Consider the following 551,704-nt stretch of genomic DNA (forward strand, 5'->3'; position numbering starts at 1 on the left):
CAAGAAAGATATTAGGTCATAACATGTAGTTACCCACAGAAAGCATCATACAATCCAATCTGGGACGATCTAATGCTTCTTTCAAAAGATGCTTTTTGCATCTTTTCAGTTTGAAAGTTTTAAAATAACTTTATTCCTCTCAGTTATTTAAACTTTTTCCACACTTTCCACCTGACATTCTCTTGTGACACATTTTATCCCTATATCATTCTCTGACTAAATGCTGGCTGAAATACCTTTTTTCCCCTCCTGATGAATGACTTAAATCTATTACTAAATAAAAGCTTAATTCCACTTTTAGTAGGCTATCTCCTGCACCTGCTTCCTCTTTCTTGAAGAGCACAAGCCAGAACACTGTACACTCAGGTGTGACAAGTATACAATCTAAGAAAAGAGGATTGTGGACAACTCAGGAGAAAATGATGAATTCATCCCCTTTTGGTGGAAAGGGACATCCCAAAATGAGAGCAACTCTGTCAACAATTGTAGTTCTGTAGCAATTTGAACCAGACCCATGTACACCTGCAAAAATAATTTCTGCGGCAGCCACTGGAGGGGTAATAAAGATTTTTTTTTTAATCCAGTCATTGGTAGAATGAATGGATATTGTCAAAAGAATCCCTTTCCTGTATTAAAAATAAGCATGTCTTGCTTCAGCTTCTGCAAGACACAAATGCCCCAATCATTTCCCCTTCCTTTCTGGAACTCAGAACAGGCTTTTAAGGGCAAAACAAAGTAGTTCAAATTCTAGTGAGACCTGTGGAATGCAGCTCACAGTGAGTACTATACGGAGGGTCTTCAGGCAACCAGGAATTTTCTCTGGAAAGTGAAAAACAACTCTCATCTGAAGAAATAAATTTAAATAAGCTGAAGGTGAAAATGTTGGAGTTTGAAATGGGCTTTGTTAATGGTCTACAGGGACAGAAGCTGTGAGAGAGGAACTGCTGTCCATCACAGATGTTAAGGGAGTCTCCTGTTATTTTGCCTTGTGGTGTGGAGTTTGTGGCTCAACCAGTTTCAAACCCAAGGAAATGTCTCTATTCCCTTCATCAAATAGGACTACTTATGTTTGGGAGAACATTTGCAGGCCCCAGATGCAAATGGTGGGGCTGTCTGCAGTGGAAGTGCATGCGACCAGGCAGAGGTACAGTTTACTGTAGCATGTGCTTTCCACACAGCAATGATGGATGTTTCTTGGGCACAAAGGACCCACAGACAGAAGGGAATGTGTGTGGCTTTAGTGTCTCCACTATATGAGCTAAAACCTTGAGGCTCAATGCCCTCTCTAAGATCTTTGGAGATCAGGTTTGTGGTCTTGTCCAAGGTTTCTATTGCAGAAGAGGTGTAACTGGTCCTGAAGAAAGCTTGCACTTGTATGTACATGGTGGTTTGCCTCTGACCATCGTACAGATTGTCCTGATAGAATTGGCTTTCACATGTCTGTGTATCCTACAAGGAAGAAAGGAGATGGCACTGTTTGGGATCCAACATCATCAGTCTCAAGTCTTCAAACATTCTCATGTGCTTGCAGCATGGAAAGCTGGCATGTTAACACTCTTAACTTAATAAGCCCCAAAATAGCAAGATAGTGGGTGATTAGTGCAAATATATAAAAGGCTGCTACTTTATCAAAGATGCTTTGGAATAGAAGAGGTTTTCCTGGGAAGAAAGTTTTCTTGAGCATCAAATTCAAGTTATTCCTTGTTGTACTGTTTTGAGCTCTGTAAATTAAGAGTGGGTTTGCCTTTTGCTCAAACAACCCTCAGCTGCGTGTTTGCCCTCCATGCCCACCCTCTCCTCTAGTGTCCAAAACAGCATCTGCCACCCGATGAGCCTGCTTTAGACACCCAGCCTTTGGTTCATTTCTAATCAGCTGCAGGGATGAGGGAACCCTGTGTTTGGCAGTGCTTGTTTCAATTCTGTTTGATTTTGCTTAGCTCTCATAAAGTTGATCCCGAAGGGCCCTGTCCATTGCATCAGCTTGCTGCTTGCTTTCAGCTTCCATGCCTTTGCTTGCTTGCAGGCAGTCACCCAAGAGCAAAGTCAAACAAACTAGGCTACCAGGAGGCCAGCCAGAGGCTGTTCTTGCAAAAGAAATTTCACCCATCTTACCCAGAAAAGGGTGGGGAAAGAGACAAATTCTCTATTAAACTGCTGGCCAAGGGACATCCTGAATAGTCCTGTCTCCCTTTTGAAACAAATATAAATAATTTATTTTTGTTATGGGGGTGGAGGGACCTGTTATGGACACAAAAATGTTACTGCTTGTAGTTTCAATCTAAACTTCAGCTGCCAGCATTTCAGGGCTATGTAACAGCCAAAACAGAGGGAAAATAAATAAATAAAATAAATAACCACAAATTTAACAGTAAAGCTGCAAATCTGAAACATTCTTAAGTTAAAGAAAGCCAAATGTAAAGGAGTAAAGGGAGTTATGGTCAAGCTATGTTTTCTATTTTTTTGGATTGTTTGGGGATTTTTTGAGGGTTTTTTTGTGCTACTGTTATACATGATCACAGTCTTCACTTAATGAAATAAGGCACACTATCTCATTTGTATTTCTTTAACTTGTGGAGTCTGCTCCTTTTCCAGTCTGGGTAGATATTAACAAGGGGAGAAATGGGAGAAGATGCTGTCTACCTGCATCAGTACAGTGCCACAATGTTCTCCAGGAGCTGATGCCAGCAAGCCCCACTCAGCTCTTGGCACACAAAGCAGTAGCACAGTGCACGCTAAGAGCAGGGAGGGGATTGGAGCAGGCTCCTTGCGTGTTGAAGCTGCTTGAGAATTTAGTTGCCAAACACTGGCAAATTTTCTATTAAGCCTGTGTGATTTTTTTAACTTTACAACTTGACCATATTTATATGTATTTTTGTTTTTCACATTGATGGTATAAGTGCCATCTGTGAGACCACAGCAGTCCTTCTGTCAAATTTTACATTCCTATTCTAAGCAAAGGCGTTACAGTTTTTCAATGGATCTGTTGTTTATTTCTTTTTTCACTTGGACAAAAAGATGTCTTCAATTTTCCTTGGGAGTGGAACTGTTTTAGCTGAAACTTCAAATAAAATAATTCTGAAGCAGTATCATGGAAAACTTCAGGTTAAGCCATTTCAGTGTGATAGTTTTAAAAGCAATGATAAAACAGAGACCTTTCTTCAATTAAAAAAATGTTAAATTCTATCTTTTATCACCTATGTTTACAGAACATGGGGTGATGAGGCTTTTTAGGGAACCCCATGCAAACATTCTCTCTGTGGGAATAACACCAATTTCACCACAAATCCTGCCACTGATTGGTATGCAGGGTAAAGATCTCTAGAGCCCTCAACTTCTTCAGGGGTATTGAGTACATTTAAATACAGACAACCTTGCCTGATGCCAAGTGCAGGAAGGACTAAGGTCTATATTCATCCCTCAGTTGCCAGGTGACACCAAAGGATGAGATCACTCAGGTGCTCTCTACTGACCTCAACTGTGGCTGGGTGACCTTCGTCAAGCCCTGTGAAGGCACTGAGCCTGAGCAATCCCTGTCAGCAACCCACAGCTCTACACAGTCCTGCCATCTCTGCTTGGAAATTTCACTTGGCTTTGCTTCCTCAGAAACTTTATAAGCTCCACAGAGACTGTAACTCCAATGGCTCAAGTCAGCAAACCCACGCTGTTCATCCATCCCCAAACACATTGCTCATTTTGAGAAAGAAAATGGAATTAAGAGCTTCCTTTAATATATGAACATACTTTTTAAAAAGCAAAAATAAGGAAACAAGCATTGGAGGCAAACCGAAAATATTTTTTGAGTTTTATTGCCTCTGCTTGAATCAAACCATTTAGACTAATATTACTCTTTCCAATGTATTTATGAGTATGTTCCTGCCATGGCCCATTTATGACACAGGAAGTGTGTGAGGCACATGTGCCTCAGGGCCCATTGCCTGTGGGGTCTCTGCTGTTTGGCCCAAAGAACAGGCTAATAGCCATATTTTCTTTGTCTTGATTCTTATGGAAGCAGGAATTGGATTTGAGGTGAAACATCTGGCTTGTTTTGGGTAAAAGTTATTTATCTCTCCTTTCCCATTGGCTTTTGATTTTTTTTTTCCTTTAATTTCCTAAACTGTTGCCCGTTTTTAGAGTAAGGGCCTTATTTGAAGGCACTTGGATTTTTCTATCTGCTTCAACAAGACCTTGGACCAGGCTCGAGATACCAATACAGATTTCTTTCCACACTCCTTTGTAACTGTTCTTTAGTGATCCCTAGTGAAAATGCCTTGTGCATTTCCTGAAGGGTTTGTTATAGCCCTTCCTACTGCATGTGAACATGTGCTTCCTTCATCAGTCTTCCATTCATGCCAGCAGCATCCTAGATAATATACAAACATTTTTGGGAGTTTGTATGGGTCATTTCCCCAGGAGAAATGGAGATCGTGGTGGACTGAGGGAGAAGGACTGTGATGCTGATTTTAATGCCTTGCAGCACTGCCAGGGACATGTCAGTTGTATACAGAAATAAAAAGGAGCCTGCATTCTATTAAAGTCTCTACCAGATCATTAAGAGCTCAAAATATGCAAGAAATTGTGTCTTCCAAACCTGCATGTGATCTACTGCTTGAACAAGTTTCCCAAGGATCTGCTCATGGCCCAAGTTACCAGGACAGCAGCATTACAGACTGAACTCCTTCCTTCCTAAACAGCAGGCTTTGGACAGAAATTTCACATTTAATACCAGCTCTACTGGCTGACAGTCTCTGGCATGCAATCTCCCTACAAACCTAGGGCTGAAGAAATTTTTCTTTTCCTTCAAACAATGGCATCCTCTACATATTAGCAAAAAATAAATCTTGCCTGTCTGGTATTCAGAATGACTGTCTACATCCAGTATTTCTACTGGAAGACACTGATTCTACTTAAACACTAACCTCTAGCCAAATTTTATTTAAATTTTACTTGGCATTCAGTCAATAGTAAGGTGGATGGACACACTCTTAGGCATGTATTGCTCTGACCATACAAGGATTCCTTTCTTTGGGGGAGGAAGGAGCGCCAGAAAGCCTTGAAATATAGGTATTTCACTGGATGTATTTGAAACCCAGTGTTGCTGAGCCCATTTTGCATCTTGCTCAAGTTTCCCATCAGCCATGTGTACACACACTCTAACAACTCACATATTGTGGCAGCTTTGAGAATGGCTCAGCTGCAGGGCCTTTCACTTCTGCCCACCTGCCCTCCCTTCTTTATTTATGAACCTGCAAAGCTGTCAATGTTATTTTAAAAAATCTTGCTACATGACTTTGTTTACACTTGTTCTCTCACTGTCTCAGAATTGAGCTTAGGGTATAACCCTGCATTTATAAACTTATTTTGCTTTTGCTTTATCAGTGCACATTTTCATTTCTCTAATCTTACCCATTAGCCATATCCTCCTTGTCTCCTTCCCCTGAACACCCAAGTGAAGTGCCAATATGGTTTCTGGTTTCTCCCTACCTTCAAGGTAAGGACAATTTAGCCTAAATTAGTAGAACTAACAATCAAAATCAGACTTGGTTTCTAAATCACTTGTTAAAATTCTATTCCAGGAGGCTTTGCTCTCTGTGCTGGTTGTCTCATGGTCTCTTTCTACCTACAAAGAGTAGCTCTGAAGCCTTGAACCCCAGCCCCAGCTCCAGCTTTTAGCCTTTTTCCTGTATTCCACTCCCTCCTGCCGAGCCAGTAGATACTTCTCTGATGTTATAAATCCATGTAGGGTCTCCACTCATCTGAACATGAAGCCTCCTTTCTTGTTCCTCTCTATGTAGTTAAGGAACAATTTCCTATCTGTGCTAGCTTTATTCAGGGATGTAGCTTACATGACTTCTCTGGAAGTTTAAAGAACCAGAACAATCCTTTGTGACCTGTAAAGATTTACTCCTATAACAGACATATTCCTGAAAGCTGCACTGGTACAAATAGCCAGGAATACCTGCAGGTTTTGCCACTGTTCTCCATTGCCAGGCTACCAATGTACAAAGAAAATAAAATTATTATGCATTTCAAAGTGAATCAATATAGTGGGAGTAAATGTTTGAAGAATATTCTGTCCCTTTTTCCTTGCCTGCCAGCATAACTGAAGCCTGGAGGAAATTTCTAAAGCACGTGGAAATCTAGAAATCAGGTCTATGTGGAAAGATCAGTTACATTTTCACATAAGCCTTTGGTTTATTCACTAATTTCTTTGTTCAGACTGTAGGATTTCCCTGTCTTTCTTGGTTTTGACCCAGGTGTACCAGATGGCAATAATTGAACCCTGGGTTTTGGATCGCACATTTTTGTAGAAGGAGCAATCAGCAGAAAGCAATGGCTGGAGCTGCCTTGCCAGCCACTGTGATAGGAAAGCCTTTTCTCTGCACAATGCTATTTGATTTCCTAGAATAAGGCACTGAGGTAGGGCATCCTCAGGAGGGCTCATGATCATCTGGTTTTAGGAAAATAGCAATTTCCATCTTATTTCTCCCAATTAAGACATTTATTTTTAAATAACTTCCCTCTTTCTTAGCTTTGAGTCCATCTGGTTTTGTTTCCTATGTTCAGAGGATCTTATAGGAGGAAGTGGGTGGTCATCCAGCTAGAAATAACACCATGCTGTCACACCATCTGACTGTTTTCTGAGATCCTCCCAAGCATATTGCCCAAAAGTGACCTCCAGACTACTTATGTGCTAGTGGGGATTAAATGTTCAGACAAAACGTGTGAGCAACAGATGAAGCTGTATTGTAAGAAGCTGTTCTCCAAGGACATTCCTCCACTTGTCTCTTGAACAAGATCTGAAACAACATCTGGACTAGGATTTTTGTCACATGACTTTAAACACGCTGACATTTGACTTCAGTTAATCAGTGACACATTCTGATAGCTCCTACAGGCTAAGGATTTTATTTATATTTCAGATTGTATTTATTGTCCATTAATAAAGTACTGCATAATAACTCAAACCACATTTATTGAGGCTGTTGCAATTATGTAACAGGCTATTATGCTTCTAATACGTAGCTGGAACCACTCAATTACATATGAATTAAAGAAGTTTTCTAGTTTACAAAGAAGCCAGGAGTTGTTAGCATGGATTTGTTGTTGGTAACCAGAACAAACTCATGCTCTGGAAATTATATTTTTCCTAGGTGACAGCTGCCCACAATTTTGGTTTGCCTTCTCCTTCTTGACTCGCACAGATCACCTGAAAAAGGAAAATGAGGGAAGGTAGAGAGTAGAGGCTGGGACAGGAGGCTCAAGAGACTGGCCCAAGATAACACAGCAGGAGGTCTGAGGTGGATCAGGTGTGAACAGGGATCTCCTGAAGTCATACTCTCATTTCATATTGCCCGGTAGTGAAGGTGGAAATCCTGCCCCTGCTGCTATTCCACCCCCCAGGAGGATCTCTTAACTGCCTGGAAAGTGCCTCCCTGTGGTGAGGGAGTCTGTTTTTTCCACCTTAATGTGGAAAGGGAACATTTATGAAATCTCAGTTTCATGGGGTGAAAAATTGCTTCTCTCTCTACTCTAGAGCAGATTGATAAAAGACTCATGATAGCAATTGAATGCTGAGGGAGAGGGGGATGGTGATCTGTGCAGCTGTGCATAATACTTATTATTTTTACAAGTCACTGGAGGTATTTGGTAGGGTCAATACGGTAAGAAATCTGGACCTGAGAGTGAAACACAGTGTCTGTCAGAGGAGCCAGATTTTAATTGGAAACTAAATTTCATTTTGGAGGAAGAGGAAAATACCACACTTCTAATGAGATCCAGGGCACTCCAAAGAGCAGCCTGCAAGGAATATTTAAATAAAAAAGTTCTGTTTACAAAGACCTTTTTTAAATGACTCCTTGATACTGTAGGTAGATAAATGCGCTTGAGCTCATTCCTCACAAATAAGAAACCACATATAAAATATGCTGATGACTTAAAGTAAGATTTTGAGAGTTGTTTTAACTTTAACCAAGAAAAGCTGATTATTATTTCTCAAACTGCTCAAAGAAGCTAAGGTTTTCTTTTCTTAAATATTCAGAAGGGATTTTTTTATATGAAAGTGGAGAGCAAGGGCCAAATTAATTGTACATGAAAAAACTGAATTTTCATGAGATGCTTTCTATTAAGAGACTAATTGAGGGGATGATTTTCTGTTTGGATTTCTTTTTTAAGTTTAGATTTCTGCACATTGAAATAATTCAGGCTGTTCAAAACATAGAACAAGTGTTGGTACTAATAAATGAACTCTTAGAAGTGGTAGCGAGGATTTCATTTAGTTATTTTGCTCAAACCAGGTGAAAATGTGAGCTCAGGTTTTGATCCTTAAATAGTCATTTGATGAGGACAGAGATTTTGTGCATTGTGCATTGCAACAGCCAGAGGATGAGAGCCTAGGAAAAAAGGATGGTGGGTTCCTGCCCCTTCCAGCATGCAAGACCCTTGGTACAACCTGGGAAAAGGAGAAGGATACAGTGATCCTAAGAGGAACAAAGCCAGAGTTCACTATCTAAATGACAAAAAGAGGCAGAGATGAGATTTTGCTTTTCTATTCCACCATGGGATGAGGATGACATTCCTTCATTTTTCCCCCTGTATTATTACTAACCTGTGGCCTCAGCTGATTTGCTCAATAGCAGAGCCTTGAAGTCAGAGATCTCAGAAGAGAAAAGATGGTATGTGAAAGGATTGCAGGCGCCCCTGTGGTGTCCTCATGTGGTAATTAAAACTAAGTCAGGGCTAAGGAGATTAGTAACCAAGTCCAAGAGGAAAAATTGGGTGAGGAAGAGTTAAAAATGTCTCTTTCTTTCTCTTGTGTGAAAGTGCAAGGCTGATAAAATAAACAAATCTGTTGAAATCAAGCATTTCAAGCCAGAGACTGGTCATTCCAAACTCTACAGGGAATAGGGGCAATACCTGTCTCCATACTACACATCAAATCACACTTGGCTGTTTTTCAACTGGACTGCCCCTGAGTCCAATTTGAGTGGGTAATCACTATGTGAAGGAGCATGGCACAACCCCAAACCCCCTGAACTAACAGGTCCACAGGAACTTCTTTTGCAGCTGGGTTGACTTCGTCTGCACTCTAGGTGTGGGGGCAGAAGGTCAAATAGTGGAGAGGAGAGGAGAAAAGAGAAAAAGAAATGATACATGAAGAAACTATATTTTTGCCTTCCCTCCAGCATGTATCAGTGGATAATGAAATTTTTCAACTGATTAGATGCCCCATTGGTTGGAAAATTTGGAAGCAATCATGCAATTATATCGCAAAACCTCAGAGTCATGTACATTCAGCCAAGTAGAGAAACCAACTATTAGCAAAAATAGAGAGAGAGAGAAGAAAAGAAAAAAGACTATTTATATTGCAATACTGGTCCTAAAAAATGGAAAAGAAAACACAATGGAAAATTTTCTGCAAACAATTAAAGGAGGGGGAGAAGGCTCAGGATGGGTCTGGTGTTTCAGGATAAATATAGAATTTATAACATAGTAAGAGCTGTTTTTAGTGGGCCTTAATTGAAACTACATTGCTTGCCCCTCAACTGCTGCAAACCGGTGCTGCAGTCCGTGAGAAAAAGAGGGACTGGGTGACTTTCCTAGTAAGGGACTGATGCATCTCACCAGAGAAAACAATGATTGGCAATGCTCGTTGCAAGCACTTGGGACACTTTTCTAAACAGGGGCATGGACTTGTGCTCTGCTCCACGCCACAATGTCTCTGCTTGTGACAGGCACTGTTCAGCCCCCATCCAGGAGCCATCTGACATACAGAGTTTTGCTAAATGAAGTCAATTGCCTGAACTAATGCATTTTTATTTTTCTTTTACTAAGAGGGTATCTTGCTCCTCTTGCGCACACCACCTAGACAAGGACTTAAAACCACAATGTTTTCATTGGTAGGAAGATGGAGTAATTTGAGGGGTGAAATCTGACCCCACGGAAGTCTCAATAACATTGTTTTGGTCTTGGGGATTAGAAACTGACTTCAGCATTTGCAGCCTCTGTCAAGAGCCTCCTTCCTTTCCAGCTGCCCACCCTCCCTCCACGGTCTCTGGGGCTGACTTTGCAGTGAAGGCTGAGGTGACATCTACAAGGGAACTGTGCACCAGTGCTGGAATGGTGTGAGTGGCAAATGATCAGAGCAAGATCAGCAGCAACTGAAGAAGGGGCAGGTGTCTCCAGCATGTTCTGTAGCAAACTGAGGACCACATCAACTTCTGAGAGTCCAGGGTCCTGGCTGAACTTATTATCCAATGATGGACCCAGTCACTGATTAATACCTGGGATCTGGAATCTGGTCCAAGTCCCCCTTTTTAGTCTTCTTTTTCCCCTTTGAATGGACTTCAAATCAATTTTAAATCCTTTTCCACTGAGGGACAAAAAGGAAGAGATAGGCCATGATGAGTGGTAGAGGAATTAAAAGAATTATTAGCATATTGTTGGCACATACCAATGGGGGGAAATGGTTGAGGTGACCCAAACCATAAATTAAACCTGAACTAGCTACTTATCTGACTGCTTTACCTTGTCCCCATCCTAAATGTGGCAACTGGTTTCTTCCCACAGAGGGATTTCATCCCATACTCCCTGCTGGGATTGGAAAGGCTCCACTAGGTTTGATGTCTTGGTACTATTCTATTAATGGGAGAAAAGTGTCCCTTCCCCTTGGCATTACAGATATGTGACATTCATGAAAAAACTAGAAGTGTTTTTATTATTTAATACTATTCTTTTCCAAGATAAAAAGAAAATATTTGGCAATTCCATGCTTGCTGGTGCTGTGGTTTGATCTGCTTCCCCAGAAAAGTGGGAGCTGTTCTTTGGATTCTGCAAAGCCTCCTGGGGTGAGGGGAAATTGGTGGCTCTTTGGGAGCTTCCTGGAATGTGAAATGCTATTTAGCACTGGCTTTATGTCCTCAGAGGCTTGGGAACTCCCGTGTCTCAAAGGCCTAGTCAATGCCGGGGAAGGATGGACAATTAGATGGGTTTAAAAGGGGAATTCATTAGAAGCATATTCAGATCAGAAACTGCAAGAGAACAGTTACATTCTTTGCCTTATTCTTTACATGAATGTTGAGAGCCAGTGGAAAAAACAGACCATCTCAGGGCTGGATCCAGGCCTAGCAGAGTCAGGGTTATGTTTTTGTTTTGTTTTCCACCAAAAACTCAATATCCCTGTTTTCTTTTCTTCTCTTGCAGGGAAAGAAATTGAACTCAACAAAGAGCTCTTCACCCACCAGCTCTTACTGTCCCACTGAGTCTTTTACAAAGTCTAGGTGCCAGCAGGAAGAGGGCTTTTTTTACAAGAATTTTTTGCCTGGTCTCTGAATGGTTGTACATCAAATCTGTCCCACAACATGGGAAATGAATGCAGATCTCTAATCTGCTCACATTGAAGAAAAAAAGACCCTACCCTAGGCAATCAGTTTGTAGCAGAACAAGGCTCATGGTGGGAAGAGTTGAGAGAAATCTCAGGTGCAAGGTGTAGGGATGGTTGTAGCCATCAAGAGTGAACAAGGCTTGAAGGGAGATCAAAATGACAGTGCTTTTCCCATAAGTCAGGTTGAACGACCTGACATTTTCCTCTGCAACTCTATGAGGCTGATTTTAAAATAACCTGTTGAAAAAGAAAGGAAGAATATATTTATTTGAGGCTTTCACCCACATGTACTTCTTTAGTAAATAGTGGACATCTGTCTTGAATCTGTCCAATTTATGATAAAAGCACCAACAACAATGCTTCCTGGTTTGAGAAAAAGTAATGGGTTTTTGTACACAAAAATCCATCTCTTTTTTCAGAAAGGAGAAGAATGTTTATATTCTCTCCACTTTTTTCAGGTGGATGATCTCTGGTGTTTCCTCTAGGCTGATCATTGCCTTTGTCCCCACTAAGACACGAAGCACCAACTTGAGCCAGATCCTTTCTGGGGACCTCATGAGAATCACTGAATTGTGTTCTCTCTTTACATCATGAACTGAGAATAAACTTTGGCCTCCATTTCCTAGGTCTAGAAGTTTCACCCCTGTGCAGAGAACTGCATGACATCTTAAATACATTGTAGTCTTGGTTATTGCCTTTTCATCCAAAAGAATCCTCCTGTCTTTTAATCTGGATAGTTTTTTGGAGTTTTTTCTTTTCCTGTTCTTCTCAGTACAGTGAGTACTCACAGTATCCCAACAGCAGCTGTGAAGGGGAACCCTTGCACAGTCCTTTAAGGCCAGATGAAGGTGTGTAAAATAATTGATTGCGGGTCAGTGCCCCTGTTCAACTGCTTCACCACTTTGTCCTCAGTGCCTTCTAAACTGTGATTGTTTTCCTACCCAAAACCCAGACTAGTAAAATGAGAGGCCTGGGAGAGAACTAGAGAACTTTATTATCTTACCAATTTCTCAATAATTTAATTCTGTTTGCATGATTTAAATTCTTAATTGGAGCTGAAGGCAGATCAGCTCCTGCACCTCCAAAAGTCCTTTAATTCCCCTTGTAGAAAATGAGGAACCCATAGGTAGACCATCTACTGTCATGAAATTTATGTCCATTGCTGCATTTCTGAAGGTCTCCTCCCTCTCCAGAAAGCTGATCTGAAATCAAGGTTATTTCACATAAAATGAAATCTGCAGGTGAGCTCCTATTAAGCAAAATGGGAATCAATTTCCAAGGCTGTTTGAACTCTCTGGAGCCTTTTTGGTGATCAAGGGGGTCACTTTTGCCATATGGAAATGGATCTGTTGAGGGGAAAGTAAAACAATGCTTGCAAAAGAGAGCAAAAGCCCAACACCACTGCACACACAGAATGTTCTTCTTTATATATAAAAAATTTAGTCATGAAACCAGTTTGAACTGACAATTTTGCATGAGAAGCCAGTGCCACTAATCACTTGCAGCATAAAACTAAAAAAAAATTGTAGACGAGTCCATACTCTGTTCCGTTACAGAGTTTGGTGGTTCTTTTGTCCACTTACAATGCTTTTTTTGGGATCACTTCAGCACAATTAAGAACACTTCCTTTGACCTATGCAATTTATATCAAATTTTTTTTGGTTATAAAACCAAAATGAGCACAATTCCACTTTTAAGACTTAATCCTTCAAGTACCCATGTACAAATCCTCAGTAAAGGTTTTGGCTTTACTGCTAAAGCCTTTATAACCCACAGAGGAGAGCCTGCACATAAAAACCCATGAAAATTAATGAACATGGACTTGCAGCAGTGAGAAATTTGGAATTCCTGTTCCTTGGGAACTTCCAGCGTGTCAAAACTTATTATTCTAAGCTGAAGCAAGTACTTTCAACATAATAAATTTGCACAAAACAAAAAAGGAATTTATTATAATTTCTGTAAAGAATTGCCAATACTTCAATTATTCTTGAATAGAAACTATAATGGAGAACTACCTATATTGAAATGTTTCCCTTTATTTGTTAGATTTGACACACATGCTCCATTTGCTTGAAATTCAATTAATACTGGACTTCACATCTTGTGAGGGTCTCTACTTTGTAGTTAAAAGGCCAGAATCCCCAAGCTTCCCTACAGACAAAACTTTTCTGTCCAGATCACATTTCTCATGCAGCACTAGAGTCACATGAGCACCAAACACAGCACACAATTCCAGCCAAGCCAAGTCCATGTTATTTCTTGCAAGGCGAGTCCTCCAAAGGACTATGGGTCCACAGTAGAGAGAACAAAGTTGCCAATTAAAACTTCCACAAGGCAATGCTCAAATAATGAAACTAAGCTGAATGCCATGGTGAACCAAGACTAAAAAATCTACTAATTATTTTGTAGAAATAAAAGGAAAAATTCTTTTATGAACCTGAGTTGTGTTTCATTTGGATTGCAACACTTCACTTTACATCATTCCCACTGTGATTTTTAAAATTCTTCACTTTGGAAAATCAATCTGCTGTTGGTAGATACCTCCTCCTCTCCAACAAGGACGATCCAGAGCTTGGTGAATCAACATAGCCAGGAACAAAGAAGCCAGAGGAAGTTAGGTGATATAGCCAAATGCCACCAGTAAAAGTAGGTAGGGCTGTTAGTCATCTAGAATGGCTTCTCTTTCTCATCCTCTCCCTGCGAGCCCTATGTCTTTTCTGCTGACAGATAACTGCTAAATGTTGTGTTACTCCACAGTACATTAGCAGGAGTTCCACTGATGTAAGGGGATGATTCTCTCATATAAAGAGAGAGGACACTGAAACCAAAGACATTTCTGAGAAAGAACTGCTCTTCCCAGTGTACTTGCTCTGTTACAGAGCAAGAGATTGCAGTTGCAGTAGACACATGTTCCTATTTCAGCCAGAATTTGGGCTTCCTGTTGCAGTTCAATGATCGTCTTGGGGCCAGGTCCCCAGTGGGTATACAACAAAGTAGTTCCTGCTGCTTAAACAGTTTGAAATGAGAAAGAGACCCCTCTCCTTTGGTATTCATTGCACTTGTTCCTGTTATACATTATACCCGCAGTGCATTCAGCATTGCCCTAAACACCACCCGTAAGGCTCCCTGTCCTAATCCAGCCCACAAAGTCAAGAGCTTGGGAATTGAATAAAAGCCGACTGTGAAAATGCATTTTGTAAGTCACAGGAAAGAAAAAAAAAGAGCACATAGAACACATTTCAGTTTTCATTGGTGCTTCTGGCAACCTTCTTCCCCTACACATCATCATCGAAGAGACAAAACCCAGGCTCCCCGTTGAGTACACAAGAAAGGGAGACTTCCCTTGTGCTTCGCTGTGCTGCAAGCTGTAAATTTCTAAAGAGCTCTGCTATAATCTTTTACAGCCTGCAATCCCACCCTTCAGCTTAATGAAATGGAATGGTACAAATGCTCTCTGGACATTTCACTGCTGACAGTTACCCAAGGTTTGTTTCAGCTGTTACAATATGGCTATTTTATTGTCTTTTTTTTTTTCTCTTGTACAATTTCATGACTAACTATGTGTAAAATGGAAGGAATTTGACTATCCTTTCTTCATCCAGTTGGACACAAACTGGACTGCTTCCTTTAACTCACTTTTCAGCTGGCAGGGCTTGCTTTCTGTTTTCTTTTAAATGTCAGAAAAGGTTAAATAGGCTCTTCAAATCTGCAATAGATTTGGAAGATCTCTGGGGGTAAAACCTTCACAAGAGAAACAGTTTATATTAGTTCAAACAACAAACTCTAGTTTTGAACCTGGAAGGCAAGTAAAACAAACCCCATGCACATCTAACATTAAAAAATCACAGGATTTGTTTTTGCCCAATATCATAATATAATGAAATATTTTGAATGGTTTTTATCTATTTAACTGTCTTGTTGTTTAGGCTTTTTTACTGTTGTTGTTATTTTATTTGATTTGATTTATATTACACTTACATTTTACAGTTGGAAATACTCATGCAGATCGGGGAGCTGGACATGCGAAAGTAACTCCCACCATTTTCCTGTGTTTGCCTCGTATCCTGCTTGGCCACAGGGATTACAAAGGGGTCAAGGTCCTAGCTAGCCTGCCTCATCTCTTCCTCACTTGAAACAGAAAACAAACACAAACACTGGGTCTAAAAACTTGAAGGAAAGTTGGCAAGGACTTCAGCTTTCACAACTCGCTGAAAAATTCAGCATTCCTCATACCACTGAAACACTACCACCCCAGCTCAGCATTTGCCTGGCAGATACAATCTTTACCTCAGGTAAAGGGCAAGGACAGAAGACAGTAAAATGGTGCCTGGATCCATTGAGCTGTCTTTCAGACATAACATCTCAAGATACTTTAATTTTGAGGTAAGATGGGACAGAAAAACAATATGCAGAGATTTTGAAGAGTGGCATTGTGTGTTGGGTGAGGCTTTATGCTTTCTACATCCAAACACAGTCCACACTAAAGGACAGATACACTTATATTAAATTCCTGCTGATTCAAAAATAGCTTGTCTTCTACTGCCAGCTACATGCAAGGACCTTAAAAATTCAGGCTGACCATTGTTTTAAGATTCTTTGGATGCATCTTGTCTTGCTTCTTACTGCCAATATTGTTCATGAGGAAAGAGAGAGAATTTGGCCAGTAAGTAAAAGTTCTTGCGCAGAACAACAAGTCTGGATTTGTAGCACATGCCCTGGGGTACTTGGAGTCAGAGACTCAGAACATGACAAGCATCTCGTGAGGAAATGCTTCCCTGATAACTGGACCAACTGCAAGTGTACCCCAAAGCCTTTGCTTCTGCTTCAGGTTTCCCACTGCAAATGGAAAAGTTCAGATGGGACATTGAAACAGGAGAATCCCTTGATGAACTGGTGAATCCCATCAGTAGCTGAGGTTACTCATAGCTGGTTGTCCCTGCCTGCTCTGTCCTCACCTTGCTATGGGGAAGCCAACCCTGTGTCCAGACTCCAGACAGGAGCTTGGGTAGAATGTGGTGGAGAGAGCACAGGCATGTCTGAGCAGAGATCACCTTACCATGGTGCTAAGCCCCTCACCTCAGCACTCTTGCCAGTGCCAGGATCTCTTCCCAGCACTCTCCTGCTTTAAGAAAAATGTGAAAAGTGTTTTAATTGGCCTCAGGCCTGCTATCACTTATGACAGCAATGATCAGAAACAGGGGCCATTAACAGCCCTAGTATTTAACTCGTACAGTCACTTACATATAGAGAGGTGCCTGTCTGTATGATTAATGTCATCTCAACATATTCCATTAACAAAAATATGAAGTTCTTTGATTTTTTCCCCACGTGACTGACAATATAAACACGTTGTCAAAAGCACTGAACAGATGGTAAGGCACTTAGGAAAGTTTGCTACCTTTAAAGAAGTCACTGGCCTTCAGCAAGCACTAAACCACCATGGGTAGTAACTGAAAGAAATCTGTCCTTCAATTCCAGAGTGAAATGGAGTGGAACACGGTCACTGCATCCTTCATCCAACAGTAACTGTGCATTCCCATGATGGTTTCTAATGGGAAGCCACCCTCTTCTCTGAAGCTGATGATCTATCAGTAGAGAATGGCACAAGGAACAGAAGATAGGCAGAGTGTGGGACAGCAGCAGGCAGGAAGCAGAGCTCCAGTACGTGTAGGAAGGAAGCTTGCCACAGTGTCAGCTTTCACCCTTGGATCACTTACCGCTGCCTTCTCCATCCTTCTTTGCAGGGAAGTATGCTCAATTTCCATTTTCTACACAGTAAGCCTTACATTCTCACCTGACAGTATCCTTGAGTCTGGCTGTCTTGGCAATCAGACTACTCTTTCTCATAATTTCCTAGAAATCATTACCAGTTTTATCCTCCCCAGTGTCTATTTTCACTTTTGGGTCTTTCAACAGCTTGAGTAATGAGTGCTGATCAACATCAACTTAACTCCCACAACATGAACTAATTATTTCTGCAGAGACCTCTAACCATGAAGACAAATCTGGAGGGGACTTTGTCTTCCCTGCTGCTACCTGAGGGAGTTTTAGATTTTGTTGTTCTCATCTTCCTATGACATGGATTGCCTTGAGCAGCCTCTTGTTCTAGCAGCTGGTACAGCTTGCAACACATCCCGGGCTAAAAGCTTTTCCCACTACTGTTTCTTACTGTGTAGGCTAAGTTATCCTCATTCCTCAGGCTTTACAATCACTTTACGAAGTCATGCATCTAGAAGTGACTTTGTTCAATTTCCTCTGAATTATTTCCCACAAATATCTTGTCATTTTCTAATTCTACTACTACAAAGTCTTTAAATACAAGGATTTTTAAAATTCTGAATAACATTTGCTTGAGAGCTTTCTAGGGCTAATACATTACTATCATTTGTTTTACTATGCATTTGTTTAAAGTAGATTCTTCATCCCCAATGGAGATATGATGACCTTTCATAAAGTAACTTGAATAATCTAGCATTTTTTCATGTACAGGCACGGTCCTGATAGCTTTCTTCCTTGGATCCTAGTAGTGATGAACTGCCTGAACCTGTTTCAACCCTTCTGTTTGCCCTCAGATGGCTATTAACTCACTAAATAAATATTGGTCAAAAAAATAGAAGTTCATTATATATAAAGTAGCCTGATTAACGAAACATGGAAGAAATATCATGAAAGCAAACCTTGGACACACTTCAGATAATAGGTTTTGTCAAATAAATTTGATGCCATTCTGTAAGGTAAGCCATTGTTCAAGTCTGACTCTAAGGCATAAGTAAAGTTAGCAGAAAAAAATTAATGTTCCCACCCACCTAAACTCTCATTGCCATCCTACACCCTGTTTTAGAGCATGGTGGCAAAGATTTATGATTTGGTATTTAACACAACTAAGAGCCAGGCATGCTCATGGATGCTAGGCTGCGGGACCTCCAAAATATAGGTATTGATGCAACACACTTCCCCATCCTGAGAAAGGAGCCATGTTTCCATTGAGGGCACAGAAATCCTTTAAAAATTTACCTAGACTTCTAAGTTAGTATGGCTTCCAAAACCAGCAATCACTATCCAGTTACTGCTTAGCAATGTTAATTAAACATTGCTCATTAGAGAGCTCATTAGAAATGTTGTATATTTGGACTACTGTCATTAGTTTTACTGAATTGCTAGGGCTCCATATTTTGATTTAAAGCAAATGATCACAGAACATTATAAAAAGCAGGAATTAATTAAAAACTGACAGACATCTCAAAATTTCAATAAAAGGAAAAGCCTGAATGACTGTATTTTTAGTGCTGCTCTTCTAGGATGAGGCTCATTGTGGATCTGCACTTTCCTCACAAATTTAGTAATGAGTACAAAATCCCTGTTGATAAAAGTTACTCTGTGAAATAATCATTGCTGGAGCAATGATCTATAATCTAAAAATTCAACTGATAAATTTAAATGAAATATTTCATTAAAATTTTCTAAGAGAATGGCAGTTCATCATACCTACAGAAAGACAGGTCCTCACCACAGATGTCTTAAGATAGAGTTTAGTAAAAAGACTGTTCATTCTGGTTATGAATACATGCTAAACAGGGCTGATGAATTCATAGGATATGTTGGAAGAGAAATAATAACCTAACAGATGACATTATTACCTCTGCAAATGACATTTATTGATGCCAGCTGGTTGCATCCTGTTCTGAATCCACGCCTGAAAAAGGATACAAAACCACAATATTTAGCATAACTGAACCACATGGTTGTTTTGTGTCTGTAGAAATCCCCTCACCATGGGAGAGTTAAAGTCAATCTGTTTAACAAATCATAAAAGCAGCCAGGGAGACAAGAGGTGACTTGATCACTCTATAATTACCTTTCCAAGGAAAAAATGGAGTTGCTAAAGACATCCTTAATTCAGCAAAGAAATGGAGAACAAGAACCAGTAGCTTGGAGTCGACTTAAAACTTGGCACATTATTTAACTGGGAAGGGATAAGAATCAGCTAATTAGAGTAATCTGCTTGTAGAAACAAAGAACATGCCTTGTTCTCTTGTTCTCATAGTCCCATGCCTTGTCTTCTCCAAAAAAGACCTGGGCATCTCTCTAGAAAGCACAATTTCACTGAGCTTTGTTAATGGATCTTATTAGGAGAGACCAGGAGAAAAACTGCACCTAGGATTAATGAACCAGTCAGATCAGATAACTACAATGGTCTGGCCTAGATTCAGATACTTTAGAACTAAGAACTGCCTGGTACTTACCAAGGCTGTGTGAGATGTTTCATAGTACAGTAACATTTCAAACACATTGTATTCATCTTCTGACTATTGCAGATAATCCTCTTGGGGAAATATGATGTAAAAGGCATTTGTTGAAAGTTTGGTTGCCACTATATTGATTGGATTACTGGTAACAGGCTGAAACAAACCTTGCAACGTTATCTAGTACAACTAATACTTATTTATATGTTCTTTTTACTTCTTTCTAGGTGAAAAAAGTCTGAAATGACACCAAGTCAGGTTCTCCTGTAACAGAATTCATGCGGCCCCTGCAACACTGGACTGCGGTAATAAATCAAGCCAAACTGAACCTTTAATGACATTAGTTTTTATCTGATGCTAGTAATGCAAATCCCTCATAGAAGATATTATTTCTTTCTCTGATTTTATTTCTTTTGGGTTGATAAAAGCCAATACCAAATAATCAGCAATTTCAGTGGCAACTATCTAGAAACTATTTATTTGCCTTCTCCTTTTCTTAGCTATATGTTAGTATGTATATACTGACAGTAACTGGAATGGAGGAATATCACATCTTGGATTTATCTCATGCAGGAAAAGCTGTAGACAGTGAATGGCCTTTTTGATACTCTTGCATTAAAATCATCATGTTTGCTTGGCCCATGTCCACAGACACCCCTCTTTTCCAATACATTAATATTTTGGAGAAGCCAGATTAGACGGACTTATCTTTACCACTGAAAATTTTCTTTGTATTCTCTAGAGTTTCTTTAACTTTCATACCAAGATACGTGCGCACACCCCATCCCTAATATCCCCAAAGTGTTATTCATGACCTACTAATTTCCAAGACATATGAGAGAAATAAAATGACTGATTTCGCTGATGTTGTTCCTTCCTAATCCATTCAGAACATTTTGAATTTAAGAGAGGAGTTGTTTTCTTGAGCAATTTAGTTTTTTCTGGTTGTTTTCCAAAAACTAGGCAATGTTGGATAATCATTCATTTTCCAAGTACACCAGTGCATGGTCAGACTGTGACCTGTCTGTCTGGAATAGTTTGCAGGATGCATTTTGCTATTTTATCCTGCAGATGTGACATTCAGACACATCTTCCATTAGCACTTGTTTATGCACTGTGATAGACAGATAAAACTAACCAGTCCAATCTCTTTATTTTAATCATCCACAGCAGTCAGATATGGACAAGTAGACTTTGGGATGTCTGGAGATAAGAATATTTCTAATACACAAAAAACCCAACTTGTGATTTCAGAAACTCTCAAAGCTTACAGCCAGTGAACCTACTTTGAAACACTGGGACCTTTTCATGAATGTCAGAGCTTGTGACTGGGAGATGGACAAGATTTGTCCACCCAGATTAAGTCTGCTGATCTCTTCCTGTACAATATGCATCCTGCCAATGTCAAAGTTGTTTGAAAATGCAGTGTATCTTATACATACTATAAGGATATTCAATGCATACATCTTCTGCTATTAACACTAGTATCTTTACCCAGCTGTTAAAATTACATTTTCTTTCAGCCAAATGTGCTAGATCTTGACATTTTCCTAAAAAGAACATATCCACTTTTTGGCCAACTTCTTGCAATTATCATTGGCTCTTTTGTTGGTACTTTAGATTGCTAGAGGAGAATGTTCCAAAGTAACAGAGTGAATTTTTTTTGCTTTATTTCTCTGGAAAGGTCAATAAGGCAAGGTAAAATCCGCACACTTGTTTTGTGAAGAAACTATGAGATTTTGGCCCTGAAAGGCATTGAACAGGACTGAAAACACCACAGAAGGCTGTAGCCTCAGGTTTGAAAAATATGAGTAGTCAGTTGTGCTAGAAAATAATTCAGTGCCATGCTTTAAAAGGTAAAATCAAAGAATTCTGTGTGCCATATAAAGTTGAAAGGAAAGCAGAATCCAAGAGGGTTGGGTGACCAGTTTTGAAACACTGTTTGAATAAGATGGATGGATTGGAGCTTGCCGTACTTGGTTTGCAGCCAGGAATAATCTTTTCAAAGCTAGAAGTGCTTTTGATCTCTGCCTACTCCTCCTCATCACTGTGAATCTCCAGGGATACAACCCTACCATGCAATACAAGGGAAAGAAAATGTGCTTCAGAAGAGGGAGAGGAAAAAGGACAAGGAAGCCAATGAAATAGTATCTGAGAACAACACCGCTGCCTGTAATGACACTGACCTGCTGGTGCCAGTGGAAGAGTTTTGTAATATTTTTCCAGGTCTGCTCTTGTTTTTGATACTAGGCTGTGGAGCTGGTTCTGTGACTCTATACCACCCTCAGCACACTTCCAGGGGTATTGGGAATGGTTCTTATGAACCTGTGGCTTGGGAGTAGACCCGAAATGTTTACAGGCCAAAAGTCCTGTCAGGCAAAATTGAGCCAAATTGACCTGACGTCAGTGGGAGTAGATGCACTGATGAGCAAGGGTCTCTGCATCACTATCCCTATGCAGCTAAGAGCTGGCTGTGTTGGAGGTCACACGCAATGTGTTGCTGCAGTGTGCAGCAAATCCAGGACATAATTTAGGAAGAAATAAAGGGGTATAATCCATCAAATGAGTACAGCAGAGGGCTCAAAGGGCACATGGTGTTGTTTATAATGGAATGCACATAGCTCAGCTGGAATGATGTTGCAACTCTAGTTTGAAAAAGTTGTCTTGTCTTTCAAGGACTATCAGACCTCTTAGTTACACAGTACCACCAAAAGCACCATGGCATTAACTTTGGCTTAGACTGTACTTGTTGAGAAGGATGTGTCCACGGAATTACTGAGGCTGCAGACCTCTCCCTGGAGGTCTCCTGTTGTATCCTGTAAACAGTAGAAAATCAGAATGTCCTGCTGGGAGCGTAACAATGCAGTCCATTTGGGATGCCTCTTTTCTACAACTCAGATGCTGCTAAGACTGAAACAGAATCACCATCTCCTGTTGGGTGGCATATCTTATGATGCATGGGAGATTTTAATAAGTTTTTTCTGTGAGTAATATAATCTCCCAGGACTGTGGATACAGGCTTGAGCCATGGAATAAATGTGGCTTTTTGGGCTTGCACTCGTCCTGAGCAACATTCTCCACTCCAAACCGCACCCTGCGCTTGCTGGCGGGAGAGTATAAACAGTCAGTTGGAAACTTCCTCTGGTTTCTTCCCACTTGACTTAGAAATCCTGGATATGGAGGTACCCAATGGCACCTCCAGCAGTGACCACCATGCAGACCATTTCTGAAAGTCATCATAGCCATGGCTCCAGAGAAGCCTGCAAACTGCCGGCTTCCCTGAAGCTGTGCCAGGGAGCCAGGCCTTCCAGGGCTGTGGGGCTGGGCAAAGCCAGGAGGGACACAGACCATACATCATGTCAGCAGAGATGGATCTCTGCCAGGTGGCTGAAGGGCTGCCCAGCCCCCCTCAGAGCCCACATTCTGATCAGTTCCTTTACAAAGTTGTTCTCTTTTGTTCACCACCCTGCCTCACGTGCATACTCACTCGTACTTCTTGGAGTGTACAAGACAAATGTGTATTGCTTGGTGTTCCCCTTGCTTGTCTTTGTATCACCCAGCCCCACAATTCCTGTCAATTCCCCTTCACCAGCTCTTTGCCAGAACATTATTAATTTTCCAGAAACAGTATCATCCCCTAGTGTTTGCCATCTTGTTGTGCACAGGAGAAAAAAAATGTAACCTTTTCTGAAAAAGAAATAAAGAAAGAAAAACAGAAAAATGGAAAGAGGGGAGCAAGGGAGGGAAAGAGAAGAAAAGGTGAAAAAAAATTTGTTTGCCCTCAAAGGCTTTTCTTTTAAAGGTTTTATGAGTTTGCTGACAATGTTAATTTACTGGCATCTCCTTCAACACCCTACCTACTCCATAGAAACTTTAGCCAACTTTTAAAGCCAAACTGAATTCTAGGGAAAACTCACAAGATGCACAGAGAAGTAAATTTCAGCTGTCAAGTGTTACACTGATTAGTGGTAGAGTAAAACAAAATCTCAAAGAACAACCTTCCCTCTCACTTCTTGTCAAAACCCACATCCTCCTGTTTTTCTCTCTCACCACCACCCTCACCTTAAAAATAAAAGCAAAAAAAGGAAAATAAAATAGCCCCCTTTCTAACCACTTAGGAGAATGAAAGCTTTGAAAGCAAAACAATTCCATAAAATGATCCAACTGCAATTCAAAAAAAAAATGGTCTCACAGAATAAGTTTGGTTATAATATTTGGAAAAACCACTGCATACGTTCCTCCCCGAGGTCTGGTAAAGGGCAGCCACAAATTGTCTGATCACAAAGAAGGAATTTCCCCCTCACTGGTTTGTGGCAAGCGTACATGAGGCTGAGAAGCTTGTCAAAGAAGACAAGCTGAGCATAGCTTCTGCCGAGTGACTGACCCCTTCTCAGTCTCCACATTAAGTAACAGTAAAAATGGAGTAAGGAGAGAGGAGGAGACACAGCCCCATACATCAGCTGTGGGGGGAGCCAGCAGAGACACAAGATGCCTAAGATCAACAGTGAGCAGGAGGGAATCCTTAAAAGATGTTTTCAGTGTATGGCTGATAGAAACAGAAAGCCCAGACATTAACATTAAGAAGTTTCTCACCCCCTGCATCTCTGAAGAACTAACTCAGCAGAAGAATTCACAATATGAGGCCCCTTTTGTGTGGTCTCAGGTGCAGAAGACATTGCATATCTTCAATCCCACTAACAATTCACTGTGTCAAGGGCAGCTCAGTAGCAAATAAGAGACCATGCGTTTCTTACTGAAATTGTTGGTGCTGTCAACATTTATTATCTTTCAGATTCATTCAGCACATGGAAAAAGGCAAAAAAAAGGAAAAAAATAAAAAAGTTGGCCACCATCCTGCCTTACAGACCTCTGTGCAACCCTAGAAGCCTTCTCCTAGACCTTATATAGGATCGACTGATAAAACAGAAATAAAATGAAGTGAAACAAAAGCTGAGGAGAAGCCTCATATGCATCGCATTTGGAATCCTCCACTGTTTTGACTGCTAAATGGGAGGTGCTGTGATTAATCTGTGATTATGTGACTCACCATAATTATGTCTTGTTGAAATTGAATTTATTGAAGCATGAATCATTCCACCCAAAGTAGAACCTAATTGCACGATTGCTGTGGCAGCCATTTAGGGTTTAGAGGAGAGGTTGCTATGTTGGGTGAAGACTTCCGCTCAATTCAGGCAATGAAAAATTCTGTCTTGTGACTTGCAAAAGGGTGAAACTTGTCTGTGAAATGAGAGGAGAAGAACCAATCCCATGAAGTTTGAAATGCTGGAAAATGATCAGCCAACCTGATGGTGAAAAGCTTCCTTAGACTGAGAAGGTACATTAAAGATCAGTTTGGGTCTGTGAGCCTGTTGTATTTGAATGTTGTATCACTCAAGCCAGAGACCTCCCACTGCTTCACTGTTATTTCTGGGCACATGCTCACCAGGACTGGCATATATTCACAATAAAACCTGTAATTTCATCAGTAAGACCAGACTAGAGAGAGATGAGCCTGGCACTCCTGCTTTGGATGACACATGCAGGAGGCTGAAGTATGTGGTGTGTCTGTGGGGTGTCTCCCAACCAGCAGCTCTGTATAACAGAAAGAAAACTGAGGTCAACTTGGATTTTTTCCCCCATTTTAAGGAAGAGATCTACATTTTCTATTCAGCTGTTTGAATTTTTGGATGGAAAAGACTTTATTTAAATGGGAATTTTTATGGGTAGACTTTTTGTTCCATTTTTTTTTTTACCAAAAAGCCACATTTAATGAAACAGTCTTTGTATTTAGTTTAGAAGGAAAAAATTTTACATTTTCTCCTCTTATGTAAAATGGACCCTTTTTCCTAACAGACTTTGGTATAATTATTTCTAGCATATATGAAGAAGTATAAACAATGACTCTCCACAGTAAGGAATTTTGTACAGTTGTTAAATTTCCTGCTCTATTTTTAAAATTCTTACTGCTGGTGTTGTTGTCTATAATACAACAGTAGCAAAGACCCACAACAGCAGTTAAGGTTGAAAGGGGGATGAAAATTGCAATTAAAACCAAAAAAAAGTTAGGAAATACTTTGCAGTGCACAATGCCCAACCACGCAGAAGAATCAGACAGGGGGAAATGGGTGAAATTTACACTTTTATTTCCCACTTAATGGCTAGGCTCTAGGAAAACGGAAACAATCCTGCCTCATATCACCCAACCTCAGTGCTCTGTGTACTATTGTTTCCCCCCAGTTATATTTAGCCAATGGGAAAGGGATGCAGGAGTCCCATCTGGTACAACAGAAGATGCCTCTTTGTCGGGATCACATCTGTTTTATGTTCACACTGAATCTTGGAAAGGAGATGTGGAGCCAGGGTATTGGCTTGTCTACTACAAATTTGTTACTTATTTCTAGCAATGCATCCTTGCAAGAAAATATCCAGTGCAAAATAGCTGGGCTTGATGGATGGGGAAAAGGAAATAAATATGACATTTTTTGAGAGATACCATATGAGTGTGCTTTTGATAGGTATTGCCTTAGCCATCAAGAAGCTCTCCCCTTCAAGAGGAGAAGCTGCATAAGATGTCAGCTTTTCTTTTCTATATCCACCTCTCCAGAGAAGGCCTTCACTGACCCTGTCAAAAAGCTTTCCAGTTTTCAGTCTGATACTAGAAACACTGGTTCTTGTGTAGGTCATCCATGATTCCTGTTTTTTTTAGAGGCTAGACTTGTTCACCTCTATGGTAGTCATTTTATTCTCAGGTTCCTGCAATCTGGTCCATAAGATTCCTTTTCATCATGTTCTTTTGTAGAGACTGCTTTTGCTTGCTCTTAGTTTTTTGGGTTTTTTTTTGGAATGGAGAGATAGAGTCACTTATTGTTGTTACATTGCCAAATACAGATTTTTCAAAATAAAAGTGAATTGCAGTAGTTGTTCTTTTTGCATGCAAAGGTGACAAGAGGAAAACTTTAGCCTAGAACTGAAGTTACACTCAAGCCTTAGTCAATAACTTTATACATCTTCTGAGGTCCATTAATTCATGGTACAAAAAAACTTTTGAAACTAATCTTGAGTATGGTGCTACACCAGTCCTGTTTCCACCTTCATGTGTCCATTTCTGGCTTGACATTGCTGAATGCCTAATGTTTAAAGGAAGGCATGTAAAAAACCTTTCTCCAGGATGACTTTTCTTCTGCAGCTTGGAAACCAGTCCCTGCAGTCCCCATGCATGGAATAGCACACAGTACCTGCAAAACGAACAGGTGAGACTTGCACAAGGGGAAGCAACAGAAATAAGTCCCCAAGGCTGGGAGAAATATATGTTCTTTGCCTTGAAGAGACCTTGATCTTCTTTTTGGTTCTCTGCATCTGCCAAGTGGAGTTAGAGCTGCAGAGAGGGATGGATGGACATGTGTATGGACACACAGCAGTATTGCAGACCACCAAGTCAAAGAGGCAAAGATGGTAATAAAACAGAACTATTAAAGTAATTCTGCTGCTTCATCCCCGAGAAAATTCGTGGATGTCTGCCCTTTTCAGAGTGAGAGGAATGGGAAAAAACAGTGACATTTCCAGATCAAGGTAGCTTCAACCATTTTGCCACAGTATTCAGTGATGGCTCTGACATCTTAGCTAAGAAACTAAGGTAGGAGTCTTGTTGTTTTAGTAGTAGTCTGTTCCTGATCCACACCAAAAGGTCTGAACACCAGCAAAGTCATCTTCTCATAGGGCATGGGGCCACTCCTGATTAAATGGACAAATGCCATCTGACCAAGAGCTGTCCGCTGTCTCCACCTCCACAAGAATCAATCCGCTGTTCGCCTAAGCAGGTTCCAGTTATTGGCATAACTTTCATCTTTTCTCTCTCTGTGTTAAAGTTTTACCTCTCCTGTGTCCAGAAATAAACTGCTGGGTTTATAGTTCTCAAGTTTCGTGCTAGGTAAATGACACCATTGGTCCCACAGAACAGTTGTCTGTTTGCTGGAATCAAATACTTACATATTTCTATCTATCTATCTATCTATCTATCTATCTATCTATCTATCTATCTATCATTCTAACTATATGTATTTCTGATAAATGTATAACCAGACATTTTGATGAGTGTTCTGCTGATTTTATTTGCTTTGCCTTCTTCTTTTTTATAATATTTTTATAATATTTTTAAAAGCAAGAAAAACTCCCTTCAGAAGACATTTACAGACAGAAACAAGAAACTTTACTTTCTCCTCAAGCCCCTACTATTATTCATCTGAAAGTTGCTACCTTCCTCCCCACTATCTCTGCAGATGTCTTCACCAAATCAAAACTTTTACTCTAGAGTGTTTTTCCTGGGAAACAGAGTTTAATGTGATCATGCTGTTTATGTGTCAGCCCGTACGACTTCCAGCTAACAGCTTTGTAACCTGACAGGCAGGAAAGAATGCCTAAAAATATTGTGACTATCATATTTCATCAAAATAAACAAGTGGAGAAAGGAGAAAGACTTCCTTACTCAAGGATCACACCTTTTATTGAACACTAGAGAATCCACATAAGTGAGAGTCTTTGGAATGAGCTTTTGTTTCTTCCTTTACTTATGGAATCACTTTGTCTGTGAGTTGTCACTGCTCCCCCTAATTACAGCCCCCTCCCCTGGGTTGTATCACTTTTTCAACAAGTGTGAAATATTGCCTTGGAACCTATCATCCCACAATTCACCTTGGGTCTGGCCTGGAGGATTGTGCAATTTCTGCGGTCTGCTCCAGTGCAAACAGGAAAGAGAACCCGAGCCCCAGTTTTTACAATGTGCAGCTTGCGTGCAGGAAGCGGACCTGCTCGGCAGCATCTCTGGGATGTTTATTGCTCTGCACTCCCGCCAGCGGGGCCGGGGCCGTGCGCTCTGCTGGCCCAGGGCTCGGGGCCGTCAGCATTCATCAGGCCTCTGGTGGCCTGTCATCCTGCTGGAGGTCAGCTGGAGCAGGCCAGGAGAGGTTCTCAGGCACTGCTTGGGGAACAGGAGAAGGTTTCTTCTTTTTCCAGAGAGGTGATGTGAACAATTGCAATGCTCCCCCAGCCCCAAAAAGAATGAGCTCCAAGTTACGAGCGAAATTTATTCACTTGTTTTCAACAGCAACCCTGTGTCAAGTGCTAGTGGCACAGTCATCTGCAGTGCAGTTGAGACCATTGATGGATCCATCTCTGCTCAAGGAATCTCCTTTCTTCACCTACCTACATTTTCTACCTAGCTCAAGTGTTCTATGTTACTTTGCTTTTGGCACCTTGTGGGAATGAAGTTTCTCTCTCCAGAACACAGATGGACAATCAGGGAGCTGGGTTGAAATCTTCAGCCCTTTCATTAAATTCATCCCACTTACATCCAGACAGGATGAAGCCCCAACTTCCATGCAGTGGTGTTTGTACAGTCATTAGTACTGCACAAATCAATCCTACAGCTCACTAGTGAGTAGCTCATGCCAGCTAAAACAGACAAGCTCTAAAAAAGCCTTTCTCCCACACTTTTTAGGTTATCCAAATCCATCAAGGAATAATTTCTTTTTCTGAATTCATTTTTATATCCATTGACATGCTTCCTTCACAGTTAAGGTTACTCAAAGGAGGAAATGGCCTAGTCCCTGTTTTTTACTGCAGACAAAGAATTTGCATTCTCTCCTCTAATCTTTCACACCATGTAAACAGATGTGTAGATGTGGCATGATATTTTGGGACTCCCTCTTCCAGCTTTCCAGACTCCGTGCCCTGTCACGAGGCTGCTGAACTGGGTCACTCCCTCTGCTAAGTCACCTTCTCCCGCTATAGCATTGGTTTTTCTACATTTGTGTTCCTGGGTGAAAAGAAGCCTCAGAGATCACAATATTAATAGCAGCACTAAGACCGGGTGTACACTAAAATTCAGGAGATTCTTAACCTTGTCTTGGTTAACTTTGTGTTTTGTGGTTTCCACCTACGTGTTCTTTTGACCCTTTAGCATTGCTGGGAGATCCACATGTGCTAGGACAGAAAACTGCCTTCTGCATGCCTTGAGCAAGCAGTCTAGTCCTGGAGAGCAGAGGGAGTCACCACACATATTCGTGAAAAGCCAGTGGTTCTATGTGCAGCTGCAGATGTGCTCCTGCATGAGGGCAAGACCTGAAGCCCAGACATCGCTGCCCCAGGGCTTTAGGCCACACAGCAAAACTGCATGTCAGCCAGACATGTGAGGCAATGAGCCCCCAAGAGGGGTTAGGAAGTGAGGACATTTGAGACATACAGACCCTCTCCTGAAATGGGCACTGCAGAAGCTGGAGGAGAACATGCAAACTCTGAAGTGTTGAGCTGCATCAATCCTGGACTCCCAGGACTGTGGATGTATTAGAGCAATTGCTAGAAAAGCAGCAAGCTCTGCTGAAGGGCAATAGAGGGGCAAGGTCTAGTATGTGACTGCAAGCTGCTTCATGCCACTGTTTCATTATTACTGAAATCATAGTGTTCACTCAAGGAATGAACTCTAGAGATCTTCTTCACTTCCCCTCCCCTGCCCCCAGTTTATGTAGTGGATGACTGAAGGAACCCGTGGGTTTCGGGCTGTAAATCCCCCCGGCTAGTTTGGGATTTAAGCCCGCACGGATCCTACACAGACGAAGTAAAGGACGAGAAGCTCTCTTTCTCCACGTGGTTCTGATGTCCTGTTTATTAGCTGGAAAGGGACACCTGCATCGTAAAGCATGCAGGTGAAAAAAAGAGGACGGATTCCAATCCCAAGGGACATTTATACCCGTGGAATGGGAGGCTGGGACGGAGGGCCTCAGCCAATGGGACACCAGTGAGGAGGGGCGAAGGGAGGGGCTACAAGGGACAGACCACCTTACCAAGGGAACAACCACCTGAGGGAAAGGGGGAAACATTCGTGTAACACAACACCCAGTGCAGCATCCAAATAACTATCTAGTGCATCACAACAGATGACCAGAAGCAGATGAACAATAGCCCTGCTTTAATAGCACAAGGTATGACTTGCTGCAGCAAAAGCCTACCTTGTACTGAGTAAGATGATTTTCCACTGGTACATGGGAATATCAAAACTTTCTGCAGAAAAATGTCATTTTAGAAATAGGGGGGAAATCTCATTGGATTTCAATTGCCTAAACTCCAGACCAAATGTGTTTTTTCTTACAAGATTTCAGAGTGCTTTATTTCTAAATCTGTGTCATGGTGTGTATCGTTATGGTACTCTGCAAAGATCAGATGCTTATCCTCCCTCGTAGGACTGCAGATTTCCTAGAAAACTACATATCCCCCAAGGCAAACAAAAGTTGGAACTTCTTTGGCATTTGATGCCTCCTGTTTGGGTAGTTTAAGGGGAGATGTAGTCAATCTGATTACTGGCTTATAGAAGATGACACAGGCTTGGACAACAATTCCCAGGAGTCAACATAATGGTTGGTGAAGCTGAAACTAAGTGCTAAAATTACCTCAGAGGAAGGGATCCTCTGCAGGCTGTCTCAGATATGAAGTGCTTCCATTATTTACATTTTAAATGTCAAAACAAGATGTTTTGACATTTGCTACTAATAAAAAACACTTTTGACATTTTCTGCAGATTAGAAATTCTGGAATTTTTTTCTTTTTTTTTTTCTTTAACCTCATGTTTGGAACCTAAAACAAATTTTCAAATGTCAGATCTTCCCTTAGGATGGAGATTCATAATTTCTTCTCAGCTCTAGTTGTGATGCTTGGAATTACCTCTGAGAGCCAAGGGACCTACAGTCCAAACAGTGAAACAGTCTGCAAGCTTAGGCAGTGGAGAATTTCCTCCCTTTGTTCTATATTTTGAAATAGTAGTCTTTCTTAATTCTATGCCTCCTTTATCTGATATAGTTTAGCCAAGTAGACGTATCCATCTAATAACTTTCTTCTTTACTATAGAGCAATCCCCTTTCTATTTAACCCTGCCTGGATCATGTGTGTAAATTTCCTAGGAAAGAGAAAAGTGCTGCAGTTGGGGCCTGTGGATGATACTTGTCTTTCTATACCTCATGCTGAGGTTCTGTACCCCCCATGGCCATTCCCTGGACAGCCAACAAAGGTCTGAATTCTTAAGATTGACAACATCTTCTCTGGATATCCTACATCCAACCCCAGTGAAAGACCGGGAGTTGACCTTACTATCTGCCCTGTCAGCAGGAAGTGCATTACACCTGGGAAAAACAGAAAAGCAATGAAAATATGCTGACTATTGTACAGTAACCAAGACATGAGAAACACACATCTTTTTCCTGCTAACATAGTCAGGTGTCAAATCCCTGTTAAACAAGGTTTGGATGTGATACTGGAGGCCCAAAGGAGCTTTTATCTTGACCAAACTTTTTGCTTTTAAATAAGAGGAGGGTAGATGAGGGGAGCAGAGCATGCTGCTGGGGCAATATAAAAAAAGAGTCTAAGAATAAAGAATGTGAAGTGTGTTCCCCTGTGGTAGCAACCAAGGCGCTGAGTTGATTGCCTTTGGACTTGGCAATGTACAGAAGGCATGTCTGAGCCTGTGATCAGACCCTTGAGGAGCTGCTCAAGTTCATTCATGTGCCTTTGCAAACAGGCCATTCCTCCAAGATACGCCACATGAAGTGCTAGTGCACATAATTAAAATGTTAGCATTGAACATGAAATTAGACAGGCCACTCACCCACAACAAAAAGCTGCTGATACTGAGGACTGCTCTGTCTGATGATGCTAACCAGTGGCAGCTGCTCTAGGATAAGTGCAAGAAACCCCATGACAAAATTTATAGGTTGTGTGAAGACTTTGGATAGTCAGAATAGCTTGTATCTTACAGTTGTGGGGTGTTTTTTATTTTTTGTTTAGAATTAACTGTTGCAATCCCTGGTGCTCAAGCTCCGACTGAACATGTCAAATCTTTGATTGACTGTATCAGTGTTCATGTTCATGAATCATGTTCCCTAGAATATATATCCTAAATAGATATCCTAAATAAATCTGGCAAGGCATATATATCCTAAAGAAAAAGTGATGAAAGGTAAAGCAGGTCTGATGGCATGCCAAAGAGTGAGTAAGGAATCATCAGAAAGGGTGAGTAAACAGAAAAATGTTGTCACCATCTTCCCTTTACAAAAGAACTGTGGCTTCAAAAAGAATCTGAAGTGATCTTGATGACTACTTGAAAATTTACTAGTGTTGGCTCCAGAGCACATTCCTCACAGGGTTTTAGCATCAAAGGATGCTTTTGGACTTCCATAGACTGTCAGAAGCTCCTGTCATAGCTTTGCCTACACAGGGGTGTGCAGCATTGTTCAATGCAATTAACTGTGGGGCTGAATATAAAGCTGATATTTAAACTAAACTGGACCCCTGGTTAGATTATCTCATTTGGTATTAATGTGGTTTCAGTCTGATTTACCTTAAGTCACTCTGGGAGTGAAGTTGATGACTTAAATCTTAGGAAAATAAGTGCATTCAAGATAGACTTTCAACGATCTTAGGGACAAATGAACTTGTCCAAGTTATTTTGAGTTAAATAATCTTCTTGGAAAAAAGCTAATTCAGATTCCTTTTTTTTTTCTTTTCTTAAATGTTCCTTTGCAAATAAATCTGTGCAGATAATGGTTTTCTCATCCTGTGAAGCTCCCTGAGACTTCAGAATTTTTTCATGTCCCACCACAGGGTAAACCCAAACTCTTTTGTAGTGGTTTTGGTTCATTTAGTTGGGATTTTTGGGGCTTTTGCTCTCTCTTCCCTTCCTCTCCCTGAAAAAACAAACAAAAACTATCTCTCTCTGGAAAAGAATCAGCTGACTAAAATAGCAGAGACTGGCTGGGGAAGGAGCCATTGCTCTCATGAAATCAACACAAGCCTAAGAAAGTCTTTCAACTTTTTATGCTTATGAATGAGACCCCAAAACATCATCCTCATAGCTGAGACCAGGTCATATACTTACTCCAAGACATATATCCCCTATATTAGCAGTTATTCTGAGCTGAAACAATCTACATTTGATTAGAAATTTTACCATCAAGCTGGGAAACCCACCTTTATTGACTGTTTGGATTTAGGATGCTTTCTTGTAAAATGATATGTGGCGAGAAAGTTGGAACAGAAAGATTTTCTATTGAAAACCCTTGCAGCCAACAGTCCTGTCTGCCTGCAAGCTGTTTTTCCCTGGTCTGTGACCTTTGTGTGCTGCTTCTGTCTACCTCATGGGCTGTGCTTACATGTTTGATTTTTATGTCCTTTCTTGTTGGACAGCCTAAACAATGCCACTCTCTGAGGGGTTTAGAAAGTACCATATCCAAGGGGGGTCTACTGTCACACTCTTCAACTGACCCAGACCTAAACGAAGAATGTAGCAAAAGTGTGAGGAAACTCAAGATAAGGAACAAAGCAATGATGAGTGAGTCTAAACAAAGATCATCTAAATCCTTAGGCTTGTTTAAGATTGTTGGGCTTAAGACTTGAATCTCATTCCTACATTGCCGATAATTTCTCCAGGACTAGTGCCCCCAAAAGCATTTGGGGAATATATTTCTGATAGCAAAATTCCTGTCAATGTCTATGAAGCCGAAAGAATTAATGCCTAGGATTTACACGAGTTTTATGCCATGAATGAAAAGAAGTAATATGGAGTCTAGTAATCAAAGTTGTTATTTTTAACTACAGTGATGAAGGAAAAGAACTTGAGAGCATTTTCATTCAAAACTGGAATCTGCAAGTAACAGCAGCAAAAAAGAATATATCCAATATAATTCTTGACAACTTATCACAAGTTGTTGATATAGCCAGGTGAATGAGGTTGTAGAAACTCCATTTCTCTTCTCAATGTGTGTAAGGAAGCAAAGATGCAAGCACATGTCTAAGAAGTGGCTTCTTAATAAGGATGACCAAGGAGAACAGCCTGCCAAAGCCACTTCACTTGCCAAAGGCAATAGCTTGAAGTCAGATGAGAACAGTCAGCAGGACAGCTCCTTGGGTTTTTGATTTTGGGTTGTTTGGATTTTTATCTAGAATAATTAGCATTACTTCAGCCTCACTGCTTTGAACTGGTGGATCTTTGTCAAAAGGATTGAGAAATAACTAATCATTACTGTGAAACTACTTTGGTGACAGAGTTACAAATGGTCCCAGTAAAGGAAATCAGTCAGAAATTTGATCATTTAATATTTCACTGGTTTTGTACAAGATAGCAATGCCATATATCCAGCAACATCTGAACAGTGTTGATCAGAGCTCTGACTTTTTATGGGGAGGAGGAGCTTGTGGAACAATGTCATTTTAACCAGGCACCTTAATGCTGTAGTCCTGATCAGGTCCCGCTCCAGATTTCTGATGGACTAACACCTGTGTGGTGTCTCTTCACATATTATCCCTTGGTAGTCCAGACAAAGTCCCTTCTCTGTCCTAAACTTCAGAAATATGGGTCAAAAAAAGACTAAGACAGTTTTGCTAGGGTGGCTTAAGCAAAAACACTGACCAATCCCTGGTGATAAGCTCACTTGGCCAAGAACTTTTCAGGGATGCAAACACATTTATGTCACATTGCACCATGTCCTCATTTGGTCATCCTCTAAATTAGCCTATGACTACATCCAGCTGTCTGTTTTTCTCTGATTTTTCACTGGAAGAGACTTTGGGTCACTGAAAATTCAACCAGAATAGAGCACCAGAGTGCCTGTACTCAGGAGGCAAACCCAAAGGCTCCCAGCACAGGCTGGGAAAGGGGCAGCTTGTTTGGATAGCTGGGACAGTTGCTTATTCAATGTATTTCCCTCTGTCCATGGTCAGTTTGCAGTGTGCTATAAGACCCTTAGTAAACTTGATGAGGAAGCAGGAATAGAAACAAGATTGAAATTCCCAAGTAGGTCAGGGAGGGTAAAATTTCAATCTTTCAATCTGCCTACTTTATTGGAAAACACATGAAGGGACAGGACAATATTCATGACATAGATTTGAAAATTAAGAAACAAATAAAAACATTAACAACATAAAGTTTGGGTGGATTTTTTTTTTCTCCTTTTTTTCTCTTTTTTTTTTTTTTTCTCCTTTTTTTCTCTTTTTTTTTCTTTTTTTTTTTCTTTTTTTTTTTTTTTAAGAACATTTGGAGCCATATTTCTAGGAAGGACAACAGTGAATTAGCCTTGCAATTCCTGGTAACAGGAGTCTGGCGACCCTTCCACATATTCTGGAGGTTATCTGAATGCTGCCAACAGGAAGGCAGCTATACATTTGTCTTGCAGCAAGGACAGAAAGAAAAATGAAGCAGGATTTTTCTTCTCCTCCCCATAAAACTTGAGCATTCATACTGAAAGTAACTGCAGACAGCCTTGGGACCTGTACAAAAGACCAGCAACTCACTGCAAGCACCATAACTTAGAGCACATTCCACACTAAAATGAGGAGAACTTAGGAAAAACAGAAAGAGAATAATAGAAAGTGCCTCATCAAGCAAATTCCCAGCACCTAGCTCAGAGAGAGGTGAAAAATAAAGGAGAGAATGGATTGAGGTTTCTGTGGCCAAATGAAGAGAAAACATAAGGGAAGAATAGGAGTGTATAAAAGTAGTTGATGTCTTCCTGTAAATCTTATAATGTTTGCTTGTCAGGAGCAGTTCTGTTCTGCACTGTTGATGTCTATAATATTCCCCCTTCTCTTGATGCTTCCTGCTAGGGATGCTCACTGAATGACCTCTTTTGTTTTTCAATGGCTTATGCTTAGGGAGGAAAGCAAACATATCTTCTTAAATTCAGTTATTGTGGTGAGAAAGGAAAAAAACAGTATTTTGAGCTTTAAGGCAAAAGTAGCATATTTAGTATCCTATTCTGGAAGTGATCCAGATGAAAACTCTCCTGAGTGTAAAATATTTATCCAGGTTTGCTTACATCTCACCTCAGGTGTTTGCCTGTTCCATATCCAACTGATCTGTGGTGTGTGATCGTGAATCTTAACTCTCTTCAACTTCAACTTGTGGAAATTGAAACCCATCATCTGAAAATCTGATACTTTCACATCAGCTGAAGCTTCCTGGAAGCACATACAGGACACAGCTTTAGGGCATCACATCCAAACTTGTCTGAATTTCTTAAAGGAAGGTCTGTTCAAGGCTGTGGAAGATTGACTGCACCTCATAAGGAGCATGTGCTTAAAGATCTCAGAGGCAGCAGTGTCCTGTTGGTGAACACTCACTTCCCCATATGCTATTGAGTTTGAAGAATAAGATTATTCCCAGATTCTGTGGAAATTCTGCTATGAATCTGGGAAGAGATTCTCAGATCCTGCCCAATCACATAACAAATTTTCTAAAATTGTGATCACAGTTTTTGTAACCGTTAACCAAAATCTGCTTCTCTCTTTGGTTTTGCTCTCCTGTGAGTGTGTATTAACCAGAACAGCTAAATGCAATAACCCCTGCTAGGGAACCCCTCTAATAATTACAGTCCTACAAAAGAGACTATCCATTCCTGCTGAATGTGCTCCCAACAGTGTTTTCCCAGCATTGTTTGGAGGTCATTTTCTTTACAAAGAAAATCACTGCAGCTTGTTTAACAGGAGAAGGAATGAGAGTTCCTTCTTGAAATCCCTTATTTACAAAAGAGCAATTAAGGATATATCCATATAGCCTACTTGTGCCCTCTCTCTTCACAAGTAAAAGTCACATTTCTATAGGACAGTTGCAATACAGGCTTTTGGACCCTGCAGTCAGACACCACACAAACAAATATGAGATCTCAGCTATCATCACCTCCAGCTAAAATTATAACTGGTGAATTATTTTCAATTTACTCAAAGGCAATGTTAGTTGGAAAGATGAAAAGTGTTTATTTTTGCTTTTTTTATTTAAGTTTTTTCAAAGAATAAATCTTCATTTGCGGGGGTGGAAATTCCTTCTAGCACTTGGTTTAGTAGACACAACAAAAAAATGCACACTTTGTCTATTTTTATTTTTTAATAATTAATGTGGTTTGATTGGTCACTTCTCAGAAATGCTTCAGCCTGTTTGATGCTGATGAAATTGTGGTGAAGTTAAAGAAAAGAAGAGGTTCAGCACTCATACAAACTGTCCAGTTTCTAAAGCATCTGGTGTTGGTATGAAAATTAAATATGGCTATCATGCACCACACATAATGGGACCCACTTTTACTGTTGTGAATCCAGATGCTATAAACCAGACACATCCTGGAAGCTGATTAAGCACCATTTGGTGAGCCTAAATCCAATGAAGAAAAGCATGATGTTGTCACAGTAGGAGCCAGGCATGACTCCTACAGTCATTTTTCAGTTTCTTTTAAAAAAGGTCTGAAGTGGGGGGTTTCACTGGGCAGAAAAAGGACATGCCATTACACAAACATGTGAAAATGCATCTTTTTGTGTCATCTGTAGCTGGAGAGTGAGTCAAGAAGTCATTGAATAGTGAAAATTTGGGAAAGGTGTATCTAGCAGCACCAGGCTGCAAGGTGGTGGGTCTGAAAAACTGGTGTCCAGATGTGAGATGTGAGCCCTGTTCCCATGGGGGTGTGATGCAGCTGTGCACCATTAGCCTTGCTGGGAATGACTGCCCAAAGCCAGGAATACTTATATTCCAGAAGCAAAGTCTGGTGGTTGAACACCTCCAGATGGATCATTTGAGTAAATTTCTTCCAGTTGAGACTTGACCTGGGCCAGGTTTTAAGCAAGTTCTTGTGTAAGCACGGTTTGCAAGCACAAATATGTGAGCTAGGGCACAGTGTGCTCTGCACATGGGTCTTTTCAGGGTAAGGTCTTTTAATTGCTGCATTTCCTTCTAGTGGGTCTGCTGCTTCCCAAGAAGCATTTGCATTTATGCTACAAACTCTCAGCTAGAGTCCTTTCCTGAGACATTGTGTTTGCTGCAGGGCCAGAGTGTCACCTCAGACAAGAAGCCAACAAGTCCTGAGTGGGTTTTAGACCAAGCACCATTGTATACCAAAAGGTTACTGATGCCATCACAGCCCACAAGGTGATTTAGTGAGCTGGAAGGCAGAAATAGGTACAATCTGCAGTGTGCCCATAAGGAAGCCATGTGGGTGAAGGGAATAATATTGTCCTGGACTCTGGTGTGGAAACAGTGCAGATATAGCCAAAACAGTGTAGGGGAAAAGCTGAAAGCTGCCCACCAGCCAATGGGCAATGAAAACCTCTCTAAGGTACCAAGATGAGTATCTGCAGTCCTTCCAGCAGCACCAAGAGAAGCTGAACCAGACCTCAATCCATCGTCTGTCTATCTTTATGAAAGCCTGAGAGAATGAGCATTTAGCATGTCATTTCATGCTGCTACTCATGATCTCAACATCTTTTTCTTGAGTTCATAATTTTCCTTAAAAGAGGGTCTATAAAAACCCGGTAATGGCAGTATCCTTTTGTCCAGTTAAGATATCTGGAAAGTCTTCTGCAGTTAAAGTAGGTAGCAAATTGCTGCAATATTCAAAGGTAATTTTTCATCAGTAATGTCTTTTTACCTCATCTGTATGCCTCATTTTTTCACCAAGCTGTAATCATATGAGACTCATTTATATTCTTCATTCTCAGGTAGATACGGCACATTTACCGTGAAAAACTTCCTGATTTTCAGAAAGTCCAGGAGTGTCCATCAGATTTCAAAAAGGTGCTTTTGGCTTGTCAGGTAAAATCTGTTTTTTCACAGCTTTCTAATTCCGTAGAGTGCTTGTTTCAGTGCAGAAGGTACAACAAAACAAAGAACCAAGCCAACAAACAAAAATAAATGTACTCCCCAACAATCTTCCCGGTGATATTCCTGGACATGAAGAACATCCAACGCTCTGGTCCTCTAGTGTCTGTCTAAAGCATCCATAGGCTCAAACACAGTTGTCAGCTTTACTCTGCTGTGGTGACAGCTCAGGGATTTCATGGGCTTCATATTTCTGGTAGCAGTTTCCTGGAGAGAAGACCTGGGCTCCTGAGAGAAATGATTGCACTGTGTGCTTGCTGTGCTGCAGAGGGTGTCTGCCTGGGGGTGATCCAGGTGTCCATCTGCACTCAGTCTCCCTGCACCACAGGCAGTTGTTTTCCCAGTTTCAGGAGTTGAAAGATCAATGTCTCCATGAAGAACACTCTGTATACCTACAAGCTAATCAACTTCTGCTTCATTTTACAGACAGGTGTTACTGACCCTTCTGCATGGCTCACACAGAGGCCCACGTGGCTCCTGCTTCCCAGACATCCAACATGAGCTGTGTGGGATGTCCAACACTGGCTTCACCTACAGTGAGCCCAGCCAGCCACCTGCCTAAGGGTAAGCCTCTCTTCTCATAATTCTCAAGGCAATGGACCCTTGCCACAAAGGCACTCAAAATATAACTTGGTGTGTGTTCATCTCTCAAGGGACAGGAAGGTAAACAACCACACTGGTTTAGCTGACAAAGAGCAGCTCTGTCACATGAATACAACACCCTTCTGCAGAACAGGAGCTTCCACACATGCATCCTTCCAGGACCACATTGGAGTTAGGCTAGTGTTATGTATCTGCTAGAAACGAAACCCATCCGTGTTCCAAAACCAGCCTGCTTTTATGCTGCCATGGTAAAAAAGGATTGTTTTCCTCCTGCAGCCTGATTCAATTTTAAACCAAATTTTTATAGCTCATATCTGTATAGGCTTCCAGTAAGACTATTCTCATCTGAGCAAAAACTGTTTTGAGGAAGTTTTACCACAAACCCTTAAATACTTTGATATGATAGTGTCCATTGCACTGACAAACTCAAGGCTAAAAATAGAGTTTACAGGCTTAAGTTTGGCATCCAAGCTGACTGAAGTATTGCAAAGCAATTTAAAGTCAGCAAAATAATGTTTAACATGTCCTGGATCCCAGATCTCCTTGGAGAATCAAGTTTAAAACAAAAACAAACAAACAAATAAACAAAAAAAAAAAACAGTAAGGAAAAAAAGCTAAACAACCACAACATCAGGTCAGATGGTAACATGCTGCTGCCAAGCCTCATCCATACAAAGTCATTGCAGATGCTTCCTGGTCAGTGACAGTCTAAACAAGCAGTGAAACACTTACAGCTGTAAGCCTGCATGCCTATCCAAAACAGCCTTCTGGAAGGGAAGGTGCATGGTTTCAGAGAACACTCTGATGAAGTTAGGATCCCGTGGCAGTATCAGAGCAAACCTGGGGTTAAGAGAAAGAGTTGGATGAGGAGATGCATGGGTCTTCCTTCAAGGGATGATGAGAGTGGTTTATTAACTCTTTGCTGGTCCTATTTGCATTGCTGCTTACAGAGTTTGTAGAGGATGCAGATCCCCTAGATAGGGGGAAAAGGAGGATTTTATTTCCTATGATTGATAGGGCCACTTCTGTCCCATTTTATTCATTTTTCTCCCAGTGCTTTGCAGCTGAGTTGTAACTAGAGACAGGGTGTGGGACAAGCATACTGGTCGTGCCAGAAGTAGTGAGAATTTCCCCTGGAGCCCAGCAGGTGTGAGGTTCTCATGCCATCCAGATAAATCCCATTGCCAGATTTGGCTTTTTGAAGGATATTTTTTTCCTATTAATCAGATCTGGCATGGATTATTTTAAAGATATTTTGCTTTTCCCTGTGACTTAGGGATATAATCTGTTCTTCAGGACTCTCATCATAATAAAGTTCTCCCTGAAAGGGAAGGTGCCAGGAGTGCACTCTATGCTCTCACCCTGAGTGTGTGATGGTCCTCACATTCCCTCAGAATTTTACAAGATCTTAAACTTCAAAAGCACACATGTAGATTGTGCTGGGAGAAAAGCACCAATTCTGAAGATGCTTTTTGACCACAGGTTTCTGCATGGTAGCTTAAAACTATCAAGATGGAGTCTTTTCCATCCAATCTGCTTTTTTCTGTCTGTGGTTTGTTGTAGTTTGTTGTAGTGGCATCATAACATCACTGGAAAGCCGCAGCAAAAATCAGGTTGATGATGTGTAGGAAACTCAGTGACTTTTTTAGAGACTGACTTTGCAGCACTGGCTACTTGCACAAGGCTTCTATTACAACACATGCTGTTTTTTGGTTGTTTATGACTTCGCCAAAGCTGAATGTTTGGGTTCAGGTTTTCCATGCTGGATGTATCCCTTCAAGCTGAATTGCTTTTTGTTGTTCCTCTTCCACCCTCCAAACACTTTTCTCATCTAAGTTGACCTGACAAACATCTAAAAGAAGAAAAGCCACAGAGTCCCCATTTCTCAGGCAATACTGAGGAGAGCAATACTGAGTAGAGTTTGTCAATAAGCATTGCTACACAGAAGGAATTAAACCACTTGGAAAATGCCAGGAAGTTCTTGGAGAAGCGAAGAAGAACAATCAGGTTTCCCTAGTCTATGAAGTGTGTCCTAAATCTCAAGCTTTTTATCTCCTTATCCCTTGCTTGTAGGACTTGTAGGATTTAAAGGTTAGGACAACATGGGTGTCAGAAGAGTCAGAAACTCTGAGTCAATTGGGTTAGGGGATCTTTGTTCTACAGAGAGCTTCCCCTGCAGGACTTGTGTTGGAAGTGTCTTGTAATTTGTATTTCTGTACACTGATCCTGTTCTCATGTGCTGCCCCACAGTCATCTGTGGTATCCCCTCTCCATGTGGGACCTACAGAAACCCTTTTGTGGTAAAACTGAGGCTTCAGCAACCTGCACATCTAGATGGAGGGCTTTGAGAATGGCTAACCAACTGCTGGAATGAGGTGCCAAAATTTTGGGTGTTTCAGAAGAGAACTCTCCAAAATGTGAGGAAAATGTTGGCCATTGAAAGTGTTTCAGGTGAGAATGCTGAATAAAGCTGTCTGTTTTCTTTCCTAAATACATGTGATTTGGCTTAGGTAAGAAATCTGTAATGACCCACCACCCTTTGAAACCAAAGCAGAGGTTTCTTTAGAGGTTGATTCAGAGCAGAAGACTGATTTCTTGTGGTCTACATCACCAATCTCCCCACTGCATCTGACAGACAAAGGCAACTAGATGTCTGTACATGGCTAGCTGTATTCTGGGACATTAATGCTCTGCATAGATTAAGTAGGTCTGTTCTAACACACTTCCCACCAAACTATACTCTTCAGGAGGCTGTAGTACCTTTCTTCTTGCTGCTCTCAGAAGTGATTGTAATTTATACCTAGATAAAGGGTAGAGGCAGGAAGCCAGCTGAGTTATTTCAGTCACATTAAATCAACCCTTTTCCTATGGTCATGTCTTCATTATTATGGTCAGGAAGCTTTGACGGCTCAAGATCCACCCACAAGGATACCTGAGTCTGTACATCACTGCACAAAGTGAGGCGGCTTTGTAGGGAACAAGAGATTCCCCTAAGAAACCAGTGCAGATGATGGTCTTACATGAATTGCAGTTTCTGGCTTGTTCCTTTTGCCTGGAACACCAGGTGAGAGGGGGTGTTGGATCCATCTCCCTGGGATCTAGTGCTGATGGGGCATCAGTAGCCATAGGGAAAGCTTCAGCCTTGTTCCTGTCAGAATCACCCAGCACAAACTGAGGGAGACAGTCATGCTCCAGCCACATGATATTGAAGACTGGAAAGCTCATCGAACTGAAACTGAACTGCTTTTATACTTCCACTAATTTTCAACCAGATCAGTTCCCTGACCACATTCATCATGAGACTACAGGGATGCCTCTGCTGCTATAAGACCAGAAAAGGGAATGGGAGAAATGTGGGGTAGGTAGATTTACCCCTGAAGATTTATGCTGGCTTTGCTTGCCCTGACTCAGGGTAGTCGTCAGAGACAGACACCTCTCTGTGACATGCTCTAGCTCCAGAACAATACAGTTCTTTGAGAACACATCAATGAGCTCTTGGTTCAAAACTAAGATGATATATAAATCACAGCATTTTTTGGCTTAAAATACAATGCCTTGCAAAAAAAAAAAAAAAAAGTATATTCACTAATCCAGCCAAGAACTGTAATAAACTGTCAACATCAGTCTTGTTCACTTCATTTTGGGGTCTTGCTAGTCCTTACAGAAAGGTTCTTCAGCTGTGATGTCCAGGCTGGTGGTCCATGGAGAATTTCTGTTCTTGTGGTTCTGTTTTTTCTATCTGAATCTGATAAACCTCATTAAAAGTAGTCAGAACACTATAGGATGAAATGTCAGACTTGTCTTCATGAAATATTGTGCTCTGAATTGACCCAACACAAGCCAGCTCCATGTGGGATCTAAAGCAGTCATTTAAGTGCATTGCTGAGCCCAGCTAATAAGAGTTTTTGAGAAGTAGATTATTTTAGTTGCCACTCAGCACCTTGTGATTGCATTTCCATAGCTTTTGGACCAGTTTGGAGTGTGGGCAAAACAAGTCCTGCCTGCTTGCAAATGACTGTGTGGATCCATGTGCATGTACATCTAATCACATAAATGAATTCTCTGGGTCACATGAAAATCTGTGCCCATAGTACAGGAAGGATTTAAGAAGCTGTATAATCTTTGCCTTCCTGAAGTGCTGGGGCCACTTTGAATATAAATCTGAACATGAGAATATTTCCTGAGGGAAGGCAGGGCCTAGTTGGGGTATTTCAGAGGTATACAAGTAATATAAAACTTCTGGAAAGCCATAAAGATTTACAGACAGGATGTCCTCTGTTCCCAGGTAAAGGAAAACATGTACTTCCATAAGAAAAGGGGGAGGAAGGAGAAGAGCATAATTCTTGCTGTAAATTTCACTTTAATTAGGTCTGTGACACAGATACAGCACATGTGGCAGCTCAGCTTGGTTTTCAGAGTCCCATACCTTATTTGTTTGATTTTGGTGGGGCTTTTTCCTAAGATGCTGTTCTCTCCTGAGCCACTCATGCCCTAATCATCTGTGTGACATAATGCTTCTATGTTAATCTGTAGTTGCCATCCCACATATTTGTGCCTGCTTCCTGCACTCTGCGCCAAGCCTACCTTGGTTTTTCTGCTGCGCGGTTTCAGCCTTCACTCAGCTACACCAGTTCTTGCCAGTACAACTTGTCATCAGCTCTAAGGTCAGTTCCTCGCCGACATCCCATTCACACGTCATCAGGCAGCCATAGGCTCCCAGCTAAATCCAACCCTTTAAAAGGAAGAGCTTAGCAGTGCTATAAAAATTAGAGTTGCCTTTGTTTGTCTTCATCACCTTCCAGGTGATGCTCTATTGAGAGCAGCAGTTCCTAGTCTGAGACTTGTGCCCATCAGGAGCACGATGTGGCAAGCAGATCTAGTCCAGGAGGCAATCAGCACAGAGTGGAAAGACCACAGTGCAGCTGCTGTTGCAAGAGACATAATTTTTGTTCAGTTTTTTTGTTACAGCAGGTTATGTCCGTGCAGTGATATTTCATTTACCGCTTCTTGATTGCCTTTGGAATGTTTCCGACAGGTGCAGTTGGTTGTCAAAGAAGACCAAAGCCAATCCTCCTTGCCAAGGTTTGACTCCATCTCAGCAGAATTGATTGTTCCTCAAAGTGAGTGGTACATTTTGATTGCTTTCACACTAACCAGAGGTTGTGCCCACCCCAAGTTAATTTCTGTCTTGCAGGAGCAGGGCAGGGTGCACCAACAGGAGGCAGTGACACTGAAAAGATAAAGTGTGAGTTTGTGCCACAGGCATCAGACTCTCCAGGATATCATTTACAGGGAGTCTAAAGTCATGTTTTTTTCCTCTTTGTTCCTTCAGGAGAGTGTCTTGGTCAGAACAGACGTTCAAATAACCAGAGAGCACCAAAGGGTTCTGAGTACTTTGAGACAGCAAATGGATTGTATGTCCAGAACACTTCTCTTCATGAGGTGGAGGGAGACATTAATTTCACCAAACAGAAGAGAAATCAAGACTAGCTCATTGATACTTTGGGTACAGATTATGAGATAAAGATCTCTCAAAGTGCTAGTCTTCCATCACCCCAGGACCCACTATTCACAAGTCTCCCTCCCCTGGTCAGCAGGGGTCCAACCTTGGATAGTATATGCACGATTCTGGTGGGGTGCAAATTCCTAATCCCATCACTTCATAGGCTGAAAGAACCGCTCCAGTGGGAGTGATGGCACAGCTGCTCCTTTCTCTTCCTTCTTCCTTGAGCCCCAGGCAGCAGAGATCATGGCAGGGTCCCGAGCTCAAGCCATGAAGAATCTATTTTGCTGCTTATGGATAGTTAACTCTGGCATGGAGAGGTAACTTTTACTCCTTACAGCTCAATCAAACCTCAGATGTGGCATCAGCCCTAAAGAGGAGGCATTGCTTCTCTGGGCCAGAGATTAGAGACGTTGGCTGCATCCTGGTGTGGAGGCAGTCCCTACAGGTGACCTCCTGCCTTGCACCAGCTGGTGTAAACTCACCCAGCTCTGCACTCAGATGCTGCACAGGGTTTTGTTATGCAGACCTAAGCTGTACAGCCCTTTCCAGATGGACAAGCAGGTCTGAACTTGTGTCACATTAGCCAATCCATTGTGCTTTTGCTCACATCCCATTGACTAAGTCACTTTGACATCATGTGGAGAATGGAGAGCAAACAACCTTGTAGTTTCCAGGGTTGCTCGGGAGTGGTGCAGACCTGGAAAACTGACTTGACAACTACAGCAATTTGAGCAAAATATAAGGCCCCAGAACCTGAAGAAGATGGAACCTCGTGAATCAGACTCCTCAGTGCTCCACAGCAGGGGATGGCCTCATTGCTGGTTTACAAGCACTGCTCTCCACCATGCAAGGGGCTATTGCTTCTGTGTGTAGTTGCCTATCACTGCTGAGCTCACTGTGGGAGTGTGCCTGTAAACGTGCTGAAAAGCCAGCTTGTACTCAGAAAGCACAGGAATGCCTGCAGAATAAATAACAATGTAAATTAGACAGGATTGGAGTTCACCAGCCCCAGCAGGAGTTATCCCCTTGTCCAAACATTGAGCCAACAGCTGATGAGCTTCCTTGTGTGCTCAGCAGGGCTCCTGCCAAGCTGAAAAGATTAAGAAGGAAAACTTGCCCCAGCTGAACAAATAGCCCAAAGGTCTGCCTGAGGCTCAATAGATGATTGGGGTGGCATGGTTAGGCATTAGTTTCTGTAGCCTGAGAGACAGATGCAAGGAGTACCCCATCCAGCAGCAGCTGCCACACTAGCCTGCAGGACCTACAACAAGCCTGAAATTGTGCCCTCTGGAAAAGATCCTCACTCAACAGGTGAGAGCAAGGTTCAATTCTAATCATACAAATTCAAATACCATCCACTCTTAGTCATGCTCTTCTCTCAACCACAAGAGCAGATACCTGGGGAAACCAAACTCCTCCTACTTTCTTTGTTCCAGCCCTAGCACAGGAAAACTGCTAGTCGGTAAAAGAGACATCATGTCTTCCAGAAATGTTGACAGTCCTCCATGTTTCACCACTATTTTTGAGCCCAAGAGTCAAGTTCTTCTTGGCTTATCTCCCCTAGGATGGTTGATGGCTCAGCAGGGACTGCAAATCTATGTCTTACAGCTAGTGAAGCATGGCTCAAAAACATCTTCTAATTTACAGCCAAGCATTTATGCAAACATAAATCCAGTGTTGATCCATAGGGACCAGTGTAATCATACATTAGGAAAAACAGAACATTTTGAAACTCCAGTGACAGGTTCAACCCCACCTTCCTTAAATCACCTTCAATGATCTTGACCTCATCTTAGTTCCCAACTGAAATTAAACCTGCTGCCACACTACTTTTCCTGAGTTTCTGCTGCGCCTGAACTCATCACCAGAGACTGACAGCAGGGAAGAGGGGGGTTGGAGAACCCAGTGAATATTATCATCACAGGGGGAATTTTTAATATGTTTTCCATCATAGCCACAACCCGAATGATCCGGGAACTTTTATGATGCTATCCCTATGGCATCTCAAAGGATGGAAAATAAAACATATTTTTATTAAGCCTCTTGAAAGATATAGCCATTCATTTTTATCTGTTGGAACCCTACAGATAGGAGACTTGACAACTACTACACTTTCTGAACACAAGAAAGTTTGTGGGGTGGTCAAACTGAATGTTACTCTAATAACTGAACACCAGGACACCCCAAAACAATGTAGACGGGGTTTGGCATCTGTAGACACCCAAAAGTCAACTTTGGCATATCCTGAAGGTAAGCTGTGACTTTAAGAAAAATTTGAGTGATCATTCTCATTTTCTCTGGTAAAGGAACAAAAAAAGTGAATGTCTTTGCTTGATGACATTTGATACAAGCAGATGTGACTTTGCTCTGCCTTCCTCTGCAATTCTTCTTTCACCAGAAATTATTCACCACTCTATGCTGCTTGTGTTACTCTCTGCCTGCATTCATTCATTAGAGGTTAAAATTAGACCTTGCAATGATTCTTCTGAAATCACAGGCTCTGGAGGGACTGGTAGGTTTTTCACCAAACACATAGAAAACACAGAGTTCTCTTCATGGGAATGGTAGGTGGCAGGAACCCAGTGAAAAATACTGTTTGGTCTCTGGGAAGTCTTTTTGTACTGTCCCCAAAGGAGCCAGAGAAATACAAACTCTCAAGGGTAAGATCTTTATGTGAGAGAAAGTACTGATACAATTGATCTTTCCAGGTGATGTGATGGGAACAAGAAACAAGCAGAAGTCTAACTTCCATAAAGCATTTCATGAACCTGCATTCAGCATGTCATCTCTGAGGTGCTTCAAAACAGAGGAAGCTATGCCACAAATGTGGGGATCCCTACCTGGACTGTGGGGTGATATTAGCATTTAAAACTTGGTCTCAGATCTGTATTCCTTAGGAAGTACCTCTCTTTTGCTCCTTAATGTGTGCACAGAATGTCTACAGTAAGTCTGATTCTAATATAAGCACCCAGAATTAGAGAAGGACAATTAGATCTGTTCTCACATCCCCAGTCTCAAGAAGTTTCCATCAGAGAATCTACAACTCACGTTAGCAGTCTTGTTGATAACACTTTCCTTATGTAAAAAACAGTAAAAAACATGATCCATGGACACCAAGAGATTTACAGCTGCAGAACACAGGAGCAGGACAGTGGTTATGGAACTGAATACATAGCGCCCAAGGACAGAAGGTGATTTAAAGGGACTTATAATTATCCAGGCACTTTTCGCTGGGGATGGTTTAGATATATCACCTCTGAAACCTTCAGCAAATCACATAAATAAGGAAGCGACATAAACAAAGGTAAATCAAAAAGTGTTTTAATAATCAGATACTCTGAAAAGGCCTCTGATGTGGCAGAAAGTTGATTACAAAGTTTAAAAATGTTAACTTGGCAGAAAAAAAATTGCAGTTTTCTCCCACTGTGCAGTTATTTTTCTTTGTCCTGGCATCAGACCAAAAGCTGCATAAATCTTTGGAGGCATTTCACAGTATGTGCATGGTTTCTGGACTAGAAATGGTTCAAGTGCATCTTAGACAACAGACGTGCCCCTTGCTCCAACACGAAGGGCACTAGAAAGAAGTGTCCATGGCAGGGAGGCCTTTGGGAAGGAAGGTCACTGTGAGCAGCTCTCCATGTGAAGGTTGTTGAAGTGCTCATGCCTTGCCTGTATCTGTGGTCAGCCTGTATCACAGATAGCTGTCTAATTTGTCATTTTAATCCTTCAGCTGTGGAGATACCTCAAATTACCAGGCAGAGAATTCAGAGCTTCAATCCCCTTGCTATCTTTCCAGTGTGAAACTGACATTTCCCTTGCCTTTTCAAGCCTTCAGTCTCTCTTCTTTTGCACCACAGAACCCAAGAGCTCTTCAGCATCTTTCTCTACATCCATTCCTCCTTAAAACATGAAGGTAGAGAGTGTGTTGAACACTAAAGGTTTCAGTCTTTCCTTTAGAGTTTTCTAGACAATCAGTCAGCCTCTTCCTTTTCCTCTGGATCTCACCAGTTGCTTTGTCCCTTTTTTGAAGTGTGAGGGCCCTGTACTTCATCTCCACCTTCAACTGATGCTGAATTGGAGCTTATTGTTTTGGACACTTCGCAAGGCAATGTCCTCCTTTATATACCCATTTTTCAGTGCAACCAGAAACCCTGTTTCCCATTTTGTCTGGTCCATTTTCCACCCCCTCAATCTCATATTGAACAATGGAGAACTGCTGCTTTGCCATTTATTCCTCCATCTTGAGTACTACCCTCTTGAGCCATTGAATATCCCTTCATAAGCAGAAAATGGTATGCCTGTCTTCGTGGAAGGAAATCATATTTATTTCAGTCTGCTCCTGCAACTAGGAAAGACCTGCAAATTGCAGAGTCTCCATGTCATCAACAACAGTTGAGACAGAATATTAAAGTCCTCAAGGTTCGAGCTCAACTAATTTTTAGCCTTTTGACCATTGTAAAAGATGCTTGAATGTCATGCTCTGTTCTCCAGCTGTCTTCCCATAGACTTGAAAAATGTCGCACTTTCCCATAACTCAATATATCCTTGACTTCCATGGGCTTCAAATCAGTTCCTTCTCTTTAAGAAAATAATAATTTAAAGGATTGTCTGTGACTGTTACTGAAACACACTGGACAACTTCTCTTCTGAATAGTAAATGAATATTTAATAAGTGTCCTGATACTTCCACTATCTTATGTGCAGTCCTTATGGTCTATAGATCAAATCTAATGATTCCTGATAAATGTTTTAAGTTCCCCTGGTTGCTTACATGGCTGTAATAAAATCACCAGGCAAAGGTAGCTGGCAAGAATTGCCTGCGTTTCTGACCTCATTCCTCATGAATCTGCATACAGCTGCCTCTTACCCCCTTCAAATCCAAACCCTAGAGGCCTGAAAGATTATTGTACTCACTTGAACATGCCAAATTCCCAGTAGATTAACCCCCCTTTGCACACCACATCACAATGCTTTACCCTTGCTTTGAAGAAATCACTTCCTTAAAATGCCTCTGGTTTAAAGCAACAGATGAGTTCACCCCTGTGGCCCAGTTTTGGCCCTTGTTCTCTGCTGAGGCAGACATTTTTATACACAAGCTGATGTCTTCCAAAAGTTTAAGGGTTGCAAGAGTTTCTCCACTCCTCCTTCATTGTATACCCACACTTCATGTGCACTGTGCCCCATCAACAAATATGTGTGATCACTTGCCCATGGATCCAGGTTCTGTCTGACTCTTTCAGGTACTTCAAGACCAAAAAATTGTGGCTTTCTAACCTATTGAGCCAAAATGTTTTGTTGGTTTTTTTGGGTTTTTTTTGTTTTTGTTTTTGTTTTGGTTTTTTTTTTTTTTTTTGTTAAAACCTTTTGTGTATTTTACTCTTGTGAATTTGTCTAAATATTTTTGAGCCCAAATAAACTTTCCCCGACCACATAAAACTGCAGCATGAAGTTCCACAGCTGAATTGCAAAATGCATGGAAAAACATCCTCTCTTCCTTTCTTTGTCCTGCCACTTCGTTTCTTTTGGTTTACCCCAGTTCTTGAATGCGAAGAGACAGTGGAAAATCATTCCCTACTCATCCTTTCAAAGATATTCATACAGATTTCTACAGATTTCTACCTTTCCCTGATTGTCTTTTCTTCCTGGCCATCTCATTAGCTTCATACAGATGGACAGATTGTTCCTTTTAATTTTTTCAAATATCTACTATTCACATGAACAATTTCTATGATGGACACATTCTTCAGAAATGGGCTGAGAACCATCAGCTTTATTGTATACCATTAAATGGCCATTTCAGTCACTACTGAATGTGCTATAGTTGAACTCCCTCCTTAGACCAGTAAGTGGCTAAACACCTGTAGAATAATGTGGCAGAACTGCTAAATACCAGTTGTTTTCCATTCCCATCAGTGTGAAAATGCCTGAACTTCTCAAGTGGCCAGAGTTGAGAGTTACCATGCCTCTCTTCAGCTCAGGCACATCCCTACATCTCCTCTCTTTGCCTGTGGCAAACACACAGTGATTCATTTCAGCTCAGTCTGAAGTGTTAAATTACATTATTCTTCATTTGCCCAGGGATAAATTGACTCAGCATTTAGTCTAAGTATTTACTGTAAGGTTTGCATCCAGACAATTACCTCAGCTTAGCTGATGCTTGGTTACTTGTTAAGCCACAGTATCTTAATTACAAGACCTAAGGCTCTCACAAAACAGATTGGGATTTTGAGATAACTTCTGTTTCTATTTTGAAAAGTTGGAACAAATTCCAGGACAAAACTGTTCTAAGACAAAGTTCTGCATTACAATCTCCCATCATGTAGTCAGAAGAGTTTTGTATATACAACAGGAGTTGCAGCCATTTCTTTTCTAATCCAAACTGTCCACCAAATACAGAAATAAGATGAAAAACTACCCTTGGCATAGCTAATTGCAATTAGAGACTTTTGAAAATTCAAGCTCTCATACCCCACTTCAAACACAATTCAGCAAAGTGTTTAAGCTCTGACTTGAATGGGATGACTTAAGTGATTAGAATTAACCACGTGCTGAAGCATTTTGCTAAACCAGAAACCTGAGGAGGAGAATAATGCCTTAAAACTCTGACAGTTCTTCAGCTGAAAGAACACAGAAGACCCTTATTCTGGGTACCAGACTTATATTTCTTACACTTTTTTTTTTCCTAAAAAAAATACTCTCTTAACATGGCTCATGTTGCAGCCTTTGGACAGGGATGAGTTGAGTCTTTTTCAAGCTGCAAAATAACATCTCAAGGAAAATGTCTTCCCTTAGCAGTGAAGAGATGGCGCATGAGTCTGCAACACTGACAGCAACCCTTTAGCCCAGATATTTTTCAGTTTGGTTTAACATGCAGGTGTGTGCCCAACAAGGAATGCTAATTTTTGTGCTTCGAGTATTAGGATCAACTCTGACAGCAGCATAATCTGAGTAACTTCAGCACTTGATCAAGACTAACACAGCATAATTTAGAGTAGTTTTTGGCACATTATAGCTCTTAATACACCCTCTGTACCAAGATGCATTCCCATATGTTGCCACTGAATTTGTTAATATTCTGTACTTAATCCATAAAGATGTTGAATAGGCCTTCAATTAGTTTGAATTAGTCCCTGAAACTGGGACATGGTATTTTGGTGGGGTAACATCAGAGAATGTACTTTCTCCTCCCCAACCATTTACCATGCATAACATGAACATTCATAATTTTTATGACCTTAGAAATTCTTCTCTCACTCATTTGCCATGGTAAATGCCAGTCATTTGCCATGGTAAATGTGACTGCAATAGCAAGGAAAGAAACTGTGAAGGCTGCAGTACAAATTCAGTTCTTGTAAATATTCCAGGCATTCATGTTGGGCATCAGCTTTGGTTGAAATATGGGGATTTGGGGGGGTTTCTTTTTGCTAGATGATTACTCTGTTTGGGATAATCACGGAAGTATGGCCTTGAAAGAAATACCTTTACTCTGCTTATGGGAGAACAACCTTTCCAGTTAAGGTCCACAAGTTTAAGGGTGACATGATTAGTCCTGCTTTTGAGAGAGGAAGTGGTAATGGGAGCATTTTCTTCTCAGCCCACTTTCTTGTGCTTTTTGTGCTCTGCAACAGAGGTAAGTTGGCTTCCACAGTGCATCTATTCTAATATCTCACTGCTACAAACTGTTTTTGGTCCCATTATCAGCAATGAATTAATTCAGGTCAATAATCCACTCAAAGATCAAAAATAAGCTCCAATAGCACATTAGAGGAGCAGACCTCATGTATCCTGTGCCAAGCCTGTGTTCAGGACCACATATCTGTCAGCATGTTATCCTGACTTGTGCATCAGGCTACTGACAACCAAGGCCATAAATAAATAGATAAATTGTTCTGCTGTTAAAAAAAATGTTCCGTTTATATTTTTCTTCAATTTGTCGTTCATCTTACAGTAGATTAAGCAAGCTCTTCATTCAGTATATCAAATTCTTCTATCAATAAAGCACTTTAGACATATAGAGCTGGAAGAAACTCCTAGGCCATTCCCTACCCTAAAGTAAGACCCACTCTTCCTGTGCCCTTTCTAAGACCTCCTGCAATCTCCCCCATGGCTTCGCAAGCTAGAAACCTCATTATGCTTCAGGGACTTTTATGTGTTTCAACTGCTTTGATCCTGCGGTGACTCTGCATGGATAGAACTCCTACCTCAGACAGTGCAGTTGTGCCGTGCTGGGCTTCTGTCCTAGGTGTCAAAAGATTCCTGCTTGTCAGTCTTTGGGGCTTGCTTGTCCACCTTCTCACAGACACACATCCTCCAGAGCCATTCTCCTAAATGGGACTGACAGACACCTATGTACAAAATGCTCAAAAACCCTCAACACATAATCCCCTCTGACTGCAGGTGGGCTCCTGGCTCCTCTGGGGAGTCCAATGGTTTTGTTCTGGATGTTGCACTTCTTATTCAAATATCTTCATTTCTAGAGGAGCTAAAAATGCCTGGCTCATGCAGCCCTTGCACACGATGTCTGGCAAATGCTGCAGATGAGGATTCTCAGTCTAAGGAAAATGCAGCAATTAACACTACATTAATTAACAGAAGAAAAAGCAAGCTATTTTTGGAAGCAGGCCCTGCCCACTCAAAAGCATTCAGAAGACCCATTGTGCCCTTCTGCTAACAAAGCCTCGTTAGCCTCCCGGAACAACCAGTCCAGAAGTGGGAAAAGATTATTTAAACTGGGGCTACACACTGTGCAGATCCAGATTTTGAGAATCCATTTTCTGGCCTATGTCCCAAAATTCTGTTGGATTGGAAAAGGAAACCCTGGGATGCCAGTAGAAGCAGAAGCTAAAAAGTAGCAGGGACTGCCCTGCTTTTTATAATTCTGCTGTCATGGGATAGAAGAACCAGAGCTCCAGTATGTGCTTGGCTGAGAGATCTAAGTCTGTTTTTGGAAATCCATACTTGGCTCTTTTTGGACAGATAGTGTCTCTTTGAAGCACTAAGAAAAAGTGCTTACAGAACCTGGATTGTCTAATTTACCAGTGTAAGAAGAGGCAGGCCTTATGTCATTTTTCCAGATAAGATGACCATACCAGGGCAGCTTTTTACCTGTCTGTGGTGGGTGGAATGGTGGCCTTGTAAAGAAGCTTCCTTGAGAAAAGAGATAAATATAGGTAAACTACAGGGAAATCAATTATAGCAGAGAGAGAATGAAACTATATGCAAAAATATGCCCTCAGAAATCCTAGGTTCTTCAGTTTGGTCAGACCTGCTTATGAAGCTGATTTGGGTGGTGTTTGAATGATTTAAAGACCTCTGCATAGGCTCACCAGAGATGCAAGTCAGGAGCAACATCAGTGTAACACTCATGTGGCAGTAACACAAACCCAGATTGCTGCCATGCACGAGTCCCAGAGTGGCTGCTGTCCTCCCAGACACAGTCTGGGTATTGCTGACTCTGGGAACAGCTCTGGGGACTTGGAGAAGGAATAAATTAGTGCTCATCATTGAGAGCTGGGGAGGAATTTTCCAATGGAAGTGTTTGTTGTCGGAAAATGTGGGTTCATTGACAGCTGCACACGTGGCAAGGGTGGACTGACTTCAGTGATGCTTTTTTTTAGGACAAGAACAGTTTTCACGTCCAAGCATGGAATTTTTATTCAAAAACAGAGCCGAAAACAGCAGTTCCAGAGTGCCCATTTATCCAGTGATTGCCATGTAAATTGAGAGGTGGAAAGCATGGGTTTAAGTCCCTGTTGCATATGATTTGATTTTTGTGTCCTTGCATCTCAAGCAGGTCCCCTCACTCTGAAGGTTATTGTCTGGGGAGAAGAACATGATCCCTCTTGCTGGGGAGGGCTGTTTCTGTCTTTGTTTTGATTTGTTTGTTTGTAAAGAATACGGCATTATTTCATGCAGTAAGAGAAAAAGAAAAACAAAGTTCTTGAAATCTCAAGTGATGCCAGAACATATTTTCTACCCAGCTACTTGCCATAAATAAAACTGACATTTTATATCTTGGCCATTACAGCTAAATGACTGCCATGATTATTTTTTTCGTCTTAATAAAATAGAAGTCATGTTAACAAACGCTCGCTACCAGAAAATTTGGTCTTGTTTCAGTTGGTGAAAAATGCAACTAGTGAAAATATCAGTTTAGAAAGACACATGAGAGGCTTTTTTTTTCCCTACCAACCTTCATTTTCATTTGGGTGACTCGTCTGCAATCCAGATGGTATCTATGAGGGGGGAATGGAGACTGACACGGTTACTTTTTCTCTTTTTCTTCCAAGAACCACATTGCAAATAAATTTGGAAAGGGGACCACTTAGAGAAGACCTGATACAGGAGATACCAATATTAATTCTGTGAAGGTGATTAGCACAGTTCTATATCCATACAGTTCTTTAAATTTTTCTAAGTCCTCGACTGGACATTAAGTGGCTCACCAGCTCTCATATTTTTTTCAGCTGAAACGTTTCACTGTGCCCTTTGGCAATGGATTTTCATGCTGCAATTTTATTAAAATGTTTGCATGAGGAACTGCAAGATTAAGAAAAAAAAGGTTAAAAAGTTTATGTCTCCACCTATAACTGCCTAGTTCTGCGCATCTGGAGAGTACCTGGGGATGGGATCTTTTCCTCTCCTGGCACAGATCTGAGTTTGATCCAAAGCTTCCATTGCATTACACATTTTAACGCATTTCTCTGCATTCTCAGACAGTGATTTTTATGAGTAAATAACATTAACAAAGAATAGCTCAAAATGTTAAGCTCTTGAACTCAGAATTGGGTTGGGCAGTGAAGAGTGGAGCTCACTGTGTCAGGATGAAAATAACAGGCTTGTATCTGACAGAACCAAGTTAAATTCCTGCCATGGACTTTTTCAGTCTTTGTGATGCCTCTGGAGCTAAGACTGGGCTTTGCACATATATACAAACACACTCAATGGTATGCTGCTTTTAGTAAGACCCTTTTATTTCCTCTGAGTCCTGGACTCTGTTCATGCAGTGACTCATGAGCAAACAGCTTTGCAAAACTTATCCTTTGATTTGTAATGCTCCCTGCTGTGCCTCTGCAAAGTCTTTTATTTCTTTGCAAACTTTGCACAGAACACTTTCATAACTATAATGCCCCAAAAGCTGAAAGCAATGAGGACTGTATCCATTACACTAAGGATGCATTTGTCTTGCTATTTTCAACTTTGAAAAGTGGAAGCTTAAAAGCATTTACCATTGAAGGCAAGAACACATTCTACTACTTAGGAGCCCAAATCCTGTTAGCTTTCAGCGGAGTTCAGGTACTAATGTCAGATTCCTAAACACTGCTTTAGCAGCAGTCTGAGGTGGCTGAGCCTCTTTTTTAAATCCAAGCTCTGTAGCTATGTTTGTGCTGCCTCCTATAGAAGTCCTGGAGTTCAGAGCAAACCAAATGCCTTGAGATGGTGACACTTGCACTTAAGGTATGACCCCAAGTCCCAGCCAGCTTCATGACCTCAGAAATTCATTTACCTGAAAATTCTGAATTCAGATCAGAAGCCAGACCTGGCTTGGCTTTTTAGCTCATGCTTCTGGCAAGCAAGGGAGTCTGACAAACCCATTTTGCTCCCTGCAGACACAGGCAGGCTGAAGGGGTATGTCTTAGCTAACATCAGGTAAGAGAACCAGAAGAAGCTGCCCACAGAGGATGTGGAGTCTCCTCTGGAAATGTTCAAAACCCACCTGGATACAATCCTCTGTAATCTGCTGTAGGTGAACCAGCTTTAACAAGGGGGTTGGAGTAGACAGTCTCCAGAGGTCCCTTCCAACTTCACCCAACCTGTGATTCCGCTTGATTATGTGAAGAGGTAACCTGAGGTGCTTTCTATAATGTTCACCCATATTTTCTCCCCAACTCTCATTTCAGCATTTTCATATCTAACTCCCCCAGCTGCCCTAGATAAAATTGGTAACTGCAAACAGCACTGGCAGCAACATATTTTCTCCTATCCTCCCCAACAATGTCTGAACAGTTCACAAATGCTGAGAGATGCAGGCTTTGCAATACCTCTGTGGAGAGCAGGCTTGTGCTACCTGCTTTTATTGACAGATGGAGAGGTGAATGATGTGACTATTTAGCAGAGGTTGTCACAAAAATTTCCAGCTAAGTGACAATGAACTGGTTTATATTCCTTTGGAAGCCTCCTTCTCCTTCTTGCCTCAGAGTTGAAGGACTACTAAAATATTAACTGGACAGTGACAGCTACATGGGAAATTTTGTCTCATTCATCTTTCATTCTCTCTTACAGGACAGTTTATCATGTTGGGGACTTCAAAGGACTGCACCAGATAAGCAGAGGAGAACCACAGATTAGCTGAGACATCAACAAGCATTGGATGAGGTCAATTAAAAGCCAAATTAAACAAATGGAGCTTTCAACTTCAATCCAGACAGGAAGAAGCAGTCTGTTGCAAGGGTTGGAGATGAAAAGAATTCCGAAGCACTGATGCAGAACAGGAGCATGGGGGTGGGAAGTGTATGACTAGCCAGGGGCAACATGGCAGCGTGGGGCAGAAGTACCTTCCATCTATTGTCTTCAGACAGGACCAAAGCTCAAACTTATCTTGATCAATGATACCTGGAGGAGCTGAAAGGGAAAAGTCCTGGCCAAGTGAAGAACTGTCTTGGTGGCTACAGAAAGGAAGATGAAGGAGAGCCCCCGAGTAAGGGTCGGGGTGAGTGAGGGTGAGGACAAGCTGTGCTGCAGCAGGCAGAGCAGTAGACCAGCAGTGAGAAGAGGCAGATTTTGTGCCAAGTGGATTCTGGGTCACGTAACCCGAGCCAAGCTGCTGAGTCACCCTGCAGAGCCTTCCAAAAGTCACTTTGCCCACCTCCTGCTGCCTCAGTCAAACCCATCTGAAAACAGCGGTCAGAACAGTCAGGAACTGTGCTGTGAAAACAAGGTGCTGGATGAATATGCCAGAGGTGACCATGAAAAGATCTGAGCCCACAGCAAGACCATCTGAGACAACAGCAGAGGACCCCTGAAATGCTGGGGAAAAAAAGACTGACTTTGTCTCATAAGTTTTTCCAAGACTTTGCATTATTCTTTGCCTATCCAATTCACTCACTTGGAATACTTTCTGTTCTCCAAGGCTCTGTTTAAACTCTGGGCAATTAAAGCAAAAGCCATACTTGTAAGCAGTGGTAGATTAGAGTTTAAGCAGATCATACCCTTCCCCTAGGCTGCCTCAATGATATTTTTTCCTAACATCTCCTGGGTTTACTCCCCTGACCATTAAAAAAAATGGTACCTTTATTCAAATAACTGTTCCAAACCACTTTCCAGAGTCATTGTTTTTCCTGTTTTAGTCTTTCAGTTCCTAAATTTGCCTAATATTTGTATCCTTGCCTTCTAAAAGGATATCATCTTAATGGTCTCAAAATTACTGTCTTTTGGCTTATGCTTCGATGTGGCTCATCTGACTCCATCAACAATCTTCAAGCAGTGCAGTATAATCTCCAAGACATTATGTTCCTCAATTAACAATGGCAGATTATAGAAGCTAGAAGCCAACTAATGCTCTCTTGACAAGTGACAAGACACAGTGCGCAGTGTGTTCCCAGCAATTCTCTATTGTGCTTGGCCAAAAGGTCCTGAGTTTGAAAATAGATGTGTAATCACTTACTAAGATGTAGCAAGAAGAGAGGAGTTGATGGAGGGGCTATAGGACACAAGGATGGCAAGCAGTCATACAGCAGAGAGAGGGTTGTTGCATGGTAAGGAATGACAAGGGAAATACTGGGCACAAGTCCACAAGGAAACAGTTTTCATGACTTTTTGTCCAGGCTCATTACCCTGGCCTGGATCAGAACGTGGTTTATATGAACAACCTTTTCCTTGCAAAGCAATCTAGTTCCTGTATGACACACAGCATTTCTTTTACTCTCAACTTACTGGCATTGCAAAGACAAGATCTTGGAGGCCCCTCCAACAACTTCCCTTCAGTATCTCAGCTTATCTTCCTTTTCTTCTCAAGAATCCCAGGACAAGTCTGATGTCAAATGCTTCCCTTGAGGCTGATTTCCATCACTCCCAGAGTTATGTTCAAACACTCATATAGCCTAGTAATTAATACAAACTATCATGAGCTGACATGTACCTCTGTCTGTGTATCAGTATCCTCCATGCCTCCAGAAGATGGATGGATTTAAATATCATCTTTGAAGACAGCTGAAGAAAGTTAACTAGGGATTGACTAACACAGGAAAGCTATTTTTACCAGTCAACTGGTATCTGGTTACCTTGTTACGGGAAGCTTATGCAATGCTAGTAAATTCTTAACTAAGGAGATAGATTGGACATCAAAATTATTTCACTCTGAGAATGCCTAAAGGACTTCAAGAAGAAATACATTTGACAGAAAGAGATTTACTTGCCTTCTGGTGTTGGAGCTGCAAGGGATTTATTTTTTCCTTCAACGCTTCCTCTGGAGTTTTGTGGACTACCAATAAAAAATGGAAATTCATTATGAAATTCCTGATTCCAGGAGCAACTTATTGAAATAAACTTTCAAATCTCACCATCTTCACCAGCATTTCATGTGACCTAGTAGCACCAGCATTTTGGGGCACGCATTTTTAAAAGACTGGTGTTTCAGCATACACGTATGCAAAATAAACTTCTGCAAAGCAACAGCACGGCCAAAATGATCTGAACAGTCCTGGGCTGACCATCCAGAAAGAGAATAACTTTTCACAGATGGAAAACACTGGGCAAAGCAAGCTGCCATTAATCTTCTGCCTCTCCTCCCTAGAGAAGGAGGACAGAAGAGGAGGCACAATTCTAATTTTGTTTTACCTTTGCAACTCCACTAAGATTGTCCCTGGATCCAAGTAAGGGCAGAGTTTGGCCCATTGACTACTGAGCAGGAGTAGGGGCTGATGCAACTAGACCCATGTGCAGAGGCAGCTGGCCAGTAACACAAACTGTCTTGGGAGCCAGGGCACGATGCTGTGAAATGCTTGATCCAGCACAGCAAGATGTTTTCCTTATTTGCAAGCCCTAATATGAGAACAAGGCACACCAAGTATATATAGCTCTGGGGATCTGGATGGAGAACTTTTGTGCCCTCAAAAAAATTATAAATAAATAATTTGCTGGACAAAGGGGGACAGCACTGCCCCGCTTGGAAGGAATTGCTTTTTTGGGAAGGATCAAGGGAGGGCAAATGGCACCAAGCCACTTCTAAAAATTGATTAGGAGGGCAAAGCATATGCAGGTTTCCAAGCAATGAGTAAGCACCATGACATCAAGGAAAGGTTTTGTCAGTGGGATGAAGAATTCCCACCAGCAATGTGTCTTGGGGATGCAGAGCCAGACAAATGCAAGAAGCTCCCTGAGGAGAGACTATTGAAACATATCATATACCCTAGACGATGCAGTTCAGACTTCTCTAGAAAGATAAGGGAGATTATTTCATAGGATCACAGATAATGGCAGAACTAAGATCCATCTATTGCCATGTCCCAGTTCAGTCAGCAGCACCAGGAGAGCCCCAGAAAGGAGTGAAATGTTAGAATTTACCCTCATGGGATGAAACAAATCCAGATGCTAAATTAGGTCTTTGTCTGCTCTTTAATAATCAATATTGGCCTGCACTAGGTATCAATGAGTATCACTAGGTATCATCTCTTTCAAAACCATGACGATTCATTCCAGTTACTGTGAAAAAACTTGTATTCAACAGAAAATTCAGAGACTTTCTGTTTTCCCTTTAACCTGGCTAAATGTTCTTGCAGCTACATCCCATGGCAAAAAGTTCTTGAGTTTGCCTATATACTGCATCAAACACACACACACACACACACACACACACACACACACACACACACACGTATTTACTCTGTCCCTGGTCTGAGTTCATGTTGCCACTTAATGTCACTGAAAGGAGTCTGTTCCCAGACTCGTACACCCTTTGATCTGTGCAGACGTGGAGGCAATATCAGCGCCGTACCGTTCCATGGCAGCAGCTTTCCTGCTGGAACAGACTCACCTCCCAGTTTCTGGCCTCCAGCTGCAGGGATCAGTTCTGTTTTCCAAGGAAAGCAGCCCTGCCTGCAGCACCTCGCTCACTGTGCTCCCGTGTGGGCGTGTGGACGTAACCTGAGTCACGCCGCCAGTCAACGCCACCAGGCAGGAGGCACAGGGCTCTCGCAGCGATTATCTTATCTGCTGGGGCTGATGGGTGCTGTTCTTACAAGCGAAGTACCTAATCCTCTTTTCTCTCTCCTAAGCACTGGGCCTCCAGGTAGCCTCAGGCAATCTCAATCCATGTATTAATTATTGGTTACATTTTCTTAGAGCCGTTCTTATTTTCTTTTCCTTTTTTTTAACAGATTCAGTCACTCCTAAGTGAAATTCCATCCGTCACCCTTCCCTCATAACGGGTTCACATCTGTTTCTGTAGTCTTTCAGTATCACAACAAGCTCTGATTTTGTAACAGTAGGCAGATTTGAGGGTCTGAGGGCATTTGGGGGGGGGGGGGAGGGCTTGGCAGATTAAACTGAACAAACTGAATAAACCTTCATAATGACATCAGGCTAAAAGTCAAACTCTCAGGGAGCAAAGCTCAGCTCCTCACCCCCATCTCACCTTCATTTACAAGTGCATCCTGGGGCTTTAGATAGCCAAATGAACAAGCAAGAAATATCAGGTGTGCCCAAAAAACACTTCCCCAATTCCCTTTTGCTGTCCTACTCCCAGCAGCTTCAAAAATGAGAGATGTCAAGTGCTGGGGAAGGGTTCACAAACCTGTTAAAGGAGTACCACACTACCTTCCACAGTAGCACAGCACAGGTGCAAGTGAGAAAGCCACAGGCACATGCATTTCTTATTTTCCAAATGTAAATCATATCTTTGCAATAACCCCATGCCCAAATGTATAGCAGCTCCACCAAATGAATGTCTTCTGCTGTGCTTGCCTCTCTGCCTGCACCGTCAGCGTACAGGAATCCTCAGCTTTACACCTTCTCCTGTGTGCTTTTTATCACTTTCCAACCAACCTCAGAGAGGACACACCACTGTGCTCACTATAGTAGGGCCATTTATTCCAGATTTGGAATGGATTCTTGCCCAGTTTTCCCTCACCTGCAGATCAGGCAACCAGGGCCACCTTGGCTGTTGCCAGCTGGAGCTGGATTTCCAAGGGAAATCTTCGCCAGAAGACTTTGATCAAATCACCTTCTTTCCTCTGCTTCAAAGGTAAAGTCGGAAATCTCTGAGGCTCTTAAAAACACCTTCAGTTTGGAGAGGCAACCCCACTTCATCTCATCTACTTCATGCCTGACACTGACCAGAGCAGAGGAAGTCCTGTTTAGAAGAGGCAGGCCTTATTTCCTCCTATCATTTAGCCCTGAAAAAAGACTTCACTGAATTTGTACTGCCTCCTGCTTCTACTGCTGAAATGGCCCCAACTTTATCTCCCTCCACTGGCTACCCTCACTCTGAGTCATGGCTGTGCGGCTGTGCACATCCTGGCTGTTCACACTTCTGCAGGGAGGCAAAGGTTAAGTATGACATGAATCTGTCTATCCTCCATCTCCAGAGAACTCCTTAGTGCTATAGTGGGGAGGGACAAGGAGTGGAAATGTCAAATTTACAGCTTTTTACAGCACAAAATCCAGAATATGTTCTTAGTCATCCCCCAAGACAGGCTGTTAAAGAGCACAACCTTAACTGATGTCAGAAATTCTGCTTGAGACAGGACTTCAAGAAAGTCCCAAACACAGATAAGAGCAACACAGGTATGCACTTCCTTAAACAAAACAGAACTCAAGTAATCTCCCTTACCAGAACTTCATGTCCTTGAGTTTGCCAATTCCATGGCTCAAAACCTCTTCTGTTCTAGTTAACACTTCTCAGTTCCACTAGGATTGTGCTGGTTCTTGAGATGTCAGCCCTCAGTATGAGCCCATGTGTGCCTGTGCTTCAGGTTTTAGAGAGCAGCGCTGACACATGTTCTCAGAATATCCTGGCATTGTGTTGAAGCAACGCTAAAGAAAAACATCATCCTCCTCTTCATTTTTTTGCAGCAGGGATGTTGGGTCCCATGCTGTCTATTCTTAATCTGTAGCACCATCTTTTGAGGGCATGCTGTACTCCCAAGCAAATGCACTGAGCTATCCCCAGAGGATCCCCATGGGCCCTTGCTGGCCACAGTCAAAGCTGGCTGAAAAAAAAATTGTGACAGAAGCTGTTTTCCATTGGAAAGGGACATTTCAAGGCAAAATGTTTCTTGGGAACATGTGACGCTGAGTAAATTTGTGACTGAAAAATGTCAGGCTGCTACAGCAGCAAGAAAATCTTACTTTGTTCCAAGTTTTTCAATTTGTTCACTCACAACTTGTTTTTGTCCAGCTTACATTTATATTTGGGCATAAGGTACCATGTGTATTGATACTTTCTATTCCATATTTACATTATTACATTTGATATTTGAGAATAATGTTTTGGCATTGATAAAATGTGTCATTTTTGGTGTTTTCAAATGGAAATTTTAATGGGGGGGAACAGAGAAATGTTGTCCTTCCTCATCCATTCTCCTTCCCTGTTGTTAATGGCATCATCATCCATACGAAAACAGCTCCACTGTCTGGACCTGTTGCAGTTAATAGCAAAGAATTGCTTTTTGTCACACCTCAGCTCTGAAGGAAGGGAGTGAATGCCTGTGTGCAGTGTGTGCGTCCCTTCACTTCATCCTGGATTTCAATCAAGGCTGAAGGAAGACACAGCAATATGTGCAATGATGTGTTAGTAACCTGTGGTGATGACAGAGCTGTGCACTTAGTGACTGTTCCATCCATGCAGTGCTCTGGGGTGAAATGTTTGCACATGACACATAATGGGGAAAGTGAAGCACGGGGAGGGGACATGATCCTTCTATAGCTACTCTTCAATATCTTTGCTTTTTCCCTTCAGAACTTGATGAAAGGCCATGGAATAAAAGAGGTCTGTTCCAGGGGAGTAATTTCTCATTCCCATTTAGCTAGGCACTGGGTACTGGCTCAGCAACACTGCTCTGAGCCACCTGCAAATTGCTACTCAGGCATGTGGAATGGGTGGTCACCTGCTGAGCTGCAGGAGATGGGCAAGCCCACCAAAGCCAGAGTCTGGCGTGGTGAAAGCTCATGGATGCTGTGGTGAAGATAATAATGGCAGCATCTTCCAAAGGCTAGCCATGTCTAGGGAGAAATATAAGCAAGGGAAAAAAAGTTTCCACTTTCCCTTTATTTTTATTTCAACCCCTTTTATCTGTCTTGTTTTATAGCTTTACATTGGAAGACAGCCCATTTCCTGGTACGTACAGCAGCTTGACTGAGCATAGCTTGGCAACAGTGCCTGTTGCTTTAGGGAAGAACAGAGCATATTCTCATTGTGCATGTTTTCCCTTGGAAACATTTCATCCTGTCTATATAATTCTATATATGGCTTCCAGCCATGCCACTACAAGCTGCAAAAACACCAGCTCTTATACACTGTCAGGCCTATTTAATGGCTGGATTGAGGGCCATCAAGAAATTCCCTGTGATTCTGTAGATTGTCTTCTTTAGGCAGATTTGGGGCTTTTTTTTTTTTTGCCCTACATAGAGAAGAGAGCTATTTTGCATTTTTGGAGGAAATCCTCAAAATCCTCTTTTCTCCCTTTTTGCATGCCTTCTTTGATGCTTTTCACTATGGTAAGAAAATTAATTTCAGTGTCTCAACTAAATTTCAGTATCAGTAATTTTTGTGGTTCTCCCTGTTCCATAGAGTTTATTTCATCCATCTCAAACAAATAATGTGGAATGCCTGGGTCCCACTCCCACAATGGGACTACATGCTTCTCAAATTGAACAGGGTGTGCCTGCACTGAAGGACCAAATTCAGTCCCATTCTTCTGCAAACAAGCAAAATAGAAGTAAAAGGGGAGGAATATCCCTCAGGAAGAGGGATGAGATTCTTTGGAGTCCTATCTCAGTAAAATGAAAAAAAATAATAATACATGTTCAGTTCAGGCCTCGTTTCATGTCTGCCCTAAATTCATGTCTGTTTTGCTCTTAATAACCATGTCAATGTCAAAACAGGAAGCAAAAAGTTTGCAAACTTTCTTAGTGTTAAAGTCATAGCAGCTCTGTCATCCATGTAAGCATTGTTCAGAACAGCTGCACTTTTCTAAGCACTACTATTTCTCTAGTACTAATTTGGCCCACACCATCTGAAGTCACTTACAGAGCTGCGACCTTTTATTTTTGTTCTTTACTGCATCACACTGAGTGGCCTCAGCTCCCAGCATTAGTAATGGGAACTCCACACTGCTCCAGAGGTGATCTCTGTAGGAGCTGTCAGTGTAGGGAACAATGACTGTGTTAGGAGGAAGTTTGCTCCCAAAATGGGCAGATTCAACTCTACATCTGCCCTTCACATTGCAACCCTTACTTGACTAATGCCATCCTCAGGCATAACCTCAAGTGTCTGAGACCTCCTCCTTCTGGCCTCTTTCCTGCTGAGTGCTTCAGTTCTGAGGTTAGTCTAATTTTTTGATGTTTCTCAGTTCCTTGACTGATCTGTCTCCTCAAACAGCTTGTGCAGCCAAAGCAAGAGGAGGGAACCCCTCAAACGTTTCCTTGACGTGTTCACTGCTGTCTCACTGACAGCTCTGTGGATGCCATGCTGTCCTTTAGGATGCATCATTTAGCTGAAGAATGCCCTGGCAAGAAGGGACAATTAAAAATAACAATAGCAGCAATGGTAGCAATAGATGGGGCTAGCAACCTTTCTCTGGGTGAATATGAGATCTGCTGCTCTTCTCGCTGTTTGGGAGGTCATTACTCAGTTACATATCCAGTGATGTTTGTACGTGCCAGACTCCTCTGGTTCTCCTCATGGTTTTGCTTTAGAGTGACAGCAGTGTGCTCAAATGCTCACCAGAGGTTCTGCAGACTCTGAGTTGGAGCAGCCAAAAAATCCCAAAGTTTGAACCATGTTCATTTCACAGAGCTGTATGCATCTATGCTGCATGATTTCTCATCATTCAACTTCATGCTGTCTGCAGCCGCCAGGAGTCTCTACTTGAAATCCTCTTTACTCCGGGGCATCAGTGGTTGTTATCTCAGGGGTGACTCATTATCTGCCTAGATTGGTTACCAGAGGGTGTGAAATCTTTCTGTAGTGGAGTCATGGACTACAAAGCCAAGAAGGAGCATTTTGATGAACCTCAAATAACCTCTGAGCTGTTCATGTATTGAGCTGCAAGTGTTAGCTGGTGACTGCAAGGGTTTTGCATACAGAAATGGATACTTGCATTTTCAGTGCAAGTTTGCACTTGTCTGCCTTCCCTCACTAACACTTTCCATGTTTTCATAATAAGATGGATTCTAACCATCCTTCTGTGCCACAACAATTACGGAGTAGAAATCCTTTTCCCAAATGGTCATCAAAGACAGTGGACAATAAACATTAAAACTGTCATGAACTTTGAATGGCTCTGATTCTCAAGAGGGACAGGTTAAGCTGGTGTTTGCATGGTACAAACAAGTGAAAGACAGGGCTACTTTTACCAGGGCCCGCAGATGTGACATCCACAGGCCATCAGACACCACAGGAAAGCTGCCTTTTCATAAACTGCTTTGCTGGCACAAAGTCAATTCCAAAGCTGTAAGTCCAGATTTCCAGTAAAGAAAACACATCTAAATTCATCCAGGGACATCTGCGACAGGAAGTCATGTGCGAGTCCAGCCTCAAGGGCAAGTTGTTTTTCCTCTGTCCAAGATGAGCTACCTGAACACCTGAGGTCACCACATCAAGCCAGCTTCCCCGAATAGCACAGTCTCTCCATGGCTTGCTGCTCCCTGTCAAACCCAGCCCTTTGAGAGAATAAATGCCTGTCAGAAGACTGAAGGTGCCCTGAACTAAAAGTGTAGTCAATTCCCACACATCTGGATGCCATACTGCATGGCTGAAAATGCTTCATTTGACCATGATTCATCCCTCTTTATTTTTTCACTCTGTAAGCTTCTGTGAGTAACTCAAATCTGACACCCATGAAAAGCCTTTATTTCTTTATAATTCTGGGCAGACCACTAATTAATTGCTGTGTTTGTTCTTTAATACCTGACTAATTAGCATAAGTAAATAACATGGGTAGAACAAGATGGCATGCAGGGCTAATAAAACTGCTGCAGTGGTTTTAATTGCCAGCTTAAAACCCTGTGAAGTCTTCAATGCAAAAGGAGAAGAAGAAAATAGGCTGAGTGGCGAAATTATAAACTACATCCATAGGCTCCACTTCCAGCTTGTGGACTACTTGTAAAAGGTCTACAAATAATAATATATTTTTTAAAACCCTATATTTTCAGCCAACATGAAATCAGGAGGGCTGATGAGTCAACAAAAGTTGAAGACCAGCCTCTAAGCAAGACCTATAGCTGGGTCCAGATCCTCAGTACTGGGATCAATGTATTTCCAGGCATATTCCTATGTCTGCTGTTCATTTATTTTACTGGCTCACTATATAAAATTACAGGGTGGAAAGAGCAGGAATGTCTAGGGAAACCTTAGATGTCACTGTAACAGCCCTGCTACATTTCTAAAGCTGTGTATATACATTAACACAATATTGCTTTCAAACAGAATCATATCCTGCCTCCTAGCTTGGCTTCTTATCCCAAACTCTGGTTCAGTAAGGCAGGTACACGGTTTCTGAAATAGAATCTCATATGCCCAAACTACTTGGCCAAAGTGTAAGGCCTGTTCAGAGGTTTCTATGCAGCCCCCAGTGATGGGAAAAAGTAGTAAAAGCCCAGAAGCTACCTGGAGACATTAGAAAAAAGTGTGGGGCTTTTGATGTGTTTATTGAGAGACAGGAAAATGGAGGGGCACAGGTTTGGGTTAAACAAAAGCCTGGCCAAAAATGAGGATGATGTTTCTCACAGCAAGAGCTAGGAAGCCACATAGCTCTCCTGAGGAAGCACCATGACTGACTCATTTCAAACTAGTCTGAACAAATTAAAAGAGAAAAGAGAAGCAGGCAAGCCAGGCAACAAGATTCAAGATACAACATTGCTTCATCCAAAAAACTGTTGGCCTTTCTCATTTTGAGTTTTCTTTGATTCTGCAGAAGCTTTTAATAATTTTATGGATTTTTGCATAAAACAGCTACAGTGTCACATAAGGTCTCTATTAGCAGCTCCCCCTCTGAAGACGTGTCAGCAGTTCTGGTAGGACTGCATTCAAGGAGGTTGGGGCTGCAGGCATTTCATACACCATGGATATCCTCTATCACCACTCCTGGTGGAAGATGGGTTCAAAGATGAGCTTAGTGGATTTGCTTTTCTTTTAATGCGAGTTGCTTTTCTCTATCGAAAAGCGGTTATTGGTGTTAAGGACTGATTTTTCCACAGTTCTCTTCAGCTCAGGCTTTGCAGCTGCTGCAATTCCCAGTTTAGGTGTTGAGATACAGTTCTCTTGGCCATCATTTTAAAGGCCTCAAAAGTCTCAAAACCTTTAATGGCTGTGCAGCTTACTTTGTGAGCTAAATCCACCATTTAACATGGAAATTCCCAGGGGTGAATCTGGTACTTTCCTTACACTGGGGATTTCTGCAATTTGCAGGGTGCATTGGGGATGGTCTTGTGCTCTTCCCTCAGCGTGTTCTAGCTAGTTAGTCATTACCTGCCTACATGGATACTTGCCTGAATATGCATGGAGACCTGGCAACTACAGGAGCTGGCTACCCAAGCAATGCACAGCAGGATTTAGGTGTTTGCAGGGAGAATCTAACAGGCACACGGTCTCCACACTTATGTGTACAGACCTCATGTGAAAGTTTAACACCAGCTTTGACCCCACAATTACAGCACAGAAGAAAGGCTGTTGGAAGCAGCGGGGCAGTTACAAGGAACATTTGGTATGAATTTTCCCTTGTTTTGCAGTTAATGAATCATTCCTGAGCCTGCTTTTCTACTATTCTCATTTGAGTTTAGACTGTTGGGAAAAAAGCTCTTTAGGAGACAGAGCAGTCTCTTTTTATGTATTTGATTTGGTTGGACAGAGACAGAGAGAAGACAGACTGTGTATTAATTGACTACATTCTTATCCTGTACAAGTTTAAGCTTGCTCTCCTTGCAGTTTATCTCTATATTCATAGGCTATTGTGAAACTATAATGTTAAAGGGGTCCCAGAAATTTTTTTCCTTTGCTGTGACTCAAGCATGGCACCTTTGAATGCACCCTGCAAGTATGGCTCTTGCAACAGGGTACAGTGCACAAGGGCCTTCTGTTTACCCTTTCCTGGAAATTGTCTTCTTCAGCTCTGACCCTCAAGTGCAATGAACCTGATTCAAATAAACTCTCATGGTAAAATTTCTATCTTCTTACTGTCAGTGAAAAAAAAAAAAAAAGAAAGAAAGAATACAACAAGAACAAACACAAACACAAACACATACACACACACACACACACACACACACACACACACACACACACAAAAAAAAAAAAAAAAAAAGTCAAACATAAGACCCACCAATATTCCAAGCTAAGGTATCTGAAAAATAAATTAGGCAGTTTACCCACTTTGGTAGTGGGGTAAGGTACTGGAGTTTTTCCAAGATCTCTGCTGCTATCTCCTTCTTGGACTGTTGTGATGGGGATCCAGATAAGGAAGAGAGCTCTGTAGTCATTCTGGTAACTTCTGTGTTCTGTAGGGTTAACTCCTCTTGGGTTTAAACAACTTAAATGCTGAGCATCAAGAAGACAAGTAAAAGTGCCTTTCTGTTAACTGCATTTTTTTCTAAAGGAAAAATAGATTCACTGGTTTTTTTGTCCAAAAACCTCAGCGGAACTTAGCTGATGTATATAACTGTGTTTGAAAGCCAATTGAGGGCACAATCCCACAAACCAGGAATGGGTTAACTTTAGAGAACTATTGAGCTAGGCATCACCATTTATGCTGGCCTTCTTCTAGGAAATTCCCTGCAAGAGAAAATTAAAGGCAGAGGACAGCGTGTAGCCATAATCAAACCTTATTTATTTTGGCACTTTCTCTATCTATCCCATCTCTACCAATCTGACTTGCTCTGCTGTTTTCCTTGGCTGGACCACTATAGTAGTTATTCCTTAGATATATGTAATATTTCAACATACACAGCTAGTGCATTTGCTGCTTTGTCCATCCTTTGCGCATCAAACTTCAGGGAGTGCTTTTGAATGTGATGAATTTCCAGGTTTGGCTGGAATTCTGCCCCAGGGCTGGGTGGATACCCACAGAAGTGGTTCTTCTAGATTTTGGATGAGAGAGAAGGGCAGAGTCTTTTTTTTTCTCATCTTAGATGTTATCAATGCACACATCATCATCCCAGTAAGACCAAATTGTCTCCAGCTGAGGTAGCTAAGAACCTCCTTAATGCATGAAAAAAATGACCCCTAGGCAGAAATCTCACCAAACCAGCTGAGAATAGAATCCAGGGCATGACGGTGTTTTCCTCCCATTAATGAACGAACTTTATATTTGAGTATCTTTATTTTTTTTCCAGAAGTGATTGCCAAACCCCATAAATAAACATAGCATTCTGCACACTAAGGAACTGGATTGACGTTCAATGATATTTCATACCATGTACACTTTAATTAAGACATGATGACCTGGATTCAGTGGGTTGACACAAGGGAGAGTTAACTCTCCATTCTAACAGTTCTGCTGCCAAGGACAAATTCTCTGTTACATCGGTGTGACTCAGTTCAAACAACAAACAGTCTTGCAACTTAAAATCCCTGCAGGCCCTGGTCAAGTTTCCCCAGTTCTTGGATAACTTCCTTTCTTCTCCTTGATGTTTTTCCTTAAAGTGAGATATTCTGTTGCTTTGTCCTGATTTTCCAAGTAACGGGTGGGTCCTTATACTCCTGACAATAAAGTTGCCTTCCAAATATTTATCACATCAAATAATGTACTTTTCCATGTTATTAATCCTGGAGAATCTCCATTTTTCCATTTGGTGAATTATGTGGTCTAATATGGACAGATATTTCCAGATTTAATGTCAGATTTAATCTCAGATTTCTGAGATTTCACTTTTGTGACATGTATTGAAAAGTGTATAAGGAAAAGAAAGAGAGTTAAATCCTACTTTGTTCACTTTTTCTGCTAACATTCATGTGGTTCTGCTCAGGTCAGTGGGTGTAACTCAGAGCAGAACTGGACACACTTGAAGGAAACTGAGTGGTTTAAACTGGAGATGGATAAACCTCCAGAGGAGCCATGCATATGGTCTCCTGAGAGATAGAAATTAAGTTCTTTTGGAGTCTGTCTTGGTTGATGAGCTATTCATTGAGTTCCATCATACAGACTCGCTTAGGTTCATATTGTCATTGTGCTTCAGATGTCTTCAGCACATTATGGAATTTACTGAGTCAAACTAAAAATAAACTTAGTCAGAGCTGATCAAGTTTCTCCACTGCAACTCCATGCTATGAGGCCTGAGCTTGCCCCCGCAAATCTCCCAGTTTATCCTGGAATTTGCCCATGCCTTCCTCTGAGAGGACCAGTAAAGGACTCTGCAGTCCTCTACTGAAAATAACATAAAGTAGGGTGAAGCTCAGGGAAAGCAGGGATGAACTTTCACAGTCATCCCAGATCCTGGTACTGCAACAATCCAGGAAACCAGAATCTTTTCCCCAGATCTTCAGGCTTTATCATAAAAGTCTTTATTTGGTTTAAAAATCATAAATGCATGGAGAGAAGACAAAAACTAAATCAGAAAGACAACAGGGTCATTGCAATGTGTTCTGCTCCCAGTATTAGGCAGAAGATCCCCAGGAAACATAAGCCATTTGGTCACTTGGCTCACAACACGTCTGCCTACTTTGGTGAGAGCAAGCAGGAGCTGGTTTGCTGCAGAAGTTATTGGGGACAGTCTGTTGTCTGTAGTGGGAGCCTGGTTTCACTGACCTGGAGAGCTAAAAGGTTTTAATGCTCTTGGAATCCACCTGTGTGGCAATGCCACCACTAATAGTATAAGGATGGCACCCACATTTTGCAGCTGGCTCCATGTTTCATAAGCACTGTTAGTAGATTAGATAATTCTGTGTGCAAACCACTTTGAAAACAGGCTCGTTCATAACCTCTGGAATGGGCTGAGAGGTGGGGCTGCCCTCTCTGCTGGGATGTGTGAGGGAAGAACTCCTTCACAGCATTGCAACAGGTGAATTCCTTGCTCCCAGCCTCTTCTCATCTGCACAGATCAGGAGCTTTGAACATACTTCTATTTTGTCCTTATGTTTTAAAGATGTAAACTTTGCAGGGCCTTTTTTTTTTTTGGCAGGTTTCTTAAAAAAGGTGAATTCCTGAAGCTTCTGTAACCCTTACCTTATCTCTCGCACAGAGAGCTCTTGTACACATGCAGCTTTGCCTCTGCCAGAAAATTTTTTTCTATGGTTCCGAATATCACGGGAGCTGGCTGCTTCTGAAGGCAAAGGCTGGCTTGAAGTCCTTCCCAAAGGATAAATTTTGTGCACAATATGAAAGCTCCTGCAAGGAGCACCAGTAGCCCTGCACAGCCAGTCTTCTGCTTCACCCAGGTCCGAGGGGGTCACAACAGCTGATACCATGGAGTCTGCGGAGCTCCGGAAGCTGTGGAGGGAATAAATTCTGAGGAATGCACTTGTCTCTCTTCTCCATCGATAGCTTCAGACCACACACCAGTCTTCCATGCAGGACAGCTGTAAACACTGCCTACGATAGAGTTCTGGCAAAGGCCAGTTGTCCTCCAGTGAATCCAGATGGGTCTCAGAGGAGAACAGCTGTGTGTGAACAGGAAGGGAGAGCTTCCTCCTGCCTCTTCCAAAACCTACCACTCAACCGCTAAATAAATCAACATCAGCAGTGACTCTTCACAAGGGAGAGTGAGCCAAGCCCAGGCTGGGAGTTTACCTCAGTACATAGCAAAAGGAGAGGAGCTGTCTGCAGCAAACCAAGGCTTCCCCAATGCAAATCTTTAGGGCGTCAGCAACCCGTTTCTGCTGTGTTTTCATAAAGCTTCTTTCCTAATGCTGTTTGTGCCGCCTGAAGCAAAGACACGGCACAAATCACCACATGGAAACAAGGCACTCAGAGGGTAGAACAGGTGAAACAAAAATTACTTTAAGCTATACAACAGTAAAAATATCAAGCAGAGGATTGGAATGTTTTGGTTTGGGTAACGCAGGAGGTCTGACCTCTCCTGTCACTGTCAAGAGTGATGGGAGAAAAATCTCTCCTGCCTTTGCACAGAACATGGGGCAAGTGTATAGTGTATAAGTGGCAGAGTTTTGTTGATTTTTGTTTGTTTGATTGGGGTTTTTTTTGTTGCTGTTTTTAAGAGATGTTAAACAAACAAGCAAGAAGCTATGCTTTTGGATCTACTATTCCCCAAAATAAATTTACGATTTGTCATCAAACAACATCTGAAGGGACAAAAAACCCCTGTTTTCTCTGGTATCTTCACAGAGCACTATACTGATATTTCATCACTTTAAAACAGAACTTGACGTCCTTTTTACATTAGTGTCTTGTGATCAGGCCTTCAAGCCTCATATTTAAGAATCTCCACTTCCTTTTTTGGGTGTATAATTATAGGTGCTTAGTTCTCAACATCATCATGATGAATACAGTTAAATTACATTAGGTTAAATGGAATTTGATGGGTTTACTTTGTGTTGTGTATGGCATGATATGGTTAGAATGACAGAGTCGTTTGGATTGGAAGGGACCTGACACAGCTTCTGCTCCAACTCCTATAGATTGGGCACTCATACAGTGTACCAAGCCAGAATTGTGCAGTGCACAAAGCAAGGATTAAACTAAACCAAAGAATAAATCATATTCACTAAGCTGCCTGGAGGCATCCATAGGAAAGGCTGGACGGGACAGCCTGGCCTTCTTAACACTGTGTGCAATGATCACTCTTGTTTGTCTGAAAAAGAGATCAGAACACATTTTTTTCCAATAAGATTATTTTCCTACTGAAAAGCTTCATTTAAAAGAAATGCATTTTCCTAGAAGTATGTTGGTTTGGACAGATGCTTGTTTAGAAAGAAGAGTGTGAAATGTAAAACTTTAAAGCCAAGTTCTCAAAGTCATTTCAGCATATTTGGGTTGGGGGGATTACATCTTGAAACAACATTTTACCCCTCTTTGTCTAGGCTGATTATAAGACATCATGAAGAGCTGAAAATAAAACAAACAAAAATAACCCAAAGAAATTTCTTACTTCCTGAAAGAGAACTAGTTTGCTTTGTCCAGAAGAAAGAATTTGCATAAAAGCTTTCAAATGGGTTTTTGTTTGTCCCCCACTCAGAATGCATCTTGGTGTGGGTTCACAGGGTTTAATCCTTGCTTGGAACTTGAGATGCAGAAGCTCAAGAGCCAAGGTTCCCTAACCTGTGTACCTCTCAGTCTTCATTCTAGTAGTGAGACTGCAATTTCCAGTCACAAGAGGGGTTATGATGATGCTTTTTAATCCTCCCTAAATTTTATCATGAACCAAGGTGGTCCACAGGAAAATGCTACAGCTGGTATCACACCTGGTTTTGGTTTTCCAGTCAGAAAGTCAGGTTCTCTCATATAGCTGGGTGAACTTGGACAAGATCAAGTTACAGCTGGAGCACAGGCTCTGGTTTCTAAGGAGTCCAGGTCATACAGCTCTTTGATACCCTTACTCTAGCAGCTGAATTTCACCCCTGTAGAACATATTGAGGATTTCAGCAACATACAAACTAAAAATATTTCTAGGATGTTTTTGATTTGAAAACTTCACCAAACATCAACATCTCCATCTCCCTCTAGGACAACTCAGCAAAGAAAATTTTAGCCTTTCCTCATTTGTTTAGATAAAGGGGCAATAAATAGGAAGGAAGAGGCTTGAACTTTTTTGGTTACAGGAAAGCATATTTTTCCAGTCAGTCTGAAGCTGTTCTTCCTCATGCATCCAAATAAAATTCACATTCAGGCATGGATTATGTTTGGAAAACTTCAACTGACTATGTAAAAGTTCTGAAACAGAAAAAAAATTATGAGAATTAATAAAAGAGCAGTTTAAAGTGAAAACTCCTCTGCAGCCTTCATTATAAAGCACTGCCAGATGCCTCCTCTAAAAGAATTCATACAAGGTATTGCTCATTGGCCCCTTTGAGTCTGCAAACATAAATTAGGGCTACTCACACGAGTAAAGCATTGTGGGATCAGACTCCGCTTTTGCCCAAGTGTGAGCATCTGTAAAAAAACCTTTTGGGATAAAAGACACAGAAGAACTATAAGACCCTTATGGTTGTCAAATACAATTTCCTTTACTAGCATTTTTCTCTTACATTTGGGCTCCGACCTCCATCTGTTTATGGAAATATTTAGATCCCTCTGGTGTATTTTTAGCAGATCATTTTGCTTTTGCTGCTGCAATATCATTGCATCATCATTCTTGGGTTGCTCAGCTCTAATTCCTTTGCATTTTTTCTTTTTTTTTTTTTTTAATCTTAAGCTTCAATCATTCCAGCAGACACACACACAAAGTAAATGCTATGCTGTGTTTACACTCACACAGACATACTGGCAAGTTGCACACAAAGACACACACAGACAGCATGGCTTGTTGTGAGTGTTAGTGCTGGGGCTTTTTCAATGCTATTTCTATTTGTGGATTATCTTAATAGAGACATTACGGGATGGTTGCCCTGGGAACTGAGATTTTAGGCTCTTAGAGGTAGCTCCCATAAACAGCTGAAGTCTGAAGGTACACCAGACTGTCACTGTCCTGTGAAATTTTTGCTGTCCCATTGTTCAGTCAGCCCTAAATACACATGGTCCTGACACATTATCAGAGAGAGCTCTGCATGCACATGTGTACAGGAATCACCTTCTCCCTTGACTGAATGCTTACCTTCACATGGATATGGACCTCCTTTGTCCAGGAGTTCACAGTACTCCTTCCCCCATGCCTGTTATTCTCTCTGCAAACATGTCGCAGCTTCAGATCCTTCCAAACTCAGGAGTCATTTGGGCCTTGTTGCTTACAAAGGCAGGAGAGCACCAGCCTGATGGCAGACATTAAGGAGAACACCTGCAGTCTGGAAACTCATCTGACACCCAGCAACTCATTAAATAATCCTCTTTTTCCCTCTCCATCAGATAACACTCTTGGGTTTCACAACATCATTACCTTCAGTCTGAGATGACCAGGCACAACTCAAACCCTGGAAGAAGTTTTTAGGTGGACCCTGATGAAAGTCTAGGTGAGATCCATAGGGATACAATTAGAGCTGATTTCTGCATGGATGTTTGAGAGGCACCAAGTATTATGTCTTCTGGGTGAAAAGCTACCCTTTTTTGTGATAACCTTAGGGAAGTAAATATATGACTTGTCCCTTGGATTCAATTTCATAACCCTGTATTAGGTAACAAGGTGGAAAATAGAATATTACATCACTGGGAGGCTATGTCATTCTTTGGCCTAGCTGTGTTAGTTTTAGGAGAGACAGTGATTTGTGACTCATACATAAATAGACCTGCATTCAGCAGAGGTCAGGATCCTTTTGCACACCTGAGGAGTGTCTGACTAGGCACTAATGAGTAAACCCATGAAAAGTCAAGCCATGCTCAGCATCTGCTCTTCCTAAATGCCTCAAAATTGTGTTGCCATTTGCAAAATTACAAACCACAGTGGTCTATTTATCTTTCTTAGCCTGGACAGAGAGCGTGTGATGCTTGCTCTGGACAAATCAAACAGTTGTGCCTCTCCAAATGCTTTCATCATCATCATTATTTATTATTATTTATCATCCCTGCCATGTGTTATGTTTTTTCTGTGCACAAAGAACAGGCAGATGTTTTCCATCTGCATGACTCCTTAATTTTAGATCTCAGGAAAAAAAAAAGAAAAAAAGAGAAAGAAAAAATAAATAAAGAAAAAAGAAACCATGAAGAATGAAGAAATGCACAGCGTGCCTGGGAGTGGCGCTGACCCTCATGTGGAGGTATGTGTATGCATGAGGGCTCTGCAACCACAGCCAATGGATTTTCCTTTCCTCGGGCTCTTGGCTGACTTGAATGAAAGGCTGCTGGGACTACAATGGATGTCTTCACTAGAGCACAGGTCGTAGAGCAAGCTCTACATCACGAGAAAAAAGGACCTGTTTAGGAGGTTAGTCTGACCCAAAATGTTGGGCTGAACTTGCACAGACCCAGAGCAGGGTTCAGGTCTGCCTCCCTCCACATAAACCCTTTTTTATCCCTTTGACATCTTACCTCCCTTCAATTTCTCCTCTGCCCGTAAGCTCCTGAGTCTCCAATTCCTTCTCAGCTGCTTTCCCTACCAATGCTCAGCTCTTTCTTATTACCTGAAGGCTTAGATGAGCAAAGCTTTTGACTTTCTTCTCCCCACCATGCAAGAGCCTTGTATCAAGTCCAGTGGCCCAGGACAATCCCAAGAAAGGAGGAGGTGGAGTTGCCCAGCAGTCTCACTCAGCTTTGCAACAGCTGTAGTCAACACTGGCTTTACTGGGAAACTGAAGCTTTGACACTTCTATTAAATGTACATTTTCTTGAAAAGTGTCTTCTTTCCACAGGAATTTTGACTTTTTGATGAAGACCAAGAAAGTTTTGGCATAAACATTCAGGGGTTTTGTGTCTTTTTTAAATTTAAAATTTGACACAACCAGATTCCAGAGGGAATGGGTTTATTCTGGTTTCCTTCACAGTTTTCTCAGAATCTCACTCTTCCCAGAATCACTCTTCTTTAGAAACTGCAGTGTTGATGTGAGCACATAGCTATGCCATACCACCTACCAGCAAGGGAGCAGGCAGGATACCAAACTGGGCTGATAGAAAGGTGAAAGGATTTGTACAGTACTTCAGTTTCCAGAACTATCTAGTTGTCCTAGAAAGAAATAAGGCAAAAATAATAAAACAATGATGGGAACGGGAGCTATATTAATAATAATGCTTCATAAATACACATGGCCTTTTAGAACCATATTACTAACAGACCATATCAAAGACCTTGCAAGAACAGCTCAGTGCCTCTAGGGCATTTGGAACACAGACCAAGATTTTGCCAATAGAAACTTATGTGATTCGTGAGGTGACACTTTAAATTCAGACATCTGGTGGGTTGTGGGGAACGGGGTACTGTGACTCTGGTATTAATAGCATGTTCCCTCCATTTACTAGTTCAAACAAGTTGCTGTGCTGTTGTTAACTTCAGAAAGCAACCAGGCTTGTGAAAAATTGAGCTGTTTTCTTTCTGCTTGACATATTGTCGAAGAACTGAACAGACAAAGTAACAAGTTCAGGCACTCTGAAGTGTTTTGGTTAGTGATTATTGCTATAAAGTCCCTGTTTCTTCACCCCCACCACCCTTCTTGCCAAAATGAGAAGTTGATGACAAGGTAACTTGACTCTGCCTCGCCCTTAGAAGGATAGAAAGATTCAAAAATAGCTGTAGGCTTTGGGCTACACAGAAAGCTTGCAAGAAAAATTTACTTGAATGAGTAAAATGAAAATTTGTTGCATGGAGGCTCTCAAATACATGGTTGACCTGAAAATCATGAGAAAAATTTGGCTGGGGGTAGGTGCAGTGGGGTGTCAGCGAGAGTTGAATGCTTCCTGCTCTGGGTATCTTTTTTAGCAATTAGAACTCCACCACATTGGGGTGGAATCTCTTTATAATTTTTCTCTCCAGTAAGAATTTTATGAGTATATTTCCAGCCTCAAGAAGTGAAGAAAGAAAGAAAGAAAAGCAGATTAAATAATTTTATTAATGTAGGAAAAAATGGCTATGGGGAATATGTCAGTCAAGGTGCAAGTGACAGCAGGACAAGCCAAAAGAGGTGAAGGAGAAAAAAACAGCAAAAATTTATTTCAAGAACAATTTATTTAGTGGGAATTGAAATGGGCCATCAACTATTATGTTGATTTACATATGTACAGATGTTTGGATTAATTTTCTCCCCAGAAAATTCTGGAGAAGAATTTTCTCTATTGGCTATTTGGTCTATTGGCTAATAAGCCAAGAAGAGATTTCCCTAACTTTAAGTCTATTTTGCCAACTTTCTGGGAAAGATGAGCCCACAGTCATCTCTTGGAATGCCTGCCTCATCTCTTACCCTGCCTTCCAGCCAGAGCCTGCTGGTACCATGCTCAAGGCAGCAGGGATAGCACCAACTATGCCAGTGATGTTGCCTCTGGGCAGATCCCACACACAACTGAAACACTGCAGCTCATCCCTAGCACCTTTTCACTGAAGTGAGTTGGGTCTCAATTCTGTTTTCCCTCTGCCTCACCTTCCCCAAAGAATAGAGACACATCTGCCAGGTTGATCTGATGGCGAAAACCTGTTTGTCACCTATTGCATCACAGCAATAGGTAAAAGAGCCTCTGATAGACACCCTGAAGACCTTGGTCTCTGGATGATTCCATTGCCTTGTCCAGGTGCCTGAAGGCAAGGGTGTTAGAAAAACAGGAGAAGGGTTTGTAGACTGAACTTGTTTGGGCTACTTGAGCTTGATTTCTTTGCTTTAAGATGTAGTTATACCATAATTTTACAACAGAAGACAATGGAAATAAAAACAGAATTTTGAAATAAATATACACATTCCCACTCTGGTCGTCTGTGAGAAACAGCCTCCCCACTCATCCATTTCATTATCCTCACATGCAGCTCGCTTTTAAGCTTCTTCCTGCACAGCGCCCAGCTGGACTTTTTTGATGAGGCAGCTGGTGAGCTGTGACCTCTGCAGATCCAGCAGGTCTGAAGCATTTCAAAACCAAATCATCTGCCCTACCTTGCTGCAGACCTTCAAGCCTGCCCAGAGAGATGCCCCAGTCCAAGAGCCAAAGGTTCTAAAGGTTCCAGGTGAGGTTAGGGATGAGTTAGGGGGAGGCCAGTGGCAGAGGAAGAGAGCAAAACCCTGGTCATGAGTTGAGCATGTTGAAGGCCAGATCTCTACCTTGTAGCACTGGCCTGGGCAGATGTATGGGATCGACTGGCACACCAATTTTGGGATAAGCAGGGAGCTGATCCTGGAAAGTGGAAAGTTAATATTTCAACAGGTGAGAGATCCTCTCCCAGTAAGAAAAAAATTCTTTGCATTCATTATCTCTGAAGCTCTATTCAGAATACAATCTCTCTGCACTCATTTCTCTGATTATTCCAACCAATTTAGAGAACTTTTCTCCTCTTCCCACTCACCCCCCGCTTTCTACAACCCCATCTCTTTCTTGATTTTTACTTCTTTTGGGGCTGCTACTTCTGATTGCTTGTGACTGGCTTGTGTGGAGAGGGTCAAGGGAACTTCTTTACAGCCACAGAAAAGAATCACCTTGATACTTTTCTTTTCTCCCTTCAAATTGGGAGTATCAGTCCCCACTCCCAGCCTTTCAACACGATGGCTTAACAGTGTCCATGAAGGAGAAATTTGTTTATCAGCCTTGTGGAATTTCCCCCTTCAGTTTACCTTGGAAAATGTGGGAGGCTAAGAAGGTACAATTCCTTCTATTAAGGTTTTCCAAGTAATTTCATGATGCTGTTAAACCTTTCCCCACAAATGTATAATGCCAGAGCTGTCAATCCAGATACAGCAAGTCTCTGCATGTACTTACTGCATAGACAGAGACCATATCTTTACAGGAAAATGTCTGCATAAGCAGCTTTGCATTCAGTTACTGGTGGGTAATTTAATTCTTTCCCTCCTGAGATACATTTTCTCCTCTTTCTACAGCAGTATATATGCATGTCTGCATATGTTTATACAGATAAAATTTTATATCTATCTATCTATCTATCTATCTATCTATCTATCTATCTATCTATAGCATTATACATCGCACTGGTTGAGTCACCTAAGGATAACAAGTATTGCAGGTCATTTCTTAATTCTAAGGATGGAGTCCAGGCTTTGATGTTAAAGGTCACAGGTTCATCCCTTTGAAAAGATGATGATAATATGGAATGGCACGTGAAAAAAATACTAATTTCCTAATGCAGCAAGTACGATGAAGTTATAGAACTTAAATTACTTTTCAAGTTATGCTGTTGGGGATTTTTTTGTGGTTTGTTATTTTGGTTTGGTTTTAAATTGAGAAAAGTTTTGTTTTCAATAACATAGTTTTATTGACCATTTTTTCATTTTGATAAATATAACTGACATGAACATGACTGATTTGGGGGAGAGTAGTGAGCTGGATTTGTCGTCCCCCATGTTCCCTGACAACAAATCAAAATATCCCTTAATGGCATGGTTCTGGGTTGAGTTTCAGATGGACTGAAATCCAATCCTGATCTCGCTACTATTTCTGGTGTGAAGATGTGTATGGCCTTTCATTTCTCTGTGCATCTTCTTCTCCTGCTGGCCTCAGTCTCATCCAGTCTTAGCTGATCTCCTGTTTTTATAGCAGCTATCAAGAGCAGAGTCCTAATATCACCACTCAGCAGACAAAGATACAGAGGTTCCCAACAGATGTTGGAGTCTCAGCAGGGATGAATGACAGTAGGGGCTGTTTGAGGAAGTCTGTTTTCTTTGCTCAAACCATTTTTGCCTTTAAGGGAACATTCAAGGTGTATCAAAGCTCTAAATATGAAGTTGCCCTGGTAGATATATCCAAGGCAACTAGATGTTCTTGAGTCATTATCTGATCAGAAATATATGTTCAGCCACCAGTTTACTTGGGAATAAACAAAATAAATCAGAACTACAAAGGACAGGAAACTCATTCCCATGGGAATCTCAGAATCTCTTTTACTTTGCAAAAATCTACTATTTTTTTATTTTAGGTGACATAAATGTGGATTCCTGAAGGCATTATGTTTAGAGACATAGGAATAAGAAATTTGGTTTTGAAAACAGAAAATATTTCACATGGAAGTTTCCCAAACAAATTAATTCAAACAGAGAATAAAAAACACTGCTCAGTGCCAATGAAACACCAGGTAAGATAAGAGCATCTGTCTGAATAACTGTTTTATTACCATCCACTGCTACACAGTTAAAGAAGATAAGCCCTTCTTTTCTGGTATATTATCTTCCTTTCCATTCAATGCAGAGATAGTACTGAGCCTCAATCCATGTTTGCTGAAGGAGGTGGATATGTAGGAGATTGAGGTGGCAAAGTAGAAGGAAAAAAAGGAAACTTTGTAGAGGAAACACCAAAGAAATACCATGCTTCCTGGACCACAGGCAGGGTATGCATTATTTTCCACATCTCAAATGGGGGATTGGAGTTTTTTGGTTTGTTTGAGTTTTTTTTACCAGATGTGAGAAACAGAATAAGACTAGGAGCAAAATTGCGATTTTTCAGAAAGGGATAAAAGATAGAAGTTCTTGACACAAAAAGAAGCTAGTTTGGCAGACTGACATACCTGAAGACAGGCAGACTATGCCAAAGGATGAGAAAGAAAGAAAGAAAGAAGTAAAGCCATGCAAAAGCCAGCAGCACATCATCAGAATGCAGCTAGGGATTAGTTCCCAGTGATGTGACTGCCCTCCCTCTGATGATCAGCTCTGGGTGATGTCATCTCTTTTCCCATCACACATTCTAACAAACAACACTGTGCAAAAGGAGGTTGTCCCCTTTTTTTCCTATCATGATCATCATCATTATTATTATTTTTATTTCAAAGTTAATTTTGTAATAACAGCAATTAGACTCTCCTGCCAGCCTGCCCCTGAGGGGGTGAACTCTAGTACTAGTGAAGCAAAAATTTGCTCCTAAAGAACATCATAGCAGGCATGCAATAATCACCCAGACACACACAGCCTGTCGTGTCTTATTGCTTAATTATCCATCTTACCTTCTTTCAACCCTCTTCTTATTGTACCTCGTGTGATGCCTGTTTGTTTTACATAATTTTCCCCAACTGCCTTTCCTCCCTGCCTTAAGATTATGGGACTCAAAAACATTTTTCCCTTCCATTTGGCTGTCCTGAGGTTCCTCCTGCTTGGTTACTGCTGATCATTCCCATGAGGGATTACAAGCTCAACAATCTCTGAGAGGTTTTCCCCACTTTTGATTTCTTGGGGACCAATTCAACCAGCTATAACATCATTACCTTGGTGTTTCAGCAAATGTGAATTGTGGCCTTATGGCTTTAGGCCTATTGACTAGACCTGGTTCCTAAGAAGACCCTCTCTGAAAGAAAGGGAGATGAATCCAAAGAAACTAACACACAGCAGCTGAAAGTACTGTATGAAACTGTTGCTAGGAGCTCCTCACCTGAATGTTCTGGGGTTGGCTTGACAGGGCATGTGCAAAACTGTACAAAAAGCTGCTTAATGTGTATTTTGGTGTGACTTGAATTAAAAGCTGCTCTGGTTTAAGTCACTTGCTGAGCTTTTCCAGATCTTGAAATCACAGCCAAGCATCTGAGTGGTATAAGAATGGGGCAGCTCCTGTGCCTTCTGTCTGACCACACTGAAACAAACAAACAAAAAAATCTATTCAGTTTGCATTGTTTTCCTCTCCCAATTTGAAGAGATGCTCTTTACCGAGCGAAATCTGGGCCTCCATATCACATCCTAGCAATACTCTCAAGGTAGTCTGAAAGTAGTTTAGAAACCCAAGTCTGACACTGAAGAGAGGAAGGAGCTGAGTATCTCACTGGAAAACGCCAGTGTTTGCATATCCCTGGAAAACAGGAACTGGTCTATGAAGTCACTGGAGTAAAACAATCAAAACTGATCCAATTTTTATCCATGTTCCAAACTCCCTTTGGCTCCTTGACTCTCTAATTTCTTATGCTTGTCTTCAGAACCAAACTAGGATCAGAATGGCTGGGTGCAGCTCCTGAGCAGTTCAGCTGAGACACCTATGCCCAGGAGACTGGAAGGGACTGGTCCAAGGCTGGAAGAGCAAAGGTGCCAAAGGGAGCTTGGGAATGTCACATTGCTCAGAGATACCAGTGGAAGCCTCTTAGACAGGTTTCACCATGGGTGAGGAGATTTAGATTGTATTTGACTTCTCCCTTTCTGCTTTCTTGCGCTTTTTTTTTTTTTAAGATTGATAAAACAATGAAAATGAAGAGGGCAGGAGATTCTCTTTTCCACTTATATGAATTTTTAAGAAGATTTTTACAAAATGAGAGTGAAAATAAATAGGCATTTTTATATTGATATTTTAAATTCAGGGTTAGCCATCCTTAAACACATGTAAAAATACAGAAAGGTAAATTAACTAATTTATTTTTAAATTAAGACCCATTTCCAAGGCAAATAATGGAAAACATTTATTTTCCAACCTAATGGAATGAAATGATTGGACGGGAAGGGGCTTTGGTATTATTATTGGGTCCTTTTAGCCTGTCTAAATGAACTGCTCAGGGGAAAAGGCATGAATTCATAAAACATTTTGGTACCACTAAATCAGGAGGGGATTTTTCTTTTTTTTTTTTTTTTTCTTTTCTCCTGGTACAAAAAGCCTTAGATGAAAAATATCACCTAGTTCAGTTTTGGCACAGTGGCTGTCTAGTATTCACTGGGGTTTGTACCTCAGTCATTACCCACCATGTCTGCCCACACTGAGAGCTCGGAGGGGAAGCCCATAACTCTCCTTGGCACGTCACTGCTGGCCCCCCTGAAGAGCATGTTTGCTGTCACAGGAGCAGAACCACGGGGCTGCAGAGACGGCCACCCGCACACAGCCCTTCGTGGCAGAGCCAGCGCGTGGCCAGGCACACGGCAGCTGGGTGGCCAGCCCTGGGTGGGACACCGAGTTGCTGGTGCTCACATCTGCACCCAAGGCAGCGCTTTATGAACGGGGCTGACACAACCCAGCCAAGGAACATCTCTGGTAATTCCTCCCTCCAACCTACCAACTTTATTTTTTTTCCTTAAGATATGCAAGATACGTCAAGGCACAGCTTAGGAAGGGCTTTTAAGAGATCTTTGCTGTTCAAGGCAGGCTGTGGTTTCATTATTTTTATTATTTTGGTAGAATGAGTAACAGGAATAATAGTAGCTGAGGGTTGTTTCTCTTCATTGACTCTGTGTTAGGCTTGGAAGCCATTCGACCAGGACAGTCAAAACACAGACAGGAAATAATCTATGATAATGTCCAACTGGGGTATCAATTACGGTTTTGGAGTTTCATGTTAAAGGGATATTGTCAGATCAAATTTAAACCAAAAGTTGTGGGTTGCGTTTTTCAAATACATAGATATACATATAGATATGTATATATATGAGAGGGAGAAAAGGAGACTATTGGAAACTTTTCCAATGCTCTTTTCTTTTTAAGTTAAAAAAAAAATTTCTAAAGCAAACAGTCTCCTCCCTGCCACGTGTGAGCCTTGACTGCTGTCCTCAGCCGAGGCTGGCCTTATGAGCTTGCCGGGGCTTTTTTAACATCCTCTCCTAAAAGACTCTGGTAGGTGAAGAGACTCACTCCCCAGAGACTAGAGAAAACACTGGGCTAATCTACCACGGTGGGTCCATGACAATCCCTGGAGCAGGAGGGGACACGTGACTGCACAGAAGCTTGATAAATGCATTCCTGACCAAGGAATGGTGCATCAAAGCACAGATGTTGATGGAGCCTTTCCCCAGTTCTTGAAGGATGAAAGAGATATTCCAAAATGAAAACCATGGCAGGGCTTTCAGCCTGGGGATTTCAACCCCACCTTGCTCAGCATGGTCAGCCTTTCTTTTGGCCAGGGTGGGAGAAATAGATTGCACTAATGCTGATGCTGTTCAAAACCAGCTTCTTTCTAGACATCTGCTGTTAAGTCTCTAAATATGAGATAGTAACTGCTGGTTGGTGTTACAAAAAGAATCTGGGTGGTCCCCAGAAAACCATGAAAGATTCCTCCATGTTAGCATCACATAGTTAAAAGAAATATCATACATTACCATTTTCCTTCTCCCTCTTCCTTTTGTCATCAAGAATTGGCAGAAATAAATAGAGGGAGATGTATTTGCAAATGATTTTATGAAACCCAACTCTGGCAAACATGTGAGAATAAAATCCTATGTCCAGTTCTGGAGCTGGCACTTTAAAAAGAAAACTTGGAGGAAGCTCAAAGAAGAGCTGCCAGAAAGATTTATAGCCTGGCAAACGTGCTTACCAGCGAGAGAGGAAAGGAGAGCCATTTGTGACATGGCATATGGACTAACAGGTTAATAAGTGATCAGGGGACCTATGGAGTTAAAAACCCTGATATAAAATGAATCTTTGATGTAACAGCCAGAGGCATGAGAGAATTCACAAGCTGCAACTTGGAAATCAGAAAAACCCACAGAGGAAATATGCCGTGCGTTTTTGTGCAGAAGAGTAATGCAGTGCAGGGAGAGCTGCATCCCAAGGGACAGGGTGGATTTGCCATCATTTGGAGCCGTGGGATGACATCCCTGGTCCTGGCCCAAGTGAACATAAAATATTACATCCCATGTTAAGCACAGGGCCAGATAAACTGGTGAGAGAGATGTCTTCCAGATCATGAGCCTGAAAAGTCTTCTGGGAAGTAACCATCACTGCCCTGGCGTCCTGGCTATGTGACCTCTGCAGTGCTGGAGCAAAGTTGTTTCCTGCATGTATGGAAGGAAAGGCATTTTCACATATGCGAACAGAAGGAAGGGACTGAGTCCCCAGGTGACACCTCCGTCCATGACAGGTCACAGCTGGATCTTGCCTGCAGGCCTGAAGAAGATTCATAAGCATTTGTCAGGCACAGAGGCCAAATGGGAGGCTCTGAAGAGAAAAACTACACATAAAGCCTTCCTGGTAGCTGCTAAATATGGCTAGCACAAGCTCCTTGGCTCACAAAGAAGGGACCCGAGGCATTGTTCAAGTAAGGTCCTGTGCTGGCATGGTAGAAGTCTTTGGCCTCACACAGTGACTTGCATGGAATTGGGACCCTGTTGAAGGAAATGAGAATAATTTTTCAGCTCCAGGGCATTGATATACAGAAAGTGATTAGCAGGCTCAAGGTGAAGGAGATTTTAAGCATACAGTCACACATATTAGACAGAGATTTCAAGTAGGAAAAAGCATCAAAAGGAGATTTTTCTGTTCTTTCAGTTCTCTGAGAGACTTTTCACTAGTATTTTCATTAGATCTCATTCTTATAAAGATTGTGCTACAAAAGAACAGTAGCTAGCAAAGTCTTACCTCTCACACACGTCTATCAAGATAGGGCCTACCATCCTTAGGAAGCCCTTAGTTTCAGCATGGTAGCAAAACTCACTCAGCCTTTAAGAACGTGTGAAATTCCAGGGGCATTCCAGAAAAGCTGACTGATATGGAGCCAGGTTTTGACCCCAGGATTTGACGATGCCTGAGGATAAGGGAAAGAATTCTTTATATTGGGGAAATACAAATGAAAGCAAATTTCCAGATTCAAAAAAAAGTCTGGAGTTTATTCTGAAACCTGTATATTCTTCCCTATTCTCTTATCACAGTTACTGTTAAAATCTGTGTTACTTCTGTAGGCAAGTCACCCAGCAGTGGCAAACTGGGAGGTTTTATGTAGATGATGACTGAAACCTAGAACTGGGTTCCAGGATCTGAAGGTAGGTAACTGGACCAAGACATAGAGACTGGACCCAGCTGGAGTGTAAGGGCAGATGTCATCCATCCTGTGCTCTCCTCAGTCTTAAGGGCACAACTTCCCAAAGCCACTCACTGCAGCTTTCAAATCCCTGACCTCAAGGCAAAAGACTCCTGTTCCACTGCCTGGCCCTGGAGCTTTCCTGTTCCCAGTGAGGAAGCTTTTGTTTAAGCTCCCCTCCTTTCTCTTACGCTCCCTCTCTCCTCAAGCTCTCTTAGGCAGTTCATGTTCCATGTGACTAGAAGCTGGAATGTTTAAAAAGGGAGTCTCTGATTATAATAAAACAAAAAAGGCAGAGTTTGTTTTGTTTTCCCTGAAAGAAGATCCGGTGGTTGGCTATTCTTTAGAGAGTTGCAATTTGGACAATTTGTCAGTGTGTTCAGGGCAGAGGAAAACATGTGACAATGGATTCAGGGACCATGACCATAGCTTGGGACAGTGAGGGGTACACAGCTGACTGATCCCCACAGCCCATTCTGCTTTTCTCCAGAGCCAATAAACAATCTCCAGTGATAATTAAGCAAGTATCAAAGACACAGTTTAAAGTATTTTACCATTTCTTTTTCCTTATTCTTGATCCAGGTAAAGTTCTATGTCAGAGCCCTATGCAGAGGTGCTCATGGTGTTTCACACAACCTTAAGGACCATACCCAGAAAACACCTGCTAAACTGGGACATCCCAGACTGACCAACAGAAGGTCAAATTTTAATCCTTTCCCCAGAGCCAGAGGGCCTTTAGGATTTTCTTCTCCTCCAGTTTAACAAATAAAAATCAGGCTACTAGCCTAGGTTGAGTAACCTCTGGGAGCAACTTATCCTACCTGGAATTCTCTACAGAAAACTAAACACTGCTTTCCATTGACTTGCTAAAAGAAAGGTAGCATCTAATTTTAGCGGGCTGATGTGTCAATAATCACACATTATTCTGATGTATGCAAATACATACATAGATTTATGCATTATTTGAAGAATACATCTTCTCTCAGCATCAGGACAGATGGGCTAAAGTTGTCTGAAATTTAAGTTTGATGATAAATATAATTACAGTACATTTAGGAGATTTTCTGAGACCAGGGTTGTGGCCTAAATTTCCAAAATAAGACACCTAACCTGGGGCCCTTATTTCCATATCTAGATATCAGTTTCAAAATGCTGAGAACACCTGGATCTCACAGCAGTCACACAGAAAGAAAGTGAATAGTGTTGCCCATCACCAAGAAGAGGTGAATTAAAGTAATACTTTATCATGGAGAAAAATATGAGACAATATGTCTCCTTTGCTTATGATAAGGGAAGACTCAGACAGAAGAACAAAAGAGTGACAAATTCCATTTTAATGAAAAGAATGTTTTGTTTTCATGGGACATTGGGACTCATTGCCACAGGAAGACTGGAATGCCAAGAGATGAAAATTTAAGCCATTGCCTAGTTGGGAATTTGTCAAGTAGAGAGAGAGGAAAGGGCTGAACAGACCATCCAATAACCCTCTGTTTGGGATTGCATGACCTCCCTTCTGGTGCCAGTCATGACTAGAGAGAATCTCATGTTCAAATGAATCAGGAGCACCGTGTCACACTGATTTCAGCAGGAGGGACATACAAAATGACCTGGCAGACAGACACAGGGATAAAAGATCTGAAAGAGGCTCTCAGATGCGCCTACTTTAACCAACCCGTTCTCACCACTTTTTTACTACCACCAGACCCTAAAGCTGAGATCCTGTTTCCAGAGTGCAAAGGTAATTAAAAAATGGCAGTATCTCCCACAGAAAAGCATGGGGGTGGGACAAAAACCTGGCATCAATAGAAAACTTGGCATGGATTTTCAAGGAGGTCCAGAAATGGCAGACATGCTGTCATTGAAAGTAAGAAGAGGAGGGCAGAGAAAAAATATATAGGCTTTATGGGGGATTTGGAAGATTAGAAGAATAAATAAGTAACACAATGGCTGGATATTGACTCAGAGAATACTTGAACTACATTTGACTGGCAAACAGTCCCAGTCTCTATTTGCCAACTGCTTGGAATTGTTTGAGCAATGACCTTGAAAAACATACAGCAGATTCAGACTGGGAAGCCAGAAGGCCACACCACACTGGTCTGATCCAATCCTCTGCACAACAGAGTCCCTCTAATGTCATCTAGCCTCAACTCTGATAACTTTTTAAGCCAGCAAAAGTGGCTCAGACACTTTAAGATATTAAACTGGTATAAAGAATTAAGTCCTTCTAAATCTTGAAAGCAGTTTAGCAGATCATGCTGCTTTTAAGACCCTAAATTCTTAAACCACCTTAACTCTGATGGAGGAGCTGAGAGCTTAGTACAACAGAGATGTGCCAACTTAAGAGTTTAAACTCTTAAGACACTTTTCACATTGTAAGCCAAATTCAGGATCAAGCAGTGCCCACATTCTTGGTTGGTGTCAGTTCAGATGTTTAGCATCCAAGAGTTTCACCCCACACCAGGCTGAGAGACTTGGGGCTGAGTGTTTTAACTCATCACCTGCTTTGCCAAATGACTTGACTTATCTTCCAAGAGCTTTTCTCCATATGAGTCAGTCTTAATCTATAAAGTTTATCTTTCTCTGCTGAGGGATTTTTTGCAGTACAAGAGTACATTTGGTAAGGTTCTTTAAGTTCAACTTATGCTGAAATGTTGTAATTATTAACACTAATATGAGAGCATATCCAGACCAGCTGAAAAATCCTAGAAAATGGTCCTTACCCTAATGAATTTTAAGGAAAGGTTTCTGGCAGGCCTATGTGACTGGAGCAGCAAACATACAATTAGGTTTAAAGAGTGGGGTAGTTCAGAAATTCCTCAACAAACACCAGTCCATCAAATTCACCTTTCAGCAGGAAGTTTTATGATGGGTCACAAACTACCTTTTCCCTAGACGTACAGGATTCATATATACAGCCTTGAAGGTGATTTTTGTTGGGCAGGTGTGGGGACACTCAAAAGAACATGGAACCCAATCTTTCACATAGAACTGGGCTGATTTGGGATGAGAGAAAGCTCCTGTGGTACAGAGGAATAGGACAACTCCTAAAACAGTGGCTTACTCCTAAAACAGTGGTAAAGAAAAAACTGCAATCAACCAAACACTTTATATATAGTGCACAAAAAGTCTTGTATTGCATTTCTGATGTCTCTGTGTTGTCTAGAGTGAATGGTTTAAAGAATAGGGAGAGGGACTCTCTGAAAGGGTGGTTCAGAGTAGAAGTGTACTCAGACTATATTAAATTGGGGCATGCAAAAGCATGCCCAGACAAATCTGGGCTATGTGGTTTGTAGTGAAATTTGTGTGTGCATCAGTCCTGACTGCAACTCCACTGCCACCATTTCCACAGGAAGGAAAGCAGGCATGTGGGTCAGGAGGGAGCAACAGTGTTCTCAGTGTGGACCATCAAGGAACAAGGACCCCTGTGTGTACTCCTCACACAGAGTGCCCAGAGTATCTCACACACAAGCATACACTCTGGGACTGACATCAAGAGTACCTTCAGGAAACACTTCACTGTTAAATGGTCTTTTGGCTGAAGAGCAAATGGAGACTGATTTTCTACAGGCTGGTACTGAGTCCCTCAGATGACACTTGTGGTCATGTGCAGAGTGGCTCAGCCCAAGACCATATTTTCAGCTTGTTCCTGCTGCACTGGGGTCAGTGGTGTAGAGTTGATAATCTGTCCATCCATTCCTTTCTGTCCATCACATACTTTGTAGAGCTATTTAAGAAGAAAGTTAAAGCAAGCCACATTTTAAAGCAACTTTGTTTTCTTGAGGTAACAGGTTTGCTCAGTACAAACACTATCTCTTATCTAATAGCCCTAGAAAGGCACGTAGCGTGAAGCTGATACTGTCTTCATGCTTGGCTTACTTTTGCATTTCAGCCCTGAGATATGCAGGCAACCTGCCATCAGCTGTAAAACCACAAACCCCAATCTGTGATGGGGACTGATAAGAGAAAATATATGAAAACAGACTCCTTAGAGCTTGACTTCTTTCCAGCAGACTCTGGACTGAGATCTGGCATTTGAAAGTGATTGTTCATGCATAAGAAGCAGCATATTTTTATGTTTCCTTTTTAAGGCTGCAGAAAGGTTAGAAGAAAAGAAAAGTGAGTCGGGGGGAAATCAACATAATGTTGTTAAGCTCCCATCAAGATATTAGGAAGTGCAACATCCAGTAGAACAATGGCTTTGACCTTTGAAGCCCCTGTGATCCCAGGAGCCTTCTCCCCACTTCAAAATGAGAGGAAGCATCATGTCAGCAGGTTGATGTGATTCTCAGGGACAGAAAACAGAACACAAAACTATCAGCTTCCACTCTAACAGACTTTATCAATCCATCTTTGCCTTGCTTGCTCAGTCTAAGCAGCCACTTGTTGACCCTGAACTTTGGAGTCTACAAGTTTTCTCAGACCTCCTGCTATCAAATAATACTTTGCTTGCTGATTATAGCAATCAGGTAGCCTCCCCAGATGATTTCTTGGGATGCTGTTTGTGTTCTAACATTTCAAGACCAAAAGAAAACACCTGGAGTACCTGTAGTGGACATGTGTGTAGTACTGTGGTGGACATGTGTGATGGTGTGCATGCTCCCAGGCCCAGGGCACAGCCGTACCTGCCAGCTTCCTGCCAGCTTACTGTTTGTCAAACTCTGCTCTTTCTCACCAGATTTCAGCCTGAAGACAGAGCTGAGGTAATAGAGGAATAACTCCTCTGGGTCTGTCTGAGTCTGAAAGTAGAAAGAGCAGGTACTGCTGCCCATGATGTGTGAAGTCTGCTGCCCAGAAGGAAGTCTTTGTAGCTGTTATTTACTTGCCTCCATCTCAAAACACCAGATTCCCCTGCAACTTGAGCTAAGAGGGTATTTCAACCACCTGTTTGCAGAGCAGAGCCTGAGAAACACCCCCAAGCTCTTGTGCTGCTACATCCAAGAAAAACCACCCCCACACTCCCCTCGGCCTAATAATCATTTTAAGTCCTTGCATTTCTTTCTGAGAGCAAGGCCCAGCTATGGGTGGGGAGTAGATCTTCCACCTTGTTGAACTTATGGCATTAACCTATTCCCATACTTTGCTTCTCCAAAGTTCTTGGGAGAAGCACCCAGGTGCAAAGCAATTTAAATGGATGAGGAGCCAACTAGTACACTAAAAGGCTTATCTGATTCTCTGGGGTGTCCATCTGGAGACGAGCCTTTCCCCGTCTGCATGACAACAATTACATCACCTTCTCACCCTCATCCTCCATAAACTATCTAATCCTCCATCCTTCCATCCAGACAAGGGCAGCGATTTTCTCTGGAGCAGAATGAGCTTGCCAATGGAGAGCTTTACCTTATCAGGAACACACCAGCCCCCATGTTTGGTTAAAGGACCACCACCCAAACAAAACCTCCAAGGAGAGCTCTTGCTCCCTCTCAACAGGTAAAGGAATAAATGAGATTTGTTCTGAGAAGGCTCTGAATGAACAAAAAGAATTCTGAAGATTTTGACGATTCTCTGGCAGCTGCAAGTAACTGGCACCACTCTGCGTGCCGTGGAATCTTGAATTCTTCAGTGCATTTCTTGAGACCAGTGCAGAGGACTGACATATACTCCCCATCATGTATTTCTTATAGGTGTTAAGGACATGTTCTTGACCTCCACTGCACTGAGGAGAAGCAGTTATTGGCATCATGGCCCATGTGGCTCTGTTTGGTGGGTTCTCCATCCAATGCATCCACTTGCAACAACTCCGAAGAAAGTAAAATGTAAGCAAGAGGATTCAGAGTTAAGGTGAGGGAACCAGAGTCAAAGAGAGCACCAATATACAGAGCCTAAGAGGCTTTTGTGTGAGAATGGCAGAAGCTCTCCAGTGCCAGCTGTGGACTAATCTCCAACAGGCCATGTGCTATGAAGAAGCCCAAGAAAGAGTCACAAGAAGGGAGCAAACATGTACTAACACCTTCCTAGAACACTGCCTCAGGCCCCTGATATCGCAGGCTTGTGGACTTCAAGAGCCACTTTTTTGGTCTTCCTACCAAACAACTCTTGATGGATTCAAGGACCAGTTGAGGAAATCACTGAAGAAAAATCTTTAGCCACATGGTTTTGTATTTTCCTTTTCATTCATATGATGCCCCTAGCTGTTCTACCTTTTGAATGACTCCTCTTTTATTTATGGTCCTTGACCCAAATAAGTTGCAGAAGCTCTTTTTAATTCCTTTATATAGAATTATAATCTTTATTTGAATGTGGAAGTTGCAAATAAAGACACGATCTGGACTGATTTCCTTCTGAAAAGCCCATGGTTGCTCAAACATACCTAATCACTTACCTTCATCTAGCCCATATTTTTCTTATTATAATGATCTTCTGTCTTTGACTGTAAAAGACTTTATTTTTGTATCCTGGGGTAGCTAAATGAATTTGAAATGAATATGGATTTCCTGCTGATCTCATTTAGTTTTGGTCTTCACCCTGGAACTGAAAACATCAATGCCAGGGTGTGTTAGAGGTACACTTCTGGAAAGGCAATTATCCTATAAATGCTCAGCTGTAACTTATATAATAATTATTTCTTCAACTGAAGTGCCTTTTGAAGTACTTTCCAAAAACTTACAATAGCCCTGACCCATAAACATTTTGGTGAGGCAGGGAGACCAAATTCTGCACTCCATCTGAAATCATTCTGCAAAAACCATGTCTGAAGTGAGCTGGCATTGAGTATAGCTGGATCTCTCACATTAGGTGTTTGGAAATCTGTCCTCAAAGACATATGCCCTGCAATGTTTACTTTTCGAATATTACTTGGAAATTATATGATGGATGACTGATACTTTTTTTTTTTTTTTCATCCCCTCTTGGCTGAGGGTTTCCCTGGAACTTGAGACATGTCTCTGTTGAAAAAAATCACTCAACATTTATGAAGAACAAAAGAAAGCAGAAAGTTGTTTAGTGTGCCATGTAGTTTCACCTGAACCCCAGTGGTTTCAGGGTATACACAACATACCAACCACCCTGTTCAACTTAAAAGCAGACTGCTTGCAAAACTTACACTAATTCTTCTGATGCCAGTCATTTGCATGAACAGGCTGAATAATTTCTCTCTAATACAGTTCTTAGTTGAGGGGAAAAAGGTATGGGCTAAAAACCAGCAAACTGGGAGAAGAGTAATATTTGGTGATTCAAGTAATCTTGGGAGCATCCCTTCATATTCCTGGACCCCTTCCTCTCTTTCATTGTGAAAAGCTTCTTTAAGTCAGGGAATTGTTGTGCCTTGTTCTTACAAAGCCCATGGCACTGGGGAGCCCTCAGCCATCACTGGAATCCTTTGCAGGCACTGACTTAGTTTACAAATGGTGCTAGACTGCAGCATTTGGGTGAGTGACATGGGAGAGCAGCCACTGGGGGAGGCTGGGCTGCAGCATGAAGCTGAACAGCTGGAGCACAGTAGAAGCTGGTGTTTTGGAAAAAGGCCTTTTAAAAGCCAGCATGTGCTTAGGATTCAGAAAACAGTCACTGAGGGGCAAATTCACCCTTGGCAAAACCCGAGCCTGGGGTCACATTGGAGGTAAGCGTGCTTCCCTACTATCAGAGGGATTTGCAAGCAGAAAGAATTTTAACAAGGTCTTCAGACGTGACTAAAGACCCTGTTTGTTTTAGATCAAGCTCACTCCACCCTAGAGCCCTGAGTATATCTCTTGTTCATAAAATATCACAAGCTCAGATACGTATTTGTTTTCAGGGGAGACTCCTCCCCCACATTCAGCCTGGTTCACCTGTTAAAAGCTCATGAGAAATTGTATCCACGGCATTCCCATTCCTGTAACATAGGCGTGTGGTGAAAGCCAGCAAGCTGTTCCTCCTCAGAGTGTGTGAATATGCTGTCTTTCAATCCTTCCTTCTTCTGAGGCACAATGACTCTTTTCCAGGGCCAGAACTTATGCATCTTAAAAGACAAAAAAAAAAAAAAAAAAAAGCTTTCAGAGGGTCTTTAAGAAACAAAATAATAACAATGATGATGATCATAATCATGATGATGATGATAATGGTGATGGTAATGTAATAATATTAATAAGAAGAAGAGCCCTTTAAGTCTGTGCTGTACCCCCCGCAGCTCCTTCTCTTCGAGGGAATCTTATTTCATGGGCTCAAATGAGGAGTCACAACCAATTCAATTACTCGAGAGTAATATCCTTCATAAAGAAGAACCCCTGCCGCTGTTCCTTTGGAGGGTTCCCCTTTCCTGCTCTAAGCAGCTGTGTTGGTATTTAGACATAGGATACCAGCTCAGACTCTACTTCCAGCACAACCTCTACTTATATCCTGCAGCCTTTATAAGTCCCCAGATGGTCCATAATGCTTGTGTAGCAGTTAGCCAGCCAAACAGTGCTTGCTGCTTATCTGGTGTATAACTCTCTGGAATGCGTGTGTGGGGAGAATGAGAAAAAATGCCAGATCATCTTCCCACAGAACATTTCCTTTCTTGTCCTCAGCCTCCCCTCTCTAAGCCCAGACAGAAACAAAACACCAGCGAGGGAATCGGCCACATTTGCGTTGCAATGGACTTGATCCTCGCGTCTTTTCAGAAGCAGCCTGGTCCTTTGTGGCTGTGAACCTTTGATGCCAGGGCATTTATGCTGATCTCTAAGCGTGTGACAACCCGTTTAGCTCTAGCTTAAATGACAGCACCAGATGGAAGTCAATAACAAAGTATGTCCAAAGCTAGCAATTTTCAAAATAATGGAAATTCAGATGATTCCCGCGGGAAGCAAAAGGAGGACAAGAGGGGAAAACTTATGGGGAAGGGTCCACTACACTGTTAACTTTCAGAAATGTTTGTGAGGGTCTTTTACTAGATTACCCTGCAGTCTCAGTTCTAGCTTGGCTCTTCCATCACCATATGAAGAGCCACACTGGCAGCCCCGATCATCCCTGGTTCAGTTCTCAACTTTGGCCAGCAGACGTGTCTACAGTGAGGGAAATGTTTTGGGCAATTAATAAATCAGGGATACTTTCAGTGAGTATGAAAATTTCTGAAGGTGTCTCCAGGGCTAGTTTACTCTGCTTTCCCAGCAGAAACCTGTGTTTGCCTGTTTGTTTGTTCTGTTCCTGATTTAACATCAGTTTTGGCAAAATATGGATGGTCCCCATCCTAACACTGTGGGCAAATGAGGCACTAATTTCTCTTGCCATGTTGATCTGTTCTGATATTCAGCTACCCTGGAGCAGAGTAGAGAGGCCAGGGGAACACACGGAGACACAGATGGAGGTTTTCATTTCAGATTCACAGCTTCAGAGATTCCACACTTTAATGCAGAAAGGGAAACTTCTGTTTAGTGTGAAAAACAAATTAGTAAATGTTGCTGTTGTTGCTCAGTTTTTTGTTTTCATGAATAACTGCTGAATTCAGAAAGTGTTGGTCTTGAATGCCACTTGTGACTGGGCAAATGGCGTGAACAGATCTCATTGGCGGTGGACACCTCAGGAGAGAGAAGAGGTTGTCATAGATCCCATACTCTTTATGTTTTGTTACACCCAAAAAAGAAAAAAAAAACCCCAACACTTTTGCTCTGGGTTCCAGAAACACTGTGACATTCCCAAGTAGGAACTCTGGGCTCTAAAGAGTATGACAGCAACTAATAAAAAATACAAATGAATTAAATAGAGGACAATAGTGACAAAAGTGCAGTTTCATTTTCTCTTGGTGTGATGGTGACAATAAATGCTTTGACACTCCAGTCAGTATCCATCCCCAGCCTCATTATCAGGTATTGGACAAATAAATGGAAATATATTCAGCCATATATTTCTTTATGGGAGTTCCTAAGTTTCTTTCTGACTTTATCTTCTGTGATTAAGAACTTACACAAAAGGACTGCAAACAAAGGTAAGGTGGAAGAGAAGAGGAGTGACAGAAAGTTCATGGAAAAATTTTGATTCCTTTTTACCATCATTTTCAAAGGACTTTATGACAACATTGACATGGTCTAGAATGTGGATACACCCAGATGTAGGTCAGCAAAGATACTTAGTCATCTAACTCCCATTTCACTGAGTGCCAGAATGTTGCTGGGGCTTGCATCCAAGAGCCCAAATGATGGTCTATTGGCCACTAAACTCCCTCTGGTGTTGCTTGTTCCTCAAAAAACTGGGTTGAATGAGCATACGGAAAGAGTTAATTCAAAATATATCCTATTGTCTTCCCACGGATTGTCCCTTTTATGGTGTTTCCATCTTTTCCTGTAATTTTTTCTTAGTGCCTGCTGAGCATCTGTATATGGTCCCTTCTCTTCCACACTATGTGACCCATAACTGATGTCAGACAACTGACCTAGCCAATGAGTGTTGTCTCCCAGCAACACAACACACACCTGACAACACAAGGCCTGCACTACCTTGCAGGAGTCCTCTTGCCCACGTACTGCTGACATGCTTTGGGGGTGGCTAATTACGTCTCCCTTTCCCCTGAAATAATTGCACAGGCTCCAAGCCTCTAACGGGAAAACAGAAAGGGCTGGGAGGCAAAAAAACGTGACATTAAAATTCAGATGCCAAGTTCAGTAGCATGAATGAAAATTATCTTAACCTCTGAGGTCAGGAGGTCACCAGCTGGAAGCGGAAAATCGCCACCAGTAAATTGCTGTGGGTTGGAGTGATGAATGCTAGTTAGTACCAGTGAATTTCAGAAGAATCTCAGCTGTAGGGATACAGGGCATCTTGGAACAAGGCTGAACAATTCCTGACTGTGTTTTCTTTCTTCTTTATTCTGTCTTGTGCTTTTTCTGCTTCCACACATTTCTCAGTTGAGGCAGCAAAAGATTAAACCCTTGTGGGAAAGCCTTGTGGCACATAACGGGATGAAAACAGTGAGATTCCATAGGAATTGAGCAGTGTTTAAGAAAATTGCTTTCAGATCCTAAGGATGTCAAGAGAGAGGCAAAGTGCTTCAGTACTTGCGATTTGCAAAGCTGTCTGCAGCACATAGGTGCATCCACTGCCCTTTGTAGGCTAAAATCACTGCCACTTACATCAAACTACAGCCCAGTCCAGCAGCAGGCACCCTGTTCCATGTACATTCTGCTTGCCAGAGCCTAAGTTAGGAAGGTGCTGAGTCCATCTTTCTCTTGCAGGTGGTAACATGGGCATTTTGTCTGGGTTCCCCATTGTCTTACCATCATTCCTCCTTCCATTGCTATGAGTGTCAGCTTAGAGTCTTGCAGGGTGTAGTCACAGCTTAGCCACTCTCTAGAATAATGGCTTCTTGCTCTGTTCATAAGACATAAAGCAGTGAAGTAAAACAAACTAATAAATATCTATAGGAGTGAATAGATGTGTCCACTTTGGATAGTCCAAAATTCTAGGGTGGAGAAGATTTCAGGTTAAAAGATTGGACCACACCCGAAAATGCTCCAGTAATGATACAATTCTCTACAACACTTTATGGGACACTTGAATATAAGCCCCTACTATTAAATTTGGTTTGAGGTTTCCATAAGGGAAAGAGGCCAGCTTGCATTTCAGATGTCATTTCTGTAGGGGAAGCTGGACAAAAAGCAGAAAGTTGGCAGCAAAAAGTACCAGGCTTCTTTCTCCTTCCATCCAACCCTCTCCAACCTCTTTGGCTAATCCCCAAACCATGGCAGGAGCTGAACACTGCTTTTCATTGAGTGACATACCTGGCTCTAGAAGAACACGCCCTTGTGGAATTGGCACCCGGGCAACATTTCCATTCCCTCTGCACAACACTTTTCTTTAATGCCTTCCAAACTAAAACAAAACCAGGAGGATTTGCTACCATGTTCTGCTCATTATATTGGTTTTATGAGGGTGTGGAGTTTTCTTGCAACATGACAGGATGGATTTGTCCCTGAAACCTAAAATCCAGCAAGAAAATATAATACATGGGAAGCTTTTTGCTTTTTCTTTATCAGGCTTTTTATGGTTTTGGTTTGTTTCTTGAATAATTACCATTTCACCCCAAATCAATCCACAATCATTTAATGTGCTTTTTCAGGAACGTGTTCAGCTTTAGAGCTAGAAAAGCATTGGGGAAATCAGACATTCTGGACACACTATGTGGAAAATACAAAGGATCATTGCAAACAAGGCTACCAAAGTCTCCAAAAGTCACTGGGAAAAGTCATTCCAGTGTAGGATGGTTATACCTGTGCCATTCCAGATTTTATGGCTTGTGATTCCAGAAGTTCTGATGGACACATCTGCCCATGTGATGGACACATCGCCCCAAGTCACTAAAGCTGTTTGCTTCAGTTTTAACCCATTGCCTCTCACCCTGTCTGCACTGACAGGCAAAGCAGGTTGTTCCTTTTGTTCCTTTTTTTTTTTTTTTTTTTGCAGCTTTGTGTGTGCACAAAGACATCTATCATAGATCCCTTCATTTTCTCTTTTCTAGACTAAACAACCCTACTTCTTTCAATCTTTCTTTCTAAGTCTGATCTTCAGTCTTTCCTGTTACTTTCCAGCTGGTTTACATCTTTCCTGAAAAGCAGTAACCAAAACTGCACACATTATTGGGTCCCTACTAACGGCAATAAGAGTGGAAGAATTACTTCATACTTACAGGCAGTTGTCCCAATTATCCATCACAATATGGCGCTTGTCTCTTTCCCAACACCATGATTATGTTGGATTGTGCCCAATATCCAACCTGCTCTAGGCAATGCTCCTCCATCCTCTGGCAACTCAGACAATCATTCTGCTTAAGGGCAACATTCTGCATGTTTCTTTCTTGAAATCATCTTATTTTTCTTCTACAACCAGTCCTTATTCAATCCCCTCTGAAGGCAAAAGAAAGAATACTCCGTCCTTACACTGCAATGAGGATGTGATCCATCTGCTCTGTAAGCGTTCTCTACAAAAGATTAATTTTAGATTCCATACTCATATTGCAATATTTGCTAACTGGATGTTAGAGGAGCACTTAGAGATGCAGGTAAGAAAGCCATGCTCTTGAGCAGGATACACCACTCTGCTGTGGCATGGTACTTCATTTTGTTATCCTTTTCAAGAACTTCTGAAGCCTGATTCAACCATAGGGAGATTAAGAGTTCATAGGGACATAAATAAATTACTTTCAGATCTTATGGATGACAAGAGGGACTGAAATAGTTCCTTGAGTTATTTGAGGGAATCTCTCTAGCAAACCCATGAAATGTGCATCTCAAAGGACATACTGAGACCTCGAATTTTGAAATTAAACTCACAGTTCCACATAGGGATTCTGTTGACTTTGCCACTTCCCACGCTGTGCAAAGGGCTTTGAGATCCCTGGGTAGGAAGTCGATGTGGGAAACCAATAAGTTCTCATTCCTTCAGCTGGCTGAAGGCCTGGACTTCAGTTTAAAGGTTTTTATGGTACATATGTTTTTAAGGGGTGGGGCAAGTTATTCCAAGCTCCCACATGAGTAGAAGACAGGAATAAAAGCAAAGTAAAGCAGATGGTTTGTTTCCCTAAGCTGGCATTCCTAAAAACAGCTGTGTTTGCACAAATCTTCCATAGATACATGGATGGGGAGCAATATAGCTGGAAAAATGTCGTATCAGTACTGCCACCTTCCAGCTCCTCCATGGGTTAAAGAGTCCACCACGCTCCATTGCTCCTCCTCCTTCCCTCTCTTCCTAAAAGTCTTGTAATGTGTTTCACAGAAAGTACCTTTTCTCTTCCTTTTAGTGTAATATTAATCTTGGGGGGAAGGAAGGAGGGGTTGGGGGAAGGGACATAGTGTTTTGAGGTTCATATTCCCCTTGCAGTTAATCTCTTTAACAAACCCCTTTAACAAATGAAAGGTCTGACAGGAGGCAAAGTCTTTAAAATGAATTAAAATGCATCCAGGAGAGATTAGTAATGAAGCCACTCACCAGACAATGCCCCTTTTCTTCTCCATGTGGACTGCTAGGAAATATCCCAGATTACAGAACAAAAGGTTTTACAGTTGAAAATGCTGATCCTTGAAAGATGCACCATGTTCTCCGCTCCTCGACTCCTTGCTCTACACAAGTACATCTGCAACCAAGAGATCCAAGCATAATCTCCTCAGGGGGAGGGTCAGAGGGATTGGATTTAAGTACCATGGAGCCTGCAAACCCTCACACGCACTGAGGATAGGTCAGCAGATGGTGATAGAGGGCCCAGCAGCACATGAGAGTGTCTACCACCCTGGTGTGGTGAGACACACATCTGCTCCCACTGGAGACCAGAGTTCCAACCAGGTCCAAGGGTTAAAGCTGGACAGTATGGCACAGGAGGGGGCCAGGATGGGGTCAGCAGTGAATGCTGCACACAAGCTGCAGATGGGAATTTTGTGGGCATGGAATTATGCAAGTAAGGGAGGAACAAGAGCAGTCACCAGTGCCTTGGTGACAAGAAATAGGCAGCAGTAATGAGAAATGCAGCTGTAGGGGGAGAAACTAACTGGATTTGGAAAGCACGTTTTCCTAACTGATATAGTGGTCATTCAGTATTTCAAAGGTGGCTATATAGATCCTCTTTGCTTCAAGAAATCTGTTGTTTACTTATTCAGCTGCAACTATGCTGTTTTCATCATGGAGGGAGTGCCCAGAGACAAAGCTAAATACCATATGCGACACTGCTAACAAAGATAGGGGTATCTGGATGATCTTTTCCTCATTCTGCTGTGGGAGGCAGAGCCATGTGACCAGGTGTAGGAGTGGAGCCTGTCCTCGCCGGTGTAAATCAGGCAACCTGGGATCCACATGGGCATGTTACCATCAGCAGCAAGAGAGACAAGTCAAAACCCGGTGGGCTAAAGCTGGTCTGCAGGGCTCAAGCCTTCACAGAAACTGCTGAGAGGTCAGCAAATTAACAGGAGGTTGGAAACAACTCCTCTAGGTGAAAGGTAAAACAAGAGGTAAGTAAAACCTGGATGATTGGAGAAAGAAGTCAGATTTCAAAATCTCCTAAGCTTTAAAAAATATTATTCTCACTGTTAGGAGGTCCCTCTACCACTGCTGTGCCTCAGTTCTTTCAAATCTCTTCTGCTTTTCTTTCCAGTGGGAAAAGGATGCAGAAATTCATTTGTCCTTTCTACCCACCAAAACAAAACCATTTTCTACTTCCTAAAGTGGCAAAATAAAAATTTTGAAACACAAGAAGAAAAATATGTCTAGTCTTAAAAAGCTGAAGATCCTCAGTTTCCCAACTAGCCCACATATTTGTCTGGAAAATGGCAGCCTCTGTATCTCAGGTCAAGGCTATTGATAAAAAAAAGATTCCCTTCGGCATCTGGAAACTCAACAAAACTTCCAGGGAAATAAAAAGCTTCCAGGGAAATAATAAGCTACTCTGCTTACATGAATGAAACTCTGAGTTTTGTCAGCTGAGACTATATCCCAAAGTTTGCTGATGACAGAAAAACAATGAGGTAGTGAATTGATGAGGGACCCATTTCACTTGTGGTCTGCCGAGTTATTATATCAAAACATGTCCGGCAGAGTTTAATAGTGTCAGCATTTAATGTTCAGCATAATGTCATTCCTACAGACCAAGACAGACACTTCCCATAGGTAATTAATCTTTTACAAGCAATTTAGCCATCGTAAGCAAAAGTGGATGAAATGTATTAATGGGGGAAAAGGCTAGGGGCAAACTATGCATGGAGAAACATTTCTCTGCATTATCCCCACAAAATTACAAGTGAGTTACAGCTGATAGATTTAGGACAGTTCCTGTTGAGTAATTGTATTCCATGAGGGTTTTCAATACAATGTGATATTCATTTTCACTTTATACAGTAGAGACAATAATGGCTACAGGTGCACAGGCTGTCTTGCTGGGAGAAATAAAACTGTGATTGTTTAACATCTGACTTTTCTCACACAGTTACAGCCTTCAGTTTTGAGCTATATTTTGCACATATCTCAGACTTGGATTGTTCTTTTTTTTTTTTTTTTTTTTTTAATACTCCAAAAGCCTAGCTCTAAAAAATGCAGGCTCTAAAGACCCATTGTCAAATGAAACACATTTCCCTCGTTTGATTTGTTTTTTCCTCTCTTGCAATATCAGCTTTCACTACAGAAATGCAGACAAGCCCATGTTTGGGTAGAGAAATGAAACCGCCAGTGCACGCAGGAGGCACAGCTGCCAGCCCGGGTTCCCAAAACCCAACTCCCAAAACAGGAACTTTCGTGTGCAGTTCTGAAAACCTGGACATCCCTGTAAATGCCTCTCCATTCTGCAGGACTTTATACCATTGCTTTTTTGCTCTGGCATCTCATCACAGCTCCTCTGGGTCCTTCTGGGACATTTCTGGTCTCTCAGACAAGAATAACAACAACAAACCCAATGAGCCAAGCAGAGAGAGCCTGAACTTTCTCCTGGAGAAGACAGTGTGGCTATTCCTGGATTTTGCCTGCCAGCTGCCTCTTGTCTCAAAAATGAACTCTCCTTCCTTTTTCTCCCCAGAGACACTCCACGTTTGCTTATGACGTGCAGCTAACCACATCCACCTGCCAGGCTGACTCCACTTCCTCACGAAGGATGCAGCATCTGAGCTGGAGGTGGGATGGGAGGGAAGTCCAGCAGTGTTTAGCAAAAGCTTACTGTAGGTTTTTCTCTCAGCCAGAAAAGCTGTAGGTTCATTCTGATCAGGAAGTAATTCAGGGCTTTCTTATGTGAAAAAGGTAGATCATTTTATTATGTTTCTATCCAATATTTCATTTCAGGGAGAAAGCTGATTGCCCCTAAAATTGTTGTGGTTTCCTGCCATGAAACACTGAATTATTTCTTCCTTCATACTTTAGAAAATTAAAACACATATTTGAACACTAACCTTTTTTTTCTATTTTGCTGGGGGAAAAAATGTGTGGTAAAAATCAGGTTAAGAAGAGCTTCATTTTTTTAAACAAATAGTTGCACTGTTATGGCAAAATGTCGGGTTTTTTTTTTTTTTACTTTTTAAAGAAAAATCCCTCCCTCAAGTCCTTTGATTTAGGGAAATACTGAGTTTCAACAAATTTATCTTTTTTAAGTTAAGTGTCTCCAGGTTAACTGCCTCTGGATTTTGCTCTTTTGCACCTCTCCAGGAAGAAAATAAATCCTGTTGGTTTTGCTTCTAGGCTTGTAGGGGCCAGCAATAAAACTTTCCAAACCATCTTGGTGGCCTGGGAACATAAACCTTCCATCCACCCGCTGAGCTGAGCACCCAGAGTGCCCTTTTGACCATTTTCCTAGTATTCTTTAAACTCCTGCAACATGCTGCTCACAGCAGTCCTGCAAGAAATGACACTTGTGATGATTTCGTGTACTTTTTCTCTTCATCGCTGTGCCTTAAGGTGCAAGTTCCCATCATAGTTTTCCCTGTGGATGAAACAAAGTGTCTTTGTGATGCGTGAGAAGAGGCATCCTCACACTCCCTCCTGCACTGCAGTGAGAGTCCTGGTGTCCAGCTGCCAAGTTTCTCAGAGCTTTTAAGAATGTAACGTTGTTGGTAGCTGTGCTTCTCTCACAGATGGGAGGCAAACCAGGACTCAAAAAGTCCTGGGAATGGCAAGGACACACAGCCATGCACAAACAGAAAGAGCTGGGTAGCACAGACTTTGCTTCTTTAGGAAGCAAGGCTTAGAACAACCAGTAAAACCGTGAACCCAGAGTAAATAATCAACAGCACCTGCTCATGCCAGCATTTCTGAACCTGCTTTTAGAGCATGATGCTTGGGCCCAGCATTAGCTAAGGATTCTGTTGCTCATCTGAAACAAGTAGGCTGTTCCCCTTGTGAGCCTTAATCAACATCTGAACCCATGGACCCTGAGCACAATGTGTCACCTTCCCCACTCTTGGGAAGTGAAGTCCTCCAATGAGCTCTGCGGGGATGAACCATGGATCACAGATGTTGAACCAGGAAAAGGCACAGAAACACATTTACAGAGCTGAAATACAACTTCCAAAACCTGTATCTTTTGACATTTCAGTCAGCTCTTCCCCAAGTCTTTGGGGGGAAAGGACCTCTACTTCTTCCCTTCTTCTTCCTCCTCCTTTTGAATTTTGTTTTTCTGGACAGTTATTTATTCTGTTTTATCTTTAGTTGTTTATACTCTGTACTGTAACATTTTTACATGTTTCAGAAGTCATCTTCAAAGTTTAGTTTTTTCCTTGCTCATTGAAATCTGAGAACCTTACGCAGATCCACTGCACTGCAGGCAGAGAAAGTACTGGGTTCCTCCGGATCCTATGCATTTCTTAGTTTTAACTCATCTTTATGGTTTAATTCATCTTTTATAGAAAATAATTCTAGTGCACATTGAGAGACACAGCTGGGTGTGTGTGGCATGCATCCAGGGCAGGAAAGGCTCCTGAGCAGGTCAGGTCTGTCCACTCACACAATCTAAAAGCACAAGCCATATTGAGCAGAGCAAGCTCTGGAGCCCAAGCAAGTCATTAGTAGTCTTTCAACTCACTTTGAAGCAGGTCTCTGAGACCTAGTCTGTTTTATATGGTGGAATGTGGAAAAACAACCACTGCAGCTAATAAAAAGAAGGGGAACAAAGCAATGTTCCTGTGCGCTTGCCAGTCCCGGCTTCCCTTGCCCCTTCTGTGCCTGTAACTGGCCAGACTGCACCCCTTCCCTACTTGACTCCTGTAATTTTCTGACCAATTTAAGCATGACCTGTAACTTCCCCTTTTACATCACTCATGAATGTGAATGCCTCCTAATTTTAGTTGCACCTTATAAATCCAATGGAAGTGATTGTGTGATCGTAAAACCTTGGACTGGCTCCCAGAGGAGCTACTCCAGTTGTGAGCAATATGCCTGACACCAAAAATTAGTCCCACTGGAATTAACCCACAGGTGCACACCCTGAACACTGTACATGAGGACACACTCACATGCACACCTCCTCAAGCTGAAGCTGCACCAAAAGCTGAAGCTGCAGGTATGAACCACGGCTGCGTACATACAGCTTCCATATCACACACAGTTTTCAGCCTCGGTCCATTTCACAGCCAGCTCTCTCTAGACAAGTTCACATTTTTCAAAATAAAGAGCATTTAAAAATAGTTCTCCTGAAGGCTCCCCTGAATCAAAAAGACTAGGGCTGAGAGCTGATACGGATCAGAGGAGCAGAGGGAAAAGATGCTGCCTTTCAGCCTCATGCCTACAACACACATGGAAGCACCAGCAGTCGGTGCAGGTAGCTGGAGGCTGACGTTTATTTTGGCACCTGCCAAGGTGACTTTGTTGTTGGGATCTGGGCTTGGCCAGCAAGCTGTGCTGGTAGGACAGCATCCAGACCAATGCAATAAGCCACATTTTGAAGGAAGCCAAAAGAAAAGACAAAAAAAGACCACACACAATTCAGGGTTGGAGCCTGGGTTTTACAGGAGAATGTGTAGGGGTTTTCTTCCTTTTTCTTTTTTCTTTTTTTTTTCCTTTAAACTACTTTCCTTATTTTTATCCTTCTTGTGAAAATACTTTGGGACCTGGGAAAAGATTTGAATCATTATGAAAATGTAATTCTATCTCGCGATACAGCTGTAGTGAGCCAGGGCAGCTAGGTCTGGGGGAGTCAGCAAATCAGGCTTTCTGATTAGGAAGCAGGGAGGGCTTTGGTCAAATTTAATAAAAATAGACTTGTTATATTTGGAACACTTTATCTGAGAACATGTTGTCTCTTTAATGCTGTCTTATATCTGCTTGTCAGGCAGTGGGACACTTCCTGAGAGAAGGGCAGGCTCCCAAGAGGACTCAGAGATGTAGCTGGGAGGGATCTGTGGCTGCTGGGGGCAGAAGAAGCTGTTAAGATGATTTCAGGCTATCACAAAACTTTGTCCAGCCTGAGGGGTAAGGTTAACTTCTACACAGTATGAGTTGTCCGTATGAATCTCTCTCCCTCCAATGACACAGAGGGGGAAAATCCTTTTTCTTGTCTTGTCTGTCAGCTTAAAGCAAAGCAAAACACAGCCCATGATATTTACAGGTTAGGTTTTAGGCAACTGCCTGGTATGTCTCCTCCCTTGTGAATAACTGCTATTGATTTAATGAGCTATAATGCAGCATACAAACAGCAGAAGTCAGCCCAGATAAAACCATCAAACCACTGGGAAATCCTCAGGTCTTTGCAGTGCTGTTGTCAGCCTGTAACAATGATGGACAGGTACTCTCTGGCAGTCCAGTTCAAGAGCAAATCAAAAAAAAAGATTTGCACAGCACTTAGCAACTCTAAGTGACTTTCTATGGAAAGGAGAAACAGCCAAGGAGACAGTGAGGCAATGGACTTTTAAATTATTACAGAAAGTTATCATTTCCCTTATTTCTTTATTCAAGAGCCTTCATTTGTAGTACTTTGACAGTTATGGGCCCCCAGTATGAGAGAAATGTAGAGCAGGTGAAGAGTCAGTAGAGAGCCCCTGAGATGGCCAGAGGACATGAGCACAATGTACAAGGAAGGGCAGAGGCAGGAGGCTGGGCTTGAGGCCTCCATCAGCTTCAGAGCATAAGTGACAGGCTGGTGAGTGTCCTTTAACAGGAAGAAGGTATCTTCCCAAACCCCAAAGTCCTCACTGGATAGATTGGGTAACAGTGGAGAACTTTTAAAAAGGAGATTTTTTTTGATCTGATTCTGGCTTTGTTGTCTCCCATGGCAGACCCTCATGGAGTCTGCATCTCCTGTTGTCTCAATCTTCTGTTTAGGTAGGAGCCATCTCTCTAGACTTGCCATCCACTATGATCTCACAAACCACAGCAGGCTTCCTTTCAGCAGTTCCTCACAGAAGCTCTCCTGTGAAACCTTCTTTAATTAGGATAAAACTGATAAACAGCTGCAACATTTTCCTCAGAAAATAAAACTAAGATAAATGTGGAAAAACAAACAGTGTTTTTCATTTCGTGATAGATAATCTATTCACTGTAAGGAGCTGCTTTACAATCGCTATATTTTACAGAGTAGGTGTCCAAAATGGAAAGACTGAGAAACATAACAAATTCTTCATACAGTCACATCTGATAACTGAGGTGTCACGATGAATCTTTCAGTATTTTACTCCTCAGGGCTCCATCACTTTCAGGCACAAACCACAGAACCTCTCCTGAAGTCTGTGACTTTTTCTAATCTTCAATAGCAATTGCCTGCTGGACTCTTTATACCATGTATGAACAGACAGATACTAACAACTTTCCCTGCCTTCTCTTTCCTGTCTATTTTTACCAGGGTAGCCTGAAACATTCATTACCTGAAGGTATAAAAAAAGTTGCTGGTAAAACTGACTGTATGTATTTCCATCTGTTGTTTCTTAAATGTAGAAATTCTGTCTGTTTAGGGTTAATTGTACCTTGGCTTTACTTCCCACAGAGGATCCAAAGGAGCTTGACCTTTGGCCCTTGCACAGATTTTTTAGTGTTGTCTTATGCACATGGATTATGCAGTATGTGTGGAAAGGAAGCAGTTGACTGAACCTGGCTTTGGAAGTCATGAACTCCAGAGCATGTACTGGGATCTGAGTAGAGTCTCAGAGTTTAGCATTTCCATCTCATTTTGCAACATGAGTATCACCATTCTGATACAAAAACACCTAGAGACTTAATCTACCCTTGGGTGAAATGAATTCTCTCATAACTGTAGTTGAGCCTGAATAATTGTATGCACTGTAGACACTTGACACGGTGGGGTAGATTTAATAAACCTGAGCTACATAGACCATTCCTGTGGTTTAGCTTTGGAACCTCTCTATTGAAAACTTAGGAAATGAAGAGTTAAAAAGGAAATCCACATGTGTTTATAGCCAAATGGTCTGTAATGAATGTGTGAAATTAATTACCAAGGAAAGTCTTTGGTAAATTATGGTTTAAGCATCAAGGCCAGTCAAAAAAACCAGATTGGATTTGAAAATGAAAGTATAAAGTTCAGATGGTGAGAGTTACAGGCAGCTGATGGGCTCGTCAGAACCAGCATCCTTCTTCTCTTGAGTGACTCATGGTTTTCACCTCAGTTACCATGTGTATCCTCTCAGAAAGAGAGCAGACCACCTATGTGATGCTGAGCTTCCTCTCCACGTGCATAGATGTGCCCATACACTTATAATCAGAAAGTTGTGTGGTCTAGGATTTCAACGGGGAAATAAAAGTCGGATTCAAGATGCTGAGTTTTAAACCCAGTGGTTCCCAAAGGCTCATTGCACCAAACCTGAGAAAGTCACTTGTTTCTAGCTGCAATTAAGGAATATGAGACCTTTGGGGAACCATGTTTTTTATTGAGTAGATCTTTCTTGTTTCCTCACTTCTTTCTGAGGAGGGCAATAAATACAAAATGGCCCTATTTAGATGGTTCGTCTTTATGTTTCCATTCATTCACTGGTTTGCTTGCTTTGTCAACTGGCCCAGGCTGCAAGTGCCATTAAGAGGAGCTTATTCATGAAAGCCTGAATATAACCTCAAAACAAACTTTTAGAAGGTTTTAAGAGATGCCCAGCAGAAAACTTCTCCCCAAAGATTCGGGTGCTGATTCTTGTGAGCCAACCCCAAGTCTTTCAACTACCAACAGACATGTATCTTCATCCTGCTTGCCTGACTCTCCTGGCATCAGTCAGGGCTGCTCACCCAAAGTCCTGAGTTTCCTGTTGTTGCTGATGGCTAAAACCTTGTTCAAGTTCCAAAAGAAGTAGGGTAAGAGACATTTATTGCACTTTTGTGCTAAGGCAATCTTGTTCCCCTTCAGTGCTTTCTTCAGGCTAATTTTGAATAGCTGAGTAATAAGGAATTTTCATCCCTGTAGATTATAAGGCTTCAGACTGATGGCATCTTCTTGCCCTGGCTAAGCAATGTAGTTTTGTTATTCCAAACCGTCCTTACTCCCACTTTACATAATTTTCTTGAAACTGGTGGCCTCCAAAAATATACAGGTGGCTTCCCTGGCTGACATACATTGGTGGCTCCTGGGCATGCTGAGATTGATAGTATGTGAAAGTCATAGTGGAGGCAGAGATGGTGCCAGGCTTGTATTTGTGTTGGAAAGCACAATTGTTTCTTAGGGCACTCTTCTGCATCACGCAAAATATTAATTTCTTCAAACCTTCCAGCAATGGAAGGAAGAAAGTTTTTTCCAACTGAAAACATGAAAACTTTCCATTAAATGCCAGATTGTGTGATACAAAGCACTGATGGCCCTCTGGCCACAGCTGCTTCTGTTTAGTCATAGTGTGAGCAAAGAGACACTCAAATAACACATTTGCGCTGGAACAGCCCTTGCCGTAGCTTGCATTACTGCAGCTGGACTCACATCAAAACCCAATGCACCGTGTGGAAAGCAATTACCCACTGCAAAATGGTGGAATGAAAAGCACTCTTCAATATCCCCTTTCTTAATGGTGCTGAACCAGATCCGGGAACTCAACAAAATAGTTGAGACTCTCTCTCTCCCCCCCTCCTCCTCTTTCTTTCCCTCTTTTCCTCTGTTGTTCAAGCTGCCTTGCAAAGATCCACCAGGCACACTAAGCTGAGAGCTTTTATCATCCCTTACAGGTTCTCAACTGGCCTGGCAAGACTTGTGTAACTGCTTGTAAAACTGTGAGGATCCTGGTTAGGGGCCACATTGCACTAATTTACAGGACATAAACAGATATTGTGAGACCAGCCATGATATATGGGGAGGATTCAGCTAAGCTTCTTGCACAGACTTTGGGGCCCAGCTGGTGGCCAGACGTAACTTGGATGCATTGTTTTGAATCTGGGAAGGGATGAGCCAGGGAGCTGTGGGAGAAAAGGACTGCAGAACCCATGGCAGAAAAAAATCACTATGTGCAGCCTATTACAAGAGATGAGTGAATAAAATGTTAGAGGTCCCATTTTGCAAAACAGGTGCTTGTTTTAATTCAGCAAAACACATGCATGAGAAAACAAACCACTGGAGACCAAAATGACAGCCTTGTGATGGAAAGGAAAGAGTTTGCCGAAACAGCTTTGCATTTTCAAGTGTGTCCAATGGTGTGCCTTATTTGGGAGATGCAGCCTGTCGAGTTCAAGTGAAATTAGATCATTGATTTTCTGCTGCAGAAAGCACAGCAAGATTTCCCGGCAGTCAGGAGGGTGGTTTGTTTGGGTTGGTCGTTTATTTTTATTAGAATTCATATTTTTTGTTGCTGTTAAAATGTATGTCAGAATATAATGCCATTTGTAGTACAAGTAATTTATAGCCTCTTTTTTATTAAATCGTTCCTGTTATTTTGTTTCTCACCTATCTATGGGAAAGAACTGCACGTTTGGAATGAAACATCTCCATTCAGTAGTTTGAGGTCTTCTTTTGCAACCCTTAATACTTCTCTGTCACCTACTAACAGGCTAGAAAGTAAGTGCCTTATCAAAAGCCTACACCTCATTCTAGATGATACATGACCTCAAATAAAATGGTAGTTCCTGCCTCAGAGAGGTTGCTATTTACCCCACAATAAAAAATGCACTATGGATGAACACTAACAAAGCAGAGAGATCACAGGATTATTACCCACATGGAAAGATGTACAGGTCACCCAAATTCAGACACTGCTCCTTGCTGTCCTTCTGTGAACACACTCAGATTTCCCAGCCCGTGGCAATTGCTGGTATGCCAGGAGTGTAATGTCTTGACGTAACCTTACCTGAAAGGGCAATGCTTGTAGCACCCCAAATGGTGTGGCACACAAACCCCACAGATGCCACAGACTATGTGCCACACACTACCAGTGATAACCTGGGGTGGAAATTTGCAAAGCATACACATTTCTCCTCACCAGTTCAGCTGTGATAACCGACTGGTGAGTATGAAGAGGATCTGCTTTCTCTGGGGCACTGTGGAGGCAGTGGCTGGCAGACATCAGGAGTACCTCCCCACTGAGAAGTGTCTGTCATTTGTCAGGCAGGGCCACCACCAGTAAAGGGACACGGGAGGTGCTAAAGGCGTTTTAAATGAGTGGGACACAAAGAATACATCTGTGCCCTCAGGACGTGGATACTCAGCAGTTTTGGGGACAGGACATGGAGTAAAGCAGAGAAGCTGTGTGTCGAAAGCTGCCACTGAGAAGCCCTGCTGCAGCAAGCACACAAGGACTCGAGGAGGGGTTAGAAGGGCAGTGTGCTGGGAAAGCAGAAGGTGCTAGCGAGAAGAGCAGCGAACAAGCGCGCTAATTGCAAGAGCAGCAAGGAAAATATGACAGGGAAAGGAGTCGAGGCAAAGCCAGAGGGGCCCCAGCAGCCTGCTGCTTGGTCGGGTGCAAATGGTTTCAGCAGAGGCAGCTTGCAGCTGTAGGGAGCAGGTGCAAGGGCAGACGGATGCTGCCCTGAACCTGGGGAGAAGGCTGTAGGCAGGAAGGAAACCAGTTTTCCCAAGCTCCAAACAACAGCACATGAAAGAGGGAAAAGGAAGAGAAGCAGCGTTCAGACAGAGAAGGAACAGTTCTGTCACTCTCCACTTCAGCAGCATGATGGGCAGATGAAAGATGAATTTACTTCAGCCAGTCCTGTCAGATGCTTCTGAGCTGTGGGACTTATCAGCTGTCAGACCAGAAAAGAATAAGCTAAACAAAAAGCTTTCACAACCCTCATTCCCAAATCTGTGCGTCATAGTGTGCCACAAAAAAATGATTTCTGGCTTTTTCTTTTTCTCTGTTTTTTTCTTTTTGCCCCCTCTTCTCTGCTACTACTAAATAATTTTCCCTTTCTCTCACTGGACAGCTGGAGAGAATCCAGATGGCTGCTGTTCCTGTGGCTGCACACTGAATGCAATGAAGGGAGGCTTTTAGATGGCTTTCCAAATAGCCAAACACAATGGTGGCAAGGGGCAATCTGTGTGGGGGGAGCAGAGAGCTTTCTCTGGATGGAAATGGCAGGGGCAATGATAGTGTGGGAACTCAGGGCTTCCTGTCTCTTCATTCTTCCATTATCTACCTCAAAACCTTCCGCTTCTCTTCCCTTGTGGCACCTCTTTTGAAGGGCCAGCCTGTTCAGATTGGTGCCACCACACAAAGCACGGATGTCTCTGCACAGCAGTCTCCTTAGTGGATTCAGCTGGTGGCTCGTTCTAATTAATTGCTTTTAAGCTGGAGTCAGGAGGTAATTGCCAGTCCAGATACTCTTGACTAGCTCAGATGAATACTCAGTACTGGGCTGGAAGAGAAGGAGGTAAGAGTAGCTCTGCTGTGCCAAACCAACGCCCCACTGATGCCCCCAAATCAACAAGTAGATCCACGGAACTCCTTGAGGTCACTTCCAATTTAATTATCTGATGATCCAGTGAAATGTCTTCTCTTCTCCTAGAAGCCTAGGCAGTTTGCTGGGGAACAGGACTCACATGAATTGGTCCTTCCTTGCAAGGTTCATGTCCCAACAGATAAATCTCACACCTCTGAACCACAGAGGTGCTCATGCTTTTAAACCATTCCTGACGTTTCTCATAGTGTTTAAAAATGTGTATAGATTATTTTCTAGATTATTTATCTTTGAGTTTCCAAGATGGTCTGAGGAGCAGTGCTGGAAAAGCAGAAACAGTCTACAGCTTGAACCAATGGTGAGACTGGCTTGAGGAGAAAAACCTTATCTCATGTTCTTTATCCACCAAAGACAAGGAGATGCTTTTGGAAGATGCTTTCTTCCAGTTTATCATGTTTACATGGATTACTAAGAAACAGCTAAACTACTGCATCAGTCTACATCAGCAGTCTCAGCTGTAACACAAGAGAATATGGCAGGGCACCATATGTAAAAGAAGGATTCCAGATAAGCTGTGTTACTGTGCTTGGTTTGGGAAAACAGAAAACACCCAGGTGGTTCCTTTAGCTCTGCTGATGCCTGGTAAATTGCCATGCTTTTTATCATTTGATTATGACCACCACACTCACCCTTTGGACTTGGTTGACATTTTTCCTCCTTGTTTTCCTCTGCACTTTGGCTGTGTCTTTGCATCCTGTCCCTGGTTTGTTTCTGTCAATTCTTTAAACAGCTGCTGGGTTCTGCTCCAGAGGTGGCTGCATTCCAGCAATGGGGAATGTGACTCCTGACATATGGGAGAGCTGGTGCCGTGTGTCAGGAGCTGTGAAGCTGAGAGATGTGACACATCCAGGTCAGCTTGTCAGCGCTGTGCAGCCCCAGAAGAGGTCCCAGTTTGGACATCCATTTTATTATCTTCACGTGCTTCAGCTCAGTTTCTAGCAACAGTTTCTTGTGTTCATTTCCCGGCCTTTAATTTGAGTCACGTCCTCTGAAAGTCTCAGCAGTTGCTGTACACTGAATAGGCTTCACACATGAAATCCCATGCTGGAAATGACCCTCAGTCATCAACCCCAAGCAGCACCAGAGAACAGAGCTGCTGAGTGTGATCCTGGTGTCAAGTATCCAAGCAGCTGGGATGCTCTTTGTTTTCCCCATGCTGTGTTAGGAAGGGTCATGCTGCATTTGCCATGCTGGGTTGGGTCCTCATTTTCAAAATTTTTTCTGTACTTCTCAGGAATCTCCCTCTGGCTCCCTCAGTTATTGGCAGGCACTTCACCACATCCCTCTCGCTTCTCCCTTGCACTCAGATGGTGCCAATGCTCTCCACAAAGAAGGGTACCTTGACCCCTTCACTGCTGGCCCTTGTGTTCAGCAGGTTCAAGTGTGTCTGAAATTTCTTCTGATTTTTCCCAGGACAGAAACAGGATGTTGGCTGTGCAAGAAGACATCTCTGGGTCTGCTGTATTCCTTTTTTTCTCTGCTGTTTCACAGGCCATCTTCTGAGTTCTCATGGGTCACCAGTGGTCTGTGAGCCATCAGCTGGGAGAGTCAGAAGTTGAGAATATAATCTATGACTCAGTTGGCCACAATCCAATTTCCTTCATGCCAGTACTGATGAGTACCAGTATCATGAACTCCAAAACTCCACACCCTGCTCCCAAGCTATGGACAGTGATGCTGCTGGCACGGAGGAACATCCCACTATGGTGAGGAGGCTGAAAACATGGCAGCAGAGCTGAAGCCACTATATCTAGCAGTGGCTTTTCTTCTCCACTCTTACAGCAGGAGAACATGAGTTTGTAGAGTTCCACCTTTCCAGCTGAGAAGCATCTGCTACAGTCCTTTTCCTTTAGCCAATATACTGCCTCTGCTTTGCCTTCCTCCAAAAGATCTCTTTTCAACAGTTGCTTTCATGGGCCCTCTACTTAGCTCTTTTTCCAATCCTTTCAGGTCAGCCTCACTGATAAAGCTCATCAGTAAAGCCTCAAAGAGCCTCATCTGCTTCTCCCTAGGAGGTGCATGGCCATTTCCATGGATTAATGTCCCCACTTAACTAAAAGATCAGCCTGCAATCAGGAGGCTTAGGGTGCATTTTTGTAGCAGATTGTCATGAAAGTTGTTGCTGGCCTCAACTCAGCTGAGGAGAGAGGAGAAAGAGGGTCTTCAGCTTGGCCTACAGAACAGATCCTACTGCCATTCCCTAGGGCTGGGAACAGACTTTACTGAGATAATGCCAATGCCAGGACACATAGCAGAGAAACAAGCCTCTACAGCAGGATCAAAGCAGGGTCTAAGCTCTGTGCACCTGGACCATGTTCTAAGGTACTGAAAGATCAACAAGGATCATTTTTCTAGTCAAGAAGGATTGTGATCCCCAAGCACTGGGGTTGTAACCCACAGAAATTATGTGGGGTGATAATTCAGTTATGTAGAATCAAAGTAGAAAATCCTTCCTTCCTTCCTTCCTTCCTTCCTTCCTTCCTTCCTTCCTTCCTTCCTTCCTTCCTTCCTTCCTTCCTTCCTTCCTTCCTTCCTTCCTTCCTTCCTTCCTTCCTTCCTTCCTTCCTTCCTTCCTTCCTTCCTTCCTTCCTTCCTTCCTTCCTCAGCTATACTATTTTCCAAATGACCTACACAAAAGAAATTTTGTGCAAGGCAATTTGGATAGGTCCTATAATGCCTCAGCTTCCCGGGGTGAGAAAAGCCCTTTCCTGTTTCATAAAGGGATGGAGAAGTCTTGTCTCCATGCAAACAGCGACATGCTCAGACATGAGTATGCTGAGAATCAGAGAGAAATGTTCTGTGTCCAGACACAGCCGTGTCTAAGTGCCTTGGCACAGCATTATCTTTGGAGCTTAGGACTTTGCCACCCATCATGCAGGGGAATGAACAGAGAGGAAAGAAATAAGCAAGGAATGGAGTTTGTAGAGGTATTACATGAGAGAATAATGAGAAGGAAGAGGCTGTGCTGGTTCAATGGATGAGAGGCTCATGCAGAAATGTTCCAAGGAGTGGCTCTGGCTAGGCATGGGTTTCTTCTCCCTGCTGTAAAAGTGTACTGGGTTTTGGTGATACTAGTAGGTGCTGGATATGTAAGTGCAGAGTGCCCATATGTGATTCCCGGTTCTGTGCCTGCCTGTCATACCCTGTCTCCTGCTGCCCTATTCCAGCTAAAGGAATGAAGTGAAACTTAGGAAACATTTTCATGAAAGGAAGGCAGGAAGGCAGGAAGGCAGGCAGACAGGCAGGCAGGCAGACAGGCAGGCAGGCCGGAAGGAAGGCAGGAAGAAAGGCCGGAAGGAAGGAAGGAAATAAACTTTAAATCCTACTGTGATGTGAAAATTTAAGAGAGCAATTGGAAGTTTCTGCCATCAGGGTTTTGGGGGACTTGAATCATGTCTGGGATTGCTGCAAGGGCTGATGTTTGCATTCAAGGTCCTCATACCTTACCCTGCTCTCTCAAACACTCCAGAGCAGGGAGATTATTAACATCTCCTGAACATTTGTGTATTCAGGTACATAAGGAAACACATAACTTCAAGATGGCCACAAAGCCAAACAGAAGCATCTCTGCTACAAAAAGAGATGGGAAAAAATAAAATAAGTTGGAAGAATAAGTTGGAAGCTCTTGTGGACTAAAAGGCTGAGCACATGATTTTGCATATGCCAAAAACACAGAGTAGTGGCACCTATGTCTTAAGATCTTAAAATTTTCTTTACACTACCGGAGTGTATGTGGATGAAACAATTCCGTATCACAAACCATCAACGGAGTTGTTTGTGACACAAACATGATTAGTATTACATTATATATACAGCAGTGTTCATACAGCAAGAACAAGAGGCTGAAACTACTAAAGGAAAGGTGTAAATTGAAACTATCAGCACAACTACAAGCTGCTGATTTGTGTTCCCTGTAGCAAAGATGAAAGCATCACTGCTAAATATGCACAAACCCTTGATAGAGGTGAAGTTGGTGCTGTAGAGTGATGCACCTGTAGTGGTGTCAGTGCTAAACAGTTTTTCTCTCACCCATGAAGGAGCATGCCACTTCACACCAAAGGATCAGGAGATTAACTGTGTACTGCCATTGCAGAGTCCATAAGAAAACAATAAACTATGCACAATGCTGCTCTTGTCCTGGAGCCAAATGGCAGTAGTTTCTTTGCTTGCTAATGAAACCAATCCTACATCTAGAGGACTGCTATCTTGGGCCAGAATGCTCAAGCATGATATTAGACAACCAGAGATGTTGGGGGGCTTTTTCTTGTACTAAGCCAACAAAAGGATATATTGCATTTTATGCATTGTTTTTCCTGGCTTGTCTTTACATTGGCTTATCAAATTGTGAACTTTGCCACCTGCCAGGATGGAGATGTTTGCACAGACAGATCATCTAATTTATATTTCCTAGATTCATGGATTTTAGATCCACTGCAATAAACTATTCCAGTTTTATTAGCAGTACAGCCTTTAATCAAGAATACCATCAAAAGTAGGACAAGCGCTCATGTCCAGAACTGCAAAAGGACATTACAGAGGTCTAAACAAGGAAGATTAATAGGAGATGATTGTAGCTTGGCCCTCATAATGTAAAGCTGAAAGGAGACAGACTCATAACACAGAAAACTAAGCCCTTCACGTAATTCATCATTGAACGGTTCAAGTCTGACACCAGACACTGAGAAAACTAAAAGCTTGCAAGGACTTAATAACTGAATGGATAGATTAATGGAAAAACAATTCATCAAGGATGCCCAGTCACAGATACAGCACCTCCAAGCCACCAGATGCCAGCAGAGTTACCTATGATGTCTCTTCCCTGCCCAGGCACCCACTGTTGCTTCTGTCAGAGAGAGGGTTTGACAGCTGGGCTTTTGGGTGGATATGGCTCATTCTCTCTTGTGCAGAAACCACTGACAGGCACACTGAATTTTCAGGACCATTATGAGCCTGAGACCAGGCTTTCCATCTATGCCTACAGGCAGTGGATCTGCCAGCATACTCCAAGGTTGTACTGAATCTGGGGCTGGGGCATCATGTGTTCCATCAGATCTGGTCCCTGCTTCCCCTGGAAGTGGCTGAACAGATGTGAAGTGGGCTGATCTGGGATCATTCTCCCAGTGACTCCCAAAACCACACTTCAGTGCAATGTGGACACAGCCCTAGGGACTCGCGCTCCTCTACTTGAAGTACAAACCCTTCATATCAGTTGCTTTCTAGCCTTGGAAAAATACTTAAGGTGCTTAAGTGTGAAGCCAAGCGAGTCTTCCCCTTGGTCCCTGCCAGGAAGCACTGCAGAGGGGTGAAATTTGTTTTTCCGATTAGACTTCACGCAGCACGACCTTTGCCATCCCCAAGCCGGGTCAGGCTGATTAATGGGCTGTCGTCCCAGCACAATGAGGACCAGAAGGGTGTGAGGTTGCTAGGACATTCTCCTAACAGCTTCTGCAGAAGAACCACTCTTGAATTGCTCTGCACCATTAAGCAAAGAACCTGGGGGTCTTTAATTTATCAGGTGGGAAGTGAGGATAATTACTTTTCAAGCAGCCAATACAGCCGATATGCACTCACAGCGGAAGCAAAGCAGGGAAGTTGGGGGATTCAGACACTGTTTACATTCCGGTGAAACTGGATCTTGGAGCTGTACACCAAAATTGGGAAGGGAGTGTCGAACTGGGATGGAGAGGAGGACAGGCTGTTATATAGAGTGACTGACAGATTAATCTAATAGTCTGGACTCTGAGGCTCCACAGGTGTTCAGACCAGTGATCGGACCAGCCAAATTTGCAGACAATAAATTCAAAACCTGCATGGGGCCATTGTGACTAATTTTGCTAGGGGCAATGTCAGGTGTGTGATAGGATACAGGGACCCCCTCCCCCACAAGGACTGAAAGGATCTAGGGAATATTGAGGACATTTTGAAAAATTAATTTCTTGCTCCTTTCCAAGCTCTCTCTGGTTTTGATATCATACTTTATTGTCAGGATCTTCAGTCATTACATAAATATAAAGGGAATCAAAGCCCAGTGGGGGACAACACTTTCCCTTCTGAGCAGAGGGCTGGAATTTTTTCCTGTCACAACAGGACTGCAGTTACTGTTAATTTAACTTTCAGGGGAGAGATTGAAAGCATAAATGTTTTATGGTGGTCTCACCCAAGAAAAGCTTGTCTTACATCTTAGCCTGGGATCCAGGACCTCTCTCTGTTCTTTTCCAAAAGCGGAGCAGTGGTTTGACCAGGGACTGGTCTGTGGAACTGATGTGGGTCACCTGTACCAAACCTGGGCGATCGTTTGGGATGAGCAGGGACAGAGAGGGGTGATGGATTGCCCCCAGATAACTGAGAGTCAGGGTCAGTGAGGCTTGCTGTCATGCTCAAGAAGATAACAACTGGGAAAGAAGCAGCTGAAAAAGAGAAAAATCTAAATGTGCCTTTAATTCCCTGGGAAAACAGCTCAGGAGCTCACACTTCTAGCAAGCAGGCAGATCTTTGTAGAAAGCACAAGAGGGATGAAACAAACACAAATCTTTTATCTGAGAGGAAGAGTCACTGAAATCTTACTGTGAATGATGATGATAAGCCTAGCACACAGCCTTTCCTCATATCCGATGCAACCAGAAGACACAGAAGACATTGTTTTGAGTCTCTGTGACATCCCACCCTTGGATAAAGAAAGCTATCACTGAGCAGCATTTTCTCCCCTGCTCTGCACCATCCCACAGGAGACATGTAAATATCTTACCTCTTCCAGCCTTTAGGTGAAACCAACTCATCAGTGATATCTTCATAATATTTAACAGATGCTTGCACCTCCCCCAGGCTCAATAAATACATTCTGGGCTCATCTCCTATCCCTCTTAAAGGCACTAGTTAAAGAACAGAAGGGGAGAAAAAATAACCCCAGGTGCAGAGCAGTGCCCTGTGGAATGAGGCTTAGGTCTCAGAGCCTTCCTCACACTGAAACCCCCCACGAATGAAATATGTCTCACTTGGGGCAAGAGGTAAAGAAATCATGATCTATCAGCTGCTAAAATGCATCAGCACCAAGCAAGGAAAGGGAGAATCAGGCCCTGGGGGGACAGGCAGGGATCACTCAGCAGCACAGGCAGCAGTGCTATGGCAAAGGCATTTATGGAGACCATCAATCCTCCCGTTTCTAGGGCTGGGCGGCCCATCAGCTGGGATTCAGCAAGAGTTTCCTCCCCTGCACCACACAGAGCCGGTGCCAAGGACCTGAATTATTATGCTGAGTAGTACAGGGGAAAAGGGCTGTGTCTTCTGTAATATCCAGTGTTGGCTCACCATCAAAAACAGCGTAACAGGGTGAATGGAGCACCAAATTGGGATGTCCAAGCCTTGCAGCAGCAGGATGGCTGCAGGTGGCCGCAAGACATTTGTATCTAAAAACATTACATTTCTCTTTCCAGCTCCCTGGGAGGACAGATGGGATGGTTCTTTCTCTGGAGTTCCAACAGTGGTCCACAGGGATCAATCCCTTGAATGCCAAGGGAGCCCCTAATTTTTATATTTTCCTGGTGTGGTGAAAGGAGCTCTTGATCCATGACAAAGACTGGTCTGCAGGTGGCCCTTTCACTCATTGTCCTGTTTCCCCCATTTTCCAGGATTGCCCTGAGCCCCAAGTGTTGTATTGTATGTGCAATCTTTAGGCAGAAGATGAGGTTTTTGCTGTGTGCTCTTCCAATGCCTGGCAGCTAAAGCTGTTCCCCATGCAGAGCACAGAGGCACTGGCTACTCAGCACTAGAAATAGTAAAATACCGCAAGCACTGTGTAGTTTCAGTAAAGAAATGTAACCACACATGAGCAGGGGGAATTCAGCTTTCTGGTAGAAATAAAAGGGTAAAGCAATGCTCTTAAGACTAATGAAATTTTCCTGGCTGTCATCAGGACTGGCTGGGAAAAAAAGGGCTTTTCCTGTTGATTTTGCTATTTCCTCTAGCCAGTAATTACTTCCTTCATTTTCTTTAAGCTCTCACTCCTTGTCCTAGTAATCTCAGTGGCTGCAAGGATCCCATTCTCTATATTTATTGGATTAATTTTGACAAGGTCTGTTTAGGGACAGGAAGCGTCTCTGCACTTTTATATGGGCAAAGTCATACGGGCAAATTGTCAGTTCCCTTGGGAATTAATATGGGCAAATAGTCAATTCCTGGTACAATGGCACTCGACAGGCATCCTTAACTTCCTCAGTTTTTCTTCTTATTTAACAGTCTTATTTAACTTCCATATTTTCAGGTGATTAGAAAGACATGTCATTTGTTAGTCTGTGAATTTAACTTAACCACAAATTTACCTGCATCTGATAGAATAGGATCTGGACTTAGGACATGGAACTTCCAGGGACTGGGCACACATCAGAAACCATTATGGTACACAAAGCTTTAGAGATTCAGCTCACTAAATCACCAGTTATCTCCATATTATCTCTGGCATTTACAGATCCTCACCAGCTGTGAAGAGTGTGGCTGGGAAAGGCTGTGGATAATCTCTCTTGTCTCCTGAATGGGTTGGCCACCTGGTCAAGGTAGAAATGAGGCCTCCACAAAGGCATTGAGAATGGGCATTAACAGGACAACATGGCACTTGATAAGTCAGAGAGAAAGACTATTAAAAAAGGCATAAAATGTTTGTAGCCTAGTCAAGAGTTTTGGCTGAGCAGATGGCCTGACTGCAGCTCTGCTAAGTCAGTTGAAATGGTTTCATGGCTGTGAACAACCTAAAGGAACTGTTTTCAACACCCACCATGGTACATATGCTTAAATAACACCATTTGACCTGACAACTACACAAACAGAATCCCCTTTAGAGGACTGTCTTGTAGCACCTGTCAAAGATCCTCCTGATCCTCTAACACAAGGTCTCAGTGAAGAGATGGGGAATCTAACACCACACCCACATGCTGTCTAACCCCACAGAGAAAACACAGGCGACGTGAAATCCTTCCCAATCTGTCATCCATAACCAACCTGCCAGAAAACAGCACATATCTGTAAATACACTGTGGGAAGGAAAATGCATTGTTACTACACACAAAAACATGCTTACTTCAGGAGAGAGGACTGAAATATGTTCAAGGCTAGTCAGCAGTAAGAGGGTCTCCAAAACATGTGATTCCTAAGAACCCTCAGTCCTTCCCACTGTAAGCTTTCAGCAGAGCTTGAATCAATATTGCCACTGCAAAATCTGTTCTTCATCCATGGCACGGTGTTGAGGTGAGCCTATGCTTTGCTTTGCCTTTCTGTAGGAATGGATGTCAATCATCAGCTGCTAGGATCGCAATTTAAATCTCTGGAAGACAGCAAGGAGATTCCTGGGAGCAGTTCATTCATATGGGAGTTTTTCTGCATTTGTCACTGGACAGAGGTGGGCTTTTTGCAATAGATTGTATATTTTACAACCTTACAGTTACGTGGGCAAGCGCTGTTCCTGTCAGAGCAGCAGAATTTGACAGTCCTGCTCTGAACCTCTTTCCCTCTGGCTCCGGCAGTTTGAGCAACAAATGCTGAGATGAAGAGTTTGGTTTCTTTCCCTGTCTGGGGGTTCAGGGTCTAGCACAGTGGAGCTTTACTGATCACTAGAGCTTTTAAGTGTTATGTAAATACTGTAATACTTTATCATGTCAGTGATTGCTCTTGGGGTTGGTCTGGGTATTTTCAGGGTGGGTTGCTACTTACAGCTGTGAAGCCTAAAAAGTGTCTACAAGAAAGATATAAGTTCCCAAGTAATTAATTTAAATATAAGAAGCACTGTCAATACATGACCAGAAAACTGTTCAGATGACCAGTCTTAGGTGTCTACTCCTTTTATAAAGCATACAAATACATTGCTTAGAGAAAAGAAATAGGGGATGTGATGTCTAGGCTATCTCACAGATCTGTGAAACAAATATATTGGCTGGATGGAGACATGGCAGCAGAATAATTCTTTCCCAGAGAAGATAAAGTACTGTCACTGTGAAAAAGGGAAAGATGTGACATCCTGAGATAAGACAACTTTGCCCATATATTTGGCCTTACTGGAGTGCACCTCAAAAATTGGTGTTGTTGATCTGAAAATGCAGGACAGGCAGAGTACACCAGGGAGACAGCTCATTCATAGCAGAAGATGTTACATTATTTCTCTGCAAGCAGTAATGGGAAACATGGATGAGGGTTTAGAGTCTTTCCATGGATGAGGGTTTAGAGTCTTTCATTAGTAAATTTGCAGATGACACTAAGCTGGGAGCGTGTGTCAATCTGTTAGAGGAACGGAGGGCTTTGCAGAGGGACTTGGAACGGTTGGATGGATGGGCAGAATCTAATGGGATGAAGTTCAATAAGTCCAAATGCCAAGTCCTGCACTTTGGCCACAATAACCCCCTGCAACATTATAGGCTGGGGACGGTGTGGCTAGACAGTGCTCAGGTGGAAAGGGACCTGGGGGTGCTGGTTGACAATCAGCTGAACATGAGCCAGCAGTGTGCCCACGTGGCCAAGAAGGCCAATGGCATCCTGGCCAGTATCAGGAATAGTGTGGCCAGCAGGAGCAGGGATGTCATTCTTCCCCTGTACTCGGCACTGGTGAGGCCACACCTTGAGCGCTGTGTCCAGTTCTGGGCCCCTCAGTTTAGGAGGGACGTTGAGCTGCTTGAGCGTGTCCAGAGGAGAGCAACAAGGGTGGTGAGAGGCTTGGAACACAAGCCATATGAAGAACGACTGAGGGAGCTGGGGTTATTTAACCTGGAGAAAAGGAGACTCAGAGGTGACCTTATCACTCTCTTCAGCTTCCTGAAGAGTGGCTGTGGTGAGCTGGGGTTCGGTCTCTTTCTCCGGGCAACAACAGACAGAACAAGAGGACACAGTCTCAAGCTGTGCCAAGGGAGATACAGGCTAGAATTAAGGAGGAAGTTTTTCACAGAAAGAGTGCTCAAATACTGGAATCATCTGCCCAGGGAGGTGGTGGAGTCATCATCCCTGGATGTGTTTAAAAAAAGACTGGATGTGGCACTTGGTGCCATGATCTAGTTGAGGTGTTAGAACATGGGTTGGACTCAATGATCTTAAAGGTCTCTTCCAACCTAGAAATTTTGTGATTCTGTGAAAAGGACACCCTTAAGGATTGTTTGAAGGCATCCCTATGGAATATGCTAAGGAAGAGATGAAAGAGATAACTCAGTCCAGACCAGAGACACCTCTATCACCAAAGATATGAGACCAAGCCTGTGAGCTGAGCCTAAGAGGGTGATCTACCCTTCCTTTCTCAAGGCTCCCCAATGCGATGGGAGAAAGACATTTCCTTTTTGAGTCTCTTTGCCTGGTCTATGAATTAAGGCACTGCTCTCCAGGGATATCCATCTGGAATGCATCTGACATATTTCTCCGGTGTTGCATTTGGCTCACGGGAATTGCTGTCCTCCCAAATAAGATCAGGGGTCCATCTACCCCATCTGCCTGTCTTCGAGAACAGACAACGCCAGATGCTGGAGGTGAAGCTGGAGGAAACTCCTGTGGTCAGGAGTTATAGGATATCCTACCTAGGGAGACATTTTCCTTCAAAAATCCTATTGCTGAATGTTAGCGAATAGGCAGGAACGTGAGGTTTCTGCCTTCTCTAAGAATATGTGCCTGTGAGCAAACATAAGAAGTTGCTATTTATGGGTTACTCTCCCTCAGCTGAGCTGCTGTAAATAACTGTATATGTCGATGGCCTGCTCCTGCTGAGAGAGAAAATGTGTTACCTTAAAACTCAATGAACTCCTCGTTTAACTCTGGCTCTTCCTGAAGAAATAAACTGCAATAAAATAAAAAGAGTTTGGCTCATGTTTGATCCATCTGAACACACCCCACTGTTCCTGAATCAAGTATGCATTGAAGCAAGATCATACTGGAATAGCACAGCAAGTGAAACTGTGAGAGCTGGCTGTGTTAGGTGCAGTGCTTTCACAACAGGGCATAAATCTTCCCTGAAAGAAAGAGGACAAAGGGAAGGTAAAAAGAAGTAGAAAAACAAGGTGCTGCTCTTATTTTTTCTAAAGGATGCAGACAGAAAATGCAAGCTCAAAGTCTTGACATGATGTGCTTAGGTTCATATTTTTCTTTTACAGAGTGAAAAAAAAATAAATAAAAGCCTTACATTCCACAGCAGCAAGTCAGGACAAAGAGGAGATTGAAACCATGTCTGCAGGAGAAGAAACTGCAAAGATGCAATACAGTTACCAAGAAATAAAAGGAGCCAGTACTGTGGGGTGTGAGCTGTACCTTCAGGGCTGACTACTAGGAGACTGAATATAACCTTCCAATAAAGGCCTGGTCCACAGAGCAATGCAGGTGCCTGAACCCAGGAGTTCCCACTGACTAATTCCTCACTCTGAAAAGGAGTTTGCTGAAGATAATGTTTAGAAAAGAGAAAGAAAATGCACCTTCTGCAACTCCATGAACTTCTGCAATGGATGATGTGGAAAACACCCCATGAGATTCATCAAACTCTGTTTGACTGTTTGCATCTACAATAGTGCGTTAGATTCCTGAAATCTTGTCAGCAGCAGTGAGAACAACAGCCGAGATTTTCAGAAGGAGAGGGGTTACATCCCTGATGGATGAGAAGGGGTTAGGTCTGATACAGTGCTGTTGGACATGATGGAGGTTACCTACCTTGTGCCAGCTCTGATCAGGCAAAACGAAACACAACTCTAGCCTTTCAGGCCCCAGCAAGTGTCCTGTCCTTGGCACTGCTGGATGGAGTCAGGCTAGCTTAGCTAGCAGGTAACGAGTAGCTAAGCAGGTCATTTGGCAGACAGGATGACTGATGAATCCTGGGTTCCTATGGCTTTGCGCCTTGTGAGTCATCACCCAACCCAAGCAGGCAGTGTTAGAAAAGACTGATCTTTCCCCAGACATACGAAGTGAAAGAGATTCCCTCTTCAGCCAATTTCTCATCTTGTAATTGATTCAGTACACATGAGATGGTCAAGCATTGGAACAGGCAGTCCAGAGAAGTGGTAGAGTCATCATCCCTGAAGGCATTTAAGAGACATGTAGATGTGGTGCTTGGGTATGTGGCTTAGTGGTGAGCATGGCAGTGGATGGTTAACAGCTGGACTGAATGACATTTGAGGTCTTTTCCAACCTTAATGACTCTGTGTTATGAGGGAAGAAAGACAAACCCACACAGGGCAGTCTTGTTGCTTTAGGAACCAGGGTGAACAAGATAACAGCCCTCCCTGAAATCACTGCCTCTGAGAAGTCACCCACTCCTGGTCTGCAACCAAGACAGAGACAACTCTGCAAACCCTTGCAAGACAAACTCCTTGGTCTGCCCTTAGGGACTTACAGACTTGATGCATTTCCAGCATCTCCCAACAGCTTGTAAAATTTCAGTGTTATCCTGCCCAGTTGAGGAAGAAAACATAAGACTGAACACAACAAGGCTGTGAGCAACCTGACCTATCTTTGAAATGAGCTCTGCTTTGAAATGAGCAGAAGTTTGGATTAGACATCTCCTGAAGTCCCCTTCTACCTAAACTGTCCCTTCATAGATCAGGGCCCTCCAAGGGGACAACACCACTGGAGATGTGCCACAACATTCCTCCTGTTGGGATGCAATCAGGCAGTGATAGGATGAACATCCACGGCAATGCATGGGTTTGACTGCTGAAAGACAGCTGCCTCCAGCAAAGGTGGAAAAGGGAGTCTCCATTTGTTGGGTTTATTTAATCCTTCAAAACTTGTGCCAATCAACACAAAAGAGCTTCTCTCAGCAGGAAAGAAAAGAAAAAGAGAAAAAAATATATATTAAAAAAAAGGAAAGAAAGACAGAAAGCAAACTACCAAGCCCTCATTCAAGAGCTAACCATCCTGTCAGCCTAACACTTGAAGCTCCTGAGGACTACCTTGCACTTCATCCTTCCTCTTGCCTTTCAGATTCTGCATTTCTGTTTTCCCCCCTGTCCCATTACAACAGTCTTTGAGCCAGTCCTGGCATCTCTCTCCCTCTTGTGCAATGTTTGCCTACTACACGATCCCCTCCTCAGCAAGAAGTTTCCCCTGCTGTAATGAAAGCTGACAGCAAACAGGGACCAAGGTTCATTTTCTGCAGAAATGCACACACCTCGCAGATTCCTACATGCTTCTTGCTGTTGGCCATAATAAACTCTCCTGGCAGTCATAAGCAGAATTAATGCATATTTGAGTCCCCAGCTGGGGGGGCCGATGGCACAGCAGATAAAACAAAAACAACTATTGTATTTCCAAAACAGCACTGGGGGAGATGTCTTTTCATGTGACACCACATTGCAAGAAATCACATGGATTTTCTCTGATGTGAGGCTTCAGGGGATTCTTGTGTGAAACAGAGAGGCAATGGCTTTCTACGGCTCTGCATCTGAGTAATTTCCAGTTGTCCATGCTCTCACATGTATCATAGGCTAAATCTGGGAAAGTCTGAGTAGGATACAGGACATTCAGGATCAAGGTATTTCCAGGAGGAAATAGGTATCTGAGAACCAACCTCTGCAGGATACCACAGCAGAGAGCTTTATTGCTATGTCCAGTGCGGTCCAAGATTGCTTTATGCCTTCTGCACTCATGGCAGAGGTGACCATGAGGCAGGATCTGTGTTCCTCTGCCTTTCCCTTCTCCTTCCAGGCTGGTGAGTGAACCAAGCTCCCACAACACCTTCCTTCCCAAGAGATCCCACAAAACATGTTTGATGGCAACCCTCTCCTCCCTGCTGGATACCAACTATCTCATGCTCGTGCAACTTGGTGGGTGTTAAAACACAGTCTTTACCTTTTAGAGCAGATTAATGGAAGGGGTCAGAAGTACTTCCCCCAGCCAAAGATGCAGGAAGTCTTTGGGAAGAGCAGCATGCAGCTATCCAAGCAGGAGTTAGGTAAAGGCAACAGAAGCCCCTCCTGCAAGACTTTTCTACAGTACTTTTAGGACTGAAAGGAGACTGTGTCCCTTTGCTGTGTATTGATGTTTGCCTCTAAGGCAAACATCTGTTTCTCTTTCTCATCCACTACATGAAGATCTGACTCTGCACTACAAGGTCATATCAACACAAACTGCAGAGCTGTTGGAGCTACAGTGAGATGCTGAACGCCCATCTATATTAATTAGATGCAGAAAAACAATTAAGCTCAGAGTTCATGGAATTACCTGTTGTTCACTATCCAGATAAAGATTCAACTACTTTCCTTGCAATGTACCCTGAAAATATTTATGCAGCTTGGGATACTCAGGCCATTCACACTGCCATACAGTGTGCTACAAGACCCTTAGGAGACAGCACCTTCTCTTTTCCAAACCACTGAGCCGGTGACGCACTGACTTACAGGATAGTGCAGCAAATCTAGCACTCATCTCCAGCAGGAGAAGTAATAACTTTAAGAGAAGTAATGGCAAAATGCCACCAAATACCCAGGGTCTAAATGATTTGTGCACTAAGCAGATCAAGCAAGAGACTTTCTTTGCACTGAAGGCATTATAACAATACAGAGAGGATACATTATTTAAAAGACGGTGGTATTTCCCCAAGGGAAATGCCCCACTGTAGGAACAGTGGTGAGAGGAGGTTCTGGATGTAGCTGCTACTCTCCATTAGCTTGAACTCAGAGGTCTTTTTGAACCATACCCATCCTACAGTTCTATAAGGAGTCCACACTACTGGCTTAGGTTAGGCACTTGGTCTGTAGACAGCAGATGCCATGGCTAAGTGACTTTCCTGAGCTCAAATTGGGTGCATGCTGAATCATGGCCTGGATCTCTGCTTTTCACCTCTTTTTAAATCTATTCATCCCTCTCATCACCTGAGTTTGCCAGTTTGTCAAAGTTTCTTGAAAATGAACAAAACTTAGCATTTAAAGCCCTGTCTCTTTAAGCACCACAGCATCCCCAAAGGATGAAAGTCAGTCCCACACAAATGCTTGTACCTTGGTTAAATGGCTTGCTGAACTTCTGCTAGTTCTGTTTTCATGGCTGACTTCCAACTCTAAAAGCTGAGCTCACATAGGTCTATGTTTCTGCTCACAGTGCCAACACTTCACCTTTTCCTTTTGTTCAAAACCACTGGAAAAGGAGGACTGTTTCTTCATCGGTTATTTGAAACCTTGGTGATTGTATTTTTCATTTCACAAGAGAATGGAGGGGGTGGAGTTTAGACATTGCCTATAGCAAACTAGCAGTATTTCACTACCTCTGCGATGACAGAGTATCCGAACCTCCATAATCTGCTCATGAAAGAACACACTGACTGTGAACTTATTTCTTCCAACACCATTTGCTAGCTTTGACCCCAGACCTTCCTCCTGCTTTAGGATATTGGCTGAAATCTTGCTGTTGGGATTAATATCTCTCTCTCTAACTGAACTCTGGAAGGGAAAACAAGGTTTGACTTACAGGGAATTAAGGAAAGTTTTGCAGAGCACCCAGAAGACAATCAACAAGCCTTTTCTCTAAGCACAGCAGTGTCACTGAAATAGAGATGTATCATGTGATGACTTGCACTCAAAGGATCAGGAAGCATGAAGCACTTTTTCTGTTGGAATCAGTTTTCCCATCTCTGTATTTTACCGGTTTGTCTGGGAGCGGAGAATAGGAGGCAGAAGTGATGTGTCTGTAGCCATGGAGTGAGTCAGTTCCAGATCTAAGACTATGAATGCCCCTTCTTCTCTTAGCCTTCTGCCTCAGTCAAGGCCAAACAATGTCCTCTAGGCTGCTGACAGTGCATCAGCAGCTGAGTTCCAGTTTATTCCTATAGGCTTTTATGGCTACATTTATCATCCTGAGACAATTTAATCTCTAAGTATCATCAAGTTTAATTTTTTTTGATCTGACAAATCCAGACTGGTTTTTTTCTTTTCTTTTTAACAGTCTTTGTGGTTAATCTTTTGCCCACTGCAATGTTATTGCTCTGCAACTATAGCAAGTCAGGGAACTCAGCAGCTGACTCTGCAAATATTGTCTTTAATCATTTTTTGATGGGTTTTCATCCATAATGACAGCCAAAAAAACATGAGCAGGGATACTGTTCCATCACATGCATTACCTTAGCTTGAATAGCTGGATCGAAAAAAAAAGCTACACACGAATACACACACAGATCCTACAGCAAGGACCTAAGTGGCTGTAAGAGAAAGTCACTTTTTCACAGCAGCCTCCAACCAGGGGTCCTATGGCCAGCTGGTCAGCTGAATTCCCTTCTTTTCAATGACCCAATTTACTCCCACCACTTGTGAATCAGAGGCATCCTCCAGGATTTGGCAAGAGAAGGGGTGCAAGATTCTTGGTCCAATCCCATCTGATGAACCCTCAGTCCATTCTTCGTAAGCCCCAGTCTAGCAAAGCCCTTAAGCACATGCAAAAACCCCCTTGACTTCAGTGGAATTTCTCACTGGCTTAACGCTGAGCATACGGCTGCGTTCATAGCACCGCCTCCCACAGCACGCCAGCGTGCCCAGGACCTGGTAAGCAGCTGACACATTCCACCCAGCAGCAGTGCTCCACTCTGAAAAAGGATTCCTGCATCCAGAGACTGGGAGATCATTCAGCACAAGAAAAGCCTAACTGTTAAATATCTTTATTTATTTATTGTCTTTGTGCCCAGTCCTCAGCAATATATTGGTTTCAGAAGGGTAGGGAGAGGGAGAAAATTCCCGCTTGGTTTGCTTCTTATCAATCACTGAAACAGGCTTCTAAGAGGAGAGGGAGTGTGAGGACCTGAGTAACACATATCCAAGTTGGTCCACTACTTGCGAGGATCCTAAGGGTGTTATATGAAGGAGGGAGAAAGAGATTTAACAGCTTGAGGAAAATATACTGAGTTTAAAAAGAGCTGAGAGCGGGAAGGAAGCTGCCTGTAGGAAACTTGCCTGACAGGTGAGAAAATTCTGTCAACAGATGACAAATCATGGCCAACACTTCACGTCTCCTTGCTCCTTTCTCTTAAGAGCAGCCATGTTTTCTCCAGCTGCTTTTCTTCATGCTTTTTCCTTAAGGTCCTTTTGGCCCAAAAAAATAACTCTGGGCAGAGATGTCCTCACCTGAGAGACAGACTCACCCGTCTTTCCCCTCCCATGGCTGTGCTGGACACAGAAACACTGCACTTTGGAGGCCAGCTACAGAGATGCCTGAGGAAGCATTGCGTGGAAATTGCAAGTAGGACAGGATGGATGGGGCAGGATTCAGAACTTGGTACAGAGAAAAAGACTGAAAAGTTCTTCCAGGAACACTTTATTTAAAACATTGGTCTGTCTACAATTTAAGCTCATGTATGTTCTGTCACTTTTCCAGTTCCATTTCACCAACGCACTTAGAAGAATCACACTTGGAAGGATCTTTAGTAACCCAGACTAACAAGATTTGTTCAAATGTTTCCCATAGGAGAGAGCTGAACCTGGCCAACTTTTATTGATCTTTCACCTGTACCTGTGTCAGAGGACTTAGTAAAATACACTGACTTTGTGTTGCCTTTATTTGTTGACCTCAGTGGATTTCATTGCTACAGCTCTGCTGTCCAAGCCATGTGTGTGCTTTGGCAGAGGGTGAATAACTTCAGAAAAGTTGACATTTGCTCCATGTTTCCTTAGCAGGGTTTGGAGTTCAAGGACAATCTTTACTTTTGGAAAGCTGTGGGGAGAAAACTGTTGACTGAGATATAATGACTCAACAAACAAAAGGCTTGGGCTAGAAATGTGAGGTATACTGAATTCTTCCCCTTGCTAGAAGGGCTATGGTCACTTTGAATAGGTAAGAAAGTGGGTAAACTTGTACAGCCCATCCCCACCTTCCTTCTATTTGCTTTGCAATATTCAAGCTTTAAGTATTTAAAGAACTTTGTGTAGCAAGAGCAGTCACCAGACTTGAATTCCTCTAAGCCTTTCTGACTTCCCACTGACCAGTTCATCTAGAAATCATTTTTCCCTGTGGAGAAGCATCTGTCATTAGCCAACATTGGCAAAGTGGTGACATGAAAATGGGGGGAAACCCCATTTTGACACAGTGCATCTACACACACAGGGAACAGACACATTGAACGAAAAGAACAATACCAAGATAGGAAGCATTCCCTTAATCGCAGTTCTTCTAGACAAATAGATACAACAGATGTCTTTATGTCATGACTTAAGCATCCTTAAGCAGTTAGCACCCCTCTAGAATTGTGGCTCTTATCCATTCATCCATCCATCCATCTACCAAAAATGCCATACTTTTTTCTCATGTCCTGCATAGGTGGTTCCACTGTCCTGCATAAGGATCCACTTACTATTTTAAAAGACACTAACCAGGACTGAGCTACTGCTTGGGTAGATATCCATGGGAAATTTGTATTTCAGATCCCATCTCAGAATGCTAAATTAAGACCTTCCAGCTGAAGACTGTGGTATATAAAATTTGACAATACAAAGGAGGTGTTTGCCCTGTGTAGGTTACCGGCTACAGCTCACATGATGGACTGAAAGTTGCTGAGAGAAGGTAGGTGTGACAGTTTCTGCCATAAATGTGTGTCTGACTTGGCAAGAAAATAACTTTTTTTTTTCCCTGCAGTCAAAGGATATAAAAGAATATTTTGTCATAATCTCTGCACCAGGATGGAAATACATAGGAATAAATCCAAATGGAAATTGCCAGCTGGTCAGAGCTGACAAGGAAAATTTTGGAGGAGAAAAACGGTTGTGTTGGTTTTTCAATTCCTTATTTCTTCAAATAAAAGCAAGTTTAGAGTGTGCAATGGACTAGTGGAAGATTCAAAAGTGTAATGTTGGGCTTCATAAGAATCCCTTTCTCTGGAAGGAATATTTTTATCTGTCCCACTTACAAAATGGATTAACCAGAAGTAGCATAGTGTGCCTCCTGGTAAAAGATCTAAGACAAACATCTTTAGACTTAATGACTTAACCTTAGATTAGTCTCCCAGGAGAGAAAAAAATACCAGTCCCATTTTCTAAAACAAACCAATCATATAGCTGTGATAATTACTGATTTATCTTTTCAGTGGACAGAGGGAACAAATGAGAAGATTTATTGTTTTATTACATCTCTGTTTTGATATCTGTAATTTCCTAAACATGATACTCATGTTAAGTGTTCATCAAAGTAAATAATAATGTGTTTTGAAATCATGTAGAAAAATGGATAAATGTTCCATGACCACAGGTCTTCAGGGGATGGCAGAAAGCAGCTTGCTTTCAAGGGCTAGCTACACATATTACAAGTTCAAATGATGCACAAGAGATTTACTTGGTGACTGCGGCTTTTTGTCTTAGCAACTGGTCATGACCAAGACTTCAGTATTCTCAGAAGTGTTCAGTATGAAGGATTTATTTGTGAATTTCCTAGGCAAGCAAATTCTGTTCCACATATTATGAATATCTCCAACTGTTTTAGAATACTAACACTTTTTGGCTAGCCTGACATCAGTGTATGGGAAGCCTTATGAATTCTGCAAGTCTGTATTGTAAAAGAAAAGAAAAATAAATGAGAAGTGACTATATTTCACTCCCATTACCATCTAATTTTAAAATTCACCTTAGAAGGGAAAAGATCCTCTAGGGGCACCAGTCCTTCACCTTTGATTATAGCATGAGGCTAGAGAACAAGAAAAGATTACATCTGCTTAAAGCTCAGGATGAAGTGCTGTGAAACAAATTCCACATCCAATTTCATCCTATGCTGTACTTTAGCCGTAAATGGATTGAACTGAAGGAAAGTTTTACTTCATGGCCATCAAACATGACTGTCCCTAACTTACTTGAGATCTTTGTGGAGAACCTTTCCAAGAAAGGCTGAGCCTCCACAGCTCTCAGGGAAACCCTGAGCACCTCACCACACCAGACCCTTTGCTATTTGGTGTCCACGCTGCCAGCAGCATTGCATTTCAGTGGCATGTACTTTTCCACATGGAGAAACACAAGCAGCAGGTGCACACAAAGCTTATTTAACCTGTCTTCAAATCAGCACACAGATGCAAAACACGACGCTGATTTATTATTTACTAATTATTGTGCACATTCACATAATGGAGGAGAGAAAATACTCTCTCTCTTTGGTGACTGATTAGCCATGGGGAATGAGAAATGTAATCCAGATACTACCACCAAAGCAAGAAGAGCAAAATTCTGGAACAGATGGCCTGGAAAGTTTGTGAAATCTCCATCACTGGGGGATTTTGAGAGCAGCCCAGGCAAAGGCTACCTTCTGTTGAGCTGCCATTGTCATGGGGAAGGTCAGTGCAGTGAACTGCCTTTCAGGATCCCTCCCATCTGTTTTCTGTGGCTCCAAAAGTTTCCTGTTCTCTGAAACACTTGAGATGTATTTGCACACAAGACCCGCCGTGCCTGAGGTGTTCCAGAGGCAAGCAGCACATCAAGTAAACGCTTTCTCAACAGATTGCCTTGTCTGCATCTCTGTGCAAGCCGCTAGAAATGCTGAGGCACCCATGGGATGCTTTAATAAATACCCTGACCCAAATCAGGTTCAAAACCAGCCTATTTCTCCTGCAGAGCAAGATGACAGCACAACTGGGGACATCCTCAGCCCCAGGACTGAGCTGCCAGGTCAAGACCTCCCGGGCCAGATGCGAAAGAGCAGCTCTCCTGTTGCCCACACCACTGCTGACAGCATTTCTCTCCAGCAGCCTCCTGCCCTCCCTGCCTGGCCCCATCCATGCAGCCCCTCGGAGTTTCGAGCTCGACCCCAGGCTGCCCATGCAAGCAGGGAGGGGCATGTTCTGAAATGGCTCTTCGCCGCTGGCTCCTTCGTTCCAAGCAGAGCTCAGGTCGCAGCAGACTCATTTGTTCGCTTCTACTGAGACGGAGGGGGTGGTAGGGAGGAGATGGGACGGGACTTACCCAAACTTTTTGTTTTCAGGCAGAGCAAGAGCACCCTCTGCAGCTGATTGCTCAGAGAACAGACGGGCTGGGAACGGAGGATGATGTGATGCCTCCGGAGAAGGACTCAGACCTGTTAAGCAGAGGCGTGTGTAGGCTTCCAGATGTCCCCACTGCCAGAGGGCCTGGAGTTCAGGGGAGGGTGACAATCACTTTGGTTCATCACAGTTCTGACCTGGAAAGGCATTTGTACCAACTTCAAGGGCTGGGAGCAGCCCAGGACGAGTCTGACTGCTCAGATTCTGGACAGTTTCCAATGATAAGGAGCATCCCAAGGTGGGCTCTCCTACACCCAGAGTACCAGGAAATCACAGGGCTGTCTTGGATGTCATAAGACTTCACAGGAATGCAAAATAATGTTTCATTTGTTTATTGGACTCTGAGTGCTTTTTTTTACTAACCTGGGCCTTTCTGCCTTGTTGCAAAAGTTAGAAGTGTGCTTTCTTTCTCAGAAAGTGAAAACAAAGAACCCTGTCTTGTGAAGAACACGTGATTCTCAAAGCTGCAGCTTCATGGTAACAACCAAAAGCTATTAGACTCAGGAATGAGGAGCACAGCTATCTGTCTCCCTCTACCACTTCCCATCTTCTCTCAGGAATATAGTTTTATATCCTGCTTGCAATAAAGATTAAACTATTTTGTGTTTAGAAACAAATCAAAAGTCCCTCCTCATCTTTTATCCAACCTTAGAGACAGGAATGTCTCTGTTTCAGGTTCCCAGATCCTCTGTTAAATGTTGATTAAAGTAAATATTGTGAATTTGACAGCCAGGGCCATTCTTGATATCTTCAATAGCACAAGAATGTGAGGGAACCGATTGTGATGCAAAATCCAGATCTCTGCTATTGGCAGGTCATCAATTCATATCCTCACCATCAAATTATCCACATCCATCACACAAGAATATCCTAGCTCTGATGAGAGAGCTAAGGCTTTTTATGATCCTAGTGTAACCCTTTCTACAGCTTTTCCTAACAACAAGGGAGCATAGGGCAGTTAATAAACAGATTAGGGTCTGGTTGATTAATTAATTATGGGTTAAATACAACCAGAAAAACCTGCTTATTTGAAAGTGGGGGCCAGGGGAGAGAGTTGCATCATTTAATATTTTAGTTTAATGGTGGTGTAGATCTCTATAACACAGTACAACGGGAAAGTAGCAGAATACTTCCTTATTTGTGTTTAAAATACCTCACAGGACATGTCTCCAAGAAGCTGATGTTCATTCTCCTGATTCAAATCTTGCTATTAGAGAAGGCTGAAGGGAAAATCTCCTACAGAGCTTAAATCTCCTAGAGGGCTTAAATAATGTCTCCTTGGCAAGCATATTTATTGAAATGGCTTGCATTTTTCTGCTGAATTCCAAGAATTAAAATATTTGGGGTCACTGAGGAAAGAAGAATGGACAACAAGTAGCTTTTGACTTGGAGCAGCATTGATATGTTTCTCTAGTTTTAACAATAAAAGAGGCAAAATGGCACTTTCAAAACTCCAGTTCCTCACTATGAAAGGACCAAAGCCATTTTGACATTGTTCTCAAAGACACTCACTCAAACTCTCAACACCTCCGTGATAGCTACATGTCACTAGAGCATCAAAAAGAATCCCTGTTCCTTGCCAGCAAACACCAGCATCTCGTTGTACCTGGTGACTTGTGCAGAAGTCCCACAGATATCAACAAGCTCTTCCTTGTGAAAATGTGTATAATCTCATATCTATTTCTAGGGGGAAAGCAAACTAATGAAATAATAACCATAAAACCCATTCCTGTGGATTTTTAGAGCTAGAATTTGATCCCTTTTTTCCTTCTTATTGTAATAGACAATTACAAATAGAAAGGCTATCCCATCTCCATAGTCAAAAGAAATATAAACTAAATTTTGTTTAGAGCTGGGACCCATTTGGCTTATTTAGAGATCTGAACCACATGATAATAACTAGAAATGACATAGCTGAACCCAGGGACTCCAGCTTCCTAAATTCTGGAATCAGACCTGACTCATGATCTGTCTGGTCTCATGTCCAAAACTATGAACAACCCTTGCTCTCTCACAGCTGAAAGGATAGGTTGACTTGAAATGGACCAGATTCATTAGGTTCCACTGATTTTCCTCCTGCATATCAGCATTCTCAAATGGCTGGCATGTGTTCTGTCCCAGCTGCAGAACCTCTGCATCTGAGCATGTACTGAAAGGCCCTTATGACTCCTTTTTCACCTCGCCTCTACACACATTTTGCCTTCATGACAGGTCTTGGAAAGAGGGACTGTGCTGCCTGCAGCACAGTTGCACTTAAAAGAGACTCCTGTAGTAGTGGTGTGACACATGTGAGCATCTGCAGAATATGGCAACATCTCTAAATCCTCCTGAGGCCCCCTTCCTGGAGGTGTTCTTGCTGCTCTCCCACAGCAGTCCCCAGAAATGCAGAAATCAATCCAGGAGGAACAGAGAAGATGACCTGGGGGCAGTATCCTGCTTGTTCAGGCAAAAGCACCAGATTTTCTGAAGGGACATAATGCCTGTTACTACTGGGAGAGTCAGGAGGCCTCTACCATTTGTGTGCTACAAGAAAAGTGCCCTTTTTTTTTTTTTTCAATGCTGCAGAAAGCCTGGAGTGGTTTTGCTCAAGCCAGGTTCATCAGTGCCCTGCTCATCTCTTGCACACACACAGAGCTGCTTGTCCCTAGGTAGTTTGTTATGCAAGTTAACCCTTAAGCAAGTGCTCTCATCACAAGCCCAGGCAGGACAAAGCCTCTCATCCCAACAGGGAGCAGCCCAGACAATCCAAGCAGAGAAAAGTGCCCCTCAAACCACAGGGATCTGACTGTTCTTTTTATTTAAATTCTGTGTTCTTTCTGCATAATATATCATTCTGCATTTCAAAAGCCAAGCCCTAGCCTTTATTCTTGCAGGTAATTAGCTGGAAAAATACCAATAGGTCCCAATGTCTTTTTCAAGGCGCAAAAGGAGTTATGATATTTCTGATCCAGCTCTTTGTAACTCCTCATTAACCTTGACCACTGTAAGGGGCAAGTTCTCCTCAGTGTGTGCTTTAAATTCTTAATTTGGAGGTCATGCACTGGAGATGCTCTACCTATCCTTAGGTGGAGGAGCAGTTTCAAGGAAAGCCATAGAATCCCAATGCCTCCATCCTCCAGACAAGGTGAAACAGCAGTCCCAAATGCTCACCCACAAAATACCATCTGCAGACACCAAGCATCCTTCATCTGAGATTCAGCTCTTGCCTTCCTAAAGGCCTGAAATTATGGTGCTGCCTGTGTGGCCTCAGAGGTGGCTGCTAGGAGGACAGAAAGCAGCCTAAAATCATGGGTGGCTATGGCTGAACAGTAGCTACATGAGCTTCAGTTGCAATGAGAGGGGATTATAAACTGAAGAGAAATAGAGCTCTTCCAAAGGGAAAACATTTAATTCCACCCATCTCTAGGCTGAGCCTAATTGACAAGGATAGTTAGGAATAATTACTTTCAATTTTCAAAAGGGAGAAAAACATGGAGGTTAAGATTTTTGCCCAAGGGCACTTATATTACATAGTGTTTCAAAGAGCAGCATTTTGAGTTTGAACTCTAAAGTACTGGTTTCAAAACTGGGATTTGAAAGGGTTTTCAGGCAAGTATCTTTAGTAAACCAAAGAATATCACAGCCAAGAAAACAAGTCCAGGCTTTCTCACTCATAAAAAATAGTGCAACCTATTTGGGCCAACCAGATCTTCTCCAAGATGCCTAATGTTGGTCATAATTGAACAACTAGCATAATTTGGTCTCTACTACAGGTACAGGTGATAAAAAGTAAATAAACTCCCTGTTTTACATTTAAGTAAATCTGATAACTTTGAAGCAGTAAGTAGAGCAATTAGACGTGCATTTTGCACGCACACTTGCACATCTGTACTCTTAGAGAAGGTGGTTCCAGGCTGATGCTTGCCAACACTACTGGGCCATCAGTGTTTGAGCAGGATGCAATGTGGCTCAGATTCAGATGATATGCCTAGCTTCTATACAGGTGGTTTCTTTTATACGTGCACATCCAAACAGCAGCACTGCCAGCTCACTGCAGGCCTTGCAGTCCAAGAGCTAATGTCACTCAAGGCAAGAGACCTCTCTCTCACTCCAAAGCCAACCTACATGCTTCAAAATTTTGCCCCAATTTCCTTAATCAGACTGGTGATGCATTTGGATATGATTTCTTCACTCTGAAGTCCCTCCTGTCATGGCCACATGCTCCTCATTTTGCATGACATTTTTGCTTGCACAAACAATCCTTTGTACGTGCAAGGTCTCGTATTTGTGCTTGCCAGTCAAGCAAGCCATTGTCCTCTCAGCCTGTCTTTGTGCCTGCAAAAATTCTAGGGCAAATGCAAAGGCTGAACAGAAGAGCCTTTGGGACTACCAATTTTCTAACCAGCCAAAGCCAAATGCATTTCTAACTCACAATGACCTCAGTGCAAACATCCATCCATCCATCCATCCATCCATCCATCCATCCATCCATCCATCCATCCATCCATCCCAGCACAAAGGCTGAAGTCCTGGCCCTCTGCAAACTGATGGGAGCCCTGGCTCTGGTCTCTGAGAGATGCCCGAAATTCCCTTGTGTGTTTTTTTGTTCTGAGTCTCCCTTTAGCAGAAATGATGCTCCTCAGCTGCATATGCCCTGCCCTTGCAGCAGTGGAAGCAGCCACATGACCCGAGTAATTAAGGCACCGAGCGCTGCGAGCGGCTCACTCCCGCATTCTGTTTGGTCACAAAAGAGCAGTCATGGACCGCTTCGACCGAAAACAGACCTGAACACAGAGACTCCATTGTCCCCAGGCCAGAAGAGATGGCTGCTGGGAAGAATTTGAAAGGCATAGGTTTCAGTATATATGTTGCTTTTCCATGAAACTATATACACTTTTGCAAATTATAAGCCGTTTCCTGTCTATGTTCCAGCACTTTGGGTTCAAATTAAAATCTCCTTAAAATTGGACCAGCAGGAGGGGGAAGAAGGAGGAGGTGTTTGCTGGAGTTCTTGAGCAAATGGGAGGAATTTAAGGTCTTGTCCTCTGTAATTCCTCCCCTGTAAAGGAATGTACTTCACCAGGTTGCCACATACTGAAATAAACTTGGCAACAGTGAGAAAAGCAATGTTTTCCTTCAGGTTTTTAATGCCTTTGGCTTGGATTGCATTCTCATTGCTTCTTCCTACTGCATTCTCCTGCCTTTCCATCCAGGTGCCACTTAACACACTGGCCATTTTGCCAAAGGGACACAGCAATAAAAGAAACCATTCCACCAGGCTGTGATGTTTTCCTTCCCCTTTGCCACTGGCAACCAGCAGACCTCCAGGCACCGGCCAAGGGATAGGTAATGTTTTATATGCCCCTTACATAGGTTTGCTTGCATACCAATTACAGCCTGGCATGCCTCTGCCCCTCCCTCCCCCAAGGACTGTGAACATCTGGAAGCATTCAGTCCAAGCACAATCTGGCTCAAGTCCCAAACTGGAGGGAAAACAAACCAGGGAGCCCGGGAAGTCAGAGCGAGGTTCACTGAGGCACACCAAGGACCTGTTTCTGATGTTTCTTCTCTCTGCTGTGTGATGGGAGTGCTATGAGGGGAAGAGATGCACCTGCCTGCTGACTCCACGCTGTGCCTCTCTGGCATCACCAGGGATAGTATCATCCATGCAATGGATCTCTCTCATGGACTACTTTCATTCTGTCTCCAAGAAGGACTTTGTCCTGGTCTCAAAGTCCATATTCAAATATTTCAAGACTTGGTCTTTTCCAGCCTTCTGAAGCTGGTCTCCTGATTCCCAGGATCAGATATGCCAGTGCATCCTGTGTGCCTTGAGAGAGCACTCAGCCCCACTGCCACTTGGAAAGGCACTTCATCTCCCAGGGAAGGGCTGTTCTCTCTAACACCAGTGCTCAGTCATGGCCCATTTTCAGGCACCTCTTTCAGCCAGTGGAAACAGTTCAGTATCTGCCAGAGGAAAATTCAGGCCAAGCACTTCACACACTGACAGCATCCTGGGGCACTGGTCTGCCTTTGCTGACTTTGCTCTGGAAGGATGGGCACCACTTCCCAAACTGATGCTGCAGCAGGCAGAGAGGCCAGTGCCAGCTGGCTGAGACAGCACAAAGCTCAGCACAATCCACCCTGCTTCTGAGGTGGGTTTTCTAGGCTATGGTCAGCTCCATGCTGGCCTGGCTTGATTTTACTGTGCTCCAGGTATCTGCTTTAAAAGCTGAAACTCAAAAAAGTTAGGAAATCCAAGAGAATGGCCTGGTGTAGAAGAAAATATGGACTGGCCTTCACAATTTTTTCCTGATAGCTGTGTTCATAATGAAAGATGATGCCATGGCAGAGGCATGTATGGACCAAACATGTGCATGATTTACAGCCTAACATAAGTCCTCCATTCAGATTTTCATCCAACATTGCAGAAAGCAGGAACAGTCTTGCTAGGTGTATCCTTGGAGGAAAAGAGTAGAAAAAAATAGTGTAGAAAGTTTTGGATTATTTTCTTTGGCTTCTGTCCTGTTCCACATACACATAAAGGCAAAGAGATAAAGACAGGAAATAGGCCCTCACTATGTTGGTTTTCTACTCTAATTGAAGTAGCAGAGACCCACAAGGCATGCAGCACAACTGTGGTCTGATTCTACCTCAGCTTTCTGGATTAAGTTCATCAGCAACAGACCATTCCTTCACTTGCAGATGGCTCAGAGTAAAGTACATACCAGAGGAATAGCAGCAGAATGTATGTCCTAATCTGGAGTAGAGAGAGGGGATGGATTTTGCAGTGCCTGATGCCTACAGGTCATGCTCCCACAGGATGCTGGCCTTGCTAACTACAAGTCTTGAGCAAGATCCTTGGCTTTTCACCATGGTGAGAACAGCAATCTCTGTTTCTTTTAGTCATGAGGGTCAGGGGCAACTTTGCCAGCTCTGTCTGACCTTTGCTAATTTACCCAGTTGTCCCCTTGCACACCCTTGTTCACACCTGAATATTGTTCCTTACTCTTTTGACACACCTGGAACTTAGAAGGCAGAGAAGATGGTTGCTATCATGAATCCATCCCAGGAGAGAGCCAAAGAAATCTGGTGGGGAGAGCTTGTTATACCAAGAATAAATGGGGTAAAAAGTTCTCCACCAGGACACAGGTATCCTGGTAGACAAGGACATATCTTCATTTCAGACAACATAAATCAGAATTCAACATTGGCTTCATGCTTTATGGGGTGAATTTCATGGCAATAAATAAGTTTGTATTCAGGAATACCAAGACAAGTTCTTTTATGAGGTCAGGACAAGTAGGTACAGAACCAGCAAAAACACCATTTCCCTTCCTGCCCTCTCAGCTCACTTCAGCTCTGCTGCTAAGGTTAAACAACACTAAGAATAAAGAAATTCCTTCATTTTTTTCCAGCTTCAGCTGGAAGGCTCTCAAATCTGAACTCAGCTAAATAAGCCAATTTTTTTCAAAGCTGGATTTTATAAAGGAGAAAAACTAATACAGAGAGCACAGTCATACAGAATGCATGCTGTCACTCCTCTGTGCCATGGTGTGCCTTCTGCTGGGGGTGCAGAGTGGATATGCAGAGCTCAAAGGAGGAGCTCTCCTTCCTGCTCATACCCTTGCAATTGCCCTGGCAGGGTACGTCTGTCAGCACAGGCCTGCTCTGGCCCCACCTCCATGCTGAAGGCAAAGGAGGTTGTGGCTGCAGTGGGAAATTTCAAGTTACCCAGCCCCCAGCTGCTCTTGGGGCCAAGTTGCTGCTCTGTTCCCCCTGTTAATGATCAGCTCCTTGGATGTCTTGTGTGGGTTCCCTTGCTTTCCACCTCACCACAACCGGATGTCTCAGTCAGTTCCAAAAGAGTTAATAGATCTGCCCTGTCGCTGTGGCATTTTTCCCTCCACACAAAGCAAAGCACAAAAGCCTGTGTTGAGGGGCCTGGTATATTTGTTAGGGTGCTCATAAAAGGTACTGACAGGGCATATTTTTGCCTAATGAGGAAAAGAAAGAGAGGGAGAAAAAAAAACCCTGGGGAATCCCCATCCATTATAGTTTCATTATCTTTTCCACTCAAAGAAACAAACAAGGTAACTTTGGTACAGCATTTGGGATTTTTCTGATCAGGATGGTTAGGTGCTGTCTGAAATCAACACACCCATGGTTTCACTTTGGTTTTTTGGCAATGCTTCATATGCCAACCTCAAAGAAAATCACAGCTATTAAATGTGCAGCTGAATCTGGTCATGCCCTTCTTCCACTTTCCAAGAGTTCCAGGGTAAAGCCTGGTCTGTGCAGAGAAGGCAAAACATCTAGATGTTTCAGTAGAAGCTGAAGGTGAGAGAGATTTAAGGTCCCTGTTACAGGTCCCTGATCACACTAGAACTCCAGAGACCTAACCTTGGCCACGGCAGGACTGATTAGTGTTTTATCTGGCAGTGCAAGCTCTGTTAGTGGATGGCGAAAGGAGCATCTCCAGAGATAAGTTTATCTAGCCTTTCTTGCTTCATTCCTGAAAGGCAATGAACCCTTCTAGTCTAAAAAAGAAAATAAATCTATTCTCTATTCACTGACCCCAAGCTTTCCTATGCTAAGCATCACATGCTCTATACTCTTAATTTTATTTCAACAAACAAGCAAGCAACAAAACACCACTGGATGCATATATTGACTTTATCTTAATCCTGATTCCCCAGAGTGGCAGGACTCCTGTAATATACCTCTGTTTCCTTATGGAACAGGAACACAACTTGGACATATCAAGTTCCAACCCACAGGGAGGGTTTATGAGCCAGCCGTAAGAGCCTGAAACACGACTCCAAGATGTGTCTTTGAGAATATTGCCACTGAAAGCTCAACTGAAAATGCTTCATATAAAAACCTTAACTGGAACAGCCAAAGGAGAATGCTGGTGTCTGAGTACAGACTGAGGAATCAGCACATTCATTTAAAATTCAGATGCCAGCACTAAGACACATATGGAAACAGGCTCTATCCCTTCTAATATATATGATCATGGAGATCGGGTTCCTTGCAGGACCCAAGCCTCAGACAGACAGGAGATTTAGGCAACGGATGACCTTGAAAATGCCGCAGCATAAATCAACATGGAAATCCAGGAGGGTGGGTCTGTTTTCCCCATATGAATATTTAAAGAACACTCATTTTTTCTAAGTGATAGATGACAAGCAGGTGGCTTGAAAACTGGAAGTATTCTTGCCATTTGTTCTGGGAGATTTCTTCACAGGTTTTGCATTTACTTCTTTATCTACTTATTTATTTATTGGTGGCTTGCCATCTTATTCTCCAAGGCCAGGAGTTGGTTTTGGAAACTTTCCTGGAGAACGGCGCTCCTGCTCTGGGATTGCTTTCTAAGTCTGGTTTTGATTTTAAGCAAGCAAGATCTGATTTCCCTGCTTTGCTCCAAGCTACCTTGCAGACCACGCTCTGGACCAGACCCTCGGCACTCACTACACGGTGCTGATTTTGCTAGTGCATGAATACAGCCAGATCTGATCAGCCCAAAGGACCCAATACCTTTTCTTTGACATTATGCAGTAACAGGTGCCCAGAGAATATATTGGCCAGGCAAGTGCACAGTAATGCTTCCCTGGAGTGTTCTCCCACTCCCCAGTAAGACAGTGGCTCTGTGTTTAAAAGCCCTTTATTTGTCCAGTTAGTTTTTGAATCCATGCCAGCATTTTGCCCTTCCTAGCCTCCCGTGGCAAGGAGCTGCTTTGGTTAACTTTTGGGAGTTTACATTTTTCTCATTGCTTGTTTTGTGTTCTTCATGCTTTTTCTGCTTTTACAGATATTTATACAATCCTCTCATGGCCACCTTCCTTCCCAGCTAAAGAGTTCTAGTCTGCTTATTTCTCTTACAAAAGCTCTTCCCTGCTTCTGACCACCTCTGTCAAAGGGGCATGAGACACAGGTATGAAATCCCATCAGTCAGTCTCACCACCTGATGGGTCTGAGGAGTGGGGCAAGGCTGTTCCCACCCCTGCTGTGGCAGAGCTTGAACACACACATCTTTAGCCAGCACAAACGTGTCTACAAAGGGCATCTTTTTTTAAAACCTCTGTGGTTTTAAAACACAGATAGGAAATGGAAGTAAAGCACAAGTCATAAAGCAGAGGGCAAGATACTTTCCTTAGATAACCTGGTGACTGCAAAGTCCCTCCGCAGGATAGGTTAAAGAAACAAATGCCTAAGATATATATTATCCAGGTATTAATGGAGACATCCACCCAAAGCCATTTCCTGGACCCAAGCACGGGCTTAGAGGCAGGCAGATGAACAGCACTGGGAAAGCACTCTCCACTGGACAAAGCAGTACTGGGACAGGGCCTAAAGAGATACTGGCTGGGAGAAAAAGTTCCTGAGCCTCGGTCTACCCTGGTTTATTTCCTCCCACTCCTCATTATCATGAATAATAATGAGGTAACACGAGGAGGGGGCGTTGCTGGCAAGGCTGGTGACAGACCTAGTGAGTCTCTAAGGAGAGTGTATGCAATTATCTGTATGAAGTAAGACTGAAGCCAGAGATAACCAGTACAAATAAATGAGCAGAGATGAGATCAGGCTGATGTCATTCACCCCAGGCAAATTTTGGATCTCTCTTCAGGCGGAAGTTTCACTAACCAGCACAGTGGAAATAGGAAATTGAAAACAAGCCTCCGACCCATGAATTTCACCACTGAGTGCTAACACAACTGTCTCCCCAAAGCCAAGGAAGAGGCCAAGCGGGGGAGAAAAGATCAGGTTCCCATTTATCTCAGAACTATCTTCTAGTCCCCAGCAGTGCTTTGACATAGTTGAGTGACTTGCAATGAGTCACTTCCCTTCAGCCTCCCCTTCCAACTTTCCTCCACCTTATGTTAGATGTTGGGCTTGTGGAGGTAAGACACAAACCACTCTCCAGTGATCAAATCTAACAGTCCAGGTATTTGCCAAAATTCCAGCAATTGTGCTAGCAATTTTTTTGAAGTGTTAAGCACCAATTGACAGCAACAGAAGTCAGAGAAACTCAACAAGCTTTTAAAGAAAAGCCAGAAAAGAAAATTGAGCTACTGCTGCCTTTTTTTTTTCCCCAGTGGTAGCATATGTATAGAGAGCAGAGCTGCTGACTGGTGTCCCAGTGACTGACATGCAATCTCTTGGTGAAGCCATTGGCCATGGATACACAAGGGAGCATTCCTGTGCATCGTTTCCTTTGTTTATCTCACCAGCTGTATTTACAGATTTGCAGAATGCTCTCCACAGTTTGCAAATGACTGCTTCATACAGCTTGCTCCATCTTCAAGATTTTTATGATGTGGACCCAATCCAACGTCTAGACCAATAATGACAGCTCATATCTCAGCCAAGCCTTTTCTTAATTGTCCACAGGGCTGGCAAGGAAATATAAACATTCATAGAAACAGCGACATTACTAAAAAGACTTTGACCAGCTGGCATCTTTCCCTGCCAGTCCTGGGGCAGCATCTTACTGTATATTTCCTAGAGCTCAATCCAGTCTGGTCCTAAAATAGCTCAAACGATGGTGGTTCCCTGAAAAACAGAAAATGTAAAACGGCCAGAGATTTGCCTTCTGACTCTGTCCATTGGAGTAAAACTTCGTTACTTCTTGTGTGTGACTGGGACAGGGACTGGGGTGTGACTGGGACAGGGATTTGGGGTGTCTGTTGGGAAGGCTTCTCTCCCACCATCCTTCTTCCACATTGATGGGGCCACATCTCACATGCTGGAGCTCCAGAGCTATGGGGTGTTCTAGTGTCAGCTGCAAAGTGCCTCTGGTCTCATTTAGGATCTAAAGACTCAACCATGGTGCAAAAATATTGTCCAAACAGATGGCAACTTATATGGGAGGAAGCTGGGCTGTCCTACCATGGTATATGTCTATGCAATCCTTTCCTTAAACTGTATGCTGTTCTTCTGGACCCTCAGCATCTCCTGAAGATGGTTATGTCCTTTGTTTGCAGGACAGATTTCTGTCACTTCTTTCCCCAGCCAGCTGTCCTTCAATTTGGTGATGTTCTCATACCCACAGTTTCTCCAGCTGACTTCCAGATTTGTCTGTTCTCCCACTTTGGTTATGTACCGTTGCCAAAAGCATGTGCAAGGCCAAGTGTTGTGGTACAGGTGTGACTGTACCATCAGTCCTGACAAATCTTTCCTTACATTTCTCCAAGACTGAGATCCCTGCAAAAATTGTCATGAAACTCTGAGACCATACGGTCTTGTGCCTCTGCATTCATCTCTGTATATCCACCTATTTTTGTCTTGCAGGAGACTGTAAATTTGCTGGCTTACTCTTAATGTTGCTGTTTAAATAGCAACAGGCAAAAGGAGAGAGGAGTGGGGAAGGGAACGAGTCTGGTTCCTCAGTGTTCCCTCCACATCAATGAACATTAGTAAGACAGAAACACAAACTGCTCATCTCTCTTGCACTTACAGGGAGGACCCCAGCTCACCAGCCCAGACTTGGGTACCCCATCCCAGCAGGGTCTAAGCTTCACATGGAGTCTGACTCAAGCTATACTTTGTGGCATTAAATGACAGTTAAGTACTGAGCAGGCTTTATGAAAACTCCATGCTGAGAAGGAAGTTTCACCACAGCAACATTATCAGAGATCGCTGACTCAGCTGCTGCAACACCTCATTTTCAATTTCACAAAAGCTGCAGGATCCAGACTCCAATGCTGGGGGGCCTGGGGCTTCAGGACTTTGGTTGGGGCCTATGTCCCCTTGCAAATTACCCACTGAAGACACAAGCAAAGCTGTGGGCTGTCATGCGATATGAAGAATTCTACTGCAGATGGGTTGGGGTTTTAAAATAATATGATACCGTGCAATGAGCAGTTGGGAAATAGAGTTAGAGAGAGTGCCACTCCAAGCTCTGCCCACTGGGAGACAGCAGCAGAGCCAAGAACTAAACCCATGGCTCCCAAGACCCATACTAGTGGCTGAGCCACAGGATCATTCCTCTCCCCTTCCTGCAATTGCCCCAGCTGAGGGCCTGCAAGTTCCCTGCCATACCAGAACCCCACAGGCAGAGTAGACTTCCAAAACATCCCTGCCAGAAAGACTGAAGCAATGCTGGGCCTTGTCCCTGCAGCACAGAATGTGCTCTCACTGCCACCCAAGACAATCTCTCTGTGCCACACTTGCTGGCAGAGCCCAAGGAAGCTGCAGTTCCTTCAGCCTTCCAAGTATCAGTTTTGTTTCTCAGGTACTAGAGACTCAGGCAGTTCAGTTTCCTTCATGCTGTACAAAGATTCTTCCCACACCACTAAAAACCGCAACCATCCCATTTCATCTGCACAGTAAGAGAAGGAGCGTACCAGCCCATCAGGGTGCCAGTGTCAGAGTTCAGGAGGTGCAATGGGAAGTTTAAATGCACAGTGCCCTGGACAGGAAAGCATCCAGCTGGGCCAGTCCATCAAAAAGAACTTCCAGCAGCAGTCCCATGAGCTCTCTTTGGTTCCCAACAGCTCAGTTAAAGCACTCAGGTGCAATGGCAAGCACTCAGTCTGAGGTTGAACTCAAGTGGACATGGATTTCAAATGTACCAGTGAGCAATGTCCACTGTGCCCCAACTCATCCAGGAACCTCACAGGAGGAAAAAAAAAAAAAATAACCAAAAAAAAAAACCAGAAACAAAACAAACAAACAAACAAAAAAAAACCAACAACAAAAAAAAAACATACAGGAAGACTATTTCCAGATATTTCTGATCTCCTGACCTTGAGTTTGCAAGCAGAGCACTCTACTCATTTTTATTTGGTGTAATATCAGCAGAATTCCTTCATATCTCTATTACTCAAAGGATTGTGTCAGCTCTTCTAACCACAACATTGCACTAGGAATGCGTGTTCAGCTGGACATTCACCATAAACTCTGTCTTTTGCATAGTCACCACCTTTGGGAGAAAGCTTTTCCTTTTTTTGCCTTTCCTTTTTGTTCAGAGATAATTTGGTCAGAGATACATGCATATAGCCCTGTTAAAACCCACTTCCATATGCAACCAACTATTCAGCTGGTCATTAGCAGCAAAGGGACTGAGACAGATGGACACATCACTGCACACTTGTGGTAATGACAACATTGCCCTGGTACACAAAGGATAGGGTTTCTAATGTCCTCTGCTTCACCATTCCCTAGAAGTCTAGGTCTTCCAGATTGGAATACAGTGCTATAGGCTACTTTGGGCATTGGTACTATAGAAAGAAAATAGATGGGTGTCTAGATGGCTGAAGACTTGCCAAGCCAACAAACATAGCTGAGCAATGCCACAGCTTAAGCCAAGAATGGATAACTCCTAAATTTTTAAGAAACTCCTATATTGCCTCACAGGTGTTCAAGAACGAGATAAATGCAGCTTAATGTTGCAACTTTATCAATCTACCCTACCAGACCTAGCATAGGTCTATATTGCTCCCAAAAAAAAACCACTCCCAGGATGGTAGGCACTCCTGTGACCTGTGTACTGGGACCTCTATCCAGCTTTTGGGTTGTCTGTTAGTTAACCCTAAACAGAGAAAGTGAACATGAGAGACAGCTTCCTCTCTCATGTGACAATGCTCTTCATCTTGGATAAAAAACATCAAGGCTTCCCATTTCCATAAATCTGTTCTGTTTGCAAGGACACATTAAGCAGATTGTAAAGTGCTCTAGTGATTGATTCCACACTAAAATTCACACATTTGGAGCATGACACCAATTTGGCCCATTGGTCACATGAATTCCCAGGCCTGTGTTTGTCCTCTCCTTTTTGCTTCTTGGGTTGTTGCTTACAGAAAAACCCACATTTCCCCCATTCCTTAAAGACTGCAGAGGAAACAAAAGCAAGGACAGGAGTGTTTTTTCCCAAGCTTGAGGCAGCTCCAGTAGAATGGGTAAGTTTGTTCAAATGGGAGGAAAGAAAGAAAGAAAGATCACAATTGCTCTGGGAAAAACTTGGCATGGCTGTTCTTTGTTTGACACCAGTGTCCAGCCTACCCAGCCTAGGTAGGACTTTCCTGAAGGAATGTTTCCTTGCCTGCCTGCCCACACCATGGGCTGCATTCATAGATCATGGTTCCCCTGCTTCTGGGGACACAAGACTGAGGTTTAGCAGGTTCATTCCTCAGTGGGCCACAAACCATTTTGAGGAATGTAAATAAAATCCATTTCCACTTGTAAACTGTGGATAATATTTCTTCTCAGACCTTCTTTAGCCTAGTAGATTTGCTGTTCCTCCAAAGACAGGAGATACATAATCCCCACCACTTCTGACCTGCCCAGTCAGAGCCACAAGGTAGCTCTTTACTCACAATTTGGTAGGAAGCTTTGGCTGAAAGAAAATTTGAACTCACAGCCCTGCAGAAAAATTCTTGATTTGCTTTGGCATCTTGTTCCATCTGGAAACAGCAAATTACAAACTGGATAAAAAGAACAGTGTCCGTTCCACACTCTATATACTCTCGGAAAAATATAACCCATAGGTCTCCACCAAGTGCACCTCCATCTAAAGCAGCAGTGATGTTGACTGCGAGTAGCTCTAATTCAACCAGAGCCCTGAAGGAAATGCTATGGTAAAAGCAGCAAAGTGGGACAGTCATTCTTCGAGCTAACAGCAGGAAATTAAATTTGACACCTCTGTGGGTATAAAATGCAAATTTAAAAAACTGTACACTCAGTTTTGGAATAATGTCATTGGAACTGCAGAAGATTTTCCATCCTTTGAAGTCTTCAGAGAAAGACTGAACCCATATTCAGATCACCTACTCTAGATGCTTCATTTAGTCATTGCATAAACTGCGCACTAAAGAAAAAAAAGGCAAAAAATTCTGGTTGTCTTTTCTCCAGGGTTATAAGATCATTGGATACCTATGCAGTCAGGGAAGAGAGAAAGTCATGACATGAAGTCAGTTTCCTGGAACTGCTGGCCTGCATTTTGTTGTGGCAGCCTTTCTCCATGACAGGTTTTGGCTTTACCTCAAACCTGTGAATTCAACAAATTAATCAGCAGAGAAATTTCTGCAGGGTTTGGTTTATCTGCCACGTATCAGGATTTATCTTCATAATTGTCTTTTCCAACCTTATTACTGTGCAGGGACTACTACTGAAAAAGCCTTTGGGAAGAACCAGGGTTCTTGGATAAAGCAGAGATTTTCAACTAGATAAATGGCAATCAGCTAAAAGTTTGTTAGGGGACTTTTGGCTAGAGACTTACCTTGGGGTTTTTGTCAGCTAGGACAGAGTAAAGGAGAAACCAGAACAGTCACTTGCCCCTTCTTTGGGATAAACACATCCAACAGCTCCCTAATCTGTCCCGACTGGTGACCATCCCTCCACTCCACACATGAACACTATGACAGGAATAACCCAATTACCATTTGCATTCAGCAAAGAAAGAGTTAAGCAGGGCCAAGAGCACCTTGTAAACAGACTGAAAGTGTAACCTTTGCTTATAAATCATGAGTACAGCCCCAGAACACGGCTTTAATCCTGTAATTATATTCAGAACTCACTGTTTCAGTCAAGGAAATACTAGCACCTCTCCAAATGGCACTGGGGCTGACCTTAAATGATATGTTAGCTCCCCAAAATGGCCACAGAGCTCCAGTGCTTCCAGCATCCCATTCCTGGTCTGTGGAACAGGGAGGGGGATGCTCCCAGCTGTGTCACCCTGAGTTCTGTAGGGCTCCTGTCTGGGGCCCTGCTTCCCACCAGCAGCTCCCTGGGGGAGGAAAACTGCCCACAGACATCAGGTTGGCTTTGCCCTTGTGGCTGACAGGAGACCAGATCCTCAGCAGCTTGGGAGCAGTCTGGACCTCAGCCACAGGCAACAGGGCAGGCATTACTGGTGGAACATGGTGTGCCTTCTTGCAGCTCTCCTCCTTTTGTGGGCACAGCCTAGCCCCACCATCTCTCGGGAACAAACAGTGGCCAGGAGCAGCGTGAGGGCAAGCAGGCAGCTCCCTTTCCAATTCCAGCTCTTCTTCTGCACCAGCCTCTCCTACAAGCAGACGGAAGTTTCTCTCTGGTCACTGAATGGCAAGAGGCAACACCGCTCAGCAGACCACCCTCAAGCTGGTCCCCTGTCAGAGTCCTGCCTGTGCCACTCAGCTCTTACTCAGAGATGAAAGGCTGAGAACGTCAAGAGTTTTCCACCACAGAAGAAATGTGGGCTGGTCATCTGCCCTTGGGTAACTCTATAACAGCAACTTGTGCAGCCAAGGTATCATTTCTTCCCAAAGCATCTATAGTCTATTTTTTTGTGAGCCCCAAGATTATTTTCATCCCTATTCACCTCCTCTCCATATCTGTTTCCTGCAGAAAATGTGCACCAACATCTTCATACACATGCTTAGGAAAGCTTTTCAGGCCTGATCATAAACGTTCCTCAGATATGTTTTCCTCCAGTAATTTCAGAGTCTCTCCAGGTAGATCAGCAAGAAAAGAAAAATTATAAAAAAGGGGAATCCTAGTGGCAGTATAGCACCTGAATCCCAGCTGCTCTGCCCTGGGATATTTACTTGAGCTAAATCTTGCTGAATGTTTATCAGAGTGTTCAGTTTCCACTGGGAAATGGAGTTGCTTCTTTCTAGACCCATTAGTCTTAGGACATAACAATGTGCTGTTTCTGAGGCATCTCAACTGGACAAATGAAGCACAGATCTAGTATTTCCAAAGAGCGGCTGGCAAGATCCTACAATGAGCAGATGTTCTGCCAGCACCTCCTGAATTGCTGGAGTTCTCAAAGTTGTAAACAGGGTTATCACATTGCAGTGAACTCCAAGATCTCTCTGGATTTGATCCATTTTCCATCCCCTTCATGGGAGCGATCCAGGAGCTGGATGATTCATTAGCGGCGACTGGCCAGAGCACACAGCAGCAGCACATGTCCTGGGTTTTTATGGGAGTACTGGTGTCAGTAGCAGAGTATTGTCCTCACTGCAGAAACGCCGCTGTGAGTTTCACCTCGTAGCTGCCTCACTGCTGTTCTTACTGAATCTTCACTTGGAAGATCTTCCCTTCCCCCAAAATTTGCTTTGCTCAGCATCTCAAGGACAGGAAATACCAAAGGCAAAGCTGGACCAACAGGTCATGGTCTGTTTGTGGCACATCAAACGACAGAGTCTCAAATGTCAAATGAAAACATACACCCATAGTTTCCCTTTAAATTTTGTATCCTTCATACTGGGCAAAAAACTCAAATATTCACAACCCTCTTCCAAAAACCTACATCTGCAAGGATGATGTGGTGATCTGACCATCTGCCTAAGGTCAGATGAAATGCAGACACTACCACTGTCTTATCCAGGGTCTGTAGGTTAAGTATACATTTCATTGTTTGTACCTGTAGGGACCCCATAACAGCCTGTCAGCCCAGATGGAGAAGCAAGCTCCTTGACTCTTCTGCTCTGGCACTATTAAGGACAGTAAGCAAGGGCAGAGGGTAATACTGGTTGGTACAGTTGTGTAGAACTGGCCGTTGAAATCATACTTGGTTTTCAAACCTGCTATTGAAAACACTTCTTGCAATTGAGCCAGTTCATATCAATTTCTTGAGTCCTAACCTCCAACTCAGTGACTAGGAATTCACTCTCTTCCTCTTAGAAAGCTTGAGCATAGTAGTTCTGCAAGGATCCTGAATTTCTAAATGTGTGATAATCTTACACCTTTGCTCACAGGGAAGTAATTTCTTGCTTGAAAAGTCTCCTTCAGCTTTTACAACCCATATCCCCAAATACACTCCTATTTTCTCCCTTCTCCATTGCAAAATGTTAGCATCCAGACTAGATGTGTGCCATTCCAGCAACACGTGGCTGATAAATTTTTAGGCTTGGCTCCCTCTCTGGGGGAAGACTGCCCAAAGCTGATGTGTCCCACAGTGCTAAGGAGGGATTGCAGCTAAGAAGTATTTTTCAGAGTTAGATCCCAACTTTTACAGGCCACAAATAATCAACCTTGCCCAAAGCACCAAAGAAATCTTCCATCTTATGCACGGGATACAAGCCACTGAGTTTTACTATTTATCTGTAATTTCCTCTAAGCCCATATATTCCCAGTGACAGCAAGGCAGATCCATTCAATTTAGTATGGTGAAGGGAAGAAAAAACAACAACTTCTTTATTTGAGGGTCTTCCTCCTGTTACTGCTGGTACCACAGAATGCATTTGAGCAGGTCAAACTGACCTCCATTAGCACTCCATGCTGCTGAGATAATACCACAGCACCATAACAATTTAGATTGTCAAACTTTGGCTGCCGTGGTTAGGCAGGACCATTGTAGAACTGATTTATGTGACCAAATGGATGTGGTGGTGTTGAATTTGCCTTCAGAAATCACAGCTTTTCCAGTAGACCTCCTCTTTTGCCCTCAAGGTCGGCAGTGATATTTTAGCAGAACAGATAACTCCAGGAGGAGAGGAAGTGGACCTCACATTATGGGTTTTTTCTGCCATGCAATTTGGGGAAGGCTGAACCAAGAAAAAGGAGAGCTCAGACTCCATGCACTGACAGGAGTGGAAAATTGGCTGCAGAGCAAGAACTGACAGATAATTCTCAATGGAATTCTGTCTAAGCGGGAAGGAAGTTGCTTATGGAATACCACAAGGATTAGCACTGGGCCTGCACAGCTTTTAATTATTTATATTGCATATATTAGAGTTGGGGAGCAACTGGAGCAGAAAAAACTCCTTACCTGGCAAGCCAACTCTTCTTCCTCCAAACCAAGCTTTTGCTCTGTTTCATGCCTACTCTCCATTCTTTCTCCCTTTCAGACCTCTACTCTCCATCCTTACACAAGCTTTTTTTTCCTCTTTTTTACCTTCTTTTGCTCCAAGATTGTATGACATGATGCTATGCTCCAATATGGTCTGTAGCTATTGCAACTCCACCAGCTTGTGAACTCAAAAAGAGGCACAGTCAAGGCTGTGCTGGCATTTTGACTTTTAACCTGCTCATTGCCAATCATTAGTGATATGCACTTACTTAGACCCTTGCTGCAGTAGGTCCCTGTGCCAGGAGAGTTTCTGCCCCCAAAATCCAAGGAGCCATGAGCCAGATCTAGGCAGGAATCTCACATTGCCACTGATCTCTGTGTCCCAAGTTCTGCTCTAGTTATACATGAGATCGGCACCTGAGCAGGACAAAGTCCAGACAGGAGTTTTAGTGGCTTGTGGCCTGGACAGCCTAAAGGGCTGCACCCACCCGCTCCAGTGGGCCTGGAACTGGAAGCAGATGTGGGGTCTGCTGTATTTGATGCCCAATCCACCAACGACCAACACTTTGGATGAGTATGATATCCAGGCTAAGTGGGACCAGAGCCAGGATGCAGGTTATTTTCAGACTTGCTATGCAAGGAATTTCTGGTGCAGTGACACCTGGGAGGTGACAGAAGACAAGCTCACTTCATGCCACCATCATTGCCATAGTGTTGATTCCAAGATGTGCAGAAGGACATCACCACTTTCAAGGGGCATTTTTATTTCCAGTCCCACTGAAATGAGAGTTGGGGACCTGTTCTTTAATTAAAAGAAAGAAGTGACAGGGAACTGCCCCCCCTTGGCCCTGCAGAGGTGGGACCTGTCCTGCTTCAATGGGTCAGCTTGCTGAAAAAATCGAGACAGAACAGGAGCCACCTGCAGAGCCTGATTTCTACCATTCACTCTCTTCTTTCTCAGCTGAGGCACTATCACAATTCAGTGAGGAAACCAACACAATCTGCAGCTTCACAGGGTAAGCATGCAGTTGGGAGGAAAAGTCAGGAGCTGTGAATTTTGCAGTGAAAAGGAATCATCTGAGCACTCATTTGACTCATCTTGCATTTTTCCAGCAAAGCCTTTTTTTTTTAAGAGCTGAACTAGAACACATGGGAAGAGGATATACAGCCTCAATTTACAGGCATATGAACTGCTTTCTTCAGATAAGTCTAAAGAAATAAATGTTCAGCCTGGGAGTACCTCCATCAGCTCCTACACAGTCACACTAAGTCTGAATCTGATTCACAGAACAGAAGAAAACAAACAAAGTAACTCCAAAAAGGTCAAACAGCCAAAGAAAAGGAGAGGAGTGGAATGGGAAACCCAGTCAGTGGTTTTCCTCATGTCCTGAACTTCTCATAGGCCTGAACCCTGAACCCACAACGTAAGCACAGACATTTTTCATTACAACAAAGGTATTTCAAAGCATTGGGAACTTTGGCAGTTGAGCCTAATTCTGCCCATACAGCCCCCACCAGGAGCCAAAGGGGATCAGTTTCATTGCTAAGGTGGCTAACTAGGATCAGATGAGGACTGAGGTTTGGGGTTGCTTGTCCCTAAGCTCTACAGTCACCCATCCAGCAGCAAGGCAGGTAGAAAGTTATGGGATGCATATGGATGTTCCCTTCAGACTCACTTTTCCCAGGAAAAGCAAATTCATTGAGGCAAAAGCTTTTCTGGCCCCAGCACATTCTCATCCAATGAAATATTGGCACTTCCACTCACAGGAATGAAGATTTCCATCCCAAACCAATGTGAGATCCTTTCTCTGACAACAGCCAAAACTTAATGCCTCAGAGGAAAGCAATAAACTGCCACAGCACACCGGGCCAATTCTGTGTGGCTAAAAGAAGCAGAGGATTGGGCTATTTCCTTCCTGGCTTCCAGGATGATCTCTTTGCTGATGCCTGAGATCTCATTACTTCCCTCCTTCTCTTGCATGACTGCAAGCACATCTGCATCTGCACTTCACTGAGTTGCAAGCCACCCTGTTTCTGAAATTTCTGGCGTCTGCTCTCCATCCTGCATGCAATGCAATCCCCTGCTGCCATGATCCCCTGCACCAGCCAAACCCCTTGTGTAATCACTGAGGTGGGGAAACAAGCATGCCATGTGTCTATGAGGACACAGATTAAACAAAAATTTCCATGGCTTTGCTCTGCTTGGACAACAATCTCATCACCTCCAAGCCCACAGGAGGATTGTACAGTCATCTCAGAGGGTGATGCTCACTTTGTGCCATGCAGTCACAGGCCATAGCCAGGACTTACCTGGTTTTTGTCTGTCACCCCCTGTTACCTGGATTTCCCAAGAAACATGACTGGTGTGAGGCGTGTCTGCTCTGCCATGTGTAATTTTTAACCCAGTTGGTTTCTTTTAACTACCTTCCATAATGGGAGCTCAGGGTGATAGCTACACACTGACATTTGGGACTATGTGTCTAAAATTAAATCCTACTCTTATAAGAGAAACATGATTAGCCACCAGAGCATCTACATGAGACACCACATGCTCCTTGAAGGGCCTCAGCCATGGGACAAGTTTCAGCAGGAACTTTCTGAGAAAGTAAAATGAGCCAGATGTAAGACAGAGCTTTGCAGGCACTTTGCATACCCATTATCCTGCCCTGTCTCCTTCCAACACAGAAGGAAGAAGGATGAGGCCGAGCAGCAGTAGCACCAGAGCATACTCAAACAGCAGGAAAGAAGAGCCATGCATGGGAAGACACAACCTACCCTGCAGGGGCTCAGCCCCAGGGCTATGTAGAGCAAGGACAGAAAGCCTCCTTACAGTGAAGTCAAGCTGCAGTAGAAAAGCTTTGGCTTGGAAAGGAAAAATCTTTTGTGTGGAGGCTTAATTACACGCATGATGCGTCCTTTCTGAGGAACTCTGAAGAGGGCAAAGTGTTTCCATTGAAACAATAACAGAAAGGGAAAGTTTCCATGACCCTGTTCTCAGGATAAACAGAGGGATGGGTGGCAAGGGCTCATAGTCTATTGTTTGCCAACAACTTTGCTTTGTATTTCTGAAACCAACCAATCAAGAACCTAGAGGGCTGCCAGACTGCCTGCAAACCTCACCTTCTCATCCCTCCTATTTTATAAAGTGCCTTTTATTTTTAACATTATTCCCTAAATGAACAGGCTTATGCAATCTCACTCATTCTCCATCTGTCCCTCCCCTTAGCAGCTCTGAAACCCATAGGCCCTTTCCACTGAGTTGGCTCAAAGGGAAGAGGTCTCAAAGATAGGAAGCTACTGTCAGATATGTGAAAAGGATTTAGAGAGAGGATACAGTCTGTATTAGGGATCTGGGTGTGTCAGGGATCTCACAGGAGGGTGAGAGATGAACCCAGCCATATCAATCCCCATAGAGGAGCACCATCATTTACTACACTACATTTATGCTCTCAGGCCAGGCTGCCCAAGGGTCACAGCCCTGATCAAGGATTAGCAAGAGCTAATTATGCACCAAGCCAATACCAAACCCCACTTCCCACAGCATCTGAGGTGCTGCACCCCTCTGAGCCCAGACGCTGTTGGGCTTGGAGACGCCTCTGGACTACCCATGGGAGCACTAGAAAGCAATAAAGCTTTGCTGGAGTAAAACAGCCAACAGAACCTCACCAACAGCCACAGGCAGAATGCAAACTCAGTGCCAAAGAAGTCACAGACTGTGAGACTTCATCTTGAGCATCCCAACTGCTCTGCTGGGCTGTCTCTGTGCTCCCCATGGGGGATAGAAAAGGACCTATGCCTCCTTACAAAGAGTCTGGCAGGAGCTGGTAAATGCTTTTGGGTGGCCTCACTCTTTGAGAGAAGAGCATCTCCAGCAGAGCAGAATCAAAGGCATTACAAAGCTTCGTATGGGTGCTGTGCTCTGGGGTGTGTCTCTAGTCCAAGTCCCTAGAGAAGAAAAGTAAGGATTCTTCACTGAGTTTCTGACCTGGCCCCTAGGAAACAGTTCATAGAAATGCTCCTCACAGCCTGGTTTAATGTTCTTGTACCTCAGGGCTGTGTCTGGTGGTCTCTGTCTCTTTGATGGGGTGACAGTTCCCCTCTCTTCCCAGAAGGAAGATATGATTATGCAATGTTTTCATCATCACAGAAGGGGAAAACAAGAAGCTTCTCCATGGATCTATGGCATGGCTGGACTCAGAGCCACTCGGACAGAGGTCTTACACTGTTAGTAACAGCTTGCCAGCCCCTCCATGCCTCATTTTTCCAGCAGAGCCCTCTGAATCCTATCGCTCCTGCGGCTGCAATGCTCAGATCCCAGAAACACTGGGATTGACACCAGTAGATTTGTTGCAGCCTCCCTCATTTTGCAAGACTGTTTCAGGCACTCTTGTTTCCCTGGGGGACATTATTGATGTTCCCAAACAGAATCACCAGCAGAGACCAAGTTTCTCAGGCTGCCACCCCCTATTGCAGCAGCAAGAAACCAAATGAACAAGCCTTGGCTTCAGGGAAGGGGCTGAGACCATCAGCTCCCTCACACTGCCATGGGAGTGCAAAGCTGAGCACCCCTGCCTTTTCCTCCACACCCACCAAGGAGTGGGTGCTGTGGGCATGAAGCATCTCTGTGGTTCAGAGAGCCAACTCCCTGGCAAAGGGTATCCCCAGTCGGATGGCATCCCAATGTTTTCCCCACTCCCGCCTCTCTGCCAGCCAGACTCCATCTCCCTAGCTGTCACTTTGTCATGTGTCTTCTCATTCCCAGCTGTGCTGAGGCTCCTCCATCCACTGTCAGGCAGTGGAGCTCACCACAAATTGCTGACTCCCAGCGTCTGCAGGAACATGCCCCATCACTGGGGGGGTGGGCAAGAAGAGGTCTTTAGCTCTGTGCCAAACACACACACCCTCCAACTCTGATTTTTTTCCCTGCAAGGCTGCCACGGCTCCAAGGAAAGCTCCCTGAACCCACAGAGCAGCTACTGGCTCAGACAACACAGCTTCAGGGCCCTAAGCCCAGCCGTGGCTCTGTGCCCCAGCTCCTGCACTCATACACATTTTCCACTTCACACAGATGCTGCTCAGCTAACCAGAGGCCAGGCTGCAGGAGTCAGCAAACCTCCAAAGGCAAGGCCAGGAAGGAAGAAGACTCGGGGGCAGTCAGGTCCACTGGCCTGAGCATCCCTCTCAGCAAGGAGCAGCACTGCCTGACAAGCGCAGGAGGCACCTCTCACTATCTTCCTGATGGTGCAATTTCAACAACAAACCTCTATCTGCAGCCGCTTTACCTCCCCACTCTTGTTGCAGAGCAGTTTTCAATCACCAAGAGTATTCACACTTCCCTCTCTTCCCTGGGAGAACTTTCAGCAACCTGCTGAAACCATCAGCCCTTTCCTGGAACTTCAGGTACCTGTTGGCCTCTCTAAGATGGAGAAGACCAGTCATGAGGAACCTAAAGTACAGAATTGCCATGAAAACAGAGTGGACTCTGATGCAAGGGGAAGATTTATTTTGCTGGAGTTGCCTGAGTGAACTACTTCAAATACAGGAAAGGCTGTGAATGCCCCCCAAATCTCAATGTCATTTACCAGCATGCCTTCCCCTCCACTCCATGAGTGGAACCTGTCCAAGTTTGCAGCTGCTTGAAGGTGACTGGGTAAACATACAAAATACCACCACAAATAAAATGAATAATAAAACAACTAAGCAAATAAAATTTTGAAACATGATGTCATTTAGCCAGCACAGTCACAGTCTCAGTGTAAGCTCCACCAAAGGGCAACCAAGAATTTGGAAAGGCAAGCAGACTCAATCTCATCTGCAATTTCACAGAGCCTCTGACATTAGCAGGAAAAATGAAATCCCCAGAGAGGCAAAAGGTGAAAGCCCTGCCTTGTTTTGTCCAGTTTTTGCTGAAGCCTCTAAGAGCAGGACAGAAAAAAAACCCACCATTTTGAGTCCTGACAGCAGACTTTTTTACAAGAGAGTGTTTTTTCTTTATTGGATTGAGCACCAGCAATGGGAAACACGATTCACATTGATCTTTACCAGGAAGGCCATGGAATGAGAGATTGGCTGGCTGGAGAACTGACACAGATCAGAAAGGTGAACACAGGAACTCACATGCCTCACACTGAGATATGAAGCAGGAGAGTTCTGTTCACCTGGGATTGTTATCAGGCCATGTTTCCCAATCCCCTCCTTACACATCCTCTCCCTGCTCAGATGAGTGAGGAATTGTATGTGCAGTTACCATAACTCAGCTCTCAGAAATGAGATGAGCTACCTGTACTATCCAGGGCCTAGCCCGGTAAACAACAAGTAGGGAAGCATGAAAGCCAGGTTTCTTCCCTGTTCTCACTTGGGCAGGTAACTCACCTTGGTGCCCCCACCTAGGAAGTTCAGATAGTCTGCGGCTACATCCCCCTCCTGATGAGCAAACACAGCGAGGGGTTTGGATATTCTCTCAGCGATTCCTCATGGCTTATCACCATCAAAATGTCTGCCATGTGTCTGGGCTCTCAGACATCCTCTGCAGTATGACCACATGGTGCTGCCCAGGGGATTTAGAGGCACCATTCCAAAGCAAACGCTTGCTTGGCTTCATAACAGTATCTTTGCAAGATAAATCACACCGCTCCCTGCCTTCCCCATCCAAGAGCAGCATTTATAATCAGAGCTTTTATTTTGCAAAGCAGAGCTACACCCTGACCTCAGAGGGAAGGAGGAAGATGCTTTCTCTCTCCTGGAAGGAGGTCTGTTCCCAGTCTCAGTCTGGAATAGCATGGATAAGTTCAGCAGGGGCAGCATCCAGTGCTGAGAGGAACGATTGCTTTGACACAGCCCATTTGAGGTTTGGGGTGAAGAACAGTGGTGGGAAGGAATTAAACACCATAAAAACGTAAAAGGAGTGCTAAAGACACACACTGCCATTTAAATAGGTCGGCATGATTAAAACCTGATGTGTTGTAAGATCTTATGGGCATCTCATTAAAAACCTATTACTTAAAAAACACAGCTTAGATAGGAATGTTGTTAAAGGGCAACTTAAAATAAAACTGACCATCTGGTCCTCATTAGGCAATTGTCTATAACCACCATGTTATTATAAAATCCACTGTGTGCTCCACATCTGCTTATCTCTGCACTCCCTGCCTGCCCCTAAAAGCGCAACACCAGCTGATACTGACAGTCTGGAAGGAGCATGATCTGGGGGAGATGGAGGAGGTCTATGCTGGTGTAGGATTTCTAGGTGATAGTGATCAGCTCTTCCCACATTACAGGTCTGTCCATGTACTCCTTATTATTTTACTTATCCCCTCTTCTAGCCATCCCTGCATGGTATTTCTGTGGTAGTATCCACATTTGTTTCTGTCTCTCAGTGTAAACCCCCCAGGTTTCTATCTCACCCCACTTTCAGCTTTGGCCAGTGCCCACAGCATACATAAAGCACACTCAGTTAGTGAGTCCCATTCTACCAGGAACTCTGGGTTCTTTCACCCCAACCACAACAGCATGATCCTAGGACCCATGCCCTGTGCTGCAGCCCCACACCACAAAAGCATGGAGTGGGTCAGCATCAGAAGAGGAACATGAAAGACCAGAACCTACCTCCAGTTAATGCTAGACTGATAAGTTCAACATTTCCTGGAGGTGTTGCACTCTGACATGGTGTTTAGAGACCAAGATGGATGTCACCAGACATTCCTTGTCCCAAGGCAGCTCTGGTGGAATAACATACCAAACCTGCATGTAGAACTATCAAGACTTTTTGCCAAAAATATTACAGGAAATCCTATTTTAACACAGGAAATCCTACAAGTATGTTAATACTTTCTATGCAGAAAACAAAAATAATCAACACCAAAAAAAAATACGACTAGGCTTTGTACTTGTTAGTGGCAGAGTTTAGGATGAAGGAAGGTGTCCCCAGAGAAGTTTGTCCTCTGGACTATGTCTAGGAGCAGGGCCACATGCTGATCACCAAGTACAACAACAACCCCAGAGAAGTCAACCAATTAATCAATCCCGAGTTCATACAAAGAACTCAGGAACAATTAATAGGCAAAAGATGAGCTACAATCCACATCAGATATGCAGTACAAGTTACCTGGAACACAAGTTCAGTCTGTCCAGAAGGCAGGATCAGAAGCAAGACTTCAGCCAAGCACACTCACAACACAGGAAAGAACTAAATACCCTGGGAGAAGCTGAAATTTGGCTCCTGGGGCAGGTGAGGGTGTGGGTGGAGGTCCCAGCAGAAGTTAGGGCAATTAGTGCCTATTATTACCCTGAGGGAGCTACCAGAAGAGCTTCTGTACCAAGGGAGGCCAGAGACAGGGGTATTGTGAGTGAAGAGTGATTTCAGCAAAAGAGTAAAGCACCAAGTCTTCACTGGAACACTCACAAAGTCATTTCATCGATCTCAGCATAATCTCCAAGCCCTCCAGCTAGACCTGTAAGAGACAACCACATGCCTGACATGTCATTAATGTGCTTTGTCTGACCCTCCCCACAGAATGCAGCTAGCATGCTCCTCCATGCTGAGGAGTGGGACCACACTTCCATGGCGCAGTACATTAGTCCCTCCAGCGTACACAGGATCAAACCATTGGGGACTCCTCCTTTCATGGACCTTGGAGTCAGGAAGCAGAGACATGGCCATTTTAAATGTCTAAACAATCTTTCCAGGCTTAAGGATGGGGCTTTTTCCAAGCGGCAAGGTTCAGAGGAGCCATTTGCCAGACTCCTAGCACTTTCTACACAAAGCACAGGCAGTTCTGATCAGGAGGAACATGCAGGTAGTCCAGAGACATGGCATGTGAGTTTGGAAGCCCTAGGAAACACTAGGGCAAATCCTACCTGCAGTGGTGGAGAGGCAGGTTTCCGAGAGACCCAACACCACTGAAATGCTTTTGTCTTGCTAAAAGAGGAGGAAAGGAGAAGGATGGAAACGGACGCTTGTCAAGTAGGAAATTATTGTAGGAACAACATCCTGACTCCATGCTTTTTTGGACACACAAAACAGGTTTTGCTGGAGTTTTCATCTTGCCTCCACAGGGAAGAAGTCAGTTATTTGCAGTTTGCTCCAAGTATTCACCCTGCAACAGTGCTCTGTGTTTACCACCAAGGTACACCTCCTGTCCCCAGGCTCTGGAGAGCAGGGTCAGATGCTGTTTCAGGAACATGGGGGTGTGTGTATGTGTTTGTTTGTTTGTTTGTTTGTCATTGGGATGTTGTGAAGGCTCCTTGGTTAGTTTGTTTGTTTCTGAAATCTCCCAGGGGAAGTTTCTGGCAGAAAGCACCTCCTGAGCGAGCTTGGATCAGGGTGTGCTTTGGCTGGGAACTGAGGAGATCTGCGTATGAAGAAACAAGAGGTGAAGAGGAGATGTATGAGGCCAGAGGGCTAAGGATTTGGCTTTGCTATGTAATGTGCTCATCAGGCAGGGACAAAAACAATCATAAAATCAGAAACAAGCTTTGCCCACAACACAGCTCAAACCTCAGCAAAAGCCATTGGAAATATTTTCATTTCAATTTTCTGCCACTGTTGGGCCTCCTTGTGTGTTTTATGTGACAGGCACTACTCTGGTTCCCATTGAGATCAGTGGGAAGCAGCCTAATTTAGGCTGGAACAGTGTGAACCCCCTGCTTTAAGAGAAATTGAGAGATGTTAATGCAGCCTTACATCTCAGAGATCTCGGATGTGGTTTTCTCTTGGAGTTGCATCCAAGGCAATTAAAATTCCCTACAGGAGCACCTGTCAGCCAGCCTTACCTCTGCCACTTGTTGGACCATTCCTGCAGGGACTTTTCCCACAAAGATACCCACAGAGCTCAAAAATACTCCTGATGGGGAAATCTCCAGACTGAAGGGAGACCCAGAGGGCTGGCTCATTGCTGTCACAACAGCCAAAGAAACATGCTCTGCAGCTGCTGAGCTATCACAAAGCCATAGGAGCTGTGGTGAGCTGCAGTTTTCATGCAGGCTGGGTCTGCAAGCCACCACAGCTGACCATGTCATTGGTTTCAGAGTAGTTGGACATGTGGAAAATAGAGCTACCTTTCCTGTTCACTGTTTCCCTTGGGATGAACGAATATTGCACAGATCATGACAAAGAAATCTTTCTAACAAGATGCCAGGTCCCATCTGCTCTGGGAGAAATCACACTCCTGCATTCAAAAAATGCTGATGGAAGTAACAGATGATGTACTAATGATCCTTGGGGCTTTTAGACAGGTTTACTTAGGAAACCAGGCATGTGAGATCACATTGTCTTTTAGTCTGCCAATACATTTGTCTGGGTCCTTCCTAATAGCTTTTTAACTCACAGGTCAGTTTTAAGAAAATATAACAGAGGAGTATAAGTCTCCAAAATAGAAACTTCCTCGGAGTTTTATGAAAATGATTGACCAAGTGGAAGAAAAAAAGAGAAAAGTATAGGTCTAATAAAAACACCTACTGGTGCACGAGCTCAACTCTTTACAGGGCTTCAGAGAATCCACAGAAATGCTCACCTTAAAGCTGCATTAGAAACAAAGCTTCCTTAGTTTTCCCATTCACACAATGATTTAGGACAACTTTAGGCTTCAAGTTTTTCCAAAAATGGGTGTCCTTGCCTCCTTTATCATACTCTTTCAGGTCAGGACAGAATCACATATGCGTGTGCTCACTGGTATAGATTGTGTTCTGGATAGTGAGGAAAGACACACAGCAAGTGAATGGAAGCTGCAAACCCAAGGGATCAGCACGGTGTCAATTTCTGTAGCTGGTGCTAACACAGGAACACGAAAGCACAACTCTCCTGGTAGCACCTGGCACCACCACATGCCTGGGGAGGTACCAGAGCACTTGTGCCAAACAGAATTCTTTGCTTGTTTTTAAAATGGCCTCAATCCTCTCCCCTTCCCAACAGCCCTCTTTTCACTGGTCACATCACTGGTTTGGAGGACAGGTGTCTGCAGTTTTCACTCCAGAGGCTGATGCAAGAGGAGATCCACCAGAGTTAGCGCGTAGCTGCAGCCAGTGAGGATTAATCAGTCCCACCTGCTGTGTCTCATCACACACCCGATACTCTTCATGTGTTAATGTCTGGAATGCCACCTCTGCTACTTTATCCTGGGCTTCCTTGCCCAGCTATGTCAGGCACAAAAAGCCTTTTCCTTCCCTGATCTCCTTCTGGACATGGCACAAATAGTGGAAAGAGAGGGGAGGATGGTGAGACCCTTGTTTTCTTTTTTCCTTTTCTTTGGTTTTTTTGTGTCATCTACAGATTTCAGTGGTGAAAGATGCTCTGACAGTGTGTGCTGTCAGTGGTATAGTGTGGGGTTAGCTGTGAACAGACGGTGAGTTGTGGTCACTGTCCCTGGCCAGCTGGGAATTGCACATCTCCTATCATATTTATTGGTCACACATATTCTGTCACCTCCCCCTTTCTATTTACCCCCATTGTCCAGCTGCTGTCTCTCGTCTTTTAGATCTCTGGGACATGCAGATCCAATTAAGATGATTATAGCCATGTATGAGCCTTCAGCTGCCTCCTAACATGCATATTTGTAATAGTGTTTACATGCTCATTTCCATTCAAAGGCATTGTCAAATTTGACTTCTTATGTTGATATACATAAGCAGAAAGTCAGAGATCCACCCAAGATTCAGCAGCCCTAGGAAAATGGATTTAAGGAACTGCAAAGTACAGATTCACACAACAGGCAGTGAGGTACCCTGAGATATTCTGGGCCCATCCAGAGTCTGATGATGAATGGATCAGCCTGAAGATCCATTTCCGAAAACCCTCTGAACCTTTGTTAAAGTATTCTTACAAAATTATACATCAAAACCAGTTAAGCAAATTCCTAGAGCAACTGACAGAAAAGACTCATCTAGCCTGTTATGAAAACTATAAATAAAGTAGAAAATCTTATTGTATATTATTTCCCTTTAGAACCAAACAATTAACAAAATGGGGGACATATTATGATTGCTTCCATTTGAAAAACTGATTACACAAGTGCAATATATTCTGGATGATATCTTGTAAACCTTTTTTGTCTAATTTTTTTTTTTAATTCTAGTTTCCTTTAATAGCAGTGGTAACAGTGGCATCCCATTTTATTGCTGAAAATTCCCTAAGTAAGTTCCCTATGTTCCTGTGAATTTTGTTCCTAGAAAACCTTATGTATTTTTTTTGCTTTTCGCATGTTATAGTCTCACTGCAAAGGTAATTCAGAAGTTGTCTCAATTTTAGCTTACTTTCTCTATTCCATTTCTACAGGAAAAAAAATCCTGGACTTGAGTTTGGAGGTGCTTTGAACCTGGACAGGCTTAGCTGGCTGAGGTGTTCATAAGAGCTTTGAAGCGACGGATCTGACAAAATCACAAGGGTGCTGATAGTCCTCTCATCCATGTTTTCCCATAGTTGTTTCTGAAGGACAGACAAAATTCTTCTGAAATAAACACAAGCAATGGGAAGAAGATCAGAGAAGCTGGTAGGAATTCACCTGACAATATAGTTATGAAGAAGTTGGGGTGATGTGAGCTGCATCTTTCACTCTGCTCGACACACCACCTAAAGCTGGAAAACTTTTCCCCAAGGCAGTCAGTCTTCTGGCATACCCAGGTCCTCTCATGGCCAAGAAATGTCAAATGAACCTCTGAGGGCTGAGGTGCAAGACACTTCTATGGGAAGTCTGCAGTCAGGAGATGGTAATAGCTGTCCAAGCAGGTAATCCACCCCATAGCTTGCAAAAAAATAAACAGAGTGTGATGCTAGATCCAGGGCAATCCAGAGACATCTGGGTTAAAATATACAGAGGTGCTTATCTCTGGCTGTCTTCACATCAAGATTTCACATCACCAATATGACCCAAGGACAGGTGATGCTAAACCTCCACCACTTCAAATGCCACCTCTTGTAATACAAGCAAGAAACAAAGCAGGTGACTTTCTAACAGCCACTGGAGCACCTGAGCCTGGATGTGTCTGAGCACTCAGAAGCCATGTGAGCATCTGTAGGAAGAATCTAGCAGCAGAAAGCTCTTTAACAAAAGTGCATCAATGAAAAATGCTCAGGGGCATTGCAATCTGAAGCAAGAGTACCTAGAGGAAGAGACAAGCACTCGTCTTCCACACCACACAACCAAGTGTACAAGTCCCTCAGCCTAGACCCAGCTTACTCTTGCAAGCTCACTTTGGACATCGTGTGGGTGCAAGGAGGTCAGTCAGGCCATACACTAGTATACCCTGGAAATTCAGCTGTGTAGGAGCAGCCAGAAATTATCTGTGTCTGTGCTACCTTTGCTGTGTGCAGACAACCTGCTCACTGTATCCCTGCAGCTTCCTCTCTCCATCCTGGGAGAGGGGAGGAGAAGGGGGAGATGTTTGTTTCCCTCAGTCATGCTTTGGAAGCTGCATTGTTCCCATGCACAGCACTCCCCTCCCCCTCTGCCAGCCCCTCCCCGGGGTTGCTCCTGGTGGCCACAATGAGAGGTTAGTCAGCCTATTTCAATTAGTGGCAAACCGTGTGGCGTGACTCCAGGGCCTCCATATGTTCATAAGTATATGCAACCACACTTTCCTTGACGCATTCCTCATTCCAGGGAAAGGCCACATCTCCACAGCTTGCTGGCACAAGTCACACAGGCAACTGCAGAAGAGATGGGATAATAAACACACACTCACATATATACACATACATATACGTAGGAAAACTTGGCACCCTCCCACCCTCTCCCGTGTTGACTGCCACATGGTCCCCATCAATTTCTGTCAGAGCCAGCAAGCCAGCCAACCGCTCACAGATGCTGACAAGGCAATTTCAACAGCTGAGGGACTTCTCTGCTTTCCTCCTCCAACACGTAGGATTTTGGTCGACTTTTTTTTCTTTAAAGTCATCTGCTCCTGGGAGACATTCCCCGGCCCATGGCAACGCCATCTTCCTGGTTGCTCCTTGGCTAGAGTGCCCCTCTCGGCATCTGAGGGCCAGCAGGTTCCACTTCCCCTTGTGTGGAGATGGGGTCCGAAAGCAAAGAGGTTATAAGAATGTGCTGTCTCCACTATCTCAAGCATCCCCAGAGGAGAATGAAGACCTCCCAATCCAGTTGCTGCCATTTCCCCCAATACCGGCTGCAGGAGTGCAGATTCTGTCTACTCCTCCTCCCTAAACACAGCTGCTACCTTCAGGGGGATTAGAGGGTTAAGGACACATCTCAGTGTCCAAGAGATCCTCTTGTAAGGAGCTCATTCTTCCACGTCATTTTTTCAGGGCTTTCTGCAGGTGACTGGGAGTATGTGTCCAGAGTCAAAATCAGGCCTGAATTAATGAAGACCTCCAAAAAGATATTTGACACATTTCAGCAAGTGTGCTAATACTTACTGACACAACACACACTAGCAATGGCCCCTAGGCTTAGGTAAAGGGCAGGACCTGTGCTCAAGAGAAAGGAGCACAGAAGTGCTTGGGGGAGGAAACAGAAAGCAGTGCTGGCAGAATGAGGCTTCCAATCTCAGTGAAATCCTGGTCCCACTGAAGCCCTGGCAAAATCTCTCATGATTTCTTACTTAGGCCCTATCGTGGGGGAAGCTCAAGAACACCAGTTTGAGGTCATGTAGGCTGGCATTTTCAGTCCCATGAAAAAAGACATTTTTGTGTCCATGGCCTGAAGGTTCTCACTTATCACCTGTGCAAATCCCTCATATCTGACTAGTTTTGCCTAGCTCAGTCCTACACCAGGTCAGGAAAGGGTCTGTCTTTGAAATGTGGTTCAGCACAGGGAGAAATCCCCTGGTCAGGCACTGTCATCCACCCAGCTCTTCTCAACTCAGCTGTGGGACTGCATTTTGCAGGCAGGAACACGCTGCTTACTCAGATGCCCAGAAACATCTCTGCAGACAGTGAGACTGACAGGCAAACGGTGGGATGGGAAACAGAGGGAGAACAGGACTGCAGGGACTGCGAAATTAGGCGAACCGTTTCAGAAAGCAAAGTCCATCAAGTCTTTACAACTGGGGTGCACATGCAGCTTTGGCAAAACTATCCAGCTAGCAGAGGAGCCCTCATCTTCCTCTACCCCAGCCTCCCCCACAGCACAACTGAAACCTCTCTTCATTGCTTACTGTCAGGTCATGTAAGCCCTCGCCATGCAGTCACAGAAACCACACTGCTCAAGCAGCCCCATTTTTCAGAGCCGAATGCAGCTGAAACAAGGATATACTTGAGAAAATAATGAAGTTCAGTGGGTGGCTCAAGCCTAGATGGGGTCATGGATAGAATGAGGGCAACTGGGAGGAAGTGCTCTGACCACAAGCACACATTGCCTGTCACATCCACCAAAAGACACATCTTCTGACATGAACAGGGATGTTATTAGTTGTTCAGACCCTGAAAACCATCCAAAGTTGATGAACCTTTTCCAAACCACTATCCTGGGCACAAGATGCATCATCAGAGGATTCCCCTATTCCCATATTATGGTGCTGCTTATTTCAATTCATCATGGTATTTCTATCCCTCTCTCAGAAACCCCAGGTGCTGGTCACAAGTGATGGCAGGAGAAGGCGCAAGAAGCCCTTGGAGCTTGGAGCTGGAGACTACAAGCTTTGGGAATTGGGCTAGGCAGCCTGGTCTCACAGAGCAAAGTATCATCACCATTTCCAAGGATGCACAAAGTGAAAGATGCTAAGGTGCTGGAATGAGCCTGGAAATTGTAATGCCTTGCAACACTGCTTTGTTCAGTGCTCTGTCTGGGACTAGGTTGGGATGTAGAAACTTGACCATGGCAGGGAGGGGGAGTACAACTGGAAAAGGAACTGAAGAGTGAAAGCCATGAAAATTGTCAATGCACAGGACTTAGGGCAGCTTCCCCAAGCTCTCTGATGGACTGCCCACCACAGCTACAGCTGTCTCATCAAGTCAAAATCAGGTGTATCAACTGTGATTTGAGATGGATGAACAGGGCAGAGGAATCTGACAAGAATCTGTCTCCGAGAGTCCTGGCAAGTGACCATGGGAAGTACTGTTTCATATTGCAGCTGGCAATGAGATCTGTGCTAGAAGAAACTTATTGCTCCTACCACAGTTCAGGATTCCCAGTCCTCTTCCTGAGCACGGATTCTGCACTGCAAATTAAAGAGGAAGATCCCAGATTAACCCAAAGAGTGTTCCAAAGAAGATAAAATGATGCTACGACGTGGAACCTGTCCCCTGTGTCTCACTCCTGCCTGTGGAATGGGAAGATCATGTGGGAAGATCAGAAAAATAGCACAGAAAACTAGAGGAAGTTTTAGAGAAAAAACAATTGTTCTCAGATTCAACCCAAATGTGTAGGGAACTCTCTCTGTCTCATATTTCCAAATGACCAGTGACTTCAAGAGCTCACTGCTGCCTCAATGCCTGGGGTGAATCCCCATTGCTGCTCTGTAGTTTAACAGCAGACACATGGTCCAAGAATGCATGGATGGGGGACTTTTACTTCTATTGGTCCAAGTCTTTCTCCAGTCAGAAATACTTTCATCCTTCTGGATCACAGCTGACGGCAACAAATATCCTCCCTGCAGATGCAGGGAGGGAGGCAAAACACAAGGAATAATTTAATTTCTGAATTTTGCCAAACTGATCTGGGGCAAGTTGTCCCTACATCTACCTAGGTCAGAACTAAACCTCATCATAAGTTTGAAATCTTTCTTACTGGTCATGCCTGGGTGGCTGGAGCCGTCTGCAGAACAGGGGCATGCAGACAGTTGGAAAGACATCCAAGCAGAGCTCAGGGAGAGATCTTGAGTTTCACTCTTGGTTGAATAAAATGAGCTGATTTTGCCAGTTGTCAGGCAGCAATCACAGCACTGATGAGTGACAGAAATAACCAAGTTCTTTCTGCAGCCAAATTCCATGACACCTCCACAAAGTTGACTTACACCATCCATCACAACATCTGCTGATGTCCATGGGAAGGGGAGAGGGTGTAGCTCTCCATCCCACCCTGGGTTATTTTTACAGCTGGGAAAGGAGGTGGTGAACCTGGACAAGAGGGTCGGAGACTTTTCTAAGACAGCTCACAAAAGCTGTGAAATGAGAGCCAGAACTTAGAAGGCCCCAGATCCCCAGAGCAGCAGCTTCAAATGTGTCACTGGCAATGAACCCAGAAGGGCCATATTCCCCAGAAAGGAATTTCCCTGGTCCTGCCCAAACAGACAAATAAAATCTCCCAGCAAAGTACTTGTCACCCACTGGTGTAGAAAGTTGAAACAGATGCTTAAAACTCAGAGGCATCTCCAGCCATCCTGGAGGACACAGCTTCAGGGGGTAAAGGCAGGACACTGGGACATAGAGACCACCTCTGACATGCAAACCCTTTGCCTTTACTGACACAAGACTTCTGGAAAAGACCCAACCAAGCAAAGACGATGGATCTGTACTGATTTATATCAGATGAAGATGGGTCTCTTGAAAATCAGTTCCAGGTGAGCTGTGTGGAGCTGCCCAGAAGCTGTTTGCCAGTTTCGCTCTCTCTCCGTTCCCTGTTGCCAAAATGCATTGAAGATCCACAGGCAGCACAGAATGGTTCCCCCAGGAGGAGTCATTCCACACATGCCTTCCCAATAAGCAGAGTGGCAGTGTTTAGAAACCAAATTGGTCATCGCTGGCAATTGTAGAAACAGACAAAAATAGCAGAAAAAAAATTTCACAATTTCCTGCATATTTTTCCCGATTGTTCCACAAAAAAAATGTTGGGTTATCCAAAAGAGAAGAATGGCTTAAACAAGCAAAACATCAGTAATCACCTGCTTTGCTAAGTGTTTGTAAATAACATAAGCTGGTTTTCTTAGCCAAATGTCATTCCTTTCCACAACCATCATTCCCTTCTCCCAGTTACTCACTGTGACTAATGGAAGGAGAAAGAGATTGTTGTCCTTTTTTCTCCCCAATGGATTTTAACCAAAAAACTTTCATTTTAGTTGGAACACACTCTCCTCGCCTCCTCTTTGCCCCCCCCAGGATGGGTGACACCATCCTGTCTGCAGCACAAAATCCCTTGGCTTTGGTCACTTAAACATTCTACAAAAGTAGAAGATAGTCCCCAGTGGCAAACTGGGAGTGGTGAGACAAGACCTCTAAGTTTGTAACACTTCTCCTCAATGGCCAAGGTTCCTCAGCACATCCTCCATCAAATTCTCAGTTCTACTAATTAAGCTATCAAATTCGTGTTGGAGGGGACAATTGTTTATGTTTTGGGTTTTTTTTTTTTCAGGGCTGTAGATCTTGCCAGTAGAGTCTTTAGAATAAGAAAAGAAAAACCCTCTGAATCACTGCCCAGAAACTCAATCCCAAAAGCCTCCTCCCAACCTCTGTTTACAAAATTATAAGCTTTCTTTGTCCTAACCATTTTCCTGTTACAATAATATTCTTCATTTTCTATCTGACTTTTTTTTGGTGCATGGAAAATGTGATTTCATTGTGAAAGGATTTCTTATGAATCAATACAGCAAAGAAGTACAGAGATGTTTGCAGTAAATCACTCTCAAAGTAGAGACACATAGAAAATGAGTTACAAGAAAAAGTAGATAATCCCAAGCCATTTCCATATGGAAGGAGGTTATATTTTCCATACAGTGTATCTGGTTTTTGTGTCACAAAACATGCTGGTATTTATTTAATGTATTTTTTCTTTGTACCGTAGAGTTATGATTATATGAAATGAGTTTCCAAAAATTACAAACATTGGCCTGGTTTAGGTAACAAATGGAAGAATTGAGATACTGAGTTCAAACCAGCTAAGACTCAGCCCCTGTGGAAGTTAAGAGCCAAGTCCAGCAGCAGAATGTTCACTTCCATCCCCTGAGATTCCCTCCACTTCTGGGACAGCAATGACAAGGGGAGAGGTCCAATTTTCCAGTGCTTTGCAGTTTCTTTCACCCACTTCCCTGTGGCTAGCAGGGATGACATTTGGAGCTGGGCTGGCTTTTCCCCTTCAGTGAAATGACCTGTGTCATCACCATCTCTTCGGAGAAGGCTTGGCAGGACTGAATGCCCAGCAACTGAAGGAAGCCTCTGGATTGCTGACTTCTTGGAAGCACTGGACAGGGATCATCAGCCTGTCTGAGCCATGCATCAAACTGGGTGTGAGGTACCAAGCTATTCTCCTAAAGGAGAGACATCTGAGAGGCATTTAGAGAGGGAATCATTGTGGTTGAGGGAGGCCGAGTCACATCCTCCTAGTGGTTTGCTAATGCAGTCACCTAAAACTTAGGTAAATAAGGGAACTACATTCCCCTTCCAAAAACTCCCTGAGGTGTGAAAATCTGGTGAAAAATCATGGAACCATGGATCATCAACACTGCTGGTGTACAGCATTCTGCAAGGTCATGGAGAAACCTATGACTCTAGCAGATACAACCCCAGACATGCAACAAAACAACCACCCTCTAGAGAAACAAAAGTAAAACCAGACTCTTTAAACTGAGTCTAGCTGTGGGCAGACACTATAGGAAAGCTCCTGTGCAGACAGTTGTGGGTAAAATGTTCTGTAAAGAGGAGGAAGATCATTGTGGTGTTCACATAAACAAAGCAGTGTGGGTCTAGGCTGCCTATGGCAGTAGCCCATCTCCATCCAGGTTGGAAGGTGCTGGCCCAAGAAGTCACCTGCACTCTTGCTGGTGTTTTCTGCCTCGTTGTACCTAAATTTCTGGCTCCAACAGAGCAATGCAGCTCTGTGGTCATGTCTCAGATGTTATTTAGATGAAGTGCCAAGAAAAAGAGCTGGGTCACATGAGCCAGGTAGACAGGAGGATGAGGAGAGTAGTACCAAAGATGGTTTCAGGGAGTAGCTGATGTAGCAAAGCTCCCCTCCTCCTTCATTATCCAGTTAATGCAACATTCACAACAAATCTGTTGCTGGCTGCTCACAGTTTTGTGGAACTGAGTAAGGACTACAAATATTACATAGAGATGCTCCATAGAAGTGAGCAAAGAAGGAGCTGGATCTTCTGTTCCCCTGCTCTGAATTCCTAATCCTAATGGCACTGACAAGAGTGGGACCTAGAGCCGGTGGTTATGAGGGTTTCATGCTCAGTGAAATGTCCTGAGGGCATGACCAGGTCCTGAGTTCCTGCAGGTCACTGGGCAGTGGAGGAGCACACCCTTTTCCCTGAGGTCGGGGGCAACAGTCTTTGCATGTGCGATGGCTGGAAGCTGCCAGAGCTCTGTGTAACCAGCTGCCTTTCTTATTTTTTCCCCCCCAGGAAAAGCTGGCAGTTTGGCTATTCCAGCCCACTCCTGCCATTAAAGACCTGACATTTTTTCTAATGTGTCAAATAAATACACCGATATATAAGAGGAGCAGCACCAAGGCTGGAAATATGGCCCGGGCCGGAATAAATGCCTACAGGAGAGGAAGTGTTTGTCTCATAGACACGCACACACGCACACACAAAGCTCCGTTAGCCACGCTGTTTGCAGTCATCTTTGGGTTGCTGCTCCCTTCTCCTGCTTCCAGCGAGCCCATCGGTGGGGACCGGCCGACCTCTAGTGGTGTGAGCCCTCAGTGCTGGCAAGGAGGAGCAGGGAAGGAGCCTGAGTTCAGAGCACACCCACCTTCTGCGTGCATGGGTTCCGTCCCTGAATCATAAAAAGTTCCACAGAACTGGAGAAATAAAAAAAAAGGTGGGGGAGGATCTGGAAGACAAGAGGAAAGCAGCCACAAAAGCTCAGATTTCCAGTATCACCTTGGGACTTGTGTAACCAAACCCTTCAGCATCTCCACCACAGATGTTCCCCAAGGACTAGTGGCTCTGAGAGGACATTTAGTTAAAAGGAGGTTGAGAGAGAGAACAGAAATGTGACAGCAGGATGCTGACTTTGCAGGGGGCTTGTGAGACCAGGGGGGTTATATTTAGGGCCCCTGAGTTCACATCCCTTGCTCTGTACAATCATTTTTCTTTCCTTCATGCAGCAGTTTCTGAAGAGGGGGTGTCTCCCTAGCTCTCAGCAGTGTGAAGAGGAGGGAAGCCAGGAATGAGTACCAGAGCTCTGAGAAACCTCACAGCCAAACATTTTCACCTGTCTGGAAGATATTTAGGATCTCACTCTGAGAGGAGCTAGGGCTGGGGCTGGGGGTCCTTGGGAATGAAGGACAGCCCTTGCTTGGCTGAGGCAGAGAGCAGCCTGACGGGGCAAGGCTGAGGTTTCTCTCACGTGGAAGTGTGAGCTATAAAGACGTGTGAAACCCTATCTCCAGTGCTATCCATATCAAAGATTTCAAGGGGGCTGCTTTAAAATAGGACCTTGGCACAGGTTCCTGCTTCTCCTCACGTCTTACTAGGCGGCACTCTGCCAAAATGTCAGTTTGGCTACTCCACATGTCCCAGATATCCCAGGCATGTCCTACAAACCTTTCCGGTGCTCCCAGGGAGATCGCTGCCTCCACAAAAAGCCTCTTCTCACAGCTGTGGAGGGTCCCAGTGGCCCCTGAGCACCATTTCCCCAGCTGAGGAGCAAGAGGAGCGTCTTCCCTGAAGTGCCACAAACAAGGGCTGAGAACATACATTAAAAAGTCTCTAAAAACAGCATTTAGCAAATTGTCCACAGGGACTCATTTTTTCCCTCCCACACTGAGTGAGCACAAGGGAGGCATCTCCTAGAGACCCTGCAAATTACCACAGTAAAACCCTAGAGGGACCTGAGTGACCCACCCCACCCCCACCCCCCATATCCTGAGATCGATCCAAGCTGTTTCAAAGGGAGAATAACCATAACTATTTTCTCCCATTCCACCCAGGCTTTCCTCCTTGTTTTGCCCTTTTCAACCTAGTGCACTTGCAAAATCCAAGCCCAGAGAGGGAGCCCACAAGAGCAGAAGCCTTTCAAGATTACCCCGAGGCTAGTGGGTGAGTGTTTTCCCCCTGCTCTCCCAGCTGGAGGAACAGGCAAGATTGGTTTAACAAAGATACCCAGCAGCACTGGAAAAACTGAGATCTCAGCAAAGCCAAAGGCATTTGCTAAGCATCTCCTATTAGAAGAGTGCTCTCACACAGCTGCCCCACAGACAGCCAAGACAACGAGGTGCCTCAGCAATAAACCACTCTTCTCTCCCCCCCAGCCCTCTTGAGTGAGTGCAGTGCATCCCAGTCGAGCTGTGCTCTGCCAGGGCTGAGGTCGCTGCTGCACTCTGCTTTGATTCAACACAGTGTCCCCTCCCACATGCTGTTTTCATTAGAGCCTGGATCTTCTGGCAAGGGCACTGTGCACAGTCATGAGAAGCTGCTCACTGGTGGCTTGTTTTATCCAGTTGGAGGCTTAAAACAATGAGCTTGCAAATATTTCATTCCTCCCCCGCATCCTTGCTTGCTTCTTACTTCCTCTCTTTTCCTTCTCTCTCTCTTTTATTTCTTTTTAGAAGAGAGAGGAGAGGTACATAAGAGATAGCACTGGATCATTAGGAAGGATGAGAGAAAAGAGACCAGAAAGGTCTTTTCTTTCCTGTTGTGAATACACATGCATGTGAGCACACTTGAGTATGTTTCACACCTGCACTCTCCCAGCTGTCCAGCACCATCACAAACTGCACACGTTTGTTGCCCTGACACAGGCAGGAAAGCTCAGAGCAGGACCCCTTGTCACCACCACTAGAAAGATGCCCCATGCTAAAGCCACACAGCTGTCACAGTGTCACCAGGACAGAGGCACATTCCTCTGTGCTTTCACTTTGGCAGGCCCAGACATGGAGAGGAGGGAGCCTGGAATTCAAAAGGACAACCCCCATTTTGTGACTGAATGCTCTCTTCCCTGCCTTCAATTGTGAAACTTCTGCTGGGAACAGCTGTCATGAAGACACGTTGGTGCCCCAAGCCCCAGGTGATGCGATGTGTGAGGAAGAATTGGTTTTGACTGGAGACAAACTTCATGCCTGTTTCTGCCTGAGCTCTGTGTAAGGATGGGGCAGTTAAAGCAATGGAACAGGGCAAATTTGGGGTGGCAGCCAAGAGGCAAGACGGTGTGACTCACCCTGTGACCATCAAGGCATGAGGAGGCAGAGGACAGTTCCAAGAACATGTGGGTACAGCCAGCTAGAGGCCGTCTGTGAGGCAGTTGGAAACAGACATGAGGTAGAGCATGAGTGAGGTAGTAAATGAAGAATCACTGAGCATGTTAGAAAAAAACTCTTGCCCTGTGCTGGGGCCCAGAGGTTGTGAACAAATTGCTTCATATCTCTGCATGACTCACTTTGCTTTCTTTAGCCTGGCTGTAGCATGTTGGGACCGCCTGGACTCTTCTTTTCTCATTACTTCATGTCTGCCTAAAACTGCCAGCACAAGGGGCATCCAAGGAAGGACAGTGACATAAAATCATAGAATAATTTAGGTCGGATCCTAAGTGATCCTAAGATCCTAAAATCCTTAGATCATTGAGTCCAATCATTAACACAGAACTGTGAAGTCCACCACATAACCATGCCCTAAGTGCCATATCTACACACCTTTTAAATATCTCACTGGATGGTGACTCAACCACTATCCTGGGCTGCCTGCTCCAACACCTGACCACCGTTTTGGTGAGGAAATTTTCCACAACATCCAATCTAAACTTTCCCTGGGGCAACTAGAGGCCATTTCATCTTGTCCTGTCACTTGTAACTGGGTAGGAGACTTCTCCCCACCTGGCTATAGCCTCCTTTTAGGTAGTTGTAGAGAGCGATATGGTCCTCCCTCAGCCTCCTTTTCTCCAGGCTGAAGACCTCCAGCTCCCTCAGCTGCTCCTCGTAGGACTTGTGCTCCAGACCTTTCACCAGCTTCATTGCTCTTCTCTGGGCATGCCAGTGGACATGGTGAGCAACTAACCAGGGAGAAGAGACCTGTCTAGTGCTACTTTGACTCATCTAAGCTTTTGAATTAGGCTGCCTGCCTGATTTCCTTGGTCTGCATGGTCCTATGGGAGCCAAGGCTGCATGTACTGCTGTGGAGTGGGAAGAGTTGCTGGCAGTGAAGCCCTGCACAGGGACAGTCTTTGGGCTGCACTCATGTGAAAGGCAAGCAGGCTCTGGCAGAGGCTGTGCAAAGCACACAAGTCTGGGACCAGCAGTGCTGGTAGTGAGTGCTCTGCACCCAGCTCAAAGTGCCCTGACTGCATTTGCATCCTGCAGCCACTGGGCTGTCTCCCAGCCCTTTTATCTCAGGGATGTACAAACCCATCTGCCTCTGAGCATCTCTCCATCTCAGGACATCTCCTTCTCTCACCTGTACAAACCCAGGTGTCCTGGGTTTGTACAGGTGAGATAAGAGCAGAGCAGCAGGAGCACAATTCAGAGGTGTGCTCAAGAGAGAAGCCACAGAAGAAGCTGGCTGCAGGCGAGGAGACATCACCTCCTGCCCGGTTTTGGGCATGCAGCAGTCCAAGGCCTCCACCACTTAGAGATACATCCCTGTAGATGGAGCCAGAACCTCACAAAGCAGAAGGACAGCCCAGTCCTACCCATAACCTTTCTCCAATCGCTCTGCTCTGAAGACAGACTAGCCCGGCCCCTCTCCTCCCTCTCTCCTTCTCTTCTTCCCTCCCTCCCTCCCTCCAACACATCCAGGGTTTTGTCTTCCCTCCCTCTCCCGATCAACCATTTCTAAGCGTCACATTGTCCCTCTTTCTTCCATATTTAACCGAAATTCCTTTCTGTTGTCTTTTCCTGTCCGCCACAGCCAAGGAGAGTGGGTAATTCCTTCACCACAGGCTGCATGTTGATGCCCTTCTCTGAGCAGTAACATCCTCCTGGGATGATGATGATGCCCCCAGAGTCATTTCTGGGCTGTCTTTTCTTACCTCCTTTTCTTATGATGGACTTCTCCAGGCCCTGCTGGTTTGGATGGCAGCCCTCATTCTGGTCTGGTGCTGCTCACGCCCTGTCTGTGTGGCCATAGGAACCCCAGGCAGTTGGGCAAGGAGCCCTTTTCCATTCTATCAATTGGTCTCAGTGTGTCCATTGCAGTGGCTGAGCCTCCTAGGGAAGCAGCAACTCAGCAGCAGCATCCTGGACACCACAGAAGGGTTCGCAGCTCACAAGGGGATACTTTTGATCCCAAGGGCATAGCATGAGCACAGGTAACACCAGCCCCAGGGTGGCTTTTGCCCACATCAGGTGTGCTCCACCCTTCCTATCCTGTGGAATTTGTCTGGTTCCTGGCCTTTGCCCAGACATGATAGTCAGGAAAAGCCATACTGTATCATACTTTCTTGTTTCCCTTGAGGACGCTTCTGAAGGGTACCTTCACTGCTGAGAAGCCTGGGGAAAAATAAAAGTGAAGGGAGATGAAACCTCTCCATCCCCACCACCATGACCCTAGTTTTACTCCAGATCTGAGGGTTGCTTATAGCTCAGTCAACCAAAAATAATGGGGGGAGAGGGGAGCAAACCCACCACCACGGTTTCTCAACCCAGGGTTTCCTGACTGTCTGACAGCATACCCACCCTTTTCTCTTGAAACAGCAGGCAGAGAGGCGAGGGAAACTTTGCCCCAGGTCCCCAGAGCTGGGGCTGTAATGAGAAAAAAAACCACTGATTTAGGAACCTGAAGGTGAAGACTCAATAGACAAGGGGAGGTGCAACGGGGGCAAGGTTTCTCAGCATGAAGCTGGTGGGACCTGCATTTCCCAGTGGTCACACCAGAACCACAAGCCTGGCCTGGGTACAGCAGCAATCTGCAAAGAGAGAGACCCTGAAAAGCCTGTGCTGTCAAGAGCTGGCGAGGGGAAATGGGTGGCAGATAAGAACATGTTGAGGAAAAACACAAACCAGAAGTTCCGGAGGAATTTTGGAAAGGAAATGGGGAATTAACTGCAGAAAAGGCGGGGGGGGGGGGAATGAGAGCAGTTTATGGCTTGCAACAAATAGCCTGTGTGCGCCACCTCGCCAGGCACTCACCGCCCTCCTCCCTGCCCAGGGATACTCAGCAGTGGCCATCCCAGCCAGCCAGGAACAGCAGGAATGGGAAAGTGGCTGCTGCTGGGTCCTGGGCATTCCAGTAGGAATCAGGGAAGAAACAAAACTAAGAGAAGCTGTAAAGAAAATACCATCCCTGCAGTGTCAGAAAGGGCGAGGAGCTGCAGGTCCTGTCTTGCCTGCAGGTAGAGGAGGGACAACTGAGGCCAAGGCTGGCAGATGCCAGGTACCTCAAAGGTTCCATGGTGCAGCCTGGCTTGGAGGGCACTTGGTGGCTTGGGTGCCCACCCACAGCCCCACGGCTATTTCAGAGAAACCATTCCATCTCCGCCCCTTTCTTTTTTTACCTCTCCTGCCTTTGCCTCCAGGCACAAGCCCCACAGCACGGGGTCCCCACTCAAGCAGTCCCCGCAATCCGCCCCTCGCCCTGCAGCTATTTTAGAGAAAGGCAGGAGATATTTTTAGTGCTGCCGGCCCCCGGGAGAAACTCTGAGCCTCTGAGCCACAGCAGTGCTGGCGCCAGAGAAACTGCCGCTGCTCTGGCTGACATTTCTTGTATAATTAAACTCAATCCATTCAGGGGGCTGGGTCTTGGCCACCAACTCAGCAAGGAGGGGAAGGAGAGGAGCCAGAGAGCCAGGGGCTGAGTGCTCTGACAGATGCTGGGAAATGCTCAAAAAGCCTGGCTTGAGACTTTGGGGGAAGTTTTGCCAGGCACAAGGGAGCAGGACGGCTCTGAAAGGCATTGGGAGTGGGATTTAATGGGAGCAGAGCCCAAACTGCCACCTCGGCAAAGGCAAAGACCCCACACAAGCGTCATCCTCCCCCTGTTCCCTTGCCGGGGATGGACCCAAAAAGGTTGCCCAAAGCTGGACAGACAGCACCTAAAGGCAACCTGGGAAAAAGCAACAGGATTTGAAGAGCACCCAGTGCCTGCAGGGCAAGCCGGAGAGATCTCTGCTGGTAAACAAAAGCCCAAGCTGGAGCCGGAGCCGTGTCGGAAGTTTGGGGGCTGTCTGGTTAGCCAGCATCTGGTGAACACAAGCTGCGGCTGGAGGCTGACAAGCAGCAGCACAACCCCTCCTTCTTCCCACACCCACCGCCCGGCGTCTGTCCGGGGGCCCCAGTCTGCCATCGAGGAACAGGGGGAACGACAGCCCGGAGAAAACAGCACCCACCAGCTTTTCATATGGCTTGGGGTTTTGGAGTTTTTTTCCCCTGTGCAAAAACACCAGAGCATTTATTCCTATGCTCCATTAAATTTCAATATACATTTCCAACAATCCAAACACCAAACTAGCATTCCAAGCAACAGTATATTTTATATAACTGGTTCTTTTTTTTGTTGTTTTTACCACTTTATAAAGCAATACAATGAACTGCAAAGAATCCGACATCTGTACAATGGGAAGACAACAGCGGAGTGACATTCACACACGGATATGGTGCGACCGAAGCCATCCTTACACGCACGACAACATTATGGGCATAAAGATACAAAATATAATGTATTTTTTTTCCATCTATATAAATACACAGAAATGGGTGAGACTAAAAGTTTGAAACTGTTTGTTAACACTGATTAGCAAATAAATCTGTAACATTCCCAAAGTAACAAAGACAACAACAACAACAACAAAAAAAACCCCACGCATAACACGGCGGCACAGGATCCGCCAACAGAAACGTCATATTGCTTCCTTTTTTCTTCTTTTTTTTTTTCCTTTTTAAGGAAAAGAAAAAAAAATAGTAACCCCAAACCAACCTTGCAATTTGCAAAACAAACGAACAAAATGAAACAAGCCCCTGCGGGCTCCTTTGCTGTCTGATCATCCTGCCTGCTCCAATGGGAAGGGTTGCCTATTGTTGATGCTGTTGTCTGGGGTTTTTGGGGCAACTGGTTTCTTTACCTGCCCGACCTGCTGGGTGGGGATTTACTTTGCGCTTTGGTTCAGGCGGTTGAATTCACTGAAAAATCAATGCCCAGAGGCTGGGTTGGGTTTTTCTCCCTACCTGGTTTGTTTTCCATGTGTAATTTGACCGGGAGGCAGCCAGCAAATGTTGCATTCAGAGCAACCCCAAACTCTGCTCAAAACCATGAGCCCTGCTGTCACCATCGGTGATGAGGGGCTGGCGAAGACCATGCAATGGTACATCCCATCACCAGCTGATGACATGGATCATCTCCCAAAAGAGCTCCCAGGGGCAGAGCCAGAGGCAGCCCCATTGAATAGGAACCCCACATTTTGTGCATTGCAGGTGCCACTGAGCAGGACAGACAGCAAATTACCTCCCCAGGGAGCATTTCCCAATAGACAGCAATATCGACAGCAAAGGCAGGACGGGCTTCGCCAAAGAACAAACTGACACAAAAAGGGCACATACAATAAATTTACACACACACAAAAAAAAATAATATATATCTATCTATATATATGTGGGGAAAAGTGCGTTTTTAAGGATATCTTTGGCAAGAATATATGCAGTTCTTTGTGCAGGAAGGAAGGATGTGTGTGTTTTTGTGTGTATGTGTGTGTGTGTGTGTGTGTGTGAGCGAGAGAGAGATACCATCCGGCTGCTGACAACGGCAGTGTGATTACAACAAAACATATGCTGGGCTTAACTCGTGCAAGCTTGAATCTCAAATAGCATGACTGCACTTAAAAAAAAAAAAAAAGAAAAAAAAACCCAAAGAGTATTTTCTGTCCCTTTCATAAGGAAAAAAATATCAACACTAAGTCCCCGCCAGCCCCAGGACCTGGGCAATCCTAAATGTTGCTGATGGTGTCTCCCGGGGACAGAAAGGGTTGTTACACCTTAAAACCTTCTTTTAAAAAGGAGCTAAAGGGGAAAAAAAGTGCCTTTAAAGGGAGCTGATAAACACCCGGCTACATCATTGGAAGGTGACTAGCTGTGTGTTAAAAAATAATACAAACATCAGATGATTTTGTTAGTGTTTGAGATTTGGATACAGTCTAAATTTTCAGCTAGTGGGTTAGTGTGGAAGCCGGGAGAGTCTCAGGGCCCGAAGCAAGTGTGATGCTATTGGCAGGTATCTGCTGGGGTTGGCTTCTATGCAACATCTCTGGGGTGCTTAGATCTGCTTCATTTGTATGGGGAGAAAAAGAGAAATAGGAGTTCCAAGCACCAGTTTCCAAGGCAGCAGATTAAAATAAAATTACATTATTATAATCTCTTCTCTTAGCAGTGAGAAAACCAAGTCTGAAAAATAGAGGCTTTCAAAAATATATCTTTATATATCTATAAACACAGTGTTTTCTCTGATGGGTGAATGGCAGGGTGAGGAGATTACGGGTGAGATCGTCTCTTGTCTCGCTTGAATTTCGCAGAAGGAGGGAATCACTTTTTGGAAATGTCAAAAATTAAAAGATCTCTGCATCTGTGTGGCCAGGGAGCCGGGGAGGGGGAAAGCCCCCTCACCCAGAACCTCCTGTCCCACCACCATCTCACAACCAACTCCTCACTCCCCCTCCTTTCACACTTCGGTACATCAGTACAGCCTGTGGCCCTGGCAGCCCTGTCGGGCCGCCCACGCCGCTCACTCCCCCACACACACACACACACACACCCCACACACACGCACCGGTCACACGCAGCCACCCCGACACAGGGGCCCCCGCCTCTTCCCCCATCTGTATTTTGCCTTGCTCTGGATTTTCTTTTAACATGCAGGTGTTTCCCCAGGGCAGGGGAAGGGGGGGATATTGTGGGGGAGATATGATGCACAGAAAGCGATATGGCAAAAATAAATATTTTTGGAGCGTAAATTTAACCTTTTTTTTCCTCCTTAAAATTTCATTAGCTTACAGTATTTTGTCAGTATAACTTGTATATATATTATAGCTATCAAGGCAAGGGTGGTCCACGGGAGACAAGCTCTCCAGGGGACTGCAGTGCTATGTCTAATTTTTGTCCCCAAAAACTATCTGGGCCACTTTGCACTGAAAACTTTGCCCAAAAAAGCTCTCGGGGGAATATTTGCAGCAGAGAGCTCAGCAATGAACCCGCAGATCCAGCTGGACCATTCCCCCTGCCCTAAACCTGCACATGTGACCAAAACATCCTCTGCCCCCTCTCCAGCACCATAGGGCCAGGACCTCCACCTGCTGCAGCCCCAACATGATCGCTCCCTCTGCAGTGGCACAGAGACCCTCTGCCCCTCTCTCTACCCAACTTGCCCTCCTCATCTACCAAAGCTAAGGGAAAAGCCAACAGCACTGAAATCACTGCAAAACTATGGTGCATTTCAGGGGCACAGGCCTCGAACCAGATGGTTTAGGGGGCACACATGCGTCAGTCAGGGCGGCTCTCAGAGGACCTGTTACCTCCCCACTGAGCCAAAGTTGCCCAGCCACTGCAGGCCCCCTTTTTTTTTTTTAATTATTTTCTTCCTTCTTTTTTTTTGTTTTTTTAACGTGGCCTCCAAAACAAAAGGAGAAAAAAAGCGCCTGAGTTACTTGTAGTCGTTTGCCTTTCGTGCAACTTGAATGTCCATGCAATTTAAAAACCGCTTGCGTGTCTCCGAAGAGCTAGATAGGGGTAGCCACGGGTCTGCTGCTTTGCACAGGGAACCCACCTGTGCCAGCATCCGCTATTATTATAATCATTATTATTATTACAACTATTCCTTTCCTTTCTGTTTTGCTTTTTTTGTGTTAAGAGAATGTGACAGGCCGCAGGAGAAAACTGTCAAAGAGGACTAGTGACGGGAGGGAAAAGGGGAAGATGGGAGAGGAGGCGACTTTCTGCATCCTCCAGATTCCTGGCGAGTAAACACCTTTCCCAGGTGGTGCGTGGCAGGAACCCCCACACCTCCTCACAGGCTGGGGGGCACAAGAACCCCTGGGGAAGTGGAGAAACAGCATGACCCCCCTCTCCAGGTGAACTCACAGCATCTCACCTGTGACTGGTGCTGGGCTCTGGTTCAGCAAAGGTCAGCCCATGGCCAAGCTCCCCAGGGATTGGAAGGTTCAGGACCAATTTCCCCATGTCCCCAGCAAGTTACCAGGTCGTGAGCAGGTTTTAGGGGAAGCAGAGGGATGGGTGAGGACCATCCTCTGCAGCTGGACAAGGGAAGGTTTCTGAGAGCATCTCCTCTGGTGTCCCCATAGACCCAGTGCATGCCATTATCTCCTACAGGTCAGTTCAAACACACAGCAGATGGAGCTGCTGGGATGAAGCTTCTTCCATAGGTTTTGCCAGTTGCCTCTTTTTTTTCCAGATGGAAAACACCAGTCATGGTCCCACATTCAGTCCCAAATGGATGTCACCACTTGAGGCCATGATGCTGAAAGCTGGAAACACACCCCTCACTGCCGCCTTTGCTTTGGTCACCTTCCCTGCAATGGGACATGCATCCCGTCTGGCGTGACTTTGTGGCTCTCCTTCGTAGGTGCGTGGCTTTGGTTCCTCTACGTGTGTGTTTGGTGTGTGTTGAGTTTTTAGGGGTTTTGTTGGTGGTTTTTTGTTGTTTGCTGTTTTCCTCCAAAATTCCAACCCTTCCCCCCCCGATTCACTTCCCTCTCCCACAATGCACTTCCTCACACTCCTTCTCGGATCAGCTCCAAGTCCTTCTCCAAAATTCAAGAATCACCCGCAAGTGCCAGCTCATCTCTTCTGGCCGGAGCCAAGCATGACCCTGGAGACAAAGTTGACGATGGCTGCAGCTGGCTGGTCTGGGTCCAGCTCAGCAAAGAGGTGGCAGATGTTGTCTGTGGTGCTCCCTTGCTTCCTGGCCACAAAGCCGAAGAGCCTGCGTGGGGAGAAGGCAAGAGCCTCAATATTGCTCCTACACGGATTACCACCACCCTCTTCCAACATGGTTTTGTCCCACTTCCCCTCTTTAACATCCATCTCTCATAACACAGAGGGCTACATCCCAAACCAGCCTGCATGGAGGCCCATCTCCTCTTCCCTTTGCTGCAGTTTCTTTGAAGGCCAAGTTTCAATCATTTCTTGACCCAACCGCCCTTGCTCTGAACATCTCTGCCACCCTTCCCAAGTCCGTCCCAAAGAAGGGACCTTCCAGATGATCACAGCATTGCCTTGGTTTGGCCTCTTGAAGCCAGAGATGAGATGCATTGGCCATTGGGGCAGACCCTCTAAGAGATGAAGGCCATGCAAGGACACAGGAAGCTGAATGAGACCATCTGGTTATTTCTGTCTGTCTCTCCCCTGATGAATAAAATGTCCCTTATTTTTTTTTTAATTAGAATGTGCAAACTAAAGTTATAAATACAGGGGGAACAGAATGTGAGACAGGCCCAGGCTATGGCATTTCTAATTGGGGAGGGGAAATATCCCAGCAGCTGGACATCCTAATAAAAACCCCTTCGCTCACACAATGGCTAAAATTAGTGGGAGCTGGCCCCTGCAAATGGGCTCAGCCAACAGCTCTGTGTTCCCATGGGTCAGGACAGGAAGAAAGGGAAGAGATGACCAGTAGCTCACATGCCATCAGCATAACCCCAGCTCTGCTCCATAAGCTGGTTCCCAATGACTCCCCAACTCTCCCAATGTTGGGAGAGTTTCCAGTTTGGTCAGTTCAGCAAGAGTCATGCCTGCTCTGACCAGGAATGTGGGGCTAAAAGATGCATCCAGAGTTCCCAAGACTAGGATCTCATGCTTGGGTGAAACACTCCTGCAGTGAGGAGCTGAGCCCACCTCAAACACAGCCAGGATGCCCTGCACAGGGCATCTCCCAGCCAATGCCCAAACACAGGGAGAAGCCACCTCAACAGCAGCTGGGAGGAATGTGCTGGGAACCACAGAAAGTACTTACTTGGCTGGGCCACTGCCATCAGTTTTAGTCCACCTGCAAGGAGAAGAGAAGGTGTGAGAGATGGTCCCTCCTGCACCCCACAGAGAGACAGGGCCATGATGGGGGCCACCACATCAATGCTGGAAGGCCAGCCTGGCTTTGCACAGGCTTGGCTTTATGGAAAAATGATGCACCTCTCCCTCAGCATGAAGGTGCTTGGAGAAACCAAAAAGTCACCAGAAGAAGCTGGCACTGCACCACAGTATCCAAGGGGACCTTGCATTCCTGCTCTCTGCAAGAGCAGAGGAGAGAGGAAGCAAAGACCCTGCTCCAAGCATCCCAGGAGGCTGGAGGAGTGAAAGGGCTGGGGGTCATCTGCTCCCCCCAGGTTAGGGCACTCACTTTCGTTCCTGGGGGTCCAAGTCACAGAAGGTGACGGTATTGAGGGGGTAGTGTCTTCGGAAGAACAATCTGAAACACAAAGCGGGGAATATCAGGGCCAGGAAAGCTCCACCTCTGTCCCACCACAACCCAGCTCCATCAGCCCAGGGGACACTGCCATAGGTCTCCCATAGGATGTTCCAAGAGTCGAAGACAAAGCCCAGCCATGTCCATGACCAGGTTGATGCCATCCCAGGGACATCCTTCACCAACACACTTCCTGAATCACAGCCCTGTTGGCTTTGGGAATGAGCCAACACTGGGTTTTGGCCAGAGATGTGGCCATGGAGGCTCTTACTTCCTCTGGTTGTCCGTTAAGGTGATGCCTTGTGCGGAGACTTTGAAGTGAACAATGGTAGCTGTGGGCGTGGGGTCAGCCACCAGCGTCTCAGCAACAGCCTTCGAGATGGCCTGGGGGCCCGTCAGAGACTCCATCTCCACTGAGTTGATGAAGAGGACGTTGCAGGCTGGAAAGGGAGACAGCAGATATGAAGTCAAGCAGTATTCCAAGCCAAGTTCACCCCACAACAACCCCTCTCAACCCACCTGCACCCTGTTTGAGGAGGTCCGTGGCTGAGCTGGTGGCTGATGCAGAGTCTTTCTTTTCCTCCATGGGATCTAGAAGACATGGGATGGTTACTGGTGCTCCCTTGCTTGGAAACCTACCCCCTTTCCTGCAGGCTGTGAGGACAGATGCAATGCCTTCTGGTCCTAGCTCTTACCTCGGTCAGGAATGACCAGCTTGCAAGGCAGGGCCAAGGGCGTGATGGAGTGCTGGTACACCAGCGCTGAGAGACAGCCTGGGGAGAGAGGAAGATGGTCAGCACAGGGCTGTTGTTGCCAGACGAAGAATTGTTTGCACCTGCTGGGTTAATACAATGACCCTTTTGCAAAATCATTGGGCTATGGAACCGCACAATCCAAAGTACGATAACCATTAACCAGGAAAGGAACAAGAAACTCCAGCTTTCCCTGATTAGGTCACCATTGCTCTGGGTGGATGGAAACAGACTTTTAAGGTGGGTTTCCTCAATAACGGTCCTAATGCCACATGTGGCAATTCTTCTCACTGAAACCACCATGTAGCCCTCCACAGATGGCTCAGGGAGGGGACAGAGGTGCCAGGGCCACTTTAGGAACAAAAAATGCAACAAAGGTCTTCATGCAGATCCTCAGACAACATTAGTCATGGAATAAATGGAACAAGGGGAGTCCCTGTCCTCCACCCTCCCAGCAGCATCAGCTGTCCTACATGTGCGTGTAGAAAGCTATGTACCTATGCATACAGGCACGTTTGTGTGCTCTCATGAGTGTGCATGAGCACAGAGGCTCCAAATGCCCACAGCATTCAGTTACACAGGGACAAGAGGAAGTAACAGGCTCTCCCAGACAGTTCTGCTTTGACACTATGGCGAAGGCAAGGTTCTCCCAACCCCACATGTGGAAAGCAAGCTGGGGGCACTTACCAAAATTAGGCTCGTTGGGACATCCTTTTAGTTTCACACCTCGTGAGCTAGTCTCGATGAGGAAGTGTCTCACCAGCTCGTTGGTCAAGTCTCCTAGGAAGAGATGAGATGTTCTCACACCAGAGCCACCCTCTTCCTATTACTATGCAGTACCATTAAGGAACCAGAGCTCCAGCTGAAGAGACACTACACACAACCTCCTCAAATCTGTCCCTTTGCACATGGTCAACCCCAAGCCAAGCTGCCCCACAATGCTGGTGGGCTGGAGAGGCTGTACCCATTTTAATACACCCAAGTCCAAAATGTAGGTGCTCCTGAGCCCTCCACAGCTCAGGGCAGAGGATGCCTGGTGCTTCCCTGTGCCCTGGGAGGCAGCGATCCTGCCACATCAGCACATACCCAAGGACACGACTGGCTCAGCAGCCCCAGCTGCCCGCTCGCCCTGGCTGAACGATGGAAAGCATCTCAGCGTGGGAAGGAGAAGGGCACACAATACCTTTCTTGTTCTGCTGCATGACCGTGGGAGGCGGAGAAGCAACTTTCATGGCGAGGCCATAGGCTCCCCGGAAGGAGTGGCTGTCTCGGATGATGAAAGCCCCCGGCTCCCTGTCCTTCAGCAGGGCAATGGCTGCAGGAGAGAATGGCAGAGCTCAGAGATGCACAGTGAGAACCGACACACCCTGAAGACACCAGCAGGTGTGGGTTGGGACGGGGTGCCCCAGCTCTGTATCTCACAGCCACGCACCACAATGTTACCACGCCTCCTGCACGTCTGAGTGGGCTGACAGCACAGACTCATCTCCCCCCACCTCCACTGCCCTTGTGCTGGCATCTCCAGTTCCCACCCTGCCTATGTCTGAGCAACCAAGTACTGGAGAGCAAGCAGGAACCAAGGCCCAAATGCTGGGACCATGCCCCTGAAGGCATCCTGCTGCCTGCCTCTTTGTTCTCCCCACTCATTTTAGCCATGTTTCCAAGATACCTCTGAGCATTATTAGCTCAAGATCCAGGTGTTTTGCACCCTGAACTGCAAACATAGATCCACTGCACACTGCAGGGACTGGAACTCTTCTACCAAGAGGAAGGTTTGAAGAGCCCACATCACACAAACCTGCAGCTGAATGGGGCTTCAACTCCACATCTGCAGCAGCCTGAGCAGTCATTATTCACCTTCACTCTCAACCCAATCCATAAAGAAAATCCTTGGTAATCCCTGTGATCCCAGACACATCCCAACTCCCACCCCTGTGTCACTTACTTACCCTGCTCCCTGGAGATGTCTGGTTTGTACCAGTACTTGGAAGTATCCTGCACAAACTTGACATTGGCCCGAGTCTCGGGACTGATGTCTGCAAAAAAAGGGAAGAAAAGACAAGAAAAAAGCTAAAAGATGCTATATCTGAAACTCTACATCCAGCCAAAGCATTAATATATCCACCTCCTTTCAGATCCAGCACATTGCAGTAACCTCAGCCCAGTTCCCCATACCAGACAGGCTGATCACTACCTGGAGCTTATGGGCTGCTGGGCATCTAAAGCTAAATCCAAGCTCAAGGTGCCTCAAAGGGCTGTGTGTCAGATGAGCCCCTATGGCACACAGCCAGAGATGAAATGAGAATTATTTATTTAAAAAAAGGTGGCCAGGGGAAATAAAAACTGTTGGAGGAAAAAGGTATGTCTGGAGGTGTTAGAGAGATCCTGACTTCAGAGGACCTTCACTGTTCTCTAATGTTCAAGCTTTGGATCACACTTTATAAAAATAAATTTCTTCCCTTATCTTTGCTCTGTGAAGAAGAACTGGACAGGTCAATCTACCCTAGGCAAAGCAGCCCCAGCCGGACTGTGCCTTGCTCAGTGCCCACCAGAGGCACAGCCCCAATGGGAGCTGGTCCTCTGGCTGTGAAGCTGTCATTTACTCAGGCAACATTTACAACCACCTGCTTTCCAAAAACAACCAGGCAAACAACCAAGAGGATTGGATAGCATCTCTGCTGGAGACATGTTATCAGCCCTCAGCAATCTGGTCACCTTCAGAGAGGCAGGGGGTTCACTCCCCTCTCCAAGCTGCTTGTTAATTGTTATGGGTTTTAATTGCTCATGCTTCCCCGCTGGGAAAGGTCTTTGACCACAGGAGTCACAGGACCAGGACGAGTGCCAGAGTGCCCACAAAGGGCTGCCTGCTCAGCAGAGAAACTGGCCCAGCAGCCGGAGCCACCACTGCCCCACAGCTTTATTCCCCTGCTGCTATCAGCCCAATCTTGACGTCACCAAGGTGTCTGTAACGAGAGCCGGCAAAAGTGTACCAGGCAGGATGGCACCCGGAGCATGGCACCATTGGAAATGAGGAGGCAGCGCCACAGCGGGGTAAAGCCCTCTGGGAATGGGGCCAAGAGGTCAGTGCATCCCCACGGCAGAGAAAAATCGCCTCCAGGAGCTTTGATCTCCTCATACACATCTCTGGAAGCTGTTTATGCCAGAGATGCTAGTCAGTGTTTTTCCTGTTTGGATTTGTCAGAAAGCACAGGAAATAGCCCCAGCCACAGCGGTGCCTTTGGTTTGCGGATGGACAGGAGGGGTAAATCAGGACATGGCTGCAATCCCTTCCCTGACAGCCAGCAAGGAGGAGGAGGGGAGAGCCCTGAATAGGGCAGGGGGATGCAGGAATCTCCAAGAGCATCCCTTACCTGGCATGGAGAACTTGGAGAAGTCCGGCAGAGTGTGGGAGAAGGCGACGGCGCTCCCAGCGCTGGGGCTGGACATGCCACTGGAGAGGGGTGAGGACACCTTGCCGTTGACAGTGGCATAGTTGGGGAGGCTGTTGGAGCGGTCCCCAGCTGACATGCGCCGCTTCTCAGGCAGAGCAGGCTGCGACGTGGGGCTGCCCTGGCGGTAGGCAGCCGAGTCCGGGGAGGAGGAGTGCGGCGTGCTCGTGCCAGGGTAGTACGCTGGGGAGACCGGGAAGGACGGCGTGGAGGGAGGCTGGTAGCCAGAGGAGCTGCTCTGCCGAGACAGTGTCAGGTGCCTTTCCTCTGGGCTGGAGTAGCCATACAGGGGGCTGCCAGGGGATGCGGCTGCTGCTGCTTGGTGCCTGGACAGGCTGGGGCTCCCTGGTGGGGCCACCAGGTTGCCGTGGGCCACCACAGCATGCCTGCCCAGCCCGGGGCTGCCAGGAGCGCCGCTCATGCCGGGGTTGATGGCTCTTCGCCCGAAGCCAGGGCTGGGCGGTGTATTCGTAGCCACTGTCCGGTGCAGGCTGCGGGGGCTCCCTGGCAGGGTGTGGACTCCCACCACATTGACCTGTGGCTGTGGCCGAGCTTGGGGTTCTGCCTGGATGCCAGCTCGGCCATCAGGGTAGTCAGGGCTGCTGTATGCCGAGCCTGGGACCCCTCCTTGGACCATTGCAAATGAAGATGGAGACGAGTTTTGGTAGCTGCTGTGAGCAGAGGGCATCTGTGAGCCAACAGGCGACCGGTACAAGGGCTCAGCTGAGGCATGGGGAGGCGTAACCGTGCCATGGGGGCTGCCTTCTGACGGGTAACTGCGGAGGGAGGCCCTGAGGAGAGATGAAGAAAGGTAGAATTCAGCTTCACTGCTCATTCCTGCTGCTGACTGGTACTGGCACCTTCCTGCACGTGGTACACAGGGAAACTAAGGCACAGAGCCAGTCAGCTACTTGGTTGTTCAGAGGCAACCGTGGGATGGGTCCAGCCAGCCTCATGGAAGCAACTAGAGGCAACTTTAACTCCACCATGAATCCCAGTTCCATCTCAAAATATAACTCTCTGGGAAACAGAGCCTTTTTCCAGTTCTGCTCCTAGCAAACACCTGATTTATTCTGCTCTGACAGCCTGTGTGGTTGCAGAACACCTCATGGGCAGGGTAGGCAGGGGACAAGGACAATGGCTCCAATTTACCCCAGAGGACTAATGCTCAGTCTTACCCAGGGCTAGGGGTTTGCACAACCCATCCCTCCTCCCACTCCAGGGGCCAGGTTCCCAGTGAGAGGTTTCTGAGGTCCAGTAACCACCAAGTAACCAGCAGTGACCCAGATTTCTGTTCTCAGAGCACCAAAGTGTACAGCTGGCTGGGATACCCAAACCCTGCATGGAGAGATGTGGGTCTTTGCAAAGGCAGTTTCCATGTGGGAACAAGAACCATCTCTGGAGATGTTCAAGAAACAACTGAATATGGCACTTAGCACTCTGATTTAGTTGGCTTGGTGGTGTTCAGTCAAATGTTGGACTCTGTGATGATCTTGGATGTCTTTTCCAACCCTAATGATTCTATGACTTTGTGACTGTGATTCTAAGCCTGTGCACCAGGCAGGGTTCAGCCCTTCAGCCCCAGCCCCTCCAGTCCCTGGGACCTGCACCCACTGCCTTACCCATCCATGCTGTGAATAGGGCTGCTGGTGGACACAGGGCTGGGGGCGATGAAGGAGTTGGAGAAAGTGCCATTCCTGGTGGGCACCTCTGGGCCTCCGGGCTGGGCAGCGGGCTGGGCCGCGGGCAGTGTCCCTCCCCTGCCCGTTGTGGCCGTGCGGGCCACTGACTCAACATAGCTCCTGGGCTCTGCAGCAAGAGAGAAGCGAAAACAGATGAGCCTACAGCATGCATGGGAAAGGGGCCACACCCTTCCCTGGACCCACATTTCACACAAGCAAAGGTGCTTGAGCGACCTTCTCCAGCTGAACATTTCTCCCTATCTCTTCCACCAGGGGTTGTGCAAAAACACATCTGGCTCATTCAAGACCTTGAAGTTGCTTCAAGAATGCTGAAGACCCCAGCCAGGACCCGGGGAGGGAAGTCACCTCTCTCCCTGAGGGGACTGGAACATGGGACCATGATCCCTTTGCCTGCCACAGCCCCTTCACCCTGCTCTGAGTCAGCGTCCCTCCCACCCAGGATGCCACAGAGAACACGTCCTGCTCCCTGCTCATCCACAGCCCCTAAAAATAGAGCTGGTGACTGCCCAGCCTGCGCTGACTCACACAGGACAGATGACAATGCCCTGTGGTCCCTGCCCTCTGCGGCCCACCTCTGCCAGCCATCTCCAGCAGCAGACCCGAGGGCAACTCCAGCTATTTCCACTGCAGCATCCAACACTTTCACTCCCAGCCCAGCCTGAAACCGGAGCCCATGAGCACAACCAAGAAAAGCAATTTTCCTTTAGAGCTGCCAAGCTGTCCCGTGCCAGGAGCAGCGGGCTGGGCTGGTCATTACTAGCCATGGCAGACACCAGACCCAGTCCTCTCTCCTACCTTACCCCCTACCTTCTGTTCCACCCAGACTGGACCCCATCCCTATGACAGCCCCCACAGGCCCCGCCAAAAGCTGCAGCAGAGGAAGGGGCTGCAGCTTCAGTCCCATTCCCCTAAGCCCTGCAGCCATGTCACACCTCAGCTTGCCCTACACAAGATCCACTGGCATCAAATCCTAAGGGCCAGGCAGCCTTGCCGGTCCCTGGCTCCAGGCTGGCCCTGCCCAAAGCAGCTCTGCAGTAGTAATTAGCATTACAAACATTATTATTGTTATTATTAGTCATAACAGCTGGGCTCTGGCTCAGCCTGCTGGCAAGCTGGCCTGCTCACAGTCAGCAACGCCAATGCACAGGTCCACGTTCCGAGCTGGAGCAGAGACATGCAAGGAAAAAGACTGTCATAGGTCCCATTCCTTTCCCTGCAGCATCTCTGTGCCCCATCTGTCTGTGGAGAGGGGAGGAGGAGTCCCTCCCTTGGGCTGATGTCCCTGGCCAACAACCCTAGGAAAAATCTGAGCCAAAACCAGACGATGGACCTCTACACAGGCTGGGTACCAGCATCTAAGGCAGGACATCCTGAGTGACAGGGATGAGGCACTACCCAGGGCAGCTGCAAGAAATCCATCGCAGCTTAGGTAATTGAATTAATTTCACAGCTACTCACTTTTCCCCTTCCCAGCTCCCCAGCCCAGACTAAAATTAGCCAGACAGTACATATGAGTCAGCCTGTAAGAGGTTAAGACCATAGGGCTGTGAAAATGCCAGCCCCTCCTAAAAAGGCAGGAGCAGGGGGCTTGGGGGCTGTGCCACAGTGAGGTGTGTGGCCATGGGCACAGGTTCCAGTACATTGATTCAATACAGGACAGGAGGAAAAAAAAAAAGTTAGGAAGTTTCAGGCAGGATTTTTTTAGGCTGAAAAATCTGATCTCGTCTCCTTGTGTTCTTGGAAGGGACTCTAGAGATGGGAAAATGGGTGGGAAAATAGAGAAGCTCTGAGTCACCAAGGAGATGGGCATTTGTTTGGGAATCCCAAATCCAAGCAGGGCTGCACACTGGCCAGAAATCCCCAGCACTGCTTCTGTGTCAGGCTGTTTTAAAGCCTCCTCAGAGCTGACAGCCACATCCTGAGCTCCCACACTGCCAGAGCATCTTCCAACCCCATACACAGGGCAGCCATTCCAGCCAGGATCTGCTAGGCAGAGCACGGAGGGGCAAGGACTGCCCCTCGTGGAGCGTGGCTCCTGGAATGTGTGGCTAAGTGCAGAGGGCCCTAAGCCAGCAGTAAGCCAAAACACCAGTCCCTTCTTAGAACTGTAAATTCATGCCCAAAAATATAATTTTACAGAGGATGAAGCAGGGCAAGAGGCCCATGGTGGCCACTCAGCCTAGGCAGTCCAGGGTCCCTGGACATCCTTGCTTGGGGGTCAACCATCATGCAAGGGGACACAGATGCAGTTCAGCTTGAGCTCCTGAGGGCTTAGTGGGAAGGAGAGGAGAGGCAATGTTTGAGTCTTTGGAGGCTTAAAGCTGCACAGAAATGGTAAAGCTTGGAGGAACTTATGGGGTAAAAGCCTGGTTTTCTCCCAGCTTTGCTTCTTTTAATGTATCCAAAAAGCCATCATTGAAAAATCAGTTCTGAAAGTAGAACATTTTTTCAAACAAACACTTTCTCCACTATCACACAGTGTTCAGGTTTTGGTTGTTTGCATTTTGAGAAACTTCCAAGGAGAAATGCTGATGGCTGCTACGGCTAGAGGAAGCACCACACCCACCAAGAAGAGACACTCTTTCCCCAAAACCCATGCTGAACATACAGTTCCTCATCCCAGCTCAGAGGGCACAAAAATTCACTAAAGGAGGAAGCAAAACCACCCAACAACCGTTACCTAGCAGGCAGCACTCCAAGGAATCACAGCCACTCCCAAAGCCTCTGTCCCCACAGGAGATGTGCCATCCCAGAACCCACAGTGCCTGCACAGTCAGCACAGCCACACTTGAACTGATGTCCCAGCTCAGGCCCATCCTTGGCATCCCCAAAGTGGCACAACCCAGAGACAGGAGAGGTGGGGGGAATTTGGGCAGCTGCCTGACGGGCAGAAGATGCGCACCAGCTGCTGGTGCTGCACCACTGCCCGGCCGGCTGTGCTGGCAACACACTGCTGGCCTCTGCGCCTGCTGACCTTTTGTGCTGCACTTTGGTTTATTTTCACTCTGAATGGCAACAGCAAAGCCAAAAGGGGAGGGAAGGAGACTAAAACAGGGGCTGTTGCTCCCAGATCCCCACCAGGCTCATCCAAAGCTGGCTGAAGCGTGCCAGCATCCCCAGTGTGCCACCACTAAGGATGCAACTCACTGACAAAGAGCTCTCAGTCCCCAGGGATGACTGCCACACAGTGTGACAGACCTTCAGGTCCAACTTGGACACTGAGAAATCCTACCACGACACAAGGCATGCTGTGCCCCTCCTCTAAAGGGAGCAGCACAGGCAAGACTCAGGCTCCTACATCCCCAAGAGACAGCGCAAGGGAAGGCTGCTGGAACAGACCTGGGCCTGCTCTGAGTTACAGTCCCAGCAGTGAGGCTGCATGAGCAAGAGAGATACAGAGAAAGAAAAGCCTTTCTTACCTTCTTCAGAGTCACCGCCCGCTTCCCCTTCTAGCTCTGAGAGATGGAGGGGCAGGGGAGTGATGGGAGTGGGAAGAGGAGGGAGGGAGGTGCAAGACAGAAAGAGAAATCAGAGTTAAGCAGCTCTGCCTTGCTCAAGCAAGGGCACACAAAGCACAAAGGAGAGCCCCACACCTCCCAAGCTGGAAGTGCTCCAAACTGAAACCCGGCCTCAGACACCCCCACATGACATCAACATCCCAGAAATGATGTCCAGAACTCAGGAAGCTGGCTTCAGATGGGAAAGAGGGAACAGTACAGAAGAGAATAACCAAAGGGCTGCTCCAAGAAGTGCAGCAAGCACCAAAAAAGCATCAGCTCACCCTTGAGGGCAGAGGGATAAGGGTCTTGCAGTGTGATCTCAATCAACCCGTGGCCCCCAGGCTCAGATGGGTTTGAGGAGGTCACATTCAGCCCTGAGCTGGCTCAGGAAGGGGCCCTGGGTGCTGGGGAGCAGTAAGGTCTGGCTTGGCAGGCTACTCCAGGACACATCCCCAGGACAGCAGGGCCTTTGCACTTAAAAGACTGCTGTCCAGGATGGAAAGAGCTCTGGATATTGTTCTGGCTGACAGGCTCAGCTCCCAGAGAGCAAACTGTCTCCAGCTGTCCTAGGGAGGAGAAGGAATGTAGGGGGTGGGAGAGGGAAGAATATGGGGCTGGGCAGGAAACAGGGCCACAGGGTTATCTTCTAGCCTTCATTGCTGAAGACCCTACTGTGCAGAGCCCCCCAGAGCAGCACCAATATCCCCCAGGCCTACACAGTCCCAGAGGCCCCACCTTGTCCCAAAGGCGACAAGGACCCGCACAGACACCTGGTCCCAAAAAGGAGGTGGAAGTGCCTTCTCCAAACTAGGGACCCTTCCAGGGTATCCTCACAGATGCCCCCACAAAAAGATCTGCCTGCAGTCCCCACTCATGTCCGCACTCACCTCCCACTGGATGCAGCAGGATCTCAGCCGGGTTGTGGGGCTTCAGCCCCAGTGCTGAGAGCGGGGTCTTGGCCAGGCCAGGGGGAGAACGCACTGTTGGCACAGTGGACACAAGAATGTTAGTGGAGGGGTGGGAGGTGACGCCTCAGAAAGGCTGGAGCTGCCCATGGGTTCAGAACCCCGTAGCCCATCCCACCCAGTGGCTGCAAGGAAGGGCTGCTGAGAACATGAGATGCTGTCCTATGAAGCAACACCCTGCAGAAGGATGCTGATCCTCCTCTTCATTTGGGAGAGGACACAGGGTGGGAGGTGACTGGGAACAAGCCCCCGGCCCCATTGCAAAGCTGGCAGGATGTCCCATCAGGACAGGCCCAGACCCCATCTCCCAGCACCATCCCCATAAAGTCCCACCATAAAGACATGAAGCCCCTTTCATTTCCCCTATGTGAGCAGCCATCCCAACCCAGCTCTCCCACATCCAAACTCCTTTCTGCCAATCCCCACATCTGGCCGAGCTGGAATCCAGCTGTCCCAGAGCAGCTCATCACCCCCATAAAAGGGACAGAAGGACTGCCAAAAAACCCCTGTCCTCCAGACCAGCTCAATGGGTGGATGAGGATGTTCACACAGAGGGGTGTGGGAGTTCTGCACCCCTGTGCCCAAACATACACACCAGGAGGAGCTGTGTATGTGTGTATGGCTATGGTATGGATGGCGGTGGGGTTTCACAGGGCAGGGCAGACCGCCCCAAGCAGATTGCACCTCCTCTCCTCTCCTACCCACTGGGTTTGCCCAATCTCCCTGATGCTGTATTTTCCCATATCAGGGGAAAACTCAGGGCATCATCTCCAGCAAGAGAGACCAAAGAGCACGAGCCTCCAGCAGTGTCTGAATGTCTCTGACTGGTGGCACAGGCACAGGGCCTGTGGCGAGGCTGGGAGGCAGTGGGTGGTGGGAGGTCCAGAGGAAAGCCAGACCCTTGCCCTGAGGTCCACCCAGCAGACTGGGGCTGGAGCAGCTGAGCAGCCAAGTTCCTGGGAAACTAAGACAGCAGCATCTTCCCCAGTGGGTGTCTGATTCCCTCAAATCCAGCTGATCCTAAGGCACAATGTCAGCTCACACCTCAGCTGGCTGATGAGCAGCAGGGTCCTCACAGGGCCAGGAATTCTCCGGGGACCAACATCTCCCAACAGAGGGGAATTGCCCCCGTATCCCTCAAGACTGCTTTGGCAAAGCCTGAAAGCTGCAACTTCAAGCTTCCCATGCTTCCCTGGCTGGTGCTGGATAAGCAGCACTGTCTCGGGGCCACAACCCCAGCCAGGCTGTTCCCATCACCTCTGCAAGTGACTCATCTCCCAAAGCCACTGACCCACTGCCAAAGGAGCTGCTGCTGCCCCAGGGCCGAGCTCTCAGTCCCCAGCAACAACAGGGCCATTTCCGAGCTGCCAAGCACCCCGGCAATGCTCCCACACTCGTCTCCTTATCCCAAGAGACAGGGCTCAAATATCAGAGGATTGCAGGGAAGGAAGAGCAGCAGCACAGAAGAAAACTGTTAAGAAAACTGTTCACTGTTTTCCAAGCCCCACAGGCTGAGCTGTGGGGGACAGGTGGCTTCTCTGCAACCAGGACATGGCATCAGAAGGGGCTGTGCTCAGCCCAAGCATCCCCAACTCTAGAGCATCCCTCAGCCTTCAGCCTAAAGTAGTCTTTTAGAGGGGATGAGGGGGGCTGTCATCTTTTTAATGGGTTTCCCAGTTGACTGGCTGCTCCGTTGCACTGCTCTGGCCCGAGTCGTGCTGTGCCAACGTGTGGCTGCTCCTCAGGGCTCATTGCTCAAGCTGGTCACACAAACCCAGTCCACACAAACCCACCGCAACTGAGACAGGGTAAGTCTCAGGGTAAGAGTAAGAGAACAAGGTAAGAACAGAGACGCTGTGCTGGAGGAGCAGAGACAAGCTGCATGCAAAGAGCATGCATCCCAGCCTTCTGCCCCTCCTGCCTTTGAAATTGTGAGCAAGAAGTGATGTGGTGTGAGTCTGGCATCCTGATCTTCAGTCCCTCCTGCCTCCCTCCCACTCGCCTGCCACTGCAGTTTTGCTTCTCTTCATGCCATGGCAGTAGGAAAAATGGGGAGATGCAGAATGGGTTGGGGTCATAGCATGCCTCTCTCCTCATCCCACCCTGGGATCCCACCAAAATAACACCCCAGTGACTGGATGGTGGGAAAAAGCCAAGAAGAGGGTGCCAAGCATGGGATGCTGAAGTAAGTGGGATGCTGACAGCAGCATGGAGTGGCAACATGTGGAGGAGAAAGGAGGATGAAGAGGAGGAGTGGTTAACATGGCGGTGGGTGTCTGGAACCTGGAGCTGTTTGACCCTTGGCAAATTTCTGGCTTGCCCAGAGCCACCCACCGAGCCCCTCTGCCTCCCAAAGCCGTGGCACTTACAGGTGTTGGAGTAAGGGGTTTGTGGTGACACAGGGAAGGCTGGGGTGGGGGGAGAAATCTCACCGCCGCTGGAGGGTGGGCTGGTGGGAGAGGCACCCTCCATCTCCTCGAAGGCTTCCTTGTAGCTGTGGAGGTGAGGCTGGGGAGAGCAGGAGAAAGAGTCAGTCCCATCCCTATGATGGGCACAAACCTCTAGGACACCCTAAGGAGAGGGCAGAGGGGATAAAGGGAAGGGCTTCACCTGCTAACTACCACCCCCATCAGCACAAAAACCATCACTGATCCCCAACTCTGTGGATGCTGTGAATGCTGACCAAGCCATCCCCCTCCCTGGAGGCACATCTCCCAAGTCAGCCACCCCCCAACCCCAGCAGTCCTCTGGGACACAGCACACCTCTTTGGGCCTCCCTCCAGGGTTGGCTGCGATGGTGCTGACCACCTCAGGTGAGAGAACGGTGGGGCTGCGGGGCGAGCTGGGCTCTGGTGAGCTCTTCTCATAGTGGCTGTCGCTGGGAGTCCGCTTGCGGGCAGGGACAGCGCTCTCCTCCAGAGGCTTCTCCCGGGACTGCGCCCCTGCAGGGCAAGCACAGGGTGGCAGAGGGGTGAGGAGCTGCCAGTTGAGATGGGGACCAGCAGGACATGCTTCAGGCCTGACCTGAGAGGTTTCAGCTTCAGCACTCTCCTGCATCAAAACTCCAGACCAGCATGGGTAGCTGGAGCAGATATACCCTACAACAGTGACCCCAGACCAGGTGATAGAGCAAGACAGGGTTGTGGCTAGTGGCTGAAATGCTGCACTAGCCCTCCCAAGCACCATTAGATTTTCAGGGCCAACAACCTCCAGCAGTGGGTGCAAGGGGCAAGAGCATCCTGAGATTAGTCCAGACAGCCCATCCCTGCAGAGCAGGGAAGCAACAGGGCCTCCCGACAGCATCATAGTGGGAAATGACCAAATCAGCCGGCACAAGGACAGCTGTATTCAGCCTGCATCCCTGCACCCACAGCCAGATGTGGCTTCAACCACAGCAGTGGAAAAAGCCTGGTTTTGTGAATCCCCAAGGCAGAGGGAGCACTGGATAAAGAAGAAAGAACCCATCAGAGGAATGGTGCAGGGAACCCTAAAATAACACTGCTGCTCTGTCCCAGTGCAAAGCCTCTCTAAAAGGAGAGATCAGCATCTCCCCTCCATCTCTCCCCAAACATCTTTCCCAGATCCCAGCAGTATGAGCCACCAGTGTCCACAGGCTGGGGGGAAGAACAGAGTGACCAAGTCATCACAGGAGAATGGGTTTCTTGGGCTGTGGAGATCCCCTTGGCTGGGATAAAGCCCAGGAACACACAAGCAGGGCAGCTCAACTCTCCCAGCACCTGACAGTGCCCAAGCACACTTTCTGTCCCAGCTCGCCTGGTTAAGAGTTTAATCTGGGCTCATGGATGATGGTGCCAAGTTCAGTGCACAGCAACCCCACAGAGTACCATGGGCACAGCTCAGAGCTTTGTGGGACTCACACTCCTACCCACTAGCAGAGGTGACAACACTCTCCCCTCTACTTTTCCCACAGTCATTGAGCACTCATGCTCCCTTTGGTCAGCACATTAGGGAAGAAAAAAAGAGAAAAAAGAGAAAAAGGAAAAAAAAAAAAAAAAGGAGAAAGGCCAGCATCACGCTCCAGGAAATGCACTTTTCAAACACCAACTCCTTTCCCACGGGCTGGCGGAGGAAAACCAGCCATCAGCTGCTTCCCCTCGCTCCCAGGGGCTGCGCATGGGACCCACACCTCGCACCCGCTGACCTCCCCTCTTCACTGCTCGGCACACACTCCAGAGCTTTCCCGGCCCGGGGCAAGGGCTGGGAGGGCAGCAGGGAAGGAGGTGGCCTGGGCGCATTTCTAAATAATCAGCCCAGTGAATGGCAACAACAATAAAATCGCGGCTCGGGGGGAGAGGCGGCCAGGCTGCGAGGCGGGGGACTCGAGCCAACGGGGCCGGCTCCAGCCGCAGAGGCGGCCTGGAAAATTCCACTAAGAGCAGCTTTGAAACACAACTCCCGATCCTTTCTGCAGGTGCTCACCGGCACGGGAGATGGCCATTAAAAAGACCCATGGAGAGAACAGGGGTACCGAAAGGGTCCCTGGGAAACTGTCTTGCAGGTATGGGCAGCAGTGCATAAGGCCACCCCATATCTTTTATCCTGCTCTTCACTTAAAGGGAAGAAAAAAAAAGAAGAAACTGAAGCCCGCAGTTGTGAGCACGGGGAAAAACAAGATACTGGGGGGGAAAAAAGTAAACTCTCATATTTTCTTTTTTCCTTCCACTTAGTGCACTATGGGTTCTCCTGAACACTGCAGGAGGGAGCATCACCAGAAGGATCCCTTGGCCCATTCCAAAGTGAATGCAGGGCCCGAGCACTTCGGAGAGGCAGGAACTGGCTGCCCGAGCTGTGCACGCCTGCCTCGCTTTGCAGTTTTCATTTGAGAAGCACTGAACGCGGCAGATGGATGGAGCCTGGCTATCGGTGCACATCACACATCTGCAGCATGGGACTCCCTCCCCTGCTCCGTCCCCAGGGCTTCACGTCACCTAACCACAGGGTGCTGGATCTGGCCCATTGGGACACCCAGGAGCTCTGCAAGCCCTGGCTGCTCCACTCCCCAGACATGGAAAGCGGCCGGGGCCACAGGGAGGGGAGGGAGGAGAAGGGAAAAAAGGGACTCATTGTTCAGGAGCGGAGAGTGGGAAACTTCACAGGCCGCCCGGAGCAAAGCCTGGAGGAAACCCAGGCTCTGAGCATGGCTCCTCCGACCCCCTGGGTGATTTATGGGATGGAAACTATGCTTGAAAAACAAACTCTCCTTTCCCCAGCTTGCTTTGCCCCCTCAGCAGACATACAGCCTCCCTTAGCCACAGTACTGTCACTGGAGTCCCAAGGACACTGTGGCTGGCTGCAGGATGGCAGATTCCTGTTCACAAAGGGGGAGCACCAGCCTGCACCCCACTCCTTGACCTCTCACCCAACTCCTACGGCACTGTCACTCCTCCTGCTGCTCATTTAAGTACCTAACCTAGTACCAACCCACTGCCCTCAGACTCAGCACAGCTCTAGGGCTGGGGAAGGACAGGGAGCACAACAGCTGGGGAAGGAGGAAACAGGAGCGATGGCAAACCCAGGTAATTTTGCAGCTGGGGAGGTAGGTTTTAGGCCAAATCAGGAGGTAGCTGCTTTTAGGCCATGAGATGCTAGAACTACTGCCAGGCAAAAGCCAGGTCATATCCCCACAGTGGACAGGAGAGAACAAAGAAGCATCCCAAGGCCCTTGGGATGTGAATGGGGACACACAACATCCAGGGAAGAGAGATGCAAACTCACTTCCTGCCTGCATGAGGAACAGATGTTGTCCTGTGCTGCTCCTCACCAGAGCCCAACTCACCCCATCCTGGCACAGACTGCTCCCTACATCCTGCCGGATTACCCCAAATGGGTACAATAAAATACCTTACTCTGTGCTGAGGACTGCGAGGGTTCAAACTTCTTTGGTCCTCCTGGGGAGAAACCCAAGGTGCCAGTGGGGAGAGAAAGGTCACACAGAAAGATGGTGACTCCCCAGCCCCACTCCATCTCCCATCTTCTCCTTGCCCTGGGACAAGTGGGTGCCAAGCACCAAGCAGGTCACCAGCACACATCACCCAGGGCAGACTCACCTTCAAGGAGCAAAAGTCACACTGCATAAAATCCAGCCTCAGCAGCCCACACCCTCCAGCTGCAGGCCAAGACATGGGGATCCCTAAACTGATGTAGGAGAGACCCTCCTGGGATGACAACTGGCTATATCTGGGTTCTGTGGAGCTGCACCCCAACCCTTGCTTCCCAAGGGGGTGAGCCATGTTCAGGGCAAAGCTTGGAGGGGATACAGCAAGGGTCCAGAACTGGCCCAGCAATGAAAACCCCACCAGCAAGCAGTGCCAGGCTTGAATGAGATGCAAAACCAAGCGTGGGCAGGGGAATCTGTACCAAGAGTCAGGGGCTCCCCCACCACTGGAGAGCTCAATGGGAGCCCTGACCATCAATCTGCTGAGAAAAGGGATCAATCCTGCATGGAAATGGTCTCCTGAGTCTCCCTCCATCCCACATCCATGCAACACACAAATCACTCAGCATGCACAGGGGAGGAAGGAAGAATGAGAGGGAAGGAGCGATGAAGGGGAAGGAGAGAGAGAAGATGGGAAAAGGAAGAAGGGATGAGAGGGAGGAAGAATGCAAGAATGCAAGAGAGGGAAGGAGAAGGATGCATAGGGAAGGTTGAAGAACAAGGAAGGAGGGAAAAGGAAGGAGGTGGAATGAACGAACCGGAGAAGGACCGCTGCTGGCTCAGAGGAGGACGGGGGACTTTGGTGCTCTTGTTGAGTTCCCTGAGCTTGGCGTTGTACTCTGCCAGCATACCAGGACAGGGAGTGAAAGGAGGGTGGGAGGTCACAGAGGACAGACACAGTTCCCCACAGAGAGAGGAAGGGGCAGACAGGACAAATGTCACGAGATACAACACGGGGGGAGAGAGAAAGAAAGAAAACATTAGCTGGGGTCCAACAGATGAGTCTGGGGTCATTTGGGGTCTCAAGGAGCTGGGTCTCTGCTTGGAGGTGCTTTTCCATCAGCCAACTTGCCTGGCTCCAGGCACCACATAAACCCATATGGGAAGTCAAAGGTGGCTGGCTCCTAGTCACATATAGCCTTGTGCAACACCACAATTGCCCCATCACCATCCTCTCAGGGATGGCACCATGAAGGTCCCCTTCACCACAGAACGCTTAGGGCTGGGACAAGATGGGGTGACCCCAGATGCCTTGCTAGGAGATGAGAGGGTCTTAAAGGATGACAGGACCACCTCTTCTCTGTGGGGAGATGCTGGGCATGCCAGCGCTGCCCTGTGCCATCTCTTCCTCTCCATCATCAGTGGGGAAAAAGGAATGGGAGCATTCCCCCACCAAGAACGGAGGAGGTGTGAGATGCTCCTCATCTCTGCGCCAGGACACGCAGGCAATTTATAGCAGCAGAGAATGTAAACAAACATGTCCATGCCCCACGGTCCCCGCTGCCCGTCCCCTCCCAAGGCTGGCTTCAGGACACCTCGTTCCTGCCAGAGGTCAGGCCACCCGCCTGCGCTGTCCCCACCTCAGCACAGAAGGCCCAGCTCCAGCAGAGACAGGTGGCCACAGGCTGGGGACCATCCCCCATATGCCCCTCTCCTCCCTGGGAAACCCACTTGCTACAAGGGGATGACAGTGACCCCAGCCCAGCCCTGAGGACCTGACTCAAGGTTGGGGGGATGGATGTTTCTGGTAGACGCCATCAAAAATCCATTTCCCACACACTGCAAATACTCTTCCTCCTCTCCTTAAAACTGTCTACTTTTCCAGCCCATTTTAATTCTTCATATGGGGCGGCAGGGGAGGGCAGGCATGTGCTGCTTATAATATTAAATCCAGACATACAGCACAGTTTGGGCATCCATGTGTCCTTAAGTTTGTTTAAATTCTTTGCAAAAGCCCCATGACCCTTTGTGAATCTAATCTGGATCACAGAGGTCAGGTCCACACCGATGCAAACTTCCTCCAACAACTCTATGACCCTCCTCAATCCCATTCCTGCCACTTGCACCCCTCCTGCCCCCCACCCTGTGACTCAGTCCCCACTCCTGGGAGGTTGATGCTGTTGGATTTTTCCAGCCAAGCCTTTTCCCCCTCCCTCTAATGCCGGGCGAGTTTCTGGACTGAGCACAGAGTTGGAAGGGACGGAGCTGCCAAGCCCCAGCATCACGAGCTGGCCCACAGCCCCAAACCCTTCCCAAATGTCATTCCACAATTGAACAACTGCAGCTGAAGCAGTGGGAAGGGAGGGCACTAAGCTGCCACAGCACCATGGCACCTTCTTTCCGGGCAGCTGGGACACTCTTGTGTCCCCAAAGCCCCTAAGCTAGAGCTACAGGAGGGCAGGGGATTGGTGGATGCAGCTTGCCCTCCACAGCACAGAGCTAATGCCTTCTTCCAGCCACAGCACCAACACTCAGCAGTGCACCCAGCCAAGCACCAAACCTCTCTGGTAGGGCTGGGAAATGTCTTCCCAGCCCCTGACCACTGCCCCACAGCTAGATGCAGATTCAAACCACTCTGGGCTAAGCTGGGCAGAATTACAGCTGACAGACAAAAGCTTAGTTCCCAAAAGCCTAGTCCCCACTCCAGCAGCACCCCAGCTGCCCAAAGAGGAGGTCTGAGCACTAAACCCAGAAATTCAGGGGGGAAAGAAGAAACTGAAATCAGGGATGAGCACAGAGATATCAAACACAAGGCAAGTGAAGTTCTCTGCTGGGACACTACACCAGATCACGCTCCAGGCACAGAGAACACCATGTCCAAGTGGGGTCCAGGCAGGACAACCTCAGCCAGAGATGAAAACATTTTCCCAAACTCTCCATATTCTCCCCAAAAGAAAGATATTCCCCTGAGATCGAGTGACTGGCCCCACCAGCAGGGACAGACCAGCCCTGTTAACCTAACAGGATGGGGGGGATTTGACACCCTCAGCCACCCCTTCCCCCCTCTGGGCACTGCTGCTGCAGACAGCAAGCTGCAAAGGAGGATCCCAGCAAAGAAGAGCAGCACAGGCTGCTCCCCTGCCCTGCATGTCTCCCTGGCAGGTTGCTCAGTCCCAAGCCCAGATCTAGCACGCACAAGGAGTCTCTGCATCACTTATCCCCAGCTCTACCATGCATGCCACCCCCGTGTGCTCCAGCACCTCGGGACATGCGATCCTCCCCGTCCCCCCAAGGAACCAAAGGATCCTACCTGCCACCCTGTGGGCCACCAGGCCCTCCAGATTCAAGGGCTCTTCTGCCGACCTCGACAGGTCTTCATAGCTCTCCGGTCCCTTCAGGGGCATCTGGTTTTGTGCTGGGATGGTGGGGGAAGGTGGGGAGGAGGTGAGTTGCTGCTGAGACCCCACAGGGCTGTAGCACGAGGTGCTGAGTGGGACAGTGCCCATCTGTGCTCCGGCCGGGGCATGGCTGTAGCTCCTGGGCTCTGGCAGCGGTGCCAGCTGGTAGCTGTAGGGTGAATAGGTTTCCCGATAATCATGCACCCCATAGTCCAGCTCTCCAGGAGAATAGGCTTTGCCCCCGGGCTCAGAGACCACGGGGCTCACGGATGTGCCGAAGGACCTCGGCTGGGCCACCTGTGGAGTTGGCCGGGCGTAGAGACCAGCAATGGGCTGGGTTGAAAGGGAGGAGGGCAGGGGTCCGGCTGGCTTGTCCTGACGGGAGGTGGCAGGCACACTCTGCGACTTGTGGACAGCAGGTGCAAGGTCCAGCATGAGAACATCCAGTGCTTCAATGGACTGCTCAATCTCCCGGCGAGAGGGTGCCCGGGGGAACTCAGGCATGCTGTGGCTGTGTGGGGGCACCGTCTGCAGCGGGCTGGGCTGGGGGCTGCAGCTAGAGATGCTGGGGCTGTGGCTCTCCATGCCTCCCTCCTGCAGCCGGGAAGGTGGCCGGCTTCCTCCTTGCTGTTGCCAGGAATTCAAGCCCCTCTGCACAGCCTCCCGGCTGCTGGTACTGCGAGCCGGGGCCTGAGGCAGCGCCGGGTTCGCATCGTACTTGGCAGTGTCCACTGCCGGGAAGGACCGGGAGCGGTAGGTTCCAGGGTGGTCGTAGGCATACAGGTAGGGCTGGGAGCTGGGCAGTGGCTGAGGCTGGAGCCACCCTGGGGCGTGGGAGCCCGGTAGGCGCTGTGGGTAGCCAGCCAGGTGCTCCTGAGTGGATGCCGAGGGCCGCAAGGAAGGCAGTGTGTCACGGAGGTGGTGGCCCATCAGGGTGTTCTGGTTGTTGTAGGGGTAGCCGCCGTTGGAGAGCGGCTCGCCATCGTACAGCCCCTCCTTCAGCAGCTTCTCAGCCCCATTGCAGCTCGAGGGGCCATTGGGCAGGGAGGACAGGCTGCCCACCCGAGGTGCCTCCTGATAGCCGGTGTCACTGGCAGTGGTGGTGCCATCCAAGGAGGAGAGCGTGCCCAGGCTGCCCACACTGTGCCCATCTTGGTTGGGCAGCTCATCATCCAAGATATCCGTCTCCCGCTCGGCCACCAGTGCCGCGGCATTCCCATTGACGTGCACCTGAGCCGGCACCACGTGGCGGCCCGGCACGGTGGGCAGGCGTGCCGGCACGGGGCCGGGCATGTGGTTGTGCATGGGCGGCGCACTCTCCAAGCCAAAGCCAACAAGGAGACGATCCAGCTCCTGCTTCTCCTCAGGACTCAGCACCGCCTGGCCACTGGGTGCCCCAGTCACCCCCGGCTCATCGGTCCGGTCGGTCTTGGTGGAGGCGGTGGAGTTGCCCGAGTCGCTGCTCACTGAGAGTGTGTGCTCGACGTGGTTGGGTGCTGCCGAGAGCGGGAGCCGGGCAGCGTTGACGGCACCGGTGCTGCCGTGGAGGGAGTCTTTCTTCTTCACTTTAGCGTAGAGGCTCCCATCCAGGGGCCCTTGTGTGTGCCCAACCTCTGCAAGGGGAGAAACGAACACGAGACCCCAGATCAATTGCTGGCTCTCTGCACGGAGCTAATGGGTCCCATTAGCCGGTGATTTCGATTTCTTCCGTGTGCCAGAACACTTAACGACCAGCATCGATGTCTCCTCGGCACCCTCCACACTCCCACCGGCGCCACCGTGCAGAGACATCGCAGCCAGGTCCTCCCCAACCCCATGCCCCCACAGCCCCCCATTCGCACGCAAACGCTGCCTGCTCCACTGGGATTCACCAAATATCCCGTGCACTATTTCCAGGCATCGTTCCTGGCAATTCTCCTCCATGGTTGGCAGGGGCCGGGGCTACCCACACAGTCAGCGATCGCTGCTCCACAGGGCTCATCCAGCTGCAAAGGGCCATGTGGCACCAGGGAGACAAAAAGGGAGGGTGGAGGAGCTGCACCAAAGGCCGTAGGAGGACGGGTGGAGGCAATCAGTATGTGGCCTCATAGCTCTTTGTGTCTCCAGCTGGATGGATGTACTCAGCCCACGGGTGAAGGACAGATGACCCACAGACCCACCTTTCCTCCCCCTGCCCACTCTCCTCCCAGATAATGCATGGATCCAGCCACACAGACATCCTTGACTTTTTCTTCCCTGACTATAGACAGGCTCCCACCCTTTCTGTTCTTTCCCTTCCCTCTCTCAGGCCAGGTCAAGCTGCCCTAGAGCTTCTGCACCGACAGAAGCCACTGCCCAACCCTGAACATGCAGCATCTTCTCCGCAGGAAGGTCTTGGCACCATGATTCAAGTCCAGTGTGGACAGCTGGCTCTGCTCCACAGCCCCAAAAGGCTGGGGGGCAGCCAGGGCATGGAAGCATTATCACCAGTAATCCTGCACTCCAGTTCTGAGCCCCCCAGCTTCCATCACACCCGTCAGCACCAACACCACAACCAGCTGCACCCCTTAAACCTTTCCAAGTGGAGCAGACAGATTTTGGGGATACAGAGGGACCTTGGCCACTGACAGCAATGGGAATAGTTCCCAAGTTACATCCCCCTCCTGCCAGAGCTGCACAGCACGGACCAGGCTGCAGACTCTTGTTTTTCCAGCTCCCTGACGAGGTTTCCTGGAAGGTCCCGCGAGCAGTGTTAAACACTTTCTTTTGGAGGAAAAAATGACTCTTCCCTGGCGGGGGGCCAGGCAGCTGACTCAGGGACGGAAGACGGCCCTAACACGATAGTGTGAAATCAGAGCGGTCCTATCTGCAAGCAAAACACTTCCGAGCTGGGACAGCTTAACCAGTCCCATGCTGCCGCACCCGCACCCCGGCAGCTCCCACGCCAACAACACCCCCCACCACAAAGCACAGGAGAGTAATAACACTGAGCCCAAGTCCTACAAAGTCAGGGCCCTCTCCTTGTTGCTGATTTTCCACTTCTGAATCCTCACTGGCAGTATCTTAAGGAGGCAGTTGAGCCCCAAAGCCTCCCGTTGGCTTGAAGATGTCTCACGACCATGCAACAATGTCCTCTCTGGGCACTCGGTATGGTAAAGAGTGAGAATTTCTCCCAGAGACTCAGAGCTTCTTCATCCAGCCAGTAAAGCCAGGAGCCAGTAGCATTTGTCTCCAGAACACCTCCCATACTGGGGAAAAGGGTAAGAGAGGGAGGGAAACCCTTTCCATGGAGGGAAAAAGAGAAAAGCAGCATATCCAGGGGCAGTGTCAATGCTGGACAGGCTGAGACACTGCTTGGAGACAGAGGAAAGGCACAGCCCTCTCATCTGAAGGCAGTGATGGTGCTGGCTGGTCTCGAGAAACAGGGCAAAAGCCAGGATGGGGGCTGGGAGAACAACAGCAGAGGAATTGAAAGGAAAAGGGAATAAATAAATATAAATGTAACCACGTGGTGCCAAGGGAGAAAACATACAGGAAAGGCTTTAATTTCTCTTTGGGCTGGGTACTGCCCCACGGCTGGGAGAAATGTCTCCAAGAGTGGTGAGGATAGGGCACAATTCAGTTCACAGCAGAGACAGAAACCCCCAACTGCTACGTCCCACCCTCCCCAGAACCTCTGGTGAGGAGGGGACATAGGGGGGCTAGTGGCCACCCAACCCCTGAGAGCAGTACCAGGGTAGTAAGCAAGGAACAGCCTGTGACAGCTCAAACCATCAGCCAAGCCTTTGTCCTACGGTTGCCCTACCCCACACCTGATTGTTTATCCTGTCCTCAACCCCATGTACCTCCTGGGCTCTGATGCCATGAGACAAATACTGCTATTTGCTGCCACTCCAAACCTCCTCCACTATCCCTGGGCCACACTATCTCTCATATGACTATATGACTTTGTCACCTGAGAAGTTGAATACAAAACAAAACAAAACAAAACAAAATAAAATAAAACAAAACAAAACAAAACAAAACAAAACAAAACAAAATAAAATAAAATAAAATAAAATAAAATAAAATAAAATAAAATAAAAACTAAGGGATAATGGAACAGAACACCTTAGCCAAACCAGCACCCTCAAAGCAGCAGGCTCTCAGCACCCCATTTGCAAAGAGTCTGCAGCTTTCAGCAAGGTCAGATTTCATCTCTGAAGGTCGGAGTAGCTCCTGCCTGGCAGACTGTGCCATCCCATCGTGGGCTGGGTTTGCCCTGGGCTCAGCCCTGGACGCAGCTCTGCCATGGCTCTATCTGCTCCAGCTGTACGGAGGCAGCTGCGGGAAGCACCGAGCCCAGCCTGATCCCAGCCCTGCTGCCAGGCACGCTGCCCTAGAGGAGAAATGCTCTGTCCTCTCTCTCCAGCACCCTGTGACTACATCCAGTAAAAAAAACTGGCCCAGGACAAGTGTGACAGTACCGAGGGGGTGAGCTCACATCCCCAAAATCCCAAATCCTGTCGACGGCTCTGTTCCAGTGCAGAAGATAAGGCTGAGGCATCACCGTGTCTCCCCCCGTTGTGCCCCCAGCAGCATCCCACCTGCTGCCTCCACTCCCCACCCAGAGTTCTGGCCCCAATGCATTTCTGGAGCATCAGCCCACAGGGAAGACCCTGGGGTCCCAGGACCCTTTGCAGGATGTAGGGTGTGAGCAGAATCTCACAGGGAAGAGTTTAGCCTCCTTATCTCTGTTTTCGTCCTGTAACCAGATAGGATGGCACGGAGTAACCCCAGTCGAAGCCGTGGGTCACCACAACCGTGAATTCACCACCCAGCCCCGAGACGCCCAAAGAGAAGCAAAGTCAGGACTTACCAAAAGGGACGTGGATTAAAAGATCCGAGGCGAAGGGAAAGAGCAGGCAGCAAAATCCCTTTCCTTCACCCCTTCCAGCACCAGAGCCTTCCAGGGGCACCCGGTGTGGTGGCAGCTCCAACGGCGTCCACAGCCAGCCCCGTGTGTCCGTCCAGGACAGGAGCCGACGGCCTGGAGCTGGCTTGGACTGGCGTTTGTCCCTTTGGCTTTGCTTTCCCTCTCGCGGAGGGAGCTATTCCCTTCCAGCGCCGTGTCCCGCGGGGCCGCGAGAGGGGTACCCGGACGGCGGCGGGGCGCCGGGAGGGGTGGGATACGGGGAACCCCGGGACACGGGGAGCTGGAGGAGAGGATGGAGGAGCCGAAGGTGGGAGAGGCCGGAGATGGGATGGAGGCGAGGAGGTGCGGCTGTGCTCCCCTCCGCCCCAGACCACACAGGGACCACAGGGAGGAGCGGGAGGGAAAGGGGAGCGGCGCGGGGAGGGCGGCGGGGCCGCCCAAGCTCCAGCCCCAGCCCGAGTTAACCTCAGTGAGGTGCGGAGAGGGTGGGAGCCATGGAGGGAGGACAGCCAGACAGACAGCTTCCAGCTATGAATATTAACTACTTCCTCCACAGGCAGGGCTCCGCCGCGTTAACTGTTTCCTAGGCAGGACAGACAGCCGGACAGCTGGACAGCCTGCCCACCTCGCACCGTCCACTGAGCATCACCCCGCTGGGTGACCCCCTCATTTGAGACACCCAGCCCTGCCCAGCCCCTGTGTGCATGCGTCACACCTGTCCCCAAAGAGCAGCGACACATTCAGGGTGGGGATGTACTTCCAAACCACACATGATGCTGAAACCCAGACGGGTCTGCAAATTCAAGTGTCTTGCTGAAGACTTGAGTTTCTCCATCTGAAGTAACTACACAGCTAAAGAGGGGTGGAAACCAGCCATGGACAAGCCACCGACCCTGCCGACCCACTTTCACAATCCCCTTGCATGCCCTGCCAGCACCATGAGCATAGCACGGACATTCCAGCCCTGTTTTTGGGATGTACACACTGCCCTGCTCTGTGACAGGAGGTATAGCATGATCCTATCCACTCCAGAGCTCTCTGAGACCAAACTGTTCCACCCCAAGCAAAATCCATGCTGGAATGGTGCTCACAATTTGCTCGTCCAGGTGACAGCAAGCCCACCCCACATCCAGGCCCCTGCCTGAACCCATGCTCAGGACTCCACTTCTCAATTGATCCAATATACTCAGCAAAACGTGAGGCTCCCTCCACTCTAATCCCCCAAACCGCGTTTCCCACACCCCCATGGATGACGGCAGGGAATGAGAGCAGTGTTTCCAGCCGGCCCCCTGACTCACAGCCCTGTTTGCTCCCAGATGCTGCCACACGCCAAGCCAGCATCCTTCCAAAACCTCCAAAGTTTGCTTATTTTTTGTCCCGGCTGTCTCGGCTGCAGGAGGACACAGACAGAGCTCCCCACTCCTGCCATGGGACAACCCCAGCCCTAAGCACAGAACTGCTACAAGTTTTGATTTAAGGACAGTTTAAAGGGGGAAGAGAAGGGGCTGAGTTTCTACTGGCTGGTCTCTCTTTCCCTGCATCCCAGCCCTGCCTGGTCCCTGGTCCCAGTGGGAACAAACCCCACCCCCCACCCTACATGACAACCCCAAATACCAGGTCAGAGGACAGATCCTGCCCTGGGAATAGCCACACTCCTGCTGAAATGTCTAGCCAAGCCTGTAAATGCTCCCACATTTCACCCATGGGGAATAATCAGAAGCAAGGGGGACACTCCCTGTGAATTCCCAACCAGCCCGTGCAGATCCCTACTGCCCTCCAAAATGCCCACCTCAACACACCCTTACCATGCAGCAGATGGAGCAGAGAGCAGCAGAGAGGGGCAGAATAAGGATGGGGAAGAGAATTCCTTCAGCTTTATTCAGCTGGTGAAGGTAAGAGGAGAGCCAGTGCCCCCCCCTCCCCACCAAGCCTGGCCTAGGGACCGATCCAGCTGCCGGGGGAGAGTAGCAGCCCGCCAGCAGCTGCAGCAATGGATTTAACAGCCCTGGCCTGGACCATTCGGCTCTCCACCTCTGCACAGCCTGGCCTGCCCTCCTGGGCAGCCTCAGCCTCTCCTCAGCCTCTCCCACTAGGAAAGGTGTACCCTGTGAGATGCTGGCCCTCCTGGGGGACAAAGAGATGACAGCGACCCCATCGAGGGGCTTTCTCCTGCATGGAAAAGCGCAGGATCAGCATCCAGCTCCATTTGTGGGGCGCCAGGACCCCCTGACCTATGCCACATGTGGTTCAGGCTCTGATGTGACCTCCCCTCACTGGAAGGGTGGGATGCTCATCCCAGTCCCCACCCCAGCCAGCCCTGCCCTGCGAGTGGGGATGTGTGGGAAGACAGGGATGAGCCGCAGGGGAGCCCTATGCCAGAACCATGACTCAGGTGGGGATTTAGCAACTCTCTCGCAGATGTTGGATTTGGTCAGGCCCTGGCCACTCTCTTCCCAGCCTGGTGAAAAGACAGGGCAGGCAGTGCCAACCCAGGGTGGGTCCAAGGACCAGTGGTTACAGGGAGCTGCTGTAACCATTTCACATCTTCTTACACCACCCCGGGATGGCAGAGCTTGGGGTTCCCCCACAACAGTCACACATCCAGACCTTGAGGACAACCTGTCCACTGACTCCATGCCAGCCCCAGCACTCTGTTCTCCATCAGCACTGGTTTTCTCAGCAAAACCAAACAAGGCCATAAATTATCTCCAGACAGAGTTACAGCATCTGCAGTACCCCAAAATTTCTCTGTGGTGATCCTCCAACCAGCTGCAAGCCAAGCAGTGCCACATCTAGCTGCTGGCCTCCTCCTGCCTCTCTGGAGCCAGCCTGGGACCCCAAGGAGAGCCACCACAAAATCAGCCAAAGGATGAAGCATGCCATCACCTCCATTCAGCCTTCAAACACTCTCAGCCAATCAATGGCCATAGGAACTGCAGCAGGAACCTGCCAAGCAGCCACCACTGACCCAAAAGCCCTTCAAGGAGGAGGAAGGAGGGCAGGCAGAGCACTTGCCTTCCCCAGGCTGTGCAGACATGGCTGAGGGGCAGAAGGACAGGCTGTGGGGGCATCCCAGCATACCCCACTCTCCCTAAGGGCCACGGGGCAGCCGAGACACATGGTGGGCAGCAGAGACCCTGCCTGAGTAAAGCAGGAGGGCAAGTTTGCTGATGAGGCCAGCCTGTCCCATGGAAGTGGATCACAGGGAGCCTGTTGAATCCAGCTGTGTCCCCTCAGCCAGAGAGCAAGATGTGATGGTACAGATCCCCTCCTCATGCCCCCTGCTCTGGAAGAACTTAATCAATGGATGATCCCACTGCAAATAAGATTCCCCTTCTCTGAGTTCCCACAGAAAAGCACAGCAGAGGTGAGGGGAACACCAAGACAGGCACCACTCCCAGCCACCCGCCTGTCCCTCCAGCTCTGGGGTCCCACAGGACCATCCCACCCTGGCAGGCACCCCCCCAGCCCTTAGGGGTGCTCCATGCTGAGACAAAGCTGCTGGAGAAAGGGCATCCACCTCCAGCGAGAGCGGCTGTGGCCAGCAGAGGGGCGGCATGGGGGAACCCACCGTTTGGCAGGCGATGCCGATACCGTTTCCTGGGCTGCAGCGACCGTCTGCGGGGAGCCTTCGGCGGGTGGCAGGACGGGCAGTGGCGGGGACAAGGAGCAGCGGCGGATCCCAGCCCGGCGTGGGTCCTGGTGCCAACCTCACCCCCCTCCGCCCCCGGACGCCGCTTGCTCACGCCTGGTGGTGCCAAAAATGTGGCGTGCAATTCCCTGACCAAATAAGGCAAGAACGACCATAAACAGGGACCCCCCCTGCACAGCCAGACACCAGAGTACCCATCCTGGCTTGGGACAGGCTGGAAAAGAGGAAACCTAACGACAGAGAGGGAAAAAGATGGGAGTCCCTTGAGCCCACGCTGACTCCCACCACCACTGCTCAAAGTGCCCCATGGGACAGCTGGGAAAGACCCCTTATAGATGGGCTTCTTGCAGCTGCTCCTGCTGGCATGGGTCAGAGGGCAGCCTTCTGCCTGCAGCTTCACCCTTGCACAGTCCCAGATCATCTCCAAACTGGGGCAGTGTTTACAAATTCAAGGTGCCCTCACTCCCTATTGCCACCCTTCCCGGCACAGAGGACAGCCCAGTCGGTGCATGGAAGTACCTCCACAGTCCTGACACCTGCTAAGACCCCTAAGGGGGAATGGAGAGGAGCCCTGGGGTACTTCTGCAGCCCCAATATTCACCAAGACCCCCACGAGAGTACAGAGATGAGTCCTGGGGTACCCTGCAGCCCTGTGAGGGGCTGGGGCACAGAAACTTTGGCCCAGGGTCCAGAGGGGAACACATGCAATGAGGCACTAAGGTCTCTGCAGGCAGGAGGAGACTGCCAGGCAGTCTTGCCAGTTTGAGGCTGGACCCACAGCTCCCCAGCCTGCACATAGCCCACAGCTGAGCCTGCACATCACGAGTTGCCTGTTTATTGCCCTGTGCCAAGGCAAGTGCCCGTGCCAGCTCCTCAGAGCCACCCCAGGTCTGGTTCCATGTGACCACCATAGCACAGACACTCTCGCCACCCCAGGCACCCAGAGCCCCCACCCTCCACTGCGAGCACCGCCATCCACTGCTCCCACTCGAAGCAGCCGGTGACCTTCAGGGACATCAGGGACCGCAGCTGTCACTGCTCCAGGGACGACTCTCCAGATCTGGCCAAGAAAGCCCAGGCATCTGCATGGCCATGGGTGGCCTTGCCTCCAGGACAGGGGCCCACCACCCTTCGACATACAAGTACTGCCCATTTCTGCCAAGTGGGTGACAGCAGTCAACTTGCTGCAACAAAATGACTGCTCAAAGGGCTTATCCCGGCTCTGAGAGATGCAGCAGACCCTCGAAGGCCAGTAAAACATCCTCACCCCCTAGGGGCAACTAAGGTACATCTACATCCTGCCATGCTTGCAGCTGGGATACCTAATGGTCCTGCAGACATGGGGTTTGGATTTCCTAAAGCTCTGGGGCATAAACTAAGGCTGGACTCTGCTTGTGCAAACAGTACTTTGACAGCTAAGTACTGCAAAGAAGAGCCTAAGCTCTCTGGCACTGTGGCAGAAGTCAAAGTCCACAAGACCTTGCTCTCCCATCCCATGGCCACACTGCTCCCATCAGCAGCTCCCACTGCCCAGCAGTGTCCCCTGTCCTGGGGTAGGGGGTATTTCCATGTGGACACTTTGGCCGACCACCTTGTGAGCCCTAACCTTTCTCCAGGTGCTTGCTGGGCAGGGGTGGCTCAGCCCAGGCCCCCTCTGCACTGTCCTCACGCTGGATGTTGAAGTTCTCGTAGGAGTCCCACCGGATGAGTGGGTCAGATGTGTTGTAGTCCACAGAAACACTGGGCCCGTTCTCCAGGTGCTCCATGCCTGGAAAGAGGCACGATGGTCAGGTAGGATGACAATGGAACCAGCAAGGATGGGATGAGGGAACAGGTGGAGAGAAGTGCATGCAAGGAAAAAAGTGCAGGAGCCATAGGACAAGGCAGGAGACTCCTGTAGGAAAGGCAGTATCAAGAGATGGATGAGCACAAGATGTACATTGAGACTCACAAACAAGGTGTACAAGACTGCCTGGGGCTTTTGGGATGGCCTAGAGACCAGCACACAGACTGGCAGTGAGTGTGCATGGGTCTGGACTTTCTGAGCAAGGGAGTCCTTCATTCCCAAACATTCCTTCCATCTCTCCTGGGCCAGCAAGGGCTTCGGAGAGCAGCCTCCTGGGGAAGAGAGCGAGAAAGATAGGGCATCCATGGCTGCTCCTAGATCAGCCTTACTGCCTGGATGCCTCACCCTATCCTGGTGACAAAGGGACTGCAATGGGTCAGGTGGAGGTCACAAGGGAGGGAGCAGGGGATACAGCTGAGGAGAAGGAAAGGAGACAGCATCCACCTCTAAACCCCCATGGCACTGAGCCAGCCATACCTTGGATCTTCTCGGGGCCATAGGAGAACACAAACTCCACCTTTCCATACTCAGGGAAGCGGTCATCTGGCAGGGAGAGAGCAGAACAAAGGGACTATTTCCATCCATAGCTCCAGTAGCAGCCAGCCACCCCAAACATGCCTGCAGACCAGCTTAAGGCTGGGAGCTGCTAGGGGATATCCCTGCATGTGGCAGTGCATCTTAGCCCCCAGAACAAGCCGAGGCAGCCCCTCTGCACCAGTAACGGTTTTGGCACTGAAAGGGATGACGGTACCACCACTTCCCAAGCAGCACCACACCCTGCAGATGGAGCAGGGGTGCCCTGTTTTGGCAGGGGTGGATCTGGGATGGGTGCCCAGATGTCCCCACGATGATACCAGAGTTACAGAGGCCGGAGGATGAGGGAGTTTGGAGCAGGGAAGTGCCAGGGCAGCTACCTCTGAAGGCCTCATCCAGGTCCTCCTTGCCAAAGACGACGTCAAGATCATGCACAGCACACGTGTGGAACTGCACACGGAAAATCACATCACGGGTAGGGCTGCGAAACTTCTTGTGGTAGCACTTCAGCTGCAGAGGGAAACAGGGATGGGCAATTAGGGTAAACCTCCAGATCTGGACAAGGGGGAATATGGGGTCCTGAGGCAAGGCAACCACACCACCCCTGTCTGCTTCCTACGCCGGGAGCTGAGCTGACAATCCTTACCAAGATATCGCCCTTGAGCAGCAAGCCAGGCTCAATGGTGATGCAGATGCCAGTCTGGCTGTCTCCTTGCACATTGCTGCAGGGAGGAACAGTAGGAGGATGTGAGCTGTGGTGCAGAGACCCCCCCCAGAAAACTCCTAGTGCCACCTCAACCAGCCCTTCCACCCAAATCCAGGCAGAAAAGGTGCAAAGCGCAGAGCCTGCCCTCCCTGTGACTGAGGGGGGTCCCATCCACCACCTCAAGGGGCACCTATTCCCAGTGGAAGGAGGACGGCAAGGGGAAACTGAGGCACAGCTCAGCAAGGGTGCAAAAACTGCTGTGTGGGAGGGTTTGCCCAGGTTCCAAGTGCCAAGGCTGGACTACCAGCCATCCACCCGGCTCCCTCAGCTCAAGTGGGGCTTAGGACACAGAGGGAGAAATCTCTGGGAAGACACTTCTCCCTGCCTCAGTTTCCCTGCAGGAAGCCCTCCCCTCCTAGCGCACCGCCGACAGGCTGCCGACGGGCGGTGGCGTCAGCAGCGAGGAACAAGGGAAGAAAGGAGTAGGATTTCACAGGCAAGATAAACCTGGAGTTTATTACAGGCATCCCATAAACAGTCTATTAAAAGCTGAAAGGCAAGGCTGGGATGGCAGTAAATCTCAGCTAACGGGGACCTATGGCTGCATAGAAGTGAGATCCTGGTCCTGGGGGTTGAGATGGGAATATCCCAAAGGTGAGGTGCTCTGGTCTCTCCAGGGAGACCAGAGGCTCCCACCCAGACTGGGATGTGGCACTGGCAGAGTGTCTTGGAGGCTGGAGAAATCAACTCCTGCTTTCCTTCTGCCAGTGCCTGCTCCCAGGATCAGCATCAGAAAAAAAATGTGGGGAGATTAAAACAAGGGGAAAATCTTTTTTTGGATAAAGAAAGGATATTAGCTCAGCTGGTCAGAGCATGGTGCTAATTACACCGAGGTTGTGGGTTCAACCCCCATATGGGCCCTTTACTTAAGAGTTTGACTCAATGATCCTTGTGGGTCCCTTCCAACTAAGAATACTCTGTGATCTATGAGGACTAATCCAGGCAGGAAGAGCAGTTCTGTAAGCAGGGAGAGAAGAAATGCCTTCATCTCCCAGGGTGCCTTCATCTCCCAGATGTCCCCGTCCCTTTCCCCCCTCCCTCCGGGGACACCCAGCCCCAGGCTGCGCACAGCCCCAGGCTCCCTCTGCTGATATGCGGAGTCACTACAGCCCTCGCAGCAGAAGGGTCCAGTATGGCCCAGTACTGCCAGTTACCACCTCAAAAAAAAAAAAAAAAAAGGAAGCCCCTTTTTTTTCCCTGGCCCCCAAATGGACTAAGCACAGAGCACAAGAGCACAGGGGACTTGGGGACTTGTCCTTGATCCCCTCCATCCTCCCCCGCTTGCCATGCCCCCCATGCTGGGCAGGAGGAAAGTCCCATGGAGAGGAGATAGTTACTAGATCCCCGAGGTGTAGACGGGCTGCATGGCCTGGTAGATTTTCAGGAAGGGCCGACAACCTGGAAGACATCAAGGCGGGGAGAAAAGGCACACTGCTGTTAGCCGGCTGGGCGGAGGGGCCAGGGGAGGGATTAGTCACGGGGGAGAAATCCAAACAGGGAGGAAGCCAAAGCAAACAGCCGCTCCCTGCCCCAGCCAGCCCGCACCGACCAAGGGCAACATCTGCAATGGGCAGAAAGGATGCTGTGGATGAACTGAGAAAGGGTAAAGCCCTCACAGTTTGGGTCCTGTAGGACCTAGGACAAGTGCTGGGCTGGGGATAGGGGTGGGATGATGATCTGGGCGAGGTACCAGCACCAAATGGGGTACTGCATCCAAATCCCCAGTCTGGAGCTGTCAGAAAAACATTGTCACCCCACAGCTCAGGTTAGTGCCCAGCATTGGGAGGGCATGTCTGCCAGAAAAGGGCAGCACCCTTCTATAATGAGTGAACAGTCTCTAAGAGGAAAAGGGAAATTCAAATTGCCAAGGAAATGGTAGAAAATATCCTCCAAGGAGGACAAGCCTGGCCAGGCAGTGTGGGATGGTAGTGTGGGAAGAAGCAGGCTGGGGAAGCAGCTGGGGGCACCTACCGCCTTTCGACTCAAAGTTGGGGATGCCGTGCATGATGACGTGGTGGAGGAAGAGGGGCTTGTTGTTCATCTTGATGCTGCCAGAGAGGAGCCCACTGAAGTAATGGATGTACCTGGAGGGCAGACAGGCAGCTCAGGGGCAGAACCCACAGGGCAACATCCACCTTGAAGCCCTGCATCCAACCACCCTATGGGGAAAATCCCAGCCTGCAAAGGCATGCCAGGACCCACCTCTTCTGGGATGGCTGTCCCACCGGCACCACCTTGTCCTCATAGAAGCGCTTCATGGCAAACCTGTCCAGAGCCTGGTCAGCACTGTGGGGATGAAAGGGCAGACGTGACCAAAGGAAAGTATTGGCACCAGCACCAGCACCACTGGGATGGAGGTCACCAGTGAACCCCAGGGCCACCCCAGGACCTCGTGTCTCTCTCACCTGGCTGAGATGTTGCTGTAGTGCATGTAGGCAGCCACTACCACCCCCAGCCGGCCACGGTTCCCCTGCAGGCAGAAGGCGTGTCATGGGGGCAGCGGGGCCTGTGAGCACCCAGGCACAGACATCCACAGAGGCACACACTGATCCCTCTAAGCATACACCAGGCCACAGATGTCCCAACCCTTATTAGACACACACCAATCTACACATATGTGCTGACACCTACCCACACCCCAAACCACAAACCACCACATTCTCCACATCTCTCAGCCTCTAAGGCTGCTCAGCCCCATCCCTGCAGCCCCACAGAGCCCCAGTGCCCCATCGTTGTGCCCCAGTGACAGGTCCTGCCCACCTTGTTGTGCAGTACCACCACGTTGTGTGCCGCTGCGTTGAGCCACGTGTCCATGGCTTTGCAAATGCTGCAGATCTTCTCCAGCGCAGGGGTGTGCATGTCAGGCCATCCAAAATCCAGCACCTGAAGTGGGGAACAAACAGCCTGGGGTCACAGGCACGCCCATGTGAAGTTCCCAGCCTGCCAGTGGGCAAAGCCCAGGGCACATAGGTAGGGTAGGCATTACTGTGTTACTCTGACATGCAACCTCTCAACCCCAACCCTGCACCCCACTGCCCAGATCCCTGGCCCAGGGAGGCCACCATGGTCCCAGATCTCAGGCCCCTCACCCCAGGTTACTTGGCTCAGCTTCTGAGGACTCCCCCACTATCAGAGGGATGAGTACAATGCCTTAGGGAGGTCTCCAGGAGATTCCAAACAGCCAGTTTTGGGCTGAGAAGGGGGGGCTTGGAGGGTAATGGGAGTCAAGCTGAACTATCACAAACACAGTGTGAAGTCTCAGTACTTTTATCAGGATTTTTTCCAGCTGGATAGAATAGAAAAGGTGGCTTTTTCCCCTAGACATCTTGTAGCAGGGAGCTGGTTCTGCAGACAGGCCTGCCCTGAGGCCCTGAGACCTCCCTGCTTCTCACAGCTGTGACCCACCTTGGGGTGAAGTTTGTTGACATCACGTCTCCGCTCAGAGAGGTTGAAAAGCTTTAGGGAAGATGAAAAACAGAGTGAGAGGACATCTTCCTTGCTGCCACTTCACCCCTTCCTCACCCCAAAGCCTTCCCAAATCCTGCTATGAGAGGCTTCCCCAGACACATTATCCCGAGTAACATTTTGCCTCACGGCAACACAATGACCAAAAACTCCCAGGAGGTCTGAAAGGGACTGGTAATCGTCCATGAAGAAAAAATCTATCCAGCAAAAGGCTCTCCCTCAACAGAGCCCAGATGAGATAAGGATGCAGTATCCATCCCCTTCAAGTACCCATCCCCAGCAGCTGAGCACCCCAGCCCCTCCAGCGGCCTGAGAGGGACCTGGCTGTGCCCCTCACCACATAGTTGTTCCCATGCTTGGACTTGAGCATGTGGGCCACTTCACGGAGGTTGCTGGAGTAACTCTGCTCCTCGGCTGCGCTGGGGTAGGAGACGGCGATGATCCGCTCCGTGATGTACACCAGATCCAGCTCACAGCTGCTCTCCGTGGCTGCAGTCAGGCTCATGCTTCTGGGCAAGGAAGGGGACCACTGTCAAGACACAGCATGGGGAGGGGACACAGGGACCCTTCCCCACCCTGCAAGACAGGCTGGGACACATGGGGACACAGCTGCCTGCCGCCTGCCCCCTGCTCCCAGTCCTCTTGGGGTATCTTGGGGACACAGGCTGGGGATGGTGGGTCATAATTCCTGTGTCTTCTTCACTGGAGCATCTCCCAGGTATAGCACCTCTAGAGAAGCAGGTTTTGGTGGGAGGGAGCTTCAGGCAGAGCAGAGATAGTCATCAGAAGGGGAAACTGAGACAAGTACCTGGATGTTTTGCAGCGTGACTGCCCACTCCTGGGGGATTTTGTGGCATCCTAAAGAACCAGAGAGGAAAAGCAAGTTACTGCCATGACCCAGCCACAGCCAGCACAGGGGTCTTGTTAGACATGGGTGTGACGATGCTGCCAAGGCATCCCACCTCCACCACACTGCACTGAGCATCCTAACACCCCCAAAATATCGCTGTCTCCAAATGCCACCAAGCATCCAAATGCCACAAGCAGCTTGCCACATCCCACACGCAAAACCCAACTCTCGCAACCCCAGCACTGCTGGGACCAGCCATCATGCGCACTGCAGGGCCAGTGCCTTGCCAAAGGATCCCAGAGGACCTTTTGGGAGGATGCTGAGCAGGTGGACACAGTCTCAGGCATGTCACAAGTCCCTCTTGTCTCCGTCTGGCTGCGGACACACCTGGTGGGACAGAGCTGCTTTGGTCCTGCCTGAAGCAGGGGCAGGTTTGCTGCCCAAGCAGCACTGAGGAGCCAGCCAGGCACGACAGTTTGCTTTGGCCCCAGCTCCACCGAGCCAAACGCCTGGAGGAAATGTTTGAGCTCTTGGAGCAGGAAACTGCTATTTATGCATGTTCTCCGGCCTCGAAAATTTCATCTGCAGCCGGCTTGCTCTGTGACTTTGTGACCTCAGCCGAAAAACAAAGCAGGGTTTCCAAAAAAAGCCACTGAGGAAAAACACACTCCCACCTCATTAGTTCTAGTATCTCCAGCTAATAAGCAGAAGTCATTTAAAGACTCATCTCACGCAGGCAACACGCCTGGAAGGATCAGAAATAAGAGATGCATCCTGCAGCTGATTCCTGGGATGCCCCGTTGGTCCCCAGAGCTACAAGACTGCTGCTACTCTCCTCAGGGCTGCAGCATCCCACAACCAGCACACCAAAGGGCACAGGACGAGATGGGAGAGCAGTTTTCCTGACATCCTTCACCTGCCACCTTCTGCCCTCCCAGCACAGTCCCAGAGCTGCTCCCATGGACAGCCAGCATCATCCTCCACCAGCCTTGCATGCCCCTCTCAAGGTCAGGTCGCCCTACAGAGCAGAGCCAGGCTCAGCAACCCTGGGGTTGTCGCCTCTCCCAGCCAAAGCAGTTCCAGAAGGCAGCAGCTTTGCCTCAGTGCCCAGAGGTGCTTGAACAATAGTGACAATTCCCCTCCCACTTTTTCTTCAGGGTGTCCCAAATTGCCTGCTCACCCCAGAAAACCCGCAACATTGCTGAGGGCAAATAAGGAGTTTAAATGCAACAAAAAGAGAGGTAAAACCTTTCCTGGGAGAGCCAGGGTGTGTGGAACAAGCCTGCACCTGAATATGGGCTCATCCCTGCATCACCCACCAGTGACGAGGATGGGATCCCCACCATGGCTTGTGCAGTGCCTAAAACATTCATAACAGAGATCTCTGGGGTCCCACACCCACCAGCCAGGGAAGCCCCATCAGTCCGTGTCACCCCATCCAACTGCAGCAGCTTCCCAAAACCACAGCCTTTCCCAACAGAGAGCTGACATGGGGAAACCAGGAATCACCCCCAGCTCCCACATGGGTAAACTGAGGTACAGGAGGACAAGCAAGGTGGGGACACCAGAGTCCCTCTCCCTCCCCATACCTGGATAGCAGTGAGCCCCTTGCTAATCCATTTCCACGCCATGGCAGGTCCACTCCTGGCACCCTCCAGACCCAGGAGAGCAGGTGCCCACAGCCAGGGCCCTCCAGTGTCCCCTGCCCTGGTGAGAGCCCTTGAGCTCTGTCCTGCTCCCCGGGCTCTGCCATGCTCCCCACCCCCCAGCCGCAGCCGCGCTGCGTCTCTGCCGCCAGCCCCTGCACGAGGAAGAGTCAGCCTGCAATCAGCTGATAGGAGCCGTGCTCCTGTTATTAAACACTCCTGCCTGCCACTGGGCTGGGAGACCTTGCAAACGTCCCCTGTGGAGAGAGACTCCAGCCAAACCAGTATAACCCAGTCCAGCCCAGCACAGGACAGGCTGCTCCCAGTCCTGTTGGGTTGAAGATCCCTCTGCCAACCCCATCAAGAATGTGCCTTCCAGTCCCAAGCTAGCTTGGCATGTCCCCAGGCTGCTGGCAGCACCCAAAACCTGCAGGTCCATTCTGCCTGGAAAGGGTGAAGAAAGGCACAAGAAAGGCTTCAGAAATGTCAAGAAACTTCCCTGAAAGAAAGCAAAGCCAGCAAAGGAGGCTTCTAACTGGATTTTTCTAAGGATGCTCTTTCTCAGGTTGGAAACGTGTCTTGGACAACCAAAGGGCAAAGCCAGATCTCAGGTGAGGAAGGCTTTCATCCTCTTCCTCATGGGAACCATCATGCCTCCATCCTCGGGTCCCAGCCCCAACACTCAGGGAGGCCAGCAAGCTGGCTGCAGGCAGGGGGGAAGCTGTCCACGTTGACTTTGGCAGTGCATTTGTCTACACTGTCTTAGCAATTTCATGTCCACAGATTAAATAACAGATCCCCAGCTCCAAGACAGGAAAGTCAGCTTTGCAGCGAAAGCCTCAGCCCTCAGTATGCTGGGCTCCTCCACCGACTCTGCCACCAACCCCGGGCATCTCACGTGGCCTTTGGCATGGCCACCATCACCTTGGCTGGCTGGGAGAGAGGACCTCAGGGTCCCAGCTACATTGGGAAGCTCCAGGAGCATTCCAGCTGAGGGATTTTGGCTGCAGGGAGTGTTTGCAGCAATGGGACAGGTACGAGTGACCCCCCCCAAGAGGTCTTGAGGCAGCGATCAGCCTCAGTGACTGGTTGCACTTACCAGGACTTCTACCTGCTTGGTGATGCTCTCCCCCAGGGATGGCTGCAGACAGGAGCAAGGAGAAGGTGAGAAAAAGGCAAGTGAGAGAGAAGAGATTGAGAGACGGACACACACACAGAGCAAGGCCAAGGTCAAAAGTCCTCCCTGGCTATTTCTGGTGTTTCCGAGGAAATGCACCACAGTTCCATTCCCTTCCCTGCCTGCCAACATGTCACATCTTCCTAAAGGTTGGGAATCCCCCAAAACCCAAGTGCAAGCTGGGATACTCAGGTACCAAGGATGCTGCCATCCTGCCTCTCGGCCACCACTACTGGCACTGGACCACTGTTGCCATTGGGAAGCATTTGGCTGAACCCTGAGCTCGTCCCATGATGGGCACCTGGTGCCACCCACATCTCTGGGATTCCAGATGGATCTTCCATGGTCAGACCTCACAGCTGGGAAGTAAACAACGGGGCAAGCCCATTGCAGTCCCACGCCCAGCCTGGCAACTGGCCACCATCAGGACCAGCTCCCCAAGATAAGCCTGATCCCACAGGGCCAGTGAAGGACCCCAGTGGGAGCAGAGCCAGGGTCTGAGATGCTCAAAACAGGGGAAAATTTGGTGACATGGCACTGGAGAGAGCTCTGAAAGGAGGCTGGGGACAGGAATTAATTTCCCGGGGTGGGAGAAAGGTTCTCGACCCCAAATATAGGAAGCAGGAGACAGATACCTCTGTCTGGGAATGGTGGTTGCGGTGCCTGGGGGTGGCACAGCAAGAGGACCCAGCTGGGTGGGTCCCCAGATGGGAGTCTTGGGATCAGGAGGCTGGAGGTCACCCCCAAAACCAGGCTGCTCTACTCTTGGTAGCAGGGAGGGCCAGAGCAGACATTTCCATCCATGAGGCAGGGCAAACCCTTTCAATTTCCTTCCAAAGCCACAGTAACGGTCCCAGCTCGAAGCCAACATATTTTTGCTGTCGATAAGTGCCCAAGGAGGTTGGCAGGGGTGGGGGGTGCAGGCAGAGATTAAACCCAGAACAGATAACCACCGTGGGGCCCCAGAGCAGGCAGCATGTCCCACTCCTACCCCATGCCCTCGCTCACTTGGGCTCTTACGCTGCTCTCAGAGCTTGCAGGTGGTCATCCCCTACAGTCATAATTCAGGTGAGACCCCTGCCCAGCTATGGGCTGCCCGGCCCAGGGCCCCGTGTGAGATATTGCGGCACTGCCAGGCTGCTGAGCCTGAGATGAAACCCTGCCAGGGCCTCCTCTCCCCGGCGCCTGCCCCAGCAAGCCTTGGCACACGTCTGGAGCAAAAAGGAAGGGCTGCCGCACCAGCCCCGGGCTATGCCAGACTCCCTGCTGCCACGTGCCTGCTCTGCCTGCTGCCACGGGCATCACCAGGCTGGGGATGGGGCAGGGGAGCTGCTCTGCTGGCAAGATGCTGCCTGGTAGGCACCATTGTGTCATGCTTCCCAAACCTCTTGCTGAGTATGGCCCTGCTCCAGGTGACATCCCAGTGCCCTGGTGCCCTCAGAGCCCAGCCATGGCCTGGAGCAGAGTGGTAAAGGGCTGTGGCTGTCTGCCCAGTACCCCCACACCTGCCCTCCCCAGGACAGGGTGAACGGAGATGATGCATCCAGCTGTTCTCCTAGTGTCCAGAGAGGACAGGGTGGGAACAGCCTGCGCCGCCCTGGCCCCAGCAGATTATTAAAGGCCCCTAGGACAGACAATAGTAGAGGGTGACAATAACAACAGCTCAAATGCACGGCCTTGGGCGCCCTGAGCCAAAGGCACATCTGGTACAGCCATCTCCGGGTGTGCAAGAAACCGCCCCAACTCCGGCCAAGGAGAAAGGCCAGGGGACCCCAGAGCCCTGGATGGTCACGTCCTATCTGCCTGTCCCTCTCAGCAACCCTGCAAGCCCCTCTTCCCTGAAAGCTCCAGTAGTCCTGTGATAGCTAGGCTGCTCCAACTTTTGCTGCTCAGCTGTGGGATGTCCTTCAACCAGCAATGGTGGGGGGCACAACACCAAAATGGGGCTACCCTTACCCCAAGCTCAGGACCCATGTGGTTTCAAGGGTGGAAGATTCACATCCTGAAGCCCCAGGACAGAGAAAGCCCCATACCCAGAGCAGGATGCTCTAGCATCACCAGAGCCCTGGCTGTCACCCATGGCTCACAGTGGAGGTGTCACTTACCAGCTCATAGTTGACAGTGGGGGAGCAGGGGGTCACAGCCTGCAAGGAAGCAGAAGAGAGCCAGGATTAGTCCCTGAACACCCTGTCCAACACAGGGCACAGGAAGAGGCTGGAATGCAGCATTCACCCCCACCCATGCCACAGGGAATACAGCACCCGACCAAGCAAGTGACAGGGGCATCCATGGCCTTGCTATCCCTGGCAGAAGCATAGGCATCATCCCAAAGTCAAGGCTGGCTTCCTGGGAGTGGGAGCGGGCTCAGGGCCAGGGCAGCTGTGCCATTCATTCTTGGCCAGGGAGCCAGGACAGCCCCAGCCCCAGCCCCAGCCCGGGTGGGTATGGCGAGCACGGCACAGCACAGGGCGGGCGCCTGATGCCAAGGGCAGCTCCTGGAACAAACCCCAGCCCAGCCTCGTGAGCTCCTGCAGCCGCCAGCTGAACAGCCCCGCTTTTGTTACCTTAATTACCAGCGGCAATTACTGACAATTAACCTTGGGTTTTGTGTGCGCCCCAGTCCGTAGTCGGGAAGCAGCAGCATGCCAGGGTGGGAGAGGCAGCGCCTTGTAGGTGCTGGGGCAGCGGGCACAGGCACTCCAGCTCTGTGTTGGCCCAGAGATGCCAGCAGTAGTGGGAGGGTGTGATTCGGGGCATTTTGTTCTCTACAAATCCCACCAGGAGCAGTGACCCCCAGTAAGCCATCCCCTGCCCCATCCCAGGATGGAGCCAAGATGGCAAACACCACTCAGGGGCTGGTTCCCTGCCATGGCAGCATGGGGACCCACTGCACCTCACACTGCCTCTACTGCCCTGGGCCATAAAAAAGAAGGATTTGCCCCAAGCACCCCACTTGGAGCACCCATATCCCATCCCATCCTGGTCCCCAAAGCACGATGCCAGGCGCCTACTCCCCTCCCCGGCTGCCAGCCTATTCCCATCCCATCTCACTGTTTTCTTCAGGGGTTTCTCCTCCTCCCGCTCTCTTCCCCTGCGCATTATTATTATGATTTTATTCTAATGCAGAAACGCTTCCATAAAAGGCCCTTTTCCCTGCCCCGCGGTGCTGGCCCCACGCCAGCCTCCCTGGAATGTTCTCCGGCAGCGGCAGCGAGCCGCTGCTGCGGACCGAGCCGACGAGGGCTGTGCCGTACCGTGCCCCGCACACGGCCGTGCTCTTCCCCCGGGGATGCTCAACAAGCGCCCCTTGACTCCCGCCCAGCCCCAGCGACAGGGCCAGAAATGCACAGCTCCCCCACAATGGGGCACACTGGTCCCACAGCCAGGTAGGGTCCATGCCCAGTCCTCCTCTGCTGTCGGCATGAGGAAGTTTGCAGGCCACAAATGCACCTCTGGATGAAAAAGGGAAAAAACTGGGGTGCCTGTGGTTGTACTTCCCCTGCCCTTAAGGATTCTCTGATGTGTAATATGGGCTTGTGCTCACCCGACACCACTCTTCCCGTCCACAGGAGACAGCAACTCAGGCTGTATGGCACTCTTGCATCCCAGAAAGGCAGTTTTACAAGGACTGCAGGAATGTAAAGCTGTTTCCCTCTCCCAGGTTTGGCTCAAACATGCCCCCAGTTCAAGGAGAAGAAGGAAGACCCTGTCCCAGACAATGGACCCCTCCCTAGAGGAGTCCAGCTCCTGGCCTAGAGGTGTAGGAGCACCTCTCCTGCCCCACTGGACCGGTGAGAGTATCACTCCGTACAGCACGGCAGCGAGCCCCAGAACAGGCACCATCTCTGTCCTCAGGGATTCCTGCATCCGTCCGTGCAGGGAGGGGTGGGAAAGGCAGGGGGACCCGCACACCCCTGGTCCAGGCTTCCCTTTGCCGTGGCAGACACAGCGGCCTTTCTTCTCCCCCTCACCGGTGTTTGCATTCCTGCCGGCTGGCCCCCGCCGCCGACCCCGCCGCCCAGCAGCCCTGCCCAGGAATGCGAGGAACGAGGCGCAGCAGGGCTGCCGCCCACCCCGCCAGCCCCCCATGGTCCCCCACCCGCCCACTCGGCCCCCCAGGTCGCAGCCCCATCCCTCCCAGCAGCCACATCCCACGAGCTGCTGCCTTGAGACCCGAGTTTTGCCAAGCAAAAAAATCACTCTCCCAGTAAATGAGGCCCCATGGCCAGGAGTGATAGGAGTCTCTGATGTCTCATAAAGGGTTGGGCACACCCTGCAGCCTTCCGCTGGAAAGCGATGATGGGCTCCCTCGCTCATCACCAGCTGTCACTATACCTAGAGAAACTCGATACCCTTGACATGTCCAAGCCCAGAAACAAACACCTGGCTGGCAAACCCCTGACAGTCCCTGGCCACACCGCCATAGTGCAGAGTAGCTCAGGAGATCCCTCTTCCACCTAACCCCTGCAGCTGCAGCTCAGGGACTGACCTCTGCACCACACATCCCGACAGGACTTCAGCACCATTTCACAAGAACTGAGAGAGGCTGGAGGAATGCAGACATCCACCTCCTATCCAGGGATGAGACACCTCAGAGCCTTCTCCATGCTGCAACCACTGCTCACACCTCCCTCCCTCAGCACCTCCTTCCTCTCCCTCCTCCTCCCTCGGTAAAACAACCCTTGCACCCATGGAAGCGCCCAGAGCCACTGCCAGGTCCTGCTCCAGCGGAGCATCTCCGTGGGTTGTAGCCCCAACCTGCAAGATGCCAGCAGGGCTGGGGGAAAACAAACCTCCATGGAGGGGCCCTGTGGTTCAGGAACGGGCTGGATCAGTGCAGCACAGGGGTCTCCCCAGCTGGGCTGCTGGAGCCGGGCGAGCGCTGGCCCACAGCCCACAGCATGGCCCGTCCGGCTGCCGGTGGGTGATCCAGGCCCATCTCTGACGCATATCCCTTCCTTTGGGTGGCGGGTTTTGTTTTTCCCTTCCCCAGGAGCTCCGATAAACATTCCGGAGCCGGACGATATCCGGGCTGGTGCTGACCCTTACTATGCCAGGAGCAGAGGCAGCACCAGCCGCCCTAGCCCTCACAGAGACCCCCGCACACCAGAGATGCTTCCCATGGCCAGGCACTGAGATGCTGGCAAGCCAGCCCAGCTGGTGTGGTTGGAGCTGGAGACACGCTGTCAAGAGGGACACTGACATCCCAGACCCTCCCAAAGCAAGCCAGATTCACGGCCCCACTATTTAGAAAGAATGTGGACCCCAAGAGAGGGCATCAAGGCACCCTATTCCCTCCAGCCCTGTAAGTGGTTCCCCTGCCCAAGCCACCCTGTGGTCTGGAAATGCAGATGTCAAAGAGGAATGTGACTCAGTGGCCACATTGGCGTCCCACAGGACAATGCTTGGGCAGCATAAATGCCTGCTCAGCCCATGTGATCCCACCTCATGGGGTCCCACACCACCCCATGAGGGACCACTTCCTCCCAAACAAGTCCATCTCAGCTTTGTGCCACTTACATCCCAGCTGGGCTTTGAATCACTTCCCCACGCACCCCACAATTCTCTGCTCACCTCAAGACCCTGCCTCAAGTAAAGGGGATCCCAGGGACAGCCACAGGCCACAGCTACTTTCCCAGCCATTCCCAGAGCCTTTCCCCTGTTTACCAATCCCTCCAGCCCAGCCACGGCCACCAAGCCAGGCCGAGCCCTCTCTAAGCCACAGTGTGGGGCAAAGTGCGAGCTGCCATCAGGCACCTCACAGCAGAAGACACTTTTAGGGGACAGGTTGGCACCACTAAACTTGGGATGTTGGGGAAGGTTTTCTCCTCTCCAGCACCCCTGCTCCCCATTGCAGCTGCACCATCCTTCTTCCCTGCCAGGCATAAGGCATGGTAGTGTCTGTGCTCTGGTCACCTGCCTGCCCTGCACAGGGGTCAGGTATCCTCTGCCCACACCACGTGCTGGCTGCTCCTGCCCTCACATTTTTCACAGCTCTGGCAAAACTCCTGTTTATGCAACATGTCCCCGGCAGGAGGACGGCATGTTTCCATGCACACCCGCTCCCCCCCGCACTCCAGCTCCACCCTGCCCAGCACAGCCCCGGTCTGTGAGGCACAGGGCAGCCACACAGAACCCCAGACTCCTGGCATGGGTGTCCCTGGGAGGAGACAGCATCCCGTGCACCCCACAGCCCCTCTCTGCTCCCACCAGTATCCAGGGGTGCTGCTTTTGGGACTTCTTCCATCGGGTGGGGGTAACTGGCAGATGCGCCGAAGGGCAGGGAGCGGCTTGGCCGGCGGCTCAGGGTGAGTCAGACTGGGCTGTTGCTGGGGGCACAGAGGTCTCACCACTCCCAGCCTTCCCTCCAAGCATCCCCAGCCCACCCTGCAGCTGGGACAGGGACTGTCACTGTGCCATCCTCTCCATGCCTGGATGCCTGGATGCCAGGGCAGAGGCCTTCAAGTCTACCCTGCCCCTGCACTCTCCAAAAGATGCTGGGGGCACCAGGGGGAGTACCACAGGGCAAAGAGCCACTCAGGGATGTCTCCTGAACTGGGACAAATGCTATCTCCGGTCTCTCCCCTGGTATGTTGATGAGGAGCCGCCCTGTGGCCCATCCCCGCCAGGAAGGCGGCAGCAGGACCAGGACAGAGGTTACCCAGTACACACGGCCCTGCAAATCAGGGATGAAATGCCACAGGGGACACCAGCCATTCCACCCCACAGTGGCCATGGGGGCCACCCCTGGCACCCCATGACACCCTGGGACACACAGCGCACTGGGACGGTAACGGCTCACGGCAGCCCATGGATGGCCTGGCCAGCAGCCCTGGCACAGGGGTATGGGACAAGACAGGAAAAACAATGTACAGAGAAGCTTCAAGGGGTTGCAGTGGAGGCAGCTGCACCAAAATAGCCCTGGTTTCAACCCAAATAAGGGCAGGTCCCGGCTCCGGGGCGGTTTCAGCAATCAGCCTTAGTGCTGCCAAGTGCAGATGAGGGGAAGGGAGAGAAGGTAGCATCCCTGACCCTGTCTGGGGGGAGAAGGGTGTTTTTGGGGGTCAGGAGGGGGACAGAGATGCCTCCACATGACCAGGACAGGGACCGTCCCTACTTTGCTTGCAGGCGCTGGCTCGGCACAGGGCCGGCCACAGGCAGGGATATGCTGTGCTCCAGTGCCTAAAAAGGCAACATCTGGAGGCAGCAGGTCTGGATCCAGCCCCACGGGCCAGCACGCGCCTGCCTGGCTCTGGCCCCACAGCCCCAGCCCTGCCCTGCTCTGCCCCCAGCAACACACACGTGTGCTGCCACCCCACTGCGGGGACAGCCCTCAGCCCAGGCCCAGGGACACCCCACAACCAGCCTAAGGAAGAGCATGGGGTCACTGCCCTCCTCTGCACCAGACTTCCCCCAGAAAAAGTACCAGGATCACCCCAGCCCCTCACCAACTCCCCAGAGCCAAACCAGACATCAAGATTGGCCAGGGAGCAGCTTCTGCACCAGGGACAGGCTGGGAACAGAGTCACACCAGGACTGGCTGGGACAGACTCCGCTGCGGGGGGTTTCATCAGGACTGGTCCATGAACAGGTTCTTACACTGGATTGGTCAATACATGGGTTCTTACATGAGATTGGGCAGCATCTGGATTCTCATCTGGGGCTGGTCTGTGTGCGGATTCTCATCTGAGATCAGTAAAGGCACAGGTTCTCACACAGGATTGGCCAGCACACGGATTCTTACACGGGATTAATCACTGCCCAGATGTCCCATAGGACTGGTCAAACCCTGGCTTCTGACAGGTGACTGGCCAGAGCACTGACTCCCATGCAGGATTGGTCAGAGCACTGATTCCCACACAGGACTGGCCAGCGCAGGCATTCCCACATGGAACTGATCAACAAATGGATTCTGACATGGAGCACGGGCACTCCTGTGGGACTGGTCAGCACACCAGCCTGGCAGCAGGCTGTGCCCCACCCTGAGCCCAGGGTGGGATTCTTCCCACAGATCCACTCTGGTGGAGCTTCAGTCAAGCCCCTTTCTATGCACTCAGACCCCGCTGCACACTTTTGGCAACCTCCCAGCACCAGGGGCATCTGCCAGTGCCCATGGGTCTGGGACCCACCTCAAAGGGTGGTTCAGGTGCCAAAATAAGCCCTGGCTGCCTCGAGAGGTCTTAGCCCCCAGTACTGAGGCCAGGGGACCTACTTGTGAGAGTAGGAAAGGCCCAAAGCAGATGGAGACTGGAGTCAGTGCTGTGTCCTCACCCTGCAGGATAGAGAAGAAAACAACACTACAGGGGACCTGAAATGCTGAGCAGCACCTCCAAAACTGGTGTCTCCCCAGTCCGTAGTTTTGAGGAGATGAGGGAATAGGAGGAAGAAGTGCAGACAAAGATACACTCTGCCTACCCAGGAGCTGTGCTGTGGGACTGCTTTCTCTCTTGTGTCCCAAAACCCATCAGGGAAGCTCCAGTGCTGATCAGGGTCTGCTGGCACTGTGACTAGATGCCCTAGGGATGGGCTGCACAAGGCTAGGAACCAGATAGTGGCAAAACAAGGAGGGTCACCCAAGGCATAAGCAAATGGACCCCCCTGCAACTCGAGACCCCAAAAGGGCACGTGGGTGAGCACAGCTCCAAGGCCCAGCACCCTTTCTGGGACCAGCAGGATCACTAAGAAGAGGCTTTGTTAGAGCAGATGAGAGCTGGAGGCTCGTTTTCTACTGATACACTTTCCACGGGGGTGGCTTCAGACTCCAGACACGTTGTCTTCCAAGTGCCATCGTGCTGTAGGAGCAAGAGGTGCCTGCTTGGGTGCCCCCCAGAACGCCCAGACTCAAGTGCCAGGAGCACCCAGGGGGTGCAGCCACTGTCACCCCAGTGTTCCTGCCAGCTGGGGTCACCCACCCACCCACCGCACCAGGGCTGACGCCAGCCGAGCGGGTTCAGGCGCCCGGGAACGGAGCACTTCTCTTTTTTTCCTTGTTTTCCCCTTAAACGCAAGCGGGCTGATGCCTCCCTCGCTCGGTCGTTTCCTCTCCCAGCAGCACAGCCCAAAAACATCTGCGCTGGGACCTGCCCTGACGGAGTTAACCCTCTGCGGGCCCGGCGGCGCCGAGGGGCCGGGGATCCCTGCCCGGGGGGGGCGGCGGGGCGGGCTGGCACCCACCGGGGCTGCCTCGCCACTCATTAACCCGGAGTTTAACCATTGACGGTCCCGCCGGGGAGGGGGGGTTAACCCGTGGGCTGCCAGGGTGTCCCGGCCGCGGGGCAGCCCCCCACTGTGTCCTCCCCGCGAGGGTGACAGGAGCCCGGCATGGCCCCCCGCCTGCGGGCGGGAGCGGGGTGCCGGGGGCGGACCCCGCTTTCCCGCGCAGTCCTCGCTCCACGGGGACGTGTCCCTACGCACTTCGGGAAGGCGAAGGGGGGACGCAAGCCCCAGCGCCTGTGTGTCCCCCTCCGGAGCACCCTGAGAGTCACCGGCCCTGGCGAGGCGGGGAGAGGGGTACGGGGGGCGCGGCCCCCGGAGCCGCTCACAGGTCCCTGCCGGCAGCAAACCGGCCCTCACCCCCTGCCCACGTCCTCCTCCCTGCGAGCACCGCGTCGCCCTCTTCAAGCCCCCCCCGCACCCCGAGACCCCTTCTGGTGACAGGCAGCTGTGGACCCCCTCAACACGGGGGGGCAGCACCCCCCCTCCACGCACCACCCCATCACCGCTCGGATATCACGCGTGGCCCCCGCCCCCTGGAGAGATGACACCCCCTCCAGCACCCTCCCTCCCGGGGGGCCTGGGGACCCTGTGCCCTCACCTCCCGCCCGTACCTGGTTCATGACGCTCCCGAAATCCATCCGGGGTCTCGCCTGCCTACATCCGAGAGGGACGGCACCGCAGCCTCACCTGGCCCGGGGGGCGCGGGGGGCGGCCGGAGGGGCCGCGGGGGGCAGGCGGGAGCCCGGCGTCGCCCGGGCGGGCAGGAGCGAAGGCAGACTGCAGGCAGAGCCCCCCTCCCTCCCCGGGCCAAGCCTGGAGAAGGAAGGAAGGAAGGAGGGAGGGAGGAGGGAGGGGAGGGAAGGAGGGGGAGAGCCGAAGGGTTTCGCTCCCCAGAAACGGGACCCCGGCGATGGAGGGGCGCGGGGAGGTCCCGCCGGCTCCCCGCTCCCCTCCGCACCCCCGAGGCGGCCGGGGGCTGGGGAGCCTGGGGCGCCGGCCCCGGCCCTGGGGAGGAATGGGGTCCCGGTCGACTTTTTCCACCGCTCCTCTCCCTTCTCTCGCTTCTTCTCCCTCTTTCTTCTCCTCTTCCCTCTCCCCAGCTGCACGGCGCGCTCCAAGTCCGGCCCCGCTCCGCTCCCCTCGCCTCCCCCAAAAACGCCCTTAAAGGCAACCGGGAGCCTGACTCGAGCAGCTGGCCCTGGGGTAGGGGAGCCGGCAGGTGGGCAGACCACCCCCCCCAAAAAAAAAAAATCCCCCCCACACCTCCGCCACCTCCCCCTTCAAAGCCCCTCGCAGCCGGTGCCGAGGGGCCGCGGCGGGCGGCGGGGTGCAGCGGGGTCGGGGCCTTATCGCCCCGCGTGACGCCACCGGCGTCCCTGTGCCCTTGGCGGGGGGGTGGCAGGGACCGGTGTGTGGGGCCCTGCTTGGGGCCTGCCTGGCACCCCCTGGCACAACTTGGTGCGCCCCTGTGCCATATGCGGGACCAAGTGCCCAACTAATGGTCCTTGGTTGTCGCACACCCCCAGCGCGGGAGAGGATGTGGAGATTTATCAGCCCGCCTCTCAACTAAAAATCAAAGCCAAAATGCTGGAAAAGCCCCGTCTGTCCCTTAGCACCTAAAGTTATGCCAGTCCCAGCTTGCCTGTCCCAAACCTGGAGTGTGCCCAGCATCCCCCTGGCCTTCCTCCTGTCTCCCCTCCTCCTCCTTCCTCCTCCTCCTCCTCGGGGGGCTGCATGCCGATGGATGGAGCCCTGGTCTCCCTTGCTGCCCCTGGGGCAACCCAGCCCCAGCCCTGCTAAACAGGCAAGTGCTCAGTGCCAGGAGACCTCACAGCAAAGAGGGGAAGCCCACCAGCAGCAGCCCAGAGAGTGGCGAGCTGGCCAGGGAGGCGGTGAGCCAGGCACCCGGCCCAGTGCTGTTGACATTTTCTCACCCAACGCCTCCCCGTTCCTGTTTGCATTTCCGTCCTGAAGCCCTGGGCTCAGCCAAAAGGCTGGAACTGGCTCTGCTGGAGCGGTGCAGGACCCCAACACTCCTCCTACCTCACCACCCCTTCAAAAGGCACCAGGGAGGGCTCTGTGCTAAGGGGCTCTCCCATTGCCCACCTCCAGGTCCCCCTAAGGGACACCACCCCTGTGAGTACACTCCAGTTCAAGGAGATCTTTCCCATTCCCTCCATGCCTCAGCTTCCACAGCAACCCAACAGTGCCATGGGATGGGAGCACCAAAAGGCACTGTGGGGACCCTTCCTGCTGCCAAGGACAAAGCACCAGAGCCAAACATCTCTGGAGAGCATCTCGTCATCCCCCTCCCAAGGAAGCACCAGCCAGCCATTCTGCCCTCCCCAGCACGCAACAGCACAGGGTCAGATCCCAACAGCCACCACTCTAGGGACAAAACCCCATGGCCAGGATCCACTGACACCCCTACACAAGTTCCACCATCCCCACAGCACACAAAAACCAGGCATCCCGAAAAGATGGGAGCGCTGCAACAAGGATGGAGGGGCAAAGAACATCCTGCACCAGCAGTGCACAGCATGGACCCCAGCCCAGCTCCAGCACAGACCCCTGCACAGGCCCCAGAACCCAAACTCCTCAGGAGAAGGCCAGAGGATGGCTCCCAGGCCCTGGGAAACATCAGCAGAGGAAGAGCTGGGGCCGGATGGGAAAGTATCAGCAACTGAATGGGATGGAAATGAGTGGGTGAGCGAAGGGCACTGATAGCAAGTCCCTGTCCTGGTCCCCGGGGCAGTGACAGGAACTGTCCCCTGGGGACATGACGTGTCCCTTTCACAGGACACAGCCAGAGAAGTCCTGACAACATCCTTGAACTACAGCTGCCAAAGTAAGTCCCGGAGCCATAGGGTCAAAGTGCCAGTGGGAGCAAGTCCAGCAGTCTGCAAAGTGGCTCCAGTGACTCCCAGCCCCCCAGACAAACCACCCCTCACATGAAACAGTTCCTCTGTGACCCAAAACAAACACCCTTGAGCATCGTTACCCCAGATGTCAGTGGAAGAAAGGAGACCTGGGGACCAGGCACACAGGTGTGGTTCATCTCCAGAGATTAAAGAACACAGGAGGTAAGCCCCAGTGCAGGGTCTGTAGAGCCCCTCTTGAGCCAGACTTTTCAGCTGTTTTGGGATCACTCCCACCTCTTGGAGGGTCCTGGAAGTTCCCAGGGACCCAGCACCCTTCCCAGGGCAGGTATCAGGAGGAGTGGCCATGGGGGATGGAAACTGGTCTGGGAAGGGAGAAAACCGGTGGGAAATAAGGCAGGCCTGGACCCTGCTCCCCACCACGACAGGGCTCTGGGAAGATGCAGCCCTAGGAGCTGCCAAGGAGGGAGGCTGGTGGTCACCATTGCCTCATCTGACACCTCCCAGGCCAGTCCTGGCCAATGCTCACCACTGCAGCGAGCATGAGCAGTCTCAGCATCCCCTCTCCCCTGCCCATCCTCTCTGTGCAGCACCCCGAGGGTGCAGAGAAGGGCCCCAAGTCCTCCAAGCAGCCGAGCCGGCCCCCCACTGGAGCTGAGAGGCCGAATATTTGGGCAGTGACGTAAAGAAGGGGAAAAAGGAAAGAGGCAGGGGGAAAAAAAAAACCAAAACCCCCTCCAGGACCTGCTGCACAAATACAACCTGGCACAGCACCGGGGCAGGGCTGGGCCCCACAGCTCCCCATCCCTCCACCCCAGCTGGGCCCACGCCAGGGCCAAGGACATATTCCTGTTCTATTCCTTCCCTCCCCTGCCCCGCCCCCTTTGTTGTGGAGACATGGGGTGTTGCTAATTACCGGTGCCAAAGCACTGGGGGGATGGCTTTGAACGAGGCCATGAGGGACAGGGACCTGACGGGCAGCTCCCCTGTGACCAGTACGTCATCCCCTTCACAGCACGGGGAGGAAGCAGAGTGGCTGGGGCAGGGAGCAGGGACCGGACAGCCACAAGTCCCATAACAGGAGTCTACCACAGCTGGGACATGGATGTCCCCTCCTTGCAGCTCCCAGGAACTTGCAATACACGGCTTGGCCATATCCCCCAGCACTGCCTGGGCCCCTGGCCATGGCATGGCTGAAGGGTGGCAATCACCAGGAGTCACGCCTTCCTGGAAATGTTCAACCATGCCTTGCCTCAGTTTCCCTTCCTAGTTCTGACTTGCTTAACAAGCAGGGGGTATCCCCAGCACCAGCTGAGGGGTGGCACATTCCCTCACCCCCACCACCACACCCCGCCATGGGTCCTACAGCCGTCCAAGGGCCCGTCAACGCCGCGGGCACGGGGAGCGATTGCTCTGGCCAGGACATGCCTCGCTGCCCAGCCCTGGCCCTGCTCCAGCCCCCGGTTTAATGATGGACAAACCTGCCCCCCCCGGAGTCCCATCACAGGGGGCACTTGAAAAACAACCCAGGCCTGGCATGAGGCCAGCGGGGATGGATGGCAGTGAACTGGGAGCACATGCATGTGACCACCTGCCTGTGTGCGAGCGTGTTCGCGCACACAGATGGATGTTCTTGCACACACGTGCATTTCCCTGCAGCTCATGCGCTCGTGCATGCATCTGTGAGCACACACAGTCACACACACACACACACACGTTCACATGCACAGGCGCACACACACGTGTGTGTGGCACGGCTCCAATGCACACTTTCAGCTCCCCAGGAAGAGACACTGAGGGGACAACCCCGAGCCCCCTTGGACCCATGCTATGTGATGTGCCTCAGTTTCCCCTCTTGGCCCAGCACTCCCACTCCCCCAGCAGTGCTGGGCCCCTGTGTGGCAGGGGCGAGCAGGGCAGGCTGGAGCCTTGCCAGGCCCAGGGGCTGGCACAGGCGCCATTTCCCAGAACCAAGCACCAGCAATCGCCAGCCGATTCGGCAGCCAAACACCACAGCGTTCCCTGTCCCCCAGCCAAACCATCCATCTTGGGGCCAGCTCCCACTACGGGAAGCAGCACAGTCCCCCAACTTTTATCAGCCTCTCCAACCAGCATCATGGCAAAATCTGGCCACAGTCAGAGCGAAGGCATCCCGGGGGACACAGACACTCCTAGGATATCCATTTATTTGGGACACGCCTGCTTGGCCCCACTGCTCAGAGCATCCTCGGTCAGAGAGCAGTGTCACCACCGATCCTGGCTGTGCCACTGCCAGCACATGCCACCCATGACACAGGCTCACCCACGCCTGAGCACAGACACAGAAGTACTGCACCCCACACCATGTTCCCTGCCTCCTGCTGCCCCCACACAGGGCTGGGTGACTCAGTTTCCCCACTTTTCAAAGGAAGATACGCCCCCGCAGCTTTGGGCAGGCAGTTCTGGTGCAGGGAGGGAGGGGCAGGCTGTGTGTGTCACATACATACCAATGTCCATCCATCCAACCGTCCCTCTCGGAGAGAGGGAGGGAGGTTTGCTAAGCAAGGAAAAATCCCTGAGCAGAGGCACAGGGAGCAAGAAGGGCCTTACATGGGCATGGGAACAGTGTTCTGCTTCCCAGCTGATGAGTGCGTAGCTGCCCCTCCACAGCCACCCACGGGCACCAGGCATCCCACCAGCATCACTGCCAGCACAGGGCAATGGGTTCCACCACTGTTGCCCCACTGTCTTTCAGGCAGGATGGAAACTTGAGGGACGCAGGTCACTGCCAGGGCATGGGTCCTGCCCTCCCTGCTACAGCTCTGCCTTCTCTCTGCCTTCTCATGGAGGGGACACTCACTAGCACCCCAAAAGCTCCCAGGCATCCCCACATACACTCCAGTGTCCCCCTCCCCTTATCCCCATCACACCCATGGTACCCCCTGGCACCCCACACTGATTACCAGGAGTAGAACTCTTTACACCCCACCCACAGCTCCATCTCTCCCCCCTCCCCAATACCTGATCCAATTGAGGTTTGTAAGCTGGGGCTTTCCCCAGCTGGGCCTGGATGCAGCTGGGAGCTGGGCATGCTAGGGGGCAGAATGAAGAGGTGGAGCAAGTCCCAGGGAAGTAAATATGGGGACCAAAGAGCAGAACTGCCAGTAGCATGGTAGGGCAGACTCCAGGGCCAGGAGACATCAGAGCCAGGAGACACCAGGACCTCGGCAGCATATCCAGGGCAGGAAGAGGAAGCATACATAGCAGGGGGCAGCTGCCAGCACTTTGGGGGTGCGTTCATCTTCCCTCTCCAAAGTATCCTGGAGGTGCAGGGGTTAAATATGAGGGACTTCAGGTAAACAAGAGGCCATTTTTGCTCCATGCCAAGCCCCCTCCCCACATGCACCCTCCTTGGAGACCCTACAATAACAAGGCGGCGTGTGAGTCAGCTGGCCATTTGCCCGACCGGAGGAGCCCCTCCCTGGGCGCTGGCCCAGAGGCGCTCTGCGGAAGGCCCCTGGCCCTGGCCCCATGCACGCTCCCCCCAGCAGCAAACCCCTCGGCTAGCTGGCCCCACCGAGGGGGCTCCAGCTTCCAGCGAGCGTGGGAAGGGTGATGGAGGCTAATGAAATGCAGCCGGCCGAGAGAGCGAGCCACGGGCTGCCCATGCGCACAGCCTAGCCAGATGCTGGGAGCCTGGTATGACCCCCCTCTTGGTGTACAACCCCCTATCAGACATCAGAGAATCCCCACCGGGTTCACACCCAGACACACACACTTCCTGACACTCCCTCCTGCCTGGAAACCACTGGCAGATGCTCCCTGCCACCGTACAGCTCTCCCCACAAGGCCACCTTCTCTGGCCTCAGCCTTCCTGGCGTCTTTGGCACAGGCTGCCCGGGGTGACACAGGGTCCTGGCGTGGCCCAGAGTTGACACAGGGTCCTGGGGCTGGCACAGCTCCACTAAGCCTCCCAGTTACCTTCACCCAGCCCGTTCAAGGCCCAGGGTACCCCACGGCCCCCCCTTCCCCCAAGAGCCCAGCCAGGGCTCGGTGCCAGGGCTGCTGCCAGCGCCTGCCCTGCGCCGCCACCCATACCGTGGCACCCTGCAAAGCCCAACGTGTGCCCGGCCCCTGGCACAGCACCCCCCTTTCTTCTCCCTCCCTGCCCAGCTGGGCACAGGCAATGGGCACGGGAACAGGCATGTCCCAGCCTACGCTGTCTGCCTGGGGCATGCCAGCCTCTTCCCGCCCAGGATGCCAGCCCCAGAGATAGCTGGCATACACGCCTCCCCAGGGATTAAGAACACGAAGCCTCCCCTGCCCCGGCAGCACAGTAATGGGCACCATGCCCACCTCCAGCTCCTCGGAGAACCTGGGTTGCTGTAGGGTCCCCCTCTGCTGGTGCAGCATCTGGACAGACAAACACTGCTGGGCATCCTCAGTTCCACTGTCTCCTGCCAGCAAGATCCGCCCCTGGCTGGGCATCGGCAGAGCTGCTCAGCCTGCGTGCATGCAGCTGGCAGCGCTCGGCCGCGGCGCATGGCACCCACGTGCAGCAGCACTCACCCTGGCAAAGGGCACCCCGCTCCAGGTACTGGGGCACAGATACCTGCTGGTCTGCTCTGAGAAGGGCTGCACCCCAAAACCCAGCCTTATACACAGACAAGCACATGTTGTCAGTGACCAGACAGCAGGATGGCAATGTCAGCCTCACCCAGTGGTGACACCAGTGCCACCATGACCAACCTAGAGCCACAGCCCATTTGGATGTCCATTTAGCAGGGTCAGCTGGCATGCACCATGGCATCCTCCCTCTGAGTCCCCAGCACCTTCAGGCAGGGGTGGGGACACCTCAGAGCACTGGCCTTACCTTGGCTTGGCACTTGGTGTGGCAGGAGAGCTTGCAGCCTATGGGAAAGAGGGAGAAGAGAGGGTTATTGGAGGCAGAAGGAGGGTAGTGCCAGGTGGCAGCCTGCAGGGCAGGAAGGAGGGGCACCTGACACTGCAGGGTACAGAGCACCTTGGCATGGGCACTGGCTGCCAGGACGTGCACACACGTGCAGGGACGCCTGCACCTCGCACTGATGCGCACACATTCCAGGTGGCACCAGCACAGCACAGCAGCAGGCACACAAAATGCGGCTCTGGGGCACACACGGTGCCAACGTGCCAGTGAGTGTGTGTGAGCGCAAGCCCCAGTGCCCAGGGTGAACAGCGTGGAGGCAGACAGGTCTCATGGGGCTTCTCATGGACACTGGCATGACTGAGAGCGCTACGGGGGTGCGGCCATTGCCTGTGCTCCCTCTCTCTTTCCTGTGCACTGCTGTTGCACACTTTCACCCGTGCCCCATGGAGAGCACATGCTCACGGGCAGTGCAGGCCTCTTTGCCACTGCTGGGGATACACACTTGTGCAGGGCACCACTACGCTGCCTGAGTAGCCCCAGGGGACACAAGGGTCCCCACGTAGCATGGCCACAGCCGCACCCCCATCCCTGTTCCCCTTGGGCCCATTTCCTGCAGCACAGGAAGCCTCATTGTTCCCATTTCCTCTGTCCGCCTCTCGCACGGGGCTCAGCGACACCGCACACGTGCGAGGGCTCGCAGCCCCACCTGTGACCCACTGGGTGCCATGGGCAGCAAGCATGGCTCAGGGGTGAGCACCCACATGTGTGCACAGACCCCCACCCGTGTGCACATACATGGTGGCCGCTGCACACTCACTACACGTGCAGGAAGGTGACACACAGTCACCTACGTGTGCAACACCTCAGTGTCTCCATGGGCCACCCTGGCCTCCCAGCCACCTTCCCACCCACAAAGGCACACCACATACTCTCTCACAGCCACAGCCCTCCCTCTAACACACAGGCACACGTGTGTGTGCACAGATTGGCACAGGCACCTGTTCCCACCTTCAGATCCTCGTGCATGCAGGCATGCACACACATCCCCGATGTCCTGACCTCCCCGGCATGTCCCCGTGCACACGCGTCCCCACAGCCCCAGCTCACCTCTGCAGGTGCTGCCCTGGCGCGTGATGGCCTGCCGGCAGATCCCGCAGGCCTTCACCTTCTTGAAGCTCGTCATCTTGAAGGAGTGTGCTGGAGGGGCCTCCAGGTCCTGGGGCTGGGGGGAACACGGGGCTTCGTCAGCGGGAACAAGGTGGCACCAAGACCCAGACACTCAACTCTGACCCGTCTGTTTTCCCTGGGCACACTTCATCCTGCACCCATGTCCCCCACACCCCTTCACCTGTAGCTGTGAACTGTGCAGCAGTGGTACAGGCTGTGGGCGACAGGATACGGGGTACAGGGCAAGGGATGGGGGGTATGGAGTGGGGATGGGGGGTACGGGGGAAGGGGGGTGGGGCACGGCCTCCACCCCTTTAAATAGTCTCTGCCGCCCCCTGGCGGTGCGGGACTGTGCGTAGTGTGTGCGTGTGCACATGTACACGCTCGTGTGTTCACACATCTGTGCGTGTGCACATATGTGTGTGTGTGCACGCACAGATTGTGTGCGCAGATGTGCACGAGCGCACGCGTGTGCCCATGCTGTTTGTGCTGTGTGTGCAGTCTGTGTGCACACATGCATACACTCGTGTGTTCACGCATCTGTGCGTGTGCACATATATGTGTGTGTGTGCACGCACAGATTGTGTGCGCAGATGTGCACGAGCGCACGCGTGTGCCCATGCTGTTTGTGCTGTGTGTGCAGTCTGTGTGCACACATGCATACACTCGTGTGTTCACGCATCTGTGCGTGTGCACATATATGTGTGTGTGTGCACGCACAGATTGTGTGCGCAGATGTGCACGAGCGCACGCGTGTGCCCATGCTGTTTGTGCTGTGTGTGCCCATACCCAGGTGTGCACGCACCCGTGTGCACACATGTGCGTGTGCATGCACACATGGGTGCACGGTCGTGCCTCCCTGCGTGTCGGTACATCTCCGTGTGTCCCTGTGAATACGAGCCCATGCACAAGCATGTCTGTGAGCAGGTGTGTGGGCACAGCTGTGTGTGTCTGCACACACAGGGGGTGAAGATGCTTGAATGCACATATGTGTGTGCAAACTCTTGTGCACGTGAGCACGTGTGAATGCACACTGATAAACGTGTAGATAATGCATGCATGTATATATGGGTACACAGATATGTGCACAAAAACCTATGTGCACACCCCGAGTACGTGTGAGTGCTGCCAGTAGGGTGCCCATGCTGGGGGTGTCTCACTGTCATGCTGTGTTTTGGGGTGCATGCCAGGCAGTGTGTGCTGAGCTGTGTCTTGGAGGGGTGTAAAGAGGACACAGAGTCCCCTGAGCATGAGCAGCCATGCCCACCCTGTCTGGCACAACCCACAGCAAGAGCAAGCTGATGCCACGAGTATGACTGAGTGCAGGATGGATCCAAACTGTGCAAGCATGTGTGTGTGTGTTCATGCATGGGAGTTGAGAACAGGGAGGGGTCTTGGCACAGCTGCAGGCAGCCAGTGATCCTCCCCAACTCCCAGTTGACTGTTTTTGCAGGGGGGCAACCCTTGGCAGCACGCCAGCCCTGCCCACCCACCCACTGCCAGATGAAGACGTGAGCCCCTGTAAATCCGCCTTTTCATGCCAAGACTAATGAGATTAAGCAGAGGCCCGGTGGCCCCCCCTTGCCTTGGCGCCCCGCTCTCCTCCAGCCTGCTGCACCAGAGCCAAAAGGGATGGTGCCAAAGTGTCAGGGGGCCGGGTACCTCCCCACAAAATTCTCTGCCTCAGTTTCCCTAGTGCAAACAGAGAGGGGAGATGGGCCATGCACGTGCACTGCACAGCTATGTGTGTGTGCAAACACTCCCAGGGCTGTGAGGGTGTTGTCATGGCACTGTGTGTACATGCACACCTGCAGGCACACGTGTCCTCACCAGCCACAGCAGCAGCAGTGGCACGGGCTCATTGTTCCCATACACAGGTCCATGTGCCACCGTGCACGCACTCACACGGGTTTGTCCATATGCGTGCAAGCCCCTCTTCCCTGGGCACCTATTCCCACAGGGCCATTCACGGGTGGTCCCTTGGCAGCCCCCAAAGCTGATGCCACCCTACCGGGTGGGTGTGTACACACATACACGTGTGTGTGCTCAGACATGGCGTCACCCACCCCGCAGCCGTGGGAAAAGCTCCCCCAGGACAGGGGCTCCCACGCTGCAGTTGCTGGGTGACAGTGAGATCTAATGATGCCATGAGCTCCTTTGCATATGCAAAGCAGCATCATTGCTGCAGGGTGCCCCGGGAAGAGTCCTTGCCCCCCGCTCCCAGGGACCCCCTAGATGCCCAGGGATGCCGACACATCTCCCATGCACGTACCCCCCCACTCTGCCCTGGCCTCCATGGCTTCATTAACAGCAATTATCCTCACTAGTGAAAGAGCTGGCCCTTTGATTCCCACACCCCCAGAGTCTCTTCTGTTTGTCTCATTGCCAATACCATCACTGTGCCAGAGGGGGACCAAACCAGCACCCAGCTTTATGCCCTCCCAGCACCCTGCTGCTGGAGGGGCGCTCTGCCCACCCAGTGCCACTCTGCCAGCCAGGGAACCAGCCCATCCCACAAAACAATCCAGCCCCAGCTCCATACTGGCAGCATCCCAATTAGCCTCCCTGCCCCCAAGGCTGGCAACTGTTGGGGGGATGCAGGGGCATGGGCTGGAGGGCTTCTTGGGCACATCTCCTGGATACCCACACATGGGTACCCACCTCCAGGGACCAGCACCCACATGGTGCAGGAGCAGGGGTGCAAAGGCATCCCTAGCCATGGGGCCCCCCAACACACAGACCAAAGGAGGCTGGAAGGGGACCCAGGTGTCCTGGGCTGGAAGAGGCACCAGACAGAGATGCCAAATTAATCAAGAGCCGGGGACCTGGGTTCATTGCCCAGCACTGCAGAGAGTGCAGTGGCGGGGAGGGAGGGGGGGGAACCTGTGACACCCAGTTCCCCTGAGGCTGCAAAGCCAGGGTGGGTAGAGGGCACCAGGACACCTGGTCTTGTAGGCTCAGATCCACCCAGTTTTGCAACCCGCTGGGCCCTAAGACTCAGCTTAGCGACTGGGGAGAATGCAGAGTACCAAACGCCCATAACTAACTGGATCCCCCCAGTTTTACGAGTTGCCCTTCCCTTCAGTGGAGTAGCAGATCCTCTGCCCCAGGGAATGGTGGAGCCCCCGGCCAGTGACGCAGGCTGGGCGTCGTGGGGGATCAGCCGCCCACCCTCCCCAAGCCCACAACCCTTCCACACACAGATCCTTCTACAGCCCAGTACGTCCCGCATCCCAGCCCGTCCCCCCTCTTCGTGTACCCCCCAGCCTACTGCCCACCGCCACTTCTCTCTCGGGCTGGGTCCCGCTCCGCTCCGCTCCCCACAGTCCCCGGGCGCCTCCCGGCCCCGCTCCCGGTCCGGTCCCCCCAGCCCCACCCCGATGTCCGGCCGTCCCTAGCGGTCTCCGCGCTGTCCCGGTTCCCCCCGAGCCGGTCCTGGTACCGGTCCAGCCCCGCCAGTTCCCCCTGCTCCCAGTCAGCCCGTCCCGGTGCAAACGCCCCCGCTCCGTCCCGCTCCCCTCGCATCCAGTCCCATCCACCGCCCGCTCCCGGGACCAGCCCCGCTCCGCGACCCCGGCGCCGGGACCCCGCGGCGCTGCCGCGCTGCTCCCCCCGGTGCGGGTCGTACCCAGAGCAGGCAGGAGAGGCACAGCCCGGTCATGCTGCCCGCGGCGCGTCCCCGGCCGGCCGAGCCCCCCGGCCCCTCGCTCCGCCCGCCCGCCCCACCCCGGCCCCTCGCCGCCCCTCCGGCCGGGGGGAGGAGGGGAGCGGCAAAGCGCCCCGAGCCCGCAGCGCCCCAATCGACCTGGCCCGGAGGCGTCTGGGACACCCCCCCACCGCCAGCAGAGGGGCTGCGGGACTGTGAGGGCCCGGAGCGGGGCTGTGCGTGTCCCAGGCCCCCTCTTCCCCACTCACACACATTTGGGATCCATTTCCTCCGCTGACCGGGGGACACCCGCCACCCACGTCACCCTCATCCCTCCTCCGGCCTCCAGCGGGTCCTGCGGCGGGATGCACCCCCCCCCATCCCCAGCCGAGTCCCCTGGGTGGTCCCGGGATGGGAGACGGGGAGGGATCAGCGGACATCCATGCGCGGAGCTGGGGGGCCTCAGTGAGGGGGGACAACCTCCAGGCGGGACGGAGAGCGGCTTGGCAGCCTGCGGCCCTGACGGGAATGGATTTGGCAGGGGGGTGCTCCAGCCCCTCCTGGGGGGCTTGGCCGTGCGACACACGGTTCCCCCTCTCTCCACCAGTGCTGACTCCGGCTCCAGCCTGGAAACTTGTGCTCAGCTGGCCGTGACCATGAGGGTGTGAGTCAGGGTGCGGGACGTGCCAGGGGGAAGGACACACCGACAGGACGAGCCACGGCTGGCATGGAAATCTGGGCATGGAGAGGACGTGGGCACTGTAATGCCCCCCTCTCCATGCCTCGGTTTCCCATCTGTACTCTGCATAAAACCGCCAGCCCAGAAAGGAAGGGCAGGGTGGGATGGGGGTAGGCTGCCCTTCCCAGAGACTGGGGTTGCATCTGGCTCCTCCCAAAGTGCAGCATCCCCTCCCCAAAATAGCCCTGTCCCATTGACCTCCACCCCACCACTATGCTGTGCTCACCCAGCTCAGGGAAGTGGTACCCCTGTGGGGATGTACCAGCTGGGATGGAGGACAACACGTCCCACCTCTCCATGCCAAACAGATCCAGGGGCAGAGGGAGGCTGGGGGCACTGATCCTGCTCCCAGCACCAAACAAGCAAAGAGCCATCCCTGCCCACACCCCTCCCCATCATTACAGCCCTTATTAATCAATCTCGTTACTGCTCACAAATGAAAGCCCCGGTGGAGAGAAGTTTCCACACCCCCCTATAAATCACTTCCTCCCATTCACTGCCGTGACAATCCCAGGCTCCCCAGAAGGGCAGGGACAAGGGTCATGCGTCAGGGACAGGGTGGCCGCAGGGACACAGCCCATCACTATCATTTAAGGCTCATTTTCTCAGCAGGTGGACACACATGGGGTCACTTAGCACAGGGACTCCCGCACAGGTTCTACTGGTGTAGGCATGTACTCTCAGTGCAAGGCCAGCATCGGCAGGACTCCTTTGTGTCCTGGGGTCACCACACCCCCAAAGCCCGCACACCCACTTCCAGCAGAACTGTCCCCACACTGCTCTTGGGTGCACAGGGCACACGCACACATCACACATGTCCCCCTGTGTACATGCCGGGACACACTCATGTACACCACACACACAGCCCATGTCACACATGGCGGGCGGGTCCCATGTGCGTGGGTACCTGTCAGCACGGAAAGGACCGAGACACCCCTCTGTAACAGCTCACACCACAGAGAACCCTGCTGCTACTGCCCCCAGCATACACACGTGTTAGGGGACACACACCCCATGGCAGCTCCATTGAGACCTCCTGTGCACCCACACCCGTGTGAGCTGCAGTTCACTCCCACCTCAGCCCCACCTGCATGCCCATGAACACACATGCACAAGTAGATGTGTGCTACAGCCCCCCATGAGTCCATGTCCTCACACCCACATCAGAAACACACGGACAAAGTGGTGGACATAGGACTGCACAACCACCAACCCACACCTCACCAATGCCACCCACCCACCCACAGCCCTGCCCACCCCCCAGTTCTACTCCCATCAGTTCATGGTCCTGTGTCCCCGGCGCACTCTGGGGTCCCCAAGCAGTCAGAGGCCTCTCCTTCCTCCAGGCTGTGTCCCTGTCCTGGCATACACTGGACTGTCACCAGCCTGCAGTGACTCCCTCAGGCGCTGCCCGGCGGTGGCTTTGGCACCTGCTTTTCTGGCATGGTGCAGCTGAAGTGTCCCATGCCATCCTGCTAGGCATGGGGCAGCTTCCCAAACACGGAGGAACGAAGTGAGGGTGGCGCAGTGGGAGTCCAGCACCCTCCAACAGCTTCCCCCCCGCTCCCGTCTCAGTTTGCGCAGCCGGGGTGGCAGAGCAGAATGAGTCCCCACACCAGGTGCTGCATGGGCACGGGGATCCCCTGTGGGGCAATCCTTTGGCTCATGGATCCCACACATGCCAGGTGCTGACGGGCCCAGAGGTGCCCTACACAGAGTGACCCCACAGGGGTCTCGCACGTTGGGCACAGGGAGCCCACACTGACTGAGTACCTTATGGCCACGGTGCTTCCCAGTGCCAGGTGTTTACAGGTACAGGGATCCCCCACACTGACCACTTTATGGGCACAGGGATTTCACTTGGGGGGTGTTTTACAGGCACTGGGGTCCCCTCATGCAGGGCATCGTGTTCCCTTTGTGGGTTCTGTAAGGACACAGGGACTCCCCCTGCCTCTACCGTCTCTCTGTAAGGACACAGGGATCCCAGCAGATCCCTCAGAATGAAAGGCTGTACAGCAGATCCTCTCCAGTCAGGCACTGCAGGGGTCCTCGGGTGTGGGAAGAGAGGGTCACAGTGAGACGCTGTGGGGGGGGGGGGGGGGCAAAAGGAGGGACAAAGGACATGCCCTGCACCCTGGCATGCATATGCAGGGTTTAACCCCTAGCTGCCCGGAGCAGGCAGGGCCAGCGGCAGCCCATACCCCCAGTCCCCGCACCCCGGAGCCCCCCAGCTCCGTGTCCCCCGCAGCCCCTAACCCTAACGCCGTGCCCGGCGATGCCCGCTTACCTCCCGGCGGCGGCGGGCGCGGAGGGGCAGGAGGCAGGACACCAAGGACTTCCCCCAGCCAACCAAGGTGGCAAAGCACCAGCTCAGCCGGGTCATGGTGCCCCTGCCAGGGGCTCACCCTGCGGGGGGAGGGTGCAGGGGCCGACCCCTGCCCAGGGCACGCTCGGACGAGCGGCCGAACCCAGCCGTGCGCCGGCCGCAACAAGCTCCGGTGCCCGGGCAGTGCCCCCGAAGTGCCCAGCCCTGGGCACGGGGCCGTGCGACAATGATGTGCTGGGGGGCTGCGGTCCCACCGGGCCCCGTCCCCCCCGCCGGTTCCCCAGCGTCGCCTGCGCGCTGGCAGCCAGGCAGGGAGCACCGTGCCCGCCCCTGTCCTGCAGTGCTTGGGTGGGAGCCAGCTCCAACACGCTCCCCCTCCTCCCCCTCCTCCTTCTCCTCCTCCTCCTCCTCCTCCTCCTTCTCCTTCTCCTCCTCCCGCACACGGGGCTCGGGGCTCGGCACCTCCGGCGCTCACCCGCCTGCCCTCCGGGCACGGCATCCCCTGGGGTGGATGCCAGACCTTTACAGGGTCCCCCACTCCAGCGCCGTCAGTTTTGGGGGTGCAGGAGGTCGCACACCGCGGGTTCGATCGCAGCTCAATCCGCGACCCTCGCTCCGACCCTGCCTCAGTTTCCTTATAGTACCCCTTGCCCACCCCTAGCCCTAAGTGGCAGTGCCTACACACGGGCGGGGGGGAACTTCCCTCTCCCTCTGCCAGTCCTCCTTGTATCCCACCAAGCCTCTCCTCAGGAGCCTGAGGACACAGTCAGGGACTCCCCACACAGCGCCCTTCCAGTGGGGTCTCTCCCCAGCGCCTGCCTGACTGATGCGCCGTGCTGTGGGCACCGAATTACCATGGGGAACCTCTCCCTGCAGGACAGCTCAAACCGGACCGGGCACCTCCACCTCGCCATGGGGCTTGCACAGGGCAGGGAACAGAGTAACAGGGTGCAGCCCCCTGGGCACCACACATCCCCCATGCACCCATCGAGCTAGTGCCAAGGGGAGCGGCAGCAGCATCCCTGGATGCTGCCATGATGCCGTGCTGGTGCTGGGCAACGACCCATCCCCACGGGGCAGCTGCTGGTGCCAAGCGTGGGCAGCGGCCATGCCAGGCATGGGCACTAATTGCATTTGCCTTGGGAAGCCTCCCAACAAGTAGCAGCATCAGGGTGGGGGTGCAGGAAGTTTGGGTGGTCCCCCACACTTCACAGCTGTCCCCCACAGCTCTGTCTGGCACCTTGGGGGTGGTAGAGGGCTGGAGGGCAGAGGGGGCCAGTGAGCCTCAGGGAGGTGACATCACCACTGGCTCCATGGTCCCCCACCCCCATTTAATTAGCAGATGGCCCCCGGCTCCCCCCCCCGCCCCCCCACCCCGACGGGCAGCGCCAGGCCTGTGCGGGGCCATTAGCTTTATTGGCTGTGCTGAACCGGGGCCAGGCCTCGTTAATTGAATTGCACCCACGCCAAGGATGGGTGAGAGTCTTCTCTGCCCCCCCCCCCCCCCCCCCCCGCCCCTGGCACCACCGCCCTGGCCCTTGGCTGGGGCAGGGAGAGGGGACCCTGCTGCCAGGCTGCCGCAGTGGCGCGGCAGGCAGGGGCACGTCCCCTCTGCAGGTGTTGGGGTCTTGCCCTTGCAGTGCCTGGCACAGGGCACGTGGGTGGGTACAATGAAGGGCACACACGGTGCCCTCTCAGCCTCTGCCCACACCAGCCACATGTGTACAGCTTGCAGCCACTCACACAGCCACATAGCTGTGCTCGCACAGCCTGCACACACATGCAATCACACACGCGCCTGCACATGCACGCACACACACACACAGAGACAGACTCGATGATGCTGATGCTCCACTGCCACCCAACACCCTGCCCACACCCCTATCCAGTGTGGGGTGCTGTGCCCCATGCCCACAGTGGCACACACTGCAGGGTGGCACAGGGCAGTGGGGTGCTGAGGAGGCTGGGGTCACCCTGAGTACTGCCACTGGCTCCCCTGTGCTCCCCAGCTGCACCTACAGGCCAACACCCACCCGGGAGCCAGGAGGGTGCTGGGAGGCCCAGGCTCCCCCTCAGCATCACTTCCTACTTTCACTTTGGTGTCGAGCGAGGCCTGGCCGAGGGGACACGGGTGCTCCCGAAGACATCCAGGTGACGCAGGTAGGGGCAGCGTGCGCTACAAGGAGGGGCATGGCAGAGGATAGGACATGGGCATCGCTGTGGCCATCCACCAAGATGGTGGTGGGGAGCAGGATGGCAGTGGGTCCCCCTGCCTGGACAAGTGGGATGGGCTGGCATCACCTTTGACATTCCCCAAACAGGGGTTTTTCAGCCTCCAGTTGAGAAGGAGCCCACAGGACAGAGCTAACACAGTACAGGGGTCCAGGCGCAGTGAATGAGGTGCACTGCTGGGTTGGGGGCTCCCTAAGAAGAGGGAGCCTTGTCCAGAATGCTCTGGAAAGAGCTTACACACTGGCTCTGGGTATAGCCCCCATGTGGAGGCCGGATGACTGGGGAGGGTCGTGGTCCTTGCTGGGGGGGCTGCAGCTCCTGCAGGGGTCTCTGTACCCAGGGGCTGTTGTGCATGGGGGTGGCCTCTGAGCCAGGGTCTGTTGCTGGCTGCTTCTAGCAGAGTATGGTCCTGGACCCCCTCCACAAAAACTGCGGGCAGGTTCTCCAGAACATTCCGAATTTCCATTCTTATTGGAGAGCATCAGGGTCCCCCATGTCTGACACTGTCCTTCCTCTGCCCCTGCAAAAGCTGAGCAGGGGGATCAGCCTTGCTGAATCTTTCCCCAGAACTGGCACCCCCCAAAACAGGGAGCCGGGTGCTGGGGGTAAGCTTTAGTGCCTGATGTGATGTGGGCCGGGCAGGCTGTGGCTTCTGCAGCCCCACCGACCTCCCACACTTCCTCCTGCCCAAGGTACAAAAGGAGAAGCAGGCAGGCACAGCGTGGGCACAGGGACATGCCAGCGCACCCGCAGCACTCAGCAACCGCCTTGGGGCAGCCCACAGCTCCTGGACACAGGTAAGGAGGGGCTTCTCTTCCCAGGGGAAACTGAGGTACAGGTAGGGTGGGCAGATGCAAAGATAGCTCATCCCAGGTCTCTCAAGAGCACTGGAATGGGAGCGCAGGCAGCCCCAGACCTGTGTCCTGCTCCCTCACTGTGCTGTGGTAGAGGGCACAGGGCACTCACACGCTTGGGCACGTTTGGGCACACCTGTGCACCCACTCCTGTGAGTGCACGTGCACTCTGCTGGGACACCTCCCCACCCCCAACATACATGTGCTGCCCCACACCAGCCAGATACCAGCCACAGTGACAAGTCACAGACCTGCCACCTCCATGGGCTATTCACCTCACCCTGTCCCCGAGCTGCCACCCACCCCAAAATCACTCTGCTGCACTGTGCCCTGTGGCCCCTCACCTCATGCCTGCAGCTCACCCAATCCCCAAGCCAGCCGTGCAGGCAACATGGTGCCAGAGGGTTCTGCCTAGGGAGCTGAGCTTAGGGGGGCTGCATATCAGGGCTGGTGTGCCCCCTTGCTCAACCACCCCGAAGCCCCCGCATTGTTCATGATGTGAGGGAAGCGAGAGCAGAAGCAAAAGCAGCACTTCCCCTGCGCCAAACCCACATCCTGAATCCTGGCAAACAGGGACAGGGATAAGGACAGGGACACAACAGGGACGTGGTGGGCTCGGCCCCCAGAACTCCCCAAGAAATGGGAGCAGAGGCTGAGGATGTACAGGGGCAGGGCACATGGACAACTAAGAGGGTGCAGGATGGGACACCTTTGTCCACCCCATCTGCTCTGGCCTATGTAGTGGGGGAACATGGGCAGGGTAAGAGGTGCCTAAACCTACCCTCTCCCACCTTAACAGCAGGCAGCTCTGGGGTAGAGCTGGGGGGGCAGATGCTCTCTCTGGGACAGAGAGTTTGGAGATGCCAGGGGAGGGCCAGCCTAGAACCTCTCACTACTGCCCCTGCCTCTGCAGATCCCTGTGAACAGCCATGGCAGGGGAAGGGGAGCTCAACCGTGTCATCAAGGACCTGCAGAGTAAGTGTGCCAACCAGTCCCCTGCCAGCATGTTCCTTGCATGGCACATCTCACCCTGGCCATGCCAGATCTCTTCTTGCACCCAAGTCATGGGCAGTGGGGGGTGTCACTGCCAGGGGTGCTCCAGAGAATCCGCATGCCAACCCTGCCACTGCTGCCTGCTCCCATCCTCACTGCCAGCCCCTGGGAACCAGCAGTACCCAGGAGGTGGCCATGCTCTTTGTTCCTCCTGCTCCCCTCCTTCATCCCAAGTTCCTCTTTCTCTTTGAAGAAAAGGAGGCTTGGTGGGGGATCTTATCACTCTCTACAGCTATCTGAAATGAGGTTGTAGCCTGGAGGGACTCAGTCTCTTCTCCCCAGTTACAAGGGTTAGGACAAGAGGAAATGGCCTCAAATTGTGCCAGGAGAGGTTTAGAGTGGATATTAGGAAAAATTTCTTCATGGAAATATTTATCAGGCATTGGAACAGGCTGCCCAGGGAAGTAGTGGAGTCACCACCCATGGAGGTATTTAAAAGACGTGTAGATGTGGCATTTGGCTACGTGGTTTAATGGTGGATTTGGAAGTGCTGGGTTAATTACTGAACTTGATCTTGGAGGTCTTTTCCAGCTTAGATTCTATGATTTCATCCGCCATGAGAAATCCCCGAGGCCAGTTGTTGTGAGGCAGCTGAGGGAAGAGGGGTAGGATGGGAGAGGGTGCCATGCCAGCCCAGCCCTGCCATCCCACAGAGACCGTGGCCGAGCTGAAATGCAGCTACCAGGAGCAGAACCTGCCGGTGACAGACGGGAGCCGGGAGCTGCACAGCCTCTGTGCCCAGCTGGAGTTCCTCCTCCAGGTACTGCTGCTCCTCCATCTCTGCCGCTCCCTGCCTCCTTTCCCCTTAGGCGTAGCTGAGAGCAGAAGTGACCATGTGTTAACCATTGAGGGGATGGAATAACTCCCACCCAGCATTGTCTGGCCTGGGCATCCCCAGCCACCTGGACCAGGTTCTCCCTAGTCCACATGTGTAATTACATGTGCTGCAAAAGGGAAACTGAGGTATGGAGCCAGTGAAGAGAGGGACACCCAGACCAATCCTGCTGAGGGAGCTGGCTGGATTCCAGCCCCACAGGGGACAGGCTGGGGGGAACAGAGGATGCTCCCAAAAAAGAAAGTCCAAGCTTGTACCTCTGCCAGTTTGACCTCAAGGAGAAGAGGAGCTTCTTTGGGCAGCGCAAGGACTATTGGGACTTCTTGTGCCAAGGCCTAGCACGGTGCCGGCAGGAGCATGAAGGCATTCACTTCGTCACCTCCCTGGACAAGGTAGGCATGGGCTGGTGGGACACCCAGGGACTTGTGCACACACATGAGCTTTTGCTTGCTTGAGGGTGCACATGCACCTCTGCACAGGCACACACTCGCTTGGGCACCAAGCATTTGCCCACTGGTGCTATAAATGGTTTTGTCCCCTCTGGGATCCCCACTGCACACCAAGCCTAGCCCTGCTGACCCTCTTTCCCTGCATGGGCTGGGAGGGAGGCGTGTGGAGGTGCAGACTGGAGTGACAGGGATTGATAACCCCTCTCCCCCGCAGCTGAAGACCCCTGTGGGCAGGGGCCGAGCCTTTCTGCGATACTGCCTGGTGCACCGGCAGCTGGCAGAGTCCCTGCAGCTCTGCCTCCTCGACCCTGAGAGCCTCTGGTGAGAGCAGGAGCACAGCGAGGGGATGTTCGTGGTGGCTGGGGACATGGCCAGGGCGGGCAGTGCCCTGCAGCACCCATTCAGCAGAGGTGCTGCAGGCATGTGTACCTGTCCAGGGCATAGAGGGATGCATGAGCTTGTTTTGTGGTTGCAGCGAGTGGTACTACGCCCGTAGCCCCTTCCTGAGCCCCAAACGGCGAGCAGAGATCCTGGGCAGCCTCTATGAGCTGGACTGTGTCACCTTCCACCTGGCTCTGCACAGGAGTGACCTGGACACCGCCTGGCCCATGTTCTCCGAGTGAGCTTGGGGATACTGGGGGCACCAGGGGCATTGGCAGCACTGGGGATGTCAAGGGCATCAGAGGCACCTGAGGCTTAGCATTGCAGAGAAGCGTGTGTGCATTGCCCCACTGCGCTAGCCACCACACAGCATTCCAGGTGTGGCAGCTCTCCATATGTGGCCACAGGAGGGCACAGTAACTGGCCCCAGCATGCACACCCTGCCTGTGCCTGCAAACATGCCACATGCATGTGTACACACACGCAGAGCCATCCTGTGCCAAGCATATCCCTGCTGCAACACCGTGACACTGTGACATCTGACACACAGGGACACATGTATGTGCTTGCACACCCTTGCCCGGGGCACACTTGTGGGGGGCATCATGGATGAAGCTGTTTCAGCACACTCACACCTGTTCTGCTGCTCACACGCTCGTGTGCACGGACTGTCACAAGCACACATGCTCGGGTCGATGGGTGCCACATGTTCTGTGGGTGCTCAGGCTGGTGGCACCAACATCGCCGATCCCCTGCTCCGCTGCCCCCTAAATTCCTAAAGGCTGCTGTGCCCAGTGAGCCTAAATGGAGGGTGGTGATGCCCTGTTCACCTTGGGGGTGGCCTAGCAGACCTGAGCCCTGTGTCCCCTCTAGGCCACTGGTACGGCCCAGCCCGGTGATGAGGCGCAGCCCAGCAAAGACAGCCCTGCAGACAGACAGGATCAGCACTGTGGCGCATGGATGTTCCCATGGCATTGGCCATCCCACTGTGGCACTCCATGAGGCACCAGCCCATCCCTGCCCACCCACTTCAGCTGCCCAGCAGGCAGGGAGTGTGGAAATGGAAGATATAGAGGAAGATGTAGAGGATGGGGATGTGAAGAAGGACATGGAAGAGGAGGATGAAGAGGAAGTGGAGAAGGATGACAGTAAGGATACAAAGGAGGTGAAGGTGGAGGACGTGGAAGTGGACGTGGAAGAGAATTTGGAAGAGAAGCATGAAGAGTTGGAGGAGGATGAGAAGGAGATGAAGGATGTGGATTTAGAGGAACTGGAGGATGCACATGGCACTGGCAAAGCAGCCCAGCCCAATGGTGCTGGAAAACCTGGCAAGTTCCCACTGTCCACTGGCACAAGGCGCATGCTGGGGTCCCTGTCACTGGTGCCCAGGCAGCCGGGTGGGACAGAGGAATCCCTGCAGGCACTGGTGTTGCAGCTGAGGGCCGAGCTGGGTCAGCGTGAGGCGGCGGCACAGGCGCTGGCGGCGCAGCTGGCGCGGGCGGACCTGCGGCACCGGCGGCTGGAGGAGGGCAGCGCCCAGCGGGCCCGGCTGTGGGCACGCGAGGCCGAGGCACTGCGGGAAACCAACGCCTTCCTGCAGCGGGCACTGGAGGCAGCGGTGGCAGCAGGGGACCCGGGGGCACTGGCATGGGCGCAGGAGGAGGCACGGAGCTGGCGAGAAGTGGCAGAGGAGCGGGGTACCCGGCTGGGCAGGGTGCTGGCAGAGGCGGCGGTGCTGACCTCGCGCCTGCAGGAATGCCAGGAAGCACTGGTGGCGGCAGGACGGACAGACATGCTGAAGGATGCTGGTACCTCAAATGAGGTGGCTGCCGTAGAGGAGGTGCTGCGGCAGGCACTGGAGCTCGCCCGTGGTCCCCAGGAGCCCCCACCAGCCCCCCAGGCAGAAGGGGAGCCCGGCACAGTCGCCCGCATGGCCATGGTATGGGCAAGTGCAAGGGGATCCCGTGGTGGGGTGGGGGTTTGGGGTCCAGGATTGAGCCTCCACTCTCCCCCAGCGCTTGGCCAGCCTGGCTGCCACAGCACAGGAGGAGACCTGGCAGAGCCGGCAGCAGCTCCAGGCCCAGCGACAGGAGATGGCACGGCTGCAGGAGGAGCTCAGCAGGTTGGGACCCCTTCTTCTACCACCCATCACCCCAGAGTGGGACCTCCTATCTCCACCTGCCACATGGTTTCCCCTGGGGCCCCCAGTGATATCCTGCTTGGACACAGCCGAACAGCAGCTGGGGATTGGCAGGGGGAGGGAGGGAAGGATTTGAGGGGGGAGGACTGGAGGGACTGATAGGTGGGTGGAAGAGTACGTGGGCAGGGAGTTGGTTTGGCGTTAGTAGATAGAGGGAGGGAAGGAGTGATCAATTTAGGATGAATGGATGGAGATGGGACGGTGGATGGAGAGACACAGGGATGAATTTGGGGGGAGTAGATGGGTGGGTGGGCAAAAGGCCAGGGGTATGAATGTGGAGAAGGATGGATGAACAGTGGGAAAACAGATGGGTAGCAGTTGGCAAAGTGGCTGTGAGGATGGGGAGAGAGCTTGAGGATGGATGGACAACAGCAGAGAAAAGAAGAGAGGGAGCGAGGGAGGGAGCGAGGGAGGGAGCGAGGGAGGGAGGAACCAGCGGCGGGAGGTTTCTGCACATGCATGGAGGGACGGAGAGACGACCAGCTGAGAGACAGGGGGACCGTGTCGCCCCTGCCCCGCGCCAGGGCCCGGCAGGACGGTGAGCGCTGGGCATCGGCGCTGCAGCGGGCGCAGCGGGAGGCCCTGGAGCGGGAGGCCACGCGCGGCGCCGAGCAGGCACGGCAGCAGGAGCTCATCCGCGACATGAAGGAGCGGCTGCTGGAGCTGCTGCGGTGAGAGCCCGGGGGACTCCACGCAAGGGCAAGGGGACCCAAACCCCTTTGCCCAGAGGAGGGCACCAGAGCCCAGGCAAAGCCAGTGCTGACCTCTCCCCTCCCGCAGGGAGAAGGATGCCCTGTGGCAGAAGACAGAGGGCATTGACACCCCGATGCCCGGTCCGGTGCCCCGCGATCCAGGGTTGTGTGCCCGCTGCCACAAGGATTTCCGCCTCCTCTCCCGGCGGTACAACTGCAGGTGGGCTGTGAGGGGAATGGGGGACTGGCGCTGGCACGGTGCGGGGACGGCTCAGCTCTCACCCCCTGCTCTCTCAGCAGGCTGTGCCAGGGCAAGGTGTGCCACGCCTGCTCCGTGGACATGGGCAAGCACGGCCGATGCTGCCTGATTTGCTACCAGCAAAGGCACCCGCAGGCCACATGAGCGGGGGCAGCAGCCCCGGCACCGTGTCTGGGACACCTCCTGCTCTGGCTGCCTCCTCTTGGACTTACTGGGATGTCCAGGGCCTGTATGCAGGTCCTGCTGCCCAGCATTTTGGGTTTGACATGTGTCTTTCTTGAGGCTGGTCCACAAAGAGGAAAACTTCTCATTTCTGCTACCCCTGTGTCTTCCGTGTCATCCATCAGTCACTGCCAGATTGACACTGGGGTTGGGTGTAGGGTGGGGAACGCTGGTGTGGGGGTGTTCAAGTCCTCCTGGGGGGAAACCATCCCCAAAAAGGGTGTCCCAGCTGCAGCCAGGGTGAGCCACTGCCTGCACCATCCCACAGTGGGGAGAGTAGACAACGGCTTGGCCAACAGCTCTGGCTTCCTACCACACTGCAAGCAACCACTTGGGCAAGAGGTTTCTCAGACACAAAGGTGATGGGCTGTCCTCACTCAGCAGCCCCACTGACTCTGCTCTGCCCCAAGTCCTCAGGGTTCCCACCTGGGTGCTGGGGACCCCCATACCCCATCCCCACCCATGAGCCAGCAGATGGGTGACATCTGCTGATGGCCCCATGGTTATGGACCCCTAGGAACCTGGATCGAGGTCAGTGGAGAAGCAGTATGGGACTCCAGTGGAGAGATGCATAGGGGTGCCAGGGCAGGCATCCTGAGGCCTGGCACACAGAGTGGTAGGAGAGTCCCCAGCAGGGTCACAGTCCCCTCTTCAGCTCCTTGACCCCAGTCAAGTGTCAGCCCCAGTTGCCAAAGCCAGGGCGGAAACATCCCGGTTGTGTAAGGCACAGGTTCCCAGCCCTTTGCACAACAACGTCCTGCCACCGTGGCTGGGGTGGAGTGGGGGTGCCTGGAGTGCTCGTACCCTTCAGGCAGGGGTCACAGGGCTGGCTCAGTGTGAGGGGCTGCTCAGAGATCTTTCAGTGATTTGCTCTGCTGGGGTTGAGATTGGGGTTGGAAAGGAAATTACTTTGTCCCCAGGTGGGATACACTCCACACAGAGACTATCAAAGTGCCAGGACCTGTCTGGGAAGCTACAGGAAGCAAAATCTGGGCTTGGGTCCCCTGTGGGGATGCACAGGATGCCAAACCCTGTCCTGGAACAAGGGTTACCCACACTCTGACAGGCTCAGCAGGCAGCACTGTTTTGGCACTGTCCCCATAGAGGTGCCCTGACCCTGTCCTGCCATGTCCCTTCCTGTGGCAAAGAGGAGGCAGACATGGGCGACAAACCCACCAACTCCTTTATTGCTGGATGGTCATCGGGTAAATACGCCATCCCCACAGCAGGCTCACAGAGTCCACAGGGTCACAGGCTTTGTCCCAAAGAGAGGGGAGGGTGGACACTTGAAATCAGTCCCCTGGCAATGGGGTCCTACCACCTCGCCACCCAAGCCCCCTTCCAGTTGGGGTCCAGCATCCCGTGGTGGCCCTGCCCATCCCCATGGCATCACCACCCACATTCCAGGGGGCTGGATGAGGATGCTGAGGTGTGCGGGGCACTGGGACCTGCTGGTACCACAAGGGCTGGGTCCTAGAAGAGCTCAGAGGGTGGTGGATGTATTGCCAGAAGTGGAGGCATAGGAGGCACGGCCGTAGCGGGCAACAGCATCCTTGCTGATCAGCCCACGCTGCGCCAGGATCTTGAGGAAGCTGTTGCGAAACTTTTGACCGATGAAGGCGTAGATGATAGGGTTGATGCAGCTGTGGGCAAAGCCCAGGACCTGCGTGACAGAGAGGGCTGTGTCGATGCGGTTCCTCCTCTCACAGGTCTCGGCAATGGCCCGCGTCCTCATGAGGGTGTCGCTCACCAGTGTGATGTTGTAGGGCAGCCAGCAGACGAGGAACACCAGCACCACAGCGAAGATGACCTTCATGGCCCTCTGCTTCTGAGCATTCTTGGTCTGCAGGAGGGTGTGGATGGTGACGCCATAGCAGAAGAGCATCACCAGGAGGGGCAAGACAAAGCCGAATGTCTGCGGCAGGATCCGCAGCACTACCCGCCACTTGGCCGTGTCCTCGCCACTGATGCGCTCATAGCACACGGTGCCATTGTTGGGTGAGTGGAAAGCCTCGCGGAAGAGCAGCACGGGCAGGGAGAGCAGCGTGGAGAAGACCCAGATGCCCAAGCAGACAAACTTCACCCAGTGCCTCTTCTCAGTGGCAGCCCGTGTGGCATAGACAATGGCCAGGTAGCGGTCCACACTGATGCAGGCCAGCAGAAGGATGCCGCTGTAGAAGTTGGCTTCCTGCAGCACGGAGATGGCTTTGCACATCACAGTGCCAAAGACCCACTCGTGGGCTCGGTAGGCTGCCCAAAGCGGCAGGGTCAAAGCGAAGAGCAGGTCTGCCACGGCCAGGTTGAGCAGGTAGACGTCGGTGACGGAGCGGCTGGTGTGGATGGAGGTCACCACCAGCACCACCAGCCCGTTCCCCACCACACTGAGGATGAAGACGAGGCAGTAGATCACCACCACCAGGTACTTGTTGAGGACAGAGCTTTCAGGCCGGCACGGAGAGGATGAGATAGCAGTGTCAGGCATGGCTGTGCTGTAGTCATAGGTGTAGTTGTAAAGGTAGAAGATGTTGGAGAAATCCCCACTGTAGGACAAAGACTCCATTTTGCCTGTGGAGCACAAAATGGCATGAGCATGGGGTAGCAGTGTTGTGGACCAGGGGTGACAGCATCTTTGGGTCCTCTGGCATTTCCACTGTCCCCCAGGTCCCCTCCCAGCCAGTGGGCAGCTGTCCTTCATCACTTCACTGTGATGGAGAACACAGCATCCACACTGTGCCAGGTAATGGTCAGCAGTGCAGGTAGACACTGTTCCTCATATACTCCCTTGTAAAACACCCCCTGCATGCCTCAGTCTCCTGCATTTCACCCCAGTCATGTCCCTTTCCTGACTCCTGTGGAAGAAGAGGTTCCCCCATAGAATGATCATCTCTTCTCAGTTTTGGGGAGCTTGCCCACCAATGTAGCATCACATCCCTCCAGGAGACGTCTGGCTCCTCCAGAAACCCTGGGCTACCCAGCTTACTGTGGGTCCTTCAAAAGCCTCTCAGCTCTTTGGGCATCTCAGAGCCCCTCAGGCACTTCCAAAGTTCTTCAAGTACCCTGTATCCCTCCAGCCTCTCCACCCCCTCAAACATTGCTGCTGTGATGCCTGGAACAGAGCTGTCCCTCCTGCCACCTCAGCCAGCAGCAAGGCTGTGGTCATGGTGCCCGGGGCAGGCAGCACTCAGGAAGGTCTGAAGGTGGTTTTGTGCCCTTCTTCCACCTCCTGGTCTTGCTCCTGCGGGAGTGGTTTCAAGCCCCAGGCGGAAAGACATGTCGCACTTTGCAGGCAGCTTTGGAAATGTTACATCTCTGGTTTTCCTGTTGCTCAGCTGGGCACTGCCATGTCCCCCTGTGCTTGGCCTCAATGGGGAAATCACAGGTGGCAGTCACTTTTCCTGTCTCCTCACACATAGGAGACAGTGAGCTTGCTCTGTTCCTGCCTCCCCAACGACCACTGGCTTTCAGTCTTCTCCCAGAATGGGTCTGGACTCTTGTTTCACTCTGGTTTCACCCCTCTGTCCCATTTCTGAGCCCCCAACCCTTCCAGGGCTTGGAGGTGTCAGGACTGCTTGGGGCATTGAGCACCCCCAGTGCTGGGGGTCCCCAGCTCCAAGCTGGCCCTATTTGAACCCAAACCATCCCTGGAACCACCTTTCCCTTTTTGCCTGATGTGAATTCCTTGCTGCAGCTGGGCTGGTGCCGCTGCCCAGAAAAATCTCTCCCTGGCTCTGCTGTATCCTCTCTTGCAGTGATCCAGGATGGAAACCCGGGGATGGTGACCCCAGGGTGGTGATGTTGGGATGCTGAGGCACCAGCATCCCAGAGGACCGCATCCAGGGATGCTGTCAGTGCTGATGGGGGAATGTCCTCCCAAGTGGGGCTCCCATAGGCACGGGGCAGAGCCTGATGCCAGTGCTTCCCCTCCATCTATTTCTGGCTGCTGCTTTCTGCCTCCCCGCTCCAAAATTCTGGTGGTTCCTCTGGAAACGGGTATTCCCCGGGTATAGCACACACAGACACCCCACAGCTGGCCCAGATGAGGGGAACAAGCAACACTCCATTTCCCCTCCTGACCCTGGCAGGGCTGGGGGACAATGGGGTGGCCCTGGGGCTCCCAGTGGGGAGGAAAGAGGGGCATGCCATGGGGAAGGATCCTCCTAGCTCACTGCTGTGCAATAAAAAGGGGAGCCAGTACTTTTTCCCCACGGCACCCAAGGCTGATGTCCCTGGGGACCATGGAGGGTTTGCACCCCAGATGAGCCCTCAGCCCAGCCTTGGACACTCTCACCACCCCCTCCCTCTACCAAGCAGCCTCTTGGGCAGCTGGAGCAACCCACCCCAGCCCCAGGCTGCTCTACATGTGAAGGGGCTCAGATGGGTGCTGTGGAGCTGTCAAAGCCCAAGGAAAGCCACAATCTCCAGTGGCACACCCCATGGACTCACTGCTTGCTGCTGTCGCCGTCCCCGCAAATGTGGAGTCTTCTCCTGATCCCAAGTTGTTTCTCACTGGGAAGCACACAGGTACGGGTTTAAATCCAGATGTCACCCCCAAAGGGCTCCGGTACAAAGTGTGGCGGGATGCAGGACAGCACCAGACCCAAGGGTCTCGCCAGCCGGAGGATCCCTCACCTGCGCCTGCTGCCGTGCCACCTCCCAGTACCCCTTTCCTCCACCGCCCACTTTATACTGCCCGGGGAGGAAATGTTGCAAAATCTTCTCCCAGAATGAAGCGGAAGTGGCAGCCAACAGGACCCTTCCGTGGTCCCCCCAGATGCCTTTCCCAGTCCGAGGGGAGCCTGCAGCCCCCTGTCACCCTCCTGTCCCAGGATGTCCCAGGCCACGCTGCACTGGGGGTGCACCCAGGGGTTCAGTCATCCCTGAGATGATGCACCCCGGAGGTCTCCAGCTGGGGGTCTCCAGCATGTCCCCAGGCCCTCCGTGGATGAGGGCAGCCCCTTCAAGCACCCCTGTGTGCTGCAGCCCCCCCAGGAGAGCAGAAGGTCTCCAAGGCCATAGCCAGTGGGTGGTGGCAATGCAGGGCTCTGTGCCTCAGTTTCCCCGTTGATAGAGCAAGGGTGGTGTCAGCATTTGGGGGATGCACAGACACTGCAAGGCTGGCTTGCCCTCTGTTGGGGGGTGCTGGGGAGGAGCTCCCCACAGTAGAGTCCCATGTCCCTCCTGCCCTGGCTGTGCCTTGCCAAGCTAAGCCAAGCCATGCCCTCAATGCCACCAGACAGAGCCGTGCCCCTGTGCCAGCCCTGCAGACTTAGTGAAAGCTGTGGCTCCGGGTACCCCTATTGCTTTTAGGGAAGAACTGCACACATGGGCATTCCCCATGCACCTCCATTACTCTGGGGCACTCACAAACCCTGTGAGCACCCCCATCCTCGTAGCTTTCCATGCTTGTCCCCACAATTTTGGGGCACCTTTCTTCCCCGGGGGCACCTGGTAAGTGCCACCATCACATCCCTTGGGTATCCCCACAGACTCAAGGACATTCCTATTCTCTGGGAACACCTGCCCAGTTTTGGGCAACCCCCAGCTCCAGGGCACCATTACAGCCTCCCTAGGATACCCCCACTCCCTTGTCACCTCACATTTTTAGGACTCTGTAGATCTGAAATGATCCATTTTGCAAGATACCATTTTCCCCTGCTGGGGCACCAATTCTCACACAGCCCGCCATATACTGGGCACACCTGCTACTTCCTAGAGCATCCCTATAATCCTAAGGGCACCCCACTGTTTTGGGGACCCGCAACACTGTGAGCATTCAATTAACAGGGCTGGGGCGGGGGGGAACCTGACACTTCTGGGGACTTCCAAACCGCAGGCACACCACACATCCCTGCCTCACCCCGGCTGACGGCGATGCCCATAGCACGAGGACCCCCCAGGGCACCCCTGCACCTGTGTCCCACCGCACTCAGGTCACCCCCCGTGTCCCACAGCATTTAGGCACACCCCGTGTCCCACCGCACTCGGGCCACCCCGTGTCCCACAGCATTTAGGGACACTGCATATCCCACCGCACTCAGGTCACCCCCCGTGTCCCACCGCACTCAGAGCACCCCCGTGTCCCACCGCACTCGGGGCCACCCCGTGTCCCACAGCATTTAGGCGCACCCCGTGTCCCACCGCACTCGGGGACACCGCCCCCCCCTTCCCGCCCGCCGCGGGGCGGAGCTGTTTGTGACGTCATTCTATGTGGGCGGGGCGAAAGGCGGGGCGGGGCGGTGGCGCCGACGCCGAGCCGGAAGTGACGCGCGGGCGCGAGAGCGGAAGCGGCGGCGCAGGCTCGGGCGGGTCCCCGGTGCGCGCAGCGGGCTCGGCTCCCTCAGAGCCGCTCCCGGCACCGACATGATCCTGCTCGAGGTCAACAACCGCATCATCGAGGAGACCCTCACGCTCAAGTTCGAGGGCGCGGCCGCCGGGTAAGAACAGGGGAGCCGGGGCGGGGCGGGGACGGGTCCGCGGACCGAGGGAGGGGCGAGGGGGCGGTGGCTGGCGGGGCCCGGGCCGTGCCAGGCGCCGGGCACAGAGTAGCGTCTGGCGGGGGAGGATGGGGCTGAGAGGGGCGGAAGGTGGGGGCCGGGCAGTGGTGACAAGGCAGGATGTGGGGCCGGAGAGTGGCGGGGAGCGGCGCTGAGCCAGCGGGTACTGTGCTGCCGGGAACGGGGGAGGGCAGAGAGGGAGGGCCCGGGAACGGGGAGGGCAGAGCGGGCACGGGGTGGGGGCCTGCAGGATGCCGGGCTGGGAGAGGGGCGGTCAGGGCGCGGGAACTGAGCTGCGGGGATGGGCAGAGCCTGGGCAGAAGGAAGGCCTGGGGAATGAGGGAGCAGAGTGGGACAGGGCAGTGTCGGAGGGGACAGTGGGGCTGGATGGGGCCGTGAGTGCCACAGCAATGGACAGCCCCGGGGGAGCAGGAGGGATCTGGGAAGGGTACCGGAGATTGCCGTGCTGAGGTGGACTGGAGGACAGGGCCTGGACAAGGAGGAAGTTGGGAAGAGAGGAAGGTGGATTTGCATGGTGTTTGCTTTGGGTAAAGTGGGCTTCATCAGCATGATGCCAGCGCTGGTACCGAATGTGTAGGGGGAGGCAGTACTGAAGCCTGAGTATGGAGTCACGGCCTCAGCCTTTTGCTTTGGGGTGAAGAACAAATTCCAGCTTGCTCCCTCTTTGCTTTCTCGAGCAGAAAAGATACAGGCACACGGGTCAGCCACGGCCACTGGTGCCAGCCTGGTGGGTGTCCTGGCCTCAGGGAGCAGACTGGAGGTCTGGTTGACAGCCACATATCTGGCTGGGACAGTACAGTCCCTGGGGAGCCAGTGGGTTTTTTTACTGCGAGTATTGCACCAGCGCGGTGAAGATGCTTGTGAGGACACAGCTTAGCTCGGAAGGAAGCCCCTTAAGTAGGAATGTCCTTATCTGCAAGCGAGTGGCCTGTGGGCTCGATGCACTGCCTGCTGACTGAGACACCTTTGTACAGAGACAAAGCCTTGGGAGGCGAAGCACAGTGCTGTTATCTCTGGGGTGGAGCCTGCCCTGGCGCCTCACAAGGCAGGGCTCCGGCTGCTCCAGGAAAGGACCCCCCAGGCAGGTGCCTTTTTCTGTGTTACCTTTTTTCTCCAGCACTTTTTGAAGCTCTCAGTCGTTTGCATGCAGAGTGTTGTCAGAAGCCACTGACTCTGCTTTCCCCCCACTCTCCGTTGACTTGTTGCTTAGATTCATGTTTTGTTTTGGAGGGTTTTTTTTTTTTCCATACAATAATTATACAGGCTGCTCTGCCTTGGAGGACAGCTGAACTTCTCCCAAATTTTGGTTTGTCTAGAGCCCTGATCATTTAATGCAACAAGTTTCCCCAGAGTACAGGCACGGCACTGGGCAGAGAGAGCTCCAGGTGACCGCTGTGGTATTGCAGCCGCTTCCATTAAGAAATATGGCATCTACAGAGGTTCACAGTGAGTGTCACAACAGCTTGTCAGTCACTAGCCTGTGCCAAGGCACTCTTCCTGGTGGAGAGGGAAGAACATGCGTGTGTCCCAGTGTTGATCTGACGTGGGGGGCAGTTTGCAGCTTTAGATGCCCCCCAGAACTCCGACTCTGTGAGCAGATCTGTGCTTGCTTGCCCTGCAGCAGCCTGCAGGCCCCTGAGATTTCCATTTTGCTGCGTGGCAAAGCCACCTCGCTTGTGTGTTGGCACGTGTGCCTGACATACTGATTGTTCCTGGATCAATTAGTAGGGTGGCTGATGGTGCTCTGCTTCTGCCTTTTAGTCATCTGTGGCATGTTCTGTTCTTCAGATGGCGTTTCTAGATGAGTTTTGTGCCTTGAGTGTGTTGCTGAAGGTGAGGAAGACATTTACTTCTGAATTTTCTTCTGTGCTTGTTCTGGGGTCCCCTATGCAGGCGAGTGCAGGGAGGTTTCTCCTGGTTTCAGGTCTTCTAAGGAATGGATGTTACAAAACATTTATTGAAGTGATATTTCTTTTTCCAATGGCCACAGCTCTTGGGTTATTCCTGTGGTGCTCAGCCTGGAGGCAGGAAGGGATTTCCTGTATTTTGCTACTTTGGTGATGGTTTTCCAAGGTGTATCTTGGGGCTGAATACAGGACAGTCAGAGCAAGGTCAAACCTTGAGGAATTTGGTGACTGGGAGGAGTGAGTCTGGGCACTGGGGCAGAGTTGGGTTGACATTATTTGCTCTAACCCAGAAGTGCAGCAGATGTGATGCAGGGATTTGTCAATAGTGGTTGTCTCAGAGCCAGGTGTGCCTGGTGGCTTCAGCACCAGCCTGGAAGTGGGGCAGGGCAGGGTTCATTTCCACATCCTTTGCCAGAGACTCGTCCCGTGACATGGGCTGTGCTCCCCTCTACTGCAGTGCAGCCATAGTTTGGCAGGTTCCTGCAGAGCTTTCCGGGGCTATCAGGTGGGAGACACTCCACATTTCACCTTGTCATATAGAACTAGGTCACGTGTAGAAGATGGAATTCATTAACTGCCATTATTGTCATATATGTCAAAATCTGCTCTGCGTGGATGTCCATCAGCTGTCCCTGGAATTCCCAGTGTGAAAGGTACCTTGGCAGGACTGCAGACAGAGATCAGCACTTGAGACAGGGCCTGACCCACTTCAAGAGTATTCCCTGGACAAGGTCCTTGGGGCTTGGCAGCATCCACCTGCAAATAGGGTAATTTCAAATTTAATTTGGTTTTGTGGGCAGACCCCATGCAAATCTCACCTCCTTGGACAGCCACTGTTGAAACATGATATTTAGCTCATGGTGGTAACAGATGATGAACTTCAGTACATCTGATTTTTTTTCCTTATTTAGTTCTAGTAATTATTGTGTTTAAATCTATTGTCTTAAACTAACCACATTTTAAAATTAAAGCTGAAAGCTACCAGATTCTGTTGAAATAACTTGAGTTAGGAATTTGCTGCTGCATTGTGGGAATATCTGGTCAGTACCTGGAAATAAGTTTGTTGAAATGAGGTTGGCTCATGACCTTCTTTCATGTCAAGAGAAAGCTTCCATAAGCTTTTGGCCAATTTATTTGTACATGAGATGTTGCCTGGAAGCTGGTGTCACAGGTGGGTTTTGCCATTTCTGATAGAAGTGTCATGTGAGGAGATGAGCTCTACCAGTTGGAAAATCCCATTTCTCAGCATTGTTTTCCTTTGCTGACCTCACAGGCATTTAAAAAACCCCACAAACACTTTAAGTGTAAACATTTTGATGATTGTCTTCTGTGTCTGATGAATACTCATTCTATTTGACACTAACAGATTTGACATCCAGTTTTGTCCTGCTTTGATTTAACTAACCTCAGGGAAAGTGTGGCACAGGGCTTGGTCACAGGGTTTGGTTTTCCAGTCATACATAGCTTACCCAAAATCTTTAGTCAATTAATCATCTGTCTCAAACTGTTACTTCTTATTTACCCACTGTACAAAAGAACACAAATTTGCATAGCTGGGATACAGCATGCCTTTTCCTAGGTTAGGGGTGGAGGGAAGAGAATCTCAGATTAAATTGTTGGTTTCTTTACAGCCATTAGTAGGTACAGCTCTGCAGGGCTCCCTGACAATTAGCTGTATAGGAAATAACTGAAGCTTGGACTTCCCTGATGCAGAGTGGTTCCTGTGAGCCGGTAGGAGCTGGGCACCCACCTGCTTTATGATATATCCCACCTGCAGTCACTTGATGATTGTGTGCTGCAGAGCTGAGCCTTTCAGATGCAGAGGCTGAGCCCTGGCTGAAACCAGGCAGTGAGAACTTTGTGTTCGTGGTGTGACTTGAAGTGAGTTCATCATGTGGAGAAAGGAGTGTCTGGAGGCTGTTGATGTGCTGGGAGGGTAGAGGAGCTTTGAATCCTGCCAGGCACTACTGAGGAACTCTCTTCAGGAGTCACTGTGGTTATATGTGGCTCCAGTGCTTCAGGGATGCTCAGAGACCCCACCAAAACCAGATTGTTCCTCTGTCACCCCCTCGTTCTTGCTGACACAGACATTTTTGTGGCTTCAAGGGAAACGGGATTGGGGAAGTGACCTAGGTTAAAATTAAACAGGCAAAACTGGGTATTTTTAGCTTAGATGAGTTTCCTCATCCCATTCATTGTGTCATGGCTGCTCACCATGGTGCAGCCATGGAGCAGGGATCAGATCTCCCTCCTTCAGCAGCAGTGGCAGGTGCTGATTTAGTGTCCTCACAAGCCCAGCCTGGAGCTGTACATCTCTCCAGACACAGCCTCACCTGCTGAAACTCTCTGCCTGACTGCAGAGTGCTCGGGAAGTGCTGCTGGCAGAAGGAGCAGGTTTGGGATTTGCGGGCACAGACGGTGCTCGTGGTACACCCTGGCTGTCCATGTTGACTGAGGGTGCTGTAGGTGCTGCAGCATAGCTCCTGGGTTGTCACAGCACATTCCTGCTTCGGACACCAGGGAAGATGACTTAGCATTAACAGTGGATTGTGAACCACCTCTGTCTGAAAGTAGATAGTGCTCCGCTCTTGTGCAACAGCACAGGGAGCAGGACGGAAGAAAAGCCAGCTCTGAAAAGTGTTAGGCTTTCACAGGTGGTTCTGTCATCACTCCAGCCTCAGTTTTCATCTTGGGTTCCTAGGAGGAGCCTGCTCTGTTTTATCTTCAGAGAGTGGTTCTCACTGCAGCCACCAATGCTTGACAGCAGAGAAGAGTAGGTGTCCATCACCATACTAAAGAAACACAGTAAAAGTGTGTGCAAAATGAGGCTCTTACCCAGAGACTTGGCACAACTCTGGATCTCTCTGGTGGGGAACCACAGGCTAGCTGCCTACAGCTGAGGATGGAAGACAGCTGAGGACAAAGATCTGGCTGGAAGGGGATCTGCCAGTGCCAGCATGCTGCCGGGCCATCTGTGCTTTGTCCACTGTGAATCCCGCTGCTTTCCTACCAGCCCGCTCCTCCAGGCTATTGGGCACACAGCAAGGGAAAAGCTTGGGCATGGAGGGTCTCCTAACCAGGAGGGGAGAACTGGCATGTGTAGGGTGCTGTACACAGCTCAGTACCACCCACTGACACAGCACTTCTGCTCGTGTTCATGGTGGGTGTGCTGCCAGAGCTATGGGAGCTCCTTTATTGCATATGCTCCTGCAGCTTACGCAGAGAGGCTTTTGTTAGCTGAGCGGCGCCCAGAAGTGGAGGAAGAAGTGTTCAGAGAATTTTAGTCGTTGCTCATAATTTTTTTAATTGAGGTGACCTTTCTGTAGCGAGAGCCTGCAGTCTGTCTCTGAGTCTGTCTCACTTTATCCAAATCGTGTGTTGACTCTGGTGATCTGAAAGCTCTGCTCAGAGCTTTAAGATTTGAAATACCCCTTTTTTTCCCCCCCTCTCCTATGGGACAAGCAGTTAGAGTATCTGCATGCCTGCAGCTTTTGAAATAATGGCCATTCTCCACTACCTGGTAGTGGCCTTAATTGTGGTGTGGGAGATGCTTCAGTATGGTTGTCAGCCAGGTTCTTAAATTTTTCGTATCATACAGCTAAGAGCTTTTGCGGCCTGAGAATGAAACAAGGAAGTTCTCAGAGTCAAGTGAGGAAGTGCTGTCAGAAGAAAGATTTGCTATTGCTCTTAAGTACTCGCTGGTTTTCTCCATGGGCACCTGTGGCTCTTCATGCATGTTCTGCTGGGGTGAAAAATCTGATTTGGAGCTGGCCCTGTATTAGACAGGGCGTAGGAGCCATTTGGAGATGAATAGAAGGAACACAGGCAAGAAGACATAAAACCTGTCAGGGTCTTTTATTGTTACAAGCAGAGGGCAGATGGGATTCGGTGTGGGTTTGACTTCAGACCTGATAACTGTTATCACAAAACAGACTGCTGCTGGGAACAGCTGCCATTTTAGCGTCGGAGTTCAGGCAGGGGTTTGCAGAAAGGTCTGGTCTGCATTCAGTGTTCAGTGCAGAGAAAAGCCATCTCAGTTATTCCTGGTATGAGCTAGTTTTATTGTCCGTTCAGGGCAGAGGGTAGCAAGCAGGGGAGGTCACTGAAGGATGCCGTGGTTCAGGTAGCATTGGAGGTGAAGAGCTTGCAGGGGTCATAGCAGCTCTCTGTCCCAGGAGTGGATGAGGTGTCCTGTCTGAAATCCTCTGAGTATAGCTAGGCTTACTTTGTTTTCAGAGATCTGGATCAGGGGTAGAAGTGAACCCCAAAAGACCTTCTGGCTTCCTGGTTGGGATTTACAGTCTGGCTGGGATGGCTGTGATTTAGAGTCATTCAGCACCAAGCTGCTAAACTGCCAATTCTTGTTATGGGTGTGGAGAGCCTCCTCATGGAGGCAAGGGACACCAGAGCACGCTAGACCAGACAGTGCTCTTTGGGATCATGCCAGTAACCTGACAGTACCTGGTACCCACCCTCAGTGGTGCAGGCCCCATCCCAGGCCTGCTGGGAATCCTCTGCACTGAGCCCTCGCTGGCACGAGAGCAGGAAGGACAGAACACGGAGAGGACGCGTTGTGCCTCCATAGAGCCGTTTCCGGTGGTAGAAGATGGGGTTGCTGGAAGGTCAGGGGGAAGTGAACATGTGCGTGTGACCTGCAGCATTGTTGCTAATCCAGAAACCATGGAACGCTGGAGGTGAGCGCTCCTCTCTCTTCTGCCTGGGGTCTTCTTGAGGTGGGAACAACCATCTGGGTAGCAAAAGGAGTGTTTTTTTCTGTTGGAGAAAAATTTTGAGTAGCCAGGGTAGTTTTGATGAGGTGAGCCAGAGAAATAAATAGAAGCACTTTAAACACCGTGATTGTAAAGCTCATGAACTGTGAAAGGCTAAGGGGGCTCACTTTGCTCCCAGCCACACTTCCAGTGCTCTTCCCTGTCCTCCCCCGGGCCATGCTAGGCCTGGGTTACTTAAGTGTATGCCTGGTGAGGCAGAAAACCCACTGTGCTGTAGGTGACAGGGCCAGCGTGGCTGCGATGGGCTCTGTATGCAGCTCACGTGAGTTCTTGCTTCACTGAGGCTGTGCCAGGAAGTGGTTGAATATTCAGCACCCAAAGTTCTGCCCAGTTACCTTCTTTTCCCTTAAATACTCCCCCTCCTCACCATCCCCAAGTACCGGAACTGAGCCACTTGGGAAATCAGCGTTAAAATAACTTCTCTAAGAAATGACGTTTGCACAATAACAGGCTCAAACCCAGCTGTGTTAGCAGTGAGCTTTTGTGTGCAGAACAAAGGCTCTGTGCAGAGCCATCAACTGGCTCCTGTACATGGTCTTGCTCGGCTTCTTCAGTGATGTGATGAGTGATCTTCCTGCCATCCCCTGGGTACAGGACAACCAAATGGGGAATTATCCTTCTTCAGCAAAACCACCCCAGTACACAGACTGTCAGCCACTTCCTTGCATTCCTCAGAGGGAGGTGCTGTGTTTGGAAGGCTCTGCTGGGAGCGGGGGCTCTGGGAGGTGTCAGCTCTATGTGTGTGGGGAATGGGGTTTGAAAGGTGTAATTCTGAGAAGATGGAACAGAGGTTTAAGGATGCATCCTGTTTAATATTCCTAGCTCTCATGTGCCTGGCTGTGCTATCTTTAAAGCTTCCTACATAGGTTTCTTTTTTTATAAAAATTTATACTGCCATCCAAGCTGATTCCCACGTCTGAGTGTGGTGCTCTAAAAGAGGAACACGTCTGCATCGACTGACCGAGTGGGATCTCTGGGATTTTCTTTCATCTTTGCTCTGAGCCATCCTCAGTGAGCAGAAGTGGCTTGGACATGCTTGTGGAATTGCTCCCCTTTCCAGGAGCCCAAGCTAAATATGCAGCCAGGGATGCCTGCTGAGCCTGTCTCAGGCCCATCTGGGGAGGGGAAATAAAAGCAAGAGAAGTCACAGGTAGCTGGCACAGCTTTTAAATGAAAGGACCTGCTTTGGGTGCACTTGCTCCACTTCTTTCAGGTGTGTACTTTTTATCCTCAGCATGGTGGCACAAAAGACAGAGGCTCCCCAGCCTTCAGACAAAAAAAGGGCTGTTGCCTTTCACAGCTGATCACTTTTAAGAAGCACGAACATCTCCTCATTTTTACTTAGGTTCTCCATCTGGGGGTTAATTCCTCCCTTTCTGCTGGAGTAAGATGTTGTTAACCTGGTGAGTGTCTGGGATCGATGCAGTGGAGTGTCTTGGTCTCCCTGTATTGCCCAGCTTGAGTTTTATCACATTGTGGTCATTTCTGCCTTCCAGGAATGAGGCTGGCTGCAGAAAAGCTGATGGAAAAAAACAATGCTTGCTGCTGAGATAAAATCATTTAAATTGTTACAGAATATTGTCAGGGAAAATAGATATTGAGTCATCACTTCCCCCCACCTTCCTCAGGGTATGTACCACAGTGTAACCAGTACCCAGCAGCACATAAGTGTGTGGAAGAGCAAGTTTTGGCAAAACAGTTGAAGCTGGTCTCTGGGCAGCAGCAGCAGCATAGTTGAGACCACTGACTTTACTCTGGGGAGTTATTTCAGTATGTTGGTTCAGACAGGTGGGAATGAAGTGTTAGAAACTAGATTTCTGTTAGCAGCAGCATTATTAGCCTGTATTCGAATGTCATTTACTTCTGAAAAATAAATGGAGATACAGTGTGAAACAGCGGTAGCAGACTGGCATTTTTATCCTGTTCTCATTTTCCACGCCTGCTCTCAGCAGTGGAGATACCTTTGCATCAATTCCCTGTTGGAGAATGCCCTATTAATACTAGTCCCCTTGGAGCTGTGAAAGCAGTTATGTAGTGCCAATCCCAATGAAATGACCTTCCAGAAGCAGTTACATCTTTCATGGAGTCCTACTCTTTCACAGATCGGGAACAAATGTCAAAATAGGGTTTGTTAAGATGCAGTTTAATCTTCATAGTCACAGTGTGAGATGTGCTGTCCCTTTGGCTTGCAAAGGGTTTTTTTGCTGATCAGGGTCCCAGAGACCATTCGGGACAGTGTTAGAGCACATCCAGAGCTACAGTTTTTCTGCAGAGGCTATTGGCAAAATGTTGGGGTGTTTTGGAAAGGGGGCAGGATGAAATGAATGTGTGGAAAGTTTCCTTCTTTGACCTGCTCCTGACACTACTAACACTTTCCTAACTTGGAAAAGGGTCTTCTCTGCAAGCAAGTTATATGAATGCGTTTGCAGAACTGGTATTGATGGCAAAAGGGGCACTGTGTCAGGAAGGATTACTCAGCTCCTTCCATGAACTGGTATTGCAGAACCTTACAAAAGATCCTCAGTCCCAAAACCTGTGTCATGGCCATTCTGTACAGAGCGTGTGCTTGTGAAAACAAACTTCTTAGTAAGGGGTAGCTTTCTTAGGATTTCTAACTGGAAATCTGTGATGTCAAAATCTATGAATAAACTAGAAATAATAGAAATCTGTGCCAGCTTCAAAGTCTGTTTTATGTCATCTGGGGTAAAACTGGTGCTAATAGGAAGGGGAAGAAGTCTAAGGTCTCTTGTCAGAGGTTACTGCTAGTCGGACAGCAGGAGATAAAAGGGTTTTGAGGAAGGGCTGCCTGTGAAAAATAAGGTGTTGGAAATTAATCCTCTTTCCTTTCCAGCTTGGAGGCTGCTGTTAAGACTTCTCATTTACCTCCTTTGTTTTCTTTGCTTTTTAGAAATAAACCAGAGGCAGTAGAAGTAACATTTGCAGGTAAGCTCCGCAGCTGTCTTGACTTCTCTGAACCAAGGGCTGGCTTGAACAGTCTGCCCACACCACTGGGCAGGGGCAATGTGGAGACCCTGCAGTATCCCCAGAGTTGGCTGCCCCACTATTTCTCTGTCTGCCTTCCCTGGGACTTTCCTAGAGCATTGAGTTCACTGGTGGTAGTGCTTTGGTCTGTGCCTGCTACATAGCTCTTCTCTTTTACCTCATCCATTCTCCAGTCCTGCCCTTGGTGCTACTTGTTATGAGGTCTTTAGCACCATCTGGTTTGGCTTCTTAGGAAGCTGACTTAGGGTGACAGGCAAAATGGATTCATCACCTCAAGTTTGCTCTTCAGGAAGAGAAATGCCAAGAAAGTTCAAGTACTCATTCAGCAACTGAATTTTTGTTTCTATTATCAGGAATCTGTGTAAGCTGCAAAGCTCTGTGGGGAAGTGGAGCTTGCTAGGTAGCTGGAGGGTTGCCTTTCCCTTCCTCCTGCCCTCCCTGCCCATTCTGCAGTGAAGTGGAAGCTCTCACAGCAGGCAGCAGCTGCGCTGCCTTTGCTGGCAGAGAGGTTTTCTCCTCCAGGCTGCAGCTCTGGCCTGGTGGGCATGTCAGTCACTTTCTGTGCTGGCCATCCAGAAGGCTCCCGTCTCTACAAGTTTGTATCCTTGTGCATTGAGCACAAGTGGATTTGCCAGGGAGGCTAAATGACACTAGACTAAAGCTTTCTGTGATGGACATGTGTCAAAATTATTTCAGCCCTGTGAATGATAGCAGGTCTCCCTACATGACGTTACCATTCCTTAATTGCGGGTTTCCCTCTTGCTGTGTGTGTGAGGGCTGGAGGGAGCAAGAGGAGCAGTGTCGCTTTATGCAGTTACTAGAACTTGTGGGGAAAACCTTTCTCAGAAATAGGAGCTGGTTCCTGTTCCCTCATATTTCTTTTGCTTGCTTCTTAGACTTTGATGGAGTCCTTTACCATATTTCAAACCCCAATGGAGACAAGACAAAAGTGATGGTCAGTATTTCTCTGAAATTCTACAAGGAACTCCAGGAACACGGTGCTGATGAGGTGAGTAAGCATCTCCAGGCCTTGTGCCTATAAATACTGTGTCGATGGCAATGCCCTTGTGATGTTGGTGGATCTAACATCTGACCATTAGAGAAGCATCTGTGTTTCCATCTCGCACTGGTCAAAGGAGCAGCCCTGTACCAGCCAGGAGTCCTGCTTTGCTGAAATACAAGGGCAAGTGTGTTCACACTCTCTGGTGGAAAAGTAGTCATTGTGTATGACCCTGCAGCCTGAAAGGCAGAAGGCACTGCTAATTTCGCAAGTTCAAAGCAAAGCCTGACCATGTAGAAATAGTTTCCCTGACCGATGGGTTGAGCCCACAAGTGAAGGAAGGCACCACGACAGATCTGTGGTGCTTCTCTTCTGACTCCTAATCACACTTGAGAGCAAGTGCTGAGCTCCTGTTGTGTGTGCAGACCTTGGTTTTCAGACTGGTTCCCTTTTCACTGCTGCTGTGTGAAGTCCCAGGCTCAGTTCCTGTTGACTGGGCCCTGTGGCTGCGGAGGGCCATTTATGGTAGAAAAAAGGAGCCTCTCTGAGCTGTGGTTGGATGGCAAGGCAGGAAGTGTGACTCAGTTCCTGAGTCAGTTTTCAAATCTCCACATGGTAGCAAATGGGGTTCACCCAGGGCTTTTCAGCAGGTTTTTGCCTTTGTCTTTGGAAGAAAACAAGGAAACTTCTCCATCGTTTATTGTGAGTCTGGTGAGAAATGGGTGATTTGAACCCAAAGTGAATTCCTGCAAATTGCCATAAGACCCAACACAGTCAGAAGAGATATGCTTGAGTGCCCTGCTTTCCTGGTTCCTGAATGCAGAGCTTTGTAGGTGCAGCACTGCCTGCTACTGAAGGTACCGCTGCTGGCATGAGGAGTGTCAAGCAGCCCAAATGGTGCAGCCTTCCCAGCATGTATAGCAAGGATCAGTGCAGTGTGTGGTCCCAAGAGAATTCCTGTGGTAGGCGAGTGGCTGACAGCACTGTGCACCAGCAGCCATTGTGGTGATGAAAGGCAACTTTCTATAAACTTTTAGGGGAAAATGGGATCTGTGCAGGACTGGCTTGGAAGTACTGACTAAATAAAATCACATTTTTCAGTCTCCAGTTGTCATAATGTTGCTTTCTGTACTTTCCTGCAGACAATGTTGCTTGTTTCTGCTCTGTCTTTGGTGAAACCCCACAGTGAGGAATTCAGAGTGGGCTTCCTGCTAAGACAGGGCATCTTCCTGCACCACTGCAGGCAAGCTCTCTGCTGAGAGGAGGTTTTAGCATGCAGAGAGTCTGTGTATCCTTTCCACGTGGTAGTGGGTGTCATCCCAGGAGGGCCAGTTCTGCCCCAACACTGTTGTGTTCTTCTCTGTGAAATACTGCTTGTTCCCAGCCCCCTCATTGACACAGAGCTATGGCTCAGTTGGAAATTGCCATTGATGTAAAATTCAGCAGTAATTACATTTGAAGAAAGGTTTTTGCTGTGCTGTAGGCGGTTCTGCTTCTGGGAGGCATCCAAGCCTGCGTGGCAGTCTCCTCTCGATCCCCATCTGTTCGTGCAGTAGGCTGAGACAGTGTGTGATCACCAGGCCATGGTGTGCTCTGAACTTGCTGCCCTGTGAGGAGAGGGACCCGGCACACTTTGCACGTGCCTTTGAATGGAAGGAAAAGGAGTAGCCCTCAGGTCCGTTGTGTCAGGCTCTGCTGATTGTTCTCCTTTGAAGGTATGAGTTATAAGGCTTCTTCCCCACACAAATCTGACTAGCAAGAACTTGAAAAAGTTCCAGTTTTGAGTCCTGTCCTGCAGTATGTCCCCTGTCAGTGGAGTTCAGGGAGCCCTCCCTAGAGCAGGAACAGCCAATAGTACTAGAAGCTGATGATTTAATATTTGTCTAAGTTCTCTTAGACCAGGGGAGGCAGGTGCTGTAATTTGATACTTCTAAAAGAAGACCAAATATGGCCTAGGCTGTGCAGGAGGAAACAAGTCTTGATAGCTTGTGCGCTCAATGTTTAATTTATTTTCTAGGTATTGAAGAAAGTCTATGGAAGCTACTTGGTAAATCCTGAATCAGGTAACCCTGCAATAACATTCACACTCTCTCTCTGTGTGTGTGTGTGTGTGTGTGTGAATGCAATTCCAAAGTTACTTAAGTCACCTGAGAAATGCTCATATGAAGGCTGCTCTTGAAGAGCTTGGTATCTGAGGCTCTCTATACAATGAATAGCAATTTGAAATTGCCAATTTTAAAGGTGGCTCAGGCACATCAGGGATGAAGTAGCTTGCAGCACAAGCTGTAATTCTTTTTGCAGTCCTCCTCCGGGAAACCTCTGTTCCTCACGGTTGGGGTCTTTGTTCTTCTCAAAGATGCTTTGTAAGATACAGAAAAACCATGGTTACCTGTGACAACATCTCTTCCTACTCACTGCAAAAACTTGGGAGCAGTTCAGCCAGCACGTGTGTCTGGGAGCTTGGGAAGGAGCCCCGGGAACGTTGCCATGGCCACGTGCCGAGTTCAGGCATGGCTTTTGGCAAGTGCTTGGAGTGGGAAGAACTCACCCCTGGGGCTTTTGGGAGGATTTAAGGCAAAAGTGGAACTATAGGTGTCTCTTGAAAAAATATCTCTGCTTTCATTAAGGCCCTATGTAGATTATTAAAGCTAGTGGCTGTCCCTTCCCAGGTTACAATGTCTCTTTGCTCTACGACCTGGAGAACCTTCCTGCAGACAAGGATGCCATTGTGCACCAAGCCGGCATGTTGAAGCGCAACTGCTTTGCTTCAGTCTTTGAGAAGTATTTCAAATTCCAGGAAGAGGGCAAAGAAGGAGAAAAAAGAGCAGTCATCCACTACAGGGATGATGAGACAATGTAAGTGTTCAAACTAAACAGCACGAGGGGTTGGACAGTGGTCAGTAGTCTGCTCCTGTGCACAGCTGTAGGTTTTGGTGGAAAGTCAGGAAATCCTCCTGCTCAGTGCTTTGGGTAATAAGGGCCTGTTCTAGGCTGCCACAAGTATCCTATGAGGATAATGCTTATGCCTCGGGGCTCCTGGGATGTTACACAAGAGTCTGTGTTAGTGGCATCACTTGTGGCTGCATGCAGGAGAGGAACTGGCCACTCCCAACAGAAATGTTGCGCTCCCTGTAAATACTGTCTCAGGGGAGGGGAAATTTACAGCAGCCAGGCTTGTGAATGGCTGTTGTATCTACGTGACCTTGTCACGCAGTTGCTTCCTTGTCCAGTTAAACTTCCTAGCTCTGGTTCACAGGTGGGTTCTCTCTCTCCCACCTGCAGGTATGTTGAGGCAAAGAAGGACCGTGTCACAGTTGTGTTCAGCACGGTATTTAAGGACGACGATGATGTGGTGATCGGAAAGGTGTTTATGCAGGTATGGAAACTGAGTTACAGGGAAAGGGTCTGGTCCTCACTTCAGATGCCTGCTTGCTTGAAGCAACATTGCCAAATAAGCTGCTGAAGTGAGCACAAAGGCGGTTTAACACATGAAAATGCTTTGCTCCATGCTGGACTGGGATGGAAGAACATGCTAATAGGCATAGACAGTGAATATTTTCCTGGCTCTTGCATTGGCATCTGTATCATCAATAGTCTTGCTCATTCGGACAATCAAGCGTATTATGTGTTACAGATGAGAAACACCACAGTGAATACTTCAGTCCCCACAGTGAGGCCCAGTAATGTGGATAGCTATGGTGTAGGGATCTCCAGCTAACTGAGGACCTGAGCATGTTGAGGAAGCTGTAAAGGGAGAGGAGGGGTGAGATAATGTCATGCCATGCCTGAGGAGGAGCTGAGAATGGTCTTCACCTTGAAGTTTCATCCTGCTAATGCTCAGATGCTGCAGGAACACTCAGCAGCTCAGTGTGACAGCTCTCGAATTTCAACTTTTTAGAGTTATGGATATACTGAATTTGTGGGCTCGAACCAATCATTGCCAAGGTATGGACTGGACTCAGCTGAGTCTGGACTCAGCTACCTTTTCAATTGCTGTTTAGTTGGGAAGCATTCAGAGACTTGTAGTAAGCACTTTGCATGTCTGTGAACAACTGTATGCAGCCTGGGGAAAATGAGACATCTGTGTGCAGCTGGGGAGGCTCAATGCATGCTTGTACCTGTGTTCATCTGTGCCACTGGCCCACCTCACTCGTCTGCTTAAGCTCCTGGGGAGCCAGCCTCCTGTTTGGGCATGGCCATGGAGCAGTGCCTACAAGGTGTTCCAGGCATCTTTAACCCACCCGTTCAAGGGTGCCAGGCCGTGCTGCTGACAGGCTCATGGACAGCAAGTTACTGGCCCAGTTTCCTGGGGACCAGTGTACCTGTGTTGGGTGTCATCAGAAGGGGTCTGTTGCAATGGAAGTCTTCACAGCTCTGTTTGCTGTGTTCATTAGCTACAGACAGGACATCTGCTCTGGCTTTGAGGTTTTTCCCCCACCAAGCATATCCCTCAGCCAGGAATTCAGCTTTTAAAATGGGAAGGGAGGCATGATGTGAATAAAATGGGGTTAGTGAGGTTCCTGGGAAGATGGCAGTGCTTCAAGGCAGCAGCTGTCCTGGAGTCTCTATGTCCCGAATTCTTGGTTTTTACAACAGCAAACCCTGCCTCTGCCCAGCCACAGGAATTTCCACTCTTGAGTCACACTGGCTCTTTCCCTCCAGCTATTGCTCTTGCATAACGCAGCTGGGCATGGTGTCTGCTCATCTGGGCTCTCATGGAGAAAATGTGACCATTAACTAACCAGTGAAGCCATTTGAACCATTTCACCCTCTGGCATAAGCAGGCAGAAGTGCAAGCTAAGCATTTCATTAAGGAAACCCCAGTGATCTACTCTAAAAGAGACATGGATGCCCCTGCCTTTCCCAGGGGAAACTGCTCAGAGGAGAGGCCAAGGGTAGATGGTAATGTGTAGGTTGGGATGGAGGTCAGTGAGGCAGAGGGAAGACTGCCCTGCCTTAGGGCAGAAGAATGATCTCTGGACATTCCCAGCCCCACACAGAGATGGTCCTTACAGTTCCTGAAATGCAGACCCAGTACATTTCCCGTGAGGTGGAGGTTGTGCTGCTGGCAGAGGTGGGGGAAGGGATCTCCCTGCCTGAAGGTACTGTTTCAATGTGTAGGGAAGCATTTTGAGGAGCAGACTTCACATACAAGCTTCAAGCCCCATCTTGATACCTAGGCAGACTCCTGGTGGGAGATGGTTTCTCAAATGGCAGAACCTTTACACTAGGTGTGATGGAGACCAAGACCTTGCTGCCCTTCCTGAGAATTTCTGCTCCTTGGGGATGATGGGCACTGAGCACTTTCACTGGCCCAGCAGGAGCTGTGTTGTCTCGTGTGCTTGCTCAGACTGAGGTGTCCCTTCCACAAAACACCCATGGCAAGGGTTTGACACACTAAAAGCCACCCAAGCTGAGGGGCTGTGCTACGGTCATGTATAGATGCAGGACAGCCATGCATTTTGGGCTGGTTTTGCTGGAAAAAAAGAGTTACTTTCAGGGTGTTTGGCCTGATGAACTTAATCAATTCAGGGAAAGCTGGGCCACCTTCTGCTCATTGCCCTTTGGGAGTGAGGAAACCCCATTTGCTTTCCCAGCATGTTGCTGAGGGGTCACAGTGGGAATCACCTTCACTTTGTCTTGTTCAGGAGTTCAAGGAGGGTCGCCGGGCCAGTCACACAGCCCCACAGGTGCTCTTCAGCCACAGGGAGCCACCCTTGGAGCTGAAAGACACGGACGCAGCTGTTGGTGATAATATTGGCTACATCACTTTTGGTAAGCAGGCAGCTCTGAGGCTTGGGAATGCTTGGGGAGGAGAGAGGTTCCTGTTGCTGCATAAAAAACAGGAAGGAATTCACCTTCCCTGAGTGTTGAAGTGGGCAGTTCAGGGCTGCAAGGACTCTGGGGTTGCATTCTGTTTTGTGTGCCCCCTTTGGAGTGTCCCTTTTCTATATCAGGTCACCTCAGCTCTTCTGTGGGCAAGAAGATGTGGAAGTGGACAGTGAGCTGTTTAGTGTCTGCCTACAAAATAAGTTCAGTATTTGGGAGCAAAGGGAAGAGCGGCTTTGCTGTGATATTTTGGAAACTGGAGGTTTCTTGTGAAAGTTTTCATGCAACTGTACTTGTAGGTAGTCCAGCTGCAGGGAGATGTGCAGTGCTTGATCAGCAGAGGCAGTCAGAGAGCAGCAGCAGAGCAGTGCATTCTGCTTCTCCAGCTCTGCCTCTTTGCTCTGGGCCAAACACTGATGAGCCACTTTCCCCTGCCAGAGGTGCTGGCCAGCAGAGCCATTACTTCCCCCTAGGTAGCAGTGTTGAGGAGTCTAAACTCTGCCCTGTTGAAAGGGATAGGTCTCTTCAAGATGGTTGGGTGTATTATTAGGGTGTCTCAGGCCAGCATTGCTGTAGTTTGGAGCTCAGAGATGGAGCACAGAACACTGCAGGGAAAGATGAAGATAGCATTGCCCTCCTCCTGTGCTGGAAATGGTGCCTTGAGGCCTGGGCAGCTGTCAGCTATGGAAAGAAGAGGTCCAGGATGGCACACACTTTTGTTCTTGCTGAGACTGAATTTCCCAGTTATCTGATCTGACAGTCTCAGGTGAGATCATCACCCAGACAAAATGTTCTTTCAGCTCTTGGATCTGGGGTACCTAACAGAGCACCAGCTTATGGAAAGAGCAAGCTACCTGCTTGTATCCAAGTCTGTCTATGTTACAGGGCTGGCAAGCTGCCAGGCAAAGATCCCCAACCAATTTCAAGACCCCAGGGCAGACTGGATCTTAAAATTCGTTGAGCAGTCTGGGCACCCTGGTCTGCCTCCCAGCTTGCTCCTTCAATTAAATCTCCCAAGCACTGATACAGCATCATGTGGTTTCCTACAGTGACACTGTTTCTGGACACCTGGCCTTGCCTGTGTCCTGCAGAGTGCACAGGCAGCTGTGGGAAATGTGGAAAAGTGCTCTTAAGCCTTGTATTTAAAATCACAAGGCTACTTAATCTTGGTATATGTCAAGAGTAAAGGGCTCTTTATAGAGAGCAAGGCAGGGGTTCAGTGCAGCCACCCTGAAGTCTCCAGCGCTGATCCTGAAGGCCTTGGCAGCCTCAGGAAGCACTAATGGTCTGTGTTGGCCTCTTCTTTCAGTGTTGTTCCCCCGTCACACCAATGCTGCAGCCAGAGACAACACCATAAACCTGATCCACACATTCCGGGACTACCTGCACTATCACATCAAGTGCTCGAAGGTATGAGGGCCGGGGAACACAGGGTGGCTTTAGCCCATCTAACCTGGCTGCTGAAGGGGAGAAGCAGGGGACAGGGGTGCCCCTTGAGAACTCACTAGGGTCTGCCACTGCCCTCCCCAGTCATGCAGGGGTGGCAAATGATGCATCATCGTTGCCTTCTCCCTGTTCTTGGACACCATACTGTTTTCTTTCCATTCTAGCAGTGAAGTAGGATTTTTCCCTTTTGGATCGGTTTGTTTCCTTTCTGAGAACAGAAATCAGGGTAATTGTTCAGAGTGACCTGGCTTTGATGTGTCCTGAAATCTCAGCTATGAAGGCTCCTGACATGTGCCCATTTTGTCCTAATGAAACACAGGCCTATATTCACACGCGTATGAGGGCGAAAACGTCAGATTTCCTCAAGGTGCTCAACCGTGCCCGTCCAGACGCAGAGAAGAAAGAAATGAAAACAATCACGTGAGTAGCAACGCAGGGCATGGCTCTCTGTGCTTCTCTGCCAGCCACGAGCTCAGTCTTGCTCAGTTTGGCATACTGCAGTCCAGGGCAGGCAGGGGGTGACCCACAGCTTACTGCCTCAGATGTCCTCTGAGGAGCTGGATCTGAGGCAAAACCCTGTGCTGGCAGGTCTTTCACAAAAGGCTCATACATGGCCTTGTAAGCCCTGGTATCTCCATTTCCCCCCCCAAAGCCCATGGTGGCATTCCTGGGGGCTTTTTCCCTGCTATATTAGAGCTGCCTTGTCCATCTCCAAGGGCAGCTCCAGCTCACAGAAGGGAGGGGAGTCAGGTCCTTCCTTGAGGTTTGTGGGCACTGGACCAGGTCTTGCTGCCCAGTGTGTCTGCAGCTCCTCAGTCACTGGCGGCCCTTGGCCAGCTGATGGCGGGGCCAGGCCACCATGCTGGCTGGCTCCCTCTTGTGAACAAGCAGCCCACAGAGAAGAGGATGGAGGAGAGCAGTTGTGTGAACGTGTTTCACTCAGATTCCTTACCTTCTGCTTATCCCAGAGCCCCTTGGTGTCCTTTTTAATCCGTTTGTCCTGTCACGTCCCCTTTGCATGCTGCTTTGGGGCAGGAGGGTTCTCCCCTCTGCAAAAGTTAGCCCCTTCCCACAGCCCTGTGACTTGGCTCTGCAGCCACAGACCCTGTGAGCTCCAACCCAGCAGTGCCTGCCTGGCTTTGAGAGCTGTGCTATGTGTGCCCCAGCACAAGCCCCACACGCCCCTGGGGCTGTGCTGACCCCTCTCTCAATCCTTTCAGGGGGAAGACATTCACAACCCGTTAAGGCCGAGTCACCGAGGCTGCCGGAGGACGAAGGTTGGGGCACTTGCTACCTGATAATCGTAGCTTTTAATGTTGCACCTCTGTGGGCTCATAAGGAATTCAAGCAATCGGGGTCTGTTTGTACGACAGTTGGGGGAGTAATCTGCAGAAACGAGCTGTGCTTGCGAGGACTCGATCGTTCCAAGAAACAAAACTTTAATTCCAGTTTGATTGACTTAATTTCTTTTCTTTTTTAATTTTTTTTTTCTTTTCAAGCTGTTTCGCTTTGCAATATGTTACCGGAAATAAGTTGCAGTATTTCTTATGAGAATAATGCAATATTAACTTGTTTTCTTCTGAGTATTTGAGTTCAAAACTCCTGTATCTGAAGAAATACTGTTGGGGTTCATTAATAAAGAAGATCTTTCTATCTTAAAGGGCTGTGAGGCTTTGGCTTGTCAATGCACGTGACCTTGCCCTGGAAGGGGTGTTTAGTCACAGCCCCAAGGGAGATAATTCCTGTATTGTGGAACATTATGCCTTCTGGTGAACTTTGGGGTGCAGTACCCAGATCTGGGAAGAGCGTGTTCTGATAGAGCGTGTTCTGGACTGTACAGAGCAAGATTCTCCTTCCTTCAGCTAGCAACCTGCACCCTCCTATCCTGACCTCTTCATTCCCGCTAGCAGCGAGAGCTAGGATGGGAGCCTCTGCCACTGATCCTCAGGCCATGGTTGGATGCCAGGGAGATCCCTGAGGAGGGAGCGTAGCTCCCCAGATCCTCTTCCCCCCCCAACAAGCAGAGTAGATGTCATCCAGTTAAGTGAAATAATTTATATAATTAAAGACATCTTCATACAAAACCCCTGGCTTGGCCCCTAGATGGTGAGGGCAAAGCAGGGCAGGCTGGAAAAATTACAAAGCAGCACTGGAGAAGGGTGGTGAAACCACGTCCCTCGTCCCTCTGTACACAGGCGCAGGGCAGCGCCCGACGCCATCCCTTGACACAGTTCTAGCGATCGGGCCGCTGCACGCAGAACACTTTGGCTTGGTGGTCGCCAGAGGTGGTCACCACAATGGAGGCGTCCCTGCAGGGAGACAGAGCTCAGAGGTGGGGTGGGGGCTTCCAGTATCCCTGACCATCACCCCCAGCCCAGCTCTGAAGTGCTGCACTCCCCCTTGAGACCTTTTAAGTCTCAGCATGGACCTAGGTTTGTCCTCTACCTTGGGACCAGACTACAAGGGTACTCAAAGAAGAGGCAGCTTGTGATGTGAGCTCCTAGACTGGAGGCCCTTGCTGTCACTGCTCCCTCCAGCCAGCAGGGAAGGGGTCTAGGGGTTGCCTGCTCACTTGTTGACGGCGAAGTCGAGGATTTCAGCAGAGTGCCCTCGGTACTCGCTGATCATCTTCCCCGAGCGGGCGTCCCAGAGCCGCACAGCCCCGTCCAGGCTGCAGGTGTACACCACGGCCGAGCTCTCCTCCCACAGCAGCTGCACGATCCCTGACTGGGGCCGGGGGAGACCACAGTGGGGACCTCCAGCAAGTCTTAGCTCCCCCCACGTACCCCCCCCCCCCACCCCCTCATGGTGTCTGCCATCCCCCAAGGAGAGCCAGACCCCAGGGCCAAGCATATCCGCTTTGCAGAGACTGCGGCTGCCCTCTGGGGAAGCCCAAGGCTAAGGGAGAAGTACAAATGGGGAACTGGCCCTTGGGCTCCAAGGGAGATCTCCAAAAGGCCCAAAGCCCACCTCCCAGGCCTGGGGCAGGGGGGGAGGGCAGTACCTCATGTTGGCACTTATGCCTCAGGCTCTGTGTGGAGAGGTCATAAATAGCCAGTGTGCCGTCAAGATAGCCCACAGCAGCCAGTGGCATCCTACAGACAGGGGAAGAGGCATTATGGGGGACATAGGGAAGCAGGGATGGAAACACATAAAGGCTTCAGGTAAAAGGCAAACCCTATGCTGAAGGCTCCACTGTATTAAGAAGATGAGGGACAACCTGATGGCCGGAGCCATCAAACACCCTGCTTGGGAAACCCAACAGTACAGCAAGTCAGCAATCAGCCCATGGTTTGTGAAGATGACAATGTCCTGGCAGGAAAACAGCTGTCTGCAGAGTAGCCCAGCCAAGCAGTGGTCCAGCAGGCTAGCCCAAAATCCCAACAGTTGCAGGGAGGACTGAGCAGCTGGTGTCCCTTGGCCTCATACCAAAGGGATCTGGCATCTCCACACCCAGCTGGGGAGGATGGAGGCAAGAGAAATGCAGCAAAGTGAGCACAAGGGATGCAAATGGATCTGTATGACAAGCCCTGTAAGATGTAGCACTGAAGAGGGGCTATCCAACACTCACACATTACAGAAGCCCAGCGACTCCACTGAGTTGGACTCTGCCTCCTCGCCCTCACTGATGGGTGCCTTGGGGGTCACGCTCTCCATCTTGAACACGCACACCACCTGGGTAGAGGGAGGGTGACTATACCCCGAGGGAAGGAGACCCAGATGCACAAAGGTCCCGTTCGTACTCGATACCGAGTCTGCGCCCTCATTAGAACAAGGCTCGGCCCCAAATCCTCAGCTCCTGGGAGCAAACAAGAGGGAACTTCCTTCCAGGAGCCGGGCGGGACCACCCAGCCCGCGCTCCACCCGCAGCGCCAGGGCGCCGCCTGCCGGCTGCCGATGGCCACACGGCGGCCCTGCATGAGAGGGGTCCCCAGCGCTCCTGCCTCTGTCCCCGGCCCAGGACAGGGGACTTGGGGGGTCCCCAGCGCTCCTGCCTCTGTCCCCGGCCCAGGACAGGGGACTTGGGGGGTCCCCAGCGCTCCTGCCTCTGTCCCCGGCCCAGGACAGGGGACTTGGGGGGTCCCCAGCGCTCCTGCCTCTGCCCAACCCGCACAGACGCACCTTGCCTGTGGCAGAGTTGATCAGCTTGGCGTGACAGTCCACAGAGCCCGTCATGATCAAACTGCCATCCTGGTTGCTGGCCACACATGTCAAGGGGTCCTGATGGCCATCCTGGCCTGGGGGATGAGCAGCAGGTATGAGCTTTATGTGCCCTCCCCACAGACACCCAGTGAGCCTTGAAACACACCATCCCATCCCACAGCCTCCACCCTGCCTGCCTCTGCCAGCACCCTGGCAAGCAACAGCCACCGCTGGGGACAGAGAAACACTGTGCCAGGCTCCCTCCTGCCCTCACAGGATGCCTCCTCTCCACCCAGGCAGAGGTCAGAGCCCACTAGAAGGGGCTGTTTGCCAACTAGGGAGCAGCCCAGGTGATAAACCTCTTCCTTACCTTTCAGGACGTGCAGCGAAGTTCCCTGCTTTAGGTCCCAGATGCGCATGGTCCCGTCCTCATACCCCACCACTGCTCGCTTCCCTGGGTGAGACAGAGCCAGCAGATAGGGACAGGCACCCCCATCCCCCTGCCTCCCATTCAGCACAGACTGGGAGAAGCAGGAGGGCAGATGGCCCACACAGAGCTGGTGACATTTCACACTCCAGAGAGGCCCCACGCCTCACCATCAGGCAGGATCCTGCCACACGTGGCTGGGCATGCCGGACCCTGAAAGGTCTTGCAGTCCCCACTGGGGATCTTCCACATCCAGGTGTTGCCATCAGCGGTACCAGCCAGAAGAACATGGGCTTGAGGGTGCCACTCCATCCACTGGGCAGAGAGAGGGACAGGCAGCGTCACCAAAGTGCTGCCACCCCGCCTGCTGGCTGGGGAGCTCCCTGCAGCACCACTCACCTCCAAGTCCCCCACCTCAAAGGACCACACTTCCTCCTTGGCATCCACCCGCCACACTTTGATAAGCCCAGACATGTCACCTGTGGCCACGAACACAGAGTCGTGACTGAAGCCAGCACAGGTGACAGAGTCCTTGTGTCCTGTAAACATCAGGGGACAGAGATTGCTCAGGCCAAGCTATGGAAGATGGTCAGGAGCACAGCAACAGCTGGAGAACAATGTGTCCAGACAGACACTGCTGAGAGGGGACACAGCTGTTACTGCACCTCACCTGAGCACTCAAAGAGGAGCTCCCCATCACTCACACGCCACACAAAGGCCTTGTCATCCTCTCCGCCCGTCACTGCCAGCGTGTTGGTCTTGGGATCAAGGCTCACGCAGAAGACAGAATCTTCACAAAAGAGCAAAGAGAGGCTACGTGGCTACGGTGCGGATCCCACCTCACCTGACATTCCCAGGGGATCCAAACCCCGTGCAACACTGGGTCTGGATGGGATGTCAGCAAGCTGAACTCTCAAGACAGCCCAGTGAGAATCAATTCTTTACATGGGAGAGGAGCAGCACAGGCTTTCTGCTGAGCCTAGGGCCAGCTGCCATGATGAGAGGCCCAAAGGGCTCTTCTGCCAGAGCACAAGGCAGAAAAAAGCCCAGGGCAGCTCTGAGTCCTGATGGCTGTCCCAAGAAGGCTGGGAGATAGCAGCCTAGCAAGGCACCCTGCACCCCTGGACTCTAGGGAAAGCCAAGATGAGACCAGGCCCCGAGGGGGTCCCAGCTGCTTCTGCCCGTGCCCAGCACTCACCCGAGTGGAGCGAGAACGTGACCTCGCTGTCGTCCTGTGCCTCCATGCCGTCCTCCACCCCCTCGTCATCCTCCGAATCCCAAGCCTCGGCATCGGGCTCTTCTGCCCCCTCGTCCTCAAAGTCCACATCCTCCATCTCCTCGGCCAGGTCATCTGCAGAGGGCGAAGGTCAGGGCGCGGCTCGCGGCCTGCCCGGCTCGGCGGGACAGCGGGCATGGCGGCGGGACGGGGCAGCGGGGGATGCGCGATGCCGCCGAGTCCCAGAGCAGGGAAACCGCAGAGGAACGGGCGCGACGCGGGGAGAGGCCGCGGGCCGGGGGGATGCACCGGCCGGGCCTGGCACTGGGGCGGGGCCGCAGCGCTGCCGGTGCCCCGGCGGGAGGCCGGACCCCGCGGGCCCTGCCCGGTGCGTGGCGCAAGGCGCCCCGTCTCACCCGGCCCGGGCGGGCCCAGCTCCACCACCTCGATGATCTCCTCGTCGCCGTGCAGGTCCAGCGCCCCCGGGCCCTCCGCGGGCTCCATGCCGACCCACCCCGCCGCCGCCGCCGCCGCTTCCGCCGCGCGCCCCGCCCCGCCCCGCCCCGGCCGAGCCGCGCCCGCCGCAGCCAACCGCGGCCCGAGCCCGCGCGCGCATCCCGCCCTTTCCGCCGGCAGCGCGGCCGGCCCCGCCCTGCGCGGCGCACTCTGGGAGATGTAGTTCCCTGCGCGCAGACCCTGCGGCTCCGCCCGCCGACAGTCCCCGAGCGGCGAGACCGCAGCTCCCGGCATGCAGCGGAGCCGCCGGTGCACGCCGGCATCATGGCGGCGGCGCGAGGCGGATTGCGGGGTAACGGCGGGCGGGCGAGCGGGTGGGCAGGAGCGGGGGGCAACCCCGGGGCGGGGGGATCGGGACCGTTCCGCCGCCTCCCTCACGGCACTGCTCCGCGGCCTTCGGCACAAGAGCCCCCGCCCCGCCCCGCCGAGGAGAGGGCTTAGGGCCACGCCCCCGCCGCGCTTGGCCACGCCCCAGTTGTGTTGTCACGCCCCCGGCTGAGGCTGCGCTTTCGAGCGCCCCCTGGCGGAAGGGCAGGGCCTATGGCAGGGGCATGGGAACGGGGACGGACAGGGACAAGGGCCGGGATAAGGGCAGGGATAAGGGCAGGGACAGGGGCTTCAGACAGCCCGGCTGGGCCCCCCACACTCTACCCCATGGCTGCCCCTCCCTAATGCTTCTCTCCCCGCAGGACTGCTGGTGGCAGCCAGAGCTTCAGCCAGGGCCTGGGGGCGGCCGGAGGCGCGGGGCACGCGGCCCTTTGGGCAGAGCTGCCCCCGGCCAGCGGGACAACGGGCCAGCCAGGAGCCTGGCAGCGGGGGGCTCCCCGAGGGGGTGGAGTACATCCCCTCACGCAAGAAGGGCAAGAACCCGATGAAGCCGGTGGGGGTGGCCTGGTGAGTGGCTCAGCTGGTGGCAGAGGGTTGGCACTGGCAGGCTGCACCGCTCTGTGGGGCCCGGGGTGGAGCAGGGGTCTTGGGGTCTGTAGTGCTGAACAGGGCACTGTCCATGCAGCCCCAGCGTGGCACAGCACCCTTGTTTCCCCAGCCACTCTCTCCATCTCCTTGACTGCTGGCTGTCCTGCAGGGCCATTGGCTTGCCTTCCGGCATCATCCTCTTCCTCCTGACCAAACGGCAAGTGGACAAAAACCGCCTCGAGCAGCTCAAAATCCGCCGAGCAATGATGGAAGCCAACCAGGGCGAGTATGAGACGGAGCGATACAACAGGATGATCAAGGGGGCATAGCCAAGCTGCCCCCCATGCCCAGGCTGTCACTGCGGCACCTTGGAGGGACTGGCCACGGTGACACCAGCCACATGGAACACGTGGCAGTGGCATCTGCCCTGCCCGTCCAGAGCATGAAGTGGTTGTAGAGCTCAACAGGGGGAAATAAAGTGCAACAGCTCAGTGCCACGGTGGTTGCTCCCTCAGTGCTCAGCCCCGGGCTCTGCCTACCTCAGCAGTGGGGGCCCCAGCTGTTCTGCAGCTGGGCTTCTGCCCACAACAGCAGGGGCTACAGGCAGGGGAGAGAGGCTAGGCTTGGAGCAGTTTGACCTTGGTTTTCCCATCCCAAATCAGTGTTTGTGCTGCACCAGGCCGCAGCCCCCACTGAGTCCGCCCACAGGTTTTTTGAGGGAGTTGCCACACGAGTAAGACTGGGACTGTCTGGAAAACTGAAGTGTTTTATTTAGCAAGTGCAACTTTGCCCACATCCATGGCTGCGGGGCCTCTGCAATGGGAGCTCTGCCACGGAGGTCCCAGCTGCCCCCTGCCCACACCGGGCACAGCCACAGCTCAGGGAGGGGGCATGGCCAGAGCCACATTTAAGGCACAGAGTGAATGACACCAACTGTTCTCTCCCAAAAAATCCCAACGTGATCCCAGCAGCCGCTGCCAGCTCCCTGTGCCCAGGCAGGGCTGTGACATTCCGCTGCCAGCTCAATGCCATTGGCACAGCCTCGGTAAGTGGTGCCAAAGCTGGGCTAAACTGCCTTAACGCTGGCAGCCCGTCCCCCCCACTGCCCTCAGAGCTTGTGGGGGATGATCAAGGGAAGCCCTTTCCTTAGCAGCCTACAGGTAGGAATGCCAAAGCATTAAGAGTCACAGTAAGCAGACTATCCTGTACAGAGACCAGAGGAGGGGTGGGGGGCAGCTGGAGAGGGACAGGAGGGGTCCCAGGGCTAATCCCGGCCCACTATCTGCAGGATGAAGGTGAAGATGTAGATGATGTCAGTGTAGATGGTGAGGGCACCATAGACATACTCCTCGGGGCTCAGCGTGTTCTTCCTGTTTCCCAGCACAAGTTGGGTGTCATAGGCAAGGAACTGCAGGGACAGAGAGGGTCAGGCAAGGACCAAGGGGGAACTCTTCCCTCCCCAGTCCCTGCCCCACACCCTCTGCCCGCTCCAGCCGTCAACTCACCAGTGTGAACGCGATGGCCCCGATGGCCGCGTACAGCATGTGGAGCCAGGGCACCTGAGCGGGAAGGGAACGCAGCAGGGTGAGCCGGGCTGCTGGCAGGCAGAGGCGAGGCAGGGCACGTCCTGCCCGCACCCGGCTCCTGAGGAGCTGCTGCCGATGCTGACGCACCTCCCCCCTGCAGGCAAGCTGCCTTCCACGGCTGCTACCACACCCTGCTTCCCAGCAAAGGGACCACCCAAACCCCCTGCACGCACCAGCCCTGGGGAGAGCCGACCTGGAATACCCACGGCACCCCACTCTCCTTCCCACTCACATATTTGAAGGAGAGGACGATGGCAGTGATGATCCCGGTCACCATGACCACGATGCCCAGCACGCAGAACAGCCCCGGACACGATGTAAAATCAACCTGATGGGGGGGACACACAAATGTCACAGGAGAGCCCAGGGTGTCCCCACTGACCAGCTCCCCACACCTGGCCCACAGAGGGCAGGCCAGGGTGAAGCCCTCTCCTTGCCTTGGTCTGGAAGCAGAAGATGGTCACAACGATGGCCACAATGGCGGTGATGAGCATGGCAATCAGGACAGCTTTCGTGTTGTACATGCTACAGACAAAGAAAGTCACCTCCCGCTTCAGTATCCTCCTGCCAGAGGGGTGTTGGAGACCCTCCCCCACAGCCCCGATCCTGGACAGGAATTTTGCAGTCCCTATGCCCAAGGACTGGAGCATCCCCTGGCTCCTGGCAGCCTCTCAGCTGAGCTGGCTGCATGGTGGAGGACAGGAGAGACCCCAGATTCTGTAACCGCAGAGACCCCAGGGCATACCTGGCAATCGTGCCCGTCATCAGCCCCATGGCCAGCGTCTGTGGGAGAGAAGGGTGAGCTCAGTAGGCTGCCCACCTGCCCACATGTCCTCCTATCCCTCCCAGCACACCCAGGGGGAGCTGGGGTGCCATGGGGGCACCACCAAGACCCCTTGCCAGTCCCAGCCCACTCACAAAGATGCTCAGCAGGATAACATTCCAGGGGAAGCGCCTCCTGAAGATTGAACAGGAGAGAGGTAAGCTAGTGACAACAACCATGTCGTGTCCCCCTGGCCCCCACCACCCAGGGGCAGCCCCAGGCAGAAACTTATCTTGATGCTCTGGAGACACCCCCCATACCCACACACCCTACCCTGGGGGCCCAGAGACTCACCGGGGACCCTGGCAGCAGGCCAGCACCAGGTAGGTCACCAGGAACACCGCACTGCAAGGAGAGACAGCAGGCGTGAGCCCCACAACCCCCACCAGGATCAGCCTGGGAGGCTGTGGATGGGGGGGCACAAGCTGGGGGGGCACGAGCCGGCAGAGCCCCTACTCACTATGAGGCGTAGTAGATAGCAGCATTCCTCTGGACGAAGGAGCGGACAGGGTGGCTGTGGGACAGGAGGCACAAGTGTGAGGGAGAGGAGACAGCAGCTACTGTCCCCTCTGAATTCAAGCTCCCCTCTTTTTCAGGACAAAGGTAAGGAGGAAGCCTCTACTCACACAAAGGTGAACACAGAGATGATTCCCACTGTCACCAGGAGCTGCAGGGAGATGATGGCATAGACCTGCAAGAGGCAGGGGGGTCAGCACTTGGGCCCCCACCCTGACAGGTGTCCCTGGCCCCTCGGGACTCACCTTGCGGATGAAGGCGTGCCGGACTTTCCTATCATCCCAGTCAACTGATTGGAAGGGAGAGCCATCCCCAAGGCCGCCATCACCTGTGGGGGACACCCCTCAGCACCAGGGTCAGCCATGCAGCCCCTCACAGCACCCCTGTTTCTAGTACCCTCCCCCAAAAAAACCAAGGTGCCCCACTTACCAAACCGCACAGGCATGGTGGGCATGGCCATGCCGGGATGAGGGTAGCCCCCTGACGCTGGATACCCCCCTGGCTGCGCGTACCCCGCCCCTGCCGGGTATCCCGCAGGCTGCGGGTACCCCCCGGCATAGTGGGGGGGCTGGGGGTACCCCCCAGGGGGCGGGGGGTAGAGGGGGTTCTTGTCATCGTAGAGCGGGGGTGCGCTGGGATGTGACATGCCGGCTCCCTGCGCCTCCCACGGGCACCTGCAGGAGACAGAAGACACAGGTCAGCCTCGCCGGGCAGGACCCGTTCTTGGTGCGTGGAGCCACAGGTGCAGGCACAGAGGGGATCGTGCAGCCGCAACACCTGACAAGCTGGCCTCAATGCCAGCAGGTCAACAACAGGCGAGGGATGTCCCCTTGGCCGGGGCCACCCGCATTCCTGTGCCCTGAGTCCCCGGCACCTGCGTCAGTGGCCAGCCGCGGGCAGGGCACAGCCACGCGCTGACTCAAGCTGCGCCGAGGACGTGACCTTTCCAGGAGGGATCTGACCTCCCCGGTCTTTGAAGCCCGCCCTGAGATTGCCAGGGAGGAAGGAGCAGCACCCCTGGCTGGCTGGTCTGTGGCTCCTGATAGCACCACACTGAGGACAAAGGGCATCACCCTGCCAACTGCCTGGGATGGAAACACAGGGTCTGATCCTCATCACAGCCATGCAGATCCCACTGCCACTCCCATTTTGGGGGTGTCTGTCACCCAAAATGGTGTGATAGCTGCATGCATCACACAGGGGCTCCAGAACTCCTGAGTCCCCTTACAAGGGGATGTGACACCCACATCACCTCTACAGGAGATGGACTCTTCCTCGGGGAGAGGAGTTGGTACCCCCCCTGGGGCTGAGCTCCCCTCCTCGGCCTCACCAGGCCCCTCACAGAGCCCCCGGCAGCTGCGAGCAGGCGCCCGGGCTCCAAGCCAGCTGGGCTTGGTCCCAGCAGGAGGAGAAGAAGGAAAGCAGGATCTCCAAGGCCAGGAAAACAACAGCGCTGCCAGTAGAGAGTGCCAGGCCTTTACCCACCTCCCCCCCCCCTCAGCACTGGCACCCCAGACCCCAGGAAGGTGCCAGGACCCCCCAGGACGCTCTTGACCGCAGCGGTGATGTGATCTTGGGACCATCCCAGGGAAGGAACGGGGATCTGATCCTAACCAGGACCAGGCTAGGAGGGGACTGGGCACGTCCTCCTGTGTGACGCCAGTGCTTCCCGCAGCTGGGCTGGACAGGCAGCGACGCCGGGGGCACACCCAGGCCAGCCATGCCGGGCTGGGGAGAGCAGTTCCGTGTCTGTCCCTCCATCCCTCCTGCCATCCAACTGCGCCAGCCACGGCAGAGCTGCCACAGTCACACTGCCCTTCATCATCGTGATGACGACAGCACCAAAAATAAATAGCCGTGGCAGTGACCATGCGGACAGGAAGTTCACTTTCTCCACACTGTGGTTTCCCAGAAAGCACAGGGGACCCCCTGGTACCGCCTCATCTGTGGGGCCAGGGAAGGGCCCAAAATAGGACCTTGACTCTAGGGAAGCCTCTGTGACTGACAAGTTACAGGGGGAGCAGAGTCCCCAGGAGGGAGCCTAGGTGTCTGGGGAAAGCGAGGTGTACGTGGCCGGCACCAGACCAGCAGGGTGCAGGGTCCTACCCTGTGCCCATGACCAGCACCTTGTGACTGCTCCAGCCCCTCCTGTTTCCACCACATTGGGGTAGCCTTGGGCACAGGGAAGGAACCAGCCTGACGGGTCCCAGCAGCTGCCACACCCAGGGAAGCAGGCAGCCGAACCCTCCTAGGTCCATGGCACTGCACGGTCCCAAAACCGAGGCCACCAGTTGGATGGCAGATGGCAACCCAGGGCCAGCTCAGTGGCATGACACAGTCCCTGGGGACAGGGTGCTACTCTGCACTGGCACCGTGACTCAGCACAGATAAGGCACATATAGCAGGCACATGGGACACAACCAATCCCTTTCACAATCTCATGGGCAGCACATGGTTGTGTCCCCACCATCCACCGTGGCACTCCTGCCAGGCGGACCCCTGCCACCAGTTCCACAGGTTCCTGGGGGAAACACAACCACCTTAGGAGGGGATCATGGTTTGGGGCAGGGAACAGAGCTCCCCACGTTCAGGCTGCCTGAGAAAGCACCTCACTCTTGAAGAACTTTGAAGCTTCCACCAGTACAGCATGGGTTGGTACAACACAGCCTAGTATGGCACAGCAGAGTGGCACAGCCTGGCATGGCATGGCACAGCCTGGTACAGTACAACAGGACACAGCTGCCTCCTGCAGCACAGCACGGCTCAGTACAGCACAATCCAACAGAGCACAGCACAACTCGTCCCAGCCCGGGCCAGCTCAGGCCAGTCTGCTCAGTTCACACAAGAGGGTCAGTACTGCCCACCCAGGCGGGATGTCCCCACTGGCCCACACCGCTCACATACGACACAAGCTTACTGGGGTTCAGCATCACCTGTCCCACATCCCTGCCCCTCTGCAAGCTCTCTCCCGAGGGCATAGACATGGGACAGAGGCATCCTCCCGTGCCCCAGCCCCGGCACCCCCACACTACCCAGTGCTGGTCCCCACGCACCCCCATGGAGTCACCCCCACACTTTGCCGAGCACAAACCCGTGTCCACCCCTCCCGAGACACCCCACGGGGTCCGTGAGGACACCCATGTCCGTGAGGACACGTCCACAGCACAAGCGTCGCTGCCCTTCCACGAACCACCCCGCACCACGCCCGATTCCCTGCCACGCCATCGCGCGGGGTCCGGAAAACAGCACCAGAGCTACAGAGGGACCCCGCGCGTAGGGGTCCCGTCCCCCCGCGTCCCTCCTCGCCGGGACCCTGTCCCCCCTCCCGCCGCCGGACCTCAATCCGACGTCCCCCACACACTCCGGTGACAGGGGAGCGGGGTGTCGCAGCGCGTCCCCGCTGTTTAGCCACCGGCCGCCCACCCTCGCCCAGTCCCCGTCGGCTTCCGGGACGCTCGGGAGAGAGTTGGCACACCGGAGGGCGCAGGGTCAGGGGGGTGGGGGGAGGAAGCGGGCGGAGTGGAGTCGAGAGAACGAGAGGGACCGCCGGGGGCCGCAGGCGGGACTCGGGAACGGCGGGGGGCGCGGAGCGGGGCGGGCCGCCCTACCTGCTGCGCGCTGCTCCGCCGGGCTGCGGCCGCCGCCGGACGGGACGAGCCGGGACGGGTGGGACGGGGCGGGGGCAGCCGCCCCCACCGCGCCCCCCCGCGGCGGCTCCGCGCCCTGCAGCCGGCGCGGCCGGGACCGGCAGCGGGCGCGCTCTCCCGCCTGTTGCTCCCGGGACGGACCCCGCTGGCCCTCGCCCGCACCCCGGGACTTCCCTCCCGCCGGCTCTGACGTCACTCAGGGACCCCTTTCCTCTCGCAGTGACGTCAGCGGGGGGACACCCCTCGCGGCGGCGGGGGGGGAATCCCCTCCTCTCGGCGGTGACGCCAGCGCTGTGCCGAGCGTGTGCCCCCCCCCGCTCCCGGTGCCGCGGCGGCGGGGCCGGCAGGGGGCGCGGCGCGGCGGGCGCGTGACGCCGGTCGGCGGCATGGCCGCGGGGCCCGGCGGGGCGGCGGCGGCGGCAGCGGCCGGGGCGCGCGGGCTCGGGGCCGCCTGCCTGCGCCTCCTCCGCCGCGCCCGCCGCGCCGCCGCCGCGCTCATGGCCTTCGCCGCCCCGCTGCTGTTCCGCCTGGGGTGAGTGAGCGAGCGAGCGGCAGCGCGAGCGGGCGCCGCTGCGGGACCCCCGCGGAGAGGCAGCCGCCGCCGCCCGCCTTTGTGCTGCCGCCGGCAGGGAAGGCCCACCGCCCTCCGCTGCCTCTGCGGAGCCGCCCGGGGAGGAACCTGCGGCCGCGCCGGCACGGAGAGACCGGGCTGGGGCTCAGCCCGCTGCGGCCGGGGCAGTGGGGGCGGGCGGTGACAGCCCGGCCGCCGGGGCCGGGGATCAGCCACCGGCTCCCCCCGCGCGGTGCCGGTCACACTCCCGTGCGGGGCGTCGGGTGTCACCGCTGACCTGCCCCGGTGCCCCGGCCGTGGTCGGGCTACCTGGTGCTGGCAGGAGCCCCACCTCCCCGGTTTCGGGCTCCCACCGCTACTGCATGGATCGCTCCCGATGTGCCATCCAGGGGTGCCCTCGGGCGGGAATGGGCTTTGCAACTTGGGTCTTTACATGTCCGTCATTGCACCATTCCCCATCCCGTCCCGAATCGCTGCCGTGCAAACGGGGAGGTCCCTCCGAGCCCCGCAGCCTGGTGTCTTTTGCATCCCCACATGCACGGGGGCGTTTCTTGCCTCCCTTTTCCTCGGTCCTCTTTTCTGATTCCCTGGACCGTGGCAAGCTTGAGCATGTCCCTCCCCGCTATCTCCCCGGAGCATGAGGAGGAACATCCAGCTCCAGCCCCTCCTGGTGAGCACCCCGCAGCTATGCCCCCCCAGTCCTTGGTACTCGAAGGAGCTGGAGGATGCCTGCTCGGGGAGCCAATTTTGCCCTCCCACATCTGGGTGTGGGGTACACACACACAACACCTGTAGCCCCCCCGAATGAGAAAGTGGCCCTGTATGTGTTCCCTGTGGGAGTCACAGCCCCGGCAGTAGCCCCCTTCCCAAGTGGTCTCCTTAGTAGAACTGGGGTTTAATGCCGAGAGGTGTCTGCCCTAGGTACAGCCTGTACGCCCGCACACGCCTGGGCTACCTCTTCTACCAGCGGCAGGTGAAGAAGGCCCGGGAGCGGTACCCGCACGGCCACTCTGTGCCCCAGCCCTACTGCTTCCCGGGTGAGTCCTGGCAAGCCCCTCCCACGCCTCGGCCCTGCAGTGCCCCCCAGCACTGGCACTTTGGGCTGGGGAGGGGTTGCCATCCCGAATTGCCTGTCTCTTCCCCCCCAGGGGTGAAAATCCTGCCCATTCCCGTACTCTCCAACAACTACAGCTACCTGGTCATCGACACTGGCTCCAGCCAAGCGGCCGTCATCGACCCCTCTGACCCGCTGGCTGTACAGGTCAGACCCCCCACAACCACTCTGACCTGGTGTTTGGCTGTCTGCAGGGCAGGGGGTGGCATGTCTCTGTATTTTGGTGTTAGAGGGGAGCAAATCTGCCCCTAATAGGCAGCTCTTAGTGCCCGAGGCAAGACTGGAGCCTGACAGGGGAGCTGGGGGAGGCAGTGTTTAGGGGGAAGCTGGTACCTGGGTTTCCTGTGCCCCCTCATCTCTCTGTCCATATTTCCTCCGCAGGCTGTCATTGAAGAAGAGGGGGTGATGCTGGAAGCCATATTCTGCACACACAAACACTGGTAAGGGGCAAGAGGTGGCCCTGGAAGGGTTGGCAGCTGCTGTGAAGGCAGCCCCACCTGAGGTGACCCCCAGCCCTGCCCTATTTAGTGGGGGGAGTATGGGGGAGTACATTTAGGGTCTCTGACCTCCCTGTCTGCAGGGACCACAGCGGAGGGAACGAGGCGCTCTGCCAGAAGCACAACTCCTGCAGGGTGTATGGCAGCGCTCTCGATGCCATCCCACAGCTCACCAAGTAAGTCCTGCACCCCCTAGCACCCCTGTTTAATCTGGGGGGGCTTCATTCCCAATGACCACTGTCTGCAGCACTCACCCAGCAGTTCATCCCCCCAGTTCCATGTTGGGCAGAGACCTGGCATGCTCCTGACACCAGTGTGCGAGAAGGGTTGCCAGGGGAGGGGCGTGTTTTGAGGTGCTGGGGCTGGGGGGAGCACCCTGACGGTGCCCCCTGTTCCCGGCACAGCCCACTTGCAGACAGGGAGAAGGTGACCGTGGGCTGCCTGACCTTCGAGGCGCTGGCCACACCTGGCCACACTGTGGGCCACATGGTCTATGTGCTGGACGGAGGCCCCTTCGGCAGCCCCCCCTGCCTCTTCTCCGGGGACCTCCTCTTCCTTGCTGGCTGTGGTGAGTGCACCCAACCCCAGACGGGGTGTTGGGGGGTTATCCCATCCTGGGATGGGCTTAGGGGTACCCCCAGACCCCCCCATGACAGGCAGTCGTGTGGGGGTCCAGGCAGGCCGTTTGAGGGCTCCCCTGAGACCATGCTCGCCTCCCTGGACGTGGCCATGGGCTTGGGCGAGGACACGCTGCTTTGGCCAGGTGAGTGTCCCCAACAGCAGCGCAGAGCTGCTGGTGTCCCCCTAGTCCCGCTGCCAAGGGGGAGAGCTTGGTGTGGGTGATGCTAAGGGCTGCGTACGGGGGTCCACAGGCCACGAATACGCACTGGAGTGCCTGACCTTCGCCAGCCTCCTGGAGCTGGACAATTCCGCGCTGGAGCAGAAGCTGCAGTGGGCGGTGCAGCAGCGCCAGGAGAAGAGGAGCACGGTGAGGCGTGGGGGTCCCTGCGCGCAGCACCCACCACCCCAACCCCTCACAGGGTTCCCTTGGCAGGGATGCTGCACCCCAGCACCCTCTTGCGTGGTGGGTGCCATAGGGGCAGGGGGTGCTGGGGGCATCCCCAGCTCCCTGCCGGAGGTGCTGCCTCCAGCACGGGAGCTGAGCAGCTGCCCCCACAGTGCCCCTCCACGCTGGGGGAAGAGCAGACCTACAACCCCTTCCTGCGGACCCACCGGCCGGAGCTGCAGGAGGCACTGGGACTGTGGCAGGGCATGGGGGAGGACCCCGACGCCTTTCGTGCCCGTGTCCTCAAGGAGGTGCGGAGGCGCAAGGACCTCTACCAAGCCACCTAGATCCTCCCCACTCCCCGGGTCCCCCCTTTCCACGCGGCCTGGTGAAGGTTGGGCACAGGGGTCCCAAGACTCTGTGGTTTGTTTTGCTGTGAATCTCTCTCCTGGGGTGCAGGGTTGGGGAAGGGGGAAGAGTGGACACCCCCTTAAGAGTGGGCGCCCCATAAGTGATCCTTGCCTTTGCTCCCTCGAACTTGGGGGTCACCAGCTGTCACATAGAAGCACCTCAATCCCCTCTCGGGGGGTCTGTAGCCCCCCCACCTCACTGCTGGGGCTATAGGAATGGCACCAAGGGCTTCTCCTACAATCCCCCACCCCCGTTTTTCTGGGAGTCTCCAATTTCCCCTCCACCACCACCACCACCACCACCACTCAGCCCCCTCCCCTTAAGCCGCCAGTGTTGTGCATCTCCTTTGTGGGGGCTGGGATGGAGCCAGCAAGGGGAGGCGGGCCGGCAGTACTACCTCCAGGCAAGGGGCTCCTCTGCAGCACCCCATCCTTGACACCGGAGCCCCCCTGTACGTACACACACGCACACACACACACTGGGACGGGCCATAGGATCACACTGCTGGGGTATGGGGGGGTGCTGCTTCGCTGGGGATCGGAGCCACAATCACCCCCACGCCCCCAATAAAAGACTGGATCGATTTTACACCTGTTCGTCCCTTTCTCTCTCCGTCGGTGGGGACCCCCGGCGCTGAACCCCGCGGCGGGGCGCGGCCCCTTTAAGGGGTGGTGCCGGGCGTTGCCGGGGGGACGGAGCGGCGTCGGGGGCCCCGGCTGGGCCTGGCAGGGCGGGGGCCCGGGGGCGGCGGGGGCCCGGGGTGCCGAGGCGGGGTGGGTGTCACTGCCCCCCAGGGGCACGCGTGGGGCGGGTGGCGCGGTCCGGGGGAGCCCCGCGCCCCCTCACCCGAGGGTCCGGCAGCAGGAGCCGCCAGGCGAGGCATGGAGCCCCCTCCCGAGAGCCCAAGGGACACCCCGAGCGTGGCGGACGCTGCTGCCGAGTTCCTGAGCCTCATCGGTGCGTGCCTCCTCCAGCCTCCCTCCCCCTGGCCCTGCCGCGCCGTGCCCGCTGCAAGGTGCGGGGCACCGGGCCCGGCAGGAGGGGCCGGAGAGCGAGGGATTGAGTGAGGGATAAATGGCGAGGGGCTCGGCCCAGCCTGCGGGGGGGATGGAGACAGGGAGGGGCACTGGGCAGGGGCGACAGTCACTTCGGGAGGGAGTGACCAGAGCGACCATCTCCTCGCGGTCACCGTCCCTCTGTGCTGGGGTCACCGTCCGTCTGTGCAGGGCTGAAGGAGCTGGAGTGGTGCCTGTTCGCTGAGACGCTGGCAGTGGTGGCCGTGGGGGCCCCACCAAGGGACAAGGCAGAGGGCCAGTGGTGGATGGCAGCCCAGTGGGCACCCTACCAGCGGGAAGGTGAGCCGGTGCAGAGCTGCATCCTGGTGCAAACCAGGTTCCGAGGCAAGCGGGATGGTGTGCCTGCCTCCAGCAGCCTCAAAGGTGAGCCAGGGGTGGCTTTTGGGGGATTCCTTCCTCCCCAGGGCTGGAACATCCCTGTCCACCAGCCCCCAGGGCTGGGAATGGGGACGGTTCCAAGGGGATTGGTTGAGCATGGCTTTGCTCTGCCAGCCTATGTGACCTGGCAGCTGGAGACCCTGGAGCAGGAGGAGCAAGAGCGCCTGGAGGTGACTGATGTGGCAGTGGCATGTCCCCTTCCCTGTGTCCTACCCGCTGCCCCGGGGTGTGCCCTGCAGTGGTGCCCTCCTGGGGGCTGTGCCCCCTGCAAGGCTGCTGTGGGTAGTCTGGCATCTTTCGTCATGCTTAGACTCCAGCTCTGCCTGACCAGCCTGGGCCCCATCCCCTCCTCTGGGCGGCAGCTGGTGTGGGGAGTCTCCCACAATGCCTCTGGTGTGGCACCCCGACTGACAGCAGTGCTGGGGGTGTCACCTCACAGGAGGGGTGCCCTGGCTCTGCCCTCCACCCCGTGCCTCCCCCCCCTCCCGCAGCTCAGACCACACCCCACCGAGAAGACGACCCACATCGTGAGCCACCAGCACGGGATGACGGTCACGAAGACCCTGCAGGAGGGAGAGGTGAGGCTGAGGGCAGGGCCACATCCTGGGAGGGAGCAGCACAGCTGGCCTGCCTCGCCGGGGGTGCCCAGGCTCGGGGGCTTGCTGTCCCTGGGGATGCAGTGGCTGTCCCATGAGGCAGCCAGGTCTCTCTGCAGGCAGAGCCACAGTGCCACAGCTTCTCATACAGCCGGGCCAAGCTGCGGGCGCGGCTGCTGGAGGGTGCCAGCCTCCTGCTGCTGCGGGTGCTGGCCCGCCGGCAGACAATGCCCCCCGACCTTGTCTTCCCGGCCATCAACAGCGAGGGCGACCTGTGCACCTGCAGCTATGTGAGCCGCCAGCCAGGAGGGCTGTGGGATGGGCGGGGTCTGGCTCAGGCTGGGGACACCAGGGTGGGATGCGGGAAGTGGGAGTGGGCAGAATGTGGTTGACAGCACGGGGGGACGCGTGGGGATGGCAGCTGGGGGCAGGGGCGGCTCTGAGGCAAGGCTGACCCCTGGCCGTACCGCCCCCAGTCTGCCCTGGGCATCCAGCGGCAGGCGGTGGGCTCGGCAGAGACAGAGGTGTTTGTGATCGAGCGAGCCGTGCACGCCAGCACAGGCGCCACCGCCGTGTGGCACAGCAGCTTCCTGCCCAGCGGGTAAGGACAGGGCTCCGGCCAGAGGCACCCAGCCCTGCCAGTCTGGAGGGAGGCAGGATGGGAAGCTCAAGAGCTCTTCTTCCCCTCTCAGCCGTCTGGCTCAGCTGATGCAGATTGGCTCCCCAGTGCTGATGCTTCTACAGGATGAGTCCATCCTCAGCAAGTCAGGTACGGAGAGGGGAGGCTTGTGCCCCCCTCCCCCCAGCAAAGGCAGCCCCTCCCCGCTGTCTGGAAGCCCAGGGGGAACACTCTGCCCTGCCTTTCTGCTGCCAGGTAGGTTTGAGCCCCAGCTCCCCTTCCCCAAAGAACCCCTGGACTGGGAGGAGGACATGGAGCTCTACTCCTATTTCCTGGACAGGAAGGTAAGATGGGTGTACATGGGGACAAGGGACATGGGGCTGTGCCAGTCTCCAGCAAGGTCTCCCCTGGTGTTTCCAGGAGGCACATTGAGGGGGCAGGCTGACCAGCATCCTTCCTCACGCCTTCTTAAGTGTGGGAAAGGACCCAGGCTCCTGTCCCCCTCACTCTGGCACAGTGCCCAGGGGGGAAATGTATGTTCATGCCCACCCCACCCATCCTGTCCACCCCACTGCAGGAGGAGCTGCAACTATCCCATGCTGCCTACCTCCAGCAGCACCCCGAGGTCCGGGCACTGCTGTCTGATTTCCTCCAGGCATTGCTCCTCCAGCAGCCACATGACACCATCTCCTTTGCTGCGGAATTCTTCGCCCACCAGCGGCCCATTGGGACCCCCTTTGCCTCCACTGGGGCTGCCAGCCCCCTCCCCAGCTCCCCAGCTGGCCACCCTCCAGCTAACAGCAAATAAAGCAGCCAGCACTGCCTGTCCAGTCTTGTTTGCTTTGGGGAAACTGAGGCTCAGGGAGGGCAGGTGGAGCTGAACTGTGTGCTGAAGCCCCACCAAGCCTTCTGGGTGGGACCCTGTCCCTCTCCCAGCTGTTCCAGCCCTTGCTTGGGGGGGGGGAGGGGTACCTGGGGCATACTGTGGAGCAGGGCCGGGCTCACATCCCTGCGCCCGCCACCACCCCACGTGTTCCTGTGAGACACCCCTTGCCCATTTCCCTGTGGGACACAGCCTGGCTGGCAGAAGGGTACCCACTTTTGTTGGCACAGCTTGGCACTACAGCACTGGCACACCATCCTTGGCGTGAAGGTCCCTGCTCTGAGGGCGATGTGAGCACCCTGTGCCCCAGAGGCTGCCTGGCTGGGTGCTTCCCCCAGCAGCCAAGGCTGCATTTTGATCTCCTTATGCAACACGTGCCTGCTTCCTCCTCACTCCCACTTCTCTGGCATTTCCCCTACTCCCGTGGGGCCAGCCCTCCCTTTTCGCTCTGTGGGACACCGTCCCCTGTCCCCACAGTCACCCAAGCAGAACCTTTGGCACGTGATGGACAGTGACATGCAGACAAGCTCCCACGCTCCGGCGAGGGTGCCTCGTGTTTGCACGTGTGTGAGGCAAAGGGGAGGGAAGGGGAGGGAAGGGGCCTCCTGGCATGGGAGGAAGGGGGGAACCGAGACTGTGTGGGCTTATAAGGGTAGGGAAGGAGCACTTCCTTCTCCTATCCTCCTCCTCTCCTCCTGAGGAAGGGGAGGGATGACACAACTGCGGGGGGGATCCTTTAAAAGCTGGGCAGTGGGCACTGCACTCAGAGCTGAATTCAGGAAGCCTCAGCACTGTGGCTGGATCGGGTCCACTCATGGCATCACTGGAACCAGGTCAGCCTCACAACACTTCTTGGGTCCCCTTGTGCCTCCTTTCGTTCCCTAGACCCCCTTCTCTCCACCCTGGGTCCCCCTCGCTGTGCTCCATCTTTCAGTGGGCACCAATCCCCCCCGCCTGTCCTGGATTCCCCACCTGCCCCATCCTCTGTTCCCTCAAGCCTGGGAGTGTGATTCAACAAATTCCCAGGATGTAGGTGGGCTGCAAAGGGGGGATTAGGACCAGTACCAGCTTCTTGTCCTCACTCTATGCCCATCCAGCAGCAGGAGCTGGAGTAGGGTCCCCTCCTGTGCCTGCTGCCCAGAAATGCGCTTGGCTCTTGGCCTGATGAAGATGAGGCTCAGACCAGGGGTTTTAGGGACACCTGAGGTGGAGGTGGCATCTGATCCCTTTGGGTAGCTTTTGATAGATCCCATATAGCCATCCTCATGCCCTCCCCGGAAAACTGGTGCTTTCCCCTCATGGGGTTCGTCAGGCAGGGTCAGGTGGGACTGAAGGAAGCTGGTACCAGGGCTGCCAGCTCACCAGTGCCGTTGTCCCCCTGGCAGGCCGCCACCTCCCTTCCTCTTCCTTGTCCCCCTCAGGCCTCACCAGGTCCCTGAACAGGGGCCCCATGTCCCCACAGCAGCCTAGCACTCAGGACCAGACCCTCCTGGATGAGCTCATCAGCATCCCCAAGGGCAGTGGGGTAAGTGCTGCAAGGCTCCCTCAGGGAGGGCAGGGGAGTGGAACAGTGCTGCTGGGAGGGGGGGAGGCAAAGGGCCGCTGCCGTGGGGAATACGTGTCTTGGTCATGCCCTGGCGACCTGCCCCCAGCTGCCCAGACCCAGGTCAGGCAAGTCACAACCCTAGGATGAGTGTTCCCATGGTTAGAGTTTTCCAGATGGAGAAATTGAGACAATGGGGCGATGCTACCCAGCCACAAGGATCACCCCACTGCTCACACACCACCTCCTGGGCCACCCCTGGATGAGCCCAGTGGGGCTCCCAAAGGCTGCTTGCACCCCACCAGGCCCCCCCACCCCTCACCCCATCCTTGTCTGGTCTTGGGGCAGTGGAACAGAGAAGGGGAAGGATTAGTATTCCCTAGTCAGGAGGAGTAGCAAAAGCAGAGGACAGCCGTGGAATCCCATGGGATGCCATTAATAGTGCCTGACAGCCCTGGGACCCCCTGCAAACCACTGTCCAATGTGTCAGACGGGGCTCACTGTCCCTCCGGCACTGCTGCTAACAGGGAGAGGCTGGGGGCAGCAGTTTCCTCTCCAAAGCTGTCAGGAAAATGCCCTCCGTGCGCTGAGCACAGCCCCGCGGGCAGCACCGGCCGAAAGGGGGCTGGATGTGCAAATGGGAGACGCTGGCTTGGAACGGAGCTCCTGGCTCTGACCTGCTGCCTTGTCCCAGCCTGGGTTCAGCTTTAGGAAACTCTGGGCTTTCACCGGTCCCGGCTTCCTCATGAGCATCGCCTACTTGGACCCGGGCAACGTCGAGTCAGACCTGCAATGCGGGGCCGTGGCGGGATTCAAGGTGAGCCCGGCTCCGGGCTCAGGAAGCAGGCGGGGGTTTCGTAACTTCTCCAGCGCCAACGGCTGCCCATGGCAGCTGGCTTCCCCAGCCCGGGAGCAGGAAGGGCACGGGGGGGGCCCCGGCACAGGGTGAGGACACCCAGGGGTGCCAGGGGGGCGCCCCTCTGACTGGGCTGGGAGAGCACCTGCACCCCGGCAACCCTGCAACCCTGGTAGAACCGGGGAGCCCTGGGCGGCTGGATCCTGCCCAGCACCCAGTCCCTGCTGCCTCCCTCCCTCCTGTCCCCCAGCTGCTGTGGGTGCTGCTGTGGGCCACCGTCCTCGGGCTGCTGTGCCAGCGCCTCGCCATCCGTCTGGGCGTGGTGACCGGCAAGGACCTGGGCGAGATTTGCTACCTCTATTACCCCAAGGTGAGCAACCACGGGAGGCCACTGGGGGTGACAGTCTGGAACCCTGTGCTTGGGGTGGTGACAGTGCCAGCGGGGCCTTGCAGGGCTGCAGAGGAGCAGGAAGATGCTGTGAGCGACCTGCCTCTCTCAGGGGCTTCCCGAAGCCCCCAAAACTCCGGTGACCCCCACCTAGTGCCCACACCCCCGCAGTACAGGGACCCAGGGTGAGGCGGTAAGCAGCTGCTTCAGCGTCCCGGTCTGCCCTGGGGACACATGAGAGCGTCCCCGCGGGAGTGAGCCCAGGCGTCGGGGCAGCAACGCCAAGCCGAGACACTGGAAGGCCTGGGCGTGTTGGGACAGAAAGTGGGGGGATCAAGAGGAGGGATCACATGACACAGGAGGGGGGAGTTAGGGGTCCCATCTAAGTGTCAAAATCCTGATGGGGGGAGGGAGCAAAGAAATGCTGGCTGAATGACAGGTCCCCAAAAGGAGGGTTGGATGCATCCCTCTGCCCCACCTCCCTCAAACCCTCCTATCTAGACAGACGGGTCCTATCCTCAGCTCTCACTGGGGCAGGGAGGAGGACGGGGGGGGGGGAACAGGCTCTGATTTAGGACCCATCTTTCATCCTGAGATTGTAATGTGAAAGAAGCTGAGAGAGGTCCCCCGGGGTCCCCAGGCTGCTCTAGGTGCCTGCTACAGCCTGGAGACAGGGATTTGCACCCAGGATGCTGCACTAGCTTTCCCAGAACTAGGCACCACGGTGGGCTCAGGCACCTCATGGTGCCCCGTCCCCTCCAGGTGCCCCGTGTGCTGCTCTGGCTCATGATTGAGATCGCCATCATCGGCTCGGACATGCAGGAGGTGATCGGGACAGCCATTGCTTTCAGCCTGCTCTCAGCTGGCCGGTGAGCCTCCCCACAGGGACCCCCAGCCTCCCCCATGGCCCTGCTCCACAGAGGGCCGTGTATCTAATCCTGCCCCTGGCCATCCTGCAGCATCCCCCTCTGGGGTGGGGTCCTCATCACCATCGTGGACACCCTATTTTTCCTCTTCCTCGATAAGTATGGTGAGTGCCAGGATGAGGGCTGGGGGTACTGCCAGTGCCCACGTGGCACCAGTGTCCCCTGCTCTGTTTCACCCCATCTCTTGACCTCTCTAGGGCTCCGCAAACTGGAGGCTTTCTTCGGTCTCCTCATCACCATCATGGCCCTGACCTTTGGCTACGAGGTGAAGGGGGGAGCTGGGGACAGCCCTTTTCCTGCAAGGCTGGCAAGGGACCCCGCCACATGGTGTCCCCACTGCTACCAGCCTGTGGTGGGGGGGTGGCAGCTCACAGTGCCCCTCCTCACTGCTTCCCAGTACGTGGTGGTGAGGCCAAGGCAGGCGGAGGTGCTGAAGGGCATTTTCCTGCCCAGCTGCCCGGGCTGCGGGCAAAAGGAGCTGCTGCAGGCCATGGGCATCATCGGCGCCATCATTATGCCCCATAACATCTTCCTCCACTCCTCCTTGGTCAAGGTGAGATCAAGGAACTGCCATGGGCACTGGTGCCAGGGTGCCTCAGGATACACTTGGTGGGGACCAGATGGTCCTGGCTATGGGACAGGGGTGCTCACATGGCCCCATGACACCCATGTCACTGGCCATGCCCAGACACGGGTGATCGACCGCTCCAAGAAGGAGGCAGTGCAGGAGGCCAATATGTATTTCCTGACCGAGTCCTGCCTGGCCCTCTTTGTCTCCTTCCTCATCAACCTCTTTGTCATGGCTGTCTTCGGCGAGGCTTTCTACCACCAGCGAAACGAGGACGTGGTGAGTATCACCTCATGGCCACGGGGACGTGATGGCTGTACCCAGCTGTGGACATGAGTGGGACGGGCATCCCCTGGGGACTGCACATTCTCATTCCCCGAGAGGCGATGTGTGGGGATCCCCTGTGTCTGTGGGAGCTGCTGGGTGGCCGTCACACTCGTGCCTGCCATGCCTTACAGCACAACAAGTGCATCAACAGCAGCATCAGTCACTATGCCGGCATCTTCCCCACCAACAACAAGACAGTCTCTGTGGATATCTACCAGGGGGTGAGTGCCACCAGGCTGTGTGCAGTGAGCTTTCATTCCCATTTGGGGATATAGCACTCTCCCCATCGACCCCTGGGGCTGGAGGCGGTTATAACCCCACTGGAAATCTGGGAGGTGATGGGAATGCCTGGGGTAGGGAACACTTTAGGGTGCCCACCGGAGTGTCCCTACACAGGGTGTCATCCTGGGCTGCTATTTCGGGGCAGTGGCACTGTACATCTGGGGCATCGGGATCCTGGCAGCGGGACAGAGCTCCACAATGACCGGGACTTACGCAGGGCAGTTCGTCATGGAGGTGAGAGATAGGGCTGCCGGCCCTTGCCCCAGGGAGGGGCTGAGAGCAGGGAAATCACAGGTGGGCCCTGGGCAGAGAGGTTCCATGGGCAGCACGCTCCCCCCAGGAGTATTTGGAAGGGTTAATTGCCCATCATTCCTGCAGGGAGCTGGGGGGTGGCAGCTTGCTAGCACCAGCGTCCCTGTTCCCCAGGAGGTGGGATGGAGACAGTGCCCACCCACTGCACCCTGTGGGTGCCCCACGCAGTTTCCCTAATTAACAAGATCCTCTGTAACGAGTCGCAGCTGACACCTAGTGGGGCCCGGCAGCCCTGCAAGAGCCCGCTCGGTGCCGTGGCACAAATGAGGGGGAGATGCCCCCCATGTTCCCCCAGCCAGGGTTCCGGGGGTCGCCCTGACACGGCGCCGCAGGCACAGCGAGGTGCGGGCTCTGCCGTGTTCCAGGGCTTCCTGCAGCTCCGCTGGTCCCGCTTCACCCGGGTGCTCCTCACCCGCTCCTTTGCCATCCTGCCCACTGTCTTGGTGGCCGCTTTCAAGGATGTCAGCCACCTCACAGGCATGAATGACCTGCTCAACGTCCTGCAGAGCATCCTGGTAAGGGGGTGGGAGGGCATCGCCTCCCCAAACACCCCAGCCTGGCAGCCACAACATCCTCATCCTGCTCTCCTTTCAGCTGCCTTTCGCCGTCCTGCCTGTGCTCACCTTCACCAGCCTGCACCCGCTCATGCGGGATTTCAGCAACAGCCTGTGAGTGCTAGGGCACGGGGAGGCACAGAGGAGGCAGAGTAGGGGGCTCTGGCTGCAGACACCTTCCCTTTGGCCCATCCTGCCCCCCCAAACCACACCATGGGGCAATTAGTGTACGGACATTGGAGGGGCATGCTCATTCCCACCTGCCCAGGGCAGCCAGAGCAGAACAGACCCCATCACTATCTTTGTCATCCTCCTCCCAGTGACAATCTGGTTCCTTGGGCACCCCTGGACTCTCAGCATCCCCCTGGCACTGCCAACCTGAATTTGGAGGGTGGACAAATCCACACCTAGAGCCCCACCACAGGGTGAAATATAGCTGTGAGGTTCAGAGATGTTCCAGTTGGGGTCTGGTTCACCTACAAACTCAGTTCCCCCAGCCCTCTGTGCCCAGTGGCCCACAGGGTGGGGGCCCTGCCCTGGCACTGATGCCCACTGCCCGGCTCGCAGCCCGGGGAAGGTGCTGATGACCCTCATAACGGGGCTGGTCTGCGCCATCAACATTTACTTCGTGGTGGACTTCTTGCCAACACTGCACGGCCTGGAGTACCACATTCCCCTGAGCCTGCTACTGGCTGCCTACGTGGCTTTCGTCGCCTACCTGGTAGGGCTGGCACCGCGGGACAGGGGCGGGACAGTGTCCTTGGTGGGTGCTCATCGACCTGTCCCCTTTGCCCCTGCAGATCTGGACATGCAGCATCGCACATGGAGCCCGGTTCCTGGCCCGGGGCCACCACAGCCGGTTCAATTTCGGTCTCGCCCTCGACCCGACAGAGACACGGTGACAGATCCCATCCCTGCTTGTTATCCCCACATCCCTGCTCACCGCGGCCTCCTGGACACGGATTTGCTGCCATTCCGAGTCCGGGCATGTTTTGGCCAGACATGCACCCAGCAAGGAAAGGGTTAACAGACAGGCAGCCCTCCCCCCAGGATCTGCGAGCTCAGCGCTTCTTCCCACCCCCAACCCCCGCCAATTCCGGGGTGCTGGTCCAGGCTCGATGCGAGGGGAGTGGGATAGAGCGGGAGATTCTCCCATCCGCTGGCACAGACGCTTCAGTGAATGAGCCGCGTCGGAGACTTCCCCTGCTCATTACCGCCAGGAACCGCCGGCCCCCGGGACCGCTAATCACGGCTGGGGACCGCTAATTACCGCCGGGGACCGCTAACCACCCCCCGCCGCCGGCCCCGGGACCGGCCCCATCCCCACGGGGGGCTCCGAAACTCGGGGGGAGGGGGACGGCTGATAAACGGCGTGTTTGGAACCGGCCTCGGCCTCGCTGCTGCTGCTGCTGCGTGGCCCCGGAGCGGGGCGGGGACCCCCGGGCCCGTTCCGGGGCGGCCCTTGCCCCGCGCGGGGAGTGGCAGCGGTGCCACCGCGCGGCCGTGTGGGCGCGGGGGGCTCGGCGCCAGCCTTTCGCATTCCCGCGGGGGAGCGGGGCGGCGGGGAGCCGTGCGTGCCTTCTCCGCCCCGGATGCCCCGTTTCCCGCCCGCCGGTAGCGCCGGATGCGGACGCGGGGCCGCTCGGGGCCTGCCCGGTGCCGCTCGGCGGGCGGGGGGGTCCCGGCGCTCCGGCCCCGCCGCGGGCCGCGCTGGCGAGACGCTGCCCGGCTGTTTCAAGGCTCCCCCCTCTGCCCAGGACCCCCGGCCCGAAATCCCCCTTCCCGACCCACGCCGGCGGCTGCTGGAGGTGGAATTCTGGGGGCCGGGCACCCCCCAGCCCGTGCCCCCCACTCCGGGAAGGGACCCCCCCCCGGGAGCGGGGGCCGCGCTTGTTTATGTGAAGAATGTCCCCTTCCTTAAAAGGGCGATGGCGGACGGGGTGGGGCGGTGCCTCCCCCCGCCTGCGCGCCGGCCCGGCCTCTGCTGCTGGAAGGAGGGGCCAGAGCTGTGGGGCCCGCTGAAAGGCGGGGGCTCCCTCTTCTCCGGGGTGCAGCCGAGCCAAGCCACGGGAGGAGGAGTAGGAGACGCCCCCGGCTCGGGGTGCACCTGCCCGGGGGTACAAGCCTTTGGGGGAGGGTCACCAAGGGGTAGGGGGACATCGGGGTGGTCTTCGGTGGGCGGAAGGCTGGAGGGACCGGGGTCCGCAGGGTTATTCCTGTGGGATTTGCTGTTCTCCAGCTGGAATCTGCAACCCAGAGCACCCTCAGCCCACGGACAGCTGCCTCCACCCAACCCTTAGGAGGAAGGGTCCCCCTTCAAGACTTATCTCTGTGGTCCCTTGGCCATGGGGCTGCCCTTGGTGGGGCACAGCTCCCAGGGCACGGGCTGGATTGAAGAACAGGAGAAAGCATCCAGGACTCTAGTCTAGGAGCAGTTCGGTGGGACAGAAGGGTCCCTGAGTGCCCAATTGAGTGGAGCCTTGTGCCCGCGCCCTGCAGCCCCAACAATCCAGCTGGGCTCTGCCTACTCCTGGCCTGGGTTTGTCCCACAGCCCCAGGACAGGGACAGCGTCTCCCTGAGCTCCCCAGCTCAGCCTGCCCCCAAGCAGGCAGTGGAACTGGAAGTGGTGCTCCAACCACGGCTGCCGGCATCGGCCCGGAGACTTTTCTAATTGCATTAATTGGAGGACTAACAGGGCCTGTCTGGACTCACCGGGGAGGGAGGAGGAGGATGTAGCCAAAGGGACGAGGGTCCTGCAGGGGACAAGTGTGTGGCCTCTGCAGCTGTCCCCACAGAGAGCAGCAGCCCAGCCCAGCCCGATGCTGGGGATGAGGCAGACATCCCATCCAGCTCCACCTGGGCTAAAGGAGCACAGAGGTCAGCCCAAAACAGAGAGCAGAGGAAGCACAGCCTCTTTCTTCCTTTTCCTCCTGGTGGACCAGGAGACAGCGATGGCTGCCCGATGTGGGAGGCGGCTGCCGTACTGAGGAGGGGCAGCGAAACTGAGGCACGACCGCTGCGTGCCGTCAGAGCCGGCAGAGGGGGTGGCAGGATGCAGTGTCCCTGTTCCCAGCAGGGGCTGGTCCCTGCCACGGCTGGCCGGGGGCTCTCGGTGCCGGCATGCTCCGCGTGGAGCCCAGCGTGCGGGAACTGCAGGTGCACATCGGCTTTGGCACTGCCCGAGCTCCGCCTGCCCGCAGCATCGCGGCTCCCTGCGGGGGCACCTCCCAGTCCCGCACCCCGTTCCCCAGCGCGGTCACCTGCGGGCACGAGTCACGTCCCTACTGAGCCAGAAAAGGCGATCTCACCTCCTGAGGTTCCCAAACCGCAGGGGGGAGAGGTGGAAAGATTTCAAATGAGCTCAGATGGGAAATTTCCAACCTGCTGCACCCTCGAGGCAGCGCTGGCAGAGCGCTCAGCATCTCCTGCCCCCGAGGTGGCGAGGGTGGGGACAGGGACGGGGCCCCTCCAGGGCCGACGCTGCCTGGGCGGGCTTGGGGGGCACGGCGGTGAGAGGCTGCCCCGGCAGAGCCCCGCAGGGCTAGCGAGGGGAGGCGGCTGGGGGATGCTGCGCTTGGGGGGCTTGGGGGGCGGATTTCCTCTGAGCGACTTGTACTATCCACAAGCTCCCGTCGAGTCGCTTTTCAGAGAGCGCCTGGAAACAGCCCCGTTTCCCCGCCGAGGGCAGGAGGGAAGGAATTGTAAGGGAAAATATATGTATTGATAATAGAGACTTATTAATTGCCCAAATAATTGGGGGATTGCAGGGGAAAGAGTGATAGAAAGCCGCGGCGGTTATCGGTGCGGCCCCCAGCACCTGCTGTCCGCACGGCTAGCCGGGGCAGGCAGTGCGGGATGTGCCCCGGGGGTGATGGGGACCCCCCAGCCCCGAGCCGCTAGTCCAGGGTCTCTGCTCCTGGGGACCTCCAGCACGGCGGGACGTGTACATATGCCGGGGGCAGCTGCAGAGGGATCCCCGGGCTGCCAGCTGGATGTGGGGTGACAGCAGGTCTCATCACCCTCTCCGTGCTCTCTCAGTCGTGGCGGGGAAGTGTGGCAGAGCCCGGCGGCGTGTCGGGGACTCCTGCACGCTCACCATGGAGCAAGGGAGGTATCTTTCCCAGCCAAACCACAGAACACTCCCCGTCTCGGTCCCAATGGCGGCTCGGCGGGGACCCCCGCTCCTGCCGGGCGGCGCGGGTGCCGGGAGGAGGGAGGAGGAGGAGGAGGAGGGAGAAGGAGGAGGGCCCCCCCGCCGCCGTTGCCCTTTTAAGGGGTTCCTTGAAACCGCGCCCGGGATCCATGTTTGCAGCCCCAGCCCGGGCGGAGGAAACTCCATGTTGTAACAAAGTTTCCTCCGCGGCGCCGCTCCCGCGCCCGCCGCCCCGCGCCGCCGCCGGCCCCCGCCCCGCCTCCCCCCCCGGGGGCCGCGCCGGGGGGGGCCGCCCCCTCCCACCCCCCCTCCCCGGCGCCCATGGAGCACCAGTCCATCATCGCCCAGGTTAGCAGGGAGGAGGGGAGCGCCCCGCTTCAGGAGAAAGGTAACGCGCAGGGGCATATCGCTCCCCCTCACCCCCTTCCTGTGCGGGAGAGGGGGAGGTCCCCGGGGGGTTGGGGGCCTGCGGGGGCCGCTCCCGGAGGGTGTGATGAGCTGCGCGCCGCCTCAGCCCGCCCCCCTGCATCCCGCTGCCCAGGGCTGGGGAGATGCGCTGGGGCTGCAGCTCGGAGCCAGCGGGGCTGCCTGCAGCCGCCCGGGCGCGGGGGGCCGTGGTGCGGCCCCTTCGGAGCCCGGCGGTGCCCTGGAAGGCTCGGGGCGTTGCTCGGATTATCTGCGCTGTTTCCTCCGGAGCCGGGCGAGAGGTGCGCGCAGCGCCGGCGGGGAAACTGAGGCAGGAAGGGCGCCGAGCGCCGTGCTGCACGCCGGCGTCCCCTTCCCCGTGTCCCCTCCAATCCGCCAAGGGGGTTTGTCGGGGGCCGCCGCTCGTCTCCCTGGCCTGGGAAGCTGCCAGGGCCGGGAGGAGCAAACGCGGGAACGGGCCCCGTCCCCAGTGCGGAGCTCCTGCCCCACGGGCTCCCCACTGCGGGCTCGGGGCCCTGGCCCGCCCGAAGGGGGTACAGCCGGGGCGGGGTGCAGCCCCGGCCCCGGGACCGGTGGGGCCGCTGGAGCCGTCACGCTGCCCCTGGGGCACGGGGTGGGCAGGAGCAGCCCCTCTGCCTCAGTTTCCCCTGGCTCCGCCAATGGGGACTGCGGGAACGGCGCCTAGGGGCGGGCGCTTCGTCCTGATTGGCCTCTCGCCTCCGGTGCACTCGAGTCGGCCAATGAGACGAGGGAGTTGTCTGGAGGCGGGGAAAAGAGCGGGCGTAAGCCCCGCCTCCCCGGAGAGGCCCCGCCCCCAGGACCCCCCTCCCTCCCTGCCGAGCGGGGCTGTGCCCCCCGGGCGGCGCACCGGCACCGGCCCCGGGTCAGCCCCGCGCCCTGCTCTAGGGTCTCCGGCCACGCTGGGGGCCCGCGGGGGTCACTCGCGGAGTGCGATGTGCTGGGTGAGGGGCTGCGGGTGGCCACCAAGCGCTCGTGTCAGCGACGCTGCCCTGGCGCCGTGTCTTGGCAGGGCGGGAAGGCCGACGGGATGGGTGTCGGGGTCTGATAAGGGCACGGGGGCTCTGGGGCAGCACCCAAACGTGGCTCACCAGGCCCCCAGTGCTGTGCTGGGAGTAGCCGCGGGGTACCTCTCACCCCCCTTCTGCCCTCCCGCAGGTACCCAGACCCCTGCCAAGAAGCCTCGGAGCCGCAGCATTCTCCAGTCCCTCTTCTGCTGCCTGTGCCGCGATGAAGGGGAGCCCTGCACCGGCACCACTGGCGCGCCGCTGCTGGTGGAGGAGAACGGGGCACTGCCCAAGGTAACCCCGCACCCCCAGCCTGGAACTGGCGGGGCTGGGCTGCCATCCCCTGCGCCTCCCCTGTGCGGGCAGGGCTGGGGGGTGAGCACTCGCTTCTCCCAGTGCCCCCCTCTGGCCGCCCTGTGGATCCCCTGCTGAGCCGTGTCCCCCTGCTGCAGGCTGCTGTCAAACACCTGCTGCCCGAGATCAAGCCGCAGGACGCCAGCAAGCTCTGCGTGGTCATCGACCTGGATGAGACCCTGGTGCACAGCTCCTTCAAGGTGGGGGACACCCTGGCCCACCCCACACCTCTCCCCCACATGCTCTCCCACCTGCTCTGCCACCCTCTTCCCACAAAGTGATGCCCAGCGCCCAGCACAGCCTGGCTGGGTCAGCTGGGGTGTCCCTGTGAGGGGGCTGTGGGGCTGGCAGGGGTGCACAGTGAGCATAGAGCAGGCAGCATTTGGGCAGGGGGTGCCTGGCGTGCCCAGTGCTCATCCTGGTGTGCCCTTCCCCAGCCAGTGAACAACGCTGACTTCATCATTCCCGTGGAAATCGATGGCATCATGCACCAGGTAACAGTGGGGTCAGTGCCCGGTGGGAGGGGGGCATCATTCCACCTCCCTGAGGACCGGGAACCATCCCAGTGCTCTGCACCAAGGGGTGGTGGGAGGTACCAGGGTGCCAGCTTGGCACATTGCGGGGCAGAGGTGGGTGCCCCTCTCTTTGCAGGGCAGGGAGGTGAGGGGCGTCCTGGCATGCTGCCTTCCTGCAGTGGCCAGCCCCGGTTTCAAGTAATCCAGGATAGGCTGTGGTCTGGGCAGTCAGCCTGTTCTCGGTTACTTGGCTCTGGAGCCGGCCGGACACTTCGCCCCGGACGTTCCTGTGGGGCTGTGCCATCCCCCCGCCCGCACAGGCAGCTCCCGTGAGGCATGGCCAGGGAGCTGCTCGCTGGCTGGGTGCGGGGTCACAGGTGTCCCCCGGGGAGGGGGGACATGGGGGCGCTGGGTGAGCCGTGGCCGGTGCCAGCAGCGCGCTGCCCTCTCTCCGTGCCCGCAGGTGTACGTGCTCAAGCGGCCGCACGTGGACGAGTTCCTGCAGCGCATGGGAGAGCTCTTCGAGTGCGTGCTCTTCACTGCCAGCCTGGCCAAGGTGGGTGCCCCTCACCTGCCCTGGCATCGCCCACCCCTTCCCAGACACCCCTCCAGTGGCACAGCTCCCTTGCAGCACCAGCACTGGGCAGCCTCCCTGCCTGCCCCTCCAAGGCACTGGCCAGGGAAACTGAGGCACAGTGAGACCTGGCACCAGTGGAGAGCTGGGTGCCGTTGTCACTGTGCGGTGGGCAGGGCGGTGTGGCGTGTCATAGTGATCCCCCTCGCGTGCCTCTAGTACGCAGACCCTGTGGCTGATCTGCTGGATAAATGGGGGGCTTTCCGGGCACGACTTTTCCGGGAATCCTGTGTTTTCCATCGCGGCAACTACGTGAAGGACCTCAGCCGCCTGGGCCGTGACCTGCGCCGAATCATCATCGTGGACAACTCGCCCGCATCCTACATCTTCCACCCCGATAACGCCGTACGTACCCGCAGGGCAAGGCTGGGCGGCGTGGCGAGGTGATGCAGTGGGGGACCCTCTCTCAGCGTCGTCCCCTGTGCCACTGTGTCTCCTGCAGGTGCCGGTGGCCTCCTGGTTCGATAACATGGCAGACACAGAGCTGCTGGACCTGCTGCCCTTCTTCGAGAGGCTCAGCAAGGTGGAGGACGTGTACGCAGTGCTCAAGAAGCAGCGGACTAACAGCTAATGGCCCCCCACCCTGCGGGTGCTGCGAAGGGGCACCCCCGGGGGAGCCAGGTGCCTTATTTTGGGGGAGGGAGGGTCCCGGTGCGCCCCGCATCGTCCTCCCCAGCCCCGGTGGGTGCGGGTGCCCTCCGTGCCTGCTGGTGGTGGGTGATGTGGGTGCCCCTGCCAGGAAGCTGGGTGCTCCCCTTCCCAGAGAAGAGGGGCCATGGGTGATCCACTGCCTTGCTGTGCTGAGGACCTATTGGGGGGGTCCCATCCTCCTCCACTGTCCAGCTCCTGCCGCCTTCCCCCCCAACCTGTGTCCCCCCTCCACGAAACGGTTCTCAGGTCCTTTTCCCCTCTGTCCCCTGATTGGGGACGGGGGTTGGGCTCAGCAGCTGCTGCTTTCCACTGCCTTTGGGAGGACTGCATCCCTCCATCCAGAGTCTGCCTGCTGGGAGGCTGGCAGCCCTTGGCCCCTGTCTGCCGAGGCTACAGGACAGGTAACACCTTGTCACCCTCTGAAAACGCAGGGAGTCTTACTGGCCTCGGTGCATAGGGCTGCCACCCTGCCCTTAACTCTGCCCTGGGTGCAGCTGATCACCTCGTGGGGGGCATGTCCTTGCCTCTCTTCATGCCTGCTGCCCCCACCTAGGGGTTGTGTTTTGCAGGGGCAGCCCAGCCTCAGGGCTGAGCCCCTGGGCACCAATGCCTCCCACGTGCCTTGAGACACCGTGTCTCTGTTCCCCCTTAGCCCTGCAAAGGGTGTGCCTGGGGGGGGCTCTTTACTCGCCCCCTCCAACTTCGGTTTCTTCTCATTTTGGGGGGGAGGTGGCCTCCCCACCTCGCCAGTTACACTGTGTCACTGGGAGCCACTCTGGTCACCAGCAGAAGGGTCCCCTCCCATGGCGGGGGAGAACACCCCCCGCTCCATATCCATCTGCAGCTTCACCAGAGGCTGCTAGTCCTGGGAGAGAGGGACCCCCACACCAGCCTTAATGTGCCCCTCCCAGCCTTACCCCAGCCCCAGTCCCCCAGCCGGGAGGGGGTGGGGGACACCGCAGCCCCCCGTAGCCTCGGGTTACCCTGACCCCCGTGGGGTTGGACTTGTGCCAGGGTGTCCCCCAGCTTTGAGGGTCTGGGGGCTCTCAGGGAGGGTTTTTCTGGGGGGGGCTGAGCTCAGCCAGGCCTTTTTTAATGTCACAATACGGACAATGCCTCATATCTTTTTAGAGGGAAAAGCAACGGTTTCCCAAAAAATCATGGGTGCCTTTTTAGCGCTGTGCCAGCGCGGGGAGCGGGGCAGTATTTGGGGGGTGGGTGTGAAGGGTTTTAGCTTTCCGGTGCTGTTCAGCCGGCTCCTGCCGGCACTGCCCCGCTGGCGCTGCTGGGGGTCAGCAGGGGTCCCCCAGCCCCCCCCACGCCCTGCCCTGCGCCGGGGGCTGGTGCAGCACAGCTCCCTGGATCCCTGCCAGCCCCGGGCCTCATCCTGCCCTGCCGGGAGGGTTGAACTCAGCACTTTATATTCGACAAGTCAAAGGGCGCCAGCACAGCCGCTGCCCAGCGAGTGCTGCGGCACCCGAGGAGTACGGCCCTGCCCTGGGCACCCTTGGGAGCTCTGGGGGATGCAGAGGCAGCATGGGGGGCTGGGGAGGGCTGGGGTACCAGATCCAAGTGCCTTCATGTGATTAAAGCTGTCAAACCATCTTAGAAAGAGTAGTCCTGAGTGTGTGCGTGTGTGGGCACGGGTACGTATCACGCGTGTATCGCTAGTGGCTGTGCACAGTGAGGGGGACACAGAGCCTCTGGGATCCCCTGAGTCCCCTGGGAGGGGGGGATACTGCAGGTCAGTGCCGGGGAAGCAGCCTTGGACTGCAGGGTTGAGGTGTCACCCCTTGCCTGGTGCCGAGGGGACACCCTCACACTGGAGGACAGCCCCCCTAGGCTGCCCTGGCATCTCCATCCAAACTCCTTCACCGTCCTCCTGGGAAAAGGCCCCTGGTGCCACAGGGATGGGTATCCTGCCCCTTAACAAGGAGGGGGTAAATTTACCACATGGGCTATGCCCCCTCCCAGCTTTGAGACTTCAAATGAGTTTGCTCCAAGTAAGGTGTCAGGCCTTCCCCATACAAACTGGGGGGAACTTGTGACCCCCCTCCCCGCCATCCCAGTCGGACTGCTGCCAACATGCTGGGCTCCTGGGGGAATGTCTCTTAGCTGCCCCCCTCCCCTGTGCCCTCATTGGCCCTACGCCTCCCCTCATTAATGAAATCTCTGTCCTCCCCGATGGCTGCACTAATTATTGAGTTCATTAGTGGCCCGGCTGGGGGCCCCGGAGAGGGGGTGAGCCCTCTGGGGCCGGCGAGGGGTCCCCTACCCCTGTGCCACACTGACAGACTCTGCCCTGGGACGTGGCCACTGAGCAGAGGGTGACAGCGGCCGCCCGGGTGTTCCACCCCACCCCAAACTCTGCCCCACTGGGGGTGCTGCTCCCAGGTAAGGGTTCCACGGGGACGCTCGAGTGGGGTGCAGGAGGTAGGAGCTGGGTGGCAGGGTTTGGAGGGTTTGGGGGCCAAGGGAGTGGAGGGCAGAGCAGAGCCACCCCTGTGGCATCAGGACACCCCCTGTTTGTGGCTGACACGCCCCGTTCTGGTTCAGCCTGTCGCCATCGCTTCGGGGACCCTTGCGGGACGGGACCGGCCGGCAGGATTTGGGGCTCGCTGCAGCCCAGGCCGGGGTAGCAGGACACCCGCAGCGCTTGGGGCCAGGACTGCTGGCTCAGCAGGACAGCCAGGATAAAGCTGCGGCAATCCCACAGGGCTGGGCAAGATAGAGGAGCAGGACAGGAGGCCCGGGGACCTGCCTGCTGCTGGCACCTGCCCCTCCTGCCTTTATGGACGCCGTGGTCATTCCCTAAAACCACCATCGGGCCTGGGAGCCCCTGCAGTCCCTTCTCCTCTCTGCCAGCATCAAGGGCATCATCAGATACCAGCCCTTGGGACTGGGGTCTGGGGGTGTAGATGGGGCATAGGGCGTAGCCATGCCACCACTTCATGTCCTGTCCTGTCCCCGCAGCCCCATGTCCCATCTCTGTATGCCCTTTCCATCCCCAAGAGGACCTTGGGGCTGTGGGGACTCCCAAGGCAGGGAGGCAAAGCCAGGAGTGACCAGGGATCTGTCTTCCAGCTGGGGTGGGAAACAGCCTGGGGACAGTCCCATGGTCAGGGTGGTGATGTGCCAGTTGGGGGGTGGGACCGAGATGCCCCAGGTGCTGCATTGCTGTCACTTTATGGAACCTTTCTGGGGGGAGAAGGTACCAAAAAACCCCATTTCTGTGGTCTTGGTGCTCCATGTCTAGGAGGGTTTGGGGATTTTAGGGTCTGGGGAATGAAGAACAGTGGCCATCCCCACGGCATCAAGGCACCTCTGTTTGTGGCTGATGCCCACGTGTCCTGGTCCAGCCCATTGCTATCACTTTATGGAGCTTCTTGGTGGAGTGCAAAAGAAAAAAAGTCAGCATGGACTCAGTACCAGGGGCCAAGAGGGGAGGAGGCCTGAGGAGGGCCGAGGAACCACCCTGGGCACAGCCAGCCTGTGGGCAGGGTGCAATAGCATCTGGGGGGGAAACACCCCATGAGTAACGGGGCTCTCAGGTGCCACAAAGTCTTGGAGGGCTGTGGGGACCTTGACTCTGGGCTGTCCCTGCCCTTATATGGTGAGCAAAGGCTGGGACATGAGGGAACAAAGGTCTCCTGGGTGCTGGCACCTGAGCACTCCACCTAGGTACGCTCACCTGTGCACCCAGCTCTGCAGGGAAGGTGAGGAGTTGGGGTAGGGTGAGGGGACAGAGGGTGGGCACGGGGTGGACAGCATGTCCCATGGCCACCGTTGCTCCTGGCATCAGGTTAGCCTGGGGATGGGCTTGGGGACCCCACCTGAGCCTTATCTTGGGGCTGTGCCGTGGAAGATGCTTCCCCTGGGTCTGAGGTATGGGACGTGGGTGCTTGTGGGGCAGCACAGTGGGGCCAGGTGGGGTTTTGCAGGGCTGGGAAGCAGAGACCTCTCATCTGGGCAATGCCAGCACTCCCTGCCAGCCTCCAGCCAGGGAGCACAGGGTGGCTTTGCCTGACTCAGCCCCTCTGCCTGCTTGAGGCGAGCACTGTCAGCCTGGCAGAGATGGCTGTGGACAACCTCGGCAGCGCTGGCACCCAGCACCCCTGTGGAGCCAGGATGTGCCCTCCCTGGGGGCATGGACCGGCTGGGGGGTTTGGAAGCAGGGGGTCTGAAGCAGGCAGAGTGTGTGTGTGTGTGTGTGTGTGTGTGTGTAAGCAGTGGCCATGTCAGGCTGTTCCACTTCATACCAAGCCGTGCCAGGACAGGGCTGAGCAGGGCCAGTTCCTGCTGGTCCTGGGGAGGAACAGGCCACCGTGCAGCAGTGTCACCCAGCTGAGCTGCTGCGCTGTGGGTGCCCTGCACTGCCCTATCCCATGCTTGGAGACAGGGCAGGGCACTGGGGCATTTATGGGACCCTGCACCATCCCAACCTGGACCCTGGTACGGACTCATTAGCTGCGGTGCCAGCCAAGCTGAGGGGATGGCAGCCCCACCTGTGTGCCACATTCCTGATACCACCGTGCTGGGGGTCCCCGTGCAGCTCCATACAGGGGGGTTTACAGCTGGGCTTTCTGCAGAGCAAGCAGGGAAGCAGATGGCACAGCAGGTTGGCTGTGTCCCAGCTCTTAATGACACTGCCTGCCATTAACGAGGGTGTCGCCAATGCTGGCAGGTCCCCTTGCCGGTGGTACCTGTCACCATGGTGGAGCTCAGCGCCAAAGTCTCCAGGACACTGAACAAGACCACGCCGGGCATCCAGATATGGCGAATTGAGGTGGGAACAGGGTGCATCATTGGGGCTGCCTTGGGGGGGTCTCTGTGGGGGAAGATCCTCCCTTTGTGTCCTCAGTGCCTGGGTTTGGGGGTCTCAGTGCAGCATCCAGGGTTAAACCCAGCAGCTTCCAGCGCTGAGGGCAGTGGGGTGCATGGGGCTGGGCTGGGGGGTTTCCCCACCAGGGCTGATGTCTCCCTTCCTTCTGCAGAACATGGAGATGGTGCCAGTGCCCACCAAAAGCTACGGCAACTTCTACGAGGGGGATTGCTACGTCCTGCTGTCGGTAGGGCAGTCAGGGGTCGCATGGGGAACTGGGAGTGGGCTCTGCCCCGGGGGGGCTGGGAACAGGGAGGGATGTCTGCAGCCAGTGTGGCCTGGGGACACAGGGGCTCTTCTAGCGGGGACCGGTGTCCTGCAGACACGCAAGTCTGGGAGCAACTTCAGCTACGACATCCACTACTGGCTGGGCAAGGAGTCGAGCCAGGATGAGCAGGGGGCGGCCGCCATCTACACCACCCAGATGGATGAGCACCTGGGCTCCGTGGCCGTGCAGCACCGCGAGGTGCAGGGACACGAGAGCGAGACCTTCCGCGCCTACTTCAAGCAGGGACTCATGTATGTCGGTCACCCCTGGGCACCAGTTCCCCTGGTGGGTGATGGTGGGGAGGGGTCCTGTGGAGGCATGCCCACTGGGGGTGGGGACAGCTCTGTCTCAGGGAGGTGGGGGAGGAAGAAGGAGGATCTGGAGCTGGGCTCCATCTATCCATCACCACGTGTGTGTACCCAAACACCTCCTTGTGCACAGAGGCGGGAGGGAGAGCCCAGTGGTGTGAGGAGGGGAACCCAGGGCTGACACCTTGTCTGTCCCCTCCCAGCTATAAGAAGGGTGGGGTGGCCTCAGGCATGAAGCACGTGGAGACAAACACCTACAACGTCCAGCGACTGCTGCATGTGAAGGGCAAGAAGAATGTGGTGGCAGGAGAGGTGAGTCATGGGATGTGTGGAGTCTGGATCAGGATCGGGCCGGAGCTCCCCCCAGACACAGCCACCTCCAAGCAGGGCACACGGTGGGTGTGGGATGATGCTGCCTTGCCTTGCAACTGCTCCCCAGAAAGCCCCTCTCAGGGTAGGGAGGAGGAATGTAGGCTGGAGGCCTATATTCCTGAGTGAGAGGGGCTGCAGAGCCATGGGGATCCAGGCATTCTGCTGCTTGCCACCCACCTTTCTCAATCCCGTCCTGCTGCAGGTGGAGATGAGCTGGAAAAGCTTCAACAGAGGAGACGTGTTCCTGCTGGACCTGGGCCAGCTCATCATCCAGTGGAACGGCCCTGAGAGCAACAGAAACGAGAGGCTGAGGGTACGGCCAGGGCGTCCCAAGGTCCCCTCCTGGAGGAAGAGGGGGGTCACCAGCCACCCTCTCCCTCATCTGGGCTTATCCCTTCTCCCCTGGCTGCAGGCGATGACCCTGGCCAAGGATATCCGGGACCGGGAACGTGGGGGTCGTGCCAAGGTGGGCGTAGTGGATGGTGAGGATGAGGATGCCTCACCAGGGCTCATGAAGGTCCTTAAGCATGTGCTGGGTGAGAAGAGGGACATCCAGCCTGCCATCCCTGATAACAAAGTGGACGAGAAACTCAAATCCTCCCTCAAGCTCTACCAGTGAGTTGTTGGGGGTGGGTTATGCATGGGGCATTTTCCATGGTGTCAGAGGGAGCCAGCAGCCATCAGCTATGTCCCACAAATCCCAGCCCCATGGACAGACGCCAAGAAGGGTCAAAGCTACAGCAGGGGTGGGGTAAGTCCTTTGGGTGCCATTGGAGCAAGAGGAATCCCAGCTGCCAAGAGGATTGGTACCCGATAGAGACGCTTGTGCGAGCGTCACCTTTGGATGCTGTGGCAATGCACCGCAGTGGCCCTGTAACATCTGACACCCCTCTGTCCCTCCTTGTGGCCATGAGTGAGCTGCCTGGCAGGGCAAGCTACAAACCAGTTTGCCACCATGGCACAGCCAGACATCCCCTGGGCACCACCTGTATCATGATCTGGCTGGGGAAGGGGAGGGGAGGGAGCAGCCCCGCTAAACGCTACCACCCTCTAACGGGGATGGGGTTTTCCAACCCTGTTTCTAAAAGCCTTTTCTCATGTCTTTTTCTCCTGTCAGTGTCTCCAACACCAGTGGGAACCTGGTCATACAGGAGGTGGCAATTCGACCCCTAACTCAAGACATGCTCCTGCATGAGGTCTGTCACCCATGGGAGGCTTGGGGGTGTGCAGTTTCCTTGGCAGCTTTAATCCTTCAAAAGCTGAATTTGGTGGACTTGCCTGAAGTCTTTATTTCTATTGTTGCCCCTTCTTCAAGGACTGCTACATCCTTGATCAAGGGGGTATCAAGATCTTCGTCTGGAAGGGCAAGAATGCCAACAAGGAGGAGAAGCAGCAGGCGATGAGCAGGGCGCTGGTGGGTGCTGGATTAGGGGCTTGTTATGTGATAGCCTGACTGCTCCCTGGGGTGCCAGGCTCTCCATGGCCACGCTCTGTGTTTGGATCCCACCAGGGCTTCATCAAAGCCAAGAACTATCCAGACAGCACTAGCGTGGAAACAGAGAATGATGGGTCCGAGTCAGCCGTCTTCAGGCAGCTCTTCCAAAAATGGACCGTCCCCAATCAGAGCAGTGGGTTGGGCAAGACCCACACCGTGGGCAAAGTGGGTGAGTGTCTCCTTCCAACGTGGAAGGACTTCTTGGATTGGGATGGGCAGGCCATGGGGAGCTCCTGTGCCCTGAAGGGATTTGGCTGACCCCTCTGCCCTTCCCCACAGCCAAGGTGGAGCAGGTGAAGTTTGATGCTACCACGCTGCACGCCAAGCCCCAGATGGCTGCCCAGCAGAAGATGGTGGATGATGGATCTGGAGAAGTAGAGGTAGGGTGACCATGGAAGAATGTGGGACCCTCTCAGGTACCCCCTTTGCTATACCAGGGGATGCTGTGGGGTCCAGGGTCTGCCGAGCAGGAGGATGCACCAGCTCTGACAGCAGTATATCCCTGTCCCACCAGGTCTGGCGTGTGGAGAACAATGAGCTGGTGCCTGTAGAGAAGAAGTGGCTGGGCCATTTCTATGGCGGGGACTGCTACTTGGTGCTCTACACCTATCATGTGGGGCCCAAGGTGAACCGCATCATCTACATCTGGCAGGTGAGACCTCCAGGTCACCGTCCATGGGGGGGTGCAGGGGTGTGCCTCCCTGGACTGGGGGTGCTCTGTCCCTTGGGAACAGCATGAGAGTTGCCTCTTCTCAAGAGGGCAAGGGGGGCTGTGATGGGTGCTGAGCCCCCTCTGCCCTGCCCAGGGCCGCCAAGCCAGCGCAGATGAGCTGGCCGCCTCCGCCTACCAAGCCGTGGCCCTGGACCAGAAGTACAACAACGAGCCCGTGCAGATCCGCGTCACCATGGGCAAGGAGCCGGCCCACCTGATGGCCATCTTCAAGGGCAAGATGGTGGTGTATGCGGTGAGCACAGGGATGCTGGGGCATGCGCCGGCCAGTGAGCTTGTGGCACCGGTGGTGACATCCTGTTGCTGTCCCTCCAGGGTGGCACGTCACGGGCGGGCAGCACAGAGCCCACACCCTCCACCCGCCTCTTCCAAGTGCACGGCACCAACGAGTACAACACCAAGGCCTTCGAGGTGCCGGTCCGCGCTTCCTCCCTCAACTCCAATGATGTCTTTGTGCTCAAAACCCCCAGCTGCTGCTACCTCTGGTATGGGAAGGTGGGTACTGCTGGGCACTGGCATGGGTGCCGCCACCTCCAAGACAACTGTCCCCCCCTCCTCTTCCTCTTCTTTGGCCTGGGCCAGTGATGGAGCAGCTGTGCTTGCTTGGCAGGGCTGCAGTGGGGATGAACGTGAGATGGCCAAGACTGTGGCTGACATAATCTCTAAGATGGAGAAGCCAGTGATTGCAGAAGGACAGGAGCCACCTGAGTTCTGGCTGGCCCTGGGGGGCAAGTCCCAATATGCCAGTAACAAGAGGTACCGGTCTTGTCCCTGCCCATGCCCAGGGGTAAGATGGGCCACCAGTCCCCAAGCAGGGTGAGCTTCATTCCCATCTCGGTGACCCCTCTCAGGCTGCAGGAGGAGAACCCCTCTGTGCCCCCCCGACTCTTTGAGTGCTCCAACAAGACAGGCACCTTCTTGGCCACAGAGATCATAGACTTCACCCAGGATGACCTGGAGGAGAGTGATGTTTACCTACTAGACACCTGGGACCAGGTGAGCTGGGGTAGCAGGGGACAGACCTTTGATCCCCCAAGTTGATGTTCCTGCGGTTGGAGGACCCGCATCAGCCACAGCTGGTGGGATGGGAAGCTGGAAACCTGCCTGTACGTGGTCCCATGATGCTTTTATCTGGCCTTCTTGTTCCAGAGAATGCTGAGGATGGACTCCCAGAGTCCCTCCCCGTGGACAGAGCCCATGTGCCCCCAGCCATGGCCCCAGAGGGCTCCATCTCACCCCAGTGGTGGACACAGTAACTTTATTGCAGGTTTTCCTCTGGATCGGGAAAGGCGCCAATGAGTCAGAGAAGGAGGCGGCAGCAGTGATGGCACAGGAGTACCTGCGGAGCCACCCCAGTGGGCGTGACCTTGACACTCCCATCATTGTGGTGAAGCAGGGTTATGAGCCCCCCACCTTCACCGGCTGGTTCCTGGCCTGGGACCCTCTCAACTGGGACGTGAGTCATGGGCGGGGTTTGAAAGACCAGGGACTCCCTTTGCAGAAGGGACCAGATGTGGGTCTGGCCCCAGGAGCCTCTCCAGGGTGGGGGCAGCAGCTTGCCTGACCCCTGTGCGTGCTGAGGGGCTGAGCACTTTTGTCTCCTTCCCAGGACAAGAAATCCTACGAGACGCTGAGAGCTGAGCTGGGCGATGAGAGCAGCCTCGGGCAGCTCACCTCAGTAAGTAGCACAAGGAGAAAAGCAGCGGGGCTGGGTGGGGGCACAGAAAACCCTCCCCTCCCCGTGGCAGGTGACAGGAGGAGCTGCAAGGACAGATACTCAGAGAGCAGACACCGGGAGCCAGCCTGGTGCCTCCATCCCTGGGCCTGGCCCTGATGTGACTCTGCACCCCCCATTCAGGTGCTCACATCCAGGGAAGAGGTCTTCACTGCCACCACCACCCTTGTCCCCACCAAACTGGAGACCTTCCCCTTGGATGTGCTGGTGAACACCGCTGCTGAGGATCTGCCCCGGGGTGTGGATCCCAGCAGGAAGGAGGTAAGATGAGGCCAGGGGCTGCTGGGGGGGGAGACAGGGAAAGCCCCTCCCAGTTCTTCAGCTCAGCCTCTTTTCTCTGGCCCCAGGATCACCTCTCCGATGCAGACTTCCAGGCTGTTTTTGGCATGAGCCGCTCTGCCTTCAGCAGCCTGCCCTTGTGGAAACAACAGAAGCTCAAGAAGGACAAAGGACTCTTCTAGGGCAGGAGCCTGGGCACAGGAACAATCCCAGCTCTTTAGCAAATAAAAGGAGTTTAAAAAATAGGGCTGTGGTCTCTCCCCTCCAACCCCAAGACCCAGCCCCAGGTGTGGGGGTTATTTGGTTCAGCGCTGGCACTCAAAGAGACACAGGTCTTGACTGGGCACCAGCAGCACAGGGGAGGACCCTCAACTCCTTTTCCCTGAGGCCTCCCTTTGTCCTCGCTGTGCTCAGAGGTGATGCGCAGGCTGGGCATGCTCGGGGAGCCAGGACTCTCCCATCCAGGCACCTGCAGCTCCGGGCTAAAGGTCCAGTGTACAGCTGGAGCCACTCCCTGCCTTATCACTTGAACTGCAGTAAATACGTGTGGTACCAAAGGTAAATGAGGGGACACTGTGCCCGTGGGGACAGACACCAGCGATCACTTGTCCTTGGACCCAGGAAGGGGGGGAGGGTGTCTCCCTTCTACTCGGGCTCTACAGGGATGCTGAGAGGCACTGAGGTGTCCCCCATGGGAACATATCTCTCTCAGGGAGGCCAGGATGGGCATGTGCTGAGGGGCACTGAACACACACAGGATGTTCCCAGGCAACAGAGCAAAGTCCCAATGCAAAAGGGGAGGCGGAGGTGCAGTGCCCAGCAAGAGCCAGCAGAAATAAGATTCCAAATCAGTAGAGGGTTAATAAAGAGGTTTTAATTTCACAAAAATCTATCTACACATCATTTAAAAACGGGCAGGGGGAACCCAAGAGCAAAAACTGTAAAGAATAGAGAGGAACAGGTCTGCTAAAACACAGAGAAAAGCACTGCTCCACATCAACAGTGTAAAGAACCAGAAAGTCAGGGTGCAGGCAGAAGCCCATGGTAGGCAAGGCCGGAGTCTGGCAGCAAACCACGTGGACAGCAGCTGCCAGGGGTCCTGCACCCCTTTTTCTCTCTTTGGCGGGCAATTACAGGGATAATTAGCTCCATTAAAACAAAGCAGATGAGTTATTCCCAGCCCAACGATGTTCCCCAGCTGCCTCGTGCCAGGGTGAACTGAAGCAGGAAGTGCTGAGCTGGCAATCAGCACTTCCCTTCCTCGGATGCAGGACGGGCAGGAAGATGCACGGGCTATCTTATCTGTGCTGCACTGAGCAGGGGGAAGGCGAGGCCGAGGCCACAGGTGCTGCAGAGCTATCCGTGCTCTCCTCCCGTCAGTCCCACTCTGCTGCTCCGGCTGGGAAAACAGTCCTTGCTCTGCAAAGGCTCTTCGTGCAGCCCTGCTGGCCAGGGCTCCCCAGGGACCCGCACACAAGCTCCAGTTCAGTGACACCAAAGCTCTGGCCCTCTCAGATTAGGGGTGTAAATCAAGAGCAAATTATCGCAGTCAGACAACGAAGCGACAAAAGGAACAGAGGGATGGGAGTTCCTTGAATTTCTGTGCTGAATCACACTTGTACTAAGCTGGGTTGATTCAGAAGTGGGTAAATGTTTAACTGAGGAAGAGCTAGTACATGTTCAGGGCCCACAACTAAGCTTCACCTACCTACACCCAAGGACAGGTGTCCCACATGGAAGGGCCAACCTTACTGAACTTGCTGCTGCAACAGTGTGAGCAGTGGGAATGACCCGACTGGTGGGCAGCACATCTCTTGAGAATTACACACCTGTCATCCTCCTCCCTGCTCCTGGGCAGGGAAAAAGCTAGCTTCTGCAAGGAAGGGGCTCTGTGGACACTCCTGCCCGGGTGAAGGTGCAATTGAGCTGCCATATGCCAAACAAAAAAGCTTAAATTATATACTATATGTCTGCAAATTCTTAATGACTAGAATAACAAGCAAGAACTTTTCGTAACACAAGGAACACTGTTTTCAAGCACCAGCTTTTTCACCTTGATTCAAACAAAACTGGTTTTAAACAAAAGTTACTGCACTGAAAAATCAGGCTATGTTTGCTTTTATTATAAATTAACTGGAGTGCAGCGCCTTGTAAAAACAACCTTGCCACCCAAAAAAGCAGAGCTGACTTCTGATACTACAGGAATACCAGTTATTTACAGCACAAGCATAGGATGTGCTTGGGGAAAACAGGTTTGCCCTCTGGACAGAGCAGTCCATCACATTCGCAGGGCGATCAGTTCAAAGGACAACTCCCATGTCACCACCTTCTCCCGTCGCCCAGAACTCGACCAAAATTAGTACTGACAATAGAAAAGTATAATGCTTTGTAATAAATTAACACACACCCCCCTCGGGCTGCATCTCGCCAGATAAACACGCTGGCATGTCTGCAGCCAAGCCTTTGCTGCTGGCTCAGAGACCAGGAAGATGCCGCCGTGGCCAGGGCCCCTGGGCTGTCCCACCTGGGGACTGGGAGGGAGGTCAGTCTTCACCACACCAGGGTCCCCAAGGGCTCGGCGTGGGGAGGACACCGGCGCTGCCATTTGCTGCTGCTGCTGCTTCGCACAAGTGGGAAGAGGCCCCTGAGGGCAGTGACACACCCTGCCGGGATAAACTCCAGTGTGGAAGTGCCCGTGAAAGGTGCCTGCTGTCTCCTAAATCGATGGTTTTGTCTGCTTTGCTGCAGCCAATTTATTCCTGAGAAACTCCTAATGATAGTTTAAAAAACTCACAAACTATCTCAACGGCAAAAAAGGTGATTTTCTTCCTTTTTTCCCTTAAAGAAGTCTTTCATCTCTAAAACTCAGGCTGCAAAAATCAGAACTAGAGGCCAAAACAAGAGCAACTACTCTGCTTACAGCAACCACTTCTCTGAAATGAGTAAATGTCAGTGAAAGGAAACATCTGCCCCTGCTTAATTAGTGCAAAGGTGCTGAAAAAAAATGAATAGGCTTCTCCCCCCACTGCTGAAACAAGCTATAAAAGGAGCATCATGCTTCTAAACCAGCAGATAGCATCACTTCTTCCAAACCATGTTCTGTTAATGCTGAGCAAGGGCCTTCTGAAAGCTTTCCACATGGTTAATTTCACAGTTTGAGCACTCTTGCACTCCTCAAAGAGGAGAACGGAGACATGGCTGCAGAACAAAGCCTCTTAACCTGCGGTAACACAAGACCATGGCAAGATCAGGGCTCAACCACAGGGCAGTTCAAGTGCTAGGTGCTGCACACAGGAAGGGTAATGCCAGAACATTCTTTCCCTCCCAAAACTGTAGCTCACCTCCTGCTACTGCTCTGCTTGCTGCAGGTACTCAGCCCTCCCAGAGTCACATGGGAGCAGCCCTAAGCAACACAACTCCAGAGTGAAACACAGCACACCCAGCGAGAGACCTTGCCTCTCCAAACGGCACCGATGCAACCACCTCACGGAGAAAATGCAATCAAATAATAGAACTTGCAAAACAAAAGAAATCACATATATAATCACATCTAAATGAGGATGACAGTGAATGGTGTAAAAAAAACAACAGAGCTGCCACCAGGTATCAATACATTCCACAGCACCGACAGTTTGTCTCCTGGAACCGCACAGAAATCGCAGCGCGCTCACAAACCCATGAATGTCACAACGCATCAGCTTGAGTGATTCCAAAATGCCTGTTAGCCAGATGACTGGCAAGAGCCTGCTCAGTGATCTGGCTTTCCAGTGAATATTACTAACACAACACACGCCAGGTTACAGTCTATTGCTTAAATTGCTCTTGGAGAAAAGAAACAAAAGCGCCGAGTGATATGTAAATCTTCGCCACTCACGTCTCACAGGTGAATGGGCTTTTAAAGTCGAGTCTCTTTTTGCACTATTTTTTAAACCAGTTTATGAACAGCTGTGTAGTCTTGTGGCTTGTTACAACTCTTTAAGGCTCCATGCTGACAAAATCATTTGAGAAACATTGACAATTTCACCACAGGAGGGTCGCTCTGGATGTCAAGGTTTAAACACAAAGTTCAGGCCCAGGACTTGCACAGGTGGTTCAACAAACCGAGCGTCCCATATTTCTACCTTTTGTCTCATGTTTTGGCCCTGAGCTGTTTGTTACTCCTGCGTGGCTGGCACGAGTTCAGAATCTTCCTTGCTCCTCAGGAGGAACAAGGCGTTTTACTCTTCACAGAGGCTGACGAACCGATCTTCCTACTTCCATGCTAAGTGGCTGTGCATTTTTTTCTGTTTCTAGTAACTCATCGAAGATATCTCTAGAACAGAAGGAAAGACCAACAGTGAAAATTTTGTAGAACAACAAATTACTACATAAGATAGCCCCGAGGGAATCAGCAACTGGATTTACTCCACAAACTCAAGCATTACAAATCCTGGCAAAGAGAGATGTCTAATCTGACATCTCCAAGCAGCAGCAACAACAGAAGAGGGGGATACAAACCTTCCTCAGTTCTGTGTGCCTGAAAACATTTCTACCTACAAACCCCATTTTGGCTGCGTCCTGAGATGACCATGGCTGCAACAACACAACTATTAGCAGGGGTAAGAGCATTTACAAATATCACAGCACTTCAGGAAAAAACCCAAGCTCCATTAAGATTTCTGGTGTAACGCATGCACTGAATCCCCTTCTTAAAATACAATTTAGTGTATTTGTTAAAACACTACGTATTATTGACATACAATCCCACAGCTCTGAACTCCAAGCACTTAAATTTTGTCATTCTGGAGACATTTTTCATCCCAGCAGAGGACCAGAGGAAGAAGAGAAGCCTCCTTCCTCACAAGCAGCAGGCAATTTCTAGGAGCAACATTCCCCATGACACCTACTTGTGCATGTAGAAGAAGATGTATCCGCTTCGGTCTCTGTCACACTGAACGGTGCTCTCCAGAGTTCTAGAGACTTCCAGGTCATTGTAGGTGAACCAGGACTGCTTCTTGATATCATAGACATCACTGATATAATGACCTTAACAACAGAATCACAGAACGGTTTGGGTTGGAAGGGACCTCAAAGGTCATCCTGTTCCAAACTGCCTGCCATGGGCAGGGACACCTTCCGCTACACCAGGCTGCCCAGAGCTTTGTCCAACACTCCTGGGAATGGGGCAGCCACAGCTTCTCTGCACATCTTTCCATGCTGCACTTCAGCCAGTGAGCTGGTTAGCTAGGGACCCTGGTCCAGCCACCTATGTCAGATTTAAATGCTAAAAGACCCTTAAGATCCTGCTCCCTCAATTAGCTGGTGACAAGCACAAGCAATTCTACAGAGCCCAGCAGATGTACGCTTCCTAGGTGCCACAGTCAGGCGCCACGGTATCCCCAACCTGCTCCCCCACCAGCAAGTCATGACAGAAGATTTGCTTTGCTGGCTGAATTCTTTCCTATAAATAATTATGCTGTGGTAATTCTGTATTACAGATTTTTCAAGCTAGGTAAGAGATGAAGAATAAAATGTGGCATCTGGCATATTTTACCTGAGGATGATGTGCTTCCAATATGGCTGACAATGCTGATGAGACGATAGGAGTGAGGAAGCTCTCCTGTCTGGGGGAAAAAAAAAAGGTACAATTAAAGCTTTCAGGCATTCTCCCCCCCCCCCCCAGCTTATGGGCAAGATGAATTATACCTGAATATTAACTTTGGCTACTGTATTCAAACCTGCAAACCTGTGAAGGATTACAGAAACAGACACCCTGCTTCACAGCAAACAAGGAGTTCTTCCAGAAGTGGGAAATGTGTATTTAATCTATCGGCAAGCCAATGAGCATGCCAAGGAGCCTCTCTGACCTCAGAACAGATGCTGACATGAGCTCTACACTGCAAAGTTTTCTAAACAACCATTTCCTGAGCAACTTCCACTGATGTCAGAATTAATCCAGCAAATAAACAGAAAAGCCAAAAAGGAACACCATGCTTACTTCTGAAATATCAAAGACATACCATTGATAATGGTACACAGATTCAACAGCTAATACCGGATATGTAGCCCAAATTCTTGCCCTGCACCTGTAATGTCAGTGGACAACACCCTCTTTTCATACAGGAAACATGCTCTTTCTATTCAATGGCCTTTGACAATTTATTTTTTAATACTCTCTTGACCAGGAAATGTTACCTCTAGAATTCACTGACAATACTGTTAAAGAGAGTATCTTAGAGAAACTCAGAAGATCTCTGCAGCTGATATATATTTTTTTTTGTTTTGTTTGCTTTGGTTTGGTTTTTTTTTTTTTTGTAATTAAAATAACACAGTAATACTTATGTATATAAATTTTCTATGTTCTCACTTTAGAATATAAAATACCTTTCTAGCCTCTACACCTGCTCTGTAAAACTACCTTCAAGACTATAAAGAATAGCTATATTTCTCTGCTGGCTTTTGAAATCATGGATCACACCTCAGCATTTCTTTTCAGCTCTTCTGCTTCAGCTTCTGAATACTCCATGTCCAGAACATCCTCATTCCCAGAGTCTTCATCAGAGCCAACGCTGTCCAGGAGAGAGCTGTTAAACTCTAGATAGCAAGGAAACAATGATAACTGCATGAGAAGCTGTGGACCACACAGGAATTTACAACAGGTCGAGGTGTATCTACCCACAAAAACAGGCCTAATAAAATTTCAAGCTTCACTTTTAAGGAAAACAAGGGGACACTGGAATTTCCAAACAAAAGCTCTTGCCCTTTCCCAACTTGTCAGTGCAACAGTTAAGTATCTTGGAATTAATTTTAGCACCACCTCCCTCATACTTTTCCAAAAGGGCACCATGGCAATGACAGCTGGGTGATAAAAGAGCAGTTAACACCCAAGTGGCTCTGGAGCGCCAGTGGGCTGCAGACAGGACAGCCAGCCAAGGAAGGACAGCCAGTCTGGTCAGTGAGCTGCGAGTTCCTGCAACAAGAAGCTATGAATTACAGTTTTAACTATAAGTTGCATGAACAAAGTGCATTTTTGAATTAAAACTGGCATCAAAATGCTACTGCTGGCAGCAGGCATCTTTTCATTGTTTTCAATGGTAAGAAAGCTGCTCACCACAGGAACTTCCAGTTTGCTTGGCTGAGCAAAATGCACGCAGCTTTCTGTAAAGAGCCGGAAGGCACCACTGCTCCCTGTACATGCTGTTCCAAACTTCCTGGGGTTCTGCAGCTACCCAACTAATTTAAGATTTTATACAGTTCTCATTAGGAGAAGTAGCTATGCTTTCACCAGTTAAATTAAAGCTGTGGAGTCTCAAGTGGATGAGAAGTTGGGATTAACAGGACACTGCTCAGGAATTTTTGCTCGTCTGTTTTCAAGAGACTATCATGCCAGCTGTGATGGAGTTGTTTTGCCAAAGAGATTCTCACATTGTTTGTTCTGTTAAACCATCAGTCACTGGATTAGTTTAATCTTCTCGGGAAGTTTACAGATTACTCTCTTACTTAACTGGGAATCCTCTGCTGCTGCCTTCACACTCACTTGGGCTGTAGGGTAGACTACAGCCTAGAAACACAGCCACTTTGGTAGGCCTGTGCACGAAGCACCTGCCACAGGAATTGCTCAAGGCCACTTCACCAATGGTGCCAGGATGACTGCTGGTTCCCTGCTTATGGCACCACTGGGATCCCTCATAAGACAAATGTGACCAGCTCTGCATTCAAGATGATGTACATCTCCCTGAACAGCTGCTTCCTGATGCCTTACAAACAAGACAGCAGCAAGGAAATGCTCGTGTTGAAGCCAACCAACTGCAAATCAAGGGGATGAAAGATCTCTAGCCTTGAATTCTTCCTGGATATCAATCAAGGAAAACTCAAGAAGGATTGGTCACTTAGTCTGTCAGAACTCAGGGTGAGGGATGCCTAAGCAGCGTTCAACTTACTTCTCTTCAGAAGCTGACACAGGTTCATCCAGTAACAACTGAGGGCCTTTAAAAGGCCCTGAGCAGCTACAAGTATCTTAACACAATACTTTATTATCCCTCCCTCTCCCTCTTTGGAGTTTTCTCTCAGTTATGCTTTGCTCTGCCAGATTGTATGAAATCACTTGCATGCCAGCCTCACACAAATGTTAAATAGTGCCTGGGGAGGCCTACAGCACTGTCTGGGCTTGGAGGAGACAGAGTGCACATTTTGGGTTTCTTTCTTCACACCCAACAGCTATATCTTGCAGTGAGGTCTGTCCCCCTCCCATCCCATATCTGATAGAAACAGCACTGATTCATTTTTCCAGGCAAGGCTATGGCATTTATTAATCAGCCCTAAAATAGCAACGCAAGTAACAAATAATCCCTGTGCTCTGACCGTGGCAATCAGCATGCTGGCTTTGCTGGGAATGCAAAGTTTCAAGATCCACTGTACTTTCTCTAAATTAATATTATGCATTAATGTATATTATATGTGTTGGTTATAATATATTACACATATCTCTATATGTCTCAATAGCTAACTAAAAACTCAAGAGACTGAAGTAAGTAATTTTTCAGCTGAAGTTTTTCCTGGCATTTGCTTTCACAACCAAGAACAAGAAAAACCAACCCTGAGCGCCAAACACAACAAAGCACACACCAAAAGAACATGAATCCCAGCTGTCTTACTGACAGGCAGGAGCTGCACTCATACACACATATCAATTTTCTCTCAAAAGCAACATACTGGAAGAACTTAAATAAGTTTCACCTTGCAGACTTAATTCCGTGGCTCGTTTGAGGTCATCATCCTCTTTCTGTTCTCGTGCCTCCTAAGGGGGAGAGAACCAAACTTAGCTCATTGAGACATTTCACTGTTTAAAATTCTTGTGGTGCTCTTTTTCCATTGAAACTGTGCTGCTCTGGTTTCTACAACAAACCTGACATTGTAAATTAAAGGTTCTGTGTGAAGGAATGTTTGCAACCACCGAGAGTCCAATGTTCCCGTGCAACAGAACCTGGGACAAACCTTCATTAAGGCTTGTCAAAGCTCCTGAAGTTTGGTATGCAGCAGAGCAAGCCTCCAGTAACACCAAATGCTTTCCCTGGATCATTAATTTGAAAAGCATCTGAATGAATTTGTACCCCTGTGCTCAGGAAAGCTGTCACTTACACACAAAGCTCCTCACACTTCAGGAAATTTTAGTCTACTTCTGACCAAAGCCAGCTGAGGACACAGTCATTAAATCCTGACAGATTTGCTATTTTTAAGCCATTTGAAAGTGGAGCCAGTGGTTGTATCTAACAGGTGCAATCTACAAAGGCAGGATGCAAAAAGACATCACTAAACAACCAGGTATTAAAAATATTACCATGACCAAGCAGCAAAGAAACCTCAACTCAACAAACACGTCAAATGTTTGGATAACATCATGCCCCTATTCCTCCCACTACTCTTGAAAGCCCAGAGCTATGGCAAGCCAGTCAAAAATATTTAATGAGCTGGCTTCTTAATTTAGTGTTTGAGTGCTTTCAGCACACCTGAAAGGAGCACCCCAACTATGTATTTCAAATCAAGATAACCACAGCTACCCCATTTCCATGCCCAAATCATTAGAATAGCAGATTTTTGCTTCAGAACTGTACCAGAAACACACTCAAAGAGCAGTTTTACATTATTAGCATGAGGCCTTTTATCTCACTGTTTCTAAAGGATTTGGGAATCTTTGTTAAACTACTCAGCATTGATGAATCAAAGCTACATCTGGCATGGAACATACCAGCACCTCATAATGAGTAATGGGAGAGAAAAAAATCCAAGAGCCATGGAAACATCAGATCTCATAAGGAAAACCATGACAGCTTTGGTATTAATAGAGAGCAGACAAGGGCACCTATTTAAAGGAAGACCTGGCTAAGTGCTTGCTTGATTCTCTGCTGCTTGGCTAAACTTGTAGAAATCAGTTACAGGTCTTGCAATTCAAGTGGAATACAGATAGTTAGCACACAACTCAAGTACCCCATTTTTTCCAAGCCTAATTTAAAGGACTTGTTTTCAACTAAATTATTTGGGATCCTTTTTCCACTTTACTAACAGGGAAGCATCACATAAATGCTCAGTTCCTACATTCTTCACTAAGCATCCCCTACTCGCTAGCACCAGAAACACACCTAGGATAGACATATCTTTAGCCTGACCTGACATGGCCATTCTTAGCCTCGGCTTGGAAACCTGACTCTTTCACTGAGCCTTGACAGGACACACTGCAAGAAATTGCCAGAGAAGCTAAAGGTGGGCTGGAATCTTGATGTCAGAGAGGAAGAGTTTAGTTGAGGTTATCATTGTTTTTAATATAATGTGACAAACCAGTGCGCAAAAGTGCATGGGGAGCTCTGAGAAATCTGTGGGTCTGTGATGCACAGGTGTCAAAGCACATTCAAAACGTACCCAGATGCATCCAGTGTCATGACTCTACTGACACTGGAGCTAGAAGAAACCCAAACATTTTTTCCATCTGGTTATGTAAAAAAACCCAGAATAATTCCTTTGCAGTTGCCTGAATGCAAGCTTCTCCTTTAGCTTTCAGGTAACCAGTGCTGGGGAAGACAACTTAAGAAAGCAAACTATTTCTTACTTGCTCTTGAAGGCTTTGAGCCAGTGCCTGCTGGAGTTCTTGTTCTTCCCTCTCTCTCTCCATATCGTACTGCTGCAGCCAGTCAACCTCCCCTTGGGAGCCTTCTGGAGTTTTGTTTTCCTTATTCTCATCAAAATCTTTAGTTATCTCCGTGAAATTGGCAGGACCTGAGGAATCGCAGAGTACAGTTTATATTTGCTGTGTCTTCTGTTTGTTACCAGCTAAGTCCTCTGTTAAATCACCACGATCCTTGCAGCATAGTGACATCTATTGACAGGGAGCTCACCCACCATAGAACACCCACACAAGAGTCAAATGGAAAAAGCTCCAAAGTGCAGTCTTATACTCATTTTAACTGGTGCACAATGAACCATTTGATTAATCCCTGAACCCGTTCTCTTCTTAGCCTTTTATGTTCACTCAGAAACAGCACGTTTAACTACAGAAGCCACACAGCACTAGGTTTCTCCAGCCACTAACCTGAATTTCTCTGTAAGAAAGCATGGATTATAAAAATTTGCATTGCGTATTACACCTCGGAGTACTACAGATGAAGCCACAATAAAAGCCAAACCAAATGCAAGATAAAAAAAAAGCACAAATCTCAAGCACTGTTTAAATGTGCTATCTTTTGCTTCAGCTAAGAGCCTCAATCTTGTGAGCACTATGTACAGCTTTAAAGGTAACTTTTTAGATAACTTTTTAGTTCACCCTTGAAGTAAACACAATGGCAGAAGAGCTTTACAGAACATCTGAAATGAACAATCATTCAACTGCTGTATTCACTCCTGCAGTTGCAGGACAGTTTGATTCTTGCTTGCAACTAAGAGAGTGGAACATCTGCTCCAACAGCTATCAGGCAGCAGCATGTGAAACTTCATGGTTTTGTCCTCTGCAGACTTCAACATCTGCTGATTAGTTATTAAGAAGGATAATACAAGGCAGTCTCAGTATCTGTGAACCCTTAAACACAAGGCCAACAGCACCAGAACCATAATCCATCAGTCTAAGCCTTTCAAGATGAAAAAAGCCCCAGAATGTATTACATGAGCTTTGAAAACTTCCAGTATAAGAAGAAATACAGAACTTATATTAAACACATACTTTTTGCTTAAGTCACAAAAAAGCCTTCAAGTAATTACACTGTATTTTCCAAAGAAAACCTGGACAGAAATACGTTTATGTGGCCACACTCTATCACAACTCTATTTCACAACACCGTAATTAACATGACTGTATAAAAAGGAGGGCACAAAGAAGGCTGATCACATGCATAGTATTATTCTTACAGCCTTCCACCATCAAGGCTGTCAAGAGCTGTCCACTGAAACCAGTGTCATTTTTGGTAATAGTGGGGAGATATTCTGTTGTTAATTAACCTCCTGGCTCTCAGAGGATACGAGTGGTCTCTTCTTCCATGCTAGTGCAACTAAAAACCTGATGGAAAGCATGTAGCATACAATAGATACACCACTTATATTTCCTTCAGCTGGCTAAAGGAAGACTCAGCTTCCCCACACTGAGACCATACAGGCTTCTCCTTGTACTTAAACACGTCTCTCTGTCAGGCCACGATTCACTTGAGTCTCTTAAGCTTACAAGTCTACTCTCACATAAAAAGCTTTAGAAAAAAAATAAAGAGATATAGTTAAATTCATTAGTAACTAGTGACAAAATAGCTGCATTTATGAAAGCATTCTAGTCTTACGCCATGAGAATACTGCTACTGTGCTGCCTAGGCTACAACAGCTACAGAAATGAAAATACTTTCTGCTTATGGAAAAGTCAGTTCTAGACATGGCCAAATATTAGGAAATTGAACTGTCTGGCACAGGAACCCGTGGAAGCATGTGTTAATCAAGAGAGGAAAAAACGGAAATTAACTTTGAATCATGGAGGTGACAGACTTACAAGAAAATACATTTTCACAGTTTGATGAATTAAATACTTTTTATACATAGGGAAATTATCAAGTTTAGGTTCCTAAAACTCTGATCAAGTCACAGTTTCAGCAGTGCACTTGCACCCAGTTCCTACCACCAGCCATTACCAAGCTGATGTTATCAGTAACCTGCTTTAGCCCACTAGAGTCCAGTTAAGATGGTTACTTTGCCTTACCTGAGTCTAATACTGTTTTGGGTTTCTCCATCTCCATAGATTCCAGGCTTTCTGGCAATTCCTGAATTTCATCATCTCCAAAACCAGTGTCTGGGCTGCTTGTGGGCTTATCTTCATCATGGCTCAGAGACAGAGAAGCTTCCCTTTTGCTAATCTCTAAGACAGCTGCTAGGAGCTCATCTTCGCTCATCCCATCAAAACCAGCATTAGCCAGCTCAGGTTTATCACCCTCCATTTTACTTCTTTTTGAACCCTAGAGATGAATAGAGTCATGATTAAGTGCTTGAATAAACAGATATATAACATCAGTTTTATATTTTCGTGGAGATTTATTTTTTTTAACCCCAGGGAGTGGGAGCTTGGCACTGTCAACATTCAACATGAGATTCAATGGAGAGACAGCCTTTATAGCTACACTTACTCCACAGAAAAACATTTAAATATACACTACAACCAGTTTTTACAGGCCTTGTGGATTAACATACACAAGATAATTCTTCCCTTCTCCTTCCTTTCCTTCAAAACACGTTTTCCCTTTAGGTTCTCATGAATTCTCAAGCCCCTGGCAAGTCAAAGCTGAGATATCAGCAGGGAAACCGCAAGTTTGTTAACAAAGGATAAAGCAGCAACATGAGAGTAACTGAACTCAAATATAGGGATGGATGAACAGAAACTAAAATTGAGCTGGTATGAAGAGCAATTAAAATTAGGTGTTGTGCTGCAGATTTGTCACATGAAACCGTGATGTGAGTAGAGGGAAGAGTGCAGGAGTCACAAACCAAGTAAGAAAACAGTTTAACAGGGAAAGGGGGAATTATTCTTTCCCAAGGAGAACAGAATGATTTTCATTTGGAAGAAAGAAAAAACACCTTAGTCTTAATCTCAATTTTCCTTTTTATAGTTTATTTTCCTAAAGCTGATGCTCATCAACTCCTACACACACCGTAATTTGCAAATACTATAGTAATTTCAATCATTTTGATATTAACTGTTAATCAGGAGGTTAACCTCCATGTATGCATGTTTACACAACCACATTATTTACCATATGCTTAGAATTTCTTTTCCTATATTATGTTAAAATGGGGTAAGATAGTTTCTAATAAAATGTACTTATCCAGATCATACTGCAAACTGCATTAGGATAAATCCCAGAACTTTGTTAAAATGAACAAAATTACATTTTTACTGCTGCTTTTTACTCAAATACAGCAAGCATTTTGTATTAAAACTGCTTTATCAAACAAGATTAGTAAATGAATTAGCCAACTAAACTGCTTGTTCTAGACATGTTGCCCTCCAAGAATTAGAAGGGCCAAATTTAAACCTCTCTCCTCACAGGTACTTATGCACTGGATAAGTAAAGCAGAATACCTTTCTAAGCTTTCTGATTTCTCTCTCTGCACCTGTAGGCTACCAACATCAAAAGTGGTTTAGCTCTTCAGCAAACCCTAGTTCCAGGCTCTCTGCCAACAACTACCACTAATTCAGTGGATGGACTTTAAAGACTTGGCAGCATCTGTGCATTATTTGAATACAACTTTTCTACTAGACATTATTTGCATAGATTTTAAATAGCTCAGGCTCTAAGTCAGGCTGCTTTAAATAAGCATTTTTAAGAAGTACTTCAAATACTACTTCATCTGCAGAAGCAGAGATCAAGGAACTGCAGTTGTGCCCTGTTTAGCTGAACAACTGCTGTTTGCCCCTACCATCCAGTGCCATATACAGATGCTATTCCAGCTGTTCTCCCACACAGCAGGGACATTTTGCAAGGAGTGCCTGGCAAGGGAGGTACTTGCCAGTAAAAGTGACCACCAAGCCCTTAATGCAACCCCATCCACAGCTCTTTTGGGAATCATACCAAGAGAAATGGTGCAGCAACAGTACTGCCACTTCCAAAAACCAGGACCAGGTCTCCCAGGACAACACTGAGGTGGTCAGAGAACCTGGTTAATGGTAACACACTGTTTGTCAGGCCTGTGGTTGGGAAGTGGCCAATATCCATGGCCACAGAATAAAATAATTTATGTGGAATCATCACCACCAGTGTCTCTTTCCCACAACAGGCTGTAAAGTCTGTAATTAATTTGTTATTCAAATAAGTATGTTTTATTCCCACAATTTCTGCACTTTCAGGGCTTGTGCAGTAGAAACTACCTACTCTTCCTCAGAAACAAAACTCCAGGAACAATCAGTTAGGACAGTTTGAAATACCTTTTCTGAAAGGTCGATAAGAGGGACTTCAAAGACAAGCATAGATGTGCCATGCAGGACAGCAGACCCACGACCTTCAGCAAAGGGTTTTCTGTGTTTTCCCACAGTAATCCATTCCATCCCTACATATCCTGACCATCAGGAACTGTTCCATAATATTTAATCTAAAAATTACTGTCTGCAACTTAGTCTATTACTTCTTCTTGTATCCACCACAGGCACAGGAAACAGCTGAGAGAGAACTTCTTCCCCTTCCTTGAAGACACAAGCCTTGCTTACGCTTTTCTTTAAACTAAAGACCAAACTGAAGACCACTTGCCTGGCTCTTTCTCTCAAAATCTTCCTTTCTATACCTCTGACCATTCATGTTCCTCTCCTCTGGCCCCTCTCCAGTTAATCTATAACTCTTTTCAGTCCAGAGCCCAAAGATGGATACAGAACTCCAGCTAAAGCTCAATTCTGAGGAAAAAAGGAGGGTTACTTCACACAATGTGTATGTAGGCTATGGTTCTGTCTAGATACTTCTGCTTTCAACCTGCCTGACCTTGTGATTGTCACCTTTCATAACCTTTCTGAAGGCCCACTGTTTTCCCAGCTGTTCCTATCCCACATTTATAGTCAATCCTGATAAGATTAGCACCTTTGGCCTGTTCCTACTGAACAACCTCTCCTATTTTTATGCAGTTTCTCAGATTTGTCAAGATCATTCTTATCTGTAGTTCTGAGCTTCATTAAACTGGCAGCTCTTTCCAGCTCTGGATCTTGGAAAAATTTAATACTCAGTATCTGTCATTTATTAAATACTGGGTCAGGATCTTCCCTTGACTTGATTTTCCCATCAGATCAGAAACTGTACTATCTTCCTCTTGTTACTACTGCCATTCATCCACATTTACACCTGTCCCTTAATATCATAATCAAGGCCACAAGTCTCTGCTTGATTAAAATAACCCTACAAGCATTGTCAAAACTTTAGTGAAGCAAAAGCTTTACAGAAGCAGAGATGCAGGAAAGTTGTCCTATGCACTAGGCCCACAGCACTCTCAACAGAACAAAGTGGCACTGCAAGATAATCCTCTAAGCTGCTTCTATTCCCTTCTGGGTCATCATTTCTTCCCACACAACTCATCTACCTGCTAATACACTGGCCTGACAGGCAAAAAAAGCATCTTGGCAGCACTACCACTAATCACAAGGAAAAGCTCAAAGGCAATTTGAAATTAACTGTGCCATTACACCAGTGAACTTGGTCTCTTCACACTTCTGTGTCCGCCTACAAAGACTGTTAGCTTCAGATTCTAAAAACATTTAAAAGCCACACTTGAAAGGGGACATGGACTGGATGTGCATGACATTCTCTCAACTGAATATTTTGCTTAGCCCAACTTGTACTGGCTCTAATTTAATCAAGGGCTTTGCTGCATACTCTTATCATTGACAGCACATTATACTTCAGCCCAGGAACATTATTAGTGGAAGTTACCCAAAGGACTGACCAAACTGCTAAGCAGCTGGTATCCATAACCTGAAAACTCAAGTTCAATTGCAATGCAATTACTTCTGTTCCCAGTGGGAACCCAAGACAACTGTAGAGAGAGGTCAATTAGCAAAGCACTCCCTTCCAGCATTGCAGTGCTAATTAGGAGGAAAAAACCTCATCTGACATCAGTGTCACTCAGTTTATGCTAAAAAAAGCACACAGCAGACATGAGCACACACAGGATCTAGTACATGAAAGTTTGTGGGTTTTTCCCTTACCTTTTCTGGCTCATCTTGCAGTTGTTGCTGATCTCTACTCTGTATGTTACACAACCTTTGGCTATGGGCAACAGAGCGTTTCAATGGCTCATCATCGCTGTCAGAATCTATATAGAGTGCTGCAGAGCTCTTGGACTTGAAAGTGTATTTTCTGTAAATTAAAAACATGGCTATACAACTTCACAGCATTGTGGCATGGTACAAACATGTCTCAAATAACTGCTGAAGCAGTGCTCTCACACTGCTCAACTGGGGAACAAACTGCAACAATGGACAATTACAACTTATTAACATGGCAGTCAAGGTTTTCAGAAAAGCTTTTTTCTCTTGGGTTAACTGACATGTTTACTTGAAGCCTGCAATAGCAGCTTACAATGTTAAAAGCAACTAAGCGTGTGGCTCTTGCTTTTAAGGCGAAGGGTTCTGCACTTTATTACCTGGCAATCACAGACTGAACTCATTTGAGACACGGCCACATTAACTCATACAATTTGGCATAAATCATTTGACTTGAGTTTTTTAAGTTCGACATAGGGCTTCTCACAACATCACCCAGGTATAAAAAGTACAAAAATGCACCAATTTTTCATTTTTCCTGTTCGCTCTTCCATTAAGATAAATTCTTGCTTCTTTAGAACAGAAGACAAAGGAGTCTGGGGAAGTCACAATTTCTGTTTTATTACTGAATCTCATCTTTAAGCATCCCCCAAGGCAACCATCCAGGGAGATATCACATTTTTCACAGTATCAAAAACTGGCTGTCTCATCTTTGCAAATAAACTTAAGGAATCAACCACCTGTTCCCAAAACACTCATTGTGGCTCCACAGAGTCAGAACAAAGAGCTGGATTTCACAAGTAGAAATAATTTTGCTTCTTAAACTAGGCAACTTGCACCACTGATGTTAATTTCAGCTACCATGCAACAGCAATAAAACTCAGATATGAAAAAAGACAGTACCTGAAATAATTTACAACATAAAAACCAGAAAAGAACTAGAAAATCTAAAAATGCCTTAGAAACTACACCTCAAAACCCCAGGCCATTGGACATGGACATTCCAGAGCTATAACTCACCTACAAGGTGTGGAAGTGCTTACAGTACAGGAATTCACCATTTGGGAGGCTTTCAATGGACGGGAACTATTAAAAGAGCAAAATAATTTATTGCAGTAGTTACAGTCTTTAAAAAATAAGTGTTTACTTGTCTGCTATGCATGCAAATCCATGACCAAAAGAACAAGCAGAATACCATTATGTACTTGCTAATTGCTTAGATTTACAGTAATAACTTCATCACACTATAAATAAACAACAGTTGTTCAAAACCATGTATAATCCTTTAAACTTGATTCACTTCTTGGCGATGCACCCTCAGGGACCAGCTCACAAATTAAAGGCTCTTGGCTCCCATGTCAAGACAACTCATTCCTTTATATTTTATTCCCACCAACACTTGAGTTCCTGCTCCCAAACCACAGTCTCCTGCTGTTGTCTGGATCAGCCGGTTTTCTGGCATATCCCACATCTTAATTTCTCCTGTCTTACCTAGATTCCTCTGAACCAACTTCCTGCTTCATTTAATCTTTTCATGGGCTCCTTAAAAGTCCATACTATCACTACACATCTATCAAATAGATGGTAGCCACTGTAGAAATCTTTTCTAATCTTCCCCCTAAACCAGGGCTGCTTCTCTCCATCCTAGTTCCCCTTGCACTCCCTGGTCAATCACAATGGTTTCCACGACTGAAAAAAACTCCAGACATTGGAAAGCTATTTCCAACCTATTTTCAAGTATTGCTGCTCTGGTTAGCATAAACTGTTTGTTGTGTTTGAGATTTCTACTGTTAAAACAAACTCATGGGAAACATCCACTTACATCTCAAAACACCACTAAACATTTGGCAAAACACCTGCCACACTGCTGAACATATGCACCAGATGTGTCCTAGCTCACTGTGGATACCCTGGCTATGTCACTCAGCAGAGGCTACAAGACACCTAAGGGGTTTCTTGTTCCTTACTCTGCCACAAGCTTCCTATGTGACAACTGGCACATTTAATCTCTGTGTCTCACGTCAGGCAGCTGTAGAGAAATAACAGGCTCAGGGAAAAGGACAGAAGATTTTCAGCATGGAAAAGTGCTCAGATACTACAGTGGCACAGGAAATATGATGAAAAATGAACAACAGCACAGGAGGTGCAAGTGGAAATTAGCAGAAAAAGGTAAGATGTTTTGTCTTCTAACCAGAGTTAAAAGTGCTCTGAAGGGAAAGGTAATCTAGATTACTTTGGACTTACAGGCCTACATTTTAAAAATTACTAAAAGAAGTGTTCTTAAAAAGAATATCAAGTTATTTTCAAGGACAGTGAAGAATATTATCTTACCAAATATTCCCTAGATAATACCCAACTATCTCTTCCTACTGCTTCTATCATGCTTCCTTTCCAAACATGTTCTTATGACAGCAGCATTACAAACCAGCAGCACACATCTGAAGCTACATAATTGCAATGTTTCCTTGCCCAGACATCCTCTGGAGAAGATCTGACAAGTGTCTACCTTGTGGCATACATGATTTAACAGAGCAGGGACCAAAGCTGCACACTTACATGGCAGAATGGACGCTCCAGCCCAGTGTCAGTGGCAGCCTGGTGCTTTCCGTGCAGTGGGAAAGCAGGGTTAAGTATCTCGGAATAACCACCTGCTGCCCCACTTTATGATTGAGAGACAATGCTACATTGAAGCTGTATCGTTTCAGATGAAGAATCAGGACCCTGAGAGAAATGAGAGAAGGACAAATGTTCATCTCAAGATACAAGTCAAAGAAGACCTATTCAAAATCCAAGTAAGCCTTTTTTCCAAAGGCATTCACCTGACCAAACCAGATTATTACTTTGGGGTGGTAGGCAAATGCTGACCATCTCTTATCTGCAAGACACAGGTGTGTCCCCCGTTCATCACTCAACTTGTACAATATTAAAATTCCAGAATATATTTTCTGTATCTGCTTCCTTCACATCCCAGAAACCCCAAGAAAAGGGGAAGGGGAAAACTTAATCCTCCTTGTGTAGCGATAGGGAGGAAGAAACAAGTACTGCTGAGGGTTTCCAAAGGCTTCTTTAGAGTGAAACTGAAGAACAGCATGAAGACTGACTGCAGGTGCACCTCTTTCACACACGGACCACTGTACATGCTGTCCTGCTCATTTTCCCTTCATTTTACTCTTCAAGGGATTTTTGCTTGCACTTTTGTAACATATACTTCCAGGAAGGAGAGGAACAGGTGTCAACATTTACCTGGGAAGCCTGTTGAACTTGTGTGTGACAACAGCAGACTTTCCATTGCACTTCTCACAGGAATACTCAATTTCCTCTGCCTGTTTAAGGGTGCAGAGAAATTACTTGTGGAACAAAAGAGAAATCAAACAGATCTCAACCAAAAATACATCACATCTGTTACACAAACTCTTCAAAAGAGCAGTAACCCCTTAAAATTATAATCACCTTCAGGTTGACCGAGTAAGAGAACATTTAATAAGAGGTCAGGCAGCAGACCTTAAAATTTCACATCATATCCATTAATACAGGTGGAATTTTCCTGGTAAGTCTACTGGAGACTAGTGAATTAGCCACCATTATGACACAAAATAGCTTTCCAAAGGGAGGGGACAATCTTGTGAGGTTAATAGTTTTCTCTCCCATATACAGGATTTGTTTGGGTTTGTTTTTTTTTCCCTAACAACCTTTGGTGGAGGATAGAGCCATGACTTTTTCTCCCTCTTGTTCAAAACCTCTGCTTTGTTCCTCAAAAGGTATCCTCATCTAAACTTACCAAGGCACATGAGAGTAGAGTTGTGGACAGACATCAAAAAGGGAAGCTTCCTTTCCTGAAATTACACAACCTGCCCATCAAACATTCCTACAGCCCTTGACCTTAAGTGAAGTCAAATTACATTAAAATTTTAGGATTTTTTTTAAATTGTAAGACCTCCACCAGCTTTTAAAAGAAAAAGCATGTCAGACATTCTCTGTTGAAAGTACTGCCTACACAGAGAGAAAAAAAAAGTTTGCCTGTAGATATGACAAAATACAACACCAATTCACAGACATACAGCTCATTTTTAGCTGTCAGAAGCTTCACATTGAAGCTCTACTTACAAAAGTAAGCATCCACATATTACAGCTATTTAATTGTTTTAAATGATTGTACCTGCATGACCTTTTCCTGCCATGCTAATTACGAATTGTACACAAGCTGTTGAAGCATCCTAGCCCAGGAGAAGTAGCACTTCCTGAGTGATTATCCCAGCCTGACAGCCTCCCTTCTCTCCTCTGTATTTGTTCACACCTCAACTCTTTCATCACAAAATTGGGAAGTTTACCTATTTTACAGCAGTTAATTTCTGCACAGCATTTTACAGTATAAACTTCCATATGCTGTTAATGGACAAACATCACAAAAGTTCAATGTTATCTCACATACCTGCAAACCACTGTCACAGGAACTAATAATCAGCTGTGCAATCAGAATTTCCATACGGTGCATAACCTGCACACACTCCACAATGCACAAAAACCCCCTATAAGTACATACCCGAAAAAAGAGGTCAAGAGAATCCTGGATGGATCGGGAAGGAAGGAATTTCTTCCTTCGAGGAAGGTCAATGGAGAGGTCATTAAACTGTTCTCGTTTAGTGACGGTTTCACCACACCTAAAAAAGAAACATGCTCGTGCTAGTCTGATAAAAATAAACTTGAAACTAATGAACACTTGCGTGGTTTAAGGTAAAATGACTTCCCAGTAAACATATACTTCTTGATCATCCTATTTTTACTCATCAAAATGGAACTGTTTGGTGCTCAGGACAAAGTTGGAACTTACAATTTCTTTTTGATGATTTAGAAGTTGAAACATTTGTTTAAGGGTAAGAACAAAAATGCACAGATTGCTTTGGAGAGGCAAATGATCAGGTATAGAGGAAAGCAAAGTGACTGCTGTAGCTGAACACATCTGCTGCACAGGTCACACACAGTGAATGCCCAAACATATTGGTTGACCTCTTTTTCTGCAAGAATGTAGAGAGACGGAAGAAAATGCCATTCCCTTGAAGCCCTTAGAAAGATCAAATTAAAAACATGGCTTTTTCCTTTTTTTAAGAGGAAATATTAGTAGGCTGAAACCCCCTTTTCTCTCTATTCCCATACAATTGGTACACAAAGAGGAAAGCACAAAGGCTTTCCATGGGAAATGCAATGAAGAACTAAGTGGTATGAAACTGTTCAAAGAAGGCCTGCAGCAGCAGACAGCGTGGTGTGAAGTTTACAGCATTTCTAGACAAGAGAGCATTTTTCTAAATATGGAGCCTTGGATAAAACACACTTCTTAGTTCTGGTTACTGCAGATGAAGTCATGTGAGATGGGAACACTCCCTAGTCTTTTAAGGTAAGTGTGAAAAAGCTGTCAAGCACACTTACATTTTGCAAATGATAGAATGCTGAACCTCAAACTCTAAGTTACTGATAACGGGACATGTATAAACTTTGGTGGCTGAGAGGTCATCAGAAGCACGTCCTGGTGAGTTATCCTCATTAGGGACTGGTTCACTCTTCCAAGTTTTGTTTAACTTTTCCATGTCTTCCTTCAGCTGATCCAGACACTGGCTCAAGAACTCATGTGCATCCTAGAAACGGGGCAAATGAAATGAAATGGCTTTGCACAACTTCATTCAGTATTTTTCTCAAACACACGCAGACTGGGGAATTACGTTCAGTTCACTGCATTCAGTAATGCTGAGGCAGTTCTGCTCTAACAATCACTGCCATTCAACCAAAAGCCACTGTCAAACACAGCTGAAGCTTGACAGGTGTTCAACACAGCCCAAGCACTGGACAAACTGCACATAACTGTTTCCACACAATGATACTTACATTCTGCATGTACCCAGAAAATCTCTCTGCAGTAGCTGAAATGGCACTTTTCACCTTCTTGAGCAGCTCTTTCTTGACCTCAGGGCTGCAGACATCTTTTTTAGCAAGCAGATGGGCAAAACGTCTGCAAAAGTCGAGGCAATGAAACACTGGTTGGTTTTCCAGGACATTAGAGAAACATAATAGAACTCATGATACCTTATCTTAAGAGTTCCTAAAAGCTTCTGTCCTGTGATAAGTGGTTCAGGGGTTCTGTATGAAAATACCCCACATATAATTAACCTTTTCCATTTCAAGTATTTTGAGATCTCATTTGAAGCCATCATCAAACAGCACTCAAATGAACAAAAAAGCCCAGTCCACAATCTTTTAAGGTAAAGAGAAAAGCCTTAAAAAGCTCTAAAAATTTATTTCTCTTCTTTTACAATGAGGAAAAAACCTCATAAGCTTTTTGAAAACATTTGTACTGATAGGAAATATGATATCACAAAGTACCAAAATAAGCAACACAAAATCACTAAATTCAACTTGAATGGTCAGAATGGTTTCTATTTATGTTTTATTTTTGAACTTCTACTCATGCTCAAGCCTTACATCTTTCAGCAGTAAAAACATTTTAACAGAGAAGAAAAGCTGTAGCAAAAAGAGCCATGAGGAGTCCCTTGGTTCAAGCTAGTGCTTCTGTTAGCTTTGCTACAAAACTTTTGAAATTAACTTTACTTGTACCTCCCATCTACTGTGATTCAGTTGTCTTTTACAACTGCTTTACAGTTTCACAGGACATACACACCAAACATATTCCAAGCACGAGTTTTGGTCATACACAGGAAGGTGATAGGAAGATGACACATTCCACAACACAAAAAACCCCCAACCCAAAGACAGGGGAAACCTGTATAGTCCCCCTTGCATCCCACACCCAACAACTAACACTCAGTTAACCCCAAGAATCTGATCAATTTATTGCAGCTTGACAAGTTTCTGCTACTCTGCTGAACTCCAGGAATGGCGTGTGCTGCCCTAGCCCTCTACAGCTGCTCAGTGAAGCACGTTAGGAAACCACAGCTCAGGTGACAAGCAATCACTGATCAACCAGAAGAGCAGTCACCAGGTTAGATGATATAGCCCAACCAAGAGAGGACAAAGTAGATGCTTTGAGTATCGACTCTGACTTGTACAGGGTCACACACTCCCCACTAGGTATATGGAGCACAACCTTCAGAGGTCTTTCTATAAAAATTAGAGAAAGGACATTTCAAGAGGCACATGGAACAACCTCCGATCCCAAGTAGTGTTGAAAGAGTTCAAGATGACACACCAAAAATAGAAAATTACCTCAAAAGATATAAAAAAGGATGGAACAGAAACACAAATGGTTCTGACAATCCTGCTTCTTATTTAGTGACAGAAAAGAAATGAGGTGCACCAGAGAAAATACAATAAAAATCCCAAATGGCTAAATTTAGAGAAAGATTAAGTATGAAAAACTTGACTACTTTCCACAGCTACCAAACAAAAGGCATAAGCCCCCACATATCAGGTGAAGTTAGTGACCAGCTTAAACTCTACCTGGCAAAGTTTTTAAAAGAAACTTTTCTGCACCTAACTTATTTTGCAATTTCTTACATTTTCTTCTGAAGCATTTCACTCTGCCACTGGAAATACAGTAAAAGAATGCCTGTAACTCAATATTATAAGTTTTAAGAGCTGATTTCCTATTTCAAAAGTGAAGCTCCAAAATACAGACAGCTCTAGGATTTCTTTCATTATCTATATGGGCAAATGACCCTCTACAAGGATGCTTCAGTATTACAAAACCAGTTTCTCAGTAAAGAAGGACAAAACCACCTTTAACAGAATGTGAATTTTACCTGATAAGTGCATTGAGTGGAATTTTTTTCCATGGGATACCCTGTTTGAGCAAATCATTAGCAAAAGACTGAATTGAAAACAAGGACTGTAGAATGGCATTCATATAGCAGGTGTTTCCCAAGTTTGAAAACCTGAAAAAAAAAAAGAATACTTTGTGTCTGTCTAATGGTCAATGTGCAAACCAGAGTTAAACACAGCACTACTAACACAGGATATTCACCCCAGCCACTCCCCACATAGCATCTTACTGGAGCTGTTCCCCAGCCCTTCAGCCTAAACTGAAAACTCATGGGAGGCAGCATTTATTCAGGAAAGCACCCATGAGTTTCTACAATCAAACTTTAAAAAAAAAATGCATATATATATATATATATATATATATATATATATATATATATACACACACACACACACATAAAGACAGAGAAATGAATCATCATTAAAGGAACATTAATTACCTGAAATTACTATGTCTCTGAAACTCCCAGGACGTGAATTCAGGAATACATATCCTCCAAACTAAGAAAAGGGTTCCCTCCCTCAGTGTTCATTAATTTCAGGATTATTTTTTTAATTAAATAATTACAACAAGAATGTGCATGTTCTGATGATCAAAGTATGCATGCTAGATAAAGAATATTAAATTTACCCTTGCAATTGTTGTTGAGGATGGGTGGAAAGGGGCACTCGGGGTTTGTTCCATCCTGTGTAATCTTGATTAGATCTCATTTTTTTAACAGAAAGAGGGGCAGGCTGAGAAAGGAATCCCAGGCTTCTTTTGGCTGAAGAGGTCTGGCTGGATACAGTAGACCTAGAAACAAAAAAGCATAAGAAGGGTAAGATTTGTAACGCTCTGCCTTGAAGAGCTATAGTCCATGACACTGGCATTGCAGCCCCATGGAAGACAAGGACTGGTAAAGCCATACAAGATAACTGGAATGTATCACAGTGAAAAAGAGCTGTGAGAGAGAACACTTCTTTCCAGAAGTGTTAAATTCTTAGCTTGGTTACATTTATATATATCCACTGGTGTACACGCAGTATAACCAAGTCTTTGGTTTTATAAACATTTAATAATTCTCCACACTCTATGATGAAAGGAAGAATGATTACATAGCATGAGATCTACACTCCCAAGATATGTTTAAAATTCACATCTGGGCCAGAGTCTTTATTTTCAGTCTCTTGTTCTCATAACCTAATCACCAACTATGGATCTCAATTCCTAACATTTAAACATGGACAATGCCTCTTTTCTCCCTTGATCTTGTATCTCATCTATCTAGGGCAGAGACCATGAGTCTGACTGCACAGCACCTGACAAAGAAGAATCCCAAGCTCAGCAGGATTTAGTATTTGCTAAAATACTGTTATTAAAATATAGAATTGCATGCCACGTATCTACTTGGGGAAAATGAAGCAAGGGTTCAGCCTTAACTTGCAGAGTTTATATAGAATTTGAACCATCTAGAGTTATTCACAACAACTATAACAGACTTGAGTGATTTTACAAAGTCTTTCAAGCAGTACTGCAAGCAGTAATTAGAGTTTGTGGATGTAAGCAAGGCAGTTGAAGACACACTGAAAAACTGGACTGTGCTCCTGAAGGAAAAAAAAACCCAACAAACCCCACCATGTGATCAACACACAGGAAACTGAAGAGCTTAATTCCTGTGAAACAAGTGCTATTTACAGTTCATTCTAGTGAATCAGCCCTACCTGTCCAGGGAGGAACTGCCAGTGGAGTACTCTTTTGAAGAAGATCGACTACCATAAAAAGATGATGACTGCAGTGGTAAAACGCCTTTAAAAGAGAAGAAACGACAGGACATTTTGTTCCAGGTTACACAGCTATTTTTACAAGAAGCAATTTGTTTGAAAGTACTTAGTCAAAAGGTTTAAAAATCCTCAAATACTGGTTTCTAGAATTGGTTGGGAGACGAATAATACATATGCTTAGAAGTACTAATGTGAATATTAATGATATATAAGTAAAGGCATGATGGAGTTTCAGGTATTCAATTCAGTCTCCATCAAACTCAAAGTGCAATATGAAATATTAAAAAGTCATTATCTTCACTATGTGAAAGTTAATAAATATCTACCTCTTGTTAACAGAGACAAAACACACGTACAGAAAACTTCTGATTTCCAATGCAATGCTCTCAAAATTCAAGGTAAATATGCAGAAGTGAAAACAGCTTCTCTTCCCACAGTAAATTACTATACACTTGGGGCAAAATAGGATTATTTCATTGATATGATATCATTGTGACAGATCCTGAGACTTTAGTGCCTCAGATGGTGCCACATTAAAAAAGTGCTCTCAAGAGTCAAGACCCAACGTATTACAGTGAACCTCAGTGTAATTTAGTTTGAATAATGAATAAATGTTTGCTTCTTTTCCAGCTTGAAGTTGCTTGAGCCATGCGATTTTCAGAAATGCAGACATATGAAAGAATGCAAGATCTTGCAGGGATACACAGCCTCTAATTTTGACTCTGAAGACAAAACCAGACCTCCATTCAGAGGTAAACATTCACCTTACCAGCTCTTCCAGCAACACATTTGTGCCATCAGAGATGCACTAAAAAAAGAATGCATCCACCAACATTATTCCCCCATAAAAACAAGATCTTGAATGCATTCCTCTTTACGAGGAAAGAAGCTAAGTATTTATTCATAAAACTGAAGAACAGTGCTGCTTACTAGCTTATCTACATATTGTCAGTATTTCTGTATTGTTTGTAAAGCCTCGTCCCACAGCAGTATCCAACAGAACTTTGGTACAAACAGGACAAAAGTCCTGGCCCCAACAAGCTCCCCCTGTAAGTTCTGGGGAAGAGATAAGGAAGTAAAAGCAAACCGTAGACATCTCAACCACAGAAACCAGCCTACAGTTCACTTGGGCATTAAGAGCAAAGGGAAGTTTTAAAAATATGTAAGAAAGCAAGCCAAAAGGAGTTTACAGAAATCCCCTCCCAAGTGAAAGGGCAGCTTGGAGCAGTTTGAAGCTGCTTGTTGGAATTTTCAAGCAAGCTGGCTCATGGGCCGGCATCAGCACTGAAGAATAAAGGTCAAGGCCACACTAGAGGAGGACAAGCTTTGAAATGAAGGCAGGTTATTTGCATCTCATATAAGGCTCTGGAGGAAGCAACAAAGTTAATGGCATAGCACATTAGGAAAAAACACTTCTGCAGCAACTTGCTGAAGTTGTACCAAAAGGGCAAAATTGTACTGGTCAAGGCTAGATATCATGTGGCTTTACATTCATTTTTTTACCTGATGTCCTATTCTCCTCAGCCTGCTTCAGGTTCAGCTGTTTCTCTCTGCTACTATTCAAGTACTTCCATGCTGGATCACTCAAGGCTTTATTATTCCTATAGAGAGAAGAGTGGAAGGCAGTGCAGTTATGGAAGATATGGGATATTCCTGTTCAATATTTACAACTTGTTTTAAAACATTTCTCACCTATCACCTTTAATACTCGACCACAAACAGTAGAATTTCACTCACATATAAGTTTAACCAACTCATTTAAATAGCCCTCTGACAATTAAATCTGACTTCAAACACATGGAGCTTTTTCAAATGGCAATTCCCCTTTATCAGTTTTGTTTTGAAAAGGACCAAAGCACATAGAGTCCACATGCAGTTCTGACTGACATAATCAACAAAAGATTGATGACACAAAATTTGCATGTGCCAGTTCATGGAAATCAGCTGCTGGAGTAGTTTGTATTTCCCTTACTAACCCTGAACACATACCTCATTTCAAGCACCCGATGTATTCATAAGCTGACTGGCCTGGTCCATGTGGCTGAGAGCATTCTTTTCAGAAAAATATCCCTTTACAAATGAACAAGGAATTTAAAATCAGAAACAATTGTTACTTACGTTGAAGAATCATTCTCTTTGGGATAATCTTCACTCATTTCTGAACCAGGGGGTTGCGTTCTTTTCCTTTTTTCACTGATGACAGAGAAATTTGTGGTCATTCTTTCTGAAAAGTTAGTAAATGTCCCTCTTCCAAATGAATATAATTCCTCAATGCCTTCCATGCATTTTGGACCTATCCTCTGCAATCTCCACTTTTATAGCATACAGAGAGTCATTTGGTCTGCCCAACTCTTAAGCTGTACTAAAAGTTCTAGTGCCAGTACTGGTCAGAGGCTATAAAAGCATGTATTAACATCCTGTAAAAAGCAACGGCAAAACTAGAGGAAAACCAGTTATCCAAAACTACAGGAAAACTTACATCCACCTGTAGCTCTATAAAGAGCTGAATTTTTACAGTATCATAGTGAGAAGAAAACCCTCCTACCGATTCTCCAACAAGCCTGTCCTGTGAGGGACTGATGACGCAGGAGATGCTGCAATGTTCACCCTGTTGCTCGGTGTTCCAGCTCCAGCAGAATTCTTAATAGAGCCTCTCGGTGGGGTACCCAGCACCTTGCGGAATGTGTTCTCCTCCTTACTCTCCACAGTCACTCTTTTGGGAGGAGTCTGCAAAGCCCAAGTGGAGCGGGCCAGGGAGAGAACCCAAGAGTGAAAAAACAGGATCATCTTTAGACTAATCTATGATTTCCACCACTTTTTATTTGCTACAGCGCAGCATTCAGAAGTGGAGAGATACTACTTGTAACACATTCAGAGAGTTTAAAGACTAATTAGACATAGGTAAAATTCTGACTGAGTCATACAAGTCGTAAACATTAAACTCTGCTGCAGTAACCACTTTCCCTTCTCATTTTTCAATGCTAAGTCAGCTGAACTTCAGTTTTTAAAATCTCCTTTACAAGCTCTGACATTAAAAAAACCCAAGGTGTGATTCCTAACTATCCCCAGATCAATCCTGGGTGGTATTACAATTAAAAATAATAAAAAGCTGTACTAAAACCCACATAATTAAAACAGTGCCCTGACTGCCTTGGGCCAAATAAGCTCTATTTGTGATGCAATGCAAAGAGGTAATAATTGGTCGACTAAGGAATGTTGGTCAATTTTAGACTTGAAAACTGAACATGTCTAATCTCACCACTGTATATACAGCCTCGAGTTTTTAGAGTGAGATTGCCTTTAAGGTAACATGTAGAATTTGTTTTGGGACAATGTCAGAAATAGTCTCCCTGAGGGCAGTAATCTAAGTATATTAACAGAGATAACGAAGTAAATTAAAGCTAGTGGATACACCATGAAATCTGGGGAGAAGAACAAAAATATTTTGAAGGAAAACAACTTCTGGGGGCAAGTCCGTGAAATATACACAAAAATGTGAGCAGAATGCCACCAATTCAGTAACTTTATTCTGACATAAACCTGGATCATCTGCTTTTCAGTGTACACATTTGGCTGAAGTCTGCTAAACCCATTAAGACCTATGCTGACTAAGACATGGTCAACACACATGTAAGGTGTTTGGCATAAAACAAAGGGAGATCAGAACTATGTGAAATGCAAGTCTCAGTCACGCATTTTCCTTCTATTTCTACTTCTCTGCCTAAAAGCTCATATGTGAAGAACATGGTCTGACTTCCATAGCCAGACACTGACTTTTCTTACCCATACAAACATCTCCTCACAAACAAGATACAGTACTGCCAACCGCCCCATACCCATCTATTCCAAGCTCTCTTGATTGCAAACACTTTGGATGTTAAGCATTTACAGTGCCATTACAACATACAGTAAAGACAATGAGAGGAAGAGAGGAACAGAATAAAATTAGAGAGGAAAAATTTGAACAATTTAACAAACCTGGTTCTCTATGTAAGAGAATTGCCTGTTAGCTTCCTTCTGTGTGGTCCTGCTGCCCAGCACACCTCCAAAACTCCCAGATCCTTGTGAGGTTTTCCCAGCTGACAGAAAAAGTACACAATATTTGATCTGACTGTCATTTAACTGACTGCGATTTTTATTTGCAAAACGTTTAGCTGGAGTTGATATTGGAAAGGGCATGCCAGATTTCTTGCCAACAGACTATAATATTCTGAATGCACAGACACAAGCACGTATTTATGGATATCCCTCATACTGGTCATTTAGCCACTTGGCAGCAAACTTCCTATCCTTAAAAAGAACAAAATAAAGTAAGTAAAATTAAAAACGAAGAGACTGCATGGCGATTAACAACTTTTCAAATGCCAACACACAACGTAAACAAATCCCGTTTGTAATCTCTGATTATTGTTCAGCATGAGAAAGGTATAAAACAAAAAACGGGGTTCGAGACCAGAAAGAAGAATTTACAGAAGTGCAAAGAAAGCCAGGAACACAAGAACAAAATGTGCTGAAGATGTGTGCTGGTCTTGGCTGGAGCAGAGTTAACTTGCTCCACAGTAGTGATGATAAGGCTATGTTGTGGATTTGTCCTGGAAATAGTGCTGATAACGGAGATGTTATAGTTATTGCTGAGCTCTGCTCACACAGAGTCAAGGCCTTTTCTGCTGCTCACATCACCCCTCAGGAATCAGGGGATGCACAGAAAGCCAGGAGGGGACGGAGATGGGACAGCTGACCCCAACTGATCACAGGGATATCCCACACCATGCAGCATCGTGCTCAGTGTATAAAGCTGGGGAAGAAGTAAGGGAAGCACAGTGATGGTGTTTGTCTTCTCAAGCCACCACTACCCATGGCAGAGTCCTGCTTTCTTGGAAATGGCTGAACACCTGCTTGCCCACAGGGAGTGGTGAGTGAATTCCTCATTTGTTTTGCTTGCGTGCACAGCTCTTGCTTTACTTACTAAACTGCCTTTGTCTCTACCCACAAGTTTCCTCATTTTCACTTTCTCACTGTCTTCCCAACCCCACTGGGAAGACTGAGTAAATGCTCCGGGCTTCGCTGTTGTTTGATACAGTTAAACCATGATAAGATGGGAAAAAGAAAACACCCCTCCATAATGTTATAACATGATTTACAACAATTGCACTTACCAGTGTGAACCCTGTCTTGATGGACTGCATCCAAATACATCCGCATTTCATTTGCATCTTTAAAAGGTACCTTATCAATTGTCAGAAAGCTGGTATCCTTTAGTGTTAGCATCAGGCAGCACAGTTTTCTGCCGTTTGGTCGTAAGGTCACAGTTTTAATGTTATGGCTTAACTGAAAACAAGAAAGTGACTATAAACATAAATCCAATTTAAAAGGTCAAAATACTTACAAATTCAAATAAAATATTTCAAATAGACAGGCTAAGAGAAGCTCCCACCAAAATACTTCTCCTTGCTCCACTTCAAGGAAACATTAAACCTCATACAATTAATACTATCTGTGACCTTGGCATCTGACAGGACTGCAAGGACAGTATCACTATTGCTCAACAGGCTCTAGAGTCCTGGACAAGCTTCTGAAACTTGCTTTTCTACTGAGTGTGACATCTGTAAATGTAAAGGAAAAACAATTTTATGAAGTCCCATTTAGTAAAAACCTCCACATCAAGTGCAAAACACAATTTAAGGCGGGGAAAGTTTCAAGTATTAAACACAAATGTCTCACTTCACAATTTGCTCCCAGAGAAGAGAGATTTGAAATGACTTTAAAAATCTGCTGAGGGAGTAAGTCAGTAAGAAACATGCTTACTCTGTATGCAACATCGTAACAATTAAGTTGTGCCAAAACTTTCAGGGTTATGGTGGAGCATGAGAATAATTTTAATAAGACTTTGTGCTCCCTAACGATGCCTTTGCTATTTTGTAATATAATAATCTTACTTCTGCTTCATGCTGTCACCTACAAAAACTGTAGGGCTGTTGGGTAAAGGTTCTACCACTCATGCAGGTTGAGGGTAGCTCAAAAAGACTGAGATAGTAAAAGACACCTCATGCCCACCAACGAGATTCCTTTTTTTCCATTAACATCTCTAGCTTCCTGGAAAACCAATCTAGACACAACAGCAGCTTGTAAAAGGGGCTGGAAAACCACCTCTATCAGAAACTAAGGGTTTGTTTCAATGGGAACATTACACTTTTCAAACATCTTGTGCTCAAACCTTGTATTTTGGGTTAGTTTAGGTTTTTTTGGGGTTTTTTGGGTTTTTTGTTTGGTTTTTTTTCCCCGTGGGCTGTTGAGATTTTTTTTAAAATATAAGCTACAAATATTTTCAAATACCTAAGAATAATAGGCTCCAAATTTTTCATGCTCTCTTAAAACACTGAGTCCAATGCAAAGGGATTACAATTACTTCACCATCTCAGTTTTTAAACAACCCATTTCAACTCAAAATACTGCCAGAAGACTCCATCCATACTCTTCATGCGCCTGTTATGACCCAACCAGTGTCACAAAGTTTTGGCAGGTGTGGGGAAACAAAGTATTTCTCTTAATACTATCTAGGACAACTCAGTTAAAGCTTTGAAACATCTCTAAGACACCATCCGACAGAAGAAATTTGATGACACACCAGCCACTGCAGAAAGAAATATAATGCTGGATCCATCCAAACCTTCCATTATAGAAATCTAAAAACAGGCAGGGAAATCACTCGCAGTCCTCTCAGAGCAGCTTGTCAAAAAAACAGGGAATGCTACTTTTGAAGCAAGATCATCAGGAATTTGTCACACCTGAGGTGGCATGCCAACAGCCTGGGGATGTCTGACACAAACTACCCTCCAGCACAAGCCTCCTCCTCTTCCTCTGCTGCAGTCCCAGCTGCACGGTGGCTTATCACCTTCTCTGCTAGATCCTGCACGCAGCCCTTTCCCCAAATTTCTGTGAAAACCCTCCACTGAGCTCACAAAGAGATCTGACAAGTGCCAGAGACAGCAGCCATGAGAGGCTGGGAAGAAAACCTGCCCCTTTAGGCCATGGTTAGCTACTCTGTAGGCTCATCCTCCCCGTGGAACCTCCCTTGGAGCTGCTGTCACACCACATCACTCATCCAGGCAGAAAGGAGCGTGTGAGAACAGGCACCCAGGGAATGCACAAGGGGAAGACAAGACTGCTCTCCTCAGGTCCAACAGTGGATTAAACCAAACCTGCAGCCACAGCAGCACACACGAGAAGGCAGAGACTCTTTCCAAGTCTCCAGTAACACAGGTGGGAACAATCCATAGCTAACCATTTCCTGACAGCCTTGATTTCCAGGCAACACCAGCTACCAGACTCTGTGCTGAGACTTTTCAGCACACTAAGGCAGCAAAAACCTAACCTTTCAAAAAGAAATTCACTTTTTTTCACAGCATCTGCACACAGAAATAAATGGCTCAGAGAACAGACTGGTGAACATCACTGACGAAAATCAAGAGTGGTGTGAAAAAGCAGAGGCCAACATATAGATCAGTTGAGGCTGCTGCAAATTTGCTAAATAAGCTGGGATTTGTTTTCCTCCAACTGCTCATTTACATATTCCTAAAACATGTATGTATTTTCTTACAGAAAAAGCACTCTGCTTTTGATTTGGGGCATTTTGCAGAAAATCTAGGAAGACTGACCTGAAAACAACTACAGAATGAGAAAAATTTTGGCTGAGTATTTCAAGAGAATCTTTAACAGTGATCTGCATCTGCATTTAAAACCTAAAACTGTAACAAGTAACATTCAGCAAAGTCTGGCAATAAGCTACAGGTGTATTAACATCATTACACTTCAGCTAGGGAAACAGCTAGTATAAAATGGTCAGGATCTTCTCCTCTAGAGAACACAAATGTGCCAGTAAGAGAAAGGTTACGGGCTCCAAATATCCAAAATGTGAGCCATGATGCTCTACACTTCTGTAACTTTTCTCTGTTTTTTCGGTTCTTCCCATTCAGTGGTATCTCAATGCCAACCTTGTAGATCCTCTAACAATACGTGTAAATAATTTACTGGAGAGTTATACAAAGGGATTAGTGTTCAGGAAACCAGGAACAAGAAACACTGACAGAGGGAAGTCTGCGGGACACTTAATAGCCTTGAAGAGGACAGCTGTTCACAAGAGAGCACAATCCATGCACTGTTAAAACAAAAGCCTTAATGTCTGGCATACCTGAAACGTCGTTGGAATTCCTCCAACATTGTAGTGAACTACTAGATTCACTTTGTTGTCCTTCTCCACAATTTCAAAGCTCCCTTCTTTCCATTTTGTAATCCCCGTCTGCATGCTGCGCATCCGGACAGGTCCGTGCACCTTTAACAGAGCCATGCTTTCTCACAGAAAACAGCTAACAACAGTGACCGTGCTCCACCCTAAAAACCTGTTAAAAAGGAGAAATGTGTAACTTGGCAGGCCAAGGAAGATGGAAGCATGGCTTGAACTTTCTGCAGAAGTTTGGTAGAACCGTTTTTCACTGTTTTTAAACACAGTAAGGAAGAGCTGGACAGCAGTGAAGGAAACCTAGATTAACAAAATCTCTCCCAGTATGAACAGCAGTGCACCGACTCCTTACTGCTGAAAGGTGAGCAGATACAATTCCAGACACGAAGTCATTAAAATCCCTTAACTTCAACGGATTTAAGGAAAGGGGTGGGGGGAAAGTGCCCGAGGAAAGCCAGTATGAGATGGGAAACAAAGTTTTGGAGGAGGTCTCCAAAGAAAGAAAACGAGCTCGTTTCTGACGGCGCGGGACTCGCGGCCACCTGGCAGGGCCGGGACGGGGGTCTCCGGCTTCCCCCGCTGCTCTCCGCCCGGGAAAGCCACGGGCCCGGGGCCGAGAGCCGCAGCCCCAGCGTTGCGGAAAGCACGGCGAGGCGTTTTCCCGATAAAAGCCGGCAGGAATGAATGGAGCGGCCCCTGCGCGCAGCCCCGGAGGCGCTGCCGGGGAGGTTCCCCCAGGCATCCCGCGCTCAGGCGCCGCCGCTCCCGGCCGGGCCTGGCGGTGGTCGCGGCTCTGCCCGGGCCTGGCTCCGCTCCGCTCCCGCCGCTCACCCGTACAGGGACACGGTGAGCGCGGGAGCGCCGCCCGCCGCGGGCCGGGCCGCTCTGAGGGCAGGCGGTCGCCGCGCGGCGGGAGGGGCAGGCGGCGGGCGGGAGCGGGTAGGTTTCGGAGGCGGCGATCCCCGGTACCTGCGTTCCGGCGCGTCCCGGCGCGTCCCGCGGGGCCCGGGGCGAGGCCCGGGGGGGGGCGGGGGAAGGGGGCGGTGGCGGCGGATGGCGGGAACCGGCCGCGGCAGCGCGAGACGGCGCGCAACGCGCGCCCGCTCACGTCAGCGCGGCGGCGCCTTCCCGGCGCGCCCCGCGCGCGCCCGCTCCGCGCGCAGGCGCCGGCCCCGCCCGGCCCCGTCCCGGCGTGCCCCGCGCGGCGGGCGAGAGGCGGCGGCGCCGAGCCCATGGCGGCGGCTTGAGGCGGCGCGGCTCCGCTCCCACCCTGCCACCATGCACAGCCTGGCCACGGCCGCGGTGAGCGCGTCGCGCCGCGCACGGCGCCCGCGGGACCGCGCTGGGGATGGGGCCCCGTCGCGCGGGCCGCGCGGGGAGAGGGAGCGCGGCCGCTTGTGGCCGCTCGGGGGGAGCTTGAGGCCGCGGGGCGGCGGAGCCCCGGTGAGCTCCGTCCCCCCGGCGTCACCGGCCGGGTCCGTTTGGCAGCTGCCGCGCTCCGGCTGCTCCGTGCCGGCGCTGCGGGCTCTGCTGTGGCGCGGCTCCTCCGGGGCCTGGAGGGTTTCCCTGCCGGGCCGCCCGGCTCTGCCTCGTGTGCCTCACGCAGGGCTTCCCCTCCTGCCCCCCGCCCGCCCTGCGCCCTCCCTGCGCCTGCATGCCTCCTGAGCGAGCCGGTGTTGTAAGGGTCCTTAAAGAACCATTAGCAAAGGTGTCGGCAAAAGTAGGTTTACTACAAAAGCAGAAGCATGACAAATTTTGTTGATAAGGTTTGCTCTATTTTTTTAAAAAGCACATAGAGGACAAGCGAACAAAAGTCTAGAATTAATTAATCTACAACCAAAATAAATCCAAAAAATTATCCACAGAGTGTGTGGAGAGGGAAGAAAAGGGTAAGGATAGGAAAGAGTTGGATAAGAAGGGATAAGGAAGACTTTCCCGCTGAGGCAAAAGGTTCAGAGTAGATCTTCTGTAAGTGACCTTAAAACACTTATCTGTGACACCTCCTCTGCCCTCTGGGGGGCTGTTTTACTGCTGGCCTTGACTGCAGAGGGAAAGAGTAGATAGTGGGAAGTTCCTCGGGGCAGCAGGTGCTGCCTGTTCCTGCTTCCCTTTTGCCCCACTGCAGTGCAGGACCTGCCATAGCTGCTGCTTGCCCTCTTCCCCCTCAGGAAGCTGCCAGGATTGGATAAGGTGCCTGGCGTTCAGGCTGGCAGGAGTGGAACGGTGCCTTGGCCTGAGTGGGTTCAGAAATGGAAGCTGAGTTTGAAGGATGTGGTTATTGCTTTGTATCTGCCACGTGATTGGGTTTGTGTTCTGGTTTCCTCTCCTCCAAGTGCTCGTTCATGGCATGTGTACGACTTTCTAGTGCTGACTGAGTCCCGTGTGTACTGTGTGGGAGGTGTGTTGCAAAACCAGCAGTTAGAGCTGTTTCAGATGAGCTTAGATCAAGGGTCTGGTTGGACTACCGAGCTAATGAGCAAGTAAAGTTTTGATGAACAGGAGTTTTAGAACTTTTAAAATTTCTCCTCTTTGTTTAAATGCTTGTGACTTTAACTGGTTCTTGGAGTGCTGTCAAAGACTTCTGGTTTGAAGTACTGTTCTCCTGAGCATGGAAGGATGTGTCAGATCGGGTGAACTCTCTTAATCCGCATTTACATTTTTATAGCACTGTAATTCCTAAATGTTTGTTGAAATACATGAAGGACTCCCATTATGTGTATCCACCATTAATCATCTGTCTGTGTTCTAGTTACCTCTCCTTTTTAAAGACAATTTTCACCAAAAAATTTATTTCAGAATAGAGATCAACTATAGGACTTTAGGACTCACTTGAAGGTATATTTAATTTATGCATAGTTTATGCTAGCTGGTAGTTCTGTATTGAAATGTTTCCTACAGCAGTCAGTGAGCTTAGACTGGAGGTGACAGGGAAGGATGTTTGGCTCTGGAGATGTGTTCAGGACCTGTGGTAAATAAAGTCCCCTCTTAGTAAGGTCGGGAATTGGCTCAGGAATCCCTCTGGGCATTGTGAACACTGCTGTGATAAAGCTGTGGTGAGCTAGAGCAGTGGTCTCCATACAGAGATGCTGATGGCAGAGCTGACACTTAGGTGTCGGGCCTGAAGGCATCACAGTGCTGAGGACAGACTGAAACCAATAAATGTACCTCTGATTGGCTGTAGGGCATTGAAAGCCCTGCCAGAATCAGCTAATTCACTGCTGGGGAAGTTCAGAGTTCATTTTTGGTGTTTCTGAGCCAATGGGCTATCAAAATAGTTTAAAAAGCACATGTTATCCAGTTAGTCAATGTCTGGCTTTGGCTGACCAGGACTTTTACCAGTGTGCCTAGCAGCAACTGCTCAATTAGGAAGAGAAAGCCTTTTGCCTAAATCAATTTGTTATGTGAGTGTTAGAGATGTCTTTTCTCCAAGAAGGAGAAAAAGTGTTACAAGATTTTTCCTGATCTCATACTGTTGATAAATCTTGCTTTCCCTGTGTGCAAAAGAAAGTCTGCCTGGTGGGGTTCTGTCCTGGGGCTTGCAGGATTTCTGTGGCCCTCAGGGTTCTCCAGGATTTTGCGTCTTGGAGGGAGAAGAAGAAACAATAATGAAATAGGGAATTAGAAAAAAAAAATCTTTCCATGTAAACTAAAACAAAAGGGGCAACTCTAGAGCCTATGAAAAGCAGTTTGTTCTGGCTAAGGCAGATATTGGACATCATAAACTTAATTGTGTGGAAAATCTACTTAGAGTTCTCTGGGGATCACAAGCACATGATTGTGCTTTTAAGGGGTCGATGTATTTAGGCTTACAGGAACTGCAACTTCCAGTGAGTCTAGAAAAATAGATGGAAGCTTTAGATAACACAATTATAACAACATTATTGCTACACTGCTTGTCAACCCACCATCCCACATAAAAACAAACGAGCTCTCTTCATTCTCCCTGTCTTTTTGAGCTTCAGTGTAGAAGTTAGCATTGCAATTGCACCCACAGTTGTAGGGGCACAAGAAACTTGGCAGGATCACTAATTTGGTTTGAAATTTTGGAGAAAAAAATTCAAATTGAGTAGGTGACTGTCCTGGTTCTGGCCAGAACAGAGTTAATTTTGCATTAGATGGGAAGGAGCATAGCTGGGCCCCAGAGATTATTCTGTACCACCTCACATCATTTTTTAGAGAGGGAGGAAGGACTTGATTTGAGTTTGGGCCAGTGTGGCCCAGGAAGCAGTTGGGTAGTGTAGGGGGTGGTTCTGTGGGGTGAGCAATAACTTTTCTTTTCTTGTACCCTCTGTCACTAATATTAGTTAGTTTTCTTATCTCATTGCTGTTCCCAGTAAATTGTTGCTATCTCAACCTGTGATCTTTACCTTTTGTGCCTCCGGTTCTCCTTTCCATCTTGGAGTAGGGGGACTGGGAGGGGAAGGAGGGAGGCAGTGAGTGACAAGTGGTTTGGAGTGGTTTCAGTGGAAACACTAAATTGGAAATTACCATCCCTAAACCATGACAGTGAGAAAAAAGAGGATAGGAGGAAATATGAACAGGTAAAAAAGTATTTGAGCCCGAGAGTACAGGGACTGATAACACCACATTGGCTTATGTATGAACATTTAAGTTAAATAATACGACAGAGCTGGCTGGAGGGGAGGGAAATCCCACTGCCGGGGAAGAATCTCTTTGGATGTGACTGTGGAAATAAAATGGGTTTAAACAGAGGAGGGAAACCTTTGCAGACAGAGAAAGAAAGCTGTTGGTGTCTGCCAGAGGTTGAGAAGTCTCTCTCCATCCCTCCTGCATGCCTTCTGGGACTGCCTCTGCTGTGTGGCTTCAGGTTTCGCTTTCAGTTCCTGAGCTCCCCTGTATTCCCCTGTGTGTCTCAGTGGTGAGCAGCTTGGTGACAGCATTGCTGTCAGTGTGGTGTGGGCCCTGCTTGCATCTGTTGTGGGGAACACATGAAGAGTTTCAGTCGGGGTTAGAAAATAAAGAAATACAGTCCTGTTCCCAGCTGGGATCACCATGCACAGCGGGATGCAGAGCTGGTTGCGTGCTGGTTGGGCTGGCTCAGGAGCAGCAGGTGCCAACAGGGCTGTGCTTGGCTTCAATAATAACCACTGCAGCAGTGTTTGAAAAGGTTCTGACCTGGATTTTGGAAGTGTTCACAAAAGAGGTTTTAGTGATGTTTTTTGTCTTCCTCAGAATTTTGTATCTGAGTCACCAAACTATCTCCTTAGGAAACCTGCAGAGCATTTGTTTGCACCAAGTGCTGCTTGTGCCAGCAGAGGCAGGAGACAAAGTTTCAGTGAAAGACTTGTGCCTTGCCTTCTCCACAGAAATTATGATACAGTCCCTCTTTTCCCTCTTCTTCCTCTTTTTTTTTTTTTTCTTTTTTTTTTCTTTTTTTTTTTTTTTTTGTATTGAGAACTTGTTGATCTCAATACTGTTCTTTCCCTGATGTTTGAAGAGAGGCAGAAGCAAAATTTGAATTTCTCCTGGAATACAGATCTACCCTTCTCTGGGCTTATTTTGTACAGGAATCCAATCATCCCGAGATCTTGCACAAAGTTATTCTTGAAAAATTCCCTTTTAGCTGCATGCATGTGAACAATGTACCTGTTGGTATCAACACAAGCCACTGGTAACAGCAGCTGTTATTGGCTGTGGCCAGTGTCATGCTGATGGTCGAGCAGTGAAAATTTTTCTACTGTTCGTGTGAATATTTTTCTCATGTGCATTGGGTGAATCTCATTGGCAGCTTCCAATGTCACGGGTGGAGAGAAAAAGGTAACCTCTGCCTTACTCTGAATCTGTGGAATCTTGCACTTGGAGCATGAAATCAATGCATGCTAAATGCAGGCGGAGCACATGATGGCTGGCTGAGGTGTGTGTTGCTCCCCAGGAGCTCTGCGGGCACAGGTGGGCAGCAGCTTGGCTCTCAGTGCTGAATGAAGTCACAAAGGGACTACTTGACAGGAGAGACTGTCGTAACAAGTCAGGACAGGAAATAAAGCCTTAGAATTTCAAATAGGTGAAATACTAAGACTAATCTAAGGAAGGGATGGATCCATGTCCAGGACATCTTGACAGGGCTTTAGGTCCTGCCCTCTCAGTCAGGAGTTTCTTTTTCTGTCAGATTGTGGGAATGGTTTGGGTGAGAACTGGATAAAGTGTTTGGACTGAAGCTTTCCTGTTTCCTCCCAGCCTGTGCCAACAGCACTGGCTCAGGTTGACCGTGAAAAGATCTACCAATGGATCAATGAGCTGTCCAGCCCCGAGACACGGGAGAATGCACTGCTGGAGCTGAGCAAGAAGCGCGAGTCTGTGCCTGACCTCGCCCCCATGCTGTGGCACTCGTTTGGCACCATCGCAGCGCTTCTTCAGGTGCGTCAGGCGGTGTCTTTATTCTGTGCTGTAGCATCAACGTGTTGCAGGGCTCGTGCGTCCATCAGGTGGATCTGGGGAGGAACTGGTGGGATCCCTTATTGCCGTTGCTTGGGAGTATGATCTTCGTTGGATCATGTGGTGGGGGAGCAGATGAAGGTTTGAATGCACTCCTGTGACTCCATGACAAATTGACTCTGACCCAGCTCTGCCCTTGTCAGGGCAGCATGGTGGCTGACATGTAACTTGAAAGTAACTTGGTGAAAGCAGACTGTTATCTGCTGTCACTGCACTTCATTGCCAGGCAAGTGCTTTGGTGTAGCTTTCTGATATTTTTCTCCTTTAACTTTCCACTTTCTGTTAATTTTTAGGAAATTGTAAATATTTATCCATCAATCAACCCTCCGACTTTGACAGCCCATCAGTCTAACAGAGTATGCAATGCTTTAGCTCTATTACAGTGTGTTGCATCACACCCTGAAACAAGGTGAGTGTTTCCAAGTTGTGTGAGTTTTCTGAGGTGTTGATATTGACACCTCAGCCCATGTGTTTGACTTTAGAAGCACTTTAGCACCTTTCCTTTTTTTTTACTTGAGAGAAGTGAAACAGACAACAGAGCTGATAGATAGGCAGCTGCCTGCTGCTTTTACTTGTTTGCATGGATTATCAGGATGACAGTTTTATGGTCCCAAATGCATTGCATTCCCTGGATCATCCTGAGATCTTGTAAATTTCAGAACATTGAGTTGTGGCAGCTTCTGGGAGGTCAGCCAGAGCTAAGGGTACCTTTGTGTTGTGTGCTGTATGCAAGGATCCTTGAGCTTACAATTATTTAGGCAAGGAGCTTGGTTAGAGCACAGTATCAATAATGCCAAGGTGGTGGGTTTTATCCCCATATGGGCTATTCACTTTAAAGCTGGACTCCATGATCCTTGTGGGTTTCTTCCAACTCAGAATATTCTGAAAGAAGTCAAAAAAGAGCTCCTTAAATTTCAGTTTACATTTTTAAGACCAGCTGTTGAAAGAGTGGAATAAACAGGACTGTCTTTTCCAGGCAAGTGTGAGGCAAGGGAGCAATAGCAGAGCCATTTTTGGAGTCCTCTGCCAGTGTCTGACTTCATGTTTTCTCAGTCTGTGCCCAGCCCACGTCAGTAGGGAAAAATATAATGTTGGTTCAGCCAAAATCAGTAGCTAGAACTCAGAAGGAAACTACCCAGAGATCCACAATCTCGTGCTTCTGTTACTGCTGAGCAGCAGCATAGCTGAAGTTGGTTTTGAACTGCTGCAGCAGTGTTAAACAGCAACCCCCCCATGAGATGATATCCAAAAAAATAGGGTAGTTTTACACGACTCACCTTTGCATGTAAAGTTTGAAAATGGAAGAAGTATTTTGTATGATTGTGCAAGTGAGCTTCCCTCTGTTAGCAGAGCAATCTCCAACATTCTACCTGCAATTTTTATTTTTCCCTACTGCCAGAAGGCAGTGTGAGGACTCTTGGGGAAAGGTGTTGGTGCACATTTAAGCTCTGGTGATGCCTGAAGCTCAGCCAGTCTGTGTTTCTGAGAGGTGTTTTTCACAGGCATTGCGGCTGACAGTCCTTGCCATTGGCAACCTGCAGGATGAAATGCAGCAGTGAATGTACAAAACAGAGGCTCTGTTGGCAGGAGGAGGTAATAAAAACACCAGGGTGTGCTCAGTTCCTGGTCAGCTGAGGCAGGAATGCAGGTAATTGACAGATCAGGTGTTAGGTTTTATGCCGTGCCCAGTGCAGGATTTGCTTCGCGCCTTCCCATCAGAGAATCAAGTGTTACCCACTTTAAGGAGCAGTAGCAATGGTGTCCACCAGGAATAGTCTGAGGCTCTGTGTGGTAATGCCAGATTGTGTGCTCACTTTATTTCCCTTGTTGTTCACATTGTGTGTTCTGTCCTTCCTGCAGATCAGCTTTCCTGGCAGCTCATATTCCTCTCTTCCTGTACCCCTTCCTGCACACGGTCAGCAAGACCCGTCCCTTTGAGTACCTACGGCTCACAAGCCTCGGAGTCATTGGTGAGCAGCCAGACGAACGCTGGGGCACTGATCTCTTACTGAGTTAGAGCAGCTCATGCTGTGGGTGTAGAGACCTGCATGACCAAAGTCTCTTGTTATTGGGATTTTCCAAGCCCTGTAGCAGTAAGAGAAGGAGCTGCTCCTTTTCCATTGTGAAGGCAGACTCCTCTTCCTTTTCACTTATAAAAAACCCACTGAAGTCTAAATGCATTGCCAAAAATATGTTTCTTTGAGTACAAGTACCTGCAGACTTCTTGTACCTTCACCCTCAGCCTTCCCAGCTACTAGGCACTGGGATGGGTGGGTGCAGACTGGGCTTTCTCTGGGTTTCTGTCATTGATTGACTTGGGTGTATTTCCCCTGTCTTCCCCTTATCCTGATTTTTTTCTGCTTTCTTCTTTCTGCCCAAATAATTTTTCTTTCAAAGCATAAAGAGTCTTAAAATGGATTTCTTCCTCCCAGAGGTTTCTGTGGGTGCCATGATCCTTTTGTGTTTGTGTTACTACTGAGGGAGAGCCACAAGTGCATCCCCTTTCTGAAAAATAAACAACCCCCAAACACATTACTTTTAGCCTGCCAAAATTATTTATTCTCCAGCCATGTACTGCAACATGTCTAGGATGACACCTCTCTGCCTGGCATTCAGACTGTATGGTTTCTGGGGAGGACAGAGCATAGGCCCTCCTTGAAAGGTGTGATTTTTTTAAACAGTTCATCATTTACTGATTTTGGATTTTGTTTTTACTTCAAGGGGCCTTGGTGAAAACGGACGAGCAAGAAGTGATAAACTTCTTATTGACAACAGAAATTATCCCCCTGTGCTTACGTATTATGGAGTCTGGCAGTGAGCTCTCCAAAACGGTACCTTTTTTTTGTTTTAATAAAGACACCTTGTTGCTCATCTCTGACTGACCAGGCAGCCAGTGCCCTGCAGAGCTGGCTTCTCTGCTGTTGCAAATGCTGGGTGGAGTTTTTACCTCCTCAAAAACCAAATATACCAAGACCTGAGGCTGCCTGAGTGGCCTGCAGTAGTTGGCATCTTATGCAACCTGAATCCAGTCATCTTGTACACTCTGCTTTGTGTCCATCTCTTTTTTTTAATCAGAGATGCCAGGCATTGTGTACTGTCTGCATTCAATTTTGGCTTCTAACTTTCACTGAGTAAAGCATTTGCTGCCTGCTGGAAGGCTTTTCAACCCTGGGGCTGACTTGAAAAGAGCACCACACAAAGGCTGTCCCTTTTCAGGGTAGGTAAGTTGTTCATATGCTTTGTTTCCTGCTTTCTCCCCATTCTAGGTTGCTACGTTTATTCTTCAGAAAATCCTCCTGGATGACACAGGGCTGGCATATATCTGTCAGACTTATGAGCGGTTTTCCCACGTTGCCATGATACTGGTAAGATTATTTGTTTTTAAAGTGTTTATATCTAAAAAAAGAAAAAATTATGCTACAGCAGCCAGCCTCTTCAGCAACTACTTTACTGCTGTCTGGCTGGAGCACAGGATGAGGGAGGCAAATCTTTATTGGGCTAATTGCCTGTGGCACTGTAGCTCTGCTTCCATGTTGCCTTGGTACACTTCTGGTTTGCATGTCAAGGGAACACATATTAGTTGTGATATACTAAGTCCCCAAGACAAAAACAGGTAAACCTCTTCAGAGAATAAAAAGATTTTCCAGAGTTGTGGGTGTTTCCATTTGTAGGTGGGACGTGAATTGATTTAGTTTTATGTAAGAATGATCACACAGTTTGGATCATGGATCTATGTCCCACCCCTGTCTCTCAGAACATATTGAAAGAGCAGGACAAGTACATATCATACTTGTCTTCATAACAGTCCCACAGCTGCCAGCTACTTTCAGCTTTGGATTTCTGGGGCCACTTGTGGGGTTTCTCTGCAGTAACCCCCAGTGTTTGTCCCATCCACCCCTTGAACCCATGGAAACTTTTTGCACCCACCTTGTCTTTGGCCAAGAGGTTTCACGGGTTTCCTGTTTGCTGCCTGGAATGCCACTCTCATTTTTTCCCTTTCTGAATCTGGTTCCTACTAGCTGCTGCATGTGCTCTAATTTTTGTGTTGAAATACAAAGAGAGCAAACAAGTTCTGTCCATTCTGTGATCCCTGTAAAGGACGAGTTTGGGTACTTAAAATTTGTTCATCCAAGGAGTAATAGCCCCAGCTTGAACTTTATCTTTGAGTTTGCCAAGGGGAATACAAATCTACCCTGGAATAGTTATTGCCATGCTTTTTTGTGTGTTTGTTTGCTTTTTAAAGGGTGCTTTCAGGAAAGAAAATGTGGCAGTAAGTTAGGCACTTCACAATGCTGGTTCTGTGACTAAATGTTAATATTTTCATTAGGGATATTTACTTGTCTGTTTTTGCAAATGTAAAGAAAACATTGCCTCCTATTCACCCATAAACAGCAAAGTATGAATGATTTTGATAACATCCAATGTGATGTGATTTTTGCATTCAAGAAGAAGAAGAAGAAGATCAGCTTTGATGAAAGTACATCTGACTCAGGGGCAAAGTGAAGGAAGCAATGAGAAACTCTGAGGTAGGGGAGGGAAGGAGACCATGCCTTTTCCAGACATGAATTCTTCCTTGAACACAGAAGGATGTGGGTGTGTAAAGCTGTGTTAGCCTGTGTAGTCCCACCATCAGGTGAAGCACTGGCAAGATCAGTATTCCATAGTGCAAGAGAGAAAGATGAAAATGTTAACAGACTTTTTCATTGTCTATTTCAAAAATCAGGATAGTGTACTCCTGTCTAATGGGGGTGATGATTTGCTTCCATGTCTGCTGATAACGGAGTAAGATGTCACACAAGTATTATATGCTTTTAAAAGAGCAAGTTAGTATTTTCCATCCAGGAGCTTTCTGAGGTGCTTGTGGTTATTTATTTTGAAGAAATAATTGGTAATCCTGGGGAATTGCTAAGAACAGGAAGCTTGCAAAAGGGCAGATGAGGGAGACCTGCTAATTGCTAATGGCCAAGATATCCAAATGTGGGTGAATTTGACTAATGAGGAAAATGGTTAGTGCTATCCAATGTAGTTAACAGAAAAAAAAACAACTTGTTGGGCAGATGTGATTGACTCCTAAATACTAGCCTGCAGTCTGTTAAATTCTTCAGAGCAGGTGTGTGAAGGCATGCACACTGTTTTCTCAGCTGGGTGTGTTCAAAGGTGCAGCCATGTGCAAAGTCCTTCTTAGGGTGAGACACAGAGACTGGGCTGGGAAGATCTGTCTGTGCCTTGCTTCCCTGGAACACCTTCATGAGAAACGCAGCAGAAAGAAAAAAATACACTGCTTGGATGCATGCTAAGACCAGATAAGGATCTTTCTACATATGTGGGTGAGCTCAGTCCTATGACCTGGCTTTCCAGGGTATTGCTGTTGTCTTAAAAGGATGTTGAAATGAAGGGAATGTATATGAGAACAGGGGATTTGCAGAGCTTGGGACCACACGTCATGGTGTCATTCAGCCTGAGCTTATCAAAGTGTTTGGAATGTGTCTGTCTTCCATGAGGGGGAAATCCCAGGGTCTCTTTAATCTCACAAAGAGTTGCTAAGTAGTAGTTTTACCTAGAAGGTAAAAATTAAACAGAAATTAGATTAGCTTTCCCCGAGCTGCTGGGAGAACCCTTTCCAAGTCATGGCAAGCTGCTGTTCTCAAAGGCATCTTGGCAAGCCACACCAGGCTCGCTGAAGGGGTATCTAGATAAAAGGTAATGGGCTGTGCTGCACAGGAAGCCAGAGTAAGTGATTTAATGATCTTTCCCAATCTCTGTTGATTGTGAAGCTGTTCTTTTAAAGACTTTAACTGGTGGCACTGGCCTCTGTCAAACAGGGTAAAATGGTCCTGCAGCTCTCCAAGGAGCCCTCGGCACGGCTGTTGAAACATGTCGTCCGCTGCTACCTTCGCCTTTCCGATAACCCCAGGTAAACATTTTAGGAGTTTGGGCAAGTGCTTCTCCTGTGCCCTTGGAAGCACAGTTCTTCAGTTCTTCTCCACAGTCAAGGTTCCTGGTCTGTCAGCTTTAGTTCAGTACGGAAGATGGGTGGGGTTCTTGCTTTTTTTCTTGCTAGTCACAGGAGCTTTTATGGTGCATGGGAGAAACAGTGACTGTTGGGGGATTGTGTAAATTCCAGCTTTGCAGGTTACTACTGCTTGAGCTCATAGGTAGCTTGAACAAGATACAAAGGAGGGTCTGAGGTGGAAGATACACTGTACTCTGCCTCTTCCGCATCAAGACGCTGTTAGCAGTAGATGAAATTCAGTTGAGAGAATACAAACTGATCTTCTGCTGACCAGTAGCTCTGCCCAAAGCTGCTGTGTGTGTATTTGTTGCCTCAGTCTCTCCTAGCATCGCATCACTTTGCCGCTGGTTGTCGGGGTGCAGGGGCTGCTTGGCGGGGGTTAGTGTGAGGGGTGGGAGCTGTGCTGGCTGGCTGAGTGCCACCTGCTGCGGTGCTGCTGCTCAGTGCTTTCCTTGGCTGGCTCTAGCAGGGAGACCTCCAGGCAAGGGAATGCTGTGTCCCCAGTGGGGTTTGCTCCCCTCTTGCCCCTGTGAGTTTATTTGTTGGGCCCCGTTTCTTGTCTCTTGATGTAGGGCACGTGAAGCTCTCAGGCAGTGCCTTCCTGACCAGCTGAAGGACACCACCTTTGCCCAGGTCCTGAAGGATGACACCACCACAAAACGCTGGCTGGCTCAGCTCGTCAAGAACCTGCAGGAGGGTCAAGTCACTGACCCACGGGGCATCCCTCTTCCTCCGCAATGACTGCTGGGGGAGGTGGGTCACTGGGGAAGAAACAGCTCAGGTTTACAAAGAACCAGGAACAGGTGACCTCTTCTGCAACAAACTGGGCACGCCAGCTGGCTGCTGGCCTATCGGACCATCCCACCCAGCCAAAGGGCTGCTCTGTAGCAGTGCAGCAAGCCTCCGGGGATCCCAACACCAGCAAATGCTGATACTACAGCTTCAAAAAAAAATCAATAAAAACAGTCTGTGTAGATCCCAGTCTCTCCGGGAGGCTTGGGTGGCATCTCTTCCCCCACCTCCAGGCAGGGGGTAGTGCAGATGTCTACTCTTCCAGCAAACTCAGCCTCTGCCCAAGTGGTGCACAACAGCAGGTATGTGCACCACATCCCTCCAGTTCCTTGTCAGTTCTTGTTTACATGTCTGTTTAGATGAGTGAACTGAATAAAAGCTGATCCAGTTGTTTTATCCCCTCCTTATACTGCTACTCAGCTGCAGGTAGTCCAGGGACAGCTTTTTTCCCTGCCAGCACATCCTTGCTCCTGGCTCTGCATCTGTCTGGCACAGTGAGCTTCTCTCTTCCTTTCCTTTGGCATGGAGGAAGTGGCTGCAGCCAGGCCACTGCGGTGCTTGCCCCAAGAGGAGGGGTGGATTACTTGCAATGAACCCGTGTGTCATAAGGTTGCTTCACAGAGCTCCGGGGAAGGAGAAGACAGCAGGATTGTACCTCCTGTTCTGTAAATAGTTCACTCCCAAAGCTGACCAGCAGCCAGAGGCTGATGCGTGCTGGCCTCTCATCTAGACCTGGGAAGGCTGCTGGCTGGCTTATCACATGGAGCTCAGTGTGAGGGCACCTGCTTTGAGGTGGTGGTCAGGCCACCGACTGATCTGCTGCCTGCAGGCTCCAGGTATGCTGCCTTCTGCACCCGCTGCGGCCCGCCAGGCGCCTCTCAGCCCTGCCCCCCTCCTCCCGCTCCCCTCTGCCAGCCAGGTGCATCCATTTCAGCTTTGAAACCTGCCTTGGCATCTGCCACGGCCCCGCTGCAATTAAACGACCAGCAGCCACTTACCTGCTGCCCCTGTGCCGAGGGCTAACGCAGCCGCAGGGGGCTCTCGGAAGCAGCGGAGGAGCTCCCAGGCTCTGCGGCAGCAAAGCCTGCTCTTGGCTGCAGCAAGCCTGGGCAGCTACTTAATTTCTCCCCCCTCTTTGAGCAGTCCATTTTGCTGATCATCTGCAGTGTCGTGCCAACAGTGTCTTAAATCCCATCATTTCCCTTCCCTCCTCTCACAGCCTTGCATAACAAGGGCAGAGCACAGCCTCTTCCTTGCCCTCGGGTTCCTGTTTTGTAACCATTGCCTTTTCCCTCCTTTTCACCCTAACCTTGCCAGGGTGTGAAAATGCTTCTGTTTGGTTGATTGTTTTTTTTTTTTTTAAGAAAATCCTATTAATAAATAATAAAACCCCAGCCAGCACAGATTGGTCCTGGTCTGGTCTCTCGGGGGCAGTGGGGGCAAGCGGCGCGGTGGGGATTTATTGCAGATGGGAGGAAGGGCGGGATGTGCCGTCTTGGGGGTATGAGCGCGAAAGAGGGGCCTTTTCCAGTGGGAGCTGGCTACGTCCTTGTGGCACAGCATCTCTTCTGGGACAGGTAGTGTGGAGGGGATGCTGCCCTGTTTTGCTTTGCGGGAAGGCAGCGAGCCTGCCAGGGAGAGAGCACTTGTCTCCCTGAAGTGTCTTTGCAAGCGCTGCCGCATTTCCCCGGTGTGCAGGTCAGTCGGAGCATCGCCCACCCGAAAGTTCAGTCCCGGCCCCTCACCCTTTGCCCCCAGCTCGGCCTGCCCTAGGGCTGCCCCAGCTTGGAGCCCCACGGGTGCAAGCGGGTCTGGGGACCGACAGGCTCAACCGGAGGATAATAGTGGGGGCTCGACCCCAAACAAGGGGCGCCGCAGGGTGCTCCCAACCCTGCCGGCCCCTCCGCCGCCTTCTTTACCTGCCCCCCCGCTCCGCTCTGGGAGTGGCGTGACCTTAATCCGGAGCGACCTTGAGAGGCAGCGGCTGCGGGGCGTGCGGGGGCCGGGGGCGCCCCGCGGGGGCGGGGGGCCGGGGGCCGGGGGAGGGCTCGCTGCCCGGGCGCTGCCGAGGGGCGGGCAGCCCCGGCTCCGTGCGGCTGCTGGCGGTGGAGCACCGGCGGAGCGGAGCGGAGCGGCAACGGAGAGCGGGTACGGAGCGGGCGTCCTGCGGCGGGGAGGGGGCGACGGCGGGTACGGGACTGGGACCTCCAGGTTGTGGGACCCCCTCTCTCGGGCTGCGGTGCCCCGGAGCGGCGGCACGGTTAGGGTGGCGCGGGACGGAAGTGCCGGCGATTTTGTCTCCTTTGCCATAAGGTGTGATTTGTCCCCTGAGCTCCAAATTCCTTGGGGTTTGCCGCCCCATCCCGGAGCCCCTTGTCTGTTCCCCGCCTTGCCTCCAAGCCCTTCTGCCCCCGTCAGCTGCCGTCTGAGCAAGGCTCTAGGACAAGCGCAGTTTGTGAGCACACCGGGGCAGCGAGGTGTGGGGGTGCCTGAATGGGGCTGAGGGGGTCATCTTCCCCTTTTCTAGCACGCTCACCCTTACGGTGGCATTTTATTCTGCTTTGCACTGGAACGGCTGGGGACCGCTCGCACTCACTGGCCCTCCAGCTCTGCTGGGGCCTGTCACCTCCAGGAGAGACGCTGCGATGTCTCAGAGTGTGCTGGGGGAGCTGGGGCTGCTCTGGCAGCAGGCAGCTGCCCTGCGGGAAACTCTCGGGTTGGGTTTCTCCATACCCTGGCTCTCCTCCCGCTTGCCTCAACAACGTAATTCAGACTGGGGCAAGGGGGCCTGCGTGGGGCCAGGCTGTGAGGGGCTCGTGGCATCCCTCACACAACAGGAGAGAGCAAAACAGATGCGTCCTTGCGTCCACATGCTAGTCCTTGTGCTTCTTTGTTCTTCCTTGGGTTGGAAGGGGGCATCCCTTCTTTGCTGCACCTGTGGGGAAGGCACTGCTCCACGGTTGGGACTGAGAATGCTTGGGTTGTGCTGGGAGCCTGGAAGGGCTGGCACTGGGGGAGAAATTTAGCTCCAAACTCTCAGTGTGGTTAATGTGCCCAAGGGCTACAAGCTGCCCCTTTGCATGCTGCCACCTTGTACACATGCATGGCAGGGTGCCAAGAGGACAGAACTGTTGGTGGCACCGAGCCCATCTTTGTCCCAGTCCAGCATGTCTCCCTGCTTCTCCAGTTCTGTGCCTCTTCCTCCACCCCAGCTTCCCTAAGACGTGCCCATCTCCCTCATCTGCTACTGCACAGGGGCTGCAGAGCTGGTGAGCACCTGGAGCTATGGCCCTGTGAAGTGGCTGTGGCAGGCTGGGTGATGCTGGAAAGCAGGAGAGTGCAGGCAGAGGGGTGACTGGGGTTGTCCCCCCGGTTCCCTGAGGGCTATGGGGTGCAGGGGCTGAGAGTGCACTGTGGGGGTGGATGTGGGGCACTCCTGGAGCTGTGCTAGCCAGCATCAGGGCACCAACTCTGAAGGGCACAAGAGAAGCACCCATTTTCAAGTGCAGGCAAGTCCTCCAAGTTCTGGGCCAGTGGGTCTGTGCCCTCTGGGTTGGATGTGGGGGGATACGGGCACTGCAGCAAGTCCTTGCAGTGTGAGCCTTGCAAGAAGGACCAGCGATGGGAAAGCACAGCCCCAGCACTGGGCACACTAGTGGAAGGCATTTGGGATGGCACCCCAGCTACTCCATGTCTCCAGCAACATGTGAGGTCTCCAAGAGTAGAGATGATCCCTCTGTACCCTGGGGACAGCCAAACAGCCACATCTTGCCCCATGACTAGGGTGTCTTGCAAGAGCAGGGCCACAGCCCTGGCCAGTGCTGTTCTGCCCTGCTGAGCCACATGGAACAGGGGTGGCTGCTGTCTGTCTGACACAAGGGTCTGGCAGTCGGGCTTGGCAGCTGCCTGCACGCTGACGGCACCGGCTATTCCCAGCCCTGCATGACCAGTGCCTGTGCTGAGTCAGGGACCTAGGGCACGGCTGTCACCCCTGCACCCTGGCACAGAGCCCTTTGCTCCTAGGGACCCTGGGTCCCCTCCTGCACCCAAATCCCAGCCCACCAGCTGCAGCATCCGCTCCTCCAGGGCCCAGCTCCAGCACCTGGGTGACAGGCGCATCCAGTGATTTGTCAGCGTAATTAAAGTCTCAACAGCCTAATCAAAGCCTCATTGTCCAGTAGTATTTATAGACCCACTCACTGCCATGTGCTCCCTGTACAGCTGCGGGTGCAGTCAGTGCCTGGGGTGCTGGTATTCCCTGGGGAGAAGAAGCTGTAGGAGCTGAGGGTCATTGCTCTCTGTTCCCTTCCTTGCTATCACAGCTGTGTGTAAGGAGAGCACAGCTCTCCCTTACTTTCAAATTTGCTAGTTGGGGTTGTTTCCTAGGTGGTGGAGGTGTTCTTGGGCACTGCCAGAGCAGATTTTCCTGGTTTCAGGCGCTGCTTCTTACCTGGGAGCAGCAACCTGGGAGCAGCAGGGCTCTAGTACCCGCTGGGCTGTGGGGCGTCAGCGCTGGCAAGTTTTTCTGTTTTCCACCAACACCTTTTGAGCTCCGGCTTCCCGGTAACACAGATTAATATTTCATGAGTATGGCGGTGTGAACTCGACACTTAAGCAATGCAATGACCCAGCAGGAGACAGACACAGGTGCGCTCAGATGCGGGCAGGAGCACACGCACCCCACACACACGTGGGTATGGCTGGAGCCCACTCAGGGGGACCTGGGCACAGCATGAGGGTCTGACCTTGCTTCCCCAGCCACCTTCTCTCTTCCCTCCCCAGCAGCTGCCAGCGTGGAGAAGGCAGAGCTATGGCATCGCTGCTGTGCAACGCCCGTGAGTGCCCCAGCGGAGGATGGGTGCAGGGCAGGGCAGTGGGCCATCTGGATTTATGCCGAGGCAAATCTGGCTTCTGGGTGGAACTCACCTTGCTGCACTCAGAAGCATACCTACCCCACCATGGCCACTGGGATTTGGGCTTGGAAGCACCAAGGGTGGATGGGAAGGGGTGATGGGGAATTACCCTGCGCATCTCTTGCGGTGAAGGGAGTTTGTTTCTGGTTCATCCCTCCTCCCTCACGGATTGAGGGACCATGTGTGACCCCAGAGGCGAGAGGAAGCAGGGCGCAGTAGCGGGGCGCAGTGCCTGGATACCCTCACTCTCAGTGATGCAGCCCATGCTGCCCCCAGGCATCCAGCTCACAGACACGCTGGAGCAGATGCAGCAGGGGACTCTGATGCGCAAAGTCAAGTCCAAGAGCTGGAAGAAGCAGCGTTACTTCAAGCTGCAGGAAGACTGCATGACCATCTGGTACCAGTCCAAGAGGACAGGCAAAACTGAGTCTGCCTGTGAGTACCAGCTGCTGTGTGTGGGCCATGAGGCTAGCAGTAGGTTTCAGAGTAATCAGGGATGTGAAGGTATGGAGATTCTCGGGCCATGCTTGCTAAGGGTGCTGGAGGATTGAAGAAAGGCTCTGCATGCATGTGTGATCGTTCTCACCCACACCTCTCCACGTAACATCCTGTCCCCAGCAGGACCCGTGGGTCAAAAGGGCTGAGTAGAAATTGCAGCCGATACAAATGGAACCTATAGAATGCCAGCACAGGAGTAAGCAGACAGAGGGGCAGATGGATGACTGGCTGACTTGATAGTTCAGTGGTTAATGGATCAATAACTAGCTCAGTGGATGGATGGATGGATGGATGGATGGATGGATGGATGGATGGATGGATGGAGTGGAAGAAGGAATGACTGGAAGATGTCTGTGGGCGGTGCCCCTTGCCCTGTGGTCCTTGTCTCCTACAGACAGGCCTCCCCTCCCTCTGCCCCAGTCTCCATCAGCGATGTGGAGACGGTGCGGGAAGGGCACCAGTCGGAGGTGCTGCAGAGTGTGGCTGAGGAGTTCCCCCCTGAGCGCTGCTTCACCATTGTCTTCTACGGCCGTCGCGGCAACCTGGACCTTGTTGCTGGCTCGGCAGAGGAGGCACAGTGCTGGGTACAGGGCCTGCGTCAGCTCATCGAGGTGGCCACCACCATGGACCAAAGGGAGAAGATAGACCAATATCCTTGCTGAGAGCATCATGCTGCCCCCCACACCCAATGCTGATCATCCCCCAGGCCCTGTGTCTTCAGCCTTACCCCAGCATGTATGTAGCTGTTCTGGGTCTCACCATCTGCATCAGTTCAGGGCACAGGAAAAGGAAAAGGTTCCCTCTGATACTACCCAGCCCGTTTTCTCATAGCCAAGGTCCTTTCCCTTAACATTTGCCCTGGTTTCCCGCACATGGATTCGTGACTGGTTCCAGAAAGCTGACAAGAATAAGGATGGGCGCATGAACTTCAAGGAGGTGCAGCGTCTCCTGAAGATGATGAACGTGGACATGAACGAGGATCATGCCCTGCGGCTCTTCCAGGTAAGCACTGCACTCCAGAGAGGGACTGAAGGGGCTGGAACGAGCTGTACAACACCTTCTTGCAAAAGGATCTGGTCACTTTCATCCATCCATCCATCCATCCATCCATCCATCCATCCATCCATCCATCCATCCATCCATCCATCCATCCATTTGTTCAGCCAACTACCTATTTACCCAAACAAACACCCATTTGTTCATTTATTTGTTAAACTAACACACTCTTCTTTCCTCCCATTCATTTGTCCATCCAGCTGCTTATCTGTCTACCCAGCTAACCAGCCATCTGCTTTCTTATCCTCCCCTCCCACCCATCCACCCATCCATCCATCCATCAGCCCACCCAACCAGCCCTCCATCTGCCCATTATCCATTCCTCCATCGATCAATGCCTGCCACTGCCACTGGCGTGGGGTCTCTGTGCCCTCTCCTTGGGGTGGGAGAATCCTCCCACAGCCAGTTTGGTGGCCAAGACACCTTGTTGTGCCCCATCTGGATGCTGAGGGAGCCTCCCTTGCAAACAGGATGCTGACAAGTCAGAGTCGGGGACGCTGGAAGGGGAGGAATTTGTACTCTTCTACAAGGCTCTCACGCAGCGTGAGGAGGTGCTGAGCCTCTTCCAGGAATACTCTGAGGATGGAAAGAAGCTGACGCTGCTGGAGCTGGTGGATTTCCTGCGGGAGGAGCAGCTGGAGGATGAGGGCACAGAGGAGCTGGCCATGGGGCTCATTGACAAGTATGAACCATCGGAGACAGGTGAGAGCTGGCTCAGACATCAGCTGTGCTCTGCTTGGGGGCAAGGAGAGGTCACAGACTCAGACCCATGGCAGAAGCATTCCCAGCCCCATCCTGGTGTGAACAGAAGACTCACCAAGGTGTGATCTGGGTGCAGTTCCTCTTTATTTGGTCTGTTCCTGGACCATTTTGGTGTAGAAGGTTGACCACCCATGGTGTGCAAGCACCAGCTTTGGGATCCACTGCCCACCTTTCCCAAGTTACTGCCCTGCTGCGTCTTTCTGTGCCCCAGACTCGGGCAGCAGCTGTGGCCATCAGTTTAGGGATTCTGGGAGCCTCCAGCAGCCCTGTTTGCCCCCATTCTGCCTCTTCCATGTCCCTGGCTGTTGCTGAACCTCCCCCTGTGCCTGCAGCCCGGGCTCGCCATGTGCTGAGTGCTGATGGGTTCCTCATGTACCTCTGCTCCCTGGAGGGCTCCATCTTCAACCCCCAGCACCGGGGGCTGTGGCAGGACATGAGCCAGCCACTCTGCCACTACTTCATCTCCTCCTCCCACAACACCTACCTGATAGAGGATCAGATCCGGGGCCACAGCAGCATCGAGGGCTACATCAGGTAAAGGGACTGCTCCCTTTCAGCTGCCCTCCAACACCCTCCCGCTCCAGTGTCATGTCCTCAGCCTCTCCATAGGGTGAATCCCAGAAGCTCCTTTGCTCCTCCGCAGTCCAGCACTCCTCTGGCCATGCCCTGCATGCAGCAGCACCCCCGCCCTTGGTGGATGTCCCCATGTCTCTCAGGGGTGACACTCACGGGCAGAGGGGAGGGCAGGGAGCTGGTGCCCTGGATGAGTGCAGGGTTCCAGGGATGACAACCCCCCCCCGCCAGGGCTCTGAAACGAGGCTGCCGGTGCCTGGAGGTGGATTGCTGGGATGGGCCAAATGGGGAGCCCATGGTGTACCACGGCCACACCTTCACCTCCAAGATCCCCTTCCGGGAGGTGGTGAGCACCCTGGGGAAGTACGCCTTCAAGGTAAGGCACCCTTCCCCAGCTGCTGGTGGTCGTGGGTGCTCCTCGGTGGGTGAGGGTACATGTTAGTGGTGGGTCCCTGGAGGGGGAGTGGTGCTGAGGCTCACACACCTGGTGATGCAGCAGGACCGGTCACACTGCGGGGAGGAGGGTGGCTGTGTCACTTTCTGGGGGATGGCACTGGGGGGGTCTGACCTACAGCCTGCGCTGTGCGGTGCCAGGGGTTGGGGACTCGTGCAGACACGGACTGTTGGGGGTGCAGGGGTGAGATGGGATGTGGGGGACACTGGGGGATTGGAGGGGTATGAAGGTCTCAGAGGAGAAACAGACACAAGGGGCTCCATCCTGGCACTGATCACACCTGGATGAAGCCCTTGTGAGAGCTCAGCAGCCCCACCAAGGCTTATTTCCAGGTGTGCATGTTGCTCCTCAGACCTCGGACTACCCGGTGATCCTGTCCCTAGAGAACCATTGCAGCATGGAGCAGCAGGAGGTCCTGGCCCAGCAGCTCAAGGACATCCTGGGGGAACAGCTCCTCACCACTACCATCGATCGGCACGTTCCCACCCAGCTCCCATCCCCAGAGGTATGGACAGAGCACAGCTGTGCAGGGCATCTCTGCCCTGCCTGAGAGTGTGGTCAGGAGGTGGATCTGCTGTTTAGAAAACAGGCCAACCTGTTCCAGCACTGTCCTGCTCCACTGGAGTATTTGAGGACACTGGGGGTGGGTACTGTGTCCTCATGTTCACAGATGTGCCAAGGCTGTCCCCAGGGTTTTCTCCTCATGTCCTGCAGAATCAGACAGCGGAGCAAAACCCTCCTACCCCATCCCCTTCTGAGTGCTGAAGGGAGCTGGTCGTGCTCCAGCAGTGCAAGATCCCAGGGCACAAGGCCCATGGAGGCACTGGGTAGCTCAAGGTGCTTCTCTGTCCCCAACCCCACAGGAGCTGAAGCACAAGATCTTGCTGAAGGGCAAGAAGATTGGGCGGCTGGAGGACACCCTGGACGGGCCAGGGGATGAGGCGCCTGATGTGTCTGACGATGACAATGGGGCAGAGGCAGAGGAGGAGAGGCGGAGGGCAAAGGTAAGTGGCCCAGGCTGGGGACCAGCTGGGAGAGCGGAGCCCCTGGACACAGCTATGAGCTGTGGTGACATCTTACTGCATAGAGGAGAGACAGAGACTGCAGAGACATTACCAGGCAGGGAGGACAGCCTTTTCTGCTCCTGGCCATGCCAGCCCTCTCTTTGTTGTGGTGGAAACATATTGGAGGTCCCCTGCTTGCTCTATTTCGGGCAAGAAGACTGCTCATAGTAGAGATGCTGGCACCCACCAGCACACCCCTGGCCGCTCTTACCTGCCCTGGCTCTAGGGCCCCTGGCCTGGGTGAGTGCTGGTGGATGGTGCTCCCATCAGGAGGGACCCAACATGGCTCTGCCTTGCAGAAGGACAAGGAGACCTTGGCACAAGCATTGTCTGACTGTGTCATCTACTGCAAGAATGTGCCCTTCCGGGGCTTCCAGGAGGCCCGCAGCCATTCCCGGCCCTCTGAGATCTCCTCCCTCTCTGAAGCCAAGGCCAGGAAGCTCATCCGGGATGAAGGTGAGATGAGGGGGCAGTGCCACCAGGTGACTGGGACACAGTAGAGGGGCTGATGGCTTCCTCATGGGTAGCGCCGAAGCCTCCAGACACTAGGGGTCCCCCCCATCTGGGAGAAACGGGGTCCAGTGGGGCTGTAGTGTGGGGTATGGCTCTGGTAGGTGATGAGGTTATTGGCTTAGAAAACAAGGCAGGACACCCGGATTCCTGAGCAGGGAGAGGGATGAGATTTGGTGGGTGGGTGCATAGATAGATACATAGATGAGAGAATGGATGGATGGATGGATGGATGGATGGATGGATGGATGGATGGATGGATGGACAGTACATGTGAGTGACTGCACAGGCCAGAGAATGACCCCACAAGTGGGCCTCCTGCTCTATCCCTAGGAAATGAGTTTGTTCGCCACAATGCCTGGCAGCTGACGCGCATCTACCCCAGTGGGATGAGGACTGACTCCTCCAACTACAGTCCCCAGGAGATGTGGAACGTGGGGTGCCAGATCGGTACGGCCAGGGTGCAGCAGGGCTGTGGGCTGGGGAGATGCCGCGAGTCCTGTGCTAAATGCCACCCTCAACACGTGTGTTACTGCCAGCGACAACCCCATCTGGAGCCAGGTCGGGTTGCCAGCTCTTGCACTGCCCTGGGGGTGTTCAAGCATTATCGCCTTATTCCGCTATGCAACTCACATCTCTCTGGCTATGGGGACAGGCTGGTTTTCAGCTCAGAGCAGTGCGGTATCTCCAAGCTGTTCTGAACCCTTTTCCCTGCCACCTCCCTCCAGTGGCCTTGAACTTCCAGACAGCTGGCATGGAGATGGACCTGTGTGACGGGCTCTTCAGCCAGAACGGCTGCTGTGGCTACGTGCTCAAACCACCCTTCATGAGGGACAAGGAGACTCTCTTCAACCCCAGTGACCCTAGCAGCCGGGAAGGCCCTGGCCCCATCACCCTGACAATCCAGGTACAGGGTTGTGGAGAGACCCTGGGGAAGCTGTGACAGTGTCTTGGGGCTCTGTTGGTCCCAGACAGATGGGGACACTGTTGGGCAGTGTTCTGGAGCCAAGTAGCCTCACAAAAGACAGATTTGGCCCTGCAGGTAATCAGCGGGCAGCAGCTGCCCAAAGTGGCCAACAGCAAGGAGGGAGCCATCATTGACCCACTGGTGCGTGTGGAGATCTATGGGGTCCCCGCGGACCAGGCGCACCAGGAGACCAAGTACATCGAGAACAATGGTGAGACCCACAGCAGTACCATGGCCCCTGCTGTGCCAGGCAGCCCCTGCTGTCCTTCACTCTGTCAGCACCTGCTCTCTCCTCCCAGGGTTCAACCCCCGCTGGGATGAGACACTGCAGTTTCAGCTCCACGTGCCCGAGCTGGCCCTCGTTCGCTTTGTGGTGGAGGATTATGACAAGACTTCCAGGAATGATTTTGTGGGTCAGTTCACCCTAGCATTTGCCAACATCAAACCTGGTGAGTGGCTGCTGCCTAGTGGTTTTGGGCGCCCAGAACAGACCTGCATGTCTGGGGCTCAGCTGGGTACTAGGGAGGAGGGTGGGATTCCAGTTAGCCAGAACCTTGCTGTCCTTCCTGCAGGATATCGGCACATCCATCTCCTCTCAAAGGATGGCACCAGCATCCCACCCTCTTCGCTCTTTGTCCACATTCGCATCACTGAGCCACCTGGCCCTGAGGAGGACTGAGCTCGTAGGGTGAGCAGCACCCAGATGGAAGCCATAGAGCCAGCTCCAAGCAGCTGGGGCCACAGAGCCAACCAACTTGCCCTCTTGTTGAGCTGTTTCTGTCATCCCTGTGTCATTGTTGCTGCTGTGATTCCCTTTGCAGTAGCCTCCGAGGGCTGGGAAAAAGCACCTCTCCTTTCCAGGTTCAGGATACTGCTGCCCATGCATGAGTGTGGGCTCTATCCCAGTGCAGCTCCCTGCACCCTCCACAGGCACCCTGCCCTGGCCCACAGTCAGAGCATGACTGTAGGGAGGAGGAGAGATGGTGTGTGGCCCAGCTCTGCTGCAGGGGCTGGTCCCCTCCCAGTCAGGCAAGCAAGGCTGGAGCTGAGCAAACCCCAGGGCTGGGCACAGCTAGGAGTGGAGTTGGTCCTCACTACCCCCTAACCCTGCAGAGCCCCATCACATCCCTTGGCCCCTACAGCCTCAAATTAACCCTTATCCCATCCTTTCTCTGTAAGCAACTTAATAAATTGTTCAGTGACAAACAGGTTCGGGTCTGGGTGCAGTGGTGCTGGGGAGAGATGGGGAGCTGACCTTGGGTTTGTGCTCCTTCCCTGTGGGCACCTGGCCCACTGTTCACACAGGGGCTCCAAGCAGCACAAAGAAACGGTATTAAAAGGAACTGAGCAATTCCTTTTATACAGTTGTGTATTTTACAACCCATATACATATATGCCTGTATATACACACACATACATCTCCGCAGCAGGCCTGTGCCACCAGCGCCTTAGAGCAGATGGGATTCGGCTTCACTGAGCTGTGCCATCCTTCTCTGCAGGGCACTGTCCTTCTTGCTCCATCCTGGGGGCCCCCTTGGCCTGGCTCTCCCTCTGCACGCTGTGAAGGTGGATGGTGTGTGTGCTGGGGTCCTTTCCCACCCCTTGGCTAGGGTCAACAGCCCTGTGCTCAGGGTGATGCCGCTGGATGTGTTTGATGACCTGGAACTTCTGCTTGGCCTTGTAGGGGCAGTAGCGGCAGAAGAAGGGGTGCTCGTTGGTGTGGGTCAGGTAGTGGTGGCGCAGGCCAGCTGCCCAGCGGAAAGCCCGCCCGCAGGCGTTGCACACATAGGGCTTCTCCTCACTGTGCTTCTTCAGGTGAGTCTTGAGGAGAAAGCGCGTCTTGAAGGCCTTGCCGCACTGCTCGCAGATGAAGGAACGGGCCTCCTGGTGCCGGGTCTCCTTGTGCACCCGCAGGGCGTCCGCGCGGTTGGTGCAGTACTCGCACTCATCGCAGCGGTACGGCTTCAGGCCTGTGGCAACAGGGAAGGGGATGGCACCGAGATGGGGGCACCGTGCTCTCCAGTCCACAGGTCTCACCATCCCTGTGACAGAGCATCAGTCCCCAGGGACTTCCCCCTACATCCCATTTTGTTAGCAGGCACACCGAGATCCCCATTTCCAAGGCACTAAATAGTGCCAGGGGTCTGTGCCACCCACACTTCCCTCCCACCTGAGAGCACCACCCCCACCCAATTAGCACAGGATAATGCGCTGCCCCCTAAATGTCCTCCTCTGTCTCTAGCCGGGCCACTGGTAGAAAAGAAGCATGGAGCAGCCCCAATTCCCTCCCCAGTGCTCGACAGCTTGTGCTCAGTGGGCAGCACTCACCCGTGTGCTTTGTCATGTGGTACTTGAGCTGGTTCACCCACTTGCATTTGTAGCCGCAGTCAGGGCAGAGGTATTTCCTCTCCTCCTTGTGGATCCGCATGTGATACTGGGCAGGAGGATAGGGTCAGGATGAGACCATGTCCCCGGCCCTGGGCATGTGCAGGGCTTTGGGGTGGCAGTGAGAGGCTCAAAGACAGTTCTGACATCTCCAGCTGCATGGAGCAAGAGGGCTGTGTGCTTGCTTGGCAGGTTATGGGCAAGGGAGATCCACACCAGAGTCAGGATGAGATTTCTGTACTGCTGAGCTGCTCTGTCCCAGCCTGTGGATGGCACAGGCTTTGCTCCCCAGTTTGATATGTAAGGCAGAGTCAAATTAAAAACCCAGCCCAAAAGAGCTGAGCACATTGCACAGCCTGTCCCAGGCGGCCCCAGGAGACTCCAGCTCAGCCTGGCCATTAAAAAAGTCAATACTTCTTTTAGCAAAACCAGACTATTTCTCCCTCCATTACCCTATGCCTCCAACACCCACGCATTTCCTGTTCTAGGAAAAGCCCTTTACCATGCATCAGGATGTTAATCACCTACAGCAACGAGGGCAGGGTCACACTCTGCTTCCAAGAAAGCTAGAGGTTTCCCTGCACCCTGTCTAACTGGCACCACAGAGTATGCTGCAGCCAGCAAGCAGCCAAACCTGGCTTTGAATGGTGCAAGGCTGCACCCAGAGATGTCAGCAAGAAAAGAAGTGAACTTAGACTGCTGCGACCTTCTTGCTCCTATAAAAGTCTCTCTGGCTCTTAAACTGCAACAGCAGAGAAGAAATGTATTGTACTGACAATGACTTTTATCTGCTTGACTCCTATTTCTGTTTCAATATGAGCCACTGAACACTGAGGATGAAACCATCCCTTAGGAACTTCCCCAAATCCCTGTGGCTGGAAGCCCCTCAAGCAATGCAGATGGAGTAGGATACGTTCCCAAGCAGAGCTCTTACCTTGAGACGTGAGGGGTCAGCGCAGGCATATTTACAGAGATGGCACTTGTAGGGCTTCTCACCAGTGTGGATGCGGATGTGCCACGTGATCTTTTGCCTGTTCTTGGTGGTGTACTCACAGTCCGAGCACTTGTACACGCGGGTGCCCCCGTGGCCCTTCATGTGCTGGTCAAACACAAGCTGGTGCCGGCAGGCAAAGTCACAGAAAGGGCAATGCAGGGGTTTGTCCTGGGGGGCAGCCGGCTCGTGGCTCTCCATGTAATGCCGCACCAGCTGCTGCCGCTCCTTGGCTGCAAAGCTGCACAGCTCACAGCGGTGGCTGAAATGCTGCGTCTTGTGCTCCTCCAGTGCCTCCCGGGTGGCGAAGGTCTCCTTGCAGGTGTTGCACTCCAAGTGTGGGTGCTGCTTCTGCACGTGGCACTTCAGCGTGGCCTCACTGTGACACACGAAGTCACAGCGTGGGCAGCTGTAGGAAACCTTCTCCTCGTGCCGTCGCAGGACGTGCTGCTTGAGGGCCGTCTCAGAACTGAAGCGAGCCTCACACCGGGAGCAGCCAAAGTTGAGCTCACCGTGGTGGCAGCTGTTGACGTGGCGGGTGATGTCATTCTGCAGGTAGCTGCTGTAGTCGCAGAGCGGGCAGAAGTGGGTGGGTGTCTTCTCGTGCACGCGCAGGCGGTGGATGCGCAGCTTGGAGTTGGTGCCGAAGGTCTGGCTGCAGATGCCGCAGACGATGCGCCCCACGCCGGTGTGCAGGGACTGGTGGGCCTCCAGGCGGTAGCGTCGCGTGGTGCTGAAGTCGCAGTAGCGGCACTTGTGTGGCTTCACTCCCTCGTGCTTGATGCGGATGTGCTGCCGCAAGCACCTGGCCTGCTTGCAGGTGAACTCGCACTGGCGGCACTGCAGCTGTGGCCGCTTGCTGTAATGCTTGCGGTGCAGCCTGCGGTGCAGCCGCAAGGCTTTGGCCACCTTGGAGGTGAAGGGGCAGGAGGTGCAGCGGAACTCACCGAGGGTCACGCAGCCCCTCTTCTTGTGAGTCTTCATGGCCCGTTCCTGGTGGCAGGTGAAAGGGCAGGTGGGGCAGGAGAAACGCCTCCTCTTGGGCAGGGTGGCTTTTGGTGGGGCTGCATCCAGTGGGAGCTCACTGGTCTGGTCTTTCTCAACACTGAGTGGGTCCCCCTCAGGGAGTTCCACCCTTTGGGGTTCATCCTTTGGATGCACGATGTGCTTTTCAGCACAATGGCTCTTGAGGGCCCGCCGGGACCGGAAGGTTTCAGGGCACAGGGAGCACCAGAACTGTTCCAGGTTCCGGCAGCCATCCTCCACGTGGGAGGTGATGGTGGTGACACGGGAGCACACAAAGGAGCAGGCATTGCAGTGCAGCTTCCCTCCCTCCAGTCGGTATTTCTCTGAGGGTTTCCCAGGCTGGGAGGCACCAGCAGCTCCACCTGGCTCAGTCCCACCCCCTTGCTGGGGAGGCTCTTCTGCCACTTCTGTGCTGTCACCCAGCAGGGATTTCTCAGACGCATGACAGCCTGATGTCTGTGCCCCAGCCAAAGGAATGCCTGCTGCTTGTGTTTTATCAGGCAGCAGGTCAGCTTCCCAAGGGCTCTCAGCATGCCCAGACTCCTCTGAACCTCCCTTCTCGTTCTCTGCTGTTTCTGTACCATTATCACCAGGCTGGTCAGCAGGCTGGCACAGTTCAGGTGCCTCCTGACTGGTTGGTTTAAGGATCTTGTTGTTCTTCAGGAGAACTGGGCACTTCTTTAGGAGGTGGGTGTTGAGTCCCCTCTGCTGCTTAAAGCTGGCACCACACTCACGGCACACGAGCGGGGCCCGGCGGCCCTGGCAGCTGGCTTTGGAGTGCAGGGACATGGATTTCTCCTTCCGTGTGATGTACGAGCACTTCTCACACTTAAAGACCTGACTCTCTGACTGCACCACCAGCATCTGCACCCTGCCCTCCAGCACCAGTGTCTCTGCCTGCTCTTTGTCCTGCTTCCGCAGAGCCTTCAGCACTGACTCCGAGCCACCCCTGACATTGTCACCGGAGGTGGGCACATCCTCTGGGACAGGCAGGTGGCCCTGTTCTGGTGTCTTCGGCATGCTGAGCCAGGCCTCTGGCAGCTTGGCTTGGCTGGTGTCTCTCTCCTCAGTGTCAGCCATGACCTTATGGTGGTCTGAGCATGACCCCTCAAGGTGACCCATGTCCTCCTTTAGGGTGTCTTTTCCCTGGTTCTCTCCTGCCACTACACTGCCCTTCACCACCTTGTCTTCCTGTACATCTACCTCTTCCTCAAAGTCTGGAATATCTTCGAGTGTATTGCCACTGTCCTCCAAGCCAAGGCCATCCTGGGAGCCCAGCATCTCATAGGCGGCAGGAGGCTCCTTGCAGGACAGCATTTCCACACTCTCTGGCTGGGTCACACAGGCTTCTCCAGTCAAGTTCTCCAGGAGAGGGTCAGACGAGACATTCAGTGCCTCCAAGTGCAAGGTGCAGCTCTCTGCCATATCTTCAGAAACAGTGAGCTCAGTAGAGCCTGTGGCAGCATCTCCTTGTATGCAGTGTTCTTCCAGGGCATTGCCAGCAATAGGACAGCTCTGCTCCCCCTCGCCTCTCTCTGCCTCGCTGCTGCTCTCTGGTGGAGCAGCATCTTGCTCAAGGAGGGGCACCATGAACACTTGCTGGTAGCCCTCTTCTCCCTGGGACTCCACCTGGGGTGGCTTCTCCTTCATCCACTGCTCCTTGCCAGTGAGGGGGGAACTGGCATCCACATGCAGGGCTCCACCGACCTCATAGCCAAAGAGTGCCTCAGATGAGCTGATCTCCAGCTCCTTGCTGGCGTAATTTTCCAGCCAGTCCTTGTCACCAGGAACGTAGCCATGAATCTTGCGCTTATGGAAGAAGAGGCTGGTGTTACTGAAGGTGCAGTACGAACAGAGGGCACAGCGAAACTCCTTCTGCTTGGTGTGCTTGCAGTTCTCATGATTCAGCAGCGCCTGCTTGTACTTGGTCTGGTAGGTGCAGTACTGGCACTGGAAGATAGGTACCTGGTAGTTCTGCGAGTGCTTTGCCTGCATGTGCTTCTGCAGCTCGTACTTGCGCTTGCAGGCGAAGCCGCACACCTCGCAGATCAGACTTTTACCCTGGTGCCGCAGCTTGTGGCTGCTCAGCTGGTCAGCACGGTGACACCGGTACGAGCACTGGTTACACTGGTACCTGCAGGGACAAGCAGAATCGGTCAGGCAGCATGAGGAATTGGGGCAGGCTGAGCTTCATCAGGCACGCTGAGCTCTCCTTCCCCATTCCAGACAAACAGAGAAGGGGTATTGTTTGGTTTGTCAGATCTGGCCTTTGCCACTCAGCCATACAGCTCATCCTTTACCATACAGCTCTTACCACAGGCAATTCCTCCCTGCTGCAGCCCTTAGCATTGCTGGTGCTTTACACCCCCAGCCTGGGGACTGGAGATAGATTCCCTGAGCATTCCATACAGTGACCGTGTCAAACACACACACCCTCACATGTGCACGCCAGCAGCACTTCCAGCATCCCTGGAGGCAGGCTAGACCCAAAGGAGGTGATAATTTGGCAGTCCTGAACAGGCCTTGACCCACAAACATCAGCAGAGCAATGAACCCAAACTCAAGAGTTGCCCCCTGAGGTAATACACCTCCTTGGTGGCATAGAGACACCAAAAACAGCTTTGCCTCCACAGCACCATGCTGTAAGTTCAAACCCCAAATTTATTATGTACCAGAAAGGGCAGGGCAGGCATGAGAAAGTCTGGCACACCGTGCAGCCAGAAGCAGACCCCTGGAGCAGGATTTGGGGAGCCCTGACTGTACTGCCAGGCCAGTGGAGCAGGGGGTCGTACCGGAGATCTCCAGTGTGCTTGCGCATGTGGACGTTCAGGTAGTGCTTCCACTTGGTGATGTACCCGCACTCGGTGCACATGAAGTTCTTGTCGTTGGAGTGGGTCAGCATGTGCTTGGACAGGTAGCTCACATCCCGGCACGTGAAGTTGCAGAGCTCACACTTGTGAGGTTTCTCTCCTACATGCAACACACAAATGCCTTCAGCATGATAGCCAGACAAAGCAACATGGCAGGGAAACCAGCTCAGCAAGGAGCATGCAACAACTTCAGGTGAGTAATCCTGAGCTGGCAAAGCTGGTGGTGGGACCCAGGAACCCTGACCCAGCCCTCCCTGCCCACCCAGAGGCAGGACAAGACATCTTCCCCATCCCGGCTCAGCTTTCGGGACCCCTACAGGGGACACCCACCAGTGTGCAACAGCATGTGCCGGATAAGCACCCGCTTGTGCGCCGTGGCAAAGGCACACTCAGTGCACTTATGGATCTTCTCATTGGCGTGCATCTTGCCCACATGGTCATGAAACTCCACAGGGTTGAAAGTGGCATAGGGGCAGAAACTGCACTGGAGCTGCTCGCTGCCCGGGTGGCCCTGCTTCTTGTGCTTGCGGAAAACATGCTTGTTGGAGCAGATGAAGTCACACTGCTGGCAGTGGAAGGCATAGTGGGTTTTCCGGTGAGCCTCCATGGCCTCAGCTGTGCCGAAGAGCAGTGAGCAGGCGTGGTACTTGCACTCCACCGCCTTGATGCCATGAGCATCCTTGAGGTGACGGACAAACTCCTTACGGTCCTCTGCACAGTAGTTGCAGTCCCCGTGGAAGCAGCTCAGTCTCTTGGGTTCAGCTTTGTGAGTCTTCAAGTGTTCCTTGAGGGCCTGGCTGAGCCGAAACTTCTCCTCACAGACGGGGCAGGAGTAAACATCGGAGTAGAAGTTGGAGATGTCCTCGTGCATGCTGGCCATGTGGCGGTTGAGAGCGTTCTTCTCCACTGAGCTGTAGTGGCAGAGTGGGCAGCGATGAGCCTTCTCGCCTGTCTCCCGCATCATGTGGATTTTCAGCTTGCTTTTGCTGGTGAAGTACTTGTGGCAGTTGGGGCACTGCAGGCTGGGGTCAGGGAAGTGCAGGTGGAGGTGCTCTACCAGGTGGGTCCGCTTTTTGAAGCACCGCTTGCATTCGGGGCACATGTGGGTTTTGTAGAGGTACTCGGAGCCTTCTGCAACATTCCCTGGGGGAACAAAGGAGGGGGAGCAGTTAATAGGGAAAAGATTGAGAGCACAGGCAGATGTTCTGTCCCTGATCCAGCTGTGCCAGGATGAGGGTTTGTACACACATGCAGTCACACATGAGGGACTACTCAGAGGGACTGTCCCCACCCCAAGCCACCAGCACACTTCAGGTGAGTTCTTTCCAACTCAACACTAGCAAAGCACAGCCTGCATCAGGCCTGCCCACGTGCCCCTGGTCCCCAAAGCCAGGCAGACCTTTGCCTAAGCCTGACAGCATGCGTGAACAGGAAAAGAAGAGACATATTCGCTTGAGCAGAGGCTGGGGGAACAAGTGCACTGGTACATGCAGGAGATGCGAGGTCACCCACCAAACTGGGCCACATTTCCCTGCCAGCCCTGAGGATGTGGTGCTTGTTCACAAAGCCTGAGCAGCTCCTGGTGAGGCCCTGCATCCTACCTTTGAAGTGCTGTGCCTGTGGCCCTCCAACTTTTTTGGGAGCTGCCTTCCCATCCTCTTTGGCCTCGGCTTCGCAGAGGCTCTCGCCATCCTCCTCTGGTGACTCATCCCCACTGCTGTCTGAATCCTCTTCTCCAGCTGATGCTTTCTGTCCCTTCAAGGAGCTGTCCCCAGTACCTGCAGGCTTTGCTGGCCTGGCTTCTGTTGTGCTGGCTTTCCAGACAGGGTGGCAATCACCTGGCTCCTCCTGCCCTTCTGATGCTGCTTCAGTGGGGAAAGACAAGAGATCATCATGTTCCATGTGAGAGGAAGCCACCCTCACACACCCACACACATGCAGAAAAACCACCTGGCTAAGATGGAGGGCACAAACCGTGCTGCAGGGAGGCACAAACGCAGGGTTTCCAGCCCTCCAGCTTCACCCCCCACTCCTCCAGTTGTAACTGGGATGCACAGACACAGCCAGCCTCTGCAGCACTCACAGGCCCCAACCCCCCTCCCAGCCATACCCGATGGCAGGATGCAGCACTTGTCAAGGCTGTGGGGGTCGCTTGTTGTGGGCATCTCAGAAGGGGACTCTGTGGTGTGACCCTTCCTGTGCTGCCAGAAGAGCTTGGCATTGGCTGTGATGAAGTCGCAGTGGCCGCAGTGGAAGGGGAAGTGTGTCCGGTGGTGCTGCTCCATGGCCTGGCGGCTGGGGAAGAGCAGCGGGCAGGCCCGGCAGGCACAGGACACGGGGGACGCCCCGTGCAGGTGGCGCAAGTGACCGCGCAGCTGCTTGCGGTCCTCTGTGGTGAAGTGGCAGCCCCTCTCAGGACAGGGCAGGGCTCCCAACGGGGCACGGTGGGTCTTGAAATGCTCCTTGAGTTGGCCAGGCTGCAAAAACGCCTCCTGGCAGACGGGGCAGAGCAGGCACTCGGGAGCAGAGCCCTCCTGTGTGCTGGCTCCAGGCAGCTCTGAGCCCCTGGGATCACTCTGGCTCTCACTGGCAGAAGCCAACAGTGCCCCTGGGAGTTCCAGGTGCTCTTGCAGGGGCAGCAGCAGGCACTGGTGCTGGGACAGCAGGGAGGCCTCTGAGAAGCTCTGGCCACACTTCTCGCAGAAGTACAGCTCCACCACTTTGACCAGAACCTCTGCAGAGAGCAAGGGATGAGCGTTAGAAGGAGCTTTTTCCAGGCCCAGAGCTTGGGACTGGTGGTTCAGTTTCAGCTCTGGACAAGGAGAACATATCCCTCTTGCTACAAATTACATTTTGGGAACCACATCCCCCATAAGAAGAGACATACCACCACCCAGGTGGCCACAATAACCGGTTCTGTCCCTTTCCACCTTTGAAGCATGTAGAGATGAGAGGCTGGCTTGGCCCCATTCCTGTTAGGATGTCCAGTGCTCACAGTGGACCCACGTGGGAAACATGCTGGGGGGTAGCAGTTCAGGTGGAGATCTCTGCCTGGTCCCTAATGATAGCCTGGAGCAACCCCGTCACGCAGCATGCAGCTCCCACACTCACTCTCCCCATCCACACACCCAGCTGGTGCCAGGTCTGTGCTCAGTGGTGGCACCAGACTTATGATGCAGGGTCAGAGATCTGAGAGCACCTGGGACAGGGACCCTGGCCAGACCTCTCTAGCTCTGCTGACTGCAGCGGGGCCCATTCTGCACTCCCTGCACCCCATACCTGTGGCACTGGCCGCGTTGCTCAGTGTCACATTGCCAGCCACTGCCTCGATGAATATTTCCACATTGCTTCCTTCAGCGTGAGCCCCTTCCCCAGGCATCGATGCCTCTGCCAGCAGCAAGTCCTGGCTGGCAGCCAGCGGGGGTGTCCCAGCCAGACCAGCGCTGACCACACCAGGGCTTCCCACGGCTCCCACCTCTCCCGGTGTGGGCAGGAGCAGCTCCGAGCAGAGGGTCTCCATCTCCCTGCCGGCACCCTCTGACACAGTCACTGCTGCGCTCATTGCCCCCGGGCACTGCCTCGGCGCTGGGCTGGATGACCTCTCAATCTGAAACAGAAGAAAGTACTTCAAATGAGGGACACCTCAGAGCCCATGAGGATTTTGGGGAGCGGCCAGTATCGTGGCAGGGTATTTCAATCCTGGCTCTTTTCCGCCGTGCCCCAAGCAGGCTGCTGGCAAGTCCTCCGTCACGGGGTAGACAAGAGTGCAAGGACACCTGTACGTTCTCCCCGAGCCCAACATCCAGGGCTTGCTCGCTGGGTCCGGCCGGGCCGGCCCCGCAGCCCACCCTCAGAGCCATGCCCAGGCTCCAGGCAGCAGGCAGCCCCACGCGTGCCGCCAGGCCAGGCTCCCCCAGCCCCTCGCCTTCCACCCCGCGCTGTCCCCGGCACCCCCAGCCCCTCACCCAGGCTGTTCCCGGCCCTCCCAGCCCCTCACTCCTCAGCCCGAGCTGTCCCCGGGTGTCCTCAGCCTCTCGCCCCTTACCCGGGGCTGTCACCGAAGTCGCCTCATCCCGGGCTGTCCCCGCCGGCCCGGGCCCCCCTGCCCCGGCACATCTCGGTGGTAGCGGCGGGAGCGCCGCCCTTTGTGCCTCTCGCGCAGCCGCTCTGCCCGGCGCGGCCGGCCCCGCTCTATGGTGCGGCCGGAAGCGGCGCGGGCGGGAGCGGAAGCGGCGCGGTGCAGGTGAGCTGCGGCGGCGGCACCGGCACCGGCTGGAGCGGGGGCGAGAGCGGCGCGGATCCTCCGCGGAGTGGCCGGGGCTGGGCCTCTGCTGCGGGGAAGGCCGGTGCGGATCCGGTGCGGGGGGGGGGGGGGGCTGCGGGACCCTGCCCAAGGGACGCTGTGCCCGGGTAAGGAGGAAGGTCATGCCTTATTCTAGCGGAGGTGGGATTCTGTACCTGAGAGAGCAGAGTGTGCCTCTGTGTCTGGCGGGGAAGGCTCCCCTCGATCTCAATACATGACAGACCTGCGGAGGGAGGTGGAGAAGCTTCAGGCCCCCGGAGCATGCGGCTGTAATCTAGACATGCAGGTGTGCCTTCTACCACCGTCGTGAGCCCGTTCTCAGCAGCAAAGACCCGGCTCTTGGCTCGGCCTGGGGATGTGCTTCAGCTTTTTCAAACGATAACCCTTAAATAATTGCTGTGCTCATGATTCCTGGCTGTTCGGATAATAAAACTCTGTAAAACTCTGGCCTTGTTGTCTTGACTGAAGAAGCTACAGATGCTCCTGTGCTTCTTCAAGAGCCTCCTGGCCCCCTCCTTCTTGGCTCACCCAGTGGCCCGCAGAGAGGGAGAAGGTTCCTGCAGCCAGCAGGAACACTTGGAATAAGCACAGATGTGGGAAATCCAAACGTTCCAGGCACCCCTTCAACTTGAGACCTGTCCATGATAAAGGGCAGGGAACTGTGGGTGATCTGTTGTATTCCTTGCTACCATTCAGTCTTTCCTCACAGGTTTGTTCCCGGAGTGCAGAAACAATGCTGTGGAAAGGAGCTGCCTAACCGCTGCCTAACCTCCCACAATGCCTCTTTCTGACTTTGTCTCAGCACTGAAGGACAACCCATATTTCGGGGCTGGGTTTGGCCTCGTTGGGGTGGGCACAATCCTGGCAGCAGCCCGTAAGGGGGCCCAGTTTGGGCTGGTGGCTTTCAGGCGCCACTATATGATCACCTTGGAGGTGCCCAGCAAGGATAAGAGCTACCAATGGCTGCTGAACTGGGTCTCCCACCACGCCAAGCATACGCAGCACCTCAGTGTTGAGACATCATACCTGCAGCATGAAAGCGGGCGTGTCAGCACCAAGTTTGACTTTGTCCCCAGCCTCGGGAATCATTTCATCTGGTAAGGGAGGGTAGGGGAAAGCAGTTTGGGGGGCTCACTTTTGCAAGTTGGGGGGCCTGTAGAGGCAGTGGAGAGGGTCCTTCTTCCTCTCTGGGTCTGGGTTAGGGCAGGAGATGAAGAATAGCAAGAGCAGCCTGTACTCAGCAGTGAAATTATGTGCTTACATGAGATGAGTGTTCTTGATGCATGAACCAGGTGAGGCGCAGCTGAGTGATGCTGGATCACTGTACACCCAGCTGTCTTCCTGCCCCAGGTACCGCAGGAAGTGGATTCGCATCGAGCGCAGCCGGGAGACGCAGATGCTTGACCTGAACACAGGGACCCCCTGGGAGTCCGTCACCTTCACTGCGCTGGGCACTGACCGGGAGATCTTCTTCAATATCCTTGAGGAAGGTCTGTAGGGGAACTGTGTGGGGTCCTGCTGGGAACAGCCTACTCCCTGGAGATGCCCAGGGCTTCACGGGAGATCCTCTTCCCTGGCAGCTGTCCCCTCTGCCTCTCTGCAGCCCGGGAGCTGGCGCTGCAGCAGCAGGAGGGGAAGACAATCATGTACACGGCCGTGGGAGCAGAGTGGCGTCAGTTCGGCTTCCCCCGCCGCCGCCGGCCCCTCAGCTCCGTGGTGCTGGAGGAAGGCGTGTCAGAGAGGCTGGTTCAGGACGTGAAGGAGTTCATCAGCAACTCCAAGTGGTACACTGAAAGAGGCAAGGCTCTGGTGTGGTGTGCTCTGTACAGGGTGGGATGGGGCAGGATGCTCATGGTCCTCTCTGGAACTGGCTGTGGAGAGATTTTTCCCTGCTGCTTACCTTCCCCAGGTAAGCAGCAGGGAAAGATTTTTCCCTGCTGCTTACCTTCCCCTCTTTACGTGCTCAGCACAGCACCACAGCTTGGAGGTGAGCACAGAACAATCCAAGTGGTTACCTTAAAAGAACACTGTTTTCGTAGGGATCCCTTACCGAAGAGGCTACCTGCTTTATGGTCCTCCTGGATGTGGGAAAAGCAGCTTCATGTGAGTATTGTCAGCTCTCTGATCTGGGCCACAGCAGTCTTGGATGAGAGGGTGTGGATGAGCTTGGGTTTGGAATAGAGGAGTGGGCTGTGCCTTATGTGTGGTGCCTATTGTAAGCATTTGCATTGCTGGCACTGTGACAGGTCAGGGTGACAAGTCCTTTGTGCCCTTGCTTTGCACAGTGCTGCATGGTATGGGTGGGCTGAACAGGGGCTTCTGCCCGCCCCTTAGATCTGATCCTTGCTGGAAAAGGACTCCTCTGCTCTCTCACTTACTGCTAAAGGGAGAAATCTGCTATTTCCTTGACTGCCAGCTTTCCCACTGTGATTCACCCTTGTGGTTTCTGTCCTTTCCAGCACAGCCCTGGCTGGGGAACTGGAGTACAGTATCTGCCTGCTGAGCCTCAGTGACCACAGCCTCTCTGATGACCGGCTCAACCACCTCCTGAGTGTAGCACCGCAGCAGAGCATCATCCTGCTGGAGGATGTGGATGCTGCCTTTGTCAGCCGGGACCTGGCTGCTGAGAGTGAGCACTGCTCCTGTTCCTGGGCCAGGAGCAGGAGGGAGGTTCTGCGGCTGTAGCTGAAAAAATGTTTTGACTCTGGGCTGGTCAACTGCACCAGCAGAAACCAGGAGTGGGGGAGTCTCTCAGGCCTCAGGGCCCAAACTGGAACTTGTCCAGTTTTGGCTAGGCTGTAAAAGGGAATTTGGATCCTTTGTCCTCAGGCAAAGGTCCTTTTCCTGCCCAGCTACTTTCAGGATGAGGGAAAAGGTGGCTTTCCTTCTCTTTTTCTTTGTGTTCCCATGGGTGTGCGTGGGCAGGGGAAGTGAATGTGCTGCCAGCCAGGCAGAGGGTCAGCCTCCAAGCAAGGAGTGAGTGCGGAGCTTGGCATAAGCCTCAGGTGATAGGAAGGTGGCCCCGAGCCCGTGCAGGGTCAGTGGCCAATAGCTACAATCTCAGACACCTCTGTTCGCAGACCCGGCTGTGTACCAAGGCATGGGGCGCCTGACCTTCAGCGGTCTCCTCAATGCGCTGGACGGTGTGGCCTCCACAGAAGCCAGGATTGTCTTCATGACCACCAACTACGTGGACAGGTCAGAGCTGCCCCTGGGAGGAAGTGGGGTGGGTAGCACAGGAAAACCTTGGTCCCTTTTGCTGGGCTTTATTTATTGAATCCTCCAGCATGAAGACTGGGGGTTCAGGTTTCCCACATCCTCCCTTGGGATGCAAATCCTTTGACTGCTGATCAGGATCCCTTTTGCTGGAGCCTCAGATGCCTACTTGGTGTTCAGAACATGGTTGTATCCTTCAGGAGTGGTACCACCTTCCTGCTTGTGGGGAGCTGCAAGTTTTGGGGTTGTGTCCATGCTGTGAGTGAAGCGCTGGCTCCATGTGCAGCCCACTGGGCCGGTGGGATGCAGCCTGGGCTCACAGTGCCTGGACAGCTGCTGTGCTGTGGCAGGCTTGATTCACTATAGACCGAGCAGCCTAGGGTTTTGTTCAGAGGTTGCTTATGGGACAGAGACGGGCAGAGCTGTTTCCCAGGACATTTTTGTCCTCCTTTGGAGTCAGTCCTTCCCCAGCTCTCTCCTTTCTTTTTGGGTTGATCTCTCCCCTCAGTCTCCCCAGGGATGAACCTGTTTGCCCCCTTCACCATCTCACAGTGCATGGCACTTTGCAGAAAGGACAGGGACTGTGCTAGTGTGTATAGGGGCTTCCTGCAGGGCCCACCCTAAACAGACGCTTTGATCAGGTTTTCCAGCCCCACCCTTTGTCTCTTGCAGGCTGGACCCAGCCCTGGTGCGTCCTGGCCGTGTGGATGTGAAGCAGTATGTGGGCCATTGCTCCCGCTGGCAGCTCGCCTGCATGTTCCAGCGCTTCTACCCCGAGCAGCCCCCGGCTGCAGCCCAGCGGTTCGCGGAGCAGGCGCTGGCAGTCTCCAAACAGATCAGTGCTGCCCAAGTGCAAGGCCACTTCATGCTTTACAAGACAGACCCTGAAGGAGCCACTTCAAACATAAGCTCCAGCCTGCTGTGACCAGGGGCCAGCTTTCCCTTGTGACACTGAGATGACTGGGACAAAGATTTGACCATCCTGGGGATGCCATGAAGCTGCCCACGTGCACAGGCCAGGTCTCTGTTCACCTCTACCTCTCCTATGCCTCGGTTTTGGAGAGTCAGAGCTGCCAGCCTCACAGCAGGGGAAGGAATCGGTCTCTTGCTGCTCCCCAGACTTGGGTGCTACTGCACCAGCCCTGCTCACCAGTGTGTGCCTCATGTTGGGATTGCTGTAAGCTACCAAGGCTCCTGGTGTGAATCCCCTTCCTTGTGGGTCAGCCTGGAGGTGCCCTAGATGGGCATTTCCTTTGGGCAGGACATTGGGGTTCTACACTGCTAAAAGTGTCTGGTTTTTTTAAAGAACAGTGGTCTCGCTGGTTTGTGAATATCCACTGTGAAGTGCACAACACAACTCTTGTCTCTCTGGTTCATTTCCTGTTAGTTGCCCCTCAATCCAGTTGCTTGTCCACAGCCCTCCTGACCAGAGCCTGGAAAGGCCAGCACTGCAAATCCAGAGTATTTCTGCAAAAAAGCAGCTCCTAAGAGACAACTGATTGTCCCTCGGGCTCCAGGTTAGCACCACTGGTCCTGCTGAGTTATGATGCCAAGCCACAGATCTGCTTGGATGTTATTCCTAGATGGGCATGACTGTCCTTCCCACCAAAGGAGATGTGGGGCTCTGGAGTTGTATGAGGGCAGGTGAGAGGCCTTGGCCAGTTACAGCATATCTTCCCAATAGCTCTACCCTTCCAGTCTCTCTTTCAGAATCCTGAAAGTCAGTTTCCTCAGAGCCAGTCCTATGTTAATGTGGTCAGTTTTGGGGGTTGCATTACTTTGCTTGGGCTGGGGGAGTGGATTCCAGGCCAAACCCAAATTGTAGGTCACTGCTTAGCCCTCCTCTTGCCTCTGCCCTGTGGGACCAAGAGCACAGGGCAATATGCACAGGCACAGTCAATTGGCACCTGGATGGATTTTGGTGCAAACAGGCACTGCTTTAATGCAACCCCAGACTTCCACAAATGTTTCTGCAAGTGAAGGAGCAGGATGCTGCTAGTTGGCATCTCAAACCCTGTGTTTGGCCATCCTGCAGAGGCTAGCGGCTCAGATTCAGCCTCTTCCCTCAAAGCTGGGGGTCAAAACTGGCAGTGAGTGACTGGCAAATGTCCCACAGCAGTCTGGGAGGATGGGGAGTGTTTGGGGGGAGCCAGAGGGACCCGATGCCACCACACGCAACATCTCTTGCTGCTTGCTTTTAATAGTGTTAATGCTACAGATGCTGCCAGTGCCTTTCTGCCTGGCCTGAGGGCTTTTGCCAGTTAAGCCTCACAACAGCCTTGTGAGGTAGGTAAGTGACACAGGTGGACACCAAGCAAGGTTACCCAGGTCAGGGTGCAAGCTCTCTTCCTTCCCTCTGACCCGGAGGTTTGGTTTGTTTATCCCAAATTCATTTCCACATACTGTTGCAAAATGCCATCTGCTCCAGGCTGACAGCAGTGAGTCAGAGAGGGCCCTTACTAAAGCACTGTTCCCAGGGAAAAATCCCTTCCCACTAACACATCTGGCATTTGATTGGAGTTATCCAAGTCCTCACTCTGATTTCCATGCTCCAAACATGTTGAATTCCCATGCTCCAAACATGGCACAGCAACGTTTCTGCTGAGTAATCCTGGCTCACTAGAGGAAGCCAAGGAGCTTCAGCTGCTGTGAAGATCTTCCATGTTTCTTTCAGGACACAATCAAATGCCTTTCTTGGAACATAGCAGTTTCACCAGTGAAGGCAGGAGGCAGCAGAACAAGCACCAATGTCAAGTAAAGTTTGCACATTTTGACCCAAGTGTGGGCAGGCCATTCCCCCAGAAACCAGCTGAACAAGGATAGAGGCAGCACTGAAGGAAAATTAGGGCTCTCTTCAGAGCACAAGTGCTCAGCCCTCAACTGCAGGAAGGCACAACATCTGTCTCTCAGATCAGCCAGCCCAGGACAGGTAGTGTAGGCTCAGACCAAGGAGGGAGAAAAAAAGAATGATTTTAAAGCATTAGGCTTGAAAATAGACCGGTGTTGAAAATTTAAACACAGAAGGTTCTTGGGCAGCAGGTTAAACCAACTCCTTCAGGGCAAGACCAGGCATGGAGTAAGCAGGGCAGCAGATGAGTTCTCAAGTCAAGAAAGGGGATAGTGCAACTTTCATGTGCCAAAGCTCAGCCAGACAGATGTGTGCACTGGCAAATGCCTTCTTGGCACACACTGCTGTTGGTTTCCTGGGGATCTCATATGAAGTCCTGGCAGGTCCATTGTAGCACTGCTATTTTTGCACTTAGCAGAAGGAGGAAGACAGTAACAACCCACTTGTGGGCACAAGAGGTGGGGGACAAGGCACAAACAAGTGTGAAGGAATCAGTATTGTCCAGGTGAGGCAGAGAGCTTACGCTAAGCCAGGCAAAGCAGGGAGCCCTCCTGCCACCCGGAAGTGTCAGGGGAAGATCTCTGCCTCAGCCTTGGTTGTAGGGAACAGGGAAGGAATTGAGAAATACCAGGAATCAACACCTTTGCTTCAAAAAGCAACAAACAGGAGCAAGAGGGCAGAGGAAACAAAGGGAGCAGGCTCTGGAGAAGACCCAACGAATTAATTTAATAGCATTGCCCCACTTCAGAGGTTTGGGATCACTCTTCATGGCTTCTGAATGGGACACCATTTACATATGTGGAGGAGCAGCAGCAGATGGAACTGCACCAAGTTAGTTTAAACAGCAAATCCTCATTTAAGCAGTATCAGCTTGAAGATAACACGAGGGTAAGCTGTATCCAAAATACTGGGGCATGTCTTCACTTCTGGGTCGTCAGAAGCGCTAAGAGACAGCCTGGCCTCGGAGGGGGATTCTGACACATACAGGTTACAAAACAGAGTACTCTCTTCTGAGGTTCCCCCATCAGCTTCTGCCTGCACAAAAGCAGCTGAAAGACAGGGCAGGAGCTCCAGCTAAATATGCGCTTTCTGGAGAAGCAGGAGCCAAGGTGAAGCCTTAGCCACCAGACAGACGTGACCTGCCAATGTGCTGGCTTAAGCTTAATTTGGATGTCCTGGCTGGGACTGGACAGTGTCCTGTGTAATAAGGATTTGCCTGGCCAATCACAGCAGTTGAGAAGGTGCTCTGAGAAGGAATGGGGGGCAGAGCAAGTGGAGCTGAGCTCCAAGATACTGCCCTGGCACTTGGCACCACCACAGCTCCACTGGCTTCCTGGGAAAGTCTTGCCACACTTTGGCTCTGCCATGGCACCATGCTGGGCTCAGACCCTTTGCTCTGTAGTGTGCACATTTCTTGGCATTTCACCTATAGGGACAATGGCTGCAGGTCCCCAAAGCTACCTCCATCTTCTGGGTCCTCTGAGACCAAGGCTGATAACGATCTATCAAGATTCTACTTCTCCAATGCTGGTAACAGCCAGCTGCTTATGCTAGGATGCTTTATATTGCGCATACCCTGGCGACACTGCCTGTCCCACGCTGTCCCAGGTGCCATCTGCCTCCTCCCTTCCAGGGGATACAGTATCTGCTTGCTACTGCTTCATTGTTCTCTCCAGAAACAGCCCTTTCTACCCCCAGCCCAGCCCCTCATCATTCCTGCTAGGAGCCACTCTCCTTCTCAAGATGGGCTTCTCGATGTCCACTGGGCCTGAACAGCCCTCGCCCTCTTGGTGCTCTGGGGTAGGAACCACGCTCCTGAACTCTGGACCTCTCCCACCTTCCACAATCCCAGGGCCTGTGGTGGCCCTGCCAGTTGGGAGCAGCTTTGTGGTCACTGCGGTTGAACATCAGGTTCTCCTTTTTCCTGCCCCGGGCCTCAGTCCCCTCCCCTGTGCTCCATTTCTCCACATCATGGTGCTCCTCTTTCAAGTCCACAGTTTCTGTTGCTGGTGAGGGGTCTTCACGGCACAACTCCCTTCTTTCAGCCAAAGGAGCAGCCCTGCTTCTACTGGGAGGCTTTGAAAACTCCTGGCTGTGCCGTCCAGCAGGTCTACGCTCTGCTCTCTGGCTGAAGACCCTGGACCCCCTGGAGCCATGGAGTGCATGACAGGCTTCCTCTCCTGGTTCCTGCGAGCCACTGCACAGCTGCCTGCCCCGGCCTCTGGAGCCTGGCCTCTCCCCTCTGTGCCTCTCCCTCTTGCTTAGTTGCTCTCTGGGCACAGCACACCTCTCAGGTTGCCTGGATTCCACCCTGGGCTCTGATGCCCCAGCTGGCTCGGGAGCCGAGGCTTGGCTGGGCGGCTGGGGCACGTCCGCAGCGTGGGCACTCACCGACACCTCAGAGGCAGCGGCTGCTTGGCCCGGATCCACAGCAGCTGGAGGCTGAAAGAAAAAAGCCACTGGTTAAGAAAAGGACAGAGGTGTCCCACAGAAGATGACAGCGCTTGGTCCTGCAGCCCAGAGCCCCCTCAGAAACTCTCTGCCCCCAGTGCCGTACCGCCTGGAGGCTGATGAAATATCGGTTCCTCTCTGCCTCGGGGTCGATGATTCCCCCTTTCTCTTGCTGTCTCTTGAAAATCAGGCGCAGTTCTTCCTGGTGCTGCAGCACCTTGGCATCTGGCCTGTATGGCTCCTGAGCAGAAGAAAGCAAGGCAGGGTAAGGGCTCTCTCAACACCTAGCACGGACAGGCAGTGGCAGGGCTGGGAGCTACTCCCCAAACCCTTCTTTGCACAGTACCAGGCAACCCGCTTCCTTCTGCCACACTGAGCAGGCCTACAGATGCATGGGAAATCCCTGGACAGAAGCCGAGCCTCCCAGTGCAGACTCACTGTTTCTGCAGTGACTGCCTTGGGCCATCCTGCTGTGGGGCAGGATGCAGAGCAGCTACCATCAGGTGACTCTCCTGACCTGACTGTATCCCAGTGAGTGCAGGGATGTTCCCCATGGCAGAATCACCTCTCCCTCAGCACATCTGCTCAACTCAGGGCTATAAAACTGAACCTGCTTTGTGAGCTGCCCTTTGGATAGGACATCTAGGAGGACCTGAGAGAGAGTGTGCATGTATTCATCCCTCACAATGTGCCAGTTGAAGCTACCCAGTGAGGAGACTGGGCAGGTGAGCCCCCATCTCTTACCAGAGGGTGCTGTGGGGGTGGTGCTGCCTTCAGAGCACAGAGATCGTAGACCAGGGTCTCCCGGCAGACAGGGCACTGCACACCAACTTCCTGTGGGGAGGCAAGAGATGGTAGCAAACCCTGTCTGTGATCCAGCTCATGCACTGGTCCATACCCCCACACTGGAATTGCAACAGGGTCGTCTTCTTCACTCTTCTGCCAAGGTAAGGAAGCCCAGAGGGGTTCCATCAGCATGAAAGCAGCCTGCTATGGAAGGTGTCTCCACATGGAGGCATGCTGGGATTTGTGCTCCAGCAGCTGACTGCTTTACAAAGTACCCCTGACAACACATATGGCTTCAGCCCTCAGCCTAGGATGCATTTTTTCTGCTCCAAAGTGGAGTGTTTTATCAAGGCAGCACCTCTTTGAAAGGGTTTGTAGGAAGGAGCCTTTGATTTGTTCCATGCTCAGCTGTTCTGTTTGCTCTGCAGCTGACAACTGTTCCAACACATGCTAGGCAGTTTTTATCACCCCAAAACACAGGTGATTTGTGTTTACCCTGCTGCAACCCACACACCCCCCCGCCACAGTTCAAGGACTAGGACTAGAGAAGGAGCCCTTTTTTTTAACTTCTGTGGTTCCAGAAGTTTAAAAATGCAACTCCTTTACCCCCTGACACACCAGGCACTGACCCAGAGATCAGATAAACCAACTTGTTTGGTCAGAAAGGGCCCTTGGAGGTAACTCAGTCTAATCCCTGTTGATTCTCAGCAGAGGCTCCACGTGTCAAAGAGGGTGATACAGATGTTACAAGGGTCTGTGCAGGGGGCCAAAGAAGGAGGGCCAGTACCTGTTTGGGGGATGGTGCAAGGTGCTGCTCTCTCTCCTCCTGCTGCATGAGGATCTCCTCCTCCATGTGCTGGGCATAGCGGGCCAGACAGTGAGAGTGGAAGTAGTGGTAGCATTGGGTCTTTGTGAAGGCTTCTTTCTCCTGTCAAGACAAAAGTGCATCTTTGAAGGATTTCTAAGCAAAGAGTTGTGTAACCACCCAGCTGAACTGGCTTTTCACTTCCGTGTCAGTGGTATCCATGGGGAACTAGTGCTAGCAGAGCCACCCAACATCATCTGTTGGGCTGCAGCTCCACTCCCTCAGCAATTACTGGGATGCTGCTTCTTGTTTCAAATGTTAGAAACACTCCTTATGTCAAGATGCAAAGATTTCATGACTGATTTCTCTGCATGTGTTCCTGTGTAACAGCAGTCTTCCCACCTGGTGTGTTCTCCTTCCTAGGCAGGTATTGAATTTCCTTGCAACCCTAGTAAGGCCTGCTCCCTTGTCCCACAGACCTCAGCACCTGCATGGATATGTTCTAGTCCCTCCTGACCACCTGTGTGCTGAACTCCAGGTGAGGTGTAGCCAACACAGGGAAGCTGAAATGCACCATCAACTAGCCCCAGAGCCTACACTTCTTTGGAGATGCTCCAGCATCTCTCGCTGCCCCATGCCCATTTTCTGTAGAAGATTATCTAGAAGTTGATGGGAAGAGCATGATGTATGTGATGTATTGCACTAGGAAGGGCCCCGTGCAGAATGGGAGGCAGGGAGCTGCTCGGGTGCATCTTGGTCCCAAGCTGATATCCCAGCATCAGACTTCCTGTTCTCTTGCTTCACTTCCCAGTCAGTTTGTGGGGTCAGGAGACACATTCCTACCTGGAATCCATAGAGGCAGATTACACACTGTCCTTGAGGAATATTGTTGTCAGTGAGGATCTCCTTTCCCTTCTGTGAAAGCATTAAAGCAAACGTTTTACTCACTGGCCTGCCCACGGGCTCAGGGATGTCCCACCCCTTGGGCAGTCAGGGATCAGTGTCTGTGGCTGGTCACACCCAATCTCCTCACTCTCACCTCGATCAGTTCATAGAGCACCTCTGTCCCCAGCCTGGCTTCAGCAACACTTCTGAGGGTCTGGGAAATCCTACAGCAAAGCAGCAGAAATCCTTAACACAAATTTAGCTACACATTTTCACTGTCCCACATACCTGCTATCCTGCCATGCTGACAGGAGGAAAAAAGAGAGCACTGGCCTTCAGGCTTTGCTTGGAGCACAGGATGGGCACACACGCACACACATATTCACGTGCTGTCCTGGCTCCCCACAAGCCAGTGCACAAGAAGCCTTTGTTATGACAGGACTTGCAGGAGCAGGTTTGCTGATGGCCTCAGCTTGAGCTCAGCCAGCATCCTTTGGTTTTGGTGAATCCCAGGCTTTGTTCATCTGACAGCAGTCCCTGAGCAGGTCTGTTGGGAGCCACGTCCTCTTGTACTGCTGGCAGGCACCACAGTCTCTGCACACATTTCACTGCGCCAAGGACTGAAGCACAAAGGCAACAACGGGCTGCCCAAGGGCTTGGAGCAGTCCCACCACTGTCAGGGCAGGACCAGCAACTTTCAAGGCCCCAGGGATTCAGATAACATTTCAGGGGAACCACAGGGGAATAACCACAAGGCGGACCCCTCTGTGTCAAATTCGGCACCAGTGGCTCCTGAGGGGTTTAGGACAAAGCAATTTAGAGACCTGTATCCATTTGTTAACCAGACACAGGAAGTCATGTGAATTACAGAAGGCTTGTCGATCAGTTCTGCCTCCTGGATCTCTGGAGGAAAGGATTGCTACTCCCCACCCTCCTGGCACTCACTTTTGAATTTGCTCATCTGACAGCCCCCGCGGATTCCTGATGGAGATCTCCGGAGCTTTATCAGGATACTAGGATAAAAGAGAAACACCCAAAGCACAACAAGGATGGTGGAGAGGCCCGAGGCTCGGAGGTGCAGGGGCGCGGGGGGCGCGGGCAGCCTACCTGAGGGGGCACGGAGAGCACCAGGGTGAAGCGGACGTACTGGGAGTCCTGGTCCTGGGCCGTGGCAGGGTGCAGGGTGATGCTGATCTCCCAGGGCTCCCACCTGGAGAACGGGCAGCTCGGGGTGAGGAGGGCGGCGCGGGGCCGGGCCAGGGATGGGGAACGCGGGACGTACCTGCCCAGGCCCCGCGCCACCTGCAGCTCCTCCAGGTAGATGGACTCCAGCACCTCCACCTCCGGCGGCAGCGCCCTGCGGGAACCGACCAGGCGGGGGTCAGACGGCTCCGGCGGGCTGGGGGTGCGGGACAGCGGGGGTGCGGGGGCCGGGAAGGGTGCGGGCACGCGGGAGGGTGCAGAGACCGGGGAAGGTACGGGGGCTGTTACCAGTCCGTCGCCTCCGCTTCCTCACCGGCCGCCGCCATCTCCCCGCTCGCCCCGGAAGCGGAAGGGGGAGCCCGTTGCCTGGAGACGCCTCGGCGGCGGGGCCGGGGCCGGAGCGGAGCGCGGCGAGGCTCGTCCCGCGGCGGGATCGCTGCCACCAGGGCTCGGGGCTCGTCCCGCCTTCGAGCCGGTGGGCAGGAACAAAGCCTGGGGCGAGGGGAACGACACTCGCCCAGGGGAACGGGCGCCGGGTGCAGCCCCGCGGGAGGAGAGGTGCCCGCGGAAGGGGACACGCTGCTCCTCACTTGCCTCTTTTCCCCAGGCAGCTCAGCGGCCCCGTCCCGAGCCATGGAGAACTACCACGTCCTGGAAATGATCGGCGAAGGGTCCTTTGGGCGCGTGTACAAGGGGCGCCGGAAGCACAGCGCCCAGGTGAGGGGACAGGGCTGGGGCTCTGCTGTGTGTGGCCGGGGCTGTCATCCGGACTCAAGGGACATCAGGAGCGACCTCAAGACCTCAAAGCAGAGCCAGCACTAAGTTTAGATTATCTGAACCCACCAAGACAAACAGGCTGGTGCCTGACTGTCATTAGGTTGAATGTGTTTTCCTCTTACCACGTTGAACCTCCCTCTATTTCAATTTTTAATCCCCTTGTCGTCCTCCCACATGCTTCAGTCTCCTCACCATCATGAGTCTCTCTGCTATACCCATTCCAGCCTATTGATGTCTTTCTGGGCCAAAAACCCGGCCACAATATTCCCAACATGGTGCACAAGATTAGAAATAAAGGTCAGAAATGACTTCACTTTAGTTCCTGCCTGTTGATACAGCCCAGGGTGCTGCTAGTGTTCCTCATTTCCAGGGCACACTGCTGGCTCATGTTAGGCCTGCTGTTCACCAGCATCTCGAGGTCATGTCCCATGTTTCTGAAGTCCTGGTTTTATCTGTGTTCACTGATTACATTTCTTTGCTTTAAATACCAGTGTGAAAAGAAGTGTGAGCACCAGTATTGATGTGCAAGGGCCTGGGGAGAGCCCAGGTCCAAGGGGCCCAGTGAGCAAATGTCTCATTATTCTATTGTCTGTGTTCAGCTGGAGCCCTGTTCAGCTGGAGCCCTGTTTGAGTTAAAAGCAGCCTTTGCCAGGGTGGGTCTGACCAGGAGTCTGGTCTGATCCCAGCTTTTCCTGCTTTGAAAGGTGGTGGCCTTGAAGTTCATCCCTAAGGTGGGGCGGTCTGAGAAGGAGCTGAAGAACCTGCAGCGGGAAATTGAGATTGTGAGAGACCTCCATCACCCCAACATCATCCAGATGCTTGACAGCTTTGAGACTGCTAAGGAGGTGAAGGGGATTACTCAAGGCAAAGGCTTTTGCTTGACTGGGGCACGGGAACAAGGGCTGTCCCCTGGTGTTGCAGGGACATCTTTCTCAGGAGATGCCGGTGACTTCATCCCAGGGTCTGATTAGTGTTTTTCAGAGCCCTTTAGTATGTGCCATGTGGGGAGCCACCACCTGTGTGGGCTGTACTGGGTCATGTGGAGAGGTGAAGGAGCTGACCAGGGGCTGTGTAATGCAGTAGGAGTGGTTTGAGATCACAGGATGCAGGTCACTCTTCACTCATCAGTCTCTTCAGAGACTGTCTTTTCACTGATTTAAACTCTCATGGATATAATATGTTAAGAGAGGATTGAAGACTATTCTGTGGCACATGGGAGCATGAAATCAAGTAATTGGACAGCATATTCAAAATAAGATCAAGGGAGTGATTCTACCCTCTGGGCTTGGCAGTACCATTCTGGTCTTGTCCTGTCCTTCCCTCTTCTCTTGTTTTTGCTGGTTGTCTGAGATATGGACAGCTACAAGAGCTCTGCCAAGTGCCAGGTCCTTGCTGCAGTGCAGCCATGGGAGCTCTCTTCCATTCCAAGTCCCAGCCCAAGCTGATGGATTTTGCATGATGGAACCCCAACACCTCCCTCAAATTTCTTACCCTGCTCTGTCCTAGTCCCCAGGGCCTGATCTCACCCTGTTGCTCTTCCCTCCAGGTGGTGGTAGTGACTGACTACGCAGAGGGAGAGCTCTTCCAGATCCTGGAGGATGATGGGAGTTTGCCTGAGAGCCAGGTGTCTATCATTGCAGTGGCCATGCAGTGTTTGCTGCAGGCTAGAGAAAACAGAACTTGTGTGCCTGCAGGCAGAGGGTCTCTGCCGTGAGCCTGGACATGTCTGGAGGGTGAGGGTACCTCTGGGACTTCACCTGGCAGAGCTTCTGAAAAGGATGGAGAGGGGGCCAGGTTGGCATTGTGGGGCAGTGGGATCCTGCAGAGACCTCAGTTTCTCTGTTCCCTTTACAAGGGCCACAGCACTGGACTGCCTTGGCTATTGGCCCACTCCAAGAAACTGCTGGTCCACAGCTGGGGTTGGTCCCTGCCCCAAACAGGACAAAAGTAGAAGTAGTGTGGGAGCCAGACTGTAAGGGACCTAGCCCCTGTAGTTGTGCCAGCGGGTGGCACCACGGGACACAGGGTGAGGCTTCTGTGTCTCCGGCAGGTCCAGACCATAGCTGCCCAACTCATCTCTGCTCTCTATTACCTGCACTCCCACCGCATCCTGCACCGCGACATGAAACCCCAGAACATCCTGCTGGGCAAAGATGGTGTTGTCAAGCTCTGTGACTTTGGGTGAGTGCTGGGGGCCAGCTGGAGGGTAACGCTGGGCCTTGGAGCAGCCAAGGAGTTTCCTGGATGCTGTAGAGGAGGAGTGGGGGAGTGCAGAAAGGGGCCTGGATTCTGTGCTTATTTAGAGGTTAAGCAGAGAGGGGAGATTTTGTCCTCCAGAGGGAAGAAGTATTGATAAACTCATTGGGAGCTGCAACAGATGTTTCAGCCTGAACTTGAGGTCTGTGCTTTGCTCTGAGCAGGTTTGCCCGTGCCATGAGCATCCACACCATGGTGCTGACGTCCATCAAGGGCACCCCGCTGTACATGTCCCCTGAGCTGGTGGAAGAACGGCCGTATGACCACACAGCAGACCTGTGGTCTGTGGGCTGCATCCTGTACGAGCTGTTTGTGGGCACTCCTCCCTTCTACACCAACAGCATCTTCCAGCTTGTCAGCCTCATCATCAAGGACCCTGTCAAATGGCCCATGACCATGAGCCCTGTGTTCAAGGTAAGGGCTGAGGCCCTGTCTGCAATGTGAGATCTGTTAATGCAGTTTTGGCCTCACCTGCTGCTCTGGTGGGTCACTCTTAGCTTCTATGTCCCCTAGCAGGGACTTCAGAACACAGAAAAGCAATGAGAGCTGGACTTCTGGAAGGGGAATCCTTATAACTGTTATCAAATATCTGCTGTCCATAGGCTGGGAAACTGGGTCCTCCAGCAGAGGAGTGATTTATTGGGTTGCGAAGGGAAATGTCTTGGCATCCGCCCTAAGCGCTAGAGCTACTCCTTTCCCAGAGCTAGGCAGGAAAGGCAGGCCTCCTGGGTGCCCTTAGTGAGGGAGACTGGTGGGTACACTGCTCTCTGGTGGGTGCTGAGTATGTGTCAGTGATCCTGCTGCTCCACTGCTCTGCAGAGTTTCCTTCAGGGATTGCTAATGAAGGACCCCCACGAGCGTCTGTCATGGCCAGAGCTACTTTCTCACCCCTTCATTGCTGGACGGGTTACTGGTGAGTACTTACTCCTTTTCCAAAACTGTCCAGGTCTGCTTCCTTCTACTACTGTCTAGAGACTGGGAGGACCTCCCTGCCACGCTGTTTTTACTATCCTGGTCTATGCCTCTCTCCTCTCAGCTTTTTCCAAACACTGACCCCTATCTCCTGCTCCTGGTTTTGCTCTGGGTCCCTCAGGATTCCCCTGGGATCCCAAGAGAGATCACTCTCTCTGTGTCCCAAGAGAGAGTTGCTGCTGAAGTTCTCCTCTTGCCTCCCCAGTGATTGATGACACAGAAGAGCATGGGATTTCAAACCCCTTCACCATCAAGCTGTCTCCAGAGCTGCAGGCCCTGAAGGAGCAGCAAGTCCATTCCGTGGCCCCCAGGAGCAGCCCGTCCAGGATCTTGAGAAAGGCTCAGCAGAAGATGGTTGAAGAGACACAGAAAAAGGTGGAGAAGAGTGTGAGGTTCCCCTGGCTATGTCTCACAGTCAAGGCAAAGGAAGGACACTGAAGTGGGCCCTGGGGGAAAACACAGGAGTACGTGGGTCAGGCTTGGGTGTCAGCAACACACAAGGCAGGATGAGGGGGACTCATCTGACTGAGTAACCCTGCCCTGACCAAACTTCTCTGCCATCACCAGGGGCAACTGAAGGCAGATGATGCATCTATGAAGGATTCTGTCAATGGACATCCCACACATAGACCCAGGGCAGCATCAGGGAAGGCAGTCCCTGAGGAGAGGGAGCCATTGGCTGCCTCCAATGAGAAGCATCCATATCTCCTGCAAGGAAAGAGCAGCACCGCAGAGTGGGAGTTTGAGGAGTCTCCTCCCATCCCAGGGTGAGGGAGGCAGAGGCTGGGGAAGGAGGAAGAGGGAAGGGAAAGGTCTTTCACTGACTGTACTGTTTCCTTGGCCAGGCAGCACAGCCTCTCTCAAGACTATGAGTGGGAGTTTCCTGGAGCAGGTTCCCCTCCACAGCCTGGTGCTGGCAGGGCAGAGGCCTACAGCAGGCACAGCATTGAGGCTGTGGACCTGGAGAATGAGGTAAGGTGGTGTCTTCAGTGAGGACAACAGGGCTCAGTTGCCAGGGGCTGGTACAGAGACCCTGGGACTGGCAGGGTCTGTGGCACCAGTCCTCTCTCTTCTGTGGCTAGGAGCTGGAGAGTGATGAGGAGTGGCAGCACGTGACTGAGGACACTGAGGCCTCAGCCATGCAGCTGAACATGCCTCTGAGCCTCCTGAGGGACCCAGCTTTCCAGCAACGTGTCCAGGACCGCCTGGCAGACTCTGCTCAGCAGGTAAGTGATGGCTGACCCAGGCAACTAAGACTGGAGACTTGGATGCTGCCTTCTTCGTCAGGATTGGGTTGGAAACATATGGAGAATCCTCAGTCCAGCCAGCAAAAAGATCCTCTACTTCTCCGGGAGTTGGAACTGTCTTGTGCACTTGGCTTGCCATCTGCTCCTCTGCTGTCCCCAGCCTGAATGGGTTGAAGGGCTGCTCCATGGCTGGTGGAGACACCAAAACTGCTGCTCATTATAAGCTCTTCTGGCTTCTCTGTGTCCAGGTGCTGGAAGGGATGCTGGAGGGAGCCTCCCATCTTCGTTCTGTGCTTCGTGTTATTGGCAACCTCCTGTCTACCCAGTGTGATGTTGAGCTGCTGGACCACTTCTGCCAAGAGCTGAATGTGCCTCTGTCCCTGCTGTGTCTAGCCAAGCAGATCCTGGAAAGTGGTATCACCAAGCAGGTGGGTGTAGAACCCCAGGGAAATATAGGCGCCTTCCAGCCCTACAGAGTGCTGGTCCTGAGGAGGCCCTGGTGTCCTGCTGGATCTGGCTCACAGGTTCCTCTTCCAGGCACCCTTGTAGAGGAGGAGGTTCTGGTAGGGAAGGGTCCTGTCGTAGTGGTGTGGGGATGGCCAGCAGACAATCCCCATTTATGGTTTCTTTCTGGATTCTGCAGCAGCCCTGGTGTATCGCTGTGCTGACAGACCTCCTCATGGTGACCAAAGTTTATTTCAGCAGTGAATGTAGCCTGGAGGAGAGTGGGCAAAAGCACAGGTAGGGACAACCTTCTGTTCCCTGAGGTCTTGTGTGACCACTTCGGGGACCACAGGCAGTAAGTGGAAGGGTGGTGTTCATACTCTGCAGCTGGAGTTGTCTCTATGGGGGAGCATCATGGCCTAAGTGCTTCATGCCATATTGCTGTGCTCACAGAGGAGCACTTTCCTTGAACGGGATTAACCAAAGGAAAGGCACAGTTGACAAGTCTAGTTGTGCTGCTTGCTGACAGCAGCTCACAGTGCGAGTGTGTTGCCTGCTCCATTAGCCAGAGCCATGTGGGCCTGTCCTCACAACAAGGGGCCATGTTTCTCTGCACTCATCTGTCCCTGCTGCCCCCCCAGCCTGCAGGCCGTTCAGAAGAGTGCTGACTGCTTTCTGGCCCTGCTGCCGGAGCTGCTGGCTGTGCCAGTCGACAGTGAGATGAGACTCTGCCAGCAAAGCCTCCTGGTAAGGGTGCTCCCATCTTCCTCCTCCACACCCTCTGCCTCCAGAACAGAAGCTATGGGGTTGTCTGTGCATGTTGGAGGAACACAGCCTGAGGACCCTGCTCCTAACTATGGGGTCTGATGTGTTCTTGTCAGGGCAGGCTGTCTCACCAGTTGGGGTTTTTGCGGGGAATCACATACAAAAAGAAGGTCTCTCAGGGGGCACTTTCACTGGCCTTACCATTCTGGTGTGGCTTTACTGGCTGAGCTGATGGCAGGTGCAGCCCCTTGTACACACTCTGGCACAAAAAGTGTCACTTCACCAGACATGCCCCTGGCTCTGCTGCCAAAACTTCTGCTGCTGGGATTGTGCTGGGTGGGCACAGCGGGTTCTCAGCACTGGAGTATGATTCACATGTGGCTCGGGCAGGAGATGCATACAGGCTTGCATTTGATATCTTTTAGCCTTTGTTTTTGAGCTGCATGTTTTAGTGCCAGAGTCAGCAAGAGCAAAAGTAGCTGTTGGGCATGCTCTGCCAGGCTGTGTTAGAAGTGAGGAGGGACATGTGCCTCCATGTGTACTGCTCACTTCAGCAGCATGCAGCCAGATGTGGGTCCCATACAGTAACCTGGCTGGAGTGGGCATTTGGAGGTCCTTGAAGTTCCAGCATGAGTCCTTCTCTCATCTCTGCTGTCCTCCCACAGCTTCCTCCTGTGCTGTCCTTTTCTTTCCTCTCAAACTCAGTCTGCAGTGATGGCAACCCCTGTGTCTTCCCCAGTGCTTCACCCAGCTCTGTGAGAGCCTGGATACGACAGACCCTTCTGTCTCTGCACACTTCTACACCAGGCTGCAAGAGGAGCATCAGCCCCTGCTGCACAGACTCCTTCAAGGATCCATCTCAGAGCAGCCTGCTCTCCGAGGTAGCAGTGGTAGCAGCTCACCACCTCTTCCTGGGGTTTCTTATCCTTCCTCCCCTTGGGCTCCATCAGAGCACTGACAGCCATTGTAGTGCTGTTGGCCAGAAGAGGTGGCTGAAATTTATCTGTCCAGACCCCTGCTAACCTGGGCTCTCCTCCCTCAATCCCAGATCTCACCCTCCTTATGTCACAAGCCTGACTTTTTCTCTCTTGCCATCCAACCCTACCCTGCTGCCTGTGCTCAGCACCTTGAGCACAATGACTCCCCAGATCTCTCCCCATGCAGGTGCAGCAGTGGAGGGCAAGTCAGCCCATGACCAGAGCCCATGTGTGTCAGACCTCTTCCTGGCTGCGTTGGCTGCTGCATGCAGCATCCCCCTGGAGAGAAACAGCTGTCAGGAAGCCAAGCAGCAGGTCAGACCAGCTCTCTGTACAGGGTGAAGAGGTGTGGTCTTCCTAAGGGCAGCAGAACATTCTAGGAGGATCTCTTTCTCAGCAGTAGTGTGGAGGGCTGGGATCCTCTGGCTTTATTGACTGCAGGGCTCATATTTGTGGGCTGCCAACCTCCCCAACCAATAGCTGACCTTAGGAATGTAAGGATTCTTGAATCAATTAAGAGACTCAAACTTAGTATTTGAACTATGTAATGGGCTAAGTAAAGAACTAGACCAAGCAGGGAAAACATGAAGAATTCTTTTATTACAGTGATATGAACTGTGGGAAATCTGAAATTGAAGGGACAGTAAGAGGGAAAACAATTACAGGTTTACTTACATTTGATTCTTTAACTCTGAGTCAACAAGGAGGGAAGCAGAGGAGGAATCTTACCTTGCTCATCTCAGCTCTGGGACTCTGCATCAAAGCCATGCTAGGTCATGGCAGATAGGCATCCCTGTAGGAAGCAGATGCTTTCTTTCATGAAATTGTTGCTAGCATTAAACTCTTCTAGTCTGGGCAGTGCTTCAGGTGCCCAGAGTGCAAAACAGGCTGATTTCTGCAGGTTGCTCACGCAGTAGCTGAAAAGCTTATGGAAGGAGAGAGCCAGCAGCTTGCAAGACTGCTGGGGAGACTGGAGGACCCAGGCTGCTCCTTGAACGTCCTGAAGGTAATGGCCCAGTCCCTTTATTTGGCTCTGCCCAGAGGTGCCTGGGCCTTTGCTCTGGAATTAGGAGCATGGTGAAGAGGGAACTGTGAGCTTAGCCCTCAATGGCTCCCACCTGCCTGGTGTCAGTTGTTGAATAAATGAGCCCATGGTAGCCATGGGGTGGAACCTGTCTACAGGGGCTGGTGACATCTCTCCCCTCTGCCTTGCAGATCCTCTATGCTGGCTGCCATGCCTACCCAAACCTGTGCCAGCACCTGGGAAGGAGCCAGCCACTGTGGGGTTCCCTCATGCAGCTCTTGAAGGGTGAGGTAGGACTGACCCCAGCGCTGGTGGAGGGGTAGGAGTGGAATCAAGCAGGCCACATTCCTCTGAGCACTGGTCAGATGAATCTGTGGGGGAAGAGGAGTTTTGGGGAGTTTAATTGGAAGAGTGCAGTTCTCCTCCTGGGCCCAGAAACACCTCCTTCTTCCCTGCTATGAGTTCTGTTCCTTTGGTAGGTCCCTGTGGTGGAGGTGACCCAGGAGACAGCCCGTGAAGCCTCTCTGTACCTGCTGGCCCTGCTCACCCTGCAGCTTCAGGCATCCCCTCCCAGGTAAGCAGACACTTTCACTCATGGGTGGGAGAGGAACATGCCCTGCCCTGAACAGCACTCTGTCTTGCACACTGTCCGGAGCTGGAACCTATTTCCACTGATCCCTCTGATCCTGATGTACCAGCAGAATGCTGGGCAGTGTGGGTGGATGCTGGGGATGTGGTGAGGATGACCCAGAGCAGACAAGGAGGTGCTGTGAACCAGGGTTCCTCCTGAAACATGGCTGCTTCCCAGCCGTGTGGGTATTGGATGCTGCTGTTCTGCATTATGTGAAGCTGTGGGAACATTGTGCTTCTCTCCTGGTCCCTGCATTTCAGGTGTGAGGAGGTTGTTGCTCTGGCTGTGGATCTCATCACCCAGTCTCCTGTTGTGTCCCTTGTGGTAAGCCACCCACCGCCCCCCCCCCTCCCCCCCAAGCCACTACTGACAGCCTTGCAGACCTGTGCATCCCATTTGGGCCTTACTCTTCCTCACTCAGAGTGGGATGAGGCCAAGGGATGAAGGGTCAATAGTGACTGAGCAGATGGGAAAGTCCCAAAGGTGCTGAATTCTCCTTGTCCCACAGGGTGCTGCAGCGTTTCTCCTGGCACAGCTCAGTCAGCATGGGGTGGCTTTGGAGCTCAAGAAAGAAAAAATCCTACCAGTGGTAACAAATGCACTGACTGCACCTGCTGAGGTATGGGATGGGGACAGAGAAGCTGGGGACCCTTGCATACCGCACTGTAGAGGTGTGCAAAGATGGGCTCAGAAGCATGCAAGGGTGATGCTGCTGCCCTCAAGCCCAGCACCCAGCTTCAGAGTGTCTCCCACTCTCTTACAGCTGCAGCTCCCCCTGCCAATGGGTGCTGGTCTCTATGATGGGTTATTTTTCCTCCTGCTGAAACTCCTTGAACAGGTACCAGTCTAGCCATCTCCTTTGCCTGGTCCCTGCCAAAAGGTGTGGTGGCAAAAAGGCCTGAATGCACATTGGTAACGAGGCTGAGGGAAATCAGGAACGGTGCAGTTTTGGCTGTACAACCCCATGAAAGTCACCGCGTGTCCCTGCAGGGCTGATGGGAGAGTGGTGGGTGGGGAGGGCTGAGCCATGGGCACACTGGAGTGAAGAAGGGCAGAGATGCCCGGGGTCTGACACTACGGAAAGGTGCAACAGGACTCCTGGCCCATGGGTGTCTAGCCCTGACCTTCAGAGGACCATGGGACTGGCAGAGCCATGTATGAGAACCCTGGGGAGCCATGGAGGACCTTGAAGGCCTCTGACATCTGCCTCTCTGCCTCTAGGAGAATGTGGTCTTGGAGCAGGGCTTTGCTTCCTCTGAGCTATGGAGCCTGGTCTGGCATTGTGTTGCTGTGGCGCTTCATGTGGGCACCAACAGGGCAGTGCTGGAGGGAGATCCACCCCCAGGTGCTGGTCACCCCATGGCAGAGCCAGACTGGAACCTCCTCTCCCCTCAAGGTAGGAGCTGCGGGACAGCAGGGCATCTGCCCTGGACCCTGCTTCACATCCTGCCCTCAGACTTGCCCATGTCTGTCCCTCTCCACATCTGTTTCCTGAGGCCAGAGGACTCAGGTGGTGTTTTTGAGGATTGCAGTGTCTTCTGGGGAGAGAGGGCTGGGCTGGCCCATACTGTGCCCAGTTGGCAGCAGCTCAGCTGAGCTGGCTGTGGAGGAGCAAAAAAGGATGCCTATGCTGCAGGGAATGTCCAGTCTGGCAGGTGTGACCACCTGGGTGGAGATTTTCCGGTTTTGGGTAGGGACTCACAGAATCCACCCTGGAGCAGCCTTGAGGTAGCACAGACAGAAGTGAAGGAACTTTACAGCCTTCTCTAGGTTTGCCCTTCTGCCTGCTGCTTTCTCTGCAGGAATCCTGTTATTCCTCAGCCTGGCCCTCAGCATCTTCACTCGTGAGTCCCACCAGTGTCTGCCTCAGCTCACCCACTCCCATGGTGTCCTCACGGTGACACTGAAGAGACTGCTGTCCCCTGGCTTCTTGGCATGCATGGCACAGATGTGAGTTGTGGCAATGGCTGAAGTGGGCAGAGCTCAGCTGCTGAATGGGGCATGGACATGAGCACACCAAGGGCTGAGAAGTTCCTGACCTGGCACGTGCAGAGCCTCTCCTAAGTGCCTGGCACAGGGAATGCCCTTTGCCCCTTGCCCTAAGGTTTTGCTGATTGTCTCTGTATTAAGCCCTCTTTCTTTCACAAATTCAGGCAAGCAGGAAAGGATGGGGACCCTGAAGTTGTCCCAGATGTGGTCATCCAGGTCTGCCAGCTGCTCTCTTTCCCTTTTGCCCTGGATGTGGATAAAGACACCTTAGCACTGATCATGGAGGCTGTGAAAGATACCCAGATCCCTGCCCAGCTGCTGCAGGTACTCTCCTGGCCCTGTGTTCCTCCTTCCCCCCTTACTGTGGTGACCCTTCCCTACGTTGCAGTCCCCAGTGCATGGCACCACTTCACGTCATGTTGGCAGCCCACACAAGGATGTCATTTGGGTGCCATGCAGCCCTTGGAGAAGCTTGACTGGCTGCTAAGCTTGCACTGACCTGCTGGCTGCCTTCAGCTGCTGCTTGGCTTGGCTCATGTGTGAGCACAGTGCACTCAGCAGTGCTGTCTGTCCTTCTACCTTAGGTCTGCGCTCACCATCTGCCCTTCTCGTTCACCGAGCTCCCCATGGGCCTCTTGTGCCAATTTGTGGTGTCTGATACAGGGGTCATAGACCAAGTGGTGAGGGAAGCTGCTGCCTCGGAGCACATTGTTGCCTTCTTGAAGTCTGTCTTGTCCTCAGACAATGTCATACTCACAAGTGACCTCCTATCTCTCCTGACCCACGTGGCCCGGGCCTGTTCAGAGCACCTGCCCTTTCTGCAGAGGATCCTGAGGGACTCAGATGTGGCTGACCAGCCACTGACCTACCTGCTCAGCCACAAGCATCACCTGATACGAGCCAGAACCTGCAACTTGCTGGGCAACCTGCTCCGCCACAGCTTTTCCCCAGTGCTGCAGAGCCAGCCCGGTTGGCTGGAGAGGCTGCTGGAGTGCCTGTCAGACCCGGAGAGCTGCGTGCGCAGGGCAGCCACCTTTGCAGTGGGCAACGCCGCCTGCCACGCGTCTTGCCCGGCAGGGACCCTGGGCAGGGCCGTGCCCGCGCTGACCCGGCTGCTGAGCGACTCGCGGGCCCAGACGTGCTACAACGCGGCCCTGGCCCTGAGCAACCTGGGCCAGCGCGGGGAGGAGCTGCGGGATCTGCTGATCCAGAACAGGGCCCCCGACCTCCTGCTGCAGGTGACCTGCCAGGACCCGCGGGGGACCGCGCGGGAGGGAGCCCTCGCGGCACTGCGAGCCCTCAGCCAGCACCCTGGGATCCAGCAGGTACTGCACGGGGACCTCGGCTCCTTTGGGGCACCTGATGGTGTTGCAGGGACAAGGGTCAGGCCGGTGGGTGACTGCTGTCCCTCTCTTGGCTGTGCAGGTCCTGCTGTCCCTCAAAGCCACCGAGAGGCTGGCCGCGCTGGCCGCTGTCAGTCCCCGGTCGCCTTCTGCCCGGCACGGCGAGCCGCTCTTCCGCCGCCAGTGCGAGCTGCTCCTCCGCCGCCTCGCAGTTCTGCCCGGCCGCGCGGGGCCCAGCCAGCTGTCGCCGCGTACCGGCGCCGAGCGGTGACGCCCGGGCATCCCGGGACGCCACGGACGCTTCCTTCACCCTCCTCAGGCTCCAGCCGGACCTTCCTTGCAACCCGCGTTGTCCGCCTGAAGGGGACTCTACCCGGCCGTCTTTACCCGGGGTGCCCCCCGCGGGAAGCGGGCCCTGGAAAAAGCGCCCGTTCCCTCCGTAGCCGCGCGTCCCCCGACGGCTGCCGAGCCGTGCCCGCGCCGCCGCCGCGCCCCGCCGCGCCGCCAGGGGGCAGTGCAGCCCCCGGCGCGGTGGCTGCCGGGAGCTGTAGTCACGTGGGCCCGCCGGCTCCCCATGGTAACGGCGGCGGCGGGTCCGGCGGGCGGTGAGTATGGCGGCCTTGCCGTCCCGGGCAGCGGGGCTTTGCTCCCCGTGTGTCTGCCTGGGTTGCACCCTCAGAGTTCCCCCGCTGGGGCGTAGGGCCCTTGTCGTCCCCCCGCTGCCTCCTCGGCCCCTCCGCCCCACAGCCGTGCCCGGGCCCCGAGGAGGCACCTCGCTCCCGCCCGGGCCTCCCCGCGGGGCTCGCCACGGTGCTGCCCCGTGACCCCGTGGGGCTGGGGGGCGGCTCGGGGGCGCTCTGGGGCGAGACATGCTGGGGTTGGCGGCCTGGGCGGCGCTCCGGCGCCAGGATAGAGCATCCTGGTAGCACCTTGGGCGTCAAAGTCTTTCACTTGGAGAAATGAGACACACAGCGTGTTCCCCGGGCGAGCGGCAGGGAGGGAGGGCTGGCTCCCCAGCCACCCACGGCCCCAGGGAGCCTCTCCAACGGTACTTGGCGTATTGGGATGGAGCTGTGATCGACCAGGCCCAGGTGTGGTGCTGGGGCATCTTGGCTGTCCATCCTTTCATTGGGGTCTTGGCTTGGCTGCTCTCGTGTTGTAAAAAGGAGCCGTTGAGTCTGAAAGATGAAAGGCAGAGCTGAGTTGAGACAAGGCCCGAGTACTTCCTGAATGCCTCCAGGGTTTGGTCAGGGAGTGAGGAGTGAAGGTGTGGAGAAGCCCTGTGTGCCAGCCTCCTGTGCAGCTGGGCTGTGGATGGCTCCTGGGAGGCAGAGTTCAGTCCCACAGTTACACATCGAAACCCTGCCTATGTGACCCCCTGAGGCTTGTCTTTCTTATTGTGGTGTTCTCCTCACGGAATGGGCAGATGACATCTAGTGACTCCTGGATAGTTTGGGGGAATTTACAATCGATTGTTTGCCTTATTGTAGTTTTATAGAGTAATATTTCCACAATTCTTACTGTTTGTATCCAGCAGATAGTAGCATTTGTCTGTCCTTTTGTTACTCTCTTGCTGCAGTTGTTTTGTGTTAGGTAAAGTTGGTTGATGACAATTGCCCCCTCCCACACCTCAGTCGAGGGGTCCTTCTCAGCACAGCAGGGATCGCATTTCCAGGAGGAGCTGAGGGGACAAATGTCACCATCCCCGCATAACAGCACCTGCGTGGAGATGTCAGATCAATAACACAGGTTGGGGGCTTTGGCTGCTGTACCAGCCTGGCTGGGTGCCACTCCCTGACATTTCCCAAGTTCCTGCCATGCATCGAGTCTGGGAGTATTTGGCAGCTTCTCACCTTGAGTCTCTGTTTCTTCTCCTCTCCTGAGCCCTGAGAGATTGCTGTATGGAGTAAGGGTTGTGCAGTGGCTTCAGAAGAATTTTTCCCAGCCCTGTCAGGACATGGAAGAGTCCTCAGCACATACTGAAGGACAGATCTGGGAACCTTTTATTCCGATTGCAGCTATGTTTCAGTAAAAAGTATCAAGAACAAAAGGTGGACTAAGAAATTATGTGTTTTGAACTAATTGGGTAGTTCTTGTGTCCTTGCTGTGTGTTGATATTTTATACTTGTTTCACTCTCTCCAAATCCTCCACATTTATTTTTCTGTTAATGGCTGGTCTGCCTAAGATCAGATGGAGCTGTGCTGACTGCCCTCAGATCCGACACTGGTGGCCAAACTCTTCCCAGGTCTTGCCATGTAATTCTCTTTTCTCCCATCGTGAGGCTCAATTGAAAATGCTGTCCCTTCAGTTCGGATCTTCAGCCCATTCAGGAATGGGCTGTAGACCTCCTTGATGAAAGGCTGTTAAACACCTCATGATTTAGCTTGTTGCTTTTAACCCAGACTTGTTTCTCTGCTCTTGTTTATGCTGCAGTACAACTGCTTCTGTTGCCCATGTGATGAAAAAGTACAGATCGGGTGGGAGCAAGGGCAGGCACTTACCAGCTTCACTGCTGGGGAAACAGAGCTGCATGGTCTGCTGTCACCGTGCACTGCATCTGCTACAGGGGCTGGGGAGTCTGCCAGGGAGAAAAGTTGATATGCTTTGACAGCAACAGGAACTCCATGCTCTGCCCTTTGCTGTGGCCCCTGCACTGTCTGGTGACAGCCAGGTCAGCCCTCCCGAGCTGAGCACTGAGCCAGCCCTTTATTTGAAGTGTCCTTGGTGGACACTATAGCCCTGGATTTTCTGCCTCTTGTGCCAGAGTTCCTCACCTCCTCTGGCAACTGTGCTTCAATGCCCTTAGAGTGGTGGGAAAGTCCTTTGTGGAGTCAAGCACATGAGCCTTCAATCCCCAGCCCTCTGTGTGTGCATGGAGGGAGGCATTTGCTGCAGTGCAGGGTGAGGTGGAGGCTGGATTGCAGCTCTCCCATGGCTTGCTCCAGCATCCTGCTGTCCCTGAGGTCTGCCTCTACCTTGGGAACAGGAGCACACACCTGAGCTGCTCTGTTTCTCTTGCAGGGCAGTGCTCTGCTCAGGTAAAAGGTCGTTTCAGGCAGGCATACACTCCTCATACTCCCTCTATTCAGTGTGGAGTGGAGTTCAGCACCACAGCTGATGAATGGAAATGACCAACCCTGGCACAAATGTAATCCTGGGATGCAGGTGGAATTTGCTGATGCATCCTCACAGAGGTTGATTTCTCACTGGTTTTGTTTGTTTGTTTGTTTGTTTTGGGTTTTTTGTTTGGTTTTTTTTGTTTTGGTTTTTTTTTTTTTTTTTTTTTTTTACCTGAGTGGCCACGTAAAAACTTGACATCTTGATTGGGACAGAAATTGGTTGTCATCCTCTGGATTTGCACACAAAATGTGGTTCTGCAAGGATGGTAATGAAGCTGAGAGGGAACAGTGATGCTTAACTGTGTGGCAAGGCAGCACACCAGGCTGATGTACCCAACAGCATTTCTGCAGTGGCCAAGCTGCCTCTGAGCTCTTGGACAAATTGTGGCCAGCAACGCCCTCTGCTCTTCAGCTTGAACTTGCTGGTGGCCTCAGGTGCTTTGGCTTGGTGTGTGACTGCCCTTGAGGCCACTAGTTTCTTGGGGCCGATGTAGGGGAGGGAGGGCTGTTTCCATGCTGTTGAAACACAAGTTTGTACCTAGCTATGAGCTGTTGGAGCACTTTTAGGCACCCAGTTGGTTTCAGATCAATGTTGTGATCTTGTTCAAAGTTTTAAATTTTTGAAGGCATACAAACCCTTATTTTTAAATGTATATTTGTTTTAAAACCTGTTTTTTTTGCATTGTTGTTAACTTGCTTGTTCAAGCTTTAATCAAAAGTCCCAGAGCTGCGAGTGAGTAACTTGGTGTAAACTCAGGTCTTGTTTAGAAAAAGATGTTATCCTTTTTAATAATAAAAAACAGAACAGAAAATGCACCCTGCAATGGCATAGAAAACAATAGCAATTGCAGTTGTCTAATCTCTTTTCCTTGTGATTTTAGGCTGTGTGTGGCTGACAGCACATTATCAGGTCAGCTTGCAGTGCATACATTTACAAGCTCTTGTTATTTTAAGTGTGTCACCAAGCTGCACTTAAAATAACCTCCACCGCCAAAGTCTTCTAACAGTGGGATGATGTGCACACCCGGGCTCTTGAGGTCTTGTCCTTTCCTGTTTGGAAGAGGACTGTGAGGAGCTGCCACGCTGTCATTAGAGGAACACATGCTGCAGTGGGGCTCAGGCTGGAAGAAAGGATTTTGACTGCTGCATACTGGGGTGTGCAGAGGCTGGAGTGCATGTTGGCCCTGTGCTCTAGTGGTGTCGCATTTGTACAGGCTGTGGCAGTGCTCCAGCTGACGTCTCAACACTTGCGAGCAAGCTGTGTGGCAATTAAAGGTGCTGGCAGAATAATTGTAAGCAAGTGCAGCTGTACAGTCACTCCAACAGTGACAGCTTTGGCCTCTGTATTGTGTGTCAATAAGTCCAAGCCAAAATCCATTAATTACTTGGTTGGGTTTGAATTCCAGCCTGGCCAGTTCACCCAGGGCTTTTCCTAGCTCATGTTTCTACAGTAAAATTTCAAGAGTGTTATTTTATTGCCATTGTGAGATGCAGAACAGACTCCAGCTCCTTTCTCATAGAGTTGGGTTGGCAGAACTAGGGATTGCCTCAAGCTGTGACCTTTTTCCATCCCAAAACTCCAGCTGAATTAAACATAAAGGGAAAACTGGTTACCAGCAGGGATTTACCCTGGGGCTTTACCCTGGGGCAGGTGACATTCCTACCCAGAGCTACAGAGATGTGGCAGCTGCTGTCCTGTTGTGACCACAGCCTGGCACGTGAAGGCACCTCCCTCCATCTCCATCAGGTCTCCTGGATGCTCAAGCTTTGTCAAGCTGTCCTTGCAGTAAGGATGGGAGAGAGTTTTCAGGTGGACATTAGAGTTGGCTGTGCTGGCATGCAGGAGGTGTGAATGGGGGGGAAGGACAGGCAGCACGGACTGGTGCTATCAGTCTGGATGCATCCTGACCTGCCCCCTGTGAGGGCATCTTCCTTTCATCCTTCCTGCCCCCCCTGTCCCTATCTCTGAGCTTCTGTGTCTCCACAGGGAAACAGTGATGGTGACTAGCTGTTGGCCAGCCTAGGCCTTACCTGAAAGCTGTGCTAAAGGCCCTGCAGCTTTCCTCTGCAGCCGCTGCTTCCTGCACACCCCTCCCCTGTGCTGGCCCAGGTGCTTCTGCAACTCCATGGCAAAAGTGTTCTGGAGCGGGGCAAGCTCAGCACATCTTTGTCTGCCACTGTGGGGCTGGGTTCCAGGCAGTGTTAGCTAAGGCTGTGCCATGCCCAGACCTCCACCCTGGCAGCCACAGCTGTCAGCAGCACCCCCGTGTCTGTGTCAGTCACATCTGTGCTACCGTTGTCACTTACTCCAGATCAGGGTCACACAGGACTTCTGCTGGCATTTTCACACCTGTGTATAAGCTGACTGTAAGATTCACAGCCCTTGTTACAGCTTCATTAGACCACATCACTTTTATTTTTACAGCAAGATGATCCACTGATAGCTGTAAAGCCGGGTGGAGATGAGGTACAGATGGCTTTCACTTCAGGCTGGTTTTACAAGGTCATTCACAGCCGGGTGAGAGTGCAGGTGATTGCCAAACTGGCAGTGCAGGTGGTGATGCCACAGTGACAGACCCTCTAGGCAGGAACACTTTCATTCTCCTTGGATTTTAATTTGCTCTTTAACACCTATGTTCACTGGTTTGCTAGGGTCACTTTGTGGTCCGAGTGTGCTTGTGAGCTGTGGGGGGCAGCCTGTGCAAGCCAAGCTCCGCTCCCTTGTTTACTGGTGGAAATTTGAGCTGGGCAGGTGATGGCATCTGAGCCACAGCTTCTTCGCTCTGTGCTAATCGCTGTGAATGTCACAACACAGCCAGGTTTGCTGCTGGGGGCAGATTGGGTAGCAGTGGAATAGTGTTGTACATCTCACTTGTGGGATTCTCTTCCCTGGGGTTTGGAACCTCACTGGGTTGCAGCTCCCACTGGGATGCAGGTGCCCTGTCCTCATCAGGAGTTCTCAGTTTGACTGTACAAGCACTAACAAGCAATGCAGCCCCATGGGTGTGGTATGGACTCGGCACTTTCCATATTTCCTTGCAGAGCTTCACAGGGTAGCAGCTCTCCTTGAGGATGTATAGCTCCTATGGGATCCTGCATGGGATGTTCCATCTCCTACATCCTCTGGCTGAGATGCTGCTGACCTGGTATGTGCTGGAGTCTGGAACTGATTCACAGGTTGAGAAGGTCTGGCAGGTGTAGGGCTGTCTGACCCAGCCCTGTGGTGGTGTGAGCTGCTGTGATCGTGCTACAGAGCAGCTTCAGGGTCTCCAAGCTACGCTATAACTGCTGCATCTGAGGCTTGTCTTTCAGGTGAGAAAGGAGTGTATATGTGTATGGCAAGAAAAGGAAGAGTGTGATGGTTGATGCACTGCTTATCCTTCTTTTTATACCTTTTTTTTTTTTTTTAACATGCAAGCATGTGAGAGCTGGAAGGTGGAAGAACCAGCCAGCCTGCTTGGAATACAAATTCCTATCACAGCTGTATCCAGGGGCCCTCCAGGCATGTGTTAAAGCAGTAACTGGCTAGTGGTTTGTTTTCTCTTTTCCCTTCTCCTCAGGCAAGAGGATGTTGCAGGTATGGTGCAATAGTTCATTCTAAGAAGATTCAGGACACTTATATCTACAGTTCTGTGGTCTGCCAGTTTGGTCCTTGCAGGAGACTTTTCTGAAGGATGGCAGTGGGGAGAGATCTCTGTGCACAGTACCTCCAATCTCTGCTGGAAACAGAGGTGTTGATGTTAGAAGAGCACTGCATTTGGTTCTTGCTGCCTTCTCAGTCCTGAGCTCTATAGGAAGCCTTTAGCCCTCACTAAGCTTTTCTACAAGAGTGAGAAACATGTTCCTTTTAAAAGCAAGGGCTGAGGTTCTCATCTAGTTGTGTAATGTACTGAGCTGAAGCTTTAAGGAGCAGGGAGAAAAAATAAGCAGATGTTTTGGCATTTGTGGCAGAGTCAGGAGGCTGATGTTGGAGACACAGAGCTGTAGGAGTGAGCTCCAGCTGCCATGTAGGTCCCAGGCAGGCAGCCTCTTGTTGCAGACAGGGTGACTGTGCTGGAGCTGCTACCCCATGGCCCTGGCTGGTAGTCAGGCACCCCCGTGTGTTTGCAGGGTACAAGCTTTCCTGCAGATGGCTCTCTTTACATTGTTCTTTGCATCCTCTGGTTTCATGTGAGATGCCAGCCATTCTTTGACTTGGTCTCCAGAGACTTGGTGAGCTCAGTAAATGGGAGATGTGGTTTTCATCCTGCAGGAAAAACAGCTCACCCTGCTTTCCTCATGTGGCATTAGGCTGGGTTCTGTGCCCTGACAGGACAACAGTGTCTTTCATGCTATCCTTTTGTTTCAGGCCAGCAAAGATGCTGCTGTAGATGACTGACTGAACCTCAAGTGCTATGGCTCTACATGGCGTCTGCAGGACCAGACCATGCTAATGTGGGCCCCAAACAGCAGAGGAGCATTGGGCTGGAGTCAGGCAGCCTTCCGGCAGAGAGATCTCAGCCGTGCTGGCCCTGGCGCCTCGCTCAGCAGCAGGCGAAACCCGTCTGGAATTTAGAGAAGAGATATGCGAGTGCTTTCCAGGATCGCATCCTGCTGCCCTCAGGGATCCCTCTGCAGCAGTCCTGCTTCTTGTGCTCACCATCACTATGCCACGCACAGCCCACTGAAGACAGCCTCCAAAGCCCTCCAGGCTCTGGCTCTGCCACGGGAAGGGTGATGTCTTCCCTGCTGATGGAGCCCTGCCTGCTGGCAGAGGAGCGCTCTGGAACTGGGGTCGAAGGCTCTGCCCTCAGCTCAGGTCAGCAGGCTGCCAGCTCCTGTAGACCAGTGCTCAATAACAACTCCTTCCTACGGTCAAGCAGTGCTAAAGTGCCTTTTCTGCAGTCACTGAAGATAAAAAAGGTGGAAAACACCCGGAGTTTTCCTGCTACTTCATGGTCCCGCTCCGGGGATAATAGAGACAGCTTCCCTAGCAGCCTGATCGACAGGGCAGTGACAAACAGCAACGTTATGTCAGAGCAAAACAAAATCTCCACCCATACCCCTGTGCCAAGCAGTGCGATCCTCAGGAAGGATCAGTGCTCGTTGCAGGATGCTAAGGGGAGACCTCACACCTCAAAAGAGAAGGAACCGGAGAAGAGCCTCTTGAAGGCTGTGCAGCAGCCACCTAGTCAGGCTGCCACATGCAGAGGCTTTGGGTGCCAAGTCGAAAGTTCTGGCTTTATGAGTGTGGGCAGCCTGTCCAATCAGAGCAGCAGGAGGAGGCAGCATGCCAGAGTGCAGATCACCCAGAAAGAAACCATTGCTCCCCTGAACTTGGAGCTGGGGACCCATCGCCTTAACAGTAACTCGAGCCTTACTGCCACCTGTGATGCCGTTGCCCGCGCTGAGCGGATCAGTGTCCGTCCCTTGGCCTCGCGTGCCGGCGCTCCCAACTGCAGCACCGGCTGCCGTCCCGTGGGTGTGCTGAGCCCTCTGTGTGCCGGGGACCACCTGGCAAGAACAGAGTCTCTGCACTTTGCTGCCATCTCTGAAGTGGCAGCACAGGTGTCCACCATCCATCTGGAGGAAGAAGAGAAACGGGCCCAGGCCGTGGTTTCAGGAAAGCTTAAGTGAGTAGAGGCAGGAGGAGGAGGGAGGCTGCAGCAGGATGTGCCAGGCTGGCCGTTGTGTCTGTGTGTGTTGGGAGAGGATGTGCTGTGGGCAGTACGAAGTGGCCGTAAGAATAACCATGGGCTGTGTCCATGAGCAAAACCCAACTGCAGCATCCTAGTGGGTGGGGCACCTTCCTGCAACCCCCAGCTCGACTCAGGCACTTGGGATGGCTCCAAGCTGTTCCATTTTCTCCTTCAACCACAGCATAGAATTACTGTGTGGAATTTCTAGTTTGTTCTCCTCAGCTGGGGGGCCCTGCCTGCAGTGGAAAGCTCTGCACGTATGTTGAATAAAACCTGCTGTTGAACCAGGCCTTCCTAGTCAGAGACATGAGTTCATGAAAGAACACAGAGCTAATACAGGATAGAGAGGGTGTGAGGACACGAAGCTCCTGCTCTCCTGCTGGGAGAGGGTGTCATTTTTCCTCCTCTTTCTAGGTAATCTGGAACCTGTTCCTTCTCAGTGTGGTCTGGGGCCTCTCCATCTTGCTAGCTTGGGATGAGTGCTTGTACATCAGCACTGGAGAGGGCAGTGCCCTCATTCCTCTGCCCACATTATCTCATGCTGCCTCATGGGCTTCTGGGTTTTTGGCCCCAGAAAGCATGTGCCATTCCTTTTGATGTGATGTCCTTTGTCCCAGTGCTACTGCTGAGAAGTCACTGCTGGAGCCAAGCCATCCCCAGAATGAAGCAGAGGAAGATCTTCCTGATGGTCTGGATGAGAGCTGCAGTCAAGAGGAGTTTGAGGACAGTGAGTACTGGTACCCCAGGGAGGGCTGTGCTCCATGTCTCAATGTGGGGAGTGCAAGAGCTGTCTGGGAGCTGGGGGTCAGCACAGCTGCCCTCCTGTCTTACATTCTTGCTGCCATATCAGGATGTACTGAACCCAAAAGTGATGTAACAGCAAGGAGGAACTGCATGGGTTCCTTCCGGGGGCAAGCTAGGGCTCACCACTGTCCTTCTTCAGAACTTACCCATCTTGTCTCAGTGCAGGGCTGTTAGCTCTGCTCCCTTCCCTGCTTTTACGACCCCAGTTGGTGGGCAAAAGCCAGGATCCAAGGATTTTGGGTAGCTGGAAGGTTCTGTCTCCTGCAGCATTTATTTCCTCTCTTCTCTCCCTAACTCTGTGCATTCAGTCCTCATGGAGACAAAACTTGAGTTTATTTCCCCCTGCAGGTGACTCGGATGCTTCCTCTGATGCTGATGTGTTGTCCAGCAGCTCCGTGACTCCTGCATCCAGGTTAGTAGCTGTAAACAGTGCACTGAACTTGGTGTATTTTTCCTAGACTTGTCACAGGACCTGAGGGAATGGCCTGAAGTTGTGTCAGGGGAGGTTTAGGTTGGATATTAGGAAAAGGTTCTTCACCCAGAGTGTGGCTGGGTGCTGGAACAGCTTCCTAGGAAGTGACCACAGCTCCAAGCCTGACAGAGTTCAGGAACCGTTTGGACAATGCTCTTGGGCACATGGTGTGACTCTTGGGAATGGTGCTGGGCAGGGTGGGTAGCTGGACTCAATGATCCTTGTGGGTCCCTTCAAAATCAGCATATTCTGTGATTCTGTCATCTTTGTCCTCCATGGGGACAGAGGAGATGGTAGCATGTGGGGTAAAGGAGTGAAGATAGGAACAGATGTCCCAGCCAGAGCAGGTTTCCTTGCTACCCTGCAGACTAGAACTACTTTCTTGCTACAGGCAGCAGTCTGTAAAGTGCTAAGCGTGCATCCACTGCAGCAAAACAGGGGTCTTAATTTCATTGGCACTGACAGTTGCTGAGTTAGGTTTACTGGATTAAATTGTGCTCTTGCAGTGTCATTGCCCAGCAGATGAAGCAGAGTGCAGGTGTCCTGGGCCAGAGACTGCAAAATCTCCTTGGGAGTTTTGTGTCTCAGCATAGCATCCTAGAAACAAGTCTAGAGCCTGGGTTTTTCTTTAACTTTTGGGAGAATCTTTGTCTGGGGAGCACTGGTCAGCCATTGGTCGTCTGAGGCCTGCCTTCATGACTCCTGGCTGACCTTTGTTGGACCTGTTTTTGCCCATCCAGCAGTGGGAGCTGGTCTTGCACCAGGGCTGCCTCAGGCTTTACTGTCTGCCTGACAACTTGCTGCTTCCCATCATGTAATCACTAATCTGGGAGACGAGCAAGGCTTTCTGTGAGCAAGTGTTGAGCCTTAGGGTGCTGCAGGGCTCTGGGTGTGCACACATGGTTGTGAAAGTCCTGCAGAGGTGATGTAAACTGGCCCAGCAGCTGTTTCTGGCAGGATGTGTCTGGTTGGCCTTTGGGGCAGATGGGGAGAAGCAGTGCTTGGCTAAATGCCTCTTTCAGCAAGGAGGGAGGGGTGTTCACCACTTCTTTGTGCAGGCTGTGTGCCAAGCCTGGCCTTGACACCTTTGCAGCTATCTCCTGCCTTCAGTTTGTGTGGGCAAAACCAGTTTTGTGCCAAAGAATGTTAACCAATATAATCCTTTGCCAATTAATAAACTTTTAATTATTGATTTCAGTACTGAAAAAAAACCAACCCCAACAAACCAAGGAGGCAAGGGGTGGCCTGAGGGATTGGCAATATTGTGTTCTAGTTCCTTTTCTTTTGCTGCTCTTTGTTCTTTATTGGATTGCTCTGGTAAGGTGTACATATAGTGGATAAAACTCCATCCCTCTTCCCTGCAACACAGCAAAACCATGAGGGTTGCAACAGTTAAATAATATGTATTACAATCTCCATCCCTTGTTCCCTTGGACTAGGTTATAGAGTTTGTCATGTAAAAGACTCCACTCCTTGCCCCAGAAAATCAGAAACTCCACAGTGGGTACTTGGCATGTGCATTCATTGCAGACTCACCCCCTCATTGCTGCAGACTGAGTTACTGACCTTAGTGCCCTCTGCTTGCGCCACATTGCAGTGATGGTGCAAATTCCTGATACCCAGATTAAGGCTCCTTCCGGCTTCCCTTTTCCTTTGTTACTTTTCACTTTTAGCCAGCTGCCTACTGCTTCATCTTTCTTAGGAATTGCATCGAGTGCCTGGCCCAGCCTTCTGAGGCTCAAGACAAAGTGCTCAAACCAGCTCTTGTCTGCAGTTTATTCCCTAATGTGCCTCCAACTATCTACTTCAGTACTCGGGATGAGACAGGTGAGCCAGGGTCTGCTGTTGCACAAGGTGAGAGTGGCCAGCCCATTATTAGGGAGCAAGTGGTGCCAGCACACAGCCTGGAGCTGGCTGGCAGTGGCTGTCCTTAACCCTTCCCATGATGACACCCAGCACTGCTGTGCGATCCAAATGACTGCAGTAAACTGTTACTTCCATTGTCTGGAGCATGACTCAGGCTGCCACTAAATGTTCCAATGTCCTGGATCTCCCCCCGCTGTGGAGTCTTCTGCTCCATGACAGTTTTGCAAAGAGAGCTATGCACCCTCATCTACAGGCCTGGTGTCTGTGCAGCAAACCATAAGAATTTTGCAGCTGTAGTAAATCCAAGTATTGTGTTTGTTTTCCTTCAGTCTTTAACTTTTTGCCTTCCTAGTGGAAAAGCTGCCTTGGGAGCAGAGGAAGCTGCTGCGATGGAAAATGTGCAGAGTCACGCCTAACATAGTGAAGCAAACCATTGGCAGGTCCCACTTCAGAGTTAGCAAAAGTAAGTTGGGAGGCAGCATTGTGTCCTTCCTTGCCTCCAGCGCCTGGACACTAGAAGGCAGCATGCCTGCAAAGAACAGAGCAGAAGCAATACAGGCTTGGCACTGCAGGATGGTGGGTTCAGGTTTTTGCCTGTCTGACCTGCAGTATCCAAGATCTGTGGGTCCCAGCAGGGCCTGATCTGTCTCTTGGCTTGTTGCTGGCACAGTCTACAAGGGCTTGCTCCTGGGCTGTCAGGAACTGAGTCAGATGTGAGGCAGGTTTGCTCTGGCTTGCCACTCTGAGTAGGCTGACCCTCATATAGTGCCAGGCCCAGCGCTGCTGCTCCTTGTCCCCATGTTGTGAAGTGGAAGGCATCTACTGTGACCATAGCCAGAGTTCTCAGGGTTGGGAATCTTGTCACTGGAGAGATGTATTGGAGAAGCACTAAGCATTTGCAGCTGTGATCCATACTCTGGAATGTGATCTCCTGGAAGTATTTATTGGACTCCTGCATGTATCAGAAGACCTCTGCACATTCTATTTTGGGGCTATAATGAGACATGGAGGGCAGAGGAAGTCCTAAGGAGTTATGGCGTGCCTACCTGTCCCTCAGCAGCACAGCATTCATTAGCCAACTGCTTTATTTGCCAGCTGTAATGCAGAGAAGTCAGAATGCTGGGGAATTAAAGGCATTCCTTTGACCCTGTACCTCTTCAGGTCTTTGCAACCAGTCGTATTTGCAACGATATGACCCACTTGGTTAACTGGATGCTGCTCAGCTCTTGCTTTGGCAGCTTTGCAGTAGCGAGTATGAGTGCTTTGTGCTATAGCTGTGCAGCATGCCTGGCATGCTTCTGCTAGCCCAAGGAGATGGGGTGCTGTGGGTTGAGAGGGCGTTATGGGTGGCAGGGTACTCAGTCATGGACTTTTCTGTTTTTCCTGCAGAAAGCAGTGACTGGCTGGGTTGCTGGGGCCACCACATGAAATCGCCTGGCTTCAAAGCTATCAGGGAGCACCAAAAGGTAGGGGCTGTTTTTTGCTGACCTCCCTCATGTGCATGGAGAGTGTGTTGGAAGCAATTTGGGTGCCCTTCTCCTCAGGGCCAGGTGTTTGTTGTGCAAGCTGTCCCTGTAGTATCCCTTCCAGAATTGGGAGAGGAGTCCCAGAGACAGGCATAACTGGATTACCATCTCTGCTGTGAGGGTGACAGTTGTACAGACTGAGGCTGTAGCCAAATTGTGTTTATCTGTGAGCTTCTCTAAATTCAGTCATTGCTGCTTAAAGCAATGCAGTCCTCCTTCTGGCAGAACTGAGGGGTAGGGACAATGCCCTCACTGCCAGTGCAGTGGCATGTACCTTACTCTGGTCACAGAAGAGTCAGGTGTAGCTCATGGCTTGAGAACCTGTGAGGGACCAAAGGTTTGGTATGTGTCACACATACAGGCCTGTTCTGAGGAGCTGCGATGCTCTAAATGAGGTGGTTTGTCCCTGCAAAGCTTCAGGAATAGGTGGAATCAGTTTGGGTGCAATCTTGGGAGGGGAGCAAAGACTGTTACCCTGCACTGTATTCACAAAGGACGTATCCTCTGCCAAGGGAGCAGGAAGGGGTGAGCAAGAAGTTGGGGATGCAGAGAGATCTCATAGCATCTGTGTTCCTTTCCAGCTAAACCACTTCCCCGGTTCATTTCAAATTGGAAGGAAGGACCGTCTGTGGCGCAACCTGTTAAAGATGCAGGCTCGCTGTGGGAAAAAGGAGTTTAATTTCTTCCCTCAATCCTTCATCCTGCCCCAGGACATCAAATTACTCAGGAAAGCATGGGAGGAAGGAGCTAGCCGACAGAAATGGATTGTGAAACCAGTAGGTGTAAAGCAGAACTCAATCCTCTGTCTTTTTGTAGGTGCAGGGAGAAGATCTGATCCTTTCTTGTTTGTGTTTTGCAGCCAGCATCAGCAAGGGGCATTGGTATCCAGGTCATCCACAAATGGAGCCAGCTCCCCAAAAGGAGACCACTGCTAGTACAGAGGTGAGTGAATATAAAACCAAGGTTGACACACAGCCTGGGACCTCTTAGTGTCTTGTATCTCTGGCCAATTCTGGGCCCCTACCAGTATGTGGCAAAGCAAAAGTACCTGATTTGCATCTGGAGATTTCTCTGGAGACTGCCTGGTTCTCCTGCTGCTGGAAGTTTGGCTCTATCAGCTGCAGCTGGGCTTACTGGAGTGCTGCTATCTTTGTGCAGATATTTGAGGTCTCAGACACAACTTGGTTTCAGGAGCTTTCTGGAGCTTCTGTCTGGCAGGTGGACAGCTTCAGCTCTGCTGTGATCCAGCTCTCACTGCTCTGTACTCTGGGGTTTGGCATATTTGGAGACAAACAAACCTTATCCAGTTCACACGAACACAGTGGGAAGAGAAGTCCCAGGGAAGAGGTGGCAGTTGTCAAAGATTTGTTCTTATCCAAGTTAGAATGGTTCAGTAAGAGCCTCAGTGCATGTAGATGCAAAGGATTTTCTTGAAATAATGGAGTTCTCAATCTCCTTCCCCTTCTGCAGAAAAGTGGAATAGTTCATCTTGATTTGAGGTTGCTTTCTGGGAAGATTCTTGTGAGAGCAGGAGAACTCCAGTGTTTGGTAGACAGGGAGCTGTTGTGTTTGCTTGTTAGTTCTCCCTGTCTGCTTTCCATGCAAAGAGATAAACTTTCCTATGGAAAATCATGAAGCTCTGAGATGAATAATTAAATGAGTTGGATTAAAATACCCAACTGTTTCTGCTTACTGTACAAAACCATCTGTGGTGTACTGCATGTCTGAGATGTTCTTGAAAATTGTGATCAGCGTTGTGGGTGTGGAAAAGCTACTGTGCCTTAAAACTGAGGAAAATGTCTTCAAAATGGAACTGAGCAGAAGGAAACACTGCTTATGTGCTGCAGGAGCTCCTCGTGAATGGGAGAGCTGCTCTTTCTCTCATTTTGTCTGTGATGTGATTAACTCGGAAATGCTGTGCAAAAAGGCTTCTGCATTGATCCCTTCTTTTGTCAGGGCTTCTGAACTGGGGGTTAGAGATGTTCCTGCATATGAAAATGCTAACCCTTATGTGCTTACTTCCCTCTGCAGATATCTGCACAAACCCTACCTCATTGGCGGGAAGAAGTTTGACCTGAGGATCTATGTTTATGTCACTTGCTATGATCCCCTCAGGGTCTACCTGTTCAAGGATGGATTGGTTCGCTTTGCCAGCTGCAAGTAGGTTGTGCTGGGGGCTGCCTTGGTGCCCAGGCACCTGTGGCTGTGGTACCTGCCTTGGCTGGGGCAGGAGGGAGTCAAGCCCTGTAAGGGTGATGCTTAAAGCTGTATCTTCCTTGCTTAAGAGGCAGTGTGGAAACACACGAGGTCGCTGCAGGTGACTGTTGAAAGGGAATCTGAGAGGATGCTGCCTGTATCCAACCTTCCCATGAAAGATAGCTCAGTGTAAAGCAGTTCTTGAAACACATCATCTGCGCTTCATTCTGCATAAAAGCTGGCACACCAGAAACTGAGACATTTCTTCCAGTATTCATTGTATTGTCTCAGGCTGTTGCAGTTCCATCAGTGCTTCTGCTCACTGATACTCTGGCTTTTATTTCTTGAGGATATGCTGTGAGGGTGGGATTGCATGCCACTGTCCCAAGGCAGCGTATTCTGTCTCATGTTCTGTTCCATTAGCTCTGGGGCTGTGGGGACAGAGAGCTGCAGGCAGCAGGGCTGGTGGATGGCTGAGAGTGGTCTGAGATGAGAACAAAGTCTGTGCCTGCCTCGTGGACCTGGGGACTTCAGTCTCAGGCAGCTTGTGTTCCTCTTGCCTTCTCCAGGTATTCCTCTTCAATGGAGAGCCTCAGCAACAAGTTCATGCACTTGACCAACTACAGTGTGAACAAGAAGAACACAGAGTACAAATCCAACTTGGATGAGACTGCTTGTCAGGGACACAAATGGTAGGTGCAGCTTTTAGGGTACAAGGCAGCTCTTTCTATTTCCCATTAAGTCAGACTTTTTTCAGTATTCTTACCCAAAACTTGAACTTGCCTACTGTATCATATGCTCCCACTTGGGAAAGTGGAAGAACAGAGTGATTTTAGCATGAGTTAGTGTCACTGGAATCTGGATGGTCTCCCTGGCTTGTGACTCATCCTGTCCACAACTGCTTGACCTGTAAGTACTGTTCATCCTGCCTGTGTTTGTGCCATTCCCTGCTTCCAACACTGCACTTATCCCTGCTCATTCATCCCCTTCCCCTGTTGTGGGGGTAATGGGGGTGATGGGATGTGGTTAAAGCAGAATCTGATTGGTTTTTGTTAGATATTGAATGGGTGATGCTTAAATGGCTAGATGGGAGCTTCTGCCCATCTCATTCTTGACTTTGCTGTGGAGGCAGAGAAGGAGACTGCTCTGGTTCAGAACTGTTAATTTATGTGCTACTCAGTGGGAATAGGAGCAGTGGTGCTGTTTCTAGGCCTTTGGGAGGAAGGCTGCAACTTTGCAGGAGTTCCCATTCCTTGCTGTCCCATGGGTGAATGGATGCAAGCCCCAGGAACTTGTCTCTGATTCCATGGTGGTGTTTGAACCCTTTTAAAAATAGTGCAGGATTGAGTTCTCAATTCTCAGCCTGGGCAGGGCTACTGCACTTCAAAGAGAGTTGCAGAAGATGTTTGGCTGTGGCCAGATCACTTAGACCTGGACCTGCTCCACAGTGGTCTCTTCCTCCACTGGGACTTTTAGCAGGGTCTGCTGCCTCTCAGCAGTTGCAATTGTGTGTAGGTGGGATTGTGTGGGTTTCCCATACTTGCATGCAAGTCAATGCTGGCTGCTCCTATGTTAAAGATAATCGTGGCTGTAATCCACTCCATCTTGTGTGCAGGAAGCGTGACCTTTGGATTCCTGGCCATTAGCCACATGGTCTCACTTGAGAAATATCTCAGCATCCTTGGCTCAGTGTCAGAGTAGCTTGCAGCACTCAGTGTGGTGTGGGAAACTCCTGTAAAAGCATAGATGCTCCCCCATACCATCTTGTTACCACATTTTTCATAAATTCATTTCATCCCTGAAGCCTCAGTGAAGTGGCTTTAGCTAAAACATTTTGGGGTCTTGTTGGATTCCTGCTGAGCTGCTTTGCAGTGCTGCGGGGGAAGGCCTGCAGGAAGGGGAGGTTTGCTGAGGACATGGAGGGGGAGGGAAGAGAAGATCTGGGCCTGACTTACCTTGCTCATGTGCTAATTTGGGACTGTGCTGAGAGAAGTCTATGACAGACTCATGTTCCTAGTAGCTTGGGCCTTCAAAACCAGGGGCCAGGCTGGGGAGAGCAGCAACTAGGAACTGAGAGGTTTGAGGATGTCAGGAGGATTGCCAAGCCAGGGAAGAGCACTGTCAGGGTTCCCCTCTGTTGCTTTCACCACCAGCAGCAAGGGGCTACATGCTGGAATCCAAAATGCAAGGAATTCTGAGATCTTTGGGCCTGTAAGCCAAAGCCTAAAATTAAACACAGGATTTGATCTGAGACCTTGGCAAAAGCTTCCTAACTTAAGTGCTAGAAGCGAGAATGTAGATTTATAACTTGAAACAGAGACATGTTAAACTAAGTGGAAGAAAATTTAGAGTTTTAGAGTTTACTGTAAATTTGTGTGTCACAACATGATTGGCTAAGAAAGCTTACATTGTAACATGAGTCCATAAGACAAAATATTTAAAAATTAGGTCAAAAACATAAATATCCTTGTTAGCAGTGTTTTATTAGTCAATAAATCCTTAAAAGATCTTGTAAGTAGGGGTCTTTTGACCTTCTGAACCATACAGTAAAAGATGTGAACCAAACTCACCCTTCCTACCTATGTAGAAGATAAAAAAATAAACCACATCCTCTAAAACAACTCAGAAATCTTATCTCTAACTCATTCAAAATTCCTTCAAAAATCCACAGAGCTACCTCTTTTGCTTTCTCTCTCACAGGGCACTCAAAGCTCTCTGGAGTTACCTGACCCAGAAAGGAGTTAATAGTGAGGCCATCTGGGAGAAGATTAAGGACATCGTTATCAAAACCATCATTGCGTGAGTCTTGGCACCCCTTGCTCTGTGTGTCTGTGAGGTGGACCTTGGCCCTTTTGACTGTCCAGTCCCTTCTCAGCCTGGTCCTTTTGCTCTTAACTGAAATGGTATCACTGCTGTTGGCTTGGTATTTCTCTGCAGATCCCTCCTTTCATCCTGTTACTTATGCTCCTGCTACAGTAGCTGCAGTGGGTAAATAGATCTTACATTTCCATAACCTGCCTGAAGGCCAGGAAGGTGCAGTGTACCCAAAATTGCTCAGCTTGCCACCCGCTATCCTGATCTGCCTGGAAGCCTGAGAGAATGGTCCCTGGTGCAGGATAAATCTTGTATTCAGAGGTGGATGCTACCTGACACAGCAGGGACGCTCAAGATGCAGTGCTGCATCCATATGTGGTGAGGCAGCAGCAACGCACAGGCCTGTCTTGGTCCCTCAGCCCACCTGCTCCTGCAGAACGTGGCTGCATTACACTTCCAGAACTGTCAACACGTGCTGCAAACAGCCAGAGCTCTGCTGTCTGTCTGACTGTCGGAAACAAGCATTTTTTTTCTTGGCTTGCAGTTCTGAGCCCTACGTGAACAGCCTGGTGAAGATGTACGTGCGCCGGCCGTATTGTTGCCACGAGCTGTTTGGGTTTGATATCATGCTGGATGAAAACCTTAAGCCCTGGATTTTAGAAGTCAACATTTCCCCAAGGTAAAGCATATTCTGAGCCACAGCAGAGTAGATAATGGCCTTTCTTTTACTACAAAGTGAGTTTGGCTCGCAATGTCCCCTGTAGCCTGTGCTGAAAGATCAGGGGCTTTGAAGCCTCCCTTTCCCGATCGCAGGAATCAAAGCCCTCCCTGTCTGTGAAGCCTCCCTTTCTGCAGTTCAGAAAGCTTTTCTGGGCATGCTCCAGCTAGAGCCAGGGAAGAGTATGTTAAAAAAGGAAGGCAAAGAGGGATGTGTCTTGTACAGAATGGGTGATGGCAGAGATTTCTCTGCGTGGGCAGAAGCAGTCAGCAGTTCCACTGCCTCGTGCACCGTTCTTTACTTCCTGACCGCATCCGGCCTTGTGGTGTCGGCTGTGCAGGCAGGGCTGGGAGCTGCAGTGTAACTGAGCACGGCCCCTCCTGTCTGTCAGAGTGGGTGGGCATGAGCTGTACACAGAGCCATGTACACGGGGCTCTGGGGATGGATTTGCCTATTTCTAGCAAACTTGGGAAGAGATGGAAAAATTACCTATTTCTGATAGGAAACCCCCCCTTTAATGCGCTATTGCCAGGATTTTTTCTCTCAGTGTCTTGCAGCTGGTTTCACGAAGCAAGGGACAGGCTGGTGTTTGTGTCCCAGTCAGTGATAAACCAGAGATTGATCTTGGGGCCATGGGGCTCAACACCTCTATTCTAGCACTCAGGCTGCTGTGATGCTTCCTCTCTGCAGCCTCCACTCCAATTCCCCACTGGATGTGAGCATCAAGGGCCAGATGATTCGGGACCTCCTCAACCTCGCTGGTTTTGTTCTGCCCAGCACGGACAGTGTGGCTTCAAGGACACAGACAAGAAGTGGCTCTACCTACAGGTTATCCCCCTTCTCTGTCAGAGAAGCAGGCTTTTTTCTTGAGGGATTTCATCTGGGGGGGCTGCTTGGAGCCCAACAAGTGCTGGCTCCTAGCTGTTGAGAGCCTGTGCTTGCTGGTGGTTCAGCTATGGGCCCAAAGAGCTTGCCTCCTTGCCTGAGTATCTGGTTCCTGTGGCCTCTTCAGTGCAGAAGGATTTATGCCCTCTCTGAAGGTCCATATTTGGAAGTGAGGCCAACATAGTTTGTGCTTGCTCTGCAGTTAGTCAAGTCATGCTCTCTTGTTCTTCCCCCTGCCAGAACTAATGTGATGCTAAGTTTCACTGCCTCTCTGTTTGCTTGGAGGACTGGCTGGCTCTGTTGGGGCTGGATCCACTTACCCTCTGACTTACCAGAACTGACATGCTGCTGCCTGGAGCAAGAGGAGCACCTGTTATTTTGCAAATACTGGCGTGATGAGTTCTTTAGGCAGGACTGCAGGTGTCACATGCTGCCAACCTATGGGTGGAGGTGTGCGCAGTCTTACTTCGCAGCTAACATGGCTGTTTTTTGCAGAATGTTAATTCCTGGGTGTCTACCCAGCCGGGCCCCTAATACTTCTGTGTTTCACCACAGCTAGGGCTTATCCTGGTTTCAAACCTGATGGCTGGAAGGAAACCAGTCTGTTCCCTGCAGCAGAGTAGCCACTGGCCATATATCACTGAAGGATCAGCTTGCTGGGTTAAGCACCAGCATGCATTGATGTGTGGGCATGCCAGAAGATGGGACTCTTGCCCTCTGAGTGCCCTGTGCCTTCAGTGGAGAAGATTGGAACATGGGTCTGTTCCAGATGGGGAGCTCTCACCAGCTCGTCTGCAGTGCTTTGATCACATGCTGGTGTGCCACTTCCAGTGGAAGTGCTGAAGGGCAGGTGTCCTCAGAAAGACCTGCAGGGGATTAAGTGGATCCTTAACATGGTTCAGATGATGCATTACCAGATTTCTTGCATCCAGAGGCAAGCTTGTTTAACTGTATTTCCTGCCCTGGGAAGCATATGAAGGGGTTTTTTTTGCTTATGGGCAGAATTCCAGTAGATCTGCATGTTCCCCAAGCACCATGCGGCACAGACTCAAGGTTCTGCTCTCCCTGTTTGGATCTGCACACAACTAATAAGTTTTGCAGCAGCAGAAAAAAAAAAAAAAAAAAAAAAATTGTTGATAGATGGGTTAAAAGGTTTTCAACAAGTATCTCCCAGATTCTGGCATCCCCAAATGGTTCAGTTGGTGCTTAGAATGGATGGTTGCTGGTCAGATAGTACAAAAGGCCAGGACTTCCCATGGCAAGTGGCTGAATTTGAGTCCTGAGAGTACTTTGATATTGCCAGAGGAAGTTTTTGATCTAAGAATTCTCTTCTTCCTTATATTGTACCAGTAATGGGTACTTGCACCTCCATCCCTGTGCTTGCAGTTAGGAAGCTGTGTTCCAAGTGGGATGTAAACATGAGATCCCACCAGGCTTCATGTGCTGTGAATCACATCATGGTGTGTCTTTGGCCCTTTTGCATCCTATGTGAGCGTGAGGTGATGGCTCACCTTTTGGGTGAAGGAACACTGAAATGCCTTAGTGAGGGGCTGGCAGAATCCTCCCAGTTTCCCTGCCCACATCCTCCCCAGGTTCTGTGCTGATGCACAAGGCCATGGATCCATCACTGATCTCAGAACTAGTGAAATCCTTGGAGACAGTGTTCTCTCCTCCATGTCATTTTCATGAGGGTGTCATTACTCTGTCAGAAGTTGCTGGGAGCAGCTCTGCCATGACAGGACTTTGTCTTCCCCACTTAAATGCCCTATTGTCTCTCTTGTGTCCTCAGTCTGGGCAGTGCTTTGAAGGAGAAGTCCAAGCCAATATCTGAGCATTTGAGAGCAGAGAAGATGAAGAAGGCCTATTACTTGATGCAGAAGATACCTGACCAGGTACAAAACAGCCTCCTCTGTTACTTGCAGCACCATGCCAAGCCCATGTCCCAGCCAGTCCTACATGTCTGTCCCTCTCCAGATTGTGCTCTTCTCTAGCATCAGCCAGATGATGGGGTGCACTTGGGCTCCAGCAGGTTACAAGACAGCTGGTCAGATATAAACTGGGTTTGCTTAAGCCACAGTCTCACTGACTCATCTGTACATTAAAATAGATGTGTGCTGAAGGGCCCATTACCCACCAGTCCCCAAACAGAGTCTGAGCACTGCCTGCTCCTCCTTATGTGTCTGTGCAGCTCTTACAGCCTTTGCCAGCTGACCCCTGTGCTGGGTTAGTAGGGCCACTGGCCTTGTGTGCCTCCTGCTAGTGTATTTAAGAGAGGCTGGGCTGCAGAATTGGTGTTCTCTTCAGTTCTGTGCAGCGCTGGTGCCACCATTGAGCCTAGATTCCTTCCACAGCTTCCACGTGGCCTTTGTCCCAAAGATCTCAGACACATGGAGACCTCTGCTTGAGAGATACTTCTCCCTGACCTTGCGTTGCTCTTGTCTGCAGGATTTTTATTCTTCTGTCTTGGACATCCTGACTCCAGATGACGTTCGCATCCTGGTGGAGACAGAGGATGAGTATTCCCGGCGCGGGCAGTTCGAGCGGGTGTTCCCCAGCCACATCTCCATGCGGTACCTGCGCTTCTTCGAGCAGCCTCGTTACTTTAACATCCTGGTGACCCAGTGGGAACTCAAATACTACTTGAATAGACACAAAGGTAACTGCCCTGCAAAGCCTGGCACAGCCACCTGACTCAGGCAGGCTGCTTGCCAGCAGTCGTGGGAGACTTGTGAGCTATGCATGTTGAGGGGGAGCTGCCTGCCTGCATACTAACCCCCAGGAAATGTGTTACCTTCCCAGACTGCTTCAAATATCACAAAGAGCTTATTCTGACTTGATGAGAGGTGATGACTGTTCTGGTACGCACAGCACCAGCACTTCTACTTGCCCTGGGTATGAAGCAGACTGGGATTTTGCCTTCATCCTGTAGCTTTGGCCTCTTACTGTGTTTCTCTGCTCTCTTTTGATGGAGAAACAGCTGGATTTGCTGGGTTTTGCTCCTGACAAGTGATCTGTGAAGGAAAAATTGGGCCTGTTCCCTGGTCTCCTGCAGCTTTCTAATTGATGAAAAACAGTCAGCGTACAAATGGAAATTTTTCCTGAACACTAGAAATCTAGCTAACATTTCCATCCTTTCAGGACACAATACTGTATTTTAATAAAAAACACTATCCTTTAATGAGGCATAGCTGGGCTGTACCAATTCCTTCTCACCCAGGGTTGCCTCTATCAGGGCAGCAGTATAAACTGTTTGAGGGAGAGAGTCAGTGAGGTCTAGCATGAAGGGTTACAGAAAATAAAAACAGACTGTGGCTGAGGGCTTTCCATCCAATATCTGATCTAGATGGAGAGGCTTCTGGAGGAGCTGGCCCTCCACTGCAGTGACTGTATGTGTGCTCCTCACCTGGCTATCAAGGAGAGAAAGAAGAAAAATGCTTTTGTCACTTTTCCCTGGTGTTAAAGCAAGTATCAAAGGGGTCAGTAACAGTCTTTCACGGAGAGATGGTAACATCATAGCCTTCTCTGGCTGTGTTGTCAGCATGTGTCATCCTTTGCCTTGCTAATATCTTTGCTGGATGATCTTCTATCAACTGGAAGAAAGATTCTGTCATCGTCCTCACTGAAGTGCTGCCCTGAACTTTGCTGCTCAGGCAAGGGTCCTGGTTCAGTGCTCCAGCTTCCCCAAAGAAGTCAGGCGAGCAGATTTCCTCTATCCCATCACTGCTCTTTACCTCTGAGCAGAGCTCACCCTCCCCTATCCCCTTCCTGTTCCCCTGTGTTCCATGCAGCACTCCTCTTTCCCTAGCCAGCAAGATGCAAAGCCCAGGCTGGTGCACAGACTCAGGACAAGGCATCTGAGCCGCCCTGCTCCCCTTGGCCCCCAACATGTGGAGGTTTTTTACAAGGTTCTGGGGCTTGCTGAAAGGTCACCAAGGAACAAGCTTTGGACAGCAAGGATTTCTCCTGCTGTCTTATAGAAAACTACAGTAATGCCAGCTGGACAGCATCAGTGGACTAGCCATTGCTCTGCTGGTTCTTAATCCTCAAGTCACCCTAGCCTTCTGCTAAGAAAACAGGATGGGAGTAGTCCTGGATTTCTCAATATTTTTGGGTTGGCCAAAAAGCAGGGTGCTTGGCTGTAGTGGGGACAGCTAGCAGGAAGCCCTGGAGAAAGTGGAGCCTGTTCAGTGCAGTTGAACACATGGCTCTGCTTCAAAATGACCTTGCTGTGTTCTGGAGCACCATGTCTTGTGTGTGGTGAGAGGATTGGTCCCTTCCAGTCATACCAGCGATGATCTCGGCTTGTGCCAGTCTTCCCCTCTGTCAGGGATGAAGTCTCGGCCCATCTGGAGCTCTGGATGGATCTCTGTAGGGTGGAGATGATGCACTGGGATGCTGCAGCTGATCAGTGCTGTGCAAGGAGGAGGTTGCCTGAGCTGCCCTCCTCTGGGAAAGGGGTTGATGACAGCAAAGCTGCTCTACATTTGCACAGTGGGAACTTTAACCGGTGCAGCCCAAATCAGGTACTGTTGTTGGCAGGCACTGGGCTCAGGGGGACAGCCAATCTGGTCTAATTCGGCAAATCCTGTGTTGCCCCAGTTTTCCTGTTTCGCTGAGCCTGCTGCAAGGAATGTCTTGGCTCCCTGGGAGGAAGGCAAGCACTGCAGCAGCCCACGCACTGATGTTTGCTCGTACAAAGGGTGAACGCCCTTGGTTTACCCCGTGTTTGCTGGCGCTCAGGCACGTGTTCAAGTAGTTATTGCATAGCATGTTCTATGTGGTCAGTGCAGCATATTTGCATGCCCTCAGCTGGGAAGGCTTAACTCTTTGTAAACCTGGCTGTTCGTTCTCATTTATTGTCTTCTGTCACTTCCCAGGTCTGGAGCTACTGAAGAACTGCTGTGTCAAAGGGTACCACACTGGGGCAGGGATGGATTTGGCCCAAATGGTGCGTATAACTGTGGGTAAGGCAGGCAGAGAATGATTGATTGTTTACCTGCACAGAGTTGTGTAGAGATCCTGCTTGTTCTGCTTCCTCTGGCTCCTGTCTTACCTGTTTGCCTTCTTCCCTCTTTGCCAAGGCCTCCAGGAGTCTGGAAAAACCCATGCTGCCCTATTTCCCACAAACATGAAGTCATGAACAGTATATCAGATCTGCAAGTATTTTGCATCTGAATATCCTTGGGTGCACTGGGCACAGCCCTGCATACTTGGCACCTATCCTGACCACTGTTCCTCTCTGTGAGGGAGTTGTCTGTGTCTGTCACTCCTGTGCCTTACAGCAGAAGGCTACTCTGAAAAAAACCCACTCTTGACCTCGAGATGCTCTACTCCCACTTTCAGCAGAGGGATTCATTAAGCAGAGAGCAAAGATTGCTCTGTTTGCTATTCTGGGAACAGTCTGGTGGCAGTGACAATGCGCAGCAGTGAGGCAGCTCTAGCTGAAGCTCTCCAGGGCAGCCTGTGGCAAAGCACAGCAGGCTTGAGGGATTTTTGCCATCACTTAAATAGCCATTCTGTTGTCTTCCTCTCCTTCCACAGTGGTCATTGCCAAAGTCGTTCTTCCTCCAGAAGAGTAGCATTCAATCAAATGGCTTCAGCAAACTGGGGTGAGTTTGCACTGCCTGTGATGTGGCTTTTGGACTGGTGTCCTGGTAGAAAACTGGCAGCCCAAAAAGCAGCTTTATTAAGGGGAGAGGAGCAGATTGGTTTGCAGGCTCTGAAGCCTCTGCTCTCTGAGGAGCCAACAGATGGAGCTGGCATGATGTCTGTGCAACTGGGCATGTCTCCTTGGCACTGTACATCCAGCTTGGATGGGAGTGAAGCTCAGAGCAGCCAGATTAGGTGATGCTTGGAGCTGTCATGATCAGAACATGCTGACAAGATATTCCCCGCAGTGGAACTTTTATCACTTCTGTGGACACTGATGTGGTTAACAGTGAGCAGAGGCTCTCAGCTGCAGCACTGGCTGGGGGAATAGGGAAGTCTCCAGGTCTGTTGCACTCTCCCAGCTTCCTCAAGCAAAGCTGGGCTGCTGACAGCTTCCTGCAGAGGTGGAGGACTGGAGTTTGTCTGGGTGAGACAAAGGGAAGGGGAGGCACACCCCTGGTCTCTGGTTGTAAGAGAAAGGTCATCACTGTTCCTGTGCTGAGGCCAGGGTGGAGTTGGGTTTACACCCAGACAGGGAGACTAAGCTGTGACCCTGCAGTCCCACTGATACTGGGATACCTGCTGGGGTCAGTGGCACTGCCTGGAATGGGAGATGGACTAGGGCCTGGCAGCCCTATCTCTGAGTCCATGTGTCATGATACAGCAGACGATTATTGCACCATGGTCCTTTTGGTCCTTTCTCACTGTCCCTAAGAAGCTCAGGGTCTCCTTTTTGTTGCAGTGCATGCCTCCCTTCACCTGGTGAGGATCTCACAAGATGCCTGGAGCCCAGCCCTACTCAGAGCTTACCTCTCAACAAGTGCACTGATGGAGCCAACCAGAGACCTGCTGGCTGCCTCTCTGACACTGCCCTGGTGATGTGACCAAGCAGCCACCGTCCCTCCCTGGGGACACATCAACCTACCTCAAAGGAAGAGACAGGAGCTGGCTCTGTAGAGCAAGGACTGTGGGAGCCCTTCGCACTGCACCCTTAATTTGGGGCTGCTTGTAGAGAGAGATGCTTTCCTGGGCAAAGAGGAAACCTGTGTGACTTCATTTTCTAAAACAAGTGGCAAAGCTTGAGGAAGTGAGGCTATCTGGCCTTTGCCCTAGACTGTTCTAAAAGCCTGACATGGTGGTTTCTTTGCTGTGTAGGAGCTGGCTGAGCCTGCCCTTCTAGTCCCCAGTCAGCACAGGCCGAGCCCTTGCTCGCTTGTGTCTGTGTCCTGAGCTGCTGGCAGCTGAGCCTGCTCTTGCCCTGCTGCAGCCTGGCCCCTGGAGATAAGTCCCCAGTCCTCATGCCTGGGAGAGAGTAAAACTGCCCAGTTTTATCCTTTCTGAATGTCTGTGCCAACATCCTGCCCTCCCCCACCAACAGGCCCTGCAGGAAACCTCAGGCTTGCACATTGCAGCTCCAGAGAGACCATGGGTACCAGTGTGGCTCCAGTTTGTTGTGGGGGCAGTGGGGCTGCTGGGGAGGGAGCATCCTTCTCAAGGCTCCTGCAGCATGTGTGCATGGACTGCAGGCTAGTGCTCTTCTCTTGGGTCTGCTCTGTATTTTCCCTTTGTTTCTCAAGGATTTCTATTAAATTTTAACACTCAACCGGTTCTCATCTGCCTTCCTTTCCCTGACTTCTTTGTGTCTGGTGGGAAGCTCACCACTTCCCATGGTTCACTAGGCTCTGATACAGGGAGGGTTTGTGTTACCATCCCACTTCCCTCTCCTTCCCAGAGCTTGGGGTAATTCTTGCTGCCCTGTGGCAGGTAAACATACCTCCCTGCATGGAAAAGCAGCTCCCAGCATAACTGCTTTGGTCTGGAGTCTTCCTTATGTCTTAGGGACCATCCTGTGCATCATTAATCAAGAGGAACAGTTCAGTCCAACCTTACAAGAGAGGTAGGAAGGGTTGTGTACCCAGAGCTGGCCCTTGCTGGTTCAGGGTTCTGTCCCCCCAGTATGGTAGGTGAATGCTGGTGCATGGGCAGGTTCTTGGGGCCCAGAGAAGGTGCTGATGTGTGGGCCCTGGGTCTGTTAGAGAGCCCTTCCCTCCCCTCTCCTGCCAGCCCACCATTTCCCAGTGCTGGGCCCTGTTTCTCTGGTCTCCTTGGTGACAATCTCATCTCTCCTCGGCTTCTCTCCAGCACCTGAAAATAGCCTCCGAAAGTGGAGATGCCTGCTCCCTTCCCTGCTGCCAGCACCCGCGATGGCCAGGCTGGTGCCAGGCTGCTCTGCACAGCACAGCTGTAAGGGTCTGGCCCCATGGGCCCCTGCACCACTGCGGGATTAGGACCACCCTGTGAGCCAGCACCGAGGCCCCGGCCTCGTCCCTCCTCTTCCTGCCTGCTGTGAGGCAGCACCAGGGAACTCCGTGTACCTCGCCGTGGGCCAGTATCCAGCTGTCCCCTCCAGCCAGAGATCTGTCCCTTTGGCCCTGTAGCCACCAACCCTGCAGCCAGCCCGACAGCCTCCCAGAAATAGAAAACGGAGCCGGGAGCGGGCAGAGGGCGAGCAGGAAGGGGTGGCCCCGCGGCAAGGAAGGAGGTCGGGCTGCCCCCGTCGTGCGGCCAGGGTCACCGCGGACAGTGGGCTGCCGCAGGATCCCGGGCAGGAACAGGCAGGGCTGGGCAGCGTCGAGGACAAAGGGTCCGCATCCACCCGGCCCATGGCTGGACCCAGCCGTTCTCCAGCATCCCCGTGGAGAGGGGAACGCTGTGCCCCGCGCCGCGACGGGGCGGGGGAGCACCGCGTCCCGACGGCGCGGAGCACCGCTCCTGGAGGACGGGGGTCCGCGGAGCGGGGTAGCGGGGTGTCCCTCCGCTCTCTGCCCCCAGCCATCCCTCCATCGCCCCCTCCCTCGGGTCCCCAGGGCCAGCGCTGCCCCCGGAGCTGCGGCCACCTAGTTCAGCCCGAGGCTGCGAGGTGGCTGCGGACGCTGCTCGGTGGTGTCGGCCGTGTCCCCCCCCCGCGGCGGTGGCGTTGGGGGCATGGCTGGCATTGCTCGCTGACACTCTATCTGCTAGGGCCACGCCAGCCGCGGGCCCAGAATAGCAGCGCTGCCCCGCAGATAGCATGGAGCAGCTCCGTGGCCCCGCCGCGTCCCAGGTACCGTAAGGCTGGGTGGGGGGCGCGGCCCGACAGACCCTCGATTGGGGACAGGCCTCCCCGGGGGTGGGAGAATGTGGGCGGCTGACGGGCCCCTTCCCACGGACACGCAGCCCTGGGGACAAGGACGTCCTTGTCCCAGCTGTGCCAAGCCCCTTGGGAACGGTTTGGGCAGGTGGTGCAGGGTCTCTTCCTTCTCCGTGTTGGCTCTAGGCTCCTAAGGGAGTGGTTCCCTGTCTCTGTGCCTTCATTATTTTAGGGTGGCCCGTAAACTTTGGCTCTGTCGGGAAGGTTTGTGGCCAGGGTAGCTCTTCCCTCTGCGTGTGCTGCTGTGTTATATAGGGTCTCCTGGGGACTGGGGGAATGGGGTCTGCCATCCAGCCCTGTGGACTCCCTCTTCCTCGGGCTGCTGCTTTGTTAGTATCGGTTTCCTGGGATGGACCTGCTCCCCGGGAGGGGCCAGTGGGGTTGGCGAGGCTCTCTGCACGGGAAGAAGCAAGAACGGAATTTACACCTTGGGATTGGGAGAGGATGGGTGCAGAGCCGCTGCGGGACATGCTTGGCTCCAACAGCAGAGAGAAAAGGCAGGAGGTCCTGCCATCCATGCCTTGTCCTGCTCTGGAGACCCCTGCTGTCTTCCCGGAGCAGGAGGACAAGCTGGGTGTCCTGGACTGGAGCCACCATGGAGACTGCAGGCTCTGGGGGTCCTGGGCTGGTGGGGGGTGCCCACATCCCCACCCTGGAAAGATAGTTCTCTCTGCCTGGCTTGGGTGGGCCAGAGCAGCTGGGTGGGTGCAGGCAGAATCCATGGATGGGGAAAAGATTGGGTTGACTCCTGCTGACCCCTCCTCACTGTGTGCCCTCTCAGGTGGCGCTTCTGGATGCTGTTGCGTGCCCTGAGGAGGAAGGTGGGTAGCAGGAAGAGTCTAGGTGTGTAGGAGGAGGGACTGCCTTACCATGTGACAAGTGCATTGGTCCTCTGCCCACCCTGCCCGTACCCCTCTCCTCAGCTGGAGTCTGCCCCAGGCTGGAGAACTGCTATGTGCTGCTCCTGTGGATAGGGAACAGGGAGGCTCTGTCGGGAGCATCCCCTGCTCCCCCCAGACAGGAGTGTGCTGAGAGCCAGCAGCTGAGACCCAGCAGCTCAGCTTACTGGCTAGGGCTGGGGTGACTTTGCCTGCAGGGTTTCCGAAGGCTGTATGCCCCAGGGAGGAAGAAGACGAGGAGGAAGAATACAGGAGACCTGTCACCTTCACGCTGGGAAATGAGATACTGGGACTGGGCCCAGAGACCGAGTTTCAGAACCCTGATGCTGAGGTCTATATGCACTTCTTGAGGAGCCACTGCTGCTATGATGCCATCCCCACCAGCTGCAAGCTCGTTGTCTTTGACATCTCCCTGGAGGTGATAACCTGGGGGATAAGTGGGGATGGGCAGTGAAGAAGCAGGCTTGGGGATCCTCTGAACCCCTCTGCATTCTGCCAGCAGATCAAGAAAGCCTTCTTGGCACTGGTGGCCAACGGGGTTCGTGCCGCCCCTCTCTGGGACAGCAAGACGCAGAGCTTTGTGGGTGAGTGCCAGAAGCAATGCCTGGCCCCATCCCCTGCCTGGCAGAGAGGGTACAGGCAGCGCTGCCAGCCCCACGTATCTCCACAGGGATGCTCACCATCACCGACTTCATCAACATCCTCCACCGCTACTACCGCTCGCCTTTGGTGAGTGCCGTGAGGAGGCCTTGGGGGATCAGGACATGCATGGCACAAGGAGCGGCTGTCCCCACCACTCCTGGTCCCTTCTTAATTGCTAGACAATGACCAGGGGATGATTCCGGGCCAGACCAGCATCCGCTTGTTGCTCCCCTGCTTGGCCCCCAAAATGTAATCCCTGTGTTTGGGTGATGGGGCGTGATGCCCAAAGAAGGGGGCAGTGTCTCTGAATGCCCTCATTTCCCCGTGGAGCCACCATGACCAGGGCATTTCCCTGCCTCCAGGTTCAGATCTACGAGGTGGAGGAGCACAAGATTGAGACCTGGAGAGGTAAAACTCATGTGGATGGCTGGGCTGATGTTGTCACACAGGGCACAGAGGTGGGCTCTGGGGTTGTGGGGCTGCGAGAGAGGGTTGGAGGACCTCCTCTTATAGCTCTCTTCCTTGGCAGAGGTGTACCTGCAGGGCTCCCTCAAGCCACTGGTCTACATCTCTCCGAGCAATAGGTGAGAGCCTGCTTACTGGGGGAGAGCACACCCCTTGGAGTGGGGGTGTGTGTGCACCTGAAGGCAGCCCTCTCCCACCACGATGTCCGCATCACCCACAGCCTCTTCGATGCTGTCTACTCCCTGATCAAGCACAAAATCCACCGCCTGCCTGTCATTGAGCCTGTCTCGGGCAATGTCCTGCACATCCTGACGCACAAGCGCATCCTCAAGTTTCTCCAGATCTTTGTGAGTGCTGGGGCTGTTTGTGCACACTCATGGCTGGTGTCACAGGCAAGGGTGTCAAGGTACATGCAGGTGCCAGCCCAGCCCTGCCCTGTCCCATTGAAGGCTTCTACCATCCCCAAGCCACGCTTCCTGAAGAAAACAGTGCAGGAACTGTGCATTGGCACCTTCCGTGATCTGGCCGTCGTGGCTGAGACTGCCCCAATCTACACTGCCTTGGAGATTTTTGTGGATCGCCGTGTCTCCGCCTTGCCTGTCATCAATGATGCTGGTACCCGGGGAGGGAAAAAGTGACGTCCTCATCTCCCTCTGCTAGCAGCTCCAGCACCATCCCTACCCAAAACCCCTCTCCTGTCCCCTGGGCTGCCCCTTGGGGTGTGGGAGGAGCATGGCAGTGGTTCCTAGGGCTCCTTCTGCAGCCACTGTTTTTCTTTGCAGGGCAAGTGGTTGGCCTGTACTCGCGGTTTGATGTCATTGTGAGTACCCTGCGTGTGTGCATGCCCAGGCTCAAGTTTGGCCCCTTGCATGCACTGGTGGGGTGCTTATACCTGTCTGTGCCCATGCAAACCCACCCCACATGCACATGCCAGTGCACATCTGCTCTGCATCTCCGCTCACATGGGCTCAGTGTCCCTTCTGTGGTGGCACAATGGGGTGCAAGGACACCTTGGGGCGCTGAATGGGGACACATCTATCACAGCATCTGGCAGCACAGAAGACCTACAACAACCTGGACATCAGCGTGAGGGAAGCACTGCGGCAACGCAGTGTCTGCCTGGAGGGGGTCCTCACCTGCTACCCCCACGAACCTATGGAGGACATAATTGACCGCATTGCCAAGGAGCAGGTGAGTGGCCAGGGTGCCTTGTGCCAGCCACGGCTGCCAGCTGCCCAGCCTGCCTGTGATGCTCTGCCTGCACCCACAGGTCCATCGCCTGGTTCTGGTGGATGAGAACCGGTACCCGCGGGGCATCGTCTCCCTCTCTGACATCCTGCAGGCCCTTGTGCTCACTCCTGCAGGTATTGATGCTCTTAACTCTTAGCCCACGGTGCTCCATCTTTCTCCACTTGCACCCTCAGTTTCTCTCCACTTCAGGTAGGCACCACACCCCCATTGCTGTGTGCCTGTCCCCTCCCTGCTGCTGGGTCACCTGCCTCTGCCCCATCCAAAGGGGTCCTGGGGGATGGAGGAGCCTGGGGCTGGGGTCTGGCAGCGCGGGGTGCGCAGGTGGGGACAGCAGGACCTAGATGCTGCTTGTCCCAGGGGTACACAAGGATCACAGGGGATCCCTGGTGACTGTGAGGAAGGATGGGGCACCTTCCACGGTGACACTCTGCCAGAACCCCATTCAGGCAGCATGTGGAAGTTTTGCAGGTCCCTGAGCTTTGGGCTGGATGAGGGTTTTGGGGTGTGATGCACCTCAAGACAAAAGCCTATTTTTGATCCTGCCTCATTCCCCTCCTGAGACCTGAGCACCTCCAGTGCCATTCCCAAGGGACACACAAGTGGGGGACAGACCCCGACTCGCACACCGCAGACCTGCTGCCCACCACTAGCCATAAACAAAATGTGACCAGCCCATGGGCCCCAGCTGGCAGAACCTCCCACCCCCTCCACTTGCAGCAGCCCCAAAAGTGTTCCAGAGACAGGGCTCACTCCGAGGTGGCCCTGGAACCGCCTGCAGCCAGCTCTGCTCACCCACTGCCTGGTGAATCCTCACTGGCTGTGGATGGGCATGGTCCTGGCACCCACTGTGGCACCTCTTTAGGGGTGAAATGAGGAGGGGGGAGCTGGCTCCAGTTCCCAACTGCTTCCCAAAGGTAATTATGCTTTTTGGGGTGGTGGTGGGCAATGGGTTGGGACAGGCCTATGCCTACCACTTCCCCCAGCAGTGCCCAGCTGCTCTGCACAGAAGGGGACTGGGAATGGTGTGTGTTAGCCACAAATGGGATATCCCCCTTGCCCCCCTCCCCCCATTCCCCCCATCACAGTGCCTTTGCTCACCCTGTCCCTGATGGCCACAGGGGTGGCTGTGTCAGGAGCTGCAGGAGGCCACTGAGATGTCCCACTCCAGCCAAGCTTCTCTCCCTCCCACCCCAGGGCTTGCATACAAACAAGGACTGGAGGAAAGACCCTGGTGTCCACTGGGAGGGTTGGAGGAGCCGTGTCACAGGGTAGCCAGTCCAGCACTGATCTGGGGTTGTGGTCTCACATGTTCTCTTGCCCCACAGGCATCGATCGATCCTCACTCTGAAGACACCAGGGAAATGCCACTGTCTTGTCTGACTTGGGGATCTCTAGTGTGACCTGTAAGAAGGAGGCTTGGGCCCGAAGGCTCTCTGTGGGGAGGACATGCCTGTTCACCCCGGTCCTCGGGCTCGTCTTGAGTCCAGGTCTAGATCCTGCTGGTCTTGGAGAGGCAGAAACACTGAAAATGGGACCCAGGGGTGCCTCCAGCCAGCGAGCACACAGTGATGCTCAGTGGGCGCTGTGCTGGAGGGGCTGCAACATGCCTGCAGCTGGGCAGGGACCCATATAGCCCCAGAGGACCTGGCCACCCTCTGCTGTCCTGCTGATGGATCTGAGCGTTTCTATTGTGGCTCCCTCCTGGTGAACACAGTCCCGCTGTCTGTGCTCGGTGCCTGGTAGCGTAGGCTCAGCTGCACACACAGGCTTTTTTATTTTAGGGTCACACGGGGAGCTCTCTGGCAGAGGCACAGTCTGTGCCAGAGCTGGCAGCAGGATGGGCACTTGCATGGAGACCCTGTGCACGTTGTGGGGTGGGCAGGGGTTATTTATTTATTTAATTGTTAGTCTGTTCAGCCTTGCTGTAACAAAACAGCCTGATCCAAGAAACTGCCTCTTGCATTTCTGGGGTATAGCTGGGCATGACTCCTCTGGGGAGAACCAGGCTGGGGAAGGGGTACTGGCTGCCAGCAAGTTTGGCACTGGCAGAGTGGTACCTCGGCACATGTGGGTAGAGCCGAGGGGATGGGGACACAGGGCATGCAGTCTTAATCATCTTGGTGATGTGCAGGTCCCATAGGGGACACACTGAGGGACAGAAGCTTTGGTACCAGCAAGATTTCTGCCTGCTGCTTCCCTCAGTCCAAGAAGCAGGAAGGTATGAGGGGTTCACTGTTAAAAATGTCCCATACCCCACCCCTCAAGGAGTCTGGGCAAATGGCAATGCATCCCCTGCCTGTGGCTGCTACCAGCTGTGAGCCTTGCAATGGTCCTGGCTCGATGGGTAGGTGATGCTGAGCTGATCTTCCTCCTCCTGCTTTGCCTGCAGTGAGCCCTGCCATTCCCATGACCCCATATCAGCATCTCAGTGCAATAATGGCTGACAGAGGAAAGTCCCAGGAACTAAACACCCCTCCTGAGCTGGCTGGCTCTGCCAGGGGACGCAATACCAGTGCTGGGTGGTGACAGGCCTCCTCCCATCATGAGGAATGTGTTATTGCTGTGCTTTCCCGGGACCAGGGCTGGCTCTGTCCCTTGGGAAAGGCGTAAACCCCAAACACCACCAGCACTCAACCCTTCCCTGGGTCAAGGGGAAAAGTGAGGCACAGAGAAGTTTCTGAGGCCAAGGTCAGCTGTTCAGAGAGGACCCAGATGTCTTGGCTCCAGGCACAGATCCACGCGCAGCTACACAAGGACAGGACGAAGGAGACACCGAATGGCTGCAAGCCCCCTCCCTGCTTTCCCCCAGCCCCAAAAGAGCTCCCAGGTTCCTGACGCAGCCCAGCTAGGCACGGGATGGTGGGGACACAACCCCCCTGCAGTGTGTCAAAGGCACAGCAGTTCCCCAAGCCTCCTGCTGATTTTGGGCAGGGGGCTACTAGTGGCCCAGGGGTGATGTGGGGGCAATCTCTCATCCCCCCCACCCTTCCCACTGTGGGGCTGTGAGCCCCCTGGCCCAAGATGGCCAGGGAAGGGGTTTGCCTTCCTGTCCTCCTTGTGGGGCAGTAAGGGGATCTCCATTTGGCACCCAGGGTGGGGGTGGACGTGCAGTCAGGGGGCTCCCGGGCGAGCGATGAATTCCAGGTTGATGGGCTTGTCAGCCACCAGGACAATGCGGGACACAGATGTCACTTCTACGCCACGGGGGTCCGGCCGCACCTCAAATGCTTGGATCATCTGTGGGGAGAAGGTGGGTTAGCAGTGCGTGGGGACTCCCTGGGACGCCCATCCCCGCTCATGCCAAGATACCCGAAGTGGAGGGATCCCTACTCACCCTGGCAAGAGCCAGATGCATCTCCAGCTCAGCGATGCGGCGTCCGACGCACGCGCGAACCCCGTAGCCGAAGGGGATGGAGCTGAAGGGGTGGTGGGGGGAGCCGTGTCCCCGGAGCCAGCGCTGGGGCAGGAACCGCTCCGGCTCGGGGAAGTAGGTCTCATCGTGGGACATCGCGTAGTGCGCCAGGACAAAGAGGGTCTGCAGGGCGGGAATTGGGGTTTAATGACCCCACCTGGCCCCAGTGAGTGCAGCGGGGGTCCCCACAGCACGGCCCCCACTCACATTCTTGGGGAAGAGGTAGTCTCCGATGACAATGTCCTTCTCATAGAAGACCCTGGCGTTGGTGGGCACCACAGGGTAGACTCTGGGATATGGGGAGAGTTAGTGGGGGAGCAGAACTCATCTAGAGATCCAGGAAAGAGCAAGACGCAGGCAGGACAAGGCTCAGCAGCTCCCCAGGGGGGAGGTGGATATTTACAGTCCAGAGGGACTGAAATCAGCCTTGCATCCTGCCTGGTTGGTGCATCCCCCCTGGAGAAGGGGCTGGTGACCAGGACCTCAGGGCAGGGACAAGGCTAGGATGTACCTCAGAGTCTCCTTGATAATGGCCCGAAGCATCGGCAACTTGGGGATATCCTCAGCAGCAGGGAAGCGGTCGGGAGGCACAACAGCTTTCAGCTCCTGGTACAGGGTCTCCTGGATGTCTGGGTCCCGGGAGAGGTGGTACAAAGCCCAGGACAGTGTGTTGGAGGTCTGGGGAGTGGAGCACCAGGGGGAGTGAAGGAATTGGGGCCAGTACCTGAGCAGCCTTGTGCCAAGCACAGCATCAGTATGGCACCAGAGAGCCCCTGCTCTGGTATGCAGAAAAGTCAGGGGTGAGGGGCAGCAAGCACAGGGGAGAGGGAGGCAGGGAGCAGGATACGAAGCAGAGCAGAGGACAGGGTCTGTACTGATCAATCCCTGCGGGTTTGCCCCTGTGGAGCATCAGCCCCAGCCGGGCTAGAGCCCGCAAGGGCTGTGCGGAGCACGGCCCCATGGGTTCACCTGGGCGTGGAGCACAGCAGGGATCCCCTGACAGCAGCTGTCTGGCTCTCACCGTGTCCACACCGGCCAGCAGCAATTCGGCCACGCTGCCATAGACCTCATCCAGGCTGAGTCTGCCACTGGCCAGCAGGTAGCTCAGGTAGCCGGACACCTCCTTGCCACGCTCCACCTGCCCCTCCAGCTCCTCCATCTTTCGGTCAATCAGTGTCTTGCCTGCAGGGACAGAGAGTAGGAACCAGAGCTGACAGAGCGAGGGCTGCCAAAAAGACATTTGGCCAGGGACTGCCCTGCTTTTGAGGGTCCTTAGGGAGTCCAGTGCCCCCACACTGGACCCCCATCGTCACCGCTCACCGAAGGCGAAGATGGTGTCCCAGCTGTCCAGGTAACGGTCCCAGAAGGGCAGCACTTTGCGGCTCCATCGGGGCAGGACAGTGGCAAAGATGGAGTTCTTGAACATGAGGTTGATGGAGTCAATGAAGCGCTGGGTCTCAGCAGGGACCTGCTGCTTGAGGCACCCGATGCGGGTCTCGAAGAGGATATAAGAGATGCCTGTGGGGTACAAACAGCATCCAGACCTCTGGAGGAATGGGAACGGTGGGACGGGGCAGGGGTGAGGGAGAGGACACCCCTACCTTCCAGGGCAAAGCGGTAGAGCAGGTTGGCCACGTCCCCCACCAGCACCCCCGAGGGGCTGCGGCTCCGCTCCTCCCGCAGGCGCACCATCAGGTCTGACACCACCTCGCCGATGGCATCCGCGTACAGCAGCGCCTCTGAGGGTTTCAGCAGCCGCTTGTTGAGGACCTGGCGCAGGCGGTACCAGCGCTCCCCTTCCCTGCACGGGGACGAGGTTCAGCGCTGGGGGCATGGACGGGCAGGGGGCAGTGGCTGGCAGCAGTTCCCCAATCCCCGTGCGCACGCTTCCCACCCCAGGCTGGAACCATCCCAGGGGTCATTCTGCCTGCTGTGGCCATGCCCTTCTACTTGGTGGGGACAGGCAGCTTGCAGGAGTGGGAGTAATGCAAAGTGCCACCTGGGCCCATAACCGAAGGAAGGGGCAGCAGATGCATGCTGGCCCAGAGAGCAGCCAGGGCAGCACTCACTCGGTGAAGGGTCCGTAGGGCAGGCGCCGGGTGTCCCGGTGCTCCTTCCACAGGGCCATGTCGCTCCGCATGGGGTACTTGCCCTCCTGCCGTAGCAGCTGCTCCAGCACCACTGGGCTCCCAATGTTGATGTTCCTGTAATGCCCGAAGGTTGACTTCCAGATAGGTCCATAAAGGCGTCGGGATATCACCTGTGATACACAAAGCACGGCAGGGTCAATGGGACGAGCTGGGTCAGATCCCCCCTGCCCCAACGCTGCCCTGAATGTGCCTAGCTGCACCCATCCTATGGACTCCTCAGCTCAGGCACCTGCCTCTGACAACCCCAAGCTGGCAGCATCCTTGAAGTGCTCTGCAGATGGCCTGGGCTGGTGTCTCTGGGCTCATTTCCTCTCCCAGCACTAAGTACACCAGGCACTGACCCCTCAGCACAGACTGGCACATCCTTCACCCACCCCAGAGATGCAGAGAGAGCCTGGTGGGTCTTTTGGGGAAGGAAGACCAAGAAGGGACAGCAGCGACAGAGACAACTGCCAAGCACAGGACTGTGCTGAGTTGCAGGACCATCACAGCAACCACCATCAGGACTAAGTCTGCTTCCAGCATAGCCCCAGCTCTGCTTAACCTGAGGACAACAGTTGCTGAGTGGGTCCTTGAACTCACCACCTAGTAAGGGTGGTTAATGATCAGCAGTGGGAGGGCAGCACCAGGCTAGGGCACGACTGGACTGCTCCCAGAACAGGCTGTCACCTCCAGGGCATGGCCCTGGGGCCACAGGCTCACAAGCCAGCTAGGGGATGTTCACAACATCAGCCCTGCTCTGGGCCCTGTTGGCTGCAGGTCCCCTCTCCCTGTCTGCAGCCACAGGTGCCATGCCCGCTTCCCTGGCCAGGAGCACCGTGACCTCCAAGTGCATCCCTTGGGGGCAGCTGGGCAGCCCTTCGCATGTGGATCTGCACAGGACCATGTCCAAAGGCCACTTTCCATCCCACCCAGACACTGCCAGAGCCCCTGCAGAGCATGGCCAAGCATGGGAGGGGATGCAGGGGACTTAGCAGGCAAGCCCTGGTCCCCATTCCCCGTGGCTGCGGGGATGCACGTGGTACAATCTCCCTTGGAGATTGTCTGCATCGCAGCCTGCGCCTGGATTCAGCTGGAATCGTCACCACGGGGAGACGTTCCTCGTGCATGGTGGCAGGAGGAGGGGGAGGGACGGCCGCCCCAGTACTGCAGGCATCTCGTGGGCATGGGGCAGCTGTGCCCCGCCTTGAAGCCTGCCCACCAGCATCTGCTGGCAGCCAGGACCTGACCCAGTGCAGGCCTTGGAGAGCTGGGCTGTGAGGAGCTAGAGCTGCCTGGATCTGGGAAAAGGCACCTCCAGAGCATGTGGGCATCTTTCTGCAAAGCCAGGCTGTGCTCCGAGTCCCAAGGGCAGGAGGGAGCGGGAGGGAGCTCCATTGCCTACGCCCTGAAATCCCACTGTCCTGTGACAACCCCTTCTCCAGCCAGCAGTGCCTGGTGCTCTGAGATGCCAGGGAGGCCTGATCCCGCACGCGTCTCAGGCTGGTCAGAGCTCCGGGGCGCTAGAAGATGCCGCCTGGCTTGCAGCCAGCCAAGCCCATTGCTTGCTTCATCCGACGTATGAGGAAGTGTTGACAGAAGAAAACAAATACCTCTGCCTACCCCTCCCCTGTCTCGGTATCATCTGCCCAAAAACCTGCCCAAAAACCTGCACCCAAAACCGCTGCTCCCTCCAGCTGTTGCAGCCGGGAGCCCAGGGATGCCGGGACCCTGTGAGATGCCCCCGAGCCTTTGCCCTCAGCTTCCTGGCCGGCTCGGGGATGCTGGAGCAGCCCTGGGCAGGCTGGACCCTCCCGAGGTCACTCGGTTCCGCTGGCCTCTCTGTGCCTGCTGGCCCCAGCATCACCCTACGGCGCCGGGTGTCCCCCACCGCCCAGCCCCTCTGCTCCTCTGCTCCCCTGCACTGCCGCCCCCGCTCAACTCCCTGCCGTCACTTGTCGGCAGCTACCCCCCTCCCTGGAGCCCGTCTCCCCTCGTCCCCAGCCCGCACCCACTCCCTCCCTCGCAAAGCCCCTCCGGGTACAGCACCCTCCCTGCAGCCCCCCTGGAAGCCCCTCCATCCCACGCACCCCTCCGAACCCTCCTCCCCCACCTACGCCCCCGTGCAGGGTCGCCAGGCCCCCACGCAGCGCGACCCCCGCACGCCCGCAGCCCCGGGCCGGGCTGCCCCGGCGCACCTGCAGCCGGTGCGTGTGCAGCAGGTAGCCCCGCAGGAACAGCCAGACGAAAGTACGGAGCAGCCCCGGCCCCGGTAGCTCCTCCGGTCCCTTCAGCCGCGCCGGCCCCGCCGCCGCTGCCGCCGAGCCCCCGGTCCTGCGCGGCGGTCCCGGGCTGCTGCGCGGCGGCGGCGGGCGGGGGCGCAGGAGCAGCGGCAGCAGCGGCCACCGGGCCCCGCCGCTCGGGCCCGCCATGCTCCGTCGGCAGCGCACGGGACGGGGCGGGGCGGGGAGGCACCGAGGGTGGTGGGGGGCGGCACCGGGGGCGGCGCGGGGGGCGGCGCGGGGGCGGCGACCGGGCACGGGCACCGGGGACTGAGCATCGCGCGCTGGGTACCGCGCACCGGCAATAGAGAATCGCGCACCCGGGGCGTTGCGCAACCGGTACTGGCCCCGGCTGCTGCGCCCTGGATGCGGGGCACCGGCTGCCGCTCAGCGGGGACCGGGCTCGGGGCAGCCCGTACCGTGCGCCTTGTGCCGGCTGCGGCACGCCTTCTACCGGGCCGTGGAGACCGGCTCCAGCGTTCCACGTACTCGGTACAGCACACTGGGTACCATGAGCCGTACACCAAGTACTGGACATGGGGGACTGCTCAGCAGCATCACAGACCAGGCACCGGGTGCTGGGTACTGGAAATGGCACCAGCAGTACCCAGCGCCACGTAGCAGGTACTGGGAGCCAGGTGTTGCGTGGTGGAGCTATGCACAAGGCAGCTGGCAGCCAGCACTGGCATGGCACGGCAGGTACAGCACCCTGGCACGATGGAGCCTGTGGCACCAGGTGCTGTATCCTGGGCAGTGCACACGGCAGTGGGCGCTGGGCATTGCGCACCAGGCATGGGCACGAGGGCTGGGCAGAGCACCAGGCAGGGCACAACATGTGCCAGCAGTGGCATTGCACTCTGGCACTGGGGATCACATCCCAGAGCCTGCACACCTTGCATCAGCTCCAGGTTCGCCACTGGGCTGCTCTTTAGGTCTTCTTGCCCTCCTGGACTGAGCTCTCCTGCCCTGCTTCTGTTCCCTGCTTGTCACCCCCCTGTGTCTGCCTTGTTCCCTAGCAGTGCAGTATGATGTCGTGGGAAGCTGGATCCACACTGTCCCAGGCTCTCTCTCAACACTTCCTCCAGGTACTGCCAACCAGGACCACGGATGGGGAGACCTCGGGAAGCCCACTGTGGCTGCTGGCAGCAAACTGGAGGGAGGTTTGGTATGTTTTCATGCCAGGGAGAGAACGGTGCCAGCTCATGCCGTAAGCTGGTGCAGGCCAAGCTGTCCAGCCCATGAGCAGGACCCTGCTGGGGTGTCTGGGACCATGCATGCAGGACGTGTCTGCTCTGGCCAGCCTGGGACAGTAGGGCAGGCAGTACTCTGTCCAGGTGTCACTCCAGGGATGTCCAGCACCATGTCTCTGGGACACCAGTGCTGATCATTAACCGCCCTTATCGGGCATTGGGTACAAGGTCCTGGACAGGGAGGCTGTGTGAGGCTGGGCAGGTATCTGAGAGCCCCGCGAGCGGCTGTTCTTGCCCTCGCCCCCGTCTCACCAGGGGACCGGGACTGTCCCGCGCTGGGCTCCAGGCTGATGCTTTGTGTGCTCCCTGCCAGAGGGGCCGGGACTGGGGTGCAGGACACGGGCACCCCCGTGCTTGTAGACACCCCTGAGGCACCCCAGGCTCGGACAACCAAGAACGAGCGCCTGCTGCCATCTCATGGCTGCTCATAGCCAGCTCTGTCGCTTGCCCTGCCCCGGCCGGGTTCAGAGCCGGTGCAGCTGGAGAAACCCTGCCCGAGGACTTCTGTGAGCTTCCCAGCCTGGGAAACGGAGACCCTGTAGCTCTCACTCCCGCTGGCAGAGGATGCCTTGGCCTCTCCCAGCCTGCTGTAACTGTGCTTCCCCTTGCCGGGCAGTGGAACCCTGCGACCTCTTTAAGTTTAAAACAATCGCCACTTGCAAAAAGAGTGAAAACTACAGTTCCTGGTAAAAGGTCCTCACCATCTTTCTTATAAACCCGTTTATATATTGAAAGGTTGCAATAAGATGTTCCTGAGCCTTCTCCAGGTTGCACAACAAAAATCTCTCAGCCTGTCCTCATGGAGAGGTGCTCCAGCCCCCCGATCATTTTGTAGCCTTGTCTGGCTCGCCTGAACCTGCTCCAGCAGGTTCATGTCTCTCGCACTGAGGTCCCCAGAGCTGCTCTACTTCAGGTGGGTTCTCACAAGTGTGGAGTGGAGCAGGAGCAACCACGCTCCCTTGCCCTGCTGGGCATGCTTCTTGTTTTACAGTCTCAGACGTGATCTGCAAGTTGTCGGCTCATTTGCTGTTTTTGATCCAGCAGTGCCTCTGACTCCTTCTCTACAGGGCAGCTCTCCATCCATCCATCCATCCATCCATCCATCCATCCATCCATCCATCCATCCATCCATCCCGTAGACAAAACCGGTGCTAGGGTCGCCCCGACCTCGCACTCGGCCTTGTGGAAGGGCAGGCTGTCCCACCGCAGCCACTCCCCAGGCCGGTCCTCGGTGCCCCGCAACCTGCTCGGGACACGGAGCGGAGCGCCGTTATCCCGGCTACTTCCCGCTGCTGCCGCTAGGCTGTGCTCCCCGTCCTCGGACGGCGGGAGCGGCGGCGGGGACCGGCCGGGGGCTCCGCCGGGACCGCTGCCAGGGTTGTGGGGGAGGTCGTGCTGGAGGGGGGCCGGGAGAGTTGGGTGAATCAGCCTCTCTCAGAGCCGCCCGGCGGGGACTTCCGAAGGGAGCGGGCTGGGCCATGACCCATCCACGGCCGGAGGATGCCGCCTGGAGCCGGGGACACCGCCAGCTCCCGGGAGGTCCCGCAGTGCGGGGCCAGCCCAGCTTGGCGACAAGCACAGCAGAGGCGGGAGAGCAAACGCTGCCTTCAGCCGTGGGGATGTGGAGCTGGGGGTGGCAGGTCACATCCTGTGTGTCACTTCGCCCTAGGGATGCTGTGACTGTACTCATCGCACAGAGCCATTGTCAGGTTCGACCTCATCTCCCTGGCAGGACCTGTGGGTGCAGACACAGGCACTGTGGGACCCCCTGCCTCTCTGTCCCTCAACCATCCACCACACACTGCCTATGGAGGGTCCTGGCTGCTGGTCCTCCTCAGAGGGAGGGACTCCTCTTTTATGTGACTTGTGCAGTGTCACCCACGAGCTGAAAATCTTTCCCAGAGTTGCATCCACTGACCCCGATTTGCTCTCCCACATGGAGATGGGGGGGAGGAAGTGGGGTGTCCCAAGGGAGGGCATCCCTTGACTCATCCCCAGGAAAGCCCAGGCTGTGAGAAGGCTGATCCTGGGTCCTGAGGACTGTAAACAGCCCAGAGCACTGAACTGGAGATAGCCTGTTACATCAACTGTGTGTCACCACACTGTCACTGCCTGAGTCATGAGCCATGCTGGGGCCAGTGGGGCTGCAAAGGGGGGCATGGGGAGATCAAGAGGAATGTGGACAGATCCCAGGTCTGGAGACAGCTGCTCTTCTCTGACACAAAGAGTTCAAGTGGGACCCTCTTGGCCCTCTCCCAAAGGTCCCCTTCCCCTCCTTTCCCTCTGTCTGACCCCTCAGACCTGGACAGAGGCCTGGGGGCAGCACAAAGCTTTTGAAACAAGAGGCAAATCAAGCAGCATGATCGTGTGTCCCCCACGACCACCATGGAGGGCTCAGCACCTGGCAGAAGGCTCTGATCCAGGCTCCCCCTGCTTAGTGCCCCATGGGACCCTGGTGGGCCAGGACTTTCCCCTGAAGACGTGAGAGTGGGATGCTGGAGAGAACCCGGGGCTGGCATGCTGTTATCACAGGAGACGGGAGGCAGCCCCAGGCTGCTCTCAAGTGCTCCTGGCTGATTAGTGACTTCAAGTGCCTATGGAGTTATTCTAAGTCAAGTAGGAGCAAAGGGAGCCGACCCGAGACCAGCGCTGGGCTTTCCTGGAGTTTCCCACATCACCTCTGCTCCCTGCCAAACTCTCCAAGATGGGGAGATGTCTCCTCTTTTCCATCTGCTCTCCCTGTCCCTTACTCCTCCTGCAAAAGGCTGTTTGCTCCAGCCTAAAGCAAACCTGATTTTATCTCCTGATTCCAGTTCCCTTGGCTGTGGGCCACGGTGGATGCCTCCCACGCAGAAGTTGTGAAGCCCATTTGGGGACCCGTGCACAGAGCGGGCTGTGTGTGCTGCCACATGACATCATGTTTACAGCCCGCGGGGGCCCAAGGACAGCGGCACCACTTGCAGCCCAGATATGCGTGTCCTTCCCATGGATGGACAGATGGACGTGTGGGGAGCTGGAGCGAGTGGGACTGGCCACACACGCATGCCTCCCTGAAGTGCGGTGGTTTCAGCTTTGCTGCTCTGCAAGCCAGTTTCCTTGGCCTCAGTTTCCCCTTTGGCCAGTGCAGAGTGGATTCTGTGCTGGCAGTGAGGGTGCACTGCTGCAGCAGCACGAGGTCAGGCCCTCACATTGTTGTGCAGCAACAACGGCAAATTTTCTCCCCCTGGGACGTGGATGTTCCCTTCTCTCCCAGGACAGATGCTGTGTGAAACTTAGGTTGTTTGGAAAAAGCAGCAACGTCCAGAGTTACACAGGCTCACTAAAGAATGCTGCTAGGGTCTTCCTTTCTCCTGTCCCATCCATCCATCCATCCATCCATCCATCCATCCATCCATCCATCCATCCATCCATCCACACTCGCAGCAGCTTTCTCACAGCCGTCTCTCTATCTCCTGAGCTGTTTGTACACTCATCCATCCATCCATCCATCAACAAATACATACATTACTCTTCCCATCCAGCCCCTTTACCTGTCTAGTCAGAGAGCTACCCACCCACCTGTCTGTCCATCCATCCATCCATCCATCCATCCATCCATCCATCCATCCATCCATCCATCCATCCCTCATCCTTGGGCCTGTCAGTGCCCAAGGGATGACCAGCCCTCCCTGAGGGTATGGTGTGTGCTCACAGGTGTGTGCACATGTGTGTGTGGGTCATGCTGGCCACGCAAAGTGCTGTGGGCTGTGATGTCCCAGGCTATGTCCAGCCATGGGGCAAGGCCAGGAGTGCTGGCCGGGGGAGGGGGACTTGTCTAATTTAAGAATGGGCCCTACAGTCGCTGTCAGCACCGGGCAGCTGTCATCTGGGGACAGGTCCTCATCAGCTCTTCTTGCTGCCTGCCAGCCTGACATGAAAGGGCTCTGCACCCCGATAAGGCCCCAGACGCTTGGTCCCAGAGGTGGGCAGCACTGCGGCCAGGCCTGGGGGACCCAGAGGAGTAAGTTCTAGCATGACTGTCCCCAGATTCAATGTCACTTCAGCACCATGTGGCTTGTGTGTTTGCATCAGTTGGGAGCTCAGCCCTGGGGGCCACCCTCCGCTTTGAGCACGGGATCATGCCCTGTGTCATCACCATCTCCCACTAGTGACATAACCCCAGGGAGGGCACCATCCTCATCATCCCCCTGGCTGCCACAGGCCTGTCTGCTGGCTGCTACCCCGCACTGGAGTCCCCCAGCTGTGAGCAGCCATGGATGGGGACCATGTTGTTTTAATAAGATCATTCTCCTCCTGCCGTGAGGTCGCAACCTGGGCTTATGACATCACAGCGCGCTGCCATGGAAATGCCGGGATGTCACAAACACAGCTCGATGACCTCACTGCAGGAGCAGGAGATGAGGCCAACGTGGGTTTGATTGCCAATGTCCTCAGGAATAAAGGAGGGGAGGGACGCTGGGAAAGTATGCGGCCGCTGAGCGCCGGGGTGTTTGGGTTGGAAATGGCCACGCTTTCCCCACAGCGGGAAAGGCCCATTACTTCCTCCCCTGTCCGCTCCCTCCCAGCAGCCCGAGCCCCCCCCGGCCTTGTGGCTGTGCGGTAGGAGGGCTGTCGGAGCAGGGCACCCCCATCCATGCCCTTGGAGCTGCATGGCTGGGAATGAGAGACAGAGCTCAGCACAGTATCAGGGCACCAGCCTAGAGACAGAGGGAGTTCAGTGGGTGGTGCAGGATGGGCCACTCAGGGGACGCTTTGTCTCACAAGCAGGCTGGGGATCCCTGGGGATGCTGTCACAAGAGGCAGAGTGGGCTGGAGTCCTGGGGAAGTCTCCTCTTCCTCAAGAGGACTTCAAAGTCACGCTGCTATATGGGGATGATTCTCCAACATAGCGCCCTCAAAACTGGACCTCAAAGCGCCTCTTGGCCCAGCCCAGCCACCCAAAAACTGTTTCCTCCCCAGCCCATAAACAACAACTTCTCCTGGGGACCTCAGGCCCAGCTGGGGACCCCACAGCCCCTCTGTGCCATCACCCCTACCACAGCCGAGTTCTCTGTCCTCTGCAGACCTTGCCACTGGGAAAAACACAGCTGGCTGGGGGGACACCCGTCCCCCCACCTCTCTGGTGCAGGGGTGCAGGGGTGTCTGCTCTCCCCCTGCATCCTCCATCATTAATTTCCATCAGTGGCCAAGTGGGGCCGGGGCTGCCTGGGGGTGGCCGAGGAACACGGCGCTTTCCCCTGATAGCAAAAATAAATACATTAAAATTCTTGCAGGAGGCAGAAGAATGCGGGACGGCAGGAAAAAATTGTTTTATAATTTGTAATAACACAAAAGCCGGGGGGGGGGGGGAGTGAGCTGCGAGAGGCGAGGAAAGGCAGAGACAAAGAATCAGCTGTGATGGTGGAGGCTGCTTCAGAGGGGCAGTGGCATCCCTGTCACCCTGGATTAGTATGACCACCGTCACCTTGTCCCCTGAAGTATGTGTGCCTTTGGGTCTTGTTGCAGAAGGGGAGGCAGCAAGAAAATTACCGGGGCTGAGTGAACAGGCAACCACTCCCCACCTGCTTACGCAGGTCTCAGCGTCTCTGTGCCTCAGTTTCCCCTTGCTAAAGGAGAATTTTTATGCAGCTGTGAGAAAAGCTGTGGAATAGGGGCAAACTCCTGGCATATGCCCCATCCCAGCTCCTCTGATCCAGACACAGGGCAAGGAGCCCACCTTTGTGCACTCTGCCCCAGCAGCCCCTCTCAGGGGGCTTTGCCGTGGGACCCAGGCAATGGGGCCACTCGCCATAAGTGTGCTGAGGGCATCGCAGCCGCGCCAGCCCCTCCAGCCTCACGCAGAGCTGACATGATAAGGCGAGTTGCTGAGCACCAGCCGCACCTGCTCGTCGAGACGGCACCCCCACCCCCCGCTCCCCTCTTCGGGGCAAAATCAAAGGGATTTTTCTGCCCTTAGGAAATCAGATAAAGGCTTCTCACCTGCCCCGCGCTGCCTTTGCGAGGAGGCCAGGCGCTAGGGGCGGAGGGACAACAGGCACTTTCAACACACCGGCAGATGAGCCGCGCGTTGCAGCGAGCTCTGCCGGCAGGGGCTGGGCCCCTGGGTACGGCGTCAGCCTCGCCCAGCCTCAGCAGGGATGTCCCCTCTCCACGAGCCACTCGTTGCTACTATCCCCCCAAATCAGAGGTGACGGGGTCCCTGTAGGACAGCTGGCATGGAGGCCGGTGGGGGAAGCAAAGGCAACAGGGACAGGGCACGGGCAGCCGCCCAGATGCAGTGCCCAGCTCAGGGACTGAGCCCGTGTCCCTGAGTCCCCATGTCCCCGTGCTGTGGCCAGGACAGCTCAGTCCTAGTCACCATGCTAAGGGTGCAGACCAGGAGCCCATTTCCTGTGTGGGAGGGCAAAGAAAGAGCAGGTGTGAGTCCTCCAGAGGTGGTGGGAGTCTCTTACCTGCTGTGCCCAGGAGGGAGAGAATTGTGCCAAGCTGCTGATAAAGCCTGAGTCATTCATCACCCAATGCTGTTAGCAGGGAGCAGACATGCCCAGGTGAAGGGATGAAAGCGCTGGTGATCAAGGCAAGGGGAACAGTTATGGCCAAGGCATAACTTGAGATGGGCAGGGTATGGGAGGCCATGGAGGGGACAGAGCGCAAATAGCTGCTGGAGGGAGGGGTGATCTCACCAGCAGCAAGGGTGCTCTGCTTTGCCCACCACGGCTGGAATACACCTCCTTTTCCCCTGGGCTAGCCCAATGGGCTGGCTGGTTGCTCAGTGGAGCTGGGTACAGAGATCAAGTGAGACTACCCCAGGGTAGATCCTCTTCCAGGATCCATGGCCCAGATGCTGCAGGGCTGGGAGCTGCATCCCCAACCTCTGCTGGGAGCCATAAATGGTACAAGAGGAATCAGAGATGCAGAGCACTGGACTGAGCTCTGGAAAACCATTCCTGAGGCTCCTCTGTGGGGAGAATTGGTGTGGCAGGCTATGGCTCCTCCTGCCCCCAGCTGCCCAGCCCTTTTGTTGTCCCCTGCTACTTTCTGGGAACATCAGCTTCCTCCTGCCCCAGGCAACTCCTGCTGCTCCTCATGTTATGATCTGGTGCTGGGGACTGTGTCCATTCTGGGCTGCACCTGAAGTGAAATCACCATAAACAAGATGTCCCTCACCACACTCTTCTGGTCTCCTGGTTCTCCTTGCTCCTAGGGCTGGCTCGATCATTCTCCTGCGTGGCCCTCTGCCCCAGGCGTGTCTCTCCAGAGTGCTGGAGCTAAGTGTTGGGAGATGCTTGTGAGGGTCACTCCTGCAGCTTTCCCAGGCGGGACAGTCTGGTCTGAGGACAGAGAGGGTCATGGAGCCAGGGTTGTGCCAGGCGAGCCCAGACAGGGACAGGGGCCAGGCAGGGCTGTGCTGGGGGCAACGCAGGGGCGCCAGGTTTGGGCAAGGCCATGCCAGGGGTGTCAGGGTCGGGCAAGAGTGTGTCAGGAAGGTGTCGGGGACACCTCGAGGCCAGGTCGGGTCTGACAGGGCTGCGGCAGGACCCCGAATGGAGCCGGGCTGGGCTGTGCCAAGCAGGGCTTTGCCGGGCAGGTCCGTGCCAAGCATGTCCGCGGCAGGTCCCGGGGCTTCGGGGGCAGGGCTGCGCCAGCCAGATCCGCGAAAAGGGCTGCACATTCAAACGCGGCGGCGGGACGCGGGGCCAGGCAGGCTGCGGCCACCGTCCTCTACCGGAGGGTGCCCGTGCCCACATCGTGTCCGTGGCTCCGCGCTGGGAACGAAGTCTGGCACCCGGGAGTCCCCCCGCCCGGCCCGCCCTGTCCGTCCCCCGGGCTCCGGTTTCCCTGTCGGAGCAGATGCTTTCGCAGCCCCGTCCCTCCTCCTTCTCCGGAGCAGCCTCCGCGCCGCGCTCCAGCCGCCCGGAGGTGCCTGCCCAGCCCAGCCCAGCCCAGCCCGGCCCGGACGGCCCCGCCGGCCGCGCTGCCTGCCCGGCCCGGCCCGGCCCGGCGGAGGGAGACAGCGGGCACCCACCCGCCGGGGCCCCGGCCGGACCTCGGGGGTGCCCGGCTCCCGGCCAGCGGCGTGGAGCGAGTTCGACGCTTTCCTCAGTCCTGGCAGGATGCTGCCTTCCTCCCGGACACAGCTGGGGCTCTTCTTCATCCTCCTGTGCCCCGCTAACATCATCGGGCTCTGGTGGTGAGTAGGACATCCCGGGGGGTAAGCAGGGGGGCGTGCAGGGGATCTCGATCTCCGGGGGCAGTCTCCCCCCAGCATGGGGACAAAAGAGTCCCCAACACCCAGGCGCCACTTGAGTTGGAATTGCTGCTCGCTGGCTGTTCCGATCCAGACTGGGGCACCCACACACTGTCAGGGTTTGGGCACACAAGTGTGCCGGAGGCAGCAGGCTGGGGGATCCCCAGGAGTACAGGGCGCACGGGTCCTGTGGTGAGAGTTGCACTTTGCCTCCCCGCACCCCCAGCCCGCTGCCTGGGAAGCTGGTATGCCTGAGGGGTGGGCAAGGGGGCTTAGTGGCTTCCAGACCACTTCAATAAGTCAAATTTAATTAAAAGCCTTAGGGTCCCTACAGTGTCCCCCCTGAATGGTGGCCCGGACACAGCAGGGACAAAACCCCTATTTGTAATGGTGCCCTCATCAAAGGCAGAGACGGTGCCTCGCAGGATACCAGAGGGGGTGGGGGATTCATTACAGGCACAGAACTGGGACCCAGCCTTGGAAAGCCCAGGTATCTGTCGAAACATGAACTATTTAAATCTATTAAGAATTTCACCCAGCCTGTCTTTATCCGGTTTTAAGTGCTTAGATTCCAGCTCCCCGGCGTGCTGTCCGGGCTATCATTCATTATCTGAGGCTATTTGTCTCCACATTGTCACACTCTTTTGACCCCTAAAATAAAGCTCTCCATAAGCCTTTCCCCTCACGGTCCCCTGCCTGCCCACCAGTGATTTATTCCACATCTCCATTCCCTTTGCTAGCCCTGCTTCCAGGGCTGCACTGGGGGCCTTTGTGAGTGCAAATGGTGCTGTTACTGTCAGTTGTACATCAGCTGAGAGTTTGTCCCGGAGCCCAAGCGCTGTATTTATTGCCGGACAAGGGTTTAACATGGGGCTGAGAGGGACTTGCCTCGGGTTTTTTTGCTAGAAGAGGGGAGAGTGAGGTAGGGCAAACCCTGGCCAAGGCAGGGTGCTTGTGGAGGGTCTCCATGGTCCGTGCCACCCAACTCAAGGTAGCTGTGCCAGTGCAGGGCATATGCGCTCCTCCTGCTGTTTCTCCCTGGCTAATTCAGACATACACACAGCTGTCCCTTCAGCTGTCCATGCTTTCTCTGCCCCTTCCTCATCAATATCTCCAAGTTCATGCCCTGTGCTCCAGCTTTGAGGACGTCTGCCCATGACTGGAGCAGTTAAAGGTGACACTGAAGCTCATTTTGCTGTCGATTCAGGGGCAGGCAGACAGCACCAGCCAGGGCAGGGTATGGGGTACCGGTGCCCCTTGCCCCAGGTGCTCAGAACTGCATCTCGCCGTGGAGTCTGGGTCCTGCTGGTGCCATGTGTGCACAGGCAGCAGTGGCTTCAGGAGATTAGCAGGATTTGGCAGGGGAGGGCAAGGGGTCAAACTTGTTTTTTCTTCTTTTAAAAAAAGAACAAGAAAAGGAACCTTTATTTTAAGAATAATAACTCAGCTGCCTGCTGCATGGCGAATGCACTGGGCAGTGGAGTGGCTTCAGGGGGATCACCAGCTCACACTCTGCCTCACTCTGGAGCCAGGGAGCTGGGAAGAGGTGGTGGGTGGATGGGGCCACCAGCACTGCCAGAGGGATGTGCCAGGCTTCTTGGGACAGGGGATAGGAGCAGCTGGATGATTCATGAACTGCTTCTCTCAGAGTTTGGTGTTTTGGCCCCTGGCTGAGATCATCTCAGGGAGCCCTTCCTGTGTGGGGCAGAGGAGTCTGGGCACTCATGACAGGCATCTTCCCATGTGCCTGCTCCTGGTACTGGTCCCCTCTCCCAGGTCTGGGTAGCACTGATCTGTGGGTTTTGCTGTTGGTGAGAAGGGGCTCAGGGGAGCAGCTGTGTGTTGTGCCAGAGCTCCTGGAAGCCCCAGGACTGGTGGCACTGGTAGAGCTGTTCCTTGCTGTCAGTGTCACTGATGCATAGGGACTTTGGTGGCACAAATGTGTGCATCACTGGGCACTTGTGGGTGCTTAGCCAAGGGGGCATTTTCCCCTGATCAAGAAAGAAATGTCTTTAGAACTTCCCCATCCCAGTCCTGGGTAGATTATCTGTGTGCTGGGGGGATACAGGGGTTGCCTGTTCAAGCCAACATTTTCCCCCACTGATGACCTAATTTGTGAGAGGGCTGTAGCTGGGCTGGATCCCAAGATGCGCAGTCCCAGCCCAGGCAAGCAGGCGGGCCTGGCCACTCACAGGTGGTAACTGTGCCCATTGGGATCCTGGCACATGGTTACATCTATGGAAAAAGATTTAGGTATGGTGTACAAGCACTGACTTCCTGCTAGTGACATTGTAGCCCGAGAAAGAGCATCCTCATTGTGTCAGGGTGTCCCCACAGGGCTCACTGAAAACACAGACCTTTCCATGGCAAAAGGGAGCAGGCTGTGGACAGTGCCAATGGAAGATACGTCACTCACATGCTGCTGGCACCTTGATTAGTGCCGAGCTGCAGGGAGTAGGCTCTCCTTGCTCCCAGCAGCTCTGCAAATTCTCCTTCTTCCTCCTCCCCTATTCTTCACAGATTTCTTGCTCAGCTCCTTGTGCAACAGTGATTTCTTCCTGAGCAGGACAGGTAGGGACTGCCTGGGGCTCCTGGGCTGGCCCAGAGGCTGCAGAGATACAGAGCAGGCAAACTTAATGTCTGAGGAGCCCCAGGCAGGTTCGGGGCAGGATTTCAGCCGAGCCGGTTTGCAGCCGGGCTGTGCTTGCAGGAGTGCAGAGGCACTCTGGGGATGGGGGCAAGCAAAACCAGCTTCCCTGGTGCCTGTTGGCTCTCCATGGGCATGGCTGAGAGCAGCTGGGAGATGGAGGAGAAAGCAAGGGAGAAAATCATCCCAGCTGCTGCTCTGCAGCTGTGGGTCTGAGGGGGCCCAGAGGGATGGACACGTGCCCTCCATCCCCTTTCCATCCATGCACAAGGGCAGTGCACCTCCAGCCTTTCTTCAGAGGTGCTCAGAGAGGAGGGGGTCCCAGTCCCATGTCCCTCCAGCCACACACCCTGTGTGACCACCCAACAGTGGTCTCTCCTTCTCTTTCCCTGCCCTGAGCAGCAGCCACACTGCAAGGCTAGAGCCTGTAAGGGCAGGCTGCTGGGCTGGAGGGCCCTGCCTGCGTGCCTCGGGGTGAGCCTTGTGAGTCAGCCCCTGGGCCTGCTGACCCATAGTTGCTACCCCACGGCGCCCAGCAGACTGGGCTGCCCAGCCTTCCCCGGCATGCCTTCTCCCCTGGAGCAGCACCATATGGACAGAAATGAATCTCCCACTAAGAGAGCTTCTGCCTGATGCCATCTCCCTTGCTGGAGCAGCTGCTGACTTGCTGGATTTTTCAATGGGACAATGTTTCTCTTGCACCCTTTGAGATGACTACTGGCTCCAGCACTGGGCGACTTGTTTCCTCCCACAAAGGCAGTTGAACTTTCCCCAGTGCCATCCCTTGTCCCTGCTCCTGGTCTCATCCACTCTCCCATGGCGACAGCCAGGCTCCCTGGCCGTGCCCTACGCATGCCCACAGCTGGAGGATTTGTCTGGCCTTTGCATCAGAACCTTGAGTGCTTCAAACCCCCCTTGTGCAGGAGGGTACTGGGCACACCCTGGCATCTGCTCAGGTTTTGCAGGGTCCTCCCCCACAACATGTGGCACCCACATCTTTCATGACCTAGCCAAGCCCTCATGCTACCCCAGCTTCAGCCTCTGTCAGCACCCAGAAGAAGGAGGCAGTGACCACCAGTGAGTGGACTTCTTTCTTCTTCTCCCAGCCCTTCCAGGGTTTAGATGTGGCTTTGGGACCACCACCTCTGCAGGTGAATGCTCCCTCCATCCCCCCAGTACCTGCAGCACAAGTTTGGGCAGCTCCTGCTCACGACAGCCTGGCCTCAGCATGACCCTGCAGCCAGCAGGTCCATGGGTTGATGCAATGCCATGCCAAAGCCTCTATCCTTTAGGCAGCTTCCCTTCCCCAATGATGGCGTGTTTGCACGCCGCCCTTGCCAAGGATACGTAAGGAGGAGGGCAGGGAATGGGGTCCCCCTTCTCTTCCCAACCCACGGCATTTCCTGCTCCCTCAGTGCCCCGGGTGCTGCAGGGCAGCCAAGCCCTGGCCGTGCCCCCCAGCGCAGTGACTTGCTGCTTACTCACCTCACCTCCATGGGCCTCCTGCTCTGTTTGCACACCCAGCTGCCCCAGTCAGTGTCAGCACCCACGCATGGCCCCGGGTGAGGGGCTGAGTGCCTGCCACATGCCTGCATGGGCTCTTGGAAAGCTGGATGGGTGAAAATTCATCTGTGGGTCCCCTTTGCCCTGTTTGCACAGCTTGGAAAGAGACGGACTCCCTTTGGGTTTGACTTGTAGGCTGTCACGCAGTGTGACATAATTGTGTGGGGTGTGAGGTGACCTGTGTCCCCAGGGATGGAGGTCAGTTCTCCGGGGCTGTCACCTCGCAGTTCTTACCTCTCCAGGTGGGTGCAGAATTACCCGTGGGCTCAGAGTGATGACCTGGGTACCCTAGTAGCTACATCACCCTGCTGAAGGCTTCCAGAGGCTGGGATAGAGGCCTGTTATGTGAGGCAAGACACAGCCTTACTACCCTAGAGCAGAGTCCCCTTGCCCCACGGGAGTGCCCAGGCAGCAGCACTCAATGGGTGCAGGCCTGTCAGTTCCCACATGGAGCTGCCATGGCCCAACCACTGCTCTCCTGCAGGTGTGACTTTTGAAAGCTGACTATCCTCCTCCTCCTCACTCCATAGTTCTACCAGCCTCACTGCCTTGGCTTCCTGCAAACCAGGACCCCGCTGGGTCCCCTCCATAATGGTCTGCTGGCAGGGGCCAGAAGTCCTGCTCCACGTCACCCCCATGCCCAAGGAGAAGATGGTGACTTGGCCCAGGCTCCTTGGTCCATGATTTTGGCTGGGAATGAGACTGGGACATACTGGAAGCCCCATGACCATGAGCTGAGCTGGGAAAAAATAGTGATTCTGGCTCTTGGGAACCCCCGTCTGTGTTGCAGCAGGCACAGCATCCAGAGCTCAGGGGTTGCATCGGAAGCCCTGGTGACTCCCGTTTGGCGTGTGTCACTGGGACTGGGCTCAGGCTGAGGCTGTGGCAGCCTAAGGGGTGACAGCAGCTGGTGGGCAGTGGTTTGCAGCCGGTTTTTCTGTCTCCTCAGTCTCCTCTTTCAGCAGTGGGGATTGTTTCCCTTACACGGGGCTGCTGGGAAGTTGGATAGGAGGGCTCACCATCCCATTGGCTTTCAGGGCAAGCCAGAACCCCCCAGCAGCAGTTGTGGCAGCCAGCAAAGGGCACCGGGGGCAGGTGGCAGGGATGCTGCTGTGCTGCTGAGCCTGGCTGGGGGCTCCCGGGCAGGAGGCGGCAGGGGGCCGGGGTGCCCCAGGCAAGTTGCGGGGAGCCGGGCTGGCGACCCTGTTCCTTCACCAGGGCAGGGGGAGGAGTGCCCGGCAGCAGAGGTGGGGCACCTTAATTGTAGATGCGGGAGGCCTTGGAGCGGGACAAGCTCAGGCAGATCTGGGCCCTGCGCCGGAGCCCTTGCCAAAGTGGTAGCAGTTTGGCAGCATTTTTCTTGCCCTTGTCTCCCCCCATTCTCCCCCCCCTCTAAAACCTCCAAAGCAAAACAGCTCTTGGGCTCCCGGCAGCCTCCCAGTGCCAGAAAGTGGAGCCCAGCGGAAATTAATATCGCTTTGGACTTAGGCAGCCCACCCCACGCCTCGTCGGCACGGACAGGAAGCTCCTGCGCTCTCCCGCCAGCCTTGCTGCCGCCTGGACCTGGGGTGGGGACCCCCGCGGTGCCGGGGAGCCGCCCATCACCCCCCAGACCCGCGGGGCTCAGCTCTTCTTCCTGGCCTGATCCAGCGGGCCGGGGTGAGCCACAGTTCAGTATTTGATCTGACGGCCCCGGGGGCTGGCGCATCGTTTTTATATGAGTACAAAGAGTCGTCTCTTAATGAAAGTCCCATCTCGGCTCCCCCTTTTCCCCACTCCACCGGCGCAGGCAGCCAAACCTCCGCCATCCTGCTGTGGTCACAAAGGACAGCAAGCTTGGAGACCAACACGAAGGCTTGGGTCCCTTTACGGTCATCATGCTATGGGTCTGGACAGATTTTGTGGTCACTTTCCACGTGGGCCTCAGTCTCCCCATCTGTGGAGAACCTGTGCCAGGCAAGCTCGGCGATGCTTCCCTAGCTGCCCCATCCTTTGCAGAGGTCCATGTGAATCATGCAGCAAAGGGAAACTGAGCTGCCGGGAGCAAAGGGAGATGGGTTCTCCCCAGCAGGAGTGTGGGCTTGCCTCAGTTTCCCTGCTGGAAGTTCCCTTTCCAGGCTGTGCCTTTCTGTTGAGCTGTTTAACCTTTAAACCTGCAGCCAGGGCAGAAGGGCTCCTTTTCCAGGCTTTGCAAGAGGGTGCATCCTCTCCAAGCCCAGCTGGGGTCTGGTAGGCAGGAGATCCAGGCAGCTGGGGAGCTGACATGAATCAGGGGGATCCTGGCAGGGCTTTGAGATTCAAACAAGGGGCTTGGAGGGGGTTTGCACTGGGGACAGGATTGCAAGTGGAGTACTGCAGCCTGGTGTCCCAAACACAGCCCCCCAGCTGCACAAGAGTGAAAAGGAAACCCAGAACACAGTTAAACACTGAGATTCAGCTTGTGATTTTTGAGCCCCTGGGGCTTGGCCAGACTATAAAGCTCTGGGTTTGGAAGCTGTGCAGCTGATGCTCTCCAGTGAGTGGGGCTGAAGGCAGCATGGGCCGCCCAAGCACTGCTCCCCAGGGAATCCCAGGGAATGTAACCTCCCCATCATCCGGCATATCCTGATCCTGGGGTATGGTGGGTCCAGCCCTGAGCCTCTGTGGGCATCCATGGTCATGAAAATCATGTTGTTGAGCAGGATGAGCTCTGAGCCCACAGGAGCAGCGCTGCAGGCGAGGGTGGGCTGAGTTTAGGGCGTGCTGAATTCGTGTGGCCCATGGCTCCGGAGTTGCCCGTGGCAGAACTGGAGCACGGCCCGTGCCAGCACGAGGCAGGGCGCTGGAGGGCTGTGCAGCTGCGCGAGCTGTGCTGGGGAGGCACTGCGGGCAAAATGTGTGGGGAAAGTACAGGAGTTTCTGTAGCCCATGGCACACCGGGGAGCACAGCAGTGCGCTCAGACTTTGCCTTCAGGGCCAGAGAGTCAGGCACCTCACGCCAGCTGTGCTGGCAAGGAGGAGCTGCCTCTGACGTGGGCCCAGCCAAGACTTGCCCTCCCTCACTGGCATTGGCAAAGCTGGCAATGCCACCTGCATCCCTCCCTTGCACTCCCGCACCCGCCTGAGGCTCTGTTCCTTGGAGTCAGTGCCTGGATTTGGGGAGGTGAGTACAGGATCCTGGCCAGCAGCCGAGGGGCTTTATCAGAGGCAAGGTCACTCTTCTAGTCTCCCACGGGGTAAAGCAGCGAGAACCCGTGGAGAGGGGGAGACAAGCCAAGATTGCTGGCTGGGCTCCTTGTTGTGTCCACAGCTCTGGGAGATGCAGCTGCATCGGACATCAGTCACATGGCAATGCCAGGGCTGGGTTAGGTCAGTGTCAGCCCCAAAGAGAAGATGCTGAGTAGCACAAAATTTCTGCCATTCCCCTTGGGGACACCACCATCACCCCCATGGATCTGCAAGGATGCACAGTGATATGTGTCAGCATCATCCTATAGCCCGTCCCATGGCAGGAGATTCCCCCTGTTCCCCAATGGATGGACAGGGCAAGGTATTGCCTGGGTGAGCCACCCATACCTATTGTCCTATCCCCACTGCACATGTCTCTCTGTCCCCTTGTCACCCGGGCTCAGCATGGAGCTGGCACTGCCCCGCAGCCTTGCTCCATCCCTGGGGGTAGGTCTGCTCATGTCCCATCCACACCCTGGTCTCCCCTGGGCTTGGGTGCTGGTTTTGCTCTGCTCGCTGTCCCCTCCTGCAGGGCAGTGGGGAGCCCCCTGGTCATGGACCCCAACAGCATCTGCCGCAAGACGAAGCGGCTGGCGGGGAAGCAGGCGGAGCTGTGCCAGCTGGAGCCAGAGATTGTGCAGGAGGTGGCCAAGGGCACCAAGCTGGGCGTCCGGGAGTGCCAGTACCAATTCCGCTTCCGCCGCTGGAACTGCACCAGCCACAGCAAGTACTTCGGCAAGATCCTGCAGCAGGGTAAGGCCAGTGCTTCCTCCGCTTCCCAATTCCCAAAAAGACCCCAGCCTGGTAAAGCACCTCCCCGGGACTTCTGGAGCAGAGTCCTGGCGTGCAAAGCTGTGTGTGTGTGTGTGTGTGTGTGTGTAGGGGGTTGCTCTGTGCTCCCCGGTGCAGTCACGCTGAGGTTTTACTGCCAGGACATGTCTCCCTGTGTTGTAATGAAGCAATTACCAATGCTCCCAGACAGTGCGGGGCTTCGTGAAGCCCAAGAATGCACCCTCGTCTGGCAGTGATTTACTGCTCCCCCAGGACCCCAGGGTGTGCTGTGGGAAGGGGCCCGGCTGGGAGGCAGTGTGCAGCCGTTGGGAGCTGCCCCTCACCCCGTGGGTGCCCTTCACATCCCTCCTCCTGGCCTACAGGGAGCGGAGGAGAGGAGTGTTTGTCTCCTGTCCCTGTCCCTGGATGGGCACCCTGGTGCCACCCTGAGGAACAGGGCTGGGTGGCAGGAAGGTATGTGCAGGTCTCAGACAGTGGATACAGCGGTCTGAGCCAGGCCCAGCTGCAGCAAAATCAGAGCAGGGGCAGAGCAAGGGGGCACCCGTGAGTGTGTAAGGGATGGGAAAGCCCTGCCATGCTCCTCAGGGAGAGTAGATGGGAGTGGATGGGGCTCCAAGCAAGAGGGGTTGCTTGAAACACCTTGGGCTGGTAGGATCACTTAACGGGAAAAGAGTTTAGTCCTGCCCCTCTTCCCATTTGGTCCCTGTTTGTTCCCTGTGCTCTGGCAGATGAAGATGCTGGAGCAAGCCTCAGTCTCCTCAGCCATCACATCTGTTGGTGGTGGCCATTCCAAGGCAAAGTGGATATGTCCATGGGCCATGCAGAGGGGTGAAGGTGGCATCCCTGGGGGGATTGGAGGGGGCGGGGTACCTTGGGCACCCAACTGACTGCAGATACTAGTGGGGGTCAGAGCTGAAGCCTCGGGGGAGACACTGGCTCATGGGAGGGGGATAGGCTCGTTTAAATACCTGATTTGCAGATGTGGGTTCCCCCCAACACAGGGAGGTGTATTCAGCCAAGAGGCAGAGAGTCAGGGCACATGGGGGGACTCTCCTGCCTCTGGAGTCACCTATTGTCACCATAAACTGGCAGTGAGGCAGGTGGGATCTGTGCCAGGCAAGGATCTGCTCTGGAAGTGGGGTGGTGCCAGAATGCAGGGCCAGACCAGGTGGTGAGTGAGAGGTACTGGCAGATGAGCTGCTGGGTACCCGGGAACAGCTTGTGTTGGAGGAGGCACAGGCACATCAAGCCATGGGGATGCTGAAGGAGCCACCACATTGGTCCAGCCTCACTGCTGCGGTGGCAAAGATAAGCAATGTCGTAGGGACAGTGGTAAGTTTGAGTCCCTGGCACTCTGAGGACATGGAGCATCCCAGCTAGAGGTGTGGAGTTTTCCAGGGCAACAAGATGGGTCAGAAGCCCTCAGAGGTGCCAGGAGGCACCAGCCTCCCTGTAAGCCTGCAGGGACTGCACAAAGTGTCTCAGCAGTTTTGGGGTTCCCAGCTCCATCAGATAAACATCTTCCATCCAATATCCTTTCCTATCCAAGGATGCTTTAAACCTCTCATTCCTGGCCATGGCCTCCCTGGCACAGTCATGGCTGTCCCCTCTTCCCTTGCTGCCACCTGTGCCAGGCGTGGCATGCCAGGGCAGGCTGGCTTGGGGGCAGCCACGTGTCTGGAGGAACTGTCAGAGGAGCGGCATCCCCCCGGGGCATGGCTGGCAGGGTGGCATGGGGATCTCTGCCAGCTTTGGGCTGTCTGCTGACGGTTCTGCCAACCCCAGGTGGGAGCAGGCGGGTGGTCGGGTGGCTTGCGGGGGCAGGAGGGCCTGGGGAGGGGGTGGTACCCCCTTGGTGGCACTGCCAGAAAGGCACCGGTGTGCCCAGTTCCTGCTAGTACCAGAGGGATGCAGGTGCTGCGTGGGCTTTTGGAGGAGCCTCTCATGGAACTGGTGCCCTGGTATCCCTCTTCCTGCAGCCTCCCCATGTCAGAATACTGAAGATGGAGGGATGGGACACCCCCCAAAACCCACCTTCCCCTCCCTCCCCAGGAATCCCCTGCAGGCCACCACCCTGGGCCAGCCCTGCCCTGGCATTCGGGTGGGCAGGAGCCGGGCTGGCATGGCGGAGGGGAGCGGGAGCCCCCCGAGCAGGGCGCCGCACCCCTGCTGCCAGAATCCCCCGCTGGCTGCGGCTGCGAGCGGCAGGTCCGGGCAGGGGAAAGATGCTTGGAATTCGTGTCCCGGAGCAGAGAGAGACAGGAGCAAATACTAATAATAAATAATCCTGCAGGGTGGAGGCTGTACCGGTGGAGAGAGGGGGGTGGGCAGCTCCCCATGGCAAAGAGGGTAGTGGGGGGAGAGCAGGCAGAGCAGCCTCATCACTGCCGCCCTGCAGAGGGTGAGTGGCACCCTTGGTATCCCTCGCAGTGTGCCCTTCCAGGTGCCAGCTTGGAGCTGGGGTTGGGATTTTTACTGCTTGGAGGGATATTGCAGAGTAGTGTGAGGAAGCTGTGGGTACCACCTGGTCATCTGGGACCACCCTCTGCTCTCTGAGCTTCCCTCTTTCCTATGGGGAAGCACCCAGACTTCCAAGAGGAGGTGGGATATTTGTTGCCTCTCCACAGCTGAGTGCAGGAGCACTGGCAGAGCCTGACCATCCCCCAGAGTCTTCAAATCTGCTTGCAAGAGGCATCTCCTGCTCCAGGCAGCCCGGTCCAGGATGGGGGCATCACCCAGGGAACAGCACTGAACACATATGAAGAGGGAGAACGGGGAAGCCCCTGGGATGTCAGCCAGGGGGTGGTGCTTTGCATGCTGGAACTGACCCCACATCCCGGCCCTGTCCCTTCTCCTGCAGATATCCGTGAAACAGCCTTCGTGTACGCCATCACGGCGGCTGGAGTGAGCCACGCCATCACGCAGGCCTGCAGCATGGGCGAGCTGCTGCAGTGTGGCTGTGAGCTGACACGGAGCCGGGCCCCCCCCTCGCCCACGGCGGGGCCAGGCACAGAGGGCACCGCCTGGGAGTGGGGGGGCTGTGGGGATGATGTGCAGTTCGGCTACGAGAAATCCCAGCAGTTCATGGATGCCAAGAACAAGAAAGGCAAAAATGACATCCGAGCTCTTATCGACCTGCACAACAACGAAGCCGGGCGCTTGGTAAGGCCCCTGCACTCCCCGTCCCCTGCACCCCTTGTGCCCCTGCACAGCCCTCCACCTTCAGTGTCCCCAAGCCGTGTACCTGCACCGGCTTTGGCTGAAATATGACCCAATATCTTTTGGGTATCCTTTGCAGGTGCTTTGGAAACCCCCGGGCCACTCTCGACCCCCAGCCCCTCCCCTGGGCCAGGGCAGCACCAAGAGGCAGGGTTTTGGCTGGGGGTGCTGGGCAGCGAGAGAGGGAACTGAGGGCTGAGCGTGGCTGTCTCTTCCTCAGGCGGTGCGCAGCTACATGAGGACAGAGTGCAAATGCCACGGGCTGTCGGGCTCCTGCACCCTGCGCACCTGCTGGAGGAAGATGCCCCATTTCCGCGAGGTGGGGGATCGCCTGCTCGAGCGCTTCAATGGGGCTTTCAAGGTGATGGGAGGCAACGATGGGAAAACCCTCATCCCTGTGGGTGACAACATCAAGCCTCCCGATAAACAGGACCTCATCTACTCGGCCGACTCACCCGATTTCTGCTCGGCTAATCGTAAGACAGGCTCACTGGGTACCAGGGGCCGTGTCTGCAACAGCACGGCCATGGACACGAGTGGCTGCGACCTGCTGTGCTGCGGGAGAGGGCACCGGGACGAGACGGTGGTGCTGGAGGAGAACTGCCTTTGCCGCTTCCACTGGTGCTGCGTGGTGCAGTGCCGCAAGTGCTCCGTCCGTCAGGAGCTCAGCCTCTGCATCTGACAGCCTGGGGTCAGGCGAGGACAATTTGGGAGGCCACCTCCAGGCTCACAAGGCCCCCCCCGGGACAGTGACAGGTGGAGCCAATGGCAGAGTCAGCGTGGGTGAGCTCAGCTTTGCGCTCTGGGGAGTCCTGGCTTCCCCAGAGGGCAGCGCGAGGCTGCCTGGCATCCCCGTGGTCCCCGTGGCACAGAGCTTCCTCTAATAAAGCTATTTAAAGCCATATGCCACAGAGCTTCCTGGGGAGGGCTGAGAAGTGCTGACCACCGTACTGGAATGCGATTAGCCAGAGAGCTGCCTTGCCCCAGCTGTGAGTCCAAATCAGTCATAGTCCTGCCAGCCCCTAGCCCTGCTGGGACCTGTGGTGAAGTCCAGCTCATTTTTTATCTACCCTCTGTTTTTCTCTGTGGTTTTCAAGCCTGGAGATGTGAGTGGATGAGGGTGAGCACTCTCCTGCCCTGCTCTGCTGCTTCCAGTGTGTGAGTGCTCTCCTCCCATCACCCACAGCTGTCATTGCTTGGGGTGCTACACTTTGTGTCCTGCCAGCATCTGACCTGGGATGTCTGCAGCCCATGGTGCCTCCACTCATGCCTCATGCTGGAGGTACACTAGCTGCTCTAACACTGTGCTGTTGTGCTCTGACTTTCTCGAGGGGACCCTGTATTCTTTTCACTCCAGCCATGTCACTGCAGTCCCTGCTGCAGAGCCTGGCACACAGAAGCCCTGGACAGCGCTGACATTGTTGCTTGGTGGCATGCAAGGCATTCACTTGGCATGCCATGGGCCACGTGCAACCCCACCTGGGTGGCAGGATGCCAGGCATGTATGTCTTTATAACCTGATCAGCCTGTGCCCCTCATGGACAAACACAGGGTGAGGAGCAGCCTGTCTGGCTGCCCAGCAAGGCAAGCTGCCAAGCCTCTGTTCCAGGGGCTCCAGGAATCTCTGAGGGGGTCCCTCCCATGCTGCAAGGAGCCCATGGGAACTGGTTTCTCCAGGGTTACCAGTGCAGGGGTTTAGGTAACTGCAGAGTGGAATGCATGCAGTGCCTGCTCTGCTGGCAATGCCCCACTGGGCTGAGGACCCCCAGGGGGATGTCAGCAGGGTGACAGCCTGAGCAGAGAGGTCCACACTCCTGTGCCTGCCCTCCACATTTCAGTAGTGCTGGACACTGGGGGCTTTCCTTACGCCCCTCTTCAAGAGAGCTCTAAGTTGAGGTGGCTGACGCGGGCAGAGCCCTGTGTGTGGGTACTGCCAGGCAGGGTGAAAGCAGAGCTCATGGTGCTGGGCAGGCTGCAAGGCAAGAGAGGCTGCATGGGGTGCTGGAGATGCCCACCAGTGTGTCCTTCCTTGCCTGCCCCACCCCAGGCAGCCAGCAGGGAAGGGCAGGAGAAGCAGGGTGCTGGTGAACCATTAACTTGGCCCAGCAATCACTGGGGAGGAAGTCTCTAAATCTGTTAGCTGCAGCTTCGCAGCTGGAAATTCCCTTCTGACTTGGCCACAGTGGTGCTGGGAGAAGGGAGGCGCAAAGGGCTCCCAGGAACTGCTGTCCCCATGCCCACCCACAGGAACACATGGGTGGGTGTGAGCAGGGTAGGGTGGGTGGCGGTGAAGGTACCTGTGCATGCAAGCAGCCTGGTGTGCGTGCATGCACACGTAGCATGTTTATGCTTGTTCATATGTGTGCATGTGAGCTTGTATAACCCATCACTGTGTATGTGAGCCCCTCGTGGGTGTGTAAGTAAGTTGGCCTGTGTATTTTCCTACCCGTCTATGAATACACAGCAAATTGCCAGTGTATGTGACAGTGATACTGTCCCACGTGTGCCAGTGTGAGAGTACGTTTCCTCAGGTGTGTCTGGAACAGGGAGGATGTGTGTGGGTGCAAAATGGTCCTCCAGGAAGGGAGCTGGGGAGTTGCAGGAGCTGTGTGCTGGAAGATGTGCAGAGCTGTTTTGTAGGCTCTGCAGGTCCCTCTGAATTGGATGCACTTGAGCACACCCCATGGCCTGGACTGCCTGTCAGGAGAGGTCAGTTCAGGCAGGTCCTGTGAAACTTTAGGTCACCCTGCTGTCCTCTGGAACCATAGCTGAAACCACCAATAGAGGGATTCTGAAACCCTCTGTGAGATGTTCAGAGTCTGAGCTCCAGCCTTCGGCAGGTTCCTTCTCTGGATTCTGTCTCAGCTCCCCCACAATGGGCTGCTTTCATGCTCTGGGCTGCATGGACATGGCTCTGGAGAAATGGCAATGGATAAACCCCTGAGAAGACATTTAGTACTTTTGAGTAAGGTATCTGACCTGTGTCCTCTCTGCCATTGCCCCAAATCACAGCTCCTGAAGGATGGAGATCACAGAAGACAAAAATGTGGAGGGGAAAGCACATGGTCTGTGCTTGTGGTGTAACTCCTCTGCACATCCACGAGCTACCTCTGCATTGTGTCTGTGAGCTTCTCATGAGTGTGCAAACTAGCTGGGCTGTGTCTTGCTCTCTGTCCAACTGGGGAAAAGGGACAGCTCTTGTGGGGGCTGCCAGCTCCTTACTGCAGCTCCCTACTGCTCCTGATCTGGCAAAGCCAAATCCATCCCTTTGATAGCCGGGAGAAGCCCTGACACAGGCAAATGCTGCCAGTAGCCTGTCAGGGTCTGGACTGGCCAGTGGTCTAGAGAGGACTGAACAGCCAGCAGAGCCCCCTAGAAATCTCCAAATTCTCCAGACTTCCACAACTCCCCAAGAGCTCCCCATCCAATAGGACCTCACCCTGGATTCCTAACACACCCCAGCAGTCCCTCAGGGCAGTTACTCCCCAAGTCCCCAGAAGTGCCCCAGGAGTCCCCCAGATTCCCAGAAGTCCTGCAGCCATCCAGGCCCCCCGGAGCCTGCTGAACCCCTCAGACGCAGCCTGCGGAACCCCTCAAGCCCTCCCGGCCTGGGGGCGCAGCATCCCCGCTGTCGCCATGGCAACCCGGGATGCGGGGCGGAGCGGGACGCAGGAGACCGCCAGGGGGCGCTGCGGCACGGCACTGGGACCATGGCAGCGGGAATGGGATGGGATGGGATGGGATGGGATGGGATGGGATGGGATGGGATGGGATGGGGAACGTGGGAGTGGGAGTGGGAGTGGGGTGGGATGGGATGGAAGGATGCATGGGGAACATGGGAGTGGGCATACGGTGTAGTGGTGAACATGGCAGTTTCATGTTTACGGTTGGACTCAACGATCCTCAAAGTCTTTTCCCACCTAAATGACTCTGTGGCTCTGTGAACGTGGCTGTGCATGGGGGCTCGTGGAGGTTCATTGGGTTGTGCAAGTGGCTGCGCTTGGGGCGGACGTGTGTGCATAGCGGGTGTGTGTATGGGCGTGCACGGAAGAATGGCACAGGAGCGTGTGTGTGAGTGTGTGCAACCCCCTGATTCCCATCCCTGTGCTCTTGTGGGCAGTGGTCAGGCAGGACTCTCTTCTGGGGGGGCTGGTGAGAGCCAGGAGTGCACAAGGGTGGCTGTGTAGGTGCAATAAGTAGCTGGAGAGCCCGTGGGGTGTAGCTGTAGATGTGCGTGTTTAGCCCAGATCCCTGCAACTGGACAGTTTACATTGCAAAACTTGCAGGATCTTCCCAAGGGAAAAAGAGGAAGTTTATAATAATTGGATTTAAAAAAAGAGAGAGAGAATCCCAGACCCCTGTAATGTTAATGACTTCGGGTTTTGGTTTTTTTTGGTTGGTTTTTTTTTAACATTTTCTTTCCAAATGGGAAGAATGCAGTTCTCCCTTCAATTTCCCAAGCTGAAAACAGCTGGACAGATTAATTCAATCAAATTTGAAAGGGAAAATCTCTCTGGACTGAGACCAAAAATAGAATGTTTTTGACCCCCAAAAAGAAGTACTTTAGGAAAGTTTGCAGTAATGCAAATAAGTCTTAAGAGAGGGAGGCCAAGAAACCTGGATACCAGCTCAGCCAAGCTGAGTGGTCAGGCTTGGACAGTGGCACCCAAAAACTGTGTCAAACCCTTTTCCTGTGGTTGTGCTGCTGGCTCGCTGCTTGTGGCTGAGCAGAGGCTGCCTGGCCAGCAGCAGAGCTGGGTCCTGGCCAGGGCTCCTGCCTGCCCAGCCTTGCTCTCCCGGGAGGCCTCTAACTCTCCTTCTCCAAGCTCTGCTGCTCCCTCCAGGGAGCTCCCTGTAACTGTCCTGCTCTGCCCTCACTCCATTTCCAGGGACAGATGTCACTCTGGCAGCCATGAGGGCACATCAACCCCAACTTGCCCAGGAGGGCCGGGCTCATCCCTGCCCATCATGGGAGTTCTGCTGAGCCAACCCAGCTCCTCCTGGCCCTGCCCTGTTTCTGGGACTACGGTGTGTGCAGTGGCTGCCTCTGGAGTGGGGCACATGGCTACTGGGAGGTGTCCAGGCCAGCTCTGCTGCAGCATCTCTGAGCACTCAAGCAAGGGAATATTTTGGGACCTAAAGCAGAGTGCAGGGAGTGGTGTGATCTCTTGAGGGACAGGAGATGGGCTACACAAGGATCCCAGACATGCTCTTTGGAGACACTGCCTATGAACAGGAGGGGTCTGTGTCCTTCCTTTTCCTGTCAGGCCCTCGCCACCGCTGGTGTCTGGGCCCTGCTCTGTCCACACAACTCCAGCATTGTGGGACTGACTGTGCTGGCCTGGCACACGCTAAGCAGTGTTTGTGAGGGCAGTGGGCTCTGGAGGCTGTCAGGGAGCTGCCTGACACCAGGGCACCCCTTGGCTCCCTCACCCCAGAAGAAAGGCAGAGCAGAAGCTCTGTCACTCCTGGGTCCTGTTTCTGATGGCCAACATCTCACCTTATCAAAGCATCTTCCACTCCATGGCCTCATTACTTAGCCTGTAACAAAGGCAGCAGCCATCCTCCATCTCTAGGGAGGGGGATCTGCCTATGCACACCCCTGGAAGGCAGAGGTGCAGGAAAAGTGATTGCTGAGGTGCCTTCATGCCCTGATCACTCCACATGGGGACCAGCACCTCCCACCTATCCCTGTGGCTGTGCACCCCTCCCCACAGGAGGCACCTGGAGCAGCCCTGAAAGATGTGCTTGGGCAGTCCCATCCGGCCACCTCCCTACTGCCTCAGCCAGCAGCCTGGCCCTTTTGGGGACACGCTCTGCTTGCCAAAGGCAATGCAAGGGTTGGGATCCCCCACCGTGGTCATACCAGCTCTGCCATGGGGTGTTTCCCCCACGGCCAGTCCCCGTGGTGCGTGGGAGGCAGCGTGCATGGGGGCTTGCTCCAGCCCCATGGATGGTGTCCACAGCAGGCTTCAACCCCGTCCTTGCACCCTGCTGTGATCCAGGCACCCTCTGCCAAGCGCTGGGAGGAAGATGAAGAGGCGAGATCTGCCTCACTGCAAGGATGCTCCAGGGATGGCCAGAGGCAGCCAGGTCCTGCCTTTCCACCCTGACGCGAGGGCAGCGTGGCTGGGTGCTGGTGCTGGCACTCCCCACTGCCCCGGGCTCTGCCAGCGCCCCGGCCCCGGGCAGCTGGGAGGACTGGCCGGGCCAGACCAGTGGCCATGTGCTTGCTCCTGAGTCACATCAAGCAAACTCGGGCAGGTTGTGGGGTATGAGCCAGCAAGGAGGCAGTGATGCTGGGGGCTCCAGTGCTGCTGGGCTGGGGAAGTTTGGCATGGTGACTAATGCTGCCACAAAAGGCAGGGTCACCCTGACCCCACACCCAGCCCTGACTCACGCAGCTGTCGCTCCAGTCCCATGGGTGCTGCCGGGCAGGGGAGTGAGGAGCTGTGCTCCAGGATGTAAAAGCTGGGTAAGTGGATGGCTGCATGGGCTCCCAGCAGATCTCCCCTTCCACCTCCTTCTCCTCGTCCAAGCATCCCCTCACTTTAAGATTCCCCAGAGCTTCCCCCTGCACCCCTTCAGCCTCACTTTGTGTCATCAGAGCTGCCTCGTCTTCCCACACCTGCACACACACTGGCCCTGGTGGTCCCAGAGGCCATCAGCCCCTCCAAGGCTGCAGCATGGCCACGACTGTGCTTGTCCAGAGTAGGCTGTTCTCTCCCTGTGCTGCTTTCTGGTCACATCTGTGGGCCCACAGCCAGTCTGTAAGAACAAGTAGGAGCAGCATGATACACACAGAGGTCTCAACCCCTGCATTTTCCTGCCATGGCTTTCTAGTGGGTCATCCTTGGACATCACAGAACCTCAGAGAAGCTGCATGACTGTCCAGGACACAGCCCTTGGAAGTTGCTGATCACAAGGCAGAAGGCGCTGGAGGAGGGCATAAGCCAGGAGGAAAGAGGGGAACAGAGCCAGCAAGTTATGGGCTCAGTGCTGAGGAGCTGGAAAGGAGTTCAGATGGAGGTGACAACAGGATAGCCAGCTCTATTCCCCCAGGGGTGTGGAGCCTGTGGCGTGGGGTGCTGGCAGGACCTGCTCCTGCACAAGGGAAGGGAAACAAAGCAGGCAAAGTGCAGGCAGCCTGAGGGCTGGGCAGGAGGATGTGCAGTGTAAGAGATGGAGGGATGGCAAGAAGGATGGAGAGACAGAGAGACAGAGGGGTGGAGGGAAGGGAGGATGGAGAGGAAGAGGTACAGATGCTTCCCCAGTCCCCTGCACAAAGCACATCCTGGGGCATCATGTAATCTGCTGAAAGGGACCTGCCTGAGTGCTTTAGCCTGGACAGGGGAGCTCCAAGGAATATTCCCACAGCGACCTGCACCAGGCACTTCCTCATCACCATTTATACACTGGCTCTGGGGAGCAACCACCTTCATTCTAGCTCTGACAGCATCCCACATCCATTCCTGGTCTCTGCAGAGTGTGGGGCTGCTGAACAGTGCTGGAGATGGGACAGAAGCTTGGAGGTGACAGGTCCCATGAGCCACTGATGCTGCGTTCCCAACTGGGGGCCTATAGTAATGACAAGAGCAGATGCAGTGCTCTCAAAGCTCAGCTCTTTGCCCTGAGCTTTGATGGTCCCATCAGGACCAAAGCACCCTCCACCAGCCCTGCATGCCTGCCTTACCCCATCCCTGCTCAGAAGGGCCAGGTCCTGTCCTTGGCCCCCCAGTTCCCCGGGCCACAACAGGTGCTTAGTCTTGTGCTTAAGGGCTTTGCCGGTGTGATGCAGAAGAAAGGGCAGAGCAAAAGGCTCACCTGGCTCCTCTTGAGCCCCAGGACATTGCTGGGACATGAGGAAACAGATCCCCCCCGCCGGCCCCCGCTGTGAGCACGGAGACTGCGGGACACAGCGGCTGCTCTCCTCCCCAGGTCAGCAGGAGCGTGCGAGCGAGCGAGACACCTGCTCTTGGAAGTGATTATGAAAGGATGAAAGTGCTTCTCCTCTGATTTGCCTTGGCATTTATTTTGTGCGCAGGATCCCAACAAACATACAAACATCTGTGCTCCTGAAGCCTGGACGCAAGGGTCCCTTCCCACAGGGAAGGAGCTTCTGGTGAGAAGGTGTCCCACTTTCACCAGGGGATCTCTGGTGGGTCCAGGCTGAGGACAGCACGTGCCTGGGTGTAATTCCTGGGGTGGCCCAAGAAAGAAAGGGGTGCTGAGGACCTGCTGAGGACACCTGAGCCAGGAAGCTCCCTGAAACTGGAGGCTGTTCCTCTGCCCTATCTCTGCCTGCTGAGTGGGGGTTCAGACAGTCTGTTCCAGGATGTAAAGGGGAAACTCAAGACAGGAGCCAGGTCTCGTGTGAGAGGGTAGGAGCAATGGCTTCTATGTTAGGGACCATTGTGTGTCATGCCCACAAATCTGCTGGTGTGTTCTGCCCAACCCTGACACCACACGTCTCATCACCAGTCTGCACCTCTGCCTCCTTTCATGGCGGGTGACTAAAGGGTGTCCTGACACCATTCCCAAACTCCTGTAGGACACTGCGCATCACTTGCTGGGTGCTGGGGGATCCAGGAGGGCAGCAGCTATGGAGGAAGTGATGAGTGCTGGGTGATGCTGTGCCAGGAACCTCTCTGTATTCTCAGGTCCTTGCCAGAGGAATAGAAGGTTCTGCACCCTCACCTCCTGCTAAAGGAAGTTGGAGGGTAGATGCTGGCTCTGTACGAGTGTCCATACCTGCACACAGGCTAAGCCCACTCAGGAGCAGAGCTGGGGACAGGAGAACAGCCAGCAACATCAGGACTACAGAAGAAACCTCAATGGTGATGCCACACCGCTGCACCCAGGGGAACCAGCATAGTCCCAGGGCTCACCCCCAGACTGCAGCGCATTCCCCAAAGGAAGTGCACTTTCCTCTCTGGTGCAAACATGAACCATTACACGAGCAGAGAAGGTAGCCCCTGTCGGTGCTGTTGTGCTGATGGGGAGATACACAGTGCCTGCCTGGTGGAGAGGGGTTTGCCACCTGCCAGGCAGCTGTTTATGGCCCAGACATCAGCCTGGGGTGGGCTCTGGTGGCTGGGGATACTGGGGGCCTGCAAGGGGGGGGCCTGTTACCCCCATCCCCAGTGCCCAGGTTGAGGGCCCTAGCCCCAGAGGTGGGCATCCAAACTAAGGGGACTCCAAGTATCCCCATGATTGGGAAGAGGCTGCATTGGGGCAGATCGCATTTGCTGTGAGCCCAGTGAACTTGGGCTTTTCTAGGGCACTCTCCTGTCCCCAAGGAAGCAGTAGGGAGACACAAGGATAACCTGCAAGGCTACTGCACAGCTCCCAGATGAAATATACCCTGCCCACTGGGACTCCATGAAGGTAAGAGGCGCCCAAGAACTAAACTGATGGTGCCAAGGAGGTGGGCAAAAATTTGGTGTCCAGCCTGGGAGAGCTCATGGGCTGAGACTGGGAGTGCTTGGTGGTCCTGTTGAGGGAAGGCAGAACCACATCCACAACTTCTCCACAGGCACTGGCCCTGCAGCACTGCTATCATGGCACTGGGATGGGGGAACCCAAAAGGGGGCTGGCACATGGGATGTACATGGCCATTCTCCATGCCCACACACAGAGTCACACCCCCAGCATGTGCCACTCACACTCACACCCCTGTGCACACTGACAGGCACCCACATGCCTCGCACCACCAGGAATGCCTTCCTGCACAACCACAGCTCATGCCAGCGTCCCCAGTTCCCCTGTGCACACCCTGATACCTCTGTGAACCTCATGCATCTCCTGCACACCCCAAGCCACGGGGACACTTGTCCCCACTCCTCCTCCATGCCATGCACAGCCTTCTCCCTGCGTTCACTCACTCCATGCCCTGTGTATTTCCTGTCTGCTGTTATACTCACTCCCCACACACCCCACACCCTGCACTCTCTCCATCCCCATTAACACTCACCCGTGCCCTCATACCCTGCCTATTCACCCTATGCCTCAACCACATTCAATCCACGCTGTCCACACTTGACCACACTGCACACACTCGCTTTACACCCCATGCACATTCGCCCCACACCAAGTGCACACGGGCATTGGGACTGGGAACAGTCATACGCTCAACACTCCACACATGCTCACGCTCACCACTCACACTTTCTCTGTACTCCATGCACTCTCACCCCATGCCATGCACCCTTCTGCCATACCCAGTGCCCGCTCACACCCCCATGCCCGCTGCACTCACCCCACACTGCACACACATCACACCCCATGCAGCCTCACCCCTGCCACGCACACTCACCTGTACACTCACCTGCTTTCTCACCGTGCTCGGGTACAAGGGTCCCCCTGCTCATGCATGTTGTGCACACTCACCCTTGTCCCACACACACTCAATCAAGCCACGCACGATCACCCCACGCCCTGTGCCCTCACCCACACTTGGTGCACTCTCACTCTGAGCACATTCACTCCACTCCACGCTTACCCCACGCCACGCACACTCACCCATACTCTGTGCACTCTGCTTCCTTTTGCACATCACTAAACCCCACGCCCACAGCACCTTTCCCCCATGCCCCGAGCACACTCCTCCCAGCAGCGTTCAGCCCCCCAAGCCCCCACGAATATGGTCCACAGCATGCACGCTCACCTCCCACCCCACGCAGTCCCCCACGCCGTGCACACAAGCCCACGGGCCACGCACACTCAGCTCTCCCCGCGCTCCAGATCCACGCCGCACACGCTCACCCCACACCTCGAACACTTACCCTGCACCCTCCGCACACTCCTCCGCGCTGAGCATTCCCACCACGCACACTTCCCCGCGCTGTGCACGCTCACCTCGCACACCGTGCCCGCTCACCCACGCTGTGCCCACCCCACGCCGCTTCCCCCCCAGCCCCGCGCCCACTCTCCTGCCGCCCGTGCCCGCTCACCCCCCCGCCGCCCGCTCCCTCTCCGGTAGGCTGCGTGCGACACGCCGGCTCCCCGCCCCGCTGCCACCCTCTGCCCCGTCCTTCCCCCGCGGGCTCCTGTCTGGACGTGTCGGGACTCGGGCTCCGGGCGCTGAGTAATGCTCGGCGCAGCGCGATCCCAGGCAGAGCCGCTGCCGCCGCCGCTCCGCGCCCAGCGCTCCCGGGGCGCTCCGGCCGCGACCCTGCTCGCTCCGCCGGAGGCCCGGCGACACCGGCGGCGGGGGGCGGCGGGGGGGCCGCGGCTCCCCATGTGCCTGCGGGCCCCGCGGGAGCCGCGGAGCCGCTCGCCCGGCGAGCCCTGCCCACGCCCGCCGCGGCCCCGGAGCCCCGGGGCGCCCTGGGGAGCGGCGGGGGAGCGCACCCCGCGGGCCGAGGGCCCCCCCGGCCCCCCGGCACGTCCCGCCATGGGGGGCTGAGCCGGGGGGCTGTGCGCGGCGGGGCGGCGGCGGGCAGGGCGGGGGGCGCGCAGCCCTCGCCGGGCTCGGAGGGCGCCGGGGCGGCGGGAGGCGGGGGGCGCATCCCGGGAGGATGGCAGAGCCGCCCCGGCGAGCCGAGCCCCGGCGCGCAGGGAGCCAGTGAGAGGGAGGAGAGGGGAAAACACAAACAAGCAAACAACCCACAACAAACAAAGCGGGCAGAGAGCAGCGCCGAGCCCCGCCGCCCCTGCCCCAAAGGCGCCCGCCCGCCCGCAGCCCGCACAGCCGCTGCCCCAGCGAAGATGCGCCCGGCCCTGGCCCACGGACTCTGCTCGCTGCTGCTCAGCCTCTGGGTACCCAGGTAGGAGCTGCACCCCTCCATCCCCAGGCCCGCCGCCGAGAGCCCCGGCCCCACGGGGAGGGCGCCGGGAAGCCGCCGCGCCCAGCCCCGCACCGGGGGCGGTCTGCCCAGGGGGCTCCTGGGGGGGGTCCCGCCGCCCCAGCCCGGCCCCGCACGGTTGCGGCCCCCCGCTCAAGGGGCTGTCAGGGCTGCTGCCCCCGTCCGCCTTCCCTCGTCCCGACGGAACGCCGGTGGGATGCGCAGCTTCTCCTGCTCCAGGAGGCTGTCCCCCTTCCTCCCCGGCCAGAGACGCTCCAGCGCCCGCCCCGACTGCCTCAGTTTCCCCGCTCGCCCGCGGAGGACGGCGGAATGCCGGCTGGGATGTCACTGTCGTGGGGGTCGGTGCCTACTGGATCCCCCTGCGTCCCCTCCCTGGCTCCGCCTGTCCTAAATGCTTGAGGGGTAAGAGGGGGCCACCTGCTTTCCAGAAAGTGAACCCCCAAATTCGTCGTCCCTGACCGTCTTCCCTTCCCTCTGCCCGCTCCCAAACTTGTGCACTGCAGGCAGCCGGGGGTTAATCCTGGTGCTGGTACGAGTCGGGGGGGGGGGTCCCCCGCCCTTCCCCCTCCCTCCAGCCCCTTTAAATATAATTTGTTAACGTTGGGACTTGTATTAATTAAAGCAGCAGCCGCTGCAGCCTGTGACCTGGGGGCCTGTCACCGTGAAATCAAGTTTAAATCCAGATTTAAAGGGGGAAGAGAGCTGGGGGGAGTGCTGTATCCTCCTAAGAAGTGTGACAGTGACAGCTTCTTGCCGGTCCCTGGCCCTCCTGAGCTCTGGGTGGAGCGAGAGGCAGAAGGACCTTCCCTCTACTCTCTGGAGCCCCTGCCTCAGTTTCCCTGCAGTGCAATCAGGAGAAAGACCATAGCATCGCCCCCATCCCGGGATGCCCTGGGAAAAGATGGCAGACGCCGTGTTGGGCTCAGGACATGAAGGGAACGAAGTTGTTGCATTGTTCGGGGCAGGAGCTCCTGGGGTTGGAGACCAGGTGGCTGTGTCCTGCTCTGCATCTTTTGTCAGCCAGGGCTTGCTTGACAGTGGGAATGAGTGCAGGAAGCTGGGAAGAAGATTTCCCCTCCTGTGAAGGGGTTTTGGAGGGATGCACTCCCTTTGTCTCTCTTCTCTGCTCCACCTTGACTCTCCCTATTGGAGTCACTGTGGATTTGTACTGGGGCATATTCATAAACTACCCATGAAAGTGGTGGGGTGGGTATAAACACTCTTGGGAAGCTGGAGAAAGCAGCAGCCTGATCCTGACAGTTCTCCCTCTGCCCTGAGCAAGCTGTAGTTCAGCAGAGACACCGGGGCTGTACCCTCCCTCCAGAGCTGGGTGAGCGCTGAGCTGGGGATCTCATCCCCTGACAGCTGCTTCTGTCCATGTACCCGCACCAGGCTTGCAGGGTTTGAGGGAACAGAGAGGGAGTAACCCTTCTCCCCAAGACCTGGCAGCTGTAGTCCTTCTTCCAGCATCCTCCTCCAAGTCTTGTTTCTGTAATCAAAGTTCAAAGGCCTTTGAGCTCCTTCCTTCTCCCAGGGACCCAGCTCTTGCTTATCCCAGGGAACAGGGAGAGACTTTCCTGGAGAGAGCTCCCAGCAGGGACCAAGCTCTCCTGAACAAGTAGTGGGGTGGTGCTGAGCTCCTAGTGGACCGTGCTGCAAGACGTTGGATCCTGCTGGGTGTCCCACTGTCTGCTGCTTGCTTTGCGGGTCTTCCACTTGGGCACTGTTTATCTGAGTCCTGCAAGCAGTTCCTTGGAGTTGGGCAAACACTTCCTACTGTCTCCTTCTTCACATTTGTCTGTCGTGTGTACCTCTGTATTAGCTCCAGGCATCTCTTTCTGGACATGCTTTGTCTCCCCACATCCCACATCCTACATCTCACATCCCATCTCCACACATTCCATCTACTTCCCCATTTCCCCAGGGCACATCTCCGTGTAAGTACCTGTACCCCTGCCATGGACCATGTGCCTCTCCTTGCACCCATCCACGTGCTGCTCTCTGTGCTTCTGTGGCCACAGGTGTCTGGTTCAGTGGGGCTGGGATGTGACAGTGTACTTGGGATTGTTGCTGGCAGCTTGAGGATAGTTGGCACAGTGCTTGGCTCCATAGTTCACAGCTGAGCTGAAAAGAAAAGGCTTATCATTCCCTTTCCTTCCCTTGTAAGGACCAGCAGTGTTGGGGGCATGCAGGAGATGCAGGGAGGGGATCAGCCAGCAACACTGGCTGGAATGGTCCTCCTGCTCCAGCGTCTCTCAGTTCTCCCGGGGGGAAGCCCACGCTTTCTGTGGAAGGGAGTTGGGGCATTGTGTGCTGAGAGTCTGCAGTGCATGGCCAATGTGGGACATCCCTGGTGGAGCACACAGAGAGAGAGCAAGCCTGGGAGGTGCTGGGCTCCAGGGGCAGGATGGCCAGATTTGTCTGCTGCTGGGCAAAGGCTGCCAGGGTATCTGTACTGTGCTCCTGTTGTTGGAGGCGCTTGCAGCCCCAGTGCTGCTGGTTTTCTCTGCTTGGATAAGCTGAGTTGAGTTCAGGGTTTTTCCAGCCTTCCCTATCGTCAACGGCCACCGTGTGGATTGAGGAGCAACTCCCTTCCCCGTGTGTGTCCCCCACAAACTTTTCCCCTTCCCCAAATGGAAAACCAAGTGGTTGCCACATTGCTTGCTCTGAGCTCAAGGGTGTCCTTTCCCTCCCAGCTCCTGCTCCAATGAGATCCTGGGCCTGAAGCTGCCATCAGAGCCAGTGCTGAATGCCAACACGGTGTGCCTGACCCTGCCGGGACTGACACGGCGGCAGCTGGAGGTGTGTGTGCGCCACCCTGACGTCACCGCCTCGGCCATCCAGGGTATCCAGATTGCCATCCATGAGTGCCAGCACCAGTTCCGGGACCAGCGCTGGAATTGCTCCAGCCTTGAGACCAAGAACAAGATCCCATATGAGAGCATCATCTTCAGCAGAGGTAAGGGTTGGATGGTTCCCCTGCTGTCCCACTATCCAGCACCTGCTCTCTGGAGCCCTCATGGGTTCTCCCTGGGCCCCTGCACTGCTCTTCCCTGGCCCAGGGGATGATGAGGTGAGCTCTTCAGCATCCCCATGGATGAAGGCAGAGAAACGTTACGGTCTGCTAGACAAAGGAGCACTGCAGTGTGGCAAAGCTGCTCCATGCACCTTTGTACCTGCACTGGTCCTTGTCCTGAGATGCTCCTCCCTGACCAACTCCAGCTGCTCCTAAGACTCTTTCCAGGCCCTCCTGCTTTCTGGCATCTTCTCCCTGTGTGGTGTAGGCTGGTGTTTGGAGCAGTGCCATGGGTGTGCAGCATAGTTGATGGGTCTGAAGATGGATGCCATGCTCTGGGATTTGGTTTGGTGGATACGGTTGAACATCTTGGCTCAGTCCTGCTCTGGGGATGGTGTTTTAGTGTGTGGTGATGAGCTGAAATGCCCCTAACTAGTGGGACATAGCTCTGTGAGCCTGTCACCCGGGTGTTCTGCCCTTGTGCTGGCTTTCCAGTGCAGAAGGCTAAGGAGTCACTGTTTTGTGGGACCCTTAAGCATGATGGCAGAGGGGACAGGGATACAGGCTGCCCTGGGAGCTCACCTGCCCACAGAGCCCCCAGCTGTGCTGCTGAGAGAACTCTTCTAGCTCTCCACGTTCTGCCAAGGGTCCTGGTGCCAGGATCGCATCTCCCTCGCAGTCACGTCTGGCTCTGCCTGTATCAGAGCCTCCCTGGTTGATACTCTGTCCCTCAGGAGCAGACTCTGGGGGTGCAGAGGGGCTGGCCTGCATGGTGCAGATTAGGGTTGTGACCTGACGGGATCTTCTAGAGGACTTGAATGTATCTTTTCACCCGAGTACCCTTTCTTGAAACCCGTGCCTCAGCATATCTCTAAGTGCCCATTGCCACAGGCCATGCTCAGGAAGGACAATGTGGTGCCAGTGGCCAGCAGTCAGGGTGCTGAGGGCAGGCCGGGTGCCCAGCACACAGACCACTCCTCCAGCTCCCAAGTAAGGAGAAAACTACCTAAGAAACTGCTCACATACCCGCTTTGTGAGCCTCTCAGCCTGATGCCCTGCAGAGAGCTGCAACCATCCACTCTTCTTCAAACATCCATCCACATCCTACATCATCTTTCCCTGGGACTATGAGGAGAGTCTCAATGAGGAGAGGTTGGCAGCTTGAGGTTACATTTCATTGAGGGGATGTGGTGGCAGGAGCCCACACGCAGCTGTAGCAAGTGGGGAGAAAGCTGGAGAGGGGATCACAGAAGCGTTTTGGTGTCTGAAGATGTCCATGGCAGCCTGGACAGCCTCACTGGATGGAATGCTACCTTGGAGCATGTGTGGCATCGGGGCTGTGGTCCTGCCATGGAGCAGCTCTGGTCCCTCTCAGGACCTTAGTGCCTGGAGAAGGGCAGCGTCTCTTCCCTCTGTGGGCAGTGCCCAGGTTAGGGCCTGGCAGGAAGGGTGGGGACTGTCAGCCCTGATAAGCATCGAGGTATTTCCAGGTCCTCTGAGGAATGTGGTTCACTTCTAGTCTCCTCAGGCGGCAGGAGACACTGACTTGCTGGCTCAAGTTGCTCACACACCCAGACAAGCTTCCTTGCTCCGGGTACCACCAGGCTGGGAGAGAAGCACCAGCAGCTGAGAGCACTGAGCTGCATCCCACCCTCAGCTCACCTTGTCTGCTGGTGGCCCCAGTGCCTTGCACCTCACTTGTGTCTCAGATGCTCCTGCAGCCCTTCCTGCTGCCAGGGCTGTGACCTATGGATGTGGGGACTCTCACAGACCCTGGAGTCCTGCCCCTGTCTTAAGCTGTTGGATGTGGCTCAGCCCAGGCTCTCAGCATTGGTGGGATCCCATTCTCTGGAATGGAGACACAAAATCCAGCAGCAGGGCAGGATGGAGGTAAGGCTGGAGCATCAGAGCAGGCAGGCATCTCATGGCCCTCCTGTTTTGGCAGTAGAGGTTGCAGGATGAGCCCCAAGCACCCAAGCTATCTCATGTAGTTGCTTGGAACCATTCTGGCATGGAGCAAGCCTTGATACTGGAGCTCTGGCCCAGTTTGAACCCACTCATGTCCCTCAATAGCAGTGCTGGAGCTGTGAGCTTTGCCTTCCATCTGTTACAGGCATAGCCATCAGAGAGGGGATGCATCTCAGGGGCCCAGTGCTGGAGGAGAGGCGAGTGGTAGAAGTGAGGGGTGCAGGCTCCATGGTGCAGACTTTAATGCATCTGACCCCCAGGGAGCAGGTCTCTGCTCTGCGCCCTGCCCCATCCTTGCCGTGCCTGGGAACACAACGTGCTTGTAGGATCATTGTTTGTAACCTGAAGTGACAGACCCCTTTAATCTTTCATTCCTTTTCCCACTTCTTCAGCCATCAGCTCAGCCGTGCGTGAATCTCACTTTAAATTATTTGTAGCTGGCTTCTCCCTCCCGCTCTCCCTGCTTGGCTTCGCTCCCCAACTCTGTCCTGTCCTCCTGCATCTCTCACGTCTTCTCCAGTGTGGGCATGAGCCAGACAGGATGCTACACCGTTCCAGCTGTCCCATGGTGCCTGTCCCACAGTGCCCAGTATCCAGGCACTCAGTGCTTCCAGGTACCTCATCCCCTGGGAACGGAGAAGAGGACAATGGCAGATGAGTGCCCATCTCCTCATCCTGTTGAGATGATCCCAGAAGTTTGAGTGCAAGCCCTGGGGAGACAGGAAGGAGAGGCTTCAAATCAGACAGGGCTGGGAGTCTGGAGTGGCTTCAGAGCAGCATGGCTGGAGACAGGGATGCTGCCAGCATCCTGGGCAGAGGACAGACCTGGGAGATGCTGCCATCCCTGGGGCATGGGAAACAGTGGCTGTGAGACACAACAGCAGGTTACTGGAGGGCAAGGAGGGTGCCCAGGAGTTTACCATCCCTGCTCTTACAGAGCCACTGGGTTCTTTTGAGACACTACCATGGTCTGTGGTCTGGTCTTTTGATGCTGCATCCTTGGGGTATGAGATGTCCATTGTAACCTCTGTGGCGTCTCCAGTGCCATCTGCATCCCCCATCCTCCTTGGCCCATGTGCCTTCCATGTTAAGCCAGGCTCAACAGTGCTATTGAAAATCCTCTGCCAGTCTTCCCTGGCTCCCCAGCTGGCTGCCTGTGCTCACCACCTTCCTGCCCGTTCTCTGGCACTGTCATTTCTGCCAGGACTCTCCAGTGCTGTCCCTGGTCCCATCCTTCTCTGCTGTACCTGCCTCTCCCTCCATGTGCTCGCCTGGCTGACAGAGACATTCTCCTCTGGCCTCAGGAGAGGTAGGGGGATAGAGCAGTGAGGTCGAGGCAGGTGCCTGCATCTACACCAGCAGTGGAAATAGGTCCCATATTCCTGCTCTAAGGGTGAGCAGCACTATTGTGTCCACCCCACTGGAGAGGATGGCCTGTTGTCCTGGTATATTGTCCCACCACAGCGTCTGTGGGCTGCCAGGCACCGTGTGGCTTGGCTGGGCTGACCCGTGCCTGGCTGCCTGACAAAAACCAAGCTGCAGATGGTGGTGGGTCACTGAGTCTTGGTCCTTGTCCAGTATGTGTGCACCCATGGGTGGGTACAATGCCATCAGGGCTGGGACTGTCTGGCTGCTGGGCAGGGGCTGTCTGAGGTGTGCTATGGGACTGACTTTGCCCAGCCCCATCTACATGGAGCTCTGAAAAAATTAGGACCCGCCTATGGAGGGGCAGGGTGTCCTTGAAGGCCTTCAAAGGCTCATGGTTGGAGGGGACATGACTCTGGAGTGCAGTATTTCTTGGTTCCTGCAGCCTTTGGAGAGATGGGTGATGCTTCCATACCCTGCGCCCACCTTAGAAGGGCTCACTGGTGACAAAGGGTCTGTGTGGCCATGGCCAGATCTTGATTTCTTCCAGCAGGGAGTGGGGAACTCCCTGTAAGGATGGAAACACCAGGTGCTGGAGCCCAGCCAGCTGCGAAACAGAGCTTGGGGAAGCTTTGCTGTGTGCTGAGGGAGGCAGGTGCTGTTTCAGCTATCCAGGGAGATGCTGCCAAGCTCAGGACCCCGGCACCCAGCTCTGCAGAGCCCCAGCCAAGCTGCGGTGCCCGCAGACCGCAGCGCCTGGCCTGGCGCACCTGCAGCTGGGCTGCTGGCAGGGTTTTGTGTACCCCCAGGCAAACCAAGGGCTTTGCCCACCTGGCCCTGGAGCACATGCGGGTACTGTGGATGCTTGGCTTCATCCCTGTGGGTTCCCCCATTCCCTGGACCTTCTCCCCACTGATGGTGCAAGTGGGACCCTGGGGCCAGGCAGGATTCCTGGCGATGTGGGGCTGGGCTCGGCTCCCTGCAGCCTGCGCAGCAGCAAGGGCTGCTCGCTCAGAGCGCCGTGGGCGGAGGGGAGCGAAGGCTGCGGGCTGTCCCTGGCACGCTCAAGAAGGTGCAGGGAGGCAAGTTGGGATCTGCAGGGAGGCATTTAGTGCCTGGTGCTGGGCCAGACCCTGGCAGGTTCACCTGCAGTTTAATTAGGGAGAGGGGAGGGGAGGGAGCGGGCTGGGGGAGAGGCAGCATGTCGGGACTGGCCGTCTCGGCAGGCCTCGCAGGAGGTGGCGGGAGAAGTTCTCCTCTGCCTTATATCAGGGCTGGGGCAATGTGCCCACAGCTCCTGGCAGCTACACCCTACTCCTGGGGGGGGTATTGCCATGAAGGGGGCAGCTGAGCATCCCTGGGGTACCCTAGGGTGGGCCTACGTGAGGCTGTCCCACTGGCTCCCTCAGTGCCAGCCAGGCATTGCAGTGATGAGTGCTGGGAGGGAGTTGCTGCCTGGATGTGATGGTGAGCTGTGGGAGGAAGGCCATGCCTCCAGCTGTCCCTGGTCTACAGACTGCAGAGCCCGGAGCTGTGCCCAAGCCAGCCCTGTAGCCTTCATCGCACATGTGCTTGAAAGATGGAGGAGCTGCAGCGTCCATGGCAGAGCCAGTGCTGCTGAGACTTGGGGTCTTGCTAAATGACCCCCCCGTCTCTTAGGCACAGCTTGACAGGGAAAACTTTCCCTCCTAAGAAGGCTGCTTTGGGATTTGACCTAGGAAAGTGATTTCAGACCTTTCCTTGCCTAGCATGGTCTTTAAGTACACAGCAGGCTGGATGCCGGTGGTGGTGTCAGGACTGTGTCCTCCTTTCTCTCTTCCCTGCAGGATGCAATACTTCTTGTACCTCCCACAGCTACAGATCTTCTGTGGTCTCTGGAGGGATACGGTGCCTCAAAAATCACTGCTGAGGTCTTAGGTGGCTGGGGTAGCTGGATAGCCTCTCTCCAAAGGGTTCAGGGCTGGCCACCCCACGCCACTCTCGGCTGTGGTTCCCAGAAGCTTCCAGCCTTGCTGAGCCCACGAGGCAGGTGGTTGTTGCAGCCATGTTGCTCGTTGCTTTGCTTCAATCCTCTGTCTCTGGTGTGGCTGGGGTAGAGCAAGGAATGTAAACTGAACCTCCTAGCAAAACTGTACTGGCATGGCTGCTGTGATCCCAGTGCTGCCCTGACCCCTCCTCCCCTTTGCTCACAGCTCCCCATGAGAGCAGGTGAGGGAAGAAGGGGAGAAGGCAGCGAAGCATGGTGGGGCCAGGCAGAGTGATACTGAGCAGGGAAAGGACCACGATGGGACAGGAACAAGACTTCCTGAATGCTGTGATGTCATGTCTTGGGGACCAGTCTGTCCCTTGCCCACAGCCTGGGGTATGGCAGCTCCAGAGAAGAGGACCCGTGCATCATCCATCAGCTCACATGTACTGGGAGAGCACTAGAGGAAGAAGGAGGACTGGGGCTTTAACCCCCGGGTTTCCCAGCCATGGAGGGCGCCCAGTCCACCTGACCTCTTTACCTGTAAGGACGCAGGCTTGCTAGACGGACTGGGTGGGGTAGAACTTGTGTCTGGGCTCCAGAAGAGATTTTTAAGGAGATGCCACACCGGAAATTGTTTTTTAGACTGGAGAAATGTGTGAGAAAGAGGCAGGGCTGAGAGGAGGCTGTTGTGCTGGCTGAAGGGTTTGCTGCCCTTGTCCCCAGGCGCTGGCTGTGTGAGAAGCTGGGGATGCCCAGCAGGGTGGCAGTGACGAATTGGGCTGTGCCCAGCTTTGGCATATGAGAGGCTGAAGCTGGCCCAGATAGTGGGATCAGAGAACTGACATACGGAGGATTTGGGAATCCAGGAGACCTTTCTGTGCTGGTTCTCCATCCTCCATTGCTCACCTGGGGACTGAAGTTGCCCACATGTGGGCCTTCATGCTCCAGCAGCGCTGTGGGTGTGTTGCAGGCACTGCCTGCCAGCACTCTCCCTGGGGAGGCTGCACGGCACAGTGTACGCACCAGCGGCCCCATTACCTGCCCGCTGAAAAATGTTGTTCAACTTGTGCATGGAAAGAGGCAGGCTGAGAGCAAGCTTGTCCCACACCAAGGGGAAGCTGGGAGAGGCTCCTGCTGGCTTTTAAGCAGTGCCTCGTTAATTTTTTAAATGCACCAGTGTCAAATTAACACACAAAAGAGCAGCACGACTTTAAATGCAGGTTTCCGGGCTGCATTTCATTTTCCTTTAATAAGATCATAGCGTTTGCTCAGCGGGCGGCAGCGAACCGCGGAGGAGACATGCGTGATGGGGAGCACTGCCAAGCACGGGCGACAGCAGCGCTTGCACTCTCGCTTATCCTGACTCTGTGGCACAGGCAGGGAGCTGGAAGAGCTTTGGGGTGCTCACCCAAGACCCCTGTTTGATGGCGTGGATTTGGTGAAGAAAACACCCCAAAACCTGTTCGTTCAGCTGTGTCAAAGTCAAACTGCTCATGTCCGACAGAGGGAGAGAGGCTGAGAACTCCAGCTATTTATTTATTCACATGTGACACCACGGCACAAAATCTGGCACTCCCTCCATCCTTGCCTCATGCTGGGGCCAGTCAGTGTGCACCAAAGCAAAGGGCACTGAGGGCTCCCCGCCTGACCTGGGAACCACAAACAAAAATATTTGCATTTCAAATAGAATAGAAACTCCCAGGGAGGAGAGGGTCCTCACCTGGCTTCAGTGAAGCCAAGAGATTCTCAGGTATCCCCTGCTCACAGCCACATGGAGCCCCATGAAGCCCCTTCTGTGAGACCTGCCCCTCTCCCCATCTGCCCTGTCCCCAGCTAATGACACTTGTGGATGTCCTCACTCCCTAGTGTTTAATGACAACCAGCTGCTGGCACTGGCAGTGCACGGTGTGGTCGTGGCATGCTCTAACTGACTAGGGATGCTCATTTTTTTCCACCCTGGTATCACATTTAGAGCTTCTTGTGGGACCTGGCAGGGTTCAGGGTGGGAAGGGATATGGGCAGATGAATGGGGCTGGCCAGGCAGTGCCGCCTGCTCTTTTTACTGCCTAATCTGCACTCTGTGAGTAAGCAGAAGCGGCCCATTCTTCAGCAGAAATATCTCTCAGCCAGTGTTATCTTTAGTGTAGTAGGAAACTGAGTGGAGAGAGGAGGAGGGATTGCCTTTCCCGTCAGAGCCATGACGCTGATGCCTGAGCAGGGCTGTGGTGGCATCTCCTGGAGTGATGTGAGAGCAGGTGGGATGGTGGGGTCCCAGCTAGGGCCGGGCTGGCCCTCAGGGTGGCAGTGTGTCCTGGTGAGGATGGGGCTGGAGAGCAGAGAGTGGCGATTCACTCATGGCCTATGTGGGAGCTGGTGTATCAGGAAAAAGCAAGACCCAAACTGAACCTCCAAATCCCTACACCCCAGTGTGATGATGAACCCATGCAGCCCCCATGGGGCTCACACCATCCAGCCTGAGCCCCAGTCTCTCCTTCCTTGCAGGCTTTCGGGAGAGCGCCTTTGCCTACGCCATCGCGGCTGCCGGTGTGGTGCACGCCGTGTCCAACGCCTGTGCCCTTGGCAAGCTGCAGGCCTGCGGCTGCGACCAGAAGCGCCGTGGCGATGAGGAGGCTTTCCGGCGCAAGCTGCACCGTCTCCAGCTGGAAGCCATGAACCGCGGCAAGGGCATGGTGCACGGCGTGCACATGGAGCACATGCCGGCAGAGACCCCTGGCCTCCAGGACTCCTGGGAATGGGGAGGGTGCAGCCCTGATGTGGACTATGGAGAGAAGTTCTCCAAGGATTTCCTCGATTCCCGGGAAACCTACAGGGATATCCACTCCCGGATGCGGCTGCACAACAACCGCGTGGGCCGGCAGGTGAGCTGGTGACAGTTGTGGGGTGGGAAGGTGATGGGAACAGGGTGACAGCTGGTGGGAACAGGGTCCCCAGGGCATGTGTGGGAAGGCTGTGAAGGACTCGTGCTGGTTGCTGTGGAACCATTTGTGAGTCTGGGATTGCCCCCAAGGCACCCCCTCTCCCCAGTCTTGCCCAGAACAAAGCCAGTGATGCCCTTAGCAGGACAGAGCTGCAAGGATATGCTGGCCAAACACCTGCTGGGAGCAATATCTCCGGGCATTGCTGCTGTGGCCTTGCCAAGGGACGCTGTCCCAGGCCAGTGTCACCTGTCTGTGCTGCAGCGGTGCTATGGGGTGGCACAGCAACGATTCTGGCTCCTGCCTCTCAGGAACTGGGCGAACCGGTGTTGGGCAGCTGCAGTGGGGGTAAGCTAAAGACGGGGAGGAGAAAGTCACTGGCATCATGGAGACACAGCACAGATTCTGCAGCACCTAGATGTGTCTCTGCCTCCAGAAAGGGAGCGAGTGCCCTGAGGAGGCAGATGTGAATGAGATTGAGTTAGGCAGTGGGCTCCTATACCAGCTGGAAACACAGCATGCCCTTGGGAGCAGAGGTGACAGCCCACGGCCTTGTCCCCCATCTCGAGCAGTGTGCTGGAGCCTGTTCAGGCAAGCAGGACAGCCTCCCCTCCGTTCTTATGATGTCAGGTCTCGTTAAAGGTACTAATTAGTAGCTCACTCTTGTCTGGAAGCTGAGGTTTAAAAGCATCCTGACACTGGAGACAAGAAGCTTGCAGGCAGGAGTGGCTGGGAGGATGGCTGCATTTTGCTCACAGCAGGTGCCCGAGAGATCACATCCATTGACTCCAACAGGACACATGTCCCCAAGACCCCAGCCACATGCTGCCAGGGCAGTGCCAAGGGATGTGTAGTGGCTGCAGGAATAAATAATTAGAGGTCAGAATTCCACAGGGAATGTTTCCTTGGGAAGGCTCAGACATTTGGACGTGCTTCTTGCTTTGAGCATGTTTGAAGCCGGCTGTGAGGTGAGGATGCTGCACAGCAGGACCTTAATCTGTGGCTTACCCTGATGCTGGAGCTGAGCTTTAGCAGCCTGGAGAAGCCACCCCAGTTTGGCCCAGCTGTAAATGCTAGGGAATACCAAAACTTTTCATTTGTTTGGCTTTGTTTGCTTGTGTGTGGTGAAAGCTCACTCAGTGTTAGGCAGCTAAATCCTCTGCAGACTGCTCTGGCCCAAACTGGGCAAGACCCCCGTTCCAGTTCTGACTGCAGGGCTCATCCTGATTCCCCTACATCTCTCCATGCCCCAGGTCACTGGGACTCTTGGCATATTCGGATACCTGTGGTCTGTGTTCCCTATTTCCCAAGGGAAACCTCACAGCCTGCAGAAGAAAGGGAAGGTGAGAGAGGAATATTTGCTCTGGCGGGATGTCACAAAACATTTCCTGTGGGATCCAGTAACAGTGAAAATGCCCAGGGTCTGCTTGTCCCTGAGGACAGACAGGCGTGAGTCTGGCAATGTCAGCTCTTGGTGGCTTCAGAGGCAAGATCTGGACTGATGAAAGAAGCCTGGGAGCTAGAAGAAGAGGCAGAAGAAGACTAAAGGAATAAAGGAGAAGAATGGTACCTGTGCAGATGGGGAAGCAATGCCTGGACAGGCAGCCCAGCTCAGGGATCTTGTTGAGATGAGGGTGAGAGCCCATGTGTGGTGGCTGTGGGTGCCAGGCACTGGAACAAGGAGATGATGCTGTGCCTGGTCTGTGTCTGCTGGTGCCGTGCTTATTGCCAGGGTTGGTCCTGGGGGTGGGTTCTCACTTGGGATGGGTTTTCCAACTCTCCACCTGCTCTTATAGCAATGCTGTGGGTCCCACACCCACCCAAGCCCCAGTTACTACTAGGAGCAATTTTCCTGCTGTAATAAGGAACAATCTCCTGGGATTTCCCAGGAGAGGAATGGCTGTGCTGGTTGCAGCAGCTCTGTGGTCCTCCCCTCCAAGTCCTGAGGCTTGAACCTCTTTAGCAGAGCAGTGATGTGGACGTGCGCGCCTCGTGCCATGCCCTGCCATGCACCATCCCTCTCCATGCACCAAGCAGCTGCAGCACCCAGAGCTCTCCAGCATCTCACTGATTCTGAGCATCCTCCCTGTGGTTCCTGTGCATCCTGAGGCTGCTGTGCCTGTGGCTGAGCCTGTCTCCTGGCTCAGACCCCGCAATGCTGGAGGGGGGTGACAATTGCATCAATGGTGGCATCCAGGTGCCATCAGATGTGGTTTCTGTAGTGTAGTGGTTATCACGTTCGCCTGACACGCGGAAGGTCCCTGGTTCGAAACCAGGCAGAAACACACTGCATTTTCCTTTTCACATCCAGCTAGGAAGCTGGGCACGGCCTTGCAGCTGCAAGGGATGTGCAGCATCCTCTGACAGTGGCAGTGGTGACCTTGCTCCTGAGGAATAGGAAGCCCTGGGTTAATCATTGCTTGGCCCAACTCAAGACGGAGGTGGGTGTTCTGCATCCCTGGCAAGGCAGCAAGCTCCCCAGCAAGGAGCAGCAGGAGTGTGAGAGAGACTTTGCAGGTCCTCCTAACTCACCAGATCAGAGAGCAAGAGAGGATGAAAGGAAGCCAGGAACTACCCATTACCCTCACAACAAAGCCCTACGATAAAGTTCTTATGAGCGTGCCTGGGAGGAGCTGGGAATGTGTGAAAGAAAGCAGCAGCGAGTCCGGGCATGTGTCGAACTTGGGTGTCTATGAGACAGGGAAAGGACGGGTAAGGGTGCATGGAGAAAATTCAGTGACAAAAGCATAGGGCCAGGACTCAGATGGGCCCTTCTTGCATCCAGCTCTGTCAGGGTCCTGTCCCCTCTGTGCTGCCTGTGCAGGAGGGAAAGACCATCAGCCATCGCTGGTCAGAGGTGGATGGCTGTTGTGGTGCTGGGGCTTGGGATGTTCAGCAGTGATGGCTTGGGCGATGGAGATGGCCACACTTGACACTTTCTTCGGCCCCTGCTGTGACCAGCTGTCCAAATGAACCCCTGTCCAGCTGTCACACCACTGTCCCCTCCATCCTATCGGTGAGCCTGCCAGCCACAGCCCTGAATGCAGATTTTTCCTGGTCCAGCCAAGCCAGTTGGGAGGGAATGTGGGAAAGGGTGCCAGTGCCAGTGTGTTCCCAAGGATAGTGACAAGAACAGTGGCGAGCAGCTGGTGTCACACCCAGGGCATGGTGGAGAGGCCAGGTAGCTCATTACCTGTGAGGTGGAGGCTCTTCCCAGCAGGAGCAGGACTCTCAGCAGGATGAAAGCCAAACTCCAGCCCAGCCCAGACCTCTCCGCCATGTGCCCCAAGCTCCAGGCATGTTTCCCTGGCCTGCCTTCATTACCATAACTGCTTAGCAACTTGGAGATTTACTCAAAACCAAGAAAACAAGGAATAAAAACTACCCACCCCTACCTAAACAAGGCTCTCCTGTCACACGTGTCCCTCCCAGGGAGGGGGAAGAAATAGGCAACATGGGGCAGGCATGAAGGCAGGTAGATGTGCAGGACTGGCATTGTAGGACAGCACCTTTCACAGGGACAGGTGTCCCCTGGAATCCCCCACAAGCCTTGGAGCAGGGCCCGGGGTATGGGGATCAGCCTGTGATAGTCTGCAAGCCCCATCTGAACTCCTGGGGAGGTTTGGGTGTTGGCATGGGAAGGGAACTCATTGAAGCCTGTGAGCACATGGATGTGGGGGCACACAACCCAGCAGGGAATCCCTACTGGGACAGAGCAGAGGACATTATAAACTCTCTCTTTCCAGGCTGTGTGGGGATTGTGGCCTTGTTGCGCCCCTGGAGATTGATGGGCATGAGCTGTTTCTCTTGGCTTGGCCACAGCAGTATCCCTTACAGGGATGGGGCATGTAGGGGATCCCAGCATGCAGCCTGGGGGCTCAGCAGCCTTGCCAAGGGAGTCCAAGGAACTCCGCGCTGGCCTCTGACCCCTGCACAAGCTGTGCTTTCAGGCTGGCCCAAACCACAGCCAGAGTCCAGCCCATGCGCCCTGGCCCTTGAAGGGGGTGGATGTGTAGCCCTGGCCACACTGCAGCTTCCACAAACTGTAAGTCATGGATGTGATCCCTGCTTGGAATTCGGGTGGTGCTGGGAGGCAGCGCTGAAGGAGAACAGGCAAGAGCTAAAAGCAGAGCTGCTCCTAGGACTCCCAGAACTGAGGCTCTATGCAATGAAGGCCTTGGGGAGGGGAAAGGAAGGGGAAGCATCCCCCCCACCTGCCTCACTTGCAGTGCTACTGCCTGGTGAGGTGCGTGGGAGACCCTTGCACTGGGGAGGTCCCAGTATGGCTGCACAGATGCAGCCATGCTCCGTGCTGGCTTTTAACTGGGGTCCAGGATCAGGTTTTTGCTGCTGGAACCAAGCAGCAGTGGGAGGTGAGATTCAGGCTCCTTCTCCTCCCTGTGCTCAAAGAGCTCACCCTCTCTTCTAGGTGCCAATCCCTTGATGAAACATAAAAGCCAGTTGGTATTACCAGGATGGGAAGGGACAGGGTGTGGGACATGAGTTGCACTGAGCACAGCAACAGGGTGCAGCCCTGCTGGCTTTGCAGTTCCAGAGCTTTGATGGCTACTCATGCCAGCCCTTGATGTTCCCGTAGCGCCAACCCACACAGAGCTCCATTGTGGCTTCTCCAGTCCCCAAAATGCATCTCCTTCATGCTAACTCCTGTGTCCTTCCTTCCCCGCCCAGGTGGTGATGGACAACATGAGGAGAAAGTGCAAATGCCACGGTACCTCAGGGAGCTGCCAGCTGAAGACATGCTGGCAGGTGACGCCTGAGTTTCGCCTGGTGGGGTCCCTGCTCAAGGACCGCTTCTACGGGGCCACCCTCATCCGGCCCCACAACCGGAATGCCGGGCAGCTGGAGCCGGGCCACGCTCGGCATCGCCGCCGGGCTGGCATCAGCGAGCTGGTTTACTTTGAGAAGTCACCCGACTTCTGCGAGCGAGAACCGGCCCTGGACTCCTTGGGCACTCAGGGGCGCCTGTGCAACAAGACCAGCCCGGGCATGGACAACTGCGAGAGCCTGTGCTGCGGCCGCGGGCACAACATCCTGCGGCAGACGCGCAGCGAGCGCTGCAACTGCAAGTTCCACTGGTGCTGCTTCGTGGCCTGCGAGGAGTGTCGCATCACCGAGTGGGTCAGCGTCTGCAAGTAGCCAGGCAGGGATGGGTGCCCACCCCAGGGTGCCAGGGACAAGCACGCCTGCCTGCGGCAGGGGAGGGAGACGGGGATTGGCGCTGGGGGGGAGGTGGAGCCGCGATACCCGCTTCCCTCCGCTCCGAGGGAGCAGGAGAGGACATGCTCAGCACCCTCCAAAATCAGCACTTTGTCGTCACCTGGGAAGGGCAGGCCTGCCCGCTGCCCCCCAACTCCACATGAGAGCACCAAGGCTCCCGGCCCCGGGGAGCCCACGGCCACGCTGTACAGACCGCCGACACCAGCACCACTCGGGGGGGCGGAGGGTGGGTGTGGGGGTGGGGGACTGCCCGCTGGCACCCAGCGGTATGGAGCAGGATGGGGTCGTGGACAGCAGGGCATGGGGAGCCCAGGGTGGGAGGGAAGTGGGGGGGACACACGCTAGCACTGTGCACAAGTTCCTCCAACCACGTGCGAGGTTGTGCTCGGAGCAGGATGGGGTTGGAGCACCCCATGGGATGGAGAAGGGGCACGGCTCCCCGGGCTGGGGCTCACCTCTCACCTCTGGGCTGGCTTGGGCTTCGTGGCCGGAGGGGCGGGTGCCCGGGGCTGTGCTGTGTGTGTCTGTGTTATTATATGGTAAGTTATTTTCTGATTGTGAATAAAAGTGGATTGGAGACAGCAGAGGGTATTTCAGGATGCAGCACCCTGCTCTTCCTGCTGCCAAGGGCTCTCCATTCCTCTAGGGTGACAGAAGGATGAAGGGTGACCCTTGGTGCTGCTGACCTACTTGTGTGAGACTTTCTCTTGGGGGCTCTCCTGCCATCCCATAATAAGTGTCCTGTGAGCTGTTTGCAGACTGGCAGGAGGTGGGGACTCATTGCAGGCATCCCGGACACTTGCAGTGTGGCTGCTGGGAAGTTTCTGCCCAGTTGGATGCATGCTAGACCCCATCCATCCCATGGGAATCCTGGCTGTTGCCCCCATAACCATGCTGGGGCTGGGAGCTGCCCCACTGTCTCCCACACTCCTGGGGAGGGATGTGGGGCTGGAGAGTAGGGAGAGGGGGAGGCAGCATGGGTGGGCCAGGAATTGGGCTCCACAAAGGGCAGCTTGCTGTGGTGGTGGGGAGGGCACCCGTCTGGCTGCAGCAGCCTGCAGGGGCCAGGCAGTGAATCATGCTGCTGCTGTCTCCTGGCTGATAACTTCCCTGCTCCTCCCATGGCTGTGCACCCCTTGGGGCTACACAAAAAAATAGAAGTAAATTTTAGAAAAAAACTAAATCAAGGAGGAAAATGCCAGGCTGGAAGGAAGCGAGCACCCCAGGTCCAGCAGGGTGTGGCCCGTGGCCTCATTTCATAACGCTCACGCGTGCAGCTGGAGCTGGATCGGCTGCGATGGATGCTCTGCCCTTCACCACCCCTGGATGGGAGGGCTGGCTTTTCCCCTCCAGGAGGGGCCATGTGGATGGGGTCCTTGCTTCTGGAACCAGGTGAGGAGAGGAGGAGAATACTGTAGGTGCTGGAAGGAAGCACAGGAGCTTCAGTGACCTTGCGGCACCTGCGTGGCTCAGTCTGCCAGCACAGAAGGGACAGCAAGACACGAGATCTCCACAGTGGCTCCCAGCAGCAGAGACATTGGGCTGGTGTTCTTGCAGGGAACAGGATCTCAGCTTGGGCTTTGGGGCACCCAGGCTTGCCCTGTGAGGCATGAAAGCAATGTTGCTCCCGTAGGGCAAGTTTACTCTGACAGGGCATGCTCCAGCAGTTCATTTTCCCTCCTGAGATCCTACTTTTCCATCTCCAATATCCATCTCCAGTATCAAGGCCCTTTTTCCAAATCTCCAAGACTTGCCTTTTGGTCATTTGCCCAAGGACTAATTGGACCCCATGAGGTTGCCCCCCCTCCCAGGCTGGCCAAACCCTGTGTCCCTGAGGTTGTGCTACTCAGGGCAGTGGAGCTCTGCACATCTATCACGCTCCAACCCTTGGTAGGTGATGTTGGCTTCCCACCTCCCAGGGGCTGCTTTGCAGATGCAAAAATCGCAGGGCTGATCTCAGGGCTGCCTGAGGTGATGACTGACTCACCACGGAAGCTCTCATCAGACTGCACTGGCCCTCTCACCCCCTGCTTGCTAATCCCAGACCACCTGCTCTGCAACAGCAGGATCCAAGGATATGACTCCCTCATAAGGGGACCAGAGTGGGGACAAAGTGTGTTTGATGATGCAGAGAAGCGATGCAGGGCAGGGCCATTGCCCCCGAGGACATGTCACATCCCCCAGTGAGGCACCAGGCTCTGGGCATCCTGGATCTGCAAAGACTGCAGCTTGCTCTTGCCTTGCCAGCCAATCATAGGAACATAGCATTGTGAAAGAGCACACCAGTAATGCCAGCACACCTTGGCTGAGACTCCCAGCACAGTGTCCAGTGCTCTTTGGTTCTGTAGAGACCCTGTGCGAGCTGGTGACCCTGGGACATTCAGAGGAAAACATAAGATCCCCAGATCTTTGTCAGTCTGCAGGTGGCATGGTTGGGGTGCAAGTGCTGTGCTGGAGGGGTGCTTTGGGCTGCAGGCAGCACGCTCTGTCTGCAGGCAGCTCCAGGGCACAGGCGCCCTGCTTGCAGCATCTCATTTTCCTCCTGGGGCCAGCTGGCTCCCAGTGCAATACCAGTCTTCAAGATCTGCTCTGTGGCTTCTCTGCTGAGTGTCTGGGAGCCACAGGCAAGGTGCCAGTGTGCCTGTGGTTACGAAAAACAGTGTCCCCATGCTTCCCTAACTAGGAACCAGCCACTGGGCAGCTGTCCTAACAACCACATTGCTGCACAGAGCGCGTGCAGGACACCTCCTTTCCCCACGCCACTGCTGAGCTCCCGAGCCAGCTGCCTGTGAGGGCTTGGCTCCCCGAGGCTTGGGCATTCCAAACTTCTCTTCCATGGACCACCCTCCCTGATGCACCAATGGGATATGTCCCAGTCCCACCAAAGACCCATAGGGAGGGACTGTTTGAGCCTGCTGAGCTCCAGCCTTGCACATGCTGGCGCATGGCCCCCTACTGCCCCATGAGGGACATCTCCACCCTGCAGAGCACTGCACACAGTTCTGGGCTAAAGCGGGAAGGTTCAAGGTGCTTCACCCAAGAGAGAACAGTGACCATTTGTGTAGAACAGCCCACGCAGATGATGAAGGTGGTTTCCAGTCAGATTTCTCCAGTGTTTTCCAGTCATCTTCCTACAGAGGCATATCACTAAGGGAGTTCCAAAACTGAAAAACGAAATGACCATTCCTTTCACTTGCATGTCATAAAAAGGCACTGAAGGCTCTAAAGAAGACAACAAGCCCATGCTGACAAGACCAGGCAAAACTTATTCCAGTTTCATTAAGTATTTTGGTGCAAGATCTAGAGATTCCTCTGTCCTTGAGGGTCCCTGCTGCCGAGGGAACCACCAGCCCAGTGGCTCTGCTGGAGCCATGCGAAGTCCAGTGGTTTTCTCAAACTTTGAAATTCCTGGTCTCAGGGGCAGGAAAGCTTCTCAGATCCTTCTAGTAAACCAAAAGTAAATCTCACTTGCCCCTGTGGTTGTGGAGTGTGATGGGAAAACCTGACCTGAGTGTGACTGCTGAGAAGGCAATAGAGAGACCTGAGCTGGCCTGATCAGTTTGTACTTCTGCCAGGTCTGAAGCCAGATCTGTGGCTGTCCAGATGTGGATACCCCAGGCTGGTGCTCTCCCGGACCCTGGCCTTGTGCCCACCAACAGACACACAGTGGAAGAGCCAAAGGGACAGTGGGTTTCCTCCAGCACAGCAGAGGGAGCAGGTTGTGCTCTCCTCTCACCCAAAGCCCCAGCTCATCTCTTGCTTCTGGAAAGCTCCAGCAAGGGTGGGGAAGGTCTCTGGGGGTGGCAGGGGAGTAGTGGGGGGGCTGGGACTTTCCCCAGGAGATCACAGGAGGAACTTTGGCTGGAGGGTGGGGGGAACCGATGAGGAGTTGCTACATCATGCCCCAATGAGCCGTGAGTAACTCCTCTGGTATTTCTTCCCCTCACAGAACAGTCATCAGAGCCAGATCCTGCCTGGGGGAATCACTACACGGGAACGCCCAACCCCGTCCAAATTCCATTCCTGCTCCCATCAGAGCTCTCAATATGAAGCAGAGCTATGAGTGGACAGTTCTGTCTCAGTGGTACCCCCTGTCCCATGCCACCCACTGGGGTGGCATGGGCAAGGACATGGGCAGGGCTGGCAGTGCTGGCTGGCTGAGCCTGGTCAGCTGCTGACCCACAAAAGCAGCCAGATGCACCTGGGGTACTGGAAGTCGAGAGCAAAGCCTTGTTGTGTCTGCTCATCCAAGGGGAGCAGAGGGCAGCCCCTCTCCTGCTTTAGTCTGGGCAACTGGCTTCCGTGATTCCTCTGATTGAGAAGCAAGTAGCCATGGCTGGAGACCCATGCTGAGAGCCTGGCTGGCACTGTTCTGTGAGCTGAGATGCAGAGAGGTGCTCCGAGCCTTTCCTGACGTTCAGCCCCAACATGTCATGCTTGGCACCAGCACCCGTGCAAGCCCCCGAAGAAGAAAAAAAAGTTTGGCCCTGACTGACCTGCTTGGCAAGACAAGGTACCTACAGCGAGGCAGCACCTGGCTTGGGATAGGAGCCCAGGAGTCCTGTGCTTCCCCCACCAGGCCCAGCTCCTGCCCACCACCCCCCTGGCACAGCATTCCAATGGCATTGCCCTCCATCGTGAGGGGTGGGTCACCTACCCAGTGAGAAGGCTGTAGCCAGCACTGTGCTGAGCTCATTGAGGTACCAGACATGCTGGCAGCAGCCAGACTCCAGGAGTGTCCCCACTGGCTGGGCAGACTGCAGCCTCCCTGCTCAGCCACAGCTGCACCAGCCCTGGGGCTGCCACACACCTGCAGAAGGGCCAGCAGAGTTTGGACACGGGTGGGATGTGGAGATGAAGAGCAGAGGTCAGGTTTGGGCTGAAGGCTGTGGTGGAGCCAGGGCAGCTCCAAAGGCTGGGGTAGGACAACCTCTAGGGGGCGGCTGGGCAGGGGATGGGAAAGATCGGGGCTGAGAAGAGTTTGGGGTGCACTGAGTCCCTTGGAAAAAAGATCTGAGCAGAGGCAGTGGGCACACGTGACGAGATGCGTGAGAAAGGAGGCTGATATTGGTTGGGAAGGGGGTGATGTGGAGGTCCTCCACAGCATAGACCCCAGTGGCTGAGATCCTCACCAAGCAGATGGGCACCAAGTCTCCCTAGAGAGCCTCTGGACCAGAGGGAGAGCTCTGACCATCAGACCACTCAGCTTGTGTTGTGTCCCTGCTGTAATGGCTGCAGTTACGGTTGGACCCAAATGCTCTTTACTCTCAGTCTTAAATGTGGTCCTCTGGCCAAGAAAACACCAGGGGCACCCCAGGCCTCTGGGAGAGTGTGTGAGGAACACCAGCCCCTGGCACAAGTGTGTGACATGCAAGAATAGGGTACCCAACACTTTTCTTTATCCCTCCATCTGTCACAGGGAGTGCCCAACCCCGGCCACTGTGAAGGGGGCCCGGCAGCACTCCCAGCTCATTGCTTCATGAGGCTGATGAGGCAAGAGGATGCCTGGCTGTGACAGCACAGGACACGCCAGGAAAGGATGAGAGTATGGAAGCAGCCTGGTGGGGACACCAGGACAGGTGGGGAAAGGGGAAAACATAGGCACAGATGGAGAACACCTGGGGAAGACCTTGTGCTGCTCCTCTCCTTCCCCCATTGTAAAGGGAGGTTTTGGGCTTGGGAGGGAGATGATGGAGGGGCACATCTGGCATGGGGGCAGGACACCGGTGCAGGAGGGTGGGAGCAGGCAGCTGGGGGTCGGGGGATGAAAGCACAGGGTCCAGGAGGAGGGAGTGACAGGAGCAGTGCAGAGGCAGCCAGCACAGCCAGGTGCAGTGGGAAGGGCTGGGGGGAAGGCAGGGAAAAGAGGCCAAGTGCAAAGACAGCAAAGGCAGCGCAGGAAAAGAGAGCATGGCCAGAGAAGCTGAGATGAAAGGGGGAGTGAGGCAGGGGAGAGATGAAAGGGCCACAGCGCGGGTGCTCCTGCCTCCTCCCCAGGCTCCCGGGGCTCTGTAATCCCCGAGGAGCTGGCTCCTCTCATGTGGTGGCCCGCAGCTGTGTGCGGTCGGCTCAGCCCCACCACTCCGCACTGGGACTTTCCAGGAGGGGGAGAAACCCAACACAAAACACATGACTTAACCAGTGCCTGCCAGGCCCCTGCGCACGCGGGGTCCGGGAGCACCCTGGCACGCGGCACACCCCGAGATGCCACAACCCACTGGGGCCAGGGCCAGAGGGCAGACGTGGTCCCCTCTGCTCTGGGGAAAGGTGGCCCAGGGCAGGGTGACAGCAGTATGAACCTGGCTGGTCAAGGGGCAAAGCCATGAGGTGCAGGCAAGAGCTTGATTGAGCCAGGGAGAGCACAGCTCAAACAGAACCCGCATCAGCATGGGCTGGCCTCTTAGGGACACCCTCTGAGGTCACAAAGGTGGGGGGTGCAGGGGCCATATGGGCCTGGTCCTTCTCTCCGGATTTTTCTGTTAAGTGCCATACTGCCTGCTGGGCTTGGCTCTGGGTACCAGGGATGCAGCAGGACTTGGCATATGGAGCTGGAACACATCCTGGTGGGTCACTGGGTCATTTGTTTGACTGCTCCAAGGCAAACTGAAAACTCAGGCTGCTGCACATACTGAGGCAGCCCTTTTTAAGGCACTTGTTACCTCTGTTGTTCACGTCCAGCTCTGGCCACTACGGGGGTTTCTTTCCCATAGCAGATGACTTTGCTGCTTGGCAGTCTCCTGTTCACCGCTGCTGACTGCAAGGATGCTGGGCTCAATAGGGATGCAGGCTCTCTTCTCATCTTTGGGGCAGGTGGGGCAGCAGACTTGGCGCCTATGGAGGGTGTCCCACGCCTCCTTCCCTCCTTGTATCAGTTTTGCCCACCCCAACCTTCTCTCCTGTGCCTATGTGAACCTAGTGAGCTCAGCTAGAAATCACTCTGACTGCTTGGGCAGCACCAGAAGCTGCCTTTGCCTTCTTGTCTCAGGGATTTTCCTCTCCCCATCTCCAGTTCAAGATTAAAGAGGCAGCTTGGCCAGTGAGTTCCTCTGAGTCCCTAGTGAGTGTCACTTTGTAGTACCTTCCCATTCCAAACTCTCTCATGGCGCAGGGTTGTCAGCTCCACAGGTATTGCTCCTCTGGGAAGATCCCATCTAACTCCATTTTTTTTGCTACATCTGGAAGCATCCTGACTGTCTCTGGACTACCCCATCCACACTCAGCAAGGGGACCCTCCATGGGATAGGGAGGTCTCAGCCTTGATACCTTGTCCCTGCCCATGCCACATCTGACTCCTGCTCGGCTCCAGCAGGGGAGGATCACACCACCCCAGCCACATGCATAGGAAAGAAGGGACACAGCTATCCCAGGGCGCTCCCCACGATTACACAGCAGTCCTGGAATTGCTCCTGGGAGCACATCTCCGTGCTGGCTGGGAGTGGTGGCTCCACGGCTGCAGTGGGGTCTCTCGTCACGGACCAAGCTGAAGAGGTGATGAGGGTGCTGCGGTGCGGAAGAGCCCAGCACATTTGGAGAGCAGGAGGTGGCTGTCCGCAGGTCCCCATCCCTCCAGGTACGAGCCAGCCCTCCCCAGAGGAATGCTCCAGCACAGCCGCAGCTGCAGGGAGGGGAGGCGCTTGCCAGGCGCCGTGGCACGAAGGCATGATAGGGCACGCTCCGCAGGACCGTGAATACCTGTCCCAGACTCTTAGAGGCACACAAGGCGTGTACGGGTGGCGCAGGAGCTCACACCTCGTCAAGCCTGGGCGGCGGTGCTCCACCGGGAGAGGAGGCTCCATCCAGTTCGCCCTCCCACTCCCGCTGGTGAACGGCAGGCTCCCTCTCGGCAGCAGCCCGCTTCCCCATCACACTCCGCACGTAGCGCACGGGTCTTGAGGAGGGAAGGAGGCAGGAAGAATGCCCTTTTCTCCCTGGCACGGGGGGTGCAAGGGGTCTGGCCTGAGGCGTGGAGTGGGCTGGGGGGTCTTACTGGGTCCTTCCAGCCTTAGCATCGCTGTTTGAATTAATTGCCAAGGGAGCTGCTGAGAGAGGATCAGAAATGAGGAGATGTGCGACACAGCGAAAGAATAAAGACAAGCACAAGTAGTGGTGCCTGGTGACTTGCTGTCATTTGCTGCCTACATGGACACGGACTGCATGCCTGTCACATGCACGGGGATGCAGCCATGTGAGCCTCACCCGCACCGCTCGCTCACAGCTGCTCCTCTGCTGCTGCAGGATCCTACTGCTTGGAACAGGCTGCACCCCTCTGCCGCACCACTGACCACACTCCCCTCACCAGACCAGGAGCATGTGTCATCCCAAGAGGCTCCCAGACTCTGTGCTTGACTGTGCTCTCGGCCCAGGTAATGATGCACGTGTCCCTGGAGGCATCCTGAGGGGCTGCTCCAAGTAAAGAACGAGGAAAAAGCTGATGCCAAAATCTCCAGCTGTTCGCAATAGCTGCCTAAAAATAAGGATGTACCACACCATGACATTGCCAGTGTGAGTCCTCTGCCATGAGCAGCTGGGGTAAATACCTGCCAAAGGAAGGGGCTTCTGCTGAGCAAAGCTGGGCTGGTATTGAGACCTCTGTGCTGGCTAAAGGTGTGCTCCAAACTTCCTGAGATACAAGGGTTGGGAGTTCAATTTCTCTATTTTTAGGCTAGCAAGAAGGCACCATACTGCTGAAATGCCTTTAGCCAGGACCAAGTCTGCAGTGCTGGAGGAGTTTGAGCCAGATGAGCTGATAACCTTTGAGGACCCCTGTCCTCAGAAGGTGGAGGCTGTGACAGGAGAGATGCAAAATCAGGAGAAGACTTCTGCCACGTGCCTCCAGATGTAGAACCCACAGTAAACCTGAAGTGGCTGTGAAGTGGAGGTCAGCAGCACTGCCATTGCCCCCACATCCCTCCACCTGCACACACTGCCTGCCCAGCCTTACAAGGAGAAGTAATCTGTGCTGTCAAGCTGTGTCACGCTCACTGTTCATGGATGCTGAAGCCTGTCATGGGATGGAGTGTCCCGGATTGTCTTTGATGTCACTGCCTGATGAAACCACTCCTGCAAGGTCCCTTGGCTGCAGCCCTGGCTGCAGGGCAGATATCCCAGACCTGCAGGGGCTCCCCTTCAGGTGGTCTTGGTTGGGCTGAAAGAGGAGCCTGACAGCAATGGGATGTGCTGGATGATAAGCAGTTTTCCCCTGGAAACCCTTAGCAGACAGTAGTTAGCCCTGCAACCTGCCTGCAAGATGCATGCTGTGAGCTGTGGTGCCAACACACAAGAGCTCCTATGAATAACACAACAAGAAACAGCCAGCCTGGGAACAGGACCCAGAAATCCTGTTCCTGGTGCTGCTTTCATGCCACATGTCACCCAGACTGAGAGGGAGCCAGGTCCTTGTGTAGTCTGTAGCCTGGTGCTGCTGCTGTAGAAGAAGCCTTGAGGAGACATCCCCGGAGGCATTTTGTGAGGTGAATGCCCCGTGGCAGGTATGCCCTGCAGTGAAGCATAGTTCTAAATCAAGGCTCAGCTGGGCAGGGCCGTGAGGCACTTTTGTTTCTTGACTTGGGTACCGGCCCATGCACAGTTCAGGGGGTGCTCAAGCTGTGAGCAGAGCTGCAGATGCAATTGGTCCATGTGCTTCCTGGAGCCTCCTGACTCCCCATTCCTGTCACAGGTTGCTGCAGTCCCAGCACTTTAGGATTTCGGGATGCAGCTCCAAACCTGCTCTTCTGGGGAGATGTCTTTTTCCACCAGGCACCTTTCTCCCCTGTGCCTCTGTAAAGCCTGGGGCTGGCCTGGCCCGATGCTCAGCAGGGATCACAGCATCCCTCAGCCAGGCAGCCAGGCTCGGTGGGAGCCTTGTGCTCCAGCTGCCAGCAGAGTGGCTCTCCCTTGCCAGCTGCCCCGCACTGGGGCTGCAAATAAACAAACACCCCAGAACCAAGCCCCAGAAACTCATCCCCTCCTAACAACTAATTACAGTGAAGCAGCTGGTGAGCAGCACTTGAAACCTGGCATGTAAACATGGCTTTCTCTTCCACCGCTCAGGCAAATTGCTCTCCTCCTTCAAGGGGAGCAGTAATTTCAGGAGAGGGGTCCACGTTTTTGTGGTGAGGGTTGTGGCCAGAGACTTTCATCTCAGCCTTTTGATGCAGAGCGGGAATAATAGATGGCAGACGTCAACACCCCACCTTGCTGTGCTTCCTGCTCTGGGCCATTTTCCACCTCCCGGTGGGTATTTGAGTCTCCTTGCCTTTTCCAGCCCCTGGGCCAGCTGCTGGTTCTCTCTCCTTTGCCAGGATGGGTAAGGGCACTGGGAATCTCAAAAAGCCAGGTCAGAGCTAGCACCAGCCATCCAGGAGATAAGAGAGCCATCTCGTGCCCAGAAGAGCTGGCAGAGAGAGGCACAAGGGGATGGCAGGGCCACATCACCACCCGGGGCCACATCACCACCCATCTCACTCTCTCACACCACCACGTCAGGGTTGTGTCTGCTCCAGAGCCAACAGACTAAGTGTGTGCACTTAGAAACCTTAGTGATGGGCACCCTTCGAGGCCTGTCGGGGAGGTGAGGCTGCCCAAAACAAGAGATCACCCAAAGATCCCCAGTGATGTCATCTCTTGCAGAGTGAGCCCAGACTATCAGATGAGGGATGTTCCCTCTGTGCACAAGGGTGTTCCATCATTTCAGCGTCCCCCAGTCCTGTCCCCTGCTCGAGTCTCTCAGCCCTACCCAGAGGTCCCTTGGGTACCACTGAAGAGAAGAGGAGGTGTGTGGGAAGCAGAAGGCAGGGACTGAGGAGGCTGCATGGATGGAAGAGGATTGGGAGAAAAGATGGAGTGAAGGGGGACTGTCCCAGTTGGGAGAGATGGGTGCAGAAGACCTTTGCTCTCTGCCTTACCTTCCAGTCCCTCCAGTACTCCCAGTAAGCAGCCCTGAGCACGATGCTCCTGAGCTGTGGGCCCTGTGCCCAGGTGCTGGCTCACCATCACCGTGCTCCTTGCTGCTCGCCCAGCTGCTGTCACCAGAAGCCTCCCTGATGCTGAGTCCGGCAGAGCTGGGTCCCTCTGCGGAAAGGAGGTGGCGTGTGTCCTTTCAGAGTGGGGAGGAGTGCCACTGCCTCCCATGGTGACAGTACAGCGTCCATACCGGGAGAGGGAGGGACAGGGACAGCCCACACTGCCACACCCAATGGCAGTGCCAGGCTGAGCACTGCTGAGTCCAGTACTGCGGCATGCCAGCTGGGCATGGCTGTCCCAGGACAGGCAGTGACAATGCTTTGAGAGACACTTGGTTTTGCGGGAGTGATTCCTGCTGGCTGTGCCACCCAGATATCATGTGCTGAGCTGTGCGTGCTGGCAGCAAGGGGACAGAGCTGGACATGTGGGTGGTGGCTTCCAGGTACCTCAGGCTGACTCTCTGCATGGTGTCTCTGCACTGTTAGCCAAGGGCAGGCACACTGTGGATGGGTCAGACTGTCTCAGTGCACCCTGCAAGAGTGCTGAGTTGTGTTGGGATTGATACTCCAGGTATCAGCCACAACATGCTGCCTTCTGCCCTGCTGTCTTGATGCTCCCCTACAACCAGTGCCAGGGTGTTAAATCCACTCCCCTGGACCACTTCCAGCTCAGGTAAACGCACCTGCCAGAACCCCCTTCCCTGCAATTCGAGGGCAGGGCACCATCTTTCACTTGCTGGGGCATGGAAGGGATGCTGTTGCCTCCTGGGAATGCTCAGCTGATGCCCAGGATCACCCCTGGCAGGCCCAGGGCTGGTGCTGGCTCCCACATAGCCAGGTGCTGCACAGAAGATGTGCATGGTCCAACTCCCCACTGACGTAACTCCTGGGAGGCAGACAGGAGTTGCCAGTGGGGAATTGGCCCGCATTTCTTACAGCACTTGGGGAGCTGTGTGGAGAGGAGGTAATTGTTAAATGTGGGCTGAGATAGGCTGAGCAGGGAGGGCAGGAGGCCAGGGAGGTGGCAGACACCTCACCAGGGCTGGCTTGGTTTATACAAGTTGAGCTTTGTTCAGCATCTCCCCAGGGTTTCGTGGCTGGGAGGTACCATCCTGTGCTGCTTGGATGACTGGGAGCCAGGTGGCTACTTTGTGGAGCCTTGCAAAACCTTCCCCATCAGCCATTCCTCATCAGGACAAAGCACTGACAGGAAGGGGCCGTGGCAGGACTGCCTCAATTCTATCCCAAATGCTGGTGCCAGATCCCTGAGGAAAGTGGCCTCAAAAACCCTTGGGAGAGCAGCACAGGGTGCAGATGGTGAAGCCTCCTCATCTGAACCAGCAGATGGTGACCACTGCCTGACTGGGTCTTAGCAGCCTTTATCTGGAAGCCAGGTTGAGGGCAGAAGCATTGGGGTGGAGGCTGTAATCTCCCCCATTTTGATCATGGTCCTGAATAACAGAGAAACATCATCTGGGACAGATGTTTTGGTCCACATTGGCCAAAGACCCAAGGCGCAGGGTTTCCAAGATTTAAGAGAGTCTGCTGGGCCAGTCTTCATGGACCCCTGCAGGCCCCATGGACTCCTGTGGGCCGGTGAGAGATGCCCATAGTGTGGTAGGAGACAGGCCCTGGCTGCTGGGACAAGCTCCTTTAGCCTTCAAGCATCCAAATGCATGTCCATGCTCACTACTGTTGATGTCCACATGGCTAATAGCGCTGGGATATGGCCCTTCCTTTCCGGGGGGAAATTTTGCTCCTGCAGTGCCCTCAACTAAGAAGGGAAGATCCATGAGTGCCTTGGGCAAACAGATCAGGTCTCTCTCGTGCCAGATCTGCTTGACACTGGGATCTAGCAGAGAACTGGATTATGCAGCAATGCCCAGCTGCCCTCCATGGGCAGTCTCAGCTCCCATGTGTGTGCCCCACCTGAGCCTGTGGGGTGCCCATGGTGCAGGGCTGGCTCCCAGGCTCCCCTAGCTCTTTCCACTGTCACACATGATGAAAGCAGAGTCTCCTGTCCTGCAGGTACAACCTGCCCTTGTCTTCATCCTGGCTCTGCCTGGCGCATGCCGTGCTCAGCCAAGCAGCTGGGCTCTGTGCTGCTCCCTGCCAGCACCCTCCAGCCTGTGTGTCACCAGCAAATCTGGCCACTGGTGGTGCCACCTCTCCGTTTGCTGGTACCTCAATCAAATTGGCAAGTGTCTCCAGGACTGTCCTTGTCCTTGCAAGCAAGTCCTTGCCCACACTGCCTGGTCTTGCTTGACATCCCTCCCAGGCTGCACATCCCCAGCATCACCTTGGCCCATCCCCAGCACCAACCAGACACATTGTCTGTCTCTGCACTAAAACCTCACAAAAAAGGGCAAGGACCTAGCTGGCTCACATGCTCACTCTCACCAAGCTGGGCTGGGGCCCATGTTCACAGCAGTACACCTCTCTAACCTGGGGTCTGTGCCCACCAGAACACATCTGCTCCTCACCTGTGCCCACACAGGGGAGGTCTAGTGCAGGAGAGTTGCCTCTGTGTGATGCCTCTTTGTTGAGCAGGGTCCTGTGCTCAAAGCCAGCCTGAGAGAGGCTCCTTGCTTGGCTGCAGGGGTGCTTACAAGCCCCTCTGAGCCTGCCTGCCCCAAGGCTCTGCTGGCTCACAGGAGGTGGAGGAAAAGCATGAGGGTCTGGCTTACACTGTGCTACAGTCTCATGGGCTACATGCAAAGGCTCCACAGCATCTCATGGCATCCAGACACATACTCATGCAGCTGTTGTGGACCCCAACCATCCCCAATTCTGCAGGCATGGCCCCTTGTCCCCTTCACTGCCTGATACTCATCTCTGCCTGGCTGCCAGATCTGGTTATTGAACTGGAGGGTCTTTTCTGCAGGTCTCTTACCTGCTGCTCCTTCCCAACACAGCCAGCCTGGTTGGGAAGCCAGGTCTTCTGGCTGCCTGCAGGGGCGAGCAAGCGTCCCCCAGCCCCACAGTCTTGTGCTCCCCCATACTGAGCACTACCAATTCGGGACAAGCTCCCCATCTGCAAAAGTGGTGAACCTCTGTGAAAGTCATGGGGAAAGGGCAGAAAATACATCTAAATCTGTCTCACACTTTCCACAGCCACATTCCACCTGGCAGAGCCTGAGCAAGGATCCTGAGAGAGGCAGCTCCCTACCTGCTCGCTCCCTCGGCCACAGCTGGGCGGCCAAGCTGGATCCCCAGCACCTGCCTCCCCCCAGCCTGCAAGCCCCAGGGCAACGAGCAAGGAGTGACAGGTGAGTTGGCAGCAACTCAGCTCTGGCACCCCTCGGCGCTCCTTCTAAACCAAGCCCTTTGCACGCCGTGTTTCTGCCATGACGAACCAGCAGACATCAAGGAGAAGTAATTTGCTGGGATTCTTCTGGACAGGTGTGTCCCAACGCCCACACGCCGCTCTCAGCCGTGCGGACAGGACACACGTGCTCTGATGTTTCCCGACACCTGGGCATGGCTGCTGGCTTGTGGTTGCTGGAAACACTGGCAGAGGGGTTGGGTCTGTTTCTCTCCAAGACCTTAGATTCAATGGATGGGTATCGGCTCAGGGTTTACCCTTCCCAGTGCACAGGTCATGAGACAAACAAACATGCAGGGTTTGCGGAAAGATTACTGAGGCAGCTTTATTCCCGACAGGACAAAACCAGCTGCAAAGGCTGCAGGATTGCTCTGCCCTTCCCTCTGTCCCATCACTCTGAAGCATCCTTTGGCTTTAGGCAAGTAAGATCCTATACCCAAGCTACTGCTCTGAATCACCAGGTCTGCCTCCTGCTGCCGCTCTGATAACTGATGACCTTCCTTGGCAGAGCCAGCAACAAGCTGTCTGGTCTACTTTCCAGGATTCCCTGGTCTCTGAAGATCCTTCTGAATTTATAATTCCTGGCTCTGAAGTCATGCTGCTCTGTTCCATCTCTTGACCTTTCATGCCCTATCTCATGGCAGGGCTTTGTGTAAGCTTAGAGCAGGGCTCAGGGAGCAGGAACCTGAGCAGGGCTGGTGGGGCAGCTTAGTCTTTCCTCAGCAGGGAAATCGTTCTTGGACTCTCAGTGTTGACTGTGTCCATTGTGAAGCTGGGCTGGTGGGACAGGCCTTGGGGTCTGGGGCATGCCCAGCTCCCTCTGTCTTAGCAGAGCTTTGCTGGACTGTGAACAGGAGCACAGGGCCTGTCCCACCCCCAGCATGGAGCGGCTCAGTGCCTTGCCCCAGCTGAGGACTCTTCCATCCAAACAGGGTTTCAGGACCTTGGGCCAGTGCAGGCTTCTCTCCTGGGAGGGTTTTCCAAGGAAGAGACACTGAGCCAAGCGCCTCAAACCATGTCTCTGGGCAAGGCAGGCAATAGCCTCTGTCAGGATGGACTGGGAATCTCATTCAGCCAGTGCTGCTGCAGGCTTCCCCCTGACCCAGGAAAGCCACAAGTGGATGGCCAGCAAAGGCATACCTACTCCAGCATCTAGTGAGGCTCTGGCATGCTCAGCCATAGCCTGGGCTCAGTGACAGCTGGGCTCAACCCAAAGTGCTGATTTGGCTGAATCCAGGCCAGGATGGCTCCTACACTTCCAGCAAACCAAGAGGCTGAGAGCAACCCAGACTTAGAGATCTGATGGCATAGGCAGCATCCCACAAGACCCCTTCTCCCTCCACCACCCTTCATGGGGCCACCCTGGCCTGAAGAGGAGTGCTGGGGTTGGGGTCTGGGAACACCCTCTCTGTGGCTTCCCTCCTAATAACGAGGAGATGACGCCATGTGTGCAAACTGTTCCTAAAGGAGGAATGTCCTTTCTTCCCTTGCCATGTTGCAGCCGGCTAAGTACAGGCCTTCAGCTCAGCAGCCTGCTCATGGCTTGCTGCTGTAAAGTGTACCTTCCACATCTGGCCTGAATGTTCCACAGCTGTCAGGCGTGTCCTCTCTCTCCTCCAGCCCAGCTGGGCTAGGCATCACCGAGACAGTGAGACCAGAAATTTTGGGAGAGGATGGGATGCACTGGGAGGGGATAGTGCTTTGTCTCCCCCAGGGAGGGGCTGGCACAGAGGACTCTCCCACAGGTGGAGGAGGAATCTTGAGGCTGTCTGTCGTACACCTCAGAGCACCAAAGTGGTCTTGCTTAACTGGTTATAGTGCTCCTCCTGGTATAACAGCAAGGACCTCTGCTCATACAGCTATAGGGAGGACCCCTTTATTCTCTGACAGGGATCACCAACCCAGGAGGCTGCCCACATTCATGCAGACACTTCTTCACCTCCCCCTGCGCAGCAATAGAGGAGGGGTTCCACTTTAACAGTCCACAGATTTATGTGGACACTTCCCCTGCCCCTCCCACCCTCGGGACTGCCTTTATGGCCACATCCTTGCTGCCCAGGACTTTGATTTGCTGCCGCGATAAACGCCGGTGAAAATGGCCCGGGCTGGGGTCATGCAAGCAGAGACCCTCGCTGGCTGCCCCGCGGAAGCGCTGCCAGTCCCTGCAGACCTCGCCCGCCAGTCCCCGCGGCCCCGTTTGTCCCCCCACGGGTGCCAGACCGTTCCTTCAGCCCGCCAGCAGCATCGGGAGCACCGAGAGCTGCTCCTCGCTGCCGTGTCCTTCCTGTCCCGGGCACCTGGGGGGCGTGCGGGTGCCTCGGGGTGCGCGGGCAGGTGTGCGGGCAGGTGCGTGTGCAGCCACTGCCCTCTGCTGAGGAGTGCGGGCAGCTCAGCGGGGCTGAGCCCTGCGGGGCCGCTGGGACCGGACAGGCACCGGCCACGGGTACCGGCAGCTTCGTCTGGGGCTGATTTTGCTCTTTCTACCCCTCTCATCTCTCACCGGGTGTTGTTTTCTGGCCTCAGTCCCCTGATCCCTCACTCTCAGCTCTCATCCCCATGCCACTCCCAGCCTTCCTTTCTTGGTTTCTTGCTGAGCTTGGTCCCTCTCTACCCCTTTCCCATTATTCTCTTGAAGTGTAATGCAGTTATCCATCTAGCTTTTACTTCCCCCAGCCCCAGCCAAGCAGATCCATCTGAGTTAATAACCAGGAGCTGGGAGGCACAAAGGAACTACTGGCAGCAGCTGGAGCTGTGGGACAGTGGTGTACCTGCCCAAGCCCGCCCCAGTGAGTGGTGATGCAGCTGCCAGCAGCTCCCGTGCTCCCCTCTGCCCTGCCCCAGACTGGTGAGGCACTTCTTCCCAGCCTTCACGCCCAGCTCACAGAGCAGATGGTTGCAACTCGTCAGTGGGGTCTGGCCAGGCAGGAACCCCTGCATGATGCTAAGAAGAGTGTCAACAGGGCCAGACTCTCTGCAGCACCTCTACTCGTCTGAGGAGCTACAATCACATGCTTTGATGCCTAGAGGGTCTCTGGTGAGTCTAGGGTACATTTAGCTGCCAGATACATTGAGGAGGAGCTGCTCCCCCCTCCACATACCTTCTATTCCCTCACTGCCTCTCTGTAAACAGGCCGCTTAATTCCAAGCCCCCAGAGGAAAGGAGTGGGAAACTCTAGTTGTGTCTGCACTGGTAAAACAAACAGTCCCAGGGCATTGCCAGGCACAGCGCTGCCATTGTCCCTGTGGGAATTTTTAGCACTGTCCTTTTTTGACTTTGTCTTGGGCCAGCTTGCAGTGATCCAGACAATTTTTGCTCACGGTTTAGGAGTTAGCCTGGGTCAGGGACAATCCCAGCAGGATCTGGCACACAGGCTGTCCATTTGGAGGATGCATTTCACAGCCTGAAGGAGAGCTGGTCCATGACAGAGGTCCCTGGGGGCAGAGAGAATTCCCGAGTTTGTTTAGCTTAGCATAGGGCTGTAGAGAATCCTTCCCAGAGAGACTGGGAATGGATACTTTGGAAATGCAGCCCCATTGCCCCTGACATGTCTGCTCCAGGCATTTGGAGGGGCCTGTGGGTAGAGGATCTCCTAGGCCAGGAACAGAAGTAGGATTCTTTTCTATAGGTGTTGTGCAGTCAGGGTTAGGATGAGGGTTAGGGAGAGTTTTAATGGCTGGACTGTGGGACTGCAGGTAGGGGAAGGGCTTGGGACAGAATCTGTTGGTGGGATGGAGTAGAAATTCATCCATCCATCCATCACACAGGAGAGCCTCAACCCATTTGCCCCTAAATCTGTCTCCCATATCCATCAATAGCAACCAGATTTATTCACCAGATTTGTGTTCAGTGAAACACTAGAGTGACTCCAAAGGATTTCCATCCCCTGGGTCTTTTCAGGCATCGCTTTTCAGGCATCACTAGCCTTCTCCCACTGTGGCCACACTATACCAGCTGCATTTGCACACCGTCTGGGCCTGGGGGGCGGGGTGAGGATGCACGCACATGTGTGTGTGTGTGTGTGTCTGTGTGTCTGTGTCTGTGTCTGTGTCTGTGTCTGTGTCTGTGTGTGCACTCACATGTGTGTGTGTACATGCATGTGTGTGTGTGTGCACTCACATGTGTGTGTGTCTGTGTCTGTGTCTGTGTGTGCACTCACATGTGTGTGTACATGCGTGTGTGTGTGTGTGTGTGCTCTCACATGTGTGTGTCTGTCTGTGTGCACTCACACATGTGTGTGTACATGCATGTGTGTGTGTGTGTGCACTCACATGTGTCTGTGTGTGTGTGTGTGCACTCACATGTGTGTGTGTCTGTGTTGTGCACTCACATGTGTGCATGTGTGTGTGTGAGTGTGTGTACATGCATATGTGTGTGTGTCTGTCTGTGTGTCTGTGTGTCTGTGTGTGCACTCACATGTGTGTCTGTGTGTCTGTGTGTGCACTCATGTGTGTGTGTCTGTGTGTGCACTCATGTGTGTGTGTCTGTGTGTGCACTCACGTGTGTGTGTGTGTGTGCTGTATCTGTGTGTCTGTGTGTGCACTCATGTGTGTGTGTGTGTGTGTGTGTGTGCGCGCGCTGGGCAGATGCCCCTGGCGTGTCATGTGCCTGTGTTGGCACTGCACTTGCCATCTGCCTTTCAGGGCACGTGTGGGATCTGGCAGCCTGATGCGGGTGCTTGGCGTGGGCAGGGGGTGTTGTGCTCAACACCTGCCTTCACCTACGGCTGCGGTTTTGATGCAGAGAAAGAAGGCGTTTGATGTCTGCGTGCTCTGCGGGCATTTCACACAGCCTGCGTGCAGCCTGCCTGAGGGCTGCTTGCACATGCATGTGTGTGTGCACGTGTGTGAAGTGTGAGATCAGTGCCTCAGCTGGCTGCTGCTCCTGCTGGAATCCCTGCCTCCCAGGCCGAGTTAGAGATGAATACACTTGAAAGCATTTTTTCCCCCTTAGCCATCAGATTTCACTGGGAGAAGAAAAGGAACTGGGCACTTTATCTTCATTAGCAGCTGGGAGGCTCTTGGGGCAGCTTTAGTCTGGGCGATGCTCTCTCCACCAGCTCTTATCCCCTGTCCTCATTCATTAGCCCTTTCCAGAGGGCAAAGGGGCTGGCTGCAGCTCTGCTGTGTTGCTGCCCCTGCTGCCCACCGTGTCCCCCAGCCCTATGGCCTTCTCCAGCAGTCCCTGGGTAGCAGGGCTGGGAGGAAAGGGGAGACATCCTTTTCCTTCCTGTCCTGGAAGACCCCAATAATTTCAGACTCCAAGAAGCTCCTGCAGTTGCAAGCTGCTGCCACCTCTGGGTTTGGAACTGGCTTAGGCCAGCACTGGCTCAGGGTCTGGAGCAGCTGGCAATGGGGATGGCCATGGCTTGGCTCCGTGGCCAAGCCCCCATGGGCATGGCTGCAGCTGGGCAGGATAAGGGCAGCCCTTTCCTTCTGGAGCTGCTCCTCACTGGGAAGCAGTCATGCCCGCATCCATTAGTACCCAGTAACCATGACAACGGCTGTGGAGCTGTCATCCTGTCCCCAGGCCAGCCACCACAGGGTTCCTCTCAGAGGGGTCTCAGGACAGCAGCTCTCCTTGAATCACTGCTGTGTGTGAGGTGGCCTGTGGGCTGCACACTGTCCCACTGCTCAGGGCTGGGGTGTTCGGAGGGGATACAGCACCATCCCCTGCAGTGTGCCAGGGCATCCCTAGGCAGGGCCAGGGGTGCTGCCGACAGCAACGGGGCAGGATGCTGGGGCTACCACGGCTGTGGGGAGGACTCAGGGAGAGGACAGGAGCAGAGAGAGTGGCTGCTCCCCTCTTGCAAGCCCAGATGCTAGGGTTTCAGTGAGACAGAGAGGCAGGGGTGTTGGGGGCAGACTGCCTTAGGTAACATTCCTTCCCACTTAAAAGAAGCCATAAATCACTCATTCTTTATTAAAAGCTCTGCCTGACCGGGAGAGAAATGTCAGGAGCATAAATCAACTCTACTGCTCTCTTGCAAGGGTCCTGGCTTGCCAAGGACTGCTCCCTCCACTGTCCCCAGGTAGAGCACGGCACGGCCACACTATTTATGCCCACCCCCATGGACAAGGGATGGGGTGCAGGTCAGGGGCCAGTGAATGTGAGCTGTTGAAAACCTAGGCTTTCTGGGCCAATCCTTACCTGGGGAGCCATAAGGAATAAAAGCAGGGTCTATCCAGGGAGTATGGGCCCAAGCCCTTTTCTTCCCCCTGCTTCTCAGGGCTACAGGGAGAACTGGGCAGTGCCCTGGCCCTCGGGGTGCAGGGATGCTACAGAGGTGCTCATGCAGCTGTGGGCAGAGAGCAGCCCCTCCTGCAGCCACCAGGAAGGAGATGGCTTCTCCTTCCACCTGCCTGGCAGTGAGAAGGGCTGGCCTTCCCCAAACACCCAGCCTTTGCTTAGGATCTGAAAGGTGCTAGCTGAAGCCCCTGATAGCCTGCAGTTTTTGCCTCAAAAGATGGGGACTGTCCCCTTTTTGCTGTTCCTGCCCACCCCCCGGAGCAGAGCTGGGGGATGGGGAGTTCAGCAGGTAGGAAAACACCCCATGCAAAGCCCAAGGGCAAGATGTATGGGGCAAGGTGCCCTCTTGCCTGCATAAGGCCAGGCAGGGGGACAGAGGCAGGCAAGAACCCGAGCAGGAGGAGGACTCACACACTCTTAAAGCATCTGTGGGCACTGAGGTAGCTGCTCTTGCTTCTCCATCTCCTGTTTTTCCAGTTAGATGCGTGGCTTAATATAGCAGCACTCGTGTTGTAAAACATCACTCATAAAGCAGAGAGGATGTGCTGTGTGGGAGCGTGTGCGAGCCAATCCCCGGCTGCTTTTTGATGTCAGCCTGGAAATTGCAGCGTCTTGGCAACGGCTGCTCGCTGGGCTTTGTGTGCAGCAGGGCCAAACCTGCCCCGGGTGCAAACTGCAGTGATCTCTGGAGGAGCTTGCAGGGTTTCCACCCACTCCAGGTTCTCTGTCCGGAGTACCAGGGATGGGAACTACTGGGGGGTGCTGGGGGCATGTGTGCACACCCCTGCAGATCTCAGCCAAGCCTGGTACCATGGAGCTGGTGCCGTGGGAGCCCTCCCTTAGCAGGTGTGGCTAAATCTGGAGCCCAAGGGATGGGCAGCAACCAGCAGCAAGTACCCACTGGCACTGCCAGCACTGACCCTGGATGCTGAGGAGGCAGCTGGGCATGCTGATTGTTTCTGCTGTGTTGGTGGGGGAATGGCTGCCTTGGCTGCTCCCAACAGCACTGGCCTTTCTCAAATGACTTCCCCCAGAGGAGGAGCAGGCTAATGAAAGAAGCTGGTGAGGCAAAATCTGACCGGGATCAAGTAGTTTGCACACAGCCAGCTTCCTCATGTGGGAAGGCTGGACAAGGCTTCAACCTGCATGGAAGCAAGGACTTGACTCTGTGGGGTAGCACCAGGCTGGACCAGGCAGCCAAGGATAGCTCATCTTCTTATCTCAGCCCAGGCCTCAGCTGGAGAGGGAATGGGCTGTGAGGGGAAAGAAAAGACGTGGGGGAAGGGGCTGGGACCTTCTTGCTTGGGACCTTGCCAGGACTCTTCCTTCAAAGGGAAGGAAGTCCTAAGCACAGGGCCACAGGCTTTCATCAACCACTTGCTGCAAACCCCGAACCCCATGGGGCTGTTTATCCTGGCACAGGAGACCCTGTAAAATGCAGCCCTGCTCTGGCCCGGAGAACGTGGCTTTCCTCCCTGCAGCAACCCCAGCAACAGGGCTGTGACAGCTCTCCAGAGCCCTGCTCAGTCCCCACACAGCCCTGGAGCACCTCAGGCTCACCAGGGCACAGAGTCTTGGGGTCCCAACTCAGCTGCTCACAAACCTGAAAGTAGGTCCCAGCCCAAGGGCAGGGGAGACATCAGCAGGGCCGGCAGCTTGTCACCACGGCTCGTTGGCACCCCCAAAGGGTCTGACCTGTTAAGTGTGTCTCCAGCTGGCCAAGGTGCCCGGTAGTTTCCCATGTTTCCTCCCACCATCATATTTTGCATTTCTCCCTCTATCTTATCTCCCTGCCAGCTCACCCCTTTGCAGCTGGTGTCTTGTTTTCCCTCTGCCCTGTCCCTTGCTCCTTGGCCTCACCTGCTCCAGCTCCAGCCCAGTTCCCATGCCCAAGGGCCTCGAGGCAGGTCCCTGATAAGCGCCAGACCAAACAAGAACCTTTTGTGCCATGCTGAGCTCATCCACAGGAGCTGGGAGAAGACCTGGCCCGGGCAGGGCAAACAGCAAAGCACAGAGGAACAGAGTGGTTCAGTGCCTCCGTGTGGTGTCAGACACACAGTGCGATCCTGCCTCAGTTTCCCAGCTTCTGTGAAAATCTTTCTTCTGCCCCTGCTCAAAGAAGCTTACGTTCCTGGAGCAGGGAGGGAAAAGGGCCCATGACGTGGGCTGAACTGGGGAGGGAGGGCACATGTCCTGCTGAGAGATGCTGTCAGTGCTGAGCCCTGTGTGCACAGCGGGCCTGGCAGCCAGCAAGTGGAAGGAATAAAATTCTCCCCCCTCCCGAGCCGCTGCCGGGTTAATATTCCCTCTAACGACAGACGGCTCCTTTTATCCTCTCTCGCACTCCCGCCAGTGATTTAATCTTGGAACAAGCCATGATTATTTCCTGTACAGCTGCCTCCCTCGCTTCCACCGCAAACCAGGCTTGACAGCATCCCACCAGGCAAGGAGCAGACTCTCCTCCAGGCCCCAGTCTGGCCATGACTGAGGGCAGACGGACCCTCTCCAGCACCCTGCCTTCCCAGTCCTACACTGGGGGTGCCATGGAAAGACGGGGGGCAATCAGTGATGGGAACCCTTCACGGGACTGGCAAGCGCTAGGGGAGACAGGAAGGTGTGGTGGATTGCATATGGAAGGTGGTGCATTGCTTGACCAGGGGATCTGTCAGGTCCCAGCTTCATGAGGCAGGTCTAGGGCTGTGAGAGGAGTCTGGTGGGTGTCAAACAATTTTTGGGATTTACCATGGTATAATCACTGAAACAATTACCCCTGAACCCCTCAAAGATAAGGCACCTGGATCTTAGGCTGCCAATACTTGGTGCAGGGCTGCTGAGGACTGGCAAATGCAGGCTTTTCTCCCAGAGGTCCTCACGGTCCTTTTGGTCTCACAGGGCTGCAGTGCTTGAGCAGATGTACCTTGAGCACAGGGCCACAGGGCACACAGCCTGGAATTCTCCATCACTGGTCACAGCAGAGTTGGTGGCATGAGCAGCAGCAGCTCCAGAGGGTCAGGGGATCCTTGGGGACCCACACACAACTAGAATGGGCAAGATTCACTTTACATGAAGAGTTTGGCAGGAGCTGGGTCCCACCCCATCCTCTGTGCAGTGAATGCAGTTAGCCCCAAGCCCCAGAAAAACGTGAGGCCAGGACACCACTGAGGACAATCTCCCAAGTCCCTTGAGATGCTGTTGAGGAGAAGGCTTCCAAAAAACTGTGTCAATACCCACTGTCTACCTGCGAGCAGGCAATTACTGCTGGGCAAGTGGGGCTAGTGGGGGTCAGCACCTGTCACCAGAGCATACGTACATGACATTCATGCTTGTCCTTCACACGTGCGTTACCTGGAGAGCTGGGAAAGCCAGGGTCTCTCTTTGCCAGGATAGGGAAAAGAAGCGAGAGACCAGGTCTGGCCCAGGGCCACCCCAGCAGCATCAAAACGTGGGGTGCAGCTCCACCTGGTGGACAGCCAGTCCCCCCCGCTCCCCAGTGTCACCGGGTCCCCTCGGCCACCGCGCACTGACAAGGCACCCCAAGAGCTGGAGCCTATGGCTCTGCCTTCCCAGTCACCATTGGGAAACAGAACCGGGGGGATGCAGCCTCGTCCCAGCGCTTGGGATGATCCAGCACTTTGGAATGCTGAAGCAGCATTGACCTGTGGATGCACACGCTGCTGCAAGCATGCAGCTGCGCATGCACAGGCACACAGCCTGGGCTGAGAGCAGCAGGAGAGCTGGTACAGAGCCAGCTGTGCCCCCACAACCTGCCCTTGGCATTCTGAGTGTCCCATGTGCCTGCAGGAGAGCTTAAAGCAAGGCAGCTGCCTGCCTGCCAGATGAAGCAATCCCGAGGGACTGGATTGTTCAGCTCCTGCCAGCCAGGGAGATGTGGGAACAGCTCTCACCTAGAAACCAGGGGTCCTGGGCTCAACACCCGGCATCTGCATGGTCTGCATGATAAATGTTTGCTGACTGCCAAGTAGGATACTTGCACAGATGCTTTCATTGCCCCATGCTTCCCTTTAGCCTCTTCCCCCAGGATTCTCCATGCACACAGCGTCCTGTGGCATCCCTTCCATCCCAGCACAGAGTCCTCAGCCCCTTCACCCTCGGCCGTTTCACTGCCAGGAGACCCCAGAGATGGTCCGAGCTTCTGGCGGGCTGGGAGGTGCTGGGTCTTTGCAGGTGACGGACAGCAGGAAGGAATCAGTCACCATAAAGGCAACCAGAGCTTCCCTCAGAGCCGTGCGATGTTCCCACAGCTGTGCCAGTGCCCCTGACAGCCAGTATCCCCGGAGCGGAGGGGCCGGAGGGAGGCAAGGAATTACGGTGATGGGCTGGGCACACAGCCGCTGGAGACACATCCTGGATTTGCGGGGAACCCGAGCGGCGCTGGAGCAGCTGCGGGGGCAATGCCGCGAGAGGGCAGCGCAGCCCCGGCCCGGCCACCCCCGCGCCCCCCGGAGCCCCCCGGAGCCGCCACCGCGCCCGGGCTCGCCCGCCTCCGCCTCCGCCTTTCGGGGGCTCCAGCGCAGAGACCACCGTCACCTCCCCGCGCTGGGCTGGCAGGGGGGCTCCTGCTGGAGCCCGAATTGGTTGCAGGGAGGATAATCAGCCCTTCATCAGCCTCTGTCACCCTGCGGCTGTGTGGATTTTCTCCTGCCGCAAGACCTTACAGATGTGCTGGCAGGCATTTCAGCAGCCCATGGCCATACTTGGTGCTTTCCTGTTATTCCTTCCTGTTCCACTCAGCGCTTGGAGGTTCTTCCCTAAGGGCTTTAGTGGCAGCAATCCTGTGAGGGATGTGGGCTGGAAGCATCGCCTTGGTGGCAATCAATCCACATCCTCACCCCTGTGCCGGCAAGGACCGCCTTGCCTCTCCCACCAGCAGCCCGGTGTTAGACCCATCTCTCTGCCCATAGATTAGGAAGCAGAGATGTGTTTTCATGTGGATTCAAGCCCGCCTCTGCCTTGCATGTTTTCCACCCAGAGAAGCTGCCTTTCTCCAGCTCTCTGAGCCATTCCCATCACCACCGTTCAGCAAATGGCGGGACAAAAATAGCTTCTCTCCAGGGGCTGCAACAGGGCTGCTCGACTGGAGTGTGCTCTGCTTCACTCTACTGTGTGGATGGATCCAGGGCTGACTGCGGAGCAGGGGCTGCACAGGCTCCTCCAGCCACGGTAGGTGGGCACTGCTCCCCACCCTGAGCCACACCGAGCAGGTATTGTAGGGTAAGCTGGGGTGGACACACAGCTGTAGCCCCCCGCCCTTGAGGGCTGGGACAGGGACAGGAGACAGGTGGAAGGGAACCAGGAATGGAAAAGGGAGAGATACCTGGGCTGGAGCGCCCAGAAGCACAAACCAGTTCTCCTTCCTGGACACTGCAGACATCCTGCCAGCCAGGTCCTCTGAGGCTTCCCAGCCCCAGGGCAACCAACACAGGCAGGACTCCTGCTGGAAGTTGCCTGCTGTGCGGCCTGGGGAGGGGGAGCATCAGCGCTGTCAGACCTGCTCCCTGAGAGATGTACTGACGCTGAGCTCCATCTCCACGGGCAAGGCAGTGCAGGAGCTGGCTGGCCAGCTGCTGCCGGGGAGACAGTCCTTTCCCTGCCTGCCTTTGCCAGAACAGACAGACCACGGCACAGCAAGTGAGCTATTAAAGAACAGCTCTAGCCAGCCAGCAAACACATGCTCATTCATCATTCTGGAGCAGGCAGAGGGACGTGCCAACTGCTTTAAGCCAGGACCCATCACAAGCCTGCGTCCAATAGCCCAGCAGCCTGGAAGCTGACTAGGGGGCCCTGGACCCTCCAAAATGCCTTTTGTGTCGTGGAAGTGCTGGGACAGCTGCCCTGCCCCAGGCTGAGAGCCAGAGCCCAGCACGGGAACATCATGCCAGGGAGAGTTTGGAGAGGATGTGACAGTTGGCATGAGCTTAGCCAAGGCCTGAGGTGCCCCCCATTCCCACCTGAGCCAGGCAGACAGAGCTGCACAGCTCTGTGTGCTGGGAGGCTCAGGTCAGGTGAAGCAGAGTGAGAGACTGCCAGGCACCCGCAGGGAGCTGTGTGGATCCTGCAGGCCAGTGCTAGCTCTCTGAAAGAGCTTTTACAGCACTGCCTGCAGGACTGGTTTTACACCAGCTTCTCTCCCCTGGTGCTGCTGTCTTCCCACCTGTCTCCATCCCTAGAGCCCAGTCAGCTGTGCAGGGAACCAGAGCGCTTCAGCTTCCTATCTGGAACACCCCTGTCTCAGGACAGGGATACCCCTTTACATGGCCCAGATTAGGGTCTTGGACAAGAAAGCATCCCTTTCTTGGTGCTAGAGGGTCACTGAAGTATGTGTTGCCCTGCTAGAGTGACCATTAGTCAGAGAGGGTCTGTGTATGCCAACAGTGTCCCTGCAAATCCACCCCGCCAATAGCTGAAGATTTAGCCAGGGGCAGAAGTCTGAGAGCTTTGAGATTGACTGTGCCTGAAGATCTACCTCATTCCCCCCTTTCATCTGAGGGCATGTCATTCCTGCTGCTTGGGGTGGGAACCCAAATTCCTTGGTGAAGGGAAATGCTGCCCTTCCCTCCTGCTTTGTGCCTTTCTCTACCAGCTGACCAAGAAAGAGGTGAGGAAGAGATGGTCTCAGGGATGTAGCTTGTGCTATAGCATTGCCTGCCAGCCTCAGGGCTTGAGCCTGAAGAATAAAACTGAAGAGTGGGGAAAAGATCCTCCTCTTTCACATGGAAGTGCAGCTGCCTCCCATGTAAGCTGCAAAGCTGCTTCTTTACCCACGTAAGAAACATCCTGCTGTTCTTGTGGGGCTTGGGTAATTCCACAGTGCTTGCAGGAAGCTGATGCCGCTGTCAGCAATGCTGTCTTGGAGAAGGACTAGGGGCCCGCTGACCTCCTCTACCCCAGAGCTGCTGCCGCAGCAGGACACAAGCTGCAAGCAAGAAGGGAATAATGCCCTGGAGCTCTTGTGCTGCTCATAGCTGAGGCCTCGAGCTGCATCACTAAACAGCCCCGAGCTGGATTTTTAAAGAGGCTTCAGCCAAATGTTCCCTCCTGGGAGTGGTAAGTGGTGCAGCAGCTACAAGCCCGGCCAGGGCTGGGGAATTCTCTGGCCTGTGCTGTGCAGTCCAGCTCATCACTGCCAAACAGGAATAACCTTTATGAATGAGTTCTGGGAAGCCAGTTTGGGAGAGCTCACACAGCATGGGGGAGGCTTTGTGTGAAGCGATCTGAGAGCGGTTTCACTTCAACAGGAGCGAGTAGTATGCAGAAAGGTCTCTGCTTCCTCACCTGAAACCCACCTCAGCTGTGCGTTTCTGATGAGACCACATGTGCACACCAGAAAATCCTTAAACATGCAAAGAGAGCAAAGACAACAAGCTCCCTCCTATCCCCTCCCTAGGGCTCCTCCATCTTCTTGGCTAGGTTGAAACTGGCTATGTATATCTAAAGGTGCTAACTTAATTGTCATCACAAACCTTGTCCTGATTTTCTTCCTCTGTATTTATACCCCTTTACCAAATCCTCACGGTTACTTCAGCCCAGCCTAAGCTGGCCTTGAGTAGGTAATGCTGGCCCTGATTCACTTTGGTTCTGGCAACTCCCAAAGCAAACCTCTGCATCTGAGGGTCTGTGAACACGTGCCTGTTCTTTGCAGATGCCACTGCAGGGACGGCAGCTGGCCACAGTGCAGGATATGTGGGAATGAAACTTTGCTCTATTTCCCTGCCATGGCTCAGAGGGTACAGCCTCTCCCCTGCCCCCAGAGGGGCAAGTCAGCCCCAAGCATCAGGAGGCCAGTTTAGAAGCCTGAAACATGGCTCCGAGTCTGCGCTTTCTTTGCAAACACCTCCAGCATCAGCAGTGCAGGAGGAAGTGGGGAGGGGAGAGGGTGGGCTGGTTTAGCTCCTCCCAGCTGATAATTCATTGCCGCCCGTTAGCCTGGATCCATCCTGCAGCAGCTACATCCTGGCAACGACATGTGTTCATTTCACACATAAAATGCTGTATCAAAATGCATCCTTGAGACATTCCCCCTGAAACCTTTTCCAGCTGCCCCTCCCAGCGCTTCACTTGTGGGAGCTGTCCCTGCAATTGGGATGTTTTGTTCTTAATGGATGCCTGGCACCCATTGTAGAAATCATAGAAATCAGGGCTGCAGCTCATGAGAAATACAAGGGGGGGTCTTCCTACAGGGAGCAGAGAGGCAGCAACACCTATGGCACGCTCTGCTCCACAGAGGGAGAAGCAGCAGCTATGCTCATGCACGTGGCTGGTTTATTGCACACCATTTGTAATGATGCAGAAGTGCAGCATCTCTTCCCTCCTTCCCTGTAGGTTTGGGAGCTTTGGGCAGCAGAGCTGGCTGGTCTCGCCTAGGGAACGTGGAGGTGGTCTTGTCCCATTTCTCCAAGGTCCCTGACTGCTGCCTGATGCTGGTGATTGTCACCCTGGTGGTAAATCTCTCATCCATAGCTGAGCAGGAAGAGGCAGGGTGAGTGAAGGAGCCCATGCTTGCACAGCAGGTCATGGAAGTGCTCCCCCGTGGCACTTTCTGACTCCCTGTGGAGCCGTGCCCAGGGCTGGGCTGGTTCTCAGGAGAGATGAGGCTCGGCCACCAAGCCTAAGCCTTTCATGTTGGCTGCCGAGTCACAGCCGGCCTTGCACCCACCCCAAGCCTTCTCCAGCTTCCCTCAGAGCACCTGTTCTTCTTGATCCTCACACCTCCTCAGCCTTTCCTCTAGCATTTTCAAAGGCATTTTCAAAGGCTTCTTCCCCACCGGGTACCCCTAGCACCACTGGGCCAGGGGGCTCTGCTGGTCGGGGAAAGGTCATCCCTCCCCTTTGTAGGTAAGAAAACAGAGCAGGACTTGGCAGGAACAGCCGAGTTCAGAAGCCCTCCCTAGACCCTTCCCCTGTCCCCTGTCCTCTGGGCTCCCCCACGTCCCCCAGACAAAGGGCCGGGGGTCTGTGACAGCATCGCAGGTCCCAGCCCGTCAGCCCTGGCGGGCGCACCGAACGAGCCCCCACCGGTGAAGGTCACGCCGGGGCGGCGGCCGCCGGGCAAAGCCGCGCCGCGCTCTCCCCCCCCGCCGCCCACCGGCGAGGGGCGGGCGCACCGGGGCCCCGTGCGGCGGCGATTGGCTGCCGGCGGGAGGCGGGGAGCGGCGGGGGCCGCGGCTGGCTGCAGCGGCGGGCGCGGAGCCCAGAGCGGGCGCGGCGGAGCATCCTCGGGCACCGCGGCCCCGGTGCGGGCCGCCTCCCCCGCAGCTCCCGGCCTCATATGGGCGGTGCCGGCGCCCCGGCCCCCGCACGCCCGTCCCGCTCGGCGTTAGCATGGGCACGGTGCTCTCCCTCTCCCCCGCCGCCTCCTCGGGCAAGGGCGGCGGCGGCGGGGGGCTGCTGGCCGAGAAGGCGCCGGGAAGGGTGCCGGGCAAGGGCGAGAGCCGGCTGAAGCGCCCCGGCGTGCTCATCTCGGCGCTAACCTGGAAGCGGTTGGTGGCCGCCTCGGCCAAGAAGAAGAAAAGCACCAAGAAGGTGACGCCGAAGCCCGGCGGCGGGGCCCCGGGGGGGCCCCCGGGCCAGCCCGACCCGCTGGTGGTGCAGCGCAACCGCGAGAACTTGCGCAAGTCGGTGGTGGGGCCGGCCGACGGTGCCAAGCAGGGCCCACTGGCCGTGCCGGTGCCCACGGTGCCCTCGGCGCCGCAGGAGCTGCACCCGGGCTCCGGCGGGGGAAAGCCGCCGCCGCCGCCGCCGCCGGCCGGCAACCGCCCCCCGGGATCTCCGCGCCGCGTGGTGGTGCAGGCGTCCACCGGCGAGCTGCTGCGCTGCCTGGGGGACTTCGTGTGCCGCCGCTGCTACCGCCTGAAGGAGCTGAGCCCCGGCGAACTCATCTCATGGTTTCGCAGCGTGGACCGCTCGCTGCTGCTGCAGGGCTGGCAGGACCAGGGCTTCATCACCCCGGCCAACCTGGTGTTCGTCTACCTGCTGTGCCGGGAAGCGCTGCGGGGCGAAGACATCGGGAGCCAGGCCGAGCTGCAGGCCGCCTTCCTCACCTGCCTCTATCTCGCCTACTCCTACATGGGCAACGAGATCTCCTACCCGCTCAAGCCCTTCCTGGTGGAGGGAGACAAGGGGCGCTTCTGGGAGCGCTGCCTGGGCATCATCCAGCGCCTCAGCGCCAAGATGCTGCGAATCAACGCGGACCCGCACTACTTCACGCAACTCTTCCAGGACCTCAAGAGCGAGGGCGAGGGCGGAGACGGGTCCAAGCACTGGACGATCAGCCTGGACCGTTAGGGAGGTACCAGGCCCCCGGCGCCGGGGGCGGAAGGGGCCGCGCACCGAGGGGCGGGGGAGGCGAAGGACTGTCGGATTCCCCCCCCTGCCCCCGCATCCTCCTCGCCTTCCCCCTTCCCCGGCCGTCAGTTCCACGGAGACGCTGCTCGGACCCTCCCTGCTCCGGATCCGGCTGGCCTCCTCCCCCGCCCCCGACCCCAGCTGGGGGCTGCGCTCCGGAGCACCGAGGCGGCGGCGAAGACCGGGGAGGGGGAGCGGCGCCCCTCCCACCTCCGCCAAGGGGGGGAGGGGGAGGCTGCGGACGAGCGGAGCCTCCCGGATGCGTTTTCTCTAGAAAAAAGGGGTGAAAAAATGGATGTGGGGACCGGGGGCAGGAGGGCCCGGGGGGGATTTTGGGGTGCGGCGGGTGCCCCAGGTAGAGGGTGCATGCGAACGGGTCCCTCGGCGCGGGCAGGGCCGCCCCGCGCCTCCGCAGCGCTCCCGGTGCTGTCCGTGGTGCTGGAGCTGCCGCGCCTGAGCAGACAAAGGCGGGGATTGCGGGCAGGGCTGGGGGGGTTCCGTGGGCGATGCCTTCCCCCCCCTCCCCGCCCACGTGTGGTTTATGGGCCCCCTCCCCCAGCATGGGCGACTCTGCCCCTCACCCCGCGGCAGCCGCCCGCATACCCCTTTGTTCGAGCCGCTGGGGGGGCGGGGTGCCCACGCCCCTCCCCTCGGGAAAATTCCCCCCCCGTGTGCCCCCCCGAAATAAGGGGGGATGCCTCCCCCTCCTTGGCTTGCTGCGGGAAGAGGGGTCTGTGCCAGAGGAGGCCTAGGGTGCCCAAACGGAGGGGCCTGCTGTGGGAGGGGTGGTTTCCTCTCCTCTTGCTTTGCTTCACTGGAGAATAAAGAGGTGGCCTGGATGGGCCTGGCGGTGGCTCCTGGACTTGCTGGGCTGTGGGGTGCAAGGGCAATTGGGGTGACGCCCCAAGCTGCTGCTCATGACCCACTCCTCCCCAAGAGGGATGGGGGGACCCTGGTTCCCAAAGGGGGTTTACTCCCTGGTGTGAGTCGGGGGTCAAATTTTCACCCCTCTTTGTGCCCAAGGCCAGTCCTGGTCCAGCTGAGTGTCTCCTGGACCCTTGTGAGCTCTCCTGGCCTCCTCCATTCGAGATGGAAATTCCTGATGCCTGTCTGCCACACTGAATTTAAACAGGATGCCACAGGTTATGTGACCTCCATTTTTTTTTTTTTAATTTAGTTATATTTTTCCTGAAGCTATGCCCTCCCTCACCTCACTCCTCCCTACCTCTGCTCTGCAGAGCTGGGCTCCCTTTTCCTGGCAGCAGCAGGCTGTGGGAGCTGTGCTGCTATCCCTGTTACCAGCCCTGTGCTTCTGCAGACCTCCAGGGAGAGCGGTGGAGCATGGGAAAGCTTTGCCTTTTTTAAAACTGGTTGCTACGCTTCAGAGTGCTGAATTTTCCAGGACTTCTTCAGCAGAAGCTGCCACACATGCTCTCTGGTTGTGGTCTGCACGCAGGGCTTCACAGCCCCTCTGAGCCAGGCATTTGGGCTCCCCTCCGCTGGGAAGAGCTGTGCTGGCTCTGCAGGTCATGGAGGGTAAGCTGGATTCTCTCTACCTTTGTGTACATCAGCAGAGCTGCTAATTAGGCCCAATCTGGCTCATTCAGGCAAAGCTGTGCTGCCAGGAAGACGGCACAGATGTCCCTGTGACGGGGCTGACCTGGCAGGGCGCTGTGCAAGGCTTTTCTGTGCCTGTGTAAACCCAACAGGCCCGATGCTGCTCCTGCCCTCCCTCTCCTAACGGGTGCTCTTGTCTGTGCCTTTAGATTGACATTCGCGTGACCTTGTGGTGAGCTGTCTGGGCCGCAAGGCATTCCCATCCCAACCCAACTTTGGTCATACCCACATCTTGTCATGGGAAAGGTAATGTTGACTTCAACTGGTGGAATTGGAGCCTTATAGCTCCTATGGGGCTGCTGGGAGAGCCCTGACTCTGCCGCACCAGCGTTTTGCAGAGAGGGAAACTGAGGCACAGTGAGATGAATAGAGCAAGGTAGCCTGCGTCACAGGGTAACACCTGAGCCATTGGTACCAGCTATTTCCACGCTGAGCTGTGGTGTTTGTCCTGTGATTTCCACTCCCAGCTGTAGGGCTTCATGGGGTCTCCTCCCAGAGCTGAACAACCTCCCGGCACTGGAGGATTTTCCCACCCTACAGATCTCCTTAAAGACACTCACAGGGTTATTCCAGCTTCAAGCCCCAGCCTTTTAAGTTGCTTCCAGCTGCAGTGAGGCCATGTCCTTCCCCTTCTCCCTTGTGTTTCATTGATTAAGAGTCCTAGGCCTCACTGGGGGATTTAGGAAGAGCTAATTGCAGACTGGTAATTGAAGACAGCTTGGAGTCTCTGGAAATGTCAAGGAATGAGAGAGGAGCTTAGATGCTCCCATGCATTTAAATATGCATCATTGGCTCAGCCAGAGCCTTATGGGGGGAGAGAGGGAGGGAGACATGTCTGGTTTTCCCTATCCCAGAGGACCTTGTAGAGCTGCTGGGGGGAGCAAGGCAAGGGTAGCACTAATCTTACCTTGTCTGGGAGCTTTCTGCTCCCCCCAAGGCAAAGGAGACATGTGAGAGAACACAAGCAGGGCTGGGTACTTAGAATCTCAGGCTAGGGAGCTTGGTTTTCCCCTTTTTAAAAGTGTGATTTGACATGCCAGACTCCAGTGCTGCTGCATGATTGATGGTCTGGACTCAGGAGCCAGCTATTGGACAGCAGCAAGGGGAATGCAGAGAGCTTGTGTCCAAACCTGTGATTCCTGCAGCGCAGGAGGAGCAGTGAGGGACTGAGACCCCCTCAGGAGGGGCTGGGCAGTTCCCAGTGCTGCCAGCCACAGGGCCCAGCAGTGTCTGGGGTTGTAGGGATGGGCAGATTCACATGGGGTTTGGGACTCACAGGTAGAGCAACAGGGCCAAATCAGGGATCAGTGACTGCAGGGAGCCAGGTGAGGGATCTCAGTACTTTCCTAGTTTGAAATTCCTCCAGCAGCAGCACATCTCCTTTCCATGCCTCACAGTGGGTGCCCCATCTGCTCCACATTGCAGCAGCAGAGGTGGGCACTGCAGCCCGCAGTGGGTTCAGCCCCTCCTGCCCCAAGGAGGTCTCTTCTCAGGCCAAAGCACCCTTATCTTCCTTCCAAAGGTGCACGGGGCTCTTAGATGCACCCTGGGTGGCAGTGGATCCCAAGGATGTGTGGTCACATGTGAAAAAGGGAGCTTCTGCCTGGAGTCATGGAAAAAGCTCTGCGGGACTTTCCTTGCCTGACTGCTCTGTCTGTGGAGCAAACTCCACGGGCTGGATGAGCTGGCCATAGCACTGGGGCAGGGAGAGGTGATGGGAGCAGCCAGCCTGGCAAGCCATGCCTCTTCCATGTCAGACAAACAGCTAGGAAGCCGTGGTTTAGCAATTAATAGTTGTCATCATCCCCCAGAATGACTTGGAGATGCTCCATGGGATGAAAATGTTCTGGATGATGCAGACCCAGCACCTGCTTGGCTGCTGAAGGACCTCCCTTGGCCCAGCTTTCCTCATTTGCCTGCAGGAACGATGGGTGGTGTTCCTCGAGGCAGATGGGAGTGGGAGGGCTCTCTTGTGCCTCTGTGGGTGCCACTCGAGCACTAGCTCCACTGCAGCTTTGGGCTGTCGCTGCTCTGTTGGGGATGGCTCGTGGGGCAGGGCTCCGGTCACCTCCCTGCTCCGTGGCACTCCAGCCACAGCTCTGGGGGAGCACGTGGGCACAATGACCCAGGGAGATGGCAGCCAAGGGCAGAGAGAGCCAGAGGGTGCCAGACTAAATTGGCTGATGAGATGTTTGTACGCAGGGAGGAGCAGGATGCTGCCACAGGGTCTCTCTCATCTGATGGAAGACACATCCAGGTTGGGTGGAAGGCTGCAAGAGCTCTGCCTGTGCCTAGGGTGGCCCAGCGGCAGGCATGGGACTGAGGGAGGTGGGATGGCAAGCAATTTGGCTCCCACTGTAGCCAAAGCATGGCCTGTGGCCTTGCCTGGCTGATGTGTTTGGGAAGGAGGAGCACAGACTGGGAACAGCTCGGTGCCAGGAAGCTGGGGCAGGTGAGGAAGGGGAGCTGGCTACCTTGGAGCCCTCCTGTGATGGTTGATCCCTCTGCCACGGAGCCTGGCAAAGCAGAAGGCCAGGGCTGCACTGGCCGGGTCATTACCTCCAGCTCCCTGAGAGCTGAGCGTGGAGGTTTCCCTGAGCGTGCAGGTGTCCCCTGCCTGTCTCACAGTCCTTCTGTGGATTGTCACTTCTGAGGATTTACCTCCTTAGGGGACAGCCAGGCAGAACCAAGCTGTGACCCAGGGCAGATGTGGGGAGTCTGCCCCAGGGAGTGAGTGTCCCCTGGCTGGAACAGGGACTGCTCCCTCATCAGAAGGCCTGCATTAGAGCATAATCTGGCATTAGTGCATTAATCCAGCCCTCCTGCTCCTCAGCTCCTGCCCTCAGCAAAGTCCACACCAAGGTCTCAGTGTGCAGCTGGGCAGCAGCGGCACCAGACCACTCTCCCTGGCCGCCCCTGATGGGCACCAGAGAGGAGGTGGCAGCAGGGACAAGGTTTGGGTCATGGGGGCAGTACAGCCCCAGCCCTCAGCACATTGCCAAGGGAGAAAGCATCTTTTGGAAGCATCACTGTCGCTTTCTTGGAGGGACTTCACACGGGGTTTTGGAGCCTGGCTGCCTGCACCTGCAGGCTCTGGCTGAGCCACGCTAAGTCACGAAGCACTTTGCAGGGAGCCAGGCCAAAAGAAGGTGGTGTCTGGAGAGAGGATGTGAGTCAGCAGCTTGGGTGTAGGGGGCTGAGGAGCCCGTGCAGCTGGGATGAGGAGAGAAGGAAGTAGGTGGGAATTAGGAGAGCTGGAGAGGGTGCAGGAGTGGGCAGGGAGGCAGACTGCTCCCCCCAGGGCAGACGTGGCCTGGCTGTACTGCAAAGGCTCTTCCCAGCATGAGAAATGAAAACAGTGGCAACATGACTTCACTAAAATAGGAGAGGGGCTAATCCATTCCCCCTCTGAGACGTTATGGAGGGGCTGGAAGATTTTGGAGGAGTTTGAGAGGTCCCCCTGTCATGCTGGCAAGAGGCTGAGGGCAGGGCAGCCCTCTTGCAAACTGAGCAAAGCCAGATACAAAGATAATTTGTTGGTTTTTTTTTTTTTTTTTTAAGTAGGAAAAAAAATTCCTTCTTCCTTTAATCACAGGGCAGCAGAGGAAGCCTCTAGGCCGTGTGCTCTGCTCCCTCAGTCTTCCCAGCACAGGCTGAAGCCCTCTGTGACTGTGTTCCCCATCTCACCCTACACAGGGCACCCAAGACTCCCCAGAGGTGGGTTGGAAGCCCACGGGTGCACTGAGTGCAGCTCTCAGCCACATCAAATGGGCTCCCCACTGGCTGGTGCACCCCACAGCCACACACGGTGCTCCCCCCTCTGCCCCCCTGGCTGGGCACCCCTGCTCAGGGCCAGGGATGATGTTCCACGGGGATCTGTGCTGGGCTGGGCCCTGCTTGCCCATTGGCAGGATTTTGCTGCAGTCTGCTCTGAGCCCGTGGTTTTGGTGACTGAAGAAACCTGCAGAAAGCAGCACTGCTGGTGGATTGGGTCAGACAGGGCTCTGGGGAGGGGGAGGCTGGGTTGGGTGAAGCTGGTGCTCTGTTCAGCCCTCTGATAAGCTCAACATGTGAGGGGAGGCGGCTCCCAGGGGGCCTGGGGATGGGAGCATCCCGAGTTGCCATGGTGACAGCGGCTGCATCCTCAGGCAGGCGAGAGCATCGCTGGTGCAGCCCCGCATGGGTGTCCCCCCCCCCCCCGCTTCCTTCCTGGCTGCGGTCCCCGGGGAGAGCAGGGCTGGTGCCCGGCTTTTGGCGCTGCACCCAGGGGACAGAGCGGTGGGACGGTGCCAGCCGAGCTGAGAGCAGAGCGGAGCGAGCCGCAGCTGCAGCCTGTTGCGCCGGCTGTGTGCGGCGGCCCTCCCTCTGCCCCAAAGGTAAGTGCCCCTTTTCCCTAGCATGGCCGCCTCCAATCCACCGGGGATCCGGCCTGCGAGGTCCGGCGTCAGGCGGGGCCGGACTCACCTGGGCTTCCCTGGTACAGACCCTGGCAGAGGGACGGGAAGGGGGGGAAGGGAGGAGCCACTGGTGACCCACATCCCTTAATCCGAGTCCTGCCCTGCGTCACGCAGTTACCTAAGCCCCGAAGCTGGCTCCCCCGGCGAGGGCACGGCCCTCTGCCCCGTCTCTGAGGGAGCCGGTTGTGGCCATTTCCCCCATTTTGCTCTTGCAAAGTGAAACTTGGGGGGCAGGGGATGTCTCCAGCCTATCTCAGCCGTGGTTGCTT

At 51.8% G+C, this 551,704-nt stretch overlaps 24 protein-coding genes and 1 non-coding gene across 65 annotated transcripts; 17 read left to right on the plus strand and 8 right to left on the minus strand.

Annotated features, from left to right (window-relative positions):
- Positions 1 to 183,007: 183,007 nt before the first annotated feature.
- On the minus strand, positions 183,008 to 249,557 carry TNS1 (tensin 1). Of its 20 annotated transcripts, none has more exons than XM_038141911.1 (34): positions 249,518 to 249,557; positions 245,543 to 245,657; positions 244,400 to 244,437; positions 229,558 to 229,596; positions 227,375 to 227,416; positions 224,588 to 224,637; positions 224,117 to 224,285; positions 223,720 to 223,770; positions 223,075 to 223,197; positions 222,720 to 222,784; positions 222,517 to 222,600; positions 222,286 to 222,398; positions 221,652 to 221,712; positions 220,195 to 220,270; positions 219,929 to 220,058; positions 219,492 to 219,557; positions 218,775 to 218,936; positions 208,535 to 210,235; positions 206,043 to 206,123; positions 202,092 to 202,270; positions 201,698 to 201,836; positions 199,251 to 199,343; positions 198,283 to 198,318; positions 194,783 to 194,969; positions 193,083 to 193,951; positions 191,661 to 191,747; positions 190,895 to 191,026; positions 190,399 to 190,491; positions 189,655 to 189,732; positions 189,479 to 189,550; positions 189,231 to 189,399; positions 188,894 to 188,962; positions 188,513 to 188,545; positions 183,008 to 187,483 (listed from the first exon to the last, which is right to left on the minus strand). In XM_038141911.1, the coding sequence occupies exons 1-34, from the start codon at positions 249,521 to 249,523 to the stop codon at positions 187,339 to 187,341; spliced, it is 5,553 nt and encodes a 1,850-aa protein (XP_037997839.1). In that variant the 5' UTR covers positions 249,524 to 249,557; the 3' UTR covers positions 183,008 to 187,338. The 20 variants fall into 20 exon arrangements, with proteins under 20 accessions (XP_037997839.1, XP_037997838.1, XP_037997844.1 ...); XM_038141910.1 differs by having other exon boundaries at positions 224,117 to 224,288; positions 249,518 to 249,556; XM_038141916.1 differs by having other exon boundaries at positions 201,761 to 201,836; positions 224,117 to 224,288; positions 249,518 to 249,552.
- Positions 249,558 to 254,436: 4,879 nt separating this feature from the next.
- Positions 254,437 to 263,320, plus strand: RUFY4 (RUN and FYVE domain containing 4). 2 transcript variants are annotated; one of them, XM_038141933.1, is made up of 12 exons: positions 254,437 to 254,473; positions 255,238 to 255,342; positions 256,313 to 256,374; positions 257,106 to 257,212; positions 257,554 to 257,679; positions 257,951 to 258,057; positions 258,212 to 258,355; positions 258,991 to 260,056; positions 260,133 to 260,239; positions 260,842 to 260,988; positions 261,098 to 261,229; positions 263,200 to 263,320. In XM_038141933.1, the coding sequence occupies exons 3-12, from the start codon at positions 256,329 to 256,331 to the stop codon at positions 263,225 to 263,227; spliced, it is 2,010 nt and encodes a 669-aa protein (XP_037997861.1). In that variant the 5' UTR covers positions 254,437 to 254,473; positions 255,238 to 255,342; positions 256,313 to 256,328; the 3' UTR covers positions 263,228 to 263,320. The 2 variants fall into 2 exon arrangements, with proteins under 2 accessions (XP_037997861.1, XP_037997860.1); XM_038141932.1 differs by lacking the exon at positions 263,200 to 263,320 and adding an exon at positions 261,310 to 261,587.
- Positions 262,668 to 267,566, minus strand: LOC119702990 (C-X-C chemokine receptor type 2-like). Of its 2 annotated transcripts, none has more exons than XM_038141935.1 (3): positions 266,120 to 267,566; positions 265,934 to 265,996; positions 262,668 to 264,055 (listed from the first exon to the last, which is right to left on the minus strand). In XM_038141935.1, exon 3 carries the CDS (start codon positions 264,048 to 264,050, stop codon positions 262,974 to 262,976), a length of 1,077 nt encoding a protein of 358 aa, XP_037997863.1. In that variant the 5' UTR covers positions 264,051 to 264,055; positions 265,934 to 265,996; positions 266,120 to 267,566; the 3' UTR covers positions 262,668 to 262,973. The 2 variants fall into 2 exon arrangements, with proteins under 2 accessions (XP_037997863.1, XP_037997864.1); XM_038141936.1 differs by having other exon boundaries at positions 267,455 to 267,474.
- A 169-nt stretch (positions 267,567 to 267,735) lies between these two features.
- On the plus strand, positions 267,736 to 287,640 carry ARPC2 (actin related protein 2/3 complex subunit 2). Its single transcript, XM_038142425.1, has 10 exons — positions 267,736 to 267,924; positions 277,611 to 277,645; positions 278,602 to 278,714; positions 280,723 to 280,768; positions 281,375 to 281,561; positions 281,988 to 282,081; positions 284,354 to 284,480; positions 285,844 to 285,944; positions 286,300 to 286,400; positions 287,201 to 287,640. Exons 1-10 carry the CDS (start codon positions 267,851 to 267,853, stop codon positions 287,223 to 287,225), a joined length of 903 nt encoding a protein of 300 aa, XP_037998353.1. The 5' UTR covers positions 267,736 to 267,850; the 3' UTR covers positions 287,226 to 287,640.
- LOC119703120 (angio associated migratory cell protein) lies at positions 287,435 to 292,531 on the minus strand. Of its 2 annotated transcripts, XM_038142413.1 has the most exons (11): positions 292,183 to 292,531; positions 291,749 to 291,901; positions 291,221 to 291,340; positions 290,950 to 291,089; positions 290,721 to 290,865; positions 290,494 to 290,577; positions 290,103 to 290,218; positions 289,552 to 289,655; positions 288,985 to 289,075; positions 288,553 to 288,707; positions 287,435 to 288,289 (listed from the first exon to the last, which is right to left on the minus strand). In XM_038142413.1, the coding sequence occupies exons 1-11, from the start codon at positions 292,514 to 292,516 to the stop codon at positions 288,214 to 288,216; spliced, it is 1,518 nt and encodes a 505-aa protein (XP_037998341.1). In that variant the 5' UTR covers positions 292,517 to 292,531; the 3' UTR covers positions 287,435 to 288,213. The 2 variants fall into 2 exon arrangements, with proteins under 2 accessions (XP_037998341.1, XP_037998342.1); XM_038142414.1 differs by lacking the exons at positions 287,435 to 288,289; positions 288,553 to 288,707; positions 288,985 to 289,075; positions 289,552 to 289,655 and adding an exon at positions 289,695 to 290,026 and having other exon boundaries at positions 290,078 to 290,218.
- On the plus strand, positions 292,449 to 303,955 carry PNKD (PNKD metallo-beta-lactamase domain containing). Of its 2 annotated transcripts, XM_038142421.1 has the most exons (10): positions 292,449 to 292,574; positions 292,972 to 293,176; positions 301,262 to 301,377; positions 301,489 to 301,601; positions 301,836 to 301,894; positions 302,035 to 302,127; positions 302,356 to 302,519; positions 302,628 to 302,714; positions 302,824 to 302,939; positions 303,131 to 303,941. In XM_038142421.1, exons 1-10 carry the CDS (start codon positions 292,547 to 292,549, stop codon positions 303,302 to 303,304), a joined length of 1,155 nt encoding a protein of 384 aa, XP_037998349.1. In that variant the 5' UTR covers positions 292,449 to 292,546; the 3' UTR covers positions 303,305 to 303,941. The 2 variants fall into 2 exon arrangements, with proteins under 2 accessions (XP_037998349.1, XP_037998348.1); XM_038142420.1 differs by lacking the exons at positions 292,449 to 292,574; positions 292,972 to 293,176 and adding an exon at positions 300,156 to 300,301 and having other exon boundaries at positions 303,131 to 303,955.
- On the minus strand, positions 293,941 to 299,862 carry TMBIM1 (transmembrane BAX inhibitor motif containing 1). 2 transcript variants are annotated; one of them, XM_038142424.1, is made up of 12 exons: positions 299,731 to 299,862; positions 296,552 to 296,796; positions 296,368 to 296,450; positions 296,233 to 296,297; positions 296,067 to 296,120; positions 295,901 to 295,951; positions 295,702 to 295,741; positions 295,529 to 295,566; positions 295,221 to 295,308; positions 295,016 to 295,111; positions 294,703 to 294,756; positions 293,941 to 294,605 (listed from the first exon to the last, which is right to left on the minus strand). In XM_038142424.1, the coding sequence occupies exons 2-12, from the start codon at positions 296,766 to 296,768 to the stop codon at positions 294,462 to 294,464; spliced, it is 930 nt and encodes a 309-aa protein (XP_037998352.1). In that variant the 5' UTR covers positions 296,769 to 296,796; positions 299,731 to 299,862; the 3' UTR covers positions 293,941 to 294,461. The 2 variants fall into 2 exon arrangements, with proteins under 2 accessions (XP_037998352.1, XP_037998351.1); XM_038142423.1 differs by lacking the exon at positions 299,731 to 299,862 and adding an exon at positions 299,460 to 299,694.
- A 133-nt stretch (positions 303,956 to 304,088) lies between the features above and the next one.
- Positions 304,089 to 306,933, plus strand: LOC119703121 (ciliogenesis associated TTC17 interacting protein). 5 transcript variants are annotated; one of them, XM_038142415.1, is made up of 9 exons: positions 304,089 to 304,325; positions 304,595 to 304,807; positions 304,937 to 304,992; positions 305,314 to 305,400; positions 305,538 to 305,708; positions 305,895 to 306,019; positions 306,111 to 306,187; positions 306,297 to 306,381; positions 306,615 to 306,933. In XM_038142415.1, exons 1-9 carry the CDS (start codon positions 304,250 to 304,252, stop codon positions 306,916 to 306,918), a joined length of 1,194 nt encoding a protein of 397 aa, XP_037998343.1. In that variant the 5' UTR covers positions 304,089 to 304,249; the 3' UTR covers positions 306,919 to 306,933. The 5 variants fall into 5 exon arrangements, with proteins under 5 accessions (XP_037998343.1, XP_037998345.1, XP_037998344.1 ...); XM_038142417.1 differs by having other exon boundaries at positions 306,693 to 306,933; XM_038142416.1 differs by having other exon boundaries at positions 306,293 to 306,381; positions 306,615 to 306,861.
- Positions 306,934 to 307,608: 675 nt separating this feature from the next.
- On the plus strand, positions 307,609 to 314,415 carry SLC11A1 (solute carrier family 11 member 1). Of its 4 annotated transcripts, none has more exons than XM_038143515.1 (15): positions 307,609 to 307,753; positions 308,342 to 308,445; positions 309,158 to 309,280; positions 309,570 to 309,689; positions 310,470 to 310,576; positions 310,667 to 310,737; positions 310,831 to 310,898; positions 311,031 to 311,186; positions 311,322 to 311,480; positions 311,660 to 311,749; positions 311,925 to 312,044; positions 312,488 to 312,637; positions 312,717 to 312,790; positions 313,244 to 313,397; positions 313,477 to 313,709. In XM_038143515.1, exons 1-15 carry the CDS (start codon positions 307,735 to 307,737, stop codon positions 313,576 to 313,578), a joined length of 1,617 nt encoding a protein of 538 aa, XP_037999443.1. In that variant the 5' UTR covers positions 307,609 to 307,734; the 3' UTR covers positions 313,579 to 313,709. The 4 variants fall into 4 exon arrangements, with proteins under 4 accessions (XP_037999443.1, XP_037999441.1, XP_037999440.1 ...); XM_038143514.1 differs by having other exon boundaries at positions 307,684 to 307,753; positions 308,306 to 308,445; XM_038143512.1 differs by having other exon boundaries at positions 307,683 to 307,753; positions 308,306 to 308,445; positions 313,244 to 313,855.
- A 2,549-nt stretch (positions 314,416 to 316,964) lies between these two features.
- Positions 316,965 to 322,024, plus strand: CTDSP1 (CTD small phosphatase 1). The gene is made up of 7 exons (XM_038143153.1): positions 316,965 to 317,218; positions 318,433 to 318,575; positions 318,734 to 318,835; positions 319,073 to 319,129; positions 319,614 to 319,706; positions 319,944 to 320,129; positions 320,227 to 322,024. The coding sequence occupies exons 1-7, from the start codon at positions 317,152 to 317,154 to the stop codon at positions 320,353 to 320,355; spliced, it is 777 nt and encodes a 258-aa protein (XP_037999081.1). The 5' UTR covers positions 316,965 to 317,151; the 3' UTR covers positions 320,356 to 322,024.
- A 161-nt stretch (positions 322,025 to 322,185) lies between these two features.
- VIL1 (villin 1) lies at positions 322,186 to 332,275 on the plus strand. The gene is made up of 20 exons (XM_038143152.1): positions 322,186 to 322,829; positions 325,120 to 325,221; positions 325,430 to 325,504; positions 325,640 to 325,836; positions 326,097 to 326,205; positions 326,468 to 326,578; positions 326,678 to 326,880; positions 327,383 to 327,461; positions 327,581 to 327,679; positions 327,776 to 327,929; positions 328,040 to 328,140; positions 328,275 to 328,412; positions 328,567 to 328,725; positions 328,806 to 328,985; positions 329,101 to 329,246; positions 329,342 to 329,486; positions 329,758 to 329,946; positions 330,100 to 330,168; positions 330,349 to 330,486; positions 330,573 to 332,275. The coding sequence occupies exons 2-20, from the start codon at positions 325,147 to 325,149 to the stop codon at positions 330,684 to 330,686; spliced, it is 2,481 nt and encodes an 826-aa protein (XP_037999080.1). The 5' UTR covers positions 322,186 to 322,829; positions 325,120 to 325,146; the 3' UTR covers positions 330,687 to 332,275.
- Positions 332,276 to 334,023: 1,748 nt separating this feature from the next.
- USP37 (ubiquitin specific peptidase 37) lies at positions 334,024 to 366,119 on the minus strand. The gene is made up of 24 exons (XM_038143155.1): positions 365,964 to 366,119; positions 364,947 to 365,154; positions 361,915 to 362,086; positions 360,737 to 360,837; positions 359,304 to 359,485; positions 358,877 to 358,951; positions 358,262 to 358,359; positions 356,699 to 356,783; positions 355,629 to 355,790; positions 354,979 to 355,110; positions 353,108 to 353,231; positions 352,655 to 352,860; positions 351,774 to 351,891; positions 350,477 to 350,556; positions 349,790 to 349,954; positions 348,254 to 348,319; positions 347,177 to 347,327; positions 343,202 to 343,454; positions 341,084 to 341,250; positions 339,220 to 339,280; positions 336,962 to 337,077; positions 336,038 to 336,107; positions 335,391 to 335,529; positions 334,024 to 334,816 (listed from the first exon to the last, which is right to left on the minus strand). The coding sequence occupies exons 2-24, from the start codon at positions 365,100 to 365,102 to the stop codon at positions 334,729 to 334,731; spliced, it is 2,967 nt and encodes a 988-aa protein (XP_037999083.1). The 5' UTR covers positions 365,103 to 365,154; positions 365,964 to 366,119; the 3' UTR covers positions 334,024 to 334,728.
- Positions 366,120 to 366,165: 46 nt separating this feature from the next.
- On the plus strand, positions 366,166 to 379,653 carry CNOT9 (CCR4-NOT transcription complex subunit 9). 2 transcript variants are annotated; one of them, XM_038143211.1, is made up of 8 exons: positions 366,166 to 366,296; positions 371,190 to 371,369; positions 371,741 to 371,856; positions 373,308 to 373,417; positions 374,169 to 374,278; positions 374,714 to 374,812; positions 377,270 to 377,361; positions 378,027 to 379,653. In XM_038143211.1, exons 1-8 carry the CDS (start codon positions 366,273 to 366,275, stop codon positions 378,199 to 378,201), a joined length of 906 nt encoding a protein of 301 aa, XP_037999139.1. In that variant the 5' UTR covers positions 366,166 to 366,272; the 3' UTR covers positions 378,202 to 379,653. The 2 variants fall into 2 exon arrangements, with proteins under 2 accessions (XP_037999139.1, XP_037999140.1); XM_038143212.1 differs by having other exon boundaries at positions 378,033 to 379,653.
- Positions 379,654 to 379,828: 175 nt separating this feature from the next.
- On the plus strand, positions 379,829 to 390,257 carry PLCD4 (phospholipase C delta 4). Of its 3 annotated transcripts, XM_038143170.1 has the most exons (16): positions 379,829 to 380,400; positions 383,035 to 383,087; positions 383,442 to 383,600; positions 384,084 to 384,312; positions 384,536 to 384,665; positions 385,190 to 385,421; positions 385,814 to 386,015; positions 386,286 to 386,430; positions 386,861 to 387,013; positions 387,372 to 387,512; positions 387,872 to 388,028; positions 388,416 to 388,532; positions 388,811 to 388,989; positions 389,125 to 389,260; positions 389,349 to 389,498; positions 389,622 to 390,257. In XM_038143170.1, the coding sequence occupies exons 1-16, from the start codon at positions 379,844 to 379,846 to the stop codon at positions 389,726 to 389,728; spliced, it is 2,847 nt and encodes a 948-aa protein (XP_037999098.1). In that variant the 5' UTR covers positions 379,829 to 379,843; the 3' UTR covers positions 389,729 to 390,257. The 3 variants fall into 3 exon arrangements, with proteins under 3 accessions (XP_037999098.1, XP_037999099.1, XP_037999100.1); XM_038143171.1 differs by lacking the exons at positions 379,829 to 380,400; positions 383,035 to 383,087 and having other exon boundaries at positions 383,471 to 383,600; positions 384,058 to 384,312; XM_038143172.1 differs by lacking the exons at positions 379,829 to 380,400; positions 383,035 to 383,087 and having other exon boundaries at positions 383,483 to 383,600; positions 384,231 to 384,312.
- A 114-nt stretch (positions 390,258 to 390,371) lies between these two features.
- ZNF142 (zinc finger protein 142) lies at positions 390,372 to 400,505 on the minus strand. 2 transcript variants are annotated; one of them, XM_038143157.1, is made up of 9 exons: positions 400,367 to 400,505; positions 399,601 to 399,928; positions 398,432 to 399,055; positions 397,923 to 398,183; positions 396,652 to 397,464; positions 396,244 to 396,421; positions 392,369 to 395,585; positions 391,378 to 391,483; positions 390,372 to 391,019 (listed from the first exon to the last, which is right to left on the minus strand). In XM_038143157.1, the coding sequence occupies exons 2-9, from the start codon at positions 399,881 to 399,883 to the stop codon at positions 390,520 to 390,522; spliced, it is 5,982 nt and encodes a 1,993-aa protein (XP_037999085.1). In that variant the 5' UTR covers positions 399,884 to 399,928; positions 400,367 to 400,505; the 3' UTR covers positions 390,372 to 390,519. The 2 variants fall into 2 exon arrangements, with proteins under 2 accessions (XP_037999085.1, XP_037999084.1); XM_038143156.1 differs by having other exon boundaries at positions 397,923 to 398,186.
- LOC119703371 (mitochondrial chaperone BCS1) lies at positions 400,500 to 405,197 on the plus strand. 3 transcript variants are annotated; one of them, XM_038143195.1, is made up of 8 exons: positions 400,500 to 400,564; positions 401,334 to 401,721; positions 401,975 to 402,114; positions 402,228 to 402,422; positions 402,664 to 402,727; positions 403,084 to 403,253; positions 403,705 to 403,822; positions 404,513 to 405,197. In XM_038143195.1, the coding sequence occupies exons 2-8, from the start codon at positions 401,402 to 401,404 to the stop codon at positions 404,763 to 404,765; spliced, it is 1,260 nt and encodes a 419-aa protein (XP_037999123.1). In that variant the 5' UTR covers positions 400,500 to 400,564; positions 401,334 to 401,401; the 3' UTR covers positions 404,766 to 405,197. The 3 variants fall into 3 exon arrangements, with proteins under 3 accessions (XP_037999123.1, XP_037999122.1, XP_037999124.1); XM_038143194.1 differs by having other exon boundaries at positions 400,553 to 400,667; XM_038143196.1 differs by lacking the exon at positions 400,500 to 400,564 and adding an exon at positions 400,717 to 400,910.
- Positions 405,198 to 406,022: 825 nt separating this feature from the next.
- On the minus strand, positions 406,023 to 413,189 carry RNF25 (ring finger protein 25). Its single transcript, XM_038143186.1, has 10 exons — positions 413,107 to 413,189; positions 412,898 to 412,972; positions 412,723 to 412,825; positions 412,561 to 412,628; positions 411,770 to 411,839; positions 411,574 to 411,645; positions 410,713 to 410,853; positions 409,884 to 409,973; positions 409,246 to 409,380; positions 406,023 to 409,130 (listed from the first exon to the last, which is right to left on the minus strand). Exons 1-10 carry the CDS (start codon positions 413,142 to 413,144, stop codon positions 408,408 to 408,410), a joined length of 1,515 nt encoding a protein of 504 aa, XP_037999114.1. The 5' UTR covers positions 413,145 to 413,189; the 3' UTR covers positions 406,023 to 408,407.
- STK36 (serine/threonine kinase 36) lies at positions 411,846 to 425,549 on the plus strand. 3 transcript variants are annotated; one of them, XM_038143164.1, is made up of 26 exons: positions 411,846 to 412,690; positions 413,426 to 413,535; positions 414,300 to 414,440; positions 415,142 to 415,219; positions 415,646 to 415,776; positions 416,016 to 416,265; positions 416,671 to 416,764; positions 417,029 to 417,198; positions 417,391 to 417,590; positions 417,669 to 417,795; positions 417,906 to 418,049; positions 418,319 to 418,498; positions 418,714 to 418,811; positions 419,156 to 419,261; positions 420,019 to 420,160; positions 420,444 to 420,571; positions 421,158 to 421,262; positions 421,472 to 421,570; positions 421,760 to 421,854; positions 422,172 to 422,235; positions 422,420 to 422,749; positions 423,133 to 423,307; positions 423,714 to 423,861; positions 424,065 to 424,224; positions 424,485 to 425,225; positions 425,326 to 425,549. In XM_038143164.1, exons 2-26 carry the CDS (start codon positions 413,452 to 413,454, stop codon positions 425,512 to 425,514), a joined length of 4,179 nt encoding a protein of 1,392 aa, XP_037999092.1. In that variant the 5' UTR covers positions 411,846 to 412,690; positions 413,426 to 413,451; the 3' UTR covers positions 425,515 to 425,549. The 3 variants fall into 3 exon arrangements, with proteins under 3 accessions (XP_037999092.1, XP_037999091.1, XP_037999093.1); XM_038143163.1 differs by lacking the exon at positions 411,846 to 412,690 and adding an exon at positions 413,194 to 413,293; XM_038143165.1 differs by lacking the exon at positions 411,846 to 412,690 and having other exon boundaries at positions 413,209 to 413,535; positions 422,420 to 422,530; positions 422,675 to 422,749.
- Positions 425,550 to 425,717: 168 nt separating this feature from the next.
- TTLL4 (tubulin tyrosine ligase like 4) lies at positions 425,718 to 452,578 on the plus strand. The gene is made up of 19 exons (XM_038143166.1): positions 425,718 to 425,848; positions 432,712 to 433,975; positions 434,659 to 434,768; positions 435,194 to 435,257; positions 437,020 to 437,144; positions 437,536 to 437,646; positions 438,573 to 438,649; positions 439,291 to 439,485; positions 439,569 to 439,651; positions 440,741 to 440,869; positions 441,475 to 441,597; positions 443,606 to 443,704; positions 444,264 to 444,398; positions 445,128 to 445,265; positions 447,112 to 447,214; positions 447,768 to 447,978; positions 450,200 to 450,270; positions 450,864 to 450,931; positions 451,714 to 452,578. The coding sequence occupies exons 2-19, from the start codon at positions 432,768 to 432,770 to the stop codon at positions 451,853 to 451,855; spliced, it is 3,192 nt and encodes a 1,063-aa protein (XP_037999094.1). The 5' UTR covers positions 425,718 to 425,848; positions 432,712 to 432,767; the 3' UTR covers positions 451,856 to 452,578.
- A 2,685-nt stretch (positions 452,579 to 455,263) lies between these two features.
- On the plus strand, positions 455,264 to 459,368 carry PRKAG3 (protein kinase AMP-activated non-catalytic subunit gamma 3). Its single transcript, XM_038143210.1, has 11 exons — positions 455,264 to 455,478; positions 455,560 to 455,644; positions 455,731 to 455,789; positions 456,065 to 456,110; positions 456,232 to 456,286; positions 456,388 to 456,514; positions 456,617 to 456,782; positions 456,950 to 456,987; positions 457,212 to 457,358; positions 457,438 to 457,607; positions 458,744 to 459,368. Exons 1-10 carry the CDS (start codon positions 455,398 to 455,400, stop codon positions 457,552 to 457,554), a joined length of 921 nt encoding a protein of 306 aa, XP_037999138.1. The 5' UTR covers positions 455,264 to 455,397; the 3' UTR covers positions 457,555 to 457,607; positions 458,744 to 459,368.
- Positions 459,369 to 460,092: 724 nt separating this feature from the next.
- LOC119703366 (sterol 26-hydroxylase, mitochondrial) lies at positions 460,093 to 465,427 on the minus strand. Its single transcript, XM_038143188.1, has 9 exons — positions 465,158 to 465,427; positions 462,900 to 463,090; positions 462,432 to 462,631; positions 462,151 to 462,348; positions 461,852 to 462,012; positions 461,342 to 461,508; positions 461,038 to 461,119; positions 460,753 to 460,953; positions 460,093 to 460,655 (listed from the first exon to the last, which is right to left on the minus strand). The coding sequence occupies exons 1-9, from the start codon at positions 465,389 to 465,391 to the stop codon at positions 460,530 to 460,532; spliced, it is 1,560 nt and encodes a 519-aa protein (XP_037999116.1). The 5' UTR covers positions 465,392 to 465,427; the 3' UTR covers positions 460,093 to 460,529.
- Positions 465,428 to 474,370: 8,943 nt separating this feature from the next.
- Positions 474,371 to 487,071, plus strand: WNT6 (Wnt family member 6). Of its 2 annotated transcripts, none has more exons than XM_038143200.1 (4): positions 474,371 to 474,682; positions 482,689 to 482,909; positions 485,809 to 486,110; positions 486,388 to 487,071. In XM_038143200.1, the coding sequence occupies exons 1-4, from the start codon at positions 474,606 to 474,608 to the stop codon at positions 486,847 to 486,849; spliced, it is 1,062 nt and encodes a 353-aa protein (XP_037999128.1). In that variant the 5' UTR covers positions 474,371 to 474,605; the 3' UTR covers positions 486,850 to 487,071. The 2 variants fall into 2 exon arrangements, with proteins under 2 accessions (XP_037999128.1, XP_037999129.1); XM_038143201.1 differs by having other exon boundaries at positions 482,694 to 482,909.
- Positions 487,072 to 497,587: 10,516 nt separating this feature from the next.
- Positions 497,588 to 514,677, plus strand: WNT10A (Wnt family member 10A). Its single transcript, XM_038143199.1, has 4 exons — positions 497,588 to 497,935; positions 500,671 to 500,933; positions 508,795 to 509,171; positions 513,918 to 514,677. The coding sequence occupies exons 1-4, from the start codon at positions 497,877 to 497,879 to the stop codon at positions 514,383 to 514,385; spliced, it is 1,167 nt and encodes a 388-aa protein (XP_037999127.1). The 5' UTR covers positions 497,588 to 497,876; the 3' UTR covers positions 514,386 to 514,677.
- On the plus strand, positions 511,441 to 511,513 carry TRNAV-GAC. Its single transcript has one exon. It is a non-coding gene; the product is annotated as a tRNA-Val (tRNA).
- Positions 514,678 to 544,160: 29,483 nt separating the features above from the next.
- On the plus strand, positions 544,161 to 546,951 carry CDK5R2 (cyclin dependent kinase 5 regulatory subunit 2). Its single transcript, XM_038143207.1, has one exon. The coding sequence runs from the start codon at positions 544,339 to 544,341 to the stop codon at positions 545,299 to 545,301; it is 963 nt and encodes a 320-aa protein (XP_037999135.1). The 5' UTR covers positions 544,161 to 544,338; the 3' UTR covers positions 545,302 to 546,951.
- The last annotated feature ends 4,753 nt before the right edge of the window (positions 546,952 to 551,704 follow it).

The sequence above is a fragment of the Motacilla alba genome, chromosome 7 (genome assembly GCF_015832195.1).
Source record: "Motacilla alba alba isolate MOTALB_02 chromosome 7, Motacilla_alba_V1.0_pri, whole genome shotgun sequence".
Taxonomy (NCBI): Eukaryota; Metazoa; Chordata; class Aves; order Passeriformes; family Motacillidae; genus Motacilla; species Motacilla alba.

Bases quoted from the DNA above. Each gene is read 5' to 3' on its own strand.
- STK36 (XM_038143164.1), top strand. From the start codon at position 413,452: ATGGAGAACTACCACGTCCTGGAAATGATCGGCGAAGGGTCCTTTGGG. The intron at 413,536-414,299 runs GTGAGGGGACAG...CTGCTTTGAAAG, and splicing joins GCCGGAAGCACAGCGCCCAG to GTGGTGGCCTTGAAGTTCAT. The intron at 419,262-420,018 runs GTAAGGGTGCTC...TGTCTTCCCCAG, and splicing joins TCTGCCAGCAAAGCCTCCTG to TGCTTCACCCAGCTCTGTGA.
- ARPC2 (XM_038142425.1), top strand. From the start codon at position 267,851: ATGATCCTGCTCGAGGTCAACAACCGCATCATCGAGGAGACCCTCACG. The intron at 267,925-277,610 runs GTAAGAACAGGG...TTTGCTTTTTAG, and splicing joins TTCGAGGGCGCGGCCGCCGG to AAATAAACCAGAGGCAGTAG. The intron at 286,401-287,200 runs GTGAGTAGCAAC...CAATCCTTTCAG, and splicing joins AAAGAAATGAAAACAATCAC to GGGGAAGACATTCACAACCC.
- TNS1 (XM_038141919.1), bottom strand. From the start codon at position 232,461: ATGTTTATCGGAGCTCCTGGGGAAGGGAAAAACAAAACCCGCCACCCA. The intron at 190,492-190,894 runs GTATTGTGTGCC...ATCTCTTCCTAG, and splicing joins CATGCAGCAGAACAAGAAAG to GAGACTTGACCAACGAGCTG. The intron at 188,546-188,893 runs GTGAGTGCCCTA...TTCTCCTTGCAG, and splicing joins TTGGACCCCCAGGAACGAAA to GTGGACTAAAACTGATGGCA.
- RUFY4 (XM_038141932.1), top strand. From the start codon at position 256,329: ATGGCAGGGGAAGGGGAGCTCAACCGTGTCATCAAGGACCTGCAGA. The intron at 257,680-257,950 runs GTAGGCATGGGC...TCTCCCCCGCAG, and splicing joins TCGTCACCTCCCTGGACAAG to CTGAAGACCCCTGTGGGCAG. The intron at 258,058-258,211 runs GTGAGAGCAGGA...TTGTGGTTGCAG, and splicing joins CTCGACCCTGAGAGCCTCTG to CGAGTGGTACTACGCCCGTA.
- TMBIM1 (XM_038142424.1), bottom strand. From the start codon at position 296,768: ATGTCACATCCCAGCGCACCCCCGCTCTACGATGACAAGAACCCCCTC. The intron at 295,742-295,900 runs GTGAGTCTCTGG...TTCAATCTTCAG, and splicing joins GCCTGCTGCCAGGGTCCCCG to GAGGCGCTTCCCCTGGAATG. The intron at 295,309-295,528 runs GTATGCCCTGGG...CTTTGTCTGTAG, and splicing joins ATGACGGGCACGATTGCCAG to CATGTACAACACGAAAGCTG.
- TTLL4 (XM_038143166.1), top strand. From the start codon at position 432,768: ATGGCGTCTGCAGGACCAGACCATGCTAATGTGGGCCCCAAACAGCAG. The intron at 434,769-435,193 runs GTGAGTACTGGT...TTCCCCCTGCAG, and splicing joins TCAAGAGGAGTTTGAGGACA to GTGACTCGGATGCTTCCTCT. The intron at 439,652-440,740 runs GTGAGTGAATAT...TTCCCTCTGCAG, and splicing joins AGACCACTGCTAGTACAGAG to ATATCTGCACAAACCCTACC.
- LOC119703120 (XM_038142413.1), bottom strand. From the start codon at position 292,516: ATGCCGGGAGCTGCGGTCTCGCCGCTCGGGGACTGTCGGCGGGCGGAG. The intron at 291,902-292,182 runs GTGAGACGGGGC...CGCCCTCTGCAG, and splicing joins GCTGGGCCCGCCCGGGCCGG to ATGACCTGGCCGAGGAGATG. The intron at 288,708-288,984 runs GTACTGCCCTCC...CCCCGGCCCCAG, and splicing joins GGCATAAGTGCCAACATGAG to TCAGGGATCGTGCAGCTGCT.
- LOC119702990 (XM_038141935.1), bottom strand. From the start codon at position 264,050: ATGGAGTCTTTGTCCTACAGTGGGGATTTCTCCAACATCTTCTACCTT.
- LOC119703121 (XM_038142415.1), top strand. From the start codon at position 304,250: ATGGAGCCCCCTCCCGAGAGCCCAAGGGACACCCCGAGCGTGGCGGAC. The intron at 305,709-305,894 runs GTGAGCCGCCAG...TACCGCCCCCAG, and splicing joins ACCTGTGCACCTGCAGCTAT to TCTGCCCTGGGCATCCAGCG. The intron at 306,382-306,614 runs GTAAGATGGGTG...ACCCCACTGCAG, and splicing joins CCTATTTCCTGGACAGGAAG to GAGGAGCTGCAACTATCCCA.
- SLC11A1 (XM_038143512.1), top strand. The intron at 312,045-312,487 runs GTGAGAGATAGG...GCCGTGTTCCAG, and splicing joins CAGGGCAGTTCGTCATGGAG to GGCTTCCTGCAGCTCCGCTG. The intron at 312,791-313,243 runs GTGAGTGCTAGG...CCCGGCTCGCAG, and splicing joins CGGGATTTCAGCAACAGCCT to CCCGGGGAAGGTGCTGATGA.
- CDK5R2 (XM_038143207.1), top strand. From the start codon at position 544,339: ATGGGCACGGTGCTCTCCCTCTCCCCCGCCGCCTCCTCGGGCAAGGGC.
- ZNF142 (XM_038143156.1), bottom strand. From the start codon at position 399,883: ATGAGCGCAGCAGTGACTGTGTCAGAGGGTGCCGGCAGGGAGATGGAG. The intron at 398,187-398,431 runs GTATGGCTGGGA...TCCCCACTGAAG, and splicing joins GTGCTGCATCCTGCCATCGG to CAGCATCAGAAGGGCAGGAG. The intron at 396,422-396,651 runs GTGGGTGTCCCC...TGTTGCATGTAG, and splicing joins GCACATGCTGTTGCACACTG to GAGAGAAACCTCACAAGTGT.
- VIL1 (XM_038143152.1), top strand. From the start codon at position 325,147: ATGGTGGAGCTCAGCGCCAAAGTCTCCAGGACACTGAACAAGACCACG. The intron at 325,505-325,639 runs GTAGGGCAGTCA...GGTGTCCTGCAG, and splicing joins ATTGCTACGTCCTGCTGTCG to ACACGCAAGTCTGGGAGCAA. The intron at 327,462-327,580 runs GTCTGTCACCCA...CCCTTCTTCAAG, and splicing joins AAGACATGCTCCTGCATGAG to GACTGCTACATCCTTGATCA.
- CNOT9 (XM_038143211.1), top strand. From the start codon at position 366,273: ATGCACAGCCTGGCCACGGCCGCG. The intron at 371,370-371,740 runs GTGCGTCAGGCG...GTTAATTTTTAG, and splicing joins CCATCGCAGCGCTTCTTCAG to GAAATTGTAAATATTTATCC. The intron at 371,857-373,307 runs GTGAGTGTTTCC...TCCTTCCTGCAG, and splicing joins GCATCACACCCTGAAACAAG to ATCAGCTTTCCTGGCAGCTC.
- PRKAG3 (XM_038143210.1), top strand. From the start codon at position 455,398: ATGCACTTCTTGAGGAGCCACTGCTGCTATGATGCCATCCCCACCAGC. The intron at 456,111-456,231 runs GTAAAACTCATG...CTTCCTTGGCAG, and splicing joins CAAGATTGAGACCTGGAGAG to AGGTGTACCTGCAGGGCTCC. The intron at 456,287-456,387 runs GTGAGAGCCTGC...CATCACCCACAG, and splicing joins TACATCTCTCCGAGCAATAG to CCTCTTCGATGCTGTCTACT.
- USP37 (XM_038143155.1), bottom strand. From the start codon at position 365,102: ATGGCTCTGTTAAAGGTGCACGGACCTGTCCGGATGCGCAGCATGCAG. The intron at 359,486-360,736 runs GTTTGTTAAATT...TGGGCTTTGCAG, and splicing joins TCTCTTACATAGAGAACCAG to ACTCCTCCCAAAAGAGTGAC. The intron at 334,817-335,390 runs GTAGGTGTCATG...CTTCTGTTCTAG, and splicing joins ATCTTCTTCTACATGCACAA to AGATATCTTCGATGAGTTAC.
- WNT10A (XM_038143199.1), top strand. From the start codon at position 497,877: ATGCGCCCGGCCCTGGCCCACGGACTCTGCTCGCTGCTGCTCAGCCTC. The intron at 500,934-508,794 runs GTAAGGGTTGGA...CCTTCCTTGCAG, and splicing joins GAGCATCATCTTCAGCAGAG to GCTTTCGGGAGAGCGCCTTT. The intron at 509,172-513,917 runs GTGAGCTGGTGA...TTCCCCGCCCAG, and splicing joins ACAACCGCGTGGGCCGGCAG to GTGGTGATGGACAACATGAG.
- CTDSP1 (XM_038143153.1), top strand. From the start codon at position 317,152: ATGGAGCACCAGTCCATCATCGCCCAGGTTAGCAGGGAGGAGGGGAGC. The intron at 318,576-318,733 runs GTAACCCCGCAC...CCCCTGCTGCAG, and splicing joins AGAACGGGGCACTGCCCAAG to GCTGCTGTCAAACACCTGCT. The intron at 320,130-320,226 runs GTACGTACCCGC...TGTCTCCTGCAG, and splicing joins TCTTCCACCCCGATAACGCC to GTGCCGGTGGCCTCCTGGTT.
- LOC119703371 (XM_038143195.1), top strand. From the start codon at position 401,402: ATGCCTCTTTCTGACTTTGTCTCAGCACTGAAGGACAACCCATATTTC. The intron at 402,115-402,227 runs GTCTGTAGGGGA...GCCTCTCTGCAG, and splicing joins CTTCAATATCCTTGAGGAAG to CCCGGGAGCTGGCGCTGCAG. The intron at 403,254-403,704 runs GTGAGCACTGCT...CTCTGTTCGCAG, and splicing joins CCGGGACCTGGCTGCTGAGA to ACCCGGCTGTGTACCAAGGC.
- RNF25 (XM_038143186.1), bottom strand. From the start codon at position 413,144: ATGGCGGCGGCCGGTGAGGAAGCGGAGGCGACGGACTG. The intron at 410,854-411,573 runs GTAGGAATGTGT...TTGTCTTGACAG, and splicing joins TCTGCCTCTATGGATTCCAG to GAGAAAGAAGCCTTCACAAA. The intron at 409,381-409,883 runs GTAAGAGATGGG...TCTTCTGCTCAG, and splicing joins CACCCCCACAGCACCCTCTG to GAGCCATACAGGCCAGATGC.
- PLCD4 (XM_038143170.1), top strand. From the start codon at position 379,844: ATGCTGCCCTGTTTTGCTTTGCGGGAAGGCAGCGAGCCTGCCAGGGAG. The intron at 386,016-386,285 runs GTAAAGGGACTG...CCCCCCCGCCAG, and splicing joins AGCATCGAGGGCTACATCAG to GGCTCTGAAACGAGGCTGCC. The intron at 389,499-389,621 runs GTGAGTGGCTGC...TCCTTCCTGCAG, and splicing joins ATTTGCCAACATCAAACCTG to GATATCGGCACATCCATCTC.
- LOC119703366 (XM_038143188.1), bottom strand. From the start codon at position 465,391: ATGGCGGGCCCGAGCGGCGGGGCCCGGTGGCCGCTGCTGCCGCTGCTC. The intron at 462,013-462,150 runs GTGAGCGGTGAC...CTGTCCCTGCAG, and splicing joins GGACACCATCTTCGCCTTCG to GCAAGACACTGATTGACCGA. The intron at 460,656-460,752 runs GTGAGTAGGGAT...TTCTCCCCACAG, and splicing joins TGCATCTGGCTCTTGCCAGG to ATGATCCAAGCATTTGAGGT.
- WNT6 (XM_038143200.1), top strand. From the start codon at position 474,606: ATGCTGCCTTCCTCCCGGACACAGCTGGGGCTCTTCTTCATCCTCCTG. The intron at 474,683-482,688 runs GTGAGTAGGACA...CCCCTCCTGCAG, and splicing joins AACATCATCGGGCTCTGGTG to GGCAGTGGGGAGCCCCCTGG. The intron at 486,111-486,387 runs GTAAGGCCCCTG...TCTCTTCCTCAG, and splicing joins ACAACGAAGCCGGGCGCTTG to GCGGTGCGCAGCTACATGAG.
- PNKD (XM_038142421.1), top strand. From the start codon at position 292,547: ATGGCGGCGGCGCGAGGCGGATTGCGGG. The intron at 292,575-292,971 runs GTAACGGCGGGC...CTCTCCCCGCAG, and splicing joins GGCGCGAGGCGGATTGCGGG to GACTGCTGGTGGCAGCCAGA. The intron at 301,895-302,034 runs GTAAGGGGCAAG...CCCTGTCTGCAG, and splicing joins TTCTGCACACACAAACACTG to GGACCACAGCGGAGGGAACG.